The sequence below is a fragment of the Eptesicus fuscus genome, chromosome 23, assembly GCF_027574615.1.
Source record: "Eptesicus fuscus isolate TK198812 chromosome 23, DD_ASM_mEF_20220401, whole genome shotgun sequence".
Lineage (NCBI taxonomy): Eukaryota > Metazoa > Chordata > Mammalia > Chiroptera > Vespertilionidae > Eptesicus > Eptesicus fuscus.
This window is the reverse complement of record NC_072495.1, coordinates 8,839,911-9,404,025: the sequence shown is the minus strand read 5'-3', so window position 1 is coordinate 9,404,025 and position 564,115 is coordinate 8,839,911. Positions and strand designations below refer to the sequence as shown.

Here is a 564,115-nt window from a genome sequence, read left to right as displayed (position 1 = left end):
GGATCAGCTGTGTCTATGATGGGAGAACTGTGCTGGAGACACCCTTATGAGGCAAGACTTGCTTCATTGGGGCTTTGGTGTTCACTGAGTCTGCCCCCTGAGTGTGTCCCTTATGGATCTGAGGAGTTGTAATCTGGATGGTCCTACACTGACCCCTGGGTACACTGGCTCTTGGATCTCCAAGGAGGTGCTAATTTAGCCTCTGCCTGAGGCCACCCAGCAGGAGCTACGGAGAGATCTGCAGATTCCTCTTCTTTGTTTGGGTTTTGGAGGTGCCCAGATGAGGCCCAGCTGTGAAGCAATGCAAGCTGCTGTGGTGCCTTGGGCCTTCTTTTGGATGTTCTGGGTCTCTCTGACTCAGCTGCAGTTTGTAAGGTAAATTTAGATTTCAAAGGACCAGGCCATTCATATGCAAAAGCCTCTGTGCACAGCTTGGATGGGGCGGAATCTCAGGGCGGAGCAAACAGCAATGGCTTCCCGTCAGCCCTGCCCTAAGAGGCCCCGGGTCTCAATGTCCTGCGGTAATCGCTGCAAGCACCTCTGAAAGAAAGCCGCCCTCGAGTTCCGCCCGCTGCCAGACAGTCCAGTTTCTCCCCGTATAAGTCTGGGTCCCCAGAGTCTTGCCCAGAACTGGAGTTCAGAGCAGTCGGGAGCTTGTGTCTTCCTCCGGCTTGAAAAAGCCAGCTGTGTTCTCAGTTGCCAGCCCTCTCCGCGTGCGCGCCTCCGTACCTCTGCCTTCCGCAGCTCCTCTGAGTCTCAATGTGCTTTTCTCTTCCCTTCTAGTTGTAGAATTTCCACTTAGCCAGCCTTCCTGTGGTTCTGGATGATGTCCGTTTTGTCTTTTAGTTGTAGTTTTGAAGTGATTGTGCGAGGCAGCAAGTTCAGATGTTTACCTATGCCACCATCTTGGTTTCTTTCAGTATATTCTATAGGCTAAAGAAAATGCCTCTTTACTTGAGATTTAGGATGATGCCTGCCCCATGACTAACCTTACCACCAAATTAATGCAAAATCTCATGATGTTGGGTGAGATTACTTTTGGGAAGGTTTTTTTTTGTGTGTGTGTTTTTTTAATACAAATAGTGTATCATTTAAGAATATTTTAGCTGTGTTAGCAAATTAAATTAAATTCAAACCAGTGTAAAAAAAAAAGATGGCTCACATATTCCAAAATCCTGGGATCTTGGTTTTGGCCATGGCTTGGTTCAGAGGTTCAACAAGTTTCCATCTGTTGGTTCTACCTCTGTCACATGGGCTTCATTTTCAGGCCATAACCATCCATTTTGTTTCTGGCAGGTCTAGTTCCTTAGAAGAGCCAACTGCCCTTAGGAGCTCCAGTCTCACAGCCTGCCAGGCTCAAGTCCACTGGCTGGAGAAAGCTCCTTTTTGCCGGCTCAGGCAAAGACCTTGAGGTTCATATTGATTGATCTAGTTGATGTGACATCCCACCTTTAACCCCAACCAATCAGTGGCCAGAGGGATGAGATGTGGTAATTTACTCACATCTGAATCATATTCAACCTTGTAGCCTAGAGAGGCACTCTCTCTACTGAGATAAATGATGGGCCCCTCAACTCCCCCCCGCCATTGGGGCTTTTGTCTAAAGGAGGGGGGCATGGGACTGGCGAGTCCCCTACTGACCTTTTGCCAATATTTTAGTACTCCAAATAATGTTGCCAAGAACCCTCTTAGGAGTGAATTGGAAACAACAGAAATGTAATGTTTCTTACCCCCAGCTCTGTGAATCAGACTCACTGTAATTTTAAGAGAATCCACTCCTTAAACTGATGCATACAAAGGAAATGCTAGCTATGAAGAAATGTCTATAATGTTGGTTTGACATGCCAGTCACTTATTAATCTTGTGTTTTCAGTGACGGGGACCAATCAGAACCTTAAGAAGCTATCTGAAGCAAAAAACAAAGTTCTCAGGTTATGAACCACCTAATCTCTCTGGGTATTAGGATGTGGGTCAGTCACAGGAGTATTGGGTGTAAAGCTGCTGTTTCTCCCTTGAGCCCTGCGGAGTGCCCAAGAGAAAATGCTCCCACTTCTGGCTGAATACACAAGGAACTGCTCATGCAGCCTGGAGGACCTGGCTAATGAGGCCTTTTGCTAAGTGTAGGCGCCACCTGGTGGTCAATAAGCACACATACTTGCTGGTGTTTTTCAAAGAGTGTTACATACAACACAGTCAACATTTGGCAGGAAATACAAAGAGGGAATAAAGAGGCTATTGTGACATACCCCAAATAATTTTAAACCGGGACTGCAACAAAAACCTGTGCACGAATGTTCACATCAGTACTATTTATAATAGCCCAAAGGTTAAAACATCCCAAATGTCCATCAACAGGTGAATGGATAAATAAAATGTGATCTTTCCACATAATGTGATATTACTCAAGCATAAAAAAGCATGAAGCACTGACACATGCTACAGCATAGATGAACCTCAAGAAACATGCTAAGGGAAAGAAGCCAGACACAAAAGGCCACATGTTGTATGAGTCCATGTATATGACATGACCAAAATGGGATAAATCCAAAGATTAGATTGGTGGTTTGCCAGGGACTGGGAAAAGTTACTACTTAATGGACACAGGGTTTCCTTTTGGAACTAGACAGAGGTGGTGGTTGCACAACATTGTTGGTGTACTAAGTGCCACTTGAATTGTTCACTTTAAAATGATCAATTTTGCCCTAGCCGTTTTGGCTTGGTGGATAGAGCATCAGCCTGCGGATTGAAGGGTCCCTCATACTCAGGCTCTGAACCAGAAAAAGGTCCCTCACTCAGCCAGGCTGGCGCTCTGATTTCAGATTTCTAGCCTCCGGAACTGTGAGAAATTTCTGTCATTTATAAGCCACCCAATCTGTGGCATTTTTTTCATAGCAGCCTCAACAGACTAAGGAAGCACCTGACCTTCGCTCATTTCTAACTCCTACTGCCTCCTCTCTTCAATCCCTTTGCCAGGGATGGGGATACGAATATCAGTGCTGTATATTATGTGGTATTAGTAGCAGTAATAATAATGATCAGCTGAGTGTTTAATAGTATATTTTAAAAGCTACATCAAAATGCTATGTACCGCCGAAACCGGTTTGGCTCAGTGGATAGAGCATCGGTCTGCGGACTAGAAGGTCCCAGGTTCGATCCGGGTCAAGGGCATGTACATTGGTTGCGGGCACATCCCCCGGTGGGGGGTGTGCAGGAGGCAGCTGGTCGATGTCTCTCTCTCATCGATGTTTCTAGCTCTCTATCCCTCTCCCTTCCTCTCTGTGTGAAAAATCAATAAAATAAATTTTTAAAAAAAATGCTATGTACCTGTGCATTTGCAATAATCCATTTCTCAGCTGGAAGGTGTGAATCAGTTGTCAAATGAGGAACAATAATTCCTTGGGTATTTTGCCTTTTCAGAATCCCACTTTCCACTTGAGCTTCAAAAGGCTACCAAGTGAAGTTGATTAATGGGTATAGCGTTTCAGTTTTGCAAGATTAAAAAGTTCTGGAGATTGGTTGTACAATGCGAATGTATTTAACATTACTGAGCAACACAGACATCTTAGAAATGGTTAAAATGGTTATACGTGTTTTTCCACAAGATAGTAATTTTTCAAAGAGGCCACCAAGTAAGGCATCTGAGAAGCTATCCCAGGAGACAGATGATGTTTCGGTTGCTCCCAAAGGAGAGAGCCAAGCCAGTCAGCGAACGGTGAGGAGGGCAAGCAGGAGTCCTCCCACAATGGGCAGAGAAGGCTGTGTGTGGGACAGCTTAGGCCAGGCCCCGGGAGGTGTTCCAGGAAGCCTGAGCAGCTTAGCAGGGGCGCTGTAGGAAGGCAGCTGCACTGTGGACATGGGGTTGGCCTTGATGATTGCAACTTCAGCAAATGCTAGAACTTTCTATTCAGGGAATGCCAAATTTTACTACGATATATTCTGAGGAACAGAGATTTAGATAAAAAACCAACCAACCAGTGCATGCTTTCACACTGTAGGAGAATGTAACTTCATATATTCTTAGTACCTTTCCAGTAGGAATCCGCTGCTAAATACTTATCCAAGAGAACAAAGTGGACAAGTGCACAAAGCATGTTAGGAAAGAGCACTATTTTTAAATATATATATTGATTTCAGAGAGGAAGGGAGAGACAGAAACACCAATGATGAGAATCATTGTTGACTGGCTGCCTCCTGCACGCCCCCCTACTAAGGATCGGTCGACACTCAACCACTGAGCCATGATGGTGGGACAAGAGCACTATTTTTAACAGCAGAAAACTTCAAACAACTTAAATGTTCATTAAAAAACCAGTGACCACTCGGTGGCATTCAGACGTCACTCTAAGTGTCAAATGCAGATTTTTGGAGCCTTGGGGGATGTGGGACAGGAAGTGCAGAGAGAGATAGGAACACTGCTCCTTTTTCCTCTCCTCTCTCTGAAGACTGACTTTCTCCACTTTAATATTCACGAGGCCAACAGTGACCGCCTCCGCCTGGACAACACGATCTACAACTGGTTTAATGTCCCAGCCTCAATTCACAGGAGACTCTTATGGACCAGCTTGGGTCTGATGTCCATTCCCAAGTCAGTCAGCTGTGACTGGGAGATGAGGGTCACATGACACTCACTTGTAGTTACACCCATTCCCTAAGCAGCGGCTGCTTGGTGATGGGCATCCTGGAGAGTCTACACTCGTTCATCAGAGTCGTCCAGAATCAACTGGCATCATCGGCATCACCAGGCAGCTTCTTCTTTTTAAAGATTATCTTTTTAAAAATAATTTTGAGAGAGGAGACATTGATTTATTGTTCCACTTATGTATGCATTCATTGGTTGATTACTGTATGTGCCCTGACGAGGGATTGAACCTCGTCAATAAACCTTGGTGTATTGCCTGGCCAGGGCCCTGGGACTTATTCTTGGGCCTTCAGATCTAATAGTAATCGCCTTGCTGGGTTTTGGACTTGCTTGGGACCCACAACCCCTGCCTTCCTTCTAATTACTCCCTTTAGACTGAGAATGTCTACCCTATGCCTGTCCCATAATTGCATTTTGGAAGCACATAACTAATCTGTTTTACAGGTTCACAGCTAGAGAGGAATTTTGCTTCAAGATGAATCATACGTAGAGTTTCACGCACATTTGACTTAGATAATATGTAGATACTCTGGACTTGTGAGTTGATGCTGGAGAGTTAAGACTTTTGGAGTGTTGGGAATGTGTTTTGCATGTAAGAAGGACATGGTTTTTTTTTTTTGGGGGGGTGCTATTCTGTTACAGCAGCCTGAGTAGACTAAGACAGACCACATTTTCCTTGTGGTGTCCTGGGTCTGACTTGCTTGAAAGCCACTTCTTAATTTCGGTATTGGTTGCCATCTAGGGACTTAGAAATCAAAACTATCAAGTTCTGGCTCCTTATTGTTTAATAAGTCATTTCTCTCCTCACATTTTACCATAAGCAGCAAGAATAACCCAGGCAGTACCTTCAGCTTAGAAACTGCCTGAGATTCCTCAGTTCATTAGAAACACTTTCTCTTTCCACGTTCAGATGACGGTGTTGCTAAATCTTTTGCCACTATGTAATAAGGGTCCTTTTCCCTCCAGTTCCAATAATGTGTCCCTCACTTCCTTTGGAGCCCTCACTGGCAGCATCCTCAAAGTCCAGATTTCTAAGTTTGTTCAAGATAATTTAGGTTTTCTAAACACTCCTCAAGATCTTTCCAGTCTCTGTCCATAGCCTGGTTCCAAACCACTCCCACATTTTAGTTAGTTATGACAGCACCCCGACTCCAGGAACCAAAAATCTATATTATGCTATCTATGTTATATGACAAATTACTCCAAAACTTCGTGCCTTAAAAAGACTTTATTCTTTTTGTTGTTGTTGACACTGTTACAGATGTCCCCATCCCTCCCTTTGCCCCTTCCACCCAGCCCCTGGCCCCCTTCCCTCTGGTCATCACCAAACCGTTGTCTGTGACCGTGGGTTATGCATATATGTTCTTTGGCTAATCCCGTCACCTTCATTCATTGAGGGAGAGTGAGAGAGAGACACATCTATCTATATATATATATGTAAAAGGCTAATATAATATGCAAAGTGTCCCCTCGGGAGTTCGACAGCTTGCTATGATGTGTGCTGACCACCAGGGGGTGGTGTGGAATGAAAGAAGGCCCCAGGCCTAGGGACCCTACCCATGCATGAATTTTGTGCACCAGGCCTCTAATCAATGATAAGAGAGAATCATTAACTGAAGCCTCCTGCATGCCCCATACTGGGAATCGAGCTTCCAACCTGGGCATATGCCCTGAGCGGGAATCTAACCAGTGACTTCTTATTTCCTGGGTTGACACACAACCACTGAGCCACACCCACTTGGGCTCCAATAGCCTTTTTTTTTTTAACATAACATTGGAACTTTTAATTTTCTAATTAAAATTCAAGTTGCTAAAAGTGGCTACAGTAGACAGTTGGACAGCCAATTTGGAAGAAGCTTTATTTGAGGAAAAAAAAAAAAAAAGAGCATTTCTTTACCTGACTGCATTTCTCTAAGCCTTTCTCAGTGCATAAAGTGAAACTCTACCTCATCCAATAGCCTCTTTTTCAAAAAATATGTTTTTATTGATTTCAGAGAGGAAGAGAGAGAGAGACAGAAACATCAATGATGGGAGAATCATTGATCGGCTGACTCCTGAACATCGCCCCCCGGGGACTGAGCCCGCAACCGGAATGAAACCCGGGACCTTTCAGTCTGCAGGCCGACACACTATCCACTGAGCCAAACCAGCCAGGGCTCCAATAGCCTCTTAATAGCTCTCCTTGTCTTCATTCCTGCTTGCCAATATTTCATTCTGTATACAGCAGAGTGATCTTTTAAAACATAAGCATAAGCACATCACTCTTTACTTTAAAATCTTCCAATTAGAATAAAATCCAAAATCCTTACCATAACTCCTAAGGATACATGATACAGCCCATCCACTTCTCCAATCTCATCTTTTATCCCTCTCTCCAGCTGTGCACTGTCTCCAGCTACAATGAATGACCTTCTTGCTGCTCCTTGAACACATTAGCTTAACTTCCACCTTAAGACTTTTGCACTTGCTGTTCCATGTGCCCAGAAATCTCCTTCTTGTAGTTCCAATGGACAGTGCCTTCCAGGTCTTCAGAGGTCTCAGCTTCATTGTTACCTCCTGAGAGACCTTCCCTGACCATCTAATAGGAAAAAGTCCCCACATCCAGTTATCTTACCTCAGTATCCTGTTCACTTTCTTCTCAGCGTCTACAAACTGTGTTTTTCCCTGTTTATTTTCCGCTTTCTTTTCCTACTGTTTCCCCAGCGCCCTTAGGCCTGCACACGTGGTGTGCAGTCAATCAGTGCATGAATGAACCATCACGAGGGTACAGTCAAAAAGCTCCTGCGAGGCCCTCGGACAGGTTGCTGGCATAAGGTAAGGAGCTCAACCTGCACCCCTTCTCAGCGGTGCGCGAGCCCGGCTCTGAGACTCAGTGACCGGATCTGCAAACGGGGTTAAGAACATGCCCGGTTTCGTCACAGCGACGAATGCCCACTTTGTAAAGAAAAAAGCCACTAATGGAGGAAAAGCGCTTCACGAAAATTAACGCTCCGTACGTAGAACCATTACAGCTATTATTATTCACAATTCTGTTCTCTTACCGCGGGACCCGCTCGGGACTTCAGTTTCCTCTTCGCTACCACGAGGCGACATCCCCGAGTCCTCCCCGCACCAAGTTTCTAGCGACTTCAGTCTCCGCGGCGCGGGGAGCAGCGGAGGCGCGAACGCTCGAGCCGCTGCGCCAGCCCCGTGGCGTCTCCCCCGGCCCCGCCCCGCCGGGCGGCCCGGCGTCATCAGCGCGGCGCGGGCGCGGCGGAGGCCCGGGGGCCTGGGCCGCTGCGGCGCTTGGGGAGGCCCCGGCGGGCGCCTGCAAGTCCCCCGCGCGGCTGGGCGGCGGCTCGGAAACCCCGGCGGACTGCGGCGAGGGGCGCGTGGAGTCGCGGGCCGCGGGGGTCGGGCGCGGGCGGGGCTGCCGGGAGCTCAGGCGGGGCACGGCGCCGGCGGGCGGGGCTGCCCGGCGCGGGTGTCCCGGCGATGTGTGGCGCTGAAGCGGCAGCGGGAGCAGCGGCGGCGGCGGCGGCAGTCTCGGCGTCGGCTTCGCGGCGGTGCCGGCGGCGGAGGCGGAGGCGCAGGCTCCTCCTGGGGACCTGGCGAGCCCGGGCCTAAGCGGCGGCCCCGCGAGGCCCCTGCACCGCGCTCGGGACCGGGGCCCTCTCCGCCTCGCCCTGCCGCGGGAGCCTGCGTCCCCGGCCGGGGATGAGGCCGGGAAGCAGCCGCGCAGGGCCCAGCACAAAGGCTTGTCCCCAGGGGCTGGCGCCGCCGCCACCGCCGCCGCCAGCCTAGAGCCGCCTGCCGCCGCCGAGCCGGCGCCGGGGTCCTCATCCCCGCCGGTCCCTGGGGGCGGCGGCTGCCCCTCTCCCCGAGGCCCGGGGGCCTGGGCGCCAAGCCCCTTGCTCCCTTCGCTGCGGTGGGACCGGACCGCTGCGCAGCCTCCGCCGCTCCCGGCCGTAGGGGCCCCGCGGAGCATGTCGGGGAGCGACATGGAGAAAGCCATCAAGGTAAGGGGGAGATGCCTCGTTCCTCCCCGCTTTGCCCTTGTGGCATTCCTCTCGGCTCCGTCTTCAGGAAACGGAGGGGACTTGGGGTGAGATTCCAGCGACTCCCGGGTTTCGGTCTCCCCGGATTCCGTGGCCTGCGTTTTACAGCCCTGGGGCGAAGGGTTTGCGTGGGGGCCTGGGGGGCGGGATCTCACCTGGTTGAGGCGGGGGTGTGGTTTGTGCTCACCTGGAACAGAAGAGGCGTGGCTTGGAGATGCTTGCTGTGAATGGGATGGAGGGGTCTCACTACTCTACTTTCGATCTCTCCCCAAGTGCCGCCAGCAGTTGCTTCCGGATGATCCGCTTGCTGCAACAGCACTTGGAGACTTGGACTTTACCCGTCCCTCCGATTTGTTTGAAACTAGCCTCTTGGAAATCTGCAGTTTCAGAAGGAGGTGGTTCGCCTTCCTACAAACCCAGTCCTTTGGCGAATAGATTGTTCTCATTTTTCAGTGTGTTCCCCTCCACTTTGCCTCTTTCCTCTCCCCTCTCCTCCTAGGGAGCACGGAGTTTATTTAGGAAGAGCTAACGGTGTCCTGTGACTTACTGCTCTGTTAACAACAACAAAAAGCTACTACGTGTTCTAAAATGACCTGAATAAAATGACAGTTTTTCTAAAACCTGATTTACTTTAAAAAAAAAAAAAACTCTTTGAGGCACTAAGAGAAAATTATCTAGCTATGATTAGGAAATTAGAGTCTTGTATAAATTGAACATGAAACTTAACGTCTATTGGTGTTATTCACTATTTTACAATGTTAAGTCAACAACATATTTAAGGATTTCATCTACTTTTGAGGGACAGGAATCCATTGGCAATTAAGGGTTACTCTATTTTCCCTTTCAGGACACAATCACCATGACCAATAACTGATAAAGAACTTAAACTTCTAACAAATTTTCGGATGGTAAAGCTTATAGAAATCATCAATCGTTACCAAGAAACTTCACCTTTTAAAAGATACATCAAAATATAATGTATACATTAAGGGAGATCAAATTTTTAATAATAGAAATAAAGGTTCTAAAAGACTGCTTTGACAGATCAGTATCTCCAGAGAGATAAATACATGTTTTCACTGTTTTAGAAAAACTTGAACTCTGCTCATTAATAAAGTGAAAACCATAAGGACTCACCCTGTAAAGAGGATGGCACTTGTCCCTGAATTATGGGGCCAGTCGGGCATATCTGCAGGCTATAGTAATAGGCTGCTAGCTGGAGAGAGAAAGCAGAGCAGGCCTGCTTTTCAAAGCACTGTTAGCACCTAACCCAGTGGTTCTCAACCTTTCTAATGCTGCGACCCTTTAATACAGTTCCTCATGTTGTGGTGACCCCCAACCATATAATTATTTTCGTTGCTACTTCATAGCTGTAATTTTGCTACTGTTATGAATCGTAATGTAAATATCTGTGTTTTCCGATGGTCTTAGGCTCTACAGCAGCGGTTCTCAACCTGTGGGTCTCGACCCACAGGTTGAGAACCGCTAGCAGGGTCGCCTAAGACCATCGGAAAACACATAAAATTATAAAAGAACCGCTAGCAGGGTTGCCTAAGACCATCGGAAAACACAGGTATTTACATAACGATTCATAACAGTAGCAAAATTACAGTTATGAAGTAGCAACGAAAATAATTTTATGGTTGGGGATCACCACAACATGAGGAACTGTATTAAAGGGTCGCGGCATTAGAAAGATTGAGAACCACTGCTCTAATACCTAGGAAGGAACATGATGGAGTGAACTCAGCTGAAAAGAAATCAAGATCATCATAAACTTACATATCTAGTCATTATTATAGACTTGGTTCAAGGTTTCCATCATATAAACTCAAGCTCAACTTAATACAACTACATTAAAACTCGGCACACTCTAAAGGCAGATCCTATGCATGTGAAAGTAGATTTAAAATCAACATTTCAGCTAACACTAGAATTTACTCTCTAGATACTGTCATATATATATATATGTATATATATATACATATATATATATACATATATATATATAGAGAGAGACACACACAAAATAATTATAATGATTGATTTTTAGTTAAAAAAAAGACTGCCTTGAAGTATCCATTTTTTTCTTTTAGTTTAGATTTTATTGATAGAGGGTCAAGAATTGTTGCCTACAGTTATATGAATGGGTTGTGAAATTAAGCAACGTGGCAGATTTTTAAAATCACCTTTGTCTAATTTGTCTCCAGTGCTGTCTTAGGCACTACTGGTGCAAAGCCAGCCTCCTAGATGTCCCTGATCTCATGGAGCTTATATTCTAGATGGTGGAATTGGGTTGTACACATTGTCAGGTTGTTTTAAATAAGAGGTATAAAAAAGGTGGGAGTACTGTTTTAGGAAGGGGGGTCAGGAAAGACCTCTGAGGAGATGACATTTGCGTAGAGTTCTGAAGGGAAGGAAGGAGCAAAACTTCACTGTATTTGGGAAGACTATTACAGGCAGCCCTCGCTGGTTTGGCTCAGTGGGTAGTGTTAGCCTGCGGACTGAAGGGTTCCGAGTTTGATTCCGGTCAAGGGCATGTGCCCTGGTTGCTTGCTCGATCCCCAGTTGCGGGGTGTGCAGGAGGCAGTCAATCAACGATTCTCATCAATGATGTTTCTATCTTTCCCTCTCCCTCTCTGAAATCAATAAATAATATATTTAAAAAAAAAGAATATTACAGGCAGTGGGAACAGTAGGTACAAGGCACAATGTAGGTGCAGGTTCATGTGTGATCCAGTAACAGCAAGGTAGCTGGAATGCAGTGGGTCTGTATAGATTGTTCTAGAGAGGTAATGGGGAGCCAGAGCACGTAGGGCCTTGTAGACCATTGGAATAACTTTGGCTTTGACCCTAAAAAGAAGGGGAAGTCTGGGAGAGTTTTGAGCAGAAGAGGAACATAGTTCTAGTGGACAGATATAAATGGGGAGGCAATATTACCTAGTGGTTACAACAATTTCTCTAGGTAGGCTCATGGGTTGAAATCTCAGCCTTGCCATTCATTAGCTGTGTCTTTAAGTAAGTCAATGTCACTTCTTTGTCACTTAGTTCCTCATCCATAGAAAGGAGATAAAAACACTCCCCAGCTCATAGGGTATTTTTGAGGATTTAATGAGCAAATATATCTAAATGTGCTTATGACAATAGCTAACGTTTAGTAAGAGCTTGGTGAATATTAGCTTATAGCAATTTAAGAGAGGTTTAGAAAGAGATGCTGTTTTCTTCACTTGGTCATTATTGCCCAAGGTAATTTTCTTTTTCTTTCTTTTTAAGCCTTCACATACTTTTCTTTATATATATTATTGATCTCAGAGAGGAAGGGAGAGGGAGAGAGATTGAAACATCAATGATGAGAGAGAATCATTGATCGGCTGCCTTCTGTGGGGATCTAGCCAGCAACCCTGGCATGTGCCCTGACCAGGAATCAAACCTTGACCTCCTGATTCAAAGATCAATACTCTACCACAGCCACGCAGCTGGGCTAGCCTTCACTCACTTGACACATCACTGGTGAATCTTCCTACTAATTTGGGTGTGCCTAACTAATACAAATGAGTGAAGCTGAAAATAACTGACAGCCAGTACTGACTAGGATGTACTCCCCCAGAAGCAAGCCAGCATTCATGGTTTTGCCTTTTTGAGGCTGCCCCTCAAGTGGTGAGAACTGAGGTCAGCTGGGAAAGCCGTTTTCCTGGGCTCTAACTAGCACTTCAATTTAGGCTGCCTGAGTACCGGAGAGCAGGCTGATTGGCCTTTTGGCAGGGGTTCCCTTGAATCTATTAATGGGTTTGGGGATAGTTGTCCTCTAATCCACGATTAAAAATATATTGAAACTTATGATCTAGCACATGTTTCATCCTGGAGACTATTCCATGTGCACTTGGGAAGAATATACATTCACCTCTTGGATGGGGTGCTGTGTAGATGTCAGATAGTTCAGGTTGGTTGATAATGTCTTCTGTATGCTTGCTGATTTTCAGTCTAGCTTTTCTATCTATTAGTAAGAGTGGGGAGTATTGACGTCTCCAAGTATTTTTGAATTTTATATTTTTCCCTTAAATTCTGTCAATTTTTGCTTCATTTATTTTTGGATTCTTGTTAGGTGCATGTATGTATGTATGTTTGTAATTGACATTTCTTCCTGTTGACGACCTTTTTATCATTGTAAGAAGTGCTTCCCTTTCTCTATTAACATCTTTCGTTTTAAAGTTTATTTTGTCTGTCAGTATAGCTATTCCAGCTCTCTTATGGTTACTTGTGATATATCTTTTTCCATCCTTTTACTTCTTTTCTTTTCTTTTTTTTAATTGTAGTACAATACATACAACAGAATTTACCATCTTAACCATTTTTAACTGTACAGTTTGGTGGTATCAAATACCTTCATAATGTGGTGTAACCATCACCACCATCCATCTTCAGACTCTTCAGCTTGTAAAACTGAAGTTCTATATTCATTAAGCACCAACTCCCCCATTGTCTCTTTCCCACCAGCCCCTGGCAAACACTGTTTTAGTAATTCATTTCCCGATTATGGAGCATTGCTATAAAGGCTATTCTAAGCTTGTTTTATACACTTGCATATTCACTAGGCAGAAGCTCTCTTTTCATCTCTGAATTTAGTCTGGCACATACTAGCTGCACAATGAGTGTGTTTCATGGACAAATAACCTGTTCTCATACACTGGGAATCAAGATTCTAGTGATAAATATGGTCTATCAGATTTTCATTGCAACAAAACAATTTTAAAGTCTCATGAGTTTTGGCCTAATTTCTCAAAGTCTGCAGTTAGTTTCCTATTCTATATGTGGAACCCTACATGTGGAAAAATGAGTTTCATAGCTTTCTTGCCTATAGGCAACAGAAGCTCAACATAACAGTGACTAAACAGGAATTCCATGTTCATTAAATTGTAGAGAATCTATCTGGAACTAATGAAAACTATTGAAAAAATTTGTTGAAAAATATAAAAAGTATAGTTATATAATGAATATGACAGAAGATCTTTGTACTCAAAATGGTGCTGTTGAAAATTATATAAATTTACTATGATGTTTATTGCTATTTTACTTGAAAATTTAAGTCTGGATTTATTCAGTTATTCCAAAAATTTGATCAGTTTGTTCTAGGATATAGGCCTCTATATCATAGGAGCATATATAAAACTAGATTTTCTGGAATCTCAGAAAATACTTGACCATCTAATAAGCAAATAAGTATTTAGTAGTGAAGCATTTTATCCCTACACTCCAAAGACAAAACAAGACATTGAGTGGTTCTACTTCAATGGACCTTGTAGATGAGCTGACAGATTTTTTGACCTAAAGTTTTTGCTTTCACTCTTGTTGGAAAATATTCCTAATCTAGTCATTGGAACAAAATGTCTAATTATAAAGCCCTACAGAACACAAAGCTTGGTTTATCAGATCCTCTCAGAAGATGAGATATTGAATGATAAGATCTGCTGTTGTCCCACCTCTGTTTAATTGTTCAGCTTTTTAATTGGAGAATTCTCTGCCCCTTCTTTTTTATTTTAATAGGAAACCTCCATTTTAGAGGAATATAATATCAACTGGACTCAGAAACTGGGAGCTGGAATTAGTGGTCCAGTTAGGTAAGAAACCCATGTGCAAACTATGACAAAATTGTTCTGAAAAGGGCCATTGAAATACATCTTAAATTAGAAGCATCAAGGGTGCCAGATTTGTGAAATAGCCTTAATTTAACAAGTAGAGGTGTTTATGTTAGGCTATTTCTCATCTATTTAGGAATATACTTAAGTGACCAAGTCACATGTTCTATAACATGGAATCATTTAATATGTTGATCCTATGGAGCCACTGAGAGTCACCTGTAGCCAGCAGAGGCCTCAAGTTGGCATCACCTGGCTTAGCAGCTGAGGCCTAGGAAGAGTGGCTCAGATACTGCTCTGCCTTTCCAGCTGCTAGCCTTGGGGGCAAGTTTGTTCTGATGCACCTGGATATATTCTTGATTAGAAGTACAATCCTCAAAGAACAAACTTGTTAAGTTAGTTTTCACTGTAACATAGATGATTTCTGATGAAATTTTTTCTCCAAATCTAGAGTCTGTGTGAAGAATTCTACCCAAGAACGGTTTGCACTGAAAATTCTTTTTGATCGTCCAAAAGCTAGAAATGAGGTATGATCCTTTATTGCCTTGTCTTGCCTAAATATTGAAGTGCCTAATAATTCATTTTATAAGTAGGGCAGCTTCATGCATAGATGCATGAAGAATTTTTTTTTTAAAATTTAAGTTCATACTTACCCCTTTTTTGCTATTCATGTTATTATAAAAGCAGTCCTACATCTATCAGTACCAAAGACTGTTAGTAGAGTCTTGTTTCAGTTAATGCGATTTTTATACATAGTTGAGTATTCAGGTTTATTTCCACTTTTGCTTACTGGACACCATCTTTGAAGAGTGGAGAGAAAATACTACAGGGAAGGGTCTGGTGAAAAGTGTCTTGAAAGTGGGCTGCAGGAGGGCTCTGCGGGATGTTTCTAGTTTTTAAAAATAGACATTTGTTTTCAATGATCTGGACTGGTTCATAATGATCTGGACATGTTAATAAGAGTGCAGTGAAAGACTCTTTTGCTTACAGATGTATGAATAATATCTGAAAGAAAATAAATTATTTGCTAATTCATTTGCTAATGGATAGGACAGGAGCAAGTAATCTGTTGTTGAGGTTTCATTCATAGAAAGAGCATTAAGGAGATAATCTGTGTGTGATCCCCTTGTTTTGTACATTATTCTAGGTGATAAGGTTTTTTACTGTAATAGGCTTAGCCTCTTGTGCCTAATGTTGTCAGTTTTTGAGGGGGTGTTGGGAGAGAAAATGTTGGCCTCTCCTATGTACAGAAACATTTCCTCTTCTCTTTAAGGTACGCCTGCACATGATGTGTGCCACACACCCAAATATAGTTCAAATTATCGAAGTGTTTGCTAACAGTGTACAGTTTCCTCATGAGTCCAGCCCCAGGTAAGACTACACAGGGTCATCATACTACGCCCACCTCTCCATATGTAGGCCAAGGTGCAGTGGGTTTTCCTCTTTTGTGCCCCCTCTCTCTCTTCCCCTTTCACTCCTTTCCTTCCTCCCCGTCTGCCTCCCTCCCTCTTTCTCATTCTCCTCTACATTTTGTTTTGGAAAATTTCAAACATTTGTGAAAGCAGACAGAATTATGTAATGAACCCCCAGGTTCCCATCACCCAGCTTCAGCAGTGATGAACTCATTGACAGTCTTGTTTCATCTATACCCTACTACTCTCCTGGCCCCTCTGATTATTGTGATTACTTTCTCTTTTTAAAAAAAAGCAAGTAATGTGGAATTAAAACAGATTCTATTTCAAATTAGCAAAAGGGGACCAAATATTATTCTAGGCAATGTTTTAGAGGTTGATATGGCAAAAAGCCTTTATTGCTTAGTCTGACATTCCTTTTAAAGGAAGAAACCAACATCATTCTTTTAGCTGCCAAATGTTTGGCAAGCCCATTGAATGGTGTTCTAAGTCTCTTCCAGGAAATTCAAAATTAAAATAAGGTTTGTTTTCTGTTGGAGGGAATGAGCTATAAATCTGCCATCATAGCAGTGGGATAGGCACCAAGGAGAGGCATCCATAAAATACTTTTGAGTTTACAAAGGAGAGTTGCAAGCTGTAGGCTGGGGAGGTGAGTTGTCTCTCAGAGCTGTTACGTGGGAATTAAGACTTGAAGGGGATAGGAAGAAGTTTTCCAGGTGGAGAAAAAAGATGGATTTGTAAAAACAAATGGGAAATGAATGATTATTTCTTACAACTGTGCTCTGTTGGTGAAAGCATTTGGATGGAAGCTGGAAACATTTATATCAAAGGATGGTAACCAAAATTCAAAAAATTTTCTTTATAACATGAGAATTTTGCTTTTATTTAGTAATTGTGTAACCCTTTCCAGCTATCTTGCTGGGTATCCTCTGGGTCACATGAAAAAAACGAGTGGAGTGGGGGGAGGAGGGGAGTAGATGATACACACACACACACACACACACACACACACACACACACACACACAGAATGAAAAACCAAGACAGCTCAATACCCAGCCAAATGACTTGAAATTCATGTCCTACAGAGTCATATTCTGTTTTCAATATATTTTCATTTTAGCTGCCCTAAAATGCCTATACAAAACATGTCACTTAAGTGTAATGTTCTCAAAAGGAACATTATTTTCAAAACTAAATCTTTCACTCTCACCTTAGCTTCTTGGAAAGTGTTAGGTCAGGGATATTCCTTATGCACAGGGTCCATTTGGTAGTGGACACTCCAAGAGGCTTGGTAGGACTAGACTTAGGAAGTAAATGACACACTTTGTAGATGAGGTATCTCTTTAGATTAGCTACTTGATGTTTCAGTTCTTTTTTTAACTTAACAAAATCAAATGCTTTCAAACAGGGCTCGACTCTTAATTGTAATGGAGATGATGGAAGGGGGAGAGCTATTTCACAGAATCAGCCAGCACCGGCACTTTACAGAGAAGCAAGCCAGCCAAGTAACAAAGCAGGCAAGTTAACCCCGGGTACAAATCAAACTGCCAACGATGTTGGTTAACAAGCACAATTTCATTGGGGGGAATAAAAGAAAGCTTGCAGAAAAGCTCTATTTGCTCTCTCATTGCCTGCTTTGTTATGTGATCAGAAAAGACGCTTTGACAGAAATGTGACATCTTTTATGTTTTTGGGGCGGGGGGAGGGGGGAGAGACTGTATTCTTAAGTGGTTGTCAATTGTTTGTCTATTATAAGATGTAAATAAACTCTGGAAGGAAGGTAATCTTAACTCTTGTAGATTGTAGATATCTTTGGACATGGCTTTCAAGCACTGTTATTGAACTTTGAGATAAAATGTTGCTGATACCACTTAAAAGATTGTATAGTGTGAAAATATGTTCTGACAATAAGATAATTTTTGCTTATGAGTCACCTTTCTCTCTTCAGATTTTAGTAGTATTATAAGGTCTTTATAATTCTGGGTTATTCCTGGTTACAGTCTATTTTGATTCCACTTTTAAAAATTAATCCTCACCAGAGGATATTTTTCCCATTGATTTTTAGAGAGAGTGGAAGGGAGGGGGAGAGACAGAGACAGAGAAACATCGATGTGAGAGAGACATCGATTGGTTGCCTACCGCACTGGCCCCGACAGAGGGCTGGGGCTGGGGATCGAACCTGCAACCAAGGTACGTACCCTTGACTGGAATTGAACCCATGACCCTTCAGTCCATGTGCCGACACTAACTACTGAGCTACACAAGCTAGGGCTTGCTTGATATCACATTTTATTGCTAGAGAAATAATTTATGTCACAGACAATACTAGGAAACCAACTGGAAATAACTTCTTGAGGAGATCAAAAGCTAAACCCTCAAAGCTAATCTTCATGTCAAGCAAGCAAGGCAAAGAAAAGCAGAAAGCCTAGCACAATTGGTTCTTAATTTAAAAAATCCTTCGAAATTTTTCATGAGCATTTTTTGATGCCTCCTTCCTGGTGCGGTGGAGCTGATACTTGGAATGCTAAGACATTTCCATACTGTGAGTTGAAGAAAAGGTAGAATTTGCTCTTGCTATTTAATTTTAAAAATTATACCTTGTATTTTTCAAATACTAGGACTAAAGGGTGAGCTCTGATAATCTTCTGTAAAACAAAACCTCTTCACATCTACCTAAACAGGCCACATTTCACCAAGTGGGATGAGCACATTGGAATATCAGGTGGAAAAATCCAGTTAGCTGCTTTCCATTGTTCTTGAAGGCAGAGCTTGAAAGTTGAGCTCCCTGGAGAGTGCAGCTCTTTTCTGAGCCACGTGTCAGGGTGGCTGCCCTGCGGGGGGAGAGCAGCCTGCTGTCCGCGCAGTGTTCACTCTGCAGTGCTTGTCACATTGCAGATGAATGCAAGTGGAAACATTTCATTTCCCTCATTGCGTACAGGATTTAACCATCAGTTTATTCTGATAAAGAATCATTTTACTGTTGTATTTTTTTCTTTTTGCTTAACAAAATACACGTTGCAGGTAAATTAAGTTCATTTCTATTTCTTGGTACCAAAAGTTTTATTTAATTTCTGCTTTAAAATTGAAGACCGACCATAGTCTTAATGGACTTAATTAAGGATCATTTTTTAATATCCTGAGTTCTCTAAACTAGGGGCACTAAAGAGTTAATTCTTCTAAGATGTGGTTGCTATTATGTCCTTTTCCAGATAGCTCTGGCTCTACAGCACTGTCACTTGTTAAACATCGCGCACAGAGACCTCAAGCCTGAGAATCTGCTCTTCAAGGATAACTCTTTGGTGAGATGCCTTGCTTTTCTGCATTTTAGTGCTGCCATTCACAGCATAGTCCAGAAGTGGGCATGGAGGTGTGTATGTATGTGTTTGGAGTGCTCTGAACCCATAGTGAAGAGGCTTTAGGCAGCTAATTTTTCCTACTTATTTCCTTGCTGGAAGCCCAGAGAAATACCCCTTGTATGGATAATTTTGGATGATCCTTATATGTATTTGTAGCACTTAAGATTTTGGATATTATTTGGGGGGACTTTAGGGATGGGCCAAAATCTATATACTGTTATATATAACCTTAAAACTTAACAGTTGTATTTGCTGTTAACCCTGATAAGGTGTGTTTTTCTCTCCAACCCTACCCTCTGACACCTACACCATGTCCCATCAAATAAGTTACTCTGGCTATCAATGAAGTTGATGTTGGTGAGAAGTAATGGGCCAATCTATAGAGCCAGGGAGCTTTTGAGTAAGATTTTGACTTAATACTGACTTTATAAGTTATAAAACAAGGCTAACTGTGAGTCGGTAGAAACTGATTACTTCTGTATTACTAAGAACAATTCCACAATATGAATCATTGTTTCCAGACCTGAGGATATGCTACTCATATACTCGGGTCTCAACCAGAAACTTGTGAGAGCTTAAGGTAACATGCTTTGCACCTGGATTTCCCTCTAATGTTTACTGAGAACTCTGGAGCAATGACTTCCATTTATTTTATTTCAGGATGCCCCAGTGAAGTTGTGTGATTTTGGATTTGCCAAAATTGACCAAGGTGACTTGATGACACCCCAGTTCACCCCTTATTACGTAGCACCTCAGGTAAGCATGTTGTTTCTGCCACTGGCTGTGCCAGCACGCTGCCTGTGCACTCGCATTTCCACTCCCCAGCACTAGTAGGCATGCATTACAAATGGGAGGGGGGTACCCAGTTTCAGAAACCTTCAAGCTGCTTAATTTGATGTAGGCATTTTATTCTTTTGGAATCAACTTTATTGAGGTATGATTTATATATAGTACTCCGACTTTAAGTATAGTTTGATGAGTTTTGACAAATGGATACTCCTGCATGATCAGCATCACAATCAAGTTATAAGACGTTTCCATCACTTCAGAAGCTGCCTTGTGTGCCTTTCCAGTCAGTTTGTTCCCAACCTAACTCCTAGCCCCAGGCAACCACTGACATGCTTTCTGTTATTATTGGTTAGTTTTGTCTGTTGTAGAATTTCATAAAAATAGAATTTATCTTTTGTGTTTTACTTTTACTCAGTATATTTTTGAAATTCTTCCATGTTGCATGTATCAGCATGCTTTTACACAGGCATGAGGGATGTCCCTAGGAAAAAGTGATCTCAGATGCCTCGATGGGCAGGAAGAAGAGATAAATCTCCTCCAGGGACTTGATCTTAATGTTCTTGACCTGGGCAAGCACTGATAAATTGCTGGTGATAAGAGGGGGGTGGGAAGGGTTTTTGAAAGTATTGTATTTATGTGGAGTTTTTTTGATTGTTGACTGCCAGTGTGGACCCTTTTTAGCCTTCCAGGAGTCTCTCAAGTTGTATGTCATTGGTGTGATTTTCAGTAAACTGTTCCGTTTGGTCTGACTCTGACAGGTACTAGAGGCACAGAGAAGGCATCAAAAGGAGAAATTTGGCATCATACCTACCTCACCAACACCCTACACTTACAACAAGGTAGGGGAAGAGATATTTATCTTCACCCCTCTGGGTAGCCTCTTTTCAGTGAGCTATTTGTGGCCCTCTGGGAAAGTGGCTCATTCCAGTCTTATCCCTTAATCTTCCTGTGCAAAAGGCTGGAAGCAGCCACACAAGCAGAAGAGTACTTGGAATTCCAGTTTTTGTCTGATGAAATATTAAGTAAGGTTCTTATCGATTTAGGTTTTGCAGCAGGAGCCAAGGACTATGGTCGTCTATAGGTTATTTATTTGGCTAGTTGTATAATCCAGTGACCATATTTAACAGACAGGGTTGTCTTTAAATTTACTTGTTAAAATCTCAGCATGAATGCAATGAATTTCCTGCATGATGTAATTTCCCAGTATTTTTTTCTTCTCTTCCTTTTCCATTTTGTGAATCTAATGGTGCTCATGAATTAGTATGGCATTCATCAAAATTACACTGCAGATGAGTAACATGTTGAAAAAAACAGTTCAGTTACTTTTGAATGTGTTTAAATGTTGGTCTAAATATAAACTTTATATTGGGCAACTAAATGAACACTGAATGCTACATTGACAACTCATTTTTAATAAAAATATGTAATAAGATATAATTAAATTTTTGAAAATTAAATAAATACATCAACCTTAATTAAAAAAAAAGAGAGAGAGAAGCAGGCTTGGCCCATGTGGCTCAGTTGGTTGGAGCATCATCCCATGCACTGAAGGGTTGCAGGTTCAAACTCTGGTAGGGGCACAAAGCCGATGGATGTTTCTCTGTCTCCCTCTCCCTTCCTCTCTCTGTAAAGTCAGTAAAAACATGTCCTTAGGTGCGGAGTAAAAAACGGGGGGTAGGGGGAAGGAGCAGGCACAATGAGTCCTTTGTGGCCAAAGAAATGCTTTTATTTATTTTATTTTTTATTTTAGTGAGGAAGGGAGAGAGAGAGAGAGGCAGAGAGAGAGAAAGAGAGGAGAGAGAGAGAGAGAGAGAGAGAGAGAGAGAGAGAGAGAGAGGAAAAGAGAAAAAAAAAAGGAAAGGAAAGAAAAAAAGATGGATATGAGATACATTGATCAGTGACTTCCTGTATATGGCCTGACTGGGAATTGAACTTGCAACCTAGATATGTGCCATGATCGGGAATCGAACCGGTGACCTTCCAGTGCACAGGACCAACTGAACCACACCGACCAGGGCCAAAGGAATGAATGCTTTTATTTTTTTATGTACTTATTTATTTATAAAATATGCTTTTATTGATTTCAGAGAGAGGAAGGGAGAGGGAGCTAGAATCATCAATGATGAGAAATGCTAATGTGTGTCTATGTAGTGTATGTGGCACATAAAAAATATGGAGTGAAGCGCTAGCCGGTTTGGCTCAGTGGATAGAGCGTCGGCCTGAGGACTGAAGGGTCCCAGGTTCGATTCCGGTCAAGGGCACATGCTCAGGTTGTGGGCTGAATTCTCAGTGTGGGGCATGCAGGAGGTAGCTGATCAGTGATTCTCTCTCATCATTGCTGTTTCTATCTCTTCTCCCTTCCTCTTTGAAATCAATTAAAATATATATTTTTTAAATGGAGTGAAAAGTTAGACTTCCTGAAACTTTTCCAGTCTCTGTTAAGTGATTCTTGGATAGATCAGCCTGTGTATGTCTAGGCCAGCCATGGAGGCTTTATTTTGGAGCTGTGCCTCTGCTAAGAGTGACCATTTTCTCTTTGCTTTCAGAGCTGTGACTTGTGGTCCTTAGGAGTGATTATCTACGTGATGTTGTGCGGATATCCTCCTTTTTACTCCAAACATCACAGTCGGACTATCCCAAAGGACATGCGGAGAAAGATCATGACAGGCAGTTTTGAGTTCCCAGAGGAAGAGTGGAGCCAGATCTCAGAGATGGCCAAAGATGTTGTGAGGAAGTGAGTCCCTGGGCCACTGGGCAGGGAGACCAAAAAGCCTTAAGGTGGTGGAACAGAAGGGAATGTTGGGTAGAGAAAAGTCATTGTTTCTTAGGCATGTTCGTTCCTATTTAGCATCACAGAAATCTTACCCTGGAGCCTGAGATGAGGGTTCTCAGTGTTCACACCTCAGTGGAAGTGGAGCTTTGCTCCCTCCTGTAGCATTCCTAGAATTTATCCCTGGGGTTGTGAACCCAGGTTCTTCAGTAGCCAGTGTCTCTGTGAGCATTAATTCAGGGCCTTAAGTGATAATCTCTACTCCCTGACCCCTGTGTGCCCTCTTGTCTGTAAGCCAATCATTTGGGATGGACATTAGGAATGAACTGGGGTATTAAGATGATAACAATGCTTTTGGCTTTTCATTTCTTGGCTGCTGTGGGAGTATGCGATTGATGGTGTGGGGCCTGGACCCCACCCTCCAGCCTTCTGACATATATGAAGATGGGAAGAGTTAGAAGAATTAGGGCTAATAAGTAGATGAGGGACAGTTGACATTCAGAGCCCTTTGGTAGCTGGAGGGCTAGGTAAGAAGTCAGACCTAAAGTTGAGGTATATGTGGGAGGCTTAGCTGCCTGGGTCTTGGGCACTGTTCTAGTATTCCTATTGCTTGGTTTCACTGAGCAATTTTTCCTTTTTTGGTTTCAGTTTCTTCATCTGTAGTGTGATCAAGATAAGCATTAAAGGGGCAGTATCTGGGAATTGTCTCCTGACAGTACAATCCTTTCTCTATGGAAATTTCATAAATGAGCTTGTTTTGTTGATTAGGGGTCTGTGTATCTAAAGAGGGGCTAGTTTCTAAAACATATAAGCAAAAGTTCTTTAGGAGGATGGAGGCAATTAAATCACTATCTGTCTTCCCATGCTGTCTTTTCGGCTACTTAACCAAAATATCAGTATCCTCTAAGTGGTTCTTTGTCAGTTTTATAGAATATCACTAGAGCAACATGAATCCTTTCTTTAGAATCTGAAGCTCTTTGTTCAGAATGATCCAGAATAAAAGAGCAAATAGGCATGTTGTCCTGACTGACATTTGGAACGGGAGGATATGTAGTTGGAAGGAGGTGCTGTAGATAGCCCAAGGAGCATGCTGGGGTAAGCTTAGGAATTGCATCAACATGAATACATAAGATGTAAAGAAGTCGGATCAGAGCAATACACAAGACTTAGAAGGAAATGCCATCCCCTTCTCAGAGTCTCTAGGTATTTAGCTTTAGAATGTCTTGGAATAAAAGGTTCATGTCCTACCATATGGTAACATCCGAGATTTTACCACAAGTAGCAACCTGGGTTTTCAAAACCTCCTGACCCATCAACTAATTTTGTAGCCACTATTAGCCAAAAGAGCACTCTCAGGCCATTTTGGGAATTAGAGCTCACTACCCTAAAAACATCAATATGGAGATTCAGGGTCTCAGGAACTGTGAGCAATATACAGGATTATTTCATTAATCCTACATATTGGATTAATTATTGGGCTGAAGTATCTATGGGTTAAGATTTTTCCTACCACTTTTACCTCACTTTGTACAGATGGAAAGGACCGCCTAAGGACACAGAGCCCTCACAGCTAGTGGTTAGGGACTAGAACCCCACCCCTGCTCTGCAGATGGAAAGTCTAAGCTTGTAGGAGTTGGAATAAAGTCAGAAACTAGAGCTGGTTAGTACCAGACCCCAGAACTTCCTGGTTGTCTGGAAGCAACTGTACATGGCAGCCCTTGTTGGCCTTTTCTCCACAGGCTCTTGAAGGTCAAACCAGAGGAAAGACTCACCATTGAGGGAGTGTTGGACCACCCCTGGCTAAACTCGACTGAGGCCCTGGATAATGTTCTACCCTCTGCTCAAGTGATGATGGATAAGGTGTCTTTTTTTGTTTTTAAATTTAAATTCTTTATTGTTTAAAGTATTACATAAGTCTCCTTTTTTCCCCATTGACCTCTCCCCGGCTGCCCCCACTCTCCAGGCATAAGGTTTTGAATGATACTTATTTTGTTGGCAGGTAATGTTGAGTTGAGAAGGAATGCTGGCAACTCGACTTAGTGAGGGATTAAAAGCAAAACAATGTAGAGCATGCAGTCTTTTCCAGAGAAACATCTCTGGTTTCCTGAAAATCAGGGTTGGAAATAAAGAGCTTCCCATAAAAGACCCAGATCAAGGCCTGGCAAATATACACTAAGGGAGCACAACACTCAAAGGAATATCCTCCCTATGATCGTCAGTGGGAAAAACAACCTAACTTCATGAATGGGAAGTCAGTGAGATACGTATGATGGGGCCAGGCTTTGAAAGTAGCAGGTCTTATCTTTTAAAAAAATATATTTTTTTATTGATATCAGAGAGGGAGGGAGAGAGAAACATCAATGATGAGAGAGAATCATTGATCAGCTGCCTCCTGTATGCCCCCTACTGGGGATCAAACCTGCAACACGGGCATGTGCCCTGACCTGGAATTGAACAGTGACTTCCTGGTTCATGGATTGATGCTCAATCACTGAGCTACTACGGCCAGGCTAGTCTCATCTTACTAGGATGTAGTTGAGAGGCCATTGTAGGCCGAAACCGGTTTGGCTCAGTGGATAGAGCGTCGGCCTGTGGACTCAAGGGTCCCAGGTTCGATTCCAGTCAGGGGCATGTACCTTGGTTGCGGGCACATCCCCAGTAGGGGGTGTGCAGGAGGCGGCTGATCGATGTTTCTCTCTCATCGATGTTTCTGGCTCTCTATACCTCTCTCTTCCTCTCTGTAAAAAATCAATAAAATATATTAAAAAAAAAAAAAAAGAGAGAGAGAGAGAGGCCATTGTAGATATTTGAGAAGATGTTTGCATAGGGAAGGTGTTTAGGAATGGTTAACCAGACTTGCAGACTTGCCAACCTAGGACTTCTATGGTAATTTAGAATATGAGGGGTGGCTCTGAGAGCAGAGAAGTAGAGATGAATGAATAGGCTCAGTACACTTGAAGACAATTTTCTACAATTTTTGGTGACTGACTAGATATAAGGGAACTGTTGGGTGGCACATCAGGTGGTACCATCGACAAATAGAGGAAAATCAAGAATGAGGGTAGTTTGAGTGAAGGGAAATCTTTTAGGTTTTAGATATTGTTTCAAGTGGTAGATGGACACTCAAATGAGATTTGTGGTCTGGAACAGAGTATGGCTGAGAGGCAAAGGCAATGGCAAACAGGCCAACCTGGCCAAGAGAACGCTACCCTCTTAAAAGGGATGGGGTTGAAGTGTGACATAGAATGAATGAATAAGAAAAGAGAATGCTAAGACCTCCCTTAGTTTATGGGAGAGAAAGGAAGAGCTGGAAGGAACAGAATTCTCTGCCATCTCAGATTTGTGTATGGTTACCTTCCTGGTTTAAATGTGCCCATTAGTACAAAAATGGTTTGGTCAGTCTGAATCCAAAGGGATTATTTGTATCCTCTGTTTGTCAGTACATGAGGTTTCAATGTAGCTTTCTTCAAAATCTTGGACATGAAGAAATAATTGCCTCTGTAGTTACTTTAAAATTAGTGCATAATGAAGCCAAGTATGGATTTGCAGAATCTTCTTAATGAGAAAGAGTGGCTCCTAGGCCTATAAGATGGAACTTAAACGTGACAGTGTATTCCTACTGTTAAGGAATGATGTGGTCATGATGTGGGTAGGTTAACTTTGGAAAAATGGCCACATATGCAGATGTTGAATAGTGTCCATCTAAGCCCTGGCTAGGAAATAGAGCCTGAACTTGTGCCCTTGAATTATTCCCATCTTTCTGGTTGGGCCATCACTGATGAAGAGATAGATATGAGAGTCCAGAGGGATGTAGCCAGGGCTAGTTGTTACAGTTCCTGTAAACTCTTCCTGATCTAAAAGCATGCTTATTAAGGAACTGCTTTTTTGTTTGTTTTTGAATTGCTTTTTTAAATGGTCAGAATTTATTGTTGAAATTCAAACAGTGCAGAGATATATAAAATAAAAAGCAAAAGTAGCCTTTCATTCCCTTGCCTTAATCTCACCCCTCAAAAGTGAGCTAAACTATGGTGTGATGTATCCTTCCTGATGTTTTTCTGGGGAGACCCTCACACATGCAGGAATTTGTCCTTTTTTAAAAAATACAAAAAAGGATCATCTCTTCTTACAAAGCTTTCTGCTGAGTATTTGCCTTCCCTCATTGGTCTGCCCGTAGTGAGAACAAGCATTGGTCATAAAGACACAGATTTCAAGTTCTACACTTCGTGACAGTTATTTCTCATTATAAATTAATTGATTGGAGTATAGACCAGTGCTCGAGTGTCTACCACACTCAGTGTGTGAAAACTGTTAGGGTTCTGAGCCATCAGAGACTGAGGTGCCTGTCTACACTTTGGAAGCAATCTGGGAGGCTTCTTGGGCAGTAGCTTGCCAGCCTTTTCTCTGATGTACACGTATGCCTCTCTTTATACTTGCCCTTGCCAATGACTGTGAGCATGAGCCTTGGTAGTATTTCTTCTGGGCCCTGCTGGTCCATGGTCTTTGCTTTATCAAAATTTGTATACGGCCAGCATAATAGTGAAATTGCCTTCTTAATTCTTTGAGCTCCTTCCCATGCTCTTAGATCGGCTTTCTAAGTACTCAGAAATGAATATGAAAAACTGACGACAGTGTTTACATTCAGGCGGTGGTTGCAGGAATCCAGCAGGCTCATGCGGAACAGTTGGCCAACATGCGAATCCAGGATCCGAAAGTCAGCCTCAAACCCTTGCACTCTGTGAACAACCCCATTCTGAGGAAGAGGAAATTACTTGGGTAACTGAGCTTATTTCATCTATTCTCATTTATGGTTGGGTGTCCCGTTTTCTGCCTTTTAAAAAATATATTTTTTAATTGATTTCAGAGAGGAAGGGAGAGGGAGAGAGAGATAGAAACATCAATGATGAAAGAGAATCATTGATAGCTGCCTCCTGCACGCCTCCCACTGGGGATCGAGCCCGCATCCTGGGCATGTGCCCTGACCAGGAATCAAACAGTGACCTTCTGGTTCATAGGTTGATGCTCAACCAGTGAGCCGCCTCTTAAGAAGGTGGGAAGAATAAGCTGTTTTTAAGTAGCATCAGAAGTTGGAGATGCTGTATAGTTAATTTTCTGAAAAATCTGTTACCTTACGTTTAGAGTTAACATCTGTTGAGTGTTAGGTTTTTGGTTCTTACCTTGTTATTATCTCTTCCCCCAAACTTTTAAAGCACCAGGCCAAAGGATGGTGTTTATATCCACGACCGTGAGAATGGAACCGAGGACTCAAATGTTGCCTTGGAAAAGCTCCGAGATGTGATTGCTCAATGTATTCTCCCCCAGGCTGGTAAAGGTCACACCATTTACAAATGCTGTGTGTGTGTGTGTGTGTGTGTGTGTGTGTGTGTGTGTGTACATGCGCATGCATGCACATGACAAAGGGAGTGGTTTAATTTGAGGTTGTCTGTTTCATCTTTGTGTCTAAGGAAGTAAGTATATTATATAAATCAGTCTTTACCCATTCAAAAGAGTGGATGGTGGGTTAGGGTAAGTTCTACCCTTCCTTGTTTTTTTTGTGATATTTGTAATTTAGGTTTAATTGCCAGTGCCAGGTACAGCATGTAATTTTTTAATATATATTTTATTGATTTTTTACAGAGAGGAAGGGAGAGGGATAGAGAGTAGAAACATCGATGAGAGAGAAACATCGATCAGCTGCCTCCTGCACACCCCCTACTGGGGATGTGCCCACAACCAAGGTATATGCCCTTGCCCGGAATCGAACCTGGGACCTTTCAGTCCGCAGGCTGATGCTCTATCCACTGAGCCAAACTGGTTAGATCGTACAGCATGTAATTTTATATTTTCTTGTTTTGTTAATGAGGGCATGTGATGGAGAATGGAAAATGTGGACAGGGTCAAGCTCAGTTTGAGAACGTCAGGAGACGTCATTTCCAGAGCCGTTAAGAGTTCAAGGCTTTATTAACTTGTGACTATAAAGAGAATACGCCCCCAGTTCAGAAGTGGACTCTGCTGCTACTCGTGTGATGGGCAGTGTGTGACTTATACGTGGATTCTTTTGAGTGAGAGTTTGCTTTCAATATGTTATTTCCCCACTCAATGGGGTGTAATGGGCTTTCCTCAGAAAATGAAAGAGATCCTTCAAGTAGTAGGTCAGAAAACTGTTGGATTGACCTGTCTTCCTAGTTCTTGCATTTTAAGAGAACTCATATTTAGTGTACCTCCAATAGCCTTCCAAAGTAAGAAATGAGCTTAGGAGAAAGAGGGTAGCCCGCTCAGCCTTGTTCTTCCTCTGTCTCTTGATCTATTAGGTTAACCAGAGACCTAAGCTGTTTTTGCTCAGCAATAGTCTGACACTGCCTATTCCCAACCCCCAGTGCGAAGACTCTGGGGCCATCAGAGGATTTGTGTGAGGCTGTGCCAGTAGACGAATTCAAAGACCAGAAGTGGTCTATGTGTCATGTAGAGATTAGCAGGAACAGCAGTGTCTGGTGAAGTTGGTACTTTTAGTCATCGATTTTCAACAAGTTGAACATCATGTCCTTCCATCTCTGACACTAAAATCCCATAATGCTGCAGGGAAATGCAACTTCTTCATCTTTATCAATAGGCGAGAATGAAGATGAAAAGCTGAATGAAGTAATGCAAGAGGCTTGGAAGTATAACCGGGAATGCAAACTCCTGAGAGATACTCTGCAAAGCTTCAGCTGGAATGGTAGGAGCCTTAATTACTTCTTTCCCCAGGAATACAGTGAAGTGATTGTTTAGGACATGTAGGAATCTTTGGGGGCCTTCCTGGAGCTATTTTTTTATTGTTGTTAATTTTCACCGGAGGATATTTTTCCATTGATTTTTAGAGAGAGTGGAAGAGATGGGGAGAGAAAGAGAGAAACATCGATGTAAGAGAGACATATAGATTGGTTGCCTCCCTCACACTCCTAATCAGGGTCAGGGATCAAGCCTGTAGCCAAGATACGTGCCCTTGACTAGAATCAAACCTGGGACCCTTCAATTTGGGGGCCAACACTCTATCCACTGAGCCAAGCCAGCTAGGGTCTGGCTTGGTTCTTGGACAAGAGAAATCCAGAGTAATAGCCTGGAAGAAATTAGCTTCCCTGGTATGTTTTTAAAAAGATTTTGAAATATCAATACAGAAAAGTGATCATGTTTGAAGTGTGTACTGTTGATGAATTAAAAAAATATTTTTTATTGATTTTTTAGAGAGAGGAAGGGAGAGGGATAGAGAGTTAGAAACATCGATGAGAGAGAAACATTGATCAGCTGCCTCCTGCACACTTCCTACTGGGGATGTGCCCGCAACCAAGGTACATGCCCTTGACCAGAATCAAACCTGGGACCCTTCAGTCCGCAGGCCGACACTCTATCCACTGAGCCACACCGGTTAGGGCCTCTTGATGAATTTTTACAAAGTGAACATTCCCTATAACTAGCCCCTAGAACATGTAGTGGAACATGGACTCTCTCCTAGTCACTACCTCCCACCCCCAATCCTGATGGCTAGCGCTATTGATTTATATTTTATATAAATGGAATCAGACAAGTCTATGTTCTTTTGTGTCTGGCTTCTTTTAGTTAACATTATATTTGTGAGATTCAGCCTTGTGTGTAGCAGATCATTTTCATTCTCTATATATACATTTATATTCTCAATATGTGTTTCTCTCTCTCTCTCCTCGCTCTCTTTCTCCTCTCTCTCTCTCCTCTCTCTCTCTCTCTCTCTCTCTCTCTCTCTCTCTCTCTCTCTCTCTCTCCTCTCTTTCTCTCACCACACACACAAACACATGGATGGGCAAAAGTAGGTTTAAAGTTGTTAGTATGCAAAAGTTTATTCTTTTATTATTTATTGATTGTATTATGTATTTGCATTCTTCTTTTTGTATCCTTACTTCTGATAATGGTGGCTGGTAATTTAACCCCTTTGTGTGTGTATGTGTGTGTGTGTGTGTGTGTGTGTGTGTGTGTGTAAATAGATAGTCTACTGTGGGACATTTGAGTTATTTCCAAGTTTTGGTAAATTAAGAAAAGGGCTGCTATGAATGCTCTTGTGTATTATCTTTTGAAGAATGTTTTGATGAACTAATTTCTCTTACCTCATATATCTAGCATTGGATTGCTGGTTCACGGAGGTATTCATCTGTTTGGCTTTAGTGGGTACTGGTAAGAGTTTTCCAAAGTGGTTATTCTGGTTGATACTTCCACTAGCAGTGTTTGAGGGTTCTACGTACCCTGCTTCCACATCAACTCTTGTCTATCTTTCCATTTATTTTAGTCATTCTGGATAGATTATAGTGGTATTACAGTGTCATTTTACTTTGCCTTTCCCTAATGAACTTTAGCACTTTAAAGATGTTTATTGGCCGTTTAGATTTCCTCTTTTGTGAAGTATCTCTTCTTTTGCTAGTTTTTCTGTCGAGTTATATCTTTCTTATAGATGTATGAGTTCTTTATATATTATTGATACGAGTCTTTTGTCAGACATATATATTACGAAGATCTTTTTCTTCATAGTTTCCTTGTTTGCTATTGTAGTGAACATTGGATTTTTACTGCCAGCTTAATGGAACTGCTCAATTGCTACTTGCAAAAGGGGGGGTCTGAACTGCTTTTGATCAGTGTTGGGTATGGTTCCTCCATTGGTGAAGATGAATTGGACACTGGTAAGGTGTACCTTACTGGGTTCCTGTCAAGAACCTGTCTCCTCCCACACAATTTGGAGATTGATCTTTTTCTTTCTTGGGTTTCAGGTCGTGGATTCACAGATAAAGTAGATCGACTAAAACTGGCAGAAATTGTGAAGCAAGTGATAGAGGAACAAACCACGTCCCATGAATCCCAATAATGACAGCTTCAAACTTTGTTTTTTTACAACCTGAAAAACTATTCTTCAATGTATAAAGTAATTTTTATGTAAATTAATAAATCATAATTTCATTTTCACATTGCTTAAAGATGCTGTATAGATTTAGATATGGTATTTACTAATAGTATAGTTCATTTGTTTGTTTTTAAGAAAACTTAGTTCCTAGAGATATACATTATTTTAGGACTGCTTAGTCATGTTTATAAGATGACAGCTATTATATCAAGCAAGATTGTTTTATTTGTAATAAAGTATATAAAAACCACTTGTCAGCGGTAGACAAAGGACCAACTATACTGATCTTTCTGCTTAGTAAACAGTTGAATCAAATACTGTGGAATTTGGTTTTAATTGCCCTGTGTATTTACTTTCTGCACTATTGGTAGATTAGCCCTGATGCCAAGAAGTGTTTGTGGATCCATGTTGCAGACTGTCTGCTGAAACTCACAAGATGCTGTCTCTCATGATGGGAGAGGCAGGGAGCTGAGCCTTCATTTTTGTTCCTAATTCCTAAGAAAAAAGTGGTAACACTTTTTTTTATTGCTCATATTTGTTAAAAGGAATTGGTGTGATTCTTAAATCTAATGGATTCTCTTTTGAGTTTATTCTTTTTATGTTTAATCAAAATTTCAGTTTCCCTTTCCCTGAGACCCTACTTTGTCCTCTCACCTTCCTGGCAGCCCTCACCAGCTCCATTGCTTCGTATGTCCTTTCCCTGTTCTTCTGGCCCACTTATGGGGTGGTTATCCTGAGAAAGTTACATTTCATGAAAAGTGGACTGTTGGATTAGCATCTAATATGGTCCAGGTTTTTTCCTGTTAAAGCTTCCCTTTTTTTCTGTAATGTTTCTGCCTAGGTTTCATGTCGGCATCCTCTGGGCTGCATTTATTTTGTTCTGCCATCTTCATTACCATGAAGCATGCTTCTGGCCAAGTTCAGCTGTTTGAATGGAAATCAAAGCTGGATGCTTTTCTGTTTGTCTTTTTGTTGTACAAATGAACTTCCATAACAAATCATGTTTAAAAGAATTTTTTTAGAAGCTTAGCTGTGTTCTTAAGAAGAGCTAATATACAAACTCCAATTTGCAGAGCAGAGGGAAAGGATCGGTAGGCTCAGATATTCAGTTTTATTCTGTCACATTCTCTTCAATCAAAATCCACCCCACAGAGCTAACTCATTTTGCTGAGTATATCATCTAGGTGACATTTGGTTAGTATGGCCCATATATGGATGTAACTGTGGAAATATAGTAATACAAAGTATCTTTTAAGAATTACCTTTTTACATAGGTTCCCTTTTATTTTTGGGGAATTTGTAATTCAGGTATTTTTTGAGGTAAGACTCACTAATATTAGGTGAATGGATACCCTGTAAGGAGTATTCAGTACTTTTAAACATGGCAAAATTTAAGAATTAGGCAGCAGAGAAATGTTTTATTTACTGACCATAAAACTTAACTAAAAGTTGAATTAAGGATTGAATTGTATTATTCTATTTTTCAGTGAAATGCTGTCTTATAAATCACTTCTTTCAATCAGGGAAAACTGCACTTGTTTCTCGAACAACTGACCACCTGTTGTTTTTCTTATCTTAGGGCACAGGTTCAATATTCACTAGGGATACTTTGTTACTCTTCTTTTTCTTCAGAGTAACTTTCTAGCATGCCCAGTATACCATTAATTTCTCAAATTTGTTGTTTAGGTGTCTTCTAAAGGCTCAGGATGATTTTTTTTCCTTTCAGGGTGTGGTGAATTTTGGGCATGCTCTAAAAGGGTATCCCAAATGATGCATTCTGTTTACTTGGAGCAGCAGTGGCCCATGTATCAGTTGTTTCAGGGTGAATTAATCTGATCCCCAAATGTGCACTGTCTCCAGACATGTCCAGATGAGCCCCAGGCTGAAAGTTTGTGAATACCTTTTAGATGCTCCAACTTGTAACTCAAAAGTGGGTCCTACCCTGGACAGAGTTCCACTGTTCGGTGTTCAAAGTTTTCTCTGTGGAGTGAGTTTGTAGGCCAGTAGCAAGTACTGCCGTAACATACCAGTCAGGTTCACTGATAAAGCAAAATTTGTAACTGAAAGTGAGACAAAAATTGTCCTTGTCTCCTGGCCTGTCTCTCTGATGCCTAAACCCGCAGAAAGTTCATATTGTCAGAACAGTTTTTGTAGACAGAAGGTTAGAGTCTCTAGTTTTACCACATGATTTGTTAACCTCTGCTTACTAAAACCATTACTTATCACTCAAATACCTTTAGACATTACCATAGTTATAAATCTGCTTGATGTAAAACAAGTTGTATATCCTTCTGGCTAACATATTGTATAAGCATAGGAGACTATCTGTCAGAAATTTATTGTTTGAAACATAGGAGGAACTTCTTAAACAGTTTTGTTCTTGTATTTATTTGAGAAAGAACAGGTTGAAAAAATTATTGGTTAAAGAAGAAGTCAAATGATTTAAATCAGATCTTGTGTATGAATGCTTACGTGTGTGTTATTTATTGAAGAAAATGTGTTTCAATTTGGGAACTGGAAAATTGGATATTTAATTTAAATTATATTTTTATTTATTTAAAAAGTAGAGGTTTTCTTTCATTATTCATTTAATTCTTTCATCCCATAAAATGACTTCACCTAATTTGCCCTGCCTGTTTTGGTTAAGATACAGGGAAGCACAATTAAATCTGATAATTTCTAAATTACATAATTTTAAGAGGCTTTCCACTTACATGAACTACAAAGAAAAAAGAAATTCAGCTAGAAATCATTTCACCTTTTTGCTGTAAAATTTTAAAATATGTTTGTGACATGACAGTATAAATTTTCTTGCTAGATGCTAATGATAAATTTTATCTATATGAGGACTTAAAATTAATTGGGGATAGTTAATGAGTTGATCTGCTCATGCTCATATATGCGATCTTGTGGTATATCATTCTGAAATAGGGTAGTTTCCCATTTTTTTGTGTCTTAACTTGTACTCAACCCTTATTTTATATTGTAAATATTTGACTTAATATAAATTATTTTTATGCAAGGTAAAGGATCTAGAGTTTTATTTAACTTCATCTTAGAATGCACAGGAAAATAATTGGGCAAGGGTTGTGGATAGGGCTTTCCCCTGCCTTTTTACCTTTTAAATTTGTACAGTTGAATACACCAGGATATTAAGTTAAAATCTGAGGACTTGTACAGAGATTAGAGTTCAATTTTAGTTACAAAAGTGAAGAAATCTTTTAAAAGGTCTTATAGAGTTCACTTTTATTTTCTTGATGAAATGGTATCTAGGTACTTGGTTAATAATCAGCTTGTTTTTATGTTGGGACAGTTGGGAAGAAAGGAACTTTGATCCTAGTCACTTAAACTACCTCCATGGTGAAACTGAACTCATTTAATACTCAATATGTCTCTATGTTAGGCAAACTTCTTAGAAGATAAAAATTATTTTATATTTAGATATAAAATGTCTAACTTCATCTTTTATGAACAAAGGCTAATGAGGAAGAATTTGTACATCTGCATGTGATTTTTTTAAATTAAAGGCAAAAAAATGATACTGACAATGAAGGGTTGGACTGAGAAACAGTACCCTGTATTGTAACAGAAATGAGGAAAAGAGGTAGTGGGTAACAGAGAACTTTGTCCTGCTCATAGATCCCCCAAGAATCCCTGTCCCCTCCCCCCAACCTCCTGCCAGAATGTTGGGTTCAAAGCATGAGCAGATTAACGGATATCAGGGAGTTCTGTGGCCTGGACTGAGGATGAGGATAATTTGTTAGAGTTAAAGTACTGGCTGAATCATTACAGACTTTCTGCTTGGTATATGTCTCTGTGAGGATAAAGAGAATTTAGACAAGGAACATTAAAGCTGTTGTCGTTTGAACGAAGTCATACAGTAAGGCAACAACCGAAGATCAAGAGGGAAGCAAGAGTATAGAGACAGCCTCAAAGTCCGAAAGACTGAGTTGGGAAGCAGTCACTCATAAGGGAGCCAGATTAGATTTCAATCTCCAAGGTTCAGCATGCCAGGAAAAGCTGTTGCTGATGGACACAGACCCTGTACCATCAACTGATTCACTAGGGCCATGTCAGTGGCCACCTCTGTGAGAGATTCTGCCTCTACACGGCCATCTCTATGGAAAAACCAAGTGGCCTTAAAAAAGGGTAAGATAAAGTTTCAGACTTGGGCTCAGCAGAAGAGGAACTTAAGGCTGGGGCCAGTGCCAGGATCTTCATGTATCCGTTTGGGAATTGTGATACTGTTGGTTTTTCTGCCAAGTATGTACTGTGACCTGGGATCAGTATATTATACTTTCTATGAAATAATTATCCCCAAGTGGCTGATAGTTCAGGAAAGGGATGGCCAAGAGAAAAATATATCCTACATGATATTTATGCAGGGCCAGAAACAGCTGATTCACCTGAAAGTGAAGACAGACTATTTTATCAAGAACTTTCCAGTCTTCAGCTACCACAATGGCATCCGGGGACAAGAAATGCCTTTCATCTCACATGGCTGTCACTATGAAGGCTACATAGAAGGAGTCCCGGGTTCTTTTGTTTCTGTCAACACCTGTTCAGGCCTCAGGGGCATCCTGATTAAGGAGGGAAAATCCTATGGCATTGAGCCCATGGACTCTTCAAAACGGTTTGAACATGTGTTGTACACCATGGCCCATCAAGCTCCAGTCTCCTGCAGTGTCACTGCCCAAGACAGCCCAGTGGTGTCCGCCAGCCGACAACAAGGGAGCAGGAAGCCTGGCGGTCTACGGGAGCTGTCCTACTTGTGGTCACTCACCAAGTACGTGGAGATGTTTGTTGTGGTCAACAACCAGCGGTTCCAAATGTGGGGCAGTAACGTCAATGTGACGGTCCAGAGAGTGATGGACATCATTGCCCTGGCCAACAGCTTCACTAGGGCAATAAACACAGAGGTGGTGCTGGCTGGAATGGAGATTTGGACCGAGGGGGACCTCATAGAGGTCCCAGTGGACCTGCAAGTTACATTGGGGAATTTCAACAGCTGGAGACAAGAGAAGCTCCTCCATCGTGTGAAGCATGATGTTGCCCACATGATTGTCGGACAGCATCCTGAGCAGGGTATGGGACAGGCATTTCTCAATGGTGCCTGTTCCAGTGGTTTTGCAGCAGCTGTTGAATCCTTCCCTCATGAAGACGTCCTCCTGTTTGCAGCGCTCATGGTCCATGAGCTTGGGCACAACTTGGGTATTCGGCACGACCACTCAGCCTGCACTTGTAAAGACAAACACCTCTGCCTCATGCGTGACAATATCACTAAAGAAAGTGGCTTCAGCAACTGTAGCTCTGACGACTTCTACCAGTTCCTCCAGGAACACAGAGGGGCCTGCCTATTTAACAACCCTCAGCGGCACAAAGGCCGCTTGCGTAGGGATTCCTACTGTGGAAATGGTGTGGTGGAGGGTGAGGAGCAGTGTGACTGTGGTTCTGCCTGTTACACTGACCCGTGCTGTGACCAAACATGTAGCCTGAAGGGGAGTGCAGAATGTAGTGATGGACTCTGCTGTTTTGGTTGCCGATTGAGAAATAAGGGATTCGTGTGCCGTTCTGCTTCGGGAGAGTGTGACCTCCCAGAGTATTGTGATGGTATCTCTGAAGAGTGCCCCACGGACACCTATAAGCAAGATGGGATGGCCTGCGGTAGACTGTACTACTGTGTTGGGGGTCAATGCAGAAACCCTGATAAACAATGCATGGCTATGTATGGGGACACTGCACGGTCTGCCCCAGAAAACTGTTACATTTCAATAAACAGCAAAGGGGATCGGTTTGGAAACTGTGGCCGTCCCACCTCGGCAATGTCAAGATATGTTAAGTGTTTTGATGATAATATATTTTGTGGGAAAATTATATGTACAAATATTAGACGGGTCCCAGCCATCAAACCCCATCACACACTGATCCAGATTCCTTATGAAGGTGACTTCTGCTGGAGCTTGGATGTCTATAACATTACTGATATCCCTGATGAGGGAGATGTGCACTCTGGCACTGCTTGTGCCCCAAACAAAGTCTGCGTGGATTACTCCTGCACCGATCATGCTGTGCTCAACTATGACTGCAAACCTGCAGAAATGTGCAACGGGAGAGGAGTCTGTAACAATTTAAGGCACTGCCACTGTGAGGCTGGCTATGCACCCCCCGACTGCAGAACCCCAGGAAATGGGGGTAGTGTTGACAGTGGTTCCCCTACGAAACCAACTGATGAAAATCTAAGTGCAGGTGAAGATGGCCGTCCTGCTAAACGTAAGACTGAATTTCAAAATCTTGGCCTTGTAATTTTCATACTCCCTACATTTCTTTTACTATTATTGATATTATTAATATGTTGCATTAGTCTTAATGCTGGAATTGAGTCAGTAGAGACTCCAGGGGCCTCCACAACATTGAGTTCAGAGCATACCACTATTGAATCAGAGATGTTCCTATCAGAGGAGGCAGTCACAGAGGAGGGCCTCCCGCCCGAGGAAGACCTCCCACCCGAGGAAGGCCCCCCACCCGAGGAAGGCCCCCCACCAGAGGAGCCCCTCCCACCGGAAGAAGCCCCCCCACCAGAGGAACCTCCGCCACCAGAGGAGCCACCACCACCAGAGGAGCCTCCCCCACCCGAGGAGCCTCCGCCACCGGCAGCGCCCCCTCCACCGGAGGAGCCCCCCCCACCGGAGGAGCCCCCCCCACCAGAGGAGCCCCCCCCACCAGAGGAGCCCCCTCCACCGGCGGAGCCCCCCCCACCAGAGGAGCCCCCCCCACCAGAGGAGCCCCCCCCACCGGAGGAGCCCCCCCCACCGGAGGAGCCCCCCCCACCGGAGGAGCCCCCTCCACCAGAGTCATAAGCGATGGTAGCAATTGAAGCACAGAAATAACCAAAGGCAGAAGAGTAGTTGAAGAAGCCAAATAACATCAAATACCTCAAGTACTGAGTAGGAATGGAAGGCTTAGAAAGGCAAAGAGAAAAAGTGAGAATTGATGGCTCTAGTGGCGCTGATGGGACTGTATAGTCTACAGAAACACTATGTAGGAAGAAAACTCCTGCTTTCAATATTTACTTTAGTAATTTGACTATATATTCATATATGAAATGGTACATGAAATATTCTGTATTTTTGCTTTTTCCCACTTCATGAAACTAAGTTTTTCTCATGGATCATTGCTAGTTGTTTCATTTAGGCCACTTTTTGACCTGAAATTTTTTTTCAGGGCGTTCCATCTTCCATCTACATTGTTTGACATATGTATTATCTGTACCTATATTACTGGATTATTCAAACCAGTGACAACAATGCATTATTTTAGGAACATTATCTATTGAGTACTCTGATTTGCCCTAACCATTTCTATTCATGAAAGAGGTAATTTAAAATAAAGAAATAAGTAAATAAATACAAGGTTATTTTCAGATTAAGCATCATTTCAGACTCCATGCAGCCTAGTACTTGGGGTTTCTTTAATTTGGGCTTTCTGGAAGGGGTTATATCTGATCCAGGGTGGTCTGATCACTCTGGGTCTGGGATAATTGAGGTAAGTGCTGAGATCATATTTGAGGTATTTGATTTTTTCCTTAAATTCTATATTGAAGTTGATATTTTGTCTATTAACAACTCATAGGAACGTTTCCTATACAGGTAAGAATACTTTCGTGTGGTAGTTATTTGCTAAGAGAGCACAAAGTATATGCGATAATATTACCCATCCTGTGCAAGACACTATGCTAAATAGATACTTTGCATTTGTTGTCTTAATTTAATCCTCTCATTTACCCTATGAGGCCTTCATCTTGTACATGAGGAAACAGAGACCAAAGAGCTAGTACAGGGTGGAGCCTGCATCCCACTCCAGGTGTGACTGAATGTGTGTTCTTCACTGTCTCATGAGCTTTTGCTTCAGTAAAGAAAAAAAGAAAGTGACCAGGGAGACATTTGATATATTTTTGCTTGCCCAGAACATGGCTTCTTATTTGGTGACTCTAATGAAACAGAAGCCACACTTTGATGCCACTTCATGATGGCATCACTGTGTGGCTTCCACTGATAATAATATTATCAGTGGAAGCCACACAGTGATGGAAGTGTCCTTTCCCCATTACATTCTGACATCATGGAGTGGCAGATTTGTATCTTGATCAGCTCTGAGGGCCCCGCTCATTGTAAGTGCTCAGTAAATGTTGACTTAGTGAAGGATTTAACCAGAGCCAACCATAGGGTAGGAAAGTAACCACTTTGGATGCCACTTGCTAGATCCAGGCATGACACAGCCAAACCTTGCTCAGGTGCAGTGTTGCTACAGGTTGAGTCTCAGATAAGTTCCTTAGCATCAGTCCCTGATGATCCATATGCTGAGTCCCTCTTCTAACTGCCCACCCTATGTGAGCAGAAAAGAGCAAACAAAAGAATAAGACCTGGTTTCTGCTTTTAAGAAGCTTATGTTAATTATTTTGGTGGAACAATCCTAAACTTTAGAGCAAAATCCAAAATCAAGCCTTCAGTTATATAAGTTTTCAAGTCACAAGATCTGCTGGTAACCAAATCTCAGAATGTTGTATGCCAGACATCAAGATTCATGGGGAAAACATGCTATTGGTCGTTACCCGAGAGCTCCAAGAACAAGGATAAAATGGGTAACTGAGTGCCTTCAAATGTAAAATTGTCATTAGAGACTTGGAAAAGATGTGGAAGATTTCTGCTGAGAAGCACTTCAGTGGAGAACAGAAGGGGTAACCTTCCTGACTATGTACATGCTGATGGTGAGTATACTAAAAGACAATAAACATCACATATTTTAAAACTTAACAAATATAAGGGAATCATGATTTAGGTACAGGATAATCATTCTTATCTAATGGCATTTGTTAAGGACCAAAAGTCAGGTAGATAATTGGGAATCAATCAGTACGACCTATTTAGGATTTCACAATATTTGACAAAAATTTAACAAATACAGAAATTGTATAGACTATTTTTAATTTTTCATTGCTGTTCTTATGACTGACTCTCAGGTGTACAAGACCATTCTAAAAGCTGGAAACAACTCTTTGAATGAAGTCCTTTGAAAAAGTGACAAAATTGGACATATTTATACATTGCAAGGTGAATCTTAAAATGTGTGAAATCCCCAAACTCCAGGGATTGACAGTTGAAGGTCTTTAGGATCGACTATACCAGGGAAGTGACTATTTTTTGTTATTGTTAATCCTCACCCAAGGATACTTTTCCATTGATCTTTTAGAGAGAGTGAAAGAAAGAGGGAAAGACAGAGAGAAACATTGATGTGAGAGAAACACATTGATTGGTTGCCTCCTGCACATGCCCCGACCAGGGGATGAGCCTGCAACCAAGATATGTGCCCTTGACTGGAAGCAAACCTGGGACCCTTTGGTCCGCAGGCCAATGCTCTATCCACTGAACCAAACCACTAGAGCGGGAAGTGACCAATTTTTAAGTGGGCAGGAGAGAAGGTAGGATAATTGGGTCTATAAGCTCCAGGTTCGCAGTTCAGTGTTCTGTATTATGTGTAACTGCTTCTATGCAGTGCGGACTCTTTCACCTGATTCCTCTCCCCATTATGTCTGGGGGATTCTGAAGGATGCTTGCATACAGGTTCCAATAATCTGTGTTGCTAGTCTCTCAAGACCCAGCCAGTTGCTGCCCCAGGAGACTGACAGTGACTGCTTGCCGTCCTTAACCTGCCTTCCCTGGGTGGCTACTGTCCTATCTGTGCTTCCTCAGGCCATGAAAACCCAGGCCCTTCCTTTATTCCCCAAAGTACAGCCAAGTCCAGGCTCTAGATTTTTATCCAGATTTGTGGAAACAAAGGAAAATTACAAAGTGGAAAAGAACAAATTTGATGTTGCCAATATTGTTCCTGAAGTCCAGAAGTCATGACCCTCCCTGGTCCCTTTTCTTTGGATGTCCCCACCTGACATGCTTTTTGTATTGTTCTTATAACTTGCAATCAAACTCTACTCGCTTCTCTAGGGCTCAATGGAAGGAAAAATAAAATATTTACGTTAAACACAGATGACATTATTAATGTCAGAGGGACGCTAAAGTTTTACATTACAAAGTTGCAAAACTTTTTGAAAATGTATATAATTTTTTTAAACTTCTGGTGTTTATGAACTTAATATCAAAGATAGAATTTTGGTGCTTCTATTGGGCAAACTGACATGTTTTTTCAAAAGCAAAAGCAGGCTTCTATTAAGAATGTTTGCAAAATGCTGACGCTTTAAAATTAATACTCACCTTGCTTCTAGACATTAAGCTTTACATATTTAAAAATATTTTTATTGATTTTTAGAGATAAAGGAATATATATAGAGAGAAACATCAATGTGAAAATGTAACATCAATCCACTACCTCCTACTGGGGATCTAGCTCGCAACTAGCCTTGGCATGTTTCCTGAATGGGTATCAAACTGGCAACCTTTTGAATATGAAAAGGTGCATGGGATGATGCCCAACCAACTGAGCCACACCAGCCAGGGTAAGCTTTACATTTTTAGAACTATGGAAGAATTAAAAAAAAATCCAATACCACCTTTCATATTTAATAAAATTATGGAAGTCTTGCATGAGGTTATGCTAGAATGAAATAAATGAGGATATGAAGTTTTTTATTTATTTATTTATTTTTTGTTTTTGAGGATATGAAGTTTTTTAATCAATTTGTGCACAACAAGGCCACAGTGGCTCTTCTCAGTTAGAAAATATTAAATTATTTAAGAAGAGAACATCAGAGATGGAATCATGGCTGATAAAGTGTTTGCAACCTCATTCTTGGTTCATCTAACTGGGCTCTCTAAGGTCCTTACTTTCAGATCAGTCTCTCTGTCTCTCTTTCCCCTTTCCATTTCTCTCTCTAAAAACCAATAGAAAAATCTTTTTTAAAAAGTGGAAAGACAGAATGAGAGAAAATATTTGCAAATCATATCTGATAGAGACTAGTACTCAGGAAATACTAATGAGTCCTACAATTAAGAAAAGGACACCCAGTTTTATAAGGACAGAGATGTAAATAGACATTTCTACAAAGAAGATAGTAACCATAAAGAGTATGAAAAGGTGTGTACCATCGTTAATTATTAAGGAATTGCAGATCAAAACTATGAGATACCACTTCACATCCACTAGAATGGCTATAATTTAAAAAGTAGAAAATAACAAATATCAGTGATCTGAGGAGGAATTGGAAGACTCACTCATTGCTGGCAGGAATGTGAAATTGTGCAGCTTATTGGGAAATTCCTCAAGAGGATAAATAGAGTTCTCACATGACCAAACAATTCCACTCCTAAGTATGTACCTAAGAGAAATGCAAACATATGTCCATGCAAAAACTTATACTCAAATGTCCATAGCAGTATTATTCACAATAGTCCCAAAGTAGTAACAACCAAAATGTTCATCAACAGATGTATCTAAAAGTAAAATGTGGTATATCCACACAAAAAGAACATTATTTGGCCAAAAGAAAGGGAATTTTGATGCCATTTTCCACATGGCTAATTCTTGGAAACATTATGCTAGGTGAAATAAGCCAGTCACAGAAGATTACCACATGTAGGACTCCACTGCTATGAAGTGTCTGGAATAGGCAAAATCATTGAGCTAGACAGTAGAGTGGTGGTAGCCATGAGCTGAGGGGAGGGGAAAATGGGGAGTGACTGCTAATAGATACTAGTGTTTTGCTTAGGGGTGAGAAAATATTTTAAAATTGATTTTGTGACAGTTGTATAAATTTTCTAAGCACACTACAATTTACTGGTGTGTACACTTTAAAGGATGAATATTATGGTATGTGAATTATATCTTAATAAAGGTATGATTAAAAAGCAAATAAAATAAAATTTAAAAATTCTGCAATGCATGTTTAGGAAGCAAATTGAGAAAGAAAAGTCACAAAGTAATTACTATAAAAGACAGAGTCAGGATTATCTCTGAAGCACGAGGACATGTGATTGGCAATGGCACATGGGTGACTTTGAGCTAAAACTGTTGATTACTTGATCAGAGTTGTACTTATGTAGCTTTCTCTTCTCTCTCTCTCTCTCTCTCTCTCTCTCTCTGTCTCTCTCTCTCTCTCTCTCTCATATTCATAATATAAAATTAACCCTCTTTACTATTTCTAAGTGTATAGTTCAGTGGCATTAAGTACATTTACATGGTTGTGCAACCATCACCACCATCCACTTCCAGAACTTTTTCATCATCTCAAACTGAAACTGTCTTCATTAACTAGTCTTATTGCTCTTTCCCCAGGTTCTGTAACCTCCACTTCTTCACTTTCTGTTTCTACCAACTTGACTACTCAAGGAACATAATATAAATTAAGTCATAATACATGTGTCCTTCAGAGAGGAAGGGAGAGGGAGAGATAGAAACATTAATTATGAGAGAGAATCATTGATCGGCTGCCTCCTGTATGCCCCACACTGGGGATCAAGACCACACCCGGGCATGGGCCCTTGACCAGAAACGAACCCGGGACCCTTCAGTCTGTAGGCGGATGCTCTATCCACTGAGCAAAACCGGCTAGGACACATGTGTCCTTCTCTGTGGCTGAGTTGTTCACTCTTTTTTTTTTTTTTTTTTTTTTTTTAATATATATTGATTTTTTACAGAGAGGAAGAGAGAGGGATAGAAAGCCAGAAAATCGATGAGAGAGAAACATTCAGCTGCCTCTTGCACACCCCCTACTGGGGATGTGCCCGCAACAAGGTACATGCCCTTGACCGGAATCGAACCCGGGACCCTTTGATGCTCTATCCACTGAGCCAAATGAGTTGTTCACTCTTAAAATAATTTACTGAAAATATATTTGTTTTATTCACATTTTGTGATTGTGCTATGATTCAAAATTTAAATTTCAGAAAAGAAAAAAGTAGTGGTGCAAATTGGAACAGAATGCATATACTGTATATTTCCATTTTCAGTATAAAACAGAGAGGAGATACTGGATGTCAACTGGAGAATGATGTGGAATAAGAGTGATGACTTGATAAAGATGAAACATTATAGCATATAATGAGATTAGGTCCAATGGATAAACAGATGTTTCAGATATAAAACACAAAAGGGACAGTTGGAATAGTCAAGTCCATGAGAAACTGAAAGGGCAGTAGACCCCACACACAAGCAGCGGATTGGCCTTAGATTGGAATATGGACAATTTATCCACTAGAGTCAGAGGAAAACTTAGATACAGGCGACTCAAGTGGTATCTCCATGTGAAAGTACTCTTGATTGCTTTTATTTTTCTCAATAAAATATGAGGCACGAAGACATTAGGAAAGTGAACTGACCAGCAAAATGTAGAAAGAGGGGGTACATTTTGAGGTCATGAATGTGCATAATTGTGTTTTTTTCTAGAGACACTTTCATTCTTTCAGGGCAGGTGTGAAGAGAGCACAAACAAATAACATACAACAGATGATACATCATAGCACCAGATGATACATCATAGCATCATTACCTGAGAGTCATTTATGCATTCAATAAGTAATTGTAGTTAATCTCTTTTTTTAAAAAAATAAGTTTTTATAAAGAGATAAGAAGGGAGAGATAGAAACATGTAGGAGAGGGAAAAATCAACATGGATGGGCTGCCTCATGTACGATGCCTGCTGGGCATCGAGCTTGAAACCAGGGCATGTGTCCTGATCCCGAATCCAACCAGCAACCTCCTGGTGCATAGGTTGACACTCAACCAATGAGCGATCCTGGCCGGGCTAGTTCATCTACTCTTAATCTTGGATGTACTAGTATAAGGATGAAAACAGAAGTGGGCATTGAACAAATGTAGGTCATTTTCAAACACAGGGTATACTTTTGGGATACCTAGTGTTCAGGCATTATTATAGGGTACTGATATGTCTGGGCCATCCAAAGAAATATGTGTGCCTGGAGTTACCAGCCAATGTGCCCATGAAAATCACACATAAGAGAAGGCTACTGTTGGCCACTCCCAACACATTTTTCAACAGTGTTATAAACAGAATTTGAGAGACTGAATTTTGATTATGTTAAAAAAAATTGGAGTCTTGTCCCTTGCCCCATGATCATCAACCAACCCATTTAGGTCTATCCTGAGGCACAGGACAGCCACCCCCTTGTCTTATCTAACAGCTTGCCTTGAGAGATGTGCTTAACACTATAAAGCCTCATTGAGAGATCAAGAATATCCTGAGTTTGATGCTCATATGTTACAGAGCAAGAGTTTTAGAAGAGGGGCAATGGAGTGTGCCCACCAATGATCTACAAGCCCTCTGGTCTGGAACATTAGGAGGTGGCTGAGCAACGGACACAGGAGGGGTGGAAGTTCCGTGTGGCACAGTTGAGGAAGGCATAGAGTTTTTGTTTCCTCTCCCAGAGTTTGCAGTCCTTCTTGGTAATTATAACACCACAATATCAAAGGACTGTAGCCAAGGATTACTGAAGCTAATGATATGGAATGAAACCACAGAAAGGACACTATCTGAAGGATAAGAAAGGTCAGAGAGACTAGAAAGGACACAGCCAGAGGTAGGCAGTACCCACCCTTTATGCAGCCAGCAAACACCTGCAGCTAACCCCAGTGCCGAACCGTCTGCATGTCAAGGAGAACTTCTGCTCATGGACCCAGGCCCTGCATCAGCCACTGATTCACTGGGGCCATGTCAAGGGGCTGCCTTTGTGAGGGACTCTGCCTCCTCCTTGCCTTCTCTACAGAAGAACCAAGTGGTTATGTATGAGACTGGCAGAGTGCTTCAGACCTGGGCTGCCCAGACGAAGGGCCTGGCGCTGGTACTGCTGCCAGGATCTTCACGTGTCAGGTTGGGGATGGTGCTGGTGTTGGTACTGAGTTTCCTGCCAAGCTTGTGCTGTGACCTGGGATCAGTATATTCCTCATCCTATGAAATAGTCATCCCCAAGGCTCTGACAGTTGAGGGAAGGCAAGACCGAAGGCAAAAGGCATCTTATGTGATATCTATGCAGGGCCAGAAACAGCTGATTCACCTGAAAGTGAAGACAGACTATTTTATCAAGAACTTTCCAGTCTTCAGCTACCACAATGGCATCCGGGGACAAGAAATGCCTTTCATCTCTCATGACTGTCACTATGAAGGCTACATAGAAGGAGTCCCGGGTTCTTTTGTTTCTGTCAACACCTGTTCAGGCCTCAGGGGCATCCTGATTAAGGAGGGAAAATTCTATGGCATTGAGCCCATGGACTCTTCAAAACGGTTTGAACATGTGTTGTACACCATGGCCCATCAAGCTCCAGTCTCCTGCAGTGTCACTGCCCAAGACAGCCCAGTGGTGTCCGCCAGCCGACAACAAGGGAGCAGGAAGCCTGGCGGTCTACGGGAGCTGTCCTACTTGTGGTCACTCACCAAGTACGTGGAGATGTTTGTTGTGGTCAACAACCAGCGGTTCCAAATGTGGGGCAGTAACGTCAGTGAGACGGTCCAGAGAGTGATGGACATCATTGCCCTGGCCAACAGCTTCACTAGGGCAATAAACACAGAGGTGGTGCTGGCTGGAATGGAGATTTGGACCGAGGGGGACCTCATAGAGGTCCCAGTGGACCTGCAAGTTACACTGGGGAATTTCAACAGCTGGAGACAAGAGAAGCTCCTCCATCGTGTGAAGCATGATGTTGCCCACATGATTGTCGGACAGCATCCTGAGCAGGGTATGGGACAGGCATTTCTCAATGGTGCCTGTTCCAGTGGTTTTGCAGCAGCTGTTGAATCCTTCCCTCATGAAGACGTCCTCCTGTTTGCAGCGCTCATGGTCCATGAGCTTGGGCACAACTTGGGTATTCGGCACGACCACTCAGCCTGCACTTGTAAAGACAAACACCTCTGCCTCATGCGTGACAATATCACTAAAGAAAGTGGCTTCAGCAACTGTAGCTCTGACGACTTCTACCAGTTCCTCCAGGAACACAGAGGGGCCTGCCTATTTAACAACCCTCAGCGGCACAAAGGCCGCTTGCGTAGGGATTCCTACTGTGGAAATGGTGTGGTGGAGGGTGAGGAGCAGTGTGACTGTGGTTCTGCCTGTTACACTGACCCGTGCTGTGACCAAACATGTAGCCTGAAGGGGAGTGCAGAATGTAGTGATGGACTCTGCTGTTTTGGTTGCCGATTGAGAAATAAGGGATTCGTGTGCCGTTCTGCTTCGGGAGAGTGTGACCTCCCAGAGTATTGTGATGGTATCTCTGCAGAGTGCCCCACGGACACCTATAAGCAAGATGGGACGGCCTGCGGTAGACTGCACTACTGTGTTGGGGGTCAATGCAGAAACCCTGATAATCAGTGCATGGCTATGTATGGGGACACTGCACGGTCTGCCCCAGAAAACTGTTACATTTCAATAAACAGCAAAGGGGACCGGTTTGGAAACTGTGGCCGTCCCACCTCAGCAATGTCAAGATATGTTAAGTGTTTTGATGACAATATATTTTGTGGGAAAATTATATGTACAAATATTAGACGGGTCCCAGCCATCAAACCCCATCACACACTGATCCAGATTCCTTATGAAGGTGACTTCTGCTGGAGCTTGGATGTCTATAACATTACTGATATCCCTGATGAGGGAGATGTGCACTCTGGCACTGCTTGTGCCCCAAACAAAGTCTGCATGGATTACTCCTGCACCGATCATGCTGTGCTCAACTATGACTGCAAACCAGCAGAAATGTGCAACGGGAGAGGAGTCTGTAACAATTTAAGGCACTGCCACTGTGAGGCTGGCTATGCACCCCCCGACTGCAGAACCCCAGGAAATGGGGGTAGTGTGGACAGTGGTTCTCCTAGCAAAACAGAGAATGAAAATCCAAGTGAGGATGAAATGATCAGTTATAGTGTGGATCATGAAAATTTTGGCAAAGGTGGTGAGAATAGAGATAAAAATAAAAGCACAGAGGAGTTAATGTTTATATTCCCCTTCCTTGTTTTGTTAATATTTATTTTTTGTTTGTGTTTCTTCTTTTACTGTTTTTTATTTTTTGTAATATTTTTTGGTCTAATTATTGGTGCCCATCTTGGGGCTGACGAGGACTTTTTACAGAGCTCACAAGAGGCCACCCACAGAAGAGGAGAACACTTGTATAGGAAGAGGAAGACGACATTAAGAAAGGAAAGGTCAACAATAGAAAATGAGTAGTGATAGGAAGAAGTCTTCTATAGCAAGCACTTCATACACTTGGTGGAAGGAGGCTCAGTAGAGCAAATGTGAAGTGGGCATTGGCAGTAGAAGTGGCTCTGATGGGGATTGTAAAGACTATAGAAATGTATTAATGTAAAGGAGGGATTTTCTTCTTCTATCTTTTATTAATTAATTATATATGTGTATGTTAAATAATTTATAAAACATTTTACTATATTTTCCTTTTCCACATTTCATTAAGTCATTTAAATAAACTCTTCTCATGGATCATTCCTATCAATGTCTTGTCTTAGTTGGGCCAATTTTTTAGTTACCAGGTTTTCAGAGAACGCTATCTTCCATCCTCTTTGTTTGACATATAGATCTATGCCAGTTTTTTTCATCCCAATCACAACTACACATTATATTAAGAAGGTTGTGTTTTCTTTTCTTTTTTACGCTTCACGAATTTGCATGTCATCCTTGCGCAGGGGCCATGCTAATCTTCTTTGTATCGTTCCAGTTTTTTAGTATATGTGCTGCGGAAGTGAGCACAGGAAGGTTGTTTATTTGATTTGTATTTCTCATTGAACTGGATAAGTATACCCATGAAATAAAAATATTTTAAATTAAAAAGTAGGCCTAACCTGTCTGGCTCAGAGTCCCAGGTTGGATTCCAGTCAAGGGCATGTACCTTGGTTGCAGGCTCCTCCTCTGGTTGGGGCATGTGCAGGTGTCAACCAATTGATGTGTTTCTCTCACATCGATGTTTCTCTCTCTCTCTCTTTTTTAATATATATATATGTATGTATATATATACACACACACATATATATATATGCACACATATATATATTTTTTAATTTAATAAATCTTTATTATTCAGATTATTACAATTGTTCCTCTTTTTTCCCCCTATAGCTCCCCTGCACCCGGTTCCCACCCCACCCTCTGTTCTTACCTCCCCCACACTGTCCTCATCCATAGATGTACGATTTTGTCCAGTCTCTTCCCACACCCGCCACACCTTTTCCCCTGAGAATTGTCAGTCCACTCCCTTTCTATGCCCCTGATTCTATTATATTCACCAGTTAACACTGTTCCTCAGATTTTTTATTCACTTGATTTTTAGATTCACTTGTTGATAGATATGTATTTGTTCTTCATAATTTTTATCTTTACTTTCTTCTTCTTTCTCTTCTTAAAGAATACCTTTCAGCATTTCATATAACTGGTTTGGTGGTGATGAACTCCTTTAGCTTTTTCTTACCTGTGAAGCTCTTTATCTGACCTTCAATTCTGAATGATAGCTTTGCTGGGTAGAGTAATCTTGGTTGTAGGTTCTTGCTATTCATCACTTTGACTATTTCTTGCCACTCCTGTCTGGCCTGCATAGTTTCTGTTGAGAAATCAGCTGACAATCACATGGGTGCTCCCTTGTAGGTAATTAACTGTTTTTCTCTTGCTGCTTTTAATATTCTTTGTCTTTTGCTCTTGGCATTTTAATTATGATGTGTCTTGGTGTGGTCCTCTTTGGATTCCTTTTGTTTGGAGTTCTGTGCGCTTCCTGGACTTGGAAGTCTATTTCTATCACCAGGTGTGGGAAGTTTTCTGTCATTATATAGGTTTTCAGTATCTTGCTCTCTCTCTTTTTCTGGCACCCCCATAATTCGGATGTTGGTACGCTTGAGGTTGTCCCAGAGGCTGCTTTCACTATCTTCAAATTTTTGGATTCTTTTTGCTTTTTGCTTTTCCAGTTGGGTGTTTTTTTGCTTCTTTGTAGTTCAAATTTTGACTTGATTCTTGTGGTCCTCTAGTCTGCTGTTAGATCTCTGTATAATGTTTTTTATTTCAGTCAGTGTATGTTTAATTTCTAGTTGGTCCTTTTTCATATCCTCAAGGGTCTCGCTAAATTTATCAGCCTTTTCTAGGAAATTCTTGAAAAACCTTACAACCGTGGTTTTGAACTCTATATGCAGATGTTTGCTTTCTTCCATTTCTTTCATTTGTGATGTTTCTTTGTCTCCGTATTTTTGCTGCTTCCCTGAGTTGGTAGAGTAGCTTTGTGTGGTAGGTGTCCTATAGGGCCCAGTGGCTCAGCCTCCCCCAGTTACCTGAGGTGGACACTTTTTTCCCCAATTTTTTAATTAAGGTATTACATGTGTACATATTTACCATTGCCCCCCCTTCCACTCCCATACATGCCCTCACCCCCCAGTGTTTTGCATCCATTGGTTACGCTTATATGCATGCATACAAGTCCTTTGGTTGATCTCTTATCTTCCCCATGAGGTGGACACTTGTGGTGCACCCCTTTGTGGACTGTGTGCACAGCTTTGCTGTAGTTAAGTCTTGATTGTTGTTGGTATCACTGGGAGGAATTGACCTCCAGGCCAATTGGCTGTGAGGATCAGCGGTGTCTATGCTGGGAGAACTTCTGTGCTGGAGACACCCTTATGAGACAAGACTTTCAAAATTGCAAAAGCTTCTGTGCTCAGCTTGGATGGGTGGAGTCTCAGGGCAGAGCAGACAGCCTTGGCTTCCCATCAGCCCTGCCCTATGAGGCCCCTGGGTCTCAGTATCCCTTGGTAATCGCTGCAAGCACCTCTGAGAGAAAGCCGCCTTCGAGTTTTGCCCGCTGCCTGACAGTCCAGTTTCTCCCCGAATGAGTCTGGGTTCACAGAAACTCACCCAGAACTGGAGTTCAGCACAGTCGGAAGCTTTTGTCTCCCTCCTGCTTTAGAAAGCCAACTGTGCACTCAGCCGCCCGTGCACTCAGCAGTCAGTCCTCTCTGTGCGTGCACACCTCCGGACCTCTGCCTTCTGCAGCTGCCATGAGTCTCAGTGTGCTTTCCCTTTTCCTGACAGTCCAGAACCCCCCCGAATGAGTCTGGATTCCCAAAGTCTCGCCCAGGACTGGAGTTCAGCGCAGTTGGTAGCTTCCGTCTCCCTCCCGCTTTAGAAAGCCAGCTGCATACTCAGCCACCCGTGCAGTCAGCCGCCTGTCCTCTCCGTGCGCGCGTCTCTGTACCTCAGCCTTTTGCAGCTCCTCTGAGTCTCAATGTGCTTTCCTCTTTCCTTCTAGTTTTAGAATTTCCACTCAGCCAGCTTTCCTGTGGTTCTGGATGGTGTCCGTTTTGTCTTTTAGTTGTAGTTTTGATATTGTTGGTTGAGGCAGCAGTTTAGGTGTTTACCTATGCCACCATCTTGGATTCTCCTCTTAAAATATATTTTTATTGATTTCAGAGAGGAAGGGAGAGGGAGAGAGAGATAGAAACATCAATGATGAGAGAGAATCATTGATCAGCTGCCTCCTGTACGCCCCCTACTGGGAACCGAGCCCACAACTCAGGCATGTGCCTTTGACTGGAATCGAACTCGGGACCCTTCATTCCACAGGCCTACGCTCTATCCACTGAGCCAAAACAGCTAGTGCTTCTCTCTCTTTTTCCCTCTCTCTTCCATTGTCCCTAAAAATCAATGGAAAAATATCCTTAGAGGAGGATTAACAAAAAAATCTATATATATAAAAGGCTAATATGCACTGTCCCCTTGGGAGTTTGACCAGGAAACCAGGAGTTCGATCGCTCACTATGACATGTGCTAACCACCAGGGGTAGTCACAGAATGAAAGCAGGCTCTGGCCCTTAGCCTGCAGCCGGGAAAGGAAGGCCCCAGCTGGCAGCCTGGGAAGGAATGCCCCAGCTGGCAGCCACAAGGTCCCAATTGGCCCTGATCACTGGCCAGGCTTAGGGACCATACCCATGCACGAATTTCGTGCACCAGGCCTCTAGTATATAAATAAATAAGTAAATAAAAAGTAAGTAACAGTATTCACATAAGGCATCATTTTAGGCTCTCTGTGTCTAAGTACATGAGAGAGAGTAAGCAACCTAGGCAAAAGGCAAGCTTGTCCAGTGCTGAGTCTATTTGGAAGTATTATTTTTTCCTATTTCTTGTTTTCTACTTTTCTTATTGTATTTATTTCTGATTTCTATTATTAAGTTTATATATTATTTCCTGACAATCCAAAGGGACAGAGCATTGGAGGGTTGTTAATTGTCTGTAGGAGAGCACAAAGCATGTAAAATAATATTATCAATTTTGTGCAAGACACTATTCTTTTTTTAATTAATATATTTTTATTGATTTCTGAGAGGAAGGGAGAGGGAGAGAGAGATAGAAACATCAATGATGAGAAAGAATCACTGGGCACGTGCCCTTGAACAGAATCATACCTGAGACCCTTCAGTCTGCAGGCCGATGTTCTATTCACTGAGTTAAACCAGCTAGGGGCCAGGACACCATTCTTAATACTTTACGTTCATTGTCTTAATTTAACCCTCCCATTCACTATATTAGACCATCTTCTTCCACATGAGGAAGCAAAGACAGAGTTTTGCTCTAGAGCTAGTAAAAGGTGGAACCTGCATCCCATTCCAGCTATGACTGAATGTACCTTCTCCACTGCTTCATGAGCCTTTTCCTTCAGCAAAAAAAAAAAAAAAAAAAAAGTGACCAGGAAGACAACTGACATGTCCTTACTTGCCCAGAACATGGCTTTTCCCTCATTGACTCTAATGAAACAAAAGCCTTACCAATGGATGCTGCTCTCTATTATGAAACTACCACACTGTGTCATTATCAGTCATTATTAGTGAAAGTGTCCTTTCCCTATTCCATTCTGACATCATGGAGGGGCAGTTTTGTATCTTGTTCAGTTCTGAGGGCCCCGCTGATTGTAAGTGCCCAGTAAATATTGACCAAGGGAAGGATTTAACCAGAGCCAACCTTAGGATAGGATGCAATTCTGCTAAGTTTTACATTACAATGTTACAAACATTTTTATTTAAATATTTACATTTTTTAACTTGTCATGTTTACAAACAATTTCAGAACAGAATTTTAGTGATTCACTGGGCACTAAATTTCTCACAGACATGTTTTCTCAAAAGCAAGATCAGACTTCTGCCAAAAATGTTTGCAAAATGCTGACTCTTTAAAGAATTTCTTAGAAAGATCCAATACCACTTTTGTTACTAAATAAAAATTTGGAAGTCTTGCATGAGGTTGTGCTGGGATGAAATAAATGAGAATATGAAGCTCTTGAATCAGTTTGTAACTGACAATGCCATGGCAGCTCTTCTCACAATTAGAATTTTTTTTTAATTATTTAAGAAATGGACATCAGTGGTGGAATCATGACTGACAAAGTGTTTAAAACCTCATGCCTCTTTCATTGCTGCAATCCAACTGGGCTCTCTCATGTCCTGACTAAGATACTTCAGAAATTGATTTCATCTCTACAGTCTGGAGTTCAGGAACTTCCATTGCTTCCCCCGTTATTTAGAGTACGCAATGCAAATTTGGTGTGGCAATAAAATCCTCTGACTATTGAGAGGTCCATTCCATTTAAATCACAGTCTCCTATGACATATATATATATATATATATATATATATATATATCCTATATAAGAAAAGGCTAATATGCAAATAGACCAAGCAGTGGAACAACTGGAATAACCGAACAACCGGTCTCTATGACGTGTGTTGACCACCAGGGGGCGTGTGCAGAACATGGTGGGCATTGGCCGAGGCAGGATAGTGGAGCAGGTGAGTGGGGGCGCCAGATCTGGTGGTTACTGAAAATTCTTTGCTCCTGCATGCGGGGGTCCTGCCTGGTGCTCGCACCTGCTGCCAGCACTGGCCCCGATTGCACCCACTGCTGGTGCCAGCCCCAATCGCTCTGTGCTGTTAGCACCATCAGTGCATGGAGCGGCGGCAGTGGCAGCAGGGCTTCCAGTAGACAGGGGACCGGGGGCTGCAGCGGGAGGGGCCAGGCGGGGGTGCAGAGGATGGGCCAAGACCCACCCCTATGCTTTGCAGCCCACAGTTCCTTTCAAGGTGCATGAATTCGTGCACTGGGCCCCTAGTATGTATGTATGAGAGAGAGAGATAGAAACATCAATGATGAGAGAGAAACATTGATTGGCTGCCTCCTGCATGCCCCGACTGGGGATTGAGACCACAATCCAGGCATGTGCCCTGACCAGGAATTGAACTGTGACCTCCTGGTTCATAGGTCGATGCTCAAACACTGAGCTACATCCAATTGGTCCTATGACTTATGAAAACAAGCATTTCCTCATATCAGTTTTTCTAACAGGACACCAAAACACTGATCAGATGACTAAGAGAGAATTTATCTGCTTCTTGTATAAGCTCATAGGTGGCCACCACTGCTCTCAAGCATGCTGGCCCACTCTGAACTCTATGGTCTAATTCAGTGGTCAGCAAACTCATTAGTCCACAGAGCCAAATGTCAACAGTACAACGATTGAAATTTCTTTTGAAAGCCAAATTTTTTAAACTTAAACTATATAGGTAGGTACATTGTTATTAACTTAATTAGGGTATTCCTAAGCTGGCCTTTGCTAAAAACTCAAGGGGTCAAAGAGCTGCATGTGGCTCGTGAGCTGCAGCTTGCCAGCCACAGGTCTAATTTCACAGACAAGTAGGCAACGGGCATTGGGTGGCCCCCCAGATTCTGAATGAGAATCCCAAGTCCAATTCCTTTCCTCTCATGAACATACCAATAGAAAGGTTTTAGCAGATTTGGGAGCCCCAATGCAGATGCTGTTGCCAGACGGGCCTCCAAGTCTCAAAGGCCTGTTCACACTCCTTGTCCCATTCAAGGGGGCTGTCCTCTGGTCCCTGCAGGGCCTCATAAAGGGGTTTTGCTATAAGTCCAAAGTTAGGGATCCAGATGTGACATTATCCAGCATTCCCAGAAACCCTCTTAACTGCCTCCTTGTTCTTGGAGATTGTATCTGAATGACTGTCTCCTTGCAATCCGCTATTATAGACTCCTTTTCCCAGGCTCTAGGAGAAATCCTAGGGACATAACAGCCTGTCTGCAAATCTGGGCTTTTGAGGCCGAGACCTTGTAGCCACAATCTGCAAGATGATGGAGGGTTTTAATAGTACTTTCCAAACAGTCCTCATACGTGGGTCCTGTGATGAGGAGATCATCCACATGTTGTAGCAGGGCACTCTTCTGAAACTGCAGTTCTTCCAGGTCTTTGCTTAGCATTTTCCCCCAAATCGTGGGGGAATTCTTAAGCCCCTGGGGAAGGACTGTCCAGCAGTATTGAGTTTTGACCATAGTCTCTGGCTCTTGCCACTCAAAGGCAAAAAGTGGCTGTGAGGCCAGGTTGACCGGCACATAGAAGAAATCATCTTTGAGATCAAGAACTGAATACCATTCATTGACCCCAGGTATTTCATTAATTAAAGTGTAAAGGTTGGGTGCAGTAGGATATATGTCCTGAGTGACAGCCCACAAGACCTGGACAAACCTGTTTGAGATTTCTTCACCAACAATATAAGTGTGTTGTATGGGAAGAGGCGTGGTCAAATTAAACCAAATTTAAGGAATTTCTGAAATAATGACTGAATTCCCTTGAGTGCCTTCTTCTTTAAGGGGTACTGTTTCTTATGGGGGATCTTTGACCCTGGTTTCAGTTGAATCCTAACCAGTAAGGCGTGTTTTGCTCTCCCTGGTTCTCCTTGAGCCCATACAGAAGGCTGCACCTGGGCCTCTATTTCAGCTGGAAATGGGGCTGGTTCAGGCTTGCAGGAGAAACTGCAAGGTGTGTTCCCATGGAACCTATAGCTGCAGCTGTTGCTCATGTGGGAGGAAGGGTATCTGAGCCCATAGTTTGGAAAGTAAATCTCATCCTAAAAGAGGAATGGGGCACTCAAGGAAATATAAAAATTTATGAATTAAATTTGTATTTCCAACAGTGCCTTCTACTAGGTTCAGAAAGGCTTGCTCCGGTCACTGTCAGTGCTTGAGATGAATCTGAACATAATAATTAGCTCGAGTGTCTATCAGAAAATCCACCTTTTGTTCCCCCACTGTTAGTTTTACCGGAGGCTCCTGGGGGAGGATAGAGATTGGCTGCTGAAGTAGCTGAGCCTCTGGGCCCTGTCAGTCCTCATCTGAGCTAGTCCCTTTGTTCAACATGACCGCAGATATTTCTTGCCTGCTCCCATTCTGGCCTAGGAACGCCTTCCTCTTTCAGCACTAGCTTTTCCAGTGGCTTTATCTCTGCAGAAGGCACACTAATCATATTCCCGAGGGGCTTTTCTTCCATTCCTTTCCCTTTCCCTCTCCATGGTTTCTGATGATGTGTTTGCCCCAGGAAGACAGTTGCCTTCTCACTTTCTCTTTTATTAAAAACTTTAAAAGCAGTATCAACTAATTATGAGGGATCCATTCCATGTGCCCCTTCAACCTTCTGCGTTTTTTCTAATATCTAGAAAACTCTGGCTAATGAAAGTCCAGTTAACCAAGGAATACTTTCTGCAGCCTGGGGATCTATATGTGCATATTTCTGGTAAGCCTGAAAGATTTGTTCTTGAAGGCAGAGGATCTTCATCTATTTTCTGTCAAACTGCCTGTGTCATATGCAAACTCTTTTGTTTGGGGACCCCCTTCCTGAGCTCCCCTGCTATACACTTCTGATAGTGTTCAAGTTGTTTAGTTTAAATTAAACTAGGCTGGACAAGCGGAATAGCTTGAGCAGGGTCTGGGATGTGATTCGGGCCTTTCTCGTGTAACTGAAGTGCTTCCTCTCTGGCCTAACCAAGCACTAGTCTCTTTTTATCCTCAGTAAAAAGGATGTTGAGCAGGGCCTGAATATTGGCCCAATTGGGGTTGTGAGTGGCAAAGATGGAATCTACAAACCTGTAATTTTTAAAGGGTCATTCCAGGAAGAGGGGTTGGAGTTTTTCCAATTGAGTAGATCTGAAGTAAAGAAAGGGGAATGGGGCCAGTAATATCCTACTGGGTGCCCATCCTGTATGGCTCCCACTGGTATACGGCCCAGAGAGGAAATTGCCCTGCTAAGGAGTTAGCCCTATCCCCCTCAAATTCAGTACCGCACCTCATCTTTGAGGGGGCGGGGTCAACCATCTCAGGCTTTCTCACAGCATCTACAGCACTGAGTTTCCAGGATAGGGAGAGAGCTCCTTTGTTGTTGGAGCACTTGGAGCCGGTATGTCATCCCATTCCTGACACCGGAGGACAGCCTTAACAATGGACCCTAAAGCAGCCTCCTCCTGTTCCTGTTCCTTCCTTTCCCTCTCCTCATGTTCTCTCCTTTTTGGTACTACCGGTATCTCATCTTTTCTCTGAACCATCAGCTTAGTTCCTTCCTTATTTCCATCAGAATCAGAATTATGCAATGACATAAGAGCCTGTACATATTGTACTTCTCCCCATTTCCCTGAACCTTTTATGAAAAGATTCTAACTCTAATATAATACAACTAATGACCTGGTGCACAAATTCGTGCACATTGAAAGGAAATTAGTTAGAAAGTGGCTAGCAGGGTGGGACTGGGTGAGAGGGGCCAGACACACCCTGGAGCCACCTCCCATAGTCCCTCCCCTGTATCTGCAGAGTGAGTGGGGTCCCTCCGGCAGGTGGGGTCCCTCGGCCTGGCTTGCGGGGATTGAGCCGAAACAAGCTCTCCAACATCCCCCGAGGGGTCCCAGAATGCGAGAGGGCACTCTGCAAAGTTGCTGTCCTATAGGGTGTGGAACGTAAATGCAAGTATGCAGTAAACCAGATTCGGGGCCAACAGTGCCCCAGCAAAAACGACCCACAGCCAAAGGTGGAATCGTGTGGCCTCACAAGGAATAGGGCTCCCTCCTCTCTGGTTTCAGGGTGTGTCATCCGAGAACCGCTGCTGCCAAGTCACTGCAGCTTGGCAGCTCCTGCATTGAGCATCCGACCCCTGGTGGTCAGTGCACATCATAGCTACTGGTTGGAAGGTAGGAGAGACACTTAGGATATTAGCCTTTTATATATGGATCAGTGGTCGGCAAACTGTGGCTCACGAGCCACATGCGGCTCTTTGGCCCCTTGAGTGTGGATTGGCGTTAGAACCACTTCTTCAAAATAGACTCGCCCAGGCCGAAAACCAACTTCTGCACATGGGCCACGAAGTTTCAATCACACTGTACGTGCACTCCCGCACGTGGTATTTTGTGGAAGAGCCACACTTAAGGGGCCCAGAGAGCCGCATGTGGCTTGCGAGCCGCGGTTTGCCGACCACTGATATAGATAATTCAAAGACCCATGTGGTGGACACCTTTCCCCAGAATCTAACATATACACTGGCCAAACATATATGAATGTTTATTCCAGTACTGCCGGCAATATGGCAAAGCAGCAGGTCATCCACAAAAATCTGCTCTGCACCCCACCATAAGCCAACTGCTTATATTGGGTACATGGAGAAAGAGCCAAAGGGTATGCCAAATGGGCAGTTAATAGGTAATCAGGCTGGAGATTTGCCAAGGCCTGCAGGTACGCAAAAGGTTTGGGGATCTTCAAAGGACTTAGTGATATACAAGGGCTGGGGTCTTCAAAGGACTGTGTGTAACTGCCAGCCAGGTTAGAACGTGCCTTCTTTAATCAGACCAAAACAATCACGGTTAACAGAGCATGATTAATATTTCTTACAATTCTAGCTGGTTCCCCAACATTCTATTTCTGGCCCTATCAATTGGATTTGGCAATGATTTCTCACATACGATACCAAAGGCACAGGCAACAAAAGATAAACTGGAGTTCATGAAAATAAAAAAGTTTTGTGGATCAAAAACCACTATGAACAGAGTAAAAAGATAACACAAGAATAAGAGGGAAGATATTTGAAAATCACATAGCAGGGAAGAGATTAATGTCCAGTATATACAGAGAACTGCTAAGCCTCAACAACAAAAAACCAACAACCTGATTTAGAAAATGGGCAAAGGACTCAAATAAACATTTCTTCAATAAAGATACACAAATGGCCTTAAAGCACAGCAAAAGATATTCAACATCACTAATCTTTGGAGAATGCAAATCAAACCTACAATGAGATACCACCTCACACCTTATAAAAAAACAACAATCCTCTCTCTAAAATCAATAAAACATATTCCTGGGCCTGGCCAGTGATGTTTCTTAAATAACTAGTGTGAGATGTACACTTAAATAACTAGTGTGAGAGAGGATATGAAGAATATGGAAACCGTTGTGTACTGTTGGTGGGAATGTAAAACGGCACAGCCCCTGTGGAATACAATATGACAGTTCATCAAAAAATTAAAAATAGAATTACCATATGGTCCAGCTATACAACTTCTGAGTATATATCCCAAAGAATCTAAAGCAGGGGCTTGAAGTTATATTTGTATATCCATGTTCATGGAAGCATTATTTACAACAGCTTAAATATAAAGCAACTTAAGTGTCCATTGACAAATGAATGGATGACTAAAGTATGGTATGTACATACAATGGAATGTACTCATCATTAAAAAGAAAGGAAATTCTTCAATATGCTACAACATTAATGAACCTTGAGGACATTATGTTAAGTAAAAAGAGCCAGTCATAGAAAGACAGATACTGTATGATTCCAGTGTATAAGGCACTCGGGTAGTCAAAATTATAGAGACAGAAAGTAGAATGGCAGCTGCTAGGGCAGGGGAAAAGGAGGCAATGGGGATTTATAGATTAATGAATACAGAGTTTGAGTTTTACAAGATGAAGAGTCAGAAGATGGCTAGCGGTGATGGTGTGTATTTAATACCTCTAAGCATACACTTAAAATGGATAAGATATAATTTAATATCTTATATAAATTTATTTAACACAATCAATAAATTGGAAAAAAAATGAAATACTTCTTTCTCAGGCCAGGTTGCTCAGTTGGTTGGAGCATCATCCCATACACCATAAAGATTTTGGGTTCAACTGCCTGTCAGGGCACATACCCAGGTTGGGAGTTTGATTCCCATCAGAGGCCTGTATGGGAGGCAAATGATCAATGTTTCTCTCCCACATCCATTTTTCTTTCCTCTCTCTAAAAATCAATAAAACATATTCCTGGGCCTGGCCAGTGATGCTCAATGTTTAAGCTTCGGCCCATTCACAAGTGAGATTCCTCATCAGGGCACATGCCCAGGTTGTGGGCTCAATCCCCACCCAGTATGGGGCATGTAGGGGCAGCCATTCATGTTTCTCTCTCATTGAAGTTTCTATCTCTCTATCCCTCTCCATTCCTCTCTCTAAAAATAAATAAGAAGATATTTAAACAAAAACATATTCTTGAGTGAGGATTTTTAAAAAACTTAAATACTTCTCCACTACAAGAGACATCTTTTTGTTGTTGTTTTGTTAATCTTCACCCGAGGATATTTTCCCATTTATTTTAGAGAGTAGAAGGAAGAGGGAGAGACTGAGAAAAACACCGATGTGAGAGAGACACAACGATTGGTTGCCTTATGCACACAGCCTGACCAGGGCCAGGGAACCTGCAACTGAGGTACATGCCCTTGACTGGAGTCAAATCTGGGACCCTTCAGTCCACAGGTTGATGCTGTATCCACTAAGCCAAACCAGCTAGGGAAAGATATCTTTAGGAATGTGAAAAGAGAGCTCACAGAATAAGGAAAATGTTTGCAACTCATTTCTGATAGGAACTAGTAACCAGCAAATATTAACAAGTATTACAACTCAACAAGAAAAGGACACCCCGTTTTATAAGGGCAAAGGATGTAAATAGAAATTTTTACAAGGAAGATATAAATGACCAAAAGGAACATGAAAAAGTGGGTAACATCATTAATTATTAAGGAATTGCAGATCAAAACTACAATGAGATACCACTTCACATCCACTAAAATGGCTGTAATAAAAAAAGTTAGACAATAACAAATGTCAGTGATGATGAGGAGAAATTGGAAGCCTCACTCATTGCTGGCAGGAATGTGAAATTGTGCAGCTTCTTTGGAAATAGTTGGGCAGTTCCTCAAGAGGATAAATAATAGAGTTCTCACATGACCAAACAATTCTACTCCTAAGTATCTACCCAGGAGAAATGAAGACATATGTCCATGCAAAAACTTGTACTCAAATGTCCATAGCCGTATTATTCATAATAGTCCCAAAGTAGAAACAACCAAAACTTTCATCAACAGATCGATCTAAAAGTAAAATGGGGTATGTCCACAAAAAAAGAACATTATTTGGCTAAAGGAAAGGAAGTATTCATGCAATATACCACAGGGCTAATAATTGGAAACATTATGTGAGGTGAAATATGTCAGTCACAGCTCTAACCAGTTTGGCTCAGTGGACGGAGCGTCGGCCTGAGGACTCAAGGGTCCCAGGTTCGATTCCGGTCAAGGGCATGTACCTTGGTTGCGGGCACATACCCTGTAGGGAGTGTGCAGTAGGCAGCTGATTGATGTTTCTCTCTCATCGATGTTTCTAACTCTCTATCCCTCTCCCTTCCTCTCTGTAAAAAATCAATAAAATATATTAAAAAAAAAGAAATATGCCAGTCACAGAAGATTACAACATGTAGGATTCTACTACTATCAAGTGTCCAGAATAGACAAAATCATTGAGCTGTGGAGAGGGGACAATGAGGAGTGATTGATAATAGATACTAGAGTTTTCCTTGGGGATGAGAGAATTGATTTGATGACAGTTGCATAATTTTCTGAACACACTACAAACCACCACTATGTACACTTTAAATAATGAATGTTATGGTATGTGAATTATATCTCAATAAAGATGTGATTAAAAGGCAAATAAAATAAAATTACACAATTCTGCAATGCATGTTTAGGAAGCAAATTGAGAAAGAAAAGTAACAAAGTAGATATCATAAAAGAAAGGGGTTATGAGGACTTGGCAATGGCACATGGGTGACTTCTATGGAGCTAAAACTGTTGATTACTTGATCAGAGTTGTACTTACCCAGCTCCCCCGTCTCTCTCCAATATTCAAAAGATAAAATTAACCATCTTTACCATTTCTAAGTGTACAGTTCAGTGGCATTAAGTACATTTACATTGTTGTGCAACCATCATCAACTCCACTTCCAGAACTTTTTCATCATCTCAAACTGAAACTGTCTTCATTAACCAGTCCTATTACTCTTTTCCCAGCTCTTGTAACCTCCACTTCACTATCTGTCTCTATGAACTTGACTTGAGGAACCTCATAGAAATTAAGTTATAACATGTGTTCTTTTGTGTGTGACTGAGCTGTTCTCTTTCTAATAATTTACTGAAAAATATATTTATGTTTTATTCACATTTTGTGACTATGCAATGATTCAAAATTTAAATTTCAGAAAAGAAAAAAGTATGGGTGCAAATTGAAACAGAAGTATCTATATTTCCAAAGAGTTTCATTATGTATGAAACAGAGAGATTTTTTTTTAAATTTCTTTATTGATTAAGGTGTCACATATTTGTCCTCATCCCCCCATTCCCATCCCACACCCCTCCCCATGGATACCCCAACCCCCTGTTGACCTTAACCATTGGTTAGGCTCGTATGCATGCACACAAGTCCTTTGGTTGATCTCTCCCCCCTCCCCCCACCCTCACCTCCCCTCCCTCTGAGGCCCGATAGTCCGATCGATGCCTCCTTGTTTCTGGTTCTGTTCTTGTTTATCAGTCTATGTTGTTCATCATTTCCCCTAGATGAGCGAGATCATGTGTCACTAGAGATATACTTATAAGAACTGAATGTGGAGAACATTATGTTAAGTGAAATAAGTCATTCAATGAAAGAAAAATATCACATGATCTCACTCATTTATGGGTAATAAAGAACATTATAAACTTGAACAAAAAGATAGATACAGAGACAGTAAAGCATCAAACAGACTGTCAAATTACAGGGGGAAAGTTAGGGAGAGGTGGGGGAGATAAGAGATCAATCAAAGGACTTGTATGCATGCATATAAGCATAACCAATGGGTGCAAAACTCTTGGGGGTGAGGGCATATATGGGAGTGGGGTGGGGGGTGGCAATGGTAAAATATGTACACATATAATACCTTAATAAAAAAATTGGGAAAAAAAAAAAAGAAATTAAAAAAAAAAAAAAAAAGAACTGAATGTGAGACGAGCAATAATAGTTATGCTGACAGGCAAATGAATCAGTTTGTAGTGAGTTTCTTTCTGGACCAACAGTTCTTTTGAGACCCAATATCAATGTCCACCAGTTCCTTATGTGTACATGTCAGCACTGACCCCTCAGCTCTGGATGGCGGACAAATGGTGGTAATGCAGGTCCGACTCCCTCTGGATTGGTCTCGGCCGGACCCAGGGGCACGGCTTCATCTGGACTCAGGGGCGCGTGGCCTCACCCGGACCCAGGGGGCGCGTGGCCTCACCTGGACTCAGGTGTGTGCGGCCTCACCCGGACCCGGGACCCAGCCTCACCCGGATCCAGGGGCACACGGCCTCACCCGGACCCGGGATCCAGCTTCACCCGGACCCAGGGGCGCGTGGCCTCTCCCAGACTCAGGGGCGCGTGGCCTCACCCGGGCCCGGGACCCAGCCTCACCCGGATCCAGGGGCACACGGCCTCACCCGGACCCGGGATCTAGCTTCACCTGGACCCAGGGGCGCGTGGCCTCACCCGGATCCAGGGGCGCATGGCCTCACCCGGACCCAGGGGCACACGGCCTCACCCGGATCCAGGGGCACACGGCCTCACTCGGACCCGGGATCAAGATTTTTTTTTAATTGATGAAGGTATTACATATGTGTCCTTATCTCCTCATTGACACCCCACTCCCACCCCTGCTCATGCCCTCACCCCCCTGGTGTCTGTGTCCATTGCTTAGGCTTATATGCATGCATACAAGTCCTTTGGTTGATCTCTCCCTCATACTCCCACCCTCCCCTACCTTCCCTCTGAGGTTTGACCATCTGATCGATGCTTCTCTGTCTCTGGATCTGTTTTTGTTCATCAGTTTATGTTGTTCATTATATTCCACAAATGAGTGAGGTCATGTGATATTTATATTTCTCTGACTGACTTATTTCACTTAGCATAATGCTCTCCAGGTCCATCCATGCTATTGCAAATGGTAGGAGTTCCTTCCTTTTTATAGCAGCGTAGTATTCTAGTGTGTGGCTGTAACACAGTTTTTTAGTCCACTCATCTGCTGATGGGCACTTAGGCTGTTTCCAAATCTTAGCTATTATAAATTGTGCTGCTATGAACATAGGGGTGCATATATCCTTTCTGATTAGTGTTTTGAGTTTCTTGGGATATATTCTTAGAAGTGGGATCACTGGGTCAAATGGGAGTTCTATTTTTAGTTTTTTTGAGGAAACTCCATACTATTCTCCACAGTGGCTGCACCAGTCTGCATTACCACCAGCAGTGCACGAGGGTTTCTTTTTCTTTGCATTCTTGCCAGCACTTGTCATTTGTTGATTTGTTGATGATAGCCATTCTGACAGGTGTGAGATGGTACCTCATTGTCATTTTGATTTGCATCTCTCAGATAATTAGTGACTTTGAGCATGTTTTCATGTCTCTTGGCCTTCCTTACATCCTCTTTCGAAAAGTATCTATTTAGGTCCACTGCCCATTTTTTGATTGGGTTGTTTATCTTCCTTTTGTTAAGTTGTATGAGTTCCCTGTAAATGTTGGAAATTAGACTCTTATTGAAGATAACATTGCAAACATGTTCTCCTGTGCAGTGAGCTTTCTTATTGTTTTGTTGATGGTTTCTTTTGTTCTGCAGAAACTTTTTATTTTGATGTAGTCCCATTTGTTTATTTTCTCTTTAGTTTCCATTGCTCTAGGCTGAAGATAATGCTTCGGCATATGTCTGAGATTTTGCAGCTTGTGGATTTCTCTAAGATTTTTATGGTTTCCTATCTTACGTTTAAGTCCTTTATCCATTTTGAGTTTATTTTTGTGTATGGTGTAAGTTGGTGGTCTAGATGATGTGGGTTGAGAGTGATGGTTTGATAAAGATGAAACATTACTGCATATGAGATTGGATCCAACGGACAAATAGATGTTTCAGAAATAAAAGACAGAAGGGACACTTGGAAAAGTGAAGTTCATGAGAAATTGAAAGGGAAGTAGATCCCACTCACAAGTAGTAGGATTGGCCTTAGTTGGAGTATGGACAATTTATCCACCAGAGTTGGAGGACAATTTAGATACAGGTGACTCATGTGGTGTCTCCATGTCAAAGTACTCTTGATTGCTTTTATTTTTCTCAGTGAAATATGAGGCACGAAGACATTAGGGAAGTGAACTGACCAGCAAAATGTAGGAAGAGGGAGGTACATTTTGAGGTCATGAATGTGCCATTTGTCCACATAGTTTTTCTAGAGACATTTTCATTCAGGGCAGGTCTGATGCAAGCACAAACAAGTAACATACAACAGATGAGACATGACAGCACTTTTACCTGGGAGTCATTTATTCCTTCAATAAGTAATTCTAGTTAATTTACTCTTTTATTAACAATATGTTCTTACTGATTTTTTGAAAGAAAGGAAAAAGGAGATAGAAACATCTGAGAAGCAAACATCAACATGAGGATCCAGCATGACATGCAGGCATGTGCCCTGATCCACAATCTAACCAGTGACCTCATGCTCAATCTTTGAGCCATGTTGGCTTGGGTAGTTTTTCTACTCTTGAACCTGGGTGAATAAGGATGAAAACAGACCTGGGCACTGGATACATGTAGGTAATTTCCTTTTTCTTTTTTTTCTTTTCTTTTCTTTTCTTTTCTTTTCTTTTCTTTTCTTTTCTTTTCTTTTCTTTTCTCTTCTCTTCTCTTCTCTTCTCTTTTCTCTTTTCTTTTCTTTTCTTCCCTCCCTCCCTCCCTCCCTCCCTCCCTCCCTCCCTCCCCCGAGGATATTTTTCCATTGATATTTTTTTGGGGGAGAGAGGAAGAGAGATGGAAAGACAGAATTAATGATGTGAGAGAAACACATCGATTGGTTGCCTCCTGCACAAGCTCAGACCAGAGCCTGAGCCAGGGAGGATCCTGTAACTGAGGTAGGTACCCCACTAGAATCAAACCTGGGACCCTGAGGTCTGCAGACTGACCCTCTATCCACTGAGCCAAACCGGCTAGGCCAGTGGTCGGCAAATCGTGGCTCGCAAGCCACATGCGGCTCTTTGGCCTCTTCCACAAAATACCACGTGTGGGCGCGCACGTACAGTGCGATTGAAACTTCGTGCCCCATGCACAGAAGTTGGTTTTCGGCCTGGGCGAGTCTATTTTGAAGAAGTGGTTCTACTGCCGAGCCACACTCAAGGGGCCAAAGAGCCGCATGTGGCTCGTGAGCCGCGGTTTGCCGACCACTGGGCTAGGCTATTGTAGAACATTTTCTAACACAAGGGAGACTTTTGGGATACCTAGTCTTCAATTGGCTTAATTTTAGGGTACCAACATGACCAAGCCATCCACAGAAGGGTGTGGGCCTGGATTTACCAGCCAAAGTGCCCACAAAAATCATACATAAAATAAGGCTGCTCTGTCGGCTTCTCCCGTACACATTTTTTGGCAGTGTTACAAGCAAAACTTGAGAGGCTGAATTTTGATGAGGTTAAAAAATTGGAGTATTGTCCCTTGCCCCATGGTCACCAGCCCATTTAGGTCTATTCCGAGGCACAGGAAAGCCAGTCCCTTGCCTATCTAACAGACTGGCCTGAGAGATGTGCATATTACTATAAAGCATCATTGAGGGATCAAGAACAGCTTAAGTTTGATACCAATGTGTTACAGAATAAGAGTTTTAGAAGAGGGGAAATGGGCCATGGAGTGTGCCCACCAATGATCTCCAAGCCTCCTGGTCTGGAACATTAGGAGTTGGCCGAGCAACGGACACAGTAGTTGGGGGGTGTTCCGTGTGGCACAGTTGAAGAAGGCACGGAGGTTTTGTTTCCTCTCTCAAGGTACAATCTTGCACTTTACAGTTTGCAGTCCTTCTTTTTTATTACATCACCACCATATCAAAAGGACTATAGCCAAGGATCACTGAAGCTAATGATATGGAACTAAGCCACAGAAAGGACACTATCTGAAGGATAACACGGAGGTCAGAGAGACTAGAAAGGACACAGCCAGAGGTAGGCAGTACCCACCCTTTATACAGCCAGCAGACACCTGAAGCTAATCCCAGACCCAAGGGTCTGCATGTCAAGAAGTGCTTCTGCTCATGGACACAAGCCCTGCATCAGCCACTGATTCACTGGGGCCATGTCAGTGGCTACCGTTTTGAGGGACTCTGCCTCCTCCTTGCCTTCTCTACAAAAGAATCATGACGTTATATATGAGACTAGCAGAGTGCTTCACAATTGGGCTGCCCAGAAGAAGGGCCTGGTGCTGGTACTGGTGCCAGGATTTTCTTGTGTCAGGATGGGGATGGTGCTGGTGTTGGTACTGAGTTTCCTGCCAAGCTTGTGCTGTGACCTGGGATCAGTATATTCCTCATCCTATGAAATAGTCATCCCAAAGGCTCTGACAGTTGAGGGAAGGCAAGACCGAAGGCAAAAGGCATCTTATGTGATATCTATGCAGGGCCAGAAACAGCTGATTCACCTGAAAGTGAAGACAGACTATTTTATCAAGAACTTTCCAGTCTTCAGCTACCACAATGGCATCCGGGGACAAGAAATGCCTTTCATCTCTCATGACTGTCACTATGAAGGCTACATAGAAGGAGTCCCGGGTTCTTTTGTTTCTGTCAACACCTGTTCAGGCCTCAGGGGCATCCTGATTAAGGAGGGAAAATCCTATGGCATTGAGCCCATGGACTCTTCAAAACGGTTTGAACATGTGTTGTACACCATGGCCCATCAAGCTCCAGTCTCCTGCAGTGTCACTGCCCAAGACAGCCCAGTGGTGTCCGCCAGCCGACAACAAGGGAGCAGGAAGCCTGGCGGTCTACGGGAGCTGTCCTACTTGTGGTCACTCACCAAGTACGTGGAGATGTTTGTTGTGGTCAACAACCAGCGGTTCCAAATGTGGGGCACTAACGTCAATGAGACAGTCCAGAGAGTGATGGACATCACTGCCCTGGCCAACAGCTTCACTAGGGCAATAAACACAGAGGTGGTGCTGGCTGGAATGGAGATTTGGACCGAGGGGGACCTCATAGAGGTTCCAGTGGACCTGCAAGTTACACTGGGGAATTTCAACAGCTGGAGACAAGAGAAGCTCCTCCATCGTGTGAAGCATGATGTTGCCCACATGATTGTCGGACAGCATCCTGAGCAGGGTATGGGACAGGCATTTCTCAATGGTGCCTGTTCCAGTGGTTTTGCAGCAGCTGTTGAATCCTTCCCTCATGAAGACGTCCTCCTGTTTGCAGCGCTCATGGTCCATGAGCTTGGGCACAACTTGGGTATTCGGCACGACCACTCAGCCTGCACTTGTAAAGACAAACACCTCTGCCTCATGCGTGACAATATCACTAAAGAAAGTGGCTTCAGCAACTGTAGCTCTGACGACTTCTACCAGTTCCTCCAGGATCACAGAGGGGCCTGCCTATTTAACAACCCTCAGCGGCACAAAGGCCGCTTGCGTAGGGATTCCTACTGTGGAAATGGTGTGGTGGAGGGTGAGGAGCAGTGTGACTGTGGTTCTGCCTGTTACACTGACCCGTGCTGTGACCAAACATGTAGCCTGAAGGGGAGTGCAGAATGTAGTGATGGACTCTGCTGTTTTGGTTGCCGATTGAGAAATAAGGGATTCGTGTGCCGTTCTGCTTCGGGAGAGTGTGACCTCCCAGAGTATTGTGATGGTATCTCTGCAGAGTGCCCCACGGACACCTATAAGCAAGATGGGACGGCCTGCGGTAGACTGCACTACTGTGTTGGGGGTCAATGCAGAAACCCTGATAACCAATGCATGGCTATGTATGGGGACACTGCACGGTCTGCCCCAGAAAACTGTTACATTTCAATAAACAGCAAAGGGGACCGGTTTGGAAACTGTGGCCGTCCCACCTCAGTAATGTCAAGATATGTTAAGTGTTTTGATGATAATATATTTTGTGGGAAAATTATATGTACAAATATTAGACGGGTCCCAGCCATCCAACCCCATCACACACTGATCCAGATTCCTTATGAAGGTGACTTCTGCTGGAGCTTGGATGTCTATAACGTTACTGATATCCCTGATGAGGGAGATGTGCACTCTGGCACTGCTTGTGCCCCAAACAAAGTCTGCATGAATTACTCCTGCATCGATCATGCTGTGCTCAACTATGACTGCAAACCTGCAGAAATGTGCAACGGGAGAGGAGTCTGTAACAATTTAAGGCACTGCCACTGTGAGGCTGGCTATGCACCCCCTGACTGCAGAACCCCAGGAAATGGGGGTAGTGTGGACAGTGGTTCCCCTGGCAAAACAGAGGATGAAAATCTAAGTGAGGATAAAAGGAAAAGTCATAGTGTTGATCATGGTAATTTTGGCAGAGGAGAGAATAGAAATGAAAGGAAAACCAGGGATCAGACTGAGTTCATAATCCCCCTTTTTATTTTCATAATAATTTTTTCATTTTCCATTTGCTGTTGCTGTTGTTGTTTTTTTGCAATACTTTTTGGTCTATTTTTTGGTGCTGGTGTTGGGGCTGGAAAGAATTGTTTTCCATGGTCACATGAGGTTCCAGAAGAAAGTGGAGAAGCAGTTTCAGAACAAGAGGAAGAAGGCATTAAGAAAGGAAAAACCAAAACCAGAAAATGAGTAGTGATAGGAAGAAGTCTTTTATAGCAAACACTTCATAGACTTGGTGGAGGGAAGCTCAGTAGAGCAAATGTGAAGTGGGCATTGACAGCGGCAGTGGCTCTGATCAGGACTCTAAAGACTGTAGAAATGTACTAATGTGGCAGTAGGGATGATTTTCTTCTTCTGTCTTTTACTAATTAATTACATATGTATATGTGAAATCATTTCAAGACTTTTACTACTTTTTCCCATTTCATGAAACCATTTAAATGAACTTTTCTCATGGACCATTCCTATCAATGTCTTGTCTTAATTGGGACATTTTTGAGTTACCAGTTTTTCAGAGAATGTCACCTTCTAATCATCTCTGTTTCAGGTTTTTCATTCCAATCACAAATACACATTATATCAGTAAGGTTGTTTATTTGGTTTGTTGTTCTTATTTAACTGGTGAAATATATTCATTAAATAAAAAGATTTTCAATTGAAAATAAATCTGGTCCATGTGGCTTAGTGGTTGAGTGTCAATCTATGAATCACGAGTTCACGGTTGGATTCTAGGTTGGGGCATATGCTAGAGTTGGGGCTTGATCCCCAGTGGGGGGCATACAGGGGACAGTCAACCAATGGTTCTTTCTCTTTCTCTCCCTTTGCCTTTCTCTCTGAATCAATAAAAAATATTTTTTAAAAAGTAAATAGCCAAAACCGGTTTGGCTCAGTGGATAGAGCGTCGGCCTGCAGACTGAAAGGTCCCAGGTTCGATTCCGGTCAAGGGCATGTACATTGGTTGCGGGTACATCCCCGGTAGGGGGTGTGCAGGAGGCAGCTGGTCGATGTTTTTCTCTCATCGATGTTTCTAGCTCTCTATCCCTCTTCTTTCCTCTCTGTAAAAAATCAATAAAATATATTTTAAAAAAAGTAAATAACAGTGTTCAGATAAGGCACATAAACTAGGTCTCCTTTTTGTGGCCTATGAACTAGGTCTCCTTTAGATTTGGGACTCTCTGGAAGGGCTCTATCTCATCCACAATGGTGTGATCACCTGTGTCTAAGTACATGGGAGAGAGTAAGCAACCTAGGCAAGAGGCAAGCTTGTCCAGTGCTAAGTCTAGTTGGAAGTATTCATTTTTCCTTTTATTCTGGTTTTCTAGTTTATGTATTATATTTATTTCTCATTTCCATTCTTTTTATTTTATTTTTGTTAATCCTCACCTGAAGTCATTTTTTCACTGATTTTTAGAGAGTGGAAGGAATGGGGAGAGACAGAGTGAGAAACATTGATGTGAGAGAGACACATCTATTATGGGCAGACCAGAATCAGAGATTGGGCCTTCAACCGAGGTACATCCCCTTGAATGGAATCCAACCTGCCATCCTTCAGTCTGTGGGCTGATGCACTATCCATTGTGCCAAACTGGCTAGGGCTATTTCTCATTTCCATTATTAAGTTAATATATCATTGACTGACAATCTAAAGGAACAGAGCATTGGAGGGTAATTAATTGTCTGTAAGAAGAACACAAAGCATGTAAAATAATAACATTATCAATTCTGTGCAAGACACTATTCTAAACATTTTATGTTATCTTAATTTAACCCTCCCATTCACCCTATTATACCATTTTCTTCCACATGAGGAAACAAAGACAGAGTTTTGCTCTAGAGCTAGTAAAAGGTGGAACCTGCATCCCACCCCAGGTATGACTGAATGTACCTTCTCCACTGCCTCATGAGCCTTTTCCTTCAGCAAAAAAAAAAAAAAAAAGTGACCAGGAAGACAACTGACATGTCCTTACTTGCCAAGAACATGGCTTTTCCCTCATTGACTCTAATGAAACAAAAGCCTTACCAATGGATGCTGCTCTCTATTATGAACCTATCACACTGTGTCATTATCAGTCATTATTAGTGAAAGTGTCCTTTCCCCATTCCATTCTGACATCATGGAGGGGGAGGTTTATATCTTGTTCAGCTCTGAGGGCCCTGTCTCTAGTGCTCAGTAAATGTTGACCAAGGGAAGAATTTAACCAGAGCCAACCTTAGAATAGGATGTACTTCTGCTAAAGTTTTACCTTATAAGGTTGCAAACATTTTTATTTAAAATAAATTACTTGTGGATGGAAGGAGAGAGAGAGAGAGAGAGAGAGAGAGAGAGAGAGAGAGAAAGAGAGAGAGAGAGGGGTGTCAAAAGCTCCACCTCCTAGGCTCCTAAGAGTTGACCCAGATTTGGTTCTAATTGGTCAGTTTCTATGCCAGTCAGCATCAAAAGCTCCGCCTCCTAGGCAGCCATTGGCTCCTACAGTTGACCCAGATTTGGTTCTGATTGGTCAGTTTTTATGGCAGTCAGTGTCAAAAGCTCTGTCTCCTAGGCAGCCACTGCCTCCTCACAGTTGACCCAGATTTGGTTCTGATTGGCCAGTTTCTATGCCAGTCAGTGTCTCTGGGCCTATCAACAGGGCCTGATCAGAAAGGCAGGGCTGATCAGCAGCCCCAGTGGAGGCCTGGAGAGAAATGGACAGGGGATGCTGGCCAGGCTCAGAGGGAAAGAGAGAGGCAAGTGCTGGTCAAAAGCTGCCTCAGACGCTACAGATCAGCCCCCGTTTCTCTCTTCAGGTCTCTTTCTGGGCCTGATTCAAAGCCCCATCAGCAGTCACTGCTGAGTCACTGGGCTTGCAGCCGCAGTAGTCTGCGCTGGGTTACCATCACTGACTTCCGGATGGTCAGCCTTTGGTCGTGATCAGTCGTTACACCCTGGCTCGTTATTTTATATATATGTGTGTATGTGTGTGTGTGTGTGTGTATATACATACACACACACACACACACTAGGGGACCGGTGCACGAAATTCGTGCAGAGTGGGGGGTGTCCCTCAGCCCAGCCTGTACCCTCTCTAATCTGGGACCCCTTGAGGAATGTCCGACTGCCCGTTATGAACATACCACACTGTGTCATTATCAGTCATTATTAGTGAAAGTGTCCTTTTAGGTCAACATTTACTAAACGGGCAGTTGGACATCCCTCTCACAATCCAGGACTGCTGGCTCCCAACTGCTCACCTGCCTGCCTTCCTGATTACCCCTAACCGCTTCTGCCTGCCAGCCTGATCACTCCCTAATCACTTCGCTGCCAGCCTGATTGATGCCTAACTGCTCCCCTGCCAGCCTGTTTGCCCCCAACTTCCCTCCTCTGCCGACCTGGTCACCCCTAACTGCCCTCCCCTGCAGGGTTGATCGCCTCCAACTGCCCTCCCTTGCAGGCCTGGTGCCTCCCAACTGCCCTTCCCTCTGGCCATCTTGTAGTGGCCATCTGTCCACATGGGGGCAGGATCTTTGACCACAGGGGGGCAGCCATATTGTGTGTTGGAGTGATGGTCAATCTGCATATTACTCTTCTATTAGATAGGATAGAGGCCTGGTGCAGGGGTGGGGGCCAGCTGGTTTGCCCTGAAGGGTGTCCCGGATCAGGATGGGGGTTCCCTTGGGGCGTGGGGTGGCCTGAGCAAGGGGCCTGTGGTGGTTTGCAGGCCAGCCACGCCCCCTGGGGACCCAAGTGGAGGCCCTGGTATCTGGAATTTATTTACCTTCTACAATTGAAACGTTGTAGCCTGGAGCGGAGCTAAGCCTCCTGCTCGCTCCGTGGCCAGCAGCCATTTCTGTTGGGGTTAATTCACCTTCTATAATTAAAACTTTGTAGCCTGGAGTGGAGGCCTAGGCCAGCCAGGGCAGGTGGAAAGCTTTGCTTCCTCCGTTGCTGGGGGCAACCCTGGCCTGCGCTCTCCAGCTCCGTGGCTGCCGCCATTTCTGTTTGGATTTGTTTACCTTCTATAATTGAAACTTTGTAGCTTGAGTGGAGGCTTAGGCCTGCAAGGGCAGGCGGAAAGCTTGGCTTCCTCCGTTGCCTGGTAAACCTTGCTCTCTGTGGCTGTAGCCATCTTGGTTGGGTTCATTTTGCATATATGCTCCTGATTGGTTGGTGGGTGTGGCTTGTGGGCATGGCTTGTGGGTGTAGCAGAGTTAGGGTCAATTTGCATATTACGCTTTTATTAGGTAGGATATCTCCTAAGTGACTGATCGACCATTCGACTGGTCGACCAGACACCAGGCTCATGGCTGGTGAATGCAACTGTAGTGGCACAAGTCTCTCCTTCCTCTGCAGCAGCGCTACCACGCGGTGGCTGTGGCTGGCAAAGCCGGGATGAGCGGTAGTGGCGCGATGCTCGGCCTGGGTTCAGGTTCCTCCTCAGCTGCCTGCCACTTCATGCACTACTACATCCCTCAAGGGATGTTGGACTGCCGGTTTCGGCCTGATCCCCACAGGCCAAACAGGCCTGTGGGGATCAGGCCGAAACCAGCTGTCAGACATCCTCTGAGGGGTCCTAAACATACACTGATTGAAATAAAAAAAATATTATACAAAGTCCCAACAGCAGACTAGAGGAACACAAGAATCAAGTCAAAGATTTGAAATACAAAGAAGCAAAAAACACTCAACCAGAAAAGGAAAAAGAAACAAGAATCCAAAAAGTTGAAGATAGTGTAAGAAGCCTCTGGGAAAACTTTAAGCGTACCAACATCAGAATTATGGGGGTGCCAGAAGAAGAGAGAGAGCAAGATACTGAAAACCTATTTGAAGAAATAATGACTGAAAACTTCCCCCACCTGGTGAAAGAAATAGACTTACAAGTCCAGGAAGCACACAGAACCCCAAACAAAAGGAATCCAAAGAGGACCACACCAAGATACATCATAATTAAAATGCCAAGGGCAAAAGACAAAGAGAGAATCTTAAAAGCAGCAAGAGAAAAACAGTTAATTACCTACAAGGGAGCACCCATGTGATTGTCAGCTGATTTCTCAACAGAAACTATGCAAGCCAGACGGGAGTGGCAAGAAATTTTCAAAGTGATGAATAGCAAGAACCTGCAACCATGATTACTCTACCCAGCAAAGCTATCATTCAGAATTGAAGGTCAGATAAAGAACTTCACAGATAAGAAAAAGCTAAAGGAATTCACCACCACCAAACCAGTATTATATGAAATGCTGAAAGGTATTCTTTAAGAAAAGGAAGAAGAAAAAAGTAAAGATAAAAAGTATGAACAACAAATATCTATCAACAAGTGAATCTAAAAATCAAGTGAATTAAAAATATGAGGAACAGAATAAACTGGTGAATATAATAGAATCAGGGGCATAGAAAGGAAGTGGACTGATAATTCTCAGGGGGAAAGGGGTGTGGGGGGTGTGGGAAGAGACTGGACAAAAATCGTATACCTATGGATGAGGACAGTGTGGGGGGAGGTAAGGGCAGAGGGTGGGGTGGGAACTGGGTGGAGGGGAGCTATGGGGGGAAAAAGAAGAAACAATCGTAATAATCTGAATAATAAAGACGTATTAAATTAAAAAAAAAAGACCCCGAATAGCCACAGCAATCCTGAGGGGAAAAACCAAAGTAGGTGGGATCTCAATACCAGATTTCAAGCTGTATTACAAAGCCACTGTTCTCAAAACAGCCTGGTACTGGCACAAGAACAGACATATAGACCAATGGAATAGAACAGAGAACCCAGATATCGACCCAAACCACTATGCTCAATTAATATTTGACAAAGGAGTCATGAACATACAATGGAGTCAAGACAGTCTCTTCAATAAATGGTGTTGGAAAATTGGACAGATACATGCAAAAAAAATGAACCTAGACCACCAACTTACACCATACACAAAAATAAACTCAAAATGGATAAAGGACTTAAATGTCAGATGTGAAACCATAAAAATCTTAGAAGAAGCCATAGGCAACAAAATAGCAGACATTTGTCGTAGCAATATCTTTAGCGATACACTTCCTAGGGCAATGGAAACTAAAGAGAGAATAAACAAATGGGACTACATCAAAATAAAAAGCTTCTGCACAGCAAAAGAAACCATCAACAAAACAAGAAAGCATACTGCATGGGAGAACATATTTGCCAATGTTATCTCCGATAAGAGTTTAATCTCCAACATTTACAAGGAACTCATACAACTTAACAAAAGAAAGATAAACAATCCAATAACAAAAATGGGCTAAGGACCTAAATAGACACTCTTTGAAAGAGGACATTCAGAAAGCCAAGAGACATATGAAAACATGCTCAAAGTCACTAATCATCCAAGAGATGCAAATAAAAACAACAATGAGGTACCATCTCACACCTGTCAGAATGGTTATCATCAACAAGTGACAAGTGCTGGCGAGGATGCAGAGAAAAAGGAACCTTTCTTCACTTCTGGTGGGAATGCAGACTGGTGCAGCCACTGTGGAAAACAGTATGGCATTTCCTCAAAAAATTAAAAATGGAACTGCCATTTGACCCAGTAATATCACTTCTAGGAATATATCCCAAGAAAACAGAAATATCAATCAGAAAGGATATATGCGCCCCTATGTTCATAGCAGCGCAATTTACACTAGCTAAGATTTGGAAACATCCTAAATGCCCCTCAGCAGATGAATGGATTAGAAAACTGTGGTGCATCTACACACTGGAATACTATGCTGCTGTAAAAAAGAAGGAATTCTTACCATTTGCAACAGCATGGATGGATCTGGAGAGCATTATGCTAAGTGAAATAAGCCAGTCAGTGAAAGATAAATACCACTTGATCTCACTCATTTATGGATAATAAAGAACATTACAAACTGTTGAACAAAAATAGACAGAAGTAAAGAAGCATCGAACAGACTGTCAAACTACAGTGGGAAGATAGGGGAGGGTTAGGAGGGTAAGAGATGAACCGAAGGACTTGTATGCATGTATATAAGCACAACCAACAGACCCAAGACACTGGGGGCGGGGGGATGAGGGCAAGTGCCGGGGGGTAGGGGAGGCCGGGGGGAGGTCAGTGGGGGGAAAAAAAGAGACATATGTACTACTATTTGTAATACCTTAAACAATAACATTTAAAAAAAGAGTGATGATTTGATAAAGATGAAATATTATAGCATATAATAAGATGGGATCTAATGGATAAACAGATATTTTATATATAAAACACAGAAGGGACAGTTGGAAAAGTTAAGTCCATGAGAAATTGAAAGGGAAGTAGACCCCCACACACAAGTAGGAGGACTGGCCTTAGATTGGAATATGGACAATTTATTCACTTGAGTCAGAGGAAAACTTAGATACAGGCGACTCAAATAGTGTCTCCATGTCCAAGTACATTAGGGAAGTGAATTGACCAGCAAAATGTTGGAAAAGGGAGGTACATTTTGAGGTCAGGAAAGTGCCATTCCTCAGAATAGTTGTGGGTTTTCCTAGAGACACTTTCATTCTTTCAGGGCAGGCATGACACAAGCACAACAAATAACATACAACAGATGAGACACGACAGTACTCTTAACTGGGAGTCATTTATTCCTTCAATAAGTAACTCTAGTTCCTCTACTCTTTTTAAAAAATGTTTTTACTGATTTTGAGAGAGATGAAAGAAGAGGGAGATAAAAACAACTATGAGAGAAAAACATCAACATTGATGGGTTGCTTCCAGCATGATCCCTGCTGAAGTCCAAGCCAAAAACCTAGGTATGTGCCCTGATATAGAATCCAACCAGTGGCCTCCTGTTACACACATCACTGCTCAACCACTGAGCCACAGTGGCTGGGTAGTTCATCTATTCTTGAACCTGGGCATATAAGGATGAAAACAGAAGTGGGCACTGGATACATATAGGTCATTTTCTAACACAGGGAAGACTTTTGAGCTACCTAATTTTCAACTGATATAATTTTAGGGTACCAAAATATCCAAGCCATCCAGAGAAGGCAGTGGACCTGGAGTTACCAGCCATTGTGGCCAGATAATCACACATATGTGAAGACTGCTCTGTTGGCATCTCCCAGACACATTTAATGGAGTGTTATAAATAAAACTCGAGAAACTAAATTTTGATCATTATAAAAAATTGGAGTCTTGACCCTTGCCCCATAATCACCGGCCCTTTTGGATATATTCTCGGCACAGGGCAGCCACCCCTGCCTTATCAAACGGTCTGGCTTGAGAGCTGTGAATATCACTATAAAGCCTCATTGAGGAATCAATAAATCCTGAGTATGATGCTCATGTGTTACAGAGCAAGAGTTTTAGAAGAGGGGAAATTGGCAATGGAGTGTGCCCACCAATGATCTCCAAATCCTCTGTTCTGGAACATTAAGAGTTGGCTGAGCAACGGATACAGGAGTTGAGGGTGTTCCGTGTGGCATAGCTGAGAATGTCACGCAGGTTTTATTTCCTTCTTAAAGTACAATCTTGCAATTTACAGTTTGCAGTCCTTAGTGATTACGTCACCATATATCAAAAGGACTATAGCCAAGAATCACAGAAGTTAAAGCTTTGGAACGAAGCAACAGAGGACACTATCTGAAGTATAATACAGAGGTCAGAGAGAATAGAAAGGACACAGCTGGAGGTAAGCAGTTGCTCTCAAAAGGAGGCAGTACCCACCCTTTATACAGCCAGCAAACACCCAGAACTAATCCCAGTACTTAAGGGTCTGCATATCAAAGGGCACTGGTGCTCATGGACACAGGCCCTGCATCAATCACTGATTCACTGGGGCCATGACAGTGGCCATCTTTGTGAAAGATCCTGCCTCCTCCTTGCCTTCTCTACAGAAGAACCAAGTGGTTATGTATGAGACTGGCAGAGTGCTTCAGACCTGGGCTGCCCAGACGAAGGGCCTGGCGCTGGTACTGCTGCCAGGATCTTCACGTGTCAGGTTGGGGATGGTGCTGGTGTTGGTATTGAGTTTCCTGCCAAGCTTGTGCTGTGACCTGGGATCAGTATATTCCTCATCCTATGAAATAGTCATCCCCAAGGCTGTGACAGTTGAAGGAAGGCAAGACCAAAGGCAAAAGGCATCTTATGTGATATCTATGCAGGGCCAAAAACAGCTGATTCACCTGAAAGTGAAGACAGACTATTTTATCAAGAACTTTCCAGTCTTCAGCTACCACAATGGCATCCGGGGACAAGAAATGCCTTTCATCTCTCATGACTGTCACTATGAAGGCTACATAGAAGGAGTCCCGGGTTCTTTTGTTTCTGTCAACACCTGTTCAGGTCTCAGCGGCATCCTGATTAAGGAGGAAAAATCCTATGGCATTGAGCCCATGGACTCTTCAAAATGGTTTGAACATGTGTTGTACACCATGGCCCATCAAGCTCCAGTCTCCTGCAGTGTCACTTCCCAAGACAGCCCAGTGGTGTCCGCCAGCCGACAACAAGGGAGCAGGAAGCCTGGCGGTCTACGGGAGCTGTCCTACTTGTGGTCACTCACCAAGTACGTGGAGATGTTTGTTGTGGTCAACAACCAGCGGTTCCAAATGTGGGGCAGTAACGTCAGTGAGACGGTCCAGAGAGTGATGGACATCACTGCCCTGGCCAACAGCTTCACTAGGGCAATAAACACAGAGGTGGTGCTGGCTGGAATGGAGATTTGGACCGAGGGGGACCTCATAGAGGTCCCAGTGGACCTGCAGGTTACACTGGGGAATTTCAACAGCTGGAGACAAGAGAAGCTCCTCCATCGTGTGAAGCATGATGTTGCCCACATGATTGTCGGACAGCATCCTGAGCAGGGTATGGGACAGGCATTTCTCAATGGTGCCTGTTCCAGTGGTTTTGCAGCAGCTGTTGAATCCTTCCCTCATGAAGACGTCCTCCTGTTTGCAGCGCTCATGGTCCATGAGCTTGGGCACAACTTGGGTATTCGGCACGACCACTCAGCCTGCACTTGTAAAGACAAACACCTCTGCCTCATGCGTGACAATATCACTAAAGAAAGTGGCTTCAGCAACTGTAGCTCTGACGACTTCTACCAGTTCCTCCAGGATCACAGAGGGGCCTGCCTATTTAACAACCCTCAGCGGCACAAAGGCCGCTTGCGTAGGGATTCCTACTGTGGAAATGGTGTGGTGGAGGGTGAGGAGCAGTGTGACTGTGGTTCTGCCTGTTACACTGACCCGTGCTGTGACCAAACATGTAGCCTGAAGGGGAGTGCAGAATGTAGTGATGGACTCTGCTGTTTTGGTTGCCGATTGAGAAATAAGGGATTCGTGTGCCGTTCTGCTTCGGGAGAGTGTGACCTCCCAGAGTATTGTGATGGTATCTCTGCAGAGTGCCCCACGGACACCTATAAGCAAGATGGGACGGCCTGCGGTAGACTGCACTACTGTGTTGGGGGTCAATGCAGAAACCCTGATAACCAATGCATGGCTATGTATGGGGACACTGCACGGTCTGCCCCAGAAAACTGTTACATTTCAATAAACAGCAAAGGGAACCGGTTTGGAAACTGTGGCCGTCCCACCTCGGCAATGTCAAGATATGTTAAGTGTTTTGATGATAATGTATTTTGTGGGAAAATTATATGTACAAATATTAGACGGGTCCCAGCCATCAAACCCCATCACACACTGATCCAGATTCCTTATGAAGATGACTTCTGCTGGAGCTTGGATGTCTATAACATTACTGATATCCCTGATGAGGGAGATGTGCACTCTGGCACTGCTTGTGCTCCAAACAAAGTCTGCATGGATTACTCCTGCACCGATCATACTGTGCTCAACTATGACTGCAAACCTGCAGAAATGTGCAATGGGAGAGGAGTCTGTAACAATTTAAGGCACTGCCACTGTGAGGCTGGCTATTCACCCCCCGACTGCAGAACCCCAGGAAATGGGGGTAGTGTGGGCAGTGGTTCTCCTAGCAGAACAGAGGATGAAAATCCAAGTGAGGATGAAAGAAATAATCATAGTCTTGATCATGATAATTTTGGCAGAGGTGATGAAAGCAAAACCACGAGCCAATTATTGTTCATAATCCCCCTTATTATTTTACTAATATTATTTTTTCCTTTCTTTTGCTTCTTTCTTGTTCTTTTTCTTTTAGCACTATTTTTTGGTCTAATTATCAGTGTCAGTGTTAGGGCTGGAACGGATTTAGCACAGCACTTACAAGAGGCCCCAGAAGAAAACGGAGAGCACTTGCACAAGAAGAGGAAGAAGGCATTACGGGAGGAAAACCCAAAGGCAGAAAATGAGTAGTGATAGGAAGAAGTTTCCTATAGCAAGCACTTCATACACTTGGTGGAAGGAGGCTAGGGAGAGCAAATATGAAGTGTGCATTGACAGTGGAAATGGCTTTATCAGGACTCTAAATACTGTAGAAATGTACTAATGTGGGAGGTGGACTTTCTTCTGTCTTTAATAAATAATTATATACGCATAGGAAATAACTTATAAAATATCTTAGTATTTTTTCCATTTTTCCATTTCATGAAATCATTTAAATAAACTATTCTCATGGATCATTCCTAAAAATGTCTTGTCTTAGTAGAGCCAGTTTTTGAGTTACCAGTTTTTCAGAGAATGCTACCTTTTACCCTTTGTTTGACATATATATCTGTGCCAGGTTTTTTCATCCCAATCACAACTACACATTATATTAGGAAGGTTGTTTATTTGATTTGTAGTTCTAATTGAACTGGAGAAGTATACTCATGAAGTAAAAATATTTTAAAAATATTTTTTCATTGATTTCCGAGAGGAAGGAAGAGGGAGAGAGATAGATACATCAATGATGAGAGTGAATCATTAATCGGCTGCCTCCTGCATGCCCCCTACTAGAGATGGAGCCTACAACCTGGGCATGTGCCCTGACCAGGATTCAAACCGTGACCTCCTGGTTCATAGGTTGACACTCAACCACTGAGCCACAGGGACTGGGTAAAGATTTTAAATTAAAATGTAAACAACAGTGTTCAGATAAAGCATCATTTTAGGCTTTCTGTGGCCTATAAACTTGAGATTTGGGACTCTCTGGAAGGACTCTATCTGATCCAGGGTGGTGTGATCACCCTGTGTCTAAGTACATGGGAGAGAGTAAGCAACCTAGGCAAGAGGCAAGCTTATCCAGTGCTGAGTCTGGTCGGAAGTATTCATTTTTCCTTTTTTTCTTCTTTACATCTTATATTTATTTCTCATTTCCATTATTAAATTAATATATTATTGACTGAATCCAAAAGGACAAAGCATTGGAGGATTTTTAATTGTAAGGAGAGTACAAAGAATGTATAATAATAGCATTTTCAATTCTGTGCAAGACATTATCCTAACACTTTATGTTCACTGTCTTAATTTAACCCTTCCATTCACCCTATTAGACCATCTTCTTATATACGAGGAAACAAATGTAAGTGTTTTGCTGTAGAGCTAGTAAAAGGTAGAAGCTCCATCCCACCCCAGGTATAATTGGATGTATTTGTCTACTGCCTCATGAGCCTTTTCCTTTTGTTAAAAACACAAAAACAAAAATGTGACCAGAAGACAATTGATATGTCCTTACATGCCCAGAACATACCTTTTTCTCATTGACTCTAATGAAACAACCGCCTTACAAATGGATGCTGCTCTCTATTACGAACCTACCACATGTCATTTATTCATTAAATAAGTAACTCTGGTTCATCTACTTTTGAACCTGGATGTATAAGGATGAATACAGAAGTGGCCACTGCATACATGTAGGTCGCTTTCTAACACAGGGGATATCTAGTCTTCAACTGGCATAATTTTAGGATAACAATATATTAAGGTCATCCAGAGAAGGTCCGGGGGCTGAGTTATCAGCCCATGTGCCCATGAAAATCACACATAGTAGAAGGCTGCTCTGTTGGCATCTCTCGTGCACATTTTTCAACAATGTTATAAACAGAACATGAGAGACTGAACTTGGATTATGTGAAAAAATTGTAGTATTGTACCATGACCCATGGTCAAAATCCCATTTGGGTCTATCTGAGGCACAGAGAAGCCACACCTTTGCCTTATCTAACAGTCTGGCCTGAGAGATGTGCTTATCACTATAAAGCCTTATTGAGGGAACAAACATCGGGAGTTTGATGTCCATGTGTTACAGAGCAAGAGTTTTAGAAGAGGGCAAATGGGCCATGGAGTGTGCCCACCAATGATCTCCAAGCCTCCTGGTCTGGAACATTAGGAGTTGGCTGAGCAACGGACACAGGAGGGGTGGCATGGGGGATGGGGTGGGGGTATTCCATACGGCACAGTTGAGAAAGGCACAGAGGTTTTGCTTCCACTGACAAGTTACAATCTTGCATTTCAGAGTTAGCAGTCCTTCATGATTACATCACTACAATATGAGGACTATCGCCAAGGATGGCTGAAGCTAATGTTGTAGAAATCCACAGAAAGGACACTATCTGAAGGACAACACAGAGGTCAGAGAGACTAGAAATAACACAGACAGAAGTAGGCAGTTGCTCTCAGAAGAAGGTAATACCCACCCTTTTTGCAGCCATCATATACCTGGACCTAACCCCAGAGCCTAAGGGTCTGCATATCAAGGAGCACTTCTGCTCAAGGACACAGGCCTTGCATCAGCCATGTCAGTGGCCACCTTTGGGACCATGTCAAGGGCCGCCTCTGTGCGGGACTCTGCCTCCTCCTTGCCTTCTCTACAGAAGAACCAAGAGGTTATGTATGAGACTGGCAGAGTGCTTCAGACCTGGGCTGCCCAGATGAAGGGCTTGACGCTGGTACTGCTGCCAAGATCTTCACGTGTCAGGTTGGGGATGGTGCTGGTGTTGGTATTGAGTTTCCTGCCAAGCTTGTGCTGTGACCTGGGATCAGTATATTCCTCATCCTATGAAATAGTCATCCCCAAGGCTCTGACAGTTGAGGGAAGGCAAGACCGAAGGCAAAAGGCATCTTATGTGATATCTATGCAGGGCCAGAAACAGCTGATTCACCTGAAAGTGAAGATAGACTATTTTATCAAGAACTTTCCAGTCTTCAGCTACCACAATGGCATCCGGGGACAAGAAATGCCTTTCATCTCTCATGACTGTCACTATGAAGGCTACATAGAAGGAGTCCCGGGTTCTTTTGTTTCTGTCAACACCTGTTCAGGCCTCAGGGGCATCCTGATTAAGGAGGGAAAATCCTATGGCATTGAGCCCATGGACTCTTCAAAACGGTTTGAACATGTGTTGTACACCATGGCCCATCAAGCTCCAGTCTCCTGCAGTGTCACTGCCCAAGACAGCCCAGTGGTGTCCGCCAGCCGACAACAAGGGAGCAGGAAGCCTGGCGGTCTACGGGAGCTGTCCTACTTGTGGTCACTCACCAAGTACGTGGAGATGTTTGTTGTGGTCAACAACCAGCGGTTCCAAATGTGGGGCAGTAACGTCAGTGAGACGGTCCAGAGAGTGATGGACATCACTGCCCTGGCCAACAGCTTCACTAGGGCAATAAACACAGAGGTGGTGCTGGCTGGAATGGAGATTTGGACCGAGGGGGACCTCATAGAGGTCCCAGTGGACCTGCAAGTTACACTGGGGAATTTCAACAGCTGGAGACAAGAGAAGCTCCTCCATCGTGTGAAGCATGATGTTGCCCACATGATTGTCGGACAGCATCCTGAGCAGGGTATGGGACAGGCATTTCTCAATGGTGCCTGTTCCAGTGGTTTTGCAGCAGCTGTTGAATCCTTCCCTCATGAAGATGTCATCCTGTTTGCAGCGCTCATGGTCATGAGCTTGGGCACAACTTGGGTATTCGGCATGACCACTCAGCCTGCACTTGTAAAGACAAACACCTCTGCCTCATGCGTGACAATATCACTAAAGAAAGTGGCTTCAGCAACTGTAGCTCTGACGACTTCTACCAGTTCCTCCAGGAACACAGAGGGGCCTGCCTATTTAACAACCCTCAGCGGCACAAAGGCCGCTTGCGTAGGGATTCCTACTGTGGAAATGGTGTGGTGGAGGGTGAGGAGCAGTGTGACTGTGGTTCTGCCTGTTACACTGACCCGTGCTGTGACCAAACATGTAGCCTGAAGGGGAGTGCAGAATGTAGTGATGGACTCTGCTGTTTTGGTTGCCGATTGAGAAATAAGGGATTCGTGTGCCGTTCTGCTTCGGGAGAGTGTGACCTCCCAGAGTATTGTGATGGTATCTCTGCAGAGTGCCCCACGGACACCTATAAGCAAGATGGGACGGCCTGCGGTAGACTGCACTACTGTGTTGGGGGTCAATGCAGAAACCCTGATAATCAGTGCATGGCTATGTATGGGCATTCTGCACAGTCTGCCCCAGAAAACTGTTACATTTCAATAAACAGCAAAGGGGATCGGTTTGGAAACTGTGGCCGTCCCACCTCGGCAATGTCAAGATATGTTAAGTGTTTTGACAATAATATATTTTGTGGGAAAATTATATGTACAAATATTAGACGGGTCCCAGCCATCAAACCCCATCACACACTGATCCAGATTCCTTATGAAGGTGACTTCTGCTGGAGCTTGGATGTCTATAACATTACTGATATCCCTGATGAGGGAGATGTGCACTCTGGCACTGCTTGTGCCCCAAACAAAGTCTGCGTGGATTACTCCTGCACCGATCATGCTGTGCTCAACTATGACTGCAAACCTGCAGAAATGTGCAATGGGAGAGGAGTCTGTAACAATTTAAGGCACTGCCACTGTGAGGCTGGCTATGCACCCCCCGACTGCAGAACCCCAGGAAATGGGGGTAGTGTGGACAGTGGTTCTCCTGTCAAAACAGAGAATGAAAATCCAAGTGAGGTTGAAGGGAACAGTTATAGTGATGATCATGAAAATTTTGGCAGAGGTGGTGAGAATATACTTGAAAGCAATATGAGGAGCCCATTACTGTTCATAATCCCCTTGCTTATTTTAACAATACTTCTTTTTCCTATTTTTTACACCTGCATTGTTTGTTTTCTTTTAGCACTACTCTGTGGTCTAATTATTGGTGTTGGTGTTAAAGTTGGAACGGATTTAGCACAGCGCTCAAAAGAGACCCCAGAAGAAAGTGAAGAATCTGTCGCCCCCAAAGAGAAAAAAGGCGTTAAGGGAGGAAAACCCAAAGGAAGAGAATGAGTAGTGATAGGAAGAAGTCTTCTATAGCAAGCACTTCATACACTTGGTGGAAGGAGGCTCAGTTGAGCAAATGTGAAGTGGGCATTGGCAGAAGTGGCTCTGATGGGGATTGTAAAGACTATAGAAATGTACTAATGTAAAGGAGAGGTTTTCTTTTGTTTTTTACTAATTAATTATATATGCTTATGTAAAAGCTCTTATAAAACATTTTACTATATTTTCCATTTCAGGAAACCATTTAAATAAATCTTTCTCATGGATCATTCCCATCAATTTCTTATCTTTTTTGGGACAATTTCTGAATTACCAGCTTTTCAGAGAACACCACCTTCCATCCTCTTTGTATGACATATATATCTATGCCAGGTTTTTTCATTGCAATCACAACCACACATTATATTAGGAAGGTTGTTTATTTCATGAGTTGTTCTATTTGAACTAGAGAAATTTACTCATGAAATAAAAAGATATTAAATTAAAAAGTAAATAACAGTGTTCACATAAAGCATCATTTTAGGCTTTCTGTGGCCTATAAACCTTAGATTTGGCATTCGCTGGAAGGGCTCTATCTGATCCAGGGTGGTGTGATCACCCTGTGGTCTAAGTACATGGGAGAGTAAGCAACCTAGGCAAGAGGCAAGTTTGTCCAGTGCTGAGTCTGGTTGGAAGTATTCATTTTTCCTTTTTTCTGTTTCTACTTTTCTTATTATATTTATTTCTCATTCCCCTTATTAAATTAATATATTATTGCCTGATAATCCAAAGGTACAGAGCATTGGAGGGTTGTTAATTATCTGTAGGAGAGCACAAAGCATATAAAATAATAACATTATCAACTGTGTGCAGGACATTATTCTAAACACTTTTCATTCACTGTCTTTTTTCAAGTAAATCTTTATTGTTCAGATTATTACAGTTGTTCCTCTTCCCCTCCTCTAGATCCCCTCCAATAGTTCCCACCCCACCCCATACCCTTACCCCCCACTCTTCTTGTCCATAGGTGTAAGATTTTTGTCCAATCTCTTCCCACACTTTCCACATTCCCTTCCCCCCTCAAGAATTGTCAGTCTACTTCCTGAGTCTATTATATTCACCAGTTTATTCCGTTCCTCAGATTTTTTATTCACTTGATTTTTAGATTCACTTGTTGATAGACATATATTTGTTGTCACTTTGTTGTTCATAATTTTTTATCTTTACCTTTTTCTTCTTCTTCCTCTTCTTAAAGAATACCCTTCAGCATTTCAGATAATACTGGTTTGGTGGTGATGAACTCCTTTAGCTTTTTCTTGTCTGTGAAGCTCTTTATCTGCCCTTCAATTCTAAATGATAGCTTTGCTGGGTAGAGTAATCTTGGTTGTTTGTTCTTGCTATTCATCACTTTGAATATTTCTTGCCACTCCCTTCTGGCCTGCATAGTTTCTTTTTTTTTCTTCTTTTTTTAAAATTTCTTTATTGATTAAGGTGTCACATATTTGTCCTCATCCCCCCATTCCCATCCCACACCCCTCCCCACGGATGCCCCAACCCCCCGTTGAACTTAACCATTGGTTAGGCTCATATGCATGCACACAAGTCCTTTGGTTGATCTCTCCCCCCTCCCCCCACCCTCCCCTATCCTCCCTCTGAGGCCCAATAGTCCGATCGATGCCCCTCGCCCAGGCCAGCACCGTCCCTAGTGGGGAGCCCTACCCCAATGGGGGCATGGCCAGCCTGCAAACTACCACAGGCCTCTTGTCCAGGCTGCCCCGCCCCCCAAGGGAATCCCCACCCTGATCTGGACACCCTTCAAGGCAAACCAACTGGCCCCTACCCATGCACAAGGCCTCTATCTATACTAATAAAAGGGTAATATGCTAATTAGACTTGGAGACCTTCCAGGAAACCTTCCAGATGTTCTTCTGGACAAAGCCATGGTGGTGGGGCCGAGGTAGAGGTGGTTAGGGGCCAAGAGGGGAGGACAGTTGTGCTCAGGCCAGGATGGGATGGCAGTTGTGGGTGATGAGACCGGCAGGGGGGGGGGGCAGTTGGGGGTGAGCAGGCCAGTAGGCAGAGTGGTTAGGGGCAATCAGGCAGGCAGGCAGGTGAGCAGTTAGGAGCCAGCACTCCCAGATTGCGAGAGGGATGTTAACTGCTGGTTTAGGCCCGATCCAATCAGGCCTAAACTGGCAGTCGGACATCCCTTGAGGGGTCCCAGATTGGAGAGGTTGCAGGCCGGGCTGAGGGACAACCCCCCACCCCTGTGCAGGAATTTCGTGCACCAGGTCACTAGTTATTAATAATGATCTACAATGTTTGCTAATGACTGATTACTATAATCGTGTTCAATTCATTTCCCTTATGGACCTTACTTGCAGGTGTACCATTTCTCTCCACAAATACTAGCAGTGAATATTTTAACAGACAATTATCAGGTAATTAGTATTAAACTGACTTGTTTGGTGTGTGCAACAGGAAATATTTCACTTTCGAAGAACAAGAAAAATAGGTTTATTTGCATTATTAATTTGTGCAGTTAGTTATTCAGGGTTTGGTAAGTTAATGTTCAAGAAAAATATTTTTTATTAAAATGTTCTATTATTTTAGGTTAACAATTACTCATTTATTTCAGTCCTTTGTATTCAGCATGTCTCTATAGAAATAAACCTACTTTTTTTTTTTTTTTAAATTGAAGCTTTTATTTTTTTGCGGCCCACATAAATTTAAACCTTATATATTTGGCCCATGTTAGCCTTTGAGTTTGACATGCTTGCTCTAGAGCTAGTAAAAGGTGGAACCTGCATCCCACCCCAGGTATGACCAAATGCACCTTCTCCACTGCCTCATGAGCCTTTTCCTTCAGTAAAAAAAGTGACCAGGAAGACAACTGACATGTCCTTACTTAACCAGAACATGGCTTTTCTCTCATTGACTCTAATGAAACAAAAGCCTGACATCATGGAGGGGCAGGTTTGTATCTTGTTCAGTTCTGAGGGCCCCGCTGATTGTAAGTGCTCAGTAAATGTTGACCAAAGGAAGCATTTAACCAGAGCCAACCTTAGGATAGGATGCAATTCTGCTAAGTTTTACATTAAAAGATTGCAAACATTTTTTAAAAAAAATTTTACATTTTGTAAACTAGTTATGTTTAAAAACTTAATTTCAGAATAAAATTTTTATATTCAATCGGAAAATTTCTCATTGTTTTTTCAAAAGCAAGATCAGATTTCCACCAAAAATGTTTGCAAAATACTGACTCTTTAAAACTTTCTAAGAAAGATCCAATACCACTTTTGTTATTTAATTAATTATGGAAGTCATGCATGAGTTTGTGCTAGAGTGAAATAAATGAGGATATGAAGTTCTTGAATCACTTTGTAACCGACAATGGCATGGTGGCTCTTCTCAGAGTTAGAAAATATCTTTTAAATTATTTAAAAAGAGAATATCAGAGGTGGATTAATGACTAACCATGTTTTGCAACCTCATGCCTGTTTCATTCTTATAATACAACTGGGCTCTCTCACATCCTTACTAACATACCCCAGACACTAGTTTTGACCCCACAGTCTGGAGTTCAGGAACTTCAACTGCTTCCCTCATTATCTAGAATAGACAATGTAAACTTGCTATGGCATTAATGTGCTATGACAATTGGGTGGTGCTGTCCATTTCAACCATTGTCTCCTATGGCTTTTGAAAATAAGCATTTCCTCAGATCAGTATGTCTAACAGGAAGAATCTCTGTGCTCATTTCATACCATGGCCACTTCGGACTCTGGGTTTTTCATCATAGTCTTGTTTCCACTGAATGACCTTGCTCTTCCATATGCCTATTTAGTTCAGCTCTCACAGCTCCAGTGAGGCTCTTGAAATTGATCCAGCACAGTATCCTCTACTCTACTGAATGAAACATGGGTTCTCTTTGAGGATACTAATGAAGAAAACCTATGGGGAAACAGTCTGAAACAGACCATCAAACAGTTGTTTTCTACAGAACAGGGATATGTAAGCATTGTTGCGTTGAGTGAGATTTCTAATTGGTACTCTGAGAGTGAGAAATGTGTTTCTTTATTCATGGAACATGTTGTCAGAATATCAAATTTTGGAGGTACTCATGAATTAGTGGAGAAATGGAAAGAAATCTTGTAGGAGATAAAAGGAATAAACTCTGAAATCACAACATTTCTTCTAGTAATGCATCTGTCACCTAATAATCATGAGGTGGGTAGTAGTGCAGACAATTTCACAGGAAAAATAGAAATTAAAAAATAGAAAGACAGAGTATCAGAGCCAGGGAACAGAAGAAAAGCCTCTCCCAGGTGCTCTCCAGAGACCACTTATCCACTCAAATCCATTCTTCATAGTTCTGGGATAAATTAGGTCATTGTAGAACTAAAGAAGATCACATTAATATGCCAAACAAAGCAAAGGCTACCTGTAGAGAGTGCCTGGGGAGGCACATGGGCATTCTTTAATTATTGTCAGCTGAACCCAGTGGCCTTGACAAAGCCATGCCCTGGTAACACGCTTTGCCAAAAAGGCAAGAGTGTTATCAGCTTGACCTTCATTTCAGCCCAGGTGTCGGGTAGTGGGTTTTGATATGTAAATCCAGTCAAACACCAGGAATGCTCGGGCCTACTCAAGAATGCAAATAATTTCCTTTGTCTTGACTTTTGGTGAAACTTCCTGGTATTTGGGGGTGTAAAATAAACACGCTGTATCGGCTATGGGTCACTGTCTCTCCCTCAGAAGAGGGCAGCAGTCCCACCCGGTTCCCAGCTTTTTCCTTCTATCTCTGTGTCTTGTTTCTTTCTTTCATATTTCTCAATCCCCAGCTCCTCTACTCGAAGAACTGGATAATCTTTCTTTCCGTGCTGGATGTGGAAAAGAGAGACCCCGCCAGCTACCAATTAATCTTTTGCTTTTAAAAATTACAATGGATCCCAGCTTTCAGGTAACTGATGTGCCTTGATTTAACAAAAGCTCACAGACAAGAATTTCTTTATAGGAAAACTAAAACAGTTGCAACAAAATGATATCAGTATATCAACTCCTCCAACTACTGAGAGTCTACACTAAAGTATTCAAATTTTATATAATAAGGCACCTAAAATAAGAACCTATGTTTTATTCATAAATTTTTCCAGAACAGATATAATTTTTATTGCTTTCTCTTGTCATGTTAGATGTTTTTATAAGCACTATAAATATGTTAAAATGTTTTACAAAACAATTCAGGCCTAAGAGAAAAGAAGAGTCACTCTCTCTCCTAAGTACTGTGAAACCCCTTTTCTTCTCCTTGGATGTTAAGTGCATGAGTGCTGTGTATGCTTTGAGTTTTGTGTTTTTCCAGCCTAAGAGATCCAAATAGGAAGAATTTCCCAGGAGCAAAAAAGTAACCCTTTTTAACGAAGAAAGCCACCTTTCTTCAGAGTGATGTGGCTTTCATAAAATGCCAGGTGTTACTTTCTGGCTGATTGGCCTTACACATGGAACTTCACTTCCTGGGCCTGAGTTTTCTTTTTAGTAAGATGGCCACACAAAGGATGCTCTCATAGAGTGGATGAGAGATTAAATTAGATAGCCTGTATACAGTCTGTAGTGCAGTACTGGGTATATAGTGGCTGTTCAAATAAATTCTGAGATATAAAATCAAATGCAATGAACGGTGTAAGATTATGTTATTAATCATATTTTGTTTGGCCATGGTAAAATTAATTCACAATCAAGTCACAATACTGAATTTCCTTTATACCTATAGCATTCTGACCTACCATTTGGTCATTTGTAAACACATTCTATTTCTCCTACTAAATTGTAAATCTCAGGGGGAAAGGAGCAAGATTTGGTTAACGTGGCAATCACTGCCTTGGGCCCAGTTATGAGTAAGACTGGTAGGCATTTAGTTCTTTTCCTCAGAGCCCGACTCAAGACCACCATGACTTTAAAAGCAATCATGCTTTTTGGAAACGAAATCAAGGATTCTAACTTTCTCCCCTTCTGGCCATATCCTCAATCCTTATGTGTAAATGATTCAGGATAGCTCTTGCATAGATATCTAAGTGAACTGAGGGAATGATACATATTGCCACTCCTCATTCATTTATTCACTCATCCAACCACCCATCCATTCATTCCACCACTAATGAGTCTGTACCTATGAATTGTTCTAGTTCTATGGAAATAGTAGTAAACAGGATAAAATCTCTCTGATCCATTGAAAAGTTAAAAAACTACAAATCTTCCCTGAGTAGGTTTGGAATAATGGGAGCTAAAACAGATTGAGGGATCACTCCAATCATTATGTAAACAAGAAACAGGCAGGGGCAGAGCAATGGGCAACTACAGAGAGACCCTCTGAAGTGTGCCAAGCTGAATTCTGGAAACTTGTGGGAGAGTGGTTGAAGTGTTGGTGGTGAGACAGGGTTGATATGGGGTTGAGCTAAAAGGATTTGTTGATGAAACAGATGTAAAGTGTGAGAGGATGATAGTAAAGAAGGATGTCTCTCCAGTAGCTTTGCCCTGAGCAACTGCATGAATACACTTGCCATTTACTGAGATGGGGATGCATGTGGAAAGAGCAGGGGTTGAACATGTTCAGTTTGAGATGCCTGTTAAACATCCAAGTTGGCTCTTCAGCTATGCAGCATGATGATTGTGTCTGGAATTAGGAGAGAAGTCAGCTAGAGATGTATATTTGAGAGTTATCAGCTTATAGATGACATTCCAAACCAGAATGGGGTGAGGACTTAGCTCCATAGCATTCCACGTGTAGATGTTGAAGGGATGAGAAGCATTCAGGAAAGAAGTGGGCGACAGAGTGGCCAGTGTGGCTAGAGTACCATCAAGAGAGTGTTGTCTTGAAAACCAAGAGAATAAAGTGTTTCTAGAAGATTTATACACTACAAATCCAGTCCATCCACAGATACTCTTGACTCTACCTTCCAAATATATCCAGAATATGATCTTGGTTCACTACCATCAACTCTCCAATGCACTGCACAAGTCACCATTATCTCCATGGTAGCCAACTGCAGAATTCTTTAAAGGGTCTCTCTGCTTCCTCACTGGCTCCCACAATGGCCTCTTTTGAACTCAACAGGCAGAGTGATCCTTTGAAAAATTAAGTCAGAACATATCCATTATCTGTTCAATGTTGCTGGTAGGTCCATAAGGGGAGGAGTGAGTGTTGATCATTTGATTTCACAGTAGAGAGTTATTCATTGGCAACCCAGAATGGAGCTGTTTAGAGGACAGTAGGAAAGAAAGCTCGTTCTAGTGGAGTCAAAATATAAAGGATGAGTCAAAACACATTTCTAAAGGTGTTCAACCTCATGAATATTCAGAGGAAAGGAGATTATATAGCCACAAGGGCATATCACACTATGCAACCTCAGGATCCTATCTAATAAAAGAGTAATATGCAAATTAATAACCACTCCATTATACCCACAAGCCACGCCCACAAGCCAATCAGGAGCGAGTATGCAAATTAACCCAACCAAGATGGCTGCGGCCACGGAGAGAGCAGGAGGGAGGCTTGGGTTTCCCTGGCGATGGAGGAAGCCAAGCTTTCCGCACACCCTGGCTGTCCTAGGCCTCCACTCCAGGCTACAAAGTTTCAATTATAGAAGATAATAAATCCCAACAAAATGGTGGTAGCCACCGAGCTGGAGAGAGCAGGAGGCTAGGGTTGCCCCCGGCAATGGAGGAAGCCAAGTTTCTGCAGCCCTGGTCTGCCTTGGGCTCTGCTTAAGGCTACAAAGTTTCAATTATAGAAGGTAAATAAATCCCAACAGAAATGGTTGCCACCATGGCATGAGCAGAAGGTTTGGCTCTGCTCCAAGCTACAAAGTTTCAATTGTAGAAGATAAATAAATCCCAGATACCAGGGCCTCTGCTTGGGTCGCTGAGGGGTGTGGCCGGCCTGCAAACCACCACAGGCCCCTCACCCAGGCTGCCCCATGCCCCAAGGGAACCCCCACCATGATCCGGCACACCCTTCAGGGCAAACAAGCCGGCCCCCACCCATGCACCAGGCCTCTATCCTATCTAATAAAAGAGTAATATGCAGATTGACCATCACTAACACACAAGATGGCTGCCCCATGTGGTCAAAGATTCTGCCCCCAGGTGGACACAAGATGGCCACCACAAGATGGCCAGCAGGGGAGGGCAATTTGGAGGGACCAGGCCTGCAAGGGAGGGAAGTTGTGGGCGATCAGGCCAGCAGGGGAGAGCAATTGGAGCGACCATGCCTGCAAGGGAGGGCAGCTGGGGGCAATCAAGCCTGCAAAGGAGGGCAGTTAGGGGTGACAAGCCAGCAGAGGAGGGAAGTTGGGGTGACCAGGCCTACAGGGAAGGGCAGTTACGGGGGGACACAGGCCTGCAGGGGAGAGCAGTTGGGGGGGGGGGGGACCAGGCTTACAGGAGAGGGCAGTTGGGGGGGACCAGGCCTACAGGGGAGGGCAGTTAGGGGTGACCAGGCCTGCAGGGAAGGGTAGTTAGGGATGACCAGGCCTGCAGGGGAGGGCAGTTAAGGGCAAACAGGCGGGCAGGGGAGCAGTTAGGCATCAATCAGGCTGGCAGGGGAGCGGTTAGGGGGTGATAAGGCTGGCAGGCAGAAGCAGTCAGGGGCAATCAGGAAGGCAGGCAGGTGAACAGTTGGGGCCAGCAGTCCTGGATTGTGAGAGGGATGTCCCACTACCCATTTAGGCCCGATCCCAGGGCAGTCGGACATCCCTCGAGGGGTCCCAGATTGGAGAGAGTGCAGGCTGGGCTGAGGGACACCCCCCCCCCCGTGCACGAATTTCGTGCACCAGGCCTCTAGTAGGCTATATAAAATTGAAAATTCCAATTACTGTGGAACAGTGGGCACTCTCATAATGCAAACTGGTATGCCACTCTGAAATAATACTTTTTATTTCCTAGTCCTATTGAAGTTGCAAGTACCTTATCTTTAAGCAGTTTTACTCTTAGGCTGGGGGTGGGGAACCTATTTTTGCCAAGGGCCATTTGGATATTTTTAACATCATGTGAGGGTGATTCTGAAGCATAGTAATCTCCACCTTGTATAAAAACTGCTGTTTCTAATTCTCTGCTATTGTTAGATATCCCTTGTCCTATAAACTCTGTCATTATAAACTCTGTTATTTTTAGATAGTCCCTTATTCTATAAAATAATTATTTTAGCTTGAATAATAGAAAAGATAAACTTAACTGTCTGACCTTGCAAGATAGCCATCTAACACAAGGGACTGATATGCTGACACTAATAATATTCTCATGCCAGGTGTTTGTTAGATATGAAACGTATTCAAGGTTACAAGTTATCTGCCAAAGTAACATACACAAAGACCTGAAAAGATATAAAAAGAGAATGCTTCTTTCTTTGTTTGCTCACAATTTGACAGAGATATTCTGCTTTGAATCCGCGCATAAATAAGACTCCTAATTAATTGGCTTGTTAAGGCATCTTGTATCTAGCTCGCTGGTTTATGATACAATACAATATTATCAACTTCAAATCTAGCCTGCTGTATTTGGTCAAACATTCAGTCAACTCACCACTAATACTTTGGTGATGAGGAAAATAAGACAATGGGGGGGGGAGGGGCAGTGCTAGTAGCCTGCCTCTGTATCCCTAGTGCACATTCCTGTTAGCATATAGTCTAGTCACTGCCCCTTCCTTAATTATCTAATCTTGCAAGACCTGTTTATCTAAATACTCCCATTTTACAAAGGCCATAAACTATAAACAATACACAACCCTGGAGGGGGTTATCAGTGCTGGTGCCAGGCCAGGCCTTTAGGTGTGGTCTCATGGCCCCATCCCAACACATGGGGCTTTTTGCAAAGCCTGAGAAAGGTCCGGAAGTCTGATCCTTATTTGGGGGACAAAGAAACCAAAGTGGATAAAGAGAAAGCTTCCTCCATATTAGCTTACTCAGGATTTGGAAAACTGATCCATGAGTCACTGTATTAGTACATATGAAACATCTGAGGATAAATGGGTTTTTCCTGTATCTCCCAGTACTCCTTCATATTTTTTGGACACCTGGTAAATTCTGTAACATTAGCAGAGCCAGACTACATTATTTCAAGGGCGTTTTATGCACTGTGGGCATGACGTTCCCTACCCCTGTCTTAGGCAAACCCCCTGGAAAATTTCTAGTTATTTGCAACATGTTACTGGACAATAATTGCCATAGAAGCCCTCTTCAGAGCTTTGCAAAAGAAGAGAGCCCTGTGTTCACACATAATGGATGTTAAATTGGATAAATCCACACAAAGAAATAAAAGTGTAGAGCAATGGAAAGGAATGAACTATAGCAGCACACAAAATCAGTAAGCAAATTTAAGTACTAGGTGAAATAAAGAGGTCATATGTAAACACTATGTTCATATGGATTCAGAGGAAGGTAAGACATAAAATGAAATAACATCTTACAAAAATCGCCTGCTCCATAGAAGCAAATACAGTCAATATCAACTTTTTGGGAAGTATGGATATTAATCAAATCATAGAACCATCAAGTTTGTTCATTTAAAAACTAAACAAAAACAACAAAACAGCTGAATTATGATAAGGGCAGCAAACTATATGAAGTTTTTACTGCCCTATTCCCCTACTTCTCAGGTCCCCTTATCCTTGAAAAACCCCATCATCACTGTGAGAGTGAACCAGCCATCTTTTCTGTCAAAGAAAGGAGCTCGCCGCCATCTTAGGTCCCGCCATTTGGGTATGACCTTCAGATTCTTTCAGGGGGCCACCATCTTAGGTTCTGCAATCTTGATATGACCTTCAGGCTCTGAGGGGGGCTTCCATCTTAGGTTCTGCCTTACCTTCCCCTTCCTCTGAATTTAGCCAATTGAGTAATAATGAGAATCCAAGCTCTGAACCCTGACCAATCAGGTCAGAGTTCAGAGTGAGGGGCAGGGCAGACCCCATGTCAGGAAATAAAACCTGAAAGGACTTCCCCTTTGGTGTGCTTTTGCCCGTGCTTTCCAGCTGGCAGGAGCATCCTTATGTGCAGAAGTAAATTTGCCTTGCCGATCCAATTTCGACTATTTGTCTCATTCCTGGGACATTGTTGAGAGCATTTCTAACAATCACAACTACTGTAGCTGTGCAGGCAGCCTAGTTGCCAGTGGAATGCACAAAAGTTTGGAGCTCCCACAAAAGCCCTATGGCCATAGAGTTGCTACTAATTTGCATATTGGGCAGTTCCCTAGAAAAATCCTCATTCACAGGGTATGGCATCCTACCTAATAAAATAGTAATATGCAAATTGACCGCACCTTCGCTACGCCCAAGCCACGCCCACCAGCCAAAGCCACACCCACCAGCCAATCAGGGAGAGTATGCAAATTACCCAATAAAGATGGTGGCTAATTTGCATACGCAGAGAGAGGGAGGAGTGAAGACTGAAGACAACTTAGAAGGAAGAGGGAGGAAAAGCGGAAAGCAAGGTGGCTGCCAGAGGGAAAGCCCAGGCGGGGCGGAAGGGGTGGAACAGGGCGGGCGGCAGTGGTGAGCGGGTGCAGGTGAGGTGGCCGCAAAGGCGGCGGCAGCGGCAGTGCACGCGGCCGCAACAGCCGCTTGCAGGATTTTCCTGCAAATGGGCTACTAGTGATATATAACTGTAATAAAAAAACAATAGGCACAAGTTTCCTGGCATTGGACTTGAAATAGGAATTTAGGAAACTATAGGCAGGCTTAGAGAATTTTTAGAATTGGGGTCCATGGAAAATCACAGGGCTACAGATTGGGAAAAGGTACATCTTCATAACACAAGGAAGTCAAGGTGCAGTTACATTTCCATAAGACAAGGAAGGAGCAACAGGCACATCTCCATAACACAAGGAAGCCAGATGCAGGGAGCTGCAACAGTTGCATTTACATAAGACAAGGGAGCTGGAAGTAGCCAAATAGGTTTATATTTACAAAATAAAGAAGGAAAAAAGACAATGAGTGAGAAGAGCATCCCATGTCCTATGTGGTGTTTGACCTTTGATTTCAGGAGTTACTATAGTAACCAGTCTAAGGGACTAGTGACCAATCAGAGGGGATATCAAGGCACCAGGATCTTCAGCCTTTGTAAGTCATAGGAAAAAAGAACTCAGTGGGTTCCTTTTCCCTCTCCCCACATGGGAGTCCATTCTGTGGGACTCTCCCTCTCCCAGGTAAGAGTCTGTACTTGTTCTTCAATAAATCTCTTTGCTATACTACTCTCTGAACGTGGATTCATTCTTTGACTCTAGAGGACAAAGAATCCGGGTTCCAGTCCAAAAATTCCGTTTCAGGTTTGGCAAAGATTTCTCACATATGACACCAAAGGCACAAGCAACAAAAGACAAAATAGTCAACATGGAGTCCATGAAAAAAAACAAACACCCATCATGCATCAAAAACCACTACGAACAGAGTGAAAATGCAAGGCGGGCAGAAATAGAATGTTGGGGAATCAGCTAGTATTGTAAGAAATATTAATCATGCTCTGTTAACCATGATTGTTTTATTCTGATTTAAAAAGGCACTTCCACCCTGGCTGGAGCTGACATGGAGTTTCAGCCCTTTCTCTCCATTTGGAGCTCCCTATTATCATGGAAAGATTAACAAAGATTTGTTACAGAAACCAGAACAGCCAGCCTTTGAAGATCCCTAGCCCTTTTTGCATACCTGCTGGCCTTTGCAAACCTCCAGCCTGCTTACCTGTTAACTGCCCATCTGGCACTCCCTTGGGCTATTTCCCCAAGTAACTCCAGCCCTTGCATGTCACTAACCCTTTGAAGACCCCTAGTCCTTTTGCCCTTTTGCCCATTTTCCTTTGTATTGTTTTGCTATATAAGCAGCTGATTTATGTTGGGCTGAGAGCAGATTTCTGTGGACAGTTTACTGGTCTCCCATACTGCCGGCAATATTGGAATAAACACTCCAATATTGATCAACCCATTCTCTGCTTATTTGGCTCTAGTAGTGACAGGCAGCACTGACCCAGTGTTTGTCCGGTTACAAAAAGTTAACACAACAAATGAGAGAAGATATTTGAAAATCACATAGCAGGGAAGGGATTTAATGTCCAGAATATACAGAGAACTTCTAAGCCTCAACAACAACAACAAAACCAACAACCTGATTCAGAAAACGGGAAAAAGACTCAAATGAACATTTCTCAAAAAAGATATACAATTGGCCTAGAAGCAAAGAAAAAGATACTCAACATCACTAATCTTTGGAAAATGCAAATCAAATCTACAATGAAATATCACTTCACACCCTATTAAAAAAAAAAAAGCCTAGTGAAATAGGAATTTTAGGGGGATATAGGCAGGTTTAGGGAATTTTTTAAATTAAGGGGTTCATGAAAAAAACATAGGGCTACAGAGTTGCAAAAAATTACATTTAAGACAGGGAGCAGGGAGCCAGCAGAAGTTACATTTCCATAAGACAAGAAACTTGGGGGAGGCAGTAGTTACCTTTCCATAAGAAAGGGGAGAGGCAACAATTACATTTCCGTAAGACAAGGGAAATGGGAGTAGCCAAAGGTGTATATCTACAAAATAAAGGAGGGAGAAAACCCAGAGGGAATGGGAGAACAATGAGGGAGGAGGGCCTCACACGTGAGGTTTGACCTTTGAGCTCAGGAGTTGCTATAGTCACCAAATCAGAAGGGAATATTGACTAATCAGAGGGGATATCGGGACACAGGGACTTGCAGCCTTTCTAAACCAAAGGAGGAACTCCATGGGACTCTTTCCTGTAGAGGGCCGCCTGGGAGGCACCTGGGCATTTCCTTAATTATCAGCTGAACTCAGGGCTTAGGCCAAGTCACACCCTGGGAACATGCTTCCCCAATGAGGCTGGACATGTTAATCAGTTCTGACTTCATAGCAGCCCAGGTGTCAGCAGGGGCGGGTATAGATATGTAAATCCAGTAATGCTGGGGCCTAGTTAAGAATGCAAATAAGCTCCTTTGATCCTAAGTTTTGGTGTTACTTCCTGGATTTTGGGGATATAAAATAAACCTGCTGGGTGGCTCAGGGTCGTCTTCGTCGTCATGTTGCCTCTCCATCAGAGAGAAAAGATGGCGTCCCACCCAGCCCCAGCTTCATGAATCTATTTTTGCGTCTTGTTTTCTTTATTTCTATTATTTCTCAATCCCTGGCCGCCTCCATTTAGGACCGGTTCGTTCATCTCTCTTTCCGTGCGGGACGCGGAAAAGGGAGATCCCCGCCAAGTTTGGCCCCCGCCGCTTCAGGCCCCCCGCACTTTCCCCCTCCCCACGAGGGATTCTGTGCTATGAGATTCTTTCCCCTTCCCCACATGGGAGTCTGTACTTGTTCTTCAATAAGTTTCCACCTTTGCTATACCATCTTCCATCCTTGGATTCATTCTACGACTCCAACAGACAAAGAGCCCAGGAACCATCCTGCCCAGGGGAACACCACATGTTCCAGCCTAAAAATCCTGTATCACTAGTAAATAACAAGTGTTGGAGAGGATTTGAAGAATATGCAAACCCTTGTGTATTGTTAGTGGGAATGTAAAATGGTACAGCGGCAGTAGAATACGACATGATGGTTCATCAAAAAATTAAAAATAGAATTACCATATGGTCCAGCTATACAAATTCTGGGTATATATCCAAAAGAATCTAAAGCAGAGTCTTAAAGTTATATATGTATGTCCATGTTCATAGCAGCATTATTTACAACAGCTAAAACATAAAGCAACTTAAGTGTCTATTGACAAACGAATGGATGAGCAACATACGGTATGTACATACAATGAAATGTGTTCACAATTAAAAAGAAAGGAAATTCTGCAATAGGCTACAACATGAATGAATCTTAAGGACTCTATGTGAAGTTAAATAAGCCAGTCACAGAAAGACAGGTATTGTATGATTCCACTGTATGAGGCACTCAGGTAGTCAAAATTATAGAGACAGAAAGTAGAATGGCAGCTGCTAGGGTAGGGGAGAAGGGGGCAATGGGGATTTATAGATTAATGAATACAGAGTTTGAGTTTTACAAGATGAAGTGTTTGAAGATGGCTAGCGGTGATGGTAGCAGTACATCATGAATGCATTTAATATCAGTAAGTGTATACTAGTACTTAAAACACAGACAATGGGTTGGTGAGGACCTGGGGGTCAGGGAAGGATGGGAGTGGCTGGAAGAGGTTAATAAGGAAAAAAAGGAGGACCTATGTAATACTTTCAATAATAAAGATTTTTTTGAAGATTCTATTTTTATAAATATTTTCAAAATGGAAAAATATGATCTTATATCTTATATAAATTTATTTAATACAATCAAACCAAATGGAAAAAATTGAAATACTTCTTTCTCTGGCCGGGTTGCTCAGTTGGTTGGAACATCATCCATACAACAAAAGGTTTCGGGTTTGAATCTCCTTCAGGGGACATACCTAAGTTTCGATAAGAGTGTGATTCCCAGGTGGGGAGTGTATGGAAGGCAAACAATCGATGTTTTTCTCTCCACTCTCTAAAATCAATAAAACAAATTGTGAAGCCTGGCCAGTGGTGCTCAGTAGTTAAGCATCCCCCCATGAACCAGACATCACCAGTTCGATTCCTCAGCAGGGCACATGCTCAGGTTGTGGGCTTGATCCCCAGTAGAGGCCGTACAGGAGGGAGCCATCACTGCTTCTCTCTCATTGAAGTTTCTATCTCTTTATCCCTCTACCTTCATTTCTTTAAAAATCAATGAAAACATATTTGAAACAAAAATATATTCTCAGGTGAGGATTTTTTAAAAAGTGTATGACTTCTCCAGTGTAAGACACACCATCAAGAAAATGAAAGCACAACCCACAGAATGAGAGGAAATATCTACAATTCATGTTTGATAGGAACTAGTAACCAGTAAATATTAATGATTCTTACAACTCAACAAGAAAAGGACACCCAGTTTTCTAAGGGCAAAGGATATAAATAGACATTTCTACAAAGAAGATAAATGCTAAAAAGAATATGGAAGGGTGTGTAACATTGTTAATTATTAAGGAATTTTAGATCAAAACTACAATGAGATACCACTTCACATCCACTAGAATGGCTATAATAAAAAAAGTAGACAATAACAAATGTCAGTGGTGAGAAGGAGAAACTGGAATCCTCACTCATTGCTGGCAGGAATGTGAAATTGTGTAGCTTCTTTGGAAATAGTTGGGCAGTTCCTCAAGAGGATAAATAATAGAGTTCTCACATGACCAAACAATTCCACTCTTAAGTATCTACCTAGTAGAAATGAAGACATATGTCCATGCAAAAACTTGTGCTCAAATGTCCATAGCCGTATTATTCAGAATAGCCTCAAAGTAGAAACAACTAAAACTTTCACCAACAGATGGATCTAAGAATAAAATACAATCAAACCAAATGGAAAAAATTGACAAAAAGAACATTATTTAGCTAAAAGGAAAGGAAGTTTGGATGCAATTTTCTACATGGGAATCCTTCAAAACATTATGCTAGGTTAAATTTGCCAGTACAGAAGACTACTACATGTAGGATTCCATTGCTATGAAGTGTCCAAAATAGACAAAATCATTGAGCGAAAAAGTAGAGTAGTGGTAGCCATGAGCTACAGGGAGGAGAGAATGGGGAGTGACTGCTAATAGATACTTTGAGTTTTGCTTTGGGGTGAGAAAATTGATTTGGTGACAGTGGCATAAATTTCTGAACACACTACAAACCTCTGGCGTGTATACTTTAAAGGGTAAATAAATGTTATGTTATGTGAATTTTATCTCAAAGAAGCTGTGATTAACAGGCAAGTAAAATAAAATTACAAAATTCTGCAATGCATGTTTAGGAAGCAAACTGAGAAAGAAAAGTGACAAAGTAGATACCATAAAAGAAAGGGTCATGATTATCTCTGAAGCAAGAGGACTTGTGATTGGCAATGGTACATGGGTGACTTCTATGGAGTCAAAACTATTGATTACATGATCAGAGTTGTACTTACACAGCTTTTTCTCTCCTCTCTTGCTCTCTCCAATATTCATAAAATTAACCCTCTTTACCATTTCTAAGTGTACAGTTCAGTGGCATTAAGTACATTTACATTGTTGTGCAACCATCATCAACTCCACTTCCAGAACTTTTTCATCATCTCAAACTGAAACTGTCTTCACTAACCAGTCTTATTACTCTTTCCCCAGGTTCTGTAACCTCCACTTCACTATCTGTCTCTATGAACTTGACTACTTGAGGAACGTCATATAATTTAAGTCCTGACACGTGTCCTTTTGTGTGTGACTTAACTGTTCTCTTCCAAACAATTTACTGAAAAAATATATTTATGTTTTATTCACATTGTGCTGTGCTATGATACAATATTTTATTCACACTGACTGTGCTATGATACAACATTTAAATTTCAGAAATGAAAAAAGGAGTGGTGCAAACTGGAACAGAATGTATATATATTTCCAAAGATTTTCATTATGTATGAAACTGAGAAATTTTAGATGGTGATAGGCGAGTGACGTGGGCTGAGAGTGACGGTTTGATAAAGATGAAACATTACTGCTTATAATGATATTGGATCCAGCTGTTGAAATTCCCCAGTGTAACCTGCAGGTCCACTGGGACCTCTATGAGGTCCCCCTCGGTCCAAATCTCCATTCCAGCCAGCACCACCTCTGTGTTTATTGCCCTAGTGAAGCTGTTGGCCAGGGCAATGATGTCCATCACTCTCTGGACCGTCTCACTGACGTTACTGCCCCACATTTGGAACCGCTGGTTGTTGACCACAACAAACATCTCCACGTACTTGGTGAGTGACCACAAGAAGGACAGCTCCTTTAGACCATCAGGCTTCCTGTTCCCTTTCTAACAGTTTGGCCTAAGAGAAGTGTATAACAACATAAAGCCTCACTGAGGGATCAAGAACATCTTGAGTATGATGCCCATGTGTTACAGAGCAAGTTTTAGAAGAGGCAAAATGGGCAATGAAGTGTGCCCACCAATGATCTTCAAGCCCCTGGTCTAGAACATTAGGAGTTGGTCGAGCAACCGACACAGGAGGAGTGGTGTGTGTCGGGGGAGTGTTCCGTGTGGCACAGTTGAAGAAGGCCTGGAGGTTTTGTTTCCTCTCTCAGGGTACAATCTTGCAATTTAGAGTTTGCAGTCCTTTTTTATTACAACGCAATATCAAAAGGACTGTAGCCAAGGATCACTGAAGCTAATGCTGGGAAGTAAGCCACAGGAAAGACAATATCTGGAGGATAACAGAGAGAATAGACAGGACACAGCCAGGGGTAGGCAGTTGCTATCAGGAGGCAGGAAATATCCCTTATGCAGCCAACATAAACCTGGGCCTAATCCCAGCGCCTAACGATCTGCATGTCAAGGAGAACTTCTGCTCAAGGACACAAGCCCTGCATCAGCCACTGATTCATTGGGGCCATGTCAATGGCCTCTGTGAGGGACTCTGCCTCCTCCTTGCCTTCTCTACAGAAGAACCAAGTGGTTATGTATGAGACTGGCAGAGTGCTTCAGACCTGGGCTGCCCAGAAGAAGGGCTTGGTACTGCTGCCAGGATCTTCACATGTCAGGTTGGGGATGGTGCTGGTCTTGGTACTGAGTTTGCTGCCAAGCTTGTGCTGTGACCTGGGATCAGTATATTCCTCATCCTATGAAATAGTCATCCCCAAGGCTCTGACAGTTGAGGGAAGGCAAGATCGAAGGCAAAAGGCATCTTATGTGATATCTATGCAGGGCCAGAAACAGCTGATTCACCTAAAAGTGAAGACAGACTATTTTATCAAGAACTTTCCAGTCTTCAGCTACCACAGTGGCAGCCGAGGACAAGAAATGCCTTTCATCTCTCATGACTGTCACCATGAAGGCTACATAGAAGGAGTCCCGGGTTCTTTTGTTTCTGTCAACACCTGTTCAGGTCTCAGGGGCATCCTGATTAAGGAGGGAAAATCCTATGGCATTGAGCCCATGGACTCTTCAAAACGGTTTGAACATGTGTTGTACACCATGGCCCATCAAGCTCCAGTCTCCTGCAGTGTCACTTCCCAAGACAGCCCAGTGGTGTCCGCCAGCCGACAACAAGGGAGCAGGAAGCCTGGCGGTCTACGGGAGCTGTCCTACTTGTGGTCACTCACCAAGTACGTGGAGATGTTTGTTGTGGTCAACAACCAGCGGTTCCAAATGTGGGGCAGTAACGTCAGTGAGACGGTCCAGAGAGTGATGGACATCACTGCCCTGGCCAACAGCTTCACTAGGGCAATAAACACAGAGGTGGTGCTGGCTGGAATGGAGATTTGGACCGAGGGGGACCTCATAGAGGTCCCAGTGGACCTGCAAGTTACACTGGGGAATTTCAACAGCTGGAGACAAGAGAAGCTCCTCCATCGTGTGAAGCATGATGTTGCCCACATGATTGTCGGACAGCATCCTGAGCAGGGTATGGGACAGGCATTTCTCAATGGTGCCTGTTCCAGTGGTTTTGCAGCAGCTGTTGAATCCTTCCCTCATGAAGACGTCCTCCTGTTTGCAGCGCTCATGGTCCATGAGCTTGGGCACAACTTGGGTATTCGGCACGACCACTCAGCCTGCACTTGTAAAGACAAACACCTCTGCCTCATGCGTGACAATATCACTAAAGAAAGTGGCTTCAGCAACTGTAGCTCTGACGACTTCTACCAGTTCCTCCAGGAACACAGAGGGGCCTGCCTATTTAACAACCCTCAGCGGCACAAAGGCCGCTTGCGTAGGGATTCCTACTGTGGAAATGGTGTGGTGGAGGGTGCGGAGCAGTGTGACTGTGGTTCTGCCTGTTACACTGACCCGTGCTGTGACCAAACATGTAGCCTGAAGGGGAGTGCAGAATGTAGTGATGGACTCTGCTGTTTTGGTTGCCGATTGAGAAATAAGGGATTTGTGTGCCGTTCTGCTTCGGGAGAGTGTGACCTCCCAGAGTATTGTGATGGTATCTCTGCAGAGTGCCCCACGGACACCTATAAGCAAGATGGGACGGCCTGCGGTAGACTGCACTACTGTGTTGGGGGTCAATGCAGAAACCCTGATAATCAGTGCATGGCTATGTATGGGTACACTGCATCGTCTGCCCCAGAAAACTGTTACATTTCAATGAACAGCAAAGGGGACCGGTTTGGAATCTGTGGCTGTCCCACCTCGGCAATGTCAAGATATGTTAAGTGTTTTGATGATAATATATTTTGTGGGAAAATTATATGTACAAATATTAGACGGGTCCCAGCCATCAAACCCCATCACACACTGATCCAGATTCCTTATGAAGATGACTTCTGCTGGAGCTTGGATGTCTATAACGTTACTGATATCCCTGATGAGGGAGATGTGCACTCTGGCACTGCTTGTGCCCCAAACAAAGTCTGCATGAATTACTCCTGCACCGATCATACTGTGCTCAACTATGACTGCAAACCAGCAGAAATGTGCAATGGGAGAGGAGTCTGTAACAATTTAAGGCACTGCCACTGTGAGGCTGGCTATGCACCCCCCGACTGCAGAACCCCAGGAAATGGGGGTAGTGTGGACAGTGGTTCTCCTGGCAAAACAGAGGATGAAAATGCAAGTGAGGATGAAAGGAAAAGTAATAGTGTTGCTCATGGTAGTTTTGGCAGAGAAGAAAATAGGGATGAAAGCAAAACCGTAGGACAGTTAGTGTACGTATTCCCCTTGCTTCTTTTAGCAATTTTTTTATGTCTAATTATAGGTGCCAGTCTTGGAGGTGGAAATGATTTTTCACAGTGCTCACAAGAGGCCCCAGAAGAAATTGAAGAAGCAGTTGCACAAGAAGAGGAGAAAGTCATAGGAGAGCAAACCCCAAAGACAGAGAATGAGTAGTGATAGGAACAAGTCTTCTATAACAAACAGTTCATACACTTTGAGGCTCAGTACAACAAATCTGAAGTGGGCTTTGAGAGTGGCAGTGGCTCTGATTGGGACTCTAAAGATTGTAGAAATATACTAATGTGGGTGGAGGAATTTTATTCTTCTGTCTTTTAGTAATTAATTATATATGCATATGAAAAAGCACTTATAAAACATTTTCACATTTTATGAAACCATTTATATAAACTTTTCTTATGAATAATTCCTGTCAATGTATTGTCTTAGTAGAGTCAATTTTTGCCATTTTTTCAGAGAATGCCACCCTCTGTCCTCTTTGTTAGACATATATATCTGTGCCAGATTTTTCATCCCAATCATAACTTTACATTATATTAGAAAGGTTGTTTGATTTGTTGTTCTATTTGAACTGGAGAAGTATACTCATGAAATAAAAATATCTTAAATTAAAAAGTAAATAATAGTGTTCACATAAGGTATCATTTTAGGGTTTTCTTTTTAGAAAGATGGCCACACAAAGGATGCTCTCACAGAGTGGATGAGAGACTAAATTAGATAACGTGTGTGCTGTTTCTAGTGCAGTACTGGGCATACAGTGGGTGGCCAAACAAATGCTGAGAAGATCTAAAATCAAATGCAATGACTGGTGTAAAATAATGTTACTAATCATGCGTAGTTTGGCAAAGATAATTTTTTTCTTATAAAATACTTATTTTAAGAATTATTCAATAAAAAATACAAACAGCAGCTGAGCTCATAAATAATTTAGCAAATGGCAAACTGACTTTTTTTCTTTTAATCTTTATTGTTTACATAGGTCCTCCTTTCCCCCCCATTAACCTCTTCCAATCCTCTCCCAGCCTCCCCCCATCCTAAATCCTCACCACCCCACTGTCTGTGCCCAGGGGTTATGCATATATGCATACAAGTTCTTTAGTTGATCTCTTCCCACCCACCCTCTCCCGCCTTCCCTCTGAGGTTCAACAGTCTGTTCATGCTTATCTGACTCTGGGTCTATTTTAGATCATCAGTTTATTTGGTTCATAAATTCCACAATAAGTGAGATCATGTGGTACTTATCTTTGACTGGCTTATTTCATTCAGCATAATACTCTCCAGATCTATCTATGCTGTTGCAAATGGTAAGAATTCTTTTTTATCGCTGATGTATAAATGTACCATAGTTTTTTTTTTATCCACTCATTTGCTGATGAGCACTTAGGCTGTTTCCAAGAGTTAGCTATTGCAAAATTGCACTGCTCTGAACATAGGGGTGCGTATATTCTTTCTGATGAGTGTCAGGTTTCTTAGGATATATTCCTAGAAGTGGGATGACTTGGTCAAATGGGAGTTCCATTTTCAATTTCTTCAGGAAACTCCATACTGTTTTCCACAGTGGCTGCACCAGTCTGCATTCCCACCAGCAGTGTAGTAGGGTTCCCTTTTCTTCCTTGCCAACACTTGTAGTTGGTTGATTTGTTGATGATAGCCACTCTGACAGGTTTGAGGTGATATCTCATTGCCATTTTGATTTGCATCTCTCAGATGATTAGTAACTTTGAGCATTTTTTCATATGTCTCTTGGCTTTCTGTATGTCCACTTCAGAAAAGTATCTTTTTAGATCCTTTGTCCATTTTTTAATTGGATTGTTTGTTTTCCTTTTGTTAAGTTGTATGAGTTTTCTATATATTTTGGAGATTAACGCCTTATCAGACGTATCATTGGCAAATATGTTCTCCCATGTAGTGGGGTGTCTTGTTATTTTGATGATGATTTCTTCTGCCGTGCAGAACCTTTTTATTTTCACGTAGTCCCATTTGTTTATTTTCTCCTTAATTTCCATTGTTCTAGTAGATGTATCAGTAAACATATTGCTATGAGATTATGTCTAAGATTTTGGTGTCTATGGTTTTTTCTAGGACTTTTATGGTTTCACGTCTTACATTTAAGTCTTTTATCCATTTTGAGTTTATTCTTGTGTATGGTGTAACTTGGTGGTCTAGTTTCATTTTTTTGCATGTATCTGTCCAATTTTCCCAATACCATTTATTGAAGAGACTGTCTCTGCTCCAATGTATCCTCTTGCCTCATTTATCAAGTATTTATTTTGTATAGTGGCTTGGATCAATTTCTGGGCTCTCTGTTCTGTTCCATTGATCTATATGCCTGTTCTTGTGCCAATACCAGGCTGTGTTGAGTACCGTGGCTTTGTAGTATAACTTGATATCTGGTATTTTGACTACTCCAACTGTGTTCTTCTTTCTCAATATTGCTGCAGCTGTTGAAGGTCTTTTTTGGTTCCAAATCAATTTTTTGAGTATTTGTTCTAGGTCTGTGAAATATGCCATTGGTATTTTAATAGGGATTAAACTGAATCTATAAATTGCTTTGGGTAGCATGGACATTTTAATGATGTTGATTCTACCAATCCATGGACATGGTATATTCTTCCACTTGTTTATATTTTCCTCTATCTTTTTTCAATGTCCTTTAGGTTTCTGAGTACAGGTCTTTTACAACCTTGGTTAAGTTTATTCCTAAGTATTTTAATTTTTTTGTTGCAATGGCAAATAGGATTGTTTTTAAGTTTCTCTTCCTCAAAGTTCACTATTGGTATATAAAAATGCTATGGATTTTGGGTGTTAATTTTGTATTATGCTGTTTCCAAATTCATTTATTAAATTTAGTAGTTTTTTTTTTTTAAGGAGTCTTTAGTGTTTTCTATGTACAATATCATGTCATCTATGAATAACGAGAGTTTTACTTCCTTTCCAATTTGGATGCCTTTTATTTCTTCTTGTTGTCTGACTGGTATGGCCAGGACTTCCAGAAGTATGGTGAACAAAACTGGTGGTGAAAGAGGGCATCCTTGTCTTGTTTCTGTTCTAGGTGAAATGGTTTTAGTTTTTGCCCATTGAGTATGATGTTGGCTGTAGGTTTGTTATATACGGCCTTTATTATGTTGAGGTATGTTCCCCCTATTCCCACTTTGCTGAGAGTTTTTACCAAAAAGAATGTTGGATTTTTTCAAATGATTTTTCTGCATCAATTGATATGATCATGTGATTTTTGTCTTGCTATCTGTTTATGTGCTGTATCACATTTATTGATTTGTGAATATTGTAACAGCCTTGCATCCCCGAAATAAATCCCATTTGGTCATGATGTATGATCTTTTTAATGTATTGCTGGATCCGGTTTGCTAAAATTTTATTTAGGATATTAGCATCTATGTTCATCGGGGATATTGGCCTGTAGTTCCCTTCATTTTTCGTGTCTTAATCTGGTTTTGGAATTAGGGTGATAGTGACCTCATAGAAAGAGTTTGAAAGTGTTCCTCCCTCTTGAATTTTTTGGAATAGTTTCAGGAGTAGACGTGTTAGTTCTTCTTTGAATATTTGGTAAAACTGCCCTGTGAATCCATCTGAACCAGGGTTTTGTTTGTTGGGAGTTTTGTGTTGGTTTTTTTTTTTAATTACTGCTTCAATTTCATCAGTAGTTATCAGCCTATTTAGGTTTTCTGATTCTTCAGAAATTGATTAATTTGTCCTCATCCCCCCATTCCCATCCCCTGATTGAGTTTTGGAAAGTTGTATTTTTCTAGGAATATGTCCATTTCCTCCAGGTTGTCCCATTTGTTGAAATAAAGTCGTTCATTGTATTTTATTACAATCCTTTGTATTTCTTTGGGATCCACTGTTACTTCACCTCTTTTGTTTCTGATTTTGTTTACTTGGGTCCTCTCTTTTTATTTCCTGGTGAGCCTGGCTAGAGGTCCATCAATCTTATTTATCCTTTCGAAGAACCAGCTCTTGGTTTTACTTATCTTATGTATTGTCTTTTTGTTTTCTATGTCATTTATTTCTGCTCTGATATTTATTATTTCCTTCCTTCTACCTGTTCTGGGCTTTTCTTGTCTTTAAGTTGTAGTGTTAGATAACTTACTACCAGTTTTTCTTCCTTTTTGATGTAGGCCTGTAGTGCTATTAACTTCCCTCTCAGGATTGCTTTCACTGTGTCCCATAGGTTTTGGATTGTTGTGTGCTCATTTTCATTTGTTTCCAGATGTTTTTGATTTCTTCTTTGATCTCTTTGGTAACCCATAATAGCATCCTACTTAGCCTCCCTATATTTGAGCATTTTTATTGTAGCTGATTTTTAATTTCATGCCATTGTGGTTTGAAAAGATGGTTGATATGATTTCAATCTTCTTGAAATTGTAGAGACTTAGCTTGTGTCCTAACATGTGGTCTATCTTTTTTTTTTTAATTTCTTTATTGATTAAGGTGTCACATATTTGTCCTCATCCCCCCATTCCCATCCCACACCCCTCCCCATGGATGCCCCAACCCCCTGTTGAACTTAACCGTTGGATAGGCTCATATGCATGCACACAAGTCCTTTGGTTTGATCTCTCCCCCCTCCCCACAACCTCCCCTATCCTCCCTCTGAGGCTCGATAGTCCGATCGATGCTTCCTTGTTTCTGGTTCTGTTCTTGTTCATCAGTCTATGTTGTTCATCATTTCCCCTAGATGAGCACATGTGTCACTAGAGATATACTTATAAGAACTGAATGTGAGACAAGCAATAATAGTTATGCTGACAGGCAAATGAATCAGTCTGTAGTGAATTTCTTTCTGGACCAACAGTTCTTTAGAGACCCGATTTCAATGTCCACCAGTTCCTTATGTGTACATGTCAGCACTGACCCCTCAGCTCTGGATGGTGGACAAATGGTGGTAACGGAGGTCCGACTCCCTCTGGTTTGGTCTCGGCCGAACCCAGGGGCACGGCTTCACCCGGACTCAGGGGCACGTGGCCTCTCCCAGACCCAGGGGCGTGTGGCCTCACCCGAACCTAAGTGCACGAGACCTCACCCGGATCCAGGGACACATGGCCTCACCCGGACCCAGGGCCGCGTGGCCTCTCCCAGACCCAGGGGCACGTGGCCTCACCCGGACCTAGGTGCGTGAGGCCTCACCTGGATCCAGGGACACATGGCCTCACCCGGACCCAGGGTCGCGTGGCCTCTCCCAGACCCAGGGGCGCGTGGCCTCACCCGGACCTAGGTGCGCGAGGCCTCACCCGGATCCAGGGACACATGGCCTTACCCGGACCCGGGGGAGCGTGGCCTCTCCCAGACCCAGGGTCGCGTGGCCTCACCCGGACCCGGGACCCAGCCTCACCCGGATCCAGGGACACATGGCCTCACCCGGACCCGGGGGCGCGTGGCCTCTCCCAGACCCAGGGGCACGTGGCCTCACCTGGACCTAGGTGCGCGCGGCCTCACCCGGATCCAGGGACACATGGCCTCACCCGGACCCGGGGGCGCGTGGCCTCTCCCAGACCCAGGGTCGCATGGCCTCACCCGGACCCGGGACCCAGCCTCACCCGGATCCAGGGACACATGGCCTCACCTGGACCCGGGGGTGCGTGGCCTCTCCCAGACCCAGGGGCGCGTGGCCTCACCCGGACCTAGGTGCGTGAGGCCTCACCCGGATCCAGGGACACATGGCCTCACCCAGACCCAGGGGCACGTGGCCTCTCCCAGACCCAGGGGCGCGTGGCCTCACCCGTACCTAGGTGCGCGAGGCCTCACCCGGATCCAGGGACACATGGCCTCACCCGGACCCAGGGGCGCGTGGCCTCTCCCAGACCCAGGGGCGCGTGGCCTCACCCGGACCCAGGACCCAGCCTCACCCGGATCCAAGGACACATGGCCTCACCTGGACCCGGGGGCGCGTGGCCCATCCCAGACCCAGGGGTACGTGGCCTCACCCGGACCCGGGACTGTGGTCTATCTTTGAAAATGTCCCATGTGCACTTGAGAAGAAAGTATATTCCATAGCTTTCGGTGGAATATTCTGAAGATGTCATTTAGTTCCATCTGTTCTAGAGTGTCATTTAGGATTTCTGTATCCTTGTTGATTTTTTGTCTAGAAGTTTTATCCAGTGACATCAGTGGGGTATTAAATCCTCTATTCTGATTGTATTGCTGTCGATCTCTCCCTTGATGTCCTCCAGAAGTTATAATTAGATGCTCCTGAATTGGGTGCATATATGTTTACCAGAGTTATAGCCTCTTGTTATATTAAATCCTGTGGTATTAGGAAGTGGCCTTCTTTATCTCTTGTTATGGCCTTCACTTTGATGTCTATTTTGTCAGAGGTAAGTATTGCTGCCCCAGCTTTTGTGTTTCATTTCCATTTGTTTGAAAAAAGTTTTCCCATCCCTTCACTTTCAGTTTGAGTCCTTTTTTCTAAAGTGGCTCTCTTACAGACAGCATATAGATGGGTCATGTTTTCTTATCTATTCAGCTACCCTATGTCTTTTGATTAGAGCATTTAATCCATTTGCATGTAAGGTTATTATTGACTAGAGGCCCGGTGCATGAATTCATGCATAGGTGGAGTCCCTTGTGATCAGGCTGATCAGGGCCAGTCGGCCAGGGGCAGGTTGGCCAGCCGTGGGAGGTTGGCTGTGGGAGCGCTCTGACCACCAGGGCAGCTCCTGCATGGAGCCTCTGCCCCCTGGTAGTCAGTGTGCATCATAGCAACCAGTAGAGTGATCGACCAGCCATAACAGTCGTTTAGGCTTTTATATATAGAGATTGGTACTTGTTTGTTGTCATATTTATTGTTTATGCCTGTGTGCCTTCTTCCCTTTCTATTTCTTCCTTTCATTAACAGTCCCTTTAGCATTTCTTGCATTGCTGGCTTGGTGGTAATAAACTCCTGTAGCCTTTTTTGTGTGTGTGAAGCTCCTGATTTCACCTTGAATTTTTAATGATAGCCTTGCTGGTTAGAGTATTATTGGGTTCTGTTCGTTGCTTTGTATCACCTTGTGTACTTCATTCCATTTCCTTCTGGTCTGATGTGTTTCTATTGAGAAATCAGTTGATAGTCTAATGGTAGATCCCTTGTAGGTAACTTTCTGTTTCTTTTTGGCAGCCTTTACGATTCTTATTTTGTCATTGATATTTGCCCATTTAATTACGATGTGTCTTGATTTTGATCTTTTGGGATTCATCTTGTTTGGTGCTCCTTGGACTTGTGTGACTTTTTTCGTCCCAAAGTCAGGGAAGTTTTCTGTCTTTATTTCTTCAAACAGGTTTTATATTCCTTGCCCAGATCCCTCTCCTTCTGACACCCCTATTATGCAGATGTTGTTCTGTTTCATGTTGTTCCAGACCTCCTTTATACTCTCCTCCAGCTTTTTAATTTTATTTTCCAGTTGGGTGTTTTTTCTGCCTTTTCTTCTAACTCAGATTTGCTCCTCAGATTCTTCTAGTCTACTGTTGAAACTTTCCATTGTGCTCTTTACTGCAGCTATGTCATTCTTCATTTCCTCTTGATTCTTACACATGGTGAATTTCTCATCCAGACATTTGAGCATCCTTATAACCATTACCCTGAATTCTTTTTTTTTTTTCTTAATATTTTATTGAGGGAGAAGCCAAGATGGCGGCATAGGTAAGCACCTAACTGCTGCCTCGCACAACAATTTCAAAACTACAACAAAAAGACAGAATGGACATCATCCAGAACCACAGGAAAGCTGGCTGAGTGGAAATTCTACAACTAGAAGGAAAGAGAAAAGCTCACAGAGAATCAGAGGAGCTGCAAAGGGCTGAGGTACGGAGACACATACTCAGAGAGGAAGGGCGGCTGAGTGCCTGGCTGGCTTTCTCTGGCAGGAGGGAGATGGAAGCTCCCGACTGCACTGAACCCCAATTCCGACTGCACTGAACCCCAGTTCCAGGCGAGACCCTGTGGACCCAGGCTCATACTGGGGGAGTCTGGACTGTCAGGTAGAGAGAAAGCATACAGAGACTCGGGGGAGCCGGAGCCACGGAGGGCAGGGGTCTGGAGGCATGCGGCACGAGTGCGCACACAGAAGACTAACTACTGAGGTTACCGCTGGCTTTCCCTAGCGGGAGGGAGTTGGAAGCTACCGACTACACTGAACCCTGGTTCCGACTGCACTGAACCCCAGGTCTGGGCAAGTCCCTGGGCACCCATTCTCTTACGGGGAGAATCTGGACTGTCAGGCAGAAATTCAGGGGAGCCGCAAAAGGCAGAGGTCTGGAGGCATGCGCGCAAGTGAGCACAGAGAGGACTGACTGCTGAGTGTGCCGCAGGCTTTCTCTAGCTAGAGGGAACCGGAAGCTCCTGACTGCTCTGAACTCCAGTTCTGGGCGAGAATCTGGAAATCCAGATTCATTGGGGGAGAAACTGGACTGTCTGGCAGCAGGCAAAACTCAAGGGCGGCTTTCTCTCAGAGGTGCTTGCAGCGATTACTGAGGGACACTGAGACCCAGGGGCCTCATAAGGCAGGGCTGATGGGAAGCCAACACTGTCTGCTCAGTCCTGAGACTCCGCCCCATCTAAACTGAGCACAGAGGCTTTTGCAATTTTGCAAGTCTGGTCCCATAAGGCTGTCTCCAGCACAGAAGTTCTCCTGGCGTAGACACAGCTGATACCCACAGCCAACTAGCCTGGAGGTCAATTCCTCCCAGTGATACCAACAACAATCAAGACTTAACTACAACAAGGCTGTACACACAGCCACAAAGGGGTGCACCAAGAGTGTCCACCTCAGGTAACAGGGGAGGCCGACCCACTGGGCCATATAGGAAACCTAGCACAAAAAGCTACCCTACCAACTCAGGGAAGCAGCGTTAATGCGGAGATAAAGAAACAGATCACAAATGAAAGAAATGGAGGGGGAAAAAATGACTGGATATAGAATTCAAAACCACGGTTATAAGGTTTTTCAAGAATTTCCTAGAAAAGGCCGATAAATTTAGCCAGACCCTCGAGGATATAAAAAAGGACCAACTAGAAATTAAACATACACTGACTGAAATAAAAAATATTATACAGAGACCCATCAGCAGACTAGAGGAACAAAAGAATCAAGTCAAAGATTTGAAATACAAAGAAGCAAAAAACACTCAACCAGAAAAGCAAAAAGAAACAAGAATCCAAAAAGTTGAAGATAGTGTAAGAAGCCTCTGAGAAAACTTTAAGTGTACCAACATCAGAATTATGGGGGTGCCAGAAGAAGAGAGACAGCAAGATACTGGAAACCTATTTGAAGAAATAATGACTGAAAACTTCCCCCACCTGGTGAAAGAAATAGACTTCCAAGTCCAGGAAGCGCACAGAACCCCAAACAAAAGGAATCCAAAGAGGACCACACCAAGACACATCATAATTAAAATGCCAAGGGCAAAAGACAAAGAGAGAATATTAAAAGCAGCAAGAGAAAAACAGTTCATTACCCACAAGGGAGCACCCATACGATTGTCAGCTGATTTCTCAACAGAAACTATGCAAGCCAGATGGGAGTGGCAAGAAATATTCAAAGTGATGAATAGCAAGAACCTACAACCAAGATTACTCTACCCAGCAAAGTTATCATTCAGAATTGAAGGTCAGATAAAGAACTTCACAGATAAGAAAAAGCTAAAGGAATTCACCACCACCAAACCAGTATTATATGAAATGCTGAAAGGTATTCTTTAAGAAGAGGAAGAAGAAGAAAGTAAAGATAAAAATGATGAACAACAAATACATATCTATCAACAAGTGAATCTAAAAATCAAGTGAATTAAAAACCTGAGGAACAGTATTAACTGGTGAATATAATAGAATCAGGCGCATAGAATGGGAGGGGATTGATAATTCTCAGGGGGAAAGGGGTGTGAGGGTATGGGAAGAGACTGGACAAAAATCGTACACCTATGGATGAAGACAGTGCAGGGAAGGTAAGGGCAGAGGGTGGAGTGGGAACTGGGTGGAGGGGAGCTATGGATGGAAAAAGGAGAAACAATTGTAGTAATCTGTACAATAAAGATTTATTAAATTAAAAAAAAAAAAAAAGCCCAAACAAAAAACACCCAGAAAACAAAGGAGGCCACAGAATCTGTAGATGCAGAGCTTAAATAGAGAAAATTAAGGTTAAGGGCTTGGATGACTAGGGTAAGGATCACAGTTTAGAATAAGGGAAGAAAAGAAATGAGAAGACTAGAAGAAAAATAAATAAAGTAATTTTTTTAAAAAAAGGATTATAGAGGAGAGAGCAGATAGGCCTAAATTTAAGAAGTGAAACAACTTTAAAAATTAGGAGAAGAAACAAGCAAGAGAAGATAAAAAGAAAAAAAATTGAGTAGTGAATAAAGAAAAAAAGAGAAGGGGAAATGGAGTAGGAAAGAGCACACTAGATATATGAATAAACCAACATAGACTAGAGTAATAACACATCAATAAAGCAGATAAAGAAAACCATTTTTGAAAAGGGGGGAAAAGAAGGAAAGAGGAAAACTAAGATAGGGAAAGGACAAAGAAAAATGGGAAGAAAAAAGAGAAGTGAGGAAGAAAAAGGTACAAAAAAATTTAAAAAGATAACATTAAAAAATGATAGTAAAGTTTAAAATAATAAAATTTTAAAATTAAAAAGTGAAGTGTCGTTCGCTTCAGCTGAGTTTTAATGCCCCATGGGAGCTGGTTTAGGACCCCACTCCTCTGTTCTGTCTGCTAATCCTGGGATTCCTGTTAGGTACTTAGGTGCTGACCACAGTCAGGCACTGTCTTTTGGCTTTTGGCACCCTGCTTGAAGCTCCAAGCGATCTACAAGTCCTCTGCTTATGTGTCTCCACAGGCATTGGCTGCAAACAGGTGGGGCTAATCAACCCTCTTTGCCTGTCTGACAGCTGTCAGTCTTAATCACTCAAGTGTCTGTTTCTGACAGGGCTTTAGGTGGGTTGGCGCTGTTTCGCTTTCAGGGAATAAGATGGGTGTTCTTTTCCTGACCCAGAGCTACTCCTCTACAAGTGGCCCAAAATATTACTCTGCCTTGGTTGGTGAGATCTTTTTATGGAGACCAGTGGAGTTGGGAGCAACCTGGAGTTTTTATCAGTCTGGTTCCCAGAAAAATGGGGAAGATCGGCCCCTCTTCCAATCCAGTCCCTGAGGGCTCCTAGGGACTATTCAGACCTGTAAGCTTGGCCTCTGCCTTTGTTTCCTCTGTAAGGCTCAAACTGCAGGGTGTGGCAGGCTGTATTACCAGTCTTGAGGCAAATTGGGAGAGGCCAGCTCTTCTGGGGAGAAATGGCCGCTTAGGTAGGAAGCTTAAGAATGTCCCAATGCAGGGCTCCTGGCCACATCTCCCTGCCTTGTTTCCCTTCCCAGCCTCTCCCAGTCTGTGCCTCTCTCCTTGCGCCAAAGCCTCTGGAGAATGTCTGCAATGGAAAAGTCCTGTGTGCTGGGTTTAGAGAATAATAGCAAAGACAAAACAAAACCAAAACAACAACGAAACTGCAGGTTTCTCTCCCACCAACACCTCACAGCTCAGGCAGCCTTTTGCCTTTTGCTGAGCAGCATTTCACGGTTGTGCTCTTATGTCGAGATAACCCAGCAGCCAGCAGTCTTGTGGCTTTTCTTGTTCACAGTTGGATGTTACCCATGTTGGCGATGATAACAATTATCTACAATCAAGTCACAACACTGAATTTCCTTTATACTTATGGCATTCTGACCTACCTATGGTCATTTGAAAACACATTCTATTTCTTCTACTAAATTGTAAATCTCTAGGGGACAAGGTAAAAGATTTGGTTAATGTGGCAATCACTGCCTTGGGCCCAGTTATGGGTAAGACTGGTAGTCATTTTATTTTTTCCTCAGAGCCCGACTCAAGACACCATGACTTTAAAAGCAATCATGCTTTTTTGGACACTAAATCAAGAATTCTAGCTTTCTCCCTCTTCTAACCATATCTTCAGTCCTTATGTGCATATGATTCAGGACAGGTCTTGCACATTCCAGGCCTTTCTGTCTAAGCTTGATGCTTTTTATAGACATCTAAGTGAAGTAATGGACAGATGCATATTACTACTCATAATCCATCCATCCATCCACCCATCCACCCATCCATCTAATCATCCATCCATCCATCCATTCATCTACCCATCCATTCATTTCAGCACAAATGAGTCTGTACCAATGAATTGTCCTAGTTCTATGGAAATAGTAGTAAACAAGACAAAGTCTCTCTGATCTACTGAAAATTTTAAAAATTACAAACCTGCCCTGAGTAGGTGTGAAGTGACCAGAGCTAAGACGATTGAAAGACGACTCCATCTGCTATGTAAGTAAACAACAGGCAGGGCAACTGCAGAAACAGAGATCTCCTGTGTTCTGAGAGCTTGTGGGAGAGTGCATGAAGTACTGGTGGTGAGAAGGGGTTGATCTGGGAATATTATGAGGTTGAGCTAAAAGGATTTGCTGATGGAACAGATGTAAAGTGTGAGAGAAAGGTAGTAAAGAAGGATGCCTCTCTAAAAAACTTTTGTACAGCAAAAGAAACCATCAACAAAACAACAAGAAAGCCCACTGTGTGGGAGAACATATTTTTAAATGTTATCACTGATAAAGGTTTAATCTCCAACATCTACAGGGAACTTATACAACTTAATGAAAGATAAATGATCCAATAAAAAAAATGGGCAATGGACCTAAATAGAATCTTTTCGAAAGAAGACAGAAGGCCAAGAGACATATCAAAACATGCTAAAAGTCACTAATTATCCAAGAAATGCAAATCAAAATGACAATGCAGTACCATGTCACACCTGTCAGAATGGCAATCATCAACAAAGCAACAAATGACAAGTTCTGGCGAGGATGCGGAGAAAAAGGAACCCTCGTGCACTGCTGGTGGGAATGCAGACTGGTGCAGCCACTGTGGAAAACAGTATGGAGTTTCTTTAAAAATCTAAAAATGGAACTCCCATTTAACCCAGTAATCCCACTTCTAGGAATATATCCCAAGAAACTAGAAACACCAATCAGAAAGGATATATGCACCCCTATGTTCAGAGCAGCACAATTACCATAGCTGATTTGGAAACAGCCTAAATGCCCATCAGCAGATGAGTGGATTAGAAAACTATGGTACATCTACACAATGGAATACTACGCTGCCATAAAAAAAGAAGGAATTCTTACCATTTGCAGCAGCATGGATGGACCTGGAGAGCATTATGTTAAGTGAAATAAGCCAGGCAATGAAAGAAAAATACCACATGATCTCACTCATTTATGGAAAATAAAGAACATTATAACCTGATGAACAAAAAGATATATACAGTAGCAGTAAAGCACTGAACAGACTGTCAAATTACAGCGGGAAGCCTGGGGAGTGTTGGGGAGGGGAGGAAAGAGATCAACCAAAGGACTTGTATGCATGCATATAAGCATGGCCAATGGACACAAGACACTGGGGGGGGGGCGGGGGAATGAGGGCATGCGACAGGGAAAGGGGGAGGCTGGGGGAAGGTTAATGGGGGGATAAAGGAGATATATGTACTGCTATATGTAATGCTTTAAACAATAAAAAAATAAAATAATAAAAAATAAAATAAAATATATGAGGAGGAGGAGGAGGAGGAGGAGAGGAGGAGGAGGCCTCTCCAGTAGCTTTGCCCTGAGTAACTGTGTGAATACACCTGCCATTTACTGAGATGGGGATGCATGTAGAACGACCAAGGATTGAACATGTTCAGTTTGAGATGCCTGTTAAACATCCAAGTTGGCTCTTCAGCTATGCAGCATGATGATTGTGTCTGGAATTAGGAGAGAAGTCAGCTAGAGACACATATTTGAGAGCTGTCAGCTTACAGATGACATTCCAAGCCATGGTACTATGTGAAATTGCCTATGCAATAAGTATAGCTAGGTAAGGGAACAGATCCCAGAATGGGGTGAGGACTTAGCTCCATAGCATTCTATGTTTATATGTAGATGGGATGAGAAGCATTCAAAAAAGAAGTGGGAGACAGAGAGTGGCCGGTATGGTTGTAGTACCACCAGTGAGTGTTGTCCTGAAAACCAAGAGAGGAAAGTGTTTTCAGAAGAGTTATACATTATAAATCCAGTCCATCCACAGATTCTCCTGACTCTACCTTCCCCATATATCTAGAATGTGACCTCTGTTCACCACCACCAACTCTCTAATGCACTACAAGTCACCATCAACTCCATGGTAGCCAACTTCAGAATTCTTTAAAGGGTCTCTCTGCTTCCTCACTGGCTCCCACAATGGCCTCTTTTGAACTCAACAGGCAGAGTGATCCTTTGAAAAGTTAAGTCAGAACATATCCATTATCTGTTCAATGTTGCTGGTAGGTCCATAAGAGGAGAAGTGAGTGTTGATCATTTGATTTCACAGTAGAGAATTATTGGTTGGCAACCCAGAATGGAGCTGTTTAGATGGATCGGTAGGGATGAAAGCTCATTCTAGTGGAGTCAAAATATGAAGATGAGTCAAAACACATTTCTAAAGGTGTTCAACCTCATGAGTATTCAGAGGAAAGAAGGTTATATAGCCATAAGGGCATATCATTATGCAGCCACAAGATGGGCAATATAAGATTGATAATTCCAAGTATTACTGTGGAACAGTGGGCACTCTCATAATGCAAACTGATATGCCACTTTGAAATAGTACTTTTTATTTCCTAGTCCAATTAAAGTCTCAAGTACCTTATCACTAAGCTATTTTACTCTTAGGTAAGGGGTGCAGAACCCAATTTCTGCCAAGGGCCATTTAGATATTTATAAAAACAATCCCAGGCCATACACAATTATCAACTCTATTTATTTTTTTAAATAATTCTTTTCTTTAATTTTTTTTCCTTTTTACACCTTTATAGGGATTAGCTGAGAACAATAACTAATTAATACTATATATAATGGGCAATTTCTAGCTAAGATGGTCCACGGATCAGTAGATTTGAAAACTATTAACCTTTTGCACTCGGATGTCGAGTGTGACTTGACACGGTTAGCATTAGAATAAAGGAATTGAGAAAAAAGCAAGCGAGTGCAAAGGGTTAATCATCACCTATTAAGTTACATAAGAGATTCCAGTTCAAGTTGACAGACAAACATAAACCAGATTCAAAGTGCTGTATTAAAAAACAACAAAAATACAGTTTGCATTTTAGGGTAATTAAAATAAGTGGAGACCTGACTCTACACAATACAGGATTATCATTTTGTAATTGTTCTATTTTATTCTAAGAATGTAGTTTTACTTAGAGAATGACAGCTGGTCAAATTTATACTTAAGACATTTATCCATACTTAACCAGAGGCTGCAGAAGCAATTACACCAATCAGCTATTCTAAATCCTTTCACGTTAAATATGAACACTTTCTCAATACTACTCAAGTCACATCTCATTTATCTTTCTCCTTAGAACTGCATAGGCTTATTTTAAATAGTTTAAAAACATGCTATAAACTACAAAGTTCATTAAGAGTAGAGGTACTCTGGTAAATGCTCAAAACGGTGTGGCCAGAGGTAAAGCAAGTATTATTAAGTATGAATGCAATCCTTAGCAACACAAATTGAACCCTTTTTTCCCCAATAAAAAAGCTAGTTCAATATATGGTCTCATTCTATAAAGATATATCACTTCCAAGTCACAGTGAAAGGAACTTGTATAATTTACCAAATTTTTCTACTATGTGCCTTAGAGATACCTCACTAAAAACTGGTATTGGACACAACGAAATGACAATTGCAGAATGTAATATTGTAGTGACAGTACTGAGATTGATTGCTACAAACTCTTTGAGTATTAAATGATTACATCTTAATTATATAGAACATTGGTCCAATAACAAAATAGAGAACAGCAGCTAGGAATTGATCTCATTCAATGTTGAAACAAACTTATACATTCTTTGCATTATTTTCTGCAGGTAAATCCCATTTTTATATTGAAATCTGATGGCAATTAAATTCGGGTATTTTTCCAAGCTACTGCATGAACAGGATGCTGAAGGCCATCACTATACAGCATACTGCAACATAAGGACTCTTCCGTTCACCAATTCTGGCACACTTCCAAAATATACCCAACAGTCCAGTTTTATTTCTGTCCAGGAGGCTGAGTGCCAAGGATCGGATATAAGCACAGGTACATATAAGCAGCAAGATTACAGTCAACAGACTCTGAAAATTGAAAATGGCAGACATAGTGAGGCCGGCGAAGCCCCAGCCACATCACCCTTCCGGGCCCAGGGCGGAAAAGCCACAATTATCAACTTTAACACTAGCCTGCTATACTTGGTCAAACATTTAGTCAACTCACCCCTAATGCTTTGGCAGGGCCAGACCAAATGATTTTGCAGACTATATACAGACTGCAGACACGACCCCTGTCTTAGAGAAAACCCATGGAAATTTCCAGATATTTGCAACATGTTATTGGACAATAATGGTCACTGAAGCCCTCTTCAGAGTATTGCAAAAGAAAAGAGCCCTGTGTGTACACATAATGGATGTTAAATTGGATAAATCCACACAAGTACAGAGCAATGTAAAGGAATGAAATGTAGCAGCACACAAAATCAGTAAGTAAATTTAAGTACTGGGTGGAATAAAGAGGTCATATGTAAACACAACATCCATATGGACTCAGAGGAAGGTAAGAGATAAAATGAAAATCACTTCCAAAATGTTAAAATAACATCCTCCAAAAATCGCCTGCTCCACAGAAGCAAATACAGTCAATATCAACCTCTTGGGAAGTATGGTTATTAATCAAATCATAGAAGCATCAAGTTTGTTCATTTAAAAACTAAACAAAAACAACAAACAGCTGGATATGGTGGGCAGCAAACTATATCAAGTTTTTACTGCCCTATTCCCATATCCTTCTCCTCAGGTCCCCCTGAGCCTTGTAAAACCCCATCATCACAACTACAGTAGCTGTGCAGGCAGCCTAGTTGCCAATGGAATGGGCACAAAAGTTTGGAGCTCCTACAAAAGCCCTATGGCCATAGAACTGCTACTAATTTACATGTCTGGCAGTTCTAGAAAAATCCTCTTGCACAGGAAATGGCTTGCTATAAAACTGTAGTTAAAAAAAAAAACACAAAACAGGCACAAGTTTCCTGGTATTGGATTTGGCAAAGATTTCTCACATATGACACCAAAGCACAGGCCAAAAAAAAGACAAAATAGACAAAATGGAGTCCATAAAAAAAAATCGTGGGTCAAAAAACACTATGAACAGAGTAAAAAGGTAACACAAAGAATGAGATAAAATATTTGAAAATCACATAGCAGGGAAGAGATTAATGTCCAGAATATACAGAGAACTTCTAAGCCTCAACAACAGAAAAACCAACAACCTGATTCAGAAAATGAGCAAAGGACTCAAATGAATATTTCTTCAATAAAGATACACAAATGGCCAACAAGCACAGGAAAAGATTCTCAACAGCACTAATCTTTGGAGAATGCAAATCAAACCTACAATAAGGTACCATCTTACACCTTATAAAAGAAAACCACAAACCAGTAAATAACAAGTGTTGGAGAGGATATATGGAAACCGTTGTGTACTGTTGGTGGGAATGTAAAATGGCACAGCCTCTGTGGAATACAATATGACAGTTCATCAAAAAATTAAAACTAGAATTACCATATGGTCTGGCTATATAACTTCTGGGTATATACCCAAAAGAATCTAAAGTAGGGGCTTGAAATTATATTTTTATGTCCATGTTCATAGCAGCATTATTTACAACAGTTAAAATATAAAGCAACGTAAGTGTCCATTGAAAAACAAATGGATGAATAAAGTATCCATTGACAAATGAGTGGATGGAGCAAAGTATGGTATATACATACAATGGAATGTTTTCACCTCTTAAAAGAAAGGAAATTTTACAATATGCAACAACATGAATGAACCTTGAGGACACTGTGCTAAGTGAAATCAGCCAGTCATAAGAAGACTGATACTATATGATACCACTGTATGGAAACTCAAAATAATCAAAATTATAGAGACAGATGTACAATGGCAGCTGCTAGGGCAGGGGAAAAGGAAGTAACGGGGATTTATAGATTAATTAATACAGAGTTTGAGTTTTATAAGAAGAGTCTGAAGATGGCTAGCGGTGATGGTAGCACAACATTATGAATGTACTTAATACCACTCACTAAGTATAGTCTTAAAAATAGATAAGATATAACTTTTGTATCTTATGTAAATTTATTTAATACAATAAAGTAAATTGGAAGAAAAAATGAAATACTTCTTGTGCTGGCCAGTTTACTCAATTTGTTGGAACATCATCCCTTATACCAAAGAGGTTCTGGGTTCGATTCCCAGTCAGAGTACATACCCAGGTTGCGAGTTTGATACCTGATTGGGGCACATATGGGAGGCAAAAGATTGATGTTTTTCTCTGACATTCATGTTTCCTCCTGTCTGTTCCTTTCTCTCTCTCTCAAATCAATAAAAACATATTGTCAGGTGAGGTGTTTTTTAATAAGTGAAATACTTCTCCACTGTAAGAGACACTGTCAAGAAAGTGAAAAGACAGCCCACAGAATGAGAAAAAAATTTTTGCAACTCATATCTTATAGGAACTAGTAGCCAGAAAATATTAATGAGTCTTAAACTCAACAAGAAAAGGAAACCCAGTTTTCTAAGGGCAAAGGATGTAAATAGACATTTCTACAAAGAATATATAAATGACCAAAAAGAATGTAAAAAGGTGTGTCACATCATGATTAGGGAATTGCAGATCAAAACTACAATGAGATACCACTTCAAGTACACTAGAATGGCTATAATTAAAAAAATAGACTAACAAATATCAGATACAACTAAAAGACAAAAACGTCTACCACCCAGAACCACGGGAAAGCTGGCTGAGTGGAAGATTTACAACTAAGAAGAGAAAGAAGCACAATCGCTGAAAAGCTGAGGTACGGAGGCACGCGAATCGGGCTGGCGGCGGGCGGCTGGGTGCGCAGCTTTTCTTCAACCCGCAGGGAGACAAGCTCCCGATCACTCTGAGGTCCAGTTTCTGGGGACACTCGGGGGACCCGGGCACCTACGGGGAGAAGCTGGACTCTCGGCCATCGGGTTGGAAAGTGAGTGACTTTTGCAGTGGTGCGCCCAGCAATCATTGTTTGCTGCGCTGGAGTGCGGGGCGCAGGGACTTGGAAACGTGGAAAGGCAGAGACGGCTGACGGCAGCCATCGCCGTTGGCCACGCCCCAGCCTAGTGACGCCCTGAGACCCCACCCAGCCCTGAGGCCCCGCCCTGAGGCCCCGCCCCGCACATTCTACAAACCCGCCCCGGCTCCACACAGCGGCTTTTGCATATAAATGGCCTGTTCTGGAGCAGCTTAACCAACTGCAGCTCCAGTCAGACTGCTCCAAAACCGCGCAAGCAAAGGAGGAGAAAACTAGCCCTTGCTGTAGCTCCTGCTGGGGGACACACAGTACACAAGGGTACACCAAGAGTGTCCACCTCAAGTAACTGGGAGGCTGACCCGTTGAACCAATAGGACACCTAGTACACAAAACTACCCTACCAACTTAGGGAAGCAGAGAATATGAGAAGGCAAGGAAACAGATCACAAACCAAAGAAATGGAGGAGAACAAGCGACTGGACATACAGTTCAAAACCACGGTTATAAGGTTTTTCAAGAATTTCATGGAAAAGGCCGATAAATTCAATGAGGTCCAACTAGAAATTAAACATACACTGACTGAGATAAAAAATATTATACAGAGACCCAAAAGCAGACTAGAGGATTGCAAGAATCAACTCAAAGATTTGGAATACAAAGAGGCCAAGGACACTCTTCCAGAGAAGCATGAAGAGAAGAGAATTCAGAAAGTTGAAGATAGTGTAAGAAGCCTCTGGGACAACTTCAAGCGAACCAACATCAGAATTATGGGGGTACCAGAAGAAGAGAGAGAGCAAGATGCTGAAAACCTATTTGAAGAAATAATGAACGAAAACTTCCCCCACCTGATGAAAGAAATAGACTTACAAGTCCAGGAAGCACACAGAACCCCAAACAAAAGGAATCCAAAGAGGACCACACCAAGACACATCATAATTAAAATGCCAAGAGCAAAAGACAAAGAGAGAATCTTACAAGCAGCAAGAGAAAAACAGTTAGTTACCTACAAGGGAGCTCCCATACGATTATCAGCTAATTTCTCAACAGAAACCATGCAGGCCAGACGGGAGTGGCAAGAAATATTCAAAGTGATGAATAGCAGGAACCTACAACCAAGACTACTCTACCCAGCAAAGTTATCATTCAGAATTGAAGGGCAGATAAAGAGCTTCACAGATAAGAAAAAGCTAAAGGAGTTCATCACCACCAAACCAGCATTATATGAAATGCTGAAAGGTATTCTTTAAAAAGAGGAAAAAGAAGAAGAAAGATAAAAATTATGAAGAACAAATACATATCTATCAACAAGTGAATCTAAAAGTCAAGTGAATTAAAAATCTGAGGAACAGAATAAACTGGTGAAGTTAATAGAATCAGAGGCATAGAATGGGAGTGGATTGATAATTCTCAGGGGGAAAGGGGTGTATGTGTGGGGAGTATGGGAAGAGACTGGACAAAAATCATACACCTATGGATAAGGACAGCGGGAGGGGGGAGGTAAGGGAAGAGGGGGGGTAGGAACTGGGTGGTGGGGAGATATGTGGGGAAAAAGGAGAAACAATTGTAATCTGAACAATAAAGATTCATTAAAAAAAAAAAAAAAACAAATATCAGTGACGATGAGGAGAAATTAGAATCCTTCCTCATTGCTGGCAGGAATGTGAAATTGTGCAGCTTCTTTGGAAATAGTTGGGCAATTCCTCAAGAGGATAAATGTAGAGTTCTCACATGACCAAACAATTCCACCCCTAGGTATGTACCTAAGAGAAATGCAAACATATATCCATGCAAAAACTTGTACTCAAATGTCCATAGCAGTATTATTCACAATAGTTTCCAAAGTAGAAACAACCAAAATTTTCATCAGCTGATTTATCTAATAAAAAATGTGGTATATGCACACAAAAAGAACATTATTTGGCCAAAGAAAAGGAAGTTTTGACATAATCTACCACATGGCTGATCCTTGGAAACATTATGCTAAGTGAAATAAGCCAGTCACAGAAAATTACCACATGTAAGATTCCACTACTATGAAGTGTCCAGAACAAAATCATTGAGCTAGAGAGGAAAGAAGTGGTAGCCATGAGCTGTGGGGAGGGGAGGATGGGGAGTGACTACTAATAGATACTAGAGTTTTCCTTGGGGGTGAGAAAATGTTCTAAACTTGATTTGGTGACAGTTACATAACTTTCAGAATACAGTAAAAACCACCGACATGTACACATTTAAGGATGAATATTAAGGTATGTGAATGACACTGAGTGGCCAGATTATTATGATCTCTGAATGCATAATAATCTGGCCACTCAGTGTGTGTGTGTGTGTGTGTGTGTGTGTGTGTGTGTGTGTGTGTGTATGAATTCGTACATGGGTGGGGTCCGGCCAGCCTGGCTAGGGAGAGGGGACATGGGCGGTTGGCCGGCCTGCCTGCTGGTCAAATTCCTGGTCAAGGGGACAATTTTCATATTAGCCTTTTATTATATAGGATATACACTGAGTGGCCAATTATGCGTTCAGAGATCATAATAATCTGGCCACTCAGTGTATATCTCAATAAAGGTGTGTTTAAAAAGCAAGTAAAATAAAATTACAAAACTCTGTAGTGCATGTTTAAGAAGCAAATTGAGAAAGAAAAGTGACAAAGTAGATACCATAAAATAAAGGGTCATGATTATCTCTGAAGCAGGAAGACTTGTAATTGGCAATGGCACATGGGTAACGTCAATGAAGTAAAACTGTTCATTACATGATCAGAGTTGTACGTAAACAGTTATCTCTCCTCTCTCTCTCTCTCTCTCTCTCTCTCTCTCTCTCTCTCTCCAATATTCATAAGATAAAAGTAACCCTCTTTACCATTTCTAAGTGTACAGTTCAGTGGCATTAACCCTTTGCACTCGCTTGCTTTTTTCTTGATTCCTTTATTCTAATGCTAACCGTGTCGAGTCACACTCAACATCCGAATGCAAAAGGTTAAGTACGTTTATAATGTTGTGCAACCATCAACATCCACTTCCAGAACTTTTTCATCATCTCAAACTGAAACTGTCTTCATTAACCAGTCCTATTACTCTTTTCCCAGATCCTATAACCTTCACTTCACTTTCTGAATCTATGAACTTGACTAATTGAGGAACCTCATAGAAATTAAGTCATAACACGTGTCCTTTTGTGTGTGATTGAGCTGTTGTCTTCCAAATAATTTACTGAAAAATATATTTATGTTTTATTCATATTTTGTGACTCTGCTATGATTCAAAGTTTAAATTTCAGAAAAGAAATATGTATAAATGAAATATATATATATATATATATATATATATATATATACACACACACACATATATATATATATATGGAGAATATATTTCCAAAGAGTTTCATTATATATGAAACAGAGAGGGGATTTTGGATGGTGACTAGAGAGTAATGTGGGCTGAGAGTGGTGGTTTGATAAAGATGAATCATTACAGCATATAACGAGACTGGATCCAACGATAAACAGATGTTTCAGAAATAAAAGACAGAAGGGACAGTTGGAAAAGTGAAGTCATGAGAAACTGAATGGGAAATAGACCCTACACACAAGTAGGAGGATTAGCCTTAGATTGGAGTATGGACAATTTATCCACCAGAGTTGGAGAAAAAGTTAGATGCAGGCGACTCAAGTGGTATCTCCATGTGAAAGTACTCTTTATTGCTTTTATTTTTCTCAATTAAATATGAGGCACAAAGACATTAGGAAAGTGAACTGACCAGCAAAATGTAGGAAGAGGGAGGTACATTTTGAGGTCATGAATGTGCCATTCCTCAGAATAGTTGCGGGTTTTTCTAGAGACACATTTATTCTTTCAGGGCAGGTGTGAAGAGAGCACAAACAAATAACTACATGACAGCACCCTTGCCTGGGAATCATTTATTCCCTCAATACGTAATTCTAGTTCATCTATTTTTTAACCTGGGCATATAAGGATTAAATAGAAGTGGACACTGGACACATGTAGGTCACTTTCAAACAAAGGGTATACCTAGTCTTCAACTGGCATAATTTTCTGGTACTGATATGTCTGGGTCATCCAGAGAAGGGCCTGGAGTTACCAGTCAATATGCCCATGAAAATCACACAAAAGTGAAGGCTGCTCTGTCGGCATCTCCCGTACACATTTTTTGGCAGTGTTATAAACAGAACTTGAGAGACTGAATTTTGATGAAGTTAAAAAATTGGAGTATTGTCCCTTGCCTCATGGTCTCCAGCCCATTTGGGTCTACCCTCAGCCCATTTGGGTCTACCCTCAGCCCATTTGGGTCTACCCTGGGGTAAAAGGGCAGCCACCTCCTTGCCTATCTAACAGTCTGGCCTGAGGCATGTGCATATCACTATAAAGCCTCATTGAAGGATCAAAAACATCGTGAGTTTGATGTCCATGTGTTACAGAACAAGAGTTTTAGACGAGGCAAAATGGGCCATGGAGTGTGCCCACCAATGATCTTCAAGCCCCCTCGTCTGGAACATTAGGAGTTGGCCGAGCAACGGACACAGGAGGGGCGGGGGAGGGTGTGTTCCGTGTGGCACAGTTGAGGAAGGCACGGAGGTTTTATTTCCTTCTCAAGGTAAAAATCTTGCATTTTAGAGTTTGTAGTCCTTCTTTATGATTACATCACCACAATATCAAAGGACTGTAGCCAATGATCACTGAAGCTAATAATGTGGAAAGAAGCTGCAGAAGGGACACTATCTGAAGGATAACAGAGAGGTCAGAGAGATTAAAAAAGACACAGCCAGAGGTAGGCAGTTGCTCTCAGAAGGTGATAGTACCCGCCCTTTATGTAGCCAGCATATACCTGGAACTAATCCCAGTGGCTAAGGATCTGCATGTCAAGGAGTGCTGCTGCTCATGGACACAGGCCCTGCATCAGCCACTGATTCACTGGGGCCATGTCAGTGCCCACCTTTGTGAGGGACTCTGCCTCCTCCTTGCCTTCTCTACAGAAGAACCAAGTGGTTATGTATGAGACTGGCAGAGTGCTTCAGACTTGGGCTCCCCAGACGAAGGGCCTGGCGCTGGTACTGCTGCCAGGATCTTCACGTGTCAGGTTGGGGATGGTGCTGGTGTTGGTACTGAGTTTCCTGCCAAGCTTGTGCTGTGACCTGGGATCAGTTTATTCCTCATCCTATGAAATAGTCATCCCCAAGGTTCTGACAGTTGAGGGAAGGCAAGACCCAGAGGAAGAGGCATCTTATGTGATATCTATGCAGGGCCAGAAACAGCTGATTCACCTAAAAGTGAAGACAGACTATTTTATCAAGAACTTTCCAGTCTTCAGCTACCACAATGGCAGCCTAGGACAAGAAATGCCTTTCATCTCTCATGACTGTCACTATGAAGGCTACATAGAAGGAGTCCCGGGTTCTTTTGTTTCTGTCAACACCTGTTCAGGCCTCAGGGGCATCCTGATTAAGGAGGGAAAATCCTATGGCATTGAGCCCATGGACTCTTCAAAACGGTTTGAACATGTGTTGTACACCATGGCCCATCAAGCTCCAGTCTCCTGCAGTGTCACTGCCCAAGACAGCCCAGTGGTGTCCGCCAGCCGACAACAAGGGAGCAGGAAGCCTGGCGGTCTACGGGAGCTGTCCTACTTGTGGTCACTCACCAAGTACGTGGAGATGTTTGTTGTGGTCAACAACCAGCGGTTCCAAATGTGGGGCAGTAACGTCAGTGAGACGGTCCAGAGAGTGATGGACATCATTGCCCTGGCCAACAGCTTCACTAGGGCAATAAACACAGAGGTGGTGCTGGCTGGAATGGAGATTTGGACCGAGGGAGACCTCATAGAGGTCCCAGTGGACCTGCAAGTTACACTGGGGAATTTCAACAGCTGGAGACAAGAGAAGCTCCTCCATCGTGTGAAGCATGATGTTGCCCACATGATTGTCGGACAGCATCCTGAGCAGGGTATGGGACAGGCATTTCTCAATGGTGCCTGTTCCAATGGTTTTGCAGCAGCTGTTGAATCCTTCCCTCATGAAGACGTCCTCCTGTTTGCAGCGCTCATGGTCCATGAGCTTGGGCACAACTTGGGTATTCGGCACGACCACTCAGCCTGCACTTGTAAAGACAAACACCTCTGCCTCATGCGTGACAATATCACTAAAGAAAGTGGCTTCAGCAACTGTAGCTCTGACGACTTCTACCAGTTCCTCCAGGAACACAGAGGGGCCTGCCTATTTAACAACCCTCAGCGGCACAAAGGCCGCTTGCGTAGAGCTGGCACGTGTGGAGATGGTATGTTGGATGACGGTGAGCAGTGTGACTGTGGTACTGAATGTGACACAAACAAGTGCTGTGATAATACATGTATGCTGAAGCCTGGTGCAAAGTGTAGTCCAGGACCTTGCTGTAAAGATACGTGCCAATTTCAACCAAAGGGCTTCGATTGTCGTCCTCCTTCGGGAGATTGTGACCTCCCAGAGTATTGTGATGGTACCTCTGCAAAATGTCCCGAAGACTTCTATATGCAAGATGGTACACCATGTAAAGGACATTACTGTGTACAAGGTGAGTGTAAGAACCCTAATCTTCAATGCCAAGAATATTTTGGGACCTTTGCAACGTCTGCTGATGATACGTGTTATGAAATGGTAAACATGCTTGGAGACCGGTTTGGAAACTGTGGCCTTCCTACTTCTACTAACCAAGAGTACGTTAAGTGTACAAGCGAGAATAAGCGGTGTGGGAAAATTATATGTTCAAGTATTAGACAGATGCCAGCCATCAAACCCTATCATACAGTGATCCAGATTCCTACTTCTGACAACTACTGCTGGTCCATGAATTTCTATGACACTGCTGACAAAGATGATGGAGGAAATGTGAAATATGGCACTACTTGTTCCCAAGGGAAAATCTGCGCAAATGCATCCTGCACTGATTATGCTCTGCTCAAGTATGACTGCGATATACAAGCAATGTGTGATCGGAAAGGAGTTTGCAATAATTTGAAGCACTGCCATTGTAGGTCTGGCTATGCACCCCCTGACTGCAGACAAGCAGGAGATGGAGGTAGTGTGGACAGCGGTCCCCCTGGTTTGCCACCTGATGAGCAGCCACCAGAAGGTGGAAGTTCCGTCACTGGCAAACCTGCCAAACATGAAAAGATCTTAGACAATATGATCTTATCACTCTTAATACTTTTTCTCATAATATTAGCAGTTGTCAGTATTGCCACGTGCATCCTTTGTAAAGCTTCAAAAGAAGAGCCCACAGAAAAGCCTCCAGAAGAGAAGCCTCCAGAAGAGAAGCCTGCAGAAGAGGCTGCCCCAGAGGAAGGAGGGGAAGAGGGAGAAGAGGAGGAGGAGGAGGAGGAGGAGGAGGATGAAGATGAGGAATAAAACAAGTAGTGGGAGGAATAACCAAATATATAAAACACTTCAAACACTGACCAGGAACCAGAAGTTCAATGACACAAAGGTGAAGTGGGAATTGATAACTCCATGGCTCTGACTAGGATTATATAATAGTATAAACAAAATTTATACTAATTTTATAACAGTGTAGAAGCTGAAACTAAAATTTTGTCTTTAGTTTGAAAATAAACTAATATGAGAAGAGGGATACTCTCACTTTCATTATTCATTTTAGTAATTAAGGTTTTATTTACTTAATATAGTACATATTTTACTACTTTTGCTTTTTAACATTTCATTTGAACTCTTCACATGCATCTTCTGACATCAATGTCTTTGTCTTGGGCCAAGTTTTGCAATCACCAGAAACTTTTTCAGGACATGCCATCTTTCATCTAAGCTGTTTGATATATGCTACTATATGTGCCTGCACTTATTACTGTCACTTGGGTTTTTATTTCAAGTAGCAACTACCTATTAAGTGAGGTCAGTTGTTTATTCAATCGATTGTTCATTTGCCCTATAAATGTGCATTCATGAAATGAGTTTTAAATAAATAAAACCCTATTCTGATTAGAAATCTTTTCAGATTCCATGTGTATAATTATAAGGTCTGTTTTGTTATTGGAGTCTGTGAGAGAAACTATATCTGATAAAACAGAAGAACCTCACTGCCCCAGGGTCAAAAGGCCAGTGTTGAAGTCATTCACCTTTTCAAATCTGACAGATCTGTAACATGATTTATGTGTATTCAAGTTATTACTTCCTGTATTTCCAGGCCCTTTCTATAGCCCTACTCACTGTTTACCTAAAAGATTTCTTTTCCTTTCAGAGCAGCTTTCAGAGCCCTTCCTCTTTACTAATCTTCCTGGGTTGAATTTCAGCCATCCAGATATCTCATGTTTGATTAACTTCAGCCAGAGCTAGGAAACGAAATTTATACTAATTTTATAACAATATAGAAGCTAAAACTATAATTTTGTCTTTTCTATTTTTCTTTACTTATTTATTGAAATTAATAAGTTATTGACTAATATCAGAAGGAACCCCTCCAATTATAGGTAACAGAGTTTTGAAGGTTGTAGATGCTTCTATGTGATGAGAGCACAAAGCAAGTATAAAATTAACACACACAGAGTATATGCTGTGTGTGTGTGTGTGTGTGTGTGTGTGTGTACACACACACACACACACACACACTAGAGGCCCGGTGCATGAAATTCATGCGGGTGTGTGTGAGAGTGTGTGTGTGTGTCCCCCCCACAGCCCAGCCTGCACCCTCTCAAGTCTGGGACCCCTCGAGGGATATCTGACTGCCCATTTAGGCCCGATCTAAATGGACAGTCGGACATCCCTCTACAATCCAGGACTGCTGGCTCTCAACCACTCGCCTGCCTGCCGGCCTGCTTGCCCCCAACTGCCCCCCACACTGGTCTTCTCTCCCCTAACTGCCCCCCTCTACCGGCCTGATCGCGCCCCCCCCCCCCCGCCGCCTGCTTGCCCCGAACTGCCCCCCTGCCAGCCTACTCACCCCCAACTGTCCCCCCTGCCAGCCTGCTCACCCCCAACTGTCCCCCCTGCCAGCCTGCTCACCCCCAACTGGCCCTCCCTGCCAGCCTGCTCGCCCCCACTGCCCCCCCACACCCACTGGCCTGATCACTCCCAACTGCCCTCCCCTCCTGGCCTGATCGCCCCTAACCACCTCTGCCTCGGCCCCGCCACCATGGCTTTGTCCGGAAGGATGTCCAGAAGGTCTCCCAGTCTAATTAGCATATTACCCTTTTATTAGTATAGATATTAGAGGCCTGGTGCATGAATTCGTGCATGGGTGGGGTCTGGCCAGCCTGGCCAGGGGGAGAGGCCATGGGCAGTTGGCCAGCCTGCTTGCTGGTCAAACTCCTGGTTGAGAAACAATTTGCATATTAGCCTTTTATTATATAGGATATATACTGAGTGGCCAGATTATTATGCATTCAGAGATCATAATAATCTGGCCACTCAGTGTGTGAGTGTGTGTGTGTGTGTGTGTGTGTGTGTGTGTGTGTGTAGTAATAATCCCTTATCAGGTATATGATTGACAAATAGGTTGCTTTTTCATTTTTTCTGTACAGCAGCTTTTTAGTTTGACATAGTTCCACTTACTTTGCTTTTGTTGCTTTTGTGTTTGGTGTCATATCCAAAAATCATTGCCAAGACTGATGTCAAGGAGTTTACCACCAATGTTTTCCTCTAAAACTTTTATGGTTTCTGATCTTACATTCAAATCATTAATTCATTTTGAGTTAATTTTTGTGTATGGTATAAGATAGTGGTCCAGTTTCATTCTTTTGCATGTGGCTGTCCAATTTTCTCAACACAATTTATTGAAGATACTGTCCCTTTCCCATTGTATTCTTAGCTCTTCTGTTGTAAATTAATTGTCCATACACGTGCGGGTTTATTTTTGGGCTCTCTATTCTGTTCCATTGATCTATGTGTTTCTTTTTATACCAATACCATATTGGTTTTTAATTAAATTATTCAGTTATTAATCTATTTATTTATTGAGAGAGATAAAACATCAATTTGTTGTTCTACGTATTTATGGATTCACTGGTTGATTCAACTACGTGCTGATAGGGGAACAAATCTACAACCTTGGCATATCAAGACATGCTTTAACCAACTGAGCTACCCAGCCAGGGCCCATACTGTTTTGATTATATAGCTTTGTAATATAATTAGAAATCAGGAAGTGATGCTTCCATCTTTGCTCTTTCTCAAGATTGTTTTGGCTACTTGGTGTCTTTTGTGGTTCCACACATATTTCAGGATTGTTTGTTGTTTTGTGTGAAAATATTACTAGAATTTTTATAGAGTTTATACTGAATCTGTAGATTTCTTATGGTAGTATGAACATTTTAACAATATTAATTCTTCCAACCCATGAAAAAAAAATCTTTTCATTTACTATGTCTTCTTCAATTTCTTTCTATAATGTCTTACAGTTTTCAGTGGACAGTCTTTCACCTCCTTGGTTAAATTTATTCCTAGGTATTTTATTCCTTTTGATGCAGTTATAAATGGGATTGTTTTCTTAATTTCTTTATGATAGCTTACTATTAGTGTATAGAAATGCAACATTTTATATTAATTTTGTATCCTGAAACTTAACTGAATTTATTAGTTTTAATTTATTCATTTTAACAGTTTTTGCTGGAATCTTTAGGATTTTTTATATATAATATCATGTCACCTGAAGTAGTGACAGTTTTACTTCTTCCTTTCCAAATTAGATGCCTTTTATCTTGCCTAATTGCTCTGGCTAGGACTTCCAATATGATGTTACATAAAAGTGGTAACAGTAGGCATCTTGTCTTGTTCCTGATCTTAGAGGAAAAACTTTGTTTTTCACTATTGAGTATAAAGTTAGTTGTGAGCTCAAAACTTCATTTTTAAGTAGAATTTTGTCATTTTGGGTGGGTTGTAATCTCACTGACGTGTTTGTGTGTTTTTTTTTCTTAATCCTCACCAGAGGATATGTTTTTATTGATTTGAGAGAGAAAGGGAGAGACAGAGAAAGAGTGAGAGAAAAACATCACTATGAGAGAGAAACATCGATCCGTTGCCTCCCATATGTACCCTGACTGGGGATAGAACACAATTTAGGTATATGCCCTGACCAGGAATCAAAGCCACCACCTTTTGGTATATAGGATGATGCTCCACTAACCAAGCCACCCAGCCAGGACTGAAGTGTTTTCTTGAAGGAAAAAAAAAAAAAAAAGCAATTATTTTCCTTCATCAATGAAAGTGCTGAACAACTTTAAAAGTAATTTTCACCCTGTTTCTAGACATAAAGCTGTCAACTTTTTTGAGCTCCTTTATTATACCCCCTCCCATTATAAATGTACTAGAGGCCCAGTGCACGAATTCATGCACAGGTGGGGACCCTCCATCTGGCCGGCAATCAGGGCTGATCAGGGCCATCTCATCCAGTCCCGATTGGGGCCAACTAGGGTCAGTGACCGGGGAGGGACTGCGGGAGGGACTGCGGGCAGGCTCCAGGGAGTGTCTGACCCCATCTCACCCAGTCCTGATCAGCCGGACCCCAGCAGCAAGCTAACCTACCAGTCGGAGCATCTGTCCCCTGGTGGTCAGTTCACATTATAGCGACCTGGCGGTCGACCAATCAATCAAACACTTAGCTTATTAGGCTTTTATATATATAGATCATGGCTCCAGGAGATTACTTTGCAATGGGAAGATAAGTCTTCCCTAACACTTCCCATAAATAGGCACCTTATGTACTATTATGGAAAATCATTCTACTTCCAGAATCTACTGGGGAGAAAAGGAGCTAAATGCTATGAGACAGATCCTTCCTTACCTGGGAGTAATTTATTCATTCAACAAGTAATTCTAGTTCATCTACTCTTGAACCTGAGCGTATCAGAATGAACAAACAGAAGTGGGCACTAGACACATGTAAGTCATTTTCTAACACAGGGGAAACTTTTGGGATACCTAGTCTTTAACTGGCACAATTTTAGGATACCAATATGTCCAGGCCATCCAGAGAAGAGTGTGGGCCTGGAGTTACCAGCCAATGTACCCATGAAAATCACACATAAGAGGTGGCTGCTGTATGGTATCTCTCATACACATTTTTGGACAGTGTTATAAACAGAGTATCTTTTCACATAGTTATATAACTTTTATATATCCTCTTCAGTGAAATGTCTCTTCATGTCTTTTGCCCATTTTTTAATTAAATTATTTGCTTTGATATTGGTGAGAAGTAGAGTTTTTTTATATATTCTAAGTATATATTTTTTAAATCAGATAAGTGGTTTACAAATATTTTCTCCCCCTCCATAGCTTGTCTTCTCATCCTTTTAACAAAGTCATTCACAAAGCAAGGATTTTTACTTTTGATGCAATCCAATTTATGGAGTTTTCTTTTATGAATCATGTTTTTGGTGTCATGTTTAAGAATTCTTTACCAAGCCTTAGCTCCTAAAAATGTTCTGTTTTCTTCTAAAAAAGTTTCATAGTTTTATGTTATATTTTACAGTTAAATTTACGATCTATTTTGAGGTGATTTTTATATAAAGTGTGGAGTTTAGGTTGAGGTTCTTTTTTTTACTATATATACACCAAACTTTCCAGTACCATTGATTGAAAAGACTGTCCTTTCTTCACCCAAATTTTTGCCCTTTTGTAAAAAAGCCATTGGCCATACATGTATGCATTCTCTATTTCTGGGTTCTCTATTCTGTTTCATTGATCTATGTGTCTCATCACCAATACCACAGCCTTAAAATTGACTAGAGTGGTTCCTCCCATGTTATTCTTTTCCAAAATTATTTTAACTATTGTAGTTCCTTGCCTTTTGGAAAATTTATATTCACAATAAATATTTCACAATATACACATATATCAAGTTATCAGGTTGTACACTTTAAATACATATATTTTATTTGTGAATTATTCCCCAAAGAAGCTGAGGGAAGGGGAAGCTGAGGAAAGAAAATACCAAAAGTTTGATAGAAAAAGAAGAAAAGACATGAACAGACAATTATTTAAAAATACAGAAATGTTCAGGTGCTAGAAGCTTACTGGTAGAAAAACCAAAAGGAAGAGCTCTATTCATAAACATTCTGTCCAATTCCAGGAGCCTAGTGTATCAATTTTTCTTCCCTGAAAACACTCTTTCCCCGATCAATTGTTACAGAAAAACAAACTAAAATCACTATCCTATGTAATAAAAGGCTAATATGCAAATTGTCCCCTCAACCGAGAGTTCGACCAGGAGTTTGACCAGGGGGTGGGGCCAGCCGGCCAACTGCCCGTGGCCCCTCCGCCTGGCCGGCCCAGCTCAATCAGCCCAATCCAGGGCAGGCCGGCCAGACTCCATCCATGCACAAATTCGTGCACTGGGCCTCTAGTCAGATAATAAATACTAAAATCCTATTTGACCCAAACTAAAAATATAAAAATGGCCCTTAAGCATATTAAAACATGTTCAGAATCATTCAAATTAGAAAAATACAAATTAACACTGAAATGCCATTTGTCACCTACCAGTTTGGTGAAAATTAAAATGTGTGGCATAGCAACATATTTTGTTGCTTGGACTGTGCAGGAACATACACTAATGCATTGCTAGTGGGAATGCAAACTGGAAAAAACCCTTCTGAAAGGGGATTGGCAATATCAAACAAAGTTACAAAAGCAGTTAGCACTGCCTTCCCATTTCTAGGATTATTTGTTGATGCATGTGTCTAGTTTCAAAACAATGTAAAAAACAAGCACATACACAAGAGAATGATTGAAAAAATTAAGGTATATCCACAAAATGGAGTACTATGCAGCTGTAAAGAAGAATGAGAAAGATTTCTATAAACTTTTATGAAGTGATTTATAAGATTAATATGTAAGTTTAAAAAGGAAAGTATAAAATGTCCCGCTACATTTACATAAGAAGGGGTAAAAGAAAATATACAAAAATATATATATATACATGTATCTGCTAATTTGCAGAAAGAAATTAAAAAAAAATAAACTCAATACTATTGAGATTGGTGAGTAGAATCTGGATGGAAAGAATGAGGACATGGGAACAGGTTAAAGACTCAGGGAGATATACTTGGAGTACATTTTTTTCTCTAGTACTGACTTAGAATCATGGTAACATTTTACAAACCAAAAGGAAATACAAGCTATAATATATGAGCCATACTATAATAAAAATGAATAATATAACCACACTGAATAGGTCTAGATGGAAAAGTACTAACCTAAATAATTTTGACGAACATTATTTTGACCTCATACTGGAAGGCTAAAGACAAAAATAACAACACAAACATTGTTCCCTAGTTCATATATTTGCTTTTTACAGAGGCAGGGTTAGTTATTCTAAAAATAATTTACATATATTCTAGGATTGAGCAAATAAGTATATATATTGTGAATAATAGAGGAAAAAGGGAAAAGGATCAGAGGTTTGAAATGGGCTGTATGGTACAGAGTAGGAAATGGTGCAAAAGGCATTGGACAGCAGAGGTCTGTGACCTACCCAAAGATCCACAAACCCCTACTCTGGAACCTTTAGCTTCAATGACTCAAAAGAGTAACAGATGACAGGAGAAGGCTGTTCCAGGAGAACAGGGACTGAGGGAAAGTGGTTATGTAGTTTTTTCTTTTCTAAGGGCTTGATTCTGGGTCACAGTACTGGTTGGACCTCTGAAATTTTCCTCTCCTTGGTATACCCCCTTTATAAAGATAGCAGGAGCACAGCTAAGGATCACTAAAACTTGTTCTTTGAGGGAAGTTGCAAAGTAAGGACACTCCCAAAGTAAAAGCACAACAGGAAGAGACACAGTCAAGGCAATTGTCATCATATAATACTCAGGGATGGGAGCAACTGTCCTTTTAGTATGCACTGCCTTCCAATTTATGGCAGTGTTAGTTATTCTACTGGGGAGAAATATAATACTGTCCAAACTGGCATAGCTTTGAGGTCTGGCCAAACAACTGTGTCTCAGACAAAGATTTGGGTTCCAGGGAATGCAGAGGTCTGGGATCACTAGCTATTTCACTTGGGCCATGACAATGACAATCCCAATTATTTACTTTGCCTCCTTCCCTGCCCTTTCTTCTATGAAATCAACTGGTCAGAGATAAGATTTGAAGTGATTTTTCTTTCACAACTTCCCAGGTAGGATGCTTGAGAATGGGCTCTTCCCATATTAAACTACATGTCATCTTATAGCTAGTAGTAACTATACTTCAAGGGATGCATCTTTATTAGGAGATACTTATCCCTAAGAATCTAACCATGTTCAGACAATTGGAAGAAAAAGCAGAAGATGTGGCCTATGACCTATCTGCTCGTACAAGGAAAATGGCATATTATTAATCTGAATCAAAAGAAAGGATTATTTGTCAAGAACTTCCCTATTTATACACTTCAAAATAGAAAACTGGGCTTGGGCATGCCTTTTATTCAGGATGACTGGGTATTCAGAGGGTGATCTGGATTCTCTTGTGACTTTCGGCACTTGCTCAGGGCTAAAGAGAATCTTGACTTTACATGGCATTCTTTCGCATCAAGACTATACTTCAAAGACTTTTGAGCTTATCATTTATAGCCTATCTTTTTTTTTTTTTTTTTTGACAGCTTATAAGAATTTATTTTTTTGTGTGTTTTTTTTGGTGTTTTTTTTTGTTTTTATACATGAATCATTCTTTGCTTTAACCTTGATTCTTTCACTTTCTTTTTTTTTTAAATTTCTTTATTGATTAAAGTGTCACATATTTGTCCTCATCCCCCCATTCCCATCCCACACCCCTCCCCACGGATGCCCCAACCCCCTGTTGAACTTAACCATTGGATAGGCTCATATGCATGCACACAAGTCCTTTGGTTGATCTCTCCCCCCTCCTCCCAACCTCCCCTATCCTCCCTCTGAGGCCCGATAGTCCGATCGATGCCTCCTTGTTTCTGGTTCTGTTCTTGTTCCTCAGTCTATGTTGTTCATCATTTCCCCTAGATGAGCAAGATCATATGTCACTAGATATATACTTATAAGAACTGAATGTGAGACGAGCAATAATAATTATGCTGACAGGCAAATGAATCAGTCTGTAGTGAGTTTCTTTCTGGACCAACAGTTCTTTTGAGACCCAATTTCAATGTCCACCAGTTCCTTATGTGTACATGTCAGCACTGACCCCTCAGCTCTGGATGGTGGACAAATTGTGGTAACGGAGGTCCGACTCCCTCTGGTTTGGTCTCGGCCAGACCCAGGGGCATGGCTTCACCCGGACTAAGGGGAACGTGGCCTCACCCAGACCCAAGGGGCGCGTGGCCTCACCCGGGACCGGGACCCAGCCTCACCCGGATGGATCCAGGGGCACACGGCCTCACCCGGATCCAAGATCCGGCTTCACCCATACCCAGGGGCGCAAGGCCTCACCCGGACCCAGGGGCATATGGCCTCACCCGGGCCCAGGGACCCAGCCTCATCCGGGTCCAGTGGCGCATGGTCTCACCCGGACCCAGGGGCGCGTGGCCTTACCCGGGCCCAGGGACCCAGCCTCATCCCGGGACCAGGGGCGCAAGGCCTCACCCAGACCCAGGGGCGCGTGGCCTCTCCCAGACCCAGGGGCGCGTGGCCTCACCAGGACCTAGGTGCGCGAGGCCTCACCCGGATCCAGGGACACATGGCCTCACCCGGACCCAGGGGCGCGTGGCCTCTCCCAGACCCAGGGGCGCGTGACCTCACCCGGACCTGGGACCCAGCCTCACCCGGATCCAGGGACACATGGCCTCACCCGGACCCGGGGGCCCGTGGCCTCTCCCAGATCCAGGTATAGCCTATCTTTAAAATCAGGTCTTGTGAAGATAAAAAAGATGAGCTCTTAACCACTTCACAATTTCAGAGCAGAATAGGACCCTCCTCAGATACTATGCCCAAATGTGGACATTTCCCAAGTATGTTAAAATGTTATTGTTGTTGACAATAAGCAATTCCAAAGAATAGTGTTACCAAGACAATAGGATATAATGGATGCCCATGTCCTGGTCAACAGGTACATGAAGGAGCTAAATGTGAAAGCAATAGTTACTAGACTAGACATATGGACAGAGAGAAACCTAATGAACACCTCCCTGACTGTGCAGGGAGTACTTCAAATTTTTCACTTCTGGAGAGACTAGCATATTTTGAAAAGGGTGAAGCATGATGATGATTACTGGCCAAAGTCTTGGGAAGTACCAAGACCATTCATTTCTCAGTGATATCTACACTACTTAGAATGCAACCGGTTTTGAATCTTTCTCTCATGAAGATATGCCACATTACACAACTCTCATGGTTCATGAGTGTGGCCACTACTTGAGAATGAAGCATGACCATGTGTCCTGCAGATGTCATGGCCAGACCTCTGAATTATACATAAACTTACTACTGTAAATATGGGCCTCAGCAACTGCAGCTCCACTACTTCCACCAGCTGTTACATAAGCACAGATGGGACTGCCTATTTCATAAAACTTAGTTCCAAAGCTCCTTTGGAAACTCATATAGTGGGAATAAAAGAGTGGAAGAAGGAGAAGAATGTGATTATGACAGTGTCCTTGATTGTCCAAACAATCACTGTTGTCTGCCCTCATTTGGATCCTGCTGCAAGAACTGCTGACTTCTAAAGGCAACTACACCTTGCTGCTTCAGATCTCCAAGAATACTGTAATGGTACCTCCATTACAGACAAATACCTACAAGCAAGGTGCAGACATAGTGCAGATAAATACCTACAAGCAAGATGGTGCCCCTGGCAAATAACAAGGTTATTGTTATCAGGGCTGGTAGCAAAGCCTAGAGAATCAGTGTGTTAAAATCTCTGGAAAGGGCACAGAGGTTGCTCAGAAAAGTTGCTATCATCACATGAATACCAAGAGAGACAGGACAGGTCTAGAAACTGTGGCAGTGAATCTAAAGGGATTTTTAAGGTCTTTAGCAAGTGTGATATAAAATGTGGTAGGCTGCTATGTGAAAACATCTAAAAGTTCCCACATATTGAAAAACATCAAATACTTGGTTCCTCATGCAGGTCACATGGTGTTGGGATGCAGAGATGTTTTTTTAAGCCACAGACAGGGCTAATGAGAAATTGTTGAAGGTGGTCCACAGAAGATCTGTATAAATCAAACCTGCTAAGATACCACTATATTTCACTATGATTGTAACCTGACCTAGTGTCATGGGAGGGGTATTTGAAACAATTTTAAGAACTGCCACTGTGTCTTATGTCTACATATCTCCTCCATGCGAATCCAAGGGTTATGGGGTGCAGTTTAAATAGTGGCCCAGTTTCATGTGTCCCCTCTGACTTTCAGTATGACAAAATACTGATCAGCCTAACCTGGGTCTTTCTTAGCCTTTTATTACTTCTCGTTTCCACTATTCTTTTGTTTGCCTACATCCATAGAAGATTTAAGACCAGTGTCAATGCAAAAGATTCACCTTGCAAAAGCAAAATGAACAAATCTGACAAATATTTGGTAATTACCATATTTCTGGTAATTAATCCAAATATGAATACTAAAAGGATGTTTTAAGGAATTGACTCCTTAGTTCTGGTGTCCCTCAAGGTCTATGGAGATGGGAATACTTTCTTGCTTCCATCTGTCTTTCTATATGCCAAATGCTTGTTAGTTTTTAAATTAAAAAAAAAAAGGTAAAAGTAGCTCCCTGGGTGAGGTAATCTTTCTTGTTCTGTGCTACCCAGAAATCAGCTCTCCAGAGCTTTGGGACAATGAGAAGACTCAAGATGTAATGTTAACAGAACAAGGCCATGTTAACCTCCATAGTAAGGCTGAAACTCATGGCCTAAAATCTAAAGAGCTATTATTGAGCTCCCTAAAATTCCTATGGAGAGCTCCTTTGGAAAACTCTCTGGAACTTCCTTTTCAGAGTATCCTATCAAATCCCCCATTGTAACCTCCCGTGTCAATTTTCTTTAATCTTAAGGATTTTGCATTGGACAGACCAATGAATTTATCAGGTGAAAATCATATGATTATGAGTTCCAGATATTTTATCATTCCAGTCAGTTTTGTCCACCTGACTTTCCCCTTTGTTTTGGCATCATAGAACAAGCTTCAGATTGGATTTGTTCATAACTTAACTAGAGCGATCAAACATTACTTGTTACGTGATTCAAGAAGAAGAAACAGATTAGACATTCCAACCCATAAGTGAGGATCTGGTCTAGGAATCCTTTTCCCCCCAAAAGGTTCAAATTCTACTTACTAGTCATTCATTCATTTATTCATTCATTTATTCTATAAACATACTTAGCTCTGTTAAGTTGAACCATGTAAAATTGATATTAGACCATTTTCGCCCACAAAAATGGCAAGTTCAAATGGTTAAACCTAATTCAATTTTCAGCACTATTAAACCTTCTTAGGACTTCTGCTTGTAAAGGATAGTTTAGAGTTTTTGATTCCTAGAGTTTCCTCTAGTCATGATTTCTCTTAAATCTTATTATCCCCTGTAAATTCAAAAGACTGGCTTTAATTTTCTAGAGTAGGATGGTCCCTATTGTCAAGACTTAGAATGGCACTGAACATATGAGACTAGACTATGGTGTATCTGAGGATCTCACTGTCACTTTTTTCATAGTTGTTGTCCTTGCTTATTCTGAGTTTCCAAACCTCTTCAAAGAACAGAAACTTTCTTTGTCCAACCTCAGAGACAGAAATAGCAATGACATCTGAGAAAACTGTTGCATGCCACCCTACTTCACTTGAAACCATGGAATAGAGAGCCTGGAAGTGGCATCTTACCTAATAATAGACAAATGTAAATTGACTGTACCTCTGCTATGCCACAAGCCCATCAGGAGTGATATGCAAATTAACCCAACAATGATGGCAGTAATTTGCATACACAGGCGCCAAGTGACAGGGGTGGGATGCTTGCGTCATCACCATAGCGATGATGGAGGAGTTCTGCCCTACCTCTGGTCTCTCAGGGCCTCTGGGCAGCGTGGGAAGGCGGGGCCAGAACAGAAATAGGCGGCTCCGGGGCCTGAGTGGAAAGGGGATGGGCTGGAGTGGAAAGGCGGTGCTGGCAGCCAGGGAAAGGAAAGCCCATTCTAGCATGAATCCATGCATGGGGCTTCTAGTGTATAAATAATAAACTATAATTAATTTTTTTCTAAGAAAAGACTTAGACAAGTCTAATATTCACCAAGGTAATAAGTCCTTCTCTTAGATGGAAAGTGGCTTCATCTCCTTGAACAAAGACTTTAAGAATCACTAGTGAGCCGAAACCTGTTTGGCTCAGTGGATAGAGCGTCAGTCTGCGGACTGAAAAGTCCCAGGTTCGATTCCGGTCAAGGGCATGTACATTGGTTGCGGGCACCTCCCCGGTAGCGGGTGTGCAGGAGGCAGCTAGTCGATGTTTCTCTCTCATCGATGTTTCTAGCTCTCTATCCCTCTCCCTTCCTCTCTGTAAAAAAATCAATAAAAATATATTTTTTAAAAAAAAGAATCACTGCCGAAACCGGTTTGGCTCAGTGGATGGAGCGTCGGCCTGCGGACTGAAGGGTCACAGGTTCGATTCCGGTCAAGGGCATGTACCTTGGTTGTGGGCACATCCCTAGTAGGGGGTGTGCAGGAGGCGGCTGATCGATGTTTCTCTCTCATCGATGTTTCTAACTCTCTATCCCTCTCTCTTCCTCTCTGTAATAAAATCAATAAAATATATTTAAAAAAAAAAAAAAAAAAAAAAAAAGAATCACTAGTGAATCTGAAAATAATGAAAAGATCCTGCCCAATTCACCTAGAATGGCTACTAAACCATGGCACTATATTCCCTTTCATTTCCATAGTGTAAGGCATGATTATAAAAGACTAAAGATGTTCCCCAACACTTTTTCCAATCCTTTAGTGTGGAATATATCCCAGTACTAGTTTCAAAAAGTAGTGGAGGTGCTGGTAGCAAAAGCAAGGGTAGAGTCCAATGGATCTAGGGCCCTGCTATAGAATCTCTTCTGTGAGCATAATAATGGTGTCTGGGTGTCTGCATCACGCCGAGTTTCTTGCTTTAGTTGAAAGAACTTGTACTGTGTCCATCCATATACTCCACAGTTGAGCAGACCCTGGGATGATGCTGTTAGAGCCTGGAGGAGATGAAGGGGTGATGGAGCCCATCCTTCAGGTTTTCAGAGATCCAGGAAATAGTTCCCATTCCCCTTATTTATAAAGCATTGTTATATTTCTTCTAACCCATACCTCAAGATCTGGCATCAGTTTTTAATATTTTTCTAGTTCTCCTGAACTCGCTCTTTACACTGTACCTTGTCATGGATGATTGAGATAGAGAGTTGGTCATATTTTTTAGTGTTTACATAAGGACAATGAAGTGGTTTCAATGCCCCTCCTTATTGCCCCATTTCCAGATCAGGATTGAGAAAACTGCCCTATCAGCTTAGTCAGCCCAAGAACCTTCTTAAATTTGATAAAGGAAAAAGAAAGAGAATTGTCCCATTTCTTTACTACCTCCCCATTCACCTAGAATAGCTCATTTATCCCATTCAATTCACTCTGGACAGGAGAGAATCATGTCATTACTAGTGCTTCATAAGAACATCTGTTTGTTTGTTTTCGTTACTCATCCCTTAAACACACATCAATAAAATGAAGTTGACCAGGCATAAATATGCTCTGAAATGCATGGAAGCACTTTCACAAAGTATCTATCACATCTGTGAGGAAAATTTCACATCCTTCATAACTAAATATATTTTCTCTTTTGCAATGTAGAAATACCCTGATGGGAAAAATTTTTTGCTTACAGAGTTATGGCAGTATAAGAGAATAGGAAAAGAGGGCATGAGAACAGAGATGCTAGATGTTGAAGGTGTTACCTGAAGTACATAGAGGCCCATGTGAAGCTTGGTGTCCTGTGGCTCAATCAGCTTTATGATCATCAAAATGACAGCTATGAAAACACAAAGTATAAATCTTGTCAGCCCTGGCTACCTGAGCATAAAATTCTTCAGTATACATGCCTAAGCATTGTTAGAATGGAAGCAATAGGCAGACTGAAGACCAGCAGTAAGATTAAGCAGTTATGTAAACCACTGGGGCCTTGGGTCTCCAATTTTTACTCCTCAGTGATTAAACTTTACAGATTATTAGTGTAGCAATGGTGGCAAGACATACTACAGGAAGATAGTCACACTTTTTAACATTTTCAAGTTTATTAAGTTCTTTTTTAAACATTATTCAATCTGATCCTTGCTACAACTTTACGTAGCAGGAAGGACAGGTATTAGTATCTCTGAGTTCTGTCAGGACATTTCCTCTCATATCAGGTTGCATCACATGTCTAATTATCTTACCTTGCAAAACTTAAGAAGAATTTAAGGAGGTTGGGAAAAACTGGAAAATATGAGTGGGAACAACTCAAATGTTACAAGCTGGACAGGAATTTGCAGTAATCCTTCTTGGTGAGACTTCTTTGCTTGATCAAAACCCCATAATGCCCTCTTCATTGCCCAGCTCTTTCTAGTAAGATACCCACCTGGGCCCCAGCAGCAGAAGAAGGCCACTGGGTAGAAGCGTACTCGCTGCTCTACAATGTGAATCACTGCCCACTGTTCACTTCCCAAAAAGCCAGTTGATTTCACAAACTTCTTATACAGAGTCTGGGCTTGGATGAGTAAGACCTAGACAGGGGTACAGCAGTGAATAGTTTGCCCAAGACTTAGTAACTTCCCAGGTCTATCCTCCTATAATTTTAGAAGAATCATTCTCTTAGGATCTAATAGCAGGAAAAGCCCATTCCTCTGTCTTTACTATCTGAGACCAGGCTTTTTCTGAGAGAAAATTATCTTCAGAATGAACTTTTGCTTGGATAGGGAAATAGACAGATATTAGCCAAACTTGTGGTTACCATGTTCAAAACATGAACCTTAATAATAACCCTCAGGATGTTTTCTCACTGAGACTGATCACAATATGCATGAGAAATAAAATTACTACTAAGATCTATGCCCTAGCCAGTTTGGCTCAGTGGACAGAGCGTTAGCGTGCCGACCAAAGGTTCCTAGATTCGGTTTTGGTCAAGGGCACATACCTTGGTTGCAGGCTCCTTCCCGACTCGGGCCCTGGTCAGGGTGCGTGCAGGAGGCAACCAATCAATTCTCTCACATCCAATATTTCTCTCTGTCTTTTCCTTTCTCTTTCACTTTCTCTAAAATTCAATGGAAAAATATCCTGGGGTGAGGTTTCAAAAAAAAAAATCTGCCCTAACTGGTTTGGCTCAGTGGATAGAGAGTCGGCCTGTGGACCACTGGGTCCCAGGTTCGATTCTGGTCAAGGGCATGTACCTTGGTTGTGGGCACATCCCCAGTGGGGGGTGTGCAGGAGGCAGCTGATCGATGTTTCTCTCTCATTGATGTTTCTAACTCTCCCTCTCCCTTCCTCTCTGTGAAAAATCAATAAAATATATATTTTTAAAAATCTAACCAGACCCTCTTTTAAAACCCTTTATTAGAGGTTATGTTAGAAAGTATTCTATACTGGGGGAGAACCCAAGATGGCGGCATAGGTAAACACCTAAACTGCGGCCATGCACAATTTCAAAACTACAACTAAGCCTAGCAACCAATTCAGACAGCTCCAAAATCTCCAAATCCCAAGCAGGGAGGAGAGGACTGGAATTCTCCTGTAGCTCCTGCAGGGTGGCCTCAGACAGTAGCTGACCTGCACCCCATTGGAGATCCAGAAGCCAGTGTACCTAGTGGTCAGTGTGAGACACAGACTTCAATTCCTCACGTCCATAAGTGACACATTCAGGAGGCGGACTCAGTAAGCAACAAAGTCCCACTGAAACAAGTCCTGCACCATAAGTGTGTCTCCAACGCACAGTTATAAACACAGCGGGTCCCCACAGCCAATTGGGCTGGAGGACAATTCCTCCCAGTGTACCAACAGTAATCAAGGCTTAACTACACCAAGACTTTGCACTCAGCTCATAAAGGAGTGCACCAAGACCGTCCACCTCAGGTAATTGGGGAGGCTGAGCTACTGGTCACCTACAACACAAAACCGCTCCATCAACATAGGGAAGCAGCCAAAATGCAGAGGCACAGAAACATGTCACGAATGAAAGAAATGGAGGAAAGTAAACTATGGGACGATATAGAGTTCAAAACCACATTTATAAGGTTACTCAAGAATCTTCTAAAAACTGTGGAGAAACTTGATGAGGACTTCAAGGACCTCAATGAGAATGTCAAAAAAATGGAAAAGGACCAGTCAGAAATTAAGCATACACTGTCTGAAATAAAGAATATACAGAAACTCAACTGTAGATCAACGTACCCTAAGAATCAAACCAAAGATCTGAAATATGGGGAAACAAAAAACACCCAACCAGAGAAAACAAAAAATATGAGGAAACAAAAAACACCCAACCAAAAAGAAAAAATGATCCAAAAATATGAGGATAATGTAAGGAGCCTCTGGGACAACTTTAAGCGTACCAACATCCAAATTTTTGGGGTGCCAGAAGAAGAGAGAGTGTTGGAGACCAGGTATAAACTGACACCGTCCTTGCACCTGAAGGGGCTAGCAAGGACGGGACCCTTACCCACACAGCTTTCTCAGACCTGTTTGGATGGCGGTTATCAGTAGAATGAGAGCAACCCTTTCATGGCTTGCCAAGAAGTCTGTAACTATTTACTGAGAATCTGCCTGATTTACTGTACCAAGAATTTGTCCTTCTGCTCTATCTCTCCCTTAGAGATTAAGAGGAACAAAGAGTACATTCCTCTTCACAGACCTCCTATTCAGTGTTTTGTGTATAAAAGACATTACAGAGTTAATAAACATGACACAGCTTCTTGAGAGCTCGTGGACCTCCCGAACCCCGCTGTCCTGTCTTTCTTTCTTTTCTCCAATCCCACCTCCCTACCTCAGCCCGGTTCAACCCGTCAGGCTGGACCTGACAAGAGAGAGCAGAATACTGAAAACCTATTAGAAGAAATAATGACAGAAAACTTTCCCCACCTGGTGAAAGAAATAGACTTACAGGTTCAGGAAGCACACAGAACCCCAAACAAGAGGAATCCAAAGAGGACCACAACAAGACACATCATAATCAAAATGCCAAGGGCAAAAGACAAAGAGAGAATCTTGAAAGCAGCAAGAGAAAAATAGTTAGTTACCTACAAGGGAGTACCCATACGACTGTCAGCTGATTTTTCAACAGAAACTATGCAGGCCAGAAGAGAGTGGCAAGAAATATTCAAAGCGATGAACAGCAAGAACCTACAACCAAGAATACTCTACCCAACAAAGCTATCATTCAGAATTGAAGGTCAAATAAAGAGCTTCACAGACAAGAAAAAGCTAAAGAAGTTCATCACCACCAAACCAGGATTACATGAAATGCTGAAGGGTATTCTTTAAGAAGAGGAAGAAGAAAAAGGTAAAGATAAAAATTATGAACAACAAAAGGACATCAAATACATATCTACCAACAAGTGAATCTAAAAATCAAGTGAATAAAAAGTCTGAAGAACAGAATAGACTGGTGAATATAATGGAATCAGGGACATAGAAATGGAGTGGACTGACAATTCTCATGGGGAAGGTGGTCTGAGGGGTGCGGGAAGAGATTGGACAAAGGTCTTACACCTATGGATAAAGACAGTGGTGGGGGGTGAGGGCATGGGGTGGGGTGGAGAATCAGGTGGAGGGGAAGTATGGGGGGAGGAAGAGGAACACCTGTAATAATCTGAACAATAAAGACTTATAATAGGGGGGGTTGATGACAAATATGTGATACCTTAATCAATAAAGTAATTAAAAAAAGATTTATAATAGTAAAAAAAACAAATTATTACATTCAAAAAAAATAAAGTATTCTATACTTAATATCCTTAAAATAAATACTTTAGCACTGTGACCGAGCTTAAATTCTCAACTGTAAGCCAAAAAAAAAAAAAAAAAAAAAAAGGTCTTTTCTTGCCCTTTAGCTAACTGAAAGAAATATAAATCAGGTCAGAAGTCCAACATGATTTTTGTAGGGAGTGAATTATGTAATAATCTTGGAAACAACTTTGACCAAATTTAAAACTTTTCTCTAATAATCCAGATCCATACTCTAAATTAACAACAAATTAACTTAAAGTTTAGCCATTTAAGTTTCTTTTTTCCCACAAAAATAGGGATCAAAAGGAGGCCTAAACTTTTTTTTTTAATATCATTTTTTATTATGGACTATCTAATATATTTTATTGATTTTTTACAGAGAGGAAGGGAGAAGGATAGAGAGCTAGAAACATCGATGAGAGAGAAACATCGATCAGCTGCCTCCTGCACACCCCCCACCAGGGATGTGCCCGCAACCAATGTACAGGCCCTTGACCAGAATCGAACCTGGGACCTTTCAGTCAGCAGGCTGACGCTCTATCCACTGAGCCAAACCGGTTTCGGCAGGAGGTCTAAACTTATTTGAGAATATTCATGGCTAGTGGAATCAATTCATCATCTATTGTTTTAAAAAGAATCAGAATTCGCACAGCTGGCTGAACGTTGACCTATGAACCAGGAGATCACAGTTCGATTCCTGGTAAGGGCACATGCCTGGGTTGTGGGTTCGATACTCAAGAGTGGGGCATGCAAGAGGCAGCCAGCCAATTAATGATTCTCTTTCATGTTTCTCTCTTTTCCTCTCACCTTCCTCTCTGAAATCAATACAAATGTGTTTTTTAAAAAGGAATCAGAATGACAATTCTAAATGCCCATTGAAGCCTGGGTTATTCTGAAGAAGCAAACAGGAATCCCCAGGGTGCCAGGTGTCTCTCTTGTCAATCAGTTCTAAATATAAACCATTAAAGCCATTTTAATGCAAATTAGTCATTGTGCAATCTTTACAGACTTGCTGATTTGAACTAACTTATCTCCATAACTTATATTTGAATTATCAAAGGAAATTTCCCACAATTATATTTGGTTCACATGTACTACCTGTACTAGGAAACAAAACATATTTGGGGGATAAATTTGGTCTGCAGGTAGATAGTTTGTAATCCCTGAACTAACATATGAAGAGAGGAGAACATTATACTGAAAAATAGATATGGCAAATTAGAAGGCATATTATTTGCTTACTGATTTTGTACTAGGCCAGTGCTCGGCAAACTCATTAGTCAACAGAGCCAAATATCAACAGTACAACGATTGAAATGTCTTTTCAGAGCCAAATGTTTTAAACTTAAACTTCTTCTAACACCACTTCTTCAAAATAGACTTGCCCAGGCCATGGTATTTTGTGGAAGAGCCACACTCAAGGGGCCAAAGAGCCGCATGAGGCTCGTGAGCTGCAGTTTGCCAACCACAGTACTAGGCAGTTATATATAAACTAGAGGCCCGATGCATGAAAGTTGTGCAAAAGTAGGCCTTCCTTCCCCCAGGTGCTGGCACTGGCTTCCCTCTGGCACCTGGGACCCGGGCTTCCCTCGCAGTCTTGGCTTCATCCAGAAGGACATCTGGTCTAATTAGCATATTATGCTTTTATTATTATAGATTACTAGTAGCCCGTTTGCACGAAGATTCGTGCAATAGACCTTCATTCACCTGGCTGCCTGCACCAGTTTTCTGCCAGCACCAGGGACCCAGGCCTTGGCTGTGGCCACTGCCTTCTGCCTTCTTTCAGGGTCCGGGCTTGGCCCTGGGCGGTGGCCTTGGGCTCGGCTGCACCCAGCATCCCTGCGACCCGATCGCAGGACCCGCACCCCAGTGGTCGGCTCCTGCGATCGGCGCAGGCACCCCGCTGACGCCCAAGGCCGGGAAAGCCTCGGGCGGCTTTCCCGGCCGTGGGCTCGGCTGCACCCAGCGTCCCTGCGACCCGATCGCAGGAGCTGACCCCCAGTGGTCGGCTCCTGCGATCGGCGCAGGCTCCCCGCTGGCGCCCAAGGCCGGGAAAGCCTCGGGCGGCTTTCCCGGCCTTGGGCTCCGCCACACCCCAACGTCCCTGCAATGGTTTCCTGGTGGGCGGTTGATGGGCGTGGCTTGCTTGGTGGGCGTGGCTTGGGCATAGCGAAGGTGTGGTCAATTTGCATATTTGTCTATTATAAGGTAAGATTATAGATAATGTATTGTCCCATAGCTGATTATTTTAATTATACATCATTCTGATGATGTTGGGTGAGTATTTAATAACTGCCTGAGTCACTTAGCACCTTAACTCAGACATATCATAATCACAAATTTATAGCCAATAAAGAACTGAGAAAAGAAAACTCTTTCATTATTTGGAAAATTAAACCAAAGCTCATCCCACACATTCCAAAGTATCTATATATACTAATATAAAACCCTAAGATGCAAATAGATCGAATGGCAGAACAACCGAACAAATGAACAACCAGTCGCTATGACATACGCTGACCACCAGGGGGCATGCGCAGAGCATAGTGGGCGCTGGCAGCAGGCGGCAGAGTGAGGAACATGGAGGGCGGCAGCCACGGTGGGATGGTGGAGCAGGTGAGCGGGGGTGCCAGTCGCTGTCACCGGGGCAAGCCTCTGGTGGTTACTGAAAATTCTTAGCTCTCATGCACTGCGGTCCTGCCCGGCACAAGCACCCGCTGCTGGCACTGGAGCTGCCACTTCCACCCAGTGATGGTGTCCAGTGCCGGCCCCTATGCTTGGCGCCATCAGCAGGTGCAAGCTGCGGCTGCTGGCTCCAATCGCCCCTCAGGGCTTCTCCACCTCCCACTACTCCTGAGGGGCAATCAGGGCTGGCAGCTGCATCTTGTACCCGCTGCCCACAACGGCTCCACTCACACCCACTGCCGGAGCCACCGCTAGCACCACTGCCAGCGCCTGGCACTGGTACTGATCACCTCCGAGGGCTTCTCCACCTCCCCCTGCTCTTGAGGGGTGATCGGGCAGCAGCCACTGCTCACACCCACTGATGGCACCAGCCCCGCTTGCACCTGCTACTGGCGCCAGCCTCAATCGCTCTGCGCTGTCAGTGGGTGTGAGTGAGGCCAGTGCCGATGGTGGCAGCGGGAACAGGGCTGCTGGCAGACAGGGGACTGGAGGCTGCAGCGGGAGGGGCTTGGTGGGGGCGCAGAGGATGGGCCAAGACCTGCCTCTGTGCCCACAGCAGCCTCATGGCCCACAGTTCCTTTAAAGTTGCACAAATTCATGCACTGGGGCCCTAGTCCTATACAATAAAAGCTAATATGCAAATAGACCGAATGGTGGGACAACCAGTCACTATGATGCGCACTGACCATCAGGGGGCAGATGCTCAACACAGGACCTGCCCCCTGGTGGTCAGTGGGCTCCCACAAGGGGAGAGCTGCTCAGCTAGAAGCCGGACTCACAGCTAGTGAGTGCATCAGTGGTGGTGGGAGCCTCTCCCATCTTCACGGCAGCACTAAGGATGTCTGACTGATAGCTTAGGTGGGAGCGAGCCTAAGCCATCAGTCGAGCTCCGGACTGCAAGAGGACGCAGGCTGGGCTGAGGGGACACCCCCCTCAAGTTGAATATCGTGCACTGAGCTTCTAGTTATTCTATATAAAGGACAGACTTGACACATTGTAGTTTTCTGCTCTGATCCTCCATGGGGATCCACAAGAACATATATTACTTCTAGAATGAGGATAATTCCTACAGAATGAATACAGGCTCTTTTTCCCACTCATCATTTGATTTTGTGAAGTCCAAAAGACTAAGGTAATAATTAAATGTCAACATCTCCTAGCCACTTTGTTAAGTCTGGGACTATCAAAAGTGATTCCTACCTCATCTTTTCCAGGCCTTGGGAATACTACCCAATCCCTCCCTATCCCCGCTTCTTTCCATAAAGGCAGATAAGGTGGCACCATACCACAATGGTGAAGAGGCTGAGTAGAAAGCTGGTCAGGAAAAGGATGAGCCCATAAAAATAAAGTGTGCTACAGACTGATGTGTTGGCAGAAGGCAGGAGTTCAGCCATGGCTGATGGTGGTGAGTGCATCAGGATACACCTAGGAAGAGAATCAATGGATAAGAGTACTGCTACAGATATAAAACTAGAAATATACCTATTAGTGCAACAAAAGTTCATGAGTATAAAATTTCACTTATCATTTTGCTAACACTTTGTTCCTTCTCATAGATACATTATTTTCTAGTCACCTTGTTATATTTCTATGAATGTATTTTCAGCCTTGGCTACACATTATTCTCATTATTCACATAGCTCATTTAGAATACAACACCTTAGCCAGAATGTATGTAGAAAGTTCTCTTCTATCTCCATTTATAGAAAAGAATATGTGTAGACAACTATGAAAATGATAGATTTGGTCCTTACTTACCCATGGTTCTGGCTAAAGTTGCGGAAACATTCGCTGGAATTGCCCAGACAGAATACAGGTATCATCAATAGTAGAGGTATCAGGCTGGGAGGAAAAAAACTTGTCATCCTAATATTCAGACTGTTTTATGCCCTCTTCCATTTGCAAAATATTATCCTGTTCTTCTCCCTCCTCTATCATCCCACCACTCTCCACTAATACATACACATTTAAATTCTCTAAAAAAAATCATTCAAAAACCATAAGTACTGTCTTTTTCAATACCTGGGAAAGTGAAGTGAAGAATGCATTTTATACTTAGGGTAATGAATACTAACAGAGTTTCATAGACAGTCTCTGAGAGTTGTGTGGTCCTATAAAATTCAAGTGGGTCAAAATGAAAGGAAAAATTTTACAAGGAGCTCTGTGCTTGCTCAGTCTGTTTCACTTTCCATGGTGACCAGAAATAACTTCATTCTCCTAAGCCCTTTCCTGGGAGCTTTTACAAAATAGACCTTTAAATAACCAATTATTTATCCAGAGGAAAAGATCCAGGAGTTAAAGTTACAAAATCTAAAACCAACTCTGTAATGACCACTTAAATGAGATCCAGACTCCTTCTGGGCTTAATAATTTTAAGAATCTCACCCAAAAAGAGAAGAAAAAAAAATAAAAAAAACAAACAAACAAACAAAAAAAAGAATCTCACCCAATGTTATGAAGGTAGATTAGATCTTGAAAGCCCCTATTACAACTCTTTAAGAGATGTAGAAAGGAATTAAAGGGAAATACCTGATGTTCACATAGAGGTGATGGCAGAATTGAGGCTAAAACCCAAATCTGTAACTTCAAATTGTTTGCCTGTCCTATTTGAGAAAATGGAACCAAAGATCACATATTTGTTGCTTCCTACTCAGTAAGGCTCCAAGAGGACCTAGGCATGACTGACTCAATAGATATAAAGGACATTGTTCTCCTATTTGTTCCCACCTAGACTCCAGAATAATGAGGGTCCACACCTTGCTAGGAAAGAAAGCAAAATATCTTACCTTGATGAAATGATGGCTATCTGACCAACTTGACAAGAATTATCTATAACCTATGAAAAGAATAAATGTGAGCAATATCTTAGGATATTGCCAATCATGTTATAATAAATACCAGGTCATTAAGTGTCACTTGACAGAAAAAAATTCCCAAGAGTCAGCTTGCTTCCATTAAGAAATATTTGTTATAAAATTCAGTGAAATAGTTCCTTAGCATTGGAGATAAGAGAATTTTATCTGTGTTACTATATTCTAAACTAGAGGCCTGATGCACAAAATTTGTGCACCAGGGGGTCCCCTCAGACTAGCCTGTACCCTCTCCAATCCAGAACCCCTTGGGGGATGTCCAACTGCCGGTTTAGGCCCAATCCTGGGGATCGGTCCTAAACCAGAAGTCGGACATCCCTCTCAAAATCCTGGACCGCTGGCTCCTAATTGTTCACCTGCCTGCCTGCCTGGTCACCCCTAACTGCCACCACCTCCACCTCCCGCTGGCCTGATCACCCCTCACTGCCTCTGCATGCCAGCCTGATCACCCCCAACTGCCCTCCCTGCTGACCTGGTCACCCCCAACTGCCCCCCCTGCTAGCCTAGTTGCCCCTCATTGCTGCCCCTGCCAGCCTAATGGCCCCCAACTGTCCCCCCTGGTTGCCCCTAACTGCCCCCTCAATGGCCTGGTTGCCTCTTACTGTCCCCCCTGCCAGCCTGGTCGCCTCCAACTGTCCCCCCTGCCAGCCTGATGCCCTCATGCCTCCCCCGCCACCAGCCTGATCGCCCCATGCAGCCTGCTTGTTCAGTCGTTTGGTCGTCCCTCACTAACCCCCTTGCTGGTCTGGTCGCCCCATGCAGCCTGCTTGTTCAGTTGTTTGGTCATCCCTCACTAACCCCCCTGCCAGCCTGGTCATAGGCAGCCATCTTGTGAGGGCCTGGGGATTAATTTGCATATGACCTCTTTATTATATAGGATATTATATAGGACTAGAGGCCCAAGGCACAAAATTCATGCACTGGGGGTTGTCCCTCAGTCCAGCCTGCACCCTCTCCAATCTGGGACCCCTCAGGGGATGTCTGACTGCCGGTTTAGACCTGATCCCAGAGGGTTTAGTCCCGACACCCCTCACAATCCGGGACTGCTGGCTCCTAACCACTCACCTGCCTGCCTGCCTGATTGCCCCTAACAGCTTCTGCCTGCCAGCCTGATCACCCCCTAACCACTCCCCTGCCAGCCTGATCAATGCCTAACTGCTTCCCTGCCATCCCGATCGCCCCCAACTGCCCTCCCCTGCTGGCCTGGTCCCCCCCCAACTGCCCTCCCCTGATGGCCTGATCACCCACAACTACCCTCCCCTGCCGGCCATATTGTGGTGGCCATCTTGTGACGACATGGACGCAGCCATCTTATGTCCAAATGGGGGTGGCCACCTTGTGACCACATGGGGGCGGCCATCTTGTGACAACATGGGTGTGGCCATCTTGTGCGAGGGTGTGACGGTCAATTTGCACATTACCTCTTTATTATACAGTATTATCCTAGCTAATAAAAGAGTAATATGCAAATTGACCATAACTCTGCTACACTGACAAGTCACGCCCACCAGCCAATCAGGAGCGAGTATGCAAATTAACCCAACCAAGATGGCTGCGGCCATGGAGAGAGCAGGAGGCTTCGGTTTTCCCAGCAATGGAAGAAGCCAAGCTTTCCACCTGCCCTGGCAGGACCAGGCCTCCGCTCAAGGCTACAAAGTTTCAATTATAGAAGATAAATCAATCCCAGATCCCAGGGCCTCCGTTTGGGGGGGGGGGGGGGTCATGGCCAGCCTGCAAACCACCACAGGCCCCTCGCCCAGGCCACCCCATGCCCCAAGGGAACCCCCACCCTGATCCAGGACACCCTTCAGGGCAAACCAGCCGGCCCCCACCCATGCACCAGGCCTCTCTCCTATCTAATCCTATGTAATAAAAGAATAGTATGCAAATTGACCATCACACACAAGATGGCTTCCCCCATGTGGTCAAAGATGACTTCCCCCATGTGGACACAAGAAGGCCGCCACAAGATGGCCAGCAGGGGAGGGCAGTTGGGCGGGACCAGATCTGCAAGGGAGGAAAGTTGGGGGTGATCAAGCCTGCAGGGGAGGGCAGTTAGGAGTGACCAGGCCAACAGAGGAAGGAAGTTGGAGGTAACTGGGCCTGCAGGGAAGGGCAGTTGGGGGGAACCCAGGCCTGCAGGGGAGAGCAGTTGGGGGGGTCCAGGCCTGTAGGGGAGGTCAGTTAGGGGAGACCAGGCCTGCAGGGGAGGGCAGTTAGGGGTGACCAGCCCTGCAGGGGAGGGCAGTTAGGGGCAAACAGGCGGGCAGGGGAGCAGTTAGGCATCAATTAGGCTGGCAGGGGAGCGGTTAGGGGGTGATAAGGCTGGCAGGCAGAAGCAGTTAGGGGCAATCAGGAAGGCAGGCTGGCAAACAGTTGGGAGCCAGCAGTCCTGGATTGTGAGAGGGATGTCCGACTGCCTGTTTAGGTCTGATCCAGGTAGGATCGGGCCTAAACGGGCAGTCGGACATCCCTCAAGAGGCCCCAGATTGGAGAGGGTGCAGGCTGGGCTGAGGGACACACACCCCCATGCACGAATTTCATGCACCGTGCCTCTAGTTATATAGGATAGTGCAATAGTCACAAAGAGAACCTGCAGGAAGTAGCTTAATATAAGATTTGAATACCAGAACAAATTCTCTTTAAAAAAAGGCAAATGTTAAATCACACAATGTTCCATCTTCTAATAACAGTTCAATCCTCTTCTTTTATATCCAGGGAGGTGAGAGATTTTCACTCCTTATGAGTGGAGTGAAAGTCTCTGTATAAGATGACCAGCAGACCCTAGCCAATTTGGCTCAGTGGATAGAGCGTTGGCCTGCAGGCTAAAGAGTCCTGGGTTCGATTCCAGTCAAGGGCCCGTAACCTCGGTTGCAGCCTCCTCCCCAACCTGGGCCCTGGTTGGGACTTGTGCAGTAGGCAACCAATTTTTGTGTTTCTCTCATATCAATATTTCTCTATCTTTCCCTCTCTCTTCCATTCTCTCTAAAAATCAATGGAAAAAATAGCCTCAGTGAGAATTTTTAAAAATTAATAAAAATAATAAAAAATAAATTTTAAAAATATGACCAGCAGAAAGCATAACAGGCCAGGGTTAGTATAATAAGGGCAAGGTCAAATAAACTCTTTGGATTATAAGCTCTTCAAGACTTGTTAGGTTCTAGAAGAAAAAACATTTCAAAAATCTCCAGTTGTGTTAGACACTGTAAATCAAACTACAGAAGAATGGTCCATACCCACTAGGAATTTATGGTGAAAGATTTTTAACATAACACCTTAAAGAGATAACAGAAGATAAAACAAGTGTGGGGTTTTTTTCTATTTTAAAGTAGAGACAATATGGGCTGGCACTGTTAGGGATCAATAAGCATTAAGAGAGCAATTAACCAGAGATGAGTAACTGACTTGCCTTAAGAACTTTGAATCAAGAATAGCAAATGATTTCAAGTTGGATAGACAATGCTGACTTTAGGTAAAATTAGTCTTTGGTGACTTCTCCTACTCATGTCCCTTTTTCTCTTTTTATTTTATCCTCTATCCAGCAGGTGGCTATCCTGTGTTTAATTCTTATTCTTAACTGGATATCAATGAATCTCTGATAAAAAGTTTATAAGTAAAAGTTTAGGGCATAAGTCTTGCTAGGGTACTTAAAAGAGAACTCAAAAATGAAAAAAAAACACAAAAACATGTCAAGGCTTTTGGAATAAAGCTAAAATAACAGAATAATAGACAGTGGAGTTAAATTTTTTGGCTAGAGTTTATCTTTTTAGAATATTAGTGTTGTAGCACGTGTTACATAAAGAAAAACACAACATGTGCATTTGTATTACTATAAAGCAATAGAATAACATATATGACCGTTAATCTTTGTCTCTCCCTCCCTTTTCTTCAAAAATTAGTTTGTTCTGCCCGGCTGGTGTAGCTCAGTGGTTGAGCCTCAACCCATGAGCCAAGAGGTCACCAGTTTCATTCCCAGTCAGGTCACATGCTTGGGTTGTGGGCACAATCCCCAGTAGGGGGCGTGCAGCAGGCAGCCAATTAGTGATTCTCTTTCATCATTGATGTTTCTGTTTCTATCTCTTTCTCCCTTTCCTCTCCTCTCTGAAATCAATAAAAATATTTTGAAAAATATGTATAATAGTATTAAAACATATAGATATTTAAATAAATGAAAATTGCTCACATCATAAAACTATATTCTGCCAAGATCACTTAGAGATATACTAATAGTCAGAAATAAGAAAGTATACTATACAATGTAATAATATTCAGCAATAAAAAGTAATGAATTACTAATATAATACTTAAATGGATAAACTTCAAAAGCATTATGCTAAATGAAATAAACCAGACAAAAGAAATTATATACTGTATGATTCCATCTATATAAAATGTCCAAAAAAGGACAATCTATAGACAGAAAGTAGATTAGTGGTTGTCTAGTGCAGAGGGGGGGAAGGGGATTAACAGTAAATGGGAATGGAAGATTTTACTGGGGTGAAGAAAATATTCTGAAACTGTCATATGATGATGACTATAAACCTCATAAGTTTACTTTAAAAACCATTGAAAATGGTTTAAAATAGATGAATTATATGATATGTAAAATATGTATATGCACACAAAAAGAGTCCAGATGTACTGACTTAGTGAATAATTATGATGCTAAACAATGCCAAAACTCTTTGTGAACCAAAGGAGGAAAGACATCTAACTCCTCCCTCGGTTAATCTTATTTTCCGATTACCATACATTAACTCCCCTGCCCTTCTGCAAACCAATATCTGTTACCACACATACTGAAAAAATACAGCAGAGCAGAACATTCTCCCTTTCCATACCTATAGTTCAAATCCCAGGTTACCAAACTGAACACTTTCCCTGACTCTTCACCAAGATCTTTAGCAGCAATGATGTACTGGCATAGAGCCAAGGATTATTTCTTTTACTGAACAGAACCAGGCAGGGCCCTAACCGGTTTGGCTCAGTGAATGGAGTGTGGGCCTGTGGATTGAAAGGTCCCAGGTTGTGGGTGAGGCCATGTGCCCCTGGATCCGGGTGAGGCCACACGCCCCTGGGTCCGGGTGAAGCCGGATCCCGGGTCTGGGTGAGGCCGTGTGCCCCTGGATCCGGGTGAGGCTGGGTCCTGGGCCCGGGTGAGGCTGTGCACCCCTGGGTCTGGGAGAGGCCACGCGGCCCTTGGTCCGGGTGAGGCCATGCGCCCCTGGGTCCGGGTGAAGCTGAATCCTGGGTCCGGGCAAGGCCCTGTGCCCCTGGATTCGGGTGAGGCTGGGTCCCGGGTCCAGGTGAGGCCGTGCGCCCCTGGGTCCGGGAGAGGCCACGTGCCCCTGAGTCTGGGTGAAGCCGTGCCCCTGGCTCCGGCCAAGACCAAACCAGAGGGAGTCGGACCTCCGTTACTACCATTTGTCTGCCATCCAGAGCTGAGGGGTCAGTGCTGACATGTACACATAAGGAACTGGTGGACATTGAAATTGGGTCTCAAGGGAACTGTTGGTCCAGAAAGAAACTCACTACAGACTGATTCATTTGCCTGTCAGCATAACTATTATTGCTCGTCTCACATTCAGTTCTTATAAGTATATCTCTAGTGACACATGATCTCACTCATCTAGGGGAAATGATGAACAACATAGACTGATGAACAAGAACAGAACCAGAAACAAGGAGGCATCGATTGGACTATCGGGCCTCAGAGAGAGGGTAGGGGAAGGTGGGGGTAGGGGGGAGAGATCAACCAAAGGACTTGTGTGCATGCATACGAGCCTAACCAATGGTTGAGTTCAACAGGGGGTTGGGGCATCCGTGGGGAGGGGTGTGGGATGGAAATGGGGGGATGAGGACAAATATGTGACACCTTAATCAATAAATAAATTTAAAAAAAAAAGAGAGGTAAAAAAAAAAAAAAGAAAGGTCCCAGGTTGTACCTTGGTTGCGGGGACATCCCCGGCAGGGAGTGGGCAGGAGGCAGCTGAATCGATGTTTCTCTCTCATCAATGTTTCTAACTCTCTATCCCTCTCTCTTCCTCTCTGTAAAAAATCAATAAAATATATTTTTTTAAAAGAAAGAGCCAGGCAGGAATGGCAGTACTGTGCATAATGTTTCCCATAATCGAGTCTTTTTTTTTTTTGGTGGCATGAGATATGAGGAAATCATGTTAACAGAATAGAAACTCAGTGAGAATGTTTTCCTTTTATTAAACTCAATTAATTCACCTAGTCCAGTGATGGGCAACCTTTTGAGCTTGGTGTGTCAAACTTCGCCAAAAAACTGAGCATAACTCGGGTAGTGTGTCACTTTGAGGAAAAAACTAACTCCAAGACTCTAGTCGCAAATGTTTCATCCTCAGGAGCAGCAAATGTTTCATCCTCGGCATGCGGCCACATGTCATCAGAAATGGTTACGCGTGTCAGTGCTCACACGCGTGTCATAGGTTCGCCATCACTGACCTAGTCTGTGCTGAGTGTTTACACTATTGATCAAGGATATATGGGTTTGTTTTAGCAAACTGTTCTTAACTATTAACTCTGAATAAAACTTACCAAGGAAAATGTGCTCTGTCCACTCTGGGTGTGTTTCATCCTTAGTTCTTTGTACAGATACCAGATGTAATTGATGGTGTAGAAAAATGAAGAAATGTAGAATATCTAGGTAAAAAATCAAAACAACCCATCATAACTGCCCCACTCTGATTTCCTTCAATTTATTCCATTATTTTCAATTATTTTTTATTTTTTAATTTCTTTATTGATTAATGTATTACATATGTGTCCTTATTCCCCCATTGTCCCCTCCACCGCCCCACTCAGGCCCTCACCCCCCTGATGTCTGTGTCCATTGGTTAGGCTTATATGCATGCATACAAGTCCTTTGGTTGATTTCTCCCCCTTACCCCCATCCTTTCCTACCTTCCCTCTGAGGTTTGACAGCCTGATGGATGCTTCTTTGTCTCTGGATCTGTTTTTGTTCATCAGTATATGTTGCTCATTATATTCCACAAATGAGTGAGATCATGTGATATTTATCTTTCTCTGACTGGCTTATTTCACTTAGCATAATGCTCTCCAGTTCCATCCATACTGTTGAAAATGATAAGAATTCCTTCTTTTTTACTGTAGTGTAGTATTCCATTGTGTAGATGTACCACAGTTTTTAATCCTCTCATCTGCTGATGGGCACTTAGGCTATTTCCAAATCTTAGCTATGGTGAATTGTGCCACTATGAACATAGGGGGTGCATGTATCCTTTCTGATTGGTGTTTCTAGTTTCTTGGGATATATTCCTAGAAGTGCGATCACTGGGTCAAATAGTTCCATTTTTAGTTTTTTGAGGAAACTCCATACTGTTGTCCACAGTGGCTGCACCAGTCTTCATTCCCACCAGCAGTGCACAAGGGTTTCTTTTTCTCCACATCCTACCTACTATTCTATTAGTAACTTACTATCTAGTATTTATACCATGTAAAATATGGGAATTCTATCCAGGCCTACCTAAAACATGCCTCAGCTTTTTTTTAAATTTATTTTTATTTTATTTTTTAATCTTCACCCAAGGATGTTTTTCCATTGATTTTTTTAAAAAGTGGAAGAGAGAGAAAGACAGAGAGAAATATTGATGTGAGAGAAACACATCGATTGGTTGCCTCCTGCATGCACCTTGACTAGGGCCCCAGCCTGAGGAGAAACCTGCAACTGAGGTACGTGCCCCTAACCGGAATCTAATCTGGGACCCTTCAATCCGCAGGCCAATGCTCTATCCACTGAGCCAAACTGGCTAGGACTATATTTTTATTGCTTTCAGAGAGGGAGGGAGAGGGAGAGAGAAACATCAATAAGAGAGAATCAGTGATTGGCTGCCTTCTGTATGTCACCTAAAAATAGGGATTGAGCCAGCATCCCAAGCATGTGCCCTGATTGGGAATCAAACTGATTCATAAGGTCAATGCTCAACCATGAGCCACAGTGGCGGCGGGAGGGGGCGGGGGTCAGCTTCCTTTTTAAAAAAGAAGTTTTTATTGACTTTAGAGAGAGAAGAATGAAGAGGGAGAGAGAGAGAGACCTGCCAGAAACATTGATTGACTGCCTCTTGCACACTCCCTACTGGGGATCAAGCTGGAAACCCGGGCATGTGCCCTGACTGGGAATTTGAATGGTGACCTCTCCATGCATGGGTTGACGCTCAACCAACTAAGCCACACTAGCCAGGGCCTTATTTTATCCTTTGACTCTTCAGAGGAACCACAGTATTATCCAACTCCTCTCACCTAACTGATCCACTTTTTTGCACAAAATAGGTCCAGAGGCATGGATGTATGGAACAGAATGACAGAATTCAGAGGGGAGGGAGGTGAATGGGGATGGTAAGAGATTAACCAAAGAACATATATGAATAGACCATGGACACAAACAATAGTGTAGAGAAAGCCTGGGTGGGGAGGGACAGGGGGGAAATGGGAGACATCTGTAATACTGTCAACAATAAAAAAAGATATCATAGAATCTTTTTCTATTTTATTTTTTTATTGAAAACTAGAGGCCCAGTGCATGACTGAATCATGCACATGTAGGGTCCCCTACACGCTTTCGCTTTCAGTCGCGGGGGAGCTGGGTGCCTGTCCGCTGGTGCACCAGGACTTTCAGAAGCCTCTGGCTCGGCGGAGGCTTCCGAAAGGCCTGGTGCCAGAGCAGACAGGCACCCAGCTCCCCCGCTTTTGATGGTCCATGGCGGGACATGAGCTCGCTGCCCCAGAGGCCCCTTCTGTTCCGCAGCACAGCCATGGCGCAGACGCTGAGCTCATGTACAAGATCCTGAACAAGTTCACTACGTAAAATGCCAGGTCCCCACATTTTCGGTAAGTAACCATAATATCATGAATTATCCAGACCTGCATTGTCCAATACAGTAGGTACTACATGACTATTCAAATTTAAACTAATAAATATTAAATACAATTTAAAATACAGTTCCTCAGTCACACCAACCATATTTTAAGTACTCAATACCTAAGTGTGATTACTGGTTAACACATTGGATAGCACAGTCAGAGAATATCTCCATCCCCTCTGATCTTGAGACATGACTTTACCTCCCTCCTTACATGCCTGACTTTAGATCATTTTACTGCTCAAGTTTATCAAGAAAAAATAAAAGAAAGGAACCTCAGATCAATACATTTTGTTCCTAAAAGATATAATAAGGAGAGACAGACATTTTTGGTTAGGTGAAATTTTGGTTTGGTTACCCATTCAATGATACTTTTCTGAATCTTCCCAGTTAGAACCAATCACTTGGGTGATGGGTATGGGATGGGAAGAAGGGGATAAGGGGGAGAGAAAATGGTAGGTATCTATAATACTATCAACAATAAAAAATAAATTTAAAAAATAAATTAATTAAAATAAAAAAAATTTTAAAAAGAACCAATCACTTCTTTTACATTCCTAGTTATACTTTTATTAAAGAACTAAAGGGCTGGTGCACGGGATTCGTGCACTGGTGGGGGGTGTGGCCTGTGGGGATCAGCCCGCTATGGGAATGCCGCTCATCCCAATCAGCTGAGTGGGGCAAAACTCAGGACACCATGGAAGCCACCCTGGCCTTGGAGAAGAACCTGAACCACGCCCTTTTAGAGCTGCATGCCCTGGGTTCTACCCATGCTACCCTCATCTCTGTGCTCCACTGTGGGAGCATACTGACCACCAGGAGGCAGCTCCTGCATTGAGCATCTGCCCCCTGGCGGTCAGTGCATATCATAGTGACTGGTCAAGTGGTCATTCTGGTCATTCCACCATTTGGTCACTGGGCTTTTATTATATAGAATATAATTTGCTTTGTACTGTAATGATTTAGATAAAGTACATATGTCTAGTCCCCCATTAGATTTTAATCTCTGAGGTGAAGAATCTTATTTTTGTTTCTATATTTATACCCCATAACATAACCCTCACTTTCTAGCAACTCAGCACAGAGCTTTATGTACAGCAGGCACTCAATAGCTCGAGGTGAATTATCACTAGAATTGTCAACTCCTGAGGGTAAGAAATTTATCTATCTTGTTCACCCATGTGTACACCAGAATGTAGTATAATGACTAGAACATTATAAACACTCAATAAACAGTTATCTAATAACTTGAGTTCCTTTATCTGAGGCCACAGGCAGATGTAAGTTTAGTTTCTTAAGAAAAAATTCGTAGCAAAAGGATTTCCAAAATGTTTCCATCATTACTAAAGTGAACATTTAAAATAAGTGATGGTTTATACTAGGAAGTAAATTATATGTCTCTCCAATCATGACAGTAAAATTTGATATGTGATTTGATTTCCTTGTCTTTCTCTCTCCTCTTGAGATTTAAAGAGAATGGCCATTCTATAGTGAGGAAACAGAAGTCTGAGGAAGCAATAGCTGGGTGGAGGTGGTCAAAAGGGGAGAAAATGGGAGACACCTGTAATCATAATTTTTTAAAAGGCAATTTCATTTAAGCCCAGTAGAGGGAACCAGGATGTCATTAAATCTGATAGATTCCCTCCACCCTCATACCAGACACAGAAAATTCTAAACTTGGCCTTTCTTACAGTTTAGAAAAAACTCTATTTAGAAAAAAAATCTATTCAAGTCTGAGAGATATTGTTGTTAATAACCTTGACCATTGTGATGAATGTTAACATTCTTCAATTAATAGATGACTATAAATTTATCACCTTAACTACTTTGTATTCTTTTGAGAAACTCAACTCTATCATCTTTACTCTCTTAAAATACCAGTGAGGCAAATAGTTACTGAATTACTAACATGTGTAAAGAAGAATCTATAACAGGAAAGATAAGCAAGAACCTTCTACTCAAGCTTATATTGGTATAAACTTTATAACTTAAAAGTATTTTTACATATAGACTGACATTTCATCCTATTTTTGTCATAAGAAAACCACTCTGATAAGTGAATTTATTTTTAAAGTGACTTATTTAAGGTCTGTTACATGGCAGAAACTATTTTGCTTCTACTATTAAATTAATGAAAAACTAATGTAAGAAGTTATTTGCCCAAAATATCCCCTACACCAGCCTAAAGCAGATCCAACAAGGTAACTCCAGAGTCCTGATTTCCAATCAGGTCTTTTTTTAATAAATTGAATCCTGAGACTAAATGAAACCTCAATGACTTTGGTTCACTCTTTTACAAGATGAAGATACTTAAAATTATATCAAACATGTGGTTTTCTACTTCTTTGTAAAATTGTCTTCAAAGATGGCAGCTCAAGCTTATCATAGAAAATAGAGTACAATCAAGTATAAAAATACTCAAGGTTGAAATTTTTTAAACAAATTCCTGATTCTATGCCAACAGAAGTGACAGAAAATAATATGAGTTTCACTCTAGACTTTAAATGTTCCAAAACACTTAGGATGACAAATAAAGCTATTTCTATTACTTGGGCTAGGGTACAGAGGATTTTTTTCTTGCTGTTAAGAGTACTTACTCCTGAGGGAGAACCCAACATGGCAGCGTAGGTAAACACCTAAACTGCGGTTGTGCACAACAATTTCAAAACTACAACTAAAAGACAAAACATCTATCACCCAGAGCCACGGGAGGGCTGACTGAGTGGAAGTTCTACAACTAGACAGAAAGAGAAAAGAGCATTCAGTGCACAAAGGCTGAAAAGCTGAGGTACGGGGGCGCGTGTGATATGGGCTGGCGGCGGATCCCGGCTGGCGGTGGGCGTTGCTTTCTTCAACCCGAAGGGGAGACGCATGGGACCCAAACTCCTACTGGGAGAAGCTGGACTGTCTGTCATCAGGTCGGAAAGTGAGGGTGGCTTGCTTGCAGAGCTGCGCAGAGGAATAATTCTTTGCTGCGCTGGGGCGCGAGACGCAGGGATGCAGTCGGAGGCATGGGACGGCTGGCTGTCAGCCATTGCTGTTTGCCATGCCCTAGCCTAGTAACACCCTGAGACCCCGCCCCGCACAACCTACAAACTCACCCAAGCTCCAAGCAGCGGCTTTTGCATATGAATGATCTTCACTATCACCGCTTAACCTAGCAAACTTGCAAACCGGTTCAGACAGCTCCATAATCTACAAATCCCAAGCAGGGAGGAGAGGACTGTAGTTCTCACTGTAGCTCCTGCAGGGTGACCTCAGACAGTAGCTGACCGGCACCCCATAGGAGATCCAGAGCCAGTGTACCTAGTGGTCAGTGTGAGACACAGACTTCAACTCCTCACATCCATAAGTGACACATTCAAGAGGCAGACTCAGTGAGCATAAAAGCCCCACTGAAACAAGTCCTGCACCAAAAGCATGTCTCCAGCGCAGCAGTCCTTCCATTATAAATACAGCGGGTCCCCACAGCCAATTGGGCTGGAGGACAATTCCTCCCAGTGTACCAACAGCAATCAAGGCTTAACTACACCAAGACTTTGCACTCAGCCCACAAAGGGGTATACCAAGACCGTCCACCTCAGGTGATTGGGGAGGCTGAGCTACTGGCCCCTATAGGTCACCTACCACACAAAGCCGCTCCATCAACATAGGGAAGCAGCCAAAATGCGGAGTCACAGAAACATATCACGAATGAAAGAAATGGAGGAAAGCAAACTATGAGACGACATAGAGTTCAAAACTACATTTATAAGGTTACCCAAGAATCTTCTAAAAACCGCTGAGAAACTTGATGAGACCTTCAAGGACCTTAATGAGAATGCCAAAAAAATGGAAAAGGACCAGTCAGAAATTAAGCATACACTGTCTGAAATAAAGACTATACAGAAATTCAACTGTAGATCAACGTACCCCAAGAATCAAACCAAAGATCTGAAATATGAGGAAACAAAAAATACCCAACCAGAAAAACAAAAAGCAAAAAGGATCCAAAAATATGAAGATAATGTAAGGAGCCTCTGGGACAACTTTAAGCGTACCAACATCTGAATTTTTGGGGTGCCAGAAGAAGAGAGAGAGCAAAATATTGAAAACCTATTAGAAGAAATAATGACAGAAAACTTTCCCCACCTGGCAAAAGAAATAGACTTACAGCCAAAACCGGTTTGGCTCAGTGGATAGAGCGTCGGCCTTCGGACTCAAGGGTCCCAGGTTCGATTCCGGTCAAAGGGCATGTACCTTGGTTGCGGGCACATCCCCAGTAGGGGGTGTGCAAGAGGCAGCTGATCGATGTTTCTCTCTCATCGATGTTTCTAACTCTCTATCCCTCTCTCTTCCTCTCTGTAAAAAATCAATAAAATATATTTTAAAAAAAAGAAATAGACTTACAAGTTCAGGAAACGCACAGAACCCCAAACAAGAGGAATCCAAAGAGGACCACACCAAGACACATCATAATTAAAATGCCAAGGGCAAAGACAAAGAGAGAATCTTGAAAGTCAGAGAAGTTAACTTGTTAAAAAAAAAAAATCACACAGCAAACAAGTGCTAGAGCTGGGATTTCAACTCAAGTATGTTTGACTCCAAACTCTATGCTTACACTTTAACTCCAAGCCATACACTTCATGTCATTTGCAATCCAAATTGATATCTCTAAAGTACCTGACTAACACATCTTCCATAAAATGAAGCTGGGCTCATTCACTAAGAAAAGATACACTAGAATATCCAAGAGTAAACAGAGAAGCTGACTGGGACAGTGTTTGGTACTGTCATGATCTTGTTTCTCCATAGCAATTATCTCTGATAAAGAGAAATATTAGTACAACGATACTCCTAGACCCTTTTGGAAAAAGCACTAAATTTGTTTTTTATCCCAAGATTGATATGGAGGATAATTATATATAACCAAATCAATTCTCTCAGTGCAGAACTTGCCAACTAATAGATTAAAAATCTCAGCATCTTAGACTATGGATCAGATTCCATTTTTCAGAGCTAGTTGCTAGTCTAGACCAGGGTGGGGAACTTTTTTCTGCCAATGGCCATTTGGATATTTATAACATCATTCGAGGGCCATACAAAATTATCAAGTAAAAAATTAGCCTTCTATATTTGGTCAAACATTTAATTAACTCACCCCTAATGCCTTGGCAGGGCCCGACCAAATGATTTATCAGGCCTTATAAGGTCTCAGGGCTGGACATTCCCCACCCCTACTCTAGACAAAGCCTTTTGAGCCAAATATTATGTCACTTTAACATCTGTTTACTGATTGGCTAAGTTCACAAAAAAGTAGCACCTGAAAAACCTCACATCTCAACTTGTTAATCAAATACTGAAATTATTTCTGATGGCTTGGTTCTCAAACTCACTTTGCTTCTCAGCTACGTTCCAGAACAAAAGACTAGCTCTTAGTAAATGATTGATTTCTTCTGCTTCAGTTCAGTGAAGTGGCACAAGGGTACAGAGCCAGTTCTTCCCCACCCCCAACCATCTCTGGGTTTTCTACAAAATTATTTTCATCTACATCAGACAGAAACTCAACAGGCCCATAATGAAGCTATAATATAATTAGAGGCCCGGTGCATGAAATTAGTGCACTTGGGGAGGGGGGTGTCCCTCAGAGCATCCTGTGCCCTCTCACAGTCCAGGAGCCCTCGAGGGATATCTGACTGACAGCTTAGGCCTGCTCCCACCTAAGCTGTCAGACATCCTTAGACATCCTTAGCACTGCTGCGGAGGTGAGAAAGGTTCCTGCCACCGCTGCTGTGCTCGCCAGCCATGAGCCCAGCTTCTGGCTGAGCAGTGCTCCCCTGTGGGAGCACACTGACCACTAGCGGGCAGCTCCTGCATTGAGAGTCTGCTCCCTGGTGATCAGTGTGCATCATAGCAACCAGTCATTCCCCCATTCAGTCAATTTGCATATTAGCCTTTTATTATATAGGATAGGTGAAAAAGCCTGGTTCTAATTTGTATATCACATCCACCCCAATAGAGGAGGAAAAGCTCAAAAGAAAAAAAAATTCACATATCCTGAAGCTTTAGCATCCTAAATCTGAAAAGGACTTTGAAAGGCCATTTAGTGGAATAATTTCCAAATGCTGGTTAAGAATTTAGTGCTAATCCTTGACAAAATAGTCATTGGTCTAAGAAATATTGAGAAAAATACAGTCAATGTAATAAGTTTTTCATAAAGCTATATTTATTTACTACTTTAAAGAAACCACCCTTTATTTGAGATTATACTAGCACTTTGCCTAGTTTTTTTAGTGTCAATTGTTACTCCTTTTAGGAATTCAGGGGTAGCTGATTTTAAGTGTTCTTAATTTAGCAGAATATAAAATTAGCAACACTATGACAACTCCCACTTTCTTTTTAAGTTTTACTCATTTGTAAAATCCTCAAGTCTAGGAAGCACTGAACTAGTGATCACTTGGCTTTCATGTAAAAATAGAAGATCCATTTCACACAGATAAAAATTATAGACATATTTGATAGGGAAACACCAAAGAGAATGATGACTTATTCCTAGCAATCCTCAAGGTTTCTCACCAAATTAAATTCTTTCCTACTACTACTTAAGTCCATTTTTGTTTCATTCTGCTTCAGTGGAAATGATTAATAACTACTATTTTCTACCAATCTCAGCACCAGTTTTCAAAAAGTTTTTTTTCAAAAAGGGTCTTCCTGCTCAAAGAATGAAACTGAAAATCTATATTCAGAAACTTGGATATCTTGTTTGTTTAGACCAGGTAACTGGTTCTCTTTCTTTACTATGATGCTTGGAAAACCTAGGACCTCTTCATCTGCTTGTGCAAACAGGAATACCCTGCTTTTCTCAAGAACCAGCTAGAGGAGAATTTTGAAAAGTGGAGACATTTATTCTAAACCGATCAAATTATGAAAGTGAGAGGTAAAAGAAGGGAGGCGAACTTTTACTTTTCAATTGTATACCCCTCTTTACTTTTTACCTGTTTACTGAGAACATATATTAGTTTTATAACTTATACATATCAAATTTTATTACAATACTGACAGCAAATGAGCATATTAAAATGTTCAACATCTTAAGTTATTAGGGAACTGCAAATTAAAACAATGAGATACCACTATATCCTTATTAGAATGGCTAAAATCTAAAGCACTGACACCAATTGCTGGTGAGGATACAAAGCAACAGAGACTGTTATTTATTGCTGGTGAGACTGCAAACTGTACACAGTCATGTGTCGCTTAATGATGAGACTATGTTTTGAGAAATGTGTCATTAAGTAATTTCACCATTGTGCAAACATAGAGTGCACTTACACAAACCCAGATGGTCTAGCCTCCTACACACCGAGGTTATATGGTACTAGAGGCCCAGTGCACAAAATTCGTGCATGGGGGGGGTGTCCCTCAGGCCAGCCTGCACCCTCTCCAATCTGGGATCCCTCTCACAATCCAGGACTGCTGGCTCCCAACTGCTCACCTGCCTGCCTTCCTGGTTGCCCCTAACCACTTCTGCCTGCCAGCCTGATCATCCCCTAACCACTCCCGTGCCAGCCTGATTGATGTCTAACTGCTCCCCTGCCAGCCTATTTGCCCCCAACTTCCCTCCTCTGCCGGCCTGGTCACCCCTAACTGCCCTCCCCTGCAGGGTTGATTGCCCCCAACTGCCCTCCCTTGCAGGCCTATTGCCTCCCAACTGCCCTCCCCTGCTTGCCTGATTGCCCACAACTGCCCTCCCTGGCAGGTCTGGTCCCTCCCAACTGTCCTCCCATGCTGGCCATCTTGTGGTGGCCATCTTGTGTCCACATGGGGGCAGGATCTTTGACCACATAGGGCAGCCATCTTGTGTGTTGGAATGATGGTCAATCTGCATATTACACTTTTATTAGATAGGCTAGCTATTGCCCTAGGCTGCAAACGTGTACAGCATGTGACTGTACTGAATCATGCAGGCAACTATAACACAATGATAAGTATTTATGTATCTAAACATTAAAAAGGTACAGTTGCCGAAACCGGTTTGGCTCAGTGGATAGAGCGTCGGCCTTCGGACTCAAGGGTCCCAGGTTCGATTCCGGTCAAGGGCATGTACCTTGGTTGCGGGCACATCCCCAATAGGGGGTGTGCAGGAGGCAGCTGATCGATGTTTCTCTCTCATCGATGTTTCTAACTCTCTATCCCTCTCTCTTCCTCTCTGTAAAAGATCAATAAAATATATTAAAAATAAATAAATAAATAAATAAATAAATAAATAAATAAAAAGGTACAGTAAAAAATATAGTATAGAAGATTTTTAAAATGGTGTACCTGCATAGGCCATTTATCATGAATGGAGCTTACAGGACTAGAAGTTGCTCTGGATAAGTCAGTGAGTTGAGTGGTGAGTGGTGAATAAATGTGGAGGGCTATGACATTACTGTACACTACTTTATAAATACTTTACCACTTACGTTACACTAAATTTATAAAAAATATTTTCTTTCTTCAATAAACTAAGCTTACTGTACATTTTACTTTATAAACTTTAAAACTTTTCTTTTTTTTTTTTTTAATATATTTTATTGATTCTTTACAGAGAGGAAGGGAGAGGGACAGAGAGCTAGAAACATCGATGAGAGAGAAACATCGACCGGCCGCCTCCTGCACACCCCCTACCGGGGATGTGCCCGCAACCAATGCACATGCCCTTGACTGGAATCGAACCTGGGACCCCTCAGTCCGCAGGCCAACGCTCTATCCACTGAGCCAAACCGGTTTTGGCTAAAACTTTTCTTAACTTTTTGACTCTTTGCAATAACACAGCTTAAAACACAAACACATTGTAAAGCTGTACAAACCCTTTTCTTTCTTTATATTCTCACTAGAGGCCCGGTGCACGAAATTCGTGCACTGGAGGGGGTTATGTCCCTCAGCCCAGCCTGAACCTTCTCCAATCCCGGTAGGATCAGGCCTAAACAGGCAGTCGGACATCCCTCTCACAATCCAGGACTGCTGGCTCCCAACTGCTCGCCTGCCTGCCTTCCTGATTGCCCCTAACCACTTCTGCCTGCCAGCCTGATCACCCCCTAACCACTTCCCTGCCAGCCTGATTGATGCCTAACTGCTCCCCTCCCAGCCTGTTTGCCCCTAACTGCCCTCCCCTGCAGGCCTGGTCACCCCTAACTGCCCTCCCCTGCAGGCCTGGGTACCCCCCAACTGCCCTTCCCTGCAGGCCCGGTCACCCCAACTGCCCTCCCCTGCTGGCCATCTTGTGGTGGCCATCTTGTGTCCACATGGGGCAACCATCTTTGACCACATGGGGGCAGCCATCTTGTGTGTTGGAGTGATGGTCAATTTGCATATTACTCTTTTATTAGATAGGATTATATAAAGTGTTTTCTATTGTTAATGGTTTTATTATTTAATGTTTTAAACATTAAATACACACATTAGCCTAGGCCTACATAGGATCAGGATCATCAATACCACTGTCCTCCACCTCCACATCTTGTCCCACTGAAGGTCTGCTGGGGCATTCATGAAGCTGTCCTCTCCTAGGACAACAATGTCTTCTTCTGGAACACCTGAAGGAGCTGCCTGAGGCTCTTCTTGAGGAGGTGTCCCTCTTTTCAGATATACAGCCATGGTGGTTTGCTAGGTTTGTTTCTTTTTTATTGTAGATTTGCTTATAAACAGATAATGTACCATGAATATTCCTCTCTATTAATAAAACCTTTCAGTGTTGAGGTCTATGTTTTCAAACTCTTTAAGGAGCTTGTTGAGATCTACAAAAGCTTCTGCTAACCCCTTACTGTGAACTTTCTTGGGAGGAGTCTTTTCTTTCTCTTGCAGTTTCCTTTTTTCTTGACTCTCCTTCAGCTATGTGTTCCTGTTCCAGTTCCAACAACTCATTAGTCAATTCCTTAGGCGCCACCTCCAGGAGCTCCTCAATGTCATCCTCATCCACACCCAGGTTAAAGTTGTTAGCCATCTCGGCCGTAGCCTTGCTGACTTCTACAACCTCCTATTCCTTGAAAAATCCTTTGAAATCATGAATTACGGTGTCACTAAGCAATAGGAATATCTCAGCTCCATTATAATAGTAGGGAACAACGTCATATATGCAGTCCTTTGTTGCCCAAAGCACCATTATAGGAAGCACGACTACAGACACTTGGGAAGATAGTTCGGCAGTTTTTTACAAACCTAAACAAAAGCTTACCATAGAATTCAGAAATCATGCTTTCCTCCCCCCGCCCCCCCCAAACGACTTACAAACGTATATGCACACAAAACTTACACACAGATGTTTACAGCATGGAGCCCAAGCCCGACTGGTATAGCTTAGTAGCTGAGCTTCCACCCATGAACCAGGAGGTCACAGTTCAATTCCTGATCAGGGCACATGTCCAGGTTGTGGGCTCCTTCCCCAGTTTGGGGCATGCAGGAGGCAGCCAATCAATAATTCTCTCTCATGCCTTAGCCATTTTGGCTCAGCGGATAGAGCGTCAGTCTACAATTCTGGTCAAGGGCACATGCCCGGGTTACGGGCTTGATCCCCAGTAGGGGGCATGCAGGAGGCAGCCAATCAATGATTCTCTATCATCATTGATGTTTCTATCTCTCTCTACCTTTCCCTTCCTCTCTGAAATCAATAAAAATACATTTTTTAAAGTTGTGCAATTTCTTTTTGAAATATTATTTTTTAATCCTAACTGGAGGACATGAAGAGGGTGAGGGAGGGGGGAAAGATAAGGGGAAGGAGAAAGAGAGTGAGAGAGTGAGGAAGAAAGAGAGAGAGAGAGAGAGAAACATCGATCAATTGTCTTCTATAGGCTCCCCAACTGGGGATCAAAGCCTCAACCCAGGTAAGTGCCCTGAGTGGGAATGGAACCGGCAACCTCTCAGTGCACAGGATGACACTCAACCAACTGAGCCACTCCAGCCAGACTATCTGGGTGATTTTAATTATCTTTTTGCTTCTCTGGATTTTTCAAATTTTCTATAATAAACAAGTAATATTTTTACTATGGACAAACAATAAAAGCTATTGTGTCAAAGTGTGACAATAAACAAAAGGGTCCCACTTCCCAGGTTGTATTATTTTCTGCTTCCTATTGATCTGAGTGTGCCTTTCTTGTAATGTACAGTCACAATCTAGCAGTACTCACCTGTCCAACTGCTTGCAAGTTATAGCAGACAATGTCCTTATTGGCTGCTGAAGTTCCATAGAGAAGTGCTTCAATGAGCCAGCATATCCCCAGGAGGAGGTCAAAGAAACTCAGATAAAAGAGTGGCCTCATCTGTCAAAACAACAAAAGCCTCATTCCATAAATGATGTTAACAAGGAATTATTTTTATGTTTTACCTTTTTAGTAGAAACTGGGCATCATTTTTCTGGAGCCTCTCCCACTGGTTAACTGTGAGGAATGTAAAGGAATACACCAGATAGGAGGGAATCTGTTATCACAACTATCCTAACTGTCCGGGAATCAGAGTACTTACGGATTAGCATTGGACCTTGTTCCTCATAGACACACTCCTTCCTCAAACATAAAATCAAAGTAAAGAACGGGCCCTAGATGGTTTGGCTCAGTGGATAGAGCATCGACCTATGGACTAAAGTGTCCCAGGTTTGATTCAGGTCAAGAGCACATGGCCAGGTTATGGTCTCAATCCCCAGTACAGGGCATACAGGAGGTAGCTGATCAATGATTCTCTCTCATCACTGATGTTTCCACCTCTCTCTCCCTCTCCCTTCCGCTCTGAAATTTAAAAAAAAAAAGAATGGGCACCACCAATTAAAAATTCAAAGTGCAAAAAAATAAAAATAAAATACAAATTCAAAGTGCTCTAGTTGCACAGCCAGCATCTTCTAACAATAGGAAATCAGTTCAGTATTTAGGGATATGGTTGAAGACCCAAAGAAAATGAAAAGTTTTCTTTTCAACCTTAATGTCATTAATGTGTATTTTTCTCTTTTTTCGTTACTGAAGTATAATTGACAAATAGAACTGTAAGATAATTAAAGTGTACAACATGATGATTTGATATACATTGTGAAAGGATTTCCCCTGAGTTACTTAACACATCCATCACCTCACATATTTACCTTTATTGGGGGCTAGGGAGCATTTAAGTTCTGTTCTCTTAGCAAATTTCAACTATACAATACGGTGTTATCAACTATAGTCAGTCACCATGTTATACATTAGATGCTTAGACCTTATCTATATACTAGAGGCCCAATGCACAAAATTTGTGCAAGAGTAGACCTTCCTTCCCCCAGCTTCTGGCTTCCCTCTGGCACCCGGGACCCAGGCTTGCTTCCCTCCAGCCACCCGCAGGCACCCACAACCCGGGCTTCGCTCCAGCCCCAGCTTCATCCAGAACGATGTCTGAAAGGATGTCCAGTCTAATTAGCATATTACCCTTTTATTACCCTACCTAATAAAAGGGTAATATGCAAATAACCATCACTCCGCTATGCCCACGATTGGACCTGCGGGAGGCTGGGGGGCAGGACTCGGGGTGGCCTCTCAACGGCCGGATCGGCTGCCGCCTAGGGGGGACTGATGGGGCTGGTGGGAGGCACAGTGAGAGCGGCGACGGCGCCCGGTCCCGCCCCTCAGCATTTGCGGGTCGGAGCGGCGGCAGCGCCCAGGTCCCTCCTATCACTGAGGGACCTGGGAGGTGGCAGCGCCCCAATCGCGGATGGCGGCATGGGGTCCGGCAGCTCCCACCCCATGCTGCTGCCACCGCCGCTGGGGTCCAAACCCCCACCCTGAAAGAAGGCAGAAGGAAAACTGGTGCCAGTAGCCAGGTGAAGGAAGGTCTATTGCACGATTCTTTGTGCAAAGGGCCTCTAGTTATAAATATAAAAGCCTAAGCGAATGAATGACCGGTCTTTATGATGCACACTGACCACAAGGGGGCAGACGCTCAATGCAGGAGCTGCCCCCTGGTAGTCAGTGTGCTCCCACAGTGGAGCGCTGCTCACCTTACGGGCACCAGATGCCAGCTCAGTGCTAGCAAGCGCAGCTGTGGTGGAGCCTCTCCTGCCTCTGCGGCAGCGCTACTGGGCAGTGGTGACAGGTGCAGCGGGGCCGGGATAAGCAGGAGCGGCGCAGCGTCTGGCCAGGGCTCAGGCTCGGGCTCCTCTCCAGCCGCCTGCCACTTCATGCACTACTACATCCCTTGGGTGACATTGGACTGCTGGATCAGGTCAAAACCAGCAGTCCGACATCCCCCGAGGGGTCCTGGTCTGCAAGAGGGCGCAGGCTAAGCTGAGTGACCCCACCGGTGCACAAATCCCATGCACCGGGCCTCTAGTTTATCTTATAAATTTCCATATCAATGAAAATATCAGTATAAATTGTATATGTTGAATATGAGTTTCTAAACCACATTGGTGAAGTATGCCTTTCTCACTTCCTAGTATCATCCGCTTTTTGTTTCTGCTCATTTTCTTTTCATATTTATTGTTCAGATTACTACAGATGTCCCTCTTTTTTCCCCCCATAGCTCCCCTCCACCTGGTTCCCACCCCACCCCACTGTCCACGTTCATAGGTACTGCATACATGCATATAAGATCTTTGTCCCATCTCTTCCTGCACCCCCCACATCCCATTCCCCTGAGAATTGTCAGTCCACTCCATTTCCATGCCCCTGATTCTTACATTCACCAGTTTATTCTGTTCCTCAGATTTTTTTATCCATTTGATTTTTAGATTCATTTGTTGATAGATATGTATTTGTTGTCACTTTATTGTTCATAATTTTTATCTTTTATCTTTTTCTTCTTCCTCTTCTTAAAGAATACCCTTCAGCATTTCAGATAATACTGGTTTGGTGGTGATGAACTCCTTTAGCTTTTTCTTGTCTGTGTAGCTCTTTATCTGACCTTCAATTCTAAATGAGAGCTTTACTGGGTAGAGTAATCTTGGTTGTAGGTTCTTGCTGTTCATCACTTTGAATATTTCTTGCCACTCCCTTCTGGCCTGCATAGTTTCTGTTGAGAAATCAGCTGACAGTTGTATGGGTACTCCCTTGTAGGCAACTGTTTTTCTCTTGCTGCTTTTAAGATTCTCTTTGTCTTTTGCTCTTGGCATTTTAATTATGATGTGTCTTGGTGTGGTCCTCTTTGGATTCCTCGTTTGGGGTTCTCTGCACTTCCTGGGCTTGTAAATCTATTTCTTTCACCAGGTAGGGGAAGTTTTCTGTCATTATTTCTTCAAATAGGTTTTCAGTATCTTGCTCTCTCTCTTCTTTTGGCACCCCCACAATTTGGATGTTGGTACACTTGAAGTTGTCCCAGAGGCTCCTTACACTATCTTCATATTTTTGGATTATTTTTTCTTTTTGCTCTTCCAGTTGGGTGTTTTCTGCTTCCTTGTATTTCAAATCTTTGACTTGATTCTTGGGATCCTCTAGTCTACTGTTGAATCTGTGTGTATTATTCTTTATTTCAGTCAATGTATGCTTAATTTCTGACTGGTCCTTTTTTGGCATTCTAAGATCCTTGAAGGTCTCACTAAGTTCCTCAAAGGTCTTACTAAGTTTCTCAGAGCTTTCTAGAAGATTCTTGAGTAACCTTATAACTGTGATTTTGAACTCTATATCCAGTAGTTTGCTTTCTTCCATTTCTTTCATTTGTGACACGTTTCTTTGTCTCTGGATTTTGGCTGCTTCCCTGTATTTGTTTACCTCCAGACCAATTGGCTGTGAGGACCAGCTGTGTCAACAGTGGAAGAGCTGCTGTGCAGGAGACACACTTATGGGCCAGGACTTGCTTCAGTGGGGCGTTGGTGCTCACTGAGTCTGCCCCTTGAGTGTGTCTCTTATGGATGTGAAGAGTTGTAAACTGGTATGGTCTCACCCTGACCACTGGGTACATTGGCTCTTGGATTTCCACCAAGGAGGTGCAAAGTCAGCCACTGCCTGAGGCCACCCAGCAGGAGCTAGAGAGAGATCTGCACATTCCTCCTCTTTGTGTGGGGTTTGGAAGTGCCCAGATGAGGCCCAGCTGTGAAGCAAGGCAGGCTGCTGCTGTGCCGTCCTTTGCTTTCTTTAGATAGCTTTGGGGCTCCCTGACCCAGCTGCAGTTTGACAGGTTTTAGGATGAGAAAGGATAGGCCATTCATATGCAAAAGCCACTGCACACAGCTTGGGTAGGGTTGTAAATTGGGTGGAGTGGAGTCTCAGGGAATCTCCAGGGCGGAGCAAACAGCAATGGTTGCCAGTCAGTCCTGCACCAGAGAGGTCCGACTGCTGCTGCACACATCTCCATCTGGAAGAAAGCTGCCCCCATGTTCCTGCCCCGATGCCAGACTGTCCAGTTTCTCCCCGTATGTGTCTGGGTCCCCCAAAGTCTCGCCCGGCACTGGAGCTCAGAGCATGTGGGAGCTTGTACCTCCCTCCGGATTAAAAAGCAGCACACCCGGGTGCCAGCCCCTTCTGCACCTCCACACCTCTGCACCTCCTACCAGTCTCAATGCTCTTTCTTCTTTATTTTTCTAGTTGTAGTTCTTCTACTCAGCCAGGTTTCCTGTGGTTCTGGATATTTTACTTATAATTTTGATACGTTGTGGGAGGCAGCAAGTACAGGTGTTTACCTATGCCGCCATCTTGGTTCCCTCTCCTCCTCTTTTTTTTATCTCCCCACTCCCACTTTTCTAAAAATAGTTTTGGTCCTTCTATAGAGAAAATTATAAAATATTTATTGAGAGATACCAAAGGAAGATACCAAAGTGAAGAAATATAACATGCTCATGGATTATAAGATCTAATGTTATAGAAATGTCAGTTCTCCCTAAATTGATATATAGGTTAAATGCAATCTCAATTATATCTCAACATATTTTCTTGTGAAATTTAACAAGCTGGCTCTAAATCTAACTGACAGATACAAAATATCAAGGTAACCTCTTGAAGAAAAACAAGCAAGACACTCAGAGAAATAGGAGAAGGACTTGTCCTACACATATCAAAACTTAATATAAAGCTAGAGCATAGATACGGTGGTCCTAAGCACAGGGATGAACAAACAGACCAATGAAACAGAATAGAGAGCCCCAAACAAACCCAAGCATATACACAGACTTTTGATATATGGTAGAGGTGGCTTTTTAGATCAATGGAAAAAAAGATAGTCTTCTCAAAATATGATACTATAACAACATAGGATAATAATAGGATATCTATTTGATAAAAGTAAAATTAGAACCTTACTTTTTATCTCACACTCAAAAATCAGTTCCAACTAGTTTAAAAGACCTAATTGTCTTTGACTTCTGCTTATGGAAAGTTTTCCTAAACAAAACACAAAAAGCTCAAAACAAAGTAATTGGAAAATTTTACAACATTAAAATAAAATAAATGCATGTGTTAAAATACACTATGAAATGTAAAGACATGCCACAAAGTGGGAGAAGATATTTGCAACACGTATAACTGACAAAGGACCAATATCCAAACAATATTAAAAACAAACAAAGAACTTACAAAACAATAAGAAAACCCAACGGAAAAAAATGGACAAAAGATATGAACAAGTACATTAAGAAAAGAGGAAATCCAAATGGCCATAAACACATGAAAATATACCTGACCTGACCAATAATCAAGGAAATAAAAATTAAAAGCACAATGAGGAAAAAAAATTACATACAACCATTTGGAAAAGTTTAGCATTATCTAGGAGATATACATATCCTATAACGATTCTGTTATTAGAAAAAGACATTAGGGAAATATTTGCATGTATACACCTGAAGACATGTACAAGATTGTTAATAGCAGCACAGATTGATAAATTGTAGTATATTCATAATATAGAATGCTAAACATTAATGAAAATGAAATGAACCAGAGATATATAAAACAACATGGTTAACTGTCACAAATAATATTAAGGAGAAAAAGCAAATCATAAAACAATACATACAAAAATATACCTATGTCAAACGCAAAAACAATCAAAACTAAATTGTTTAGAAATACATATATTACTGGTAAAATTGTACATAAAAATAAAGAAATAATTATCACAAAAATCTGGGTAGTGGTTACCTCTAGAAGTGAGGGAAAGAGTTGTGATTGGGAAGAACACAAACAAGTATGCTTAGGGGTACAGGCAATTTCTATTTCTTGTCCCTAGTGTTTGTTTATAATCATTCTTTAAGCAGTACACATATGTTTTATGTATTCTAATCCATGCCTGATATATCTCACAAGAAAACGTAAATTTAAAAATATTTAAGTTATCATCAGATACTACCTAACATAAAAACTAATCTCGTCCTAGCTGGTTTTGCTCAGTGGATAGAGCATCAGCCTGCGGACCAAAGGGTCCCAGGTTCCATTCTGGTCAAGGGCACACACCTTGGTTGCAGGCTCCTCCCTGGCCTGGGCCCTGGTCAGGGAGAGTGCAGAAGGCAACCAATCAATGTGTTTCTCTCACAATGATGTTTCTCTCTGTCTTTCCTTCTCTCTTCCACTTTCTCTAAAAGATCAATGGGAAAATATCCTTGATTGAGGATTAAAAAGCAACAACAAACTAATCTTACCTGTACAAAAGAAAATTTTTCTCATGCCTATATTCTAAATTAGAAGAAAGTTAAGATGCTAGTACTTGCTAACAGGGGTAAATGGTCAAGTTACCTTAAACAAAAACAAGTGAATTAATAACATTTTAAGCTGTATTTAATAAACATCAGATAGTATTATTTTCACCACATATAGCATACGCTCTGGGTAAGCCTGCTAAAATTATAGGCAGATAGCACATTCATAGATGAAACTGGCCTATGACCTACCTCAAGTTTATAACTGTTAATGGGTAAAAAATTAAAACAATATAAAGTAAACTCTGCATCATGGTGGCTGGTACCATGCCGAGGTAAAGTAAACTCTGGAGGAGAGAGGCAACCAAGTGGCTTTTGTAAACAAGAACATAATTATGGTCATTGATTCAAGAAATAACCTTCTATATAGGGAGTTGTTAGCCACTAAAGCATACTTAAAGTTTTTGTCAGGGAAAAGGAGGGGGTTTATATATTTTCACTCATGGTTGGAAAACCATTAGTTCTAGTAATAGGAGATAAAATCAATCAATTAAACAAAAATTAACTGAGTACCTACTACTGAGACCAAGAAAGATTTCACCCTTCCTAACTATTAGTAAAATACTATGTTGAAGGTAATACAAAGAAATCATACAGTATTAGGGAAATACAACCAATACAGTGCTTGATAAGGAAACACAAAGAAATGGCATAAAGCATGTAGCGATGGGGGTAGGGATCAATGGGGGAAGGGGGACATCTGTAATACTTTCAACAATAAAGATAAATATTTTTAAAAGGCATAAGTCATGGTCCTAAATATAAAATCAAAGACTCTTTTTAAAAAACAAACACACACACATTTGCAAAAGCAGAATGAGGATGGGGTAGGGGTAAAGTACTGTGTGACTTTCCCTAGGGAGGTCTGGGTCCAGGTCTATCCTGGTGAGGTGAAAGACCTAAAACAACTCATATGAATACTCTTCTAAAACTCTGCTCCCCAATATTTCTATTCACGTAAAACAAAGACTATCCAAAGTATCAAATGTGATCTTTATGAGGAAATGAAGTCACATGCCATGCAGTGAACTATACCTGCCCTGAGTACTTTTTTAACATTGGCTGGCCTGGGACACTTTCTTCTTGTTTCAGGTTGACTCTGAATCACTGTCTAATCAGCTAGTCCCATCTAGATTTCCCATGGATTTTTCCAATTTACTATAATTATTTTGCTGTTATTGTTAATCCTCACCGAGGATATTTTTCCATTAATCTTTTAGAGAGAGTGGAAAAGAGAGGGAAAGACAGAGCGAAACATCAATGTGAGAGAAACACATTGATTGGTTGCCTTCTGCACTCTCCCTGACCAGGGCCTGGGCCGGGGAGGAGCCTGCAACTAAGGTATGTGCCCTTGACCAGAGTGGAACCTGGGACCCTTTGGTCTGCAGGCTGATGCTCTATCCACTGAGCCAAACTGGCTAGGGCACTATAATTATTTTTAATTTAATAGACTACTTTGTCTTTTTCAGAGTATGCCTTCTATGTGTTTTTACTGGAAGTAATAAAGGAAAACAGCTCAATATGGCTTACATGTTTAATCTGAAAAAATTAGAATTTTTCCTAGGCCAAGAAAACAGAATATGTGGGAACCACTGAACTAGTGATTGCTAAGGTCCTTTAGGTTCTGGTTATGTGAAAGGTATCAGAATTGAAGCCAGAGAAATTAAAGGTCTCATCCTAAGTCAAACTAGACGCCACATCTTTATAAAGCTCTAATGCACTGTCATCCCAGAGGTCACCTTAGAACAAAGGTTCTCACCCAGGAGCAATTTTGCCTCTCCCAGGAGACATCCGGCAATATTTAAAGATAGTTTTGGTTGTCATAACTGGGCCAGGGCTGGTGTAGGAGGTGTTGCTACTAGCATCTGAGTAAAGTCTGCTAAACATCCTAATGCACAGGACAGCCACCCCACCACCAACAAATTACCATCTAGCCCAAAAGGTCAACAGTGCTGAGACTGAGAATCTCTATTAAGCTCTCTTCACTATGTAACTCACATTTTATTAACTTAATAACATCTGAATTCCAATGTCAGCAAAGGAAACAAACATTAGGAAAATCTTAATCAAAGGAAGATATGTAGCCTAAGATTACTTTGGCAGGCAATGACAATACAGTATGAAGATTTCTACTTTCACACTCTATGTCTAAAATTAAAAATTCTCTTTTCATTAGGCATCATATTTCAGTGAATGGGGGACCCTAGACGGTTTGGCTCAGTGTACAGAGAGTTGGCCTGCAGACCAAAGGGTCCCGGGTTTGATTCTGATCAAGGGCATGTACTTTGGTTGCAGGCTCCTCCCCAGCCCGGGCCCTGGTCAGGGCCAATGCAGGAGGCAACCAATCGATATGTCTCCCTGTTTTTCCCTCTATTTGCCACTCTTCCTAAAAATCAATGGAAAAATATCCTCGGGTGAGGATTAACAAAAAATAAAAAGTAGCCCTAACCGGCTTGGCTCAGTGGATAGAGCGTCAGCCTGCAGACTGAAGCGTCCCAGGTACGATTTCAGCCAAGGGCACATGCCTGGGTTGCGGGCTCGATCCCCGGTGGGGGGTGTGCAGGAGGCAGCAGATCAATGATTCTCTCTCATCATTAATGTTTCTATCACTCTCTCCTTCTCCCTTTCTCTCTGAAATCAATAAAGAAATATATATTTAAAATAATTAATTAATAAATATTTAATTAATTAATTAATTAATATTAATTAATTAATTAATATTTAATAATTTAATTAATTAATTTAATTAATTAATAATATTTAAAATAATTAATTAATAAAAAGTAAAAATTGTTATGGGGCGGGGAAGGCTTCGAATAAGACAAGTCTGCACTCAAATTCTAGCTCTAACACTTACTAGGTATAAGACTCTAGGAAAGCCCCTCAACCTTATTAGTATTCCATTTCCTCATTTATAAAACCAGATTCATAATATCTACCTTATACAGTTGTTTTATTTATTTTATTTTTTATATATATATTTTTTTTATTGATTTTTTTTACAGAGAGGAAGGGAGAGGGATAGAGAGCTAGAAACATCGATGAGAGAGAAACATCGACCAGCTGCCTCCTGCACACCCCCTACTGGGGATGTGCCCGCAACCAATGTATATGCCCTTGACCGGAATCGAACCTGGGACCTTTCAGTCCGCAGGCCGATGCTCTACCCATTGAGCCAAACCGGTTTCAGCTATACAGTTGTTTTAAGGATTATATGAAAAATGTATTTAAAACACTGAGCACATGTGTCTAGAATGTAATAAATACTAAATACTGTGTTTAATTTGAAGGAGGACTGTGGTTAGGAGTTGGACTTTTGAAAAATTCTTGCTCTGTTACTTACCATATAACTTGAACAAGTAAATCTTATGACTTTGAGTCTCAATATTCTCATCTGTGAAATAGGGCTACACCATCCTTCTCAAAGAAGAGTAATGAGGACCATAAGGCACTCAGCATAGCTGGAACACAGTAAGTGTTCCACATACAGAACTATTTTTGTTATTAAAGTGGGCCCAATAAAACCCAATGACATTTTCCACATATATGTTCTCCCATATATGTTCTAAACTACATTTTTGCCTACTTTTGTGCCATTTGGCCTCATTAGAGAAACAGTTGTTACATTTCTCATAAAATCTTTTCTGAGCTAGCAAATTCATCACTCTTCTTAGTCCTCTCTGAAACAGAAAGGTTTTTTGTTGTTTTATTATACCTTAAATACATACAATATTTGTCAACTATACCTCAATAAAAGGGAGGTTCTTGCCTTGAACTTTTTGGTATGAATAGTTTTACATAGGATGTATTTTTGCTCTGTTTTCACTATTAAATTGTATAGAAGGCCAGAACAGCAAAACAACTACATTTTGTATAGCAAAGTCTTTGAACTATTTCCTAGTCCCTCTAGCAACTTAACTAACATATTAACATCAGAAAACTCACCTGTAAGCAGGACCCTACCAAACTTAAGAGTGAACATTGGTTTCAAACTACACTGTTTCCTTAATCTTAATAATTAATACATACAAAAAAATCCATATTTAGTAGTCAATCTTTCAGTGTTCAAAGTTATAATTAAAATAATTACCTAGAAGAAAAGGGAGACCTATTGACACTGTCTAAAATATCTCAATGGATCATGACAAATTTATAAGTGATTCATAGAATTATTCCATCATTTATAGGTGACACCTCTCTTAATTATATCAAAAGCTAAGTCACTACAATTTCAAATCCAACATAAAAAGAGATTGCTCACCTCTGGAGATTTCTGTATATTCTGGAATACAGCATAAGCAATAAGTGAACTTGAACCTATAACACTAACATAGATAAAAGATCAATAAAATAGGACAATTGGGGTCCCTTCATATTTGCTGTTGATGTTTACAGCTTTATTGACATATAATTGATGTAAAATTACCTGCACATATTTAAAAATATATATAGACTGCTTCATGAATTTGTGTGTCAGCCTTGTGCAAGGCCCACGCTAATCTTCTCTACTTTATTCCAGTTTTTAGTATATGAACTACCAAAACTATTGATTTTTTTAAGTAAATCCTATTGACCAAGTTGTTCTTTGATTTTCAGAAGTTAGCCCTCAGTCTGTATTTTTTGGTCTTATTGTTGTTGATATTGGTACATTTTATTAATCAGAAAATACCAACATGGTAAAGAACAATACTTCTCTCTAACCAAAGAATAAGAGCAAATCCCCAGGGAGGGAAATGTAGACACATTCAGAATTCTCAAGTTTTTCTTATACTAGTTTAAATAGTCAGATCACATGAGATTAAGTAAACATACCTCAGAGTAGCCATAACAAATTGTATCCACTGTATTGCAGAATAAACCTAAACAAAATGAGAAAATAAGAATAAAACTACGCCTTTTACATTTAATATTCAACCTTATTCCAGTTTCACTGTTTATTAACTATCTGTGCAGAGCACAAACTCTTTTTCAGTGCCTAATCAAAACACACTATAAATCTGAGAATGAGTAGAAAGTCTGAATAGAACCATGGAAAGGCAGGGCGGCTTCTTTCTTCCTCCCTTATGCTACACCTCTGGGAAACAGTAAGATAACTAATAGAGAGGTAGACAGAAAGTGACCGAGTGGAAACAAACAAAAACAGAGTTAAATGAGAAAATTAATAAAGGGAAGAATAAAATGGAGAAGAGGTAGGAAAAGTTAAATTGTGAGACAGGACAGATATATGGGAATAATGGGTAAAAAGAAAGGCAAACAAATGCTAAATAGAGTTGAGTGACAGCTGGACAGACGAAAACAGAATACTAGGCAACAGAGAAATAGAAAAAAAGAAAACAATATGGAGAGAGATACTTGAGAGAAAAATACAGAACAGGGAGGAAGAAAGGGGGAGCACAAAAGGAGAGAGCTTCCCCACAGCTTCTAATCTCACCAAGTCCAGATTGTCTGTCAGAATTCTAGCCTCCAGCAGGAAGGCCATAGGGACGTCAGCCCCAGCTTTGCTTAAGCAGCCAGATCCTTCTCCGTCAGGTTCTGAATACCCAAGTGGTGAACAGGTGGCTCCACCCCTACCCCAGCTGGGCTCCTCCCTATCCAATCCTGCCCTGTACCTTGAGGGCAAGGAGAGGTGGCAACAAGTGGAGGAGAAAGCCAAGCAGAAAGAACAAAAATAGAAAAAGCAGGTGACAAGGAAACAAAGTTCTAAAAAAGCATTAAAATTGTAAGAAGGGGCGAGGCAGGAGTAATAAAAGTAGAAAGAATGAGTCATAGTGAAAAGGTAAACAGAGCTGCAAGAAATGGAACAGAAAAAAGGGAGAGAAAAATAGGGAAGGGAGGTCTGCTTAAAACTTGCCCCTTTTTATAGACAGAAGCCTATAATGAGAAATATACACTGGACTGGATATTCACTCAATCAATAAAGTTTTAGTATTACCAGGAAAAAGCTGTGGAGAGAAGAGGTTATTAATATCTCATATTTATTTAATACTAACACCTTCAATATTCTATACCAAAAATCCCCACCAGAAATATATATCATTAAATTATGATTCATTTAATATACTTATGTTCATATATAAGTTCATATATCAACTTTGTATAAAGCATTGTGTTATGGAAGATACAAAGACAAGATACAGACCCATACTTGCAAAAGTTTATAATATAGTAGGAAAAACTGCTTGAATACCAAAAACCTTAAATTATCTACACACAAAATCATATATCCTGATTGGCAGTATTTGTAAGAATTGGTAAAATTTGGACAAAAATTGGAGGAAGAAGGAAACAGAAGGAAGAACATTTATTTCATCTAACGATACTTTTACACATTCTATGAATATTTATTGATAACGTAAATTAGATCATTTGCTTGGCTTGAGTAATTTCAATATATGACATTTACTCATATGAGGTTAAGAATATAGTGTGGAGTAGAAGACAGGACATTGTTAAGTAGAGGTAGGCTGTAATGACTTTGTTTAAATTATTAGATAAACAAATAAATGAAAATACCAGTAAATTTCTGGGTCAGATATCCCTACTATAGGTCTTAGGGAGTGTTTTTCGGCTTCTAATCATATATCTATGTAATAAGAGTGAGGGGACTAATGACAGTCTCACCAAGTGATAAAGGAATGCTTGTGAACAAAAGACTCTTGTCTTAGTCGAGAACAAATCTCAAATTGTTCTGAGAACAGCCGTGAGAAATTAGTCTGCTGCTCTTGATAGAACTTTTCACTTTTGGCATCTCTTCTAAAATGTCTACGTCACCAGCCAACATGTGGGGATTTACTTTTCCATTTTTCTCTCTAAATTAGTCTCCTGCCTTCTGTATATTCAACTGTCTTCCTTTGATATATCTCTGGAAAAATAATCAATAATCTTCCCATCTTCTCTTTCTACAAGGATTAACCAAGCCCAAATGATAAAGTGGGTAATATTTATTTTCAGTTTTCTTTTCTCCTCCTTTTTTCAAAATTTACTTGAAAGAGAGAGGAAGGGGGAAGGGAGAGAGGGAGGGAAGGAGGGCGAGAAGGATAGAGGTAATGAGGGAAGAAGAGAGAGGGAGAGGGGGAAGGTGGCGGGCGGGGGGGGGGGGGGGCGGAGAGAGGAACATCAGTATGAGAGAGAAACATCCATAGATGCCCCAACTGGGATTGAACCCACAACCTGGGCATGTGCCCTGACCAGGAATGGAACCTACTATGGGATGAAGTAGGGGTACAGGATGAAGCTCCACACAACTGAGCCACACAGGCCAAGGTTCTTCTATTTTTACTTCTTTAGCGAGCTCAAACACACACCAGTAGTCAACGTAATGGGCCACTCTATACTACGTATCAATTTAAGTTAACAGATATTCATTAAACTTCTACCATGAGCAAGTTAATGCAGAGGTTAAAAAGTCAAGAAATCACCTACCTAGTAAAATATTTTTATTTAAGCAAAAATACTCAACTCAAAGAAGTGTTATTATTTTAGTAATAATAGCTACCAATTATTGAGTGCTTTCTATGTGTAAGGCTCTATACTAAGCATTTTAATTCTCACCACAACCTTTGAGGTAAGAAGCAGTATTATTCCCATTTTATAGATAAAGTGTTGATGAAAATGTGGAGAAAAAGGTTGAAACCTCATACATTCCTAGTGGGAATATCATATTTTCAGCCACTTTGTCAGTTTCTCAAATAGTTAAACATACACTACATGACTCAGCTTCTAGATATAAACCCGCCTCTACTCCTAGGTATATTTGGATACAAATGTTCATAACAGTGTTACTCATAATAGACAAAAAGTAGAAATAACATAAATGTTCATCAACTGATGAAGGGATAAAATGTGGTTTATCCATGCAATGGAATATTATTCAGCAATTAAAAGGAAAGAAGTAGCCCTAACTGGTTTGGCTCAATGGATAGAGCATCAGCCTACGGACTGAAAGGTCCAGGTTCGATTCCAGTCAAGGGCATGTACCTTGGTTGCGGGCACATCCCCAGTAGGGTGTGCAGGAGGCAGCTGATCAATGTTTCTCTCTCATTGATGTTTCTAACTCTCTATCCCTCTCCCTTCCTCTCTTTAAAAAAATCAATAAAATATTTTTTTTAAAAAAAGGAAAGAAGTACTGATAACATGATACAACATGGGTGAACCTTGAAAACAGAATGCTGCCCTAGCTGATTTGTCTCAGTGGATAGAGCATCGGCCCACGGACTGAAGGGTCCCGGGTTCAATTCTGGTCAAGGACATGTACCTCAGTTTCAGGCTCAATACCTGGCCCCAGGTCAGGGTGCATGTTGGAAGCAACCAATCAATGTCTCTCTCACATTGATGTTTCTGCATCTCTCCCCCTCCCTTCCACTCTCTCTAAAAAAATCAATGGGAAAATATTCTTGGGTGAGGATTTAAAAAAACAAACAAACATTATGCTAAGTCAACAGACCGGTCACAAAAGACCACAGATTGTATGACTGCATTCATACAAAATGTCTAAAATAGACAAATTTATACAGTTACATAGATTAGGGCTAGGAAAATAGTTTGGGGAGTGACTGCTAATGGGCACAGGGTTTCTTTTTAGGACAACAAAAATATTCTAAAATCATATAGTGGTGATGGCTACACAACTCTATGAATATACTAAAAATTGTTGAAATGTACACTTTAAGAGGGTGACTTATATGATAGGTGAATTATCTATATATATAAAAGCCCAAGCGATTGGCCGACTGGTAGCTATGACGTGCACTGACCACCAGGGGGAAGACATTCAACGCAGGAGCTGCCAAGCTACAGTGACTTGGCAGCTGCGGTTCTCAGGTGATGCAGCCAGAACCAGAGAGGAGGGAGCCCAATACCAGGGTGCATCACCTGAGAACCGCCCTCTCGCAATCTGGGGCCCTTCAGGGGATGTTGGAGAGCCGGTTTCGGCCTAATCCCCGCAGGCCAAGCTGAGAGACCCCATCAGGGCACGTATCTGTGCACCGGGCCTCTAGTATCTCAATAAGGCTGTTGCCAAAATGAAGTTTGGGACAAAAACAAGGAAGCAAATGTCCCATTGCTGAAATTCATGGTGTAATGATTAATGGATAACATGTTTCTGTCTTTACTACTGAAAAGAGTAATATTGAGATTAAAAAGTGTAAAATAAACATTGCAATAGGGAACTGAAGAGAAAGATTTTGAGAAAGCACCTGACTGCTCTAAATGAATCCACCACTCCTGGTCTGAACAAATTATACCCTAGCACTTTTTTTAAAAATATATTTTATTGATTTTTTACAGAGAGGAAGGGAGAGGGACAGAGAGCCAGAAACATCGATGAGAGAGAAACACCGATCAGCTGCCTCCTGCACACCCCCTACTGGGGATGCGCCCGCAACCAAGGTACATGCCCTTGATCAGAATCGAACCCGGGACCTTTCAGTCCACAGGCTGACGCTCTATCCACTGAGCCAAACCTGTTTTGGCTACTCTAGCACTTTGATAAAACTTGCAGGTTAACTCAATAAACCATTGAATGAAATCTGAGGGTTCATGTAAAAATGGGAAAACTGCTGCCCTAGCTCGTTTGGCTCAGTGAATGGAGCGTCAGCCTACGGACTAAAGGGTTCTGGGTTCGATTCCAGTCAAGGGCACATGCGCAGGTTGCAGGCTCGATCCCCAGCAGGGGGCATGCAGGAGGCAGCCAATCAATGATTCCCTCTTATCACTGATGCTTCTATCTCTCTCTTCCCCTCCCTTCCTCTCTGAAATCAATAAAAATATATTTAAAATGGGAAAACTGCTAGAAATTATAGAAAACTGGTTACCACTAAAAATTTTTATTTTTATAAAATAGTAAAATCTGCAACCATAAGTGAAAAGATTATAGTATTGATCCCAGACAAGATTGTAGAATGAACTATCCAAAAGATATATTTTTAAATAAACAGAAAAATATAATAATTATGTCATCATGGACTTATAAATAATCATGCCTCATTCTCTTTTTGGATAGAATTACTACACATAGTATAGATGGTATTTTGACAAAACATTTGATAAGAAATTTGGTGATGTAAAAATAAATATAGACCAAGTAGAAGCACAATTAAGGACATTTCTTAAATAAACTAAGAGAATGCTAATTCATTGATGAATATCAATTTAGGAATACCTTCTAGTGGAGTGAATCAGCATTCTGACTTGGCACTGTTCTGTAAAACACTTTCATCAATGACTTGAAAGAAAATATAGTACAGGCATATTTATGAAGTTGTGTGTGTCACTTATCTACTGTTATGTAACAAATTTCCACAAATTTAGTGGCTTAAAACACATAACCTCACATATTCTATGGGTCAGGTGTCCCAGGTTAGCTTAGTTGGGTCCTCAGCTTCAGTGTCTCTCATATCTATCTATCTATCTATCTATCTATCTATCTATCTATCTATCTAAACAGGGAATATGCTAATTAGCTGGGCATCATGACCGCTCAGGAGGCGGCTGCATCACAACCACACAGGAGGAGCTCGGCGCACAGATGGGTGGGAGGGGACTGTGTGCCACCCCCAGCTCCAGCAGCCGTGGGGAGGCTGGGGCTGGGGGAGAGCCAGACTGGAGACACAACACATGAAGAGGCTGGGGCTGGGGGCGAGGTGGAGCGGAGACACAACACACAGGAGTGCCTGCCCCCCACCCCAGTGGACACCATGCAGAGGCCAGCGCTACACGGGTCAGGCGCGGGTCCTGGCCCCCTACGGGGTGCCTCCTCCAGTAATTTAAATCGCGTGCTGGGCCTCTAGTATAATAATAAAAGTACAATATGCTAATTAGACCAAATGTGCTTCCGGACGAAGCCGGGGCTGCGAGGGAAGCCTGGGTTCCGGGTGCCTGCCAGTGGCCAGAGGGAAGCCGGTGCTAGCAGCCGGGGGAAGGAAGGCCTATTCTTGCACAGATTTCATGCATCGGGCCTCTGGTAAGGTTATAATCAAGATGTTGACTGATTCTCATCTGAAAACTCAAATGGGGAAGGATCTGCTTCCAAGTTCATGTAGTTGTTGGCCTAATTCAGTTCCTTGAGGGTTATTGGTCTGAGGGCTTCAGTTCCCAACTAATTGTTGGCCAAATGCTACCCTAAATTCCTTGATTGCCCTGTGGACTTGTGCAAGATGACATCCTAGCAAGATGGAAGTCACAATCTTATGGCACCAACTCAGTGGAGTGACATTCCATCATTTCTTCTGTATTCTATTGATTGTAGATTTTTTCAACACTTAGAAGGAAAGGATTACAAGAGTGTTAATATCAAGAGGCAGGGGCCATCTTAATGTCTTCCCACCATGTGTACTCTAATATGTCAAGTACTTTTCCAAATCAGATCATTTGCAATAGCTGTTCCCTCTCTCTGGAATGCTCTTCCTCCAGATAATCACATGACTGGCTCCTCATCCTTCAAGTATCAGCTCAAATATCATCACCTCACAGATGAACATTTATGAAATTCCAATATATCTGGTTTATTTGTGTGGCTTATAAAAGTAAAACAAAATACATGAATTGAAAGTGGGACAAAAGGAGAAAAAAAAATTCTGCTGAAATTACTTGATGCCTGGATGTTAAAATCTGAGTTTCAAAATATTACTCTATTGAATAAAACAATATTAAAAATAACAGAGCGCTAGCTGGTTTGGCTCAGTGGATAGAGAGCATTGGCCTGCAGAATGAAGAGTCCTGGGTTCGATTCTGATCAAAGGCACATGCCTGGGTTTCAGGCTCAATCCCCAGTGTGGGGTGTGCAGGAGGCAGCTGATCCATGATTCTCTCTCATCATTGATGTTTCCATCTCTCTCACGCACATGCTCTCCCTTCCTCTCTGACATCAATAAATAATAAGAGAGGTCTGGTGCATGAAATGTGTGCACCAGTAGGGTCCCTAGGCCTGGCCAGCAATCAAGGACAATCAGGTTCCCCACCTCCCCACCTCCTCCTTCCCTCACTCCCAGTGCCCCGCTGCCACTGCTGGTCGCCTACCATGTTGCACACCGCCCCCTGGTGGTCAGCACACATCATAGCAAGCAATTGAGCTCCCAGTCTCCTGGTGGAACTCCCAAGGGGACAATTTGCATATTAGCCTTTTATTATATAGGATATACATATTAAACACACACACACACCAAAAGAAATGTTGATGACTCCAAATATTTTAACTTACTATGACCCTCTACAACATGCCCTTTCACAGACTTATCCAGCTTTTCCCCTTACTAGAAATATCCTTTGGTGTTTGCCTTGTAAATGCCTCTTCTTTCAAGATCCATCTTAAAAGTCATCTCCTGTCTATAACTTTCCCTGACATCCCAGAACAGGACTGACTGAATCTGCGTATGTATTTTCACAAGACTGTATCACAATCTTATTATCTACCAATGACATCCCAAGTGTTATATTGCTATTCCGAGGTCTCCTCCCCGCACACTGACTCCCTTCGGCACAGAGCTCTGTCTCAGTCACCTCTGTATTCCCACAGGCAAACCCAGGATCCGGTGTAAACCAACCATACCCTGAACAAGTATCTGCTGTATAGAATTTCTGGGGGCCTAGATGGGTGGGGTACTCAGCTTCCAATAAAACCTGGCGCCTCAGAGTAGGCTCGACTGTCAGACTGGGCAGAGGGCAGGAATGGCCCTGATGAAGAGCCACAGAGATGAAGAGCCACGCCTGGTGACCAAGTCGGGCCTGGCCAAGGGAGGTGGCCGAGGATGACTGACTGAGGGGAATACCGAGCCGACTGAGGGAGCGTAGTAACTCCAGTCAGAGTGACTGACAGACTAACCGAGGGTAGTAGTCAATCCCAACCGCCTGCCTGATGGACCGAGGGCAGGAAGAAATCGGGCTGTGGCGTCGTCATCTTCAGAGACAAGGAAAGACAGCGAACCAGGAGCTGCAAAGACGCCAAAGCACGCGCCTCGTGCCTCTCCTCACGCGGAGAAGGACGGGAGAAGGCGTGGCCGGTTGTGCGCCTCAACGCGTGCGCGTGCGCGTGCGCGTGCGCGACAGTCTCTCTCCCTCTCTTCCTTGCCCCACCCCACACGTCGCTCCTCCCTCTCATCCTGGGAAGGCGCGAGCCTCGCTGAGTGCGCGCGCACACAGCAGCCCTATTTTCCCCGCCCCTCACGTGGCCCCTCCCTCTCGTCCTAGGCGGGCGTGAGCCTCCGGGGCGGGGCCTCCTGGTCACGTGCTCCCGACTCGGCGCTCTCTCCACTACAGCCTTACTAGCTCCCACTGCCAGTATCCGGCGTTATGGCTGCCGCTCTATCCCGCTCCTCTTCCCTCTCCCCACTGTTTCCCTTTTTCTTGTTCCTCCAGCTTCTCTCCGCTCCGCAGGGCAGCAGCGGCCTGCACACCAAGGGCGCCCTTCCCCTGGATACAGTCACTTTCTACAAGGTAAACGGGGGCGAGGGACATCGTGCCCAGGGGAGCGCGCACCGTGGGTGACGCAAGGGACAGCGGGCTGGCTAGAGGTGGTCTGTAACTACGTTCTCGGGGCTTCCCACCATCGTATCGGGCTGGTGGGCTCTGGGCCGACGCCATAGCATGACCATGGGGTCTACAAGCTCCAGGGCCCCTGCGCACCCTCGCCTTTGCAGTATTTTTACTTGCTTCCTCTTTTGTGAAAGATGCAGCTTTCCTTCACCTATGGGGAGGGGGCGGTGTCAGGAGGGATCCAATCCTGGAGTCCCAAGTGGGAGACCCGGAGGGCGGTGCCAGGCGGACGCCACTGCACAGGCTGTGGTTGGGCGGCGAGGTAGAAACCAGTCTTGTTAGCTGGCATTTCTGCGCCCCTCTTTCCTTGGCGTGGATTGCAGCCAGCTTTGCAGTATGCAAATAATGTCCAGATAGCCTGCGTCTCCTTGAAAAGTGCAAGCGTTAAGAATAAGCTTCGGTTCTACCACCACCCTACAGGAAATACTGGGCCCGAGAACAAGGATCAAGGCATAGAAGGATTGCCACTACCCCCGAACCCAAGTTTACAGAATTTGGGGTCCTGGCCTGGATAAATGGCCGTTGGAAATGTTGAAGGCTGAATGCAGTCTCAACCCCCCTCCTCTTTCACCTGTCTTCACCCACTGGCAGCCTTCAAATTTGCTTACACGATGGGCAAACTAAGGGTTTGAGAGAAAGACAGTCCGTCATTTTATTTTCTTAATTTGTACCCATTGCTGGGGAAGTGAAACCTACAAGTGGAGTTCTGAATCTATCTCAAGTGCCTGAACCCTTCCTATTTTCAAAAGGGTTTCTTGTGGGTTTGGCACGTGTGGCCTATTCAAGGCAAAGTTTCAAGAATTTACAAGTGTAGGTATGGCTGGTTGGTTGTCACCCCACAGCACCCTATGCTTTTGGGGCCTTTATTGGCAAAGTGACACCTCTACCGCCAAACATGGGACTGGGATAACATCACAGACCAAGTGTGACTTAGAGGGAGGCTTTGCACTGTAAAGTTAACAGTATTTCCTAATCACTTGATGCCTCACCATCTTTACTGCTTCCACCCTGGTCAGTGCTATCATTACAAGAGCCTCCTCTCAGTCCAAGTTGCTTCTCTCTCCTTTAATCTCCTACCATTCTTTTTGTCCCCTCTGCTCCAGCCACACATTTTTTGCTGTTTAAATATTCCTAGCTCATTACTGCATTTGGGCCTTTGCACTTGTGACTAGAACATTCTTTGAAGGCTGGTTTCTTCTATTCAGGCTTAGGTTAAATATTATCTTTATTTTTTTATTGATTTCAGAGAGGAAGGGAGAAGGAGAAAGACAGAAACATCAAAGATGTGAGAGAATCATTGATCGGTTGCCTCTTGCACGCCCCCAACAGGATCGAGCCCTCAACCTGGGCCTGTGCCTTTGGCTGGAATTGAACCCGGGACCCTTCAGTCCGCAAGCTGATGCTCTATCTACTGAGCTAAACCGGCTAGGTCAAATATTAAGTTCTTAAAGTCCTTCCTTGATTTCCCCACCCCCTAGCCTAAAGTGCCAGTCACATCACCTGGTTTGATTTCTGTGTAGAGCTCACTCATCGCCGATTTTTTTTTTCTTGTCTATTTTATCATTTCCCATACTAGAATATTGTATGCTTGGGAAGAACTACCTTGTCTATTTTGTTCATTGATCATCTGCACAACCTAGCAGGTTACATGTCACATAGAAGATGTTCAGTAATAATCTGTTGAATGAGTAAATGTTTTATCTGGTGCCTTTCTAAATCTCACTCTTTTCATTATTATTGACCAAAAGGGGGCTTCCTAATGTTATGTCCAGGGCCTTGGCCCATGCTCTGCCTTTAAGTGATTTCCAATGTCTTTTTTTGTTTCTTGCCCTTTGCCATCACTATTGATGAGATCCTGTCCTTTTTCTTTTCTTTTCTTTTTTTTAATTCTTTGTTTTTAAATATATTTTTATTGATCTCAGAGAGGGAGAGGGAGAAATAGAAACATCAATGATGAGAGAGAATCATTGATTGGCTGCCTCCTGCACGCCCCACACTGGGGATGGAGCCTGCAACTCGGGCATGTGCCTGACCAGGAATTGAACCGTGACCTCTTGGTTCATAGGTCAGTGCTCAACCACTGAGCCACGCTGGCCAGATGCCTGTCCTTTTTCTTTACTGTCCATTTTCTTGTTTACTTAGAACAGTACCTGTCACATAATAGGCTCTCAGTTCCCTTTTATTCAATGAATGAATGAATAACGAATTCATGTGTACATTGAAGAAGTTGCCTAAATATAGGTTATGGTGGAGCCAATTCCTTAAGGATAAAGAAAAGAGAGAGCCAAAACCGGTTTGGCTCAGTGGATAGAGCGTCGGCCTGCAGATTGAAAGGTCCCGGGTTCGATTCTGGTCAAGGGCATGTACCTTGGTTGCGGCACATCCCCAGTGGGGGGTGTGCAAGAGGCAGCTGATCGATGTTTCTCTCTCATCGATGTTTCTAACTCTCTATCCCTCTCTCTTCCTCTCTGTAAAAAATCAATAAAATATATTTTTTAAAAAAAGAAAGAAAAGAGAGAGATACCTAAAGCAATTAAGAGGTACAGACTGGATCAAAAAAATAAGTAAGAAAAAATTTATTGTACAAATGGTTGCCATTCAAAACCATTCTAACAGAAGGTGAAAGTAAAAGATGGAGGCCTCTCAATTCTCTTTAAACATTAGAGCACTGTGTTAATTTATTCCATATTAATAACATTGTTATTATTGTTATTCCATAATACAAATGTAGGCCCCTTGCAGCTAGAGATCATGTGTTGTGCTTTTAAAATCGTTTTCCCACTGAACATGTAGCACCTGCTACCAAAGTCTGTCCTAGTTTTGTTCACTTAGCAAATATTTTCAGAGCATCTGCTATATACAGCTACTGTTGGGCAATAGGGATATAGCAGAAAACAGGTCAGACAAGGTCCTTATTCTCATAAGTACATTCTAGTGGAGAGGACAGACAGACAAGCAAATAAGGATTTCATAGTGATTAAATACAGCAAAGAAAGTAGAGCAGGGTAAGAGATAGAGTGTGGTATGAGTGGAGGGGGCCTCCATTAGGAGGGGATATATGAACAGAACTTTGAATGATAGTCAATCATAGAAAAAACTAGGGGAAGGGCAATCCAGCCAGAGACAGAAAATGAAAAGGCCCTAAGTGGGAATGAGTTCGGTGTATTGAATTGAAATAAGGCTAGCTGGGCCAGAGGGATGTGATCTGATTTACATTTTAAGTCTTCCTTGCTTTTAGTCCCGAGCTCAGAATTTTGGGGGTCAGTGACCACTTAAAGATGACCTGTTCTGGTGGCTTCTCCCTCTTCCCTTGTCCCCCTAGGCAGTGTGAAATATTTTTAAAACCTAAAACTAAACAGATACCAACACACAATAAGGAACAAGGACTAACAAAAACTGGAATGATGTCAGCTTGACTTAATTAAGGACAGTGATTGCCTTCGATGAAACACTGAGGAAATGATCACTTTGATTAGAAAAAAATTTGTTGGAGAAAGAGAAGGCAGTATTACTAATCAAAGACAGTTTGTTAGATCAAATATATGCATTGGAAGAAACCATCAAAAGAAGTCCTTGGGATCCCTCCATACGTCAAATGTAGAATTACCACATGACCCCTCAGTTCCACTCCCAAGTATATACCCCAAAGAAATGAAGACAGGTATAAAAACAAAAATTTGTACATGAATGTTCCTAACAGATATTCACAAATAGCCAAAAGGTTGAAACATCCCAATTGTCCATCAACTGATGAATGGCTAAGCAAATTGGTCTGTTTATACAATGGAATATTTATTTGGCCATAAAAATAAATGAAATGCTACAGCACGGATGAACTTTGAAAACATGCTAAGTGAAAGAGGGAAGTCACAGAAGGCCACATTGTATAATTCCATCAGAGTAGACAAATCCATAGAGACAAAGTAGATTAGTGGATGATGGGGATTGGGGAAAAGGAGGACTGGGGAATGGCTGCTTAATGGGTATGTGGTTCCTTTTCAGGTTGAAAATGTTCTGGAACTAGATATTAGTGATGATTGCACATTGTTGTGGGGTTTTTTGTTTTGTTTTTGCATAGTCGGCAGGATTGCACAACAATGTTAAATGTACTAAAAATCCCACTGTATTTTACAATATCCCAGTGAATCGAATTTTACAATTAAAATAAAAATCTTGGTCCTACCAGTTTAGTACCTAGAGATCTAGTCAGAGGGAACTGTGGTCTAGGGAAGGGATATTGTCCCAACCCTGGACTCTCAGCCACTTCTCTTGAGCCCTGAAATTGCAGAGTTCAAACTGTGGGATACCTAGCCAAAGTGTCCTCCATGGTGCCAACTCCTTTATAGATGGTTAGTTGGCTTTTTTTTTTTTTTTTTGGTTCAATGTTTCCTGAGAAAGCTCCTCCTCTCCCCACCCCCCCCCCCTGCCGCCGGGATGATGGGCATGACAGGGGCTAATGTATTGTGTGCTAAGGGTCTCCTTGGCCTTACCAAAGGGCCACTGGAGGAGGTGGCCTTAGTACCTCTATAGCTTTGCTTATTCTAGACAGGGTTGTATTTGTCTTTGATTTGTGTGAATAAGCATCTACTGGGGTACCCAGCATATAAATTGTTAAATGAATCAATAGGTGAATGAATGAATATTAGTAATTGAGATCTTGTCTCCTTTGTGGGCTTGGTTTCCACTCTGTTTCTTAACCAGGAGTTGGGAAAGGCAGTTAGCCCCAACAATTCCTGGAACCCCCTACCCACTCAATTCTATACACCTTCAGGTCATTCCCAAAAGCAAGTTCGTCTTGGTGAAGTTCGACACCCAGTACCCCTACGGAGAGAAGCAGGATGAGTTCAAGCGTCTGGCTGAAAACTCAGCCTCCAGTGATGATCTCTTGGTGGCAGAGGTGGGAATTTCAGGTATGAACAAGTCTAGGTGACTGGGAAGGGCAGAGGGGGAGGAAGCTAAGAATTATTTCCCTACTTGTAGAGGGAATACCCAGCACCTTTCTGTCTGAGTCACACACTAAGTAAAAATGGGGTCATGACCTCTCAAGAAATCATGGCAAGCTTCTCTTGAGCAGATTCTGTGACCACAGAACCTCTGCTCAGCCTCATGGGTGCCTTAGGGAAGGGAATCCACCATTCTTCACCCTCCAACCTCCACTGACATTAAATTTACTATGAGAACTTGGAGCTCTTGCAGGGGACTGTGGTCAGAGGGAGTACCATGCCTCCTACGGGACAGCATAGTCCATTCTTCCATCCTCGCTTCAGCTCAAAACCACCAGAGTTGCCACTGAACCAAGGGCAGCTGTCAATCACAGTGACAGCTTTAATAATTATAGTGGCCAACAATGAGCAGTTTACAGTCTGTAAAGACGTATAGACATTGCAGTTTTAAACTTCTCTTGAATCCCACTTGAAAAGCAAGACATATTGTCTACCTGTTATACTGAAGCTCCAGGCTGTGGGGGAGGAAGTGGCTCATCCAGAACTCAACCTAAGTATTTATTCCCAAGTGCAGTGGGTTCTTCACTCTCTGTTTCCTCCCAGCTGGAATGCCTCAGCCCCCACTAAGCTCACACCTCTGTTTTATTTTCATCGTGGCACTAATCATTTTATGTTCATTTGTTTATCATCTTTCTTCTGACTCTTAAAATATGAGCTCCTTGAGGTCAGAGCTTTATACTCTTAATCACAACTAGATCTCCAGCACTTAGAACAGTACCTGGCACATAGTGGGCATCTCAAATACTCAGAAGTACCATTTAAAAAATATATATTTTTTTTATTAATTTTTTACAGAGAGGAAGGGAGAGGGATAGAGAGTTAGAAACATCGATGAGAGAGAGACATCAATCAGCTGCCTCCTGCACATCCCCTACCGGATGTGCCCACAACCAAGGTACATGCCTTTGACCGGAATCGAACCTGGGACCTTTCAGTCCGCAGGCCGATGCTCTGTCCACTGAGCCAAACTGGTTTCAGCCAGAAGTACCATTTTTCAGGTGAGGAAAATGGAGTACAGAGAAGTTAAATATGGCTTGATTAATGCCACATGGCTAAGAAGTAGCAAGGAGGAATTCAGACACAACCAACATGCTTCTTCCTCTCAGCCAGATAGGCCTCATAACAATCTTCTGCCCGACATTCCTCATGGTCTTGCTCCTCATATCTGGTTTCTATTCACAGATTATGGTGACAAGCTGAATATGGAGCTAAGTGAGAAATACAAGTTGGACAAAGAGAACTACCCAGTCTTTTACCTCTTCCGGGATGGGGACTTTGAGAACCCAATCCTATACAGTGGGCCGGTTAAGGTTGGAGCCATCCAGCGCTGGCTAAAGGGGCAAGGGATCTACCTAGGTATGCCAGGTTGCCTGCCTACATACGATGCCCTTGCTGGGGAGTTCATCAGGGCCTCTGGCGTGGAGGCCCGCCAGGCCCTCTTGAAACGAGGGCAGGACAACCTGGCCAATGTGAAGGAGACTGAGAAGAAGTGGGCTGAGCAGTACTTGAAGATCATGGGGAAGGTCTTAGACCAAGGTGAGGACTTCCCAGCATCAGAGATGACCCGGATCACCAAGCTGATTGAGAAGAACAAGATGAGCGACGGGAAGAAGGAAGAGCTCCAGAAGAGCTTAAACATCTTGACTGCCTTCCAGAAGAAGGGGGTCGAGAAGGAGGAGCTGTAAAAAGGGACTCTAGGGTTTTCCAGAGTTTGGTGTGGGTGGGGAGGGAGAGTTTCCTGCTGGCTGTGAGACCTTTCTGGGATATAAGAAATCTGAGCATGCACAGACATTGATGCTGATATGACCATGCTTGGGACATCTCTATAGCTAGTCCAGGTACAGGTAGAACATTTACTCACATGGCTTATGAATTTTCTCCTCAGAAGGAATTGGTGCTATAAAGAATGTACTGCCCACATTCTTGAAAGGTGTAATTCTAATCCAATTAAAGTTTCCATGTTTTGGTTGAGTGGACCTTAAGCCATTCAGTTTTCTTTCACAAATTATACTTTGGACTATGACCTGCTTTCTCCTTTGACTTAATTTATTTTTTTAATATATTTTATTGATTTTTTACAGAGAGGAAGGGAGAGGGAATAGAGAATTAGAAACATCGATGAGAAGGAAACATCAATCAGCTGCCTCCTGCAACACCCCCTCCAGTACATGCCCTTGACTGTAATCAAACATGGGACCTGTCAGTCCGCAAGCCGACGCTCTATCCACTGAGCCAAACCGGTTAGGGCTACTTTAGTTTTTAATCCAGGCTGGTATGGATTCCACTCTACCAGGGTAACAGACTATCCTGGTAACAATGTAGAAGCTGTTCTGTCCCAGTTCAAAGCCTGCCTTGATTACTTCCCTCCAGTTTTCAGACTCAAGGGGACTGGTTCTGGGTGGTAAATTGCGTTGTCCACATTTTCTTGTCTTTAAAACTGAGTGGCAACATTAATAAACCCCAGTGTAACTATTTTCCATACTTCATAAGATATGTGTAGGAAATTCTTAGTTTTGCTAATATAATCTGATAGAGGTTTTTTTCCTAGTTCAATTTTAGATAGCTAAATAATACAATTCAGTCCAATATGGGAGTTTAAAAGGAAAAGGAGTTGTTTGCCATCTAAGTTATTTTCTCACTCTCAGAAAGTACCAAACTTTTTTAAAAAGCAGAGGGAGCCCTGGCCAGGTCACTCAGTTGGCTAGAGCCTCATCCCAGTATGCCAAGGTTGTGGGTTTGATCCCCGGTCAGGGCACATACAAGAATCTACCAAAGAATGCATAAATAAGTGGAACAACAAATCTATGTATCTCTCAAATCAAAAAAAAAAAAATTTAAAAACCGAGGGAGGAGCATTATACTAACTTTGAAATTTGTTCTCTGGGTGAGTAGTATCTGCAGTGGTAAACATCATTAACATCCCCATTTTTATATTTACTCTTTGAAAATTATCAGACTATAGCTCCTGAAATTGTACCCAAAGATATTAAGTTGAACAAAGGCAGCAAATAAAATTGTTCCTTCATTTTAGCCACATTGGTATTTAAACCTACTGGAAACAAAAATGCAGGAAAACCTATGTGTTGAAGTTGATGGAACAAAAACAATTGTAGCTTAGGCTAACAACTCCATTAAGTAAAAGATGCTCAACCTAAATGCCTGCCTATAGCCAGCGCAGATACTCTCAACATTGACAAAAGAATATAGCATATAGTTGGCCCAACAATTTCAGTATTTTCCTTATTTCAATTCTAAATGAAAACCTTGGGAGATACTTTTTTTGGATGCTTCTCACTGGTAAACTTACTTTAGCTTATTCTAATTTGTCTTTTTTTAAAAAATATATTTTATTTATTTTTTACAGAGAGGAAGGGAGGGGGATAGAGTTAGAAATATCGATGAGAGAGAAACATCGATTCAGCTGCCTCTTGCACACACCCCACTGGGGATGTGCCCGCAACCAAAGTGCATGCCCTTGACCAGAATCGAACCCGGGATCCTTCAGTCCGCAGGCCAATGCTCTATCCACTGAGCCAAACCAGTTAGGGCCTAATTTGTTTTTTTAATCTACCTAAAACAGTCATTTCCAAAGAACTAAGGATTCACTGTCTTATGGAAATAAGAGTAAGACAAGTGACTGGTAGGGAAAGAACTCTAAAACTAAATTTTTCAAACATCCCTGAATGTGGTTTCATCTCAATGTGAAAGGAATAAAGGTGGTAACACATCCAGGGTACTTCATTGGATGGGTCCAATGATATCATTATATATCCTGAGTCTTGAAGAAACATGGACTATTGAACAGGACTATACTATCATACAGCAGAGGCTCTTTGTATCAAATCTTTTTCACTAAAGCTTTGTTTCTAGTTTAGAATTTGAACAGATTTGCATATGCCACAAAAATCCAATCTTCCCTGGCACTTCCTTCTACTTAGCATTTAATTGAATAATATGGATTCCTCCCTTTTACTTCTTAGCATCTCATTAAATAATATGTGGCTCAAATGCTGCTTATCCGTAATGAAGGCATGGACTGGTTTCCCAGAATAAAGCAAGTATATATAATGTTTAGGGAATTTACAGATTACCTGAAGCAAATGAGACCTTGAACCCAACACAAACAATTCCATCCTAGGGAACTTACAATTTATCTCAATTATTGCTAAGAATATTTTTAATTTACAAATAGTCCTTGGCATTTGAGGCCACAAAACGTTGGCATTAGAATCATATCAGGAAAGATTGGTTATTCAGTAGAGAACCAAGACAGAATGGGAATTTGAACATGGCCATCAAGACTAAGAATGTGAGATGGTGTGTGTGTGTGTCTGGATTTTAGCTAATTTCATCCAAGCTTCCGATTTTTAACCCTTTGCACTCGCTTGCTTTTTTCTCGATTCCTTTATTCTACTCGGGATTTAATTTTTTAAATACCCCAGATTTTACAAAGCGCGGCAGTAGAATAAACTGGAGTTTCTTTTCATACAAACTTATTTATTTGGATTTTTTATATTTCAAATTATTGATACATTCAAAGAGTAATTTTAATCTCAACATCTGAGTGCAAAAGGTTAATCTTATTCAACCTTTACCCCACTGGGTGGTCTTAAGTAGTCATCTCATATGCAGTAACTACTTTCCCCATTGTACCTTACCTGGGACCCACTTTAACTGAGATATTTGGAAGCAGGAAGTTACAAAAAAGTTCTGTGCTCCTGAAGCATAAACTCCTAAAGTACGTTAGGCATCCCACAAATAATTTTTATAAGCATTTGGCTCACAGTTGCTTACCCTCCACTTGTATGACATGTCTGCATTACACAGTGATAGCATCTAAAAAACAGGGAACATGAAAAAAATATAACCCTGAGCCCACCTTTTGGGAAAAGTTAAAAATGGCATTGAAGTATATCCAAGCACTCACCTTTTGCTAAAGGAAAATAACAGTGGGATGGAAGCAGGCAAAAACTGACTTCTCGGGGCTCAAATAAGAGCGCTTAATGATCACAGGGCAGACAAAAAGGAAACTTGAGGAAACACAAACAGCTCCTTTCCACTGTGTTGTCAGTGCGGCTGAATAAACTAGGTCTTCACCTGTGGATTCACGTCCTCGTGGATGTCATGTCAATGTGTCTGCAAACATCCAGTTAACTTCCCACCAAATTTGGAATCACATTCCTGCCCCTGGCCTCAAAGTCCTTATTACTATGATCCCCACTCTACTCAAACCCTACCCCTCTCTTTCCATTAAGTCCCAGCTACTTGAGCCCTTTATTTTTTCCAGTCACTGGAACATGCTTAGCTGTTTGCTGCCTTGGGGTCTTTGCACTTGCATTCCTTTTTCCATGGCTGACTCTTTCTCATTCAAATCAGATGGCGGCACTCAAAGCATCCTCTCATGACCCAGTTTATCACGTACCCTGATTTATTTTATTAAACAACTTAATTATAAGCTAATATTTCTTGTTACTTTTCCCACCTTAGCCACTAACTAGGATATACGGTCTCACCATTATATCAGCAGAGCCTAAAATGCAATGTGGCATGTAGTAAAATAAGTGCACAATATATACATATATTGAATTATTGAATGCTAGCATGCAAGGCACTACTTTTAAAGAAAAAGACTAGTGGCCTTGGAAAATAAATTTTAAATTCACAAATATTACAATTTTGGTGAGGAACGTAACACTGAGTACAAAATTGAGGTGAATTAATACCACTTAAAAGGTAGAAAAAAATAATAAAAGGTAGCTTCTAGGAATCTGTACAAAAATGAACAAGGCAGAAATGCCAACTTAAAATAAAGTTGTTTATATAAATTAACCCATCCAGTTTAAAGTAGTTTTCCTATGCTTAATTCTGAAAAAGGAAGAATATACTTCCCATTTTAATAAATCACATCAAATAAGTAGGAAGAGTTTCAATAACAAGGCCGTAGATACATTGAAACCCCTTTTTATATTAAAAGTTAAAATGAAAGACAAATCCAGATTGAACATAGTGATTGCAAAATATAATGCAATTTGAACAATTAAAATTATGAAAATATACAAAATTGATGGGCAACACAGCTAGGCATTTGTACATTTTTCACTGTTTGGAGAACACTAAAAATTTATCTACCTTTAATCCATATCAGATAAATGATTTAAACCAAATGTTTGCTTTGAAGAGTTTTAACTTAGGATTCTCAGTAGTATAAAAAGCAGTAATTTTTCAGTCTGTAAACAGTAGTCGTGTTTCTCTCCTTTGCTTTTTTTTTTTAAATAGCAATTCACCACACAAAACAAAACAAAAACCCACACAAGCCAAACACAGCAGCAGCAGCAGCAGCGGGTTATTTAAGAATTCTCTTCAAATACCAATGACATACGATGGCGGGAGAGCTTGCTTTTTACTCATGTAAGAATATATATATATATATATATATATACATGTATATGTATATATATATATATTTTACTGTACACAATTTATAGTGCATGACAGTTTCCAAAAGAACAGATTAATAAAAGATATTGGCCATTTCTGCATAATTTCATTCTTTTTACAATTTTCTCAAAACGCAAGAGGTTGACTCTAATTGAAATGCTACGTTTAGTAGGAAAGTCAGCAAGTAACAAAGGAAACATAACCTCAACTTAACATTGCCCCTAAAACCCACCGTTTGAGTTTTTAATAGAGGTCCCAAGCAAGAGACTAGTTAGGTAGACACTGGAGTCACACACTGTCCCTGAGGACCAAGGCCAGCCCACTGAACACACACATGCTAGATTGATCAAGGTCAGTTGAAGACGTTTCAAAGAGCATTTCTAATTTTATGTACAGTATTTTTGGATATTCAAAGAAACATCATTTCAAAAACACATGCCATACACACATACCCCCCACCCCTATACACACACAAAATTCCATCTAAACAGGCCATTGTTTTATGAAATTACGATATGTTGTCATTAAATTACATTTGGAATCAATCAATATTTTCAATTCATCTTGTTGATCAGTTCTTCGTTTAGGGATGAGGTGTGACAGCTGTGGCTACCAATTGACATCAAAAAAGTATTTTGAAATTACTTGATGGACTAAGATTTCCAACAAGTCTTATTTTAAACGAGAAATGCAGTAATTTTCTTTAAAATTTCCTTTGGGTTTAAACAGTTATTAATCACCCTATCAAACTGTAAGTCTAAGAAAGTCAAGATGAGGAGACAAAATACAATTGTGTTGCATACAGAGACTTCCCAAGCTCTCATTCAGTTGCTTTTGGAAGAAAAAAGTATCACATTTCACAGAAGTGAGTTGAAAGGACATTTAAGGTCTTCAAGACCAATCCTCCACCAGATGCTTGAATTTTCTCATCAAATTCATTTCTTTGCTCTTACAAAATTACTAACTTTAACAGTATTTAGGTAACAAAGGCCAAAAACAGAAGCACAGGTTCAAATACAAAAAAGTTACCAAAGGAATTATATAAACTGTATAACATTTTCAAGAGCAATGTTTATCTTTTCTGTCAGATCTACTTCAGAAGCTGTCGTCTTCGGGAGCTCCAGTTGAACAACTCATACACCATCCTGGTGTAATTCTCAAGTCTGTAGTAAACTGAACCTCCAAACCAATGAAGAACATTTCCTTTGCCAGCCTATAACTTAAAGCCTAGGTTAAGTCCTTTCTTCTCAAACCCCCCACTTAAAAAAAACAACACTAAAGTATTATATCTTTATTTTCAAGCATATATATGTGTGTGTGTGTGTATATACATGTATATACACACACACACATATATATGCTTAAAAATATACATATATATGTAAAAGCATATACATATACATATATATATATCTCACAAAACCAATGACATTGGTATTACACTTGCCTGCATAAATTATGTACACTTCTCTTCTTTAAAAGTGATTCCCATCTTTCCCAAAGAGATAAAAGACAAGCTAGTCCTCAGCAGGCTTAGAAGTGGTCTGCACTGCATTCCCCTCTAAACAGCTGCAAGGTAACAGAAGCTTTAGAAGCCTATCTGCGATCTAACTCTCACCTGAGCTAGGATGGGGCTGCCTTGACTAACAGGACTATTCACCCAGAAAATGAGCACCTAGTTGTCTGAGTGGTGGCCTTCAGTGGCAGGTGCTTATACCAAATTTCATCGGAGGCCTTTTGGGTACCTGCCTTGGGTTCTGCAGGAGCCAAGCAGCTGAGGGAGTCTCAAAAACAAACTGCTAATGTGGAAAGAGGGCCTGCTCCTAGTTATGGTCCCCCAATACTTCTCCTTTCTGCTTCCGACAGGCTCAAAGACCCAACCAAAATGTCCACTGCTGTAATGGCAGGGCCATTCAGCTGCTCTGACATTGACACTTTATGCTTAATTTCTATCACTGCTTTTATAGGACCCTCCTCCACCAGGTGTTTCTGGTGAGAGAAGGACAGAAGAAAAGTGGGGTTCTCTTGTGGCTGTCAAATGCATATGAACATGTATAAAAAGTGGTCAAACCCAGATGAGGGTCCTGCTTCTGGTATATGTACAATAATTTAATCTGTTGTATACATTTAATACCTAAAAAATTAATTCACGATCAAAGTCCTTCATGCATTTTATGAGGAAGTTCTGGATTCAAATGATGGTCAACCATATAGATTTTTGCCTGGGAAGATGATATCATTTTCTGCCATAGCGTCATTAGTGCCTGTGGTTCATACTTCCTTAAATTTTTAGTTTCTTTGTGGTCTCAAGTCTTTTTTTCAGCAGCTCCCCAATTTCCAGAAGTGAGTGCAGATAACTGCTTTGCACCTTCCCTTGCACAGTCTTTGAAAACTTTCTCTCTTCCTACAAAGGATACAAGAATTAGTGGTCTTGCTCAGAAAGCATTCCCCCAGATTACAGTTCCTCAGCTATAAATTAAAATCACCATTACCTTTGTCTGACTGCAAACTCCATCAGAATAAAGTGTCATTTTCAATTTCATAAAATGCAAAGGCTAAAGCTCACTACAGGTGCATATTTTTCCATGTGATTTTTCACTGAGACATTCTTTATTTCAAGTAGCCTTTGTCATTAGTTATATGAAGTAAAAAAACTGACATTTCTAATGAGAAGCTTCCATCAACAAAAGTAGAAAATTGTAACTAACTTGGACACAAAATCACTACTTTCTTATGAGGTATACAAGGTGGAAAAATTGAGATTTCTGAGTAATTTCATCAGAAAAAATGTAGAAATTTTATTATTTTTTTATTATTATTTTAATCATAACCCGGGGACATGCTTAGAGAGAGGAACAGAGGAAGAGAGGGAGGGAGAAGAAGAGGGAGAGTTATGCTTATATATAATACAGGCATCAAATTTAATACTATCATCATTTTTAGTTATAATCAACAAGTCTCTCTTCATATTGAAAAGTCCATGGGTCCTAGGGGCCAAATAACTAAAAAATGAGCAAAGCTTTCCCCAGCCTACTCAGAAGTGTGGGTTAAATATTTTCTGCTCATTTGACTTGTGGTAGAGAATATAAAAAACAAAGGGCACGGGAGTATTCAAACACAGAAAGGAGGTTGACTAAGAACTGGTTAGGTTTACGTGAAGTTGGCAGTATTCCAAAGCCTAAAAGAAACCAGGGAAGCACATCTTAAGACCCAACAATACTACTATTTGAGATCTAATCTCAGAAACACAAATGTGCATAAGAAAGTATGTACAAATACATTTCATTCAGTACTGTATGTAAAAGTCAGTTATAGAATAACTTGAAATAGCCAATGGCTGTGGTGCATTCATATTTTGAATACTAAACAGCTGATTAGAAGAAAAAGATTGGCCTATATGCATTAGCCTGAACAGATCTCATGAATATAAGATTGAATGAAAAAATGCTCAGCTTCAGAGTAAAATAGAGTGAACCATTTATTTTGAAAACCTAACAGATAGTAGAGTACATTATAAGTTTATATTAAAACCAGATGGTTTTAAAAAGATACATATAATACTGTGTACTGTCTCTGTGAATATAAATGAAAGAAGAAGGAAAAAAAAACGATCTTGGCACACAACCAGTTTCAGCGGATACTCCTAGGAAGAAGGAAAGGGGACCAGGACTGGCAGTGGTAGTCCAGAGGCCTTCTAGAATATGTTTCCAGTTTAGAAAGGAAGCGGGGGGGAAAGGGAGGGAAAGAAGTAACCTAATGGAAACTGAATTGGAAAAAAAATTTTTTTTAACTCAAAAGACAGCCGAAACCGGTTTGGCTCGGTGGATAGAGCGTCGGTCTGCGGACTGAAAGGTCCCAGATTCGATTCCGGTCAAGGGCCTGTACATTGGTTGCGGGCACATCCCCGGTAGGAGGTGTGCAGGAGGCAGCTGGTCGATGTTTCTCTCTCATCGATGTTTCTAGCTCTCTATCCCTCTCCCTTCCTCTCTGTTAAAAAATCAATAAAATATATTTTTTTAAAAAGACAAGTACCCAGCACTATATGGATCCTATATTTCGTGGCTGGTGCTGCTCAGTAATGTAGAACAATTTCAACAAAAGAAGTAATAAAAGGCCATTGTTGATTTATTTAATCCTCACTATAATCCTAAAAAGTAGGTATTAATATGATTTCCATTTTATAAAGAAATTGAGCCCTAGCCAGTTTTGCTCAGTGGATAGAGCGCCAGCTGGCGGATTGAAGGGTCCCGGGTTCGATTTTGGCCAAGGGCACATGCCTGGGTTGTGGGCTCGATCCCCAGTGTGGGATGTGCAGGAAGCAGCCGATCAATGATTCTCTCTCCCTCTCCCTTCCTCTCTGAAATCAATAAAAAAATAAAATTTTTTAAAAATTTTAAATAAAGAAAAATAAAATTAAAAAAAATTTTAAAATAAAAAAAATTTTAAAATTTAAAAAAAATTCAAAAAGAAATTGAGACCCAATGGTTAAGCGACTTTCCTAAAGTTTTGACCCAGGGCTTAAAAATCTAGAAAGTAGCCCAAAGTTAAGGATAACCTCTAGAATACGCAAAGAGAGGAATCTTATTCCTTGTTTTAGGAGGCAAACAGATCTTTAAAGTAAAACAACCACTCACAGTCACAACAGCCCTGCCTGTCACCTTCACACCCAACAGTTCTTCCCACATACCATGTGTTCTGGGCTCTGCTGACTGCCTGATTCCCCACACAATTCACTTTCCTTCCACCATGTTTTTGTCTGTTTCCTTCTGTTTGGAATTGCTTTCATCCATTTTTATCTGCCTGGTGAAAATATATTATTCCTCAAATGTCCCCTCCCTGGTAAGACTCTTTTTGACTAGCTCAGATTTTTGTACCTGTACCCTATTTCCAAATTCATTTGTATGCATCTCTCCACAGCCAAGTTTTTGATCACTTATGAAGCCTTTAGCACAACAGCAAAATCAATAAATTTATATCTACTTATTAAAAATCTCAAAGATGCCCAGCTGGTGTGACTCAGTAGTTGAGTGTCAACCTATGAACCAGGAAGTCACGGTTCAATTCCCAAAAAAGGCACACGCCCAGGGTTGCAGGCTTGGCCCCCAGTGGGGGACCAAGATAGAGCGTCGGTCTGCGGACTGAAAGGTCCCAGGTTCGATTCCGGTCAAGGGCATGTACATTGGTTGCGGGCACATCCCCGGTAGGGGATGTTTGGAGACAGCCAAACGATGATTCTCTCCCATCATGGATCTTTCTCTCTCTCTCCCCACCTCTCCCTTCCTCTCTGAAATAAATAAAAATATATTTTAAATAAAATAAAAAAAAACCAAAAATACCCAGCAAAGCCCAACAACATAAAGCAATGTGACATTCATTCAAGTATGCAATCTTTTAAGATTTTTTTGTTTTAATAGGTACTGTAATATTGAGTTTTTGTTTTTCAATATTATTCAGAAAAGGGGATGTGAGTTTCAAATAGAGAGTTTGGATTTGGTCTAAAAAGTAAAAATTAAACAGTTCCAAATCTGTAACTACAAATTACCACATTTCCTTATATGTAAAAGTATACCAAAAGGACAGCAAGTGTCTCTCTTCTCAAGTGGGAGGAAGGAGGCAAGAATCCTATCTGGGATGTACCTACTTCTTTAGATTCAATTTCTAGGACTTCACTGAGTTCCCAAGTGCCTGGAAGTCTTAAAGTCTAATGGCAGTTACAGAAGAGGGAGAGGTGGGAATGGTTCTGGATAGTGGGACTGGGACTGATTGGAGGCTGGGGACTGCGGGACAAAGAGGTTGGAAATAAAGGAGGGGAAATGCATCACCCACACTCCCACACCCACCGATACAACAAACTACCTTCTAATCAGAATTCCTGTAAGAGGAGAATGATGAATTGAAAATTAACATGTCCTTATGATAGAGAACATTTGAATATTTCTTTATAACTTATTGCTGATTGCCTACATTCTCTTACCAATGAGAGAGAAGTGTCTTCTAAAATAAGTTCTTCAAGTTTAAGTGCAATTAGATGTGTTTCAAGCCCTTTAATATGATCCACAACATTGGAAATTAAAGTCTGAAGCCCAGTAACATAGTCTTGAAAACTGGTAAAGACAGGTGGCTGAAAAAAACATTTTTAAATAGTTGAAAGATTATCAAACATATTTCTTATGCTTACATCACTTAAGCTATACTAATTTCATACTATAGCATTACTTAATGCTATTAACAGTAATAGGAATGGATAGTTTTGATATTAACACAGTCTTGAAAACCACAGTATATTTAATTGCCACCAAATAATGCTAACTCGGCAACAATGACTTAAGCATTCTTTAAAAATGAGATTTTTAATTCACCCTGGTGAACTAGAGATGAAATTCCAATAGAAAAATATCTTGGCCATTACTCAACTTTGAATTGAGAATCTCCTGGAACACTAAATGAGATGAGAGGACCCCAAGACTTCATTTCTTCTCTTTATGTCTTTGAAATTTCCTCTAATGTTAATAACAGAAACAGAATATTCTAAGTTCTAATAGAAAAATGATGGGAGACTACAGTCAAGAAAATTCTGCTCTAGCTGGTTTGGCTCAGTGGATAGAGCATCGGCCTGTAGACTAAAGGGTCCCGGGTTTAATTCCGGTCAAGGGCACATGCCTGGGTTGTGCGCTCAATCCCTAATAGGGGGCGTGCAGGAGGCAGCCGATCAATGATTCTCTCTCATCATTGATGTTTCTATCTCTCTCTCTCTCTCTCCCTTCCTCTCTGAAATGAATTAAAAAAATATTTAAATAAAAAAAGAACAATGACAAACTGGAAGAAACGGAATCATCTATGATACTGTTGTGGAATGTAAAAGTGTACATTAATAGTAACTTTAGGTCTATGAGATATCCTAAGGAAATATTATAAATTCATCTTGTGTATATGTCCTATTTTAATAACAGCATTATTTATAATATTTACAAATTAGAACCAACCAAATATTCATTAATGGGAATAAGTTATGGTGGTATATTAATGCAACAGGATAGTACATAACCATTAAAGGTAATGAGATACATATATATTAACTGAAATGAGATGTCAGTAAATGTCATTAAATAAAAAACAAAAACAAACTAATAGTTGCAAAACCTACAGAGCATGATTCTGGTTTGTTTGCAGTGGCTGTCACTGCTTGGTGGGAATATGGATGATCTTCAGTTTATTTACACCTTTAGGTTATTTAGATAATCATAAAAATAGGAAAATTATTTTTATTTTTGGAATTAGAAAAACAACAACTACAAAATCCAAATACCAAAAAGCCATTTAACAAGTTCTAGGAGTGTAGCACTCCATTAACACAGAGAGTAACAGAGCAACTCTGATCTATCCTTTCAGACTGTGTACTCATGACTGTTTATCTTAGACACAGTGAATGAAGGGGCAGGGGAGATGAGAGAGCAAAATAAAACAAATGTGCAAACTGTTAAAGTGGTGAGACTAGGTAAGGCTATTTGGGTGTCATTATACTAGTATTTCAACTTTCCTGTAGGTGTGTAACTTTTTTAGAAGTTGGGGAAAGAAAAATAAATGCATATAGGACCCTAAGGTCTAACAACATGCAGGAAAACAAAAAGCAGCATGCAGCCAGATTATTACTTGTATTTCCTGTTATTACCATGATGATGCTGGTTTCTTTTTTCTTCTTTTTCTTTTTCTGTAAATTTAATTTGTATGGTCGCAGGACACTCTCACAGTAGCTGGACACCCACAGAATAATAGAAATAGTCTGAAAGAGGAAAAATTACAAATTCATGAATAATGATTACACTCATGATATCAATCAGGAACAGTTAAATGTAATGGATTAAACAAATAAATTGACAGTTGTTCTACGCAAATCCCTTCAATTTCTCCTCCAACTCTCCACTCTCTAAGTTTTATGGTCACCACATTAATCCAGGCCTTCATCAACTCCGGCTTAAATACTCTAACACCTTAAATCTTTATCCTTTCTTCAGGCTCCACTTGATCCCATTTCCTTTCTCTTGCCTATTAGAAGCGAGGATCTATCAGCATCCTTTTCACTCAAGTGAGAAGTCCAAATTCCTAAACATGGAATCCAAAGGTTCTTTACAATATATATCTCTTCCCACCCACCTCTTTAGCTAAGTAAGATACTACCTTACCTGCAAACCTTAACTTAAATATATATGGAGAATCTGCCCAGTTGGTCACATATATCCTCTGTTTGTTAGATGTTTATATGTCTTCTTCTACACTATAGTGAACACATGTTCATATACATGCAATTGTTATTCATTCATTCAGTAAGTGTATTCTAGGCACTTATAATGTGCCAGTCACCCGAACAGAGAATACTACCCTCAGGAAGTTTACAGACTAGTAGGAGAAGAAAAAAATATGCCACAGAAATTAAAGAAAAGTTAAGTTATCAGTGTTTGTGATACATCCTCCTCTCTGCTAAAAGAGTTTTGATATATCAGCTCCTGGATCATCCTTCATAATGCAGAAACTCAGTAACTAAAGAACAGCAATAATAAAAGAAGCTGGAGGGATTAATTTAAACTACATAATAGCTGAGTCAACAAGGAAAATGAACAGAAAACAGCTAGATTTGGAGTGGATCAGAAATCTTTAAAGATGAGTCCACTATTTTTCAATTAAAAAAGGCAGGGGTGAGGGATTAAATTACAGGTCTAGGATGCCTATTCAGTGTTCATTTTTGAAAAATTAATCCTTCAGACAATAGAGAACAATCTAGTTTTTCAGGAAAAAAACAAAACATACCTCAACAAAGAAGACTAGATTTTCTAAAAGAGTAGGGTGTGTTTTCAAGTTACCATCTTTAACTTCTAACAGATCACCTTTACATTTACTGAAGACATCTAAAAACAGAAAAATATTTCATGGTTTTATTCAGCCCTGTTTCAATGTTATTCTTAGAAACACAATGTACAATCTACTAAAGAATAAACAAATAAACAAATATTAAAGCTTAATCAAGAAAGCCTCCCATCCACACACAATAAACCAAATACTAAAGAATATCTATGTTAAGCTCTTTTAAAAGCCATGTGACTATTGCTCTATTGTCTTTAAAATATAAAAGGTGGCTTTATAAATTACATATTCTAGTGTCTGAGCTTTTTCACAAATAGGCCATTGGCACAATAAAATTAAGATTCCCAGTGAATAATTTAGAAGAACTTGTGCCATTAAGGGCATGGTAAAGATGCACCTTCATAAACAAATACCACATTTAATTCTTACAATCTTGGTCATCTTTTAATTCTCATTCTTCATTTGGGCAATAAAAATTAAAACTGTTTAGAATCCTGAGGAGAAAGTCCCTTATAGATTTAAAATGCTTATGTATCCTTTTACCAAATAATTCAATTTCTAGGAATTTAATCACAAGAAAATACTCAAGTAAGTACCCAAACACTTGTGTCTCAAGATGTTCATTTCAGCATTGTTATATATATGTTAAAAATACTGCTATAAATAACTCAAGTGTATATTATGTATTCGATGGAGGGAAGCATAAACAAATCTAGTACAATGATTAAAAAACGTGGAATATTATGCAGTCTTAAAAATGAATGGAGTGTTGCCAAAACCGGTTTGGCTCAGTGGATAGGGCATCGGCCTGCGGACTGAAAGGTCCCAGGTTTGATTCCGGTCAAGGGCATGTGCCTTGGTTGTGGGCACATCCCCAGAAAGGGGTGTGCAGGAGGCAGCTGATCGATGTTTCTAACTCTCTATCCCTCTCTCTTCCTCTCTGTAAAAAATCAATAAAATATATATATTTAAAATAAATTAATTAATTAATTAATTAATTAATTAAATGAATGGAGTATACATGTAACTGAAATGGTAAGATATCCAAGATAATAGCAAATTACAGTCAGGAAAGCATATATTATACCTTTTCATATGTTAAAAACAATTACTACTATGTATTTCTATATACACACTGTATGGGCAGTTTAGGTGGTTTGTAGGCATATAGACTCCAAAGCGTCAACAGTTCTTACTCTGAGGGAATGGGGCTGGCAAAGGGAAAGACCATACATAGCTGTGTACTATTTATATAATAGGTATCTATGCCTTTTGTAATAAAACCTTTTAAAGTTAAAAGCAAATCTTAAACATACCAAAAGTATGTATTACTTTCAAATCCTCTTGCAAGTTTGGACTTAAAAAAATGAGCTATTATCAGACAAGCAGATACAAAAGGAGACACCACAGTAAGAATGCTTACCTTTTAACTGTTCTAGTAAAGACTTAAATATATTCTCTACTCGCTCCTGGATCTCTACTGTATCCTCTAAAATTGAAAAACAATGAAAAACATTCATTTTTTTTTAGCAAGCTCAATACCTGCAAGCCACACGTAGGCAAAGACATTTTCTTTTCTCTAAAGAGACAGAGAGACAGAGAAAGATGAAAGGAAAAGAAAAGAAAAACTGAGAAAAGATAAAGGAAAAGATTTCTAATCTAGGAGGACTAGAAATCTATGTGTTTCAAATACTTTAAATGACAGGACAGGATGTACAAACCTTATGATTCAGAAGGAAAAAAACCACCACAGCCTATAGAATATTTGTGATTCTCACTGGTTTTAGAGCTTAGAAAGAAATTCTTCTCCACAAAGTTAAAAACTTCATTTTTCTTTTTTAAAGCATAGTTTATTGCGCAGCTAGCATGGCTCCGTGGTTGAGCAGCAACCTATGTGCCAGGAGGTCACAGTTCCATTTCCAGTCAAGCTCGATCCCAGTATAGGGTATGCGGGGAGGCAGCCTGATTCTCTCTCCTCACTGATATATCTCTCTCTCTCTCCCTCCCTCCCTTCCTCTCTGAAATCATTTAAAAATATATATATTTTAAAAATATATAGTTGTTTATCAATTTTTAAAGAGAAAAGGGAGAGGGAGAAAGAGAGAGGAACACCAATGTGAGAATGCAACATCGATTGGCTGCCTCCTGTATGCCCCTACCAGGGATTGAGCCCACACCCAGGATGAGCCCTTGACTGGGAATCGAATAGGCAACCTCCTAGTGCACAGGATGATGCCCAACCCACTGAACCACACCAGCCAGAGCTAAGGGCTTCATTTTTAAATAAAGAATTCAATCTGAAATCTAAAAATAGTGTAACAAATTAAGAATTTATTCAACTTTTGAACCTAATAAGATTTCAAATATGAAAAGGACTTAAACTTCTAAAACATTACTTTGTACCCTTTTAAAGTACTTCCCTGTAAACCAGGCATTTCCAGAACAACTTCCATCTCCTTTAAAGTTTTCCAAATAGTGAGTTATAGATATTCTGTCACATTTACTAAGTGCAATGTTGCAATGACAAAGATCCACTAAATAGACTCATGCAAACATACACTTACCTAAACCATTGGTATCCAGCTCATAAATATCACAAACAAGATAAAAAGAATTGGTCTGACACTGAGAACAGCCAGAATTAAGGAATCCACCCATTCTGGTAGGCACAGGACCAAGGAAAGGATACTGAAAAAGAAAGGAATAAAGTGATGTTCTTTAAATTCATCTAATTTCATACAAAATAAGAAAACAAATGGCTGTAACTAATGGATAAAAATCTATCATAGTGATTAATTTACATACCATTGATCAGCAAACTATCGTAGCTCCCCCCCCCCCCTCTTTATCCACAGGGGATACATTCTAAGACTCCAGTGGATGCCTGAAACTGTGGATACTATCAAACCCTGTACTATTTTTTTCCTACACATAAATACCTATGATAAAGTTTAATTATAAATCAGACAAGAGATTCATAACTAAAATAAAATAGAACAATTATAACAATCCTATCTAATAAAGAGTAATATGCAGATTGACCATCACTCCAACACACAAGATGGCTGCCTTCATGTGGTCAAAGATCATGCCCCCATGTGGACACAAGATGGCCACCACAAGATGGCCAGCAGGGGAGGGCAGTTGGGAGGGACCAGGCTTGCAAGGGAGGGCAGTTGGGGGTGATCAAGCCTGCAGGGGAGGGCAGTTAGGGGTGACCAGGCCAGCAGAGGAGGGAAGTAGGAGGTGACCGGGTCTGCAGGGAAGGGCAGTTGGGGGGGACCCAGGCCTGCAGTGGAGAGTAGTTGGGGGGGACCAGGCCTGCAGGGGAGGGCAGTTAGGGGCAAACAGGCTGGCAGGGGAGCAGTTAGGCATCAATCAGGCTGGTAGGGGAGTGGTTAGGGGCAATCAGGAAGGCAGGCAGGCGAGCAATTGGGAGCCAGCAGTCCTGGATTGTGAGAGGGATGTCCGACTGCCCGTTTAGGCCTGATCCCAGTAAAATCGGGCCTAAACGGGCAGTCGGACATCCCTCTAGGGGTCCCAGATTGGAGAGGGTGCAGGCTGGCCTGAGGGACACCCCCCCACACACACGAATTTCGTGCACCAGGCCTTTAGATATAATAAAGAGGTAATATGCAAATTGACCATCACTCCAACACACAAGATGGCTTCCCCCATGTTGTCCAAGATGGCCACCCCATGTGGACACAAGATGGCCACCACAAGATGGCCTGCAGGGGAGGGCAGTTGAGGGCGATCAGGCCTGCAGGGGAGGGCTTTAGGGGTGACCAGGCCAACAGAGGAGGTCAGTTGGGGATGACCAGGCTGGCAGGGGAGGGCAGTTGGGGGAGACCCAGGCCTGCAGGGGAGGGCAGTTGGGGGGGTGGACCAGGCCGGCAGGGGAAGGCAGTTAGGGGCAATTGGGCCAGCAGGGGAGGGCAGTTAGGGGAGACCAGGCTGGCAGGGACAGCAGTTAGGGGCAATCGGGCTGGCAGGGGAGGGCAGTAAGGGGCAATCAGGCCTGCAGGGGAGGGCAGTTGGGGGCAACCAGGCTGGCAAGGGAAAACAGGGGTGACCGGGCCAGCAGAGGACGGCAGTTGGGGGTGACCAAGCCTGCAGGGGAGGGCAGTTAGGGGCAATCGGGCCACAGGGGAGCAGTTAGGCATCGATCAGGCTGGCAGGGGAGTGGTTAGGGGGTGATCAGGCTGGCAGGCAGATGCGGTTAAGGGCAATCAGGCAGGCAAGCAGGCAAGCAGTTGGGAGCCAGCAGTCCTGGATTGTGAGAGGGATCCCAGATTGGAGAGGGTGCAGGCTGGGCTGAGGGACACCCCCGCCCCGTGCACAAATTTCGTGCACCGGGCCTTTAGTATAACATAATGAAAGTTAAGTGAATATGGTCACTTGTTTCAAGGAACTCCTTGCTGAAGTCTTAGTATAAGCTCAGTGCTTTTGGGAGGAACACATTGCCAGCAATCAAAACATGTATTTTGCTTATGTCTTCCACCCATAAATTTAAGCCTTTTCTACCTTAACTAAGCACTTATCACACACTGTAGTCATACTTTTGCAATTTGATGTACAACAGAAAAATAGCACAAATTTCTTTCCCCGCCCCCACAATTTTATGGATGGAAGATTCTCCTTACTGTAGATTTTAACAACCTCAGCATTAAGACTTTTTTCCTTTACTTAATTAATTGTGAACTTTCATCTTTTCACTTAAAAGGAAGCACTTTATGGCTTCTCTTTGGCATATCCAAATTGCCGGCATCACTTACTGTGTGCTTTGGGACTATTAAGTAAAATAAGGGTGACTTAAAAACAAGCAGTGCGATACCCTGATAACCAAGGCAGCTAACTAATTGACTAAAGGGCAGGTAGTGTATACAGTGCGAAAATGCTGGACAAAGGGATGATTCACGTTCCAGGTAGGATGGAGCAGGATGGAGCAGGACAGTGTGAGTATGCTACTCAGAACAGCAAGCAATTTAAAACTTATAAATTGTTTACTTCTAGAAATTTCCATTTAATATTTTCAGACTATGTTTAACTGCAGGTAACCAACCGTAACTATGGAAAGCATAACCAGGAGTAAAAGGGGACTATGTTAACAACTAAATCATTATAGAGCAAATAGATAGCTTGCTTTTTTCTCAATTCCTTTATTCTAATGCTACCGTGTCGAGTCACACTCAACATCCGAGTGCAAAAGGTTAAAAATTTACCATCACCTTGCCCGGCTGGCGTGGCTCAGTGGTTGAACGTCAACCTATGAACCAAGAGGTCAGGGTTCGATTCCCGGTCAGGGCACATGCTCAGATTGCAGGCTCGATCCCCAGTAGGGGGCATGCAGGAGGCAGCCAATCCATGATTCTCTCTCATCATTGATGTTTCCATCTCTCTCTCCCTCTCCCTTCCTCTCTGAAATCAATAAAAATATTTTTTTTAAAAAAGTTTACCATCATAGCCCTGGCCAGTGTGGCCCAGTTGGTTGGAGCATTGTCCCATACACCGAAAGGGTTCAATTCCTGATCAGGACACATATCTACTAGATGGCAGGTTCTATCCCCAGTCAGGGCTCATAGGGGAGGCAACACATGGATATTTCTCTCTCACATTGATGTTTGTTTCTGTCTCTCTTGCCCTCCTTCCCCCTTCTCTCTAAATAAAATGAATATATCCTTGGGTAAGGATTAAAAAATAATTTACTATCACCAAAAAAAGTTATTTTGCTTTTCCTCACTTTCCAGTTTGGATATGGAGACAGCCTCTACAACCTCCCAAGTTTGTAATATTTGCCTTTTTCCTACAAATGTCATAAACTGGGACAAAATTCTGTTTCTTACAATTCACCCACCCAAATTCATCTTATTAAAAAGATAGTCATAAATTACTGAAGCTTTGACAGTATATACCTGAATTTCCTTCTCAATAAATCGCTTTCCTGTCTCCAGGGCCGACTCCAGCTGTTGAAGGAGCAAACGAAGAATATCAACCCTGGAGGCTACACCGTTCTCAGTGGTCTTCTCCGAGTTCTTTGGTTCCACAGGGTGGTTAAGACTTGGGAGTCCACTGATCAGCCTCAATGTTAAGGAACGGATTCTTAACCACATGGTCTCCTCCTCCAAGGAAAGTTTCTTATGCTCTTCAGAAACATCCCTTTAAAAAAATCCCCAAACCATCCCTTTTACTAAATGTGTTGTCTTTAAATCTTTCAAAGTTAACTTTCATCAGACAAGATGCCTTTGAGTGGTCCCAGCTTTCATTTTCTAGCTGAATGATCTTAGACAAACCAAAATCATCCAAGTCCCCATTTAGGTATCCATAAACAGGAATGACAACCTACCTAACAAGTTATTTTCCCCTTAACTGAGACTTTTCTGATAATACAATTCAAATGACAGAAAAGTAAAAAGCAGAAGGAAAATGCCCTGATAACCAAGCATCCACCATATTAACAAACTTACAGATTTCAGATTTTTGCAATACAGAGGTACTAAAAGTATGCAACTAAAAGTATTTATACAATTTATTTTAAGCAAATAACACAGGTTCACAATATTCATACCATTTTCCAAACTGCATCTTTTTATGATAGAATGTGTAGAAAAGATTAACATAGCAAGCCTGAGGCTATTAATTTAGAAGAGCCTGCTTATAAGGGTAGCTCTTCGCTGATGTCTAGAAACTTGGTACTCCAACCATTCTCTAAATGACAAGAGTGGCTCACTGTGCCTAGACTGTACAAACCTATTGTTTATGGTGACATCTGTTTTCCTTCTGAGTGTCTAGAATGTTGGTACATGCTACACAGAGCGTACCTATGTAACCAGCTGCTAAAAACCTTGGGCACCAACTCTCTAATGGGCTTTTCTAAGCAGAAACATTGCACATTCATTACTGTACTTTCCATGGCTAGAGAAAGGAGCGTGTGTGATAGGGCACCTCCCAGGAGGGAGAGGGTACTGGAAGTCTGTGCATGGAATTCTCCAGACTCCACCTGTATGTTTTACCCTTGCTGATTCTGTCATGTATCCTTTTATTATAATAAACCTTAGCTGTGAGAACAAGCATATATTGAGCCCCATGAGTCCTTTCCAATCACTAAATGTGTTCTTGGCAATCCCCAAGTCACAGTATATTCAGAACTATACCTCATAGACATATCTCTACACAACCTATTTCCTTAGGTTCCACTTTCCTAGAAGCAGATCTGCTGAACTAAATAGTATATGGATTTTTCAATCTTGATACATATACATATCACTAAAATTCCTGGTTAGGGAAGGTTATATAGTTTCACCCCCATGTAAACGTACAAAAACGATTTTCCCACCACCTTGCCAAGCATAGTATTAATCCTTTTTATCTTTATCTGACAGGTTAAAACACTTTTATTGCTGTAAGATACATTTCTTTGAATTTCCTGTTAAGCCATTTACCCAATTAGTATTTTAGTTATCTTCTTCTCAGTTCTATGTATGAAGGCTATTAATATATACATAAAGAGCCCTGATCTTCATGACCTAGGGGTTAAAGCATCAGGCAACACATCAGAGGGTCGTGGTTTGCAGGTTCTATCCCAGACCTCAGTCAGGGTGCATGCAGAAGGCAGCCAATCAATGTGTCTGTCTCACATAGGTGTTTCATACTCTCTCCCTCCTCTTTCTCTGCCCCTCCCCCCTCCCTTCCACTCTCTCTAAAAAAAAAACTCAATGACAAAAAATCCTCAGGTGAGGATTAACAAAAATATATATTTTGTTAAATATTTTCTGGTAAACTGATATATATATATATGAAAAAATTTACCAACTTACCACATATCCTTAGACCTTTATTTCTATATTTGATCTAATGCTAAGAAAGGCTTTTCCCAACCATTTTTATTTTACATTTTCTTCTAGAATTTCTAAGGAGTTTTAACATAATCTTTAATCTATTTGGAGTCTGTTTGCATGGATGCTATGAAGAATCGAACTTTTAATCCCAACATAGGGGTGAGATTTATTTTCTTCCTTTGATTTACCTATATTTTCTGATTCCTACAACAAACATCCTATATTATAAAAGGCTAATATGCAAATCAACTGAATGACGGAATGACTCGTCGCTATGACGCACACTGACCACCAGGAGGCAGACACTCAATGCAGGAGTTGCCCCCTGGTGGTCAGTGTTCTCCCACAGGGGGAGCACTGCTCAGCAAGAAGCCAGGCTCACAGCAGGCAGTTGGACAGTTGGTGGGAAGCGGGTCTAAGACATCAGTCGGACATCCCCCCAATGGCTCCCAGACTAAGAGAGGGTGCAGGCCGGGCTGAGGGGAGCCCCGGGACCCCACCCCCACCCCCAGTGTACGAATTTCATGCACCGGGCCTCTAGTGTTATTATATTTGTGTAAAAAGGTTTAAAAAAACCCAATTCTTAGATTCATTCTAATTCTTTAAATTGCTTGGGGTGTACTTCCAGTTACCTATCTTTTGGATCCCAGCTGAAGAAAACATTTAAGTCTCTGTTGTCCCGCAAGGCTTCCCATGGAATGTCGTCTTCTTCTGGCCGAAGATTCATTGACTTTATACTTTCTGCTAAGCTGATTGATCTGTGATACAGAAAATATATTTATGTATTATTTAAGTTATAAACCAGCCATAAAAACGTATTCACTAGGACTCTGTTTTATTAGAAAGGAAGGGAGGAAGGGAGGGCTTACTATTAAGAAGTAAAGGCTCGCCCTACCTCATTTGGCTCAGTGGACTGAAGAGTCCTGGGTTCGATTCCGGTCAAGAGCATATGCCCGAGTTTCGGGCTCAATCCCCAGTAGGGGGCATGCAGGAGGCAGTCGATCAGTGATTCTCTCTCATTGATGTTTCTATCTCTCACTCTCCTTCCCTCTCTGAAGTCGATAAAAATATATTTAAAAAATAATAGTAGTAGTAGTAAAGGCTCATAGAAGGTGAAAGAGAACCAAGAACAGATCAGGCCAGCCTCAGTCTGGAAGCCCAACCAAAACAAAGTAGATTCCTGAAATCCCATGTGTGCAGGGATCCTTATAAACACAATATTGCCCAGAGCCTAGCTGGCTTCTATATGGAATCTGGCAGTAGTCTCTCATTCCCATGACATATATCAAGTTCTCTTCCCCTTTCTTTCCTGCACCCCCTCCTATTTACTCATTTCCCCCCCATTTTTCCTTAGTTTAAACTTGCTAATGTCACCCATGAGCCCATTAAAGGCTCTCAGCATTTGATCTTATCCCTTATTTCCTTTTTAGCTCTTATGCAATCCTATATAATAAAAGCCTAATATGCAAATTATTCAAACAGGAGTTAGACTGCTCGCTATGACGTGCTCTGACCACAAGGGGGCAGAGTGGAACATGGCAGGCATCATGGCAGGCGTCGGTGATGCAGTGCTGGCAGTGGGCGGGAGTGGAGGTGCTGCCAGACCCGATAAGAGCAAGATCACAGCAGGATGGTGGAACAGGTGAGTGGGTGGTGCCAGGCCAAGGCAGGTGCGAGCAGGGGCCCAATAGCCCCGCCAATCACCCCACTGACCACCCTGCAGACAGCAGCGGGGTCGCCGTCCGGCTTCCAGGCGCTGAAGGAGTTGGGCAAGGTGCCTGGTCCCGATCAATTGCCCCCAAGGCGGGATGGTGGAGCAGGTAAGGGGGCGGTGCCAGGCCACAGCGGGGTGCCAGATGGGGCTGCGGTGCTGGGGGTGCTAGCTGGGGCCCGATCCCCACAGGCCACCCCAAGGGACCCCACTCATACACGAGTTCATGCACCAGGCCTCTAGTACTTACATATTTGCTTCAAGTAGAAGGTCTAACAACATCCGTTCAGTACGGACTTGTGCAAAATGAAGAGAATTATTCAGCCTGTTCCTAAAAGCGATAAACTCTGGGATCTTCTCAAATGCACCATATTTGTAAGCTTGAATAATATATTCTGAGGTCTGGGAAGGAAAAACATTACCTTGGTATAAATATTTCACAGGTCAGACAATGAAGTCAAACATTCCCAGCCAAAATTAAAAAAGCAACAACAAACCCTCAAACTAAAATTAAGTAAGATGTTGAATCTAATCTTTAAAGGCCTTGATCACCAAGTAGATTATCGGCTTTTTAAAACATCATTTTCCTTCTTTCCTATACCAGAGTCAAATGTCTTCTTTATTACTATTACCACTGGTAATACCCAGCTGCTGCTGCCACCACACAAACTTTTTCTTTGCAGTTTTGTCTTTCAATTCAACAGGACTGGAGGTTTGTTACACCACATCAGTCAAAAATTTGGTTTGTGCCATTGTGGAAGGGATATTACTCCATGTTTTTCTGCATTTAAGACAAACTGTTTTATACAAAGGTTCCAAAACACTAGAATAATATAACCACCCTACCAACACCACCACCACCCCAAAAAAAATCACTCTCCTTCAGAAAAAAAGGCTGCTGCTCGGTTTTGTTTATTTCTAAATACAGTATCACATACATAGGGCATATATTATATCAGGATAGAAATAAGGCGCAAAACAAAAGACCTATAAAAACTCATGTCGTAATCTGTTCTGAGAACAGAAAGACTTCAAGAACCAGGCTACTTGTCCATCCAAACTACCTAAGACCTCTGCTGGAAAATTCCATAAACAAGTAAGTGAAGGCAACACTCACCACACATCTGCTTTAATTTAGATTAATACACATTTACAGATGAAACATTGTAAACAGAGGCAAGATAAAGAATTCTCAACAGAAATTCTGGCACAACGGAACAAAATCTCAGGGAAGAACATTTCATAGGTGGACCTATGCCATCAGGATTAGAAGTCAGGAGGGCACCCCTTCGGACCAAGGAAAGTGTGAAGTTCAAAGCTGATGTCTGCCCTAAAAAATCCTTTCTAGATCCTTTCCAGTCTTTTTGGCATAACCTCAATCAGCTTTACCCCCATCTCCATAATGTTCCAATTATCTGCCCAATAGGAAAATAGGCCAATAGTTAACAACATACCCTCTGATACACAGCCTCGCAGGGTTCATTTCAGGCCGCGGGATTGCGCCACGGGCGCTAATTCAACTGCATTCGATGCGGCTTTTAAACCCCCATGGGACACCTCGGCGAGCTGTTTGCCTGCAGTATCTGGAGAAATTAAAGACGGACGGACACAAGAAAATTAAAAAGATTACTTGTGATCCTGCAGGTTTAAAGAAGGACTATCTGAAAAAGCTCAAGTGTACCTTCTAGCCTGATTAAAGGACAGTGATAGGCCCTATAAGAAGAGGCCAGGACACTTTAAACACATATGCCTATCTGATGGCCCCTTGGCTTGGAAAACATAGCAAGGTTTGCCAGCTGCCCTTGCAATAGGAACTTAGAAGTTGAAAAAAAACAGCTGGTCAGGAACATATGATCCAGAAATTAATCAGGATAAAATCTGACTTTGGTGATTCCAATCAAATTTATCAATTACAAATCCAAAATATGATATGTTTAAAAGAAAGAACCCAGCCTTACTGAGTGTAGAAGCAGTTTTAATTTGAAGTGGTCCATGGACTACCACTTTAGAAAAAACAGCTTTAGAAAGAGAAAATGGGGGCAACAAAGAAGGAATGTAGTCCTTTAACAAACTGAGAAGGTAACTCTAGTTCTCTGGTTGCTCTTTTGACGATAGTCCTCCTTTAATGCCCTGGTAAACTGTCACTGCAGAACTAGGAAAGGGCTCGAGCAGCTACCAATAGGACAAAAGCTGGGAAAGGACTACAATTTGAAGAAACACCCCCTATGAGAACTGCAGGCAAAACTGGAAGCCACCGGCACTTTAAAGCCTTCTAAATATCAGAGAATGTTGTCCATACCTATGCCTATTCATGTATGAACCATTGAAGCTATTTAGATCCCATTTGGATTCCTGAAATGAACCCTGGTCACTAAAAATTTGCATAATACATGAACATCAAACCCCTGAATAATAATATCTATGGATACCTAAAATAAAGACTTTTAAAGGGAAATTTTTAAAGTATAAATATATACTAAGTAACTTTTGAAGATATGAAAATCTAGCACTAATTCTCACATTGTAAAAATCTATTCCCAAGTAATGATGACAGCAGACAATGACCTTCTCAGAGAGAAAATTCCTGTGCAGACCTTCCAAATATAACTTTCAATTCCACAGCACAAAGCCTTAAAAAGCAGAAAACTAGACTTTCCATTTAGAAATAAAAGTATTCTTTCAAAGAGCTAGTTGGGAATTGAAATTCATCAGTCACTCAAGGAAACACCAAATGGAGACACTAAAAACTACCAAGAATAAAAGATACAGAGCGTAGAGTTTTTGTTTCCTTGAGTGCTGGGAAAGGACTACAATTTGAAGAAACACCCCCTATGAGAACTGCAGGCAAAACTGGAAGCCACCGGCACTTTAAAGTTTCATCAGTCACTCAAGGAAACACCAAATGGAGACACTAAAAACTACCAAGAATAAAAGATACAGAGCGTAGAGTTTTTGTTTCCTTGAGTGCTGGGAAAGGACTACAATTTGAAGAAACACCCCCTATGAGAACTGCAGGCAAAACTGGAAGCCACCGGCACTTTAAAGTTTCATCAGTCACTCAAGGAAACACCAAATGGAGACACTAAAAACTACCAAGAATAAAAGATACAGAGCGTAGAGTTTTTGTTTCCAGAGAGATATTTCTAATACTACACCAGAAGATTTAACACATATAGTACCAACACTACAACCATAATCTTTCTCAGCCTCAAATTCCTACAAGAAACATCCACACCAGTCTCCGTTTTCATATTCTGGGACTGGGGCTAAGCACTAAGGTTTAAGGTGTGTTTTCCTTGCTATATTGTGTTTGCTTTTGCCTCCAGAATCCCCAAAGATTATCTATGATTAAGTAAGTTCTGTCTTCCCAGTTAGTAGTAATAAAAACGAATGTGTCAAGTAGAACATCCTAGTTCCAGATCAATAAAACTATCATTTTATCAGGTTCAGCATCACAAGCATTGAGATGAATTGTCACTCCTGCCACATACAGCCATCAGCAAAACACCAAAGATACAAAAAGCCACTGAGGACAACATGCCCTCTCTAATCACTCCTGGGGATCTCCTTTCCCTACTACAATACTTTTATTTGGTGTGTGTATTCAAAACAACTCTACAGACACAATTTTTGTGGGGGAATAATTAAAGCTTAACTATAGCGTAAATAATGTACCTTTGTTGGCCAAGTCATGAACAACATGGCTCTTTAAGAATGTTCAATGACTGGAAACAAGTAAAACCAGCCACCAGGCTTGAATTAACCCCTTATTTACCCGAACTCCCACTTCAAATCTATCTGAGAAACAAAACTTTGGAAAGAATTCTTCAGTAAATCAAATGTTTAATTAACCTTTTCCTTAAAATATGGAAATGAGAGCTAGAATGAGATTTAAGGGACACAGTTTTTTCTTTTGTGTTAGTAAAACTACTTGAAAACTGAAGGCAAAGCACAGATAATTGAATGCACAGTGAAAACTCAAGAGATTTATAACTGCCCATTCGTGCTAAGAAACTTTAGAAATCCAAGGTCCAAGAGATACTCCCTGACCTCTAAGCCAGGCCAGCACCTTTTGAGCAATATGTTCAAATGCTGATGACTACTTCCCTCTCTCCCTGGTCAGGAGCTATGGCACAAAATGGAATCTGAACAGAGATACCAACCACTGTGGGGGGGAGAGGTCAAAGGGGAGGAAAATAGGGCTCAAAAGCCAATAAATGAAGAACACCAGTCCTTCAGGCCATGCCCTGAAACTTGTCAGGGCATAATTATTAAAAGCTGAGAACAACAACCCTATATTTTAGTGTTCAGGAATGCTTCTGCCCTGCCCTGGATCTAACAGATAGATTAGCCAAAGCTGTTAGAGTTACAAAACACTTTTTTAAATCCTCATGAGTGTTTGTCATGAAGAACCCCAGAAACCAGCTTCCTGGCCCAGTTTCTTGGTTGCTATTAGAGAAGAAAATGGAGAGCTATGGGCAGATATCTGGAATGGCCCAATTCCAGGCGATGAGTCTTGGAAGCACATGTGAACCAAGTTGGCAGTGACCAGCCTAGAAGACATGTCTTATCTTCACACATGTTCCTGGGTAGTTTTGCATAGTTGGTCGACTAAGTAGAGACCATGTATATGGCTTTTCCACAAAAACGACTGCTTAACTGACAAGTGGAGACCAAGTCTGCTTGCAATGAAAAATATGGTGCAAATCCCATCCTTTCATTATGGCACATAAAAGCTCTATCTTATTCATTGATGAATGACCTTCAATTGGTCAATTTTATCATTCTAAGAAAACGTAAGTGCATTTGCTGTTGACAAAGAGCACAGTGGTTATAGACTTCAGAAATAAATCAAGGTAACCGAGCGCAGCTGCTATCGCAGAATCTTACACGGCATCTCATGCCCTTGGAAAAAATCTCTAAGAGATTAAAAGACCGACCTAAAAGCATAAAACTTCCTATTCTGTTAATACCCAGTTTTAACACCTTTGTATGGATCCTATTAAACAAGCCCGTTCTATCAACCACAAATAACTTCACCTATACCTATCAGCCTTGGCCAGTAAGCTATGTCATACAGGCACTTGCAAATACAGCAAGGTACACCCTAACAAGTGTACCTGTGACACAGGGAAGATGCTCTCTGAATCATGTGCATTCAGCAGGCAAGACCATAAAAAAAAAATTTTTTTTCACTTACATCTTTCTGGTTGGAGTGGAAAAACCTGAGTGCGAAGTTACAGGATTGGGATGCAGCAGCATACTGACCTAGGGATTCAGCGTATCGGGTCAAAAGATAACTAGATCGGAAGCAAAGAGAAAAAAACATGTTATGCTTACCCACCTATAATATCATATACTATATATTATTTTGGCAGAGAAATAGTAAGCATATGGAAAATTTAAAACATCTTGCAACAGAAATCTAATTTACCGAATCAAATTTTTAAAAAGAACAAAGTTAATTCAGTTTTGGGGAAGCTCTAAGTTCAATGCCATGCTTTCTTATACTCAGATAATCAATGGAGCACAGATTATGAAAGAACAGAATGCTGTCTTCCTAAAACAGGTCTACAGGAAATAGAGAAAATACCCCAATTCATCACAAGGAATAGTTCCAACGCAAATTCAAAGAATCTCTGAGGACAACAAATGAAGTGCAGGTGTCAACCTCAAGTCCAAGCCAAAAGTAAAGACTTCAAAACCATGTATGCTAAGAAAAAGGGTTCAAAGTATATAGCCATATGTTGTCTCTGAGGAAAACTTTCTTACCATTTCTAAACTGCAATATTTAACATTACTACAAAATGCTGGCAAATATAAATTCTTACAATGGGTCATGATACGTGATTATTTCATCTAAAAAGCTTAATACCAGGAACTACTTTACTGCTAAAATCAAAATGTTCAAGTTTCATGTATCAGAGCCCCACACTGGTGGTGTAGCTGACTGCTCATTATTCAGAGTATATACTACCAACCCAATGGTATCATGCTGGATATGCTTAGCATCAAGGCTGGAGTACAGATCCAACACAGGTTCAAATGCTCCCAGCATACAGTAGATTCGAACAAGCAGCAATTTGAATTGAGCATTGGAAGGGCTATGGATTAATCCCTCTTCCAGCAAAGTCAGGGCCTGCCACACAGCAGTCTCGTCACCTAGAACCAAAATATAATAGCATTACCCACAGATCTTGACAGCAAATATAGGGTTCTCAAAAACAAAAACTTATATCATCACCTCCCCTAATTATCCTAAGAATGAGTTTAGATGGCAGAGAATACATTTTAGATACACACCTGTAAGCAAAACAGGGGATTTCCCTGAATAGTTACCTCAATTCTTAAATATGCTTCTATAAAATTGACCCAAACTTTAAGCTGCCAGGTCTTATTGAGGGAAGTTATGGAATCTCAGAGAATCCTAGATTCCGAGAAGAGACGCACTTTGGAGGAGGACTGGTGTCACCAACCTTTCCAGTTCAGGATTTTCTCTACAAGACCCAGATGCTTTCTCTAAACGTCATTTTTTTTTCTTGTATATGTAACTCTACCAATAGGATATCAAATAATATTTGAAAAAAACTGCTCATTCATAATCAAAATAAAGTGATGCACATTTTGAGCCACCAAAACTCAGTTCACATGTAACTATAGTATTAAAGATTAAGTAAATAGTATTAAAGATTTTTACAGAGAGAAAGGGAGAGGGATAGAGAGTTAGAAACATCGATGGGAGAGAAACATCAATCGGCTGCCTCCTGCACATCTCCCACAGGGGGTGTGCCCGCAACCAAGGTACATGCCCTTGACTGGAATTGAACCCGGGACCCTTCAGTCCGCAGGCCGACGCTCTATCCACTGAGCCAAACCAGCCAGGGCTTAACGAAGAGTTTTTAATAACAAGGGTAAATACTTTTGTAATAATTATCAGTAAAACACATACAGAAAATTCAAATTAGCATGAAGAGTTCATCTCCAGTCTAAAAAATATGCAGAGGAAGAAAAAAGGAAACGTGCAAAATCTTAGACTGCCTGTGGGAGCAGGAAAAGTGAGATTAAAAAAAATTGCTTTCCAAAATTTTTATATGCTAATTTTATAATCAGGAAAAAAACAAAAACAAAAAAACAGCTAAAGTAAAAGCTCTATCTATTAAGCTTTTAAAATTATATTGTATATGCTTTTTTTCCAAGAAAAAAGAAACAAGATAATAAAAAATTGAAGTTCTAGATAAATATCTATAATCCTACCCAAACTATTTGAACTACACATAATCTACTTAAACTACCATTAGGATTTTAATATAATGCTTCTGAACTATAATTACTTTACACAGTAGTAGTCATAGCATATATCCAATTTTACATTCTGCTCTTTTATTTGTGTTTTTTCATGTTGCTACCTGGCCTACATTTGAGCAACACTAGATATACGACCTGAAGAAAAGAGTCATGGGTGGTTCCTAACCTCAAGAGGCTCAGAACTGAATAAAAAAGAGTTGAGCCCTAGCTGGTTTGGCTCAGTGGATAGAGCGTCGGTCTATGGACTGAAGGATCCTGGATTTGATTCTGGTCAAGAGCACATGCCTGGGTTTCGGGCTCAATCCCCAATACGGGATGTGCAGGAGGCAGCCGATCAATGATTTTCATCATTGATGTTTCTATCTTTCCCTCTCCCTTCCTCTCTGAAATCAATTATTATATATATATATATTAGAGGCCCGATGCACAAAGATTCGTGCAAGAATGGGCCTTCCTTCCCCTGGCTGCCAGCATCACCTTCACTCTGGCTAGAGCCACCTTTCCACCATCCCACGCTGCCCAGAGGCCCGGAACTGATGGGGCTGTGTGGAACGCCTGCGTCGTCACCATGGCGACGATGCAAGCGTCCTGCCCCACCCCCAAACGCTCAGCGCCTGTGAATGCAAATTAACCTTTCATCTTTGTTGGGTTAATTTGCATACTCACTCCTGATTGGCTGGTGGGTGTCATAAAGGTATGGTCAATTTGCATCTTTCTATTTTATTAGTGTAGATATATATAATTACTCCAATAAGAAAAAATTGAGTTGAACAATTACAGAGAACAGAAAATTTTAACCTTTTGCACTCGGATGTCGAGTGTGACTCGACACGGTTAGCATCGGTAGCAGCTCGTATGTCAAATTGTATTGAATGTATCAATAATTTGAAATATAAAAAAATCCAAATAAATAAGTTTGTATGAAAAGAAACTCCAGTTTTTTATTCTACTGCTGCGCTTTGTAAAATCTGGGGTATTTAAAAAATTAAATCCCGAGTAGAATAAAGGAATTGAGAAAAAAGCAAGCGAGTGCAAAGGGTTAAGAAATTCTAGTTGCTCAAGGATAACCAGTATCAGAAAAAAACACAAATCTTCTTAAAGATCTCTTTAAAATAGAAACAAAATTTCAAAGAGAAAAAAAAGGTTTAATTCATACTTCTTTCTGAACTATTGAACCAAATATTATGAAAACATGTATCATTTTATTTTGCAAATTTTAGCATATAACTACAACTCTATACAAATTCTTATTAAATCAAAAAGAGCATCAAAGACTGATGAGGTCTTTTTTAAAAAAATATATATTTTATTGATTTTTTACAGAGAAGAAGGGAGAGGGATATAGAGTTAGAAACATCTATGAGAGAGAAACATTGATCAGCTGCCTCCTGCACACCCCCTACTGGGGATGTGCCCGCAACCCAGATACATGCCCTTGACCGGAATCGAACCTGGGACCCTTGAGTCCGCAGGCCGACGCTCTATCCACTGAGCCAAACCGGCCCGGGCTGATGAGGTCGTTTTGAGGGACAAAATTTTTCTAACAAAATTTTATAATATAACAAAATGATGTAAGTTCTGGGGACATAATGTACAGAATGGTAATTATAGTTAATACTGTATTGTATATTTGAAAGTTGCTAAGAGCGTAGACTTAATAGTTCTCACATATAGCTGTGTGGGATAGATGTTAACTAAACTTATTGTGGCAATCATTTCACAATCTATACATATGTCAAATCAATGTATCAATTACATCTCAATAAAACTGAGGGGAAAATGACATCCTTCACTGACCCTTTTATTTTTGCAGCATAACTATAAAGAAATGCCATTTTGCAAAAACATTTGAGAGCATCACCAATTTCCTAAAGCAATTGTCTTAAATCCTTTAATATTCAAATTAGTCTCTTTCAACATCCTTACCAATTTTCTATAAATTTCAATTTTCCACCAGATCCTCCATGAATAATGACTATGCCTATGATTGGAGCACTTCAACATAACTTTCGCTGACTTTAAAAAAAAACAACAATTTGACCCTAGCTGGTTTGGCTCACAGCCTGTGGACTGAAGGGTCCAGGGTTCGATTCCAGTCAGGGGCACATGCCCGGGTTGTAGGCTTGATCCCCAGAAGGGGGCATGCAGGAGGCAGCCAATCAATGATTCTTTCTCATCATTGATGTTTCTATCTCTCATCTATCTCTTTCTCTCTCAAACTAATAAAAACATTTTTTAAAAACTTGTATCTTTATAATATCTGCAATTTCCCATGCATTTGCACTGTATGGCTTTGGACAACTTACCTAACTTCTTTCTCTCTGCCATGTATTTCCCGCATCTATAAAACTGTAATAACCTTAACTATATTATTCTGAGGTTTAAATTAGCTAATTCATGTGTAATACTTTAAGTGCCTGATGACCAACAAATGTTAGCTGTTACTATTAGATGGCCAGATATCTTTGCTCAAAAAACAAGAAATTAACAAAGCCATAGTCAGTATGAGCAATACTGCATGTTAGAGGTAAGTGGGGAAAGGTATTGGAGCAGGGACGAATTTGCTAAATAGTTCATCAATGATTTTTACATTAGGGTGACTTTTAAAGCCCTATGCAACCTCATGAATCTGGGGTTCAGATAACAAATACTCCAATAAAAATTATTTAACCTTCAATCCCAGTATAATACAGTGTAACAAGTATCATATGGATACACATAATGTCCTACAAAGAGTTCAGAAGAGGCATGAAATCCAGTGTGGGAGGGGGTGAAATCAAGACCAGTTTGTCAGAAGTACTGTTTGAGTAGAAGTCAGAGGGAGGAGGTAAGAAAGTTTTTTCTAAGAGAGGCAATAAGATGTTCAGTGATAGCAAAAAAAAAAAAAAAAAAAAAAAAAGGTAGATTAGGACTGTACGTACATAAGAATCTGGAGATGCAGGCAGAAGCTGGATTTTAAAAAGGCATTGTAAATTACCCTGAAAAGGTTGGCCTTTATCCTCAGGAAAATAGGGCACCTCTGGAGAATTTTAAGCATGAGGATAACAATATCAAAACTGAGTACTTTGTGAAATGATCCATGAGGACAGGGGTTGTGTCTATCTTGCACACCACTCACTCCCCAGCCCTTTGTTTCTTCTACAGTTTATTCTAGTGAATAACATGCAATAAGTATCTAAAGTTATTTTTTCCTAAAAACTGCTAATAAGAGTCCTAGCCGGTTTGGCTTAGGGCAGTGGTCGGCAAACTCATTAGTCAACAGAGCCAAATATCAACAGTACGATTGAAATTTCTTTTGAGAGCCAAATTTTTTAAACTTAAACTTCTTCTAATGCCACTTCTTCAAAATAGACTTGCCCAGGCCGTGGTATTTTGTGAAAGAGCCACACTCAAGGGGCCAAAGAGCCGCATGTGGCTCGCAAGCCGCAGTTTGCCGACCACAGGCTTAGGGGACAGAGCATCAGTGTGTGGACTGAAGGGTCCCAGGTTCGGTTCCGGTCAAGGGCACATGCCCAGGTTGAGGACTTGATCCCCAGTAGGGGACATGCAGGAGGCAGCCAATCAATGATTCTCTCTCATCATTGATGTTTCTATCTCTCTCTCTCCCTTCTCCCTTCCTCTCTGAAATTAATAAAAGATATATATTTTTAAAAATCCTGCTAATAAGAGAGAATGTTAGGGGGATGCAATCTAAAGAAAAGGCAATCTCAGCCCTAGATGGTTTGGCTCAGTGGATAGTGTTGGCCTGCAGACTGAAGGGTCCCTGGTTCCATTCTGGTCAAGGGCACATGCCCGGGTTGCAGGCTCAATCACCAGTAGGGGGCGTGCAGGAGGCAGCCAATCAATTATTTTCTCTCATCATTGATATTTCTATCTTTCTCTCCCTCTCCCTTCCTCTCTGAAATCAATGAAAATATATTAAAAAAAAAAAAAAGAAAAGGCAATCTCAATGCCATTTGCTGAATCATACTTCACCATGTATTATATTTTTGTCTTAAATGGGCTAACCAGAACTGTACTCCAAAGAGTGCATTTTCCTGTATGTAATTTTTTATAAGAAAAAATGTCTTAATTTTTTATTAGAATTAGATAGAGTATAAAAGCAAACATGGAAAGAAACTGATAATTTTGCTATATATAATTTTCTTAAATTTCTTTATTGATTAAGGTATCACATATTTGTCCTCATCCCTATATATAATTTTTTTAAGTGAGTAAAGGGGCTATTCCATTCCATGGGCCTATACATCCATCTCTGAATCAGTTTCTCTGTACTTTAATTATTGTGGTGTTGTAATAGGTTCTCTATAGTCATTACTCACTATTCATAAATATTTTTAAAAAGAACAGATATACACTGATTTAAGATTTTCCTGATTGCAGGGAGGGGATACATGGAGACTTAGGTTCTTCTAGAAGCACCCTGGAGAAAAGCAAGAAAGAAAAATCTAAAAGATTAAATCAAATTCTTAGATTATGTAATTAGTCCATGAATTTATAGTCAATTAAAAAAAAGAGTAATATCAAACTGAAACAATTGCTCCTTACCTGTTTCTCTCCATATATCAATAAGCACATGGACAGCAAGGAGACAGTAATAGTCTGAAAACTGCAATTCGGTTTTCAAACAGGATTTCCCTACAGGGGGGAAAAAATGATCTGTATTTAACATTTATTTAACTATTACTGCTCCAAAGAAATTTTGTAGAGCAGGCACAGTAAGAAGAAGGAAAGAAGAGGGGGGAAAAGAAAATAAGAAGAAGGGTAAATACCAAAAGAAAATATAAGCCATGAACTAAAGGATTCAAATGGTGAGACTAGACTCAGCTGGAGCAGAAGGGTTCCAGTACAGAGGTGGTATCCAAAATGGTCCAAAAGGGAAAGCAGCAAGATTTGAAAGGTTTTAGGTGAAGCACAGAAGCCAAGGCCATGTATAACTAAAGTAATGTTATGCTCATTACTTCACCTACATTTTTAGAATGCTGTTAAAGAAATACTGGTATAATCTAATCAGATATTTTATCACACCTAGCAATCTAAAGATCGTCTACTTCTAAATACCTCACAATTTACAACATTCTTTTTGTTCACTTGTGTAGGAAGATAAGCAGAAAATGTGACAATTATCATAAACTATGCAATTCATATAAGCTCACCAGATTGGGAAGAATATGGACAATATAATCAGTTAAAACTCCAAGCCTATTTAACACTGTGTGCCGACTATACTTAAATTTTTAAGAAATGTAATGTGGAAGAAAATAGTAATAATAATAAAATTCCAAGCTTTAGAAAGGCTTTGCATTTTGTTACTTGGGTAGTCTTGCCACTTGACAAAATATTCTCTTTGCCAATCTCATTAAAACAGGATGCTGTGAGTGATTCAAAACAAAACTAACTTCTAAGTCTTAGCTTATCAGAGAATAACTGCACATTTTGAAAGGTTGCTCACCAAATTCCAGTCCATGCTGGTATCTTAACATCAGTTCTCTGACCACACTCAATTTCTGATTTTTATCCATCGTGTGGTACAAGCCTAGTAACCTCGTCAGTTGCACCACACACAAATGCTGCTGCAGAGCTCTGATGTCAGCAGGCAGTGCCAGCTTATCCTCTGTTGGTGTCGACAAAGGAACAACTCCAAGTAACTGATTAATAAACTGCAGGGTGGGAAAAAGAGGAGGACAGGTCTTAAAACAGATCTAGTTTTCAGTAGGCCATAATTAAAAAATACTGAAATGGTCTAGAAAAAGACATCAATCAAAAAAAAAAATTAAAACCCCTTTACTATACCATTTTTATTCACCAAACCATCATATTTTATTTAAAGTAATGAAATAAAATATACATTGTTTTATTTGATATGTTGATAGTGTTAATTATATTTTAAAGTTAAAGTCAATGCTTAATTTTATCAGGTATCTAAATAATTATATATTTAAATATAATGTACACCCCACACCTATAAAGCTATATACAGACTAGAGGCCCGGTGCACGAATTCGTGCATGGGTGGATTCGACCAGCCTGCCATGATGGGGGCTCATTGAGCCAGGCGGCAGGGGGAAGGGGACATGGGATATTGGCCGGCCCCACCCCCGATTGGGGGGGTTGATCGGGGATGAGGCCGGCTGGGGAGAGGAGCCACGAGAGGTTGAGGGGAGGGGGGCCCAATCAGGTCGGTTGACCACTGCAGTGCGCGTCATAGCAACTGGTCGTTCCAGTCATTCTGGTCATTCCAATGTTCCAGTCACTTGGCTTTTATCCTATATAATAAAGGGCTAATATGCAAATCAACCGAACGGCAGAACAACCGGTCGCTATGACACACACTGACCACCAGGGGGTAGACACTCAACGCAGGAGCTGCCCCCTGGTGGTCAGTGCGCTCCCACAAGGAAAGTGCCACTCAGCCAGAAGCTGGGCTCACAGCTGGCGAGCACAGTGACAGTGCCCAGTGGTGGGAGCCTCTCCCACCTCCATGGCAGTGCTAAGGATGTCTGACTGCCAGCTTAGGCCCACTCCCCGCTGGCAGCTGGCAGCCCTCCCCAAGGGCTCCCAGGCTGTGAGAGGGTGCAGGCCAGACTGAGGAATGCCCCCCTCCACCCAATGCAAGAATTTCGTGCACCAGGCCTCTGGTATATATAGATTATGTATGTGAATATAATTATGAGCAATAAAAATGAATAAAACAATGAAATATATTAGACATTCTAACAACTTTGACTCTATGCTATTTTATTTTCTTCAATTAGAGGTTAGTCCCATTTTAAAAGAATTTGGCTCCTAATTCATTGGGACAACAGTTCTCAGTTTGAACCTTACAGGGCAGTTTGCAATCCTCTTACAAACTGCTGAGCAGCAGAATCCCACATTTAAAAGGTTGTGGCAGCAAAAGTACCCCTCTCAATAAAAAATTTACATAGAACTACACAACTCATTGCAGCAGCTTTAAATCCTTTGTGTCACAGAACAATGACTACCTTACCATTGTAGGATTCCAGCATTTCTAGAGGGTTCCTCTCACTACATCAATATGATGGAATCCCGTGAGATGACCTTGGGTTTTCAAACATACCAGCAAAGCAGAGGGGCTGGTACCAGATTCGTACTGGCAAACCTTTATGAATCTCAGTTGATGACAATATAAGTGTTCCTCTAATGCATCCCCATCATTTGATGCTTCAACTTACAAGATGGTAAGCACTATAAGACATGATCAGTTGTTCCCTAGCTTAGCCCTTAGCACATAATTAAGTACTACAAACACTGAATGAATCTCTCCCACATGGTTCCATAGTCTGCTTAAATCCCTTCAGTAACATGAAACTCAAACACTATTTTTAGAGAATTCTGGCCACTAACAAGATATTTTTCTCACTAAATTCTAAATTCCCTGTAACAATTTGCTGGCTGAGTGGAAGAGAGGTTTGATCCTGGTTCTCATCCCTTTCCTACAAGAGAGCTTTCAAATATGAGAAAGTAAGTAACATAGATACTATTTTGCAATAAAATGGAATGAACTACTGATACATTTAACAAGTGCATGGATCTCCAGGGTATTATGCTGAGTGAAAAAAGCCAATCTCAAAGGGTTATACATAATATGATTCCATTATATAAAATTCTTAAAATGACAAAATTGTAGAAATAGAAAACATTAGTTGCCAGAGGATAGGGGTGGGGAAAGGGAAGGTTCAGGGAGGTGTCTGGGGGTAAAAAAGAGTAGCACATGGGATCCTAGTAGTGAACTGCTCTGTATCTTGATGGTGGTGGTGGTCACATAATCCACATGTATTACATACTGCACTAAAAACACAAAAACAGCCCCAGCTGGTTTGGCTCAATGGACAGAGTGTCGGCCTGTGGACTGAAGGGTCCCAGGTTCGATTCCGGTCAAGGGCACATGTAGGGGGCATGCAGGAGGCAACCAATCAATGATTCTCTTTCATCACTGATGTTTCTATCTCTCTCTCCCTCTATCCTTCCTCTCTGAAATCAATAAAAATAAACAAACAAAAAAAAAACCACTACACTCACAAATGAATGCATATAAAACTTGGGAAATTCTAATAAGGTCAGTGGATTGTATCAATATCAATTTCCTAATTATGCTATAATTATGCACTATCTTAGCATTAGAGCAAAATGAGTGATGGGTATACAGTGTTCTCTGCATTATTTCTCTTTTAACTGCATATAAATTTACAATTATCTCAAAAACACACACATAAAAACAAAAAAGGAGAATCTATCTACAAAGGGCTTATTCTCATTGTGGCTTAACTTAACAAGAAATCATGCCTTTAATCTGATAGCCCCTAGAGTACTTGGCTTGATAGAGCAGTTATCTTGATATCTCATGTTCACCACTCTCTCACATTTTAGAAAGGAAGCCCAAACACTTAACCTAGTTACAACAAATACAGGCACCAACAGAATTCCAAACAGTAACTTACTTTTGTACACTGTGCAGCAGGCAAGAGATCAACAAACACCTTTAGGTCTGTAAAACAGCAAGGTTTATCCCCAAACTTTTTAAAATACTGAAACATTAATTCTTCTGGGTCACCTAAGAGAGAAAAATAAAAACCACTAAATTATTCATGGACTGAAGCAATTTCTAATTTAAGTAAAGGTCTGATTTGAAAAATCTTTATTTCATTAGATTAAAATTTTGTTTGAATGCTTGAGTGTGAATGAGAATAACAATGAGGGCTGGAAGGTGGCTTGAGTAGTTAAAAATAAAAATACTTTTAAAAGGAGTAGAATCTTACATTCAGTTTACCTATTAATACACTTAGGAAATGTGAAGCTTTTCATTCAATTAAAATTTAAACAGTTAAAAAGTTTTCATTAAAGTTTAAAGAGTTACGTTTACATGCAAACATTAAACAAACATGCTTCTCTCCACAACAGTTCCTGAACTACTGCAGAAGTATCAAATAAATGTTAATTAAATGAAAGGTAATGTTGGTTAATAGCCACACCAACAGAAGAGAAAATAAGTGGGAAGAACCATAGGCCAATAACTCCAGCAAGATCACCCACTATTAAAAATTTAAACCTGGAAATGCAGAAAGCTACCAGTTCATTTTATTTTTTCCTCAAATTAAAAACAAAAAATAAAAATAATAAAAATAAAGTGTTCTCAAATTGAAATAGATTTAAGAAGCAGAGATTCTAACCACGGAGTTCTGTAAGATTTTAGGTCCCAGTTCCTATTCACATGTTTCTGGGAACAGAGCTCCCTCTAACCAGATTTTCACAGGACTCTGTGATCCCAAAGAGACTGAGAATAACTCACTGATCTGGTTAAAAAAAAAAAAAATTAATTGTGAAGACTAGACAAATTCACTAATTTGTAAGATGTGGGCTGGCAATAAGGAAGAGAAAGATAGAAGATAAATATATTAAGTGTCAAAGCAGAGCCAAAGACTATTATATCAGCTTTGTAGAGAAAACAATTATCTGGAATCTATTTTAATAATATTTTACTAAAGGTCATGCAAAAATTTTCATTTGCAATTCTGGAACTAACATACACAGATTATTGAGGTAGATCCAAGAAAGAAGTTAACATGGAATTCAAAATTGATTGTGAGTAATCTACATAGGGAATGACAGAGAGAAGTTCACAGTTCATTTTAGAAGGAGCTACAAAGAACATTAATTAGATGATTAAAATTAACTAAGATATTCTAGGACAAAGATATTAGAAATGCTCATCATCCCGACAACTGGTCCCTAAAAAAATCCCTCTTAAACTTTATAAACTTCCACTGAGAACAAAATTTCCATAACAATGAATGGAGGAAAAAGATTTCTTTGGAGCTTTATCTTAAAATATAAAATTGAAAATTTTTTAAAGTTTATTATCTTAAACATAACAAAATTTAGGGCATTATTATTATAAGCTAACACTTAGTATTAACAAAGAATTACTGTTTTGGGGGAGAAAGAATGCCATTTTTCCAACAAAATTATAAACTAACACAATATGACACCCTTCACTTCTTGTGCAATAAGCTAAAACATTCATTTTATAAAAACATCTAAATGCTTCATCAAAGTTCCTGAAGGCCTCTCTTAATGCTTCACTATTCAATAAGTTATTTTCTCCCACATGTCATTATCCTTATAAACTTTAGCTTCGTTAATTGCCATAACTCTGCTAGACAGTCTTTCATCAATGTAAGTGCTGGGAGCAGATTTTCAATAAAACTTTCATACACTTCAAGAAATTCTGAAACTTTTATGAAACTGGCTATTTTACTTTGAAATTGATTTTGATATTATTGATCAGCAAAAAGAAAAAGAAAATGTCTGACAAAGACTCTGATGGATAAGGGAGAGATTGAGAGCTCATTTTATAAGTGATCCATTCATTAGTAAATATTTTCAGGTTATGGAGACATTTGCTTCCTACACATGACTCTGTTATTGCAGGCTTCAGATAAATGAATACTGCACTTAGGTATTAAGGGCTTCCCTGTACCTTCTCCAGGGTTCCCAAATATCACTACAGTTTCTTACCCAGTTTGTACTCATCATTAAAACCTTGACGTCGTAAACGTCTAATCAGCTCCAGTTTAGCTAAATGTGGTCCTCGAAGATGGCGAGAACTTTTAGATTCTTCTGTTATCCGATCTTCTATAAACTTCACAGCTTCTTCTGCAGAATAATGTACTTCTCCTTCTAAAGAGCTGGGTATAAACACACGAAAAAGGTATTTTTGTGCCTCTATTGTCCATTCCAAAAATTAAAGCCACACTGATTTGAAGAAACATATAAAAAAAATAAAATAAAGCATTTTGATAATTATAAAACAATTAGAGGCCCAGTGCATGAATTTGTGCATGGGTGGGGTCTGGCCACCCCGCCCCAATTGGGGCCGATGGGGTGGGCAGGCTTGGGGGAGGGGACATGGGAGATTGGCTGGCCGACCCCACCCCCGAACAAGGGTTGGAGGTCTGATCAGAGGGCCAATCAGGGGCAGGGCCAACCAGGGGAAGGGCCCCGGGCGGTTGGTGGACCAGCCCCCACACCCTGGTTGAACTTGGGTCAAACTCTGGGTCGAGGGGACAATATGCATATTATCCTTTTATTATATAGGATACAAATAGAATAAAAGAGCTGTAAGCATATTCTGGCAGATAACATGGCATATGATTACTCCCAATTGTGGCATTTGATTACTGCTGAGTGACTAACCAAATGTACCTCTTTTTTAAAAAAAAGGATAATTTTTGCAATAGGTTTTACTTTAGCCCTAGCTGGTTTGGCTCAGTGGATAGAGTGTAGGTCTGTGGACTGAAGGGTCCCAGGTTCGATTCTGGTAAAGGGCATATGCCCAGGTTATGAGCTCAATCCCCAGTAAGGGACGTGCAGGAGGCAGCCAATCAATAATTCTCTCTCATCATTGATGTTTCTATCTCTCTCTCTCTCCCTCTCCTTCCCTCTCTGAAATCAATACAAATATATACTTTTAAACATTTTTTTACTTTATAATTTTTTTTAAATATATATTTTATTGATTTTTTACAGAGAGGAAGGGAGAGGGATAGAGATTTAGAAACATCGATGAGAGAGAAACATCTATCAGCTGCCTCCTGCACACCCCGCACTGGGGATGTGCCCGCAACCAAGGTACATGCCCTTGACCGGAATCGAACCTGGGACCCTTCAGTCTGCAGGCCGATGCTCTATCCACTGAGCCAAACCGGTATAGGGCTACTTTATAATTTTAAAAAATGGAGAAAAAATCCTACTTTGCAAGTGATAAAATTATTGAGACAGAAAAAGAGAATTCAATTAGGCTTACAATGAAATTTTTTTGCTACAATATACTTAAAAGTGCCATTGTAAAATAAAAGCAAAAAATAGCAAAACAAAGCAACAACAACAAAAACAGTGCCATTGTAATTCAGGAAGAAGACAACTTACTGTTCACCTTCAGCAGGAGGAGTCCAGGACTCTTCGATCAGTCGAAAGACAGAATCGAAATAAGTCAGATAGAACTGCCAGTCATCTGAGCTAAAAATCAGATTGAATGGTACACAAAGAATTAAACACAAGTTGTGATAAATATGCCTTAGGAGCAATGATATTCAATTTATTTCTAAGTTATATTTTAGTCCTTCTTAGAAGCCCACCCTTCCCTCTAGGTTTCCTCCACAGCCCCAAATCACAGCATTCCAGAGGCATTTTAAAAGTAAAACAACTTGCCCTAACCAGTTTGGCTCAGTGGATAGAGCATTGGCCTGTGGACTCAAGGGTCCCAGGTTTGATTCTGGTCAAGGGCATGTACTTTGGTTGCGGGCACATCCCCAGTAGGGGGTGTGCAGGAGGCAGCTGACTGATGTTTCTCTCTCGTCGATGTTTCTAACTCTCTCTCCCTCTCCCTTTCTCTCTCTAAAAAAAAAATCAATAAAATATATTTTAAAAATAAATAAAATGTATGCATTAAAAAAAAGTAAAAAAAAAACCTTTTCAGATACTACTCTTTCCTTCAATAAAATGACCAGATCTAGAAAATTAATATTCTTAACAGAAAACTCCCCACATTAGCACTTCCTAAATGGGAGAGAAGGGGAGAAGGTTAGGCTAATATTAAATATTAAATTTGACAAATGATTTGCAGTGTTCATTTTAAAGACCTAATAACTCTTTACTGAAAGATGGTTCATCAAAAACTTTTTTTTTTTAATTTTAAAGTTTTCAGGACATACTTTATGCCCCAAAATCTCAAAAGACATAGACAAAACACATCGATAATGACACCTGAAAACCCCATTCTAGTCATATAGTCCAAAAAGAAGCATCTACTCACTTTTTCAATAAGAGGCGCCGGGAAAGGGCATTGCACTCTGGCCACCTGCTCAGCTTCTTGTACATAGCCATGCATTTATTTTCCCGACTCTGAATCTCACTAGTCAACTTCTCTACAATTAAAAGTTATAATAGTTGATAAGCTAGTTTCATTTCTGTTCAGAAACCAAAATAAAGTCCAAACACAAAAAGGAAAATAGCACATTTTCCCTCTCTCAGAAAACAGAGGCACCATTAGATACAAACTATTATCTTATTAAAAAATATTTTACTGAAGAGGGAAAAAAAGTACATTCATAGAGATCAATCAAACTCCCAATAGCTGAGAGGAGGAAAACTACAACTATATTTCTGACCAAATTAAATTTGCCCTGTCCTTTCTAATCAGGTTAGCAGATTAAGGATACTGACAATTATTATGAATTTCCTATAGAGAATCTAAATTTAAACTACACGCAGAAATACAATCTAGATGAATTGAAACAGAAAGGCTGACTTGTACCCATCTGCAAGGAAGCTGAAGTTAAGAGAGTAAGTAATGTTACTTATACACACACACACACACACACACACACACACACACACACACACACACAAACTCCTGCTACATTTTATATAACTAAAGTAGTTAACTATCATTTAGTGTAACAGTTTTATGACTGAAGTCTAATAAAAGATACATATTACATATTTGTATGAAACAAAGTTTTTTTTAATGACTACCAAATGAGAGAACTGACGTTATTCATCTATAGTTTAGTTAATCCCAAAGACTCTAAAAGCACAATTAAAAAACCAGGTTAAGCCCTGCCAGTGTGGTTCAGTGGTTGTGCGTCGACCTATGAACTAGGTCAGGGTTCGATTCCCAGTCAGGTCACATGCCCAGATTTCAGGCTCGATCCCCAGTAGGGGGTGTCTCCCTCCCTCTCTGAAATCAATAAAAATGTATTTTAAAACAAACAAACAAAAAAAAAACCAGCCAGGTTTACTGAGGCAATAACTGCATTTCCAAGAATTTCTCCTAAGGAAATCATCACACATGTTTAAATAGGGAACAAAAATCTTTGTCACTCCCTGACCAGGTGGCTCAGTAGGTTGGAGCATTGTCCTGGTCAGGGCACATACCTGGGTTGCCGATTCATTCCCCAAAGTGTTTCTCTCTCACATCTTTTTTTAAAACAAATAAACAAAAACACTCACAGACACAAACAACAGTATGGTGATTACCAGAGGAAAAGGGAGGTAGGAGAAGGTAGAAGAGGATTAAAGGGGGATAAATGGAGATGGAAGGAGACTTGACGTGGGGTGGTGAACACATAGTACAAAATAGAGATGATGTATTATAAAACTATACACCTGAAATCTAAATATTTTATTAACCAATGTCACCCCAATAAATCCAATTAAAAATATACTTTAAAAATAAATAAATAAATGTACAACACAGAAAAGTCTGGAAGAACATAAAATGATCACAAGTGATTTTTTGTGTCTTTATATCTTTCTGTTTCTGTATGAGAAGAAATTTTCCACAATAAACATTTTTCATGTTTAAACAGGAAAAAATACTTTAAAACTTTCAAAATTACCTCCTAATTTTCCTCTGATGACATCTAAGGCTTCCTGGTACTTTCCCAAACGCTCCAGGATCATATAATAAAGTTCAACCTTACAGAAAAAAAAAAACAAGTGCAATCACTGAAACTTTTCAATAATAAAAAGACAGCCATAAGGATGCAAAGTATAGCACAGGGAATACAGTCACTAATACTGTAATAACTATGTATTGTGACAGATGGATATTAGACTTATCAGGGGGGATAACTCCATAAATTACATAAATGTCTAACCACTATGCTGTACACCTGCAACTAATATAAAATATTGAATCTGAACTGTAATTAAAAAAGAAAAAATAGTCATTTGTACATTTTTAAAAAGTTATCTAATAGAAAAGAACACTATTCTCGAGATGAAATTAACAGTAAGAATCAGACAACAGAGTCTTCCCTATCTATATACATCTCAGACTAGAGTACTTGCTGAAACAGCTCCATGTTCATTATGTCTAAGCTGGGGTTTCCAATGCTTCACAATTACACAAAGGGCAAGAGTGAAGACCCCACTCTCTAAACAACAGTTCTTAATATTATAATACTAGAGGCCCAGTGCATGATTAAATCATGCATGTGTAGGTCCCCTAGGTCTAATCTGCCATCCTGGTGCCGGAGCGGACAGTCACCCAGCTCCCACACTTTTGCTTTTGATCGCAGGGGAGCTGGGTGCCTGTCCACTGGTGCACCAGGCCTTTCAGAAGCCTCCGGCGCCAGGGAGGCTTCTGAAAGGCCTGGTGCCGGAGCGGACTGGCACCCAGCTCCCCCGCTTTTGATGGTCCGCAGCGGGACATGGGCTCGCTGCCCCAGAGGCCCCTTCTGTGCCGCAGCACAGCCATAGCGCAGACGCTGAGCTCGTGCCGCCATAGCGCAGAGCTGAGCTCGTGGCGGCACGAGCTCAGCGTCCTGCCAGCCCAATCAGCCACCCCGGCCACCCGGAGTCCTGCTCCCCTGCGCCTCCTGGCCAATCGTGGGCATAGCAAAGGTACGGTCAATTTGCATATTTGTCTATTATTAGGTAGGCTTTATTGAAGCAACATCAAAATCATACAAATACAAAAGTAGGGCTTAAATTACTCACTTCAGCCTCTGCTTCTATCTTGTCCTCTTTCACCATTTTTTCTACCATTCTCTCAGCAAGGGGCAGAAACATCGTTTTTGAGAGGTTTTCATCCTGTGCTGATATAGACTAGAAGAGAAAATAATGTTTCATTCTAATTTCTCCCTGCCTGCACTATTTATATTACCATGCAGGCCATTACTATGACTCCAGCAAATAATTATTATACTATGTCAAATATCAGGCCTAATTTGAACCTGCCAAAAAGATACACTAAAGTGGTTTGCTTTACAAGAGATTGCTTTATTAAAAATTCATTATCCTATGCAATCTTGAAATGCTGAGTTTCCACAACATGACCTAACTTTTAAATAGATTATTCACACATTTTTCTAGAAATCTGTTAAGAGGGAGTATGCCTATACTGTTTATTATATACAAAGAGTATCATCGTGTTTGAAAAGCCTTTCAGATATTTTTTTGAGATGTTCATACATTAGAAGAGAAATGCCAATTGTTTATACAGCTTACTATTAGCCACAATTACCTTAGATTGGTAATTAAAATCAATGAATGATATTAATAATTTTAACACTGCCAGATTCTGCTCAAAGCTCATTTATCCCCTGTAAACAACCTTTCAGGTAGCTATTATGCTTATTTTATAGATAAAATGATGTTGAGATTCCCAACTGCACTCCAAGACATGAGGTGAAGCCAATATTTGAACGCAGACTTGTCTAAACGCAGAGACTCTCTGTTCTTAACTGCTACAATTCAACTCCTACCTCCCCATCCTCTCCTACAACATATCTCATTTCGGTCCTTACAGTAGCTCTGGGAGATAAGCATCTCTATTCTATAAAAGAGCAAACCCAGGCTCAGAAAGCAAAAGTGACAAAACAAGGTCACCCAGTTCAATAACCTATGCACTAACCAACAATATTGTCTTAAAGACAAACCTCAAGTCAAAATATCTAACATCTCAGGGTTCATACTTGATCAAATAACCCAGTAATGGGTCTAAAATTCAGGGGAAATACAGTCTGTGCTACACACAAATAAACCAATATAGCAACTCATAAAGAATACCAAAACTTCCCAACTCAAAAAGTCAACTGACAATATGGAAAGTCCCTGTTTGAGACATGCTACAACATATGACTACCCAAGACGTTCACAAGATACCTTAAGGACAATAACTATATACAAATATAAAAACAAATCTCAATCCCATTGTGAATGCCATACTCACTTGCATAATTAAGCTCATCACAGACCAAAAGTAGTAAGGGTTTTTGGGGACAATCTTATATAGAGTCATGCCAGCCTGAAAGACAGAGAGCCATAAATACTTAATTTAGAAAAGATCATACAGAGGGCAATTAATGATCTAGATATGTGGTGAGATATCTAGGAGAATAACAACACGTTTACATAGCCCAGGTGCTGTAAGTGCCTAGAGACTTGATGGATAGTCTATATTGCCTAGCAATGTAGGTAATCACAAGTGTGAACTTTTACATCAGGAATATTTCACCTTTGAAACATATTTTCTTAAATTAAAACCCAGTATTTCTAGCCCTAGCTAGTTTGGCTCAGTGGGTAGAGCATTGGACTGTGGACTGGAAGGTCCCGGGTTTGATTCCAGTCAGGGGCACATGCTCGGGTTGCGGGCTTGATCCCCAGTAGGGGGCGTGCAGGAGGGAGCCGATCAATGATACTCTCATTGATACTTCTATCTCTCTCTCCCTCTCCCTTCCTCTCTGAAATCAATAAAAATGTATTTTTAAAAATAAATAAAATAAAGTAAAATAAAATCCAGTATTTCTAGAAAACACTGCAATACAACATAGTCAGAATAGAATACCAAAACAAACACAAAATTTGGATTATGAATGTACATCAGTAAACAAACTTTACTGAAGACAAGACACTAACCAGTTATAGTAAAACAAATAAACAAAGAAATCTAGACAGTATATTTGAAATTAAAAATTAGAAAAGATTACCGACATAACTGAAAATTTTCTTAGGTTAGGAAAATAATCAGGATCTTTCAAGACACCATTAATTAGAACTGAACCCTTTCATTGTGAAATGCACAGTATACAAATAATATACTTAAAAGCAGGAACATAAAAAGAAAGAGTGCCTGGATGTTGTGGCTCAGTGCTTGAGCACTGACCTATGAACCAGGAGGTCATAGTTCGATTCCCGATCAGGGCACATACCTGGGTTGCTGGCTCAATCCTCAGTGGGGGCCGTTCAGGAGGCAGCCAATCAATGATTCTCTCTCATCATTGATGTTTCTATCTCTCTCTCCCTCTCCCTTCCTCTCTGAAATCAAAATATATATATATTTTTAAAAAGAGGAAAATAGATCTATTAATATGTAACGGAGGATCTATCTATAATTAGCCAAGCAGTAATCAATGCTATGAACTCCGTCAGCTAATGATAGTTACTTTTTCTTTTTAATCTTTTGACTATTTTCAATCTACTTTGACTATCTTCAATCCACTTTGAAAATTTCATGGAGCTTCTATTAAGGAAATGCCTATTCCTGCCAAGGATACAAATATTGTGTCCCAGTCTCAAAGGCACTTAAAAGCTAGGGAAATATAAGCCCTGGCCAGATAGCTCAGTTGGATAGAGCATCATCTCAATACACCAAGGTTGCTGGTTCAATCCCTGGTCAGGGCACATACAAGTAACAACCAATGAACGCATAAACAAGTAGAACAACAAATTAAGTGTTTCTCCCTGCCAAAGGGGGAAAAAATATCAACCAATGAATCATAAATAAGTGAAACAACAAAATCAATGTTTCTCTCTCTCTCAAATTAATAAAAAAAATAAAAAGCTAGGGAAAGATAAGACTAATACACAAATGACTAAAATATATTTGGTAATAAAAATAAACATCCTATACAAAAACACCATGCTAGGGTGTTTCTGAGAAAAGCAAGGTTAAGTTGGCTTATTCCTTCTTCTTTCTTTAAGGGAAAGCAGGGAAGGGAATTTTATCAATTAAGCCTTCTCCAAAGTAGCAGTCTTTCAGATGGACCCTGAAGTTTTAAATAGAATGTCTATAGGCAAAGATGGGGGGTAAGGAGATACATATAAATACAAATATTTGGGCAAATATTTGGATGAATGAATCAATTCTAGGTAGGAACAAAATTAGTCTGATTAAAAGCATAAATCAAAGAAAAACATACTGACACGAACAAGTAGGACATTTGGCTAAACAAAAGGATTAAGAAGAGTAGTAGGGAAAAGGATTAAAAGGTAGACTGAGGTACCGTTGTTGTAAGGCATTCAAAAGGAGTCTGAAGGAGAAAGGGACTAATGTGTATAAATCTATACTCTTCTCGCAGGAGTATTTTAGCAGTGAAAAAAAAGATAGGAAGACAGAAGAGGTGAGGTGATGAGGAACTAAACCAGGATGAAGTAAATAAAACAGGAAAGAGACCTCAAAGACAGTGTGGAGGTAGAATCAAGATGACGTGGAGACAAAACAGATACACAGAGTAGAAGGAGAATCTAAGATGGTTTGAGGTCCCTACTTTCAACACCAAACTCAGTAGGAATGGAATGTAAAGTGTTAATTTTACCTGATAATTTGGGGAAAGAAAACATTTTTTAATATATATTTTATTGATTTTTTACAGAGAGGAAGGGAGAGGGATAGAGAGTTAGAAACATTGATGAGAGAGAAACATCGATCAGCTGCCTCCTGCACACCCCCAGAGTTAGAAACATTGATCAGCTGCCTCCTGCACACCCCTACTGGGGATAGGCCCAAAACCAAGGTACATGCCCTTGACCAGAATCAAACCTGAGACTTTTCAGTCCGCAGGCCGACACTCTATCCACTCAGCCAAACCGGTTAGGGCGAAAGAAAACATTTCTAAAATGACATGCAAAAATAAAAAGAAATAGAATATAAAATATAAATTTTTAATAAAAGACAAAAATGTCATGTCCACACCCTACTATCTTACAGACACTAATATTCTGCTGATACACAAAACTTTTGAAGATAGACGAGTCTGAAAACCATGCCTGTAAACTGGTGGCTCAGAGAACCAAAATGTTATTCACATAAAAAGGAAAGTCTAATCACAATGTGAATGACTAGAAACTCTTCATTCAAGAGGGTTTTAAAAAGTACCTGCCAGAGATGTCACTGGGGAAGTAGACGTTTTCTGATTCTCTGGCTTCCTCCCTTATCTCCACCAGTTTATGAAAATCATTCACTTATTTAGCAAATATTTATTGTGCAGATGCTATTTGAGGAGCTGAGGATTCAGCAGTAAACAAAACAAGAGCCCTCACCCTCATGACGCATGACATTTAATTTGTAAATTACCTATTATCTCAGACTGACATACCACTTTCAAAATAAACACATATATATATAAGCTAAAAAATTGTAACTACCATAAATAGCAACATAGGTAGAATAAAAAATAGTGTTCCATTCTAAAACATTTAACACTAGAGTACTCCATTCTTCCAATACATGAAACTAGAATAATGCAAAAGCAAGATATAGGTAAAACATATTAAAGAACTGTAGCTGTTAACCTGGGCAGGTAGCTCAGATGGTTAGAGTATAGTCCTGATATGCTAAGGTTGCGTGTCCGATCCCTAGTCAGGGCACATAAAAGAATTAACCAATGAATGCATAAATAAGTGGAACAACAAATCAATGTTTCTCTCTTTCTTTCTCTCTCCAATCAATTTAAATAAATAAATAATTTGCCTAGATTCTGATAATTTAAAAAATTTTAAAAAGGAACTGTAATTGTTAAGGCACATCGAAGCAATATCTCCAAAAATCAAGATACAAAACTGCCTAACCAGGTGACTCAATTGGTTGAGGATTGTCCCATACACCAAACAGGCTGGGGTTTGATTTCCAGGCAGGGCACATGCCTAGGTTACAGGTTGGATTCCCCATCGGGGCATGTACAGGAAGCAACCCATTCGATGTTTCATTCTCACATTGATGTTTCTCTCTCTCCTTTCTTCCTCTCTCTCAAAAATCAATAAAAACATGTCCTCAGGTGAGGATTAAGAAATATATATATATATATATATATATTTAAAAACATAAGCACATAAAAGATTAATTTTAAGAAGGATTTATATTAATATAGTATCTTCCACCCTCCCTGATTTATTATTGTAACTTGATATTTAAAGAACAAAAACAAGTAAGAAAGCTCTGCCTTCAGAAAACATTACACCCACAAACAAAGCATTTTTAAAAGAAATACTAGCTTGGAATAAAAAGCAAGGCATGTAAATTCATAAAAAAAAAAAAAGTACTAGCTTGACATCATAACTTTCTATGCATGGGTTTATCAGTGCAGGTCTCATTTCCCGGAGATGTCAGCTTTACCCACTCATTAGTCCAAACGTGCACAAATGAGGCTCCTTCACAGGAATACAAGGGACACCTAAAATGCGCTAACTGGCAAAAAAAATAACAAGTATCCCAAGCAATGGGGATTCCCTCCTCTCCACCCTTCCCCCCCCCCCCACCTCACCAGTGGATTTAAAAATCTCATCAGGCTATAAATAATTACAAATTAGATGTAAACTTTAAAGTTAATTTTTCTATGTTCTGTTCATTTTTTGCCCTGAGATTTCTGCCCATTTTCTGAAACTGTACAGCAATCTGTTGCAGGGGAAGTTGAAGCCAACTTACCAGAACCAGACAAAACATATACCATCAGGCCACAAAAGAGGAACAACCAAATTTCCCCCAAAGGAAACATTTTTAAAACTTAAATAACAGCTTATCTTTAAAAAACACAAAGAAAATAATTGGCTGATCTCTACACACAAATACATAATTCAGTTCTACAGATATATGTAAATGCGCACATGTGCATGTACACACACCACTGCAGTTAAATCAGAGATTAAGAGACTTTGACCCCAATAGCAAATCCCGCAGCCCAGGAGGTTAGGAGATCAAGTTACCTGTTGCATTTTCTTATATTCGCCCACTCTGGCATAGGCCATGAAAAGGTGAGAGTGATATTCCTCACTACTGGGAACTTTCTTCACAGCTGCCTCATAAAGTTTTGTAACTAACTCCGCTAAGATAAAGAGCAATAAGATTTTCTTTCATTACTGAAGTATAACTTAAATCTTAACAGCATTTAATTTTTTATATTAAGTTCAACACTGAGCAAAACTAATCATTCATTACTCAGAAAAATAAATATGGTCAAGATGTAAAGAAAAGCAAGAGAATAAAAAATATTCAGGACAGCAAGTATCTCTTAGAAGATAAAGGAGGACATGAAACGGATGAGGAACACACAGGAAGTATTCTTAGTACTGATAATACTCTATTTCTTAAGTTGAGCAGTAAGTTCATGAATGTTCATTATTCCATATCAAACTGTCTAGTGTTACATCAAATATATGCTTTTATAATATGTATTAAGAAAAACAACTATTATTTCACAATAAAATATTCAAGATATCAACAATAAAAAGCTTTCTTACAGATTAAATGGCAGATCATCTAGAATATGCTTAGAAATAATTTAGCAAGGGGAGGAGTATAGATAAAATTGATCATGTATCAATTATTACTGAAGTTCGGTAATGAATACAATGGGATTTATTATGCTACTCTCTGTTTTTGTCTATATTTGAATTTTTCTATATTAAAAAGTGAAGAAAGTGGCCCTAGGCAGTGTTGCTCAGTTGGTTGGGCTTCGTCCTGTGCGTGGAGGGTGGGGTTGCCAGTTAGATTCCTGGTCAGGGAGCATGCCCAGATTTCAGGCTTGATCCCCAGCAGGGGGCATGAAGGGGGCAGCCAATGGATGTTACACTCTCAGATGGATGTTTCTCTCTCTCTCCCTTCCTTTCAAAAAAAAGCACCAATCAATAAAAAATATATATTATAAAAAAAAAAAAAAGCCCAGCCAGTGTGGCTCAGTGAGTGTCAACCTATGAACCAGGAGGTCATAGTTCAATTCCTGGTCAGGGTCAGGGCACATGCCCAGGATGCAGACTCAATCCCCAGTGTGGGGTGGGCAGGAGGCAGCTGATCAATGATTCTCTCTCATCATTGATGTTTCTATCTCTCTTTCCCTCTTCTTTCCTCTCTGAAATCAATAAAAATAGATATTAAAAAATTTTACTTAAAAAAAAAAAGGTGAAAAAAGGGTAACTCTCCCACTTAGCAAATCATAATGCCACAAATGAAACTCAAGTGCTCATTTCAATTCAAGGATCCTAATACACAGGAAAAAAAAATCCTTTCTGTCTACAGTCTTCAGAAATCATGGTTAATGCATTATTTTACCTTTGCCATCCACTCAAATCATGAGTGATAAGCAAATCAGACAAATAGAGAACTCAACCAGAAATAACCAAAAACTTAAGCTCAGGTTTAAAACCAAGGAAAAGAAAGAAACATACGACGATGCATCTCCCGGTAAAGAATAGTCAGTGCCTGCAGCGAGTTATCATCTGTGGGTTCAAGGGCTGCCACCTCCTGGGCCAAGGTAAAGGCTTCCTCTTGCTTCCCAGTTCTCTGTAATCCAATGGCCTTTAACACCTGACAGAAAAAAAAGACTAATCAGGTTGAAAAGGACTGAAAAGGAACCATAGAAAGCCAATTTGAAAGCACAAGATAAGTCGTAAGGTATTCCTAGATTGTTAATCAACTAAACCATTTTACTAAAAATATGAACAGATCAAGATTCTTTCCTATTTCAGCCATATTAAGAATGCAAGCCCTGGCCAGGAGGCTCAGTTGGATAAACTGTCATTCCAATAGGCCAAGGTTTTGGGTTCAATCCCTGGTAGGGGAAAATACAAGAGGCAACTAATGAATGCATGAATAGGTGGAACAACAAATCAATGTTTCTCTTTCTTTCTCTCTCTCTCAAAAATCAATAAGCATGTCCTCGGAAGAAGATTAAAAAAGAGAACAAGAGCCCTAGTTAGTTTGGCTCAGTGGATAGAGCGTCGGCCTGTGGACAGAAGGGTCCGGGATTCTGGTTAAGGGCACATACCTTGATTGCAGGCTCCTCCTGAGCCCAGACCCTGGTAGGGGTGGGTGCAGGAGGCAACCAATCAATGTGTCTCTCTCACATTGATATTTCTCTCTATTTTCCCTCTCTCTTCCACTCTCTCTAAAAAAATCAATGGAAAATATCCTCAGGTGAGAATTAGAGAGAGAGAGAGAGAGAGAGAGAGAGAGGAAGAGAGAGAGAAAGAGAGAATGCAAAACATTGCTTAAGAGAATTTGTGAAAATAAAATAATTAAATTAGATAAGTTATGCTCAAAGAATTAAATAGCTAGCTTCTAACTCAATACTACTCATGGCATTTAAGTGATCAAGAAAATACTCTGAAAATTACTAAAGAGATTAATTAAACATCTTTCTCCTTTAAAGTCAAAATTACAATATATAACCCAACAAATCTAAGTTGAAGGGCAAATGAACTTACCTTAGCACAATGAAGATCCTTATGTTTCTTCAATAATTTATCTGCTTGTTGAATTGCCATTTTATTATTGCCATTATCAAGATAATCTATAAAAACAGAAATTATGATAGTTTATTTCTTCAACAACAAATATGAAAAATAGATAGGCTGGTATCAAATGTTTCAGAAAGTATAATTCCGTATTAAAAGCATCATGGAAAAACATACACACACATCATGGAGCTCTGGCCGGGTAGCTCAGTTGGTTAGAGCTGCATCCCCATATACCAAGGTTGTGGGATCGATCCTTGGTCAAGGCACATACAAGAATCAACCAATGGCAGGTATGTTTCAGTTGGTTGAGCACCAAGAGGTCACCTTTCGATTCCCAGTCAGGACACATGCCAAGGTTTCGGGCATGATCCCCAGTGGAGAAGCATACAGGAGGCAACCAACTAATATTTCTCTCTCTCCCTTTCCCTTCCTCTCTCTCTAAAGCCAATAAAAACAAACATCATAGAGTTCATTTTCACTTTAAATGACCAGGATGGTCCAAAATACCACTTTATATCCCTACAGCCATCTCTCATCCAAAAGCACTATAATCAGTTATATTGATTAATGAAGATTCAAAACACATTTATATGATAGATGACATTAATTTTATTTTTACCTATGATAAACAGGTTTAGTCACCCAAAAATTAAAAATGTTTTTTAAAAAAGAATTCTTTCTAGTATCCAAGCTTTAAATTTACCAAATAGACATTGTTCCTTCAATAAAATGTTTAATAAGTACTTACTTTACCACCAAGTATAATTCTCTGAATTAGAAAATAAGAGCAAGTTTTACCTATGGGAAGTGGGGGGAAATGGAAGAGATAAAGTCCAATAATATCAGGAGTGGGCAAGGATGCAGGAAGAAAAGCACTTTCAAATACTGTTTGAAACTGAAACTATCAATGACTTTGAAGAACAACTGACGTCTAGGTTCCATAAGCTATGTATGCATTCCTAATCTTAAGGAATATAGGGACCTATTATAAAATTGTGCTAAGGGGAAAAGAGCAATCTGTTATCACTCAAAAGTCTAACAAAAGCTAAGATTTATTTCCAGATGAGAACTACAAGGAAATGAGAGGTATTTTCAATGGGAAATGGTGGTAGCTGTCAATTCTAAGTATAGAATGACTAAACACAGGCCAACCACAACTTACTATACTAATTTCAGGTCCCTCTTTGCATATCAAGGTCCCATATCAGCATAGAGGCAGAGGACGAGGCAAAGATAACTCAAAATAATCGATTTTGCAACAATGAGAGAGCAATAGCAACTCTCATTCATTGCTGGTGAAAATGCAAACTGGTACAGCCACTTTGAAAGACAGTTTAATGGTTTATTTAAAAACTAAACAGGGGGGTAGGGGAATGTGTGGGGAAGGGTGTGGGATGGGAATGGGAGGACGAGGACAAATATGTGATACCTTAATCAATAAAGAAATTTTTTTAAAAAAAGAAGATAGGCTATAAACTTGTATGCATCTAGAAAAATAGGTCTAAAATAAATAAATAAATAAATTATAAAACTGAAAAAATAAAAATAAAAACTAAACGTACTCTTCCCATATGATCCAAAAATTGTGCTCCTTAGTATCTACCCAAATAAGCTGAAAACTTACTTCCACACAAAAACCTGAACACAAATGTTTACAGCAGCTTTATTCATAATTGTTAAAACTTAGAAGCAACTAAGATGACCTTCAATAGGCTAATGGATAAACAAACAGAGGTACATCCATATGATAGAATATTACTTGGCTATAAAAAAAAAATAAGCTACCAAGTCACATAAAAAACATGGAGGAAGCTATCAAGTCACATAAAAAAACATGGAGGAAGCTTAAATACATATTGCTAAGTGATAAAAGCCAATTTGGCCCTGGCCAGGTAGCTCAGTTGGTTGGACTATTGTCCCAATACACAGGGGTTGCAGGTTCAATTCCCAGTAGAAGGCACATAAAATAATCAACCAATAAATGCATAAATAAGTGGAACAACAAATTGGTGTTTCTCTCTCTTTCTCTCTCTCAAATCAATAAATAAAAATTTTAAAGGCCGATCTATAAAGCTATAAAGGCCACACACTATATAATTCCAACTATGTGACATTCTGGAAAAGGCAAAAATTATACAATGAGTGGTTGCCACGGACTGAAGGAGGAATGAATATGTGGAGCACAGAGGATATTTAAGGCAATGACACTGTTCTGTATGATACTGTGATGATGGACACATGTCATCATACATTTGCCAAAACCCATAAAATGTACAACACAAAGAATGAACCATAGCCCAGCTGGCGTGGCTCAGTGGTTGAGTGTCAATCTATGAACCAAGAGGTCACGTTTTGATTCCCGGTCAGGCACATGCCCGAGTTGTGGGTTTGATTCCCAGTAGGGGGGCATGCAGGAGGCAGCCAATCAATTATTCTCTCTCATCATTAATGTTTTTCTCTCTCTTTCTCCCTTCCTCTCTGAAATAAATATCCTATATAATAAAACCCTAATATACAAATCGACAGAACAGCAGAACAGCCGACAGAATGACCAGTCGCTATGATGTGCACTGACCACCAGGGGGCAGATGCTCAACACAGGAGCTCTCCCCTGTGGTCAATGCGCTCCCACAGGGGGAGCACCCCTTAAGTGAGAAGCTGGCTCAAGGCTGGTGAGCATAGCGGTGGTGGTGGGAGCCTCTCCCGCCTCTGCTGCAGGCGGGCAGTAAGGAGTGAAGAATCCCGGACTGCAAGAAACCCAAACTGTGAAAGGGATGTCTGACTGCCGGCTATCCCCTGAGGGGTCCCAGACTTCGAGAGGGCACAGGCCAGGCTGAAGGATCACCCCACACACCCCCACATCTCCTCCCCCCAGTGCATGAATTTTGTGCACTGGGCCTCTAGTATATATATAAAAGAATGAACCATAATGTAAAATAGTAAACCATGTAATTTAATTATTAATAAGCTATTGAGCCAAAACCGGTTTGGCTCAGTGGATAGAGCGTCAGCCTGCGGACTCAAGGGTCCCAGGTTCGATTCCGGTCAAGGGCATGTACCTTGGTTGCGGGCACATCCCCAGTAGGGGGTGTGCAAGAGGCAGCTGATCGATGTTTCTCTCTCATCCATGTTTCTCTCTATCCCTCTCTCTCTTCCTCTCTGTAAAAAATCAATAAAATATATTTGAAAAAAAAAAAATAAGCTATTGACTCAGCTACTTTAACAAATATACCACACTAATACAAGATGTTAGTAACAGGAGAAAGGAGTAGAGGGGAGGAGAGTGGAGATATATATAGGAACTCTCTACTTTCTGCTCATTTTTCTGTAAACCTAAAACTGCTCTAAAAAATAGTTTATTAATACAAAATAAATTTAATAATAAATAATAAATTTAAAAATAATAAAAGCATAGACTCATTTCCAGAGAAGGAAAATGAGAAATGTTATAAGTGGGATGTAGGGTGGTAGTTGTCAATTCTAAATATAGAAATATAACTGAACACAAACCAGTTCTTAATTACCACTACTGGTTCCTCACTGCTCATCAAATCAGGTCCCAAATCAGCATAAGGATAGAGAAGGCATAGACAACTCAAAATAATCTATGGTCCTGGTGACCTAGAGTGCTCCAAATAAAGTGCTCCCTTCCTCTCTGAAATAAATATCCTATATAATAAAACCCTAATATGCAAATGATAGTGGACTATCATTTTACCTAATGGTTTCAATTTTTCTCCAATAAATACATTATTAAAACTTTTGACAGACATATAAATACATGAGTTTCATCTATTTAGTCCTCAATACACTTAATATTGATGAGCACCAAAATTGCTAGGTAAGAAGATTAAAAAGAAGCCTTACTCTAGAGGAAATCACAATGTAGGAAGAAAAGGTCAAAAAGAGTCTTATTGTGAATGGAATCACAACCTATAAAGCAGTAGAGCCTAAGACCATCGGAAAACACAGATATTTACATTACGATTCTTAACAGTAGCAAAATTACAGTTATGAAGTAGCAACGAAAATAATTTTATGGTTGGGGGTCACCACAACATGAGGAACTGTATTAAAGGGTGGCGGCATTAGAAAGGTTGAGAACCACTGCTATAAAGGAAGATCAAAGACTTAATAGTCAGGTAGAGAGATTGGAGAATCAAAGAACTCTAAAAGCATACAATCTTGGCCTGAATACCCAGATATGTAATACCAGTTTTCTTAAATCCTTAGCTCAGCTAATAATAAGCCTTCATTTGTCCTTTACAAAATATAACAGAGATACTTCAGCTCAATAAATGACAGTTCTTCTTAAATACTTGATGCTGACCTCATGCTGAGTCAATTCTTAGTTACTCCTGACTCAGTCCTAAAAGATTGCAGGTTTACAGAACATATCCTGAAGCTTTCTCAAAGAGTAGACATCTTTGATGAGATGTCATATCTGAGATCTGCCCATAAATGGATCAAGCCAGAGTCAGGACTATAAGAACACTGAACTTTTCCCTCTATCATTGACAAGGCTCTGAAATTGCTGTCCCTACCTGCCCATGCCCTCTCCTCTGGAAATGGTTTCTACTGCCCTCTGCTGAAGGGGTAGGGCTGGATGACCATGTCTAGACCATGTAATTGTAGCCCAATGGGGTGGACATTTGACCCAAGCTGGATAAATCAGGTTTCTTCCTGATAATCTGAAACTGCAGCACTGAAAGCTGGAGTCTGAAAGCTGGAGTCGGAAAGCTAAAGCTCATTTGGAAAGCAATAAACATGAGTCTGAGATTACCAGTAGCAGCTCAGGAATTTCTGTTTTTGAAAGAGCCTTAGTTAGAGATGCAAGTTTGTTGATGGGGAGTGAAGAAAAGGAGTTATTTCTTGATTCTTCATTCACATAACATTTATAAAAGAATAAAAAAATTCACCCTCGCTCGATTGGCTCAGTGGATAGAGCATCGACCTGTACTGAAGGGTCTCTGGTTTGATTCGGTCAAAGACACATGCCCCGGTTTCAGGCTTGATCCCCAGTAGAGGGGAGTGCAGGAGGCAGCTGATCAATGATTCTCATCATTGATGTTTCTATCTCTCTCTCTCCCTTTTCCTTTCTCTCTGAAAACAAAAAAATACATTTTAAAAAAATTTTTAAAAAGAATTAAAATTTTTCAATTATCTTTATCAAAAAATCTGGGGAGGGGAAAGGCAGCACTGATTAGCCACAGCTTGGTAGGGCCACAAAGCCAACATGTTGGGCCCTGGGTAAATTAATAAGCAGCGAAAAAATAAAAAATTTAAAAAAACAGCCTGAAGAACCAAGCAGAGAAAAGAGACACACACATATAGAAGCAGACATGAGCATCTGAAAAAGAAGCTTCAGATCCTAACAGCTTTCCAGTTTCCATGAGGCCCTGAATCACTGCATTCCTGCCCTGGACTCCCACAAGGGTTTATGGCAACCCCCTTTACCTGAGTTGGTATCAGTGGGTTTCTGTCCTTGCACCTGAAAGTTTTAACTAAGACGCTCCAGCACATTCAGCCTGCTGTCAGGCTCTTCCTGGATGCCCCTCTTAGGGACAACTGATTAATAGGTTGCTGAGTCTTTTGGGGAAAGTTTATTTTCATTTTACATTACTGACTCTAGAATATAAATTATGTACCCCTGGGAGAAAACAGGCCAATAAATATAATACGTAAGTCTTTTTTTTTTTAGTAAATCTTTTTAAAATTAACTTAAAGGTAATTGTGATTTGACCATAGAGATTGGTGTTCCCTTAATAACAAGAGTAAACCAAAATCAGCCCTAGCTGGTTTGGTTTAGTGGCTAGAGTCGGCCTGTGGACTGGAGGGTCCTGGGTTCGATTCCAGTCGGGGGCACGTGCCCAGGTTGCAGGCTCGATCCCCAGTAGGGGTCATGCAGGAGACAGCTGATCAGTAACTCTCTCTCATCATTGATATTGATGTTTCTATCTCTCTCTCCCTCTCCCTTCCTCTCTGAAATCAATAAAAATATATTTTTTTTAAAATGTAAACCAAAATCAGCTATACACAAATCATGCAGAGGAAACAGTAACATGATAGATCAGTTAAAGCAATGTTTTCCAAAGCACAGGTACCAACACAACCGAAATGTTTTTATGTGGTCCTTGCAGACAGCACTAGATAATACAATGAAAAAGTTGATATCTTTTCTAATATTTCCTCTATATTAAGGAGGTAGTCTCAGTCTGGTGTCAGCTTGCTACTTCTTTAATACTTGCTAATGTCTTTTGTTCACAAGGAAGGAACAGGTCTTAGATTCAGTTTCATAAGTATCAGGCTCTAGTTAAGACTTTTAGTTCTGTTTTTGTTTACATTGTACTTTTTTTTTCTTGTTTTGGTTAATCCTCAGCTGAGGATACTTTTCCATTGATTTCTGGGGAGAATGAAGAGAAAGGGAAAGGCAGAGAGGAATATCGATGTGAGAGAAACACATCAATTGTTGCTTCCTGCCTGAGCCCTGACTAGGGGAGGAGCCTGCAACCAAGGTATGTGTCCTTGATTGGAATTGAACCCAAGACACTTTGGTCCACGCTCTATCCACTGAGCCAAACCAGCTAGGGCTCATGTACTTATTTTTATGGCTTTGTTGACTCAGGACAAGTGACAGGTTTCCCATTAATGGCAATGGTTTAGATTTTTTTAAATAAACTTAAGTTAAAAAATCTATTTAATAAAAATATTACATAAATAATAATATAGATAATACTATAATAAAGCTAAAATAATCAAATTAGGTAAAAGAATGATAGAAATTTGGGAAACATTATGTCAAGTCATTGGCAACAGACTATCAAATTTGCTGAATGAGTGAGCAAGCCACTTTCCTCGGTAACACTTCCAACAGAAGCTCCTCTTCCGTGCAGATACAGACAGACAGCTGCAGGCCCTGACACATGCAGCCTACTGTCTGCTTGCCCTGAAGAGGCCCTAGGAATAATTTGTCCAATCCTACTTAGGGATACTGACAGTAGGAAAGGGATCAGTCTTGCAAATAAAAAAGGAAAGGCTTTAAGTTCTATGTTCTTGCAGCTGCCGTGAAAGTTTCCAGAGCAGCTGAAATGACAACCTGCAGAGTTTCCACTTCCTACCAGAGCTTCAGAGACTAATAAAGACATTGCTCCAATTTAGAAAAAGACTGAATACAAAATAGCTCCATAGTTAAATTACAATGTCCTTTGCTTAAAAATCCTGTGTTTATGAAAAAGATCCTAGCTTTTACCAAGAATACAAATGGTAGGTGAAACATACTTTCAGTCAACAAGCCTTTAATTAAATGTGCAAGATGAGGAGGGGGATGTCGAATTTTAAAAATAAATAATGCCTCCTAATTGATCATCTCACACCCTACATTTGCTCCCTCATTTAAGTTATTTCTCCACACAATATTCAGAACTATCTTTAAAATAAATTCCCAAACCCTCAGATCCTCACATGGTACGAGCTTCTTTTATACACTCACTCTCTCCATCCTTTTCTATCTGGAAAAATGTCCTAACTCACCAAAGAAGTGATTATCAATCAGGAAACAAGGAAACACAGCTGGTAAATATTTTACACCTGATCCAGACTAGAGGAACACTACAAACTAGTAAAACAGTTTAGAACAAAGATCTTGTACCAGAAAAGTAAGAGAAAGAGAGAGAGAGAGAATCCTAAAAACGGGGAATATTTTCTCTTTCACATTTCTCTGTTCCTATTTTGTAATTGCTGACCCAGTAATTCCTATATTCAGACAATCACTCCTACCACTCCCCTCCCCCTAACCAATAAAGACATTTTAAAACTACTAATAATGGTAGAAGAAAGCCCTGGTGCCCACCAAGTCATATCAGAGTACAAAATCGGTTGAGAACCACATAGCACATGAGAATCATTTTAGCAAAAGGAGAATGAATAATAAAGCAGGTGTTCTAGTAAGGCCATGGGTGATTTTCAAAAACCAAAAATGCAATACCCAAACTTGCCAATTTATGAGTAATAAGATGCATCCTAAAGATGTTTCAACTAATCGCATTTATGCAGAGAAAAACTATTATAAACGTAGATACTGAAAATAGAATGTAAGCTCCCCACATCTCATCCCACCACAATTTCACAATTATTCACCCTTACAGCCCTGTCCACTTCTACCCCAAACAATATTCAGCAAGAGCTGAAGACAGTTCAACAGTTATAAGATCCTAAAACCTTGGCAATACAAATAATCCTATACAAAGATAGTGATGTTGCTGAATCTGAAATCTATAAAGGGCTGGACTCTCCTGTGAGAATGCCTGTGTTCAAATCCCAGCTCTGAGCAAAGCTAATCTCTGGCCTTCAGTTCATAACCACAATAATCGTACCTACCTAGTAGGATAGCACACAAATAAGCACTCAATGCTGACAGCCCTTGAACTTTTGGATGGTGTGCAAGCACCACCTTGAGTGAGCTTGTTCATTTGTCCGCTAACGAATGTCTGAATTCAAGGAATGATAGTGGTTTGGGGTACTAATGGATTTAAACACAAAAGCAGGGGCTATAGGTCAAAAGTCAACAACAGTCTGCACCCTTTCTTTTCCTATTCCTATCAGTTTATATTAATCGCCTTGGAATTCCTAAAAAGCCTCTTCTAATCTTCTTCCCACATAACTATAATAAACGCTACTAATTCTGTCTTCACTTTTAAGAATATGACATGTCACTTCTGGTTAAACATATCCTGATGTTTATCAATGTGAAATGGACAAGGTTTTTCTTCTTGGATAGCTCAAAACACTATTAATTCTAAATGACTTATGGGGCACCAAAGGCATTTTCTTTGGTCCTCAAGAACAACTGTGGAAATCCAATTATTCTTAAAAATACTGAATCTTGCTTTTGGGGGAGACTTTCACTGTGCGTTAGCATCATTTGCCTTCACTCAACATTCCAAATAACTTGATTTGAGAGAGAAGAGGCTTTAGTTTGGCAATTAACAATGCTTCTGGTTCCTTTAATTGGCAAGGAGTTGGTAAAGTGAGTGATAATACTATTTTTGGAAGATAAGTAACTGCCCTTTAGAGAACGGGGGGACAGGGAACAGGGGGAGAGAAATGCAAATTCTCAGACATAGCCCCAGATCTGTCTTAAGAACCAGTAGAGTAATAGAATGTTCCATTGGCAAGATGGCCCCACTGAAATTTATAAGGAATTGCAGAAGGCTGAGATGGGCAGGTTTATTAAGACAGTATGGTCTTGAACCTGAGACCAGAGACCCTTTCAGAATGCCTATGAGGTGGAAAACTGTCACAATGAAACTAAGATGTTACTTGGCCTTTTTCATCATTCTCAAAGTGTGTTTTCTAACTACATAACTGAATGAACAGAAAATAGAAGCCCATGAAAACCTACATGTCTTTTATTAAAGACAGCCATTTCTAATGTATTATAACTTATGAATTATAATAATGATGACTATATACCAAAAAAGTGTTGAATCTTTTTAGTTAAAAAAATAAAAAGCAGCCACTGAACAGAACTTTAATGAGCCTCTTACGGCAAACCCTGGATTCAGTTCTTGCCCTCAATCACCCTTGTATATTTCATCCTTGCCCTCTGAAAATTTATACTGGAGGGCTTGAGAGGATGCAGCCCTGGGAAAGTGAAAATCAGAGTCCTGTCTTTGCCACTCACCACCTGTGTGACCTGTGGCAAGTCAGTATCTTCAGCTCAAAGTGAGATGGTTTCTAGCACAATGGTTAGGAGGGTGAGCCTGGGACCATCCACAGGGTTCAGGTCCTAGCTCCACCAAATGTTAGCTGTATGACTTCAGACATATTAGCACATCAATAAAGCCCAATTTCCTCATTTATATAAAAAAAGGGGGGGGGGTGGAAAAAAAACTACCCACCTCATAAGAGTGTGTGAAGATTAAATAAGATAACCCATATAAAAAGCCAAGGACAGTGACTGACATAATTAGTAGTCTTCTACACACATTAGCTATTATTACTTATCTCACAGGATTGTTTTTGGAATCAAATGAGATGTGAGAGTAAAGCATCATACAAATTACAAAAATAAAAGCAAGACCAATTGTGCCAGAAACATTGTTACCACATCCCCCCCAAAAAAGTTAAATGATCTCGGCCATTCGGAGAAGCCTCCATTTAGTAACATCCACGCTAAAAACACGGTCTAATTTTGCAAAAACCACTGACCTTGAAGCCTTCTTCACCATTAACTGAGATAGGCCGAGACCATACAACCATCTAAGGAAAGGAAATGCAAAAGGGACCACTGTCCAATTACATGTAGAACATCTCCGTTATTGAAAAGGTGTTTCTCCCTGACTCAAACCTGTGACTTTTCACAGCTGGGGTGGCAGGGTGACATCAAGGTCTTAAAGCCTGTGGGCTGAGGCGGGCGGTAAGGATGGAGGGGATCCACCTAGCACGCGAAGGCAAGCTGCAGAGAAAACCAGCAAGGCTGCAGAAAGGAAATGCCCTCGCAGCAGCCCTGCAAGACCCTCCATCGTGAACTACCAGTCTCTTCACCGCTATTTTGGGCCCAAGACACCCCCCACCCCAAACCCCCTCGCCGCCCACGTGTGCCCAGAGCAGCTGTTTCTCCACCGAAGACCTCGCAATTGGGAACCTCGAATCAGGCCTGTTCTGATTCGATCTGGGTGACCTTGTGTCAGACCCTTCCCCTCTTTGGACCTCTTTCTCCCTGTACACCCAGCACAGCTAGTGAGACAACCTCCTAGGCCTGGTTCCCGCAATAAAAAAAAAATCTTTAGTGAGGAATATTCCCTCAGCTTCCACCTGCGGGGAGATCTCGGGGCTCCCTTGGTGTGGCCCTAACAGAGGCAGCCTACGGGCAGCGCAGGTCTCAGCGAGAGGAAGTGTCTCCGCTCTGCCGACCCGCCGCTGCCCCGACCGAGCCGCTGCCACCTCAGGGCTCAGGAAGGCCCGCCGGCGCCTACGCGAGGCCCGTGGCTGCGGCCTAGAGGCCCGCGCGGCCCGCCCCCGGCGCCCGCGGGCCCCGCTCCCGGACTCTCAGCGCCCCTTCTGGGCCTTTGCCCCGGTCTCCGTATCCCTCGGCAGCCCTCGGCGCTTCCGGGCGGCGACCAGGCTGGCCACAGGCACTCACCGTAAATGGGCCGGAGGCGCCTGTCGTTAGGGTCCTGCACATGGCCCCGTGTCGCCATGATGACAAGCGCAGAACCACAGTGCGCACGCGCGGGGCAGGCCTCCAGGAAGGGGCTGTTAAAGGGCCAGTGCTGATCTCGCTGGTCTATCGCGATGGGTTGCGACCGAACGCACCTGCGCGGAAAGCGCTGCTACCTCGCACCCCTGTGTGAAGAATTGCCTGTTCAATAGAAACTTTCTCTCCTTTTTGACGGTGGGATCAACCTAGCTAGTAGAGGCGGCTGTTGCTGTTGAAATCCCTTCCGAGCGTGAGGACAGGAGGGGAGAAACCCTTGGTGAAAGTTAGGGCTCAGCCGCTCCTGCTGATCCTATTTATCCTCTGTGCTGAAGGACCAGTTAGACTTGTCTTTGATTAATTGTTGAGGAACCAGGAAATCCTCTGGGAGAATGAGTTCCAGACCCCTTCACCCCTTTCTCGGGGTTCAGCCAACTAAGAAGCATCTTAGATGAATAGTAATCCAGTCCATTATACTTCAACAAAGCTGGAGAGAAAAAGTAACTCAGCCAGTATGCATTGCAAGCACTTTAAATATATTATCTCTTTAATACTCATAACAACCCTCGTATCTTCCTAGGAAAGTTCTTGCCCTCAATCACCCTTGTATATTTCATCCTTGCCCTCTGAAAATTTATACTGGAGGGCTTGAGAGGATGCAGCCCTGGGGAAGTGAAAATGGTTACGAGGGTGAGACTGGGACCATCCGCAGGGTTCAGGTCCTAGCTCCACCAAATGTTAGCTGTATTGTGCCTGAATAGCTGGGGACTCAGGGCGGGTACTGCATTACTTGGATATAGTGACTGTGGGTATCTCCACCCGATGACTTCGCTCGTTTTTGTTTTTCTTTCCCATCTTCTGCATATGTTCCTATCTAATCTTAGTAATACTCCTAAGAATAAACAGATCACTGCATATTTCATAGGTTTTTAAAAATATATATTTTATTGTTTTTTTACAGAGAGGAAGGGAGAGGAATAGAGAGTTAGAAACATCGATGAGAGAGAAACATAATAATATGTTTCTAGGAGGTAGATATTATCTTCCTTTTTTATCAGTGGGTTTATTCATACATATAGTTATTGAGTGCCTGTTATGTGGCATGCTCTGTTGTAGACACGAAGGATACATCAATAAACAAATAGACAATCTTTGGTGGAGTTTTACTTATAATGGAGAAGACAGACAATGAAATGAGTAAAATAGCCATAACTGGTTTGACTCAGTGGATAGAGCGTAGGCCTGCGGACTGAAAGGTCCCAGGTTCGATTCTGGTCAAGGGCATGTACCTTGGTTGCGGGCATATCCCCAGTGGGGGGTGTGCAGGAGGCAGCTGATCAATGTTTCTCTCTCATTGATGTTTCTAGCTCTCTATCCCTCTCCCTTTGTCTCTGTAAAAAATCAATAAAATATATTTTAAAATAAATAAATAAATGAGTAAAATAGATGTACAGGTGGGCAAAAGTAGGTTTACAATTGTGAGTACACGAGTTAATAAGGCTATTGTAATAATCACAAACTGCATGTCTCCTCTCTCTCTCTCTCTACCTCTCCCTTTCTCTCTCAAATCAATTTTAAAAAACACTTTTTTTTTTAAAAGAAAGAATAATGAAGGTCAGGAGCCTCAGGTAAGCTGACCCCAGGATCACTCGGAGATGGATGTGGCCAGGTATGACCAGGCTCAGGTTGAGCTTGCAAAAGGGAGAGGAGGGAGGAGACCAGGCTCAGGTTGGGTTAAGAGGAACAATACTTGTTCATCGTTGGGGCAAATGAAAGAGCCAGTGAGTCACCTGAGTTTCAAAAGTTTCCCAGAATGGAAAAATACAGCACCTGCAAGGGGGCCCAAGGGGGCTCCTGGCCAGGATTGTGGTTACTCAGCTAGGTTCTTAGGTTACCTTTGTTGGTCTGGCCCCCTGAGGAATGCTGACAGGCTCAGCACCCCGTTCCCTAATTTGGCAGGGCCAGAGCATTATGGACCTACCTAACAGAGGCCTCTAGATATTTGAGTCACCGTTCTGAGTGGAATATATTTCTCTCCACCCTGAAAGCCTGTGTGGCATCCAACTAGGATGAATTGGCCTTTTTCTTTTCCCATTCCTACCCCTTGTCCTCAGAGCCTAAGGCTGAAGCAGTGACCTGGCTCCGGGCCTGTCCTTACCGGCTCCCTGAGAGACAGCTTCCACACCCTTTGGCAGGCATGAATCATTTCGGGTAACAAATGAGATGATCCCACCCCACCCCAGGAAGCCAAAAAAACCACATTTTTCTTGCTGTACAATTCAGAACTCAGAACAATGAGAGCTGACATGGGAAAATGCTGTCATACAGTAGGTGCTCATTAAATGATGCTTTCCATTTTCTTGACTTAGAACGGGGGTACGCCCTTCATTCTTGTCCTGTTTGGTGGCAGATTTGCTCTGGTGAGAAACCCTCTCGATCAAGGGCAGTGGCACCCATAGGTGCAATGTGCCTGAATAGCTGGGGACTCAGGGCGGGTACTACATTACTTGGATATAGTGACTGTGGGTATCTCCACCCAATGACTTCTCTAGTTTTTGTTTTTCTTTCCCATCTTCTGCATATGTTCCTATCTAATCTTAGTAATCCTCCTAAGAATAAACAGATCACTGCATATTTCATAGGTTTTTTAAAAATATATTTTATTGGTTTTTTACAGAGAGGAAGGGAGAGGAATAGAGAGTTAGAAACATCAATGAGAGAGAAACATCAATCAGCTGCCCCCTGCACACCTTCCACCAGAGATGTGCCTGCAACCAAGGTGCATGCCCTTGATCGGAATCGAACCTGGGATCTTTCAGTTCCCAGGCTGACGCTCTATCCACTGAACCAAACCGGTCAGGGCTCATAGTTTTTATAACTGATTTCCTGCACTTTTGACAGTAATATAAACAGCAACTCTGACTCTGAAATCAAACCAGACTTAGATCAAAATCTGGACACTGATATGTATCAACTGTGTGATCCTAAGCAAGTGACTGAACATCTCTGAGCCTTAGTATCTGCATTTGTAAAATTATGATACTAAAAGGATCTACCTCATCAGGTTGATATGAGGAATAAATTCTGTGGTTTATGAAAAGAAACAAGCAGAAAGAAAGCACTCAACAACAGTTACATACTATTACTATTTTTAATATTAGTAATAAAATTATTACTCCCTTCTCTTAAAACTGCAGAAATCACCTCCTGACAAATCAACATACAACAAGTGCTGGCAAGGATGCGGAGAAAAAGGAACCCTCTTGCACTGCTGGTGGGAATGCAGACTGGTGCAGCCACTGTGGAGAACAGTATGGAGTTTCCTCAAAAAATTAAAACTAGAACTGCCATTTGACCCAGTAATCCCACTTCTAGGAATATATCCCAAGAAAACAGAAATACCGATCAGAAAGGACATATGCACCCTATGTTCATAGCAGCACAATTTACAATAGCTAAGATTTGGAAACAGCCTAAGTGCCCATCAACAGATGAGTGGATTAGAAAACTGTGGTACATCTACACAATGGAATACTACGCTGCTGTAAAAAAAAAGAAGGAATTCTTACCATTTGCAACAGCATGGATGGAACTGGAGAGCATTATGCTAAGTGAAATAAGCCAGTCAGAGAAAGATAAATGTCACATGATCTCACTTATTTGTGGAATATAATGAACAACATAAACTGATGAACAAAAATAGGACTAGAGTCATAGAAGCATCCAACAGACTGTCCAATCTATGAGGGAAGGCTGGCCGGGGTGGGGGTGGGGGCGGTGAAGGGGTAAGAGATCAACCAAAGGACTTGTATGCATGCATATAAGCATAACCAATGGACACAGACGGGGGTGGGTGGTGTGGGCATGTGCTGGGGGGTGGGGGGGGGGCCAGGGACAGATCAATGGGGGGGGAAAGGAGACATATGTAATACTTTAAACAATAAAGAATTTAAATTTAAAAAAATCACCTCCTGATACTTCAGGACACCAAGGAAGGAAGGACTTTTCCCCATCTGATGTGTCTCCTTGTAGGAGTAATACCTTGGAATCTCCATAACACTTAGCATAAAGTAAGCCAAAAGAACCAAGTGCAGAATTAAAGGTAGACAAGGCAGAGAAACACAGAACTGGGAGCTAATAGTTCAGGAGAGCCAAGGTTATGATCTTAGTTTGCCCAACAATTGACATTGTGATCCTGGGTCTCATTTTCCCCATCAGAAAAAGAGAGGGTGGATTCTCAGTCCCCTCTACCTCTCAAGCGTCCCTATGTAGTCTCAAGCGCCCCTGTCATCCACCCTAGCACTTCCAATTATTTCCACTAGGTGGCATATGAATGCCAAATTGCCCAGGCTACTTTCCAAATCAGAAATTATCTGAATTTAATTAATTTTTTAAAGAACATACCAAATATGAAATATTTGTAAGCTATTTATTTATAATTTTTAACTTATCTTTATTATTAAAAGTATTAAAGATGTCCCCTTTTTCTTTATAATTTTCATACTCAAGTTTATTGAGTTTTTTTATTATTATTATTGATTTCAGAGAGGAAGGAAGAGGGAGAGAGAGATAGAAACATCAATGATGAAAGAGAATCATTGATCAGCTGCCTCCTGAATGCCCCTGACTGGGGATCAAGCCCACAACCCGGGCATGTGCCCTTGACCAGAATGGAACCTGGGACCCTTCAGTCTGCAGGCCGACGCTCCATCCACTGAGCCAAACCAGCTAGGGCTGTTGAGGTATTATTTACATACCATAAAATTCTTCCATTTTAAGTGCACAATTCAATGATTTTTAGTACATTTTACAGAGTTCGGCAACCATTGAAATAATCTAATTTTAGAACATTTCATCAGCCAAATAATATTGCTTTATAAGCTATAATTTTAAAAATTATGAAATGTTTCAAAATCTGTAGAAGTAAAGAAAATAATACCCACATTTACATAGCAGACAGATTTAACAAATGTTAATATTTTGCAAGCATAGACTTTTTATTTTATTTAACTTATTGGGGTGATATTGGTTAATAAGATTATAAAGGTTTTGAGTGTACAATTCTATGATACATCATCTGTATATTGCATTGTTGCCCACCACCCAAAATCAAATCTTCCATTATCATCCTATATAGTAAAAACTAAGTGTCGGGTCGTCTGGTCAGCCATTCAACCAATCAAAGTGTAATAGGCTAATGATATGCTAAGCCCTCTCAACCAATCGCTATGACATGCACTGACCACCAGGGGGAAGATGCTCTGACCGGTAGGTTAGCTTGCTGCTGAGGTCTAGGAGATACCGGCAGGACACACCCTGGAGGCCTCCCTCGGTCCCTCTCTGGCTGGCCAACCTCCTGAGTCCCTCCTCGGCCCTGATCCTGCACCAGTAGGGTCCCTTGGCCTGGCCTGCACCCTCTCGCAATCCAGGCTGAGAGAACCTCTCCCACCCCGCCCACCCCGCCCCCCCCTCTCCAGTGCACCGGGCCTCTAGTATATCTGATATTTGGACAGAGAGTGGGCCACAGACCCAGAGCCTCTGACAGGTAATGGTATTTATACGAGTTTCATAACAATAATTATTTATCTTTTTACTTTATTTTTAATGTTTTTTATTTATTTGAGAGAGAGAAGAAGGTGAGAAAGAGAAACATCGACTTGTTGCTCCACTTATTTATGCATTCATCAGTTGATTCTTGTAGTATGTGCCCTGATCAGGGATCAAATCTACAACCTTAGTGTAGGGACGATGCTCTAACCACCTGGGCTACCCAGCCAGGGCCAAAAATGGACCCTTAATTTTGAATGAAGGAGACTCTGCGAGGTAGTGTTGCTGTGTGGTCAGTTCTCTGGTACAAAAAAAACATGAGATAAGATTACAACCAGTCAGGAAATTCACATCACAAGCTAATTCTAAATTTTATATGCAAATACAAGTGCCCTAGAATGGCCAAGAAAATCTTGAAAAAGAGGAACAGAATAAGAGGACTTACATTGGAAGTCTGAGTAGAGTGATGAGGAGTCCACACAGGCACTGGAGGTGGGAGCAGGAGCAACCGAGCAGGGTATTCGTGCCCAGCTTCCTCATGGCTAAGGCACGTGTCGGTGGAACTTGCTCCTGGCAGCAAAAACACAAGGAGGCGCTTACCACAGGGGTTTTCACATTCTCATCCTAAGGGTGCTCATCCCAGAAGAGGAAATGTTTCACCCATTTCCTCCCCCCCACCCCCCACCCCAAACGGTCTGACAGTGGCTCCACCTGTCGCCTCAGGACATTCCAGGGACTTCTGCTCAGAGTCCAGTCTCCTCCCAGACCTCCATGAGGGAGGTCACCGTACTTCAGGAAGCGTGATCATATCTTATTCCAAGTTAAGGCTATTAGTAAGAAGAGGAGAGAGAATTGTGGACGAAAGAGGTCACATGCGAACCTGACAAGCTCAGGGGAGGCCTGCATGGTGGTCTTGCAAACTCAGAGACCTAAAGTAACCACAAAGGATGAAATTAAACTTTAAAAGCAGTGATGGTGGGTAGTCACCTCCTAAGCCAGTATCTTCACTGACAAGGGCAACCTTTACCTTAACTGAGCCTATCTGTCTTTTTGCATCTATAATAACATACCCTTGAAATGTCTGGGTAACTTGTAACTTCCTTTTTTCCAAACCCCTTGGGACACAACCTAATGTGTCTGGGTGCCAGGACAGAGACCACAAATTCCTTCATTATCATGTTAACTGTTCCTGCACCCACCTAAGCATGTGTCCATCATTTGACTTTTTATCCAATCCCAGAGGTTTCTCCCTCCCCCTCTTTGCTTTCTCCTGCCTCTCTAGTCTATCACCAATGGATTTCACGTAACCCACCTACGTCCCCCTTTGATTGCAATGTATAAAAATAGAGGAAAACCTGCCATTTCTCCGGAGCATTATCTCAATCTATTGAATTGATTTTTAGACAGAGAGAAAGTGAGAGAGAGACATCTATTGGTTGTGTCTGGTACATGCCCAATAGGGGATTGAACCCACAACCTTTTAGTGTGTGGGAAGACATGCCAACCAACTGAGCCACTCAGCCAGGGCCAAGGAAGTACCCTTTATTATTTTTTCCTTTAAATCTTTGTTGAAAGTATTACATATGTCCCCTTTTACCCCATCGCCCCTCCAAAGAAGTACCTTTTTTAAATTTATTTTTTATTTTTTTATTGATTTTATTACAGAGAGGAAGAGAGAGGGATAGAGAGTTAGAAACGTCGATGATAGAGAAACATCCATCAGCTGCCTCTTGCACACCCCCTACTCGGGATGTGCCCGCAACCACGGTACATGCCCTTGACCGGAATCGAACCCGGACCCTTCAGTCCTAAGGCCGACGCTCTATCCACTGAGCCAAACCGGTCTCGGCCAAAGAAGTACCTTTTAATGTTTTTTATAAATCAGGACATAAAGCATGATGTAATTTTGCAAGTAGGAATTGAGTGCCTTCTATGTGTCTGAGTCTGTGTTGGGCACAGGGCCAGGAATATGTGACTCTAGGCAGCTGCTGGTAAGTCAATGTGGGAGGAAGGGAAGCGGTTGGCACTAGAGATTCAAGGAAAAGCTGCATTAATTCTGTTAGAGATTTAAGGCTGAGGCTGGGGGAGAGAGATAGATGGTGTGTGTGTGTGTGTGTGTGTGTGTGTGAGCATGTGTGTGTGTGTGCGCGTGTGAATGTGTGTGTGTGTGTGTGAGAGAGAGAGAGAGAATTGGGGCTTCGAGGAAGTGTTGGGGAGGGGGAAGTTCATGGTGGCTTTTCAGGCTTGGTAATGACAGCTTTGGCTAGAGGAGAATAATTCCCTTCCCCCATCCCATCCTGGATAGGACCTGAATTTGACAGAACAGGGAAGGGCAAGGCAAACCTATCCCAGGGCCTTTATCAACATTCCAAGGCAGTCGATGCTGAATCTGCCTGAACCAAGAAGGGAAGTTCTGGCCATGCTCCCCCAAATTAGATTCAGTAAATCTGGGTTGTGTTTGCAGGTATGATGAATGGAAGGTGTCCAGGACCTGAAATTACAATTTTTTTAGTTTTATTTTTTATTATGTTTAATTTTTCAATTACAGTTGACATTCAATATTATATCAGTTTCAGGTGTATAGCACAGTGGTTAGACTTTATATTACTTACAAAGTGATCCCCCCAATATTTCCCATATACATCCGGCACCATAGTTATTACAATATCATTGACTGTATTTCCTATGCTGTACTTTATTACATCCCTGCAGAAATTTAAATGTTTCACAAGCTCTCAAATGATTCTGTGCCAGGGGGTGAGGGTGGGGTGTTTCTTAAATTCTAGTTGGAGAAACACCGCCTAAGGGAAACTACAGCTGATCTTTTACAAGTGGTCTCCTAGTAACCTTCTCAAGTCAAGCCTAAACCTTTTCTGCTGTTTGGTCAGAAATAATATGTTGGCAAACTTTTAAGATTTCTGCTGCTGGATATAGGCCAGGACAAATAAGGCATCCTAAGGAGTTAAGTGAAGTCTGAACTGGTCATTATTTCTCCTTGACTCCTTGCTCCCCTGGCCCATGCTGTCTCCCACTGTAAACTCTGCATTCAGAACTTCTGAGTCACCCATGCAAGGGAAGAAAGTGAGTTGATCCCAGGAGACAGGGTCACTATTCTTCTATTTATTTATTCAAAATGTATTTACACCAAGTTGGCGAGTGAGTGGAACAACTGGAACTCTCCTACTCTGCTGGTGGGAATGTTAAATGGTACAATTACTTTGGAAAACATTTTGGTAGCTTCTGGTAAAATTAAAGCATAGACTTATCATGTGATTCAGCAATTCCATTCCTCAGTGTTTATCCAAGAGAAATAAAAATATATGTCCTCCCAAAAGACTTGTACAGAATGTTCATAGCAGCCTTACCCATATTAGCCAAATACTGGAATCAACTCCCACATCTATCAATGCAAACTGTGGTACATCCATAGAGTGGTAAGATACCATGCAGTAAAAGGGACTGAATTATTGATATGGTCATATGATCAATAAATAGCAGGGATGGACCCCAACCACATGCCAAGTGGAAGAAAACTGACACAGAAGTGGACATACTATGTGATTCCACTTACATGGAATTCCACTCTGCAGTAATAGCATATTAGGGGCTGCCAAGGGCTGGGTGAGGGGTGGGGATTGACAGATGAAAGATCAAAATAGTCTATATCTTGATATAGTCATAGTTTCATATGTCAAATACATTGTACTGTGAATTTGAAATTGGGCTTCATTGTTTGTAAATTATGCTTCAATAAAATTGAAAAAATTGGGTAAAAAAGAAAAAATACGTTATGCTATAGATTATTCAACCAACAAGTCATGCAAAGCAGTCAGCAAATCTAAAAATCTGGTTCATCATTCTCTCATCAATACATTGTGTGCAGTAAGGAGTACAGGGAGAAATATGGATTCTTTATTTTTTTCTTGCTTACTTGCAAGATTATTCAATGTAGGAAGTAAATGTCCTTGTAAACCCAACGTTTCAGAGGCCACCAATGGGAATGGATTCTTCCTCCAGCTTATTTCTAAGCTTATTATAACAGATATTATTAGGTAAATAGTTTACAATTATTAATACTATTTGTAATATTATTTACAAATAAAAAACCGAACATATTAAGATTTTATATTTGTCCTATTAAATACCAAAGTTTACAAACATAAAATCCTATTAAATCCTATGAATATGTTTTGTTTTTCAACTTTTTCATAAGACAATTTATTTTGCATCTCTTTCCATACTTAATTCTTTTTTACCTTTTGTATAGTTTTATTGAAGTATAATTTATTTAACTTGTCTCCTTTTGAGGGACAATTTGTTGCTATTTTTCATCCCTAAAAGCAGTAATAGACATCTTTGTAATTACACAGCATCAGTATTTCAGATATAACTTGGCTTCCTAGAAGTTTCGTGGTCAAGTTGCTTGGCCAAAAGGCATAACAGTTTTTTTTTTTCAAATATATGTTTTCTATTGGTTGTAGAGAGAGAGGAAGGGAGAAGGAGAGAGAGAAACATTGATGAGCGAAACATCAATTGGCTCCCTACTGGGGATCAAGCCCACAATCCAGGCATGTGTGACTGAGAATCTAACCAGCAACCTCTTGGTGCATGGGACTATGCTCAACCAACTGAGCCACACTGGCCAGCACAAAAGGCATAGCACTTTTTTTTAAAATATATTTTATTGACTTTTTACAGAGAGGAAGAGAGAGGGATAGAGAGTCAGAAACATCGATGAGAGAGAAACATCGATCAGCTGCCTCTTGCACACCTCCCACTGGGGATGTGCCCGCAACCAAGGCACATGCCCTTGACTGGAATCGAACCCGGGACCTTTGAGTCCGCAGGCCAACGCTCCATCCACTGAGCCAAACCGGTTTCGGCAGGCATAGCACTTTTAAGGAAGGAAAAATCATTCCCTTTCTGCTGCAGGATATATGGGTAGGGGAAGGAAATTTTGTTTGAAGGATTCTATTTAGTTTACAAGATTGATCTAAGATTTTGTTATAAATTGAATAACACTTATGGATCAGCTTGAGATTGGAATCACCACTATAACACTTCTTCTATGGGAAAATCTGTTTCCAAGTTCAGAAACCTGTTTACAAATAACCTAAATTCACTGCAGGTAGAAACTACACGTGAATATTGTGACCCAAAGACTCACACTGTTAAAAAACAAAATCCACCTGAGTTAAGTTGGAGTTTTAATAGGCCCTATCAAGTGAGTCATGAGTTGGGCAGCATCCTATCTAGCAACTAGGAGGGTGCTCCCAGGGATTGTACACAATGGAAGGCTTTGCGGCAGGTGATTGTAGAGGCAGTGCACACCTGGAGCCCCAAGAGTGGCATCACCAAGCTCCTTCCCCAGGAACTGCACTCAGCATCAAGCTGCTCTAGCTTAGAACTGTGTCTGTGAGCATCTGTGCTCTATCTCAGCTTACGGTGTGGACTTGCTAGCAAGACGTGTCCTAAGGGAATACCTTCTTTGACCTGCGCCGTTTCACCTTAAGGAAGGTTTCACAGGAATGCTCTACTTTCAATAGCGGGTAAACCTGTATATTCTTTATTATAGCACAGCATGTATCACACTTGTCATCATTACCATTGTGCCTGTCTCCCTGGCAAACTATTGGGAAGGCAGGAGCTTGTCCTGATGTTTGCCACTGAAGCTCCCGTTTCTTATCTGGGGCCTGTCGCACAGGGAGCACTCTACCTTAGCTGAGCAAATCAGTGAGGCTGGTGCTACAGCTCTGGACTTCATGTGTTGGTTATATTTGATTAAAAATAGCAAATTGGTTGAATAAATTATATTCAGACAATAGATTTACTATTGAAATAGAAAAATATAGCCTGGCAAGTGTGGCTCAGTGGTTGAGCTTTGGACCTATAAACCAGGAGGTCGCCGTTTGATTCCCAGTCAGGGCACATGCCCAGATTTCGGGCTTACTCCCCTGTGGGAGGCAGCCAATCAATAATTCTCTTTCATCATTGCTGTTTCTATCTGTCTCTCCCTCCCTCTTCCTCTCTGAAATCAATAAAAATATATTTAAAAAAAGAAATAGAAAAATATGTACTCTAGATAGATATGCTAATATTGAATAGATCTCCAAGAGATTATGTAGAATAAAAAGATAGAACAGCCTGGCTGGGTGTGGCTCAGCGGTTAAATGTCGACTCAGGAACCAAGAGGTCACTAGTTGATACCTGATTAGGGCATATGCCAGGCTTGCAGGCTTGATCTCCCATGTGGGGCGTGCAGGAGGCAGCCGATCAATGATTCTCTCTCTCATCATTGATGTCTCTCTCTCTCTCTCTCTCTCCCTTCTTCTCTGAAATCAATAAAAATATATTTAAAAAAAGATAGAATATTGAATGGTACATTCTCTTTAACATACAATGTAATGCCCTGGCTGGGTAGCTCAGTTGGTTAGAGATCGTCCCCATATGCCAAGGTTGCAGGCTCATTCCTGGTCAGGGCACATACCGGAGTCAACCAATGGGTGCATGGATGAGTAAAACAGCAGGTCGATGTTTCTCTCTCTTCCTTCCTCTCTCTCCCTCTCAAATCAATAAATAAAAATAATTTGAAAAAAACATTTAAGCACACAATGTAAAGTGTTTAAATCTTAAGTGTGTAGCTTAGTGACTACTTACAAATACATCTGTGTTTACCACTCTGTAGATTGAGCTATAGAATGTTTTCAGGACTTGGAACCTTTCTCATATTCCCTTGTAGTCCACAGCTTCCAAATGGAACAATTATTCTGACTTTTCTCACCTTGAATTAATATTGCCTGTTTTTTCTAAACGTTGTAACTCTTGGAATCACACAGACTATACTGCCTATTTACACTAAATATTCTGTCCCAGCCCAGTTGGCATGGCTCAGTGGTTGAGTGTCGACCTATGAACCAGGAGGTCATGGTTTGATGCTGGTTAAGGCACATGCGTTGCTTGTGGGGATGTGCATGAGGCAGTGATACCCAATGTGGGGTGTGCAGGTGGCAGTTGATCAATGATTCTCTCTCATTATTGATATTTCTATCTCTCTCTCCTTCTCCCTTCCTCTCTGAAATAAAAAATATATATATTAAAAAATAAAACAAATAAACAAAATATATTTTAAAAATATTGTCCTGTTAAAAAATAAATAATAATTTCTAACCTGCTTTTCCTTCTTAGCACTATCTCATAATACTTTCAAGTACTTACAATAAAATCATGATTTGAAATTGCTGTTTTTTATATAGGATGTTCTTGGTTATATTTAAATGTTTATTTATTTATTTTTTATTCATGAGGGAAGAGGAGTTCAGACAATCCATACAGTAGCAAGGAGTGAAACTGGGACTCAATCCTCTGCCTCAGCCGCTCACGCTTCCACAGCAAAAAGCAAAGTGCTCAAATATGGGCAGAACCTTGCAGATATCTTGCTTGCCAGAGGGCACTGTAATAGCAAAAAGAGTGACTAATAAGTATTAATGGCTCATGACAAGAGGACAAAAGACAATTACCTTAATATATTAGGCGTCTTAGTAATGTTTGTAGAGTATTATTCATGGAAATATTATTAGCCTGTGCCACAGGCAGTTGATGGGCCCAGAACTGGTTAGGTCTCTGTTTCTCATTCCAGATGTGCAGGGGCTGCGACTTCCACGGACCCGCCCCCGTAGAGCTCTGAGGAGCCAATCGGCACACAGAAGGCGGGGCCCTGGGAGCGACAGCGGTGCTATCCAATGGGTGTACAGGCGGGGCCGCCTCTAGCCAATGGACGCGCTCCTCCGCGACGGTCGGAAATGGTGAGGCGGCTTTGGGGGCCGTTGTTCAGTGCGGGGTTTGACTGAAAAGGCTGCGGTGCCGGGGCTGCCGAATCAGCCCGACGTCCTCCTGATCCTAGGTGGGTGCAGCGGCGGCCCGCTCCCGGGGAGCTTCCCGTGGCCTCCAGTTCGGGAGGAGGCCGGTACCCGAGGGCGGGGACCGGGGGCGAGAGAGCTGTAGGCCCGGGGGTCGCGGCCGCTGGGGGCCAGATGCCCGCGCCGCAGCGTCCCCTCAGGCCGTTGGTGGAGGCGGCGCTTTCTCCTCAGGGAACCGGAGCCTCGACCGACCCCGGCGCCGCCGCCGCCGCCGCCCTTTCCCGGCCTTGGCCCCAGCGGCTGGGGAGCGGGCGTCGCCCCGAGCGCCGCTGGGCCACCGCGCCCCAGTCGGAGCTGGGCCTGGGCCGCGAGCTGCCGGGGAGGGTGGGGGTCGCGGTGGCCGAGTGCGGTCTCGGCGACGGACGCCGGTTCGAGTGCCCACTCAGACCACCGTGTGGCGGGTAACTGTCTCCCTGGACTTTCGCCTTCGCGGTCTCTGAAGCGGGGGTGACTTTCACCTGGGAGGGTCGTGGCCCGGATGCCAATGCTTTCCCGTGGAAAACGGTTACAATAAGTGTTAACTGCTGCTGTGTGCGAGGCTGGGGCCCTCTCCCCCGGCTCCCACCTCCGACGTCGCTGGGGGAGGGACCGTTGGGCCTCGCTTCCCCGGAAGTGGTAGCCCCGCCCCCTCGGGCGGAGCGGCGGCCTCCGAAGCCCCGGAGCCGGACTTCTCCCCTCGAACCCTGCCCCGAAACCTCGTGCCTTCGCCCGTTCACGCCTCACAGCGACCCTGGGAACGATTGTCAGTTGTCTGCGTGAGGAACTGGCGGCCCCGAGAGGTTAAGTCCCTCAGCCCCCGAGGGGCAGGCCCGGAATGGACCCTCCGAGAGGCCGACCCTGAGCCCTGAATGCCGCCCTCAAGCCCTTGCAGTTAGAAAGCCGGGTACCTCACTCCGCCCTGGGTTCAGGGGTCTAGACTAGGTCCCACCGAGAATCCGCCCGGAGGAAAGCACCTAGGCTTCCCCCGGTTGGGAACGTGATTTCTTTTCACAGGTAGGTGCTTCCTATCCCTGGTTTACATTTCAGATCTGAGTGATCTGAATCTTGTCACTCCCTAAATACCATCCAGTCTGGAACATTCAGTATCCTTTCTGTCCTTCACGAGAAGGCTCCTTGAATCATTCTGCCTTTTATTTACGTTCTTCCAGATCTATGTTTACTTTTTCCTTCATTGACTTGTAGGCCCGCTGCCTTAATGGGTTTTTCCGAATTCTCATCCGCTATCTTAGTTTAAATGTCATCTCAAAAAGTTCTTCACCATCCTTATCCAACGTAGATTCTCTCCACTCCCATCTCCCTTTGTCTATGTACCTTTCCATCAAAATACTCACCTTAAGGTGTTTCTATTTCTTTGGCTTATTTTTCTCTTTTACTAAATTGATTTGTTGGGCAAGACACTACCTTTAATTTGTAAAGTATTCTTAATGCCAGGGCACAGCGTCTGGCACACAGGGTCTTAACATGTTGAATGAATGAATGTGTTTTGAAAAGTGAGTTCCTTTGGAAATGTCAAAACCATTAAGGAGCTGTTTTGGGAGGCAGCATTTAAGACCATTTTTGTGTCATGGAAGGGCATAATCTAAAGTAAATATTGGTAATAAAATTGCCAGCACTTTGCTTTCTGCATTGATATCTTGTTTAAAAAGAAGGAAAAACTGGGGGTAGGAGTGGTGGGGAGTAGAAGGGGCATTAACCGGGAAAAAAAGGAGATTTGTAATACTTTAAACAATAAAAAAAAAAAAAAAAAGAAAAACTTTACAGTGGAGAAACTTTACAAACACTCCGAGTGATCAAAGTTAACATCACCTGTAATAATAAGCCTGTTGACATAATATGCTCTCTGATATAATGCACCAAGGTGAACACAGCATCAGTTTGGTATTCTTGCCAAATATGTATTAATCATGAGAAAACATGAAACCCAAACTGAAGGACATGCTCCAGAATAGCCAATACACTTAACAAGATTATGAGAGATGAAGAAACAAGAAATATCCCAGGTCAAAGAAGATTAAGGGGAAATAAAATGCAGTATGTGACCCTGGATTTGATCCTGAACCAGAAAAAGGGTATTTGTGAAATTTGAAGATCTATTGATTAGTTGCTAGTATTGTATTAGTGTTAGTTTCCTACATTTGATAATTTTACTATGGGTTATTTGGGTGAGAAGTATATGGGAGTTCTTTGTGCTTTTTTTTTGTAAGTCAGATTATTTTAAAGTGAAAGTTAAACAAAAAAAGATGAAGCCCATGTGTTGGGTATTAAATAAAATGCTTTAAATGCACTAGTTTTTTGTGACATATTCTGTGCACTGTTTTTTTTTGTGTGTGTGTGTGTTTTGCTTGTCATCCTTAAAGCAGAAATGAAATTGAAAGTAAGTTCTCACTTCTACTTTTGTAGTTTCCTGGAAGAGCTAAAGATGGCTGAATTTCTAGATGACCAGGACACTCAACTGTGTGACAACTGGTAAGAAATTAATCTAAGAAATGTTATTGGAATGAGGATAAACTAACTTCTATAAAGGGTTGGTTTATTTATTGGCAGGTTAAAATTAGAATCATATAATTTGTCCTGCAGATATATAGGTCTAAAGCCTTTTTAACAATTTTGGATAAAATTGCCTATTTTGGTAATTAGACAAGATAGTTGGTTTAGCTATCATATCAGTGTGGTGTAGTGAGTGACTAGAGTGATAGGATGAAGCTGGGCTTCAGGGCTCTGGTTCCTGCTGTTAATTAGTTAATGACTTTTGGGAAGTCACTGACTGCTTTGGGCCTCACTATTCTGACCTATAAATAAGGGAATTTATTTTTTTGCCTTTCTGAAAAATACCATGTTTTTTAAAAAGATACTAAAAATATCATAAGCCCTAGCTGGTTTGGCTCAGTGGATAGAGCGTTGGCCTGCAGACTGAAGGGTCCTGGGTTCGATTCTGGTCAAGGGCACATGCCCGGGTTGCAGGCTCGATCTCCCAGTGTGGGTGTGCTGGAGGCAGCTGATCAATGATTTTGTCTTCATCATTGATGTTTCTATCTCTTTCCTTCTTTCCTCTCTGATATCAATAATAAGTATATTAAAAATACATACATAATAAAAATATTGGACTAGGTTAATTTTTTTTAATATGTTTTTATTGATTTCAGAGAGGAAGGGAGAGGGGGAGAGAGAGAGAAACATCAGCCCCCTACTGGGGATCTAGCCTGCAACCTGAGCACGTGCCCCTGACTGGAATCGAACCCGGGACCCTTCTGTCCATAGGCTGACACTCTATTCACTGAGCCCAACCGGCTAGGGTGGTTAATGTGGTTTTTTTGTTTGTTTGTTTTGTTTTTAAGTATGTTGCAAGGATTTCCCTGAGTGGCTCCAGTGGCTGGTTGTCTTTGGGTTGATTGGTAGCAAGGGTTAATGATCTTGGCTCTATATATAGTAGTGAGAGAGCAGTTGAACCAGTGTAGCTGAACTGTTTTTTTTTCTTTTGAACTGTTTTTATAAAGAATTTTGCTGGAAGAATGTTCAATTGCTTTAAAAAAAAAGTCTAAAGTCTTCTGGCAGTCCAGATAATCATTATCATTTCATGATTCCAGAACTGTTAAGTGAAGACTGGGCATAGTCTCGAATGTTGAGCTTTCTATTTTGGAGTTTTTTAACCCACGTGAGTGACAAGAAAGAGCAACTCTGCTAAAGTGAAACTTAGGAGTGCAGCTAATCTGACTCTTGATTGGGATTTCTCAAGAGCACTGGTATATTTTTGTGATATACAAGTGCTCTTACTAAAAGCTAAAGAAAGCAAAAGTGCCTGTATTATGTTTAACTTACCAAATTGTGGCAGGAGGAAAGATATATATATATATTTTTAATATATTTTATTGATTTTTTACTGAGAGGACGGGAGAGGGATAGAGAGTTAGAAACATCGATCAGCTGCCTCTTGCACACTCCCTACTGGGGATGTGCCCGCAACCAAGGTACATGCCCTTGACTGGAATCGAACCTGGGACCCTTGAGTCCGCAGGCTGATGCTCTATCCACTGAGCCAAACCGGTTAGGGCAGGAAAGAGATATTTAATAAGGGAAATAGTTTGATGTAGATTGATGAAAGGTTCAAGTCAAATAACAATTTTTCTTTTTTTATCGTCTTTTTCTTCTCAGTCTTTTGGCAGAATTAGGATATAATCAGAGCAACTGTTGGTCACAATATTCTTTCCCTGAAGAATTAAGATTTCATTTCTTTAAAACAAATTTGTATTTTAGCTTTGTTTGAGTTTTATATATACTGTTACTAATACAAAGTAATCAATGATATAAATAATTACAAGCAAACATCACTGTGGTTTTATAAGAAAACAGATATATTACTTTAGCATCAGTTAAGATACTCTCTCTTTTTTAAAAAATATATTTTATTGATTTTTCTACAGAGAGGAAGGGAGAGGGATAGAGAGTTAGAAACATTGATCAGCTGCCTCCTGCACACCTCCCACCGAGGATGTGCCCGAAACTAAGGCACATGCCCTTGACCGGAATTGAACCTGGGACCCTTCAGTCCGCAGGCCGACGCTCTATCCACTGAGCCAAACCGGTTAGGGCAAGATACTCTTTTTTAAAAAATATTTAAAAAATTGACTTATAGAGAGGAAGGAAGAGGAATATGAGAGTGAAACATCAATTGGTTGCCTCCTATTACGCCCCCTACAGGGGATTGAGCATGAAACCCAGGCATGTGCCCTTACTGGGAATCCAACCAGTAATCTTTGGTGTACAGGACACCCAATCAACTGAACCACACTGGCCCGGGTGAGATAATCTCATTTTATCAGTCAAGGAATCTCAAACCTAGAACAATCTATAAATAACTATGCCAAAGAAAAAAAAAAGGGAGGGGGGAGGTAGTTAATGAATGAAAAGCTAATGAAAACAAGGTTATTCAAAGTGAAAGCAATTTATTTAAAGAAAAGAGCAGATTAGCATGGGAGGCTGACTAAGCCAGCACAGACCTCCCATCTAAGTAACCCTGTCTAAATTCCGGGTTTTAAAATTTTGTCTTTAGCCGAAACCGGTTTGACTCAGTGGATAGAGCATCGGTCTGCGGACTGAAAGGTCCCAGGTTCGATTCCGGTCAAGGGCATGTACATTGGTTGCGGGCACATTCCCAGTAGCGGGTGTGCAGGAGGCAGTTGGTCAATATTTCTCTCTCATCAATGTTTCTAGCTCTCTATCCCTCTCCCTTCCTCTCTGTAAAAAATCAATAAAATATATTTTAAAAAAATTGTTTTTTGTCTTTAGAGCCATATTCCTATTCTCTAAGAAAAATTAAGGTACTCTTCAAAATATGAGCTGCGATTAGACCAGTAAAAAGAGTAGTTTGGCCCTACCCGGTTTGGCTCAGTGGTTAGAGCGTTGGCCTGTGAACTGAAAGGTCCCAGGTTCGATTCTGGTCAAGGGCAGGTGCCCGGGTTGTAGGCTCGATCCGAAGTGGGGACTTGCAGGAGGCAGCCAATTGATGATTCTCTCTCATCATGGATGTTTCTCTCTCTCCCTCTCCCTTCCTCTCTGAAATTAATAAAAAAAAATATTAAAAAAGAAGAAGAGTAGTTGTGATTAGAAAAGATGTTTTTGCATATTAACTCTTAAGGTGTCTTCTGATTGGGAGGAGAGTGGTTCTAGAGAACATAAGCTTCCTTCAGCTTTTTATTTTATTTTATTATTTTAAAAAATATATATTTTATTGATTTTTTACAGAGAGGAAGGGAGAGGAATAGTTAGAAACATCGATGAGAGAGAAACATCGATCAGCTGCCTCCTGCACACTCCCCACTGGGTATGTGCCTGCAACCAAGGTACATGCCCTTGACCAGAATCGAACCTGGTACCCTTGAGTCTGCAGGCCGACGTTCTATCCACTGAGCCAAATCCGTTAGGGCCAGCTTTTTATTTTTGCATGTATTAAAGGATTGGTTTCTGGCTTGTTATGTTTATTGTTTGGGAGGCTACTGGGAATTTTTCTTTTTTTTTTTTAATATATTTTTTATTTCAGAGAGGGAGGGAAAGGGAGAGGAAGAGATAGAAACATCAATAATGAGAGAATCCTCGATTGGCTGTCTCCTGCATACCTACTGGGGATTGAGCCTGCAACCCAAGCATGTGCCCTTAACCGGTATCGAACCCAGGACCCTCAGTTCCCTAAGCCAAGGCTCTATCCACTGAGCAAAACGAGCTAGGGGTGGGAATTTTTCATGAAGTCTTGGCTCACCTTTCAATCATTTCTATCTAAAATGAAATTTTATCTTGCTAGTTCTACCTCGGGGGTTTTTAGCAGTTCTATCGATATATAGAATTGTGTTCTCATTTATCTCACTTTAAAACATCTTTATTTTATCTGTAGGTAGGAAGCAAGTATATTAGTATTTTGTCTGCGATTTTATTCTGGAGGACACAATTATTCTTTTGATACAATCTTTACTTTAGCTAGCCTGTGAAATTGTCACATCCAAATGAGTAAAAGGTTAGGCCTTTGAATACTAGGTCTTGTTTGAATGTATATATACTCTTGTTAAATTTATTTTTTATTTTTAAATTATAGTTAACAAAATATATTAGTTTCAGGTATACTACACAGTGATTCTGCATTTATATACCTTACAAAGTGTTCATCACAATAAGTCTAATGCAGAAATAAAAATTTTGGAAGCAGAAAAACTATACCATCTAATAATTTGAGCAGTGAGATGATTCCTATACCATCCTGCTAAAAAAAAAATCACTGCAAAGCTGGAAAGTAGGATTGTTGGAAGAAGATATTATCCAGGCTACTTGCCACATAACCAAATGAAACACGTGTCATACTCATTAAGTTTAAAAAACAAAACATTTCACCCTAGCCGGTTTGGCTCAGTGGATAAAGCGTTGGCTTGTGGACTGAAGAGTACTGGGTTCCATTCCAGCCAAGGGCACATACCCAGTTGTGGGCTCGATCCCTAGTAGGGGGCATGCAAGAGGCAGCCAATCAATGATTCTCTCTCATCCTTGATGTTTCTCTCTCTACCTCTCCCTTCCTCTCTGAAATCAATAAAAATACATTTTAAAAAACTACACAAAACATTTCTAGACATTCAGTTGCACTGATCCCATCCATAAGCATGGCCTACTGAATTTTGCCAGGCAGTAACATGTGGCTCCAAAGACAGGGCCAAGAAAACATTGGTCCTGCCAGATCATTCTTATTCATGATGCTTCCAAGTGCTACTTTGTTTTTAATCCTCACCTGAGGATATTTTTCCATTGATTTTTAGAGAGAGTGGAAGAGAGAGGGAAAGACAGAAATATCGATGTGAGAGAAACACATTGATTGGTTGCCTCCTGCATATGCCCTGACCAGGGCCCTGGCCGAGGAGGAGCCTGCAACCGAGGTATGTGCTCTTGACCAGAATTGAACCCAGGACCTTTCGGTCCCCAGGCCAACGCTCTATCCACTGAGCCAAACTGGCTAGGGCCCATGTGCTGCTTTGAATGGATTTAACACTGTTAGTGTTTTTTGCCAGATGTAGTCAGAATTGATACCTAATTCTTGTACTAAAGGTGGCCCATCCTCAGAGTTGTTTCCATAGAATGGCTGAGGTGTAGTTGGACTGTATGCATAAGTTGGCTGGAAAATCTGCCCAGTGTATGGCTGTTGTGGTTGCATCATGTCTGGAGGGACAAATTGCCCTTGCTCTGAGTAGTCATAGCCAGCAGACTGTTGGGCCTTCCACAATCATAGGACTGCTGCTATTGGTCATTGATGTTGTGACCTCTCTGATAGAAAACCCTGTGTAAGTTATCAAAGCCTGACATTGCAAATGATCAAACGTAGAGAGTTTGATGCAGTAGCTCCAACAGCCTGGCTTGACCTTCAGTGGAATAATTCTAATCTCAGACAGAGTGAAAATAAATGGTAGGCTTTTTTTTTTTTTTTTTTTTAAATAATACTGAAGTGTACCATTGTGCTTTGGGGCATGGATGGTTTTGGAAAAGCCTAGCTCAGCTCTTTTTGGCATCTGACTGTCTGACTTCATGTTGTTGGTTGTGATCAGCTCTGACATCTAGAAAATGAGGTTGAGCTTTTAGAATTAGTGTATAGCAGTGATAATTCAGAGTGTTGCACAGAAGACTCAAACCTTCAGGAGTTGATTCTTGAAAGGCAGGGGTAGTAACAATAATAGCTAATAGACGAGATATTCGCTAAAGAGAAATAATGGAGAATAAAGATTGGATAAGACAGATTTTCACGTGATTAGAGCTGACTAGATCAGTCAGTAATGCTTGCCTTTTTCTTTGATCTAATTCCGTAGCAAAAGGGAAATTCCTTTGTGTAACTTTACCATCCATGAGATCCATTGTCAAAGGAACATTGGTGTGTGCCCTATCTGCAAGGAACCATTTCCCAAATCTGGCATGGAGACTCACATGGCTACAGAACACTGTCAGGTAAACCAGCAAGGACTCAAATATTTTAATGTATTATACTTGCTATTGTGCAATAGCAAGTGAGCAAGTTATCACAAAGCCAATTTATTGAGTTTTACTTTTTATCCTAGGTAACCTGCAAATGTAACAAGAAGTTGGAGAAGAGGCAGTTGCAGAATCATGAGGTTAGTTTTCCTGTACAATGAAGGGAGTGAGTTACTATGGGGCCAAGCGTGAGATTACAGAGCCACATGCGGAACAGAAAGCTAGTTTGGTTGTCTGTTCTCTACAAGATCCATGCACATCGCCTCTCAAAGTCTATTTGAGGCTCTGACTGACTGACTGACTGTTGCCAGATCCACTGCATGGCTGTTGTGCCACATGCTCAGGCCTCAGAGTCTGTCCCTTTGGAACTGAGTCTTATAATGAGTCCCTTTGGAACTCATTCCAGAATTTGGCTACTTGCAGCCTTACTGAGTGCCAATCCAAATTGGGGGTTGCCAATGTGGTATGACCCCCTTTAGTCCACAACCTGCCTTACATCTTGTAATTTCATTTTGACTTGATCATCTGGATAGTGTGCTGTTGACACCTAAAGAAATTTCTCAGAGAGCATTTGGTGAGAGAACATAGTATCATTTGTCCCTAGTTGAGATAAAACTGTCCATTGTTGAAAAATTTATCAAGGTATGCAACTTAAGATTCGTGCATTTCATTCTGTCTCAAATAAATTAACACTTATTAATTTATAATTTTAAAGGGTAATTTATATTCAAGGAAGAAAATTAGAAAAGATAATAAAAGAACAAGAATCACTTGTAACCCCATAGCTTAGAGATAGATGTCTCACAAATACTTTGGCACTCTTATTAACTTCATTATTTTTTCTAAGCATTTGACCTTTGATTGAGGTCACATTAACAATAATAGTAAGTATTTCTTTGGATCTAACATCTACCTGCTACATAAACAACCTTCAATCAAATGCCCCCGCTTCTGGCTTCTCTCCCAGCTATTTCTGGGGTTCACATTGGTGATATAGCTGTCATTTTAAAGATTTGAGTACAGATTATTTCCTAACATTCCTGCAAGTAAAACTATAACAGTGTAGGTCAGAGATTAAAGAGTTTGAAACTTTTTCCTTTAAAAAAAGTTTTTACTTTCTATGCTGTTGTGGTGAGTTACTAGCACTTTTTAGAGTTGTTAAAATACTTACCATATTACCTAGTAAGTGCCAGTGATTTTGCTGTTGAGTAACTTAAATCAGTGACATGTTTTTTGCTGTTGAGTAACTTAAATCAGTGACATGTCCTTCATTTTCTGAGTACAGTATATTCACTGGTGATTCTTGGCTTATTTGGTCAATATAAAGTCAGTGCTATAATACAAATATGCAGATTAGACAAATCAGTGTCTTTCTAACAGGAAGTCTCTTTACCAGATCTTAAGACAAATTGGAAGGGTAAGGGGAAATTGGGCTGGTGGAACTTTGACAAACCTGTCTGAATTGTTAGGTTTTTACTCTTTGCTCCTGGGCATATCTGGCTGATTTTGGATTACTTTGTAATGTGTGCACAAAATAAGTCAGGGTGGTTGAGTGAGTAGGTTCCTTCTAAAATTTTCTTCCCTTTGTAGAACCTGGTGGCAGGGACAAAGTGAGAAGCCCTGACTCTTAAATTCATAGAAAAACATGGCAGGCAGGTGAAGCTAGGGTTGGAAGAGAATATTGAAGTAAATACTTTTTTGCTTTCCTTGCCCTGTACTGAAACATGGCCTCTCTTAGATTTGCATATTAACTGCTTCATTACTCTGTGTTGTAGGAGACTGAGTGTCCTCTGCGGCTTGCCCTTTGCCAACACTGTGATTTGGAACTTTCTGTTCTTAAACTGAAGGACCATGAAGATTACTGTGGTGCCCGGACAGAGTTATGTGGCAATTGTGGACGTAATGTCCTGGTGAAAGATCTGAAGACTCACCCAGAAGTTTGTAGGAGAGATGGGGAGAAAAAGAGGGATGAGGTTGCCATGCCTCCTAATGCGTATGATGTGTCTTGGGGTCAAGATGGAATATGGATTGCATCCCAACTCCTCAGACAAATTGAGTCTCTGGATCCACCCATGAGGCTATCTCGAAGGCCCCTGAGAGCCTCAGAATCGGAACTTTCCCATAGTAGGACTACCAACCAAAGGAACACGACAACCCAGTTTCCAATTCAGAATAATCTATGTGAGTTGTGTTTGGGATTAGAAGGTTATCAAAATCTGTTTAATTCTCACAGGAGTCTCATGAGGGTAGAGCGGAGATTTGAATTCAGGCAATCTGACCCCATGCTGTAAACCATTCTACAATGCAGAAAACACACAAAGTGTTTAGCACAGTGCCTGTCTCATAGCCAAAACTCAGTATTGCTTATTAATAAAATAGTATTGGAACATTTTATCATGGCATACTTAATATTTGGAGTCCTGTGAGAACTGGAGGGCTGGGCCTCTTTTATTCCTGCATAGATGCCTATAAACCTGGAATATTTGTAGGCATGGACTTGAGCTAAAGCATGGCATTTCTAATGTATCTTGAGAACCAGTTTACTTTCCCCCGCAGTGGAAGAACAAGAAAGGAATAGAAGCCAACAGTCCCCCATAGCGGGTGGTGAAGACGGTTCAAACTTGGACTTCATGTTGGCCCTGAGTCTGCAGAATGAAGGCCAGGCCCCCAGGTTGGCAGAGCAGGACTTCTGGAGGGCTGTGTGTGAGGCGGAGCAGTCCCTTGGCGGTTCCAGTGCTCTGAAGGACGTAAAGGGTAGGTTTTTTGATACTCATAGCCTATGTCTCCACAGTGTGTGTGTTTTCTTACATTGTACAATTTATTTTAAAAATGAAAGTTTTTCATGAGATAAAATTTGCCTTTTTTGTTTGGTCATTGCTTTTCCAACTTTTTATTTTTAAAAACTGTCAGAAAATAGTATAGCAAATATCTTACATACCCCTCATCTTTATTCACCATTTCTAGTATTTTTCTTTGATCTTTATAATTTTTCCCCTTGAGCTATTTGAGAATAAGCTGCAGATATAACATTTTACCTCTATATACTTCAGGATGTATATATCAAGAACAGGGCATTTTAAGTAAATGCACGTAACATTATATATGTTTTTCATTTTTCTTCAGTGTGTCTCATTTTCAAAATAACCTCTTATACCTTAGTCATATTACAATTCCCTTTTTAACATATCTTTAAATGTGTTATTTTTATATTGTGTCTGAAAACATATCAAGCTCTTTGGTCTTTGTTTTTTCTATTGATTCACTCATGGTGGCTTAGTGCCTCCCTCTCAAGGAGTTAGCCTTGAGTTTTCTGATGTGTTCCTCAGAGTATAGATGCTTCTAGCAGGCACCTGGGGGTACTATTGACAGGGACAGTTTTAAACTGAATTTTTGGCTTGGGTTTTTAAAAATCATAAATGTAGATTTTGGACTCAGATCCATGTAAAGGCCGAACTCAATAATATTTGTAACTCCTAGTAACTTTTAAGAAAAAAGTTTTTTTAAGTCAGAGAGAGGAAGGGAGGAGGAGAGAGATAGAAACATCAATGATGAGGGAGAATCATCAATCGGCTGCCTCTTGCAGGCCCCTATTGGGGATTGAGCCTGAAACCTGGGCATGTTCCCTCACCAGGAATTGAGCTCCAACAACTGAGCAACACAGGCCAGGCTTCATAAGTCTTTCCTGAGGATTGAAATAATGCACAGAAGGCTGATTAGTGCCTAGAGTTATTGTACATTTAAACTTCTTTCTTAATGAGAGTAGTGGGTAAGTGACTAATAGCTACTCAGGGAATGGTGGCCAGTAAATCTTTTTCCATAGTGGCAGTTTTTGCTTGGGGTTTGTCTCTTGGGCAGTTTCCCTGGGAGGATTTACAGCCCCACAAATTGCTCCATCTCTGAAATGTCAAAGGGAGTCACACTTTTAATTAAAACCCCACCAGGGGAATAACAGGTTGAATCGTTTGTTTTTATTCATTGGCATCTGTGTGGCCTCTGATACCCAGGTGCAGCTGATGAGACCATGTTGCCTTGTGAATTTTGTGAGGAGCTCTACCCAGAGGAATTACTGATCGACCATCAGGTGTGTTGTGAATTACTGGAAGGTTTTAAGTAGGAATGTGTGCAGGCCATAGTTGGTGTTGCAGGCCACATGAGGTCTTGAGCAAATTCTTTATTTTTTTTTTTAATATATTGATTTTTTACAGAGAGGAAGGGAGAGGGATAGAGAGTTAGAAACATCGATGAGAGAGAAACATTGATCAGCTGCCTCCCTGCACACCCCCTACTAGGGATGTGCCCGCAACCAAGGTATGTGCCCTTGACCAGAATCGAACCTGGGACCCTTCAGTCCGCAGGCCGACCTTCTATCCACTGAGCCAAACCGGTTAGGGCGAGCAAATTATTTTAATAGGCCTGTTGTAGGAGTAGCAACTGTGTTTTACCATGATGTGGTTGACATACGGCTATGAGAACTTAGTCTTGTTCACTCTTGGAAAAAGTACTGCTCATTCCAGCAGGCCCAGTTTGCTCCCTCCATGTGGTGACTACTCTGTCTCTACTGACCATATGTAATCTGGTCTCATTTTATGCCACATTTTGTTTATTGGAGCTGTACTGAAGTCCTTGCAGTTCCCTGGAAGGGTCAGGGGTCCTTCTTGCACTTTACTTTTTCGCCTGGAAGCCATGTGGCCTTCCACCCCTGCCTCCTCAACAGACCCCTTACTCGTAGACTTGTTTCAGACACAACCTGCAAGAAACTATCCTGAGTGACGCTCTGAAGACTAGGTCAGAGGTCACACCTATGTGCACCCTAAAAGTTCTGTGCCCACTTCTCTTTTAGTCTGTTACCCTGTGATGTGGTCTCCTGATCCCCTGTCGTCTGCACCATTGGCTGAATTCCTTGAGGATAGATTCTGGGTTTTCCTAGTTTCTGAATCTTAATACCTGGTATATGAAAGGTGTCAGATATTTCTTAAATGAACATTCTTGAGCCATTTAGGAACGATTAGAGAATAATAGACTTTGTTTTAGGATTGCTTAGTGGAGGAAACTACTTTTCCCCTCAACACTCTTGCTCTGTCTGATTTGGATTGGCCTAGTCTAGCATTTCCAAAGCTTAAGCAACCCCATAAGTGGAATAATACATATTTGAATAAACCTAGTTTTTGGTTTGGGAGCAGCATAAGAAAATCCACTTACTGGATAAGAAAGAATATTTGGGTCCTCTCTTGCTATGTGGTTGTGAGAAGAATCTTGAATCTTTTCCAATTAGTTTAAAAAGAATAATCACATGAACACAGTAAAAAGGAAAAAAAAAGCACAGAAATGTTTAAAATAAAGGTAAAGTGAGCATTCCATCTGCATTTCCTGACCCTTTCTAGTTCCTCTCCTTAGTATCAAGCCTTATTAAAATTTTATGACTCCTAGAAAATGTTTCAGTAATGTATTTTTTCCCTTAACCTTTTTTAAACCCCTTCTCTCTCCTCTCCCCCTCCCCCCCCTTTTTTTGAGACAGACAAGCTGTAACCCTTCCCGTGCCTTACCTTCATTTAACATGGGTAGCACTTCCCCCAAAGAGGTGGTGGAGGACCCTGATGTCATCTTCCAGAGGTTTCTGCAGCAGGCTACAAGTAACCAGTTCAACTCTTTGATGGGCCTGAGCAGTGCACCCTCTGTGGAGGGCAGCATCATCATCCCATGTGAATTCTGTGGGGTCCAGCTGGAAGAGGAGGTGCTGTTCCATCACCAGGTAAAAGTCCCTGAAGAACCCGTCTACTTCACTCCATGCTGATCCCCGAGTTGTGAGTGAACCTGGGGCTTTCAGAGCTGAGAACGCTGCTTTAGTGTTTAAGTTGCATGTGTACCTGACTTGGCTACTGGACATGCCCTGTTTTGTGAGCTTTCTTTACCATCTGGCAACTGACGCCATCATGTCACTAGCTAAGGACCATGGAGTCAGGACTCCTATGCAGGTGTGGAGGACTTGTCAGCCTGGTTGAGATGAGAGCTCTCCTGATGTCACTAACATATTCTACTTTTGACCAGGCAGATTCTTCCTGTTGTGGTATTTGAGGCTTGCATTTCAGGAGACCTGGGGGCTAGTTCTACTATTGACCATGGGGTAGATCCTGTTTCCTCACTGAGGATATCTGTAAATGAAGGAGTTATACTAGACAAGTTGAAGTCCTTTCTCAGCTTTTGTAGGATTCGGATCTGTTAACAGGGAATACAATTTTCTGCCCAATCCCTGCTTGTTATAGGGAGCTAACACTCCAGGTGTGTTCAGGATCGTTTCTGTAGTTGATGCCATATAGCTGTTGCTAGACCACCACCCATTTCATTCATGTAAATAAAGACTTACGCTTTTAGGTCAAGCAGTAGATAAAAGACTGCTGGTTGTCTCCTCCAGGAGACTCTGAAATAAGCAACTATGCAAATACTCTGTGGTCAAAGTATAGATAGTCTACTTTTTAGGGCTCGCGACACCAGCCATTCCTTGATCCCTGCACAGATCAGGCAGGGCTTCTTCAGTACCTTGGGTGCTAATAGGAACGATTGCTCCTTTCTAGATGCGTTTCCTTAGTCTCAGGCCCTTCCTCTCAGTGGTTGTCAAAGACCCCGGATTAGGTGTGTTCCCCTAACCTGCTGCTCCTTCCTTCCTTCTCACTGCTCCCTCTCCAAGAAATGATTCAGCCCAGAGGTACTAATTTTTTGTTTTGTTTTGTTAGGACCAGTGTGACCAACGCCCAGCCACAGCAAACAACCATGTGACGGAGGATATTCCTAGACAGGATTTCCAGTCTCGAGAGACCTCACCAGAGTTGCCCAAGAGGCGTGTCAGACACCAGGGTATTAGCCAGGGCTGAGCCAAAGCTGCAGGTCTGCTGCTGACTCGGGCCTGTTTTCCGTTTCTCTCATCCGCTGCTCTAACATGGGGGTCCCTGAATCCTGAACCAAGCACAGTAGGATCTCACTACTAGCAGTTGTGGTCCCATGTTAGACTGAGCGGTCTTGAGTGTAGGTTTACAGGGTACTGGCTTGGTAGTGATTTCAGCTGTAGCTTTCTCAGTGGACTATTTGGAGATAGTTTTTAGACCTTACTATGGCTGCCCTGGGCCCCTACCTCTAGTTGAAATTTGCTTAGAGTATTCAATCATTATCATTATTATTATTAAAGAGTCTCAGGGACTAGGCAAGTAAACTGTTTTTGAAACTCACTACAAAGCCAGTTAGACATTGTTTTTCAAGGTTTGCTTACACATGATTGTTGGTTAGTTATATGAGGACTCAACTAATAAGTATATAGTGTGGACAAAGTTGTTCCCAACCGTCCGGAGACTTGGGTTTCAGCAGCCTTTAGAGGAGAGGCAGTTGTGTTCTACCCAGAATCTTCATGTTCCTGCTCCAACTCTAGCACTATGTGGAGCAGTCTTTTCCCTAAAACTGGTTCTCTCTTCTCTTTGCAGGAGACCTGTCTTCTGGTTACATGGATGATATTAAGCAGGAAACCGCTAAAGTGCCCACCTACCCTCTTCCTCCTAGCAGACCCATTAACAATATGATGGCTACCTGTAACCGTGTGTCAACATCCACATCAAGCCCTAAATCTGGTTCCCAGCCCAGCGTAATGAAGCTCAACAACTTAGACAGCCAGGACATTCAGGGGCGGAATCGAAACAGCCATAATGGGGCCATGGCAACTGGGCATGTTCCAGTGATTCGCTCTGTTCGAAACCTCTACCCAGAAAACCTTGCGCCCTCTTTTGCCCGTGGGCCTTCAGGGAGACATGGGTTAAGGTAATAATAGCTTGGGAGACTATGAGCGTGTGGACTTTGCTTGTGCTATGGCCGATTTCCAAAATGTCCTTTTGCTATTTGTTGTTGGTTTGTCTGCTCACAGAGAGCTGCTGTGTCTGGTTCCAGCTGTTTGCTGAGTTGTCTGACATTTGCTCAGGGGCATCTTAGAAACTAGTTTCCAATCCTTCTCTTTCAGTGGTAGGAGTGAAGGTGGCAGGAACTCAAGGGTCACCGCCACAACTGCCAGCTTTCGCAACAGGACTGCAAAGGTAATGGGGGATCCAGCCTCGAAATGCTCAGTGAGGACTCGGGAGCGGGTGGGTGTGGTAGGTATGGTTCTTGAAGTCAGAGGAGCTGGGCAACAGGCCGCTTGTGGCTGAAGGGCTGTTCGTTTGCCTTTTGATGAAGACGTTTCTATGGAAGCTTGACATTTTCAGAGCTCTGAAGGTATACTGCCTGAATTTTCACTTTCTATGTGGGCTTTTGTTTGTGTTCTGTTTTCATTAGGCAAAACCCCCCAAGCAACAGGGAGCTGGTGATGCCGAGGAGGAAGAGGAGGAGTAATGGTGTCTGCGAGAACCTGCACAGGGTTCCATCTTCTCTGCGCAGCCGCAGTGCAGACCGTGCCTCTCGGGCTCTGTGGGCAGGGGAGATTGTAGATTGACCTTTTTCTAAGATATGACCATTTTGTGTCTTTTGAGATTGTGATGTGGGAGTTTGGGGGTTGGAGGGAGGGCTAGCAGGGAGGCTGTTAAGAAATGTTTCAGCTTTAGCTGCTGCCTTTTGGCAGCACAAAAATACAACTTATTGCCTCTCAGCCCACCAGAGCTCCATCTTTTGACATACTGTCACCACTGTTTCCTGGTGCTGTGTGGTCCTGGTGGAGAGAGGAGAGGGTTGTGGAAACCTGATTCTTTTTCCTGCAGGGGCCTAAATTTGGGAACTTTTGGGTAGCCTCCTGTGTGCTGCCCCCCTCTAGAATTGGGACTCTGGTTTGTGTGTGGAGCAGCCCTGGGAAAGTGTTCAGGTCAGTTGCAATATATGTTAGGAACAGGCTTTTGGAGATGAGTTGAACTAGAATGGACTCCGGCTTTGTTTTAATCTGTTTCTTTGGCATTTGGCATCACTGCCTTCTGTTTGGGTGGGGAAATGGCTCCTTTTTCTTTACTGCCTTCTGATGGAGACAGAGAGGGACTTCCTGTCCCTGCCAGGGCCTTGCTGGGCTCTCCCCTCACTGGGACTGAGCCCTAAGCTCTGTGACTTAACTCTAAACCAAGTATCAGAGCCCCCATCTCCCTCTTTTTATTTTATTATTATTATAATTATTCACATCCTTGTACTAGAAATAAAGTTTGTACTTGAAGTTTACCTGAGTCTTGTGCTTCCTTCTCCTGTGCACTCTGGAGACCTCAGGGAGTGTGGGGGAAGGTGAGCAGGACTAGGCTTTCTCTGCTTCCTGGAACCCTGGCAGATCCAGGGTGAGCTTCTTCTCAGAGCCACCATGGAAAACATTAAGGAGGTTCTTCAAAAAATTAAATAGAACTACCATATGGTCCTGTAATCCCACTTTTGGGTATTGATCCCAAGAAATCTGAATCATTCATTTGAAAAGATAGGGGTGCCCTTATATTCATTGCAGCATTAGTTACGTTACCCAAGACATGGAAGCAACCTAAGTGTCTGTGGGTAGACATGGATAAAGAAGATATGGTGTAAATGTACACCAGAGTTTTACTCCGTCATAAAAAATGAAATATTGCCATTTGCAAGAACATGGATGGACCTAATGAAGAAATTTCAGAGAACAAATGGATGGTTAGATGGGAGGGGGTTTAGGAGGATGAGTGAAAAAGGTAAAGGGGTTAGGATGTACAAATAGCCACTTATAAAAACAGTCAAATGGGTTGTAAAAAGTAGTATAGGAAATATAGTCGATAATACAATTATGGTATCAGATGGATACTAGATCTGTGTGATCACTTCATAAGATGTAAATGTCTGATCACTATGTTGTACACCTGAAACTAATATTGAATGTCAACTGTAACTGAAAATTAAAAATTTTTTAAAAAGAGTAGATGATCACACAATTCTTAGGGAAAATCAAAATTAGATGAAGATTATTTATTGGTGAGACTTTGTTCCTGTAGTGAGCTTTCTTTACACAGCAATGGTGTAAATAGCATCAAATTGAATGAAAAGTTTGTTAAATGCAACCATAAATAATTATAATAAATACACATCAAGTAACTTTACAGCACATGTGTTTTAGGGCCAAGGTTTAGATCTGTCTGGACCTCAATGTGCTCTCTGGGAGAAGCAGTCATGTTAGCAGCAGGTAACTCACAGCTATCATCTAATCAAGTGATTGGCCAACAGAAGCTTCCCAATCCCCTCGTGGGGAGGTAGCTGACAGAATTCTGAACTCATTCAAGGGATGGGAAGAGTTAGAGGGAACTAAGAATTTAAAAATACAGGAGGAAAAACCACTTCTAATAAATCCAAAGGCTCTTTCATTATGCAGAAATGAAACAGGATCCTTGTCAGGACTACATCCTGCTGTGACCTCCAGTCTAGGGGGCTGTGGCCACATGAGGCAGTGGCCAACCACATTCTCCAGACAGGGACACGGCAGGCACTCGCCTCCAGACACTGATCCTGCATCCAATATAAGTGATGCAACTGGACAGTTAACCCAAGTTTATCTTTTCCTTAGGGGCGGGGATCTTTTCTACAATGGTCCTTAATGCAGTTCCTAGGAATAACAGGGAGGAGAGGGATGCTAACGGCTCAAAAATCCACGTTTCCATCAGGCAGAGGAAGGAGGAGCACATCCTCCTCTCACCAGCATTCACACTCCAAAACCACCTCTCAGCACTCACTCAGAACTTCCAATATTCACAATATTATACAATAAATACAGTGATGAATTCTGTGAGCACTGGCAAGGCCCAAATGACAGTCCAACAAGATGGCATATGCTGCTCTTCAACAAAGTACCACTGGACAAAGACCCAGGTGGGGCACAAATGCAGGGGCAGTGGGTGAGCTGGGGCAGCCCAGCCCTGGCACACACATGGGGCAGCGAGGGGGGTGCTGGGTGGGCCCAGCCAGAGGGGCAGAAGGACCTCCCTTGCGTCTCCATCTGGACTGGAAGGTCTTAGTCACTGAAGCAGACCCCGAATTGAGCAGAGCACCTCAGACAGCTCTTTAAAGTGGGCGTGGGACCCTTTCCTCAGCTCCTCACATCCCACCACAGCGAGGACGGGCCGTTTCTGAGCACAGGAGGGGGAAGGCTTGCATCACGTGTTTTCCTATCCAGTCCGTCTCAAGCACTGTCCCTCTCAACTCCTGGAGGTGGGACGCACCTGCCTGGCTCTGCTTTGGTCGCCTGCTCCTGAGAAGCACTAGGGGAAACGCAGACCAGGGTCCCAGAGCTGACGGAGAGCAGAGATAGTCGGAAGGGATGGGGGGACCACTGTGGACTTTTCCTCAGAAAAACCCAGACCATTAACAAGGCTCTAAAGATGAACACATAAACCTCCCATGTTTGGGTAACTGGTCCCACCATGGAAGGAGGCCTGCAGGAGCCGTGTCCAGGAGAAACTGGCTCCAGGTGGTGGGGCAGGCCTGGCCACAGGCTTGTTTGTGGATGTGTTCTCGGAAGGAATAGGCCTCTGAGTGGGCGATGGCGTCTCATCGCCAACTTCCTGCTGGGTGGTTCTGTGATGTGGAACCATCTAGGGCCCTAGGGCATCAGAATCTGGTGGCCACGAAGGACAGTGTCCAGGAAGATCAAATGAGACACAAACTGGGAACTAAACTACCCTATAAACACCATGAACGGTAGCAAAAGAACCAACCCATCACAAAACGTACAAATACAAAAGGTTAGGTCTTCCAGGAGGCCCTGGAATGTGGACAAAAGTTCAGAAAAGCAAAATGTCGCCAACTCCTCACGCAGGGCCCTCCCTGGAGGGACACGCCTGCAGTGGCAGGCTTCCCAAGCCGGCAGAGCAGTGCCTCGGTGACAGCCTAACTCGAGCTCCCTCCCTTCAGCCACTTAGGGGGTCTTCGCGGTAGTGAATGGCACAACGCAGTTTCTCCAGCATGATTTCCAGAGAGGAGTACTGGGGAAGCTTGATCATGAACATGCACGTCTCCACGCGGATGTAGCGAGAGTCTGGGGAACCTGTGGGAAAAATGGGGGCAGTGTTAGAGGGCTGGGCTGGGATCCCAGGGAGACCTAGGCCTGGCTGGCCCTCACATGGCACGGGAGGTGGTGCCGGAGAAGATTCTGGAGGAGAAAAGGCAGACACACTACTGCTGTCCAGCACAGGCCCAGGCTGCTGACCTGAGAGGGAATCATTGCAGACAGCAAAGGGTTTGTTTTTTAATTATTTTGTTGCATTTATTTTTTCAAAAAATATTTTTAATCCTCACCCGAGGATATTTTTTCCATTGATTTTTATTTGTTCTTTTGTTTTTATCTTCTTTCCCATTGATTTTTAGAGTGAATGGGAGAGGGAGAGACAAAGAGAAACACTGATGTGAGAGAGACATAGATTGGTTGCCTCCCGCATGCCCCCAACCAGGGCCGGGAGCCTGCAACTGAGGCACATGCCCTTGACTGGAATCGAACCCAGGACCCTTCAGTCCACAGGCCGATGCTCTATCCACTGAGCCAAACCAGCTAGGGCTATTTTGCTGCATTTAAAAGTTGAAAGATTAAAACATGTCTAGATTTTTAGCTTTTACAAATATTGGAAAATATATCAACATTGGACCTGTATTGTTACCTGGTGAAGGTCAGGTTTGGGAGGCATGTTACCCTTGGCCTTTCCCCCACTTACGTCTGGGCATTAGTGTTTGGGGTCCCTGATCTGTTGTTCTCCCTCCCTCATGCAGGGCCCCATTCTAATCAGAGAAGGGCCTTCTCCCCACTTAGCACATGACCAGGGAGGGCAGTACCTGCTGTGCCATCTGGAGGGGCGATCTTCATGGGGTATGGGGGCACATGGGCTGTGTCGGGGCCCCCGTCCTTGCAGGGGCAGGTGAACGGGATGCGTTCCTGGTTGCAGGCAAACTTGATGAACTTGCACAGCTCCTCCTGGGCGAACATCTCCAGGGCCCCCCAGAAGAACTCGATGTGCTGGTCCGTCTCCATCAGCCCCACCTGGTACATGGTGTGGGCCTGGGAAGAAAGGCCCCCAGATGTGAGCAGAGCTGGCCTCTGCTGACCCAGGGCCTCCCCAGGGCAGGCCAATCCCAGGACAGAGTGCAGCGGGGAAACGATGGCACAGGACCAGGGCGAGGACTATGAGACAGTGACCGCGAAGTTAGTTGTACCAGTGCTGGTTTGTGTGACTGTGGCCTGGGCACCAGACCTGGCAGCAGGGCTTATACACGTTACCACTCTGACCCCACTGGGCAGGTCCTGTCACCGTTCCCACTAGAGGTGAAGTCACTTGGACAAGGTCTCTCAAGTAGGAAGAAGCAACCCTGGGACACAGGGCCCGGTTGAGGGAAGCTGGCATGGGCTGAAGCATGGAGGGGTCTTGGCAAGAATAGTCCATCAGCTCAGAATGGTGGCTTAAGGCCTGGGCTCTGGAAGCAGGTGATCTGGGTACAAAGTTTGACTCTGCCACTTGCTGGCTGTGTGAACTTGGCAAGTGACTTATCTCTTAGCTTTAGGTTACTCAGCTGTGAGATAGGGTTGAGCATAGCTTCTCCCACATGCGAGGAGGAGGGTGCTGGGGCACAGGAAGTGCTGGGACAGGCCCTGCCTGCCCGCCCAGCCCCAGCACTGACCTTCAGGAACTCGAGGTTGATGTATGGGAGGCCGCAAGTCCGCAGCTCCATCTCCAGAGGGCTGAGCGTGGTGAGCAGCTGCAGGGGCACAATGGAGCCCAGGCCCGCCCGCACGGCTGTGGTGCACTCGTCGTTCTGCAGCTCCCGCAACCGCAGGCTCCGGATGGCGGCTGCGTAGATGTCCTTGTTCTCCCACCTGTGGCGTCAGCGGGACACGGTCAGGGAGGAGGCCGAGGCAGCTGATGGGGTTGCTCCTAGGTGCCCAGTTACCCAGGTTTCCCAGTCTTGGCAGCTCAATGAACTCTTCCTATCCCACCTCTGGTGTCACCCACCTCAGCTGGTATTTTCTTTTTTTTTTTTTTTTTTTTTAATATATTTTATTGATTTTTTACAGAGAGGAAGGGAGAGGGATAGAGAGTTAGAAACATCGATGAGAGAGAAACATCGATCAGCTGCCTCCTGCACGCCCCCCACTGGGGATGTGCCCGCAACCAAGGTACATGCCCTTGACCAGAATCGAACCCGGGACCCTCCAGTCCGCAGGCCGACGCTCTATCCACGGAGCCACACCGGTCAGGGCTCAGCTGGTATTTTCTAATATAAACGTCCTTCTGCTGAAGACAGTCCACCATCTTTCTTGATGCCCAGCGTCCTGCCTCATTTCCCTCCCGCTGGTGAAAGCTGCCTATCACCTAACCGGGACCCTTGTGCCGCTGTTAGACCCAGCCAGCCAGCTTGGCCAGTCCCCTCCGTGCACACACACTCACGCCACAGGGATGTGCCGGCCGCGGCTGCACAGCTCCACCTCCTCGCCCGTCATGGTCAGGTAGGTGAACCGGCAGCAGGGCTTGTTGGGGCTGTCGGGGCTCTCAGTGGCCAGGTGCTGGGAGGCGATCTCGGCGCACAGGGCCTCCAGCTCGATCTCGTCGTTGATCTGGAGGCAGAGGCAGACAGAGGCTAACTGCCCGCCCGCTCCCAGGCCCCCAGGAAGACAACCTCGACCTCCAGATGGGCAAAGAGCAGGCACAGTTTGGGTGGGGGCTACCCTTGGCCATCATGAATGCACGTGGCATGGGCCTGGCCAATCAGAACCTGCCATCAGTTCAGGGTTGGGCCTGTGAGATCCCAACTGCAGGGCTTGTCCTATTTCTGTTCGCCAGCAGCAGCCTCATTCACGGATGTGGACATGATCGTGAGAGGGATCACCTTGTCTTGCTGGGGTCACCTCAGACCAGGTACTGATGCTGTCATTTGAGCACCTGGATTTGGTTTGAAGCCACAGGCTGACGCTCTGTCCACTGAACCAAACCGGTTAGGGCTGTGTACGTTTAGTTTTAATAGCAAGTCATTAAAATTTTTTCTTCCTAAGCTGGTTTGAGTTGGGTTTTCTATCACTTGCCAGCAGAGAGCCCTGACTTAACCCCATCTGTGGACGATATATGGGCTCCTCCACCATCTGGCACACCAAAATTATGTTTCAAAAGACAGCGATGTGCACACACTGGGCTACTGAGATGACAGGATCTGACCCAGCGGAGAATAAACCGCTCCTCTGGGTGGAGAAGGTGCAAGTAGGGGCTGAGCATGCAGTGTCCTGTGCAGCAACCTGCCACCGTGGGGAGGGCTGCAGGCAGCCCGGCAGAAGCTGAGAACGTTTCTTCCTCGGTCGTGTGCCTCCCCCTCCCCGCGCCCCCCCCCCCCCCACCCCGTGTAGTTCTGGTGTTCCTGGTAGCCTTGCCCAGCCCCTTCAGACAGAAGCCTTGCTGGACTATCTGCCTGGACACCTCTTACACCCCTGCCTGCCCCAGGCCCAGGCTGCCACCCAAAGCCCCAGGAGGACTTCTCAGAGCAGTGCCTGGTGGGCACTCACAAATGCCCAGACCATGGGGAATCCTGCTTTGACCGTCTGGACAATCCATCCTCCCTTTTGCTGCTGACAAGCCAACTGCCATCCAGGATCTCGGCTTTGCTGCTCCCTGGAACAGTCTGCCCTCTAGTGGTGGCTAAGGGTTGACTACAGAGCGCCTGGCAAAGAGGCCCTCAGAGGGTCCCTCAAGTTTTGTGCCAGAATCAGCTGACAACCTCCCTCAGCTGAGGTCCCCATGGACAGGCACAAAGCCAGCTCCCCTGCAGCACAGGCAGCTGGCCTCAAGGAGAGGGGTTAGGTTGGAGGCCTCGGCCACACCACCGGCCGTCTCTAACCTGAGGAGAGGGGTGAGGAGAGAGGGCCCCTGTCAGTGGACAGACCTGGGCCCAACTGGTACCCTTGTTCCAGCCAGCTCCCCTCTCTGGGCCTTATTTCTCCCCTGGCCTGTGGGAGGAAGTCTGAGGACAGCCCTCCAGCAGCCCGGGAGCTCCCTGAGGATTGGCCGTGAGCCCAAGGCAGACCTATCTCATGCCTGCTGAATGCACGGACGGCCCTGAGCGGCTCCCACAGGCTCACCAGAGCCTGGGCACCGGGGCGCTGGTCTGTGTGCAGAGAGGGATGGTCAGACACGGCTGTGTCCCTGCTGTCTCTCGTCCCACCGCACCAGGGGAGGGACTAAGAGCTCCATTCCCTCTGCCTTCCCTCCAATCTTAGGAGGCCCCAGAACTGAGTTGTGCTCTCGGTGAGGTCCTGAAAGCTCTTTCAAGTGAAACTGGTCTACTTGTAGCACTTCCCACCCAACCCCTCTGTTCACTCGGGTGCCGGGAACTCTTCCCCCTGTGTCCCTGGGAGGCCTGAAGGGCTGGTCAGGCCTGTGGTCAGGGAGGGAAGCCTTGCGGCCAGAGATGGCAGGCGTTCCTAATGCTCCCTGGGAGATCCCACCTGTCTTTAGTTGGGGCCATAGAGGTGGCAATAAGGGAGGGTCCGGGGCACTGCTCTGGGGCCCTGCTGTCCCCCAGAATAAACGTGCTTTTCACTTACACTTTCGAATTTCTTGACGTAGTTGTACGTGAGTATGTCTGCTTCCTGCAGGTCTTGGTCAGGGTCCAGGGGCTCCCCTACCAGTGTCTTCCAGAAGGAGGGCAGGAGGTCCAGGGGCAGAGGGACATCGGCTCGAATTGCGATTCCCAGCAGCTGCCCCAGGAAGTGCAGCAGCTGCTCCTCCCCATAGGTGATGGGGCTGGGGGTCAGGATGTACTTGCCCTGCACGTGGAGGCAGAGATGGGGTGACTGAGTGGGCGGGGAAGCGTGTCCCAGAGCTGGCCCAGCCTGGTGGAAGGCCTGTGAAAGGCAGAGCTGATGAGGACACACCCTGCCCCTCGGGGGCCTCACCTTGTTCTTGTTGACGGCTGAGCTGGGGCACAGCAGCAGCAGGGACAGCGAGGAGCTCTGCAGCTCTTTACACACCTGCCACAGGAAGTGGCGGAAAGATCCGCCTGCGGGAGGGACAGACGAGCCCTATCAGCCCCGGGGCTCCGCCAGCCTCCCCTGCCCAGCACGCCTGTCCGCACTGGGAACGGCACTCATTGGCCAGCCGGACCGCAGCAGGTGGAGTGGAAAGGAAACTTGCCTGCGGGCTGGGCGGGAGACCCGGGGTCCAATCCTGCCCTGTCACCTACTAGCTGGTGGCCTCGGTCCCTCTATCAGATGGGAACAGGAGTCCTGCCAGCCTCACAGGCCGGTATCAAGGAGTCAAACGCAGGCCCATGGAGGCAGCTCTCACAGCTGCGAGCTCACAGGTTTGCGGGCTTGGCTCCAGGTCCACCTTCTGTGCCAAGAGCAGGGCACCTGTCCACTCAGCGCTGCGCCCGCCCAGGCCCGGGTGCTCAGTGTTTGTTCAGTGAACGCAAAAGCGAATGGATGACGCGTGAACACATGCAAAGAGCACTGGGCAGGGATCAGCTTCCCGTGGCTGCCACTCCAAAGGTGCCTTTGGGTTTCTTGCCAAATTCCTCTCTGTGGCTGGGCCTCCTCTCCCCTGTGCGCTCCTGGTCAGTGCCCCACAGTCAGGGAGCTGAGGACAACTGTGCATGCTTGACCAGAGCCATGTGGGAGACGTGCTTGGGGACAGATGTCAGGGCCTGGCCCTCACTCAACTCCCACGAAGAGGCAGATTTGCCTGCTGAAGCCACCAAGTCCAAGGGCGGGGCTTTGGAATCGGACAGACCTGGGCTGAACCCCAGGTAGCTGCCTGACTGGGGAAGCTACTTAATGTTGAGGTGGCCCAGGTCTGTGAAGTGGGGCAATGCTGGCCTCTTGTGACATGTTGGTGCTCGGAGGAGGGCAGGGGGTTGGGCAGGGGCCTGGCACGTTCTGAGCACTGGGGCGTCGGGGAGAAGGCAGAGGACACCCAGTGCTGCTGGGACGGTGCTCCCAGGCAGTGGGGAGGGAGACGGAGCTGCCCCAGCGGCCTGCCCCAGCACCCAGGTGAAGAGCTGGGCTTCTCCCACCCAGAGTGGAGACATTTCCTGACTGTCTGGGGCTGAAAGTGACCGAAAGGACCACGAGGGAACATTTTCTGAGTTGCTTTTCCTCATCCTTACAGAGTGAAATGACAGAAAGTCCATTTCCGTCAGGGGCTCCAAATGACCTCTCTCTCATGGAGCACTTATAAGCTCTCAGCCCACCAACCCTCAGCCAGGGGCGCCCCTGGGGCGGAGGTCAGTCTGCACCGAGGACATGCTGCCGGCGCAGAAACAGCAAAAGCAGAGGTGCGTCCCTGAGCCCGCCTGGCAGACAGTTCCCACCTGGGGCAGTGCTGGCTGCTGCAGAGCAGAGGATGAGGATGTGGCTTTGACTCTTGCTAATGGGGGGACTCCTGGCAGTTTAGGCTAAAAATCAGCACAGGAAATGTACTCTAAACACGGCTCCACCCTCGACTGGGTGGATGGGGTTTGATGGAGCTGCCACTTACTGGTGCCATGGACCTCCTCCCCAGTGAAGCGGATGTTGAAGGCATAGGTGGGGTCGCCGCCACTAGCCAGTTTGACACAAAGCTGAGAGGATGGCACGGAGGCCAGCTGCCTGGCAGCTTGGCAGAAGTAGGAGTTTTCAGAAGCTCTGATCTCCCCTGGAAAGAGAGAGGAACTGAGAACACCCCCAACCCCGTGGCAGTGTTCGGCCCCTCCCCCATCTCTGCCTGCTTCTCAGCCCTCACCCGGCCCCCTCTCTGCTCTGGGACATCTTCACTTCTCTCCAGTGGTGCCCTGGTGGACTCACTCCGGTTCTCTAAGTGTCGGCCCCTCTGGTCCCTCCTTCTGTCGCCTGGGGAGGTCACCCCCACCAGGCCCCTCTCTGTGGTGCCAGAAACCCGATGTTAGCAGGTCCCTGGCCAACCAGAATGAAGTCTACCTGTCCCACCCTCCCCTGCAGTGGGTGTGGCCAGGGCGAGATGTAAGGAAAGGGTCCCTCCCCCTTCCTCCTGCTGCCTGGAGCTGCAGAGTGTGCTTTCGAGGGGCCTGCAGGCGGAAGCCACGTGAATGAGGATTGGCCCCCAGCCCTGGACTCCCTTCTCCTGGAGGCTCCTCCATGTGTGCGAACTCACTTGTTTGTGAATGCAAGCGCTGCTGTTACACGTTCTGGTCTGTGTAGCTAGTCTTACCTCCCACAATTTCCAGGGGGTCCAGAGTGATCTCAGGCGCCGCGTGGTCAGCGGTCCTCTGCACGGTGGCATTCAGCACCCGGTTCATGACAGTCACCTTCGTGTCATAGAAGATCAGCCCTGACGGGAGGAATTGGAGAGGCTGGGGTGGGGCTGCTTCTTTCCTTCCCTGTTCCGAGGCCCGGTGGAGGCCACGCTGTGTCCTCCTGGACGCCCTTTATTCAGGCCCTGGGTGGGGGCCTCAATGGTCTTGATGCAAGAGACTTGGTTAGGATCTACCTGAATGTTAACTCACAAACCTGTGGACTCTGTCACGCCCAGGAGACACCCATTGGTGGAAAGACAAACCCAAATACATAGTGAACAGAGAGGTTTGCTGTAGCATTTCCTGAAACAGCAAAAATAAAACCACCCCAGTGTCTATCAATAGAGAAAGGCTGTGAATAATGTGAGCGCCGACAGGTGGTCTGTAAGGTGAGGCGGTTCTGTGGATGCCCACAGAGGTCTCTGAGGCAGGTTACCAAACAGGAAATGGAGTTGCAGAACAGAACGCAAAATACACATTCGGATTTTAAAAATAAGACAAAAATGGGTCTATTTGTATGTGAAAAATCTGGAAGGACACTCGTCCGTTCATGGCCATCTCTGGGAAGCAGAGCTTTAACTTGTGTGTTTGCCGAGCACCGAGTAACTGCTCTCGGGTGGACCAGCTGCTCCGGAGGAGAGCTGCATGTCAAGTGTATGGCTGGGTGTGGGGGTGTCATCCTGGGCAGTGGCCTGGATGTGGGCAATGGCCACGTGACACGACATGACACTGTCGGTCAGCTGGCCCTGGAGGGCCCAGGCACTGACCTTTGGCCTCCTTCAGCAGGGCCGCGATGCTGTGGGTGTACATGGGTGTCGGGCGCAGCTCCACCAGGGGCAGGAAGAAGGTCTCCAGCGTGGTGTTCAGGGACTGGAGCAGGGCGAAGCGCAGGCGCAGGCTCTCGATGGGCACGTCTGTGGGGCAAAGGGGGCAGTTAGGCTGGGGTCTCAGCAGAGCGAGGCTGAGACTCCATTTGTGAACGAACTCAGGTGGTCCTTGCCCACAGTGGACTTCATCCCCAATGTGCCTGAGACAAAGGGCAAGGCCCAGGCAGGCCGGCGGGAGGCCCTGGGTTGACTGTGTATTATATTTTTAAACTTTTAATTCTGAAATAACTACTAACTTATAGGGAGTTGCAACCACAGTGCAGAGTCCTGTGTACCTTTCCCCAATGTGAGCTCTAACCCGGAAGTAGGGCTTCTGGCACACTATCCTTTGTCTGTCCGCACACCTGTCTCCTCTCCATCTGGGAGAGGCAGGTGTTGGGACAATTCCTTGCCCACTACTTCCTTCACAGTATCCAGGAGAGAGCGGAGTGTGGCTGTGGGGTGTGCAGGCGCAGCAGCAGCCGGGGGTACACGTGGGGACAGGCACAGAAACAAGCCCGGCCCATCTGCCGACATGGGACAGCGGTCATTTTCCAGGGCTTATCGAGAACGTCCTTTTCCTGTGCGCATTATTCGTGTGTGTTCCTGGTACCGTCCTGGGGGCTCCCCAGCAGGGCAGGGCAGTGCACACGGCGTGTGACCAGAAAGGCATTTCCCCAGGGCCACATACTCAAGAGACAGGCCACTCTGGGGTCGGTGGTGTCTGCGGGGTCCAGATACACCTCGTGGGGGTGGAGCCGGGCGGGCGTGATGGCCAGGTGGCGGCACAGCCGGTTAATGTACTGCACGAGCGCCACGTCCATCTCCAGGGTCCACTTCCGTGAGGCCTTGTGCGCGTGGCGGACATCGATGCAGGCGCACCTAGGGGGCAGAAAGGCGCGATGGGGTAGGGGCTTCTGCCCTCCAGAGCCCATGACACACAGGAGTGAGCCCTTCTAGCTATTACGGACATATTGCTTTAGAATTAGTTAGCTGTCCAATTTGTTCCCTTCCCTCTTAAAGTATAGTTTCTCATCCAAGGTGGGTGATTCCCCTTTCAACAAAATCCCCAAACTCATCTGTTTACTGGTTTTTAAAACAAGTCAGAAAACACGTTGCCCCATGAAGCCCAGGCCCAACTGCAATCCCCTCTGTGCCCCAAGGAAGGTACAAAACAGTTTCTCCACTCTGCAAACAGACTCATAAAAAGCATTCTTCTCGCAGCCCTCCCTTCTCCATGCCCAGCACCTCCTGATGGGGTGAGGGAGCTGGAGGGAGAGGGCAAGGAGATTGTTTTGGTTTGCAAACACCTTGTCTGCTTGGGGCTCACTTAGAACTAGAAAGAGGAAAGCAGATGTGTCTGACCATGAAGACTCAAGAGCAGTGACTTGCTGTGCCTGACAGGGATAGAGGGAATGAAAGACTCAGAGGGACAAGGTTCTTTGGAATAAGAAACCGTCCCCATTAGGGACTGAAATGTATTTCTTCCCTTCCCTCCCCCACTCATATGCTGAAACCCACTCTGACTGCTGTATTTGGAGACAGGGTCTCTAAAGAGGTCATTAAATGAGGTCATAGGATGGACCCTAATCTAGTGGGTCTGGGGCCCTTACAAGAGGGATGCCCTCACACAGAGGACCATTTGTGAGCCAAGGAGAGGCCACAGGAGAAACCAACGCTGCTCCACCCTGATCATGGACGTCCAGCCTCCAGAACTGGGAGAAAATGAATTTCTGTTGTTTAGAACAGGGCTTGTTTTCAAATGGGTATGGAAACCCACTTTACCATATGAAGAATTAGAAAGTAAATCAATAGGCATTACAAATGGCAGAGAGAATGGCTTCACAGGAAGTATTTTCTTGGGGAGGCACCTAGGGGCTGAAAACCCTTCTTATAGGGGTTGAGGGACCTCTTACCTCTCAAAGTGGAGATCATAACCACAGGATAAAATCGCCCTCCAGACACTACGGATGTCTTGCTTGGCTCGGTCAACAACAAACTTGTGAAATCCTTCCAAGGTCAGATACTTTTCCTCTGGGACTGATGGAAAGTGTCTGTGTTAGGAACTTGGTGAGAACTGCGCACAGTGGGGCTGCACAACATGCTCTGGTTGCATCCTCTTTCAGGGCCAATCTATCTAGTTCCCTTCTATCGCCTGTCACTCCAGCCATCTCCACCCACTGCTACCTACATGCATCACCTGACCTTATGGGGTCCCCCAGCCGCAGCCTCATGTCACCTGTCTGGTCACCAAGTAGTGCGGTGCTTTTCTGACAGTCCCTTCTCTCTCTAATCTCAAACACTCCCGACTAATTTTGTGACAATGAGAATAGCTTTCTCCAACTCTGCCTGGGCCTTTAGGAGGCTAAAATTCTAATGTTCCAGGTAAGAACCTTCTGGAAGAGAATTCCCAAGCAGATGTCCAGATTTTACTTTCAGGTACAGTCATCTAGTCTTTGCCTGGATATGATACTAGAAGCCCAGCGTGTGAAATCGCATGGCCCCGCCCACCTGCGCTCACTGCCCACCCACCTGCTGCTGCTGCTGCTGCTGAGCTCGCAGCCCTAACCCTAACCCTAACCCTAACCCTAACCCTAACCCTAACCCCACCAGCGCTGGTGCACTCAGCCTCCTGGTGACCAGTCTTCAGTCATTAAGGCATGACGGGATTACGACCAATGGGTTTTTATAATAGAGATTTCTGGAGCTGCTATTTTGACCTCCTTAAGTTCATGGTCATCAAAGCAGCATTCTGGGCCAGGTATGTCGCCCCAGTGTCTTTGGAAATGCTGCCCCTGCCTAAACTAAAGCCAAGGGCGCCCAGATAGTCAGGCAAAAGCAGAGGTTGGTTCCCGGTGGACCGCACATCCCCAGGAGGAAGCCGCTCCCAAGCCTGCTTGGGCCCACGGGGCTCACTCACCTTCTTGCTTTTTGGTGGGTGACTTTTCGGGGTCCTTTTCATCCGGCTTGCTCTTTTCCGGGGACTTGGGCTTCACAGTTGGCTTCTTCTCACTTAAAGCAGACCTGCTGTAGACCAAAGCACTGGAATCAGAATGCCTGCGCCACCCCTCCTCCTGAGAGGAACGTGAGCCTCACCTATGCATTAGCTCACACCCCCAACTACAGCTTAGGGTTCAGACGGGGCTGGGTTTGAGATTAGCTTTGTTCTGACCCAGAATAGACTACTGAGCAAATTATCAGGACAAATGATATTGTCAAATATGAAAAACGGTGAATAAACACTTCGTTGAAGAAACCACGAGCCACATGTAGCTCCTTACGTTTAAATTAGTAAAATAAAATCACAAGTTCAGCTCCTTGGCCGCACCCACACATTTCGGGTGCTCGCACGTGGCCACATCTGGAATGGCCCAGCCGGGAAACAGCACAGCTCCAGCCCCACAAGAAGTTCTAGTGGACAGAACTGACTTAAAAGCATGATTGATTTATAATTAATAAAAAGACCCCTTATTTTCTGATTATTTAAACATTCCTCTAGAGACTTCTGCTAGGTAACACTTTGCTATCAGAGTTTCAACTATGAGTACTTGGGAGTCATAAGCCCATATCTAAAGAAAATTCTATTAATATGTATGCATATCCACATGGAATAGTATGTAGCCATTTACAAAAAGGAATGAGGCCCGGCTGGTATGGCTCAGTGATTGAGCCAAGAGTTCACCAGTTCGATTCCCGGTCAGGGCACATGCCTGGGTTGCAGGCTCGATCTCCAGAAGGGGGCGTGAGGAGGCAGTCAACTGATGTCTCTCTCTCTCATCGAAGTTTCTATTTCTCTATCTCTCTCCCTTCCTTTCTCTAAAATAAATAAAAACCATATTAAAAAGAAAAAAGGAATGACAAATTTCTTTTTGTGCAAAATTAGTAAAGGGAAACAGCAAGGACTGGCAGTGAGCACAGCTCCTCGCTTTGGGCGTGTATGCATTTGCTTGTGTGTAGAGAGTTCTGGAAGGTTACAGAGGTAACACTGGCTGTCTCAAGGGCCGGGAGGCTTGAAGATGGATGGAGAGAAGGGTGGCTTTTCACTGCATATACTTGGAAATTTTGTACTACTTTAGCCATTTAACATGTAAAAAGAGAACAGATATGCATAAACACAAAGTTATGTACTTATATGTTAATTAAAAGCAGTCTCTATGCTTGGGTAGTTCAATTTTTTTCAATATGCACGTACTCAGTCCTAGCTAGTTTGGCTCAGTGGATAGAGCATCGGCCTCTGGACTGAAGGGTCCTGGGTTCGATTCTGGACAGGGGCATGTGCCCGGGTTGCAGGCTTGATCCCCTGATGGAGGGCCTGCAGGGGGCAGCCGATCAATGATTCTCTGTCATCATTGATGTTTCTATCTCTCCCTCTCCCTTCCTCTCTGAAAGCAATAAAAATATATTTTAAAAGAATGCACATATTCATTTTATAGTCTATGCACAATAACTACACATTATTTGTGTAGTTAACAGAGGTTAGGAGTTTTGAACAAGTCTGTACATCTTAAATGTTTTATTGTTTAGACTGGAGTGCTGTCTAGCCTGCATGGTCCAGATTTTACTATTCTTGTGAATAGAATGAAACGCTCTCTCAGTTGACAAGTCGAGGACTAAAAGGGCCCCAGCAGCAGAGAAGGGCCAGGATGTCTGGCCTCCCAGGAACCTGCCAGGAGGTGGTCCCTGTGTCCCCCTGCGCGGCCCTTCTCCTGGGCAACGAGGGCGCCCACCTGACACTGTTGAGCACGGCCTTGTCCTTGGTGGGTGGCTTGGTGATGGGCCGCTTGGTGCTCACCACCTTCACGGGGTGCTGCTCCTTCCCCGCTTTGCTGTACTTGCTCTTGTCGAACTTGGGCTTCGGCACGCCGTATTTCCTCAGGATCTGTGGGGCACCAGAGGGGACAGGGTCCTCAGGCTCCCCCTGAAGCACACCCTAGGCTCGGGACAGGCACATGCACGACCGAGAGGGGCAGCTACCTGGGTGAGCTGGTCCTCCAGCACCTTCTTTGGAGGCCGGACATTGGTGAAGAAGAGGTGGAGGAGGTTGCCTGGTGTCTGGGAGTTGATCTGCTCTTTGCTGAGATAAATGTCAGACACTTTGATGGGCTTGGCCGGGGTCAGGCTCAGCATCTGCTCTGAATGGGCACAGCTCTTAAATATCTCCGTCAGCACCTCTCGGGCCCCGGGCACCAGCTTCTCACCTGTCACAGAATGAGGGAGGGCAAAACAATTCTGCCGTGAGCGTACCAGTCAGATGCACCCACAGCATTTTATTTTTCATAAACAATTTACTTTTAAGAGTGGGAAAGAGACATTCAGTGGTGATGATGAGCCCACCGAAGCCTCATGTCAGCTCCACGCCCAGACTTGCTTGCTGTAAGGTGTGGCCCTGTAACCTGGGACGGTAGCCACTCCTCTGCACTTGTCCCCTCGCGGGCTGCAAGCAAATGACAAGCCTCCTGGGTGGCAGACCTCAGCGCTCACCCTGGACTCTTCCATGTGGAAGACATAACTTCCATGGGTTTGACCATTTTTAGTGCAAAGTACAAGCTGTTAACAGTTATTACTTATTAGAGAACATGTTTTAAAATTGACACACTGAGCAGGGTTTTCTGATATGAGCACAGAGAAAATACTCATTTTTTTGTCCCCAAACAAGTGCACCAAAAGGTTCTCTCCCCTTTCTTGCAGGGACCCGTCTGCATGCCTCCCGTGGCCAAGGCCCCTGAAGACTGACTGGTTTCTTCCCCCAGCCGTCCTCCTTATCCTTTCTCTCTGGGGGGGTGGCCCAGAGCCACACCCAGGTCGGCCCAGCTAGGAGAACCAGGGCACGAAGGCCTTGCAGGCATCTGGGCTGAGGGTGGAGGGACAGGTGTGAGGAAGAGGTAGTCGAGCCCTAAGAGCTGAGTTAGCAGAATCACAACTTAAAGAATATTGAGAAAACGCATGTGGCAGGAATAAGGCAAATGTGTCACCAAAGACTGAGTACCTTATGTGGAAGGTTTGACTCTAACAGAATCGGGAACTAGAACTAAATTCAGATTCAAAATACAAAAAGACTGGGAAAGCACTAATTATGGCAGAAAAAGACCTCAGGCTTCCCACACATCTGACACTTCCCACGTGGGCAGCTGAAGGGGCGCAATATCCACCAACAAGGGAACAGGCCCGAGAGCGGCCAGGAGAGCAGGACAGCGCCCCAGGCCTCTCAGGCACAAAATTCCCCTAAACTCAGTGATATACATTTTAATGCAGTATTTTAAAAATTAAAATTAATACAAAAATCCATGATGAGCAAATATTAACAGTACTGTACTGAGCCATATTAAAGCCTGTTGCAAAAGGAAAAATCAGAAATATTTAAGTCTGCAAATCCTGTAAAATGTTAACATCTTGTTCATTATACATTAAATTTGACTTTTATGAACATTTCATTAAAATATTATTTATCTAGATTATTAGCTTTTTGGGAGCCCCATTAAATTTTGTGCCCAAAGCCTTACCTAACTCTAGTCCCAATGCTGAGGGAACAGTTCAAAATTTCATGACCGGGGAATAAAATCTCAAACAGTTACAACAAAATTCATACACAGGATTACATTTTTGTACACAAAAACCAAAACAAACTCAATAACCCTATTATGAAATTTCTAACAATATTAAAGCTTTAGAAAAAAGACCATGATTAAAAGTTGAGAGACCAGTAGTAAGAAATACAAACAAGAACACAAAGAACTGTAATGACAAAATGAAAGAAGACAAATCGCTGCCGCTTCGGGAGTGCAGCTCGGCCGAGCGGCTGGCTCCTGGCGGGCCTTCTGCTGATTCAGCTCTGGGGCCCCCGGCAGAGGCCGGGTCCTGGATGCACAAAAGGAGTGGGCAGCCAGAGAGCGTCCACATGCCTCAGCCGCCAGAACAACAAAGAGGAACTTGTGAAAAAGGAGCTGGAACTGTTTCTTCCCCAATAATTAGTTTTACAGGGTGAGGCATTCACTGTCCTCAAGCCCACGACCAAACGATCACCAGCAATGAAACGTACATTCTAGCTCGAGGACAGAACAAAATAAATACACTTGAAGTTGAACAAGGGGGTGCCTGGCTAGATAAAAAGAAACATGACTTGAATGCAAGCCCACATCCAGGTCTGAAGCCGGCTGTGGCGGTGCCATTCCTGGTGTCCTCTGGCTGCCCTCCAGCCCTCCAGCCCTGACAGCACGGAGAGGGCAGGAGGGCTCTCTCTACCTATGAAGATGCACGCAATGAATTCTCCATTAGTCAAGCGATGAACCTCTTGTCCGTCTCCCTAACACCCCGAATCATTTCTTAAGTCTGCAAATCCTAGGAGTGGCCCCAGAGTTCCTCTATGAGACGTTAAGAATAGGGGACATTGGGAATGGGGAAGGGGGATAATTTTCATTCAATTTTTCCCATAAATTTGAAACTGCTCAAAAAAAAGAATATTCATTTAAAAAACCCGTAACCCACCTTTAACTGACTTGTCATTGAAATAATCTTCTAACCCCGGGCTTCCCTGAGTGTCAAACAAACTCTGATTTACTACAGACACAGTGAGAATCTCTTCCGTTGACATTTCCATCAATTCGTCTTCACCATCCAAACTTGACAAACCGATCAAATCATTATTGTTAAATAAACTTGCTCGGATTTTCTCGATTTTGGCTCGGGATCTTATCTGTGTGAACAAAGAAAAGGGTCAGGACTGGAGTAGAGAGTGACCGCCTTCAAAAGGAATGACCTTGGCCTCCTACCTGCCCTCCCTTGGACTCTCCTCATCTTCAGTGTTGGGCAAGCGGCCCATCCTCCCCTGCACCGACAGCACCAACTTTACGGAAACACTTCAACTCTGGCCAGGTCTGTGGCCTTACCCAAAGCCCAGGGACTGGAGTCCTTGCCGGCCTCAGAGCAAGTCCTCAGGAAGAAGGCAGCTAGGTTAAAGATGTGACTCTAGGGAGCAGACCGACCGACCACTAGACGCGTGAGGCTCTTTTCAGGAAGGTCGTGAGAACGCTCTTCCCAGCACTCCCTCTACACCTGATGAGGGAGGACAGTTTTTGCTCTGAGCCAGGGATGCAGGATGTCACAGAATGTAGGGTTTCTAAACAAGGAGGCCCAAGACACAGGTGACATCCTGAAGTAGAAATGAGACCCGGCACCCTGTGTATCACCTACAACTCAGCATCACCTCAGACAAGGCGAGAGCCTGTCCTCACTGCTCACTGAGCTCCCTCCTGGGATGGCAACACCAGTGGGGCCTGAGTTGGAGTGCACTTGATAGAGCCCACTGTCAGGCAAGGTCAGCCCCTTGGGTCCTCTGCCTCCTCCCACTCGCAATGAGCTGGTTTACTTTTGACATCAGACTGGACAGCACTCTCAGAGCTGTGACCTCAAACTCAGGCAATCAGCCTAACAAATCCTTGTTTCCAAAGGCTGCCCCAGGGAGCCCCTAAGTCCCTAGGACATAATACTGGGAGCCTTAAAGAGGCTTGGGGGATTGCTCATGATTTTAGTGGTTGCCTAGGCGTGAGAGCGGTTACCTCCACGACTGCGAAGCCTTTGATGGGGCGCGCCGCGAGCGCCTGGTTGTCCAGGGACGTGACCGTGTACATGGAGCCCATGTCTGACGCTGCGGCTGTCTCTGCGTTGTCCAGCGGCTCCCCCAGGCTGCCCAGGCTGCCCAGGCTGCCGGTGCTGCACAGGGAGATGTCCAGGCTCTCCTGGCTGGACACCACCTGGGGCTCCAACAAGCCAGGAGGGATGGGCAGCTCCAGGCCTGCAGGCAACAGATCCATAGACAGGTCGCTGACTGTCTGCGAGATGCCCTGGGAGCTGCAGATGGAGGCCTGACTGGTGGAGGCAGATGCACTGATGCTCATGGCAGGGGTCAGGCTGCTGGACGTGCTGACTTCCAAGCTGTCCGTGCTGGGGAAGCCGAGGGTCTTCTCTGGCTCGGCTTTCCCATCACTGCCCTCGGCCTTGTCTTTCGGCTTCTTGGGGTCTTCGTCCTGCAGGGGAATGTAGATCTCATCTTTAAAGACCCCGCCGTGGGCATTGCAGGCCTTGCGGATGGCACCTCTGACGATGCCCTCGTCCAGGTGGGTAGGGATTCCGGAGATCACCAGCAAGCGGCTGTGGGCAGTTGGGCCTACCAGGGCCTGGCAGGCGTCGGCAATGGCGTCGCTCGTCACGCCCAGCCCCTGTGGGTCCTTCCTGGTGAGGTGCCGGAGGATGATGAGCAAGGTAAGGGCTCTATGGAACCACAGCATGTCCTCGGGCTTGCTGCCCCCGATGCTGAGCAGCGTGGAGTCGGAGTCCACGGAGCGGGACGACTGGCGCTTCCCAGAGGAGGAGGCCTTTTCCCGCTTCATCTTGACTTTCTTCCTCTTGGACAGGAGGCTGGGGCTCTGTGGTGTCTGTCCTGGGGAGGACGAGGAGGAGGAGGACGAGTCACTGAGGTTTGGGGTGGTTGATGAGGTTACTCCGCTGGCCGTGACACTCATGTTGGTAGGCAGGGTCACTTCGGCCACTGCCAGGCAGCCTTCCATGAGTGCATGAAAGTAGGTGGAGAACCTGCCCTGGTCGGTGGCCACCGCTGCCCCTGAGCTTCCGCAGGAGCTGCCCGAGACCCAGCTCTGGGTCTCCTCGTCGTACAGCTTGTGCAGCTCGGACTGCAGGGCCATCAGCATGGCCAGACAGGGGTTCAGCTGCAGGGCAATGGAGGAGGACAGGCCGGCCGGGTGCTTCCTCTGCTCCAGCGCGTGCACTGTACGCAGCAGCTCTGCCAGGAGATGGAAAACAAGTTCCTTCACGCAGGCCGCCATGTCCGTGGTCCACAGGAAGTTTCCTGAAGCAAATACAAAGCAATAACAGTTACTCATAGAGCACTCACTACGTGCGAGGCTCTGTTTTAAGCACTTCAATGGGTGCAACCCTCACAGCAACCCTGTGAGACAAGTTCTTCTATATCCACCCTCCATCCCCATCTCACAGGTGAAGAAACAGAGGCTCAAGAGCTGAGGGACTTGCCCAAGGTCACAGCTACTAACGGGACAGCTGGGCAGGCTGGCTCCAGAGGCTGTGGCCTTAACCCCCTATGGCACGTGATTGCATGGAGCTGGCTTCTGTGTGATCACATGCCACAAAAATCATTGTTTTCTTTCTCGTAAAGTTATCAAATTGGTGACAAGTCACTAGAACAATGTTTCCTGAACTGTGGGATTCTTAGTACTGGGGGCATACAGTCCAATTTCACCACACAGCACAGAAACACACATGAAAAATCATCCCTTTTCTAGCTGCTTCCAGTCCTCATTTTGTCAACAAGAAAGCCTTCTTGGAGTTGTCTGTTCTGGACAGAGAGTGGGCCACAGGCCAAGAGCCTCCCACAGGGGATGATATTTAGCCAGAATTTCCTAACAGTAACCATCTTTTTTTAAAAATTGATTTTAGAGAGAGAGAAACAACTATGTAGCGTTGAGCTAGCTGCAGGGCCCAGGGGCTGCCCCTCAGTTCACTGAAGTCCTGAGGCCCACTTTCCTCTTTTCTCTACTTTCAACATCTGCCTGACCCTGGAAGTCCTCTGAATCTGTACCTTTTTCTTTTCCTCCAACATATTATAAAAAAAATTAAAAAATAGAAAAATCAAGACTTATACAGTGAAAATGTGCATGCCCACCAGAACACTTTGCTGTACTTGCTTTATTACATATCTATCCATCTGTCCCTGTAGAGCAGTGATGGGCAACCTTTTGAGCTTGGTGTGTCAAACTTCGCCAAAAACCCGAGCATAACTCGGGTAGTGTGTCACTTTGAGGAAAAAACATTATTTCGCAAATGTTTCATCCTCGGCATGTGGCCGCCTCAGCGGCCACGTGTCATCAGAAATGGCTACGCATGTCAGTGCTGACACGTGTGTCATAGGTTCGCCATCACTGCTGTAGAGGTTCATCCATAAACGCATTAGTTATTGATTATTTCAAAATAAGTTGCAGACATTATGTTTTTTTCCCTAAACACTTAAGCAGATACGTTAATTCAAGTTGAATATTTATTCAGAAATTTTTTAGGTAAATTCACATATGGTAAATGCACAACTCTAAAGTTTACCGTTCCATTAGTTTCCCAAAAATGCAACCCCTTTTTAACCTTTTAAGAGTTATGAAGTCATAATGTTGTTTTTTTTAAATATTTTATTGATTTTTTACAGAGAGGAAGGGAGAGGGATAGAAAGCTAAAAACACTGATGAGAGAGAAACATCGACCAGCTGCCTCCTGCACATCCCCCACTGGGGACGTGCCCGCAACCAATGTACATGCCCTTGACCGGAATCGAACCTGGGACCTTTCAGTCCGCAGACCGACGCTCTATCCACGGAGCCAAACCGGTTTCGGCTGAAGTCATAATGTTTGATTTTGCAACATCACTCACTTCCGTGCCATTAACTTTACAAAAGCTTTCACCTCCAAAGTTATAATAATGGCATATATTTGTTTTTTAAAAAATGTTTTTATTGATTTGAGAGAGAGAGGAAGGGAGAGGGATGCAGAGATTAGAAACATCGATGAGAGAGAATCATTAACTGGCTGCCTCCTGTACATCCCTCACTGGGGATCGGGCCCACAACCTGGGCATGTGCCCTGACCAGGAATCAAACCAGTGACCTCTTGGTTCATGGGTCGACACTCAACCATTGAGCCACACCGGCAGGGCTATATTTATGTTTTAAAGTAAAGGATGATAAAATTAATCTTCCTTGCATGATTAGTTGCCACCCCTCAAAACAATGGAAATCTCCTGCAGATCACAGATTTGGAAGCCTAGGCTACCTCTTACACTCTGTTCACTTCAATGGCAGTAACCTGAGAGGAGGCTGTCCCTGCTGGGCTACCTATGGCCACTCCCCCACCCATCTCACAAGCTCCTTCCTCGGACCAACAGAACTCCCCACCCGACCCTGAGGGAGAGTGAGCCTCACCCAGCAGCCCCACCACTTGCAGGAGGACGGATGTCGGCACAGTGTCAGGCTCATCTTCCGATTTCCCCTCGCCGTCCTCTGACTTCCAGGACAGCAGCTGCTCTGCGAAGGCCATGGCCAGTGGGAATTCCAGGGGCAGGGAATGTAACACCAGCACAGCTCCGGGAGGTGGAGACACTCCTAAAACAAGGGCCCCAGAGGACAGCTTGTGATTGGCAGGACCTGATCAAAATAAGCCTGAGAAAAAGGCCTCCCTGTCTGTGGAGAAACAGGGCCAGGAAGCCTGGCCACTCATCTGCTGAAGGCAGGAGGAGCCAGGGGACATCCCTCCAAGGACAAATGGCAGCAATGGGAAGAGGGAAGGATAACATTCCCCAGTCAGGAAGATAACCCAGTACGGGAACAGTAAGTCAGAATTTAAAAGATGCTTCATCGGAACGGTCCCAGGTTGGTACAGAAAGAATCAGCCCTTTGGTGTAGCTGCAATCCTGTAAGAGCATTAAGTTTATACCAGGTGTAGAGAGAGTTACCAGGACCATGGGCTTTGATTGTCTTTTATGATCTTCTGTCACTGCCATGGCCTGGATGGGACCAAAGCTGCCTACAGTGAGAGGAAAAGGCTGAGGCCTGATGCCCTCACGTGCGCGGCACCCACCTCCACGCCCACTGTCAGACGTAAGCAGGGAATCGGGTCCTGGCCAAGTCAGGAAGACCGTGTTGACGGGCCTGCACTTTGGGGTGATGCTTACATGGGAAGGTTTACTTGGGCAAATAGGCTTGACAGAGATCTTCTGTGTTTAACTAAAAAGTTGTAATAACAGCTAGTGTAGGCAAAATACTATGAAAAAACAGACTCTAATAAAGTTACTTAGCAATGACCAAATCACTTGAGAAACATCCTTTCATTTCATTCCCTGCCGATGGGATAGCTCCAGGACTGGGGCTGCAGAGAAGCTAAGGTTCATTTTTGGGGACTGAAAGTTCAAAAATAACTTATAACTGTCTCTAGCAAGCCAGACAGTGTCAGTCTTTTCTTGTCAAACCTACCAAGGAAGTGCCATGGAACTCTAAGCCTAGGTTATCCTTGCCTCAGGCACAGTCAGCGGGCTGTGGTACATCATGCACATGGTCAGTGACAGCTTCAAGATTTACAGAGATGGGGGGCTCCCTGGAGGCTTAAAAAAGATGCCAGGGAGACGAGACCAACCAGGCCTTCCAGCCTGGTCACCGGGCTGTTACCACTTAGATGGGGAACGAGGCCCACGGAGGCCATGCCCAGGGAGCCACATTACACCCGAGAGATGCCGCTTTTAATGAGCACTCGATGGAAGGCAGCTGGGATTATTACAGGCCGACACGAGACTGCTCTGTTGGGTCATTCTAAATCACAGGCGTCGCAGCACACGCTGAGCAAGGAAAGTGAATCCCCACTTAGTCTGGGCAGCGTCTGCCAGGCCTTCCCCAGGCAGGAAAGGGAGCTTTTAATTTCCTGCCTCAACAATGCAGTGCCCCAAGCAGTTCTGTTCTTTACCGAAAAGAAACTGGGACAGAGAAAGGTACGAGTACAAAACCCTTTCCATGGTCAAAGAGAAGGAAAGCAGAGAAAACTTCCGGCTGTCCTTATTACCACGAGCTAACGCACTTACCCAGCTTGATGTGGACCTTGTCTGTGGACAGGATCACAGAAGGGTACTGGTTGGTGGTGGGTGGAGGCGTGAGCCCGGTGTTGGCTGGAGATGCATCCCGTGGGTAACAGACGGCCTCGATGAGGTTTAGCTGCCCATTTCGCTTGACCTTGTGGCCGAGCCCATACACCAGTACACGTGCCCACGGTGCCTTGTACAGAGAGGAGCTGAGGAGGAGGGATGGGAGTGAGGGGAGCCCCCATGCACACCAGGGAGTCAGCAGGTGCTTTGTCATGAAGGAGGAAAGTGAGAACTGGGCACTCGTAAGTCATTCCCACCACATTTCAGAGGTCATTCTTTATAAAGACTAATTTCTAAAACATGCAGGAACTGTAAGTTATTTCCAAATATAGTTAAGCAATAAAGAAAATTTTTGAGTTTTTCGTCTGTCAATTTTCCCCGAATCCATTTTACTTTTCTCTCCCCATCACCGTCTGGAGAAAACTTACTCTTTGCGGAATCCAGACTGACTTTCTTTGCAAGATACCACGACAAACGCAGCTCCAGGGAAATTAACATCCATGCTGACTTTGGACTCAGAGATGGGAAATTCTTCGGAGGGGAACTGTTCTGGTGCTGTCTGCAGAGGGACATTTCACAAGGAAAGGCACAAGCTCAGCAGGAGAGCTCTTCATCTTCCCAGCTCCCAGGCAAAGGGCAGGGCCACCCCGCTCGCTGTCTCAGGTTCAGGAGGACAGGAAAGCCCTTCGGAGGAAGGACACTACAGACAGGACAAGGCATCAGATTGAGGTGATCAATGTGGGGGTTGGGCGATGGGTGGAGGTGGGTTTGGAGAAGAAAGAGTGTCATTTCTAGGAAATCCACAAGACATCCAATAAAAATTGGGGCCCAGTTCAGGGATCTTAGAGCTTTGACTTTTACCTGCAGGAAAGAGCAGATCTGTTTCGTCAGCTCCAAAAGGCTCTCTTCGCCCTGGTGCAGGGTCCGTGTGATGGCCACGTGGAGCCACTCTCTCACTGTCTGGGAGCTGCCCTGGTAGAAGAGGTCTGTGGCCGAGCAGTTCTGGGAGTGGACGCAGTGCTGCAGAGACTGGGCCAGGAGGATTGAGCTGGAGCTGATGGTGCCATCTGGGGACAGGAAGGAAGCACAGTTCGCCAGAAACACAACAGCCAATGGTGGTGAGATTTTAAGTAACTGTGACCAGACTGTCCAGTAGCCGGGCTGAGTTAGCTTGGACAGGATGTCTGGGATAACAGACATAAAGATGATCCCGGGCAGGGAGGTAGGGGGGTGTCCAGGATCAGTGCTCTTTAAATTTTGTTTTCTTTTAAGCAGCAAAACTATTTCCTAAAATGAAATCTGAAGTTGAGGCCCAAACACAAGTGGAGCAGCTTGGGTTTGGGGCTTCCCAGAGCCTGTCTGACCTGCTGGGCTGCCCTGGCCCACCCCGAGCTACACTGAGGAACTGCTGGAGTGGCTCAGAATGGAGTCTGTAAAGCAAGTGAGTTCATCATGGAAAAGACACTTCCACAAACACTCTGGAGCTCCCCAGGCATGTTTTGAAGCTCTAGGTTACCAGGGTGGGGCAGTGGACCCCAGGCACTAAAGGAGCTGGAAGAGATGCAGCTCAGACTGGCTGGGGCACCACAACCGTGAGATGCCCTCTAGACTTAGAGTGCCACCTGTCCCCTCACCTCTTGCTCTCACACTAGTGGGTCCGAGGTCAAGGGCAGCAGGCTGAAGGCTGAAGTACCCAAGGAAGACTGGACTAAGCAGATTCATCACTTAGCATGTACCAGAGCAGCCAACACACAGCATCAGCTCTCACCCCAAGTGCCCAAGGTCAGCAGATACACACAAGCTGGCTCATTAAAACACAAGCTGCCTGAAGTCACAATGAATTAGTAGGTCTGCTTTGGAGAAGTTTGATCACAGGAACATATTCCTGTCTTTACAAAGCCAGACAGAAAGTCTGTGGCAACAGTATAGTGACCAGACTTCATAAACATTATTTAATTGTCCTTGATCCACAATTAGTTTGGGAAGCTCTATGAATGCTTAACAGATCAATGACTAAAGTGAGTGATATACTTACTTCATATTTTTCAAAGAGTGAGAAAGCACTGCCAAGACCATTTTGGCTTATTGCGGTTATCTCTACTGGTCTGAAGGTCCTGTGCTCAAATCGCTCCCCCACCATGGACAATGAGTCCACACTCTCAGGCTATTCCTCCCCATGCTGACTGCAGCAGTGCCAGCAGCAAAGCCAAGCTTTACCTGGGAGTGGAGGGGCGAGGAGCTGATTGGATAGCAGCTGCAGGTGCTCCAGGGTAATGTCTCGGATGGCAGGGATGTGGAAGAGGCGGGTAAACAAGTGAGGCAGCTTGGGGGCGAAGATATTGAGCAGGGCCATGCGGCAGTACAGCCTGGCCAGCGCAGCCTCACACCGCAGCAGCTCTCTGCAGGGCAAAAGGCAGGGAGATCACTAGGCGCCTCCGCTCCAGCCCCGCGCTGGACTGAGCCACAGGCCTCCCAGGGAAAAGACCACAACTCAGGTTTCTCTTCTGGCCCACGGTCTGTCTTCCAAGTTAGTCACTCGTGTTGAGGCAAAAAAGGTACATTTAGTTATGTTTGCTTTTTCCCAACTCAAAAATCACTGTGGAAAAAATAATGAAAACTTATGTCCACACAAAAACTTATACATGTACGTTCACAGCAGTGTTTTTCATAGTAGACAAAAAGTGGATCAACCCAAATGTCCATCAACCGAGTAAGGGTAAATCTGTACAATGGAATACTATTCAGCCATAAAAAGGAATGAAGTACTGATGATACATGTCACAACATGGATAAACCCTGAAAACATAATGCTGAGTGACGAAGCCAGACACAAGGGCTGCATATTGCACGATATAATTTTTACAGATTGTGCAGAATTAAGCAAACCCATGGAAATAGATTGGTGTTTGAGCTAGGGCCGTGGTCAGCAAACTGCGGCTCGCGAGCCACATGCGGCTCTTAGGCCCCTCGAGTGTGGCTCTTCCACAAAATACCACGGCCTGGGCGAGTCTATTTTGAAGAAGTGGTGTTAGAAGAAGATTAAGCTTAAAAAATTTGGCTCTCAAAAGAAATTTCAATTGTTCTACTGTTGATATTTGGCTCTGTTGACTAATGAGTTTGCCGACCACTGAGCTAGGGGATGGAAGAGTGCAAACTGACTATAATGGGTATAGGGTTTCTTCTTGGGGTGATACAAATGTTCTAGAATTGACTGGTGATGGTTGCAAAGTTTGTGAATATACTAAAAACCATTGACTTGTCTACTTTAAATGAGTGAACTGTATAGTATGTAAATTATATCTCAATAAAGCTATTAAAAATTTTGCTGTGGGAATTTTTAATGTGATGGATTTATAAATAGGCATGCACCTTAAATAATGGCTCATTAGTAACTAAGCAGGTCCCATCTCTTGGTAAAAAATCTAATCTAGCTAATACCAGCATAGGGAAGACTCACTGCATTTTAGTAGCCAATCACCATAATAAAACATTCTCCTGGTATTAAGCACTTTAAAAAGGAAAGTTAGAAGCAGCCCTGATGTTTCCATCAAGTTTAGGTTTAAGCCCTAGTTGGTTTGGCTCAGTGGAGAGAGCATTGGCCTGTGGACTGAAGGGTCCTGGGTTCGATTCCGGTCAAGGGCACATGCCTGGGTTGTGGGCTTGATCCCCAGTAGGGGACATGCAGGAGGCAGCCGATCAATGATTCTCTCCCATTATTGATGTTTCTGTCTCTCTCTCCCTCTCCTTTCCTCTGAAATCAATAAAAATAAAAAAAAATTTTTTAAAAAAGTTTAGGTTTAATACCCACTCGGAGCCACCAGGGGTCATTTGAAATTGTCTAGGACAGTGGTCGGCAAACCGCGACTCTTTGCCCTTTGAGTGTTCTAATGCCACTTCTTCAAAATAGACTCGCCCAGGCCGAAAACCGACTTTTGCGCATGGGCCACGAAGTTTCAATTGCACTGTACGTGCGCGCCCTCACGTGGTATTTTGTGGAAGAGCCAAACTCAAGGGGCCAAAGAGCCGCATGTGGCTCGCGAGCCGCGGTTTGCCGACCACTGTGCTAGGACAACCTCTCAACCCCTCCACCTCACAGCAGAGCACCTGTGGCACAGGCCAGGTGATACTGCATCCCCTTACCTGTCCCCTTACCTCTTGCTTTCAACTTTTCTTCCCAACTCCTGCGACTGTGCTGTTATCTTTACTGGTTGCCTTCTCCCTAACTCCTCGCTTTGAAGGAAAACCCTTGTTGTCAGCGATGAATGGCACATGTGGTAAAACACAGTAAGTGGATTTCGGTGACTAGAGAGAGGGCTCAATTTACCTATGAATCTGAAGGTTGGTGTTGTCCAGTGTGACCAGCCCATTGGTGGCAGTCCTTCGGTAGCCTGCGGGGGGCCTTTCCAACATGTCAATAGGATACCAGTATCGAACCAGCACACCTTCACTTCGCAGGTATGTTTCTACCTGCACCAATTCATTTACCTACAACAGTAAAAGGAAATGTCTATTTGTTTTTCTACACTAACTTTACCCCTTAGTTTTAAAATACATATAAAACCAAGTCTTAAAGCAGTAAATGCTAGCTGCATGTCACTGAGTCTAAAAGTTCAAAGACATTTGGTTAGTATTGCATTAACAGTGTGTTTCGTTTTTTATACCAGTTAGCAAATTTTTATTGGTAAAATAAGAGTTTCAATGTAATTATGAGTCAGAAATTTAAAAAGACTAGTGCTATATTTCAGTAACAGTTCAATGCATATTGTTGCCAGGTAAATTTTCTGTACATTGCTTTGATGTCTGATAGCTCTATTTCATTACTAGGAAAATTAAAAGTAAACTCATGTATATGCATTCTGGATTCAAATACCAAGGTAATTTTTCTTTTGCTTTGGGGCCATTATTAAAACAGAGGGAATAAAACTGTTTGAGAAATACCAATTATTACTTTAACAAAAATTCTGATTTTTATTTTCATACATTTCCATTGCTGAAAATATTGTTAGTTATATGCTTTCTGATAACTAGAGTCAGAAGTTTGTACCCAAAAGCAGTAGGAGATTAACAGTACTACTGCTAGAATTTCTACTTGAAAGTTCACCTTAGTAAACCACCAACCAGTAAAAAGGAGTCGGTTGAAGATGTGAAACTTTCCATTTCAAATCATTAATGGTACCTAACATTATCTATCTCTACCGAGATAGATACTAAAGCTTACTTAAGTGGTGACAGATACTTTCTCAGGACTCTTGGGTTTAAACTACACATTATTTCATCGGTTTTCTTGCATGGGAAACATCTTAAATGCAAGCACGTGCACGCCACCTCAGGATGGCAGAGTCATGGCTTTCAAATAGGACCTCGTTTTCAAAAGAAAGCTTCAAGTTTGCCTCCCTCACTCTCTTCTGTTCCTTCTCCCCTCCCCCAAATCCTTGCTAAGCCGCAGGAGAGGGCCCGTCAAAATGGACAAGAAAACGACAATCTAATTTAATACACTTATTTTATATGCGGGAAATTGAGGCTGAGACAACCAGTGAGATGATGTGATCAAAATCACAAAACTGGTTGTTGTTTTTATCTCTAGCCCTGAAAGCTGGAGCCTAGCCTCGATAGCCCAGCCAAGAACTAAGAGCCCAATCTAGTCCCTACGGGCTCACATACTTCCAAAGAGCAGAGACTAGTCCCTAAGACTCCAACCTAGACCCCATAGCCAAAGCCAGTCTGGAAAGGTGTAGCAGCCTAGCCCAGAAGAGTAAGTTCAGACCCCAACAGCCAAACTCAGTCCCGAAGGGCAGAACCTCACCCCTAAAAGCCCAGCCAAGCCCTGAAGAGCCTCATCTAGTCCCTAAGCAACACCCCCTCCTCCAGCAGGCCCGGGGAGCCAGCCTCAGTGTGTCAGAGTGACTTCCACAGGCACCTCCCCCTGGAGAGTCAGCAGCCCTTTCAACATCGGGCTCCCAGGCCGAGTGTGCTCACTTAGGGTCCTCTCCTCTAAGGCAGTCTGTGGGGACCGGGCTTCCCCATGGCCGGGTCCATTTGATTTTAACGGACCTAGCCCGGGATGGCCCAGCCACGGCCTAAGAGCCCAATCTAGTCCCAAAGGGCTGACACGAGTTCGAAGAGCGGAGACTAGCCCCTAAAACCTCAACCTAGACCCCAGTAGCCCAAGCCAGTCCCGAAGGGCAGACATCAAACTGTTTCTTTGTTCTGTGTCTGTAACAATCATGACTATGACAGATCAGCCATTCATCAAGGACAATGGGGGAATTTCTCTTTGAACTTGGGTAGACAGCATGTAGGGAGAGTCTGAACATGGCTGATGGAAAATAATGGCAAAGGCAGGTCTGAAGGAGCCGATGTGCTGAGAGGAGAGAGTTTATAACCCCTCCTCCCTGATCCGTGCTCATCTCAGCAAGGTCATCTGACATGACAGCAGTTAATTTGGTTTCTTCACCCCTAACTTGAAGAGGAATCCATCCCTTTTTAAGGTACATGGAGTCTGAGCATGAAAGTCTCAGTGTCTAGAAAAGGCTGTGTACCCACCGAATCCACATCTAAGACTACTCCATGAAGCCCAAAGGTTTTCAGCATCCCTCGGATGGCAAATTTTGGCAGAGCAGTTCCAACAGCACTGCTGGCTACATTATTGCTGTCCGGAGAGCGGGTTACTACCGTGAGACCTGAAGGGGCAGAGAGAGAAGTTTTTTTCAGGAGCAAGTATCATCATCACCTTGGGAGCCTCTATGTTAGGGTCTAAAATATCTCTACTGCATTGAGCAGTACCCTTGGTTTAGTTGTAGCCAAAAAAGGAACACAGCTTGGTCTGGAAGATAATACAACAAAGTGTTGTAAGAATTCTCACAATTCAACAAGACAAAAAAGCCAATTAAAAATGGGCAAAGGTTTTGAATAAAAGTTTCTCCAAAGAGAAATGAAAAGGTATTCCAAATCATTAGTCATTAGGGAAATGCAAGTCAAAGCCACTTCACACCGACTGGGGTGGCTATAATAAAAAATCCAGACAACAGTAAGTGTTGGCAAGGATGTGAAGAAATTAGAACCTTCATACATTGTTGGTGGAAATGTAAAATGGTGCAATCATTTTGGAAAATAATCTGACATTTCCTCAAAAAGTTAAGCATAGCCCTGGCTGGTTTTGCTCAGTGGATAGAGTGTTGGCCTGTGGACTGAAGGGTCCCAGGTTCGATTCCGGCCAAGGGCACATGCCTGGGTTGTGGGCTCGTCCCTAGTAGGGGGCATGCAGGAAGCAGCCAATCAGTGATTCTCTCTCATCATTGATGTTTCTATCTCTCTCTCTCTTTCCTTTCCTCTCTGAAATCAATAAAGAAAAAAAAAGTATATATATATATATATATATTTTTTAAGTTAAACATAAAACTACCATATGACCCAGCAATTCCACTCCTATATATAGAAATAAAAATACATATTCACATACAAATTTGTATACAAATGTTCATAGCCAAAATGTAGAAACAACCCAAATGCCCATCATCTGATGAATAAACAAAATAAGGTATTATCCATACAATGAAATATTATTTTGTCATAAGAAGGAATGAAGTACCAACATGTGCTACAACATGGATGAAACTTGAAACATTATGTTGTATGAGAGGCCAGACTCAAAAGATCACATGTTGTATGATTCCATTTACAGTATATGAACTTTCCAGAACAGGCAAATCTACAGAGACAGAAAGTAGATTAATAGTTGCCAGAGGCTAAGGGAGAGAGGAATGGGGAGGAGTAAGGGTACAGAATTCCTTTTTGGGAGATGAAAATGTTCTTGAATTAGAGGTAATGGTTTGATGATTGTTCATTGAACTTTGTGAATACACTAAGAACTGCTAGATTATATGCTTTAAAAAGGTAAACTTTATGGTATATGAATTAGGTCTCAAATTAGAAGAAAAAGAAAAGTAAATATATATTCCTGCCCCTGCCTATGATGTTCGAATAGTTTTGTGAAGGTCTAATGAGTGGTTTTAAATTCTCTTTTTTGTGCTCTTTCATATTTTCATTTCCTCAAAATGTGTCATAGATTTTTAATCAAAAGTTTATACTCATTCTATGAAAATTCTAAAAAGCACAATACAACCACATATTCCTGGTTTATTAGCTCAGCTGCCAGGACTAAGCCTGAGAACCCTCTACCCCCCACCCCCCACTCCTCTCTTTGTACCACTGCCCTGTCTCACCCTGCTCATGTTAGTGAGTCCTGAGCATGTGCAAGAGGCCACCAGAGGCCAGACAGGTGTCTACTTGTGCCCCACCAGGAACTTTAGGGCCTTACATGGGAGAGCCAGGAAGAAGTCATGTCACTCAGAGTAAGGAGAGTCACCCTAGGAGAGCCAGCAGCTGCTTGGCTCACGCTCATGCTTGGGAAAACTCAACTTCTCATTTCACAGGATGTTTCATAGGTGAAGTAAGGGAGAAAGCAAAAACCTTTTCGAACTTTATCAATTGTGAATTTGTTCGCTTCATCTTTAATGTCTTCAATGGTAGGAAGGTAAAGGTCTCTTGGGATGCCACCATTCTCCTCGTAGAGGAATTCAACCGTCTGTCGGGCAATGTCCACCATGCCTAAAAAATAGAACAGCACTGATAACTCTCCAAAGAGCACATGATCTTCAGGCCAACCATGACACTGACTTATTTCTAGAATGAAACAATAAGAGAATCTTTCAAACACTACTGGTGGTGTCCTAGCCGGTTTGGCTCAGTGGATAGAGCAAGGGCCTGCGGATTTGATTCCGGTCAAGGACAAATGCCGGGGTTGCAGCTTGATCCCCAGTGAGGGGCATGCAAGAGGCAGCTGATCAATGATTCCCTCGTTATTGATGTTTCTATCTCTCTCTCCCTTCCTCTCTGAAATCAATAAAAATATATTAAAACAGTCCTAGGCAGTTTGGCTCAGTGGATAGAGCGTCAGCCTGAGGACTGAAGGGTCCCAGTTTCGACTCTGGTCAAGGGCACCTGCCTGGGTTGCAGGCTTGATCCCAAGTAGGGGGTGTGCAGGAGGTAGCCGATCAATGATTCTCTCTCATCATTGATGTTTCTATCTCTATCTCCCTCTCCCTTCCTCCCTGAAATCAATAATATATTAAATACATATATATATATATATATATATATATATATATATATATATATCTCATACCTAATAAAATGGTAATATGCTAATTACCATCACTCCGCTACGCCCACGATTGGGCCAGCTGGAGGCGCAGGGGCGGGACTCAGGGTGGCCGATTGGCTGGCGGTAGGAGGGGGGCGGGGACTCGCGAGTCCCCGCCCCCCGCTCCTCCCGCCAGCTTAAATGCCGGCGCTGCTTAGGCCAGCGCTGCGGAAGACGCTGGTGGCAGAACTCGGGGTGGCCGATTGCGTGACTGCTGGCACCAGTTTTCCGCCAGCAGCAGTTTTCCTCTGGCCACCCGCCCGATCGGAGCGCCTCCCGATCAGAGTTCCTCTCACAGGCGGGAGGCGCTCTGATCAGCGTGTGGCCAGAGGAAAACTGCTGCTGGCGGATAACTGGTGCCGGCAGCCAGGTGAAGGAAATGTCTATTACACGAAACTTTGTGCAACGGGCTCCTAGTATATATATAAAAACTAAAACAAAACCACTGTTGGTGGGAATATGTTGCCTTTTGGGGAAGGTAATTATGAAGAGTCTACCAAATTGAAAGTACTTAATGCCTTACTTCCAGGAATCTCGCTAATAACTCCCACAGAAACACACACACTAGTATGCAAAGAACACTCTGTGCAGCATTGCTTATAAAGAAACAATGGAAATAACAAAAATATTCATGAACACAGCATGATTAAAAATGATAGGTCATTATGCAGTCATTTCACTTTAGTTAAGTCAAAAGAACAAACTAGGACAAATGGAGAGTAAGAAGAAAGTAAGGGTAACGTTTTTCCCCCTCATTTTTGTATGAATTTAATTTAAAAAAATACATTTTTATTGATTTAAGAGAGGAGGAAGGGAGAGAGAGATACATCAATGATGAGACAGAATCACTGACTGGCTACCTCCTGTACACCCCACACTGAGGATTGAGCCTGCAACCCAGGTATGTGCCCTGACTGGGAATCAAACAATGACCTCCTGGTTCATAGGTCAATGCTCAACCACTGAGCCATGCCAGTTGGGCGTGAGTTTGATTTTTACTACAATAAACACATGTTGCTTAGTGAAGAGAGACAGAGAGCTACATAACTTCTATCCAGTACTGGAATCTGCTCTGTCTTCCTTCCCTGGGGAGAACATATCATTATGTTCAATAGCACAGCCACTATCCTATATAATAAAAGCCTAATATGCTAAGTGTCCGGTCGTTCGGTTGGCTGTTCAAACAATCAAAGCGTAATATGCTAATGATATGCTAAGGCCACTCAACTGCTTGCTATGACGTGCACTGACCACCAGGGGGCAGATAGTTGACCAGTCGCTATGATGTGCACTGACCACCAGGGGACAGATGCTCCGACTGGTAGGTTAGCTTGCTGCTGGGGTCTGGCCGATTGGGACTGAGTGAGACAGGCCGGACATGCCCTGGAGCCCTTCCATGGTCCCTCCCCAGCTGGCCAACCTCCCAAACCCTCTCCAGCCCTGATCGTACACCAGTGGGGTCCCTCGGCCTGGCTTGCACCCTCTAGCAATCCGGGACCCCTCAGGGGATGCTGGAGAGCCAGTTTCAGCCGATCCCACAGGCCAGGCCTAGGGACCCCACTGGTGCATGAATTGGTGCACTGGGTCTCTAGTTAATTAATAAACCAAGTAAATAGATGACCAGAGCCCTGAAGACAATCACACTGTAGGGAGGACAGGGGTGGGGACAAGGGTATCCCTTTGTTGTAGCTGCCTTAGCTCCCATACCGCTCAAGAGGTTGTGGGTGAAAGAGTGGGTGCTGACAGCATCTGCTTTTAAATAAGCCTTATTGCCATCACATGTATCTACCATTCCTTTACTTACTGGCCTTGCTGTAATGAAAAGGAGCAGCATTTTCTGAGCACACTTTAGAAGGGGGCTGAAATTAGAGAAGGATGCTTAGAGAAAGATGTATCAGACAGAATAAACAAGAAATGGGCCTAATATTAAAAAATTATGGAAAAATAACTTTTGTCACATTTTACAAAGGAATAGAAGGTAGGAGAAAAAAGACTCTGCTGTCTGCTAAACAGGAGTCCGGGGACTGGGGAGAAGGCCAAATGAAACTAGAACAATAAAGAGATGATTTCATTAACCTCCCATGGGTTCACCCTCTCAGGGGTGGTCTTTTGGGCACCAGGAGCCATCTCCCTATCCTTCCCATCCTCCTTCGGCTTTTTGCCACTGCTACATTGAAGGCTGTTGTATTTGGCAGGTAAATGTTTTAAGTTTAAATTAATATAGTTGGCCATGGTCATACAGATGAATCCCAAGAGAATGCTTGAGCAAGATGTATAAGGGCCCAGAGGCACTTCGGGTGAGTCACAAGGCCAGGGGTCACTGGTCTGGCTCTGGTCCAGCGGCTGCCCTTGGATAATCACATTTTCTGCTGTGCTGTCTGTACTTGCCCTCCTCTGAGCTGGGAGCAGAGCAGGAGAAGGCACACTTGGCTACAGACATTCAGGATGGTCCAGGAACAAATGGTAAAAATAAAATAAAGAAGATCCTGTACATACTGTAAAGTCTCTCTCCCCCTTTTTTCCTCTCTCCCCAAACATTAAGAGGCACCAGGCTTCCTGAACAAATAGTGCTTCATTTTTCTAAACTTAACCCTGCAGTTGCCAAATTAGCTCCAGGTCTCAGCTTAAATCCCGTGTTGGTAGAGGAGCCATGCTGGACTGAGCTGCCCATGGAACCTGTGCTGTGGCTTCCTGGTCTGACCTTATGACAGTGCAGTTTGTTGTTTCATTACTTGTTTCTACAGGATGTAAGCTCTGAGAGAAGGGACCATCTCGATCTTGTTCACAGAGGATTCTTTATTCCCTAGCACAGGACCCAGCACTGGGAGGCACATGCATGCATGGACAGATATGTGAATGAATCAATGACAATAAAAATGCGACTGAAACAAAGCCCTCCTCACTGGGAAAACCGATGACCGGCGCTGCTGCTTCAAGGCTGCCAGGCGGGAACTTGGCATTACCTTTATTAAGTGAAAGTCCTCTGAAAGCAAGGTAAGATCTGTTCTGTGGTTGATATAACACAGACACGGTGTTTCGTTCAGATGTTGAGAATGAACGAGGAATAATAAATTATCTTTTTATCTGTAGGACCTACTATATGAGATTATGTTGTTCCTTTGCTTACCACCCTCAATGGCTTCCCATTTGACACAGAATAAAATCCGCAGTCCTTGCCAAGGCTGACACTGCTCCCTGCTCATTCATTTCCTGCTGCTCCTCCCTCACCTTGTCCTCTCTGGCTCCTTGGGCTCGGCCTTATTGCTGTTCCCTCCCATGCTCACTCCCACCCGAGGATCTTTCTAATGGTGCTCTCTCTGCCCAAAACTCTTAATACAGAAGAAAAGAGAAGAATATAACGAATCTGTCCTGGAATTTAGGTCAGCAGCTGAAGTAGGGCTCTAATAAGAGCAGGAAGCTTTCACACCATGTCACAAGATGCATGAATATTCTCACAGGTTAAGTCTAAACAAGATCATTCCACTGTCATGGTCTAAGCTTTGGGGTAGAAACATGGAGAAACACACACACACTCTTTCTCTCTGATAAGTCCTGGCACCAATGAAAAAGGAATTACTCATCTATCACTGGAAATCAGGGACTCAGCATAGAAGTTCCTAAGAAAAATAAAGGCCTTTTGGTGGCTTTTCTTTTTATTTGGTCCTAATCTCAGGACAAAAGAGGAGAAAGGTTGCTAACACAGGGACAATAACTAACTTTTTATACCATCTCTGCCGCAATGACGACAGAAAACCAAACCAATGTTCCACAGGAGGACAGCGATGCCTAATGGGAAAAGGCATTTCTGCATCTCAAAAAGCATGTGTTCCACAAAATGAGGAAAAGCACTTAAGATTCAGTAATGATCCATTGTCTGGGGCCACACCCTGTACCATTCTTTGCTGGAGAAGTCGTAGCCAGGGGAGAAAAAAATCTTACCGTCGTAAATCACTGTGACATTTAGAACCATATTAACGGAATACTTACTATGTGCTAGGCACTATTTTTAGAAACTTTATCTGTACTAACTCACTTCTTTCTCATATACATGTGAGGCGGTTATCATTACTGACTCCATTTTAAAGGTAAGGAAAGTTCCAAAAGGTTAAGTAACCTTCCCAAGGTCACACATCTGGTAAATAGCACAGCTGTGACTTCAGAGCCCAAGCTATTACCCACCAGGACACGCAGCTTCCTGGTATAACCAGGCCACTTCACTTCAGTAGCCCATAAACTGGAAAACACTGAGTGAAAATGACAAGGAGAGAAAACCCTGGCCATGAAGTCAGGGCCACAGAGCTCAGCAAAGGTACAGCTAGAAGACACCGTGAGGTCCAGCCCACATTTAGATGAACCCTCTTTCCTGATTTACATTCTGAGTGTCACCGAAACACATCTCTTCTAATCAAGAAGTGGCCTCCACATCGATCGGACTATCGGGCCTCAGAGGGAGGATAGGGGAAGGTAGGGGGAGGGTGGGGGGAGGGGGAGAGTTCAACCAAAGGACCTGTATGCATGCATATAAGCCTATCCAACGGTTAAGTTCAACAGGGGATTGGGGCATGCGTGGGGAGAGGGGTGGGATGGGAATGGGGGGATGAGGACAAATATGTGACACCTTAATCAATAAAGAAATTAAAAAAAAAAAAAAAAAAAAAAAAAAATAAAGTCCAAGGACATTCACCTTGAATAAATTTTCACCCTATTACAAATGTTTGCATAAAAAAAAAAAAAAAAAAAAAAAAAAAAGAAGTGGCCTCCATAGGAGAACGTAAGGCACTGACCTAGTTGTAGAGCACCCTTGATCTGGTCCAGGCCCGACTTCCGCTCTGCTTCATTGCGGAAGCGTCTTCGGATCGTAGGGAACACCTTGGTCTCCCATGCTTTCACCAGCAGGGCATAGTGGTCCTCCTGGAGGAAGGCAAACTCATGATCAGAGAGAAGGCTTCATGCAGTCATCAGTCCTGCTCTAACTTACAACTCTCACCCCTTCACAGGCCAGTAATGGAAACACACTGTGTGGACCACAACTCACTACACCTCAGATGCCAGAGGAGGCAACAGCTAGACTTCCTTCTCTCGAAAGCCAACTTTACTGCTGGATTACTATCAAATACTTCATTTCTCTAACACCTCTAGATCAGTATTGGGCAAAAGAGCCCAACAGGGATTGCTATTGTGTAGTTTAGAAAAACAAACACTGCAAAGGCACTGTTGAAACCCAATGACATCATTCAAAGTGTAACAATTCCAGTCTTGTACGCTCAGATCAAAACCATTCCTCATGGCCTGTCCTGGGCACCAGCGAGCTAAGTGGATGCTGCAGGTCTCTTACCTGTGGGATGTCGTCATCGTCATCGTCATCACTTTCATCATCTGCAATGGGAGGTGGGTGGGGGTCTGGGCCAGAGGTGATGAAATTCTCATAGCTGAGCTCTACTTTGTAATGACAGGATGTGTCACTGTCATATTCTGTAACAAAGCACAACGGCAGTGAGTTCCAGGCAAGAGCAGGCTGGAAAAATCATGCACTTCTCACCATGAACAACTTGGATTCTCTTAATGTATGTGATAGAAAGACTCCTAGTATTTGTAGGGATTTTCAAGTGCAGAGCCAAGAAATTATTTATAATTACTTGGATTCTCTTAATGTATGTGATAGAAAGACTCCTAGTATTTGTAGGGATTTTCAAGTGCAGAGCCAAGAAATTATTTATAATTACCCTGAGTCCTGTGATAGGTTTAATGGGTATAATTCAACTCAGGAAAGAATCTGAAAAGTTCTTCACCATAAAAATTAAGAAGATACTTAAGACAGTTTGCAAACCAGTATCCTAAGGGCCTAATATGACTTGCAGACATCTTTAGTTCAGAAAGCTCAGTTTTATTCAGTTTATGAAAATTTTCAAATAATAGAAAGCTTCTACAATCAGCTTTTTATTCTTTGATGACCTCAGTTTTAAAACAATTCAAAGAAATGATTAACATTTTTAAATGAGGAGATTTCATAAAACATTCTGGGGTTTTTATCTCATAAAAAAAGGACAACTTTGCAGGCTTGCACTTTCACGTGGCCACATTCCACGTGGCACTGAGTGATGGCAAGTGTCCTATATGGGGGGGGGGAGGGGAGTTTCACTTTCAAGTCTGCCTTGCTTCCTCCTTATCCCCATTTCCTTTCATTGGGCCAATTACCCCATTCCCACCGGTACCAGAACGAGCCCAAATTAAATTGACTAACAGCATTTGCATTCCCAGAATGCAGTGGGGCCCTGGGAGGAGGTGGCTTACGCTGCTGAGGGGTGGCCACAGCGGCAATCCTGCACGGTGGCCCATGAGTGCCTGGGTCTGATGCAACACTGGTGCCAGCATCGTTGTCACTGTCAGATGCCATGGCAAAGGGCAGGGCCTCAAAGTTAGCACTGATCTCCTCTGCCAGGTCAGTGCACAGGTCAGCAGCGTTGCGGTGGGCCTGCCCTTCGGCATAGGCGAATGGGCGGGAGCCAAAGTTAGCTCGAGTCTTGGTGTTCTGGAAAGAACAGCAAATAAAGGACTTGAAAGGACTTAGGCTTATTTATTTGTTTTTAACATCCTGAGGTGTTAATGTCAAACTATAAGCATGGCCCCAGCTATGGGACAGCAAGTGAAACTAGGCCAAGGGGCTGGTATAACTGTGTACCTGGCACTAGAGCTCTGTAGGAGCCAGCCCTGCCTACCCTCACCTTGCACTCTCATGCTCTTTGCTACACACAGTGACCTTTCCTTTTCTTTTTTAAAAATGTATTTTATTGATTTTTTACTGAGAGGAAGGGAGAGGGATAGAGAGTTAGAAACATCGATGAGAGAGAAACATCAATCAGCTGCCTCTTGCACACTCCCTACTGGGGATGTGCCCGCAACCAAGGTACATGCCCTTGACTGGAGTCGAACCTGGGACCCTTCAGTCCGCAGGCTGACGCTCTATCCACTGAGCCAAACCGGTCAGGGCCACAGTGACCTTTCTTGTTTCTAATATGTTCCCTTCTACTTGATGTCACTGCATATGCTGTTCCCTTCACCTGGAACATACTTTCTTCCAATTTTTCCCAGTAAGGCATTTGTGGAATATATATACTTCCTCAGGGTAATGGAGACACGATCAGGTTTGCTTGGCATTGCTTTCATAAAGTCTACACTGTGCAAGTGCACTGTGATGATCAGTCTATGTGGCAGCTTGCCTGGTGGCCATGGGTGCCCAGATTAGACATTCTTTCTGGACGTGTCTGTGAGGGAGTTTCCAGGTGAGATTACCATTTGAATCTGTGGACTCGGTGAAGTAGATTTCCCCCTCCAATGGGGTTGAGCATCATCCAAATTACTAGCAGAATTTGTTTTCCATCCCAACAAGATAACCTACCTTTTTCTGAATGTGAACCACAGGCCACATGCCACCAGAGACGTCCTCGAGATACGGCGAGAGGCGCTGCCCACAGTAAGTGAAGTACACCCGGCCCTTGGCTGGCTGCCCCGGAGGAGGCGGAGTCCCCTCTGTTCTCTCCCAGCCAATTCCTGCCACATCGCCTGTGGCAGAGAACAGGAAGGAAACAACATGTTTTCCCCTCTTACTATTAAATAAACTTCCGAATTGCAACCAGTGTGACAAGGCCACATATCACTGATTATCTTTGTTTTATTTATTTATGCATTGGTTACATGTGAAAAATACATGAAGTAACTGATTGTATTTAAAGAAACAAAGTTACTGTAGAAATAAACAATTGTAAAAAGAAAATGTTTAGGAGAAGAAAAACACCTAGTGTCTGAGTTAAGTTAGCTACCACAATTATACATTAAATTTAGCCTTTTCCTGGCAGCCAAGACAAAAATGGAAAACAGTGGGTGTGATTTTTAAATGGAGGAATATAAGTTTTTTTCTTTTTATATGTGGAAGATTACTTATGGCATAAAGGTAAAAAGGTAATTTCTTAATAAAGTTATAGAAGACTTAAGGGATGATCTTAAAATAATTTATTATTTTATTTTATTTTATAATAAATCTTTATTGTTCAGATTATTACAGGTGTTCCTCTTCCCCCCCCCCCATAGCTCCCCTCCACCTGATTCCCCCCCCCACCCCATCCCCTTACCCCCCGCCACTGTCTTCATCCATAGGTGTAAGATTTTTGTCCAATCTCTTCCCGCACCCCTCAGGCCCCCTAGGATCTTAAAATAATTTAAAACTCAACCCACAATGTAACCTAAAGGTACTCCATTGAAGCGCCCCTTACTTATATGTATTTAAGGCCTTTTTGCAGGATGCTTAGATAACAGAAGCCCTGTTGTTTTCTCACGAGGTTCCTGGGAACTGGGATAGAACTTAGAGGCCCAAGTAGAGCATGTCCCCTACATCCGCACTCCCACTTCCAGAAGCTGCGAGCACAGGAGCTTTCTAACTAACCTATTGTTGCAAACTCTCCAATAAGTGCTTGAAGTTTTGTGATTCTATTTTTTATCACAGAGCCTCATATGTTTTAGATACACTAGGACTGGCTTCCCAGTAGTCAGGGAATAGTCAGTTTAATCAGAGATGATGCTAAGATGTCCTGTCTGAAAATACGGAGCCAACATGTTTGGCTTCTTCTAATGTGAGAAGAACGCCTATATTTTGCTACTGCTGGAGCAGGTAGGACTGATCCCAATTCATTACTACATAGATTATTACTTACATGGAGGCCAAAAAAAGGAGGGGGTAAAAGACTGGTTTTTAATTGAATTGACTATGTGACTGAAACATCTGGGCAGAATATTTGTTAAAACTGGACCAGATGTTCAGGCTACCAAGAGCCAAGTCTACATTTCCTGTATAATATATTTCACAAATGCCTCATGGCTAGTAGTGGAGTTCTCCTTTAAAAAAAATAAAAAATAAAAAATAAATAAAAAATATATGTATGTATATATGTAATAAAAGCCTAAGAAACCATTACAGCGGAATGACCAGAAAGACTGGTTGCTATGATGTGCACTGACCACCAGGGGGCAGAGGCTCAATGCAGGAGCTGCCCCTGGTGGTCAGTGTGCTCCACCAGCCAACCTTCCACAGCTGACCAACCTCCTGTGGCCTCTGCCCCTGCCAGGCAGCCAACCTCCTGCAGCCCCTCCCCCCACATCCGGCCAACCTCCCGGGCCCATCCCCCAGGCAGGCTGGCTCTCCTCGATTGGCCCCGGACTGGGCGAGACTCCCCAATCAGCCCCAATAGCCGGCCAGGCCGAGGGACCCCACCCATGCACAAATTCATGCACCAGCCTCTAATCCTATCTAATAAAGAGGGGATATGCTAATTGACCCTCATGCCATCACAAAGATGGCGGCTCCCACAGCCAATAAGGAGAAAATATGCTAATTGGATGCCATACCCTCAAAGATGGTGGCACCCACAGCCACAAGATGGCAGTGCCCAGTCCCCTCAGGCCCACCGGAGCGGCAGCTGCGCAGCAAGGCCGGGCCCACCTCTAATTCATGCACTGGAGGGGGGGCGGTCCCTCAGCCCGCCTGCCCCCTCTCACAGTCCAGGAGCCCTCAGGATCAGGAGGCAACCAGGTGATCAGGGGAAGGTGATGCTCTATCACACCTCTGTTGCTGCTACTTGCCAGCAGCGCAAGCCTCGGCCGGCCCTTGTTACCTGATCCTCGGGCGGCCCTGGGCAGCCACCATCCGAGGCTTGCCTGCATCTTGGGCCGGCCCTGGGCAGCTGGGGAGGCTGAGGGGACTGGGGGACTCTGGAGGCAGGTGTGCGGAGCAGCCGGGCCCGCCCTCAAGCAGGCTCGGCCTTGCCGTGTACCTGCCACCCCGGCGGGGCTGAAGGGACTTGGTGCTGCCATCTTGTGTCTGTGGGCACTGCCATCTTTGAGGGCGGGACAGTCAATTAGCATATTCCCGCCTTATTGGCTGTGGGCGCCGCCATCTTTGCGATGGCATGAGGGTCAATTAGCATATTCCCTCTTTACTAGATAGGATATATATGTGTGTGTGTGTATATATACATATGTATGTATATATATATATATGTATATATACATACATATGTATGTGTATATATATATATGTCTATATATATATGTCTATATATATATATATGTCTCTCTCTCTCTCTCTCTCTCTATATATATATATATATATATTATTGATTTCAGAGAGGAAGGGAGAGGGAGAGAGAGATAGAAATATCAATGATGACAGAGAATCACTGGCTCCCTCCTGCACATCCCACACTGGGGATTGAGCCTGCAACCCAGCCATGTGTCCTGACTAGGAATTGAACTGTGACCTCCTGATTCATAGGTCGATGCTCAACCACTAAGCCATGCTGACTGGGCAAGTTCTCTTTTTCTGAAGCTATTGATCTGCTCATCAATAACAAGCTGATGAAAGACCAAACTTCAGAGAGAAGCAAAATCTCAGAATTTTCTCATGATGGAGGAACAAAAGTAAATGTGACTCCTAAGTTACCAAATGGAGGCTCTAGATGATAATGGCCTTATAAAATGATAGGGTTGGTGTACACTAGAGAACAACGATGACAAGTATTTCCTTTTCACTAAAAGACAAATTGACTGTTTCCAGTTGCTAAGTTTATTTCATTTCAGACCTACAGAGGGTGGGGAAAAAGCTCCTGCTGCACTCACCGGGAGAGAGAGTCACATCTAAGCGAACGCTCTTCCACTGCAATAAACTGGAGCCATTGTAGTGCACAGCCCGGCCATTGCTGAGGAAAAACAAGGGGAGTCAAAGACAAGGCTAAGCCGCCAACACGGAGGCGGGGAAGTAGCGCGCAGGTCGAGGGGGTTCAGTGGCATGAGAGTAATTAGTAGAGAAATCCTAGGAGCCATTCTCTTTCCCTAAACATGAACATATTTCCAACCAGTATTTTATACATTTTGGGGGTTAGAGATTAAAATGATATTACTTTAGTATTAAAGCACCCATTCCACTACTTTTTTTTTTTAAAGTAACAGCAATAGTAGCCACTTACTTGTGGAAAAGACAAGTGCCCACTGGATTAGTCCAAGCCCCATCTCGTTTCTCTGCTTCTGTAGCAAAGCCAAAGGAAACTATTGGTCCAGTGTCGTCATCAGTATCTCCATAGGAAACAATTTCTATTTCCCAGTAAAAAGATGGGGCCTGAAGAAATACCAGAAGTGGGCAGACAATCAGAGAGCTGAATTTGCTTTTTCTCTCAAATTTGAAAGAAAGAGGCAAAAGCCAGTATGTCATATGATTTCTCACCTGAACTGGCAGTGGTGAGGTGGCGTAGATAAAGGTGCCCCGGGGCAGACCGCCCCCAGCGCTGGGGTCAGCCAGGAAGGTGACGGATGTAAGGTGCGATGAGAACATGCAGGCTCGAACAGGTGGGAACACTCTTGAGGCGCTCCAAGTTATCTCTTTGGGCTGCATTGGGGAAAAACTCTCATTTAACAGAATTGCAAATACAAATCCTTTCACTCGCTCAAAGAAGAAAAATAATATTCATTAAATAACATATCTTTTTTTAACCAAAGGAAACTTTTCTTTAAGAAAAGGTAGTCTCCTTCCCTAAGCCCAGTCCTGCTCTCAAAATAATCACTCTTAACTCTTTTAACTGTTAATTCTGATCTTACCTCTATATTTCTCCTTCTATGCTTATGACACTATTTTTAATATCCCATTAAGACATCATTTATCCTCTATTATGACAGAGAGGTTTCAATTCCCACGGACCTACTTCTCCTGACACACGTGTACATACACAGGTCCTCACCCCTCATCCTCCCAGTGCAGTCATAGGACAAATTCTGGTTCATCGGTAATCAGAATTTATATCACCAGGACTTAATATTCAGCTCAAATAAAAAAAGGAGTTCTATGGTTATACTCCCTTTCTTCTTGGTTAGATTAATTGCCTCATTTTTTCATTTTCATAGTTTTTAATAAATCTAATCATAGAATTCCAACCTTCTCTATCAGATGAAAGCATATTTTTAAAAACCCCTCCGTTTCACTTTTATTCTAAAGAAAGAACTAAAAGATTCATGTGAAGATGAGCTCGAAAGACATACAGATCACTATCAGAGCAAAAACTGGAAACAATGTGGATTTGCAACAAGAAGAGCTTGAGTGAGTAAACTGAGGCACAATTATATGCTGGACTATTCAGTTTTTATTGGTTGATGTGGAAAGGTACTCATCTATGGAAAGGGAAAAGCTAGACAAAAACTGAATGGACTGCAGAAGCCCATTTTTGTTAAACAGAAATTACAGGCAACTGGAGATGATGAAGTTTCAGGTGACATTACTTTTTATATATTTTTTAAACTTTTGATTTTGAAATATTTTCACACCCACAATACTACTATAATTTTTATATACTCTTACTAAGATGCATTAATTTTTTTGAAATATAATTCATATAACATATAATTTGCCCTTTTAAAGTATACAATTCAATGTTATTTTAGGATATTCACAGAGTTGTGCAACCATCGCTACGACTGAATTTCAGAAAATTTTTGTCCCCCTTAAAAGAAACCTTTGCCCATTTGTAGTCACTCCCCATCCGACCCTCCCCCCAGCCCCTGACAACCATCAATCTGCTTTCTGTGTCTATGAATTTGCTTATTCTGGGCATTTCATATGGAATCATACAACATGTGGTCTTTTGTAACTGGCTACTTTTGCCTAGCATAAGGTCAAGGTTTACCCATATTATAGCATGTATTACTGCAGCATTACTATTTAAGGCTGCATAATATTCCACTATATGGATACATCACATTTTATGCATTCATTCATTAGTTGATGGACATTTAAGTTGTTTCCACCTTTAGGGCTATTATGAATAGTGCTGCTAGAAAGTCACAGATATAGCAATTGTTAATATTTTGCAACTTCTGCTTTTCAATCTCTCTCTTATTCTCTCTCTACATAGTCTTATTTTTATGAGATCGGCTACAGATCTAACATTTTTGAAAAAGTGTTCTTTTTCTGTTGTTGATGACATGAAAATGTACAAGTTAATGAGCTCTGCTCCTCTATTGTAATTTCTCCATATTCAGAATGATAAAACAATATGCTTTGACATTCAAAGATGATAGTATGTCCCTGTAGAATATATGCCTCCAAATGGTTTTCAAAGGCTCATTCTAAATTCTATTGAAGTGCTAGTTGGCATTTTTCAGTGTCCAGTGCTGCAGTCAGGCAGGAGGTGTGGTGCTGCAGAGGGCTCACCTGTCTCCGGTCGGCCTGCAGTGGTGGCGGTGGGGGCCTAGCACAGTCCCGGTAGAGCATCCTCAGCCGTTCACACTGCACCTCCACAACTGCCAGTCGCTCTCCTGGAGGGAATACATCGAATAAGTGAAAACGAGTCTTACAACCCCGCAAAAGCACTTCACTTTTTTAAAAAATATATAATTTATTGAGTTTTTACAGAGAGGAAGGGAGAGGGATAGAGAGTTAGAAACATCAATGAGAGAGAAACATCGATCAGCTGCCTCCTGCACACTCCCTACTGGGGATGTGCCCGCAACCAAGGTACATGCCCTTGACCGGAATCGAACCTGGGACCCTTCAGTCCGCAGACTGCTGCTCTATCCACTGAGCCAAACCGGCCAGGGCAGCACTCCACCTTTTTTGGAGAAGGGTCAAAGCAAAATAATGCTTGCAGAGATGATTCAAATCCTAACAAAAGAGCAAATACCCTGAGACATCTTTGCCTAGTACACATAGCTTAGCAGCAGAGCAATGTGGGATAATGAGGAATGACTGCATAATGGGTACAAGGTTTTTTTTGGGAGGAAGGATGGAAATGTTCTGGAATTAGACAGTGGTAATGGTGGCACACCTCTGTGAATATATTAAAACCCAATGAACTGGACACTATTAAATGACAAAATGTATGGTATGTGAATTATAACTCAATTTTTTAAAATGATGTCTTAGGAGGAATAAAATGTAGTCCAATAAAAGTAAAACAGAATTGTTTAGGATAATAGCAAGAAAGATTTATTGACTTGTACCACAGCTACAGACACCAACACAATGGAAGATGGAATTAGATATGGATTAGAAAGTGGAAGGAAAGTTGAGGCCAAGACACAAGGGTCAAAGTGGAGGCAGGAGTGAGGCCAGGCCACGAGGTGTGTGCTCACTGTCCTTTATATCTACACCTGGAAGGCACAAGTCCAGATCTGTTTCCCATTAGACAAGTCAAAGAAGGAAACTATGTAGTTATAGGATTCATGGAGTCCATTACATAAATGTAAACTAATTAGTCATAAAGAGCCCAGCTATTTTTGATAAGCACTTTTTGATAAGCTGCCAGGCCTGGGTCTCAGGGAAGGATTGCCCACACAGAAGCCTGACAGCACAGGAGAGGCAGGTTGAGAAGGTGGGTCAGGGGAATTCAGAGCACTGTTCCTTCAAGTGAGGCCTGAGGTCCACCCACAACTTACAATTGTGATTTTTGGTTAGAGCTTGGACAGCATTTTAACATGCTTACCAGGGTTCCTATGACCGTTCAAAGTTTGAGAAAAACCTTTGGCTCAGGGAATGTGTGTATTTAGGAAGAAGAGGAAGCAGCTGAACCTGAGAGAGTCTGGCTTCTATAAGAGTACAAATTAAACCTGACCATTTTTTTCCGTTTCTATAAGCCTTTTTTCCCCCCGTTTTAAAATTTGTTCCCTATGCTATTTCAGCCAAGGGATCAAGTTAACTTCTCAGGAATATTGCTTCATGGGAAAAAGTTCTGTAGTGCTATCTTCCTAGATCAGATGGAATTAGATACTCTTTCCTTGGATCAAAGAAGCTATACAATTTTGATATGACTTAGTTAATATAATGGCAAATCTGCTGCTTAATTCATCCCAGATGAAGTAAAATAATAGAAGGAATTCATTTAAAAATTTTTTTCATTTTAGAGACTCAATATATTACTGCCTATAAATATTATAACATTTTCATATATGAAATGAAAAAATATCAACACATTCTATATAATCCTATATAATAAAGAGCTAATATGCTAATTAGACTGGATGGCAAATGACCTTTCAGAACAACCTTCCGGAATGACCAGTGGGCGGGGGCTGTAGGGCTGCGAGGCAGCCGGGGCTGCGAGGGCTGAGCCCCTTGCACGAATTTCATGCATCGGGCCTCTCGTTAAAAATCAAAATCAAAGAATTTTCTCTTCTACCCATCACCTTGAATCCTCTTTATTAAACACATTTCTTCTAAGCACAGTCTATGACTCCTTGTAGGATGTGAGAATCCCTTGTTGTGTTGCAAAGTAACCCAGATGCTGGGGGTGGGAAGAGTTGTTTTTTACAGGTAAATGACTGAGAAGTCAGCAACTTAATATTTTACGACATAGGGTGCTATTTTAGAATATAAATCGATAAGCTAATAGACTTCTCTTTTGTAGTAATTAATCAGTACTTCTCACATGTTTCTTTCCAAACCTCTGTTACCACAGAGTTATTTTCCACTAGGAAAAAAGGGTTAGGTGGTTATTAGTAAAACCATTTGAGATCACTGTTCTAAATTATTATACTTTCTAGTTTGTGCATTAAGTACCAAAATTAATTTCACAGAATGAGACCTCTTTATTTCATAAAATATATAAAAGAGGATACACAAAGAGCCCTATAGAAAAGCAAGCAATTAATTCAGTAAGTTATATGCTTTCTAAAATCATTTTAAAATGTTATATGCTTTCTAAAATCATTTATAAATGTCCTATAAACTGAGAATGTTAAAAAGGAGAGGCAGGGAACTAAGGACCTAAAATTTAGTATAACACAAAATTATGGGCAAAAATTAGTCACAAGTAATTTCACCCAAGAAGTCTAGCAAACTCCTTTCTTCTATTCTATTTCTCTATTCTCAGGGTCTCTCTGAGTTTTAACAACAGTCCCTGCCTCCACAGCACTATGCTTATTAGAGAAAGGAGATTTGAGAAGTAAAACAGATACAAAACGAAGACTAATTAAAAAACAGAAACAATCTAGTAAAAGTCAAATGTGAAAAAGGACAAAAACAAGATTAGACAGTTACTGAAAAGCAAATGAAATGAGGAATAGTAAATGATATGAATAAAAGTGGCTAAAAAAGCATAAATTAAAACTATAAAAAGAACTATTAAGGAAGTTAAAGATTAATTTCTTCCTTATAGTTCATGAGAATGCTAGCACTAGAACACTGAGGAATGAATGCCAATCTAATTGTGAACAATTTCATACAGGATCCAGTTATATCCTTGGGGACAAGCATAAACTTTCACTTAAAAACACCCAGGCCAACTACCAATTTACAGGAAATTTGAGGACAAAGGGACATATTAAATGACACCACAAGGATACAATCGGCAAAATCCAGACTGTGGAAAACCTTTCAACAAATAAATTGCAAGGGGGAAAAAAGATACTAAGGGGAATCAATATTTTAAAAGAAATTTAAAAGACATAGCAATAAATTACAGTATATGAACTTTGCTTGAATCCTGATTCAAATAAACATATGTAAAAACAAGTATGACTTTTTGAGAGGATTAAAAGGTTGAACACTGACTAGATATTTAATAATATTAAAAGAATTACTGTTAATTTTTTAGATGTGATCATGGTATCGTGCTTATTTTTTTAAGAGTCCTTATTATTTTAGAGATACATACTAAAATATTTATGGAAAAAATAATACCTAAGAATTTGCTTTAAAACAATCAGGAGGATATAGCATAGATGAAACAGGGATGGCTACAGGTGATAATTATTGAAACAAGGTGATGAGAACATGAGGGTTCATTATATTAACCTTCCTATTTTTGTATCTATTTAAACTTTTTCATAAACACACACACACACACAAAGATGGATGTTAGTGCAAACTCCTGATTTTGAATTCAAATGTAGCCAATCACAATAGTCATAAAGTATGTGCAGCCCAAAGGACCATTCATAAATAGTTCCAATAGGAAAATAAAGGCAATGAATTCATATGAATGGAGAAAAACCCCACTCTGACATGGCCCTGAAGATAAACTGAAAAATGCTGATTTCCTATTTGGTATACACTGAAAGCTTTTTATTTCCATTTCTAGATCTGGGATGAAAGTGAATTGTGATAAGTATTGTCTGTAGAATTCAACTGTTTGACGGCTGTGTGTATGAAAACTGTTTAATTTCCGTTATCAAGTAATGTGCTGACAAGACTCAATAAGATAAATACTTTCTGTAACAGGTACTCACCAGCACTGCATTCCTGGGCTACTAGGTTAAGAACTTCAACAGCTGCTGGGCACTGTTGTATGAATTCTTCACAAAATAAGCTGTCTTCTAAAAGCTGGGCCATGACCAGGCATGCTCTTAATGTTAAAAGATTTACAATATTTCAAAGTCATCAATGTTCATTCTCTAAAAAGTCAACTGTGAAAAACATTTCAATCAATTTTGTCCCCTAATTTACAAGGTTCAAACTCCCCCTTCCTCTTGCATTTTTTCTGAGCTGGATTGGTTTGGAAATACATAAGTAATTTATCTTTTCCCACATGGTAACTGCTGACACTGCACGGACAATCAGAAAAGGAAAAGATGGTTTTCACCTCCATTAAATGGAGACACAAAGTGCCAGGTGAGAAATTAGAGTTGTCTCCAAAAAGCATTCCCTAAACTGCACTGCATGGGCACCCTTAGTGTTCTGGGAACAAGAGGAATCCAAACGCTTGGAATATCTGTATTTTTCTGATTCTCACCTGAATCAAAGTACACATGAAAGCTTTCTGAGAAGTCTCATTACCAAAAGCGAAACTTGTTTCTGTGGCTTAATGGTAAATAGATGTATTTTCAGGAAAAGACTGCTTTTCTTTCCAACACCAACACTTGTGCGCATTCCCTAGCTTTTTCATTATCAGTCTGGACAATGATGAACTAGATATGAACTAAGGTAGACTTGTACCATTTAAAAAAGGCAAAGCGACAGGAATTCCTGTCAGAGAACAAAGTTCTTTTACCAAAGCAAATCAGTGGAGCCGTCATTCCACATATCACATTTTGATTATTTTTTCAAGGGAACAGCTAAACTTTATTTCCAAGTGCAGAGACGGGACCCGCCAAGCCTGGAGTGCAGGAGCTCACTGAGGACCTTGCCTCTGCAGCCTACACCACCTTGGCACGTTAGGTGATCTTTGGAGGGTGCTCACCTTGTTCTTATTTCAGCCAGGAGCCGAACAACTGCCATCACAGGAGCTGACCCATCTCCTGTTGCAGGAAGTGAGGTATGAATAGAGAGACTTCCCTCCTGAGGAAGCAACATGGACTGGACTGCCTGTACTACCTTCTCAGTAATGGACAGTTTATGAAGAGGCAATGCCTGATGGTGGTGGTGGGGGGGCATGGCAAAAAGTTAAATTCAAGTAGTTAGTTTATAAGAAATGAGGGTGTTATTATCTGGAGTTAATTCTCAAAATATCAGTTAAAAAAATAAAATCACCATATAGAAAATTACAAACTAGACCAAAACAATAAAAAATATAACACAATAAAATATTTCTATCAAAGAATTGAATTTTGGCATCAAGTTAACAAATTTCACACAAATGTGACTATTAAATAATTATCCCCAATATATAAATACACATCACGAGTAAAACTCAAGATAATCAAATATTTGCAGTTCTGTACTGTGCACATTATTCATTATAGTACGGTTACCATTTGCAGTGATATTTTATAATGCATTTAAAAATCACCTTACCTCTGATCTTGGAACACAAAGTCTAGACAATGGAATAGTCAGTGTGTCTGATGCTTGCGAAGTCTTTCTACAGTCTATGGGTGGGAATCTGACTGTAGCTATACCTTCCTGTTCATTGATAGAAGCCACTACTCCGATGCTTCCTGATATTCCTCTTCCTAAAACCTAGAGACACAGATGGATCAGCACCACCTACCAGCTCCGATAGTGGAAGTAACTCTACATGTGACAAGTGGGAAGAGTAAATTAAAGTAACAGTTGATTATAATGCTGATATCATATAATATTAGCAGTTTATTATCATACTAAGTCCTGAACATGAGTTAAAATAATAGACCCTAAAATCTTATGTCAAGGTGGTCACAGTATGATTTAATCTCAATTAAATCTCAAAATTTCAATTGTAAAATACTGCCAATACTAAAGACACCACAGGACATAAGTATTACAGTATCACAGTTAACAACATACAATAATGTTCTAATATTCAGTGTGCAACACAGTGTGAATTAGAATGCATTTCTCAGATTCCTTATTTAGTTTGAAGGACCAAGGATTTTATCCAACAGGTGGACAACAGTTGTCTGTATAGATGGTCAATTAATCAATGGATGCTTATAGGCAGAGCAAAACAATGATATGGGGAAACAGTGGCTAGTTACCTGAACCTCGGACCCTATCTTGATTGTCTCTTTGAAGCCTCCAAGTGCACATAGTGCGGCGACGGCCTGGCGGGCGATTCTCTGAAGTTTGGCGAGTTTTCTACCACTACTGCTTCCATTTTCCAGAATGCTTTCTGCATATTTCCCCAATTGTGGAATGTACATCAGTGCACGAGACAGAACCTAAATATGAGAAGCAGTCCATGTAGGAGGAGCTGGAGCTTTGGTCTTTTTGATACTAAGGGTGATGAAGTGTCTACAACAGTGACTGGGTTTCATGTACTGAAGTAACTGTGGGTATGGGAGGCATGAAATAACTATTAGGTAAGACCCCTGACATTCCTGCCATCTTTGCCTTAGGTAGGTGGACAGAACTGAAAATACACAACCTCAAAATATGGGAGAAACAAACATTGTATTAATTAATAAAACTCCTAAAATAAAGCAAAAATTTATCTGAAGGAAAACCGTCAGAGCATACTGCCTACATCTCACACCCAACTACCTTTAGGACATGGTACATAGTGTCACTTGAAGAATGACTATGGGAAAGGGGAAGTGATCACAGAGCTCTAGCTACATCGGTAATGATGCGTTACTGACAGCGTACTCAGGGAGTGTAAATCACACAGAGGCCACCGTAAGACTTAGCAAGTACCTTCACAAATGCAATCAACAAGACTGCACCATTTCCTAATGTCGGCACCACTCAAACACAAGCAAGAAGGAGAATCAAGGGGTGCCATTCTTTCCCTGAGAATTCTGTCCTGTCTTCTCCAAGATTAGAACTGGTGAACAGAATTGAAACTTCTAAATCAAAGCAAATTTGAGGGGGAAAACAGGGAACAAGTATAATTGGCCAATATGGGAAATCTTGCTTTTCTAAAAATGTCCCTTGCTAGGAATAAATAAAAAAGAACCCTTGTTTCCTTCCTCTGTTCAGCAGCAACACTGCACTGACCTTTTCTGCTGTTGTGGTCCATATCTGAGCGGCATTTGATTCAGGGGCCATTAGCAAGCTGTGCAGCAGGGCGATCACTTCCGCAGCCATGCTGTTTGCCACATGCCCACTGATGAAGGGTCGGACGGGGTCGGTCCTGCAAGTGCCAACAGGGAACACTGTCAGTGCCCAGTGCCATGGTTAAGAATGTCAAGAAGTGGCTTTTAGTGTTGGCGTCAGAATTCACTGACTGAGAAGAAGAAAGTTATCATTAGGAAGAAATCTTTTTGGTAACTAAGACTCCTCTGAAACAATGAACCTCCAATTTTGATTGTGCACTGCTCACAAGCATGGAACACCTGGCAAATGCATTCACCCACTCCTCTCCCAGAAAGAAGCTTATGTGTACAGCAGGGATGGTGGGAAGGATTGTTTGGAAGAAGTAAAGGCAGCAAGGCCAGAGTTCACTAACACTCAAAACTGTAGCTGGTGTTTGTGGTTGTGGCCTTTCTCAGAACAACAAGCCTCTGAAAAAAATAAATGTGCCCTGGCTGGTAAGGCTCAGCTGGTCGAGCATCATCCTGTGCACCGAAAGGTCGCCGGTTCGATTCCCGGTCAGGGCACATACCCAAGTTTTGGGTTCAACTCCAGGTCAGGGTGAGTATGGGAGGCAGCCGATAGATGTTTCTCTCTCTCCCCTCCTCTCTCTAAAATAAGTAAAAACACGTTAAAATAACAACAACAAGCCTCTGGTTCTAGGTGTCCTCTCAGCCAGGAGTGTCTCCCTGTTTGTCCATCACAACCTCAGGTGGGTATTTTAAGGCCCCAGTCCCCATTTCCAGCAGGTCAATGGGTGATATAAAATTAAAACCCTAAAAACAAACCCACCACAAAGTAAATGTGAAAAGAGAGTGGACAGGCTCGACCCTATGAAAGGACTTACCTCGCAAGCTCCGAGTTCCTCTCTCGGCAAATGGAGGTCTGGGCAGTTTTCTTTTTGTCACCTGTGGACAGTCCACTCACAGTCTCTGGGTTGACCGACTCCACAGGTGGCCCAACACTGACGATGAGGCCTGACTGTGCCCACTTGGTTGCTTTTCGGAGAGCAGCTGCGGCCTCTTCTGTGACCACCTCGCAGCAGCCACCCTGCAGGGCATGGAAGACGCTCTCAAGATCCATGTCACTCCTCTCATTACTAAACTCTGTGAAATCTGTGTGCCCAACTACCAAACCAACCCAGACTCATTTTCAAAACTTTACATATTAACATATTATTTAGAGGAAGGGAAATTCCCCAAAACATCCTGTGTCCTCACCTAGAGAGAGAAAACTATTAGTCTTCTAGATGTTTTCCATGCACATTCTCACTTACATTATCATGGATCACTCTACACGCAGTTTTTCCATTTATTTCTATCAGTTATCAAAATATCATGAATATATACCTATCCTATCTAATAAAAGAGTAATATGCAGATTAACCATCACTCCAACACACAAGATGGCTGCCCCCATGTGGATACAAGATGGCCACCATAAGATGGCCAGCAGGGGAGGGCAGTTAGGGGTGACCAAGCCAGCAGAGGAGGAAAGTGGGTGGCGACCAGGCCTGCAGGGAAGGGCAGTTAGGGGGGACCAGGTCTTCAGGAGAGGGCAGTTAGGGGCAAACAGGCTGGCAGGGGAGCAGTTAGGCATCAATCAGGCTAGCAGGGGAGTGGTTAAGGGGTGATCAGGCTGGCAGGCAGAAGCGGTTAGGGCAATCAGGAAGGCAGGCAGGTGAGCAGTTGGGAGCCAGCAGTCCTGGATTGTGAGAGGGATGTCCAACTGCCTGTGGGATCGGGCCTAAACGGGTAGTCAGACATCCCTCGAGGGGTCCCAGATTGGAGAGGGTGCAGGCTGGGCTGAAAGATGCTCCCCCGTGCATGAATTTCATGCACTGGGCTTCTAGTATTGGTATAAAGAGTTATCTGACTCTTTTTGAGAGTTGTACAGTATTTTACCATATGATTATAACAATTTTTAAAATTTTTATAATTTAAAGCAGTGGTTGTCAACCAGTGGTCCACGGTTAGGGCTATACCTCAATTGTCCCAATCAGTGGTCGCCAACCTTTCAGACCTCATGGACCATCAGTGGTCCACAGACCACTGGTTGACAACCACTGCTTTAAATTATTTTTTAATATATATTTTATTGATTTTTTTACAGAGAGGAAGGGAGAGGGATAGAGAGTTAGAAACATCGATGAGAGAGAAACATCGATCAGCTGCCTCCTGCACACTCGCCACTGGGGATGTGCCCGCAACCAAGGTACATGCCCTTGACCGGAATTGAACTTGGGACCCTTCAGTCTGCAGGCTGAAGCTCTATCCACTGAGCCAAACCGGTTAGGGCCTCTTTTACATTTTAACATTAATGACAAATTGGTTTTGACTACTTCTCTTGAAAATGGCCTCAGTTAAGCCATTGCCTTCAATTTCTCATCCTGCCTCTTTGTGGGAACTTAAATTAAAAAAAAAAAAAGTCTTATGAAAACCTGAAGCACAGCAAATGTGCTTCAATTGTGGGCCTTGTTGGAGCAGGTGTCTGCATATTAGGGTTACCTTGGTCATGTCTCGATCCATTTTCACAACTTTCTCCATGTTGGCACCGGTACCAAGTCGGAAGGGCCGTCCTTCTGAGCTACTGAAAAGGGGAGGGGAGAGAGGCACCAACATTACCGGCTCAGTCAAAGGTGGGGCTGCATACTGTGGGGCCATCCAGCAACAGGGTCAGGCCACCATGACAGGTTTTTAAAATGGACCGTTAAGACTCAATTTTTCCAAAAGGAAATTATCTTATGTTGCTTAATTATAGACTTGAAGGAATTAAAACAACAGTTGTTTTTGGAGTTTAAGGATAATAAAATACCTACGTGAAAATGATGTACAGACTAAAGGGTTGAATGAAATTGAGAGTCTAAACCTGCAATAAAGAAGGCCGAGTACACAGGAGACACTCAGTAAGTGATCTGAATCCCCAAGTGAGGGGAATTTTAACAACAGCATGAATTCAATGCCTTGATATGAATGAATGGATCTCCCTTTTTAATAATTCAGCTTCCTCTGCCACCAAACTTATACTATGATGTTTTGCAATTCTCAAGAAGTTTCTTATAGAGATTTCTTCATAAGCACTGATCTGCCCTGAACCTGCTTAGTTTATGCCAGCAGCCCATTAGTGTTTTCAGTTGCCATGATGGCGGACAAAGAACCCAATTATGAAGATGAAACTGTCACCAAATCATGTAGAGCAGGTGTTTATGACTCTTCCACCTGAGACATAAACACCTGTTCTACAGGCCCTTGTGCTCTATGGCAGGCCTTCCGATGTCTAGGATCCCACTAACAGGGCCCCAAAGGCTTGTGGTCATTGGACAATAATGACATATTTCTACTTCTTTGAGCAATCATACCATTCATACTTCAATGAATAAAACCTCAAAATAGTTTATCTTATATCTCCACCTCACAGTCAATGGCATCTTCAAATTTACTGATGGCTGAAGGATGCCAATAACACTGTTTGCATTATTCCTTCTCAAAGCCCAAGTCACACAGTAAATTCTCCATCGAATACAAACAATTCATTGTCAACAGGGCTTTTGCTCTGTTGGGTTTGGAGAGACAGAACTGAGCTGTGGTCAGTTGTGAATAGAGACCCTGCGTCTGCCTTTCAGCTCAGCCTGTTTTTCCATGGGTAACGACAGGGATGACAGTAGCAGTGATTACGTCTTAGAATTGCTAAGAGGGCTGAGACAGTTAACATATGTAAGGGGCTTACTCAGCACAGAGCCTGCGACATGGTTAGTGCTTGATGACATGTAGCTATTAAGTCACTGTTACCTTAGTAATGGCTGGAGAACTTCATGGGATGACTGGTCCTCCCGCTTATGGATAAAGATAGAGAGCTTGCCATCCACTGCTTCACTCTCTTCTCCAGGATCTTTATCTCCTTTTAAGGAATTCTTGGGACTGGTTTTTGTCAATGTGGTGTCAGGTTCAGAAGCGGTTGGAGAAAGAACTGTCTGACATCCTTTAAGCAAACAGAAAAATTGCAAAGTTGTTTGTGCAGTGAGAACACTGGTTTTGGAATCTCTCTTCCTCCCTCTCTCCCCATGCCCCTTCTCCCTTCTTCATCTCTTTTATCACAAAGCACAGCTGGCCACTGTGGACAAGTGAAAGCTCGTGTGAGTGTCCACAACGGCAGTGCCAATTTTCCCGTCCCAAAGTTGCTCACCTGGGACCACATAATCTGCCAGCTTTGCTAAGAGCAACGAGGCGATCTTGGATGCGGGGTCGCTGGGATCCTCCTGCTCACTGTTTAGGGAGGGAACAGAGTAGCTCCATGGTGGGAGCTCCACGTTCCCACAGTCCTCTACGCTCATTAGTGGGAGTGCCGCCCGGCACAGCTGAAGGATGATAAGGACCAGCTTCGGAGATGGGCGTTGGTCAAGCAGCAGGGAGAGGAGTTTGGACACACAAGCTGGCTGGCTAAGGATGGCTTTACCTATGTGACTCCTGAAAAAGAAGGAAGAAAAGGTACATGTTGCTGGGAATGTTAATCTATAGAAATTCAGAAGCAAGAGGTCCCTACCTGAGATTAAACCAATGGATCACTTCAGATTTCATGAGGAAGACCTGGATTTGGAACTGTGCTTTGATGGTGGAGAATTGAGGGTTTTTTTGTGATTATCTGATGAAAGCTCAGAATTCACCAATAATACTTAAAAAGAAAGATTTTTTAATATTTCCTGATTCCTGATGCTCACTCACTTACATGAGATCCTGTAGTTCAGCATGACTCACAGAGCACCCAGACTTAGAAACTCAACCTCGGAGCCTCACAGTTCATCTTTCAGGCCTTTTTAAGGAGTACCCGAGACACGAGGCATCATGCAGTGCTGGGCAGGCCTCACCAGTCTGTGATCAGCCACAGCTGTCACTAAGGAGAAAGCTTCGAGTCCACCAGGAGCCACAACAAGCAGCCTGTGCCGACAAGCTCTCGTGGGCCTCATGGCTCACCATGATGGTCCTAAACTTCCACAGAAATCTTCTTTTAAAGACACAGCATGAGGCCCTGGCTGGATAGCTAAGTTCGTTAGAGCATTGTCTCAATATGCCAAGGTTCCAGGTTCAACTCCCAGTCAGGGCACATACAAGAATTAACCATTGAATGCATAAATAAGTGGAACAATAAATCAATGTTTCTCTCTCTCTCCGTCAATAAATAAAATTTAAAAAGACACAGCATGAGAAAGTGAGTTAATGATAGGTCCTGACTGATTATTCCTTAATCTTGTTATAAAGAGGGTAAGGATTTTTGGTTATTGAATGTAAATGCATAGACTTGAAAGGCAAAGTATTGAAGCAAACTATACTATTTTATGATGTGGCTATTCACCTGAATAATCCTCACATTTTGGAACAAAATACTATTTTTCAATGACTTTATTCTCTACTATTTTTGAGGCAGGAGTATGTCAGAACAGCCTACAAATTTACATGGTTCAAAAGATAAGGCCAACCAAAGGAACCCCAATCATTCAAGAGGGCCTGCTCCCAGGGCTCGGCGGTCCTGCCATACCTCGAGAGATCATTGAGGAGACTGAGGACATCCTGGAGAGCATCGTTCCCTGCAGCCTGGTTACCACAGCACTCAGTCGCTCGGGCAAGATGGTTAGTAAGAAGGCTGGACACCTGACGGGCCAGACCTGAGTGCACAGCCTCTGTGGAGCCGCCTTCAGAGTTAAAGAGAGAAAAGGCCTGGTGAAACCCCAAGAAGCCATGGCGAGCCTGCATGTTCGCAAGTCCTCCCCCTTGGCCTCCTGTTAAAGCCCTCTCCTCTTGCCCAGTTTTTTCTTAACTTGCTCAGTATTTCATTAGCTATCCAATTAGCATCTCCTCATTAGATAACATCTGCATATAAAAAGGTAATAGCAACTTGAAAAATGATTCAATGTTGAGAAAAGACACTATTCTTAATTAAAACTGAATATAATTAATCCATAAAAAACCATAATAAAACAGACTGTGATTGGCAGGGAAGAATCACCATTTTACTGCAATGAAAACATTAATTTTAACCTACAGCCTACCTCTTCTCAAAAATAAAAGAGTTTTTTGGAGCTCCATTTTCACTGTAGTATGAAAATGAGCCTCCCCCACCCCCGCTCCCAAGCATCCTACCTAATAAAAGGCTAATATGCAAATTGACCGAACGGTCGCTATGATGCGCACTGACTACCAGGGGGCAGACGCTCAATGCAGGAGCTGCCCCATGGTGGTCAGTGTGCTCCCACAGGAGGAGCTCCGCTCAGCCAGAAGCCGGGCTCATGGCTAGAGTGCAGTGGCAGTGGCAGAGCCTCTCCCGCCTCCGCGGCAGCGCTACTGATGTCTGACTGATGGCTTAGGCCCGTGGGGAGCCCCGAAGGGCTCCCAGACTGCGAGAGGGCGCAGGCCGGGCTGAGGGAACCCCCTTCATGCACCGGGCCTCTAGTCTCTTATAAAAGCCACATAAATTTTTTGTCTTTTCCTGAACTTCCCATGATTTCCTAGATCCCGGTGCCTATGTGCACTGTTTATTCTGCTTGGAAGTCTTCATTATCCCTTCAAGAGTTACTGACATGTCACCTTCTTTGGTAAGCTCTGCCTGATCCCTAGCACAGCTGGTCTATAGAAACCTCTATGACCCTACATCACTTTGTATTCACCTTGATTAAGGCATTGACCACCCTGTAATTATATGTTCACTGGTCAATTTCCCCCACTAGACTGTATCTTTTTTTTAAATTGATTTTAGAGAGAGAGGAAGGGAGGGAGAGGAATCCTGCTTCTTACCTTCTTCTTTTTCCCATTCAACACAGCGGTTGGCAAGCACCTGGAAGGCTGCCCAGGCCATGGTGGCCACCTTCTGTTTCTTGGTTTGTTTCTCACTGGAGCTGGACTCGGTCTGACTGCTCAGGCTACACAGCCGATCCATAAGCTGAACTAGGCCACTGCGCACCAGGCACTTCTCTTCACTCCTGGGCCAGGTGGAAAGGGTTATACAGAACAAACATAACTGACCAGCCCTCAAGAATCTCTCACTTAAGACTCAGGTTATCAAAGGGACAAAAAACATGTCGGTATAGGTCTTTGTTTACCACTTAGAATACTCCAATGTATAACTGAACACAGAAATGTTTTTATAGAATGGGGATTTCCTTCATTAATAAGGAACTTCAAGTTCTGGTTTGCTCATACAGAACAGCAAAGTTAAAAACTGATGGCATCAACTCAAGGTTGCTATAACAGAAAAAAAAATTTATGTTTTTATCATAAGGGGATTCAAAGAATGACTTCATGAGTGCCTGACATCTTCAAACTATTAACTGAGTGACTAAGAAAGGAAGATGTGCACATGCAAAACATTTTTTGACAACTAACGACCTTTTTCTTTTCATCAAACCTCTCCATTCTCGCAATGTAATATCTCTAATGGCCACATTTGATCATGTAGGAACTCAACAATAAGGAATTTACATAGTAACGTCAGGCGTCAGGAGGCAAGCTCATTTAATCAGAATGATATCATTGGATAATCAAAGCAAAAAAAATCATCCATTTTAAAAAAATATATATCTTATTCATTTTTTACAGAGAGGAAGGGAGAGGGATAGAGTGTTAGAAACATCGATGAGAGAGAAACATCAGCTGCCTCCTGTACACCTCCTACTGGGGATGTGCCCAAAACCAAGGTACATGCCCTTGAATGGAATCGAACCAGGGACCTTTCAGTCCGCAGGCCAACACTCTATCCACTGAGCCAAACCGGTCAGGGCAAAATTCAATTTTTTAAATTAAAAGTATTTTTATTTAATTAACTACAATGTGGTATAACTTATACACAATAAAAAGCATTTCCTTCTTACCTGGTGTAAGGTATGGTACACAAGAGTCCAATGCTATTTGCACATGCAATAGGGTAACGAGCACACAAAGACACGACAGAGGTCATGGTCTCGCCAAAGGCTTCCTGGACCTGCTCAACCATCCCACCACAGGTTAGTTCTTCAATTCTAGGAAACAAAACCAAAACCCAGTCAAGAACAGTGGTAGTGAACCTGAGGGCAAGAGATTTCCTCCGAGAAACCTGAGTGTCTAATGAATTTAGAACTGAAGGGATCTTGGAGATCACTGGTGTTTCCCTAACTGTGGGACCACAGGAGACTGTTGGGCAGGATTTCTAAGTGTGCCTCCAAGACAATGCCACACACTCAAGAAAAGTACGAGGAATCCTAGGTTAGGTAAAGTTAAGCAGGCTTCCTACTGCAGGACTTCTCGGAGCCTTATAAAGTTAAAGTCCATAGTCTGTCTAAGAGCAAGAAATGGTACCCCAAATTTCCCAAATGTATTTAATAATGAAAATTACGTATTTGAGACACACCTACAATGTCCCACGCAGCAATGAATGCTGTAAATGTAATTGTACTAATGAGAAAGCCAAGGCTCAGATCAGCTAAGTGTCCTTTTCAAGTTCACACTCTATTAGCAGAGGATAATCTAGCTGACTGAAGTAAGACTTTCCCAGTGTAAAAACACAACTTGGGCTAGATTCTATAGCAATTGCTATTAGTTTAGAACTGGAACTATCTAGATTTACCAACAAAGATATGCAATGTAATATTGTTTATAATAGCAAAAATAAATCCTAAGGTTTAAAAATAGGGAATTGGCTTAATAAAGTTTCAGCAACATGATACAGTGCTATACAACCACTAATAACATTATAGGAGATGAGATCTATGGTTAGAATAAAGACAGAATACACTAAAATGTTAAGTTTTGTTTTAAGATACTGATTTACAGGTGATTTTACACTTCGGGATTTTTTGCAGTTTTTCAAATGTTTGACATGTGACATTAGTAATTGAGGGAAATATTATGGAGAAATTATTCTGGAAGTAAGTTGTAGTATTGTTAGTGTTACTCACTAAGCTTTCTGGGCACCCCTGTGGTTGGGTGGGCATGTGACTAGTCTGGTCAATGACCAGAGCTCTGACAAGGGGACCGACGGCTTTTGAGATGGTGGTCTCCTCTCTGTCCTGGGCTCCTTGTGATTACCATGAGCCAAGATGGACCTGTGATGGACATGAGCAAGAACTAAAACTTTGCTTAAACCACCGAGATTTTGGAGTTGTTTGCTTCTGAAGAATAACAGTCTCCCCTGACGGACAGAAATTTCTTAAGATATTCACATGAGCTCCTGGTTAACACATTTTCCTCCAGCCACTGCCCTCCCTCGTTGGCCAGAATTCCCCAGAGAGTTGCCAGGAGGCACAGGCAGCCTCCAGCAGTCCCAGCCCAGGACTGGGAGAGAAAGGCCTTTTCTATTTCTCTCTGAAGATCTTTGAAGCACAGTGGAAAACTAGTAATGCAAAATTCCTCACAAATCAGTTACAAAACCTTCTTCTAAGTTAGTATCTACAATTATGTTTTTAGAAATTAATACAGTAGTATAGAGGAGGAACCAAGATGGCGGCATAGTTAAACAACTAATCTGCTGCCTCACACAACAATTTCAAAAACACAACTAAAAGACAAAAACGTCTACCACCCAGAACCACGGGAAAGCTGGCTGAGTGGAAGACTGACAACTAAGAACAGAAAGGAGCACAATCGCTGAAAAGTTGAGGTACGGAGGCATGCGAATCGGGCCGGAGGCGGGCGGCTGGGTGCGCTTCAACCCGCAGGGAGACAAGCTCCCGATCACTCTGAAATCCAGTTTCTGGGGACACTCGGGGGACCCAGACACCTATGGGGAGAAGCTGGACTCTCGGCCATCGGGTCGGAAAGTGAGAGTGACTTTTTTGCAGTGGTGCGCCCAGCAATCATTGTTTACTGCGCTGGACTGTGGGGCGCAGGGACTTGGAAACCGGAAAGGCAGAGACGGCTGACGGCAGCCATCGCTGTTGGCCACGCCCCAGCCTAGTGACGCCCTGAGACCCCGCCCAGCCCTGAGGCCCCGCCCTGAGGCCCCGCCCCGCACATTCTACAAACCCGCCCAGGCTCCACACAGCGGCTTTTACATATAAATGGCCTGTTCTGTGGCAGCTTAACCAACTGCAGCTCCAGTCAGACTGCTCCAAAACCGCCCAAGCAAAGGAGGAGAAAACTAGACCTTGCTGTAGCTCCTGCTGGGGAACATACAGTACACAAGGGTACACCAAGAGTGTCCACCTCAAGTAATTGGGAGGCTGACCCGTTGAACCAATAGGACACCTAGTACACAAAACTACCCTACCAACTCAGGGAAGCAGAGAATATGAGAAGGCAAGGAAACAGATCACAAACCAAAGAAATGGAGGAAAACAAGCGATTGGACATAGAGTTCAAAACCACGGTTATAAGGTTTTTCAAGAATTTCATGGAAAAGGCCGATAAATTCCATGAGGACCAACTAGAAATTAAACCTACACTGACTGAGATAAAAAATATTATACAGAGACCCAAAAGCAGACTAGAGGATTGCAAGAATCAACTCAAAGATTTGGAATACAAAGAGGCCAAGGACACTCCTCCAGAGAAGCATGAAGAGAAGAGAATTCAGAAAGTTGAAGATAGTGTAAGAAGCCTCTGGGACAACTTCAAGCGAACCAACATCAGAATTATGGGGGTACCAGAAGAAGAGAGAGAGCAAGATGCTGAAAACCTATTTGAAGAAATAATGAATGAAAACTTCCCCCACCTGATGAAAGAAATAGACTTACAAGTCCAGGAAGCGCACAGAACCCCAAACAAAAGGAATCCAAAGAGGACTACACCAAGACACATCATAATTAAAATGCCAAGAGCAAAAGACAAAGAGAGAATCTTACAAGCAGCAAGAGAAAAACAGTTAGTTACCTACAAGGGAGCTCCCATACGATTATCAGCTAATTTCTCAACAGAAACCATGCAGGCCAGACGGGAGTGGCAAGAAATATTCAAAGTGATGAATAGCAGGAACCTACAACCAAGACTACTCTACCCAGCAAAGTTATCATTCAGAATTGAAGGGCAGATAAAGACCTTCACAGATAAGAAAAAGCTAAAGGAGTTCATCACCACCAAACCAGCATTATATGAAATGCTGAAAGGTATTCCTTAAAAAGAGGAAAAAGAAGAAGAAAGATAAAAATTATGAACAACAAATACATATCTATCAACAAGTGAATCTAAAAGTCAAGTGAATTAAAAATCTGAGGAACAGAATAAACTGATAAACTTATTAGAATCAGAGGCATAGAATGGGAGTGGATTGATAATTCTCAGGGGGAAAGGGGTGTCTGTGTGGGGAGTATGGGAAGAGACTGGACAAAAATCATACACCTATGGATAAGGACAGCGGGGAGGGGGAGGTAAGGGCAGAGGGGGGGGTGGGAACTGGGTGGTGGGGAGATAAGTGGGGAAAAAGGAGAAACAATTGTAATCTGAACAATAAAGATTCATTAAAAAAAAAGAAATTAATACAGTAAATAAGCATAAAAGTATACAAAAATACAACTATAAGGATGTTGATTAAAGCACTATTGTTAATGCAAAAACAAACAAAACAGAAAAAAGGAAGAACGAACAGAAGGGAGGGAGGAAGAGGAAGAGAGAGAAGGAAGAATGAACTGATGTTTCCATCAGCAGGGGATGAGTTAAATAATATAAAATTTAGACATCCATACAATGGAGGTCCATGAAGTTCTTAGAAACTGTAAAGCAGATCCATATGTAGTAACATGAAAAGATAGATCCAAGATATACAAAGCAAAACAACTCAGATTACAGTAAGGCATGTATTGTACAATAGGTATTAAGTTTAAAAAAACCCACACACATACACACTTATGTGTACAAAGAGAATTAAACAGCTATTTATGTATGTGTACTTGATTCAACAAGCTGTTAATGAACAGTGGAATTTAAGAGGAAAAGTTGAGTAAAGAGACTTGTTCTGTATATGCTGAATGTTTACAAAATCATGAACTACTTTTATAAAAATAAAAATATAATATTTTAGGAGGAAACATAAGCAAAACCACAGTCTATGATTTGGCCCCAAGAATAATCTTTGGAAGGGTTTTGCCCATTCCAGACAGGACAGTATAAACCAACAGAAACAACTGACCTGGGTCCTCCCTGAAGAACCATTGTCACTGGACCCACAAGATGCGTCACTCCCCCAACTCGCACAGCTGCAGTCAACAGTTCGCGCATGTGTACCAGGGCCTGCTTGCGAGTGTTTCCCCGCCTCCACCGTGTCTGTGCAGCCAAAAGGAAGCTGCTGCTGGACACCTGAAATGCATGAGAAGGAAGTACACCTGATTCAGGCTAACTGTCACAGGCCCTCTGTGCTTTTCAGTGTTATTTATCTATGGTCGGCAACACGTGACATACAGCTTGGTCAGGATTGGTGCCGATGAAAGCAAACAGCTGCCCCAGCAGGACACTGTAGGTGGGCTTGTCCCTGCTGTCCTCGATGGCCAGTGACTGCAGAAGCGTAAAGGAGCTGCTCCGGTGGCTGGTCACATGGCGCCGCCTACAGAAAAGAAAACCGTTGGCTCAGAAAAACAAGAGACCCTCAGGGAGTGTGGTTTTTTATTGAAAAGCATTCAACTGCGTGTGGGAATCCAACCTTGGCCATTAGCCATTTACCTCTGATTTGCTCTAGTAAATTCCAAATCTTCATTACCAATCATTTCCAGGTCAGAAGGAGCCGACATGCTACGAAGAAAAACAGGCTGCCGCACAGCATGAGATATCACCTTTGTTTCAGAAGCTGATTTACAAGCTGGAACAGAGAGGAATAAAAGGATTCACATATCTGCTATCCCATTTGTAAGGATAGCAGTAACCTGGAACTACCAAATAGCTTTGCTTTCTATGAGACTTAAACCACCAAACCAGCAAGCAAAGCACAGCTAATATTTTTAGGCCAATTTTTAAAACCTAGATATTAGGTTAAAAATAATCTTAGCTTGGAAAACTAAAATCTTTTCACCAAAAGATTCACATCACCAAATTGGGTTTCCAAAGAAAGACTCAAAAATTCATTTAATTTCATTGACTATCAATGTCCACTTTAATATAGCATTTTAAAAAACAAGAGAGAATAAAGTGATTTCTGGGAACAAAAATTTATTTATTCAAGTAAATCCAGACCCTTTTTATCGCCCAGAGATGGCTTTTGTTCCCCTTTAATCCTGGATTTGTTTAACTAACTTACTACCATTTTGCAACACCTCTGTTTTGATCACAGTAAGAGTAAATATCACACTTGAGCTAGAATCTGACCAGCCCCTTCCTATAAGATATACTCCTTAACCCTATCCAGGAAAATAGCTGCTTTATAAAGGAACAGTTTAAGGTAAGAGCCTCTTGGGAAGCATCCCCCGCCTTAGTGAGTCGTTGTCTTTCTATGGGAACTTTAAGTAAGCAGGGCTAACGGGGCCAGGGACGTGATGTAGCGGACCACCCTGGCATGCAATCTCGCCGCACACTTGGCACATTTCCCCTGATGTTCTCAGGGAGCGGTAGCCTATGGGGAGGGTCAGAAACCTGGGAGTCAGCCTAGACTTCTCTCCCAAGTGAGAGGAGCCCTAGGCAATCAGCTGATCACAAACTGCTGAATAGTGTCCATCAGATAATGGGCTGGAATACATGGAGTTTTTCATTTAAGAATATGTTTACTCAACTTGTTTTTCCAGAAGAATTAACATTTGTTATTTTGGACTATGCCCTAAGTTATAATCCCGCTTAAGTAAGAAGACTCATTAATGTCCCTGAGAAACACGTTTTCAGGCTAACAATTAGAATGGGATCAGGGGGAAAAAATTAATAGTGGAAATTCATGCTAGAAGATTCCACCTATTAAAAGATGAAATGCAAACTCAGTTTCAAGAGGAAAATATGATGTATTAAAAGATTCACAATATTGCCCAGCTAGCATGGCTCAGTGGTTGAGCATCTACCTTTGAACCAGGAGGTCACAATTCAATTCCTGGTCAGGGCACATGCCCAGGTGGCTGGCTTGATCTCCAGTGTGGGGCATGCAGGAGGCAGCCGATCAATGGTTCTCTCTCATCATTGATGTTTCTATCTCTCTTTCCCTCTCCCTTCCTCTCTGAAATCAATAACATATTTTTAAAAAAAGATTCACAATATTGACTATCTAATTATATATGTTACTATGAAAATGGCAAACCATCAACCAAAAATAAGGGGCACGGAATTATAAAAATACATGTCATTGGGATCCTTAGATGCTCGCAAGAAAAACAGAAGAGGCAGGCAAGGAAGCATCCCTGATGCTCAGTTGACTCACAAAACACCACATGAATTCAATGAAAAGCATTTTTTGGCTGGAAAAAGTAAAAGGCAAAATAAAAATGTTAAAATTTCCTTTTTCTTCCTTTCTGAGAGTACACAGAGTGATTTTTTAAAAAGTAGCTGATGCACATTTTGTGAGCCAGCTAGTGCAAAGAGCCTGTGCAGGGCTGGCTTGGAGCAGTACCCGGTGTCTCTGCAGGGGTCCCCGAGATGCTTCTGGTGAGGCCAGAATGGGCTGCTATGGTGACATGCAGCAAGAGCTCGGCTCTGTTCATTAAGCTCTTCACTAACGTCTTCGTTTTAGCCAGTGGGTGCGAGGGTTTCTGAATAAGAGAATTCACTTCTTGTAGGAACTTCTCCCTATAAAGAAAGGCTCAGGTGCATTTAGTCGTTCTCTAGTTTACCAAATCCAAAGTTTTTTTCATTACAAAAAATATGAGTAGACGGGAAACTAAGCAAAAGTCAACTGATAAATATTGCTCACCTCCCCCTTTCCCCATCAGAGGGGAGCAGTGTTATAAAACTGTGGTCCGTTTTAGTTATTTTTACCCAGTTTCAAATGCCATGGTGCTAACTTTTGAAGGTTAAAATAAAAATTTACAAGTCTAGCCCTAGCCAGTTTGGCTCAGTGGATAGAACGTCAGTCTGAGAGCTGAAAGGTCCCAGGTTCAATTCCAGTCAAGGGCACATGCCTGGGTTGTGGGCTCGATCCCCAGTGGGGGACTTGCAGAAGGCAGCCGATCCATGATTCTCATTAAGGATGCTTCTATCTCTCTCTCCCTCTTCCTTCCTCTCTGAAATCAATAAAAAAATATTTTTTAAAAATTCACAAGTCCAAAATATTTCATGAATACACACTATTTTATAAAATATCTGTTGAGACTAGATCTTCACATTTTTTAAGCACCAAGGGAATAAATTAGCTTTGCATAGTTATTAACATCACTAACCTCAGTGATAGGACCATGTTTTCAAGATCATTTCCATCAAAGGAGACTTCCTTCATTGAACACAAAAGTTCTAGTTCTTTCACTTTGTTCTAAAGAAGGAAAAATCAAGAAAAGATGGTATGCAGACTGAGTTTTTCTGCACGTGATAAAAGGAACAGAAAATTTCAGGGGGAAAAACACCCTCTTTGGTCCATATTTCTATGCCAGAAGCACATTTGTAAATTATCACTTGATACTTCAGTGATTAAAAATGGTATTGGCCACTTTCTGGGGATTTTTTTTTTTTCCAGTGCTTATAACTCTGCCATTGATTTGTTTTTTTAAGGATTGAAAGCAAAATTTGATAATGATGTTAGTTTCTTTATAACACTATTAATCAGTTAAAAAACAACTTAACAATCCCTAGCTGGTTTGGCTCAGTGGCTAGAGCATTAGCCTGTGGACTGAAGGGTCTCAGGTTGGATTCTGATCAAGGGCATATGCTCACTTTGCAGGCTTGATCCCCAGTAGGAGACCCCGTGCAGGAGGCAGTCAATCAATGATTCTCTTTTATCACTGATGTTTCTATCTCTCTCTCCCTCTCCCTTCTGCTCTGAAATCAATAAAAATATATATTTTTTAAAAAGGAGTCAACATGTGCATTCCCATAAAAATAAAACTTAACAAGTAATTTATTATTTGTACTAGAGGCCCGGTGCATGACAATTCATGCACTGGAGGAGGGGGTCCCTCAGCCTGGCCTGCCCCCTCTCACAGTCTGGGAGCTCTTAGGGGCGGGAGGCGACCCGGTGATCAGGGGAAGGCGATGCCCCCATACAACTCTGCTGCTGCCACTGCTGGCAGCACAAGCCTCTGGTGGCCCTGGGCGGCTGGGCAGCTGCCATCCAAGGCTTGCCTGTGCCTCGGGCCAGCCCTGGGCGGCCAGGGGATTGAGAGGACTGGGTGCTGCCATCTTGTGGCTGTGGGCGCTGCCATCTTTGAGGGTGTGACAGTCAATTAGCATATTCCCTCCTTATTGGCTGTGGGCACTGCCATATTTGAGGGTGGGGCAGTCAATTAGCATATTCCCTCTTTATTAGATAGGATTACTGACATGTTGGTCTAATAAATCTTATTTAACCCTTTTAAAGAATGGGTACATTTTGGGGTGTGCAACATTTTAAGAAGTGACATTATTTTATCTCTATACACACAGCATATACTCGCTCACCTCATTGAAATGATAGTCATAGAAGAAAGGCATGTTGTTCTCCAGTTTCCCCTGCATGGCATCGTCCACCTCACTCTGCCATTTCTGTTCCAATTCTGCAACACTCTGATACATTAAAATATAAAACAATGTGAAAATGAATGCAAAATAAAAACAAGTGCAATCTATAAATTCTGAAATTTTAGTCGTAATAATTTTAAAAAATTCAGATCACTTTGTAAACTTCATTACATTTCTAGGAATGAAATTATTTCCAACAGTTATTAAGAGAAATGTTGGTATTTTAGCTTTCCCTTACCTGCAGCTGTCTCTCCATGGCATTGAGTTTCTTAAAGGTCTCTCCCATAATTTTACACAATAAGTCATATTCCTCAGCATGTTCTTCTTGATACTGGAAATTTATTAGAGACTGCAGTGCATCAACCAAGTTCAAGTGCTTAATAACACATGATACCACCATCTCCTCCATCACATCTGGCTGAATTATCTCTCTGTGATTACAATGGAAAATGGTCAAGGATATGCCATGTGCTCAACTTACCAATATGTTCTTATAGGTTAAAGAATATAGGCTTTGATTTAAATATATTAAATATTTACCACACCTTATTCCAATAAAGAGGCATGAACATTATATGATGGCTTTCCTATCAAGTTGGCAATAATTAAATATATTTAACTGATAAAACTAACATTGGCTGATAAAACTGAAAATCAAAATTAGTGATACTTCACTTTCTATGATTCATACATTTCAAGCTCTAGTCACATTAGAGCTAGAAGAGGTGTCAGGATCAAAAAAGACCTTTGGCACCATTTATCTGCCAATTAATTTTATGCAGTTTGTGACTTGTAGTATTTCGTGTGTATGGATGTTGGGCTGAAAGCAATGGTGCTTCTGTTTTTTGTTTTTCATTTTAAATGTCATCTATTCTTTATATTTTTCTCTGAAATAGGCAATCTTGCCTCATTAGGCAGAGCAGAGGCCTGCAAAATAGGGTTCACTTTAAACAAGAATATCATGAAGACATCTGTAACTGCAAGACTTCAAAATAAAGACCCCACCCTCACCACCTCTCTAGGCATCAAAAACAACGAAATACCTCTAGACTCTATGGAAATGAAAGTAAAAGATAAAGCCACCCGAGGAAAACCTAGAACTTGTCAAACTGTAGCATGCATCAGAATCATATGGAAAATTTGTGAAAACAGATTATCGGGCCCCATCCTCAGAGGTCCTGATTCAGCAGGTGTGAAATGGGGCCCAAGAACTAACAAGTTCCTAGGTGATGCTAACTGCTGACTACGAGCCCACACCAGAATACCACCTGGGATACTTGGTTAACAATCATTAAATAAACATTAAATTAAAGGTTCACTTGCTAGACTATAAGAAAGTTATCCCCCTTCAACTATTTAAACGTGTTTTTCCATTGGGAAAAATGAAATGTTATATAAAAACATACTTTATACTTGGTCTAAATTGAGGTCTAGCACGCCCAGAAATTTCCCTGAGCTTTATCATGATTCCTGGAGGCAGCCTGATCCGGGGCAGGTCAAAGTAGCTTCCAACTGGAGGCACGAGGACGTCAGAGGGGTAGGTGAATTCTCTGTCTTCCTCAATGGTCAGAGGCAATGGAGAAGGGCTTGGAGTAAGGGCAGGGGAGATCACGCCATTGGCTTCCACCTGCCACTGGCACCTGAACAAACAGAAAAGAGGTTCTTCACTTCCTCTTCTATCTGGAAAGCTACTTAAAGTTTGCAGACAAATAAAACATGAAGGATCACATTATGTATTGAGTATTTATTCACTACTTAAATATGCTCTAAAGAAAATGAGCACATTATACAAAACCACATCTTTGGAAATCTACCTCCTTCCTAACATTTTATTATGAAAACTTTAAAATATTTTAAAAGCTGAAAGAATTACATGGTTATCAGCCATATATACCCATCGCCTAGATTCTCAAATAAATATTTTTCCATATTTGCTTTATCACCCATCTACCCATCCTTTTGGGGATCCTTTAATTTAATTACACAATGACACCCACAGGACTGTCAGGCAGTAGGCACGATCAGCTGGGAAACACCAAAAGCAGTTTTCCACATCAAGTCATTTCTCCTTTGTGAGCAAAACCAGCCCAATTTGAGCCCTTTGTTACCTTTGTAAAAGTTTGGACCGCAATAGCTCCTGACAGGCTTCTTCTTCTTTGGTAATTTCTGGTCCATTGTACAGGATTCTTAACATGGAACAAGCTAACACAGACAGCCCTAAAGCCAGGTCTACCAGGAAGGGCAAGCCTCCTGACACATCCTCCGAAGACTCCTACAATGCAGACAGGGGCAAACCACACAGGTCAGTGCACATGGCAGAGCCCTTCCACCTGCACTCACCACACTGCACTGTCCCCAACCACAGGGCTCACAGAGCAGCATCAAGTACCATTGCTATGGGACACAGGGACAGCACCCAACACCATGAGCAGAGAGATGGTGGCACTGGAATGACCACAGAGTGAAGTCTCAACACAGTTCTGGAGAGAGAAGAGCCAATAAGACTCCATATTAGAAACAGCACAGATCCCATGCATAACTGTTTGGGTAACTCCTCTGCTGTGCCTACCTGGGTATAAGTCACTATTTCGTTTTGTCACCTCCATCCTGTGCTCAAACCAAGATGTTGTCAATGATGACAGAGAATTCATTCAATAAATAGTTATTGAGTACCTCCTGTGTACCAGCCATTGCTCTAGAAGCTTGAGATACAGCAGAGAACAAAACAAAGTGCCTGCTCTCTCAGCACTTACATTCTAGTAGAGAATTCCACTCCAGAGAGTCTTAGCTTGCTTAAACTTAAGTGATCCCCCAATCTAAAATACACTGTACAAATCAGGCACCTTGAGGGGCTAGTAAACTCCTATTCCTCCCTCTTCTTTTTTTTCAGGTAGGAAAATTTTTTTACATAGGTTCCGGGGGCAGAGGGAGGTGGGAAATAACTATTATGCACTGCTAAAAAGAGTAGATTAAACCTGTACACAGAGTATAACACAAATAATTAATCAGAGACAGACCTAGTCTAGCAAGAAGAGCCTTTGGGACTAGAATGAAAATAATCTGACTCTACTACTCTTAAAACCAAGACTTCAAACGCTTAGTGTCTAAGCTTTCTTCGTCCTATGGAAAGACTCTGGAGGTAGATCATCTCTTTCCGGCTTCGAAGACAGAGTCCTGCGCATGGTTCTCTGTGCTGCTAAATGGATCTGAGATCACAGCTAGTTTTATTCCATAAAATCCCTACTTACTATCAGCAGTCTACTCCTTTCAAATGGAAGAGATGGATGAAACAGTGACTCATATTCTGCCCCGCTTCCAAGGCAAATATGATGTATGTAATCAAGGCACAAAGGAGAAAGTACTACGTCCACAGCAGAGGTTAGTCAAGTACCTGAGCTCGAACTGTGCAAGCAAAGCCCCACATGGCTTTGTCAGGAGTGTTGTGTTCACGGCCACTTCTCATTTCAAAGGAGAAGGTGACTGTATCTCCTTCCACCTTAAAATTTAAGGGGGGAAAATCACTTTAAAAACAAGACACACAGTTTTCAAGAGAGCAATGAATTTCAGAGATTTACTTTCAAAAGGACCACAACAATACTTCACTCCTTTCCTCACTTGCTTTTTAAATTCAAATTCCATCCCCTCTCATTTGGACATCAACCTTTCAGGTGTCTCTCCTATCCAGGTGGCTTTTGGGACGAGTCATCTGTGAAGTGGATCACAACTGCCCAATAGCAGGATCAGAGTAAAGATGAATCAAATCTTAAGCATAATTTTAATAAGTACCTCAAATTTCTATTCCTTCTGCCCTCTTCCCCCTCTTTACATCACCACCTCACTTGTGCCAATAAGGCAAGCAAATGGCCAGTGTCGTGCAGAACACAGAGGCAGTGCTGAAAGAGCCTGCTCTGTGTGGTAGAACCAACACGGTGAATGAGAATCAAAAAGGAAAAGAGAACAGTTAAAAGTGCTGTGCTGATCTGGCGTCAGATGCTCGGGACTAGCCCTCTGGAGGAAACTCGTTGTCTGTGACTGAATTAGAGAGGGTGCATAATGTATATGAGATAAAGGCTCTGGGAACACACTTGGGAAAGGTTTGGGGGTCTTAATGGGTTTTTCAGTTCATATTCATGTTCTAGGTAGATCACAGAGCATGGCTCAAATCGTATCAGTCTGAGAATGGATCATCATTTTTGCTCCTAAGGTCCAAATTCATCTGCAAACATTGATTCCACATTTTTAAACTTCAATGGCCCTGTGGTTCCAGGACAGCCACTATAAGGGTCTCCTATCTCAGAGAAGAAGTGAGCTGGAAGAACTAGCAGTCCTGTTAGTGGCCAGTGAAGGAAATGCTGTGACCACTTCAGTCCATGCAGTAACCTGTGGGACAGGCTCTGGAGTGGACAGGGGTCTGATACCCTGCAAGGGAAAGGAGGGTCATTTTGAAAGAAGTAGTGACTTCACAGGCCTGGAAAGGTAGCCACACCTTAAAAAGCCCCCTTGGCAAATTTTTTTGGATTCTAGTTAATATACTTGGGCCCATGTGGAATATAAGTTCATTTTTCTTTTCTATGAAGTGAATGTGACTGGATACCATACCTTCACCAAGTCTTTCGGCCAACCAGTTCCTAAGACACTACGGCTGCCATATCCCAGTGTATTGCCTCCATACTCAGCAACCTTCCTACTGTTTGTGTTAGGCCCCGCGTATATCACCAACTTCAAAACAGAAAATATACTGTTAGACTGTAAAAGAAAAACAAAAACAACATCTACAAATAAAAAGGCTGCAGAAAATGTTTGTTTAAAAATACATTTATAACCAGGCACTGGAGTCATAACTAATATTCCCTGATTTTTTTTTTAAGGTACAACTGATACTAGTTTGAATGCAATTGACCATTGGTATTTACAGGGCAGCTACAGAATAACAAATATTACCACAATTTAATTGACTTGGGCACTTCACATTAAAATAGTTACACTCAGTTAACATATATATATATATATATATATATATATATATATATATATAGTTTTAAATAACTATTTTAATCCTAAACAACTACATATAATTCATTAATAAAAGGTACAATTTGCCCCCTTAAGTCCTCCCCAAAATTGATAAAGTGAGCAAATACAGGTAAAAAGATGGTTATATCTCATACGACAACAAAATAAAAGCAAAAAAGAAAACAACCCAAAAACCTCAATGAATGAGGATTTAAAAAAATGCAACAAATTGAAAATAAGCCATATATTCTTAGAATGTTGCTTCATGGTATAAAAAGAAAATGACACAGATTTGGGCAGAAAGGGGCTGCTTCTTGGGTCAGTTTTCATGTATCAACACTTTTCGTCAATAAAGGCTCTTCGCTGATATCCAATTAACCACTTTTCTAATTTACAGGCCGTGTGGCATTCAAATACTCTCACAGGAAGAATAAGGCTCTGGCTTCTGTGAATACCAAATCCTGTCTTCCAACGTGTACTATGAAAGCCTCTGACTGTATCAGAGAGATCAGTTTGGATCTAAAAGCTGTACTTTTAGTCCTGGACACTTATCATTTTGTGACTTTGTACCCTCCTGACACCAGCAGGACCACTAGAAAAGTAGATATTTCTTCTGTCCATGTAGTGAGCATCCCTGTACCTCCACATTTAACACTAGTATCTAGTGCAGGTGCAGGTCAGCATCCACCAGAAGATGCAAATTACTGGCTTTTAATGGAGAAACATAATGACACAAACTAAAATGGCAACTCTTCCATTTCTGTTTTAAATAGTCATTATCGTTTGAATCTAAAACATGGGGGTAGCTGATGCCAGGGGCTATGAAGTGGTGTAGACTGATGCCACTTTAAAAAAAAAATCTAATTTTTGAATGGCCCACCAAAGACTATTTTCTAAATTCTCTTCCTTGCAGCTACGGTGAGTTTCGGGGCAAGTCTTAAGTCCCTCCTGACATCTGGGAATCTTCACTAGTCTAAAGATAATAGGGAAGAGGATTCTATAATTTGCCAGTAGTGTGCTTTACCATTTCATTGTATATACAGTTAAGAAGTCTTTTATTCTTAACCTAAGTATCCCCCGGGATGTAAGACCAATTGCAGACCAATTGCCTTTACACAGTCCAGGGAGGAGATATAACAGACAGCTAACAATCTACATGTGTAAGTACAAAGCTATTAGATAATCCTTCAGTTGTTCTTTTATATGTTACATGTCATGATTTCATTAGCCCTTCCTCATAAATTCAGCATAATGATTTATAATGTAACAATTATAAACAGAAGAAACATTTCAAGCCCTAAACACTTCGTTTTACTTATAATTTGGTTTGGCCACCAGGTTGGAAACTATACCTCCCTGAAGTCTATGTGGAGGTGTAGTCTCCTGAGACAATGGCAAAGAATAACCTAAACACAGACAAGCCCTAACACACCTGAAACCCTTCTAAAAGGACACCTTCTCCCCAAAAGATACATGAGAAGCCCCAAGAATTGGGCAGTAAGACCTTTCTAGATGAATGGACACACGTCTACAGGAATTCCAAGCACAGAGAGAGGCAGGAAGTAAGCAGAATGGAAAGAAAAGTTTCCTTTGACTCGGATCTAAACTTCGAAAGCTTACAAAAGCCCACTTTCAACATGTCATTAAAACACTGCTCTTAGAACGCAGAGGTGCTGGCTTTTTGACTCCCCAATCACTACCTTCAAGGCATTATCTTAGGTAAGTTCTCCTAAGAGATATCTGCAGACAGAAATAAGTCAAGAATGATGACAAGCAGCAAAGAAAAATAAGAAGCATATAAAGATAATCAGCTTATTAGCAGTGGAACCAATTCTAAAGCAGTTCTTGCTTACTTTGTCATAGTCATATTGTGAAGAGCATCTGCTATCGAATCTAAGATACAGGCAGCGAGCTCCTGGGATATGGACCGTCTCTTTAAATTTGTAGTTGTCTCTGACAGGATGGACTGTTTCCACAGTCTTGCCAGCAGCCCATGGAGCAGGAATCTTTAAACCAGTGAGAAAGCCTGGCTCTTCCTTCTCTTCCAGCATTCTACAACCAGACAAAGAGAACATGACTGAGTTTAGCAGCAAGGACAGGAAGAAGAAAATTAACACAGTGAAATATAAACGATTAAGAAATGTCACTTTAATTTTCCACAGCATGCAGCATGACAACATTGTGGCTTTTGAATGCTTGATATCAGTGGCGATCAGAAACATTTTTAAAAATCCTACATATAAGGTTCTTTTCTTTTGTTGTTGTTATGCAATATATTTGCATTTCCCTCTCTTTTTTCAAGGTGGAAGTTCAAATCATACCCAAGAGGACACCTCACCAACTCTCTAAACTTCGAAAAGTTACTCCGAAAAAAAAGAAAAAAGAAGATACTGTAAGCATTTAAATTGGCCAGTTTCCAAATCCCACAGGACCAGCATCCTATAAAGGTTTCTTTTGTTGATATCTGAACATCAATTGCTGAAAACTCCATAAGTCTATGCAACTACTTTGTACTGAAATTTTTACTAAAGAAAAGTACCTTCGAAGTTCCTCTTATCTATTGTAATTGAACTCTCAAGGACATCACAGCCCCAGGTTGTGGGATACAAACTCCCAATCCTGCACTTAGCTGCTGTGGAATTCTCTTCTTCTCTTTCAGCTCTGTGCTATCCAATATGGTAGTTACTTAGTCAAATATGGCTACTTAAATTGAATCTAAATTAAATACAATTTAAAATTCAATTTCTTGGTCACATTAGTTACATTGCAAATACTCGATAACAGCATGTGGCTGTCACCAACAGTACTAGACAAAAATACACATTTTCATTACTGTACAAAGCTCACTTGGATAGCATACTGCTCTAGAGAAATCCAGAAGTCCTTCCTTTCTGATCAATGCTTTTAAAGACAGCTTTAGTGAGATGTAATTACATATAATAAATGGCACTGATTTAAAGTGTACAACTTGGTAAGTTCAGATATATGGATACACCTGTGAAATTTCCTCCTTCTTCTTGATAATCCAGGAGACCACTTCTTTGCTTTCTTGTCACTGGAAATTAGCTTGCATTTTTCAGAGTTTTATATAAACAGAATTATATAGTATACTAGAGGCCTGGTGCATGAGATTCGTGCACTCAGGGGGGAGGGGAGGCCCTCAGCCCCGGTCTGCGCCCTCTCACAGTCTGGGAGCCCTCGGTGGATGTACGATTGCTGTGGAGGCGGGAGAGGCTCCCGCCACCACGGCTGCGCTCGCCAGCCGTGAGCCCGGCTTCTGGCTGAGCAGCGCTCCCTGACCACTAGGGGCAGCTCCTGCATTGAGCATCTGCCCCCTGGTGGTCAATGCGCATCATAGCGACTGGTCGTTCCACCGTTCGGTTGATTTGGCCTTCTATTATCTAGGATACCTTTTGTGAAGGTCTGGCTTCTTTCACTCAGGATAAGTAGTCTAAGATTCATCCAAGTTGCTGAATATGTCTATAGTTCATTCCTTTTTATTGCTGAGTAGGATTTCATTGTATGCCTATACCACTGTGTGCATATATCCCCTCACTTGTTGATGAACATTAGGGGTGTTTCTTGTTTTGGGGCTATTCTAACTAAAGCTGTTATGACCTTCATATACAAGTCTTTGTCAGAATCTATGCTTTCTTTTCTCTAGAAGTGAAATAGCTGGGTCAAATGGTTGGTATAAGTTTAACTTTTTAAGAAACTGTCAAACTGTTTGCCAAAGTCATAATGTTTTACATCCTCATCATTAATATTTGACAATTTGTCAATTTTGAACTAATCTCTTGATCTGTGGGGAAATTTATTCTAACCTGCTCCTATAAGACTACACAGCAATTCTATAATTATCTGTAAAATTTTGACCCTGAATTCTCTTTCTTTTTTCAGTTAGATGATCCTTGCTAAAAATCACTGTTGTAAAAGAAGCACTAGGCTTTCACCAGAAGAAAACAAGGCAGGGGTTCCTGCGAGGAAGCAGCATCGCTCACCTCTCATCAGGGAACAGCCTGCCCTTCTGGTCTGATGCACCACATGGGGAACAGCCCACCTCGGCAAAAACTGGACACTGGGTTTTAAGCAGCAAAGCCGTCTGAAACACAAAACCATCATCATGTCTTAAAGTGCTTACGTCAGTTATCTGGATGGTACCAGAGCCAAACTTAGAATTATCACTTAAATCATCTTTTTGCAATCCTACTCTGCTCTCTTTCACTAAAAAATGCTTTGCTACTTAGACCACTTAACATCATTTTAATTAACGCTGGAATGGAACATATTTATATTGGTTACCGATAGCCACCAAGAACTCAGAAGACGAAATATCATGGCAGGATCTCAGTAGCATTGTAGATTAGCACTTTTACAGCTGACCAGCAATTAGTATTTGCTAAAAGATTGCAGTAAGTAATTTAGTCAAACAAATAAAATGTTTTCCCTTAACGTTTCAGTTTACTTTTAAGACACGATGTTTTTCTTCATTCCATCGTTAGTTCCCTTGGCTTCTGAGAGACATGGTTATATTTATTCTGCCTTCAGCGAATGCACACGGCCGCAGAACACTTCACGCTGGCACACCAAGGATCATACCTGACTGGTATAGAGTACCAGCTGCACTAGCTGAGGCATCAGGGCGTCGGCCATGATCAGAGTCTGCAAATTTGGATGCATCAGGGAAGTCAGTAGCACTGGAAGAAGGTGACCAAGCATGGTAGCTTTAGTAACTTGTTCCAAGCCTTTTAACCTACAAAAAATTTCAAGAAAACACACTGCTTATGTAATCTCCCAGCATGTGAAAAAGCAACTGACATCATCTTTATCTGACAAATTCTCTTGAATTAGTGAAGCACTTATAGTTGACAGCAATTCAATCCACAAATCTCCCATCTTCTACTACTGAGGGAGGAAACAGAAATCTCATAATAGATTTCATCTTCAACCTATGATTTTGCACACACAAAACATGTTTACATGGTGAATTTCATAGCACCTCTGAAGCGCTTTATAAGTGGGTCCTCTAGGTAGGCAAATGGCTTCTGTAGGTAGCTGCCACCTGCACAGCTCCCTTGGCTCTGGGGCTGCCCTGAGTCTCTGCAGCAAGAAAATGAGTGGCTGCACCACCAGTTCACCTGCCCACAGAAGTAATCCCCACTTTTGCCTAGAGAAACTGGCTCGTGTGGGGTGCAGAGGCAGGCAGATTTTTCATTTGACTTTAAAATCACATCCCCCCCCCATTTTATTGAGATCCAATTGACATATAAAATTGTATCAATTTAAAGTGAACAATGTAATGACTTGACATATCTGTATATTGTGAAATGATTACCTAGACACGTTTTTTTAAAAGAATTTGCAATGCCTCTTTTAAAAAAAATTTTTTTATTGAGTTCAGAGAGGAAGGGAGAGGGAGAGAGAAATAGAAACATCAATGATGAGAGAGAATCATTGATTAGCTGCCTCCTGTACACCCCCAACTGGGGATCGAGCCCACAATCCGGGCAATGTGCCCTTGACCGGAATTGAACCTGGGACCCTTCAGTCCGCAGGCCAACACTCTATCCATTGAGCCAAACCAGCTAGGGCACCTAGTCATATTCTTAACATCCTAATCTTCTGCTGGGAGAATTAAGATATGTGACTTACCCAAAGAAAGATGTGGGTTAGGTAATTCTCTAAGACTACTTAGGGTATTGGGATTGGAACAAGAAACAGAGTTCAGATCTCCCAGGCTCTCAGACTGCAACTCCTCCCAGGGCAGATCTGTACCACAAGCCCAAATGCAACACTGTGCTCAGTTCCAACCTGCCCACCTACTCTCTGGGAGAGGCTCAGAATCAGGGACGTGGGGACAGATGGGTGCCTGGAGGAAAAGTTACACTGCAGGATTGTTCTAGAGCAGCATCTCTAACATTAAAACCATCAACACTCATGGTATGTAAGTCATCTTTAACAGCAAACCACAGCAGAAATTTTAATGGGAAGGACTGGGAAAAGGCTTTATTCCTGGGAATGAGATGTTTATCCTCTATATAGGTCACTCCTATGTCTGGAGCAGTAAAATTACAGTAAAATCTGAGATATCATGTCAGTGTTATCCTTTGCATAGCAGTTAATTGTCTGCATCACTAAGTCACTGCTACCTCCCTAAGGTACTTATCATGAGAAACAAAGTCCCCATGGTGCTGAGCTGGGGACTAATGAAGGTACAAGATCTGAAGGTCAGAGACAATGCTGCCCCCACAAACCTTGCTACCCTTAGTTCATGGCTGTTAGCCCAATCATACCTATAAGCACCATTAAAGAGTTCAATTGCACTTGGCTTTGAAACACGTGCCCTTTCAACTTATTCTCACAAAAACCCTGTATATTAACTGAATATCTGATAAAAGATTTCACTTTCATAAGCAAGTTCTTCTTCCTGAAGGGCAGCAGGTCACAGTTCACAATCCATTTCCTCACCTCTGCTCACGGTCAGCTATGTCACTATTTATGAGGGCGGTTGTGACCTGCTGTAGCATTTCCAACACTTCATCACATCCAGTCAGGATCTGGGTGGCAAGAGCCAGAATACTGACCTTGAGCTCCTAGGTAGAAAATACCATAGTGTTATTTTTAAGCTTTGTGTTGAACATGTATTCACAATGACAACATGAAATGACATATTTTATGATGCATTTCCAAATTAAATAATGAGGTGGCCAGAATAAGCCCAAAGCAGTAAGTTACGCTAGGATGGCAAGTGGCAATTTGATTTGGGAGGCTAAGGTCGGGAGTGCTGACAGAAATAGGCAGTATTTCCCGGGAGGGGGTGGAGGTGGGGGTGGGGAAGCACACGAGTCCCCAGGAGAAAGGCATTTCTCCCATCCCCTCCAGCACAAGGGAGCTCCCGGTGGCCAGCCCAGAAACTGTCCCGTGGAAGAGTGCCTTGGGTAGTATGAGGATAGCTAAAGAGAAAAACAGAACAGTAAAAGGCGCATGTAGAGGCGGTGAGTAAAATGAGACAAAAACACAACATTCTGAAACAGTACAAGTGACCTTTTCCCTTAATGTTTTAAACCATTACACTTGAGCTAAAAATTCAATTAAAGTATCAGGCTATTAAGCATTAAAAGTAATTATTAGAGAGTTCATGGGAATACAAATACTTAATAATGTAAGAAACACTAGTTAAGATCATAGGAATGTTTAGTTTACAATTATTTTCTATTAAAAAATATAACCAAACTAACCCATTAGATGAAATCTGTGTTTTTTATTTTTCCCAGAAATACTAAACAACCCAGTCTATTCTGCCTTTACCAAGATTATTTCTTTCCATGGGTTAAGAATTTATAAACTTTAGCCTTTCAAATAGAAAACACTGGTTTTCATTGTGGAATTTTGTGGGTCTTTTTCTTTCTTTTTTTGGTGTTATTAAGAGAAAGAGAATTCTGAACTGACCAGACGAGATAAAGCGTCATTTAAGTGGTACTGACCATCTGAGCCGTCATCTGCTGACTGCACACCTGGCGGTAGCACAGTGCCAGGTATTTTACATGTCTCGTCTCTAATGCTCACAGCAACCTTACAACAGAGATGTTATTGTCCTTTTTTACTGATTAGGAAACTAAGGCAAGAGAAGGTAATGAATAGTATCAGCAAGTTAAATGATTTATTCATGCATTTCTGCCTATTTAAAAACTGATTATATAATGAGATAAACTCATAAATATGAACTAGCACGTGTATGATTTACATAGTACATATACATCAAGGAGTAAGAAAAGGGCAAAGTGTAATGAATTTTATCTTTAACTATGGCTTCCTTGGTTAATTTTTCAGTGTATTTGGTCAACACTTTAGGGAAGAAGCAATTTTTTACTGATTTCTCTAATTGTCCCACAAAGATGAAATTCTGAAGAACAATGCAAATACAGCCTTGAGCATCTGTTAAAATTATAACAACGCTATTAAAAATTGTTGGACTGCTATAAATTGCCATGTACAAACAAATTACTAAATTTACACAGAAGCTAACTTAAAAATAATTACTGAAAATGAAATGAACCATATAAGGTTCAAAATTATTCAATATGAAGATAGTGAGAAAATTATCATCTTTTTAAAGTTATTTGAATCAAGAGAATATAATAAACCAGTCAAAATGTGAAAGTTGTTTAAAGTGTTATGCCCCTGGATTTACTTATATTTCTATATATATAAATAAAACTTTCAGGTGCATATGAGATCACTTGTAAGAGCCATATTTCATAGTTCTTTAAAAAAGATAAAAATGAACAAAGGCATGAAAAGACTGACAGGAGCACATGGAATGACACATTATGAGAGTGTCACAAATATGGAAACCACTGTGGAATGACATAAAAAATCTATGAAATGAGTGGCTCAATAAAACCTCTCACAAAAATATAAGCTACATGGTGAAATCCGACATCATAATACACAGAGATTTAGCCAATTAAGCTGTGCTTTACACGCTGGGTAGAAAGCATCGTTAGAATAAAGCTTGGTGTTTACCTGTACCTTCAATGTCTCTCCCTGCAAGGAGTTGTCACTGTCATCATTCTCATCAGGTTTAATCAAAATAGTGTTACTGAGAAGGTGGTTCTGAACTGCCATCAGATAACGCAGGCAGGAGGATGCAGCCTTCAATACAAATAAGGGCATTTAAATGATCTAGATTCTACTGAAAGAAGGGATCATGTGATCCACATGTTTTTTAAAACATTTCCACAAGGAAAGCAAAAGAGAGAGTACAGAAAACAGACCAAGTTAGTTTCTCAGGTGATTTTTTCCACTTGGCTTTTGATACATAATTTAATACATTTACCATGACTTTCTGCCTTCTGTTACATAATTCTCACTAATCACTCACATACTTGAATTTTTGCCTCTTAAAAATTTTCTTCCCCACCCTTGTTCCCCTCCATTCAAGAAGACTCTACCAAAATCCTTAAAAGAATTTTTGGTTCTTATCAGTCTCTGTAAAACACTGGCAGTTTAGAAAACAATGTTAAATTTCAAATTAACAGGGGGAAAAATCCTCACTATTTTAAACAGAACAAAAACAAGACATTTAAAGCAGGAGGCATCATCTGTACAGAAAGTATGTCAGAGCATTTGTTTAGTTCTACATTTCCAGGACAAGCACAGCCATCCATGGACCTTCATCAATTATGTCCACCCTGTACGCACACACCTCAACATAGTAAAATGAAAACAGAAACACTGGGTTCAATTTTACTTTCATTAAAAACATTTTTGCTGAGATCTGGTCAAGATGGTGGAGTAGGTGGACACTGCACTCACCTCCTCCCACGACATCAAAATTACAACTAAATTCTAGAACAATCAAACTGGATAAATACATTTTTACTTACAGGCACAGTTGAAAGGAGCTTTTGAAAATCATCTTTAGAAACAGTTTGGCACTTGGTGATTAAGATACAGGATTCTCGTACAACAATCTTCAGAATGTAGTGTAAAAGTTCATCATTTAGTCTTGAAATGCAGGAAAAATGTAACAATAAGATACTGATGATTTAGTAAAAAGATGATACATTTTATACAACTGGCATAAGATGATAAATAGAAGATACAAAGCTAATTGGTTCTGGAAGCAAATCATCTTACTAATGATGCTAACAGCTGGGTATATTATCTAAATCAAACTAATAGGAACAAAATGGTACCCAAGAACCTAATCCAAGTATCTTATAAACAGCAAAGAAAACCAACACCTTTCTCCCCTCACTAGTTCTAACCACACCCTCACCCTCTCACAAACCAGCAATTTGGGAAACAATGATAAATTTCCCTAGGCCCAAGTTACATTACTGATAAAACTGAAATGTGCTAAATGGCAACTGTTAGATTGTCTTACGATTGATCTATGGTTTAAACTTGACATGCTAGCTATACTAGATACTATAGGAGACTAAAGTTGATCACATTTAAGTGTAAATTTATTACTGAGAAAAACACAAAAAGCTAGCAGTGACTAAGATAACTGGTGTCACCTGTAATGATCATCGTCCTCGCTGCCAAATCGGTTGTTTTGAAGCTGCTCGGCTAAATTGGTTAGGATCACATCCCGCAGCTGGGAGAGGCCACTGTTTCTCTCTCCTAACACAGAACAAAGCTCCATAAACAACCCTCATACTTACACTTAGAAAATGATTTTTTTTTAAAGTTTTTTTAACAAGCAGACTGTCGATAACCTAGCACCCAACACCTGTACTTACCTTATACAAGCAAGGAGCAAGAACACATCACAGCCAATGTGACTTATTTAACTGGTGCATCCTGATTTAAGTGGAGTTACCCCATTGATATATCATAAAGTGTGAATTCTAACTCCTTAAATTAATGTTGCTTATAAATGCAGTGTCTTTGGCATGGTGAATTTTGTTGTTCAGTCTAACTTTGAAGTTTCATTTTTTTAAAGAATATTTTTATTGATTTCAGAGAGGAAGGGAGAGGGAAAGAGAGATAGAAACATCAGTAATGAGAGAGAATCATTGATTGGCTGCCTCCTGCACACCCCCTACTGGAGATTGAGCCTGCAACCCAGGCATGTGTCCGAATTGAACCTGGGACCCTTCAGTCCACAGGCCCACGCTCTATCCACTGAGCCAAACCAGCTAGGGCTGAAGTTGCATTTTAACATGTGGAAAAAAACTGGCTTAGAGATCCCCAAGAAGTCATTATCTTTAATGTTCATTAAAAATCTACAAGCAGGTACAGTTTCTAAGCAGAGGAGAGAGAAAGGTTTATAGAGCTTGAAGGAACATAAAACATGGTTTCTGTTTCCGATCCAGTTGAAGTGTTGGCATATGTGCAGATACATTTTAAAAATTAATGCTGACTAACAGATATTAAGGGGAAAAAAATCTATTATCTTACTATACAGTTGTTTCCTTAGGGACAAAAAAGGATGGTAGTTCAAGGATAATTAAAGAATAATTCTCACCTTCTGTTAAGACCAGCTTAAGTAAGTTATTGATTTCAGTTTCACCTGGGTACAAGATATTTAAACCAGAGCTGAAATGACAGAAAAATCAAATGCTTTTAGACAAATGTTCTAGAAAGCCCAAACTCTATTTAAATTTTTATTTTTATAAACATGCCAGTTTGGTTACATAGCACTCTGAGGGACAGTTCATCACTAAAAAGCAGCTGAATCTAAATTCATCTTGTGATATTGTCCACTGATGGTTTCCCCATCTTTCTCTTGTCTGTGAGTTACCAAAATAATAACTTCAATGAGGCCAGATGCAGAACTAGTTAAAGAGAATTGAGCTATAAAAAAAAAAATCAATGGAGTCAAACATGCTATATATGCAGATTGTGCCCTCCAAAATAGTTTTTGAGAAGGGGGCTTTCTAATTCTCAGCTTTTCCCAAAAATGGTATTGCAAATAGCACCAGAATTTTTTCTTTTTTTTTTTTATGAGATTTAACATCCTATCTAATAAAGAGGGACTATGCCAATTGACCCTCACACTGTCCCAAAGATGGTGACTCTCACAGCCAATAAGGAGGGGATATGCTAATTGATTGACCCACCCTCAAAGATGGTGGTGCCCATAGCCAATAAGGAGGGAATATGCTAATTGACTGCCCATCCCTCAAAGATGATGGCGCCCACAGCCACAAGATGGCGGCACCCAGTCCCCTCAGCCCATCAGGGGCAGCAGGCATGCAGCAAGGCCAGGACCACCCCCAGGCAGGCCCGGCCGCTCTGCACACCTGCCTCCAGAGTCCCTCAGTCTCCTCAGGTCCCCAGCCTCCCAGGGCAGGCTCGAGGCACAGGCAAGCCTCGGATGGCGGCTGCCCAGCTGTCCAGGGCCGCCCAAAGCTCAGGTGACCAGGGCCAGCCGAGGCTTGCACTGCCGGCAGTGGCAACAGCAGAGGTGTGATGGGGCATCACCTTCCCCTGATTGCCGGGTTGCCTCCTGCCCCTGAGGGCTCCCGAACTGTGAGAGGGGGCAGACCAGGCTGAGGGACCCCAACTCTAGTGCATGAATTTTCATGCAACAGTCCTCTAGTATAATAATAAGTATACAATTGGTAAATTTTAACCTATGTATATACCCATGAAAACATCACCACCATCAAGATAGTGAAAGGTAATAACCATCAGCCCCAGAAGCTGTCTTGTGGCTCTAGATTTTAATTTTTGCCTTAATGGTCTCAACAAAAAGAGACCCAAAGCATGATCTATTGTGGAAGGAAAAATTGCCCTCCCCTTTGCTCACCCCTGTCATATGGTAGTTCCAGACCAAGCACTTAGTTCTCTCTTGGTCACTAAATTATATTTGGTCATAATAAGGCTATATTCCTGGATAAAAGCTCATTGTACTAATGTGTATATTAAATGACAATAGAAAATGGTCCATAAACTCTGCCCTCTTGACTAACAAGGTTTTAAGTAGATTTTTAAAAGGTTAACATTGTTGAGCCTTATCTTATTAAAATCTCACAAACCTATTTTTATACTCATTTTATAACTGAGGAAACAGAGGACTTAAGGTTACAGCCAGTAAATGGCAGAGCAAAGACTAGACCCAGATCTGCCTGCTGCCAAAGCTGGCTTCTTAACCAACCTGCACACTTTCTCTCAAGTGAGATAAATCTCCACTTATAAACCATCAAAACATCCACTTAACGGGTTTTTTTTGTGTCTTTTTTTTTTTTTAAGATCCAATGATGATGTTAGGTACACAGATGGCATGGGTCCTCTGGGAGTGGGGCCATAGCCTCTGTCCAGTTGAATTATCCTCTGTTCACGAGGTCCTGATGAATGGGATGGGGGAAGAGTTGTCTATGATACCAGCTGGCCGGGAAGATCATGATGCAATGCAAGGGAAGCATTTTGAAGAGAGCACTATGAAAATTACTTGATTACCTGATGGCAAGGCAGACTTCCTTCTGAATTTCAGGGCAAATTTGATCTTTTGGTGCCATCAACAGCTGCCAAAGAAGCAATCCTGACCGTCGAATGATGTCTCGATTCCTTTCAGTTTGTGGGCTGAAGAAAAATTTAAATACCACCTACAGAAACATAAAGGGCATGTCTAAAAATGCTCATTCTACTGGGGATAAAATTATCCCTCTGGAGAAAATACATGTAGAGATTCTTATGAATAGATTTTTAACCACAATCTCTTCTATTGTGTAATGGTATAATTACAGTAAATATTGTACATAGGTCAGTGACAATGAACTACATATAGCAAAACTCCATTAACTGCTGTGCAATGAATATGATGATAATCCTAGTTCTAGGATTAGGATGAGGTAAGATGCAAAACAGGAATGTTATTAAATTTTCTTCTGGTAGAAATTAGCTGGCTGAAGCCAAGGTGTGTGTTTTTTTCTCTAATATCTTATTTATCTCAAAACAGTGTGTTTACCTGAAAGACAACAAGAATGCAGCGTATGATACAGGTGTCTCCATTAACCATGGCCTTCTCCATAATGTCACAAATACTGCTGAGATGGTGAGCTTCGATCGGATGCTGTTTGCCCAGGACACTTGTGATTGGAAGATTTGGATTGGTAGCAAGAAGATTGAGTTGGTGTATGCACATCGCACCAACGTGGTGCAATAATTGGTTTATAACCTCATTCGTGGTTATAGCCTCTTCTAGAAAATAAAAAGGAAACTCAGTGAGGAAAGACACCTCTGCAGGCAGTCCCTAAGGAGCAGTCTTTTGACCTACACACACACACACACACACACACAAAAACACTAGGAGAGAGTATCTTGGTGCCAGTCTCTTCAGCTACTGCTAGAGAATCTTTCTCCCTGCCAAAGTCCTGGAGTGAAAACACTTGAGAATTTTCACTATTTTTAGAGCATAAGTAGCTACCACCCTTTCTATATCTTAACAATCAGCTAAATGCTTTGCATGCATTACCTTACAACATCATTATAAACTTGGACTATTTAGCCCCGCTTTGTAAAGGAGTAAATCAAGAGTCAGGGGGTTAAGTAACTCACCCTAGGTCACACAGCTATTGAGTGGTAAAGCTGGGACTTGATTTCAGGCCATTTCAGCTCAGAGCCCATGCTGGTAATCATCCTAATAAAATCTCTCCGTCTTCTATGGCTCCTCTATGGTAGAACTCACCATCTTTCCCTGATCCACAACACTTCAACATTTTTACCTCATTTAGTCACCACAGCCTAAACAGCCTTGATCCAACCTTGTGAGGGTTGACAAGCATCTTATATAATAACCAATTCAGGAAATGGAGGTGAAAATTCAAATAGGCAAAGTACCAAAAAAAAAGATTGTTTTTCTGCTAAAAGAGCTGAAATGAACGGCCTAAAAGGAACAGGAAAGCAGGCAATCTTGGAGAGGCAGGTCTGGGTGAAGGAACCTTACAGCTGCAAAAGGGCTGTGGGCACTGGGAACTATGAGAAAAGGACTCAAGGAAACTGAAGAGAAGGTAAACTTTGCCAAAACTAAACTTTTCGATTACGTGTTAATCCTAACATCAGACTGAGGCCCACTGATTCTGTGTCTTTTGAGTCCCTGATTTACAACAATAGAATTCAAGTTCATACTATTAATCTTTACTGAGAGTGCTGCGGGCATGTGTTTTCCCCATGCTCTGCTCCAAATCAAGTCAGACCCCTCTGGCCACCAAGATGCTGGTTTACACAATCTGCCCCAACCTGTTGGAATTATTAAGCTGATCAAGCTTGAGGTGGGAGATGGGAGCATCCTCAGCTAAGAACACCACAGAATTCAGGTTTTGTTTTTAAATGAGTACCCACTTCTCAGTTTGGAGTATGCCTTTGTCAATTTCCAGAGCCTAGAAATAGTTGTTCTTGATACTTTGTCAGTTTTATCATTACTTTACAGGGAGAGAATTTGCTGAGCTACTCACCCCTCCATACCACTAGAGCTGACTTCAATGCCAGGAGATTTTAAGTACTTACTAACTTAATGTTGCTTTCTGGCAGTGACACCTCCTCATGACAACATGCCTCTCGCTAAGGATCACCTGCATCCCTTTCCAGAAGAGAAGCAGAGGAAACACACGGCCTGGTGCAGAGACCAATTCCGACTTCACGGATAGGAAATGCCCAGAACCCATGAAATCACCACCCTCTTTAGCCGAGCACAAATGGTGGTTTTGTGTGCTGGCTGCTCCACTGTCCTGTCAGCCAACAGGAGGAAAAGCAGCACTAAAAGCACCCCAAATCAAGATGAGTGGGAAACCACGCCAATAAACACATTTTGGGGGAAAAAATTAACTTAATATTAAGAGCCTTAATATTAAGAAATATAAAGATCCTTTATTGATAATTCTATCTAATTATAAGCTTATGTATAAATAAGTTATCAATATAAAACATTATAAGAGCATATAATCCCAGGCCAAGTACAAATAAAGAAGCAATTTTTGTGCCAAAGTTCTGACAATTGCAGAAGAAACGTGATTTTCCTGTAAAAAAGTCTATGGACTACCTCAAAAGCTCGATTATTTATACACTTATTTCCTTAATCATAAACCAATCAGATAGCAAGGATAGGTTTCTAAGTTCCAAGAGGGAAGGCTGTTGACCCATTTTGTTGCCTGGGCCATGTTCTCACTTCCTCTGCTGCTGTACGCTGCTATTTCATAGGGAAAAATCTCTTCCTATAAGACTGAGTGCGCCTCACCTCTGGGCTCAGTGATGATGTGGCTGACTCCGAGTCTCTGGCAGACGTAATGGAAGGCCTGATTCCCAGGATTACACCACTGATCGATATAGTCATTCGAGCAGGTCCACAGCATGTTGTTCACTGTATCGTAACAGGCACCTGCAAAAACAGCATTCTTTATGCAACTGTCATGTCATCCCCTGCTGTATACAAAGTTCTCATAAGCACTGCCCAAGAATGGAAAGGCCAGGTTTCTCCCCAATGCTGACAATCCACACCTACTCCCATATATTTACTTGGCAAAGCATTAGACTGGGGCTCAACAAAAAGGCAGGATTCAATTTCTACTTTGCTTAACTCCTATGTGAAAAATGAATAAGTCTCATGGAAGAGACAGTTCTCAGTAACTGACTTATGAGTGACCTTTTTCATTCCCAAAAAGATCTAAATGGCTTACATTAAAATCTGGATATAATAGGACTAGTTAACGTAACACCCAATAAAAGCCTTAGTAACTAAGCCCGAAACTTAAGATATGAGCTTCCTAGGAGCCAAGGCAAAGAGAAAAATATTACATAATGCTCATTTTCGAACAATAAGAAGTAAACCAATTCCTCACAGGACATAAACATTTTAATTGCATGAACATTGAAGAGTTTGTTATAGGCATCATTACACAACCTAATGGACAGTATCTTCAACAGCATTTATGCAGAGGAATTTCACATGGCAATTTCTTATATTAACGCCCATTAAACAGTAGTATTAAAAAAATCTTTCCTTCCAGGAAATTGGAATACCACAGGAAATTGGCAAGATTTTTTGAGAGATACTGCTAAAACTCTGAATTTTCCAAGGAGATGTGGGCATTTAGTTCTTACCCAATCCTGGTACGAGAGCACCACGCCCCAGTGAGCTTCCAGCAGCATCTATGAGATCGGCCCGACTTGTGAACTGACCATCCGAAATATTATACACCAAGCTAGAGGCTAGGACTTCGAAAACAAACATTAAGCTGTTTAATAAGCCTTAAAATGGTGGTCAGTATACTTTCAAAGTTTAAACTTGAGACTCTTAACCAGACTGTCATAAAAATCACCCCTTTTTGTTGTCTACTGATGGTAACAATGAGGAGACAGAATATACACATTAAGACCACAAAAAGAAAACTGTGACAAAATATCTGAATAGTGAACCATATTTTTGAAAGTGGTTTTTAAATGGCCACTTTTGCATAAAGGCTTTTTTCAATATAGGTTGGCAAAAGGAGTTATGATCATTAACACCACAAGGTAACATTTACAAGAAATACTTTACATATAGTCGGTGCTCAATAAAGGTTAGTGGACACAAACAGCTCGATTGCTGTCCTTCCAGGCAGGGACTCTAAAATTTGGAGACGCTTTGGCCTTTTTCCTTCACACTGGATAAGGTAGCGACAACAAGCATGGCTCTAGGTGTCTGGGTTTGAATTACAGCTCGGCCACTTCTGTGTGATCCTGGGAAATTTACTAAACCTCTCAGTTTCCTCATGTGCAAAGTGGAGATAATTAAAGTACCAATCTTATTCAGTTCTTGTGAAGAATAAACAAGTTAAAATATGTCCAGGATCTATACCAGCTCATATGCACTAGCTGCTATTGACATTATTTTCTCCCCCGCTTTCAAACATAAAACTCGAGCCCTGTGTCACTTGAGCTTGTTTTTCTTGTTCCCATCACCCTAGGAATCCAGATCCTCATCATGCCTGACTGTGCCCTTTGTTTCTGTTCTATTTTCTACTGTTCTGTCCTGCACAGCTTAAAATGATCTTCCCCAAATCTTTTTCATTATACCATGCATATGTTCACCATGCATATGCCTTTCCCCCCACTTGGCCAGTTATATGAATAATATCCGTTTTTCATAACTTAAACTCAAGACCTCATTTAGTCACTCCCTTCCACCCCACCCCTCAATGACCCTTTCTTTCTGATTCTGCAGCATTTTTATCAGCTTCCCACAGTCCAGGCACTGATACACCATCTACACCATTGCATATCATTTTCCGGTTGTTTCTCACAACTACATCATTTCTCCCAACCAGCCTATGAGCTCCTCAAGGCTAACAACACTTCTGCTTGCTGAGTAGCCCGCCCCCCCACCAGAGTGACCAATGTGGAAGAGAACACAGAAGGAATTTCAGTATTTATTGATTTGTTGATCTAAAATAGACTCCCTGTGTAAGCTATATCCTAGCAAAAAAATAGCCCAGTGAAGATCTCCTTTAATCAAACGGGGCCAATTTCAATTGAGAGAAAAAGCCATGTCAAGAAGACTACAAAGAGTTTCATAAGACTAATAATAGTCAATAAAAAGACAACCCAACTTTAAAATGTCCAAAGGACTTGAATAGGTATTTCTCCAAAGATATACAAATGGCCAATAAGCACAAGAAAAGATGCTTAACATCATTAGTCATTAGGGAAGTACAAATCAAAACCACAATGAGATACACTTCATACCCACTAGGATGGCTATAATAAAAAAAAGGGGGGGGGGGATAATGAATGTTGGTAAGGATATAGGGAAACTGGAGCCATTATACATTGCTGATGAAATGGAAAATAGTGCAGTCCCCTTGGGAAACAGTTTGGCAGTCCCTCCAAAGGGTAACCATACAGTTACCATTTAACCCAGAATTCAACTCCAAAGTATAAACCCAAGAGAAATAAAAACAAAAACTTGTACATGAATGTTAGCATTGTTCAAAATAGCCAAAAAGTATAAACAACCCAAATGTCAACAAAGTTGACAACAAAACAGAAGAAATGTCAAAAATAAAATTCACTTACTTTTTAAAGACGACAAACCACTTGTTCCACCAAAAAGAGACCGGGTGGCAGAGCTGCCTGATCCCCCTGGAGGTGGGACCAGCATCACCAAGTATGTGCCACAGGTATATATGGGCGTCTTCCGAAGCATTTTTAGGGGCAGCCCACAGCTAGTATTTGCTGATGAAAAGAATGAAAGTGGTAGAAATATTTTACACACATTAATTTGGTTAGAAAAACAGATCAGAAGATAATAAGGGGACCCCAAATTCATACAAGAAAATACCCAAATTCAGAAAATAGAACAGGAAGTAACAAGCTAAGGATAAAATAATGATCTTCTGGCTCCCTAACCTGGCTTCAAGCCTCCTGAGACTTGTGGAAATAAAACAGTATCCTTCTTAAATCCTAATATAAACTAGTAAGTATTTAATTTGATAGTCTCATAATGAATTAATCACAAATATTTTCTCTTCCTAACATTTCAATATATAAAAGAATTAAAGCATAAAATTGCATAAAATTCATTAAACACATTAATCCAGATCTATTTTTTCTACCCTTATTTTTTACTACAGTTGATGATTTGGTATAAATTCACATACTGTAGTTGGTACCAAATTTGTAAACTCTTCAAGAATAACGGTTCTTAATCTTTTCTGGGCTATAGATAACCTCAAAAATTTGATGAAAATTATGATGGATACATACGTTATTTAAAACCATGGGGGAGATTGTTTATCCCACCCAGTTAAGAATGCCTGCTTTAAAAGTACGGAACAGTGTGTTTAGTAGATGACCTTTTATTAAGAATAGGAGGAAAATAAGAACACAAATTTGTCTTTAATTTTATTTGCATAAAGAACTCTGTAAAGATTAAGATTAATATAGTTACTTATAGGAGGCAGGTTGGGGGCAAAATATAGAATACACCAAGATTTCTCTACATATAACTTTTTATGTTGTTTTTACTTTTCAAACTCTATAAATGTATCATCCATTCTAAAATATTAAAGTACAAACACTAAATGAAATTCTAGAAAGAGCAATCTCTGCTGTGGGAGGTTTGCCTCTTGCTTGGCAAGATTGTATTTGGTGGAGACAATGTTAAATATGAGCTTTTTACATTTACGAAGCATGTGCTAAACATAAAATCAATTAATGAGAAGGTGTTTAGTGTTAAAGATAAAGCTGTTTTAAATTATTACAGATTCATGCTAATTCATATCCATAGCCAACAACATGTATTAGTTTGGAATTTTTAAAAAATGGGCAATGATTGGAAAGAGACAAAAAGGTGAATTATGTAAAGCAAAGTGCTTTTGTATGGTGCACTGCAACTGCTCAATAAAAAGTACTGCCTGGGGAGCATTTGAGGTCTTGCTCCCTGGCATGAGTCGTCAGTCTGGCTCAAGCAGACTTACAATATTAAAAAAAAATATCTATTGCCTGAATCCACAGGCAGCTCTCACTAATTATTCATCAAGCCAAGAAAAGACATGGAGGAAATTTCATGCATATTACTAAGGGAAAGAAGCCAATCTGAAAAGTCTACATACTGTATGATTCCAACTATATGACATTCTGGAAAAGGAAAAACTATGAAGATAATTAAAGAAATCAGGGATGGCCGAAACCGGTTTGGCTCAGTGGATAGAGCGTCGGCCTGCGGACTGAAAGGTCCCAGGTTCGATTCTGGTCAAGGGCATGTACCTTGATTGTGGGCACATCCCCAGTAGGGGTTGTGCAGGAGACAGCTGATCGATGTTTCTCTATCATCAATGTTTCTAACTCTCTATCCCTCTCTATTCCTCTCTTTAAAAAAATCAATAAAATATATATTTTTTAAAAAAAAAGAAAGAAATCAGGGATGGCCAGCATTTGGGGATGGGGAGGGATGAATAAATAGGCAGAGAACAAAGGGTTTTTAGGGCAGTGAAACTACTCTCTATGACACCATAATGATGGCTACCTATTCTTATGCATTTGTCCAAACCCAAAGAATGTAACCTGAGGTAATGATGGACTTTGGGTGATGACGATTTGTCCACATAGGTCCATCAGTTGTAACAACTATACCATCTGCTGCAGGATGTTGATGAGGGAGACTATGCATGTGTCGGGGCAGGCGGTATATGGGAAATATTAGTCCCTGCCTCTCAAGCTTGCCGTGAACCTAGAACTGCTCTAAAAAATAATCTTAACTTATAGATATCTAGCTGAAAGGAGCTATCCAAGCTAACAGGTGGTTAGTGAAGGGCAGCATACCTGCTTGGTCCTCTTTCAGTGTGTTGGAAATTGTGGAGCCAGTGAGGGCGGCCAGCGTAGCGGATGGGGAAGCTCTGTAGCGGGAAAGTCTGCTAAGAAGCATCTCATTAATGCTTTTCGCAGACTCACCCTCTTTTCTCATTAGAATTGTGCGTTCCTGAAGTGGACTGGCAACATACACACCATTTTCAACCTAATATTTAAAGAAAAAGAGATCCTTAAATGACATCTATTTCCATGTAATTAGCAAGTTTCTATTTGAGAATTGAACTATCTAGTTGTGCAAAACCATTTCCAAAAATTGTACCTGAGTAGGGGTAAACCTTAAAACCTAAGTGCTCCACAGAAACTACTGAAAACAAAGGAAAGGCCACGCAAAGTTTGAGAGCTTTTATTCTTCATAATAGCCCAGTTTCTAAAAGTAATGAGCCAAGTTTAATAAATTCTACAAAAGGTCGTTGATTAAAATTCCTTATATTGAATTCCTTAGGCAGCTCTCACTAATTACAAGCATCTGACAGGTACAAGTACACTGAGAGGAAAACAAATCAGTTTTTGATTTACTATTAATATGAAGTACAACTAGGAGGGTAATGTCTTCTTGAAATCGAATTAGTGGCTAAAACCCAAACTCTGCATTAACAGCAGTTAACATTAGCCCCAGCTGCTTGGGCACTGGAAGAGCAGTCCTAGAGAAAGGCAGACTTTGTTTGCTAAAAATATATGCCAACATCAACTGGATCCTTGCTGGTGCTTGGCAGGTCCTCATTCATCACTTGATTATTCCCCAGCAAAATCCCTGGAGTGATGATTTCAAAATTCCTTTACCAATTTTGAGCTTGACTTTAAGCAGACCACTTGGCAATCTTTATTGCAACGAAGATCCAGACCACTTACTGTAAACTGCTCATACTCATCTCTCTTCCAACTCAAGAATCTTTGTTTTCAGCCTCATTATTGTTCCTTTCCTCTTAATTCAGAGGAAGAAGCACTTCGCCTCATGTTATTTAAGGTTAAGTCTTCCACCTCTGCCTCCTCTCTAACTGTTCCCTTAATTCTGTCTGCTCCTTCATTGCCAGCGTCTCCCTCTCTATTAACTTACTGGTTTCAAATATTCACAGGTTTCTAGATCTTAAACACAAGCTTGGTGGCCCATGGAAATACCATCCCTTTTCTCCACTTCCATTTGCTGTCCAATTTCTCACGCTGCTTCTGCATCCCACGCCCCCTTCCAGACCTAGGCTCCTGGCTCTGGCTGGAGTCCCAGAAACTGGTGCCCCCAATAAAGGTGGCCACGGCTGGCCTGCAGCTGTGGGGTATAGAGTTAAAAGGGAACAGGAGTACAAAGTGGCAAGGCTTATAAGAAGCAAATAAAAAGCAAAGCAATCCAAACTAAAAATTTGGTAACAGAAGAGGCAAGAGAAAGCAAGCAAACTCAGGAGTATAGCCAGGAAGGAGCTGTGCAGAGTAGCACCTACTGTGTGCTGGGCAGTGTTCTAGGACCCAGGGACACAGCAGTACACAGAAGAGACCCTCCTGGAGCTGACATTCTAGGCAAGGGAGACAGTGAAGAAATTAGCAAATAACGGGTAAAATAAGAGCCATGAAGAAAAATAAAACAGGGCAAAAGAGATAAAAAGAGACATGATTTTATTTCACATGAAATATTTTATAGAGATTGGTAAGAAAGGTCTTTCTGATAAGGTGATATTTGAGCAGAGACCTAAAAAGTGAGAGAATATGCCATGTGGTTATCTGTAGGGTTTCAGCACAAAGGGCCCCAGATGGGAGCACACTGGGTATTTTGGCATGCCAGCAAGGAGGCCAGTTGTGGCTAGAGTGGCATGAGAGCAGGGAGTGTGGTTGGTGCAGAGAGTTATAGGTGAAGAGGGGGCCCAAATCATGCAGCACCTTCACAGAGGTAGTAAGATTTGAGATACACTTTGAAGGTAGAGCAGGAGCATCTGCTGACTGGACACAGAATTTGGGAAGGAAAAAAAAGCGGAATCGAAAGTGACACCAAAGGTCTCTGGCCAGCACTGGCAGGTCACAGATACCATTCACTGAAACAGGAAAACCCATGGGAGGGGCAGGAAAAGTCTCATATTCTATGCATATACAAATAAACACCCACATCGATACCCATCTAGAGTTCTGGGGACAGGCTTTGGCTAAGAAGCAAATGTGAGCATCATCAGTTTATAGAGGTGTTTAAAACTATAAGACAGGATGAAATCAATGAGCAAGTTAGAGAGATAGCAGGGGCCCTGAAAATAGGTCCTGGCACATGTGATTGTTGAAAAGGAAGAAAGATGAGACTGAGTAGGAACAACCAGTGATAGAAGTCCTATGGGGTGTCCCACAAGGCAAATGAAAACAATTTCAAGAATGTGGGAGTGGTAAACCACATTAAAAACTCCTAAAAGGTCCAGTCAAATTAAGAGTTGACCTTGAATTTATTAATGAGGAAGTCCCTGGTGAATTTGAAAACTGTTTTGGTGATGTGATAAGGATACAAGACTGAATAAAGTGGGTTCAAGAGAGAATAGAGAGGAAAGAACATAAAAACAGTAAGAATAACTCTTTGAAGAGCATTGCTGTAAAGAGACACCAGAAATAGGGGAGTGGAGGCAGGTATGGGTCAAGGGAGTTGTTTTTTAAAGACAGGATATCCTCTAACGCAGCAGTCGCCAAATTTCTGGACCTCGCGGACCAGACCACCAGTTGGCGACCGCTGCTCTAACGTATTTGTATGCTGTAGTAAATGGTCCATTGAGAGAGGAAAGCTGCTAATATAGGAGGCCAATAGCAGAAAGAACCAGCCTCCCTACCCCAACTTTCAACACACAGCAAGCAGCAAATACAGCTTTTTTGGTACTAAACAATGTCACTTGGAAATCAATCTACTTCAGTCTATGCAGATCGGCCTCATACTTTTTAATGGCTACACAGTGTTCCATGATGTGCAAGTATCATAGGCAGTAAGCCAGATAGCTATGTTTAGCTTCTCAAGTCAGCATTTTAGAAGCTTCTAAACTAGTGGTACTTAAAAATTTTTATTTAATGAGGAAAAAATTGAAACATATGCAAAAATAGAGTGTAGTATAATGAACTTCCATATACCCATCATCCAGATTCAACTATAATCTAGATATTGCCACACCTGTTTAACTTATCTGCCTCTTTTTTGGCTCATGCATCTTAAAACATATCCCAGACATCATGTAATTCCACTTCTGAATATTTTACTACACATCTCTCAAAACAGATATTTTCTCATAGAACCACAATACCATTATTATACTTTAAAAATAAATTAACCCTTTGCACTCGCTTGCTTTTTTCTCGATTCCTGCTACCGATGCTAATCGTGTCGAGTCACACTCGACATCCGAGTGCAAAAGGTTAAGAGTCCTGGCTGGTGTAGTTTAGTTAATTGGTTGAGCATCATCCTGTGCACCAAAAGGTCACTAGTTTGATTTCTGGTCAGAGTGCATGCCCAGGTTGTGGGGTCAGTCCCCGGATGGGGTGCATATGGGAGGCAACCCAATCAATGTTTCTCTCTTTACCTCTCCCTTCCTCTTTCTCTAAAATCAATAAAAACATATTTTAAAAAAAATTAAGAATAGTGCCGAAACCGGTTTGGTTCAGTGGATAGAGCGTCAGCCTGCGGACTCAAGGGTCCCAGGTTCGATTCCAGTCAAGGGCATGTACCTTGGTTGCGGGCACATCCCCAGTAGGAGGTGTGCAGGAGGCAGCTGATCGATGTTTCTCTCTCATCGATGTTCCTCTCTATCCCTCTCTCTTCCTCTCTGTAAAAAATCAATAAAATATATTTTTTTAAAATTAAGAATAGCCCCATGGTTTCATCGAATACTCAATTTATATTCAAGTTCCAAATTGTCTCCAAAGGTGTTTTTTTAATTTACAGTTTGTTTGTTTGTTTGTTTGTTTGAGTCAGACTCCAAAGATGATTCAAAGGTTGTTCTTTTCATCTACAGCAGGCTCCTTCTTCCCCAACTTGTTATTTCATACCACTGGGAGAGGCTATTTTGGTAGCTCTGTTTCCTCCAGAGCAGTTATGGGCTTTTGACTGTATAGCTATACATCTAAAAATATCTTTATGTTGTCTTTACACTTGATTGATACTTTGGTTGTTGACTAATGACTTCTAGGTTGGAAATCAATTTCCCTCAAAATTTTGAAAGCCCTGCTCCATTTTTATATCCAGTAATACTATTGAATAACATGGTGCTTTTCTAACTCTATATCATTTGTATAAGATTTTATTTTATTTCTGGAAGCTTTGGAATCCTCTCTTTATACTTGATAATCTGAAGTTTCAGGATGATGTGCCATGGTGTGGGCATTCTTTATTAATCTGGACCAGTGTCCTTTGTTTGACATTCTTGGATTTTTAAAAAAATATATTTTTATTGAATTCTAGAGAAAGAGGAAGGGAGAGGGAGGGGGGGGGGAGTCGATGTGAGAGCCATACATCAATCGGCTGCCTCCTGCATGCCCCCTACCTGGGATCGATCCTGAAACCCAAGCATGTACCCTGACTGGGAATCAAATCAGCAACCTTTCAGTGCATAGGATGACACCAATCAACTGATCCACACTGGCAGGGCGGGGCAGTTCCTTTTATCAACTTTTACCTACAACCCCATCTCCCAGTGGCACAGCACCACACCAGATGCCTCCAATCCCAAAGACTTTCTAAGCAACTCTCTTCTTCTTGGGATTCCCCTGAACACACTTTTAGTTTTGGCTTTTCCCACACTGAAGATAAGAAGGGACACTACCACCTCCATCTTCTAAAGTAAACGCACAAGAGATACTGCCTAGAGCTGAGGAACAAGAAATAAAGGCGTAATTATAAGCTACAAACACAATTGAAAGAGGAATTAAAATGAATGAAATAAAGCCTGTCCATGTTGCTCAGTGGTTGGGCATCAACCTATGAACCAGGAGGTCATGGTTGGATTCCTGGTCAGGGCACATGCTGGGGTTGCGGGTTCAATCACCAGTGTGGGGGGGCGGGGGGTACAGGAGTCAGCCAATCAATGATTCTCTCTCATCATTGATATTTCTATCTCTCCCTCTCCCTTCCTCTCTGAAATAAATAAAAATACATATATTTAAAAATGAATGGAGTAAATACATTAGGAAGAATAAGAAAAGAGTAAAAACTAAGCCAAATCCTCATCTATCACAGCAAAAAGAAATCAACATACAATACATGGAGTTCATAGTCAAGAAACAGCAATGTAAGCCATTTTCTTGGAGATACAAAGAACAAAAAACTGAAACCAGCGCTGGCAGGGGATGGGGTAAGGGATTCTCACTTCTCGGTATGAACCTGGATATGCTACCCAATGTTTAAATCCATGCACACGTACTTCTTTATACAATTTTTTCTTTTAATTTAACAAAAGCATGTCAGGGAAAGGGAAAATTCTTCAATGTGTTCCCATTACACTTAGGATAAAAACCTAAGTTCTTTAACCAGCTTGTAAGTGTGTTTAAAAACAAGCAAAACAAAACAAAACAGATTTTCTGACAATTTAATTCTGAACACAGGTTTCAAGTAGTACAATCTCTAGCAGATCAATGCAGACTTTCACTCTGGCAGAGACATTTGACAAGAAAAGATAATGATTAGAGAATACTGAGAAACTAGTTGGAAAAGAATGTCTGGTGAATGGTTACTAGGTTCCTGACTGACTGTTAGCTGGCAGGGTGGATGACTGGTTTCCCAGAACAAGTTTTAACCCTATTAAAATTCATTAGAAAAATGGCTTCAATGTTTGTTTTATTTTCAGGAATGCTAATTTCTTCCCAGAAGGAGGCTGTAAATCACATCATGAAAAAAGGTTTGGTCACAGACCTGGCTTGGGCAATTTTTCCTTTACAAGTCTTTGCAAATACAATCTAGATAAGTACTGTCCAATAGAACTGTCTTTGATGATGGAAATGTTCTATGTCTTCGCTGTTCGATATGGTGACCACTAGCCAGTCGCAATGGCTACTGAATACTAAAAATGTGGTTAATGCAACTGAGCAACTAAAGTTTTAAATTTATTTAATTCTGATTAATATAGATTTAAACAGCCAGATGTGGCTACCGGCTGCCACACTGGACAGTGCAGATCTGCCATGGCCCCCAGCCTCTTCTTGCTCAAGCTCTCCTCTCTGCATCCCAGCCACTCTAGCTCACTGTCATTTCCTGAAACATGCATGCTCACTCCTGCCACAGGGCCTTTGCACTTGTGGTCTCCTCTTCCTTGAATGTTCCCTACCCTTCTAATGAACTTCTTCATCTGGTTAACTACAACTTTTTCTTCACGACCTAAAATTATCTTATCTACTTATTTGCTTACTTGTTTATAGTTTTTGTCTTTTTTTTTTTTTTTTGTCTTTCCACCATCACTATCCCAACCCACCCAACCAGCCAGAATACAAACTCCATCTGAGCAAGGATCCTATCCACCTTGCCCATCACTGAATTCCCACCATCCAGATAAAACACTGCCTGGCTCTCAGGCAGCCTGCTAATATCTAATGAATAAATAATTGTCTTCTCACAATTTTAATTGTCATCTTTTTCAGGGACTTCCAAAACCTATCAATAGACCCAATCTTATTATTGCAGTTTAGTTCCACATTTCCAACAAGCCCCCTGATCATTTCTACTTAAAAACTCCACTATCTACACTTTAACTACTATTATCTCCATTCTCTTGCCAAATTGGCCTTCAGAAAGCTAGACTTTATTTGGCCATACAACTCCAAACAAAGAAACCTTTAAAGATATCCAAGAGAAGAATCAATTTTGAGGTAAGAGTAAACACATTGTACATACTCCAAGTTTCTTAGGTCCTTTGTCAACCAATATAAAAAGAAAGCAAACAGAAATGTCTCTCAATACACAAAGTGAGAAAGTAAAACTTACCACAAGTTCAAAAATGTCCATGAAAACAGAATGTCCCTTAGGTGTTTTCTCATTCAGACTGGCAGGAGACCAGATCCAATAGAAGTAAGTACCATCTGAAGAAAGGTGCACGGTGCTCATTGTGCTGCCAACAGGGAGATGATTAGCTGGCATTGGTACCATCTGACATACCTGGACACAAAAAGAAGGAAAACTTCATCAGTGTGACATAAATTCTGATTAACTCTATCAGCTCATCATTAATATTATTAATTCCAAGATGAGAATTCAATAGGCTTTCTGGGCAAAATAAACCTGATATTTATCCCTAAGAATAATATATGAAAATTACATGACAAAAACATAAAAGTTCATACAACTGGCCATGCAAAAGATAAAAAGATGCTTGAGATTAATTCAAATTACTTTTTTTAAAAATGTACTTACTAAACATTTTGACTCTGCCAAGTGTGTTTTATCAAACATTTATTAAAAACAAAGTTTCAGCCCTAGCTGGTTTGGCTCAGTGGATAGAGCATCAGCCTGCGGACTGAAGGGTCCCAGGTTCAATTCCGGTCAAGGGAACATGCCTGAGTTGCAGGCTTGATCCCCAGTAGGGGACTTGCAGGAGGCAGCGAATCAATGATTCTCTCTCATCACTGATGTTTCTATCTCTTTCCCTCTCTTTTCCTCTCTGAAATCAATAAAAGATATAAAAAAAAATAAATAAAATAAAAAAACACAAAATTTCAGAAAAATAATACCTTCTGAAATGTTCTTAGTAAATGAATTTAAGACTATTAATTATATTTAAAGGACATGAACTATATCTCATTCATCTTTATATCTTTAGCACGTAATTCAAAGTCTAGCTCAAAGTTATTTAATAAATATGGAAGGAAGAAAAGGCAAAAGGGAAAGCAGAGAATAGGGAGAAGGGAGAAAGAGAAAAAAAGTTTTTAAAAAATGAAGGCACATGCAAGATCCTAACTTAGCACATGAGAGCTACTGAAATTCACCAAGTCCATCAAGAGGAAACAGACAAACACCAATACTCTATATTAGACATGAAGGCATGTGTTTCTAATACTACCTATTAAACATCCTTTGGTTTCAGCATAATGAATAGTTTTGTATTATTTCACAATAAATGTGAAGTTACATACTAATTTTTACTTCCAGAGAAAAGCATTTAATATGAGAGAAAATGAGAACTAAGAAAACTGCTGACTTGGCTTTTTAAAAATCCAAGAGTAGGAGCAGAACTGAAAATCCCAAAGTAAACATAATTAGAGAAGGTCAGATGCCTTCAGGGTACAATAAGAACAATTTTCAGTTGCTCCACCTCTGGGTGAGTCACTAGTTTTCCTAAGATTACTTTTGAACCCTGAACTAATTTCATATGAATTTTTTCCAGATCTGTTTTGTCTACGTCAAAAGTTGAAGTCATTTAATTGCTGTAACCACACTTTGAAACTTACTGTGCCAGGAAATTTAGAAAGCTGACAGCTACTGATTGGCCTAAGCCAAACTGCAGCTCACGAGCCACATGCGGCTCTTTGGCCCCTTGAGTGTGGCTCTTCCACAAAATACCACAGCCTGGGCGAGTCTATTTTGAAGAAGTGGCGTTAGAAGAAGTTTACGTTTAAAAAATTTGGCTCTCAAAAGAAATTTCAATTGTTGTACTGTTGATATTTGGCTCTGTTGACTAATGAGTTTGCCGACCACTGGCCTAAGCTATCCCCAAATTGCTCTGATGCACGTATCTAGTTAGTGACAACACTGCTTTCTTGGATAATATCAGAGTTTTTGCAACAACACAGGGGAAACTGACATCACTTCAAATGTGAACCATGTTCCAAGATTTAACATCTGTTTAATTCCCAGGCTTATAAACTTTATTTCAAACAAATATAGGAGATATTCTCATCTGTCTGCATTAGTGATGAGAAAGAAAGGCAATTGGACATCTATTTGTTAATGTGTTCACTTTACTCATCTAACAATTATTGAGCACCTACTATGTACTTTGGAGACACAATGGTGAACAAGATTCAGTCTCTGCTCTCCAGGAAAGACACAACTGAGTGACAGAGAGATGCAACATCCCACTTAAATTTTGGATGTAACTACTCTCAGGGCAACCACTCCACAGATAAGAACTCTAACCATCCAGTTCAATTTTGGTTGAAAGTTATAGCATAAAGAACTCAAATTTTAGAGCTGAGAACGATGTATTCAAGTTCTCATGTTGCCATAATTGTATGGCCTTTGGCAAATTACTTAACCTCTGTGAGCTACATTCTTCCATTCAACAATAAACACTATTTGCAATGTGCTTAGCATCATTTGCCTTATGTTTATGATGAAACTGCCATAATTACACCTCACAAGTGTATGTAAATTGCCTAGATCAGGGCCTGGTACACAGACATTGTACTTTATCACCATCAATCACATGCTAGGCAACATACTACATTCTAGGGACACAAAGATGAGTAAAACAGGCTCTCTCTGGACCTAAAGGTGTGCACGGTCTTGGGGAGGATTAGACACAAGAGCAGGTACTTTCGGTATGATGCAGCAAGTGCTTTGCTAGAGTGCTATTAGAGCAGTAAAGATGAGTTCTTAATCCATCTCACACAATGACTCTATCTAAACTCATTTTAAAGCTCCCATTCTCTCAGAAAGGTTGTTTAGAACTAATTGAATAGGGAAATGATGTCTTCCCAGAACAGATCTGGCAATAATAATAAGAAAAAAAAGGAGAAAAAGAAAAAGAAGGAGAACAAGGAGGAGGAAGAAGAGAAGAGAGAAGAAGAGGAGGAGGAGGAGAAGAGGGGGAGGAGGAGAAGGAGGAGGAGAAGCAGCAGCTGGCATTTATACCATCTCTGATTCTAAAGAAATTTCTTTTAATAGTAAAGAAAAATTTGTTGCTGGCCTTATAAACTCTTAGGGAGCACATTCACTCAAACCATGTGAGAAAGTCTAGACACTAGACAAAAACAAAACAAAACAGAATGCCCAGACAATGACAATTCAAAGGATGCACTCTGGCAGGAAACTACATCAATTGTGTTATTACTTCTGAAGAACTTCCCTTACTGTCTCCAAAATGTAAAGACAATGCCTTGGTTTTCTGTTTACCTGAAGGGTATTCTGGTCAATGACCTGGAAAAGGGAGTGAGGTTTATTATCAAAAGATACAGGCCGGTGGAGAAGACTGCCGCTGCCAAAAGCAACCCATCCCGGTTCCAGCTCCTCGTTCCGGCAGTATACAAAACCTCTGTAGGAAAAGAAAGGTACTTAGGTTGGGTTGCCCGGCTGGGTCTGAAGCCACAACAGACAAAAAAATTTTCCTGAATGTTTAATGTTTTAAAAGCCTAATGTTTTTAAATGGCTAAGTATGCAAACAATTTGAAGGTGAGTGAATATATTACATTAGCTTTTGGACTGAAAAATTAGGGCAAATATTAACTTTTCACAACAAACTCGTGAAGAGAAAAACAAGTTGGGGAAAAAGTCTAATCTGTATATATAAAACCCTAATACACAAATAGACTGAACAGCGGAACAACTGAACAACCAAACAACCAGTTGCTATGACGTGCGCTGACCACCAGGGGGTGTGCGTGGAACATGGCAGGCATCAGCAGCAGGCGGCAGAGGGCGGAACATGGTGGGTGTTGGCCTTGGTGGGATGGTGGAGCAGGTGAGTGGGGGCGCCAGACCAAGGCGGGGTGCCAGTCGCTGTCATCGGGGAACGCCTCTGGTGGTTACTGAAAATTCTTTGCTCCTGTGCACCATGGTCCTGCCCAGCGCTTGCACCCACTGCCAGCCCCAGCCCCACTTGCACCTGCTGCCGGCGCCTGGCACTGGTCCTAATCGCTTGGTGCTGTCAACAGATGCGAGCGGCAGCTGCCAGCCCCAATTACCCCTGAGGATGTCTCCACCTCCCCCTGCTCCTGAGGGGCGATCGGGGCAGCAGCCACCACTCGCATCCGTTGATGGCGCCGGTCCTGCTCAAACCTGCTGCTGGCGCTAGCCCCAATCGCTCCACGCTGTCAGCAGGTGCGAGCGGGGCTGGGGCTGGCGCCGGCAGCACCTGGGAGTGGCAGTGGCGGGAGCAGGGCTGTCAGCAGAGAGAGGACTGGGGGCCATGGTGGGAGGGGCTGGGTGAGGGCGCAGAGGATGGGCCAAGACCCACCTCTGTGCCCACCATAGCCTCGCAGCCCACAGTTCCTTTCAAGGTGCACGAATTTGTGCATTGGGCCCCTAGTTAAATATATAAAAGGATCTCAAACTGTGGTTTCTTTTGTCAGCAATTCATAGATCTTACATTCCAACTGAAAATCACTGCTAATCCAAGATCAAATCCAAGGACAAAGAAACTAAACTAGAAAAAAATGTCCATCTATCAACATGGAGAAGAAACTAATATTATAGTAATTCTAATCATAGAGGAACATCTGGTTAAAACAATGATCCTAGGGCTATCAGACTCTTTAGAGCCAAAACAAAGCTGAAATGCACTAGCACAGTGGTCGGCAAACTGCGGCTCGCGAGCCACATGCAGCTCGCGAGCCGCGATTTGCCCATCTGTTGACTAATGAGTTGGCCAACCACTGACCTAGCAGAATGAGAGGGGTGGGTGACAATAATAGAAAACCAGAATCACATGAATGTGTTCAGACTTATTATTAGTCAGTCTATGGAGAGTCAGCATGAGCCCTCATGTTTTCTTCACAGAGGATTATATAAGGAGGAAATGTTCCAGCCAAATAATTCAGCAAATTCCATGCCACTCACCTGAGAGTACCATGTAATCCAGAGCCCAGTTTGCTCACTCCTCTTCCAACTGAGTTAGTAGTATACAGGTAAAGACCATCTGCAGTGAGACAGCGTCCCAAGTCAGCATCTGAAACATGTTTTATAAGTAAGTTATATAAATGCTTTTCTTTTTCTTTTTTTGTCTCTTTGTTAATCCTCACCCAAGGATATTTTTCCATTAATCTTTTACAGAGAGTGGAAAAGAGAGGGAAAGACAGACAGAAACATCGATGTGAGAGAAACACATTGACTGGTTGCCTCCTGCACACACCCTGACCAGGGCTCAGGCCAGGAGGAGCCTGAAACCAAGGTACCATATTTTCCAGTGTATAAGACGACTGGGCGTATAAGGTTTTCCTGGGTTAAAAAGTAGTCTTATATGCCAGAAAATACGGTAGTCCAATATATCTAATCCATTATATCTAATCCCATCAATATAGTCCAATATACCATATTTTCCGGCGTATAAAATGACTTTTTAACCCAGGAAAATCTTATACGCCCAGTCATCTTATATGCCGGAAAGTACGGTATGTGCCCTTGACCAGAATTGAACCTGGGATCCTTTGGTCCACAGGCTGACGCTCTATCCACTGAGCCCAACCAGCTAGGGCTAAATGCTTTTCAAATAAGATTATAAACGTGCTTTTTCTTTAGAGGAGGTTGAGTGAAAGATAATCTCCCATTTCTAAAGTAAGTGCTTCGATGTGACTTCCAGGGAAGATGGCTAGAACCCCCACAGCAAACATCCAAAATGCATGTAGGGTCAGGGACCAAGATCAGGGAAGGAGGTCAGATAGTTACTAGCAGGACAACCTGGTTTTGCCTGCCAAATGTTTTTTTCTTTTTTGAAATAGCAAAAATACTGAGTCCAATTTACACATTCCTAATTCTAATCTGAAATGACTAAGAATACAATATGAGTCCTGGTCGGTTTGGCTCGGTGGATAGAGCGTCAGCCTGCAGACTGAAGGGTCCCAGGTTCGATTCCGGCCAAGGGCACATGCCCGGGTTGTGGGCTTGATCCCCAGTGGAGGCTGTGCAGGAGGCAGCCGATTGATGGTTCTCTCTCATCATTGATGTTTCTATCTCCTCTCCCTCTCCCTTCCTCTCTTAAAAATCAATAAAGAAATATTAAAAAAAAAAAAAGATACGATTTATAGTAAAAAAGGCGTGAGCTTTTAAGAGTTCTGGGCACTTATTAGTTGACCTTGGGCCTCTTTGAACTTCAGTTTCTTCATCCATAAAATGAGGATAATGTGTACCTCAAGAATTACTATGAAGGTTAAATGAGATAACACAAGTTAATACTCATATTGCACTCAAGTTCAAAGCCAGTATTCCATAATGGTAAATGATATTATTCTCACATACTAATAATATACATTCAACTAAAATCTGCTTCTTTGGATTTTCCATCCAGAGATCCTAATTTTAATTTCTGGAGCAACAGAGCATAAAAGTGCTCTTCTATTTAAAAACAGCAACTATGTTTCCCCTTAGCTATATCTTCCCCTAAGATAAACATTATATCTCTATATAATAGTAAATGGTTTACTAACTTATAAAGAGAGTCTTTAAAAAAGCATATAAATAAGCCCTTCAGTGTTTATTTTCATAATCATTCCACTCACTATGTATAAATGGAGTTTGTCTACTACTTGTCATTTTAAGAGAATCCAATGTCACTGCACTCAAAGTAGTACTAAGTACGCTGTTAACTTTAAAAACCGGTATACTAAACCTGAGACAAGTGTAATTTGTACCTAGTGGTTCCTCAAAAAAACAAAGAGTTAAAATGGCTAATCATTTTTAAAACTCCTATTTCATCGGTAAGGTAATATTTAACGATATAATCATAATAACAAGTACCTATTACAATAACAAACAGGTCTGGGAGTAAGGTGGATTCCTGGCAGGCCTGAAACTCTACCGGAGAGCAGCATGGGTGTGCCAGGGTACTGGACAGCATGTCTACCCAGCTAACAGAGAGGCTCAATTCAATGGCAAGTCAGTAAGGTGCAGTCAATTAAGAGAGCTTCTGCCATTTTCACTGAGGTCACAGAATAAACTGATATGTAATACTTGTGAAACTATAAAAACATTTTAATCCAGCCTACTTTGTTTAAAAAAGATACTTAACAATTCATGCTCCCTTGAACAATCTCATCGTTTTGCTTTTAGGATGAGAGGGTCCATCAACACACACACAATAAATTACTAAAAGAAACAGTATCAGGCAGAAAGACCTGATACTCTATTCATGGGCATAAAAATTCAACTTAAGGTTCCCATGCCCAAACTCAAATACCCAGGAACCAACTTAAGTAATTCATGGCTCTTTGCAGAAGTGTATGGATGATACCTTTTCCTGGCGCTAGTAAAACCTATCCATTTTCTTACCTCACTGAATATCAGCTTGTATTATACTGTGACCGATAAAGCAGACAATGAACACATTGTATAGGAATCCTGAGCTCTTTAATTAAAAGGAACACAGACTTATATCTAAACTGTTTGGCACAATTATCTTAAACCATTCTTTTCACATCTTAATTTCAATCAGAGGACCAAAACCCTTACATTACCTTTATTTTCAGAACTGGAGCCAGTGTTACTATCTGGTGCAGGCAACATGTCTTCATATCCCCATGACACTATGTGTTTGCCACCAAGCAAACAGGAGGGGGATCCAGGCCCCCCTTCCAAAAGCAACAGCCTAAAAAGGGAAATGGAGAATCACAAACACGCCAAAACTATCCATTTTGGCAAGAAAATAAAAGTCCACCTTCCATCTCAAAAAGCAGAAAACTATAACATGTTTACAAAGACATTATACATCTGAAATGAAATTCACGATATATTTTATATACTGAAAATTTACAAAGCAGTGCTTTTAGAAATGTTATGATAAAATTACAGCTGTGTGTAAAATGTATATATTTTATATATATATGAGAGAGAGAGAGAGAGAGAGAGAGAGAGAGAGAGAGAGAGAGAGAGAGAGAGAGATGAATTGGGAAACACGTATACCAAAGCATTAGGAGTGGTTATCTTTGGGTAATAAGATTATGAATGAGCCCTAGCTGCTTTGGCTCAGTGGATAAGAGTGTCAGCCTGAGGACTGAAGGGTCCTGGGTTCGATTCCAGTCAAGGGCACATGTCTAGGTTGCAGGCTTGATCCCCAGTAGGGGGCATGCAGGAGGCAGCCGATCAGTGATTCTCTCTCACCATTGATGTTTCTGTCTCTCTCCCCCTCTCCCTTCATCTCTGAAATCAATAAAAAGTGTGTGTGTGTGTGTGTGTGTGTGTGTGTGTGTATGTATTTATTTATTTATTTAAAAGATTATGATTTTATCTTCTCTACACCTTAACATATCACCTCAAAATCTACAATAAGAATTAATTACAAGCTACTGCAATTTTTTTTAAGCCCACAAAAATGAAAAATAACATGCCCTAGATGGTTTGGCTCAGTGGATAGAGTGTTGGCCTGCGAACTGAAGGGTCCCACGTTCGATTCCAGTAGGAGGCATGCAGGAGGCAGTCAATCAATGATTCTCTCTCATCATTAATGTTTCTATCTCTGTCTCCCTCTCCCTTCCTCTCTCAAATCAATAAAAAAATATATTTTAAAAAATTAAATAAACAACATGCTCTAGGAACACTTTCAAAGAAGACGACAAAATTCTCAAAGAGATAAATATGATAATATACTTATTTAAAAAATATGAATCATTTCATTTATATGTGGAAGCTTAAAGAACAATATAAATGAACAAACAAAATAGAAACAGACTCATAGACAGAGAACAGACTGATGCCTGCCAGAGGGAAGGTTGGTGAAAAAAGTGAAGGAATTAAGAAGTACACATTGGTAGTTACAAAATGGTCATAGGGATGTAAGGTATAGCATAAAGAATATAGTCAATAATATTGTAATAACTAAGTATTGTGCCAGTCTACTTAGGAGGATCGTTTTGTAAAGTATATGATTGTGTAATCACTATGCTATTCACCTAAAACTAATACAAACAAGGACTGAATGTAAACTGTAATATAAAAATATATGAATCGGACTTGGGTGTGGTGGGATGTGTCCTTGGATTTAGAGAGCAGAATGTCCGGCTTGCGAGTGGGAACCTCCATGTCCTGTGAGAATAACAAGCGATTTAAAAATGGGTGACGTTGAGTAAGGCAAGAAGAGTGTTGTTCAGAAGTGTGCCCAGTGCCATACTATAGAAATGGGAGGCAAGCACAAGACAGGGCCAAATCTCCATGGTCTATTTGGGTGAAAGATAGGCCAGGCCCCTGGATTTTCTTACATGGATGCCAACAAGAACAAAGGTATCACCTGGGGAGGGGCTAAACTGATGGAATAGTTGGAAAATCCCAAGAAGTACATCCCTTGAACAAAAGTGATCTTCAGTGGCATTAAGAAGAGTGCAGAAAGGGCAGACTTGGTAGCTTATCTCAAAAAAGCTACTAATGACTAATAGTTGGCCACTGCCTTATTTATTACAAATCTCTCATGACATTTTTATGTGTACCATATTTAAATTGATCTCATACACCAGAATTCAGATCATGAATGGCCAATAGAGCATTTCTTTTGTGTAGTCCTGATTTAAATAAGACTGGCTTGTGGTTAAATGATATGATCAGCATTTTGAGCTTTAACGGTAATTTTGGTTCAGCAAGCGTTATCACTGTCATCTCTTCTAAAAATATGATTGAACTTGATTCGTAGTATTCAACTTTTCACAGAGGTGGTGAGTGCCATCTCAAAACCTGTAGGAGACTGGTTTATATTTAGATTTATATGACTGGTTGTATTAATATGTTTAAATTCTGAAGAAATCCCTTCACTGTCTCTTAGACCTGCAAGACTTGCTTGTGTTTCAAGTTGTGTTCATCAGCCTGTTAAAAGGCAAGGGCTGCAGATAAGCTGGCAGTGACCATTGTGTCTTTTTGGTCCCAACTATGCCAATTTAATAAAATTCCCTGTATCTAAACTGTTGCCTTTTACTGAATGAAAGGCATTTTAGTGTGGTTTATGTATAATATCAAATAAAAAGTACTTAACATGTCTACATATTATAGATGATCTTTAAGGTCAGGTGCTTGACAAGATATAGCAGCAAACTTTGTGAATCCTTTAAGTCAGACTAAGTTATAATTCAGGATTGTCTTGAACAGCTATCCATTTACTATATATGTGTGTGTGATTTTTGCCAGCTCATTAGGATTAAAGTAGAGAACAGATAACACAAAATTGTAAATTATGTCATTATAAGGCTTAAGATAATTAAAAACAAAGCCAAAAAAACATATGAATCATTTAAATTGCTACACTCTTATCAATTACTCTTATCAGGAGGCAGCTGATTGATGTTTCTCTCTCATTGATGTTTCTAACTCTCTATCCCTCTCCCTTCCTCTCTGTAAAAAAATCAATAAAATATGTAAAAAAAAAAATAAAAGGGCAAAAGCACACTGGAACATTTAAACCAGCTATAAGTTAATTGATAAGAGTCTAGCAATCTACTTATTAAAAGAGACCTTATAAACAATCTCCCTTGTGTAGAAGGACGGTAAGGATCCAAAGTGACAACTTACCTATACAGCACATCGGCTACAGGCAGGTACCCTAGATCAGTCTGTTTCTGTAATAGATGAACTGTATGGACAAAAGTTTTCAATGATCCCCTAAAAACAAAAGGAGGGAACAGAAAATCATCAAAATTGAAAAGTCAAATAAGAAGGTTGTTAATGTTAAGTTTATTAACTAAATGGGAAAAGTTCCAAATGTGTCTATCTGCTTATGCCAATCATATGTGTTGTACAAAGTATACTTGCTTAGTATGTGAGTGGCACCACCTGAACAGTCAATTATAATGTTCTTGCATTTGTAAAGGTAGATAATTTCCCCTAACACAAAAGTTCAAAACATCAGGCTCAGTACAAAGGCCATGTGACTATTATTCTTGGATACTATTTTCATCAAGTCATTTTCTAGTCTAGAGGAGAGATTTCATAGGAGCAGGTTATATTTAAAGTCTAACTGTATTTCCAGGATTAATTTTTTAATGTCTTTGTTAGGTTCATCCATTTTACATACATCTCACTGAAGCCCATCATATCAAAAAAGGAATATATTTAAATAATTACTACTTTATACTGAGAGCTTCCCTTGCTGGGACTATAATACTTCAGAGGTCACCACTACCTTTTTCCCTTTGATTCCCAAGGCTGGAGGCTCTGGGAAGTCCATAATATGATCAGCAGGATCTAAAAGAAGGTGCTATTAAGATGCACAAGACTTACTTGGCTAAATCCCAAGTATAAATCACCACAAGAACATTTCCTGATCTAAATGATCGCCTGTATCAGATGGGTGACTTCGGACTGCTGCCTTATTCTCTTAGCCAGGCTTTAATTGCTAGGTATCACATGCCTAAACCCCAAAGAAATGGAATACCTAATGGACTGAGTAGGCCTAGAGTCCTCCTCTTAATTGCCCCTTTCACAATCAAAAGAATCAAAACCAAAAACCAGTATAAGACAGAGAGGCAGCAGATAGAGTATAAAACCAAAGAATCGAAACCAAAGACTAGCCCTAGCCAGTTTGGCTCAGTGGAAAGAGTGTCGGCCTGTGGACTGAAAGGTCCCAGGTTCGATTCCGGTCAAGGGCACATGCCCAGGTTGTAGGCTCAATCCTCAGTGGGGGGCGTGCAGGAGGCAGCCGATCAATGATTCTTTCATCATTGATGTTTCTATCTCTCTCTCCCTCTCCTTTCCTCTCTGAAATCAATAAAAATATATTTTATTTTTTAAAAAATATATTTTTAAAAAATTAAAACAAAAACAAAGACTAGTATAAGACAGGGAGATAGCAGATAGAGTATAAAACCAAAGAATCAAAACCAAAGACCAGTATAAGACAGGGAGGCAGCAGATCTATAATAATAAAAACATAATATGCTAATTAGGCTGGACATCCTTCCTGACCACCTTCCAGATGAAGTCGAAGCCGAGGCTGCAAGGGAAGCCCAGGTCCTGGGTGCCAGAGGGAAGCCAGTGCCGGCAGCCGGGGGAAGGAAGGCTTACTCTTGCATGAATTTCGTGCATCGGACCTCTAGTAGAGTATAAAAACACAAGGTGGGAGTCAGGACACATGGATCTGAAACCTGGCTTTGACTCACTTACTATACCATCTCAAGTCCTGTCACCTAACTCCTATGGATTTTTACTGCTTCATCTGTCCAATAGGGCAGGATACCTTCCTGGGATGTAGTAAGGTTAAAAAATAAAAGGGCAGTCCTAACTGGTTTGGCTCGGTGGATAGAGCATTGGCCTCCGGACTGAAGGGTCCCAGGTTTGATTCCGGTCAAGGGCATGTACCTTGGTTGCGGGCACATCCCCAGTAGGAGGTGTGCAGGAGGCAGCTGATTGATGTTTCTCTCTCATCGATGTTTCTAACTCTCTATCCCTCTCCCTTCCTCTCTGTAAAAAATCAATAAAATATTTAAAAAATAAATAAAAGGGCAAAAGCACACTGGAATATTTAAACCAGCTATAAGGTATTATTTACTTGCTGGACTCAATCAGATTTTAAGAAAAAATTCCTCCCATGGCTCCTAAGCCACTACGGGATCTGCAAACCTCACCTGCTCCTCTCCTTCTACCATTGCCTTCCAGCTACCCTGCTGACTTCGCTGTCCCCTCACTCCCCGAAACACAGAAGGAGCATCAGAGTCATGCCACTGCGGCTCCTCTTGCCTGGAACTCGGTCACTGGCTTTGTTGCGTGGCTGCCTCTTTCTCACCATGCAGGCCTCAGTTCAAATGTCACCTTTCCAGCAGTCCTTCCCTGGTATCATTAGCTAATGCTGCCCCACCTCCACTTAGCCATTCTCTATCAAAATAGCCTGATTTGTTCACTTACAGCGACTACCCCTCTCTGAAATTATCTTATACATGTATTTGTTGCTAGCTGTCTGCCCCCTCACTCTCATGTAAACTTTGCTAAGAACTTCATAATTCTCCAAGAAGAATTTTCTCACATACTCTTGGCTTTAAAAAAAAAGAAAAGAACCCAATCAAAAAAATTCTGAAGAAGGACAAATAGTGACACTAATCTGTCAGACAATGGTCTCTAGACAACTAGCTTAGAGGAAAGCAAGGGTAGTGAATCTTTTTTCTCACAAATGTGTGCCAGTGATCATACAGGATACTGGGCAGGAGAATGTAGAAATCTTCTCCCAGAAAAGTAACTTCAAGCACTTTTCCTATTGACAGTGGATCAATAACATCAACTTACATACAAGGAACAGCACACTATTAAATCTTGTTATATACAGAGAGATCTTTCAATTAAATGATGGAGGCAAACATCAGGGTCCAAAAATATAATTTGTGACCAAGTCAGTGTGACTGAGTCCAGGTGAGTAAAAACCCACTCACCTGCTAATGCACTCCTTATAAATACACATAAAAAATTTTTAAAGCTCTATAAACTTTTTAACTGTCCTTCCAGAAGAAACACAGATAGAACACCTTCCACGAACTACCTGATGGAAAACACTAATCATCTCAGGGGTGAGTAGATAATAGCAAGTGTTGATTCTCCAGTTCAAGCTGTTACCATGGTATAACAGAAAGCAAAACGTGAACTTAGGTTCCAGTTTAGGCTGCTGGTGCCAAGTTTTGGTGAGAAAGCATCTTATGTACTGTCAAGGCCATGAATTCAATACTGAAGACAGAGGAGGACTTCTGAATGCTAAGACTCCCATCAAATATGCTTGCTCTCTGATTCACTCACCCTACCCAGGCAGCGCAGCAGTCACAAGGTCACCAAGTGGTACATTTGATTTTCCTTACCTGGCACATGCCAAAGCCACCAGGGCAGCAGCAGCATTTTCTTTTTGCTTATGAGGGATGTGTCGGCCTGTGTCAGAAGTTTCCTCTAGCCAAGAGCACAGCAAAGTTTCAATTCCATTGAGACAGTCAGCAGGCTCCTTGGTCAAGCTCAAAGGCTGGCAGTCGCGAAGGCAGTTCAATAGCACCTCAGCAGTAATGTTACAGAGAGAGGGGTCTGTTCTACTCTGGGACTGAATAAGGGGGAAGACCAGCAGGAGCCCCATCCGGGATGTGAAGGGAGCTTGCTCGGGTTGCTGCAACAAGCCCTGGCGTTTGAGCAGGGCCAACGTTTCTTCATCACCCGAACTTTCCCTTTCATGCTGTTCTTCCAAGGCCAGCTGGCGCTGGGCATTCCACAGTCCTCGCAAGGCATTCAGGCGGTATTCCAGCAGGCGGGCATAGGCATTACTCTGATTCCCACAGACAGAGCGCAAACGTTCTGCTAATTCCATCGGGTTCTTGGTCTCAAATGTTAAAATCTAAAAAAAGAAACAATAGAGAAAAAGTTATATACTGCTTTCACCGTTGCTTTCATCTATGGATTGGTTGCCTCCCGTGTGTGCCCTGACCAGGAATGGAACCTGCAACCTTACTGTACGGATGACACCCAACCACCCAGCTAGAGCCATGCAAATAATGATTAAATGTTCTTCACCATCAAGTCATACAAAACTATTTCCCTACCTTTTATCGAGATTCATCAAATACAAATTACCCTTTTGGTTATTTTTCACCTGGCAATTGATAAAATAACACAAGTTCCTTAAAAAATTATCACTTTTCAAGGGCAATCATATACCTTAAAGCTGTAATCATATCCAAGGAAATTAGACTGCCCTTTTTTCCTTTTTTAAAATAATATATTTTTATTGATTTCAGGGAGGAAGTGAGAGGGAGAGAGAGATAGAAACATCAATGATGAGAGAGAACCATTGATCGGATGCCTCCTGCACGCCGCACACTGGGGATCAAGCCCACAACCCAGGCATGTGCCCTGACCTGGAATCGATCCAAGGTTAACACTCAACCCACTGAGCTACACCGGCTGGGCCCTTTTTTCTTTTTTCAAAAAATCAGCAATCAGCTTCCACCATGATGATCAACAACCAAAGATTGAGATATATTTGAATGATGTAAAAAAAAAAAATCACAACTTTAAATTGTATTACCTTCCCAGTTATGAACATCTAAGCAAATAAAAAATATTGTTGCATTTTTTAAAAAGCTTTCCAACATTGGTTATGTGATTTTCATCCAATACAACTCTTTGATATAAAATTCATGTGCTCCATATATATTTTTACTTAAGGTACACTGACATTCTACTTACGTTATATGAAGCAACTACTAAGAAATGCAATACAGGCTTTTACTAGACTCAAGAATCGAAGCACATTTTAAAATACACAGTAACTAAATAAAATAATAATCTTGGCAAATTTCTTAAGTCTGAGAGAATATTCTTGTATTTTAGTAAGTAACATTACTCCTAGGAATATCTCATAAAGATACATTTAAAGAAAAATGTAAAATGCAAGAATGTTCACTGTAGCATTACTTCTAACAAATTATAATAGGAGAACATTTAAAATATAACACGGGTGGAATACTAATAGCCACATGCAACATTGCAAAGGATAATTAACTATATGATATTATATGTCAACAGATAAAACATATGATCCAAATTTCACAAGAAAAAAGATTAAAAGCAGACACATGAAAACATTTTTAAAAATTAAAAATAAATAACAAATAAAAAGAATCAAAGAACAACTTGGTAACATTAAACCCGGCTATTCTTTTTTTTTTTATCAATCTCAAACATAAGTGCTTCTGAAATGTGGTATTTCCTTGTTCATAAAATAATGTGTATGACAGAGTCCATAGCTAACTTCAAATATTAAGAGTAGCTGAAAAAATATATATAATATACTTCTGCGTTTTTCTGATGGTTCTATTTTTATAAGTACTTCAGCTTATTTTTAGCATTCCACTTGAAAGACATTCTGAAACAATATGAGTTATAATATAATTAACCAAATATTATATAATATACACTTAAGTGACTGTTATGTATATTGATTTAGCAGTACCTAACACACACACAATGCTTTCAGAAATCCATTAGACTTCTCAGCATTTCAATGGCCCTTTTAGAACACTAAGAACTGTCCGCTCTGCTGCCATTTTTTTTTTTTTCATTTTTTAAGAATTTCTAAAGTTTGAAGGTCATGGCCTAAAATCATTTTATAAAGATATCATACCTTAGGGTTTTAGTAAGTCAGTCTGGAGGATCTATTCTGGTCCTTATGAATATTAAATGATTTGTTCTCATATAAAACCACTGTCCTCAGTAACTGCTCTTGACCAAGAAGATAAAATACCAAAATGTCATTAGAAAATTAATATTCTTTTCTTTAAAAGGGAGAAGAGTTCTTTAAGAAAAAGGGAAGATCCCTGTCACCCTTAATCAGAAGGAAGGGTCACTAACTGTACTTTGGAGATAATGCTCAAGTCACCTCAATTAAGGGAATAACTTTCAAAGTAACTCATACCCTCACTGTAATTTTATCATACATGACATGTGTTTTTAAGCTAAAACAACAACAATCATCTGGAGAGCTAATAAAAGTTAGGCAAAATATTCTTTGCCAGCCAAATCTGAGATATAAGGAGAGCAGAGATAAAATTCCCCAAAAAGGGTAAGTAAAAAGCTAAAAGATATATTAAGCCTACTTCTGAGAGAAATAGAAAGTAATCCAATTTCTAAAAATTTACCCTGAAGAAATGTTACAGAAATAAAAAACGTACAAAGATGTTCATTGCAGTCTTATTATAGTGGAAAAAGTAGAAGACATCTCAATGTCCAAAAGAGAAGTGTTTGATTAAATTATAATGCATCACATGGAATATTATGCAATAATGAAAAAATTTTAGCCATACAGCAACAAAAAGCAGTATAAAAATGTACATGCCCTATAATAGGACTATGTAAAACATGCTTGTTCAAGTTTGAAATGTCACTGGTAATTATGGTAATAGAATCATGGGAGTGGGGGGGTCCCTATTTAAAAAAAAGAAAAGAAACAATAGTGATGAGTTAAATAGTTTATATTTTTAAAAAAGCAGTCATGGCCCAGGCCTGGCTGGGTAGCTCTGTAGTTTAGAGCATCATCCCATAATACCCAGGTTGCAGGTTTAATTCCCAGGTCAGGGCACATACACGAATCAACCAATAAATGCATAAATAAGTGGAACAACAAATTGATGTTTCTCTTTCTTCTTTCTCAAATCAATTTTTTTAAAAGGCAGTCATAACAAGCTGATGTTTTTCACAAGCAAACATTATCTATACTAATAAAAGGGTAATATGCTAATTAGACCAGAAGAACTTCCGGACAAAGCCATGGTGGGGGGGCCAAGGAGGTTAGAGGCGATCAGGCCATGAGGGGAGGGCAGTTGGGGGTGAGTAGGCTGGCGGGAGGACAGTTGGGGGGATCAGGCCGGCGGGGGGGGGAGAGTTGGGAGTAAGCCAGCAGGGGGGGGGCAGTTGGGGGCGAGAAGGCCAGCAGGCAGAGTTGTTAGGGGCGATCAGGCAGGCAGGCAGGCGAGCGGTTAGGAGCCAGAGGTCCCGGATTGCACAGGGATCGGGCCTAAACCGGCAGTTGAACATCCCCCAAGGGGTCCCAGATTGGAGAGGGTGCAGTCCGGGCTAAGGGACACCCCCCGCCCCATGCACGAATTTCATGCATTGGACCACTAGTCTTTAAATAACTGGTAATCAGATAGTGCTACAATAGATATATTTACAGTTAGGGGGACATATCTAACAAAGTATAATCACAAGTACCGAAGAAAGTGGTACTTGAATCACTTTTTTAAAATATATATATGTTTTTTTACTGATTTCAGAGAGGAAGGGAGAGAGTCAGAAACATCAACGATGAGAGAGAATCACTGATCAACTGCCTCCTGTATGTCCCATACTGGGGATCGAGCCCGAAATCCAGGCTTGTGCCCTTGACCGGAATCAAACCTGGGACCCTTCCGTCAGCAGGCTGACACTCTATCTACTGTGACAAACCAGCTAGGGCACTTAAATCACTTCTTAGTTCCATCTGTTGTACTTTGGAAGCAGTTTATCTCAACATAAGATTGATTATATTCCTGATTAGGAGGAAAGGCTGGGTAGTGGGTGGGATAGGTAAGACCACCATAGATGGTGGGAACTATCAATGAACAATAAAACCTCTCACTCTCCAAGAGTAAGGTGTATTTAAAAACTCAGACCCTAACCAGTCTGGCTTGGTGGATAGAGTGTTGGCCTGTGGACTGAAGGGTCCCGGGTTCGATTCCAGCCAAGGGCACATGCCCGGGTTGCAGGCTCGATTCCCAGTAGGGGGCACGTAGGAGGCAGCCAATCAATGATTCTCTCTCATCATTGATGTTTCTATCTCTCTCTTCCTCTCCCTTCCTTTCTAAAATCAATAAAAATATATTTAAATAAATAAATCTCAGGATCACTCAGGCTCCAAATAGATGAATTATATTACTATACTACCTAGTATGGTACATTAACCCAGTCAATTCATTATATGAACCTGTGAGCATAAAAGGCATTTATACCTGGATTATTTCATTTTTAAAAAATATATTTTATTGATTTTTTTACAGAGAGAAAGGGAGAGGGATAGAGAGCTAGAAACATCGATGAGAGAGAAACATCGATCAACCGCCTGCTGCACACCCCCCCAGGGGATGTGCCCGCAACCAAGGCACATGCCCTTGACTGGAATCGAACCTGGGACCCTTCAGTCCAAAGGCCGACGCTCTATCCACTGAGCCAAACCGATCTCGGCTATACCTGGATCATTTCAAAGCAGACCAACTGGCCAGACTTGCAACCTCAACACAAAACTTTTAAATAAAGGGTATAGAATAATGAAACCCTCTCAAATGTTGGAGTGAATTTTGAAACCCTTTTACAGATTTTCCTACCATTTTTCACATTATATAGATGGCAATCATGGCCACACTGAATTGCATATGGTAATTCAAAGAAGATTAGAAAGTTCTCATGTGAACCAAGTAAAATGAATTGTGAATGGAAGGGTGAAATTCCATCTCTGATATGAAAGCCTATATCAAGAGTGGATCACTTATCCATTAAATTAGACCCTGAAGTTACATGACTTTATCCAAGCTTGGAAATATATGTTCATTCACATTCTCTTTCAACAATTTTTTAAAAGTGTCTTTAACTTAACTGATAACCAGGATTAAGTTTCACACTTTAATTCATAAATTTAAGCCCATAGCTTGGTGCCAAAACTAGAAATAGACTCTGATTTGTTACAGATTATTTGGCTCAGCTCTGTCAAACTTTCTCCAAGAAATGGTGATTTTTCCCAGACCTTTCTATAACTGCTATTGATAGCAGGATTGTTAGAACTGTAAGGATTCAACATATAAGAAATCACCATTCAAACTTTTGCATGAAAGTTCCATCTTGTCCTGGCCTTTTCCTAACTTTCATCTTTTGTCAGTCTAAATCCTACCTATCTTTCAAAATGCAGCTCTGCCACCTACTTTGAGAAACTGATTTCTTCTTTCTCCCTCTTTCCCTTTCCAGAATTAGCTTCTCCATGTTTCCATAGTATCTAGCACATACCTCTATCAGCAGATCAGCCACAAACTATGTGAAAAAAATGTCTGCTGTTTTTTAATAAAGGCTGTACATTAAGGAAATGTAGGGAGTGATGTTCAAAATTGAAAGTTGATCCAGGGCATCAAAATCTTTTCACGTTATCAAGTCATTTTTTCACCAACATAATTCATGGCAGAACCAATACAGATCATCTCCCTATGTTTATAATCAACAGAATAAAATTTGGAGAAAGATGTAGAATAAACTCCTCAAAATGGTTTTAATACTATTATAAATGTTACTAGGAGTATTTAAAGAAAAAAAGATATTTCAAAAAACCAACTTTATCTGTTAATTACTTGAATTACATAACAACATAAAGACTACCATGGTGTGATATATTCAAATACTTAGCATAAACATGTTTTAGTAAGAAAAATCACTGTTGACAGTTTTTAAATAAAAATGTAAAAACTTAAAGAAATCATACAAGTCCAATATGTGTAACACCACACTCTACTATAATTGTATTTACAGTGTGCCCCCCTCTTTTAACTGTGAGTCCTGAAAGGGGAAAACCATATCTTATTCATATTTGTATCAGCAGAGCTTAGCACTGTGTCTGGCCACATAAAAGTTTGATAAATTAATGAGAAGATACATAAATTCCAAGAATAATTATCTTAGGACATACAGCTGGTTCCCACTGTATATCTGAATAACACCCCTCACTTGGATTGATTATACTTCTGCATTCTGGAGCAATGGAAAAATACTATTATCTTCCACATAAGAGCCTTTTAATTCGATGAAGAAAACACATTCGATAGAAGAAGGGGTCACCAGAATATGAGTTAGGGCAGTTGTTCTCAGCCTGGCTGAATATTAGAATTGCTTTGAGAGCTTTTTCATAATACTAGTGGGGGCTGGGCGGATGAGTGAAAAGGAGGAAGGGTTTAAGAAGTACAAATCATCTGTTATAAAAACAGTCATGGGGATGTAACATACAGCACAGGGAATATAGTTCAATGATATAGTAATAACTATGTATGCTGTCAAATGGGTACTGGGCTTCTCAGGGTGAGCCTTCATAAGGTCTATAAATGTTTAATCACTATGTTGTATACCTGAAACTAATGTAATACTGTATGTCAATTGTAATAAAAAACAACAAACAGTACTAATGAGTGGGCCCCATCCTAGTCTGCTTATCTGGGGAGGGGACCTAGGCTTTTCCTCCCTCTTTTCCTCCCTCCCTCCCTCCTTTCTTTCTTTTTTTAACTCCAGAAGTGAAAGCAGTGTGCAGCCAAGATTGCAAACCACTGAGTTAGAGGGACTAGGTGAAGCCTAGCCTCTGAAATAACTGTTTCCTGTAGTCATTTTACTTAAATCTTCTCAGTCTGTATTTCTACATCTGTAAAACAGGTAACACCTGTTTCTATTTTACATCGTTGTTAAGATCAAAGGAAATGATGTACCAGGAGTGCTCTGAAAAAGTGGAAACCGCTAAACGATTGTTAGAACATTACAGATACTTCCTTATTTTAGAGCGATTACCACCAAGAAAGGAATTTTTCTGGATAACCCTACAAGAAGGAAGACTTGACTAGATAAAAGCTGAAGGGTTGGGGGTGCGGTAAAGGAGATTTGAATTTAACACATGCTTCTTTTGAGCCAACACTATTTTTAAAAATGCTAATGCAATCTTAAAATGCATTAGTAGAATTCCAGTGTCTGTAGCAAGGGTGGTGATAATCCATTTATATTCTGCAATGGTCAAACTATAACTGGAATATCCTGTTCAGTCCAGAGTACCTCATTTTAAGATGTCATTAAGAGACTCAAGTGTGTCCAGGAGGGGACGATTTGACTAACCTGGTAATCGTGTCACATTCGAAATGGTTAAGAAACTGAGGATGTGTGGCCTAGAAAAGAGATGAGTGGGAAGAGGGACTGCCTTCGTAAGACTGAAGGGCTGCTAAGGGGGAAAGGATGACATTGCTCCAGAACAGTGGTCGGCAAACTGCGGCTCGCGAGCCACATAAGGCTCTTTGGCCCCTTGAGTGTGGCTCTTCCACAAAATACCACGTACAGTGTGATTGAAACTTCATGGCCCATGCGCAGAAGTCGGTTTTCGGCTCTCAAAAGTAATTTCAATCGCTGTACTGTTGATATTTGGCTCTGTTGACTAATGAGTTTGCCGACCACTGCTCCAGAAGAAGCAGAAATAGAACGTTACTGGGATGCACAGCACAATAGGGAACTTTGATGAAAATTCAGTATTTATCAGAATTCCTGGATGTATTTACTTAAAATATATATATATAGTCTTGGTGCCTGGCTGGCTTGGCTCAGTGGTTGAGCATCAACCTATGAACCAGGAGGTCACGGTTTGATTCCTGGTTAGGGCACATGCCTGGGTTGTGGGCTCGACCCCCAATGTGGGGCATGCAGGAGGCAGCCAATCAATGATTCTCTCTCATCATTGATGTTTCTATTTCTCTCTCCCTCTCCCTTCCTGTCTAAAAACAATAAAAATATTTTTTAAAAACCAACAAAGAAAATAAAAACAAAATTCAGGATAGTGGTTTCTTACATGGAGAGGAGGGTTAAATTGTAGAACACACAGGGCTTTAAAGGTACTAGTTAAGAATCCATTTATTTCTTAACTGGGTGATGGGATCACAGAATATATATACAGGGTGTCCCCAAAAATGTATACACACTTTAACAGCTGATAGCTCAATTTTGAAAATGAAATGTATTTTAGTAAACAATTACTTTATAATTATTCAAAGTGTGTGTATACATTTTGGGGGAATATATATTCAAAAGTTCTTCCCAAAAGATATATATACCTTACATATATATGTTTGAGTATATACTATATTATATATTAGTAAAAAATGTTTCAGTTCCTATTATTATTCCAGCCCTATAAAGCAGACCAAGATCATTATCTCCAGTGTTGACTAGCACTTAGTGGTTTCTCTAGATAGCATCACTGTAAAAGGAAAGTATTACCTGTATAAGGTATGCATAGCTCAAGGGCTTCTTATTTTTAGGAACAGCATGAGCTGATGCACAAGCTTAGCTCTCAATGATGCTATAGTTGCATCTGCCTCTGGAAGGAGCTGTTGGTTGTCCAGGGAGACTAATGTCTAGGTAGAGACTCTTAAAGGTGGCAGGGGTAGGAGGGTGGACAGAGATTGCCTCCCAGAGGATGTAACATTTGGTTGTCACAAGTATAGAGGTGCTACTGGTAAAGGTCAGGGATGCTACTAAACATCCTCAATGCACAGGAAGCCCTCACAACTTAAATCATCTGGCTGATATTGAGAAACCCTGTTCTGTGTAACCACTTGATTGAGAGCATTCAGGAAGCCCATCTGACATTAATTGTGATGACCCAATCTCCCATAGGATAGAGAGAGCCCTAGTTTGCAAAGTTTGTTGATCCTCAGAATTGTGCACAGAAGGGAGTCTAATCATATGCTCAATTAAAATATAAGGTTATTTTTCTTTTTCTTAATCCCCACCCAGGGATACTTTTCCATTGGGTAGAAGAGAGTGGAAAAGACAGAGAGAAACATAAATGTGAGAGAAACACATCAATTGGCTGCCTTCTGCACAAGCCCCGACCAGGGTCCGGGTCAGGGAGGAGCCTGCAACTGAGGTACGTGCCCTTGACCTGAATCGAACCCAGGCCCCTTTGGTCCACAGGCCTAAGCTCTATCCACTGAGCCAAACCGGCTAGAGCTAGAATACAAGTTTTATGGATAAGTATTATGTGAAAGAAGGCTTCTGATAGATTGTAAACTCCTCAAAGGTGCAGACTTTGATTCATTCATCTTTATATCTTCTGCACTGAAAATCTCAGTATACTTTGATTCGTTTCTCCTGAAATAAGACACAGAGCACAGCACCTGGCATGTAGTGAGCACTCATAAATTCAGTTAATATTACTTGAAAAAAATCTTTTTCAAATTCAAATTTATTTCAAATTCTAGCAATATAGCTTACAACTTTGTCTATTTTCCCCCTAAGGTATCCCAAGCATCAGAAAACCTGGCACAAAATAGATGCTCAATAAATATTTATTGAATGAGTGAATGACTAAAAATGCTACCCAGTAGTGCACCTGCATGCCCCCCAAAGAAAACAGAACAACAGAATGCAATAGGCACAATGAGGCACCACATCCAAATGCACCCCCAGATCAGCACAACTTCTGCCTGAGACTCCCAACCTCACCTTCTAGACAACGTGAACAAGAAAGCTGAAGTCAGTTTCATTCATACACTGATGATAAGATCGGTGCATGAGTTCTAAACCCACGGCTGGTAACTGTTTGGCTGGACATGAATATGCACCCAGTGACTATTCAATAAAAATTACCGATCACCATGGCTGACCCCTAACCACATCTAAGAAACATGAGAAATGCTGCATCTTTCATGCCACTGAATCTTGCCTTTCTCATCAATTCCCACTCACAGCTGTGCCTGACTAATTAAAACTGCCTGGAAACCTCGTCTATCACTTTACTGGTTATTTCTTCTACTTAATCAAGATTCCACTTTAGAATTCAAATCCATCTGTCTCCCTCAGTCTGCAAAGAACGAATGTTCAGAAAATCTAACCATCTAGCTAAAATTAAATGTACCTTTTCTAGCTTGTGGGGAGCGGCTAGTGTTTGGACAGGTTCAAGCCTTGGACTAATGAGAGGGCACAGTCCTCTCATTGCCACGTGCAAGTCCCAGCACAATTATAGCCCACAGCTGTAGTTGTAAGCGTGAATCTATGGTCCGAACACGTGGCCCCACGTGCCTGAGTGATGTGGGCTTGATAGAATTCAGGTGCATGTAATTGAGTAGATTCGAAACCCAGGAGAACGTTGTAACCATGCCCTTACTTTGCCTCGTGGAATCTGGCTATAAGATAAGAGACGACATACAGGCTGTGGAGCTGTCGCTAGCTCTCCATCAGAGAGGACAGCGTCCCACCCAGCCCCAGCCTTCATTCTCTTGTCTGTCTTTTCTCAATCCTTCACCGCCCCCTCTCAGGCTCACCACACCCGGCTGAGCTGGTGTGGCACATAAGGCACCCAACGTGGGGCTGAGTATGCCATGGCCGTGCCGGCTCGCCACACTAGCTAAGATTTCATATGTCGTTGGAAACTGGGAACAAGGAGTGCAACAATAAATCACTAAAAAGAAGGTAACATAAAGCTTAACCACGTTAAGTATTTAGATATTCAACTCACACCTCAGAAATCAGGGACAAATCCAGAAATTATTGGCTAAAATGGGTTTATATCAAAAGGCAAAACTTTGATGAAATTAACACATGTCAAATATTGCTCACCCAAAGTAATTACATGTGACTATCAACCCTAAAGTTTTACTTATCCATTTGTTTCCCTCTCATTTAAACATTAGAAACCTAAACTGGCTCATAACCTATAGCTTTACCTTCGATATCTGAAAAATATAGCATTCATTGAGCTATAGGTCCTGTCTCATAATTTAAAAAAATACCTCTGTCCAAAAAACAAATTCCAAAACTAGCTAAACTCAAGAGTTTCTAAAAAGCTCAACATAGCAGAGGCACACAGGTGCTAATAGAAAGCACAGGAGACTGGAAACAAATCTGGCAGTAGATCTCTGAACTGTCTCAAGATTTTCCTACTGCATACAAAAGTTTTGTATCAAGAACAACACAAAAACAATAAGCAAGCCTCTAAACCTTATCTATAAGCACAAACAAAAACTAATCAAGCAATAAAAGCAAACCTTAATAATATAATAAACACAAAGATAAATAGCAAAATAAGCAATTTGAGGACAATTAAGTATTTTACAAAAGAAAATTACTATATATTAATCACATTATAACATTTGTCTACAGAAAGAAGTAATTTCATGAAAAAAAGTACAAATAATTTATATTTTTCTTTTGTTTAAATTCTCTCCAGAGAACATATATGACTTTTGTAAGAAGTTATTTTAGGAAGAATAGAAAGCAAATAGTCTTTCCTATAGGCTCTAGAGCATACAGGAAGCCTGGTAGTGAGGGAGCTGCATTTACCAAATTTTTATGTGCCAGAAGCTATGCTGAAACTTCCATTTCCATTTTCCTTATCTGGAAAATCATAGCATAAGGTAGGTAAGTAGCAGTGTTGTGCTCATCCTATATAATAAAAGCCTAATATGCAAATCGACTGAACGGCAGAACAACTGGTCACTATGAGGCGCACTGACCACCAGGAGGCAGATGCTCAATGCAGGAGCTGCCCCTAGCCTGCAGGCCCCAAGCCAGCCAATGGGGGACCCCCAATCACCCCGCCAGTCGCCCTGCAGAGAGAGGCAACCAGTGGCAGTGGCAGTGGCAGGGGCAGAACCAGCGAGCGGGCAGCGCCAGGCCAGCCAAGGCAGGTGCCAGCGGGGGCCCCCTGATCACCCCGCTGGTCACTCTGCAGATTAGCCCTGATCGCCGGCCAGGCCTAGGGTCCCTACCCATGCACAAATTTTGTGCACCAGGCCTCTAGTTTTACAATAAGAAAACAGCTGGTTTAGAAAATTAAGCCAATGGCCACGGTCACATAATTAGTAAATTGTGAACTAGGATTAAAAGGCAATCTCTAAACTCAGAACTCAATTCTGAACCACACCAGCAGTGTTTCCCACACATGCTAAGAATCACCTTAGGGCCCAGCCAGTGTGGCTCAGCGGTTGAGTGATTACCTACAAACAAGGAGGTCATGGTACATGCCTGGGTTGTGGGCTCAAACCCCAGTGAGTGTGGGGTGTGCAAGAGGTAGCCAATCAATGATTCTCACTCATCATTGATATTTCTAACTCTCTTCCTTCCTCTCTGAAATCAATAAAAATATGTTTTTAAAAAAATCACCTTACACACTGGTTAGAGAAACATACTGTATCCCCACACCCTACACCTTCCATCAGAGGGCGTAGGAATCTGTATAAGTAACAGACAGCCCAGTGATTCTTATCAAATATGACTTAGAAAACCCTGTCCACCCTCTCTCCACTGCCACCCAAAATTTCGTTTGGGATGAAGCCTATTACTGAATATAAATTGTCCCTCGTTTAAATGACAGGTTCTACATTCTCCAAAACCAAAAAACAAACAAAATAAAATCAAAACAATCTATTGGTTGAAGAGACTCTTGGGTTTCCAGAGAGAGAGAAATGACCACTCCATGAGCAGGAGCTAAAACTTTTGTGTTGAGGCTACCATGTCTCCTGAATTTCTACAGTCTCCAAAATTGCTCTGAGAGTTACTGGCAGCTTATTTTCCCCAACCATGAATTCAGAGTCTGGGGAAAGGAGAAGGGAGCAGGGGAATGTGCTCAATGACAGCCACACTCAGTTGCTCTCATTTTTAAAATCAGGAGATATGGAATTTCATATTCCTAAATAAGAGCTTTCCTAGGAGAAACAGGTTATCAATTATTTGGATTAGTATTTCATATACACATAAATACAGAAAACTGTGAGGGTCCTAGCCAGTTTGGCTTAGTGAACAGTGTCAGCCTGCGGACTGAAGGGTTACGATTCAATTCCAGTCAAGGGCACATGCCTGGGCTGAAGCTCGATCCCCACTAGGGGGTGTGCAAGAGGCAGCCGATCAATGATTCTCTCATCATTGATGTTTCTCTCTCTCTCCCTTCCTTTCTGAAATCAATAAAAACATACACCAAAAAATACCAAAAACAAAACAGTGAGGTCCACAGTAAACTGGAAAATGCATGTACCTTCTAGAGGCACTCAAATTCAAGTACTTGTGAAATTTTACATGCCAAACAAAACCTCTGTGGGTTGAATTTGACCTCTGACAATAGTTTGCAATCCTGTGGGCCTAAATTTTTTACATCTTATTTTTTCATAAACCTATGTATTTATTATATAAAATATATATTTATATATTTCATGGGGTGACAAATGTTGAATTTTAAAATCTCTTGCTAGTTATCCTATATAATAAAAGCCTAACATGCTAAGTGTCCAGTTGGCTGTTCAACTAATTGAAGCGTAATATGCTAATGATATGCTAAGGCCACTCAACCGCTCGCTATGATGTGCACTGACCACCAGGGGGCAGACAGTCTACCGGTAGGTTAGCTTGCTGCTGGAGTCCAGATGATCGGGACTGAGTGAGACAGGCCAGACACGCCCTGGAGCCCTCACGAAGTCCCTCCCTGGCTGGCCAACCTCCTGCGTTCCTCCCCGCCCTGATCGTGCACCGATGGGGTCCCTTGGCCTGGCCTGCCCCCTCTCGCAATCCAAGACCTCTCGGGGGATGTCGGAGAGCCGGTTTCCGCCTGATCCCGCAGGCCAGGCCAAGGGACCCCAATACTTCAATAAAGCTAAAAAAAAAAATCTCTGATGAAAAATTAGTTAGCGTCAGAAGTAGTTCCTTTTGAAAAATGAAACTCCAGTATTGGGAATAACCTAGTGATTTAAATACAAATCATGTAAAATTAATTTACCTGCACGTCAGTTACCTACCACTAACCATCGGCTATTAGGAATAATATTGGCCCCCTCATGGACAGAACTTGGAGCTATGATTCACAAACATCCTTCTGTTCCACCATGGCTGAGAAACAGCACCTCTCCCCAATCACTGTGCTCTCCCAATGCAGCAATGCGCAGGGCAGAAGGAGAGGGGGCCCCGAGGCAGGTGTTAGGAACTGCTGATTTAGAACATAAGGACAGTATGTTGGCCCAAGCTGTGTTTGCTCTCATGCCAATTGTTTGCCATATGAACTATAAACACATTCCATTTAAATGGATGACGTGTAACAGGACAATACACAGAACTCCCTGCTTGAGCTTTTTCAGGCTGTCGACCTCATTGGTTCTGCCAAGTCCCTGTCCCAGTTGATTATAATCCTCTGGGCAGAAATAGTTCACTTCTTTTTAAAAGATTTTTTTTTTTTATTGATTTCAAAGAGGAAGGGAGAAGAAGAGAGAGATAGAAACATCAATGATGGGAGTGAATCATTGATTGTCTGCCTCCTGCACACCCGCTACTGGGGATTGAGCCCGCAACCCTAGCATGTGCTCTTGACCGGAATCCTTCATCCCAGTACCCTTCAATCCGCAGGCCAACACTCTACCCATTGAGCCAAACCAGCTAGGGCGAAATAGTTCACTTCTTAGCTTGGACAGATCATGGAGATAAAAAAGTAAAGCCCAGCCCTAACCAGTTTGGCTTGGTGGACAGAGCGTCGGCCTGTGGACTCAAGGGTCCCAGGTTCGATTCCGGTCAAGGGCATGTACCTTAGTTGCGGGCACATCCCCAGGAGGGGGTGTGCAGGAGGCAGCTGATCGATGTTTCTCTCTCATCGATGTTTCTAACTCTCTATCCCTCTCCCTTCCTCTCTGTAAAAAATCAACAAAATATATTTTTTAAAAAAAGTAAAGCCCAGTAAACATAAAGGTTGAATGATTTTTTTTTGTTTTGTTTTTTTTGTTTTTTTTAAATGAATCTTTATTGTTCAGATTACAATTGTTTCTCCTTTTTCCCCACATATCTCCCCACCACCCAGTTCCCAACCCCCCTCTGCCCTTACCTTCCCCCCCCCCACTGTCCTTATCCATAGGTGTATGATTTTTGTCCAGTCTCTTCCCATACTCCCCACACAGACACCCCTTTCCCCCTGAGAATTATAAATCCACTCCCATTCTATGCCTCTGATTCTATTAAGTTCACCAGTTTATTCTGTTCTTCAGATTTTTAATTCACTTGACTTTTAGATTCACTTGTTGATAGATATGTATTTGTTGTTCATAATTTTTATCTTTCTTCTTCTTTTTCCTCTTTTTAAAGAATACCTTTCAGCATTTCATATAATGCTGGTTTGGTGGTGATGAACTCCTTTAGCTTTTTCTTATCTGTGAAGGTCTTTATCTGCCCTTCAATTCTGAATGATAACTTTGCTGGGTAGAGTAGTCTTGGTTGTAGGTTCCTGCTATTCATCACTTTGAATATTTCTTGCCACTCCCGTCTGGCCTGCATGGTTTCTGTTGAGAAATTAGCTGATAATCGTATGGGAGCTCCCTTGTAGGTAACTAACTGTTTTTCTCTTGCTGCTTGTTAAGATTCTCTCTTTGTCTTTTGCTCTTGGCATTTTAATTATGATGTGTCTTGGTGTGGTCCTCTTTGGATTCCTTTTGTTTGGGGTTCTGTGCGCTTCCTGGACTTGTAAGTCTATTTCTTTCATCAGGTGGGGGAAGTTTTCGTTCATTATTTCTTCAAATAGGTTTTCAGCATCTTGCTCTCCCTCTTCTTCTGGTACCCCCATAATTCTGATGTTGGTTCGCTTGAAGTTGTCCCAGAGGCTTCTTACACTATCTTCAACTTTCTGAATTCTCTTCTCTTCATGCTTCTCTGGAGGAGTGTCCTTGGCCTCTTTGTATTCCAAATCTTTGAGTTGATTCTTGCAATCCTCTAGTCTGCTTTTGGGTCTCTGTATAATATTTTTTATCTCAGTCAGTGTATGTTTAATTTCTAGTTGGTCCTTTTTCATATCCTCAAGGGTCTCATTGAATTTATCGGCTTTTTCCATGAAATTCTTGAAAAACCTTATAACCGTGGTTTTGAACTCTATGTCCAGTCGCTTGTTCTCCTCCATTTCTTTGGCTTGTGATCTGTTTCCTTGCCCTCTCATATTCTCTGCTTCCCTGAGTTGGTAGGGTAGCTTTGTGTACTAGGTGTCCTATTGGTTCAACGGGTCAGCCTCCCAGTTACTTGAGGTGGACACTCTTGGTGTACCCTTGTGTACTATGTGTCCCCCAGCAGGAGCTACATCAAGAGCTAGTTTTCTCCTCCTTTGCTTGGGCGGTTTTGGAGCAGTCTGACTGAAGCTGCAGTTGGTTAAGCTGCCACAGAACAGGCCAGAGCCTGGGCGGGTTTGTAGAATGTGCTGGGCGGGGCCTCAGGTCGGGGCGGGGCCTCAGGGCGTCACTAGGCTGGGGCGTGGCCAATGGCGATGGCTGCCATCAGCCGTCTCTGCCTTTCCAAGTCCCTGCGCCCCGTGCTCCAGCGCAGTAAACAATGATTGCTGGGCGCACCTCTGCAAAAAAGTCACTCTCACTTTCTGACCCGATGGTCGAGAGTCCAGCTTCTCCTCGTAGGTGTCTGGGTCCCCCGAGTGTCCCCAGAAACTGGATTTCAGAGTGATCGGGAGCTTGTCTCCCTGCGGGTTGAAGAAAAGCCGCGCACCCAGCCGCCCGCCGCCCGCCGCCAGCCCGATTCGCGTGCCTCCGTACCTCAGCTTTTCAACGATTGTGCTCCTTTCTCTTCTTGGTTGTAAATCTTCCACTCAGCCAGCTTTCCCGTGGTTCTGGGTGGTAGAAGTTTTTGTCTTTTAGTTGTATTTTTGAAATTGTTGTGTGAGGCAGCAGATTAGTTGTTTAACTATGCCGCCATCTTGGTTCGGTCCAAAGGTTGAATGATTTTAAAGGCCAAGCATTCAAATTGCAGGTGGAAAAACTTTATTTATTCAAGTCACTGCAGCACAGAGAAAAGTTCTGATTGCTTTGGTATTAAGAAATAAACTAGATTAATACAAGAAGTGTTCTACCAAGGTATGCATTAAGAGGACTATATATTTTATCTGGGTGAGCATAATTAATATTTCTATTTTTCAGAGTAACCTCTAAAGCAGGAGTTAGAGAACGAATCAATTTTATGGTTCAGAAAAATAAGCTTCATTATGTAGACTCTAGGATGTCCTGGAAATAGGCTTTATGATTATTCTGAAAGTTGTATCACACAAAACTGTGGACCAAAAACTTATAGTCACTAAAATGTTAGGTAGAGCATAATCCTATCTTTGAAATTGTGCATATGTGTTGGTTTATACATAAATGCAGGTGTGTGTATATACTGTGCATTTATAGAAAGAGGGGTTTGGGAAGAAGAGAAACAGGTTCAAAATCTTAACTGTAGAGAAATTACAGTTGATTATAATCCTCTTGTTTTCTTATCTTTATTTTCTAAGTTGTGTACAGTAAGCACAAATTGTCTTTGAATTGGAAGTGGGGTGTGAGTGGGAGATTGGATATAACATTGTGGGGAAAATGCTTAAACTATTTTTAGTACTTAAAAATTATATAGAAAGAAACCTAGAAGAAAATACCCCCAAATCAACATTTTAAACATCTATTGAAGTGGTATATAGACAAATGGAACAGAACAGAGACCCCAGAAATCTACCAAAGCCATTACGCTCAATTAATATTTTACAAAGAAGGCAAGAGCATACAATGGAGTCAAAACAGCCTCTTTAATAAATGGTGCTGGGAAAATTGGACAGATACATGCAAAAAAAAAAAAATGAAACTAGATCACCAACTTACACCATACACAAAAACAAACTCAAAATGGCTAAAGGACTTGAATGTAAGACGGAAAATCATAAAAATCCTAGAAGAAACCATAGGGAGCAAAATCTCAGACATCTCTCATAGGAATATATTTACGGATATATCTCCTAGGGCAAAGGAAACTAAGGAGAAAATAAACAAATGGGACTACATCGAAATAAAAAGCTTCTGCACAACAAAAGAAACCATCAACAAAAAAAGAAAGCCCACTGTATGGGAGAACATATTTGACAATGACACATCTGATAAAGGGTTAATATCCAAAAAATATAAGGAACTCACACAACTTAACAAAAGAAAGACAAACAATCCAATTAAAAAATGGGCAAAGGACCTAAATAGACACTTCTCCAAAATGGACATACAGATGGCCAAGAGATAAAAAAATGTTCAAAGTCACTGATCATTAGAAAGATGCAAATAAAAAACGACAATGAGGTATCACCTCACACCTGTCAGAATGGCTACCATCAACAGATCAACAAATGACAAGTGCTGGCGAGGATGTGGAGAAAGGGGAACCCTCGTGCACTGCTGGTGGGAATGCAGACTGGTGCAGCCATTATGGAAAACAGTATGTTGTTTCCTCAGGAAATTAAATATGGAACTTCCATTTGACCCAGTGATCCCACTTCTAGAAATATATCCTAAGAAACCCAAAAACACCAATCAGAAAGAATGTATGCACCCCTATGTTCATGGCAGCATAATTTACAATAGCTAAGATCTGGAAACAGCCCAAGTGCCCATCGTAGATGAGTGGATAAAAAAGCTGTGGAGCCAAAATCGGTTTGGCTCAGTGGATAGAGCATCGGCCCGCGGACTGAGGGGTCCCGGGTTCGATTCGGGTCAAGGGCATGTACGTTGGTTGCGGGCACATCCCCGGTAGGGGGTGTGCAGGAGGCAGCTGGTCGATGTTTCTCTCTCATCGATGTTTCTAGCTTTCTATCCCTCTCCCTTCCTCTCTGTAAAAAATCAATAAAATATATTTAAAAAAAAAAGCTGTGGAACATTTACACCATGGAATACTATGCAGCAGTAAAAAAGAATCTCTTATCCTTTAAGGGACCTAGAGAGTATCATGCTAAGTGAAATAAGTCAGTCAGAGAAAGAAAGGTATCACTTGAACTCACTTTTTAAAAAATATTTATTTTATTGATTTTTTTACAGAGAGGAAGGGAGAGGGATAGAGAGTCAGAAACCTCAATCAGCTGCCTCCTGCATACCCACCACTGGGGATGTGCCCGAAACCAAGGTACATGCCCTTGACCGGAATCGAACCTGGGACCCTTGAGTCCACAGGCCGACGCTCTATCCACTGAGCCAAACCGGTTAGGGCTTGAGCTCACTTTTATGTGGAATCTAAGTAACAAAATAAACTGATGAACAGAGTGGATCCAGGGACATGGAAGTATGGAAAAGAGTGAGGAATCTTGGAGGGCAGGCAGGGGAGGGTGGGTGGGTGGGAGGTAATCAACCAAAGACCTTATATGCATATATCCATAACCCATGGCCAGAAAATAGAGTGGTAAAGGCCCCCCTGGGGGGATAGGGAGGGGGCCTATGGGAGAAAAAGGAGGACATGTGTAATACTTTCAACAATAAATAATTATTTTTTTAAATAGATCCCAAAATAAATAAATCTGTTGAAGTGGTATTTCATTAAGTTATTCTCCAGTGAAGAGCCAATTTGGCAAAGATAAGCCATGCTTCTCGGGAAAGATGAAATCAAAGGAAACATCTAATTTCACTTCTCTCTGGTTATACGAATCTCAACTTATCCATGCTGAGAACAGATGGCAAAAGAAACGGTTCCAGAATTCAGCTGTGGTAGTATAAACATGGTGGTCAACGAGAAATAAGTATTCATCTTAATCTTTTCCTAGAAACAGTACCTGGAGTGTTATGGAGTAAAAAGCGGGGAGCAAGTATAGAAGGACTTTTCTTTGGCAAGGGCTGAGGGCAAAGGAGAAAAATGAATTTGATGGAAAAAGCCTACTTATTCTAGAAAAGCAATAGAGTATGTTGGGAATACCTCGAATAATTTTAATATTATATATATATATATATATATATATATATATATATATATTATTGATTTCAAAGAGGAAGGGAGAGGGAGAGGGAGATAGAAACACCAATTATGAGAGAGAATCATCGACCAGTGCCTCATGCACTCCCCGCACTGGGGATCGAGCCCCAACGCAGGCAGTCAAATCTGGGGCCTTTCAGTCTGCAGGCCAACGCTGTATCCACTGAGCCAAACCAGCCAGGACAATTTTAATATTTCTGAAAAAAAATTTTTGGAAAGGCTAATAGTAATAAAAATACAGCACTTTTTATTTGGGTGTCAAATTTTTTTTAGACTCAAACCCCGAAATAAACATGCCATTCTCACAACAAGCTAACAGGAAGAAAGTAATAATCATTTTGGAAGAAATAGTGTATGCTATTAGGGAAAAATATTATTTTGTATAACTTCTCATGCTTTGATTTCACTGATTTTGAGAGCAGAACTTCTTCTTAGAGGTTTAAAGTGCCTATTTGGTTTTCCTTCATTAAGGATATGAAGTCAATGAAGTAAAAGAGGCCCTTCCTAATCTCTCAGTACATATATTTTTAAATATATTTTTATTGATTTCAGAGAGGAAGAGTGGGAGAGAGAGATAGAAACATCATTGATGAGAGAAAGAATCTTCATTGACCAGCTGCCTCCTGCACGCCCCACACCTGGGATGGAGCTGCAACCCTGGCATGTGCCCTTGACCAGAATCGAACCCAGACCCTTCAGTCTGTAGGTGGACACTCTATCCAGTGAGCCAAACTAGCTAGGGCTCTCAGTGCATTTTTATCTAATGAACTTATGCTTTAGTGCTCTTGGAAGAATTCATTTTTCTAGGCTTCAAAAGAAGCAAACATCTTTAGTGTACCCTCAAGTGCTTTATTTCATTAGAAAAAAAAATCCAATATAAAAAGCTAAGGCTGTCAGCAAGACACACCCTCAATTTCATTCTCTACATACTGTACTGTCTGCTCTGATTTATGATGCCAATGCTTTTGGCCACACGTCACACCACCCTTTATCCTCCCAGGTATTAGATCTTTCTGTGTGAGGGCTGGATCAACCCTTGGCTAACATGGCAGCAGAGTCAAACTAGAACCAAATACCAAGTTGTGGTTCAATCTACATTAAGAGCTTTTTAGTTTCCCTAAGAAAGAGCTCAATTCTGTGACAGAAATCCAACTGGGTATGAATGGCAGATAAGTCATCACCTTCACTGATCAACCACTTCATTTCCTAGTCTAGCCATCAGTTCAGTTCAGGTAAGGGCTTATTTTCTCTGTCTTGCAGATCTAAAAGATCTTGAACCCAGCTTTCTATGTAGATGCATCAAGTAGGCAGCCCTTGCTCACCTCCCGCCCCTGATTTGCTTTATTTGTGTTTACAAAGAATTCCAATCTCTCGCTTATAAAGTAATATAAGTTTACTGTAAGAGCAGAAGTTGAAGGGGCAGGGCTCAACATCAGCTCCGACACACTATCACCTCTCGCCAAATATGCCCGGTGGGGTGTGTTCAGAGTCTGCCAGGACGCAGATAAGGGGGCACAGCTGGCCCTCAGAATTCAGCTCAACATCACGAAGGTCTTCTCTAGGTAACCAATTTAATCATCTTTTAATAGTAAAAACCTAGGTGAGTGTTTTAGGAAAGAGGACTACAGAGACAACTCAAGATTTCTAGATCTGTCTATAAACCATTCATACTGGCTGGACAGATTAAAATGAATCTCCTCCTTTAATAAACAGAAATTTCATTTCCAGGCAAGAGGGTAAAAGTAAAAGGTTCTGCCAAAACCGGTTTGGCTCAGTGGATACAGCGTCGGCCTGCGGACTGGAAGGTCCCAGGTTCGATTCCGGTCAAGGGCATGTACCTTGGTTGCGGGCACATCCCCAGTGGGGGGTGTGCAGGAGGCAGCTGGTCGATGTTTCTCTCTCATCGACGTTTCTAGCTCTCTATCCCTCTCCCTTCCTCCCTGTAAAAATCAATAAAATATATATTTTTTTAAAAAGTGAAAGGTTCTAATTTAGTGTATTTAGTTGTTTCACCCCCGCCCCTTAATAAGTCACAGAAAATCATCACAGTATTTTTACATATTTTTACTTTATGTTGCCTGACTTAAATTGTGCCAATGCAAGAAATGTTTCATTACCAAGGACATCATATGTACCTACTTAGTAACATAGCTTAACAAATAAACTACTGCTCAGTGTGTTTAAGAGACAAAAATTCTAAGCCATGCTTATGTCAGTCACTAATCTTTTTGTTCCTCTGATTTCCTAGTCTTTAAACAAAAACAGAATGACCCATACCTAGATACCTCTCAGAAATGTGAATAAAGAAAGTACATGCCTAGCATGCCCATTCTCTCTCATATGCTGGTCTTCTTTCAATTTACAAATATACAGTAAACAGCCCTAGCTGGTTTGGTTCAGTGCATAGCGTTGGCCTGCAGACCACAGGGTCCCGGTTCAATTCCAGTCAAGGGCACATGCCTGGATTTCGGGCTTGGTCCCCAGTAGGGGAGGCATGCAGGAGGCAGCCAATCCATGATTCTCTCTCATCATTGATGTTTCTCTCTCTCTCTCCCTCTCCCTTCCTCTCTGAAATCAATAAAAATACATTTTTTAAAAACACACAAATAGCCGAAACCAGTTTGGCTCAGTGGATAGAGCGTCGGCCTGCGGACTGAAGGGTCACAGGTTCGATTCCTGTCAAGGGCATGTACATTGGTTTCGGGCACATCCCCGGTAGGGGGTGTGCAGGAGGCAGCTGGTCGATGTTTCTCTCTCATCGATGTTTCTAACTCTCTATCCCTCTCCCTTCCTCTCTGTGGAAAATCAATAAAATATATATTTTAAAAACACACAAATATTCAGTAAACATACCACACTGTGGGTGGTAAGAAGGAGGAGGAGCTCTCATCCTCAAATGCACATGCAGTTATGGAGAAACTGAGAATTTTTCCCATTGAGAAGTGTTTTGTTTTGTTTTGTTTTAATTTACAGAATGCCTCACTTTTAAAATATTTTGGAGTAAATGTCATAGTTTCAATATGACTTGGAAACAAGAAAATCATCAATAAACATTAGACATCTATTTAGTTTGGGTCACATTAAGTCCCTTAAAAGTAAAAACATGAAAAAAAAAATAACCCAAAACAAGATCACTAGGTACAATCCTTGCTAGCCTAGGAGTTTAAATTAACTATTTAAACATATTATTCACTATCATCTTCCTAAGTAATGAAAAAGCCTAAGACTAGCAGGGCTGGAATAGAAGCATTCTAAGGAGAAAACTTACTATGTTATATGAGTGAATTATTGTCACTGAATATTACATTACATAGAAAAGTAAAAGCTTGTAATTATGCTTTTTGGGGGATAGATTTTACTTCATGAAGTTGCTGAGGATTTTTTTTTTTTTTAGATAGTATAGCACTATACAGTTTCTATACAAACAGAAGCTACACTTAATGGTAAAGCTATTTTTGAGCTGGACTTTCTTTCTTTTTTTAAATATACTTTTATTGATTTTTTACAGAGAGGAAGGGAGAGGAATAGAGAGTTAGAAACATCGATGAGAAAGAAACATCCATCAGCTGCCTCCTGAACACCTCCTACTGGGGATGTGCCCGCAACCCAAGTACACGCCCTTGATCAGAATCGAACCTGGGACCCTTGAGTCCACAGGCCGACGTTCTATCCACTGAGCCAAACCTGTTAGGGCTGGACTTTACTTCTTGATTTGTTTCTACTATTTACTTGCATTCATTCAAATGTTAGAGAGAATAACAATGAGAAGCTGATGAAAGGATGAGAGGAAATGGTAAGGACCATCATAAATCTCTGAGCTGCCAAATTATGACTTAGAGCAAGAACACCCATCTTTCCTCCATTACCTGGAAGCAGGTTTATGAAATTCTCAAAACAAGCCTGGCCAGTGTGGCCCAGTGGTTGAGCATCAACCTATGAACCAGGAGGCCATGACTGGATTTTTCCTTCTCAGAGACTGAAACTCCGTTTGTCTTTTGGAGAACAAGAAATTGAGCTATAATATGAAAAAGCACATGAAGCACCTTCTGACTAGAAGCACATCAGTATGCTATCACAAAGAAGAGCTTTTTTTCATTTAAAAAAACAACTCTGCTTTTGAAGGATTCTCTAAAACATTGAAAAAAAAGCTTTTAGACCATAATAAGGAAAAGCAAAGCTCTTATATAAAGAAAACTCATTTCATGAAGAAACAAAAACCTAGAAAAAGATTGTCTGAAGCAAATGGAAGACCAGAGGCCTCAGAGCTGGGCAGTAAATGGCATAGCCATGTAACAAAAAATTTCTCGGTTCTATTTAGGCACTTGAAAATACAGGAAGCAAAGGGGAAATTTTTCAACTTATCAACCCCAGTTTTAAACACACAGAGCATAACTTTAATTGATCCTCAAAAACCCAACAGCAGAAACTGGTGTGTTGCTCGAGGAGTGAGACCTTGTCTGCAATGAAGGAAACCTCCGAATTTCTATAAGACAGGCAGTTGTTAAAAGGCTGGAAGCATCATGGTTTTCATTTAGCAAACATCCGTGACAAGGATGAAGGAAGTCCTTGCGTTAGCCCAGACCAAACCAGAATGACAACTCCGTGGGAACTAACAGGAGGATTTCCTAAGAGCGAAGAACCTGACTAGATAGCCCCTGACCAGTAGCCACCAATCCCAGGTTAAAACTATGCTGATCTCTCCAGCAAAGTTATTTCGACAACTCTCAAGTTCCAAGAACAAGCACACGGCTTCGTGACAGTCAAGGGGCAATTTAAGAACAGGTGAGGAATTCTTACCTGGTACCTTTCTAGGCAAATGGATATTTTGTCAAACTTGTACTATTTCCCTAAACTCTAACCATGCTACCTGAGAGAAAAGGCTCTGAAATTAACCCGCCTACAGACTGTTTTTATCACCTCTCTCATAGAAAAACATTATTATACCATTAAAAAAGTGCCAGTTTCTTGTCTTTCATATTTCCCCAAAGGTGGCTTTTCCTTGGGGTTCAACAACGACTGCTGAACAGAGATAAATTGCGTTATTTTAAGAAACTACAACCAGATCCTCTCATGTGTCAAAGCAAAATCCCAATATAAATTCTAAACTTTAGACTACATCTCCATGTTCTGCCCCTGCTAGGATCCACCTGCTTGCTAATAATATTACAGAAATATAACTTTTTAAATGTGAAGGGTAATTTTAATCCCATCAGCCAACATTTGCCAAAATGTAATATGTGCAAGAGAGGATTAATAATGGTTGTTCTTTCTTCTGTCTTTAGTCTGGCTCTAAAAGAGACAGAAAGGGGGGGAAACCAGAGTGTTACTCAAATGCTCCTATTAAAACCAGAAAACAACACCTAAATCTCAAATTATTTTGAGTCATCACTACAAAACTACTCTCCACCATGGTATTTGCTCATTATTTCAAGTCCTACTTCAGTTTCAAACACTGCAAATATTAAGAATTTGAGCCTATATAAATAAAAATGAGGTCCAAAACAAAGAGAAATGCTGCCCTACAGAACAAATATTTATTCTATATTTAACTAAGCATAAGATTAAGGATGTCCCAAATGGAATTTTAAAAAATATGTAATGTGTCACTCCATTTCATCACATGGGTAAAGATTTCTCCTTTTACATTATGTGTATGGTTATGACAGAGATGGATGGTATCGCCAACAAAAAACTATGCAGTCAGATTTCTCAACATCCAGATAATTTTTTAAATGTGCCAAAATGAGACCTAAGAAGTCCAAGAGATCTCATTTCTAAAGATTCTTGGATTATAAACAGAATGTTGAAAGGTGTGACATTTGTGTCACTTGGCTCAGTCACTGTCATTTTTTTATCTTTAAATAGGGAGTGGACATTTCATGATCCTGACAAGTATGCAAAATATGTCCCTCAAACCTGTAAACACCACGGTAAACTAACAGCGTTTGGTTGTCTATATGTATTGTATCATACATAAACTCAACTACATTTTGATTCAATTTAAAAAATCAGGACAAGATGACTCTAATTCCAAAGAATAGCCAAAGATCACTAAAATTATAAGGGTCACTGCATGTGCACTAAATTGCATCAAAATGGGAAGGCTAAATAATATCATTCCTATACTTTTCAAAAGCTGAATGGCGTGATAAAACTGACAAAAGTCCCATTGCTTCTCACTAGATCTTTTCTTTCTCTTAGCCAATAAAATAATATATAAATGCTGCTATGATATATTCAAATATGTATGGATATGGCTAACTACCAAGAAGTTTTAAGTTCCTTCAGCCTTGCTGAGCTGAGGGTCTAGCAATATGTTAAATGGTATAAAGTATCTACATAAATCAGTACAAATGTGCCTCCTATGTCTGCTACATGTGAATCTCTCTTTAAATCATAGGCTAGGAAAAAAACTGAGCTACTTGTGTTTAAAAACCAGCATGCCAATTTTAATTATCTTATTTCTAGAAAAGAATGTTTCATTCATCTGCTACTCCACCCAAAATAAATGTAGACTTTTAAGATACAAGGAAGCTATTGGTTTTTGAGAGCCTACTATGTGCCAAACACTGTATTAGATATTTTGCATCAGTGCTTCTCAGACTATCTATGGTGAAGAACCATTTGAGTTTCTTTCTGATCCACTGGAGAACAAAACTTTTGTAAAATAGAATGAAAATCAATTATTACAAATATAAAGTGAAGCCATAGCCAGTTTGACTGGGTGGAAAGAGCGTTGGCCTGTGGACTCAAGGGTCCTGGTTTGACTCTGGTCAAGGGCACATGCCCAGGTTGCGGGCTCCATCCCCAGTAGGGTGTGTGCAGGAGGCAGCCAATCAATGATTCTCTCTCATCACTGATGTTTCTATCTCTCTCTCCCTCTCCCTTCCTCTCTGATATCAATCAAAATATATTTTTTAAAAATAAAAATAAAGTGAAAAAAGGACACAAGCTGTAAGTCCAAAGTTCTATAATTAAGTTCAGCAGGTATAAAATTAGTCTAGCAACTGTGATGAAATTTCTAAATACTACTACTCTCCATTTCTGTGCTTATCTTGTCATTACAGGCAACAGACAGTTCATGGTATATGGAGCACACTTTGAGTAGCCAAGCTCTATTTAGTTTACCAAAGTAATTTTAAAAGTCCCCAAGTTCTTAGTAGTAACAACAGGCTAACGAAACTCAATGTCTTTTTAAAAATGTATATTTTTATTGATTTCAGAGAGGAAGGGAGAGGGAGAAAGCTAGAAACATCAATGATGAGAGAGAATCACTGATGGGCTGCCTCCTGCTCACTCCCTACTGGGGATAGAGCCCACAACCTGGGCACGTGCCCTGACCAGGAATCGAACTGTGACCTCCTGGTTCATAGGTCAAAACTCAACCACTAGCCACACAAGTCGGGCGGAACTCAGTGCTTTTTGAATAAAAAAAGCTGGATTAATTAAAGATTTAACTTTTCTCATCCAAGTTCACATACCCTCTGAATTCTATCCAGGGAGCCTATGGATCCTTAGTCAGATTCAGAACCTCTGAGGGAAAGGAAATGCTGCTTTATTATAAGCTCATCCAAAAAGTGCTTTCTTCTTAGCCCTACCCGGTTTGGCTAAGTGGATAGAGCATTGGCCTGCGGACTGAAGGGTCCCAGGTTCGATTCCGGTCAAGGGCACATGCCCAGGTTGTGGGCTTGATACCCAGTGGGGTCGTGCAAGAGGCAGGCAATCAATGACTCTCTCTCATCATTGATGTTTCTATCTCTCTCTCTCCCTCTTCCTTCCTCTCTGAAATCAATAAAAATATATTTTTTTTATAAAGTGCTTTCTTCAAAGTTCCCCAAATGTATTTTTACCTCTCTACCCATTTTCTTTAATGTTTTTACCATGGACATGGGCAAGAGGGCAGTGAAGACCTGGGTGGATGGGTAGGGGCTGGGAGGAGAGAGGTAAAGGGGGAAAATAGGAGATATTTGTAATACTATCAACAATAAAAAATATATTTTAAAAATGTTTTTATTTATTTATTTATTTATTTATTTATTTATTTATTTTAAATATATTTTATTGATTTTTTACAGAGAGAAAAGGAGAGGGACAGAGAGCTAGAAACATCGATGAGAGAGAAACATCGACCAGCTGCCTCTTGCACACCCCCTACCGGGGATGTGCCCGCAACCAATGTACATGCCCTTGACCGGAATCGAACCTGGGACCTTTCAGTCCGCAGACCGACGCTCTATCCACTGAGCCAAACCGGTTTCGGCTAAAAATGTTTTTATTTATCTTAGAGAGGGAGAGGGAGAGAGATAGAAAAACATCAATGTGACAGAAACATCAATGAGTTGCCTCCTGACCCGGGGATTGAACCTATAACCTAGGCATGTGCCCTGACTGGGAATCGAACCATCGACCTTTTGGTGCATGGGATGATGCTCAATCAACCGAGCTACACTAGGCAGGGCCATTTTGCTCCTTTCTAAATTAAATAAACCAGTTGATGTCTTTCCGCTACACCACACCTAAATGATCAGGAAGGAATCAGTATCATGAAATAAAGAAGGTAATTCTGCCAAATCCGGTTTGGCTCAGTGGATAGAGTGTCGGCCTGTGGACTCAAGGGTCCCAGGTTCGATTCCGGTCAAGGGCATGTACCTTGGTTGCGGGCACATCCCCAGTAGGGGGTGTGCAAGAGGCAGCTGATTGATGTTTCTAACTCTCTATCCCTCTCTCTTCCTCTCTGTAAAAAAATCAATAAAATATATTTTTTAAAAAAAGAAGGTAATTTTATTATGTACCACTGTTTTGATGAAAATGCTTTGACACAGAGTATCCTTTAACATTCTTAATTATTTTATTTCAACAGTAAGGAAAAGCAAACATATCAATAGAGATAGGAGATCCAGGTTTTCCAGTCTGTTCTGTGAATAGCTATATCTATTATATTAGACTTTGTTGTTCTGAAATCAGTAATGCAAACTACAGAGCACAAAGCAAACAGGATCAGATTCGTTACAAATGCTAGTACAAGCTAAACGTTAATATTTTGTTGGTGTAAAACCACTATTTGAATGCTACATCTGTAGTTATTAGCATTACTAAACCTATAATTTGCACAAAACAATCTGCAAATGACGAATCTCCTTACTGTTAATCTAACATTGCTATATACTGTGCTATGACCTAGTAATTCAGTCAACTTCGGGTTTCAGCAAAAACACTAGGGATTCAAGTGTGTACTCCAAGTTTCCCATTGTGGAACATTAATTATTCCACAATTGTGCTTAATAGCACTTTAGAAACTCAAAACTCCACACAAATATTCTACATCATCTGGAGATAAATCATTTAGCACTATAAACATCCCTTTAAATTATAAACTGTCGAATAGTACTGGGTTGCAGAAACACACTTTAATAATTACTACAAATTTATAATTTATCAAACTTCATCAAACAAATAACACTCTAAATGCTAAAAATCTGTTAGCCTTCTATAAGCTTAAATTATCTTTAAAACAGATGTTTAAAAAAAGCAGTAATGTGCAGCAAAACAATTATAGTATATCCATAAATTACTATACAACCATAAAAATTATGTTTTTAAGTTATTTGACAAAATGGTTCCAATAAGTGATTAAAGAATACAAAACTGCATAGAGCATATAATCCCAATTATATGTGAAGAAAATAGAACCTGAAACTAATATAAAATAACTAGAGGCCCAGTGCACAAATTCATGCATGGGTGGGGTCCACCCACCCCGATGGGGGCAGATTGGGCCAGGGCAGAGGGGGAGGGGCCGCGGGTGGTTGGCAGGCCGGCCCCGCCCCCTGGTCGAACTCCCAGTTGAACTCCTGGTTGAGGGGACTATTTGCATATTAGCCTTTTATTATATAGGATACTGAATGTCAACTGTCACAATAAAAATACTTTTTAATTTAAAGAGAAAAAAATAGTAAAAACAAATTAATATAGTAAAAAATTAAATTTTGGCCCTGGCCGGTTTGGCTTAGTGGATTGAGCATCGGCCTGCAGACTGAAGTGTCCGGGTTTGATTCCAGTCAAGGGCATGTACCTTGGTTGCGGGCACATCCCCAGTAGGGGGCGTGCAGGAGGCAGCTGATCGATGTTTCTCTCTCACCAATGTTTCTAACTCTCTATCGTTCTCCCTTCCTCTCTGTAAAAAGTCAATAAAAATATATTAAAATAAATAAATAAAGTTGTTTTTTTTTAAGTTTTGTATAGTAAAAATTTTAAATGGTCACCCATGACCCAACAATTCTCCTTCTCAGGAACTACTCTAGAGCAGTGGTTGCCAACCTTTCGGACCTCACAGACCAACCACCAGTTGGTGACCACTGCTCTGGAGAACCACTCCCATGTATGCACAAATAGGCATGCAAGGATATGCACTAAAGAGCCATTTCTAACAGTGAAAAACTGAAACCAACCGAGATGTCCTAATCCCTCGAACCTATGGATGTGACCATAGTGCAACCAAAGAATATTTCTTTTCCCTCTTACACTTTTATTTTTATTTTTTTAAAATATATTTTATTGATTTTTTACAGAGAGGAAAGGAGAGGGACAGAGAGTTAGAAACATCGATGCGAGAGAAAAATGGATCAGCTGCCTCCTGTACTCTCACCACTGGGGATGTGCCCGCAACCAAGGTACATGCCCTTGACCAGAATCAAACCTGGGACCCTTCAGTCCGCAGGCCGATGCTCTATCCACTGAGCCAAACCGGTTAGGACGGCCCTCTTACACTTTTAAGTATTTTCTCTATTTTCTGCAACATTCATGCATTACTTCTTTAAAATCAAAAAAGTTTTGCGTAGCCCTGGCCAGAGTGGTTCAGTTGATTGGGCATCATCCTATGTACTGAAGGGTTGCTGGTTCGATTCCCAGTGTGGGCACATGCCCAGAATTCAGGGTCAATGCCTGGGTTCCAGGCTCGATCCCAGGTCGGGGGTGTGCAAGAGGCAGCTGATTAAATCGATGTTGTGCTCACACATCGATGTTTTTTTCTCTCCCTCTCCCTCTCCCTTCCTCTCTCACTAAAAATCAATAAAAATATTTTATTTTTAGCCCTAACTGGTTTGGCTCAGTGGATAGAATGTCAGCCTGCGGACTGAAAGGTCCCAGGTTCGATTCCGGTCAAGGGCATGTACCTTGGTTGCGGGCACATCCCCAGTAGCGGGTGTGCAGGAGGCAGCTGATCGATGTTTCTCTCTCATCGATGTTTCTAATTCTCTATCCCTATCCCTTCCTCTTTGTAAAAAATCAATAAAATATAAAAAATATATATTTTTTTATTTTTAAAATGTCCTTTTTTTCTAAATATATTTTTATTGATTTCAGAGAGGAAGAGAGAAACATCAATAATGAGAAAGAATCATTGATTGGCCGCCTCCTACATGCTCATACTGGATATTGAGCCCACAACCTGGTCATGTACCCCAACCAGGAATCAACTGTGACCTCCTCCTAATTCACAGGCTGATGTTCAACCACTGAGCCACACCGGCTGGGCTAAATTATTTTTTTTTTTAAGTTTTGCATAGCGTTAAAATACAATCAATTTAATATCAGTTATTTTTCATATAGGTCAAAAACAAAAAATTACTCCTTATATTGGCATGTGAAAGAGAAGATTTAAGAGGATCTGAGTTGAAACAGTCTGTGTAACAACTGCTGTACACTCTGAACACACTCTAGGGGCCAGTGCATCTCTTCTCAGAGCGGGCAGCTCCCTCGCTCTGCGGGCCTCTGGCAGCAAACCCAGACTATCCGAATAAGAAGCTGTTGCTCTCTCCTATCTATATATGGACATGGTCTGTATTAACTGGATTACTGACCAAAATGAGTATATGCCAGGAGTCCAAGGAGATCACACCACAAGAGAAGGGCTCTGCAGGGATGTGATAACAGCTAGGCAGCAGGAACAGAAAACTCTGGCTCCTTTCGGCTGACCATGGTTTAGCCTGCACTTCCAGGTGCCCAATTACACCTATTGGACTCATTTTTGGAGTGCAAGCTATCGGCTTAAACAAATGAGAAATTTAAGCAAATCCATGAATTCTAAAGTTATCTCTATGGAGATTTGAGGAAAAGAGGTCCTATCAAGCAATGTTACTTGGGAGTATGAACTATCATTTGGAGAGCAATTGGGCAGTATCTATTAAAATTTAAAATGGTTGCCCATGACCCAATAATTCTACTTCTCAGGGACTACTCTAGAGAAATACTCCCATGTGTGCACAAACAAGCATTCAAGAATATGCACTAAAGGGCCATTTTTAATAGTGAAAAACTGAAACCAACCAAAATACTTGCTATGGCAGTCTGAAGAATCTCTGAAAGCTGTCCTAATCCCTGGAGCTCATGGATGTGACTGTAGATGGCAAAGGAGACTTTGCAGATGTGATTAAATTAAAGATCTCGAGATGGAGAAAGCCTGGATTATTGGGCTCTAAATGTAATCACAAGGGAAAAGGATGTGAGAGGAGTCAGTCAGAGAAGAAGGAATGATGACAGATCATAAAATAGGGTGATGGATTTTGAAGATGGAGGAAAGACCACAAGCCAAGGAATACAGGAGGGCACCAGAGGTGTGAAAAGGCAAGCGAACAGATTCTCCCCTAGCGTCTCCAGGAGGAGCCAGATCTGCCAACACTTCACATGAACATAATGTGAATCACTTCTGACTTCTGATCTCCAAAAATGAAAAAGAATACCTTTGTGTTGTTTTAAGTCATTAAGTTGTTGATAATTTGTTAGCACAGCAACAGGAAACCAAGACACCCATCAATAGGACAATGGCTAAATAAACTATGGTATTTCTGGAGTCTTGTGAAACACTTAAAAAATGTGGTAGATCTATACATAAAGACATAGAAAAACCAAAACAGAGCATTGAGTTTTTTAAAGAAGCAAGTTACAGAAAGACAGGTCTAGCATCACAAAGTGTTGTATATTCACACACATAAACATACATATTCAAAAATAGTCTTAAAGAATATACAAACAATTTTCTCCCTGATTTAACTTGGGTGGGGAGTAGATGGAGACAAGGAATAGGGATGGTAGTCAAAAAGGAACTTCAGTTTCATCTGTTACTTCCATTTTTTTAAGAATGTATTCATGTATTAGTTTCTAAAAATGTAATAGATACATAAGGTATGTTAAAAATGTATGATCAAAGTAAAAGTTTTACTATTTCTGCTGTCTTCTCTCCTTCTGAAATAACTATCCATTTGTCCCATAGTTGATCACCTGCTGTTATTTACATGTCTACAAGTATTAACTAAACATCTTGCAAAGCAGATCGCACTCCTTGTGTTCACCCAACAACCACCATTGTAAAACAAGATGGAAAGAGGGAGGAGCGGGGAGGAGAAAGCATAGGGCATTTTCAAGAATTGACAGTCCTTCCATAATTATCACCACAAACACCTTATGACTTGGGAAAGAACAGGTGGATGACAATCTATCCAGTAGTCCTGGCCAACAGGTAGTATTTTGTGACAGTCCATATGGAAGCCAAGAAGACAGATAATAATCAAAACTTATTTATTTAGCAAGACCTTAGACATACAATTGAAGGAAAAGTGAAGTGAAGACTATTATCTACCTAGTCATATTGCAAATAAATTGAGAAGCAAATTCCAGAAGGATCTCTCTCTCTCTTTCTCTTACACACACACACACACACACACACACACACACACACACACACACACACCACTACCTCCACTACCCACTACTAGAGAGAAAAAAATGCTGTTGACGGGATCGTTTGCTTTCATATACAATAAGCACTGACTGAAAAAGCATAAACTAATCTTTCAGCAACAGAGCACCATATAGAGAGTCCACACACTGAGCATACATAATCACATTCCTCCACAGCTAATCCTTACATTAACCCTATTACTATCCACCTCTTACAGATGATGAGGCAGCCTAGCACAATGGTTTTAGAGCCTGCACCCTGGACCAGACTCAGATCTCTTTCAGTCTCAGTTTTGCTACTAAAGAGTATGACCTTTGTCAAATTACTCCACTTCTGTGCCACAGTTTACTCACTTGTAAAATAAGGATAACAATAGTACCAACCTCATAAAGTTTTTGTGAGGACCGAATGAGTTAATGCATGGGAAGTGCTTAGCACTGAGTCTGGGACACAATACGCTGACACTGTTGTCATGGCCATGGTAGAGATGGTGACAATAATGACAAAGAAGCTGCAGTGGAAGGAGAAACCAAGGATTACTAAAGGTATGGAATTTGCCCAAAGTCACAGGGCTAGTGAGGGGCAGAGCTAGAATTTCAACCCCAATCTGGCTCTTTAAACCTGACTTTGACATCCCGACAATACTGCCTCCCAAAGTCCTCAGATACTTCATTCTAACTTGACAGCTAGCTAGCCAAGCCTCAGAGCTTTCAAACCATTTGCCCAAGCTCAGAGAACACTGCACCACGATTCAGTAACTCTTATTCCAGTGCTCATTAATTACTTGGTAGTCAATTTACTGGTGAACAAAGGTAGTTTATTCATTTATTCACTAACACTTCTAAATCTAGAATTTAGAATTCAATAAAAGTACATAAACACTTTCCAAAGAATTTTGACCAAAGATTAAACAGGCTAGTAGTATCCTCCTAGAGAACAGATCAACATTTATAGATCTAAATATTGTCTCAAACATTTCAGTTAAGTATATCTTAAGTATTCAAAGCCTTGACTATTTCAGTTGATCAGGTCCAAAACCAAATCTCTTTTCCTTACATGGCAAAAAACAACAACAAAAAACAAGCAAACAAACAAGAAAAAAACAGAAAGCCCTGCTGAGCCTTTTTTCATTTCCTAAATATCAGGAAAGCATTCTAGGCCTGTGTGGGTTTTGTTTATTTGTTTTATTGAGGTATAACTGGCATAAAATAAACGGCAAACATATAAAGTGTACAATTTGATAAATTCTGACACATGAAACATACAACCATAGAACCATGAGACCATCACCACAACCAAAATAGGGAACCTACCCATCACCCTGAAAGTCTCCTCATGCTCCTTTGCAATCCCTTCAAGGATCCCTTCCTGCCTGCCTCCATCTCCAGTCAACACTGATCGGCTTTCTGTCACTATCGATTAGTTTGCATTTCCTATTATTTCCATATACATGAAATCTTACAGTGTTTGACTGGGTTCTTGCACTCAGCATAAATCTATGTTGTGACTATCAACAGTTCATTTCTTTTTATTGCTGAGTGGTACCATACGGATATACCACACTTGTTTATCCACTCACCTTTTGGTGAACAGTTTTGGGCAAACAGAAATAAAGCTACCATGAACATTCATGTTCAAGTCCTTTATTGGTATGTGTGGTGGAGGCAGGGGAAGGTGTACTTATAAACACACACAATGAAAAATGAGAAACACTAACCAAAATGCCTGGGTTCAAAATTAATCTAATTTTTACTACGGGGTAAAGAATACCTTGGCCACATTGAGCAAGTCAGTTAGTATCTCTGTCAACATCCATATGTATGATGTCTGTCCCCACCTGGAATTTGTAAAGAAAAATGCGATAGAAAGCAGAAACTTTCACAAATGAGCTATTGTGTTGCTTTTCCCTTATAAATTCTTCATTTAAAAAAAGACTAATGTTCTATAAAATATAATGCAAAATTCAATATTTGAGTGGGCATTTTTGAGCTACTGTTATTTTTTTAAATATATATTTTATTGATTTTTTACAGAGAGGAAGGGAGAGGGAGAGAGAGTTAGAAACATCGATGAGAGAGAAACATCAATCAGCTGCCTCCTGCACACCACCTCCCGGGGATGTGCCCACAACCAAGGTACATGCCCTGACCAGAATTGAACCTGGGACCCTTGAGTCCGCAGGCTGACGTTCTATCCATTGAGCCAAACCAGTTAGGGCTACTGTTGTTTTTTTATTTCTCTTAAATGTATATTTATTTCAACACTTAAAAATAATTTCCTACATGCTTTTTGCTTTTGCCAGCAATGTAAAATTAAATACAGATAACTATTTTTAAGGCCAAGAAAAAACCTCACTCTTAATTCACACAAAGTAAGCCCAAGTCCTTATCTACAAGGCCCTACCTGATCTGCATCACCCATACCCCCATCTCCTATCACTATCCTTACTGGACTCAGAGCTCCAAGCTAAGGATGCTTCCCTCTCAGGGACTTGGCTTGCTGTCCTGCCTGGAAGGAGCTTTCCCTAGAAGCCATATGGCGCGCTCTCACTTCCTTCAGGTCTCTGCTCAAATGCCATCCTGGGCTTTCCTTTCCTACCCACACTCACTGTAAAACAGCTATACTTTTCTCCACCGCACTTATCATTTGACATTTATGTAGAGTATATGTATATTGTATATTTGATTATTTGTTATTGTCTATATCCTCCCACTAAAATAAAAGCATTAGTGTGTGTGTGTGTGTGTGTGTGTGTGTGTGTGTTAATCCTCACCTGAGGATATTTTCCATTGATTTTTAGGGAGAGTGGATGAGAGAGGGAAAGACGATGTCAGAGAAACACATAGATTAGTTGCCTCCTGCACACCCCAACCAGGGCCAGGGAAGAGCCTGCAACCTAGATATGTGCCCTTGACTGGAATCGAACCCAGGACTCTTTGGTCCGCAGGCCAATGCTATATCCACTGAGCCAAACCAGCTAGGCCTAAGAATTTTTTTATCCCCTGCTATACCCCTAACACTCCGGAGAGAGGGCCTATCTCACTCCTGAATTCCACAAATACTCATTGAATAAATTTGTTGATTAAACACTATTTGATTTAAAAAACAAAAACAAAATACCTTCCTTTAGCTCTAGCCAGTTTGGCTCAGTGGATAGAGCGTCGGCCTGTGGTTTGATTCTGGTCAGGGGCACATGCCTGGGTTGCGGGTTTGATCCCCACAGCTGATCAGTGATTCTCTCTCATCACTGATGCTTCTGTCTCTCTCTCTCCCTCTCCCTTTCTCTCTGAAATATATATATATATATATATATATATATATATATATATATATATATATAAAACAAAACACCTTCCTTGATAATTTACTGAGGAAAAACTCTTAATTCAAATGCTCATCTTTTGCTTAAATTAAAATGCTAAGTTAATGCTGATCTACTTCTCAGGATGGGTTCTTTTTTCCTATTGACATTTAACTTTGAGCAGCACTTACAGAGTGAAAAAACACTGGAATTCAATGGCAGGGAAGCAAGGGTCTAATCCTTTGCTCTTCCTTAACTAGCTACACTACAGGGACCAAGTCATAATCTCTCCTAATCTCAGATAACTTCTCTCTAAAATGAAAGAAATTATTGCTAAGCATCTTCTTGCTCTAAAATTCTGCAACTGTATTTCAGCTAGTGCAGTCTTTTCTATTTTTAAATTTTTGTAAGAATTCACTTGAACCCTAACCACTTTGGCTCAGTGGACAGAGCATTGGGCCTGTGGACTGAAGGGTCCCAGGTTTGATTCCAGTCCAGGGCACGTATGTAGGTTGCAGGCTCAATCCCAGGTCAGGGTGCATGTGGAAGGCAACCAATCAATCTCTCTCACATCAATGTTTCTCTCTTTGTGTCTCTCCCTCTCCCTTCCACTCTCTCTAAAAATCCATGGAAAAATATCCTCGGGTGAGGATTAACCAAAAGAAAAAAAAAGAAGAAGAAGAAGAATTTATTTGAGAAAGGCTGATGACAGTTGCTGGGAAGCAAGATCACAAATGCTTGCTAGTGCAGTCTTATACATTGAGGTTGACAACCATATATTAGTTGGCTTAGTTTGAGTCTCACCTCCCAAAATGCAAAATTGTTAACTGAAGGATTCTATAGAACTCTAAAAGCCCGGTGAAAATTTGGCCATTGCCCCTGGCTGAGTAGCTCAGTTGGTTGGAGCATCGGTTGTGAGTTCATTCCCCCGTCAAGGTACATACAAGAATCAACCAATGGCCCTAGGCGGTTTGGCTCAATGAATAGAGCATTGGACTGCGGACTGGAGGGTCCTGAGTTCGATTCCAGTCAGGGCACATGCCCATATTTGAGGGTCAATCTCTAGTAGGGGGCGTGCAGGAGGCAGCGATCAATGATTCTCATCATTGATGTTTCTATCTCTCTCCCTCTCCCTCCCTTTCTAAAATCAATAAAAATATATTTGTTTTAAATAATAGTCACAGGGATGTAAATTACAGCATAGGGAATATAGTCAGTAATATTGTAATATTGCCAGGTGGTTACTTGAAATATTGGGGAGAACACTTTATAAAAAGCATGATTATCTAATCACTATACTGCACACCTAAAACTAATAGAAATATTGAATGCAAACTGTAATTGAAAAATAAAATTTAAAAAAGAATGTTACTAGAAAGGAAATTACGGTATCTGTTTACTACCCTATCTTCAGCCAATTGTGAAATTTTAAATAGTTACAAATATGATTATCATACATGCATGAAGGTAGTAGAATATTATGATCAGGAGCAGATGTGTTTGAGACCAACAGACCTGAGGTTAATGTCCAGGTGCTCTTCTCTGTGTGTGATCTTGAGCAAGTCACATACCTACTCTTCACTTGTCTTGCCTTTTCTGTACAATGGGTGCAATATTTACAATTGTTATAATGAGTAACAACATGTAGCTACTAGGATCCTTTTGAGAATTTAGTAAGATGAGGCCAGACACAAAGGATACACTTAATCCATCCATATCATCATAATTAAATGATTAAATATGAACACACACACACAAATACAAATCTAATAGCTACAAAAACATTCTTAGCTACCCACTTCTATTGACACTATGTAGCCTATATAACGTGTAAAGAAATGAAAAAAGTTCTTTACAACTGCCAGTCATAAATGTTTATCACCCTTACACATATTGGTTTCTGAGAGGTCAAACCATAAATTTTTTAAGGTGTTTTTTCTTTTTTAATCTATCAGGCCAGAGATGTTCTTTCTTTTCAAAATCATTCTTCTGTAGAAACAGCTGACAAATTCATTCAACACATTTATACAGTAAACATCTTAGGAAAACCAACTTAACAATTGAAGTATTTTTAACTACTACTCTTTTTAACCCTAAAAAAATAAATTGCATATATACATTTTTTGGACCTGTGAAGTTAGATTGGTCTCTAAGGAACAAAGAGCATCCATTTCCCATATCTCGAACAATAGAACCAATTAAATTAAAAGATTCCACCATCACAGCATATTACCTCTCTGAGTTTTCAAGCAGATAAGACATTCAGACACACCTTACTTTTTATAGAGCAAGCCCAAATGAGACACAAATAAAACTATGATTCAATGTTAGGAATTCCCTAGCAACTCGTATCTTCCTCTGTTTTGGTGGCCAGACTGTAAAATAAATCAATTAAGAGTTCACAATGAGAATGCTGCAACCTCAACCTCAAATCCAGACAGAAAAATACAGTGGACCGTTTTCGCATCTCAGGCACGTCCAAAGAAAGGTCTCAGCCAACGCGATCCGATCGCCGCCGTTTCCAGAAAGGGGCAGTAATGGGTTTTAATCCATTTCTATAAATGTTCCTTGTGCCCAAAGCCAAAGTGCATGCAAACCCGAAAAACACAAAAGATTCCTCCCATTCCGTTGGGAGGCAGGCCATCCTGTCTGCGCCCTACCCCGGAGAGCCTTCGTTGCTGTCAGTAAGAATTTCCTGACACCCGGTGCTACCTACACGTCAGAATGTTATCCCACCAAGTGAAGGGGGAGCAGTGTCAGCATCGGTGGCCTCGAAGAAGCGATTCGGCCCGCATTCCCACCTCTGGGTAAGGCGAAGCCAAGGGAGGTCGATGGAAAGTTCCCATCACCCAAGCATATTTGGTTTCCTTCTGCCCCCAAAGCAGGGGCACAATTGCTGAGATTTGCTTTTGCACTTGCCACGGCTCCTACGCCTGGGCTTTGCGGCGACCCCCGCGCTCACAAAAAGGCCTTGCGGCCTAAAGCGCCCGTGACCCTGGGCGGAGAGCGCACGGAGGGCCGCAGTAGCATCCCCTCGCGGTCCACACCGCCCGCTTCCCTGACAAAGGCCCCGTGTCAATCCGAGGCATGACACACAGTTGCTGGATTGCCCATCGCGGACCGGCAGCCGCCACTAACCTCCACCGTGGTAAAAAAAAAAATAAAATAAAAATAAAAATCAACACAGAACTGGGTAAGGAAAGAGGGGTGATGCAGGGCGTTAAAATGAAAATGCCCCCAAAGCTAAGCAGCCTGGGTGTGCCCGTGAAGTGAGTCCTGGGGTCCGTGGGGGAGGGGAGAGGAGGCTGGGGAGGCGGCAGTGGCTCCTCCAGGGCGTGAGGGCCGTGCCGGGTGATAGTCTAATAAAATGCCGGTGTCAAAATGAATACACAAATGCCATCCCCGGCGGGCCTGGGATCCGGGGAGCGATGGAGGCAGGCGGACGGTCCGCAGCCCTGCGGCCGCGCTCTCCCACCTGCCCGCCGCGCGCCCCCACACACCTGCCCGGGCAGCCCCCGGGGGGCTCGGGGCTGAGGTGAGAGCCGACCCCGGGGGTGCGGGCGGATGGGCTCTTCGGACGGCGGAGAGGAGGGGGCAGCCGGGCTCACCTCCAAGTCGGTGTCGGCGGCCTCCGGGGCCCCGAGGATCTCGCTGGGCAGCTCGGCCAGGTCGGTGACGCGGATGAGCCCGTCGTGCAGAAAGATGGTCTCTTCCTTCACCGAGAGCCACTGCGCCGAGTCCGCGGCGGCCGCCGCAGCAGCTGCCGCGGCCGCCGACGAGCCCATGGCCCCGGCTGAGGTGCTGACGGAGAGGAGCAGCCGCCCGGCCCGGGGAGACGCGAGCAGGAGTCGCCGCGCTCACCAGTCCATGGCAGCAGCAGGCGCGCCCGCCTGCAACGCCCCGCTCGCCGTCTCGCCCGTGCAGCTCCGCCCTAGGCGGTCCGAGCCGCCATCCTCCCAGCCCCCGGCTCCGGAGACCCCGGTCCCGCCGCCGCTGCCGCTGCCGCTGCCGCCGCCGCCGCCGCCGCCGCCCTGAGAAGCAGGATCCGCCTCTGGCGCTCGGCAGCCAACTGTCAGTGAGACGCCATGTTGGGGGCGGGGCTCCCGGCATGCCCCGCGGGGCGGACAATACGGGCCCGGCCCACCGCTGGCCCCGCCCACCGCCCCGCAGCCCCGGGAGCCGGGGTCTGGGGCACTTCACGTCGCCTTTCAATCCCTCTTGCTCTCAGACTGACCTCCCCTCCCCTTCTTGCCCTAGCCATTTGGGGGCGCCCTGGGTCTGCAGTCCACCTGGGGAAGAGGCTTCCGCCTTCTCTCCCAACTCAGGTGTGCACCCCTCGCTCAGACTAGAGCTCCCACAGAACATTTAAGTTCACTCCCTGCTTTAGGTGTGATATATGCAAAAATCATGGCGCAGAGTAGGCGCTGCAAACTTGTTCATAAGCCCTTGGTAGAACCGCACAGTAGGTGCTTCATATTTTCTAAAAAGTCTAGCACTCAAAACTCAATGAAAGCCCTAGGGGTTTGGCTCAGGGGGTACAGCGTTGGCCTGTGGACTGAAGGGTCCTGGGTTGGATTCCAGTCCAGGGGCACGTGCCCAGGTTGCAGTCTGGATCCCTAGTTGGGAGGCGTGCAGGAGGCAGCCGATTGGTGATTCTCTCTCATCATTGATGTTTCTAACTCTCTCTTCCTCTCTGAAATCAATAAAACTATACTGGGGGAAAAAAACACTCAATGAAAATAAAACACCAGTCACAATGCTTGGTGCCCACTGTCTGGCAATAATAAATCCTCCTTGAGCCCTAACCGGTTTGGCTCAGTGGATAGAGCATCTGCCTGCAGACTCAAGGGTCCCAGGTTCGATTCTGGTCAAGGGCATGTACCTTGGTTGTGGGCACATCCCCAGTAGGGGGTGTGCAGGAGGCAGCTGATCGATGTTTCTCTCTCATCGATGTTTCTAACTTTCTATCCGTTCTCCCTTCCTCTCTGTAAAAAAAAATCAATAAAATATATTTTAATAAATAAATAAATCCTCCTTGAATGAAAGTTCAAATAATTTGTTATATTTCATCAACATTCAACACTGATTGACATAAACCTTAAAAATACGCACACCATCCAATCTTTATACAAACATGAAAAAAACTATATGTGTCCAGAAAAATGTATGGGAGAATACATACCAAATTGTTAATGTGAGTTGCCAAGCAGAGTAGGAATGGTCTGGATTCTAGACCATTACGTTGAGATGAGAATGTTATCTTTGTATTGTTTTGATGCTTACAAAAAATAAAGTGCTCCTTTGTATCAAAGGACTTGAAAATGTGTGTCCACAAAAAGCCTGCACATGGATATCTATAGCAGTTATATGCATAATTGCCAAAACTTGGAAGTAACCAAGATGGCCTTCAGTAGGTGAATGGATAAATAAACTCTAGTGCATCCAGACAATGGAATATTACTTGGTGCTAAAACTAAATGGCTATCCAGCCCTGAGAGACGCTGAGGGACCTGAAATCCATATTACTAGATGAAAGAAGCCCATCTGAAAAGGCTACGTATCACATGATTCCAACTACACGACCTTCTGGAAAAGGCAAAACTATGGAGACAATAAAAGGATCTCTGGTTGCCAGAGGTTAGGGGGAGGGAGTCATAAATAAATAGAATACAGCGGATTTTTAGGGCAGTGAAAATATACTGTAGCCGAAACCGGTTTGGCTCAGTGGATAGAGCGTCGGCCAGCGGACTCAAGGGTCTCAGGTTCGATTCCGGTCAAGGGCATGTACCTTGGTTGCGGGCACATCCCCAGTAGGGGGTGTGCAAGAGGCAGCTGATCGATGTTTCTCTCTCATCGATGTTTCTAACTCTCTATCCCTCTCTCTTCCTCTCTGTAAAAAATCAATAAAATATATATATATAAAAAGAGAAAATATACTGTAGATATCATGATGGCATGTCATTTTACATTTGTCCAAACCCATAGAATATACAACAGCAAGAGTGAAACCTAATGGAAACAATGGACTTTGGGTGATGATGTGTCAATGTAGGTTCATTGATTGTAACAAATGTACCATCTGGTGCCATATGGTAATAATAAGGAAGACTATGCATGTGTGGGGGCAGCAGGTACACGGGAAATATCAGTACCTTCCTCTCAATGTGAACCTAAAACAGCTCTAAAAAATACTTTTAATAAAGAATCTTTATATATAAAAGGCTAACATGATAAGTGTCCGTCTGACTGTCCAGTAGCTATGATTCGCACTGACCACCAGGGGGCAGACGCTCAACACAGGAGCCACTATGATGCGCACTGACTGGCACCACTGTCCTGGTCCCAACAAACCAACACTCGGCTTCCCCCAAGTGGGACACAGGCCCCGCCACCACCCAGGAGCAACACCCCACCAAATCGCAGCCAATGCTGCCAAGACCCCATGGTGCAAAATGCAGCCCACAGCCCAGCCCAGCCCAGAAATGGTGGCTGTGGGCACCAGGTCATGATGTCACATAGCAACACCCAGCTTCCTCTCCCTAACAACTAGCCTCCTTGCAGTTTCTTTAGCCCAGGAACACGACTTGCTTTATAGCTAGGTACAAATATTTTATGCTTTAACCAAATGTTTGTGAAGCATTTTTATGTGCCTCATCTCATTTGATCCTCACAGAAGTCCTGGAGTAGGTAGATAGACTTGGTAGACTCCTATTTTCTTTTCATTAGCTGGAAAATGGAGATTTAGAAAGTTTAGAAATTTGACCCAACTGAAAAGAAGAAATGGTAGAACTTAAAAATGACTTCAGGTTTTCTCACTGCGCAGAATGTAGTCAAAGACTGCTACAGTTAAATATCTTACCCTTTGTTCTCCTTGTGTGATCTACAATAATAATCTGTTTTGGTGTTAATATTTACTGCTGTGTTGCTGACAATTACCTGAGAGAGAAGTTGGGGTGCTTCACTGGGCTGGAAAAAGTTTAGCTAAATCAGAAAGCAGGTCTAATTAGGCAAGTTTATTCTATATATCTATAAAAGGCTAAGTTGATTCCCACATGCATGATACATATAAAGCTCTCGCTGGCGCCAATCGCACACATATGTTTTGCTCTATCATTGTCGATCAGGAATTTGATTGACACTTCTATTATAGAGAAAGGGCAAATAGCAATATTAAAATATTTCTTCTAATTAATTAATTTCCTTTCAATGTGCACGAATCCGTGCACTGGGTCACTAGTAAATAAATAAACTTGAAGAACGTTAAGATGCATACCCTTTGATTCATCAATTCAACTTTGAGGAAGTTGTCCAAAAGAAATAATTCAACCCATAGTTATGGATATGAATACAGAAGGTACAGCTTAGTATTGTTTATCGGAGGGGAATTATAATCAGTCTAAATGTCCAACAATATGGTATTGGTTAACTATAATAATGGTATATTCATAAGAGAGTATATTATGAAGCCATCCAGAATAATGTTTATGAAGAATATTGACCAATTGCCCTAACCGGTTTGGCTCAGTGGATAGAGCGTCGGCCTGTGGACTGAGGGATCCCAGGTTCAATTCTGGTCAAGGGCATGTACCTTGGTTGCGGGCACATCCCCAGTAGGGGGGTGTGCAGGAGGCAGCTGATCGATGTTTCTCTCCTATCGATGTTTCTAACTCTCTATCCCTCTCCCTTCCTCTCTGTAAAAAGTCAATAAAATATATTTAAAAAAAAAGAATATTGACAAATAAATGTCATGATATATTGCTAAATGGAAAAAATCAGGCCAAAGTAAAAAGGAAATTTTGAGGTTTAATTATGTTTATAGTTTGATTGCATTTTTCAAATTACATGCATGTGTGACTATAGGTGTAGAATAAAAGTCTGGGAAGGTATCATGCCTGATAACATTTGGGTGAATCTCAGGAGTGCATTTCCAGGTGACTGGGGAATTTGTGGTTTTTACTTTGGAATGTTTCCCAAGTTTTCTTCCTAGAGCATGCATTACTTTTGAAAAAAGCAAAAAATTAAAAAATAAAAGCTATTGAGCACCTGAGTGAGGGTACATCAATTTATTTATCCATCATAACACCCTTCAGAGTATTCATTAATGGCCCCATTTTACAAGGAACTGAGGCTCAGAATTACTAGGAGGTAACTTGCACCTGCTTAGGAATTGGCAGGATGGAGACTTGAACCCCTAGCTAGCTCCATCCTGCACTGCCTCCTCCCAAACAAGTAATTCATATACATTGTACTGTTGCAACAATCTCATATCCAATTATTGCTAATTTCATTATTTTATTCCTCAAGCATTTGTTAAGTCACTAGTAGGTGTCAAATCCTGGAAGGTATATAGAATGGAAATACAATGTATCTGAATATCTGAAATAATATATGAAAAATTGACTCCCTGCTCTCAAAAACCTGGACAGCTAATCTAACATATGCAGAAACTCTTCCATAGGGAGATGGCTATTCTCCTATTCACTCAACAGATATTTGATTACTGACAGACATTGTTGTTGGTGTGGGGTTACCATGTTGAGCAAGGCACTAAAGTCTTCTCTGAAAGAAGCTGCCCTGGCTGGGTGGCTCAGGTGATTGGAGCGTCCTCCTGTACACCAAAAAGTGGCGGTTATGATTTCTGGTCAGGACACATACCCAGGTTTCGGATTTGATCCTCAGTCATCCAGGTGCATGCGGGAGGCAACCAATTGGTATGTTTCCCCATCATATCAATGTTTCTCTCTCTCTCTAAAAAAAAAAAAAAAAAAAAAGTGGTACTGGGGAGGAGGAAGGAGTGGGGTGGAAGAGGTCAATGGGAGAAAAAGGGGACATCTGTAATACTTTCATCAATAAAGATACATTTTTAATGGTCAAAGTGACAATAAGTTCAGCAGTTCAGAACAAATATTGCCATGAAAATAATAACAAAACAGGCAAATGTGAAAGAATGGCCATTTCATCAAATCCTGGTAACAGCCCTCTGAGAGAAGTAGTATTATTCTCCCCACTATCAGCTGGGACACCATGGCCCAGTTAGATACTTTGTTCAAAGTCTCAAAGCCAGTAAACATTCAACCTCAGAGATGATCCCAGGTCTCTCATTCTACAATCCCAGCTTCCTTATTTGGGCTGTAAAGATACCCCTTCATTCCTTTTGCTCACAAGTTCCAAACCAAATGGCAACCATCACCATTTTTAAATGCTCAGGTTTGGGGATGTAAATAATCATGGTGTGCAGCTCAGAGAAAAATGCTCCTGCTTTTGTTTAGATTTCAAGATCAGGAGTCAAGGTGCCCAAAGGAACTATTGTCTTTCACCACAATGAATGAAAATAGCACATATCCAGGACTGAAAGTCTTTAGATTGCATAATGAGTAGTTATTTAATATTTTAGCAACAGTTATTAGTCATAGGGCCACATGGCTGCCACTGTACCATGATGAGGCTGCTGATGAATTAATATTTATAGAACCCCCTCTGGAAAAAAGACCATTTACTGGGAATTTCTAGACCAGATCAGTAGGACAAAGAAAGTCCCTGGTCAAAAGAACTGGATGCTGGGAGCCTGGAGGAAAAGAATCTAAATTTAGTCAAGAGAAACACACACACACACACACACACACACACACACACAACCACACACTGTGCCCACAGAAAACATCCATTCACAGATTCATAGAAAGGAAAGGTTTATGATTACTTCATGCTTCCATTTGAGAAGTGTGTGTTGAGGGGTGTTAGAATGGGAAAAGGAGCAAGAGAAGGTGTTGGCTGAGCAACCTTAAGTTGGAAGCAAAGAGGAAGCAAGAGAAAGCTCTTAGGAGTTGGGACTCAGTTTCCCCTGGGAGGCACCTCCCCAAGAGAGAGCAAGCTTGTTGATTCAGATTATCTCCTTGCTACCCCAGCCAGACCCTCTGGGATTTTGCAACCTCTCTCTCCCTTCTGCTGGCTTTTCTGCACCAGCTGACTGTCTAAAACGAGTCTGTAATCCTTACCGGGCTCAGAAAAATTCAAGTGTGGCATAAAGATAAGTAGTCCTTGATAAGCCTAATAGAGCTTGAAATAGCTTTAGACAAAGCAGCCATGTTAATTTTTAAGGTCTTTCAAAACACAAGGAACACACACACAGCTTTGCTAAGTAGGCACACACACTGACAGAATCTGTGGGGGAGATGGATTAGTTCCATCTCACTAATCACTGTCACAAAGAGGAAACACACACACACCTACTCAAAATCTTTTATCCAAGTGATCTGGTCGGTCGTTTTTTGTTTGTTTGTTTGTAAGGAATATTCTTTTAGCTCTTGGGCAGGTCTATGAGGCAACAGGGAAAAGAAATCTGAGGAAAGATATTTGAAAATGAAGAGGGAGAATGTCTCCTTAGAGCTTTTGAATGATCATAACTAAGGGACAAGCATCCACATTGATGAAAAGCCTAAATGACAAAGCAGCTTAAACAGCTCCCCCCCCCCCCCCCCCCCCCCCCCCCCCCCCCGCTGGCGTGGCTCCCAGGTTCAATACCCAGTCAGGGCACATACCCAGGTTTTGGGCTCAACCCCGTGCTGGGTCTGCAGGAGGCAGCTGAACTCTCTCCCCTTCTCCCTTTCTCTCTGAAATCCTTACAAATGAAGAGCAGCTCTACAGGAAAATCAGCACCAGAGCTCAGAAAGACGCCTGTTCTCTGGCACCCCCTTGTGAGCATAAAGGGCCTTGGTGCACCAGAATTTCCGATTGGAATTTGCTAATTTGCAAACACTTCCTGGCTGCAAAACAGATTAAGGGTCAGAAGCCCCACAAAAGAAGAGTGGGCAAAAGAGAGGATCATCGGGTTTGCGCCAGAGGAAAAGCAAACACTGTTTTCATTCATTCGACATTTACTGTGCCTACTTTGTACAAGCTAAGTGTTAGGTCTGACACTTAGCTTCCCTGCCTCACGAAGCTTAGGATAGGAAGTCACGTGAAGCAAGTGATTCCAAAGAGGATGGGAAGTCCAGGGACCCGGTCTGAAAAGTGGGAAGGTTCCCGGACGATGTCGCATTGAATGCCGGTAACTGATGTGCATGAGTTAGCTATAAAAACATGAGGGTGGGAGGGGGGATTTGGTCAACAAAAGGAAAGCATTTATATGAAATGCAATGGACGGGGTGCTCGAATCCTGGACTGCCTAGGTTGGGGTCTCAGTTCCTTTGTGTCTGAACCCAGGGACAAACACATCTATTCTGGTGGCACTTTAAATTGGCCCTTTTGGTAAATCACTTTGGCTACACATATGCAAAGGTCATAGAAGGACCATGCCTTCTGATCCACCATTTAACTTCTAGAAATTTACCTAAGGCCTGTGTGGTTCAGTTCGTTGAATGTCATTCCAAATACCAGGAGGTCGCTGGTTCAATTTCGGTCAGGGCACATATCTAGGTTGTTGGTTTGAACCCCAGTTGGGGCATATACAGGAGACAACCAATAGATGTTTCTCTCTCTCCTTCTCAAATCAATTAGAAAAAAAACAAAAAAAAACCTCAGGTAAGGATTTAAAAAAAATGCAGCAGAGACTATCATTGTACACCTATTGGAATGGTTAGATTAAACAGGGGGCCAGTTCACTGTCCCCGAGACGGTTGGAGGGCCGGACTATAGTTTAAAAAAAACTATGAACAAATTCCTATGCACACTGCACATATCTTATTTTGAAGTAAAAAAAAAACAAAATGGCAAAAATACCCGCATGTGGCCCGCGGGCCGTAGTCTGAGGATGCCTGGGTTAGAATATTAAAGACAAACATGGGGAAGTAATGTACAGTGTTGTGACGGTCGTTCATTATCACCCAAGAGAAATGAAAACATGTCCACACAAAAACCTATATGCACTTGTTTAGTGGCCTTATTCATAATCTCCAATAATTGTAGACAAACCCAATGATAGGGCCCCCTTCCCCCAACTGAAGGACAGCGTATGACGTAAACTCCACCTGCAGCCGGACATTCCTGAACACCTTATTTGGACTGTACATTGAACCACCAATCAGCACCTGCCAAATACCCTAAGCCCCTGATTCCTAAGTCCCTAGGTGCCTAATCATGTGCCTTGTATGAAACCACCAATCAGCGTGTGCCGAGTGCCCTAAGCCCCGTCCCCTCCTTCCCTCTCCTCAAAAGGCGCTTACACCCCGGCACGCCTTCTCTTTTCCCTCTGGAAGGCGGCCGGCAGCGTGATCTCTAATAAAGCCTGTATCCTGGTATCCCATGGTCTCCGGCCCTCTGTTTCATCTTTCACCCAATGCCTTTCATTGGGTGAAATTTAGAATAGTAATACTTTGATACAATGGAATACTGATTGGCAATAAGACCTACTGAACCATGAACAAATCTCAAAAATGTTAGCATGCTGATGCTCTGGAAAAGGCAAAACTACAGGAACAGAAATTCTACTATTGGTTTCCTATAGTGCGAGCTGACTTTAAAAGAGCATTCAAATACTGTAAGATTTCATTTATATGTGGAATGTAAGAAACAAACCCGAACAAATTAAACCAGAAAAGGACCAATAGAGAACAAGCTGATGGCATCAGAGGAGTGGGTGAAAAATTTTATTTAAAAAAGAGCATGCAGGATTTTTAGTGATAGTGGTGCTTACAAACTATAGATGTCACAAAGCTGCACACAAAAATCAGGAATTTCACCAAATATAAGTATGTATCAAGAAAGTCAACTTTGCCAAAACCGGTTTGGCTCAGTGGATAGAGCGTCGGTCTGCAGACTGAGGGGTCCCAGGTTCGATTCCGGTCAAGGGCATGTACCTTGGTTGTGGGCACATCCCCTGTGGGAGGTGTGCAGAAGGCAGCTGATTGGTTTCTCTCTGATCGATGTTTCTAACTCTCTATCCTTCTCAATTCCTCTCTGTAAAAAATCAATAAAATATATATTTTTTAAAAAAAAGAAAAGGAAGTCAACTTTAAAACCAAAACCCTTCAGAGCCATTTTTTACCTCTATTGCCAAAAACCCATCTGATGACCCATTGTTCAAGAGGCATTCTTGCACATGAGTATAAACTGGTACAGCCTTGGCATTTTGATAGAAATTCAAATGTATAAAGCCTTTAACTTGGCAAAAAAAAAAAAAAATCACTTATCCACTTGGCTCTCCAAATGCATACTTAATGCCATTTACTACATTGTTTAAGTTGTGCACCATCCTGAGTCATGTGATAAAATCTTTCAACAGTCCCACTTGGGATATGAATTGTCTCTTTGTCAGTGTATCCATGCTACATATGCTAGCTAGTCTAAGACCAACTGTAGAGTGTCATGGCTTAGTGATCCAGGGTCACCAAATGAGACGATCCTCCTGAGTCAACAGCCTAACACTTTATCACAATGTCTACTTCATCTCAGCATGAAGTAGGTGAATATATTTTAAGACCACATTCACGTAATTTTTATTACAGCTTAGTAGTCCCATTATTGATGTCTCCCATTTATCAATTCAACTGTCATAGGTATGTATATGTAGGAAAATAACAGTATGCACAGGACTTAGCACTATTCATGTTTCAGGAATCCACCAGGTCTTGGACCACATTGCCCATGAACAAGTGGGGGACTATTGTACTATGTAGCACTAAAGACACTTTTTTTTTTTTCTAAAGACACTTTTTATGGAATTATCAAAATATGTGTATTTTAGTCATACAAAATACTATTGGTTTTAAAAAGGAGGATAAATAACAATATTCATTTGCTGTGTTAATAAATTATTAACTAGAGGCCCAATGCACAAAAATCGTGCAAGAGTAGGCCTTCCTTCCCCCGGCTGCCAGCACCCGGGCTTCACTTGCAGCCCCAGCTTCGTCCGGTCTAATTAGCATATTATGCTTTTATCATTATAGATTATAGGGGTGAGGCTGAGAATTAGATGGGGGAGAAATGGATGGTAAATCATTGAATGGGATGAAAGTCTGTGACCTAAAAGACATTTCTCATCCATGTACATTTTAGCACTAACTTGCTTAGTGATTGGAGAAATGCTATTTTATATTGGTAGCTGCTGGGTGAAAAAGCTGAGAAGCTGGGCCCTAAGGAAGTGCTTCCAATTCTCTTTGGTTGAGTCAAACACATAGCCAGGCATACGAGAATTAAAAAAAAAAAAAAAGACACAGGAAACATATCAGTTATTTAATCGGGTTCTTATAAGAAATTCAGAACACCAGTTTGTGAGGATAAAGCCCATTGGTGAGAGCGAACAGAGAGCGGAGGTAGCCCTGGAGCTGAGGAACAGCTTTGATTTTTGGCAGAATTTGAGAGTCCACAGCTTTCTGGTCAACCTTGCGCTGTTCTGTAATCTCGTATTTCTAGAAAGAAAGAGAAAAGCATGTAAGAGTTGGGCATAAGTACCAACTCCTGGATTAATCATTTCAAATAGTCAAATCCCAAGAATATTTAGAAAGCAATTTTGATATTGCTTTCCTTGGAGGGCTGGTAAGTTTTGGCTCAGGATTGTGCATTGAGCTCCCACCTGCTATTAAGAACTGTTTTTTTTGCAGAATCTAGAACAATATTACTCCCCAGATAGTCCTCATTAATTACAACTTTAATTTTTCTTCCTTTTGTTTATTTTCACTTCTGAACTGGGGAGGCACGGCTATAAGAGGCAAAGACAGAACCAGCAGCTCACCTCTTTCTCTGTGTCGAAGATCTCACCCTCCTGGTGTCTGGGCTTGCGCAGCTTCTTCTTCTTGAAGTAAGCATCAGTGAGATGTTTGGGGATTTTCACACCACTGATATCAATTTTGGTGGAGGTGGCGATGACAAATTTCTGGTGTGTTCTACGAAGAGGAACTCGATTGAGGGACAGAGGTCCTAAGGGGGGAGAAATCAGTAGAATGAGGGAACAGGGAAGCAAAGCTCTAAGAACTGACTTTGAATTAGGTGAAATCGGGGAGTTGAATTTCTAAATTTTCTCTGGATCTGAAGAAATTCCAGACTGCTCTTTCTGCTGCCAGCATCAATACTTTTTCACTCTTTCTCTTCGAGGCAGCAGATCTTTGCGAAGACCCTGACTGGCAAGACCATCACCCTCAAGGTTGAGCCCAGTGCCACCATTGAGAAGGTCAAAGTTTAAATCCAAGACAGAGAGCATTGCCTCTGACCAGCAGCGCCTGCTTCTTAAAGATAAACAAGTGGAGGATGGCTGCACTCTCTCAGGCTACATTCACAGAGTCCACCCTGCACTTGGTGCAGGTCAGCATTGAGCCCTCTCCCCACGTTCGCCTGCACCTCTGCACTGTCAACTGCTGCAAGGCCACAGCTGTGCCCCAAGGTTAAATAAGGTCCCTCCACCACCTCCTTGGCTTGCAGTTTCAGCCTGAACCCTGTGGCCTCAATTTTTCCCTTGCCCATTTAGTAACTCCATTCTATTGCCAAATGGCAGACCAATTACGAATTTTGGGTAGGATGCATTCCTTGGGGCTGGTAGCCAACCATTCTGCATTTTAGGTGACAGTTACTTGATAATGTTGTTATGTAACACTGAAATATCTGCTTCCTTAGAACTCATGTATATTAAGGCAGTGGTCGGCAAACTGCGGCTCGCGAGCCACATGCGGCTCTTTGGCCCCGTGAGTGTGGCTCTTCCACAAAATACCACGTGCGGACGCGCACGTACAGTGCGAGTGAAACTTCGTGGCCCATGCACAGAAGTTGGTTTTCGGCTCTCAAAAGAAATTTCAATCGTACTGTTGATATTTGGCTCTGTTGACTAATGAGTTTGCCAACCACTGATATAAGGCAATGAAATGGGGCTCAGCATCTCATAGCATTAAAACTTTCACATAGGTGGAAGCAAAGTGTATACTGTAAGCATTTAAAAAGAGAAGTTTCAGCCCAGCTGGTGTGACACAGTGGTTGAGCATTGACCTATATGAACCAGGAGGTCATGGTTCGATTCCCGGTCAGGGCACATGCCCGGGTTGCGGGCTTGATACCAACCAGTAGGGGGGCATGCAGGAGGCAGTCGATCAATGATTCACTCTAATCATTGATATTTCTCTCTCCCTCTCCCTTCCTCTCTGAAATCAATTAAAAAAAAAAAAAAAAAAGACAAGTTTCAGAGAATATAAAATCCAAGGGTTTTCTTACCAGTCACAAGTAGCAAGCCACTGCTCAGCTGTTTCAGGAAAACCACCCTCTGTAAATCAAACAGAAATGGTAGACATTTCTGCAATTAGAAACTGAGTTCTGAATTAACCAAACCACAGGTTTCTAAATTTGGTAAAGGAAATGTCTACACAAATACATAAACATTTTGGGTACAGGGGTATCTGATTCAACTATAACAAGTTACATTACCAACAGCAGGAAGTAGTAATATATTATTGTACATGTTGGGCTAAACACCTTATGCTAGTTACTGGGCGCTAAAGAAAGAGTCCTACCCAGAAGGCACACACTATGATCAAGCACCTCAGGCTCACCTTGCCTCTGTGGCGCCCAGTGAGGATGATCAGAATGGTCCCAGGAGTGATGCTGGCCCGCAATCTCCTCACATGCTGACTGAAGGGTTTCTTGCCATGGCTCAACAGCTTTCGAGGCACATCTTCAGTAGGATAATATCTAGGCTGGAGAGAACCCATAGGTCCAAATTATTTAAATACGCTAATCGGCTTAAGCAGAGCTGATAGTCAATGAAACCTCTGCTACATCCCTTTAGAGATTACATGACAACCTATCATTCATTATTCACTGTGTAACAGTGTTTCTCAAGCTTTTCTCAGGTCCCTGACTATCCTTCTCCAGAATGTTATATGTTCTAAAGGAGGCATGGCTTGTTTTCCATTCAAATTAAGTGTGTTCCTATCTGTCCCATTAACATGATTCCTCCCATTTTTTCCACGAAGGAAAACAAACTGTACAAAACTAGACAGTTCAGACCAGTACTGCCAGTTCAATTATAAAAATAAGACCCCACGCCTTGCCCACATATGTTCGTTCAGTCCCCAGTGTGAGACGCGCAAGAGGCAGCCAATCAATGATTCTCATCATTCATGTTTCTCTCTCTCCCTTCCTCTCTGAAATCAATAAAACTATATTAAACAAAAACAAAAGAAGCACTGCTCTTGTGGACCAATGAACTATAATCTTGGCAGCGAGTGTCCTTGGCTCCATTATTTAACTCTCACAAACACCCCGTACAACAAACCTTTCTTTATATTAAAAGCTAAGAAACAAAAGCAGAGAAAAGTAACTCTACTTAATATCAAACAGCCACATTGCAAACCCAGAACCCACTTTCCTCCATAAGTCAGTCTCTGGCAAACATAAAATTCCAAAACGTGAGTACACAACAAGACAGTGACAGTTTTCAAGCCTCAACTAGACATCCAACTACAGTGTCCTCTTAAGCTTACCATTTTGCGGAGTTTAACCACTCGGGTACCACCATTCTTGTCGCCACCAACTGGTTTTGTGACAGTAGCAAGAACTTTCTCCTTCTTTTTCTTTTCAATCTATTAGAACACAAATGCAACAAAGCATCAGAGGCAGACAAAAAATTTAAGGGTAAGACACGATGTATATAATTAATGGTCAGTGGTTTCCCGCACCCCTTCCTTACCCTGGATTTAGGGGCCGAATACTTCCTCTTGTACATGGCCTTTCGCGAATACATAGCCGACCGGGAATATCTGCCAATTCCTCTGACGAGGACGGGGTTTCGGCTGCAGTGGGGCTTCCCCTTCTTAGGCGCCTTAACCTTGCCGCCGGCATCAGCCTTCTTCTTGGCTTCAGGTTTCTTCTCCTTAGTATCCGGCTTCTTCTCCTTAGTATCAGGCTTCTTCTCTTTAGTATCCGGCTTCTCAGTTTTCTTTTCACCCGCCATCTACCAATACGCAATATTTTTTTAAAGGTACTCACCAATTATCCCATAACAAGGCAATATCTTAACAGTACAAGGGGTTCCCAGACAAGCCCTCCCTCTCCAAGTAGCGATAACATCCTTTTCATCCCTCCCAAGACATAGGCATACCTCCAAACCCCAAACATGTGCAGCCACCTCATAGTGGTTAATTTGGGTGTTCTTTCAAACTACTATACACTTCAAGATTTGAAGGCATCTTGCAGAATTAGCCCCAACTCTGGCCACGTTGGAAAAAAAAAGACACTTCCGGTCGCGAACGTGGGGAGACGGGAAAGTAGCACTGGGCCTCATCCCTAAATCTCAACGTGGCTGAGACAAGCTCGGCGGCGTCTTTTGGCAGCCGGGCCCTGGATTCCATAGAGCGCGCGCCCATCGCCCTGGTCCCTGCGGGCCCATTAGCCTGCTACTGATCTCCGGAAGGCCCCATTTCCCCAGCCCTGGAGGGTAGCGAGCAGCCGGAGACCGGGAGCCTCTACGGCATTCCACCTCACCCTCTTCGAGTCCCACTGCAAGCCCAAGCGAGACAAATGAACCGCCTGGGAGGCGTCTCAGTTGGCCCCAGACATGTCTGACCCTTGCAGGTGTCGACTTGATACCCTCCTGGTTCGGATGGCGAAGGATTGGGGTCCTGAAATCGAATCTTGCGGAGGAGCGCCGCCATTCTTACCTTGCAAGATGGGAAAGAGAACTAAGGTCCTGGCTTCCGGTCTATAAGCATCACGGATGGGGTCGAGTATCACTTCCTTCCGGGTCCGAGGCATCATGGGAAATGTAGTTTTTCTTCTTTTGAAAGCTTCAAACTGGAGAGCTGTTTTTTCCTAAGAAGCGAAAGCGAAGAACCTTTTGTCTCTGTTTCATGTTATAGACCAATAAAATTCTCACAGTACTTCTGGGAACCGACATTTTCCTTACCGAGGACATTAGAGAGCACTACATTATCAATATTAGAAGGAATAGGTGGATGAAGAATGTGATCCCCAAGTAAATTGAAATCTTTTCTAGGAAAGGTTAATTGGGAACCTTCCGCGGACATTTTCTCCACAATTGGCTTAATGCTTATATCCCCTAATCAGACTATGCGCAATGGCAGAGGTTCAGGAAAGCTAGAATTTAAAATGAATAAACACGTTCAATGGAAAAACAGAAAATGGATATAAGTTCTTTCTTCTGAGAAATTTGGGAATGTTTTGCAGTGGTTTTTGTTTAAGATTTGGAAGAATAAATATAAATTTGGCCCTGGCTCAGTTGGTTAGAGCGTTGTCCTGATATACCAATTCTGCCGTTACATCCCTGGTCAGGGCACATAGAGACAACTAATGAATGCATAAATAAGTGGAACAACAAAAATGGGTCTCTCTCTCTCTCCCCCCTTCCTCTGTCTCTGTTAAAAAATAATAAATAAATTTTAAAAATGCATATTTGGCAGATGAAAGTGGCTATTGGAACAATAATAAATGCAAGAGGCAGGTGAGCAGCTTTAACATTCTGAGCAAAGCAACTCCGAGAAACTGCTATTCCAGAAAATGTATAAGAATGAGTGAAGTGCAGAGTTGTTTTATTGACCCCTCAAAAATTCTGACACCCTCAGAGACTCACGTAGTAAAAGCCCCAAAATACTTGTTAAATGACCTACTTGTTGAAATAAAACGGAAAGGCCTCCCTCTTGTGTTATGTTGTGGTATTGCAAAGTTTAACATTCATTAAATTGGGCAAAATATAATCAATGTACTGTGTTAATTATAAAGTAAACATTAAGCACCTGGTTGTGCCACATATAAAATTCTCTTAAATTTGTGCAGTGCTTTATTAATTATAAAGCAGACATTAAATCATTTTAAGTCCTAATGAAACATCCCTGTGAGGTAGGAATTGAAGATGAAAGAACTAAGGCTCAATTACAATAAATGACTTATTCAAAGGCACATATACACTGACATTGACTCATGTCTCTTAGTGCCACAGAAATACAGGAAACTAGTAGGCAGTTGTGTTGTAGGAACTTAACTCTTTTTCTATCAATTAGCCTATGGTTAAATTGGTTTTGTTTGATATCATTTTGCTTAAAGTCCCAGTTTCCAAGAACCTACCTAGGACATTAAGTAAGAACTTACTGTATTTCATAAACATTAACTTCTTTATTCTTTGCAACCTAACCTATGGGGTAGGTAGTATTTTGATTAATCCATTTTACAGAGAAGGAAACTGACACACAGAGTCAAGTGACTTACCTATGGGCTCCCAGGCTGAGCTTTGGAGATCAATGACTTAACCCCCATATGATACTACATCTTAGAGTTTATATTGGAGGGTGTTCGGTTCTAAGCTAGGAAAGGTGTGTTGGCGACCATAGAACCTGGACTGAGAGAATCATGGAAGGCTTCCTATCCCAGGGGACTTGACTTCTAGTCTGAGACCTGAGGCATAAACTGGAGTTCATGGGAAGGAGGGTTCAGGAATGAACCCTCTCGGGAGTGGGAACAGATTGTTTAAAGGCCCAGAGTTGGGAGGGGAAGTGAGACTTATTCCGCATGACTGGGTCAAAGAGAATGAGGTGAGTGGTAGAGATAGGCATGGCTGGTGCAGTGAGCAGGAACCAGACAAGATGGTTGATAAAAAAATATTTTTTACTGCATCCTAAAAGCAATCCATTCAAGGTAGGGAGTGACTAGATTTGTGTTTTAGATTGCTCTGGTTATTATGTGGAAAATGGATGAGAAAGGGCAAACCTGCAGGCCTAATATCAATTAGGATGTTTGAGTCATCAAGGTGGCCAGGATTTAGGGCGAGTGAAAAAGGAACAGATTGGGCAACTTCTTGTTGAACCCCTATTACCTAGTTACCTAGGTTAAATTTGCATATATAAAAGACAAATTTTTTTTAAATATATTTTTTATTGATTTCTTACAGAGAGGAAGGGAGAGAGATAGAGTTAGAAGCATCGATGAGAGAGAAACATCAATCAGCTGCCTCCTGCACACCCCCCTACTGGGGATGTGCCCGCAACCAAGGTACATGCCCTTGACCAGAATCGAACCTGGGACCTTTCAGTCCGCAGGTTGATACTCTATCCACTGAGCCAAACCGGTTTCGGCTAAAAGACAAATTTTAAAAAATGTATCTACTTGATTTTAGAGAGAGAGAGACAGTGGAAAGGAGAGATGGGGAAACATGGATTTACTGTTTTACTGATTTATGTATTCATTGGTTGCGTCTTCTTGTATGTGTCCTGACCAGGGATCGAACCCACAACTTTGGTGTATGGGGCCAGTCCTCTAACCAACTGAGCTACCCAGCCATGTCAAAGACAATTTTTCTAAAGATTTCTTTAATTGTTTTTTTGTTTTGTTTGTTTTTTGTTTTTAGAGTAAGAGAAAGGGAGAGGAAGAGAGAGAAACATCGATGTGAGCGCTGTTGCCTCCTATATGTCCCCTACTGGGGATCAAGCCTGCAACCTGGGTATGTGCCCTGACTGGGAATCAAACTGGCAACCTTTTGGAGCCCAGGATGATGCCCAACCAACTGAGCCACACTGGCCAGGGTGAAAGACAATTTTTGTAAGGAGCTTACTTTTTCATCAATGCTGATGAAGCACAGTGTACCAGTTCTTTATAAAGGAGTGAGAAGGGGAGCATTGAGAGGAAAAAAGCAAGGATTTTGGAGCTACCTAATGTGGGTTGAATTCACTTACTACTTTTGTGGCTTTTAATATGTCATAGGCATAGGTAACAGCTCCACCTTCTTCCAGCCAGGAATACTCTAGTATTCTGAACTGGTTTCTCCGTTACTGGTCTTGCCCTCCTGATCTGATTCCTCACAGTATACCCAGAGTAATACTTAAAAAACATAGAGATTATATTCCTCTTCCGCTAAAATCTTTCAATGGGTCTCCAGTTCACTGTTTATTTTTTTTAATTAAATTTATTTGGGGTGACATTGATTAATAAGATTACATAGGTGTGAAGTGCCCATTTCTATGACACATGATCCGTATATTGGATTGTGTGCCCACCACCCTAAGTCAAATCACCTTCCATCACTATATATTTGACCCCTTTTACTCTTTGCTACCCTCCTCACTCTGGTCACCACCATACTGTTATCTGTGTCTATGAGTTTTTGTTTGTTTGTTGCTCTGAGTTTTATATCCCACATTTGAGTGAAATCACATGGTTCTTAACTTTTTCTGTCTGACTTATTTTGCTTAGCATGACATTCATGTTATTGCAAGTGGCAGTATTTCATCTTTTCTTATGGCTGAGTAGTATTCCATTGTATATACACTGAGTGGCCAGATTAGTATGATCTCTGAACACATAATAACCTGGCCACTCAGTGTATATCCTATATAATAAAAGGCTATTATGCAAATTGTCCCCTAGACCAGGAGTTTGACCAGCAGGCAAGCTGGCCAACCGCCCATGTCCTCTCCCCCTGGCCAGGCTGGCTGGACCCCACCTATGCATGAATGCATGCACCGGGCCTCTAATATATATATATATTGAGTGGCTAGATTATTATTCGTTCAGAGATTATAATAATCTGGCCACTCAGTGTATGTACTACATCTCCACTTGGGTTGTTTTCATGTCTTGGCCACTGTGAATAATGCTGCAAGGAACATAGGTGTGCAGATATCCTTGCAAATAAATGTTTTCAAATTTTGGGGTCGGTACCCCGAAGAGGGGTTGCTGGGGCATGTGGTAACTCTATTTTTAATTTTTTGAGGAACCTCCATACTCTCTTCCGGCTGTATCAGTTTATATTCCCACCAACTGTGAAAGAGGGTTCCTTTTTCTCCACAACCTCTCCAACACTTATTACTTGTCTTGTTGATAATAGCCCACGGGACCTCTATCATATCCATCTCCATCTTTCTAACCTCATCTGCTACTACTCAACCTTCACCACCACCCTCTCCCCCAAGCCAGACACTTCTTTTTTTTTTTTTAATATATTTTATTGATTTTTTTTACAGAGAGGAAGGGAGAGAGATAGAGAGTTAGAAACATCGATGAGAGAGGAACATCGATCAGCTGCCTCCTGCACACCTCTTACTGGGGATGTGCCTGCAACCAAGGTACATGCCCTTGACCGGAATCGAACCTGGAACCCTTGAGTCCGCAGGCCGACGCTCTATTCACTGAGCCAAACCGGTTAGGGCAAGCCAGACACTTCTTTATTGTCCTTAAAATACAAGAGTCCGTCAGGGCCTTAGAGCCTTTGCACTTGCCTCTCCCCTGTGCTTGAAATGCTAGTCCCCTGACTTATTCCCTCTGCATCTGAGCTTTACTCAAATGCTATTTTCAGGGAAAGACCAGAAAGGAGGCTGAGAGTATTTTTCTTGATTACTGTAGCTCCTCCCAGGAGAACCCAGGGATTTTTGCCTTTTCACTTCACTGTTGTATCCCCCTAGTCTAAAACGGGCGCCTGGCAGATAGAAAACACTCAACAGGTGTTTAATTACTTAATAAATCGAACAAGGACAAAGCGCTTACCAAATGGGCCAGGCCTAGTTCGAAACTGAAAGATGAAACAGAGTGGCCGGGGGTGAGAGCGCCTTTTTTTTTTTTTTTTTAAATATATTTTATTGATTTTTTACAGAGAGAAAGGAGAGGGATAGAAAGCTAGAAACATCGATGAGAGAGAAACATCGACCAGCTGCCTCCTGCACACCCGCTACCGGGGATGTGTGCCCGCAACCAATGTACATGCCCTTGACCGGAATCGAACCCGGGACCTTTCAGTCCGCAGGCCGACGCTCCATCCACTGAGCCAAACCGGTTTTGGCTGAGAGCGCCTTTTGAGGGGAGGAAAGGAGGGGACGGGGCTTAGGGCACTCAGCCCACGCTGATTGGTGGTTTCATGTAAGGTACGTGGTTAGGGGCCTAGGGATTTAGGAATTGGGGTTTTAGGGTACATGGCAGGTGCTGATTGGTGGGTCGATGTACAGTCCATATAAGATGTTCAGGAATGTCCGGCTGCAGGTGGAGTTTACGTCATACTCCGTCCATCAGTTGGGGGAAGGGAGGATCTACCAGAAACATGTTACATATGTAATCCTCACACTAATCCTACGAGGAAAAGACAATCACCAGCTTCATTTTACAGACGGGAAGGCATGAAGACAACGGGGGCTCCGAGAAATTTAAGCAGCTTCCCCAAGGTTACCCAGCTCCTTGAGTGGGAGCTGCGGTTTGGGGGATGAAATGAATGAATGTTGGACTTGGCAGACAGCTCAGGGGTGGAAACGGAGCGGTGGGACCGGAAGCGGTCGGGTCGTGGGAGTGCGTCCCACTCTGCGCGGCCAGCCCTGCCCCGCGGCCAAAGGCTGCGGGAGGCCGTGAGCCCAGCGGCCAGGCTCAGCGGCGGAGCGTCACCCACGAACCGAACCGGGAGGTGGCGGTTGGATTCCCGGTCAGGGCACGTGCCCGGGGTTGCAGGCTCGGTCCCCGGAGTGGGGCGTGTAGGAGGCAGCCCATGGATGACTCTCTCCTCGTGGATGTTTCTATCTCTCCTTTGCTCTCTCTGAAATAAACAAAAATATATTAAAAAAAATAATAAAGGAGAACATGAGGGTGCTGGGGGAACGGAGAGGCGCGGCTCCACGGAGCCACCACGCCGCCTGGACGGCCCGGGTCCGGCCGCCGGGAAGCAGGAAGTGGCGGCGCGCGGCGCGGCGACGTCAGGAGGGCGCCCGCGGCGACGGGCGGGGGAGGAGGCGGAGCGAGCCGGGCTGGGGGGCGGCTGCACAGTCTCCGGGATCCCCAGGCCTGGAGGGGGGTCTGCGTGCGGCCGGCTGGCTCTGCCTCCCCTCGTCCGGTCCCCAGCGGGCCTCCCTCGGGCCATCCCGATGGTGACCGGGCCCAGCGGCGCCTGAGCCAGGAGCGCGCCGGTCGCGGAGCCGGAGGGCGGGAGGAACATGACATCGCGGAGGTGAGGAGCCCCAGGGGCCCGGCGCGGCCTCGGCCCGTCCCCCGCCGCCTTCCGTCAGCCCCTCCCGGGAGGGGGCGCCCCGGGTTGGGCTGCGGTCGCTCGTCCGGGGTCGGGCCGGGGGGCCGGGGAAGATGCTTTCTTCCAACCTCCTCGCCCCCTCGGGCCGGGCCCGGCCCCACCGCGCCCCCACCTCTCGGTCCCCATTCATTTCCTGCCTCCCCGAGTTCCGGCTCCCGCAGCCTTGGGGATGCCGGTCTGGACGGGGGCAGGTAGAGCCGCCGGGGGACCCGCGGACGCCAGCGGCCCGGCCCGGCGCCGCATTCCTGACCCATTGCCTCATGAGAATTGCCTCATGGTGATTCCGAAATAACCCCGCTCGCTCGGGAGGCTCCCGGGCCCGGGAGCCGGAGGGAAGCGGCGGGCGCTGCGCGGGGCCGGGCCCCCGACGGCGGAGCTGCTGGCGGTCACTTGCCTCCCGCGCGCGTTTGGGGGCTTCGCTCAGGACCTCTGACCCCTCTAGAGGCGTCTTTGCATCCCCCCCCTCCCTCCCCTCACGTGCCAGACGTGGAAAAACTGACTGTAGCTGCAGCTATTAGAAGTATTTCCTTTCTCAGCGACCTTCGCTTTTGAGAGATGGCAGGGAAGGGAGCTGTATCTCTAGCTGTTCAATCCTTCATCACAACCTTAAAAGTCAGGCAGCATCAATCACCCGCCGTCCTGCGGATGTGGAAACCGAGGCTCCGACGTAACACGGCAATAAATGACAGGATCTGAACCTTAGAGTCGCAAGGAGGATTTGTGCATTAGTGAGGTCCTTTGAAAGTTCAGGGTAATACTCATAGCTAACATTTGTTAAGCTGTTACTGTAAAGCCAGACACATCTAATCTTCACTATAACCCTACGAGCTGGGTACTATTACCCCCCCCCCCCCCCCTTTTTTAAAATATATTTTTATTGATTTCAGAGAGCAATGGAGAGGGAGAGAAAGATAGAAACATCCGTGATGAGAGAGAATCATTGATCGGCTGCCTCCTGCACACACCCTACTGGGGATCGAGCCTGCAACCCAGGCATGTGCCCTGACTGGAATCGAACCTGTGACCTCCTGGTTCAGCGGTCGAAGCTCAACCACGGAGCTGTGCCAGCCAAGCTATTATCCCCTTTTTAAAGATGAGTAAACTGAGTTTCAGGAGTTAGGCAACTTGCCTAAGGTCACTCAGCCTGTAAGTGGTGGAGCCAGAATCCCCACTGTTTAATCACCATGTTGCTCTTACTATTTTATAATGCTGCTAATCATTTTTAAGCCTTAATTTTGTTGTTAAAACAGTAGTGTGTGACCTCTTGTTTTCAGATGGCGATCTTGCTATTTTGTATTGCTTCTCTTTTATATACATTTCTCATATAAGACTCATTATTTAGTCTTAATTGTCCCGGTATGGTCAATGTCATAGACATTTGAAAAACTGTGTCAAGCTGTTGGGGTTATTTGAATGAGAGGCTTTTCAAAATATTAGGAATGTCTTCTCAAAATACACCTGCACGTTATTTATTGGTGGATCTGGAACGAAAACTGGAAACGTAGGAAGTGACTTGGACAGGTCTGTTGGCAAGTGCTTACAGATCTGGGTAGTATATAACTGCATTTCAACAGAACAGTGTATAGCCTCAAATGTTGTAATCCTTTAGGGAGCTTTTAAATAAAGCAGTTGTCTATTCTTTAATCTGTCAAATAGTCATTGAGCCTTTTGTTCCTTGTGTCTGCTCTTCTAGACAAGTAAAGATCTGCTTCTTTAGGAGACAAAAGACTGAGGCCTGGGGGTGGGGAAGGGGCAGAGTAGTAATAGATCCTACATTGTCCAGCTTGTTAGTCTAGAAGCAGGGAAGTGTGGGTATAGCAAGTGATAAAGATGACAGTTTGAAATGGAGTAATTCCTCCTCTCTTCCAGCTCTTCCTATTATAAAAAAGAAATGTCGCCCTAGCCAGTTTTGCTCAGTGGATAGAGCGTCGGCCTGCAGACTGAAGGGTCCCGGGTTCTATTCCAGTCAAGAGCACATGCCTGGATTGCAGGTTCGATCCCCAGTAAGGGGCACCAGGAGGCTGCCGATCAATGATTCTCTCTCATCATTGATGTTTCTCTCTCTCCCTCTCCCTTCCTCTCTGAAATCAATTAAAAAAAAAATATATAAATGCCACCTAAAAAGGCGGGTTCTGAACAACACACATAATTGGGAATTATTATTTTTCAGATTGTAGGTCTGTTTTATTATTTTTAACCAGCTTTATTGAGTTATAAGTGACATGCAATAAAATGTAGTTTGATAAGTTTTGACATATGTATACACTTGTGAAACCACCACCGCAGCCAAGATAATGGACACATCCACCACTGTGTGAGATGGTTCCTCATGTCCTTTATAATCTCTTCCTCGTCAGGCGACCCCGGTTCTGCTTTGTGCCCCTATACATTAGTTTGCATTTCCTAGAATTTTATATTAATGGGATTTTATATCTGGCTTTTTATGCTTGGCATAATTATGCTGAGATTTATCTGTGTTGTAGTAAGTGTCACATAGTTCAGTACTTAATTTTGTTGCGTAGTAATGTTCCATCGTATGGATGTACCACCAGTTGTTTGTGCATCCGCCTGTTGATGGACATATGGGTTATTTCCCCGAGTTTGGCTCTCACAAGCAAAGCTGCTCTGATCGTTCATGTACAAGAGTTTGTATGGGCATATGCTTTCATTTCTCTCTGGTAAACACCGATCAGGGGGTATGGCTGGGTCATATAGTAGGTGTATATATATATATATATATATATATATATATTTAATATATTTTATTGATTTTTCACAGAGAGGAAGGGAGAGGGATAGATAGCTAGAAACATTGATCAGCTGCCTCCTGCACACCTCCCACTGGGGATGTGCCCGCAACCAAGGCACATGCCCCTGACCGGAATTGAACCCGGGACCCTTCAGTCCGCAGGCTGACGCTCTATCCACTGAGCCAAAACGGTCAGGGCAGTAGGTGTATATTTAACTTTTCCAGAAAGTGCCTAATTGTCTTTCAAAGTGGTTATAGTATTTACATCCCCACCAGCAGTATATAGGAGTTACAGTTCTTCCACACACTCGTCAGCACTCGGTATGATCACTTTTTAAATTTGAGCCATTTTAGTGGGTGTGTCATGGTATCTCATTATAGTTTTTTTATTTTATTTTTATTTTTTTTTAATTTTATTGATTTTTACAGGGAGGAAGAGAGAGGGATAGAGAGTTAGAAACATCGATGAGAGAGAATCATCGATCAGCTGCCTGCTGCACACCCCCTACTGGGGATGTGCCCGCAACCAAAGTACATGCCCTTGACCGGAATCGAACCTGGGACCTTTCAGTCCGCAGGCCGACGCTCTATCCACTGAGCCAAACCGGTTTTGGCTCATTATAGTTTTTTTTTTGTGTTTGTTTGTTTTATTGATTTTGAGAGAGAGAGAGAGAAATAAAGAGAAACATCGATGAGAGAGAAACAATTGGCTGCCTTCTGCACACTCCCTATTGGGGATCGAGCCCGCAACCCAGGCATGTGCCCTGACTGGGAATGGAACTGATAACCTCTTGGTTCATGAGTCCACCGTCAACCACTGAGCCTCACCAGCGGGGCTCTCATGGTAGTTTTAATTTCTTTTTTCCTCGGTCATCATGCCAATCATCTTTTCATGTGTTTATTTACTGTCTGTGTATTTTCTTTGGTGACATGTTTAGTTGGTCAAATATTTTCACTCTTTTTTTATTTAATTGTTTGTTTTCTTAGTATTGAGATTTGAGAGTTCTTTATTCTGGATACAAGTCTTTTATCAGAATTGCAAATATTTTTCTCTTAGTCTGTGTCTTGTCTTTTCATTTTTTAAAAACAGCGTCTTTTGAAGAAGAGAGGTTTTTAATTTGGATGAACTTCCGTGTATATTTTTTTTTAATGGATAATGCTTTTGGTGTCATTTCTAAGAAATCTTTGCTTAACCCAAGATTCAAATGTTTTTTACAAGTGTTAGAGTTTTAGGGTTCTGATCCTCTCTGAGTTAATTTTTGTATATGGTATGAGGTGTGGATACATGTTCTCTTTTTGGCATATGGGTAGTTATTCCAGTACTATTTGTTGAAAAGACTGTCCGTCTTTGTTGAACTTGCACCTTTGTTGAAAATCAGTTGTCCATTTATGTGTGGGTCTATTTCTGGACTCTATTCTGTTACATTGGTCTGTTTGTCTCTCCTTATGCTAATACCACATGGTTTTGATTATTGTCTGTTTATTTATTTATTTTATATTTTTGTTGATTTCAGGGAGGAAGGGAGAGGGAGAGACAGAAACATCAATGATGAAAGAGAATCAGTGATTGGCTACCTCCTGCATGCCCCACACTGGGGATCGAGCCTGCAACCCAGGCATGTGCCCTGACCCTGGAATTGAACTGTGACCTCCTGGTTTACAAGTGGATGCTCAGCCATTCAGCCACGCCCATTGGGCCTGAATATTGTCGCTTTATAACAAGTCTTGAAATCAGATAGTGTTAATCTTCCAACTTCATTCTTCTTTTTCAAAGTATTTTTAACATCAGTATTAATTCATTCAACAAGTAGTTATTCAACCAGGCAGGATAAAGCAGTAAGATGGGCAAAGATTGCTATTTCTGTGGCTGAGAAGGAGAGTAGACAAACACATGAATAAATAAGATAATTTCAGGTAGTAATAACTGCTGGGAGGGGAAAAAATAAGCCAGAAATGGGGAGAATGTGGTTGGTTTTGATTAGGGGTTTAGGAGACGTCTTTTTGAAGAGATGATCATACGAGCTGACTCCTGAATGGACAGGTAGTATTCCGAGTTTTGTTTTGCTTAATTATTAAAATAATTATTTTTGATTCATGTGTAGGGTTTAGATTTTGTGTAGCATTCAGTATTAAATGTCAGTATATTCAGTGTGCTGGTCACTCTCAATATCACAGGCACGGAAAGGAAGGCACTGAGAAAGCAAATGACATTTTCCCAAATTAGCGATCGTAGCACTGAATTCAGATTTTGAGATTGCCTGTCTGCCCTACTCTGCCTTGTTCCGCTGACAAAACTGGCCGCATTTTCCATCTTCCTTCAGCATCCTTTACATTTGCTTTTGTTCCTCTGAAGATTCATGTCTGATGACTTGAGCTGAGAGGAGCAGAAAACAGCTCGTTTTGAGATTGGCTTTTGGTTTATCTGTTGTAGGTCAAGTACATTTTGTCCCAGGCTCTCCCTGGTGGCCATGTTTGTTTCTCTCCCGTGGGAGTAAATAAACGTGCCTTGCTGAAAAAATAACCGTTCTGTGTCTTTCCAGTTGAAACTGGATGTCTGTATTAATGTCACGTCCTGAGGTAAGCCCAGGTTTTTGGCCAGAGCTGCTCAAGTGCAGGGGCAGCTGCTAAGATTACTTACCCTCCCTGCACGTGGTCAACGTGGAGACTGTTGGCGAGTCCCACAGGATCCTGGGAAAGCAGAGCCAACTCCGGTAGGGAATCTGTTACCCTACAGGACAATAGAGGACACTGCGCTGATTCCTCTCCCCTTTGGGAAACACGGAGGGCCCTTGCCATTCAGTGCTGACCTTTTTAAGGAAGGGAAAGACACATAAGGCAAGGAAAGGCTGATAGGAAAGAAGTTGATTCATTTGAAAGATGGTGTCGGAGGAGAGCCCTAGGGACTCAGGACAGCCAGGGAGAGGAACAAGTGGGTGCTAGAGCAAATGAAGCCTGAAACCTTGCTGGAGGCAAAAATGACAAAACTGAAGCTGCCCTACTCCGGTCACATAATGAGAAGGCAGGGTTCTTTGGAAAAGACACTAATGCTGGGAAAAACAGAAGGCAGCAGGAAAGGAGGAAGACCAAATATAAGATGGATTACCTCCGTAAAAGAAGCCGTAGGCATGAGTCTATAGGAGCTGAGTAGGGCTGCTGAAGACAGGACCTTGTGGACACCGCTCACTCATAAGGTGACCAGGAGTCTGGCCAGCTCAATGACAGGGAAGACACCAAAGCGAATACTGAAGTCTGGCAGGTTCCGTCCTAGCTGTAGGCGGCAACCAAGGACTTGAGACTCCTGAGTGGATTCAGACATCCTAAAATGCAGCCCAGTTCATTACTGAGTTTTGGAGGGTTGTGTGCATTTAGCAAACCCGTATGTACTGTGGGCCCTGGCAACAATGAAATATGAAAGATACAACTCATGTTTGCAGAGACCATTGAGTGCATAGAGGGAGACAGACTTCATATGCCAACCTCAAATGCGTTTGATGAAGGCAGCATCAAACTGAAATAGAAATTTGTCAATATAGAACATACTGTTTAGAATACACATATACTTGTATCTGATACACACAGACATACACATTGTATATGTCTGTCTATACACACATGCATATATGCACACACATTTATTTGAAAGATAATGGACTATAGATTCAAGTCTTCTTTTTAAAAAATATATTTTATTGATTTTTTATAGAGAGGAAGGGAAAGGGACAGAGAGCTAGAAACATCTATGAGAGAGAAACATCCATCAGCTGCTTCCTGCACACCTCCCAGTGGGGATGTGCCTGCAACCAAGGTACATGCCCTTGACCGGAATCGAACCTGGGACCTTTCAGTCCGCAGGCCGACACTCTATACACGGTTAGGGCTAGATTCAAGCCTTTATCATCCCACCGACCCACTCTAATGAAACATGGATCCATTCATTCAAGAACTATTTATTGTGGGATTACTAAGTGCCCGGCACTGTGCTAGGCATTGGGTGTTCCAGGTTTTAGGAAACAGGCAAGTGCAAAAGTGCTGAGGTGGGGAAGTTCGTGGGGTGTGCTTGAACAGAAGGGAGCACATGCAGGAGCTGTGAGACTGGGGGCAGAGGTGGGGGCTGGAGCACACAGGGCGTTTGAAGGTCCTCAGAGAGGAGTGGGGATTGTGTTTAAGAGCAGTGCAGCCCTGGCCAGTGTGGCTCAGTTGGTTGAGCATTGTCCCATGCACCAGAAGGTTGCCCGTTCGATTCCCGGTCAGGGCATATACCCAGGTTGTGGGTTGACAGGAGGCAACCGATCCATATTTCTCTCTCACAAAGATGTTTCTCTCTCTCTCTCCCTCTCCCTTCCTCACTCTCTAGAAATCAATAAAAAAACCATTTTTTTTTTTTAAGAGCATTGCAAAATCATAGAAGGATGTGATCAGGGAAGCAGCATGAACTGACCTATTAAGAACACCCCTCTGGCTGATGTGAAGGAAGGATTATAGGAGGCAGGAGTGGACTTGGAGCACAGACAAGCGACAGAGAGAGAGACCTTGAACTAGGTAGGGTAGGAGCCATTCGCCGGAAGACTTTTGGAGGCAGCTTCCTTTTATTGCCTTGTCAGCAGGGCAGAGATGCTGACCAATGAAACTCCATGAGAAGGTAATGATTCATAAAGACATAGCTGTCGGCTCCCATGAAAAAGCTGCCTTAACTTTTTTCCCTAGCCTGTGTTCCTTAGAATGCTTGTCCCTATGGACTGCCCCATCTTCATGGCTTATCCTTTCCCTATAGAATATTAAATCTTAATTATAAAAGAGGAAAATTCTTACAATCTGCAGAAAGTGCTGAACTTTAAACTTTCTCCCCAAGGACAAAGATAATGATTTTTTTCTGGAGCTGTGAGTAAGAAAGATACACCCACTATCACTTTATATTTAGACAAGAAACTGAAATTAGACTTTGGATCTCTAGTTTAAACTCCCTTCCAGGCATAGTAGCCTTGAGAATAAGTTCCTGAAATTATTGGCCTGCTTGACTGTTTCCCCACATCACTGGGGGGGAGGGGTACGTAGATAAAATATTCAGCATCATTGTATTTTCTTTTCGGTTCATCAGCATTTTTTAAAAGACATACTTGACGTAAATAAAGTCCCTAGCCTCAGAGAGCTAAGCCTTTGCAGGATCTGCATTCACTAATGAGAACATTTGATTTCTGGTGTGATTTCCCGGCGAAAAGTTTGGGTTTTTTAAACTTGCACAGGCAGGAATTCATCTCTTGTTTCTTCAAGCCCACTCAGCACAGGGCTCATGCGTTTTAGACATTTCGTTTAGACATTGATTTGAGGCTCTTTTTCACAAATGGTGGTGGTGGGGTGTGTTTTTATCTCTTTCTATGAGCCAGCTGCTACCCACTTGGGCCATGTTATGACCTGAGAGCCTTACTAATAACAGACAGTGCTCAGAGTATGGCTAGTTAGAAGGAATTGTCCGGGGCGGGCAGGTTTGTAGATGTTAAGACCCAGCGAGAGGAGGATGTGCTTACCATCCCTTCTCTATATGCCTTTTCTCCACACCTCACCTTTCAGTGTTTTAGCCTATCTGGTTTTTCTTCATGCCCCACAAATTTCTTCATTCAACAGTTACTCATCTAATGCCTACTGTATACACAGGGAGGACTGGAAATTTATGTTTCTTCTCATCCTGTCTGGACACACTGTATTAATCACCTTGTTGATAAACTCAAATGGAGTCATCCTGATTTGCCTTTTCCCCTCCTTTCAGGTAATATAGGTTCATTTATGTAACTTTTTTTTTTTTTTTGGTAGACTAAGCTCTATTGTTTGCATTGCTCTAACCAACTAGGTGGGGGATGAGGTTGAGGCTTAGAGATGTGTGGTCTTAGTACCCAATATTACAAGTGATTATAATCCTTGAGGCCAGCCCTATAATATAATATTAATTCTGTTAATCACACTGTTCTCTGCCCTCACTGCAATCTCAGGGATTGAATGAACTCTCACAGCTAGCTACTTGTTAAGTGACAAGCCTACTGTGAATCACAAAATTGTCAGTGATTGGACACAAGTATTAAACATATAATTGGGAAAGAGTTTTTGATCATTACAAATGCTTTTTGAAAAAAAGACCTAGGGAAGGAGAGTTTACAATATATATCAAAGTTCAAGTAGATGGGTTATAGAATAGAAATTTTAGTTTCTAATTCTGTGCCCTTTGAAATAATGTAGGGACAGTCCCGGAAGCTGTGAAGTTAAGTTTATGAAAAGGCAGCATAACGTAAGTGGTACCTATGTCAAAATGGTCTCTGTGAAACTGACATAATTATGCAGGAGAAGAATCTGTCCTGCCATATCGTCCACCAAAAATAACAGTGATAACAGCAGTGATAACTAATGTTTATTAAGCCTTTACCCTGTCCATCCTTTGTGCTAAGTGCTGGTTATTAAGTTTCCCCTGTAAACATCACTCACCTCTGTTCACTCCTAATAACATGTTAGGTAAAATTATAAGTTGTAAAAGAAATAATATAGTTTATTTAATCAAGGGGTGAAGAGACCACCACCTGCCTTATCTCCTGTTGCCAGTCTGCCTGATGGGTGTGGTGGTAGTCTCACCTTCAGCAGTTATTGTTTCTAGCACTCAGTTCTTACCTGAGTGGTGGTGCTGAGGACCATATTTCCTCCTATGTGTATGCTACCAACTATAGTAATTTTTTTTTTAATCCTCATCTGAGGATATTTTCCCACTGATTTCTAGAGAGAGTGGAAGGGAGCGGGAGAGACAGAGAGAGAGACACCCAGGGCCGGGGATTGAGCCTGCAATCCAGCTACATGCCCTTGACCGGAATCGATCCTGGGACCCTTCAGTTCACAGGCCAAAGCTCTATCATCTGAGCCAAACCGCCTAGAGCCTAACCACAATAATTTAAAAAGAATTTAATTGATTTTAGAGAGAGAGAGAGAGAGAGAGAGAGAGAGATTTTGATTTGTTATTCCACTTATTTATACATTCATTGGTTGATTCTTCTATGTCCCTGACCGGGGATCAAACTTGGCATAATAGAACAATGCTCTAACCAACTCAACTACCTGGCCAGGGCCTAACTACAGTAATTTTATTTTTTAAATTTTTAACTTTTTTTTTTATTTCAGAGGAAGAGAGATGGTGAGAGGTAGAGAGATAGAAACATCAATGATGAGAAAGAATCATTGATTGGCTGCCTTCTGCACGCCCTCTGGGGGGGATCAAGCCCACAACCCAGGCATATGCCCTTGGCCAGAATCGAACCTGGGACCCTTCAGTCCGCAGGCCAACGCTCTATCCACTGAGCAAAACCGGCTAGGGCCTAACTACAGTAATTTTAATAATAATTTCCAAAGTGAATGTCTAAGGCATTTGTGCAAAAGCCAAAAACTTGTCCCAAAGCCTCCCCATGCATTTGGAATCACCAAATTTATATATATATTCAGAGAAAATGGCTGTTCTTTTGAAATAGTTTTTATTTTAGAGAGAGGAAGGGAGAGGGAGAGAGGTAGAAACATCCATGAGAGAGAAACATTAATATCTTTTAGCTGACTCCTAAAAGATCCACCAGGGATTAAGCTGGGTATATGCCCTGACTGGGAAGTGAAACAGCCACACCTGCTGGGCAAATTTTGATATGTTAATTGAGAAGAGAACCTTTGCCTGCTGACATCTGTGCCTCCTCCTGACCGTGCAGGAGTCATCCTGTGACACGACCTAGGTCAGATGGGGAACTGTGTAGATGTGGGAGAGGCCTGGACGGGGCTCAACCCAGGGCTACCCTTTTCCTTCCCTTCCAGCCACAGGTATTTATTAAGGAACAGAGTGTTGACTCCTTACCAGGGGCTACACGTGGGGAGATGTAGACAGTTTCTCTGCCCTCAGGAGCTGCCCGTCCAGCCTGTGACCTGGACACTGTAGAAATGTGTGATTGGGTCCCGTGTTGGTATCACTGAGGGGGAGCTTGTGGCATGTGGGATAGGGGTGGGGATCTGAATGTGGAGAAAAGGAAGTATAGAGGCCCCGTGTGGCACATTTAAGGAAAACAGGGAGGTCACCAGAGCCGGAGAGTCAAGTAGGGGCCAGACCTGGTAGGACCCGCTAACATCTGTGATTTAATTGTATTTTTTTTCTGACTGAAAACGAAATTTCTAGTTCCTAAGGTGAAATTTTACTGGCTGCTTCTGTGCCAAGCATTTTATGTGTATAATTTATTTCCATCTCATAGCAGTGCTACGAGTTAAGTTTTTTCTAAGTTTAGCCAGAAACCCAGAAGCTGTAAAAGAAACATCTGCTAAGTGTAATCATGGCCAGGTAGATTTCTGTGGGGAGAAAGATACCACAGATAGTGAAAGGGGATAACCCTAAGACAGATATTTGCCACGCTTGTAATAAAGAATCATTTTCTGTTATACGAAGCACTCCTTTAAATCAGTAAGAAAAAAAAAAAATCCAATAGAAAACGAGCAATGAAAACTGGCAGCTCACAGAAAAAGGGGGAGGGGGAAGTGGGCAGAAAACATGAAAAAGTGCTTAGTCTCTCACAGAAATGCAAACTAGAACGGCACAGTTTTCCGTGAAGCAGAATGGACAAAGATGAAAACGTTTGATAATGTATGTGGTATTGGTAAAAGTGAGAGAACACAGGGACTTTCACAGTCAATTTGTGGAAGTTGAAACTGGTGTCTCCTTTTGTGTGCAGTTTGGCAAATTTGTCAAAGTAAAAAGAAAAAGTCCTGACAAAGCAATTTTTATTTCTAAAAATTTAATTTATAAATACACTTATAAAAGTGTGTACAGATGCTTGTAAAGGATGGGTTCTGCTGTGTTATTTGGTTAATCCTCACCTCAGGATATTTTTCTATTGCTTTTTAGAGAAAGTGGAAGGGAGAGGGAGAGACACATTGATTAGTTGCTTCCAGCACATATCCCAACCAGGGCCAGGTCGGGGTTTGAGCTTGCAACCAAGGTACATGCCCTTGACTGGAATCAAACCTGGGACCCTTCAGGCTGACACTCTATCCACTGAGCCAAACCGGCTAGGGCCTGCTGTGTTATTTGTAACTAGAGGCCCGGTGCATGAAATTCTTGCACAGAGGGGAGGGGTCCCCTCAGCCCAGTCTGCACCCTCTCCAAATCCGGGACCCCTTGGGCGATGTCCTGGGGATCGGGCCTAAACTGGCAGTCAGACATCCCTCTCACAATCCTGGACTGCTGGCTCCTAATCGCTTACCTGCCTGCCTGGTCGCCCCTAACTGCCCCGCCCCCCTGCTGGCCTGGTCACCCCTCACTGCCCCCCCTGCCAGTCTAATTGCCCCCAACTGCTCCCCCTGCTGGCCTGGTTGCCCCCAACTGACACCCTCTGCCAGCCTGGTGCTCCTAACTGCTCCCCCCACCAGCCTGGTTGCCCCCAACTGCCCCCCTCTGCTGGCCTGGTCGCCCCTGACAGCCTGCTGTTCAGTCATTTGGTCATCCCTCACTAACCTCCCTGCTGGCCTGGTCATAGGCAGCCATCTTGTGAGGGCGTGAGGGTTAATTTGCATATTACCTCTATTATATAGGATAATAAAAACCTAACAATAATATGAGTATCCTGGAATAGGAATTAAATTATGGATGGTGTATTCATACAATGAAATATTGTGTAGCTATTAAAAAGAATGTACTGCCAGGCTGATGTGGCTCAGTGGTTGAGTATGGACCTATGAACCAGGAGGTCACAGTTCGATTCCCAGTCAGGGCACATGCTGGGTTGTGGGCTCGATCCCCAGTAGGAGGCATGCAGAAGGCAGCTGATCAATGATTCTCATCATTGTTTCTCTCTCTCTCCCTCTCCCTTCCTCCCTCAAATCAATTAAAAAAAGAATGTACTGATATAGAAAGATCTGCAAGTTGCAGGAGGTGAAGAAGATCAGGAGGATTCTGTGTGTGTGTGTTTCACACAGGCGGGCTTGGAGGCAGCAGTGTGTTTGCACACATGCACACATAGATAAGTTTGTATATGTTTATGCATGAGACGTTTCTTAAAGATTGAGAAACTGCTAACTGTAGATACTTCTGAAGAGGGAACCTGGGAGTCTAAGAGAAGCATGGGCTTTTTCTTTGGATTTCATACCTATTTGTGCTATTAAAATAAATGAATTAAAGCGATTTTAGAAAGTTTGTTTTTTTATTCTCCACAAGATCTGAAAGGACACAGACTCTATGAAAAATTAGAGAATCCCAGAATAGCTGGCTGAGATAAGGAAAGATGAAACGGGAATGAAAATCAGGATAACTAAATAAAAAGATCTTGAAGAGGCCATAAGTATCGCACTTGAGGCTGCCATCACAGTGGTGAGGTAGAGGACAAACATGAGAAATTCTTTTAGAACCTTTTTTTTTTTTTTTTAATCCTCACCTGAGGATATTTTTCCCATTGATTTCTAGAGAGTGGAAGGGAGGAAGGAGGGGGAGAGAGAGAAACATTGATGTTGGACACATTGATTGGTTGCCTTCCGCATGTGCACTGACCGGGGCTGGGGAACCTGCAACTGAAGTACGTGCCCTTGACCAGGAATCAAACCTGAGACCCCTCCATCCACAGGCTGATTGCTCTAACCCAGTGATGGGCAGCCTTTTGAGCTTGGTGTGTCAAAACTTCGCCAAAAAACTGAGCGTAACTCGGGTAGTGTGTCACTTTGAGGAAAAAACATTATTTCACAAATGTTTCATCCCCAGGAGCAGCAAATGTTTCATCCTCGGCATGAGGCCGTGTCATCAGAAATGGCTACGCGTGTCAGTGCTGACACGCGTGTCATAGGTTCGCCATCACTGCTCTAACCACTGAGCAGGGCAGAACCTATTTTGACAAAGAAGGAAGAGATGACAGTGATGACAGTAAGGGACCAGCTCAGCAGATAGATCCTGTGGCCCAGGCTGGATGACCAGTGATTAAAAATGAAGCAACCTCTGAGCCTGCAGTATCCAGGGAAGACTAATAATGGAGTAAGCTGTTGGGAGAGAGCAGCAACACTTGACCTTCCATAGAGCGGAGATAACGATTATTTCCCTTTTACCCTGGCCAGTGTGGCTCAGTTGGTTGCACATCATTCTGTGCACCAAAAGGTTGCTGGTTAGATTCCCAGTCAGGGCACATGCCTGGGTTGCAGGCTCGATCCCTGGTAAGGGGTGCATAGGAGGCAGCTGATCCACGTTTCTCTCTCATATAGATATTTTACTCTCCTCCCTTCCTCTCTCTCTCAAATCAATAAAAACATATTTAAAAAAAAAAGAACCTAAGAACTATCATCTCCATTTTGCAGATGAGGAATCTGAGGTGTAAAGAACTTGCTGAGGTCACAGAGCTAGTAAGTGGTAGCACTCAAAATGTGCACCTGAGTCTGTGTGATCTGCCCAAGTCCTGTGGCTGTAGGACGCGCCATGTCCTTAATGCATGGTTTATGGCAGATGTTCACCCTGCGCTGTCTCCTTCTCTGTTGTAAAACACTGTGATTGGGCCGATAATTTGTTGAGCAGTCTCTTAAAAGTTCACTTACTGGCAGCATCAGGACTTTACCTTTAATATTGATTTATGTTCCTGGGAGCATTGAATTAGCCTGTAAAGGTCCAGGATAATTGGACTTTAGAAATGACTCTTCTTACCACAAATCTTGTCCCTCTTGGAGCCCATGAAGGAAATCTTGCTGGAAACTAGAGAGGAACTTTTTGAAGTGAATACCATCTGAACTATTTGAGAGTAAGTTGCAAACTTGATGCCTATTACTCCAAAATTCTTCTGAGTATTTCCTAAAAACAAGGACACTTGCACACATAATCACCCTCATCAAAATCAGGGAAATTTGCATTAAACAGTACTATCATCGAATTCCTATCCCCCTTTCAAATTGTTTCTGTAATATCCTTTATAGCAAAAGACAAAACAAACAACAACGAAACCCTTCTTTTTCCTTTGTCCCCCTTCCCTCTGTTCCTGATAAAGTCCAGAAAGAACCCTGCCTTGTACTACTTGAGTGTTGTTATTGGCCTGCAATCTGGATAGTTCTTTGACTCGTCTTTCACATTTTTGAAGAGTACATGCCAGTTAGTGGACTGTCACTCATTTAGCGTTTGTCTATGTTCCTCATAATTAGATTAGATAATGCGTTTTTAGCAGGAATATCACAGAAAAGACACGGTTCTTCTCTGTGTATGTTGTCAGGAGGCACATGATGTCATAACTGGTCATGTTAACTTTTACCAGTTGATTAAGATAGTATCTTCAAATTCTCTACTGTGAAGTTCTTTAGTATATTTTTCTTGTCAATTCACATGTAATTAGTAAGCATTTTGTGGGGATTGCAGTAAATATTCTGTCTCCCCTGAAATGTTCACCATCGGTGTTAACATCCGTTGATGATTCTTGCCTGGCTGGTGGGCCCTGGCTGGTGTGACTCAGTACTTACGTGTTCAGTTCCACTCCATGTGTTCAGTCTCCTGACCAGGTGGACTGTCACTTTGGGCTTGACCCACCAAGTGACTGGCTTAATACTCAGGTCCCCTCCCCCGCCTACTAGGCTAGCAGGACCCCAGGCCCTACCAAGGGGACAGCGAGGAGAGGCAGTGACCAAGGAGAAGAGGGGGAAGGGGCAGGGAAGGTTTGATTTGTAGTTTTATTAGCCACTCTGCTCCTAGGCATTTCAGCTGTGATGGTGTGGAACGTAGTGCTGACAGAATCCTGTTGTTCATTGCTCTCTCTTTCTCTCTCAAGATGGTTTCACCCAAATATCACCGGCGTGGAGGCCGAAAACCTACTGCTGACAAGAGGCGTTGATGGCAGTTTTTTGGCGAGGCCCAGTAAAAGTAACCCAGGAGACTTCACACTTTCCGTTAGGTAAGTGGGAAGAAAAGGAGAGACTCCCGACCGTGGTTTCCAGATAGGAAATGTTGAAACCACGAGTGGACACTTGCTGCCCTTGTGTAGAGTGTGAAGGCCTGCCTGCTGCCCTTGGTGAGGCCTGGCTCACCGATCAGACCTGACTCAAGCTATGCCTGCTGAGATTGAGGGGCTTGAGAATTCAGCGGAAGAGGTGATGGTGGGCATCCTCGGAGACCACCGAGGATGAGCTGGAGCAGAGTATAACCAGTTCCTAAGCCACCCTTGAAGCCATTCATCCTGAACCTGGATCCCTGCATTTTTCCTTCCCTTCCATTGATCTCTTGGTGGGAAAAATACTTCTAAAGAGTTTCATTTGTCTTTTTCTTTCTTTTTAAAAATATATTTTATTGATTTTTTACAGAGAGGAAGGGAGAGGGATAGAGAGTTAGAAACATCGATGAGAGAGAAACATCGATCAGCTGCCTCCTGCACACCCCCTACTGGGAATGTGCCCGCAACCAAGGTACATGCCCTTGACCAGAATTGAACCTGGGACCCTTCAGTCTGCAGGCCAACGCTCTATCCGTTGAGTCAAACCGGCCAGGGCCATTTGTCTTTCTCAAGAAATAAAATATCACTGAGGAAGTTGTGGTCCTGTGTGTTCCCCTGCCCAGTCCCATTCCCCTTCCTCTCTCCCCAGAGGAAACCGCCATCGAGAGGTTGGCATATATCCTTCCTGGCCATGCTTTTATACTTGTACTGCATTTGTACTGTGTGTGAACAAGGTCACGTTGGTGTGTGTGTGTGTTTAGAATTCACATCCATGGCTTTATAACATACGTATTATTCTGCAACTTTCTTAAAATTCTTTTTTAAGTTCTATGCTGATGCCTATAGAACTAATTATTAATTTTAATGGCCCTATAATCTTTGAATGGTTGTGAACACATCATAGTTTACCCAGTCCCCTATTGTTGAACATTGGGCTGTTTTTAGTTTGAATAGAAATATATTTTTATTTATTTCAGAGAGGAAGGGAGAGGGAGAGAGAGAGAGAAACATCAATGATGAGAGAGAATCATTGATTGGCTTCCTCCTGCACACCCCACACCAGGGATTGAGCCCACAACCCAGGCATATGGCCTGATTGGGAATCGAACTGTGACCTCCTGGTTCATAGGTGGATGCTCAACCACTGAGCAATGCCAACTGGGCCTGTATAAAAAATTTTGAACAGCATGGCCAACATCCTATTACCTGAGTCTTTGAGTAGGTATAGAAGAATTTGATAGAAATTGACTTTCTCTTAAAATACTAATTCTCTTTACTCAAGCTCATTCCGGGAGTTAGAACTGAACTGCTTTATGAATTTGATTTTATTATTATTTTTTTAAAATAAAGAACTTAGTAAGATGTATTTTCGAGGATTCATTTAGGATCACTTTGGGACTCAGGAAGTCCCTTTCAGTGTAGTTTAGTTTTTAAGGAGCCTCTGTCATTGGCTTTTACTTTCGTTTTATGATTTGAAATGGGTGGAAGCCTTCATCAGTCCTCTGGGCTTGTCCCAGCACTAACATCAAACCTAAAGTGACATTTGACCCTGTAAGAGTTTGGATAGAGATTATATCATAACTAGAGGCCCAGTGCACGAAATTTGTGCACTGGGGAGGGGTCCCTCAGCCCAGCCTGCCCCCTCTCACAGACTAGGAGCCCTCAGGGGATGTCTTACTGAAGGCTTAGGCTGCAGTCTGGCCTCCCTCTCTGGGAGGCGACTGGGTTGATCAGGGGAAAGCGCCAGCCCCATCACCCTGCTGCTACAGCCACTGCCAGTCACCGCAGCCGCCAAGGTATTTTCATCAACATGGACTTCAGTCCCTTCACCATGAAAAAAATGACAACTTTGCCGAAACCGGTTTGGCTCAGTGGATAGAGCGTCGGCCTGCGGACTGAAAGGTTCCAGGTTCGATTCCAGTCAAGGGCATGTACCTTGGTTGCGGGCACATCCCCAGTAGGGGGTGTGCAGGAGGCAGCTGATCGATGTTTCTCTCTCATCGATGTTTCTAGCTCTCTATCCCTCTCTCTTCCTCTCTGTAAAAAATCAATAAAATATATTTAAAAAAAATTATTAAAAAAAAAAGACAACTTTCTTTAAGCATTTTCAAGATGTATCTTTCATAGGATATGACGTTTCTTTTTTTGTTTTTTTTATCCTCACCTGAGGATATGTTTCCATTGATTTTTTCCCCTTCCCTCCAATAGCCGGCTCGGCCCCTGCCCAAGCCTAAAGCCTCAGCCTGACGCTTTAGGCTTGGGCAGGGGGGCCCCTGCTCCCCTTCCCATTGCTGGCTTGGGCAGGGGGCCCCCTGCCCCTCCCATTGCCAGCTTGGCCCCTGCCCCTCCAATCACTGGCTTGAGCCACCCAGGCTTTAGGCTTGGGCAGGGGCCCCCCCCCCGCCCCTCCGATGGCCGGCTCGGAGTAACCTGGGTGCCGAGGATGTTCCCGGGACCCAGGTATGTATGCAAATTAACTGCCATAGTTGTTGGGTTAATTTGCATACTCATTCTGATTGGCTGTGGGCGTAGCGGAGGTATGGTCAATTTACATGTTTGTTTATTATTAGGTAAGATAACGATGATGATGATAGCAAACATTATTGGGAACTTGACATATTCCAGACTATTGAGCTAAACACTGTACACACATCATTTTATTTACTTTTCCCACCAACTTATGAATAAGTACCACTGTTATCTTCATCTTACAGGTGAGTAAGCTGAGGCACAGGTTACGTTAGTAGGCTGATCTCATAGTTAGTAAGCAGCAGACAGAAGACTATAGAATTAGTGGGGGGTTTTCCCTCCACTTTTTATTTTGAGAAATTTCAGACTTATAGAAAAGTTCAGAGATGAGAACAATGAGCACCCACATCACCTTTACATAGTAACATTTTGCCATATTTACTCTTTCTCTTTATGAGTGTATGTTATTGTATATTATGTACTTTTTATCCCTTGAACCTTTTGAAAATAAATTGTAGATATCAGGACATCAATTTTTACTACTAAATACTTAGATATGCATGTCCTAGGAACAAGGACATTCTGTGCAACTATGACACTATTATTACATGAGAAATGTTAACATGACTCAATATTATCTCATATGTAATCCATACTTGCTACTTCCCTTATGATTTTTAAAATATATATATTTTATTGATTTTTTTACAGAGAGGGATAGAGAGTTAGAAACATCAATGAGAGAGAAACATCGATCAGCTGCCTCCTGCACACACCCCACTGGGGATGTACCCGCGACCAAGGTACATGCCCCTGACCGGAATCGAACCTGGGACTCCTCAGTCTGAAGGCTGACGCTCTATCCACTGAGCCAAACCGGTCAGGGCTCCCTTATGATTTTAATAAAGGCTTTTGAAGTCATCCCGTTTATTTCCCATCAGGAAGCACATATATCTGTTTGCTCCATCTTTTGGTGTTTATCCTCTCAGAGTGTCATTACCTCTAGGCCCTTACAGTGTATGGAGCTAGGAAATAAATATTTACATATTTAAAAGCAAGTGTTCATACTGATAGGTCTAACTCAGTCCAACTTCCTCACCTTTCTCCAGCCAATATTTGTGTTTCTCTTCTGAAGCAAGAATCCTGTTCCACAACAGCATAATATATGACTTCATTTGCCCAATCCTTAGATACTGAAATAGATTCAGAATGACTCTACCACTACCATTTCTGATTACAAACCCATTAAGTAAAGTTCATGGTTTCTTTGGAGTCTTTTTGTTCTTGGAATATATCCCATTAAGGGTGTACAATTAGTACAGTGTTCAAAGTCACAGGAATGAATTTTCTGTGTAGTTGACCTTCAAAGTTAGATTCATTTCTTTCATTTTTCATTCAGTTTTTTGTTATGTGTACAGTTTTTAAAAAATATATATTTTACTGATTTTTTTACAGAGAGGAAGGGAGAGGGATGAGTTAGAAACATCGATGAGAGAGAAACATAGATCAGCTGCCTCCTGCACACCCCGCACTGGGGATGTGCCTGCAACCAAGGTACATGCCCTTGAGAATCGAACCTGGGACCCTTGAGTCTGCAGGCTGACGCTCTATCCACTGAGCCAAACCGGTCAGGGCTGTGTACAGTTTTTAAAATATATATATATTTTTGGCCCTGGCCGGTTTGGCTCAGTGGATAGAGTGTTGGCCTGTGGACTGAAGGGTCTCGGGTTCGATTCCGGTCAAGGGCACATGCCCAGGTTGTGGGCTTGGTCCCCAGTGTGAGGCGTGCAGGAGGCAGCCGATCAATGATTCTCTCTCATCATTGATGTTTTCTCTCTCTCTCTCCCTTCCTCTCTGAAACCAATAAAAATATATTAAAAAAATATATTAAAGTATGTATTCTTTTGTATCTGGCTTCTTTCTTTAATAACATAATGTTTTTGAGATTTATCTATGGTGTTACATGAATTGGTGGGTTTTTTAAATTGCTGTGCGGTATTCCATTATATGAGTATGCAGCTATTTGTCTATCCGTTTTGGTGGTAAATATTTGAGTTTTCATTTTTGTCTATTATAAATAAGGCTGCAGCGAATATTCTTATATAAGTCATTTCGTAGCCATACATGATAGATGTATATTAGTTTAACTTTTAATTCTTTGTCTCGATTAATGATGAAAAAAAAGTCACTTAAAATATGCAACTGGATAGGTCAGACTTTCAAATTAGAAGCTGTATAAGGGAAGAAACCAATAAACAGAGCCCTTTGTGTTGAAATGATGGACTGTGTGGTTATTTCAGTCATTGCATTGCTGATGGGGATAGTTCCTTGGGTTTGTTTTAAAGTTTAGATGAAATCCAATGATGAATATGAGATCTGTTGTTACTAGTGCAGTGTTTTATTTATTTCCCCCTCTTTCTGATGGACTATTTTAGAAGAAATGGAGCTGTCACCCACATCAAGATTCAGAACACTGGTGACTACTATGACCTGTACGGAGGGGAGAAGTTCGCCACTTTGGCTGAGTTGGTTCAGTATTACATGGAGCATCATGGGCAATTAAAAGAGAAGAATGGAGATGTTATTGAGCTCAAATATCCTCTGAACTGTGCAGATCCTACCTCTGAAAGGTCAGTGACATCTTAGTAACTGCAGTCTCTGCGTCTTCTGCACCAGAGGTGTTATGTGAATACATTATGGGGGTTTGGCTTGTACCGATTTCTCAAGCTGCAATCTGATTTTAAAAATTTCAAAAACAATTTTCAATTACAGTTGACATTCAATATTATATTAGTTCCAGGTATACAGTGTCGTGGTTAGACATTTACATAACTTGTGAAGTGATCCCCTGATAAGTCTTGCATCCACCTGACACTATATATCATTATTACAATATTATTATTATTTTTTCCCAATTTTTTTTATTAAGGTATTATATGTGTACATATCTTACCATATTACAATATTATTGACTATATACCCAAGCTGTACTTGACATCCCCGTGACTGTTTTGCACCTGTCAATTGTATATCTTTTGTTTGTTTGTTTGTTTGTTTGTTAATCCTTACCTGAGGATATTTTTCCATTGATTTTTTTTAGAGAAAATGGAAGGGAGAGGGAGAGACAGAGAGAAGGAAACATCGATGTGAGAGAGACACATTGATTGGTTGCCTCCTGCATGCCCACACCCCGCCATCTGATCAGGACCGGGGATCAAGCCTGCAACCAAGATACGTGCCCTTGACCGGAACCGAACCCGAGACCCTTCAGACTGTGGGCTGATGCTCTATCCACTGAGCCAGACTGGCTAGTGTGAATTTGTACATCTTAATTAATCCCTTTGCCTTTTTCAGCCCAAGCTGCAATCTTTTAGTTTTATTAAAGTAAGAATAATAGGATCACATTATTTTCAGGGTACCCTTTTCTTGCCAAAGCTTCAGTCAGTGTGACTTACACTCATTCCAAGGGGCTCGGGCTATTCCTGTGTATTCTTAGTACGTGCAGTAATTTTAAGATTATGGAACTGGTAATCTTTGAGAGTTATGAGAGGAAAACAAACGATAATAGCGACACCAAAGTTGCAGCAGTTCTCGGTAGTAGCTGCTGACCAGTCATGCAGCAATATCACCAACAGATGTCAGTTTAAGCTCAGAAGTGGGAAAGCTGAGAACTCCCAGGGTCCGATTTCTCAGCAGCTCCTTTCTGTTGCACCCACAGATGTGTGAGAATGACCTTGCTTAGTGGGAATGTATTATTTCAGAGCTCTCTCCCCCTCCCCCCCCACCGCTGTGTTGGAACTGGGCTGATGTAAACTGGGGCTTGACTTAATTTGTATTGATTTTATTGGTTTTCTACATTCCCATCTCCTCTGACTCAGTACAAATTCAGGGTCTCTTAATTAGGTTTGTGTATTCTGTATCTTCGACCTGCACCTCCATGTCAATGCTATTATATGCTGATAATTTGTTTCTCCAGCTGTGACTGCAGCTTCCAGCAAAAGGCTGCCCGCCAACCCTGTGCAGCTTACTTCTAAATTTTACTCTGTTCAATTGAGGGTGGATGAAAAATAGCTCAAAGTATATTCCTTTAATGATGAGCCATTAGCATCATCTGCCAGAATAGTACTTGTTTTCTTCCCAAGATCCTGAGGGAAAAAGCCACCTTATAAACATGACTATGTTACACTTTTCTATAGTATCTCACCGTCTGTCCTCGAATGGCCTGTGTCAGGACTCTGGTGTGCTGCTTGCAAATGCAGATCCAAGTGCATTGGTATCTCTGCTTGTGAGCAATGGGAATTCACATTTTTAAGCAAGACCCCTGACCCCTTTAGGTCTTATATGCATTACAGTTTGAAATGATAACCCAGCATACAAGCCAAAGATGTTGCTAGCAAACTCGGAGGCTGTGCAAGTATAGGTTGTAAATATGGAAGAATTTGAAATGCTTGAATGAACTTAAAATGAAGATATTTTTTTGCATACTGTTCATATACCAGAGCAAGGGCAAACATTTATTTTATTTTTTATCTAAAAATTTATTTTTCGTTATTTTCATACAATTCTTTTCTTTTTATATGGGCAAACATTTATACCATTCTCTGTCTCTACTATAACTTTCTATTATAATTTCTCTAAAAGGCTGTGATTAAGTAGTTGGTCCTTTTAATGCTGGGTATGGAGAACTGACAATATATATATATATATATTTTTTATTTATTTTATTTATTTTATTTTTTTTAAATATATTTTATTGATTTTTCACAGAGAGGACGGGAGAGGGATAGAGAGCCAGAAACATCGATGAGAGAGAGACATTGACCAGCTGCCTCCTGCACATCCCCCACCAGGAGATGTGCCCGCAACCAATGCACATGCCCTTGACCGGAATCGAACCTGGGACCCTCCAGTCCGCAGACCGACGCTCTATCCACCGAGCCAAACCGGTCTCAGCTGACAAAATACATTTTTAAAAGGTGGGAGATGTAAAAGAGAAAGGAAAGGTTGATTACATTTATCGTCAAATGGCTGGGGGCTCATTGAAGAAGTTTAATGGTCATTCCTTTTTTTAAAAAAAATATTTTTATTGATTTCAGAGAGGTAGGGAGACAGAGAGAGAGAGAGAGAGAGAGAGAGAGAGAGAGAGAGAGAGAGAGAGAGAGAAACATCAATGTTGAGAGAGAATCATTGATCAGCTGCCTCCCACATATTTCCTACCAGGATGGAGCCTGCAACCCGGGCATGTGCCCTGACCGGGAATCAAGCCATGACCTCCTGGTTCATAGGTCGATGCTCAACCGCTGAGCCATGCTGGCCGGGCTAATGGTCATTCTTGACAGCTTTGTCATCCTTCCTGCCTGTTGGGTTGCAAATTCTGTCTTAATGTACTATCGCTCCATCTCTTGGAAAAATGTGTTTTTAAATTGTGTTTAGGAGAGCTGACCGTATATGGTAGTTTTGTGAAAGAGTATTGTAATTTCATGGCAGAACTCAATTTATTTTAATTTTAAAATACTTAGGTGGTTTCATGGACACCTCTCCGGGAAAGAAGCAGAGAAGTTATTAACTGAGAAAGGAAAACATGGTAGCTTTCTGGTACGAGAGAGCCAGAGCCACCCTGGAGATTTTGTTCTCTCAGTCCGAACTGGTGATGACAAGGGGGAGAGCAATGACGGCAAGTCCAAAGTGACCCATGTCATGATCCGCTGTCAGGTAAAGCCTCAGTTGAACTTGGGTCTCTTTGCCAACTCTCGTCTTTGGTGATTGTTCTACTTGGAGAAAACAGATACCATTTCTTCCAAAGTCAGATTTTCTTGCTCACTTAGTCAAGGGCTTCTACACTTTTAGTAATTATAATTTTTTTATTTCAAACTTTGCTAAATCGTTTATTTCCAGTCTCTCTCTGGCAATTTAAGTCATGCCTCCACCAGCCTTGGAGTTTGTTGTGTTTCAGAGAGAAATAGTTATTTGCTTTTTATTCATCAGGCTAGAGTATAAGTAGAGAGTAAAGAATACTATTTTTCATTTTTTAACACTAGTTAGCCCAGCCGGTGTGGCTCAGTGGTTGAGCACTGGTCCCCAGGGGGCAGCCGATCAATGATTCTCTCTCATCATTGATGTTTCTCTCTCTCTCTTCCTCTCTCTCTCTCTCTCTCTGAAATCAATGAAAACATTAAAAAAAAGCCACTATTTAGTTAACTTATGAAGGAGAAACTTTCTTGTGGCCTACTTGATGTTGGGTACTTATTGCTTCTCATACCTCACAGTAGACTCTTGGTCAGTCATTTCATTTTTGTCCTTCTTGTTGCGTCCTTTCCTTGCTGTTACCCAGTTGTCTGATCTTTCCATTACTGGGGGCGGTGGGGAGTTCCTCTTTGAACTTCAGTTGGGAAAACAGTAATTTAACGTAGAGGTAATAAACATCATTTTTTTGTGTTGCAAGGAACTGAAATATGATGTTGGTGGAGGAGAGCGGTTCGACTCTTTGACCGATCTCGTGGAGCATTATAAGAAGAATCCCATGGTAGAAACATTGGGCACAGTTCTACAACTCAAGCAGGTGAGCGTGTTAGAAAGCTAAAGTGCCATCTCCTTACAGAGCTGAAAAATCCTAATGTAGGATATTCCGAATATACAGAAGTAGAATGGTATCCCAAACCTCTATGTGCCTATCACCCAACTTCAGTTATGATCATCGCATCAAATCCTGCTTTATTTTTTACTCCACTCATGGCCCTCCTCCTGTGGTATTTGGGAAGAAATTCCAGATACATCATTTCCATGACTATCTCCATATGTACCCCTAAATGGCCTTTCACTGTAGGTGCATAGTCATTTTGGAGTTATTGCTATTTCAGAGTTTACTCTTATAACTTAGTGGCAAATTATTTTACCTCTCTAATATTTTGGTCTATTTAGAACAAAAAGCAGATTGAATTTATACCAGCAGAGTAAAGTGTGTGTGAAGATTGGAGAAACATTTATTTCCTGACAGAACAGAAAAGAAAGTGAAACTGTATTTGAAAATGCTTGAGAATTACAATGTCCTGTGAACTTCCTGTCCTTGCCTTCATGAATACCAAAACAGACATCTCTGTTATGTTTTGCTTTTTGCATTAACACTTTTTTCTGTAATACTTTCTTCATTTCACACCAACGGCTGAATTTGATTAGCCCCTCAACACAACTCGTATCAATGCTGCTGAAATAGAGAGCCGGGTTCGAGAACTAAGCAAATTAGCAGAGACCACAGATAAAGTCAAACAAGGCTTTTGGGAAGAATTTGAGGTAAGTTATTAAAATATATATATATTTTTAACATGAGTGAATAAGTCCTATTTTTAGTAGACAAGAAGTTGGTCTTGTGTTTGCAATTGGATCTGAAAGACATGAATCTGTGTCCTAGTTCGGCCATTGATTGACATGGAACGAGTTGCTGAGGGGCTTCTTTGAAACAGAAGGGTATTGTGTTCTGGGGAGGGAGTTGGCAGTTAATATGAAATGGACGGGCCAGTAGCTCTATTTGACTCCTTTGGTTTGCTGGCAGAAATCCAGACAAACAAAGGGATCTGACTTCTTTGGAAGGTTTCCAGCATTGGCTGGGGTCTTCAGAAAGAATATGTAAGCCTCAGTGCAGTGACCGAGTAAGAGAAATGCCCATGTTGGCTTTCATTTGGGTGTTGACATTTATAATGCTGGGAAGTGAAGTGAACTGATTTCTTTCCTTAAACCAACTCGGGTAGGAGAATGTTCCCCCGTGGGAATGCGCAGTGTTCCTGTTGTACTCTGGTATGTCCCTTACCAGTTCACGTTGTCATCTCAACCTCTCTCTTCTCATCCACTTGACAGAACACTTCCTCAAAATCAAGGATTGTGCCATATTCACCTTCATAGTTATCCTTAGTGTGTGTCACACCGCCTGGCACACAGCAGACACTCCATGTAGTCCATTGTTCCATAATTTTGTAGGACTTTTAGAATTTACAAATATTTGTGGAATGAATGAATGAATGAATGAATGGCCAAATAAAGCCATTTTAGTCACAGTGTGTACGATCAACTTGTTGAGATATTTCTGTTTTACAGACGAGGAGCCTGAGGCTCAGGGAGGTTAAGTAAATTGTCTTCCCACAGATATTGATGGAATCGAGGCAGTGAGGGTGGGTACAGAATAGAACACTCACAGTTCTTGTTCAACATTGTGAACAGAGACTTGAACTCAAGTTTATTCTTTTCTACCAGGCATTGGCTTAGTCACTGAGGATACCATGGCAAACAAGATTGTCAGGGCTTCTGTCTTTAAAGAGCTGAGAGAGGGAAGACAGTGATGAAAAGCATCACCGGAGAAGTGATGATAAACTTAATAAGTCAGAATTGTAGAATATCAAGCTTGCTCTTTTCATTATTCTGTCCTGCCAACCTCCATAATAAACGACAGCATTTCAACATTCATCTAATTACATTTACTTCATTTCATTTAGTGTCTCTAAAGCCTCATGAGATAAGACGGATAACTACAAAAATTTTAGAAACCTTACATAAGAATTTGAATGAAAAAGAACAATTTTTCAGAAGTGTTTATTATGTAAGATTTCAAATATATACAAAAGCAGAGGGAATAGTGTATCACAGCAATATACTAACCGCCTAGCATTAGCAATTGACAATCTTTTTTTTCCTAAAGATTTTTAAACACTGATTTTTAGAGAGAGAGAGAGAGAGAAACAAACATCTATGTGAGAGAGAAGCATCAATGTGAGAGAGAAACATCTATTGGCTGCCTCCTCCACGCCCCCTACCGGGGATCGAGTGTGTGCCCTGACCGGGAATGGAGCCAGCAATCTTTGGGTGCATAGAATGATGCCCAACCAACTGAGCAGCACCAGCCAGGGCAATTGCTAATCTTTTTTAACAAAACCATTCACTCCCTCAGCCCTGGTTATTGCAAATCCCAGATGTCATTTCATCTTTAACTTTCATTTCAAAAAATTATAACCAGAATATCATCACATCCAAAACTATTAATAGTAATTCCTTAATATTAATACCTATCAGCTACTATTTACATTTCCTTGCTTCACACACACACGTAGTTTGTTTGAATTCGGAAGGGCTTTTTCTCCCACTTGATTATGAAAAATTTTTGAATGTATATGAAATAGATTTGTATAGCCTCAACTGGAGTGCTCAGTTGGTTGAGCATTGTCCCATACACTGAAAGGTTGCCAGTTCAATTCCTGGTCGGGACACAAACCTGGGTTTTGGGCTTGGTCCCTGGTTGGGGTGCGTGTGTGCGGGAGGCAGCTGATAGATGTTCCTCTCTACATCGATGTTTCTCTCTTTCTCCCTCTCTCTCTCAAGTCAATAAAAACATATTTAGGCCGGTCAGCGTGGCTCAGTGGTTGAGCATCGACCTGTGAACCAGGAGGTCACGGTTCGAGTCCTGGTCAGGGCACATGCCCGAGTTGCGGGCTCGATCCTCAGGGTGGGGCATGCAGGAGGCAGCCGATCAGTGATTCTCTCTCATCATTGATGTTTGTTTCTCTCTCTCTCTGAAATCAATAAAAATATATTTTAAAAAATCTTAAAAAAAAGCACCATACAAACACAATACACACACATCACACATACAAACCCCTCACAACACTTTTTAAGTGGAATTACCCCTCCTCCCCCACACACACACTTGAAAGCTTGTTTCGTTAGCGATTTGATTTGTCTTTAAAGCCCAGCCTTCTTTGGGTTATGCAAGCCCTTCTCCTCTGTCCTGGTCCGAAGCTGTTTTCAGTTTGCACAGGCATTACAGTCATTTCACTGACAGCCGCACACACAGATGTCCTGATCCCACCAGCAGCTCAGCTGTCTGGTGCATCTTCAGGAGGAGCTCGCGCCTGTCTCCAAGCCCACAGTCCAGTTTGATTTCTTTAAAAGTGATCACATCCTGCTCAGGGGAGCTGTAATTTCTCCTTCGAGATGGTTAGGTTGTATGGAAACAAGACTTTAAGTGCACCCCAAAGCTGTGTCTAGAATAATCATTCTTTCTGGTGATCCCTAGTGGAAAATCTTCCCCTTGTGACTAATCGGTGCCACAGTGAACAACAGTCCCAGCCAGGCTGCAGCCTCGGGCTTAAAATACTCCAGGAGGGCGGGCGTGAGCTGTGCCCCGGATTTTCCATCTAGACCGGGCTCCCGGGAGCTCAGAGAAGGGCTGCTGCCTTCCTGTGGGCAGAACGTTGCAGCGGTTAGAGGTTTTAGTCCAAAAGCTTCGTTCTAGAGAAATGCCTTTATTTCCTTTGATCTCTCTCTGCTCTCAGCCCCTCCAGTGTCATGTTTTTCTCTTTAGAATTGTTTTTATTTGCTGGCTCTCCTTGGCATCTTTGCAGAGAATTTAAGACCAAAGGTGCTTTCACATCTCCACTTTTTTCCTTTGCCTTTAAAGGACTTCCTGCCCAAATCGGTTTGGCTCAGTGGATAGAGCCTCGGCCTGCGGACTCAAGGGTCCTGGGTTCAATTCCGGTCAAGGGCATGTACCTTGGTTGCGGGCACATCCCCAGTGGGGGGGGGGGGGTGCAGGTGGCAGCTGATCGATGTTTCTCTCTCATCGATGTTTCTAACTCTCTATCCCTCTCCCTTCCTCTCTGTAAAAAATCAATAAAATATATTTAAAAAAAAAAAAATAAAGGACTTCCTACTTGCTGCCTCTGCCATTGTCCTGTCTTCCTCATCGAGTGGACTTGTACTGTGCCCTCCATTTCTTCTTTCCGCCTTCCCTCTTTACTTATGTATTTTTATTTACTTTTTTGTTAATCCTCATCCAAGGATATTTCCCACTGATTTTTAGAGAGAGTGGAAGGGAGGGGGAGAGAGAGAGAGAGAACATTGATGTGAGAGAAACACATTGATTAGTTGCCTCCCACACAAGCCCCAACCAGGGCTGGGGATTGAACCTGTAACGGAGGCATGTGCCCTTGACATGAATTGAACCTGGGCCCCTTCAGTCTGGGCCAACACTCTATCCACTGAGCCAAACCAGCCAGGACTGTAGGGGTCTCTTTTTGGTCATTGCAGTGACTGGGGGAGCCCCTACTGACATTTTGGGAGCCACGGGTGGGGAGCAGGGCTGTTCACTGGCCCTAAATGTAGGGGATGGCTCTGCACAGGGAGTACTTGTCCCATCCACAGGCAGTCGTGCTGCTGGGATCTCCCACATGTACAACTGGATTAGGGTCTTGACTCTTGATGCCTTTTAAGGTTTAATAGTTTGATGCAATCCATTGTCTCCAGATCTGCTTTGACTCATGCAATCAGGTGACTGGAACTAGCCTCGGGCCCTTTTGAGGGTTCATCTTTGGTGCGAACCCCTGAGCTGTATTGCTGGGGAAAACAGGGTGTCTGGAGCTTGTGTCTCAGCTTTACACAGGCCTTTTTTGCTCCTGTCCCAGCCTTATCTTGGATGGAGACACAGTGACATTTAGCTTGACAGGTCCTTCTCAGCTTTTGGTGCCCCAGGGGCTGCTGGTGAGAAGGAGGTTGTGGAAGATAAACCAGGAAAGGAATGTACCCTCCTGGGGGCAGGGCTTGCTGTACCCTCTTCTGCCTCTTCCAGCCCTCAGCCTGGTGCTGGGGAGGAAGCACCCTCAGCAGGGGTTGCTGATGATCTCATGGCTGTTGGAGCCTCTGAGAGCAGAGTGAGGAAACTCACAACTTCTGAGTTCTTTTTATTGTCAGCCTTGCTGTAGATGGATGACAGCCTTTCTCCGTGGGAAATGAAATGTGTTCAGGCAAGGGCACAGATGAGAATGGGCTAATGGGCACTGAGGAATGAGCTGGGGGAGACACATTGCTAGTCATTATTAATCACAGACAGCTGCCAGGTAGCACCTGACTGTGCTTGGGACAGGGGCTCTGCCTGTCCTTTCCTTTTTTTTTTTAATCCTCACCCATTGATTTATTTTGTTTTATTTTATTTCATTTTATTTAAAAGTATTTTTATTGATTTCAGAGAGGAAGGGAGAGGGAGAGAGCGAGCGAAACATCAGTGATGAGAAAGAATCATTGACTGGCTGTTTTCTGCATGCCCCCACTGGGGATCAAGCCTGCAACCCGGGCACGTGCCCCCCGACTGGAATTGAACCCAGGACCCTTCAGTCTGTAGGCTGATGCTCTGTCCACTGAGTCAAACCGGCCAGGGCTCCATTGATTTTTAGAGAGAGTGGAAGAGAGAGGGAAAGACAGAGATATCGATGTGAGAGAAACACATCGACTGGTAGCCTTCTGCACGAACCCCGACCAGGGCCCTGGGCTGGGGAGGAGCCTGCAACCGAGGTATGTGCCCTTGACTAGAATCGAATCCTGGACTCTTCGGGTCCTCAGACTGACGCTCTATCCACTGAGCCAAATCAGCTAGGGATGTGCTTTTAAAAAAAATAATTGATTTTTAGAGAGAGAGGAAGGGAGAGAGACAGAGAGATAGAAACGTTGATGAGATAGAAACATCATCCATCGACTGCCTCCTGCATGCCCCCTACTGGAGATTGAGCCTGCAACCCGGACATGTGCCCAGACTGGGAATTAAACCTTGACTTCTTGGTTCATGGGTGGATGCTCAACCACTGAGCCACACTGAGCGGCCTTAGTGCTTCTTTGTATGCCAGGCCCATTTTTGCACTTCACAAAGTAATCTCATGTAACTCTTACACCAGCTGTTTGGGGTAGGGAATTAGGATTATCCTCACTTCACACTTGAGGAAACCGAGATACAGATAGCCCAGTAACTTGGTGAAGTAAAAGCTGAGGTTAGAGGCAGGCCTCCATGGGCTCAGAAGAGAAGGCCTCGTGAGTTGTTCTCAAAAGCTTGCACTTGACCTTGAAGGCAGAGGGAGAGAGGGAAGGTGATTAAACAGGGAGGGCCTGGATGAAGACCTTTTGTAGAGACTGTTCTGGCCACGCGCCCTCCGCCAGTGACGTGTCACGTGAAGTTTGTTTCCTAAGTGAATAGTCTTTGCTTTACTGTCAAATTCATTTAGATTTTGTTGGAGGTGTTTTTCTTTGTTGATTTTTAAGCGATTGAGTCAGTTCATAGTATTTGGATTTTTTGAACTTCACCTTAATGTTCAAAAATCAAGATTGAACCTCCTTCCTAATAACACAGTGAATACTGCTCAGTAAGACTGGCTCACTGTTCAGAGGAAATGCTGGCTTGAAGACGGCAGATGGCTTTAATTAATCTGCACTCATTTAAAATTTTGGAATAGCCGTTTCGTTGTCACAGTTCTGCTCACATTGTATTTTACTTCTGCCCAGGTTCCAGCTAGCTAAACACTTTTGTTATTTGCCCGGTGTCACGGCTGAATATTGCATTTTGAAAGTGAGAGTTAAATAGCAATTTAAACTCCTGACTTTCATACCTGTCTGTGAAATTCAGACAAATGAGATGGAAATAACAGGGCTGCTGTGTTATGAAATGTTGCCTCTGGCACTTTTGTAGAAATCTTAAAGGGGTAACCATTTTGGCATTTATTTGTACTATGTATATATAAAGCATATCATCATCATACCTAATAAAATGGTAATATGCAAATTACCATCACTCCGCTACGCCCACGATTGGGCCAGCTGGAGGCGCAGGGGGCGGGACTCAGGGTGGCTGATTGGCTGGCGGTAGAAACGCCGGCGCTGCTTAGGCCGGCGCTGCGGAAGACGCTGGTGGCGGAACTCGGGGTGGCCGATTGCGTGGCTGCTGGCACCAGTTTTCCACCAGCAGCAGTTTTCCTCTGGCCACCCGCCCGATCGGAGAGCCTCCCCGATCGGAGTTCCTCTCGGGGTGACCTATCGTGCTGGCGGGAGAGGCGCTCTGATCGGGCGGGTGGCCAGAGGAAAACTGCTGCTGGCGGAAAACTGGTGCCAGCAGCCAGGTGAAGGAAAAGTCTATTGCACGAAACTTCGTGCAACAGGCTCCTAGTATATTTATAATATGTATAAAATTATATATACATAACATATATAAAGTATGTATATACATAATATATATAAATTATATATATTATTCCTCTTCTTTTTAGTCTGCCTTTCACTTTCTTGATTTGCCCTTTCACTTTCATGATTTCCTGTTACAGATTAAGTTTGTTTGAAACTAACGGTCCCCTGAAGAGGCACTTTCTGTCATTTTGAGAATGAAACCTACCCCTTGAAAATGCTTAGCCTGGCTTATCCACCCTCCTGTCTGTCCTGCAGCTGCTCCTTCTTCCCACTTCCCCACATCCCCTCTTCTTCTTCTTTTTTTAAAAATATTTTTATTGATTTCAGAGAGGAAGTGAGAGGGAGAGAGAGAGAGAAACATCAGTGATGAAAGAGAATCATTGATCGGCTGCTTCCTGCACACTCCCTACTGGGGATTGGGCCTGCAACCCAGGCATGTGCCCTTGAGCAGAATTGAACTCAGCACCCTTCAGTCCTCAGGCCGACACTCTATCCACTGAGCCAAACCAGCTAGGGCTCATTCCCTCTTCAGATGAGGCAAGTTCCAGTCCCACTGTGGCTGCCTGTGTTAGTCCCTTGCTTTCCCATGGCAGTCTCCACCTCCCTTCCCTGCACAGGTGCCCTTCCTGACCACTTGCCTCAGGACCCCGAGTTTTCGTCTTCACTCTCTGGCTCAGAAGGCCATGGGGGGATGTCTGTGTAGACGCAGGCTGGCTGCCTGTGGCTCTAACAAAGGAGGTCTTCAAAGCCTTGCTCACAAAGCTCACATGCCTGTGGCCCAGTCCCCAAACCACTTCTGTTCTCTGGCATTTAAATTTGACAACTGACATCTATAAGGGTTGCTCTGAATTAAACAATGGTAAAAGGAGGCGGGCCATCAACTCCTCGAAAACATGGGTCACATCTGTTATTTGTATCCTGTACACCAGTACCCACTGGCTTTTATTCTTTAAAAAAAAAATTAAATTTATTGGGGTAGCACTGGCTACTAACATGAATTTCAGGCCTACAACTTTATAATACGGCATCTGTATGCTCTGCTGTGTGCTCACCACCCAAGTCTAATCTTCTGTCAGCATATATTCGGCCCACTTTACCCTCTTCATTCTCAGTAATTGTTATTTTAAAAGGCTTCTCTTTTATAAGTACTTATTCATTGTAGAAAATTTAAGGGAAAAAACAGGTGAGAAAATAGAGAAGGAGAAGGAGGAGTAGGAGAAAGGGCCTTCATAATCCCACTAATCTGACCCAGAACCCCATTACTGTTTGGTGTCATCCTTCTGCCATATCTTACGTGTGAGTGCAAAACATACGGCTTCCATCATACACTGCTTTGCAAGGTGGAGCTTCTTTTCACTTAACACTTAATTCTGATTCTTTTTCCAAGGCATGAAATAGTCTCCAAGAACATCTTTTAAATGGCTGCAGAAGGCTCTTTTGTATGAATGAACAATAGTATTATTTAGGCAGCTGTTTCCATTGGCCATTTATGTTGTTTCTGATGTTTTTGCCGCTGTTGGTACAATGTTAACATGAGCATTCTTAGAGTTACTGCTCAGGACTGAGAACATTTCCTGAGATAAATTCCTTAAAGCAGAAACCAAGCCAGGCTTTTTTTTTTTTAAAGCTTTTGACGCATAATAATATTTACTTTTGCTTCTCTCTAGACACTACAACAACAGGAGTGCAAACTTCTCTATAGCCGAAAAGAGGGCCAGAGGCAAGAAAATAAAAACAAAAACAGATATAAAAACATCCTGCCCTGTAAGTATCAGTATTCTGCTCAGTCATCGTCACTCTCACAGATTTTGATTTGCAGCAGATCCAAGGCCTTAGCCTCTTTTAATTGTGAGCCGTTTCCAAAATAATCCACTGCGACAGGGACTGCTGGCCTCATTCACAGAGTTCCTGCATGCTGATTACTGAGCGAAATTGCCATGAGGAGGTTTTGAGTGAGGTTGTTTTCTTCTGTTGATTAATTCTGTTTGCCTAAGAGCGATGATCTCCCAGTGTTAGGCCAGAAGCACTCCGGGGTCCTGGGCTTGTATCCTTGCTCTGTGGTACCTGGCTCCTGGGTCTTGGGAAAGGCACACCTCCTTTCTGAGGCTCCGTTCCCTCACCGGGGGACAGACAAGCTCCTTCGAGGGCTCTTCGCTCTGCCCCCTGATGCCACTAGCTCGCGTGCCTGGAGATTTGGGTGCACACCTACACTTGGCTCAGAAGGCACAGCTCCATCAGCACCCAGATGCTGCCAGGTGGAGCCCCTGGGGAACCATGGGGAAAAAGAGGCCCAGAAGGATAGAGGCCTTGGACAAGGGTTCCAGTAATGGCACTTGCAGTGATAAATCCTATATGTCCATAGTACATTATCAAAACCAGGAAAATGGCATTGTGACTTTGTTCTTCTTAAAGAAAGGCAAAGTGTGGTGCTCAGATTATCGTTATTGCTAACCTAGGATTTAGTTTTTAAAAAAAATATTTTTATTGATTTCAGAGAGGAAGGGAGAGGGAGAGAGAGATAGAAACATCAATGATGAGAGAGAATCATTGATCGGCTGCCTCCTGCACGCCCCCCACTAAGGCATGTGCCCTTGACCGGAACTGAACCTGGGACCCTTCAGTCCACAGGCCAACACTCTTATCCATTGAGCCAAACCAGCCAGGGCAGGATTTAATTTTTTAATGTGGTTTTATCATTAAACTAGCAGCCCGTTTGCACGAAGATTCGTGCAATAGACCTTCATTCACCTGGCTGCCTGCACCAGTTTTCTGCCTGCACCAGTTTTCTGCCGGCACCGGGGACCCAGGCCTTGACTGTGGCCACCGCCTTCTGCCTTCTTTCAGGGTTGGGGCTTGGCCCCGGGCGGCAGCCTTGGCTCTGCTGCACCCCAGCCTCCCTGCTATGGATCGTAGGAGCCGACCCCCCCGTGGTTGCCTGCGATCCATGCAGGCTCCCCGCTGGTGCCCAAGGCCGGGAAAGCCTCCGCCCCAGGCTTTCCCGGCCTTGGGCTCGGCCACACCCAGCGTCCCTGCTACGGATCGTAGGAGCCGACCCCCTGGTCGTTGCCTGTGATCCGTGCAGGCTCCCCGGAGGCTTTCCCAGCCTTGGGCTCCGCCACACCCCAACGTCCCTGCAACGGTTTCCTGGTGGGCGTGGTTGGTGGGCGTGGCTTGTGGGTGTAGCGAAGGTACGGTCAATTTGCATATTACTCTATTATTAGGTAGGATGAACACAGCTTGGACTATGTTGAGGATGAACGGATTTGAACAGGTTTGTCCTAAAGAGGTCTGAGCACTTTTGTGACTGTGGTCTTTTTCTTCCAGTCGATCATACCAGGGTTGTTCTACATGACGGTGACCCCAACGAGCCTGTGTCCGATTACATCAATGCAAATATTATCATGGTAAACTTAGCGCTTCACAGTGTCTTCTGACCGTACATATTCTTTATTTTACATCCTTTCTTGTGTCCTGAAAGCAACTTTCAACTGTTGGACGCATTTTCTTCTTAAATTTCTAGCCTGAATTTGAAACCAAGTGCAACAATTCAAAGCCCAAAAAGAGTTACATTGCCACACAAGGCTGTCTGCAGAATACGGTGAACGACTTTTGGCGCATGGTGTTTCAAGAGAACTCCCGAGTGATTGTCATGACGACGAAAGAAGTGGAGAGAGGAAAGGTATATGAAATACTTTTCTGATAAAATATTTTCAAATGGTTGCTCACGTCAGGTTGACCATGTTAAGAATTGAATAAACAAGTTAAGCTTAAGCTAACGGACCCTCTGGAAAACAGGCCGTTGAGGACATTTGATGATGACGTGCCTTGGTATAGTGTCCTTTAGGTTTCTTCTGCTTGGGGTTCATTGAGCTTCTTGGAGCTGTGGATTTACATGTGTGGTGTGTTTTCCCCAACACCACAGTGTAATCTGTTAGCCCTATTCGGTGTGTATTTTTCATTCAGATATTGTCCATTTCACCTCTAGAAGTTTTATTAGAGTCTTTTTAATATCTTCTGTCTTTTTCACACGTGCATCATCCCCTATACCTTTGAACACATAGAATACATTTATAATAACTGTTTTCATGTTCTGATTACTAATCCTATTACACGTTATTTCATTTTTCTGGTTTTTCAGTTGTTTAAGGTGGGAGGGTAAATCCAGCCGTTACTCCAGTGTATCCAGAAACAGTGGTCCAAAAGGGGAGTGTAAGGGGGGCCTGCCTAGTGCTTTCAGGTGATTAGAGTACTAGTAAACCAACAGTGATTGCCCTGGTCACGTCAACTTAACTGTTCATGACTTTTAAGCATTTAGAAAGTAATTTGAATTATCTGAACAATACATTCAAATAAATATTCAAGCACAGTTATTGATAAAGTTGCCTTTATCACCATCCCTCGTCCATCCACTTTAGTCCCCTCCTCCTACATAAACCCTGTTTGATGTGTATTATTCTACACTCTTCTTGGCGTTTACATATGTATATATATTAAAAACATTGCTTTGGCATTATATACCTACATTTACATATATATTTACATACCTATAGAAGTATATAGTACACTATTTTCTGAAAAATACTATATGAAAAAGTGCTTTCATACTGTAACTTTATTGTGCATCTTGGGTATTTCCCCCACTAAATACACGTTCTAACTTCTGTCTCATAGTAATTGCATGATATTTCATGGTATATATTTATCATAATTTATTTAACCATCGTGTGCTGGGCATGTAAGTGTTCAATTTTTCTAAATAGGGAAGTGAACAATCTTATTCTTGCTTCTGTGTCTATGTGGCAGGTGTTTCTCTAGGATAGATGTCAGGGATTGCTAGGTCAGAGGGTGTGCATGTTGAAAATTTATGTAGGTTCTGCCAAACCGCCTTCCAGAGTGGTTTCCCAGGGTGCACTCTCCCCAGCTGTGCATGCCTAGTAGCCATCTCCCCGCACTCTTCACGACACTTCCGGTGTTTAGAAATTGTAACATCCACCCTTACAGAGAAGCAGATAGATCTCATTGAGTGATAGCTGTGTGTTATCCAAAGCCAGTCTGTCCACGCAGCTTTCTTAATTTGGAAAAGTTCTGTGTTTGTGTTCTAGGCAAAGTGTTTTTTTAGACATACTTGATTTGGTTTCTATAACAGCTGCATGGAATGTAGCAGTCATACCTGTAAGTTAAACGTAAGACAGATGGGCGATTTTGGATTTTAGCCCTCTTACTGTAATTTTCTTGTAGTTGTGAAGGGCAGTGTGATTGGATAAGATTGTCATTGTTGTACTAGTGGTTGAAGATCTTTGAGGCCTGATCTGGTCTTTGTGAAACAAAGGTCTCCTGCAGTAACATTAGCTGTTCTTGAATTAGTGGACGAGTTAAGCCGTTTTCATAGTTTCCGCTTCAGGTGAGTGTCACCTGCCCTCAGTATGGAAAGGAAAGCTGAACCCCCTTGAACCCCTTGTCCTATGTGTTGCCCAATGGGAGTTATAGGAGACCACCTGTTTCTCAGAGGACGTGGGGGTGTAAAGACAGGATGCTCGTGTCCCTTCAGAGGGATCAGTATTGTCTCTTTCAGATGAGCTGCCAGAGGCTCCTACAACAGACACTGGGCCCGATACTGCCTCCTCCTCATTCCTCATCCCAGCCCGCGCCTGCCTTCCCATTCTTCCCCTTCACTTCGTGGGTGGAGAGGGTGACATGAGGGCTTTTATTCTCTCCACAGGCCTCCTGACACCCTGCTCTCTCAGCATCACCCCCCTCCCTGCTCCCTGAACAGAATAAAAGCCAGACTGGATTCCTTTGGATCCCTGGGCTTGAATTTCAAAACTCAAGTATTAGCCCTCACAGTTTAGAGTTTTGTTTTTTTTAAAATATATTTTATTGATTTATTACAGTGAGGAAGAGAGAGGGATAGAGAGTCAGAAACATCAATGAGAGAGAAACATCGATCAGCTGCCTCCTGCACACCCCCCACTGGGGATGTGCCCGCAACCAAGGTACATGCCCTTGACCGGAATCGAACCCGGGACCTTTCAGTCCGCAGGCCGACGCTCTATCCACTGAGCCAAACCGGTTTCGGCACAGTTTAGAGTTTTTGTGTCAAGGTTTATATCAGAGTTTAGAAAAGTGGGAAGTGGGCTGTAGTACTTCACCGCTGTTTAAAGTCAGCCAAAATGTTTTTAGAGTTACGATTTAATTTTGTTTTCTCTTGAGTGACAGCAGTCCTCAAATTGATTAGCCAGTAACAGCCTTGAGAACAATTAATATGAAAGGTGTTCATGTGGGGAAAATTGTATTAAATCTGTCACAGGGTATTTGGATCTATAAAACACTGGAGGGAAAGCCGAATTCAAAACAATAATAAATCAATGACCCCAAGCTGTGCCAAGCAAAAAAGTGGTCCCATCCATTAAATTCTGTTGAATGTTCCTCCTACCATGCTTTTCTTTTCTTTAATGGACCATTGACTGTGGGGGCTAGTCTGCAGCTGCTCTGTTACGTCCATTTTTATAACTGGGAATTTCTCCATCTTCCTAAAATACAAGGAAATTGTCTTTTGCTGATATTTGTGTCCCGTTGTGGAAAGGAAGTAGCATCGGTGATGCCGCCCAGGAAAAAAACCCAAAACACAACATCATTCTTTACTCAGGGCACGTCACCACATATATATATAGACTCGTCGCTCATGGGCTCATGGAGCAGAGTGTCTTCCTCTTTGGAAGCAAGAATGGTTTTCTTGGTGCTATATTTTCCCATCTGCCTGCTCTGAAGCCAGCAGCTCTTGCAGGCTTGGCGTTCCCAGGCACCCAGTTAAGCGAAGGTGACGTGTGCAGTAGGTAGCAAATGGGTCTGGATATAGAAAAAGCAGCTGGTTCAAAACCCGACGGCTGCCTTTCTGTGCTGGCGGTATTCACACTTGGGTTAGATAAGGCGCAGAGCCCTCCTACGCCGGGGTGGAAATGAACCAGACGGGCTGGCTTGTTGGGCAGCCCATCCACCTCCAGAGTTCTTGCTTGCCTTCCCTGCAGAGCGGCTGGCAGGTCTCTCGAATTCAAATCTCAGTGGTTGCTAGACAACACCCTCAACCTGGCCATTTCCTCTCTTTGCATCTTTGATTCTTTTTTAAAAATATATTTTTACTGGTTTCAGAGAGGAAGGGAGAGGGAGAGAGAGATAGAAACATCAATGATGAGGGAGAATCATTGATCGGCTGCCTCCTGCACGCCTCACATTGGGGATTGAGCCCAGGCATCTGACCTGACTGGGAATGGAACCGTGACCTCCTGGTTCATAGGTTGATGTTCAACCGCTATGCCGCCCCGGCTGGGCACATCTTTGATTCTTTAGAATTAAATGAACAAGCATAGACTATCCTTTGACCTGAGTGTTCGATGGGACAACTCTGCACACACGGCCTTTTCTTCCCCTTTCTCCCTGGTTCTCCAAGCCCCTGCTTTCTCATTTGAACTCTTCTTTCGTGTCCTTTGGAAATCCATCAGTTCAGTGATGGAAAGGCCATTCTCCAGATTAGTGGTCATTAAGCAAAACTTGGACATTTGCTTTCTGCTGGTTCACAGATATTAACTGTCTTTTTTTCTGATCCCTTCCAGAGTAAATGTGTCAAATACTGGCCTGATGAGTTTGCTCTGAAAGAATATGGCGTCATGCGTGTTAGGAACGTCAAAGAAAGCGCCGCTCATGACTATACGTTAAGAGAACTTAAACTGTCAAAGGTTGGACAAGTAAGTATATTGTCGTATTTTAGAGACTTTGGGAACTGTTTATGGTATGCAACCCAGGGTCATGCAGTTACAATCATTCATCCATTCATTCACTTATTGGTTCAGCAGCCATTTATTGGTTGCCTTCTATGTGCCAGGTACTCTCGAGGCACTGCTGGTACATTGCAGACAAGACCTACAGCCTTTGCTCTCTCAGAGCCTAGAGACAGAAGTTTAAAATTTAAATGAGCAACTAAGCTTTCTGATTGTGCCAACTGCGAAGGCACAGGATGGCATGCTAGAGAGTGAGTGGGTACTTGAGATGGAGTACACAGGGAGGGCCTATCTGCGGGAGTGTCACTTGAGCTGAGGCCTGCAGGTGGAGGAGTCAGGAATCCAAAGTTAGGAGAGGGTCCCAAGCACAGGGAGCAGCAAGTGCAGAGGTCCTGAGGCCTATTTAGTGATCAAATTCCACGGCATCAGATTTTAACTGCATATAGTTCAGGTTGTCCATGGGCTGACTAACTTTATTTATTTATTTATTTTTTTTTAAAATATATTTTATTGATTTTTTACAGAGAGGAAGGGAGAGGGATAGAGAGCTAGAAACATCGATGAGAGAGAATCATCGACCAGCTGCCTCTTGCACACCCCCTACCAGGGATGTGCCCGCAGCCAATGTACATGCCCTTGACCGGAATCGAACCTGGGACCTTTCAGTCCGCAGACCGACGCTCTATCCATTGAGCCAAACCGGTTTCGGCAAGCCAAACCGGTTTCGGCGGGGCTGACTAACTTTAGAAAGTATGGCTAGGTTTGGATTTATTTGATTGTACGGTTAGAGAGGGACTTTCTTATTCAAGGCCTTTTGGGATACAAAGGTGAATGAAACAGCCTTAGTCGTTAAGGAATTGCGATCACATAGCAGCAAGAAGCCACATATACAAGTAGCCGTACTCTAGAGAGACACAGGCCATCCCACACATCTGAAGTGCCGTGGTGTTGCCAAGGCTGGGCTTCCTTCCAGCTGGGGCACCAGGGAGACCGTCTCAGAAGAGGTTGGGCCCTTAAGGATGGGGATTCCGTGGGAGTTGAATTCCCAGTTGGTGCCATTGTGAGCCACGGCACTGAAGTACAAACGCAGGAAAGTGGGGTTTATGGGGAACAAAGGCACTTGGGAATCTAGGGCAGTGGTCGGCAAACTCATTAGTCAACAGAGCCGCAGTTTGCCGACCACTGATCTAGGGGATAAACTTGTGTTGAGACAGGTTGGGACCAAGTCGGGCCGAGACTTACCACTATGTTGAGAAATGTGAACTTTATTTATTAGTTGTCATAGAACCTGTGACTGTTCTCAGCCGAGTGAACATGCGCAGAATGGAGTGCCAGGAAGGTGTCTGGTAGCGGGGCAGTGGGAGAGAGGTTGGATGGGTGATCCCGGTGGTCGGGAGGCCTGTTCGGAGCCTCTGTGATGGTCTAGGTCTGATGGCCTTCTCTCCACATATCCCAGAGACTCCAGCAGTTGTTCTGTTTGTTATTTTTTCTTAGTCCTTCCTATGGAAATGTACATTTTGTTAAAATGCCAGAGCAAACTCTGGAAGAAAAGCCACGTATGTGAAAGATTCCCAGGTGTAAAGTCTGCAGGGCGAGGGGGTAGTTTGGCTATTATTGGAGGAGGAAGAATTAGAGACATCTTAGGGTTTTGAGGGCTATGGCAAGAAATCCAGTAAATTTCTGGGCAGTGCTGAGTGCCCCAATGCGGTGGTGAACATGAATATTTATGACACCAATCACCTGTTGTGTGATTTTCCTCCGTGGACACACTACCCTGCTCCTCCCATACAAATAGAGAAAGTGGGTGGTTGGGTCTGTCCGGTCTTGGAGGCTTTGCCCGGGGTCACAGTCCATGGAGATAGTGGTGTGTGATGGAGAGTGATTGTCAGGATAGTGGGTGGAATCTGAGCAGGGGCTGGAGGAGGCCAGCGGAGAGTGGAGCAGGGGCTCAGTGAGGCGCCTGGAGGTGGGGCTAAAGTGGGCTGGGAACCTCAGAGATTGTGGTCCAGGATGGGATGCTGGGACTTCTGATGTCAGTGGGCGTGCAGTTCTCCTGATGGTGGCAGAGACTGAGAGGAGCTGGGAAACTGTAGCTGTCAAGCCGAAATGCGAGAGAGATTTAGAAGACATTGGACAAAGATTCCAAATGGGGTTTTCTTCACTCTTAGTGATAAACCACCCATCTTGTCTCAGAGATTTTTGAGCAGCAGGTATGGGAAGGGTTGGTGTTTGGGTTTCTGTGTGGCACCCTCTGATGCAGATGGTGACACAGGACCCATCATTTCTCCAGAATTGCTGTCACCTATTATCTGCTTTTTATACAGCACGTTACCTGTTTTCTAACGTGCTGTCACATCATCTCATTTAAGCCTCCTAACTGCCTGGGAAGGAGAAGTTGGGGCAGGGACCTGAGGGACCTTTATCAAGGAGAAGGAGCATGGATGGATAGGGAGCTGATCTCTCCCATTCCCCAACTGTCCTTCCTGCAACTGTGTCGCCCCTTGATTTGTAGCTAACCAGTAGCATCCAAAAAAGTCTTTTTCGCGATGTCAGCAAATTAAATGCACATAATTCAAGAAAAGATCCTAATTGTGGTTCAGATTCTGGTCGTGGACACTGGTCTAGTTACTCTGTCCTTGTTTTTAAATCCCCTTTTAAAATGTCACTTAGCTTGGATTGTCTCCAGATCCAGAAGAAGCTGTAACGATGAATAGTGCTGCTCAGTGACTTCCCCCGGGTGGACCCCGCACGTGATGCTTTTGGGTGTTTTGCGGTCTTGGGACCATGGTTGACCTTTATTAGTGATCACTGTCCTCAGAGGGGCCCACGTGCTGAGTCTCCTCCCATCTGCAGAGCAGTGGCTGTGTGTTTCATTGCTCCTGTTTAATCCTCACAGTGGTGTTGTGAGAGAGGGATTATTATGCCTGTTTGCAAAGGAAGAAATTGAGGCCTAGAGATGTCCAGTTGCTGCAGTGAGTGTGCATGCTGGGATTTTGGCCTAAATCCAGCCATCTGATTGCAAAGCCTGACTTCTTATCTATTTTGTACTTGACAGAAGAAATTAAAATATTATGATATTATAATAAACATGTGTGGCTGGGGGAGGGGAGAAGGGTTTGGGTACAAAAGGACAAAGAGGAACGAGTGACTTGAGGGAGGAGAGCCCCGGGGCCCCGAGACCTCAGTGGCCTCCTGGGTTGAGCTGCGCATGGACGAGGCTGACCAGGGAGGATGCCCGCTGCTGTTGATTCAGGTTGGCAGTTCCTCAAGGACAGATTGCCGCACTAGACATCTGGGTTCTGTGACCGAGGCCACGAGTTGACCCTGGGATTGCTCAGCCCGATCCAAAAGGAGGAGCGACCTGGAAAACTGAAGAGGGCCTTCAAATGGAGTGGGAGGGGCTTCGTGCTGACCAGTGTGACTGGCTCACATGGGATCTGAGATCAAAACCGGGCAATGCCGCAATCCCTTGATTTATTTAATTCTTTTCTGGTTTTTCTTGGCTCTACTCCAGGGGAATACGGAGAGAACGGTCTGGCAATACCACTTTCGGACCTGGCCTGACCACGGCGTGCCCAGTGACCCCGGGGGTGTGCTGGACTTCCTGGAGGAGGTGCACCATAAGCAGGAGAGCATCATGGATGCGGGGCCAGTGGTGGTGCACTGCAGGTGACCAGCCCTCCCACCCTAGTCCCCAGCCTGTCCTGACTCCTAACGCCCAGGGCTTTCTTTTTACCAACCCACCCCCAGCTGTCTAACCGTGGGGAAAATTTAATCTCTTTTTGAGGCATGGATAAACTGCACTAAGGGACACTTTGACCCCAAAGTATATTTCTTGTAGATCCTACAGGCCTGCTGGGTGCTGGGGGTGGTGGGACAGGGGTGGAGAACAGTCTTTATTCCCAAGGAGCCCCTAGTCTGGTAATGTTTGCTTGGTTTTCTTTTTAATAGGAGAATTTAGGGTTCATTTCTTTGATTGTGATTCTATTCTACCAAGAAATGACATATATTTCCCCCCCAACAATATACTTGTTGGCTTCAAAAGGTTAGGACCGCTGCTCGCCCAGGCCTCTAGAAGCCAGTCCTGTGGCCTCCGCCCCAGAATTTGCAGGCTCTGGTGCCCGAGTTCGGGCTTCATGGTTACTCTGGGGAAAGCTTGGTTTCTGAAATCTCATTCATGTGTTGGGCAAGTAGATGTGTGTGAAACTTTACTCAATTTTTTAAAAGCTCTGGGGCCAATGTTTTTCATACACAACTCCGATTTGATCCTCACAACAACCCTATCAAGTATGTACTGTTATCCCCACTTCACTGATGAGGAAACTGAGGATCAGAGACATTAAGAGACTTTGCCCCAGCCACACTGTGCTGGAGAAGCTGGGCTCTGAGTGCAGGTTGGACTCACTCCAAAGCCCCGTGCTCTTAGCAAATATATTTCCCAATATAAATAGACAATCTTATAAATACTCCCAAGAGCAGATATTGGTTCTGTTCATATTAATAGCTTGGTTTTGAGTATAAAACTTCCGTGAATGACTTCATTGTCATTGCTTCTTGTCCTCTGCCCACAGCGCTGGAATTGGCCGGACAGGGACGTTCATTGTGATTGATATCCTTATTGACATCATCAGAGAGAAAGGTAGGTCATCGGGAGGGCACGAGGCTACAGTTCCTGGTTTTAGTTTATGGACAGAAAGTGCTAGTGAAAATAGCCTGGGGAAGAAAATTTGAATGTTAAAAGTTTTCACAGAAATCTGGGCTGAAGACTCCAACTTTCAATACATTTGCCAGAGAACAGAAGTGATGCTGTTTGAGCATTTGGCATAAAATGAAGCCTAGGATCTGTGGATCTCACTACTGTGATCTTTTGTTGAATATGCAGTGGTGGTCTCTATCCAGCCGCCTACTTACTCTGCTGATGGAGTGGGGTGGGGAAGTGGGGGAACCCTACCTCTGGCACGTTATCATGGAAGCGTCTGGGATCATTGGTATTGATCAGAGGCCAGTGCTGTAGTCCTTGGAACGTGTTTGGTCAGAACATTAAAGACTAAATTTGCTTTATGTCTGAGCCTGCTAGACGTGGTGCATTAACCTCTTGACCCTGGCTCTGCATTTTCTCCTGATGCTTCGTGGTGCTTGCTTTGTAGGTGTCGACTGTGACATTGATGTTCCCAAAACGATTCAGATGGTGCGATCTCAGAGGTCAGGGATGGTCCAGACAGAAGCACAGTACCGATTCATCTATATGGCCGTCCAGCATTATATTGAAACACTACAACGCAGGATTGAAGAAGAACAGGTACTGAGCCTGGACGGATCGGCATTCAGACTTTCGTTTTCTGGGCAGCTGGCAAATGCTCTCCTTTTTTTAAAATATATTTTTTATTGATTTCAGAGAAGAAGGCAGAGGGAGAGAGAGAGAGAAACATCAGTGATGAGAGAGAATAATTGATCAGCTGCCTCCTGCACACTCCCTACTGGGGATTGAGCCCGCAACCCAGGCATGTGCCCTTGACTGGAATTGAACCTGGGACCTTTCAGTCTGCAAGCCAAACCGGCTAGGGCAAATGCTCTCTTTTTGATCAGAACAGGCTCTGATAGGAGACATTTTTATTTTTTTTTAAATATTTTGTTGATTTTTTACAGAGAGGAAGGGATAGGGATAGAGAGTTAGAAACATCGATGATAGAGAAACATCGTTCAGCTGCCTCCTGCACACCCCCTACCGGGGATGTGCCCGCAACCAAGGTACATGCCCTTGACCGGAATCGAACCTGAGACCTTTCAGTCTGTAGGCTGACACTCTATCCACTGAGCCAAACCGGTTAGGGCAGGAGACATTTAAAAAAAAAAAGTTTTAATTGATTCTAGGGAGAAGGAGAGAGAAACATCCATTAGCTGCCTCCTGCACAGTCCCTACATGGGCATGTGCCCTGACCAGGAATTGAACCGGTGACCTTTTGGTGCATGGGACGATGCTCCACCAACTGAGCCACACCGGCCAGGGCAGAAGACTAACTTTTTTTGGGAATGGGAAATGATTCCCCCAACTAGGAAGGGCCTCTCTGAAAACTATTCCTACTTCGTGGCTCTGGTTTTTCAGTCTGGAGGAGCTTGGGGAGGGGCCGCATGCTACCCTCCTGGCCTGGCAGCTTGGGGAAGTGCCACATGGGAAGAGGACGGTTTTCCCCAGCTCAACGGCATGCTTAGAACTCAAAATCTCGACGTTTCCAGCCTGTTCCAGTTTAATCCGGACCATATTTATCCTGATTCCGTCTCTTAAATGAATGCTTCACTCTTGATAGCATAACGTGGTTTGAACCACCAATTTGGTCGAGTTGGAATCGGTGAAATTTCAGTTTTAATAAGCATGCATAATGAAGAAGAATGTGGCATTGGAGCTTTTCCATTTGAAGCTATTCATAACAGACACAAAGCTGAGTTAATTAGGAATGAGCTGAGACGAGGGAAATGAGGAGACTGCTCTTTTGGGGAGCTGTGCTTGTCCCCCCCTCCTCCCCCACCCCAGCCCCGTTGCTATGCTCAAAATAGGAACTAAGCTCTTTTCAAAATGGGACCTGCCACCTTACTGAACAATTCTAGCCTAGCAGCACAAAGAATGGTCAGCCAGAGATAACTAATTAGTTTGCGCGATTCTCAGTTCACACCAAAGGACTCACTAGATTGTTTCATTGTAGAAAAACATCTTCAGAGACAGTGTATGTCTAGAAGTACAGGGTCAAATAATTAACAAGCTACCGGTTTTGAACTCCCGTGCTTTCAATCTGACTATGTTATTGTAAGTGCTATGAAATATGTAGATTGTTACTATAGGCTATTGTATATTTTATCTTCCAGTTACACTTAATTTGGGCAGGAAGGGTTAAAGCATAAAGTGGCCCCAAGTGAAGGATTCCCAATAAACACAGAGAAAGTGCATCACTGCGGGGACAAAGTGGAAACTTCAGAAATGTCTTAAAGCACATAATGTACTCTTGGTGGTAAAAGCTCTCAATATTTCATTCAGAGGCTTTGGTTTTTATCCTTGTTTTGGAGAATTTAGGGACTTCCCACCCAGCTTTTTTTTTTTTTTTTTATTAAATATATTTTTATTGATTTCAGACAGGAAGGGAGAGGAGAGAGAGAGAGATAGAAACATCAATGATGAGAGAGAATCATTGATCTGCTGCTTCCTGCACACCCCACACTGGGGATCAAGCCTGCAACCAGGAATTGAACCGTGACCTCCTGGTTCATAGGTTGACACTCAATCACTGAGCCACACCAGCCTGGCTCAAATTTTTATAAGTGGTTCTTCTCACATTCTGCCATTTTGAAGTAGAGTTCTTTGTTAAGTTCCATTTACAGTATTAAATTTTTAAACAGCATGCATGATTCCCTCCATTCTCTTCCTTTCTCTCTCTTTCTCTCTCTCTCTCTCTCTGAAATGCCTTTTTTTGCTTTTTTATTCCCTTAAAAGAGTCACATCCTCATATATGCAATCTTCACCTTTCAGAAAAGCAAGAGGAAAGGTCACGAGTATACAAATATTAAGTATTCCCTCACGGACCAGGCAAGTGGAGAGCAGAGCCCCCTCCCGCCTTGCACCCCAACACCATCCTGTGCGGAGTAAGTAGTAATGAAGGAAACTCTTTTCACCTGAACATAATTCTGTAGACAAGCTTAAAAAACTACAAGTCTTGACTGGCATCAGCTGTTGGGTCTGGGCTGGGCTCTTGGAGGCTCGGTTCTGCCCTTGGGGACTGGCTTTGGCTATTGGGGTCTAGGTTGGGTCGTAGGAGCTAGTCTCGGCTCTTCAGCCCTTTGGGACTAGATTTGGCTCTCAGTTCTTGGCTGGCCTATTCGGGGCTAGGCACACCTTTCAGGCCAGACTAGGCTCTTTGGAGCGAGGCTCCGCCCTTCGGGACTGTCTTTGGCTATTTGTGACCGGGTTGGGGTCTCGGCTAGGCTGGCTCTTCAGAACTAGTGTCAGCCCTTTGGGACTAGATTGGGCTCTTAGGCCGTGGCTGGGCCATCCCGGGCTAGGTCCGTTAAAATGAAATGGACCCGGCCATGGGGAAGCCCGGTCCCCACAAGACTGCCTTAGAGGAGAGGACCCTAAGTGAGCACACTCGGCCTGGGAGCCCGAGGTTGAAAGGGCTGCTGACTCTCCAGGGGGCGGTGCCTGTGGAAGTCACTGGGACACACTGAGGCTGGCTCCCGGGGCCTGCTGGAGGAGGGGGTGTTGTTTAGGGACTAGGCTGGGCTCTTCGGGGCTAGGCTCTGCAAAAAAAAAAAAACCCTAAAAACTAAAAAAACCCAACCACCTACAAGTCTTTGTAGCACACATCTTTCATTGAATTGTTGGCTCGCCGATTTGTGAGTGTATCAGTGGCCGCCTAAATTTGAATTTACCTGAACTAAAGTCTGATCGCACACAAGTAGGATTGCATGGGGTTGTGAGTATATCAAGTTGTGGTTCTTTTGGAGGAACCTCATTTTTCTTTTGATGGCGTGGGATTTGTTGCAGAGGTGGACAGCACCCCCTTTGGTGTATTAACCCTTTGCACTCGCTTGCTTTTTCCTCGATTCCTTTATTCTAATGCTAACCGTGTCGAGCCACACTCGACATTCGAGTGCAAAAGGTTAAGACTGTTTACCAAGTAAAAGTAAGTTAATTGACTACTAATGTGTCAACACCATCCATAGTCAACAGAAATCTGCTTGGTGTTTAAACCAGGGGTCAGCAAACTACAGCCCCCAGGCCAAATCCTGGCTGTGGCCTGTTTGAGTACAGTTCTCGAATGGATTTTAAAGGGTTATTAACACGCACATGCACATGCACCAAGAATAATATATGACAGAAACTGTTTATGGCTTGCAAAGACTAAATTATTTACCCTGGTTCTTTATAGAAAAACTTTGCCAACTCCTTGTTTAAACTAAAACATGATAGGAAAACAAAGGTTAAATTGATTATGTGAATGGCAGCTTAAGTTATTATTTTCTATATATTCTAGTCATTCTCTGGTATAATATTTGCTTTTTCCCACTTAAGAGTTTTATTTCTATATACTTCTGATGTGGATTTTTAAACCCCTGCTGACTTTAATACTCTCTATAAACATTTAAAATGGCATAGAAGAGGCTATTTATATTTGCTTTCTATTTAATGTTGAAATGAAATTACACAGCAAAAATATGCTCTCCATCAGGCTGCCTCTTTGCTCTACCTGCTTTTTTCTTTCCTACAGACTGACAGGGAAAGTTGGTATTTTAAATCGCCATCTGTAATAATTTGTAGTGGAACCAGCAGGTCTGGACTGAGTCCTTGCCAGGGAGCTTTTCCCCATGTTGGCCCAACAGAATCAGCTCTGACGACTCCCTTGTCACCAGTGCCTGCCTGTGACATAAACAGTTTCTCTCTCTCTCTGCTCTCGTCATACCCTTGTAGGGCACAAATCCAGGACATCCCGATCCTCTCCTTGTTTTGTCTCCACACCCCTGGCTGGCACCCACAGTTGCTTGGTTCCTTGCCCTCTGGGACTGCTCTGCTCTCCCTTCCCTGTTCAGCAGACAGAATCAGGGCTCTGATACATTGGCCTCCGTCTCACGGCCCTAACCACCCTCACACCTCCCACTGAGCTTCATGTTCAATGTTCCCCTTTCCATAACCAGATGCTGTAACCAGATTATGGCCTGACTGCTCTTACACTTTCCCATCTTGGATCTCTTGCCCATTCAGATCCTTCTGGTTGAAATGAGAATCTTTCTTTCCTTCCTTCCTTCCTTCCTTCCTTCCTTCCTTCCTTCCTTCCTTCCTTCCTTCCTTCCTTCCTTTTCTTTTTTCTTTTTTTCTTCCTTTTTTAAAGCTATTTCATTTATTTATTTACTAGTGGCCCAGTGCATGAATTTGTGCACATTGAAAGGAAATTAATTAGAAGAAATATTTTAATATCACTGTTTGCCTTTTCTCTATAATAGAAGTGTCAACCAAATTCACGATTGATAATGATAGATCAAAACACATGTGTGAGATTGGTGCCAGTGAGAGCTTTATATGTATCACGCATGTGCGAGTCAACTTAGCCTTTTATATATATATAGAATAAACTTGCTTAATTAGAACTGCTTTCTGATTTAGCTAAACTTTTTCCATCCCAGTGAAGCGCCCCAACTTCTCTTTCAGGTAATTGTCAGCAACACAGCAGTAAATATCAACACAAAAGCAGATTATTATTGTAGATCACACAGGGAGAACAAAGTGTAAAATATTTAACTGCAGCAGTGTTTGACTATATTTTGTGCAGTGAGAAAATCTGAAGTCATTTTCAAGGTCCACCGTTTCTTACTTCTTTTCAGTCGGGTCAAATTTCTAAGCTTTCTAAATCTCCATTTTATGGCTAATGAAAAGAAAATAGGATTCCACCTAGTCTCCTACCTACCTACTCCAGGACTTCTGTGAGGATCAAATGAGATGAAGCATGGGAAAATGCTTCACAGACATTTGGTTAAAGTGTAAAATGTTTCCACCTGGCTATAAAGCAAGTCGTGTTCCTGGGCTGAAGAAACTGCAAGGAGGCTAGTTGCTAGGGAGAGGAAGATGGGTGTTGCTATGTGACGTCATTACCCGGACGGACACTTAGCATATTAGCCTTTTATATATATAGATTTATTTGGTAATCCTCACCCAAGGGCATTTTTCCATTGATTTTTAGGGAGAGTGGAAGAGAGAGAGGCAAAGATAGAGAGAAACATAGATGTGAGAGAAACACATAGATTGGTTGCCTCCTGCACGCGCCCTAACCAGGGCCCAGGCTGGGAAGGAGCCTGCAACTGAGGTACGTGCCCTTGACCAGAATCAAACCCGGACCCTTTGGTTCGCAGGCCAATGCTCTATCCCCTGAGCCAAACCGGCTAGGGCGAGAACCATTTCTTTCTATGTGTACACACCCTGCCCTCCTTCAAGGTCTAACTCAAGAGTCCTCATTACACAGGCTCCCTTGCTCTGCCCGCCTGGAAAACAATTCACTTTCCTCCTGGCCCCTGAGAGCAGAGGCTTTAACTTCACAGTTGCTTTGCTGTATGTTTATGTCTTTATCCTGTTCTAGAATGCCAATTCCAGAGGCAGGAACTATATCCGCACTGTAGCTGGTCCCCAAAGAATATACTGTGTGCCTTACCAATGTCATGTAAGCCTAAACCACATAGTCTGCATTTCTGTTAACATCTCTTTTCTTTTGAGGATGAGAGAAGATAATGCTCGAGTCTATGAGAACGTGGGTCTGATGCAGCAGCAGAAGAGCTTCAGATGAGAAAACCCGCCGAAACTTCAGCACAGAAATAGGTATGAAACGGCAGTGCTGTCGGTTCATTATTTTTGCCTTTCTGGCCTTTTTAAAAAAAAAAATTTTTTTTAATTGGTTTCAGAGAGGAAGGAAGAGGAAGGGAGAGGGGGATTGAGTCCGTAACATAGGCATGTGCTCTGACCAGGAATTGAACTGTGACCTTCTGGTTCAACCATTTAGCCACCCCGGCTGGGCATCCCTGAACTTCTTTTTTCCAAGCTGGATTTATTTTAGAGTTCATTAAGCATTAAAAGCAAATGCAGAATTAATTCTGAGAAGGGCAAGGTTAGCATTTATTGTAGACAAATGGTTGATATTGGTGATGGGCAGTGGTTGATACTGGTTAGTCCAAGCTGTGCGGGAGATGATCTGTAGGACCTGGGAAGCGTGGGGACATAGCACGGGATGGTTGGAGTCAGGATGTCTCAGTTCTCATCCCACGAGGCCTCTGACTGGCTGTGTGACACAGGGCACTGGACAGCCAGGGCCTCCGACTGGCTCCACTGCACGTCCCTTCAGCTCTGTTACTGGAAGTTCATCTCCCTTGTCCATCTCCCCCATCACTCACCTTTTCAGACAGTGACCCATGTGCGCTATATGTTTTTTTGTTTTGTTTTGTTTTTTAAAATATATTTTATTGATTTTTTACAGAGAGGAAGGGAGAGGGATAGATAGCTAGAAACATCGATGAGAGAGAAACATCGACCAGCTGCCTCCTGCACACCCCCTACTGGGGATGTGCCCGCAACCAAGGTACATGCCCTTGACCGGAATCGAACCTGGGACCCTTCAGTCCGCAGACCGACGCTCTATCCACTGAGCCAAACCGGTTTCGGCGCGCTGTATGTTTTCATGATAAGTTAGAAACTCACAGTTTTAGAATTTCATGTTGAAATTCTCATTTCAATGAGCAGTATATTTAAAAGCTTTAAATCTTCTTTTAAGTGGTTTAATGCCTGCCGGACTTTTAGATGCACGCTCCTTCAAGATTCTCATTTATTTCTTCTCAGAGGTGGGCTTCACCCTCTCCATGAAAAGATCAAGAACAGATGCAAGAAAGTTTATGTGAAGAATGAACATGAACCTCGAAGGCTTGTGTTGGGGTCGACTCCCTTTTGATGAGCAGAATCTGAAACCTTTTAAAGACCACTCCGTTCTAACTCGACACCACCCGATTTCCAGTCGCTCATTTCCTCAGATAAGCAATCATCTCTACAGTGTAGACAGTGTTATATTTTATAGAGTTTTATTTTAAATTGAGGAAGCAGTTATATTGTGCTCTGTACTTTGCAGATGGTGGTGATTCGAATCCTAGTTATTGCCATTTTTCTTTCTTTTTATAACCCTAACAAATTTAATTTTCCCCCTCTTTGAGGGGATGATGGGGCACTTGTTAGAGGAAAAAGTGGGGAAAATTAAATGACAACATCCTGTAAAAATGAGAACAATTTTATTTATCGTCATTTGTTCAGTAGTGGGTAAATTCATTTTGATGGCCTCTTTTTTGGGGGGGCTAAATGATAATTAGGCCAGTGCCCCAGACTTTCAGAACTTGACTCTCTTCCTTTGTATTGCCATTAAAAAATCTTGGGGAAAATCCTGGGAATTTAGGATCAAGGTGTGCTTTTTCTGAGCAGATAACCAATGACCATTCAGCCTACTGTGGTGGGGAAATGTTTGCCATATATATATATTTTTTTTTCTTTTTCATTTGACTATTGTCTTGTATTTTGAAAAAATGCATCTGTGGATAACCAGTGTTTTGGTTTTCAATTGTTGCTGACAAACCACCCAAAACATAGTGGCTTAAAATGTCTCTTTATTTGTTCCTGACTATTCTTCAATCTGATGGGGCTCAGCATCTTGCTGGTGTCGCTTGCTGATGTCTCTCTTGCTGGTCGGCAGGTTGGCTGAGACGCTGGGTGGCTGGGCCCCTCTCTGTACACATGGTCCTCAGGTCTCATTCTCCACGTGTCTCTCCATGTGGCCTTGACGGCAGGGTCGCTGGCTCTCAGAGCTCCCAAGAGTGTAAGGCAGTAGTGGCCAGGCCTTCTGACGACTTAACCCCAGAACTATCCAGCATCACTTCTACTGCCCTCTGTTGATTAGAGCAAGTCACAGACCTAGGATTCAGGAAGAGGGGACTCCACCAGGGCATGAAGTGGAGGTGCGGTTGATGGGGGGTCCCCAGTGTAATTGTCAGAACCAGTACCAAGGAACAAAACTATTGTTAGTAGAAGTAGAAGCTGCTAGTGAGTGACCTTGGGAAGCTGAAGTGGCATGTGTAAGCTGGAAGAGAGGGCCGTCAGACAGAAAGAGAGGGCCTTCCAGAAGCTTCCTGCACCAGTTCTGCAAGTCCTGAGCATCTTTTCTGAATCACCACTTCTGGTCTTGTAAGGACGGATGTGTCTAGGGGGCGAGCATTTGAAAGCACCACCCCAACACCACGGCCTCCGCAGAGGGAGGGGAGTGGAGGCTCTCTTCCTGTTACTGGTATCAGTCTGGCCTCCACGCATGCGTGCAGTCAGGCCGCTGGGAGCAGGAGCATCGCAACGAGGCTGCGCGGCAGATTGAATCAGCAGTAGGATTTGCTAACGTGCTACCTGAAGTGCCTTCTCTCAAAACATCCCTCTTTGCCCCATGTGTTGAATCATTGTTCGGTGACTGTGTCTCAATGAAAGTCTCACTGGTTGACTCTGTGAAGAAAATAAAATGCTACTGCAGCATTGCCATTTAGGCATGGCCTCCTTTCTGGAATCATCCTAGCTTTTGCTCCTGAGAGGAAGGACTCGACCTAGCCCTGGTTGTAGTTCCCTCCTGAGGTCTTGGCCTCTATTGAAACCCTGAGGTCCTTTGGGCCGAGTGATGGCTGCCATTTTCACAGGCAAAATGTGTAGTGTTCCCCCTATATCACCCCCTTCCCTGATCCATCGAACTTAGAATTGCTTCAGAGCACAAGTGTGGCCTGAAAGTGATCACCTTCTGAGGAATGTAAATGACTACTGTCTCCTTGTCAAGCCTGTAGAGAGATTCAAGTTCAGGATTTGCAACAAGGCCTTGAATCCTGTTCTTTTTATCACATTGTCACATTGAATGGTTCTCCTTTTTTGCCTCAATTTTGTGGAAATGTTTTGACTCTGTTTATTGCCGTTTTAATTCTGTATGTCTAGGTTTCTCTCTCTGTTTCTTCTTCTCATTACAGCAGTCCCTTTAGCATTTCCTATAATGCTGGTTGGTGGTGATGTACCCCTTTAGCCTTTTTTTGTCCAAGAAGCTCTTTATTTGACTGTCTTATTATTATTTTTTTAATTTAAATTCTTTATTGTTTAAAGTATTACATATGTCTCCTTTCCCCCCCCGCCCCCCCCATTGACCTCTTCCTGGCTTCTCCCACTCCCCAGCACATGCCCTCACCCCCCTACTGTATGTGTCCATTGGTTATGCTTATATGCCTGCATACAAGTCCTGTGGTTGATCTCTTACCCTCCCTCTGCTACTCTCCTCTGCCTTCCCTCTGAGGTTTGACGATCTGTTCAATGTTTCTATGTTCTGGATCTATATTTGTTTATCAGTTTATGTTGTTCATTTTATTCCACAAATGAGTGAGAGCATGTGATATTTATCTTTCTCCAACTGGCTTATTTCGCTTACCATAATGCTCTCCAGGTCCATCCATGCTGTTGCGAATGGTAAGAGTTCTTTCTTTTTTTACAGCTGTGTAGTATTCCATTGTGTAGATGCACCACAGGTTTTTAATCCACTCATCTGCTGATGGGCACTTAGGCAGTTTCCAAATCTTAGCTATTGTAAATTGTGCTGCTATCAACATAGGGGTGCATATTTTCTTCCTGATTGGTGTTTCTGATTTCTTCTCTAGAAGTGGGATTAGTGGGTCAAATGGGAGTTCCATTTTTAATTTTTTGAGGAAACTCCATACTGTTCTCCACGTGGCTGCACCAGTATGCATTCCCACCAGCAGTGCATGAGGGTTCCTTTTTCTCCACATCCTCGCCAGCACTTGTTGTTTGTTGATTTGTTGATGATAGCCATTCTGACAGGTGTGAGATGGTACCTCAATGTCATTTCAGTTTGCATCTCTTAGATGATTAGTGACTTTCAGCTTGTTTTCATATGTCTCTTGGCCTTCTGTATGTCCACTTTCAAAAAGTGTCTATTTAGGTCCTGTGCCCGTTTTTTGATTGGATTGTTTATATTCCTTTTGTTAAGTTTTATGAGTTCCCTATAAATGTTGGAGATTAAACCCTTATCGAATAAAACATTGGCAAATATGTTCTCTCATGCAGTGGGCTCTCTTGTTGTTTTATTGTGACGTCTATTTTGAATGATAGCCTTGCTGGATGTAGTAATCTTGGTTTCAGATCCTTGCTTTCCTTTACCTTGAGTACTTCATGCCATTTCCTTCTGGCCTATAAAGTTTCTGATGAGAAATCAGGTGTCAGTCTTATGGGAACTCCTTTGTAAATAATAGTTTGCTTTTCTCTTGCTGGTTTTTAGATTCTCTCTTTGTCTTTAATTTTTGGCATATTAATTAAGATGTGTCTGGGTGTAGACCTATTTGGGTTCTTCTTGTTTGGATTTCTTTGTGCCTCCTGTACTTGTGTGACTTTTTCCTTTACCAGGTTAGGGAAGTTTTCTGCCATTATTTCTTCAAACACATTCTTTATCCCTTTCTGCCTCTTCTGGCACACCTGCTATTCGAATATTGTTTTGTTTCATGTTGTCCCACAGCTCCCTTAAGCTGTCCTCCTGTTTTTTAATTGTTTTTTTGGTTCTCTGATTGAGTGATTTTTTTCAACCCCGTTTTCTAATTCATTGATTCAGTCCTCAGCTTCCCCTAATCTGCTGTGTATTCCTTCCAATATGTTTTTTATTTGTGCTATATCATTCTTTATTTTCGACTGTTCTTTTTCCATAGTTACTATATCTTTTCTCATGCTATTGAGCATTTTTACCATCATTATTCTGAAGTCTGTTTCAGATAAGTTTTTTTTTTTTATATCTCTGTTTCATTTATATCTTCTTCTGGAGAATTCTCTTGTTCTTTCATTTGTGGGTTGTTTCTTTGTTTCCTCACTTTGGCTACCTGTTTGGGTTTGTGACTATGTGTTAGGTAGGTCTGCTACGCCTCTCAATCTCTAGTGCAGGACAGTGTCAAATGCTGTTTCTGACTAATTAGATCAGGCAAAGACCCAAAGCTTCCAGAGACCACCTCTGGCTACAGACTGATAGGATTCCTCTTGATCTGCCCTCAGGCAATCGTACATGGCAAGAGTTTTTTTCAACAGGGTGGGGTAATTGTTTCTGCCTGGAGGCTAATTGTTATTCTCAGTCTTGTAAGGGACAAGGTGTTTTCTAATAGGGTGGATCAGCTGTCTTCCCCCCAGGCAATGCGGCCTGTATAGCAATTGTCTATGTGAGAAAGATGACCTCTGCAGCATGAGGGAATGGCTCAGCGCTAGAAACCAAGGTGTCTGCCTTCTGAGCTCTAACCCCAGAGCTCACCCAGCTCTAGTCCACTCTGCTGTTCCTCTGTCAGAGCACAAGATGGGTGGCTCCACAGGGAATGTTAAGTGTTGGCCCATTAAGAGGGTGTCTGAATTTCCAGCCGTCTCTCCCTGGCAGACAGCCAGATATTATGTGAGTACCCTTCTCAGTTCTCGTGCTCTCTGCTGGGGGGGATCTAGCTTGGGAATTAGACCCCAAAGTTCTCAGTGGCAACTCCCACAACTGAGATATTTATCTGGAACTTCAGCTGCTGTTTGTGGAGGCCCAGCCAGCCCTTTCGCGCCTCTGCCCCTCATACCAGCCTCTATGCAGTCTCCACTTTGGTCCTCGGTTATCAGGGTTCTCTCCAGCAAGTCTTCCATTGATTATTCAGTAACTTTTTCTGTGTTTTAGTTGTAATTCCAGTTTGGACCTGGGAGCATGTTTGTGCAGCATTTACTTACTCCTCCACTATTTTTAATCTCCATGTTTTTGACTCTGGACTTTGGGGGCAAAGTCTCTCACCAGCATACAAGGGTCTGATTGTATAAATGTATCCGCTGCATTAATCTCTGCCTGTAGCTTCCGATCAGTGGTTTTTGCCCTTGGAACAGAAACACCAGATCTTGGTTCGCTCTCTTCTGATACACAGGACATTGATTTCATTTAGATTTCCCTCCACGATGTCAATAAACCATCATGTTAGGTCAACTGCTGCCAGACAAGATGATGACAGTCCCGAGGTGCTAAAGTTTGTTGTGTTTGATAAAAGGAGATTGATTGCAGGTTCTCAGATGAGATTTCTCTCTGTGGGATGGAATCAGGCAGGTGAAGATGTGGGGAGTTTTGAGTGCAGATTTAAAAAAAAATAGTGGAAATGGAAGTTCCAAAGAGGTGGTTTCTAGGATGTCAAAGGGCCCAGGGCCAGAGCAGTCAGTAATATTTGAATCAGGTTACCTGGAAGACAGGTGTGAGAGAGACATGGATGCGGTTGGCTTCGGGTGGCTGGTAGACATAAAATTTGCACAATATCCCATAGCTGGTTGAGTATTTTAAAATTATAAGCATAGGATTTTATATTTGGGGGTGAAGAAATTATCTGGCACGTGGTACTGGGTTTTTTTTTAAATGCCAAATTTCATTCTTAATAACTTTTATAAAAAATAAAAACATAAAGACACCTCATATCTACTGTGTGGCCCTCCTGAAAATGATGGTCATCTATTCTCTGGAAATCAGTGGCTTTTCAAACATGAGAAAATAGATGTATGACTTTCTTGGCGTTTTGCATTCTTTAAGGAGCCCAGTTGCTTTGGAAAAGCCAAGAAAATCATCAAGATTATTTTTAGGGGTTATTGTACTGGGGATTGTAAGAATAAGATAAGGTCTTGGGTTATTTCTAGTTTAGGGGAATGTGGACAGGTATTCAGTTGTGAAGTGCTTTGTTGTAGCTAATTAATCCATAAGGGGAACGTAGACTGTAGACATAAGTACAAACCCAGTGCAACTTTCTGTATGTTGTTGGGGGAATAAAATGTTATAGAGCAAGCACATCGCCTCCCTGATTTCACAATGCCTGTATTAGCCCTTAATTTTTGTCGAAGTCTTTCCCTCTTCCTCTTGAAAAATAAGTTCCAAAATATAGTTTACTGAATCTTCCATCATTAAAACGTTTGCTCTTTCTTCACTACGGCAGTTCACACAAGGCAAAGCTATTAAACAGTTGGTTTTAGTGTAGTGTATAACTTTGCTGTATATCAAACTAATTTTTACAAGTTTTCATCCTAAACCTCAAATCATGTAATTAATAATTTGCCTGTCTTATTTATAACCTTAATTGTGATTCTTTTATTAATAAAAGCTAATGGAAAAGGATCCTTTATTAAGCTGATGACTAGACCTACATTTAATTTTCCTGCAGTATATGAAGTATTGTACCAGAGTATTAAAAGATATGTAATATTTTATTGATAAATCTATCCTTTAAAAGGAATACGTTTTAGGATGTCATCATTCTGATGTGAATCATGTAAATGTTGACAATATGCACTGTTTATTATACATTTAGTGTTTCCAGAGATTCACTTAATTGCCTTTTTGCCCACGTATTATGTAGTCTATTTGCAAGTGTTTTTAAAAAGTGACATTAAAAGAATAGTTTATGTAGAGAAACATTATTGGGTATTAATTGTCCCCCCACCTGTATTTATGGGTGTTAGTTCAACTGCTTTGCTAGCTGCAAAGCTGTATTACCAGAGTACAAGTGTATTTGTAAACTGTATGGGAACTAAACATTAGGAATAAAACCATTTTCTTATATGATGGTACTTGTCATTTACTTCATCAGACATGTCCAAGAAGCACGGGGATTACAGGTCACTTAGCCCCTTACACCAGCAAAACGCTGACAGTCAGCAGCTCTTACCTAGAAGATGAGTTGGAATGTAGCATGAATGTCAGGTCCTCGAGATTTTATTAAGTGCCTACTCTGTATATAGCCTTGGGAGACAGAAGGGGAACTGTTTTTTTAAAAAAAGTGTTTTTATTGATTTCAGAGAGGAAGGAAGAGGGAGAGAGATAGAAACATCAGTGATGAGAATCATCAATAGGCTGCCTCCTGCATGCCCCCTACTGGGGATCGAGCCCACAACCCAGGCATGTGCCCTGATGGGGAATCGAACGATGACCTTCTGGTTCTTAGGTCAGTGCTCAACCACTGAGCCATGCTGGCTGGGGAAGGGGAGTTCTCTTTGGAATCAATAAAAATATATTAATAAAATAAAATAGGATTCTTTAAAAAAAACACAACACAACAAAACTGTATTTTTTTGACTCCGTAACACATTTGCTTTGAACAAAATGTAACAGGTTCAAACAGCATACAGAAATCTCTCCTCCGTGCAGTGGACGGTGTTTTTTGTTCTACCCCAAGGACCACCAGCGACTTTGAACTCTGAACTGTTCTGTGTCCCTGTAAAAGGGCTGGTTCCAAGGGCTTTGCATTTGTTACTCAAGAGGTAATGTTGAACTGTCCCCAGTGAGGCTGAACCCAGTTATACCTCTATCAGCCTGTCTCCCCACACCTTTATCACATTGTCATGTTGCCGCATTTGCACCTTTGTCCTCTGATAGGTGAAAAATGATAGTTCAATGCAATTAAATGTGTATTTTTCTTAAAAGCGAGGCTGAGCATCCTTTCATTTGCTTTGTACATGCCTTTCTGTGAACTCTGTCGCTTGACATATTTTTTCTATTAAATCCTGGATCTGTCTTGTTTGCAGTTTAGGAACGAAGATATTTCCTTCTCTGCGGCCGATGGACATGACTGGAACGACTGAGTCACCAGCACCAATTTCTATAAAATGCTCCTCGTTGGGGTGCCTGTGGGTGCACCAGGGTGGGAGTTGTGGCGTAGGCCTTGCTGGGATTGTAATTCTCAGCGGGGGTGAGGACAGGCTGGGAAAGGGGCTGCAGCCACCACGTGAGACCAGTCGCAGTTATACCGGCTGGTGAGGTGAGAATTACTTCAGATGTTTTTTCAGATTCAAAAGTGCCAAACAGTATGCATGCATCCGTTCAACCGCTTTTTAATGAGTGCAGTGACTCAGGCATCGGGCAGGGTGTTGTAGGGAATACAAGATAAATCTCTCTTAATCCTTGACTTAGAGGACTTGATGGCCCATTTAGGGAAAGGAGACACCCAGGCTGAATACAAGATTGGATAAAACTGCTATGCAGTGAGGCCTGGATCAGGACTAAGAGTATGAGGAAATGACAACACACCACACACTAAATGACAGTTACGTGCCAAACATCATTGGAGGGTTTATTCAGGTCATTTCTAAACCTGTAAAGGGGGTACTGTTTTTTTTTAATGTATATTTTTATTGATTTCAGAGAGAGCAAGGGAGAGGAAGAGAGATAGAAACATCAATTGGTTGCCTCCTGCACACCCCCCCACTGGGGATCAAGCCGGAAACCTTGACTGGGAAGTGAATCGGCAACCTCCTGGTGTATGGGTTGATGCTCAACCACTGAGCCACACCGGCTGGGCTCCCTTGTCTATTTTGCTCATTGCCAGGGACCTGCATCAGCAACAAATATATTTAACAAATTAATACAAACTTGCTATTTTACAGTTCTGGAGGTCAGAAATCTGAACTGAGTTTTACTGAGCTAAAGCCAAGGAGTTTGCAGGGGTTCATTCCTTCTGGAGGCTGGGGGCAGAATGGACTCCCGTGCCTTTTCTGGTTCTAGAAGCGTCTCACATTCTTTGCCTCCTGGCCCCTTCCTTTCTCCATCGTCAGAGCCAGCAAAGGCTGGTCAAGTCTGACACTGACCTTCCTCTGACACTGAACTCTGACGTTCCCACCTCCCACTTTCACGAATAAGGACCCTGATGATTTTATTGGGTCCACCCAGTTAATCCAGAATCCTCTCCATCTCAAGATCTTTTTAAAAAAAAATGGTTGAAAGTGTTACATATGTCCCCTTCCACCTCCCCCCCCATCAACCCCCTCAAGATCCTTAATCACATCTGCAAAGTCCTCTTCCACGTAAAGTACCATATTAACAGGTTGCAGGGATTAGGATGTAGACATCTGGGGGGTGTGTAATTCTCCTCCACAGCACCCTTGGGCCTCAAAGACACAAGGATGGAGGACAGCATTGCTGGGAGGAGAAGTCCCCAGCAGAGAGGTGCTGCAATAGAAGGGCTTTGCCGGGAAGGAAGAAATATCCTGAACACTCCCGCCCTCTGATATCTGGCTGCCTCCCATTGGCCCAACCCCTGACCCAACCTCCCATTGGCCCAACCCATCTGCAAGTCACAGGACCAAGGTGTCCAGGTGCTACGGTCCCTAGCGCAGGGAATGGATCTGGGGTGGGGACAGGGGGCAAATAGAGAATAACAAGCTCTTGTTCCACAGCATGGCTCTGTGGTTGAGCATCAACCTATAAACCAGGAGGTCACAATTGGATTCCTGGTCAAGGTACATGCCCAGGTTGCAGGCTCGGGCAGCCAATCAATGATTCTCTCTCATCATTGATGTTTCTATCTCTCCCTCTCCTTTCCTTTTTGAAATCAATACAAATCTCTATATATAAAAGCCTAAGCAACTGTTCAACAAGTAGCTATGATGCACACTGACCACTGGGGGGCAGATGCTCAATGCACAGGCATGGAAACATGGAATAGACTGATGACTCTCAGAGGGAAGTGGGGAGGGGAAAGGACGGAAAGAGATTAACCAAATATCTAGAGGCTCAGTGCACGGATTCATGCACCGGTGGGGTCCCTCTGCCTGGCCTGTGGGGATTGGGCCCAAACTGGCAGTCTGACATCCCCTGAGGGGTCCCAGATTGTGAGAGGGCGCAGGCCAGGTCGAGGGACCCCACCTGTGCATGAATCCATGCCCTGGGCCTCTAGTATATTATAAAAAAAGAAAGAATAACAAGCCCACTACAGACTCACTGCTCAAGGCCAGCACCATCATCACCAGGACCATTGGAAATGCAGTCTCACACCCCACTGAGCCTCAAGGTATCAGAATTTGCAATTTTTGCAAGATCACCAGGCACATTTGTAGTTGGAGACCGGCTGCACTGGAGGACTTCCATCCATGTGGAGATAAAGGTTGTTGGCAATTATACCCAAGCCGAGTTAGTTCGCATCTGCAGACACAGATACGAGTCTCACGTGGCATCCTAGGAGAAGCCCCACAGAGTAAGAAAAACCCAAAGACTGGATCTTAGAGAACCAGAGAAGCGTCCCTTCATACTGTCTTGAAAACAGATTCAGATATTCTTAGATATCACACCTACCAAAACCAAGTTTGTGAAATCCCAAGCATATGTTAGATCCATCTAACGAAGGAAAAAGAAGGAAGAAAAAAAATGAAAGGAAGACGCTAAAATTAGCGTCTGTTCAGGAGGTGACAGATGTCTGGGTCTTGATAGACTTCTAGACTTGTAAAAAAATGTTTTGTTTTGTTTTTCATCTTTATTCATGCATGTCTGATGGGTGCTTTGGATATTACCATTATTTTCCCCGCACATACTAAAATTAATTTTTTTCTTTCTAAAGGGTTGATTCCCTCAAGTGTTACTTTGTGTGAAGGCTTTAGAAAATGTTCAATAAAGGTTTCAGTTATGGACAAAAACTCCTCCGTTCCAGCCACACACATGATCCTCTAGCTGTGCTTTATTGTGAATTGATTCTTTGTGTTGAATACCTTTTCCGTATTTGAAAATGGACTGAAATCCTTGCTTAGGACCATAAAATTTCTACCTTTAAGAATAAACCATCAGGCTTCTGCTAAGGGTAAGTGAAAAGAATACATTTTGGTTCAAGTTGCTAAATATGTTTGAGTTTTATCGGCTCACGGCCGACATGGAGCATTCTGTTGTCGGCGTGTTGATTTCGTGGGGGAATCAGGGCTTTGGGACCCACAGGCCTGGGTTTTTCTGGTTTTGCCACTGACGAGCTGTGTGACCTTGGACAAGTCAGTGAAGGCCTTTGACCCTCAGATTCATTCCTTTTTTAGGAAAATAGAGGCAATGGCACCTGCCTTGTTGTGAAGGTTTGTTGAGAAGTTTAGTGGCAGTGGGTGACCTGGCACGTAGTAGGTGCTCAGTAAATATCTGTAGTCTCCCTCTAGGGCTTGGGAATGTCTTGCAGGCCTTTGACATAGCCTGTTCCTATGTTATATGAATTTGCCAGTTAATGGCATGTAGAAGGGAAGATAGAAATAAAATTCAGAGATTTCATTAGAGTTTACAGTCCTTCTTAGAGGTTGAGCAAAAATCATTTAGCCTGGTCAGTGTGGCTCAGTGGTTGAGCGTCAACCTATGAACCAGGAGGTCACAGTTCGATTCCTGGTCAGGGCACATGCCTGGGTTGCAGGCTCAATCCCCAGTGAGGGGCATGTAGGAGGCAGTTGACCAATGATTCTCTCTCATCATTGATGTTTCTATCTCTCTCTTCCTTTTCCTTCCTCTCTGAAATCAATAAAAATATTTTTAAAAATTATAATTTACTTTCTTTTACAATTAGTATTGGAAATCCTCAACTAGCCTTCCTCTCTGGCATGTACAGTACCATGCAAAACCAAATAATACATACAATGTTTGGAGAAAACAATGATTTGTACTAACACTATATAAAGGAAAGCATGGGAATGATAGCCCCCACTTTCCAGATAGTTCTTCCTGTGGCACGAGAAAGCGAAGAGGATGGATGAGGTCAGAGGAGGGCAAGTGGGGTGTCCCGATGCCTTAGAAAATGCTTATTTGAGCTAAGTTTTCCCATGTTAATAATTTGTGTATCTTACTATATAAGATAACATATTTACATTATAAGATTATGTGTCCCATATATTTTTATAGCACTTTATAATGTTTCTATTAGGCGATTATATGTTCCATATATTCTCTTGAACATTTGAAATATTTAGGAGAAAACATTAAAAAGATGAACTAGGAAAATAAATGTGACAATCTCTTTGTAAATAGAGAACACGTTGCTGAAGTCAGCTTGCAAAAAGCCAGTGTTAGTTACCGCTGATGGAGTGATGACTAGATGCAGGCACCGCGCCAGGTGCTTGGCGTGAATTCTCTCATTACATCCACACAACCAGCAGACCAGGTATTATGATCTTCATTTTACAGACGAGTAAATCGAGGCAGTTAGCCAACACACATCGATTGAGCGCTTATAACGTGCCAGGCACCATACTGTTATACCTGCACCGTTTTATTTCATCTTCCAGCAATTCTGGGAATTACACGGAAAACACAACTTTAAACCAGGGGTTGGCAAACATTTTCTGAATTGGGCCAGATAGTAAGAATGTTACATTTTGTAGGCCCTGCAATCTTTGTCATGATGGCTCAACTCTCAACTCAGCCAGAGATGACGCATAAATGAAATAGAGGGGCGGTGTGCCAGTGAAACTTTATTGATGGACCCTGATGTTTAAGTTGCATGTAAGTTTCATGTGTCACAAGGTATCACTTTCTTTTTCCCCACCATTTAAAAATATATATTTTTTTCTTAGCTTGCGGGTTATAAAAAATCAGGCAGCCCGGCTGGTGTGGTTCAGTGGTTGAGCGTCGACCTATGAACCAGGAGGTCACAGGTGGATTCCTGGTCAGGGCACATGCCCAGGTTGCAGGATCGATCCCCAGTAGGGGGCGTGCAGGAGGCAGCCCATCAATGATTCTTATCATTGATGTTCCTATCTCTCCCTGTCCTTTCCTCTCTGAAATCATTAAAAATATATTAAAAAAAAAAAAAAAAAAGGCAGGCAGAGGGCTGGATCTGGCCCATGGGCTATGGTTTGCCATGCATGGCTCTTGACCGTCAGTTCTTAGGGGCAGGGCCATTGTAGACTTTGCTCAGCATTGTACACTCAGCCTCTGGGACACCCTGGGGTGCTCAGTGCAGGTCTGATGGATGAATGAATGAGTGACGATAAGCTGATATCTCAGAAGTCCTGTGATGGTGATGTTTTCTCTTCACTTTAGGCCACAACCCTGGACATCATGAGGTGAGCATTTTCTAGGGGACATTATATACACTATATAACGCTGTTGGGATTACAGGTGTAGACCGGGGCTGTCCCAGCAAATCGGGGTGCATGATTATTGCAGTCCTTCCCACCAGGGAGATGATTCTTCACCACAGTGACAGCGGGACATTGGCGTGTGTGTGTGTGTGCGTGTGTGCGTGTGTGTGCGTGTGTGCGTGCATGCACAGGCACATGTGTGAGTGTTGAACAATACTGATTTCCCCCTACAACTTTTAATTTGGAAGGTTTCAAGCCTGCAAAAAACTTGTAAGAATATTGGAAGGACACTGAACACTCACATATTTGTCACCCTGATGGAGCCGTTTTTGACACTGTATCACAAATATTCTGTGTATGTATGTATTTGTGTGTCTGTGTATCTTCCTTCCTATGTATCTATGTATCTATCTATCATTTTCCTAAGAATCAGGTGCAGCCTGGCCAGTGTGGCTAGGTGGTTGAGCATTGACCTATGAACCAGGAGGTCACGGTTCAATTCTCGGTCAGGGCGCATGCCCCAGTTGTTGGGCTCCATTCCCAGTGGGGGGCGTGCAGGAGGCAGCTGACCAATGATTCTCTCTCATCATGGATGTTTCTATCTCTCTCCTTCTTCCTTCCTCTCTGAAATCAATAAAAAAAAATACATTAAAAAAAAAAGAATCAGGTGCAGACAGCTTGACACTCCCCTTGAACACTGCATCTGTCTTCAGAACCACCATACAATGTTCACACTCAGGAAAGTTAACATTGTCTGTCATACAACCAATATTTTAATTTTCCCAATTGTCCCCAAAATGTGTTTCTTTTTTTGAGCTGGTGTGCTCATTTGTTTGTTTTAAACCAGGACTCGATGGACAGTCCTTTGAATTCAGGCTCCTGGAAGCCGAACCAGCTCCCTGGCCTCTGTCTGTCATCCTGGTGTTGCTATTTGAGAAACACAGGCCTTTGGTTTTGTACAAAGTGTCCATTCAGATTTGCTCGATTGCTTTTTGTGATTAGATTTAGGTTAAACATTTTCGGCAGAAATAATATATGGTTGATATGTCGTCGGTGGGTCATCCCCTCCGAAGTGCAAGGTGTCACCTGTCCCATTATTGATGATGTTAACCTTGACCACGTGGTTAAGGGAAATGCCACTCAGAACAAGAAATCATTGAAGAGTGTAAACAGGAAAAGACAAACAGGTGCACGGGGTCCTGTCTGGCGGACACAGTTTGCTCAGCTTCCAGGTTCTTACAGGCGCACAGGGGACTGAATTCAACCGGCGAAACAGCTCGCTGCTCCTTGCTCCGCGGCCATCAGTATGCAAAGCCGCGTTCCTGCTCAGCGGCCGGAGATTTATTGATTGTGTCACTGCCCATGATGGGGTGCAGCGAATCTTGCCTTGGCACCTGCATTAGTTTTCACATCGTGTAGCTACAAAGATAGAGGACGTGGTCAGCCTCCCTGCTCCTTATGGTCTTTCCAAGGGCAGCAGCGTGGATACGGGCCACTGTGGTCCAGGCCCCCGTTATCCTCATCCAGTGACGATAGTCCCCTAATGATCCATCCAGCCTCTGCTCTGCTTGCCTTCTCACCGCAGTCCATTCTCCATAAAACAGCCTCTGGGAATTTTTCAAAATTCAGATCAGATTATCAACCCTCTTTTTTTTTTTTTTTTAAACTTTGCCTATTGTCCTTAGAATGAATATTTAAATACTTCCTCTGGCCTACCCTGGATGGCCTGGCCCTTACCTTTCTCTCAGACTTCGTTTTCTTCCACTCTGTGGTCTCTGAACCCAGCTGCAATGGGCTTTCTTTCTGTTTCACCACAACGCTCCTGCCTCAGGGCCTTTGCATATGCTGTGCTGTTCTTCTACCCAGGACAGCCCTCTCTTGTTCTCCCACTAAGGTAACTGCTTGTATCGCATGCTCACTCGAGAATGGTCTCATGTCAGGATCCAGAGGCTCCAACGAAGTGACTCGGGACCCACCCTTTGACGCAGTGTTGGCTTTGTGTGGGCTGCTTCTCTGCTCATCGTGGCAGGATGGCTGCCAGTAGTGCCTGCTGTTACATCCACCCCCTTGGCCACTCCTAGGAAAAAAGAGTAAGTTTTTCCTCATAGTTCTTATAAAAAATACTAGAGGCCTGGTGCACGAAATTCGTGCATGGGGGTGTGTGTCCCTCAGCCCAGCCTGCACCCTCTCCAATCTGGGACCCCTCGAGGGAGGTCCGACTGCCCGTTTAGGCCTGGTCCCTCCCAACTGCCCTTCCCTGCTGGCCATCTTGTGGTGGCCATCTTGTGCCTACATGGGGGCAGCCATCTTTGACCACATGGGGGCAGCCATCTTGTGTGTTGGAGTGATGGTCAATTTGCATACTTCTCTTTTATTAGATAGGATGAGCTTGGCTTTAATTAGGTCACCACAGGTCACATGCCCATTCCTGAGCCAGTCCTTCTGAATACGAGGCCTACCCCTTAGAATGGGGTGTGTGCTGGCCTTTGCTAAGCCTTCTGGACTGAGGGTGGAAGAGGGTTCCCCAAAGAAAACAGTGTCCTGTTACCAGAAGAAGGGGAGTGGGTGCTGCACAGCCAAGTGAAAGGTGCCCATCACGGACTCTCGTAAGGACGTGAGATAAAAAGCAAACAGAAACAACCGAGTCAGCGTCAGCAACATCTGACATGATGACCGGGATGTGTGTGATGAAGGCCTCGAGTCTGCAGTGTGGGTTCCTGTGAGGATGATCTACCGAAAACCAAGAATTGTGTGGGGAAGGGCTGGGTGGGAGGGAGGAGCAGCTGGTTTGATCCTTAGAGCTCGTGTGTGTGAGTGTGTGTGTGTGAGTGTGTGTGTGTGTGTGTGTGTGTGTGTGTGTGTGTGTGTGTGTGTGAGTGTGTGTGTGTGTGTGAGTGTGTGTGTGAGTGTGTGTGTGAGTGTGTGTGTGTGTGAGTGTGTGTGTGTGAGAGTGTGTGTGTGTGAGTGTGTGTGTGTGTGAGTGTGTGTGTGTGTGTGTGTGTGTGTGTGTTAACAGGTGATGGGTGCTTAGATGCCACTGGTTGCTTTCTCTCTCTCTCTCTCTCTCAAAAAAAAAAAAGAAAGAGAGAGAGGGAAGGGGGGGGGAGAGAGATAGTGAGAAACATCCATTTGTTGTTCTACGTATTTATGCATTCATTGGTTGATTCTTGTCTGTGTCCTGACCAGGGCTCAAACCTGCAGCCTTGGTGTATCAGGACGACACTCTAACCAACTGAGCTACCCGGCCAGGGTTAGATGCCATTAGTTTCAATTCCCTATTATTTTTTTAAGGTGAGGAACCCAGACTCTGAAAGAGGAGAAATGATTGGCCCACCCTCCCACAGTGACAAATCCTGTGTCCTGCCATCACTCCCCCAAGCCTGGCGTTATTTTTCATCTCACTGTATCTGCAACGTTTCCTTTATCTCGAGGAAAGCACATTTGAATTCATTTTGAAAACCAAAGGAGAGTATGGCCGGCATTTTTAGTGGCAACAGCAATCGAGTTTCCTGAGGTTAACTGCAGCCCTGATTGAAAACCGCCAGCGGTCACCAGCGGGGAGGGCTGCTAAAGCCTCCACTCTCAGGGCTGTCTTCTTCCGAAATGCAATTTGGTGAAGGAGAGAATGTCTGCGGCGCCTGCCAGTCATTCTGTGTAAGGGTCACGGGGGCTCCTCCGGTGCTGATGGAACTGTGTGAGAGCCGTCCTCCGCGCTCCAGGGCTGCCATGGCAGGTGCCTCGCGATAAGCGCCCATTTAACAGAGCTGGACTGAGGCTCCCCCGCGGCCGAGAGTGGCCTCGTATTGATTTGGTTGTGCCTTAGGCAGGCTGTTCCTTCCGCTGGACCTCTGTTTCCCTGTAATTGAGGGAGGGGGCGGGGGAGAACCAGAGTGGAATACTGTGTCTGGTACCCAGGATTATTATTTTATTTTTTGTTTATTGATTTTAGAGAGAGAGGGAAGGGGAGAGAGAGAGAAACATCGATTTGTTGTTGCACTTATCTATGCATTCATTGGTTGATTCTTGTATGTGCCTGGAGAGGGAATCGAACCTGCAACTTGGTGTATTAAGAAAACTGAGCTACCTGGCCGGGGCCTAGTTTTTCATTTATTAAAGCAACATCATCACTTCTACAGTGCTTACTAATTCTGGGCACTTTTCCAAAGGTTTTATTTTATATGAATAACTCTTTTTATTTTGTTTTATTTTATATTTTTATTGATTTCAGAGAGGAAGAGAGACGGAGGGAGAGAGAGAGATAGAAACATCAATGATGAGAGAGGATCATTGATTGGCTGCCTCCTGCATGCTCCCTACTGGGGATCCGGCCTGCCACCTGGACATGTGCCTTTGACCGGAATTGAACCTGGGACTCTTCAGTCCACAGGCTGACGCTCTACCCACTGAGCCAAACCAGCTAGGGCTATATGAATAATTCTTTTAATTATCTTAAGATACTACTATTTCCACTTTATAGAAAAAATTAAATCAGAGAGGTTAAAGCACTTGCCTAAGGTCACACAGCTAGTAGGTGCCAGAGGCGGGATCTGAACCCAGGAAGTCTGCCTCCAGAGCCTGTGCCCTCCAGCATTCCACTTTGCTGATGCATGATATAATGCTTCCTTTTAAAGTGTATTTAAGGAAAAAAAGGGGGTGGGAGGGGAGAGGACTGAGTAAGAATCAACTTAAAGAAAAACATTAAATAAAGAATAAAGCGTGCATGACAGGGCTATGGCAAAATGGTGACCACGGTTTTGAATAACTAAAAGTTGGGAGATGCTAGGCAGTCTAGAAGTCTAGAATTCTGTACGTGGGGAAGATGCCTGCATTAGGCAGGGGAAGAAGCCGGGTGGGGGCTCCCGAGTCTGTTCGGAGCCACAGTGCTGGTAGCTGACAGCACTGCTCGTCTAGAATGAGAAATGTCGTCCTTCCATCGCCACGGAGCCCTGAGTTCCTTTAAGGACGCCTGGATCCCTTAGACCCGACCTTGCTGGAGGCTGAGGTCCAGTGTCCTTCACTGAGGCGCCGGCTGCCTCCCGAAGCGCCGTCGTTTAGCAGGTGGTTTGATGCACGGTCTGTGGAATGAGTGTGCGGTGTGCTGCCTGACGTTCGGCCAAAGTAATTAATGGGCTTTTCCCACAGTGCAGTCACCTCCTGTCCCCTGCGGTGGCAGAGACGGGATGGACAGTCTGCATACAGCAGCGGAGAGAGCTGTGTGCAGCTCACCTTGCCACTCACCCTCTCTGATGTCATCCCATCTCCCTCTGCTTTGCAAACAACCCCTAACTCTAATCCTTACCCTAACCCCTACACTACCCTTAACCTTCACTCAAATCCAAATCCATATCCTAACCCTAATCCTTCCCTAGCCCTCACTGTTACCCTAACCATACCCTCATCCTAACACACATACCCTTAATTTTCAACCTAACCTTAACCCTAATCCTTACTTGAATCCTCTATTTCTCTCCTTTATTTACTTTATTCACCCAGCTTTTATGAGGTGTAATTGACAAACAGAAATTATACATATTTGAGGTGTACACCATAATGATTTGATATGCGTACACTGTGACATGACCACAATCAACACACCCATCACCTCACATAGTTGCCATTTCCATTCACTTGTTTCTTTACTTATTCACTTACTCTTTTCACCCATTTTTATTGAGCACCTACTATATCAGCGAGGGTTCCAGCAGGACAGAGAAGGTGCCTTTTGACTGGGTGATTGAGGAGACGTTAGTAAACAGACTTTATAATGATGTGAATGTGATCCATGTAGCTCAGGGGTACGCTGAGGCACTGAGGGGCTACCACTGGGAGGAAGTACCACCTCTGGGGCTATGGGAGGAAATGGAGTTGGGGTCCCAGTCACAGGTGATAGCAGCTCCTGCTAGGTGGTCCTGGTGGTGATCAGAGCAGGGAGGGGTCCGGAAGAAAGCACCAGACTTCTTCCTCCCCCTGCCCTCCTGGCTCCTCCCCACTCTTAGTCCCCACCCTCCATCCCCAATTCCAACCCGTGCCCCCGCCCCCCCTCAAATGACTCAGGGCAAACTGTGCATTAAGATCCACCGAGTCACAGAAAAAGCTTGTCCCTTCCGCTCCAGCCTACACCCTCAAAAGTATGAAACAAAACCAAGAAATCATCCAAGCCTTGATTCTCTGTCTTTTATAAATATTTCTATCTCAGCCCCTGAAAATGACCTCACTGAATGGATGAATAACAATCTAGAGAGAGGGCTGAGGAAATGGACATCATTCCAAGGGGATCCTTTATTATGCAAAGTTTTATTCAAATTATGCAAATATCACCCTCTCAGCTAGTTGAACTTGCTCCAGCTGGGGGCAGAGCACGGGTGTGGGATGGTGGAAGAAAGACCATCGGGACGCCAAGAAATGCAGCCAGAGGGTCCCAAAACCTGATAAAAAGTTAGCTTTCGGGGTAAACAGGGAAAGAACAGAATGCTTGGTACTACAGAGACCAACACCCATTACTACTTCTTTGGATGTCAAGACCATGAACAAGAACCCTATTAGTTTGCCAAAGTTGTTTCTTCTTCTTCTTCTTCTTCTTCTTCTTCTTCTTCTTCTTCTTCTTCTTCTTCTTCTTCTTCTTTTTTTTAAGGAAATTGAGCAGCAGTCTTGACCTTCTGAAAGCCTCCTGTCAGCTTCCCATTCCCATTAGCAGGAGGGGACAGAGCGGGGCTGTGAGGCAGACCCAACCTCATCCTCAGCCTATGCCCCAGGGATGCGTTAGTTTGGGACCAGATGGCCAGGTCTTTGTAATGTCCCTTGATGGGTCTGGAGCTGTGAGCTGATCCAGAAAGCGGAAAAGAGGAACATGGCTTCCCAGCTGAGGGTCCCTGAAGGGGTTAACAGCTGGGGGCCATCTACTGTCAGCACCTCCAGCAGCTGGGGCAACAAGACCTCCCTTAAAGGGGACCTGGGTGGCCCAGGGAACTGAGGCTTGATGAACTTGTAAAACATGCCCAACGTTTCACGGACAAAAAGTAGCAGAGCCAGAATTTGAACTCAGGTCTGTCTGAGGCCAATATTTCTTCCTCTCCCCCCCCATTTTTTTAACCATTAGTCTACATTGTTTAATAAAATGCAAAAAATCAAAGGAGTTTATAACTACTGGGATAGAAGGAATAAAAGAGAAAAGAATCAACGGCTTATTAATCCGAGGTTTGACAGCCCAGGGGCCTGGGTATATGATGTCATGGCCGACAATGGGAGAGTTGGCATGTGGAGCCACAGGAGCGGGGAGAGATGGCAGGTTCAGGTCTGGCCAGGCTGCTTGTGGCAGAGAGTGCTGGGATGCAAATTGGCATTCAGGGAAAGACGACAAAACCACCATTTTTTGAACTCTCGGAGATGGCAAAGGGCCAGGAAAGATAGCCCAGCGTTTGTGTGGAGCATTGCATGATGGGAAATGCCATTAACACTTGGAAAAGATGAAACGCAGCCAGGGAGATGAAAGAACATTGCACTTTCTTCCAGGGACTGTGAGGACTCGGGGCTTGTCCCCAGGGAGAGGTAGCAGTTGAAGACAGTTTCACAGTTGATGACAAAACAGAACAAGCACACAGCGAGGGAGCCAGCGGCCTGCGTTCCAGCCCCAGCGTCCTGTTGACACACATGCTGTGTGTCCTTGAACAAGCCACTCACCCTCTCTGAGCCTCGGTGAGAGTGAGTAATGGTCAGCAAAGCGAGTTCGGCCTTCCAGGAGCCAGGCATACTATAGAGCAAAATCAGACAGATTTGTTTCTTAACGATGTCCGAGATTAAACTGTTTTGTCAGTCACACTTTGCCCAATAAACCCCTAGGAAGAGCACTATTTCCACAAAGGAAAACGTTCACTCTTTATCGGCTTCTAAGACAAAGTCCTCTCAACCTACCCACTGTCCTCCCTCTTTTGCAGGGGCATTAAGTAAAAGAAAGACTCCACTTTCCTCTTCAGTGTAACACCTGCCTACCACTGCCAGGTGCTCTGAGTTGGGAAGAGCAGCAGGTAATCCAGATTTCCAAAATAGGAGATTTCAAGATGTAAACACACTGGCAACTAATTAAACAAAGATTTTGAAGCACAGCGTGGGCCCCGTAAGTCCCATTCACAAGCCGGATTTGGCCCGAGGTGGCTCTGGACTGTTAAATAGAGAGGTCAGAAACAGCACGTCTGAGTGACAGGAAATGACAGGGGATGTTTGTTGACTGGCTTAGTGACCGTATGCTGATTTCCAGTTTGATTGTGGCAGAAGTGGACAAGCTGATGGTTGGCAATCCATTGGAATTACGTCCGATTTCCTCCACAAACATTTAAGGTTTTCTGCCTTCCTTTTTCTGTGTTGAATTTTACATTTTTTTTTTTTTTTTTTGGCAAAGTGACCCAAAGGTCACCCACCCTTTACCCTGGGGATGAACATTCCTCCGAATTAGCTCCTGTTCCTCCCCCGGGGGCTCTCAAGGCAGCAGAAGGAGAGACCCTCACAGCCCTGTCCCCGGCCCTGTCTGCGACCTTCCCCTTGTGCTCAGCTGCTGGGGGCCTCCGCGGTCTCATTAACGTTGGAAAAGCACTTTGGGTCTCGAGCTGAAAGGGACCAGGAAGGGCAGGGCGTAATTATTTTGTTTTTCTCACATCTTCAATGCAGAAAGGCTGTCAGAGGCAGCCCGAGCCTTCCCCATCGAGGATGAGAGGCTGCAGTTAACGGAGGGACAAGGGGGCTGGCAGAGGCGGAGAGAGAGGAGGGCGCCGGAGAGCAAGACACGCATTCTCCTGGGCCTGCGACCCATCATGTTCCGGTGACATCAGCTTTTTAGGGTCCACTCTGATCAGGCCTATTTATGTCCCTTTTCCATATCAAAAGATGGCTCTGGGACCGCCCCCAGGGTACTCAGGTGTTGGCATGTCTAAGGGACATGTCTGTGTCCCCCTCCGGCTGGAGGTTCCCTCCTAAGTAGACTGTCTCCTGGCATTTCTTGAGAAAATGGGAAACAGGTCCTGGTTTTGGGTTATAATAAGACAAGTGACTCACGTAAAACAAAAGTTAGCATCTGCTCTGCACACCAGGTTTAATACTGAGGGATAATTTAAAACCAAGGAAAAGGCAGGGATATTAATAAACAGTTGAGGGGAAGTGTGAAGAGAGCATATGAGAATCTTCAATTAAAAAGCTTACTGTAGTTCGCATCTAAAATAAGACCTTGCTTAGCATTCTGCTCTGCTCATTTGCAAAATAAGAGATGTATTGTTTTAAAAATAATTGAGTCTAATTTTGCACGTTTAGGAGATGGCTCTCCACTGGCTTAAAAATCTGTTTCTTTGCAATGCTCTGAATACATCTGAATGTCCATCGCTAAGCCGTTTGCTGCTTTATGCACTTTCACATGCTCACCGAGGCAAAGCTGGTATCCCTAGAAAAGTGATGTCTGGGGTCCTCTGTGCACCCTAGAATTCTTGTCATTTAGAGCAACCATTGCATCCAGTTTTCTTCAATTTATATGTAAGGTAACAGAGGCTCAGAGAGGTGAAGCAACTTGTCTGAGGACACACAGCAAGTCAGTGGCAGAACTGGGATTAGAATTCAGGCCCCTTCCGGCTCCAGCAGTTGTATTTCCCACCAAATTTGCGTGCCCCACATTTCAGTCACAGTTTTAACATATCCACATCCCACCTGCACTATTGTTTACTTCATGCTTTCCCCTTAAATCAATTCACTTTTAAAACAAAGATGTTTCTTTCAAGGGAAAACAGAAGTGTAAATGGAAAATCTCATTACTCACCCAAATAGAAGGTAAAACAAAAATTAATACAAGGCAAACACAAAACAAGGTAGTTAAACTCTAGGAAGGCACCTGAGGCTGATAAGACAGGGACTCGTGTAGAACAAAAGTCAGCATTTGCTCTTCTCCCTGTCGTGATCGGGAATGGGGAAGAGATGGCTTTCTCTTAAGGTGAATAGGTACCATCTAAGACCATCTCAAGAACCACCACAGTCCTCCCTTTAGATGAATCTGGACCGTGAGAGCTTCCCTCTCTTTCCTTCTTTCCCTCCCTCCTTGGCCCTGGTGAGGCCCTGTAGTAGATGGTGTCTGGGGGAAGCGAGGTGTCAGAGAGTGGCTTCTTTAAAAGATGGCTGTTGGGCCCTTGCTTTTATTTTTATTTATTTATTACTTTTTAAAATTGATTTTTACAGAGAGGAAGGGAGAGGGAGAGAGAGTTAGAAACATCGATGAGAGAGAAACGTCGATTAAGCTGCCTCCTGCACACCCCCTACTGGGATGTGCCCGCAACCAAGGTACATGCCCTTGACCTGGAATCGAACCTGGGACCTTTCAGTCCGCAGGCCGACGCTCTATCCACTGAGCCACACCGGCTTCGGCCCTTGCTCTTATTTCTTCCTCTCTTCCACTTTCCTGTTGTTTGGAATTGGGATGCGATGGCTGGGTTTAGGCAGCCATAGCGGACAACGAGGTGGCCGTGAGAATGGAGTCTACAGACCCGGGAGCAACAACATAGAAGGAGTCCAATTCCCTAAGCCTCTTGTTTTTTGTTTGTTTGTTTGTTTTAAAGAAATAAGCTTCCGTCGTGTTAAAGTTCCTGTTACGCTGGCACTTTGCTGTTCATTAGCCAAAGTTCATTCCAATGCAAAAGGAGACCGAGTGAGCTCTGGATTAGGAATTAGAAAAACCAACCCATATTTCATGTGACTCTGGGGATGACACAGAAATAGTCCCTGCTTTGCAATCCCCAGCAACTCGTCGAAGCTTCCCATAAGGGTCAGCCCTTGGGAGTCCTCAGTGCTGCTCAGAGCTCTGTGTTTCTGTGCCAAGCAGTGGTGGGGGCTGGTGTCTGCCTGAATGAACCTCAGGTGTCACCCTGTGGAGGAGGTGAGCGATGCAGGTACCAATGGGACCCAGAGGTGTGAGTGCATGCTGTGTTGGAGGGATAGCAGTCCCTGATAACTGCTAAATAGCATCACAACGGGAGCAGGTCTGTCCTCAAACCACCTCACCTTCTGCCTCCGAACCACACCAGGCACGTTTCCAGGAAAGTGCAAACCGCCCATTCCTCTCTTCCTCTCATAACATCCTCAGCAGCTGCACAGTTGTTATGTATTTTAAATAAACCATTTAAAACCTCTCAGAATTTAGCAACAATCACCATGGATACTCATCACTGAAATCCTTTGTTACCATGGCAACATTCCGCCCTTCATCCCCCACCCCCTACCCCCATCTTGCCTGTTTACCCTAAGACTGACATATTGGTTATGGTGAATGATAGGAAAAAAATTGGAGAGGAACTTCCAAGGGCATAGAAGCATGAAAATATCTTGCCAGAAAATAGGTATTTTTCCATTATTGTAATGAGTATGTTTCACTCTCCTATTTTTATCAAAGATAGATGACTATTATTACAGGGGGGAAGAGGAAGATCAGTGATGGATTAAAGCTCAAACAATCCCTTTTGTCATACCCTGGAGGTGATTTTTAGCAGGCGTTCTTGCTGCATTGAAAACGTGGTCAATAGCAATCCAGGAGTATTGAACCGTTGGTACCATTTGACCCACTTCTCGCAGCTCTCAAAAACACTCTAAGAAACCCTTTAACAGGGAGAAGCACTGCAAAGGCATCCGCCCGAGCAGCCTTTATGGAATGGCAAGACACGGGGAAGACGCATGTGCCTGATGTGGTTACGCGAAGCCATCATAGTGACACGGAGCAATCTTTTGTAGCATTTACAAATGACAAGCAGGACATGGCTGTACATTTACTGTTCAGAGAAATAATGGTAAGCAAACCGAACAAAATACACCTGATCCCAATGATTGTAGGTGTGGATCTGAAAATGTTAGTATCCTCCAGAAGCAAGATTGGAGAGAATCTGGGGATTCTGTGCTCCCTTTGGGTCAATTAACTTTTTAAGAATCCGAGAACGCCTTAGAGTGGTCGGCAAACTCATTAGTCAACAGAGCCAAATATCAACAGTACAACGATTGAAATTTCTTTTGAGAGCCAAATTTTTTAAACTTAAACTTCTTCTAACGCCACTTCTTCAAAATAGACTCTCCCAGGCCGTGGTATTTTGTGGAAGAGCCACACTCAAGGGGCCAAAGAGCCGCATGTGGCTTGCGAGCTGCAGTTTGCCGACCACGGCCTTAGACCAGCTCCCCAGAAAAATTCTGCACATACTTCCAGAAGATTCCTTGGCCAAGGGTCACCCCTCCCTACCACGGTCCAGCAACTTGAGGTTTAAATCATAATGTTCATTTAGTTCAATCTTTTAAAAACATATATATTTTTATTGATTTTAGAGAGGGAGGGAGAGGGAGAGAGGAATGGAAATATTAACAATGAGAGAGAATCATCAATTGGCCACCTCCCGAATGCCCTCCACTGGGGACCGAGCCCACAATCCGGCACAGGCCCTGACCAGGAGTCAGACAGTGACCTCCTGGTTCATAGGTCAACGCTCAACCACTGAGCCACTCTGGCCAGGCCATTTAGTTCAATCTTGATCATTAAGTTACTTAATTCCGTCAAGAAGCCAAAACCCAAAAACATGTTCAGAAATTTTGCATATAGGACTTGTTTGCTATCTGTTCCTCCCACTAGAATGTAAGCTCCATGCAGGCAAGAGGTTTTGTTTACTGTCTATCTCTAGTACCTAGGACAGTGTCTGTTCGAATAGTAACTACTCAATGTTTCCCAAATGAGGGAATTATTTAACAGCATGTCCACATGCAAAGGGCTATTATTAGAATTACTAGTAGCCCTGCGCACGAATACGTGCACCAGTAGCTCGCTGCCGCCCTCCAGTACCTCTCCTCCCGCTGCCCCGCCCTCCTGTAGCTCCCCTGCCCCCTCCTCATAGCTTGCTGCCCTGCCCCCTTCTGTAGCTCTCTATCATCTGCTTGTAGCTGGATGCCCCACCCTCCTGCTGATCCGTGATCCGGTCATTATGCGGTTGGTCCTTAAGCATCAAGGTATAATGACCGTTTGCATATTACATCTTTATTATAGAGGATCGCGTGCGATTCACAGCATTTACGCACATTGCTGTACAGACCCACACCTACAATCAATACTCTATTGTGTAAATATCCCACAATTTACTCATCCATTCCTCTATTGGCAGGCATTTGGATTGTTTCCAGTGGACTTGTTTTGTTTTGATCTTTTACGGTTACGACGAGTACCACCTGGAACATTCTCGCACGTGTCTTTTAGGGAACAGATGGACTCATTTCTCTTTGGAATGTGCCTAGGAATGGAATTGCTGGATTAGAGAGGGTATGCCTGTTTTGTTCTGATAGATAGTGCCAGTTTCCACCGTGGCCATACAGATTTGCACTCCTGCTCAGACTATTCTGCGTGTCTCCCCATCTCTATGGCAACTATACCATTCCATGGCCCCATATTTCCTGGAAGGCCACTTGTGGATATAATCACCCCATTTCTGACCCCCTCCCCCCCGCCATGCAGTTTCTTTCTTGGTTGTGGCCCATTTCATCTCTGCCCATGTGATTTAGCTTTTTGAGAGAGCGCCCATCTTTCCACCAGTTGCCTCAAAAACATTGAGTGCTAGTGTTTGCTGAATACACCAGTGACTGACTCAAATCTCCTGGAACAAATCCCAAACGTTTGGCGCTCCCGTTTTTATTTTGGGGCCATGTGTTGAGAGGAAAACTCTGAGCCATTCAAAACATGAACTAGAAGCACATCGCAAAAAACTATTACAAGCAATAAACAAACACAGTAAAATTGCAGGATACAAAATCTATGTACAAAAATCCACTGCTTTCCTGTATACTAACAATGACATTTCAGAAAAAGAAATAAAAACCCAACAATACAAAAAACAATTCCCTTTGCAACTGCAACCAAAAAATAAAAGACCTAGGAGTAAACGTAACAAAGGATGTGAGGAACGTATATACTGAAAACCACAAAGCATTATTAAAAGAGATTGAAAAACACACACACACCACACCCATAATGAAATATTCTGTGTTCATGTATTGGAAGAATCAACATAGTTAAAATGGCCACATTACCCAAAGCAATATGCAAATTTAATACAATCCCCATCAAAATCCCAATGTCACTTTTAAAAGAAAAAGAACACAAAGTCATCAGATTTGTATGGAACCACAAAAGACCCCGAAGAGCCAAAGCAATCCTGAGAAAAAAGAATGAAGCTGGAGGCATCACACTACCTGACTTCAAATTATGCTACAGAGCCACCATAATCAAAACAGCATGGTATTGGCAGAAAAACAGACACACAGGCCAATGGAACAGAATTGGGAGGCCAGAAATAAAACTGCATGTATATGGGCAAATCATTTTTTGACAAAGGAGCCAAAAACACACAGTGGAGAAAAGAAAGACTTCAACAAATGGTGCTGGGAAAATTGGAAAGACACGTGCAAAAGAATGAAAGTAGATTACAGTTTATACCCATGTATAAAATTAACTCAAAATGAATCAAAGACCTAAATATAAGATCTGAAACAACAAATTACATAGGAGAAAACATAGATGCTAAACTTAAGGACCTTGGTCTAGAGAACATTGTATGAATTTGACCCCAGAGGCAAGGGAAGTGAAGGCAGAAGTAAATGAATGGGACTATATCAAACTACAAAGCTTCTGCACAGCAAAAGGAACTGACAACAAAACAAAAAGACAACCAACCAAACGGGGTAAGATATTGGCAAAATATATAAAGAACGCATACAATTCAACACCAAACAAACAATCCAATTAAAAAATGGACAGAAAACCTGAACAGACACTTCTCCCAAGAAGACATACAAAGGGCCAAAAGATATACGAAAAGATGCTCAACTTCATTAACTATTAGGGATATGCAAATCAAACCACAATGAGATTCCACCTCACACCTGTTAGAATGTTTCAGATTCGTCATTTGTCCTGGGTCCCAGCAGGCTTTGATCTTGTCTTCAAAGACCATGAAAGTGGAAGGAGAAACACAGAACCGTACTGAGTGCCTAGCATGGGCCAAGCCCAGGGCAAGGTGCACAAGAGCTCATTGAATTGAGTCAAATTCCGCAATAATACCAACATTCTCTTTCTCCAATCCCCTCTCAGGGCATAGCATCTTCATCCACCTGGTCCATGAAGCCAGACACTTAGGACTTACCCTTGACAGCTTTCTCTCCCTCATCCCCACACCTGATGAATCACCAAGCACTGCGGTTCCTACTTCCAAATATATGTCAAAGCTTCCCACCTCTCTCCACCCTCACTGCCACGATCCTGGTCCAAACCTCAGCCATCTCCTGCCTGGACCACTGCCAGGAGGCTCCAAGCTGGACTTGCGCTTCTATTCCTGTCGCCTACCGTCTATTCTCCACCCAAAGACCAGAGTGAGCTTTGACATCACTCGGCTGAAACTCCTTCAGTGACTCCCCTGTAGCAGATGTCTGGGTGCCCTGCTCACATCCCCACCATTTCTGGGCTCCCTGACAGCTTCCAACAGTCATGCCTAAGACAGCCTGAGGGCTTTATTCGGCTAGTTACTGGGCAGGCTACAAGTGCCAGGAGTTAGCATCCCTTGAGCTTGTCTCCACCAGTGACTGGTGATGGTTGGTGGGTTAATACCCCAGATCCCTCGCCCCTTGGTTGAGGGTTGCATTGAGTTGGGATTTGGGTCTTATTGCCCAAAGATAATCTGCTTAATGATACACTCTATCATTGCTTCTTCTTCTTCTTTTTTTTTTTTTGCCTTCTTCCCCCATCCTCTACCAGCACTTCCCGAGGTCACCTCCACCCCAATTATTTGTACTGACATCTTAAAAAAAAATAAATAAATATATATATAAATATATATATATATATAGATTTTAGAGAGGAAGGGAGAGGGAGAGAGAGTTAGAAACATCAGTGATGAGAGCAAATCATTGATCTGCTGCCTCCTGCATGCCCCACACTGGGGATCGAGCCCACAACTCAGGCAGGTGCCCTGACTGGGAATCGAACTGTGACCTCCTGGTTCATAGGTTGACTCTCCACCACTGAGCCACACTGGCCTGGCTGCACTGACATCTTTGTCTCAGGGTGTAAGGTCATCAGGAGGACGTGACCACTCTGTATCCCGCCCCCTGTCCTTAGAATGTCCATTGTGCCCACCATCCTACAGCCGAGTCATCTTCAAGGACACAGTCTCGAAAGAGCAGTGTGTTGAGACCATCTGGATGGTATACATGACTGAACCCGTCTTCGTGCCCTCCACAGGCCTGGAGGACGACAGAGCACACACAAAGTCCACACTCAACTCGCCCAGCCAGCCTTACATGAGAGCCGACAGAGGCCGTCCTTACTGAGCACTGAGCTGTCTCTGAAGAGAAACGCTGTCTTCCAAAACAGCCTTGAACAGCATTACGGCTCGGCAAGGAGGCACCTGTGCCAGGATCCAAGCACTGCTGTGTGTTCACACCCGACGAGCCTGCTAATGTGTCATCTTTATTCAATCACATGCGGACAGAAGTGAGTGATATAACCCCCCAGCCCAGAGGACTTAATAAGTCAGTGGTTCGGATCACAGGGCTCTTGGTGAAAAAAAGAAAAAATTGTTCCCCATTTTGAGAATCATTATCTTACGGTGTGTTTGCGCTTCTCTGTGCCTATATTGTGGCTGTGGCATCTGCCTCCAATGCAGCCAGACAGCGCCAAACCAGCCACCTCCGCGCTCATAAAACCCGGTGCTGACCGCTGAGGGCGCACGGAGGGAGAGGCGCATGGAAGAGCGGGTCTGGAGGGGTGGAGCGTTGGAGGGGTCATGGAGAGGACATGACCGCAGGGTTACCTGCGAGCTCGCCCCCTCCAATCACAGGCTCCTGGCCCTCCCCTGTCCTTGGAATGCCCTATTCTGCCCACCGCCCCACAGCCGGAGCCATTTGCAAGGACGCAGCGGGGCTGAGAGCCACGCGGGGTGGAGACCATCTGGACTGCGTAAGTACGCAGGTGACGGAGCGCGGCTAACGCCTCGGTAGAAACTTTTCAGATTCTGGCTGCCGGGTGCACGAGACAAGCCTCGGTTCTAAGTTCCCTTGCTTGTCAGAACCGCTGCGCACCAGTCCGGAGTGGCCTGCTGCCCTTGCCCTCCGAGTGTGGGTTCCCCTGCTCTGCTTCAAGGGGACCCAAATCTGGACTCCCCCACTGCACTTAAGAGAATGCCCCAAATCCTCATCTGGTTTACCAGGCAGGTGTAATCGGGTCGCTGGCTGCTGGCTCCCTCAGTGTCCCAGCTCCTCAGACACGCTGCGATTCTGTGGCCTGGGGGGCCTTTTGACCTGCTTTCTGCCCTGGTTTCATTTATGGGCCATTGCCCCAGAAGAGCCTTCTCTCACTCCTCAGGCTACACTCAGCACCCTAAGTGCCCCCTCTGCCAGCTCCCTGTTCCTTTCCTTCCAGCCCATGTCAGCATTTGTAGGGATAGTTTTGCTTATTTGTTCAGTGCCTACATTCCTTCCCAAGTTGTCAGCCTCTCTGAGGATAACTCTGTCTCATTCACTATTGTACGCCCAGAGCCAGGTTCACAGAGGCGCACAATAACTATTGAATGAATGAATGAATGAATGAATGAAGTGTTATTCTTATCCCCAGTTCACAGAGGAGGAAGCTGAGTTCAGAGGGGCTGGATCATTTGCTCAAGGCCACACACTTGGAAACTGAAAAGGTCTGGACTCGAACTCAGCACTGTCTCTTCAGTAGAAGTCTGGGAGCGGAATTGCTGAGTCATATAGTAAGTGCCTCTTTAACTTTATAAGGGACTTTTCCAAAGTTATTGTCCCATTTTGCATTCCCACCAGCAATGTAGGAGAGTTCTAGTTGCTTTATGTCCTCGCCAACACTTGATGTTTCCAGCCTTATTAATTTAATCATTCTAGTGGGAGTGTTGTTGATATCTCTGTGTGGTTTTAATTTGCATTTCCCTAATGATCTGAATATCTTTTCTTGGGCTTATTGGCCTTTTACACAGCTTTTTTAGTGGAGTATCTTTTCAAAAAAGCACATCTAATTTGCTGGGAAGATAATTGGCATAATCATGGAACAGGATGGAAGCAAAGTGTGAGATGGGAGAGAAGAAACCAGCCAATTTGGGGGGTGGAAGGAGCTAGGGGAGTTGTGAAATTTAAAAATTGGAAGTTGAAGGAGGGAAAAGTGAGGATTATTATGGTAGGAAGTCTTGTCCACTGCTGTTTCTCCGTCATTGACCCTGTATGCCACGTAGGAAACACCCCCTAAATGTTTGTTGAATAAATAATAGCAGCCTTACAATATTGTATTATTTATCCGATGATTTCTCTCCC

At 42.5% G+C, this 564,115-nt stretch overlaps 15 protein-coding genes, 2 long non-coding RNA genes, 2 other non-coding genes and 3 pseudogenes across 27 annotated transcripts; 12 read left to right on the top strand and 10 right to left on the bottom strand.

Moving 5' to 3' along the window:
* Window positions 1–6,508: 6,508 nt before the first annotated feature.
* Window positions 6,509–7,238, bottom strand: LOC129148062 (uncharacterized). The gene is made up of 2 exons (XR_008555247.1): window positions 6,949–7,238; window positions 6,509–6,853 (listed from the first exon to the last, which is right to left on the bottom strand). It is a non-coding gene; the product is annotated as an uncharacterized LOC129148062 (long non-coding RNA).
* A 642-nt stretch (window positions 7,239–7,880) lies between these two features.
* On the top strand, window positions 7,881–34,097 carry MAPKAPK5 (MAPK activated protein kinase 5). Of its 3 annotated transcripts, none has more exons than XM_008142730.3 (14): window positions 7,881–8,637; window positions 14,218–14,291; window positions 14,761–14,836; window positions 15,583–15,680; window positions 17,132–17,240; window positions 18,933–19,022; window positions 19,740–19,835; window positions 20,627–20,707; window positions 22,415–22,602; window positions 24,378–24,498; window positions 27,281–27,411; window positions 27,846–27,967; window positions 29,246–29,350; window positions 31,401–34,097. In XM_008142730.3, the coding sequence occupies exons 1-14, from the start codon at window positions 8,605–8,607 to the stop codon at window positions 31,493–31,495; spliced, it is 1,419 nt and encodes a 472-aa protein (XP_008140952.1). In that variant the 5' UTR covers window positions 7,881–8,604; the 3' UTR covers window positions 31,496–34,097. The 3 variants fall into 3 exon arrangements, with proteins under 3 accessions (XP_008140952.1, XP_054568355.1, XP_008140953.1); XM_008142731.3 differs by having other exon boundaries at window positions 7,882–8,637; window positions 27,846–27,961; XM_054712380.1 differs by lacking the exon at window positions 15,583–15,680 and having other exon boundaries at window positions 18,937–19,022.
* Window positions 34,098–35,074: 977 nt separating this feature from the next.
* Window positions 35,075–38,952, top strand: LOC129148132 (disintegrin and metalloproteinase domain-containing protein 1-like). Its single transcript, XM_054712799.1, has one exon. The coding sequence runs from the start codon at window positions 35,602–35,604 to the stop codon at window positions 38,386–38,388; it is 2,787 nt and encodes a 928-aa protein (XP_054568774.1). The 5' UTR covers window positions 35,075–35,601; the 3' UTR covers window positions 38,389–38,952.
* Window positions 38,953–46,257: 7,305 nt separating this feature from the next.
* Window positions 46,258–48,925, top strand: LOC129148094 (disintegrin and metalloproteinase domain-containing protein 1a-like). The gene has a single exon (XM_054712611.1). The coding sequence runs from the start codon at window positions 46,273–46,275 to the stop codon at window positions 48,703–48,705; it is 2,433 nt and encodes an 810-aa protein (XP_054568586.1). The 5' UTR covers window positions 46,258–46,272; the 3' UTR covers window positions 48,706–48,925.
* Window positions 48,926–49,133: 208 nt separating this feature from the next.
* Window positions 49,134–49,242, bottom strand: LOC114231956 (U6 spliceosomal RNA). Its single transcript, XR_003617991.1, has one exon. It is a non-coding gene; the product is annotated as a U6 spliceosomal RNA (small nuclear RNA).
* An 18,571-nt stretch (window positions 49,243–67,813) lies between these two features.
* LOC129148097 (disintegrin and metalloproteinase domain-containing protein 1a-like) lies at window positions 67,814–70,735 on the top strand. Its single transcript, XM_054712617.1, has one exon. The coding sequence runs from the start codon at window positions 67,814–67,816 to the stop codon at window positions 70,304–70,306; it is 2,493 nt and encodes an 830-aa protein (XP_054568592.1). The 3' UTR covers window positions 70,307–70,735.
* An 8,159-nt stretch (window positions 70,736–78,894) lies between these two features.
* On the top strand, window positions 78,895–81,384 carry LOC129148102 (disintegrin and metalloproteinase domain-containing protein 1a-like). The gene has a single exon (XM_054712646.1). The coding sequence runs from the start codon at window positions 78,895–78,897 to the stop codon at window positions 81,382–81,384; it is 2,490 nt and encodes an 829-aa protein (XP_054568621.1).
* Window positions 81,385–83,768: 2,384 nt separating this feature from the next.
* Window positions 83,769–86,405, top strand: LOC129148099 (disintegrin and metalloproteinase domain-containing protein 1a-like; annotated as a pseudogene).
* Window positions 86,406–104,674: 18,269 nt separating this feature from the next.
* Window positions 104,675–107,591, top strand: LOC103287235 (disintegrin and metalloproteinase domain-containing protein 1a-like). Its single transcript, XM_054712609.1, has 2 exons — window positions 104,675–106,876; window positions 107,000–107,591. Exons 1-2 carry the CDS (start codon window positions 104,692–104,694, stop codon window positions 107,128–107,130), a joined length of 2,316 nt encoding a protein of 771 aa, XP_054568584.1. The 5' UTR covers window positions 104,675–104,691; the 3' UTR covers window positions 107,131–107,591.
* A 14,903-nt stretch (window positions 107,592–122,494) lies between these two features.
* Window positions 122,495–123,240, bottom strand: LOC103287062 (protein kish-A-like). The gene has a single exon (XM_054712618.1). It carries the CDS (start codon window positions 123,189–123,191, stop codon window positions 122,973–122,975), a length of 219 nt encoding a protein of 72 aa, XP_054568593.1. The 5' UTR covers window positions 123,192–123,240; the 3' UTR covers window positions 122,495–122,972.
* A 7,657-nt stretch (window positions 123,241–130,897) lies between these two features.
* Window positions 130,898–133,769, top strand: LOC129148089 (disintegrin and metalloproteinase domain-containing protein 1a-like). Its single transcript, XM_054712572.1, has one exon. It carries the CDS (start codon window positions 131,092–131,094, stop codon window positions 133,546–133,548), a length of 2,457 nt encoding a protein of 818 aa, XP_054568547.1. The 5' UTR covers window positions 130,898–131,091; the 3' UTR covers window positions 133,549–133,769.
* A 13,129-nt stretch (window positions 133,770–146,898) lies between these two features.
* On the bottom strand, window positions 146,899–197,019 carry TMEM116 (transmembrane protein 116). Of its 4 annotated transcripts, none has more exons than XM_054712782.1 (11): window positions 196,886–197,019; window positions 188,881–188,927; window positions 188,330–188,393; window positions 177,614–177,745; window positions 164,128–164,232; window positions 157,483–157,532; window positions 156,455–156,538; window positions 155,983–156,121; window positions 148,653–148,797; window positions 147,994–148,067; window positions 146,899–147,246 (listed from the first exon to the last, which is right to left on the bottom strand). In XM_054712782.1, the coding sequence occupies exons 2-11, from the start codon at window positions 188,892–188,894 to the stop codon at window positions 147,040–147,042; spliced, it is 1,014 nt and encodes a 337-aa protein (XP_054568757.1). In that variant the 5' UTR covers window positions 188,895–188,927; window positions 196,886–197,019; the 3' UTR covers window positions 146,899–147,039. The 4 variants fall into 4 exon arrangements, with proteins under 4 accessions (XP_054568757.1, XP_054568756.1, XP_054568758.1 ...); XM_054712781.1 differs by lacking the exon at window positions 196,886–197,019 and adding an exon at window positions 189,500–189,587; XM_054712783.1 differs by lacking the exons at window positions 188,330–188,393; window positions 196,886–197,019 and adding an exon at window positions 189,500–189,509.
* LOC114231962 (U6 spliceosomal RNA) lies at window positions 188,511–188,614 on the bottom strand. Its single transcript, XR_003617997.1, has one exon. It is a non-coding gene; the product is annotated as a U6 spliceosomal RNA (small nuclear RNA).
* A 269-nt stretch (window positions 197,020–197,288) lies between the features above and the next one.
* On the top strand, window positions 197,289–204,621 carry ERP29 (endoplasmic reticulum protein 29). Its single transcript, XM_008142733.3, has 3 exons — window positions 197,289–197,496; window positions 202,367–202,505; window positions 203,781–204,621. Exons 1-3 carry the CDS (start codon window positions 197,353–197,355, stop codon window positions 204,281–204,283), a joined length of 786 nt encoding a protein of 261 aa, XP_008140955.2. The 5' UTR covers window positions 197,289–197,352; the 3' UTR covers window positions 204,284–204,621.
* A 2,408-nt stretch (window positions 204,622–207,029) lies between these two features.
* On the bottom strand, window positions 207,030–269,983 carry NAA25 (N-alpha-acetyltransferase 25, NatB auxiliary subunit). Its single transcript, XM_054712456.1, has 24 exons — window positions 269,926–269,983; window positions 258,750–258,835; window positions 257,712–257,850; window positions 256,254–256,372; window positions 251,506–251,580; window positions 250,272–250,379; window positions 249,167–249,245; window positions 247,579–247,690; window positions 246,693–246,782; window positions 245,283–245,452; window positions 243,206–243,318; window positions 240,199–240,406; window positions 239,295–239,384; window positions 233,423–233,603; window positions 232,642–232,741; window positions 227,692–227,843; window positions 226,363–226,488; window positions 223,808–224,051; window positions 220,457–220,580; window positions 219,316–219,381; window positions 217,839–217,936; window positions 216,706–216,816; window positions 215,011–215,157; window positions 207,030–211,440 (listed from the first exon to the last, which is right to left on the bottom strand). Exons 1-24 carry the CDS (start codon window positions 269,981–269,983, stop codon window positions 211,318–211,320), a joined length of 2,919 nt encoding a protein of 972 aa, XP_054568431.1. The 3' UTR covers window positions 207,030–211,317.
* A 12,800-nt stretch (window positions 269,984–282,783) lies between these two features.
* Window positions 282,784–284,038, bottom strand: LOC114231916 (uncharacterized). The gene is made up of 2 exons (XR_003617948.2): window positions 283,901–284,038; window positions 282,784–282,976 (listed from the first exon to the last, which is right to left on the bottom strand). It is a non-coding gene; the product is annotated as an uncharacterized LOC114231916 (long non-coding RNA).
* TRAFD1 (TRAF-type zinc finger domain containing 1) lies at window positions 283,319–301,094 on the top strand. 2 transcript variants are annotated; one of them, XM_028147257.2, is made up of 12 exons: window positions 283,319–283,426; window positions 285,843–285,908; window positions 291,770–291,905; window positions 292,016–292,069; window positions 293,705–294,110; window positions 294,486–294,683; window positions 295,934–296,010; window positions 297,445–297,678; window positions 298,658–298,778; window positions 299,396–299,726; window positions 299,923–299,995; window positions 300,234–301,094. In XM_028147257.2, exons 2-12 carry the CDS (start codon window positions 285,862–285,864, stop codon window positions 300,288–300,290), a joined length of 1,734 nt encoding a protein of 577 aa, XP_028003058.1. In that variant the 5' UTR covers window positions 283,319–283,426; window positions 285,843–285,861; the 3' UTR covers window positions 300,291–301,094. The 2 variants fall into 2 exon arrangements, with proteins under 2 accessions (XP_028003058.1, XP_054568651.1); XM_054712676.1 differs by lacking the exon at window positions 283,319–283,426 and adding an exon at window positions 284,042–284,435.
* On the bottom strand, window positions 287,145–291,391 carry LOC129148142 (protein YIPF5-like; annotated as a pseudogene).
* A 643-nt stretch (window positions 301,095–301,737) lies between the features above and the next one.
* On the bottom strand, window positions 301,738–459,546 carry HECTD4 (HECT domain E3 ubiquitin protein ligase 4). Of its 2 annotated transcripts, none has more exons than XM_028147247.2 (76): window positions 459,138–459,546; window positions 418,291–418,808; window positions 415,028–415,117; window positions 411,997–412,127; window positions 409,388–409,496; window positions 407,726–407,864; window positions 404,600–404,770; window positions 397,642–397,834; window positions 395,395–395,553; window positions 393,442–393,555; window positions 392,579–392,719; window positions 390,314–390,546; window positions 389,806–389,951; window positions 387,869–387,939; window positions 386,916–387,021; window positions 386,277–386,397; window positions 385,420–385,542; window positions 383,356–383,480; window positions 381,487–381,640; window positions 380,889–380,989; window positions 378,741–378,939; window positions 376,474–376,620; window positions 375,266–375,370; window positions 373,983–374,146; window positions 373,281–373,514; window positions 372,113–372,305; window positions 371,815–371,919; window positions 370,605–370,693; window positions 369,839–370,014; window positions 367,981–368,116; window positions 367,723–367,864; window positions 367,454–367,620; window positions 363,228–363,374; window positions 362,155–362,339; window positions 360,902–361,055; window positions 359,555–359,835; window positions 359,161–359,350; window positions 357,880–357,961; window positions 356,220–356,422; window positions 355,298–355,433; window positions 354,337–354,519; window positions 353,675–353,839; window positions 353,121–353,290; window positions 352,171–352,286; window positions 348,158–348,261; window positions 346,181–346,342; window positions 345,927–346,075; window positions 345,580–345,659; window positions 342,311–342,474; window positions 341,206–341,443; window positions 340,250–340,386; window positions 339,699–339,825; window positions 334,182–334,319; window positions 332,256–332,392; window positions 330,037–330,197; window positions 327,930–328,111; window positions 326,574–326,779; window positions 326,141–326,271; window positions 325,653–325,858; window positions 324,007–324,186; window positions 320,569–321,875; window positions 319,499–319,706; window positions 316,991–317,214; window positions 316,744–316,895; window positions 314,937–315,043; window positions 313,933–314,056; window positions 312,708–312,898; window positions 311,918–312,064; window positions 311,066–311,185; window positions 310,379–310,534; window positions 308,797–308,900; window positions 308,446–308,667; window positions 306,305–306,471; window positions 305,538–305,733; window positions 304,698–304,920; window positions 301,738–303,918 (listed from the first exon to the last, which is right to left on the bottom strand). In XM_028147247.2, the coding sequence occupies exons 1-76, from the start codon at window positions 459,312–459,314 to the stop codon at window positions 303,782–303,784; spliced, it is 13,278 nt and encodes a 4,425-aa protein (XP_028003048.2). In that variant the 5' UTR covers window positions 459,315–459,546; the 3' UTR covers window positions 301,738–303,781. The 2 variants fall into 2 exon arrangements, with proteins under 2 accessions (XP_028003048.2, XP_028003050.2); XM_028147249.2 differs by having other exon boundaries at window positions 376,474–376,593.
* Window positions 413,587–413,904, top strand: LOC103287065 (cytochrome c-like; annotated as a pseudogene).
* Window positions 459,547–469,677: 10,131 nt separating the features above from the next.
* RPL6 (ribosomal protein L6) lies at window positions 469,678–473,423 on the bottom strand. The gene is made up of 6 exons (XM_054712694.1): window positions 473,135–473,423; window positions 472,929–473,027; window positions 471,996–472,139; window positions 471,661–471,709; window positions 470,198–470,382; window positions 469,678–469,874 (listed from the first exon to the last, which is right to left on the bottom strand). Exons 1-6 carry the CDS (start codon window positions 473,396–473,398, stop codon window positions 469,722–469,724), a joined length of 894 nt encoding a protein of 297 aa, XP_054568669.1. The 5' UTR covers window positions 473,399–473,423; the 3' UTR covers window positions 469,678–469,721.
* Window positions 473,424–480,173: 6,750 nt separating this feature from the next.
* Window positions 480,174–534,983, top strand: PTPN11 (protein tyrosine phosphatase non-receptor type 11). Of its 2 annotated transcripts, none has more exons than XM_054712869.1 (16): window positions 480,174–480,370; window positions 495,968–496,090; window positions 501,031–501,225; window positions 504,115–504,307; window positions 505,038–505,154; window positions 505,769–505,882; window positions 514,240–514,336; window positions 515,897–515,976; window positions 516,093–516,251; window positions 520,180–520,311; window positions 523,859–524,013; window positions 524,916–524,983; window positions 525,492–525,643; window positions 527,861–527,973; window positions 531,590–531,691; window positions 532,703–534,983. In XM_054712869.1, the coding sequence occupies exons 1-15, from the start codon at window positions 480,357–480,359 to the stop codon at window positions 531,657–531,659; spliced, it is 1,782 nt and encodes a 593-aa protein (XP_054568844.1). In that variant the 5' UTR covers window positions 480,174–480,356; the 3' UTR covers window positions 531,660–531,691; window positions 532,703–534,983. The 2 variants fall into 2 exon arrangements, with proteins under 2 accessions (XP_054568844.1, XP_054568843.1); XM_054712868.1 differs by having other exon boundaries at window positions 520,180–520,312; window positions 523,848–524,013.
* The last annotated feature ends 29,132 nt before the right edge of the window (window positions 534,984–564,115 follow it).

What these genes read in the sequence shown, in the direction of transcription:
- LOC129148102 (XM_054712646.1), top strand. Translation starts at nt 78,895, where the DNA reads ATGACAGTGGCCATCTTTGTGAAAGATCCTGCCTCCTCCTTGCCTTCT.
- TRAFD1 (XM_028147257.2), top strand. Translation starts at nt 285,862, where the DNA reads ATGGCTGAATTTCTAGATGACCAGGACACTCAACTGTGTGACAACTG. An exon ending in TCAGGGAGACATGGGTTAAG is followed by an intron (nt 299,727 to 299,922) that starts GTAATAATAGCT and finishes CTTCTCTTTCAG; the next exon opens with TGGTAGGAGTGAAGGTGGCA. An exon ending in TTCGCAACAGGACTGCAAAG is followed by an intron (nt 299,996 to 300,233) that starts GTAATGGGGGAT and finishes TGTTTTCATTAG; the next exon opens with GCAAAACCCCCCAAGCAACA.
- LOC129148097 (XM_054712617.1), top strand. Translation starts at nt 67,814, where the DNA reads ATGTCAGTGGCTACCGTTTTGAGGGACTCTGCCTCCTCCTTGCCTTCT.
- LOC129148089 (XM_054712572.1), top strand. Translation starts at nt 131,092, where the DNA reads ATGTCAGTGCCCACCTTTGTGAGGGACTCTGCCTCCTCCTTGCCTTCT.
- PTPN11 (XM_054712868.1), top strand. An exon ending in TCAATGCAAATATTATCATG is followed by an intron (nt 515,977 to 516,092) that starts GTAAACTTAGCG and finishes TTAAATTTCTAG; the next exon opens with CCTGAATTTGAAACCAAGTG. An exon ending in CCAGTGGTGGTGCACTGCAG is followed by an intron (nt 524,014 to 524,915) that starts GTGACCAGCCCT and finishes CTCTGCCCACAG; the next exon opens with CGCTGGAATTGGCCGGACAG.
- HECTD4 (XM_028147247.2), bottom strand. Translation starts at nt 459,314, where the DNA reads ATGGGCTCGTCGGCGGCCGCGGCAGCTGCTGCGGCGGCCGCCGCGGAC. An exon ending in TAAGCTGGTCTTAACAGAAG is followed by an intron (nt 387,022 to 387,868) that starts GTGAGAATTATT and finishes GTTCTGTGTTAG; the next exon opens with GAGAGAGAAACAGTGGCCTC. An exon ending in CAAGGGTGCTCTACAACTAG is followed by an intron (nt 334,320 to 339,698) that starts GTCAGTGCCTTA and finishes TCTATTTTTTAG; the next exon opens with GCATGGTGGACATTGCCCGA.
- LOC129148094 (XM_054712611.1), top strand. Translation starts at nt 46,273, where the DNA reads ATGTATGAGACTGGCAGAGTGCTTCAGACCTGGGCTGCCCAGACGAAG.
- NAA25 (XM_054712456.1), bottom strand. Translation starts at nt 269,983, where the DNA reads ATGGCGACACGGGGCCATGTGCAGGACCCTAACGACAGGCGCCTCCGG. An exon ending in TCCACTCCAACCAGAAAGAT is followed by an intron (nt 227,844 to 232,641) that starts GTAAGTGAAAAA and finishes TTTCCTTCCCAG; the next exon opens with ACCTCAGAATATATTATTCA. An exon ending in CTTCTACTTGAAGCAAATAT is followed by an intron (nt 226,489 to 227,691) that starts GTAAGTACTAGA and finishes TCTGTATCACAG; the next exon opens with ATCAATCAGCTTAGCAGAAA.
- MAPKAPK5 (XM_008142730.3), top strand. Translation starts at nt 8,605, where the DNA reads ATGTCGGGGAGCGACATGGAGAAAGCCATCAAG. An exon ending in GGAATTAGTGGTCCAGTTAG is followed by an intron (nt 14,292 to 14,760) that starts GTAAGAAACCCA and finishes CTCCAAATCTAG; the next exon opens with AGTCTGTGTGAAGAATTCTA. An exon ending in CTCAAGTGATGATGGATAAG is followed by an intron (nt 24,499 to 27,280) that starts GTGTCTTTTTTT and finishes GTTTACATTCAG; the next exon opens with GCGGTGGTTGCAGGAATCCA.
- TMEM116 (XM_054712781.1), bottom strand. Translation starts at nt 189,547, where the DNA reads ATGGCCTTCCTGCTGGAGGCTAGAATTCTGACAGACAATCTGGACTTG. An exon ending in ATATACAGAAATCTCCAGAG is followed by an intron (nt 177,746 to 188,329) that starts GTGAGCAATCTC and finishes TTGTTTTGACAG; the next exon opens with ATGAGGCCACTCTTTTATCT. An exon ending in ATAGCCATCATTTCATCAAG is followed by an intron (nt 156,539 to 157,482) that starts GTAAGATATTTT and finishes TTTTCCTCCCAG; the next exon opens with CCTGATACCTCTACTATTGA.
- LOC103287062 (XM_054712618.1), bottom strand. Translation starts at nt 123,191, where the DNA reads ATGTCTGCCATTTTCAATTTTCAGAGTCTGTTGACTGTAATCTTGCTG.
- ERP29 (XM_008142733.3), top strand. Translation starts at nt 197,353, where the DNA reads ATGGCTGCCGCTCTATCCCGCTCCTCTTCCCTCTCCCCACTGTTTCCC. An exon ending in ATACAGTCACTTTCTACAAG is followed by an intron (nt 197,497 to 202,366) that starts GTAAACGGGGGC and finishes ATACACCTTCAG; the next exon opens with GTCATTCCCAAAAGCAAGTT. An exon ending in GGCAGAGGTGGGAATTTCAG is followed by an intron (nt 202,506 to 203,780) that starts GTATGAACAAGT and finishes TTCTATTCACAG; the next exon opens with ATTATGGTGACAAGCTGAAT.
- LOC129148132 (XM_054712799.1), top strand. Translation starts at nt 35,602, where the DNA reads ATGTCAGTGGCCACCTCTGTGAGAGATTCTGCCTCTACACGGCCATCT.
- RPL6 (XM_054712694.1), bottom strand. Translation starts at nt 473,398, where the DNA reads ATGGCGGGTGAAAAGAAAACTGAGAAGCCGGATACTAAAGAGAAGAAG. An exon ending in ATTCGGCCCCTAAATCCAGG is followed by an intron (nt 473,028 to 473,134) that starts GTAAGGAAGGGG and finishes GTGTTCTAATAG; the next exon opens with ATTGAAAAGAAAAAGAAGGA. An exon ending in CTGGGCGCCACAGAGGCAAG is followed by an intron (nt 471,710 to 471,995) that starts GTGAGCCTGAGG and finishes TTTGATTTACAG; the next exon opens with AGGGTGGTTTTCCTGAAACA.
- LOC103287235 (XM_054712609.1), top strand. Translation starts at nt 104,692, where the DNA reads ATGTCAATGGCCTCTGTGAGGGACTCTGCCTCCTCCTTGCCTTCTCTA. An exon ending in AAGTGAGGATGAAAGGAAAA is followed by an intron (nt 106,877 to 106,999) that starts GTAATAGTGTTG and finishes GTCTAATTATAG; the next exon opens with GTGCCAGTCTTGGAGGTGGA.